The 576,716-nt window shown below is 44.2% G+C and overlaps 6 protein-coding genes, 2 long non-coding RNA genes and 1 other non-coding gene across 11 annotated transcripts; 5 read left to right on the forward strand and 4 right to left on the reverse strand.

Moving 5' to 3' along the window:
* Positions 1–31,118: 31,118 nt before the first annotated feature.
* On the reverse strand, positions 31,119–432,603 carry Snd1 (staphylococcal nuclease and tudor domain containing 1). Its single transcript, XM_040728507.1, has 24 exons — positions 432,384–432,603; positions 402,421–402,570; positions 395,247–395,367; positions 391,620–391,698; positions 389,298–389,458; positions 388,508–388,599; positions 387,576–387,734; positions 386,076–386,182; positions 383,264–383,354; positions 372,053–372,166; positions 293,287–293,376; positions 250,793–250,893; positions 211,024–211,134; positions 195,370–195,442; positions 173,078–173,219; positions 125,924–126,033; positions 45,097–45,285; positions 39,146–39,287; positions 36,049–36,172; positions 35,162–35,231; positions 34,316–34,429; positions 32,922–33,125; positions 31,833–31,877; positions 31,119–31,712 (listed from the first exon to the last, which is right to left on the reverse strand). The coding sequence occupies exons 1-24, from the start codon at positions 432,459–432,461 to the stop codon at positions 31,647–31,649; spliced, it is 2,733 nt and encodes a 910-aa protein (XP_040584441.1). The 5' UTR covers positions 432,462–432,603; the 3' UTR covers positions 31,119–31,646.
* Positions 88,516–93,135, forward strand: Lrrc4 (leucine rich repeat containing 4). The gene is made up of 2 exons (XM_005078069.4): positions 88,516–89,315; positions 89,491–93,135. Exon 2 carries the CDS (start codon positions 89,591–89,593, stop codon positions 91,544–91,546), a length of 1,956 nt encoding a protein of 651 aa, XP_005078126.1. The 5' UTR covers positions 88,516–89,315; positions 89,491–89,590; the 3' UTR covers positions 91,547–93,135.
* Positions 135,442–149,380, forward strand: LOC121132981. Of its 2 annotated transcripts, XR_005869693.1 has the most exons (5): positions 135,442–139,671; positions 142,988–143,151; positions 145,700–145,906; positions 147,758–147,837; positions 148,922–149,380. It is a non-coding gene; the product is annotated as an uncharacterized LOC121132981 (long non-coding RNA). The 2 variants fall into 2 exon arrangements; XR_005869692.1 differs by having other exon boundaries at positions 145,700–147,837.
* Positions 432,604–432,701: 98 nt separating the features above from the next.
* On the forward strand, positions 432,702–434,692 carry LOC121132980. The gene is made up of 2 exons (XR_005869691.1): positions 432,702–433,440; positions 434,493–434,692. It is a non-coding gene; the product is annotated as an uncharacterized LOC121132980 (long non-coding RNA).
* Positions 434,693–474,254: 39,562 nt separating this feature from the next.
* Pax4 (paired box 4) lies at positions 474,255–478,880 on the forward strand. Its single transcript, XM_040728676.1, has 10 exons — positions 474,255–474,360; positions 474,707–474,837; positions 475,108–475,323; positions 475,597–475,672; positions 476,205–476,330; positions 476,540–476,622; positions 476,980–477,049; positions 477,470–477,525; positions 477,795–477,936; positions 478,702–478,880. Exons 1-10 carry the CDS (start codon positions 474,348–474,350, stop codon positions 478,857–478,859), a joined length of 1,071 nt encoding a protein of 356 aa, XP_040584610.1. The 5' UTR covers positions 474,255–474,347; the 3' UTR covers positions 478,860–478,880.
* Positions 478,881–483,951: 5,071 nt separating this feature from the next.
* On the reverse strand, positions 483,952–493,921 carry Fscn3 (fascin actin-bundling protein 3). The gene is made up of 7 exons (XM_040728500.1): positions 493,633–493,921; positions 491,345–492,041; positions 490,491–490,609; positions 488,074–488,233; positions 486,962–487,132; positions 486,415–486,620; positions 483,952–484,166 (listed from the first exon to the last, which is right to left on the reverse strand). The coding sequence occupies exons 1-6, from the start codon at positions 493,774–493,776 to the stop codon at positions 486,415–486,417; spliced, it is 1,497 nt and encodes a 498-aa protein (XP_040584434.1). The 5' UTR covers positions 493,777–493,921; the 3' UTR covers positions 483,952–484,166.
* Positions 493,922–495,228: 1,307 nt separating this feature from the next.
* On the reverse strand, positions 495,229–498,467 carry Arf5 (ADP ribosylation factor 5). Its single transcript, XM_005078067.4, has 6 exons — positions 498,297–498,467; positions 497,693–497,773; positions 497,043–497,152; positions 496,419–496,490; positions 495,838–495,963; positions 495,229–495,714 (listed from the first exon to the last, which is right to left on the reverse strand). Exons 1-6 carry the CDS (start codon positions 498,361–498,363, stop codon positions 495,628–495,630), a joined length of 543 nt encoding a protein of 180 aa, XP_005078124.1. The 5' UTR covers positions 498,364–498,467; the 3' UTR covers positions 495,229–495,627.
* Gcc1 (GRIP and coiled-coil domain containing 1) lies at positions 497,780–505,099 on the forward strand. 2 transcript variants are annotated; one of them, XM_005078066.4, is made up of 3 exons: positions 497,780–498,211; positions 500,093–501,614; positions 502,528–505,099. In XM_005078066.4, exons 2-3 carry the CDS (start codon positions 500,583–500,585, stop codon positions 503,830–503,832), a joined length of 2,337 nt encoding a protein of 778 aa, XP_005078123.2. In that variant the 5' UTR covers positions 497,780–498,211; positions 500,093–500,582; the 3' UTR covers positions 503,833–505,099. The 2 variants fall into 2 exon arrangements, with proteins under 2 accessions (XP_005078123.2, XP_040584433.1); XM_040728499.1 differs by lacking the exon at positions 497,780–498,211 and having other exon boundaries at positions 499,157–501,614.
* Positions 505,100–569,526: 64,427 nt separating this feature from the next.
* On the reverse strand, positions 569,527–569,633 carry LOC121133073. The gene has a single exon (XR_005869818.1). It is a non-coding gene; the product is annotated as a U6 spliceosomal RNA (small nuclear RNA).
* Between the last annotated feature and the right edge of the window lie 7,083 nt (positions 569,634–576,716).

Raw genomic sequence — 576,716 nt, forward strand, 5'->3', positions numbered from 1 at the left:
ACACCAAATGAGAAAGTCCCCAATATTATTCTGGTGTGTTCTACACATTGCTCGTGGGGTTTACCATGCCTACCTATGTTTAATAGAAACCCATACACGATTCTTAAGTACCCCAGTTTTCAGCAAATCTTTTTGCCATCTTCTGATATGCATATGTAATCTATGTGTATGGATTCATGTGAGTGCATGTGTTCACATGTATGTGCTCATCAAGGGTCTCTTCCTCAATCATTCCCTTATCTTTTGAGATGGGGATGCCAGGACAAGCATTTTGCCAATGAATCCATCTCTCCTGGCTGCTTCTAGGGCTCCCTTTCCGGGGAGGGAGGACTGAAAAGAAGGAGGCACAGATACCTTCCTGGGCACACATGCTCCAAGGCTCGCATCCAGCTGCTGGGAACGCTGTGGGAGCTGGCTTCCCTATGTGCTAATGATTTCCATAGTGCAGCCTTTGCATTCTCACTGGGGTGGCAGCCGGAACTCCCAGGCCCTCTATAAATGTGAGCGCTGCCGGGCCTCACATTAGTGACCTCAGTTCTGTGAGTACCCAGTTCCCAATTATCTGCTGCTTCCCAAACACCCCCAGTCAGTGACAGCTCATCCCCGCCACTGCCTCCACAGACATGAATGGAGATGTAGCTCGGGTTAGGGTTATGCCATCTCTGCCTCAGGCTCTGGGAATGATCTGGGGCTGGCTTGAAGGCTTCATTCCCAAAGCTGCAGGTCTTGGAGCTCAGGGGCAGGTGGAGGAACTGTCATGTCGTGGCTGTGCCCACTGAACAGGGACACGCCCACCCCACCCCCAGCACTGAAGGACCTTTGTTTATTACAGCCAGGCCTCAGGCCAGGCTAGCTCCCAGGAGAATCCTATCCAGAATTCCCCATCCCAAGCCTGGTGGGTAGGGAAGAGGATAGGGAGGAAAGAAGGAAAGCTGGAACTTGGAGTAGTAGTTGCTGGGGGTGGGTGGAGGGGATGAGGGTAGGGGGTGGGGGGCTCAAGGTTCTGAGTTCCAGGAGATGTGGGCTATGCCCATAACTCTCACTGATCCTTAGTTTTAGGTTCAGGTTTATCACACACAGGATGCGCCAATATATATATATAGATATATAGATATGTATGTATGTATTTATATATATGTATATGTACAGCTTATTGCCACACAAGTAAAAGGAGACAAGAAGGGAAGGGACATGCCATGTGTGAGAGGGTACCCGCAAAAGTGACAGGACTCTCCCCCTACTCAGCAAGGTAATACGAGGGCAGGAAGCCCACCTCTGGCTGAGAGCCAGGAGCTGGAGTGGGATCCCTGTGCCCATCCCTTCCTGTCAGTTCCTGCTCCCTTTGGGGGCTCACTCAGGCAATGCAGGAGCTTAGCAAAGGCTGGCCCATTCCCTTAACCGCCCTCTCTCATCTCCCTCTAAAGTGGGGGGTGGGGGTTGAGGGGAATTAGGACTCCCAGGCTCTTCTACATCCCAGCCTGGGCCCACCCCCACCCCCACCCCAACCCCTCTTTGGAACCTATCCCTAGCAGGCTTAATTAGCTTCACAAAACACTCTACAGCCCTGGGTGATGGGAGCTATAAAATTGCAAAGTCTGATTAAAAATAATAATGAGAATGCCTAGTGCCCATTAGCCTGTTCCTGAGCCCTTAACAAGGATTAATTAATTAATCGGTCTCTTTGCAGCTAGGGGAGCAGGCCAGGGTTATGGGTGCCCCTTTAGAAGAGGGGTGCACTCGGTAAGAGATGGTGCTGGTCGAAGGCTTTGCCTGACCCCTCTGGATAGGTGCCAGGTTATCCAAACAGAAGCACTCTTTGGGCCAGCCTGGGCTGTGGGGCTTGGGGAGGTGGCTTTCCTGTAGCCCGTCCTTAGTTTCCTCAATTGTATTACTCAGAAGATGGGATGGTTGCTTTCCAGCCTCCATGTTGGATGTGACCCAGGGCTGCACCTGCAGATTCTAGAGCTGTCTCTGGGAAGAGAAGCCAGGGTTTTCCTCAGAAAAAGAACACCAGCTCCTGCCTTGCAACAAGATGTTGGCATTTAACCAACACAGGTGATCTCTGACGTTTAGTCACCTTATTTTTGCCTTTTAAATAATGCAATAGTTTTGTTCTTTGTTTTAAAAAATGATTTATTTTTAATTTTTTGTCTGTGTAGGCATGTGTGGGGAGGTCGGAGGACAAGTTGCAGTGGTCAGTTCTCTCCTGCTAAGTGAGTTCTGGGTGGGGTCCCCAGGTTTGGTGGTGAGTGAGCTATCGAACCACCACCCCTTAATGCGGTCATGTATGTGTATGTGTATCTGTGTGAGTGCATGCAGGTACCTGAGAGGCCGGGGAGGGAGTTGGGCCCCATAGAGCTGGAGTTACAGGTGGCTGTGAGCTGCTTGATGTGGATTCTGGGAACTGAACTCAGGACCTCTAGAAGAACAGCGAGTGCTCTTAACCAGAAAGCGGTCTCTCCAGCCCCTGTTCTTCGTCTTTTTACATAATATAAAAGCCACCACTGTAGCTAGTCTACTCCTTTATTTTGTTTTTGAGATTATAATATAATTATATAATTTCCCCTTCTCTTTCCTCCTACGGTTTGGTAGCCTGAAGAGTAGCATACTCTCATTGTGTGTGGTCCTCACTACCATTCATTCCTCTCTCACACTCTTTCATCTTACAACTTGAAATTCTGCGCCCAGGAAGCATAATGCCTCTTCATCCCTCTCTCCCCTGAGGCCATTGGCCACCATCTTCCCGTCTTTCTGGGTCTCGGAATTTGACTCATTTAAGGGCATCACACAAGCGGGACCGCACGGCGTTTGCTCTTGTGTGGTGGCTTTGCTTCGCTCAGCACAATGTCAAGGTCCATCCACCTCCTTGTGACTGCAGGCTTTCCCACCTTCCGGCTGGGGCGGGTGGGGGGAGAGGTGATGGACGGGAGGTGTTGCCGAGGGGCCAAAGGGGGAGGCTGTTTCTCAGCAGGTACTGCCAGGCCCTTGCCAAGGGCTCCTGGAAGATAAAGGATGAAGGGTACAGCCTCCAGGCCTGTCACTTCGGCTCACTGGTAAATATTGAAAAATGTTACACATTAAAGCAAACAGGGATGCGTTTTGTTGCAGAATGCAAAACGCGTATGAATTTTTCACCCAAAGATGGGACTTGGGAAAGCTTCTGTGCTTCGGACACATTCTCTTCCACCTGGGACCCAAAGGGAACCTGAGGGACGGCTGAAGGAGCCCTGGACCCCGGGCTCAGCGGCGGCGGGAGCTGGTTCGTTGTGGCCTGAGGGGAGCTAGGCAGCCGAGGGGGGCCGGCCTTCAGCTTTGCTGTTATTCCTCTTCCCACTCGAATTTCAACCTTGAAAACCAAAGCACTGAGAACCTCGTGCTCCTTCCGGGACCTCTGAGCAGTGACCAAGCTGAGAGGTAACTCTCCAACCCAAGGACCTGGAGCTGCAGCTGGGGTTTGTCTTGGTCTGGCTGTTGTCTTCACCTAACTTGGATCTTCACGGTGGAGCAGGAACATGAAGGAGACAGAGGTGGGCGTGGCCAGCCTTGAGCCTCTGGCTCCCTGTGTCCCCCAGGATCTCCCCAATCCAGGAGGAACTTCCCTAGGGCTGAGGGTTACCTCCACTGCTGGCCTCTGGGGGAGCTACAGCAAGCCCTTAGCGTCGGCCACCAGGGCATCCTCTGCAACTTCAAAGACTCCTCAATAATTTGGCCTGAGAGATGAGCACCGGAAAGTTTCCCGTTTAATTTAATTTATTTCAATTATATTTTAATTTAAGATATTCGGCATTTACTCTCCAGCTATCTTTTCTCGTTTCAAGGTTGTTAAATTATTGCAGCTCTTGAAAAAAGATAAGATAGAAAATGGTCAGACGGCCTGGAGGAGCAGCCCAATCCCAAGCGCCCCCCCAACCCCACCCTGTGTACCCCCAAGGCTCTTAAGGACAGATGGAGGAATGACAGGGGACTGTCACCCCTGATGGACCTGTTCACCACCCAGATGCAAAACCTAACAGCACCGACTGTCCACTGACACCTGATATGGGGCCAGCACTCCCAACCTCCTTGCTTCTTCCTGCCCCTGCAGGGAGGGAGCAGGAGACCCCATCCCTTCTTCCAGGAGAGCATCCCGAGGATCCAAGGCCAACTGGTAAAGCCAAAGATTCACAGGCTCTAACTACAAGGAGCTCAAGATCAAAGGGAAACAATGCGGGAAACTTGTCTGAAGTCTTGGCAGCCACAGGGAAGGAGGCACAGCAGGCACTGGGCTCAGTGGGAGGTCCTGGTCCTCAACATCCTTGCCAGCCAGAGAGGCTTCCCTGGCTGGAGTTCTCTGAATCTTCTGCCTGAATCCCCAGCTCTGAAATCTACTCTGGAAAAGGCATTTTAATCAGATGGGGACCACTAATGAAGCCAGTTGAGCTTGCAATTCAGGTCTATTAAGAGACAGCTGTGTGTTCTCAAGCTTGGGCGCTGCCTGCTCTGAACTTCAGTTTCCAAATGCAAATTCGGATAATACTCTCTTACCAAAACCAGTTTAGACAGCACACAAAGCGGTGAGTTTCCTCACAACGTTTTTATGCTGTATTGACCACTTGTCTTGTTGCTGCTGTGATAACAGAAAGGAGGGTGTGGCCGTTTTGATTGTCAACTCGACACAGTGCAGTCACCTGGGACGGGAGTGTCAACGGGGCCTGTCTAGATTAGGTTGGCCTGAGGGCATGCTTGTAAAATTATTGTGTTACATTAATCAAGGTGAGAAGAATCACCCAGAATTCCCTAAGCAGGGAATTCTGAACTTTATTCAGAGTGTCAAAACTGGCTCAGCAGTTAAGAGTACTGACTGTGCTTCTAGAGGTCCTAGGTCTAATTCTCAGCACCCAAGATGGTGGCTCCCAACTGTCTGTAAGGCCAGTCCCAGGGCGAGCAACACCCTCTTCTGATCTAAACAGGGACGGAACACACATAGGTTTACAGTACTAACAATGAATGTTTGATATAGGGTGGGCCTAACAGTCGATTAGAAAGTAGAAGGTTACTTTCATGGCAGTCATGCCACAATTGCGCCAGTGGACACTGGCAGGTTGCTGTTATAGCTTGCAGAATTCACAAATATTTATTCACCCATGTAGATCACCAGTGACAATCCAGAAAAATTCCATCCAGTACAGCTAGAACTAATGAATCTAGCTGAGTTTATTTATGGGAGTGTGGGTGAAGGGTCGCTTACTACTTATAGGTTGTGAAACTTACAGGCAGTTATACCACAGAAGAAAAATCTTATTCTCCCAGCAATTATTTTATTCAAAATTATATGTATATGTATATAGCTCTGTGTGGGTATGCGCACCTGAGTGCAGTGCCAGTGGAGGCCAGGAGAGGGCATCCGATCCTCTGGATCTGGAGTTACAGGAAGCTGTGAGCTGTCCAATGTGCGTGCTGGGAATTGAACTCAGGTCCTCTGCAAGAGCAGTATGTGCTCTAAACTGCTGAGTCACCTCTCCAGCCTTTCTTCTAGCAATTATTAACTGCTTGTAGATCCTTGTGGAAGGGCGGAGACTTATATGCTGTGTAAGACTTCCCCACTTCCATAGGGGATGTTAGTGGGCCCAGTCTTTTTGTGTGTGTGTTGGGGATCACAGTTGACTTGATTTCAAGACGACAGAATTCTTGTGCTCACTTGGACCTGAAAGCCCTCCTTATCTTGTGGACATCATCTGGTAATGCAGACTCCACTTTCCGGGGTTGGTTGTGGTACTGTCTCTTGTCCCATAGGCTGTTACCATACGACCTTGATTGGCACAAAGAAGTTAGTGTCTGTGCCTGGTGAGGCTGGGAGGTGGTGCTGGTGGGAACAGAGGTGATACTACATGACTGGCCCAGTGCTGCAGCTACCCCCATGCCGTCTAACACCAGCTCCTACTCTGGCAAGTTTCGAGTGCTGGTAAGCAATTGGGCACCAAGTCCCAAGGCTGCTACGACCACCGTGAGACAGTCCACAATGACCCACGTGGAAAGGTCACATAGAAAGGTTCACCACCTCAGCTGAGCTCACAGCCACAAAGGACAGGCATGAAAAGGAGCCTTGGGGCCAGGCGGTGATGGCGCACGCCTTTAATCCCTGTACTTGGGAGGCAGAGGCAGGTGGATCTCTGTGAATCTGAGGCCAGCCTGGCTGCAAAGTGAGTTCCAGGCCAGCCAAGGCCACACAGAGAAACCCTGTCTCAAAAAAAGGGGTGGGGCTTGAGTAGTCCTAGCCCTCAGACACTGCTTGTTCTAGAGGGGACAGGACACACTGGTACAAGTGTTGGGCTTGGGGGGCACTGCTGTGTCCCTGGGCTGTCCAGCTCAAGCTTCTGCCCCTCCAGCCTCTGAACTGCAGGCCAGACATGACTGCTTGTGTCCTTACCTCACCGTGCCTGCTCCTCAAGGTCAGGCCAGGCAGGAAGCCATGATGGGTGGAGATGGCTCCACTCCTCTCTCCCTCTGCTTGGCTTGAGCTCCCCTCAGCCAGCCCTTGGGGCTGGGTCTATAGGTCCTGACAACAGGGGCTTTGGGTGTCCACGGGAACCCTGTGCTGGATCAATGGCGGCCCAGAATCCTGTCCCTCCGGCTCTGAGCAGCAAACCTGCTATACCAAGTCCCTGTCACGTGAGAAAGCATCCCATCTTGAACCTGGTGGTCCTTGAGTGGGAGCTGAAGTCCGGCTGAGTGAGCTAATCAGAGCTGGGGCCTCTGGGAGCGGCAGGCTGCACGAGCTGAGCAGAAATGACGCCTCTTGGGGCAGCCAGGCAGCATGCAGTCCATTTGTTGCTTCCTATCTATCTGCCTCTCTAGGGTCCTTCTTGTCCCTTCCCTTCAAAATCATTTCGGAAGGAACATTTTCTCTCGCTCCAGCTCCCGGCCTCACCATCACTGGCTTCTCATTGCTCTCAGTTCCCCGTGCTGCTGTTGGTTTCAGACCATTTAGTCTGCCTCCAAGGGCCTCTCCCTCTCCCTTGCCGGTCTCGGAGTCTCGCCCCTACACTAACCCCAGGTCCTTCTGCCTGGATCTACTGAGCCCTGCACAGCGGAAATGGTTTTGTCGTGACTCCTGAGGTCTCAGCCCATCTCCAGCCTGCCAGTGACCAGGATGGGGGTGAAGAGCTGATTAGGCAGGAGAGATCCTGGAGGAGCAGAGGCATCTTACTGGGTCTGCGAACACGGCCTTGGAGCCAGACTATAGAGCCATTCATCATCTGTTCTCTGTGGTGTCGGTGAGGACAAGTCCCAAGAGTGAGGAGCCTCCTCACGCTAGGTCAGCCTAGGGGATGCAGATGGCTCTGGGAGTTCACTTCCCCCTCATTCCTGTCTCTGGGGTTGTTTTGGTTAGAGCTTCCATTGCTGTGATAAGACACCATGACCAAGGGAACTTATACAGGAAAGCACTTAATTTGCACTTACGGTTTCAAAATGTTGGCGTCCATGGCGGCATAGTAAAGGCACAGAGACAGGAACATGTGGGAGCTCACATCTGGAGCCTCAAGTAGGAAACAGAGAAAAAGAGCGCATTGGGGATGGTTCAAGCGCCTTCGAAACCCCAAAGACTGACCCTGCGATGGACTTCCTCCAAGGTCAAATCTCATAGTCCTTCCCAAACAATTCCATCACCTGGGGACCAAACGTTCAAGCATGAGCCACAGGGTCGCTGGGAGTCTTGGCTACCCGGGGAAGGTGTGTCTCTGTTTGGGGCCCTCTAGTGATACTGAGCCTGTCTCAGTGTTCCAGAGAAGGTGGGCTGTCTGGAGAGGTGCTGCAGGGAGTCCAGGAGCCTGGGGTGCAGCAGAGCCCTCTGCTCCATTCGCTCAAGCGCTGGCCATCCTTGCGGGTCTTCTCAGGGTTCTCTAGAAGGTTCTGGAATCCCTTTCTTGTGGAATATTCCGTTGAATATCACAATATTGTGATTTGTTCAGCTATTTCCCACATCCCTCTGACTGCCCAGCTGGAAGAGAGTGTGCAGGAGGCAGGCTTACATTGTCCCCTTGCTGGGTGCCCCCAGTCCTTGAGGATATAACTGAACTATCACCAAGAAGAATGTGGCATGGACACTTGAAGACTCTTGACTGTATCTACAGGCTGGTGGTCTTGGAAGGGGGTCTACAGGACTCACGAGAACGGGGAAAATGAAGGTGTAGCCATCACTTCCACCACCGTTGCTGGCTTTTGATAAACTCCTTCTGGGTTGAGACTTTCTTTTCACCCTTTCTGGAAAACAGCTGGAGCCATGTGTAATTCCTCTACTGAAAGCATGACTCAAGCCTCCAGTCCAGAATCTGGAAAGAGACAGGAGAGTGAGCGGGGGACGCGGCATCTTCCTCTGTAAACTCCCTTCCAAACAGACACAGAGCTCAGTGCAGTGGGCAGAGAGTGAGCAGCAGATGACAGATAATCCTTCCTAATTATTCATGATTCCCGACAGCAAACACTCTCAGAGCCGTCACTATGAGCCAGGCTTGGTTCTCACAACAGGACTGAGACATCTTTGTGCTACTACTCCCCGTTGCCCTTTATTCCAGATGTAGTATCACTCCACTGTCCATTCTAGTCTCGACCTCCTGGACCTAAGGGTCCTCCACCCCAGTCTCCTGAATAGCTAGGGTGCAGGCGCATGCCACCACACTCAGATTCACCAGTCCTTCGTTATACATGAGAGAAATGAGCCACTGGGAGGCCGAGTCACCTGGCCGGAGACACACTCACAGCTGCAAGTGGTGGTCTTGCGAGTCCTCCAAACGCAACCTTATTCTCCATATAACACCAGCATGCCCGTTGTTCATGAAAAGGCTTTGTGTTGATACCACAAGCCCAGCTGCATCATTCTCGGGGCTCCCTGGACCCAGGTGTCCCAGCCAGCCTTCAGCACAATTTATAGCACGATAAACCATCCCTGGGAAATTGCAATGGCTGGGAACAGCACATACTGGTGTCAGGGGTCTGGGGCCCAACCGCAGCTTGGTTACATTTGTCACACGGTCGTGCTATGTGCCAAGCGCTGACCTTGAGAAGACCTTCAGGATGGGCCACCAGCAGGAAAGATGTGCAAGACACTAAAATGAGGAATGTAAGAGTCGCCCAGAGCGCTGGGGTCACAGAGAATGAGTGACCGTTCCCATCAGGGTGGATCGAGAACAGGGTAACAAGTGAGCTGAGATTTGAAAGAATTGGATTTCATGAAACATCAAGGGGTGCACATCTGAAGGCGGGACCCACGTTTAACAAAGGTGCAGGGGTATAGAGAGACGAGAGACACTTAGGGGAGGCAGGAGGGAGGGACAGAGTGGACGGGCAGGCAAGCGGGGAACAATAAGATGCCCACAGAGGGAAACGAGAGAGTTGGGCCAGTCAGTCTGAGAAGCACTTGGACTCTTCAGTGGTGGGCGGAGCTGATCATCTCTTAAAGGGGGAGGACCAGAGCTGAAGGCAGAGAGAGTGCTGGGAAAGGCTCTAGCAGCTACACAGCTAAGGGATACTGCACATTTGAATACCAGCCGGCGAGGCTAGTAAGGACCAGGTAAGGCCAGCGAGGGATGGGTGTCCATGATTCCGGAAGGGAATCGTGTGGTCCCCACACTCCTGCTCTCAGAGAATTCACGTAGCCTATGGCCATAAAGCAATCTAAGGAATTTTTCCATGGGGCTTAAATGATCAGATTCAGTGTGAAAGGGGAATTATTGAAATGTTTTTTTTTATCAATAGCAGCATAACTGAGATAAACCTCCCGGCCCTTAACTCCCGGTGGGTGATTTGCAGAGCCCTCCTTGTTAGTCAGCTTTTCACAAGTGTAAGGGAACACCGAAGGCCAGCTATTCAGAAAGAGCAGAGGCTGAGGAGATGGCTGTCATAAAGTCCTTGCGGTGCAGATATGAGGGCCTGAGTGTTCGCCCACATAAAAGCTGGGCGTGGTGCCAGACACTTGTAGCCCCAGCACTGGAGAGCGAGAGGTTGGAGGATCCCTGCAGCTCCCTGGCCAGGCAAACTCGCCACCGTCAGGTTCAGTGACATTTTCAGGACCCCATGTTGCAGCTGGGCCAACAAATAAGGTGACGAGTGACTGAGAAGGACACCCAACATCAGGCTCTGGCTTCTGTGTGCACACACAGCAGCAGACATGAGCACACACATGCACACACACCAACAGACATGTGCACACATGTGCACATACACCAGCACACATGTGCACATACACCAGCACACATGTGCACACAGCAGCACATGTGCACACCAGCAGAAATGTGCACACACACCAGCACACACATGTACACACACCAGCACACACGTACACACACACCGGCATACATGTGCACACTCACCAGCACACATGTGCACACACATGAGTCAATCAGTCAAGAGCAGACCGGGCCCGTGGCTCTGCCTGTTCAAACAGCACTAGAGATCCCCATCGGGTTACATGAGACAGGGGCAGGCGTGTTTGTGTGGTTTAGTCTGGGGTCTCAAACTTGAAGACCTAACCTGTCCTAATCACTCCCCAAATGCCTCACATGGCCATACTGTGTTTGGATTAAGTGTCTACACCCCCTCTAAGGATTTCTTTATCTTAATGTGTATAAGCGTTTGCCTGCGTGTACACGTGTCCCATGTGTGCCTGGTGACCTTGAAGGCCAGAAGATGGTGTCAGATTCCTCTGGAACAGGAGTTACAAATGGTTGTGAGCTGCCATGCGGGTTCTGCAAACTGAACCTGGGTTCTCTGCAAGAGCAGCAAGTGCTTTTAACTGCTGGGACATCTTTCCAGCCCCTCTTCTACTCTCTCGCTTTGATTTTAAAGATTTATTTATTGATTTTATGCATATGACTGATCTGTCTTCGTGCACACACCAGAAGAGGGACTCAGATCCCATTACAGATGGCTGTGAGCCACCATGCGGTTGCTGGACCTCTGGAAGAGCAGCCAGTGCTCTTAGCCTCTAAACCATCCTCCCAGGTCCCCCCCCCCCGCCCCACGCCTTCTACCTTTTAATATCATTAACTTAAGACTCTGGGAATTCAACTCCTGTAGGAGTCTTGTGGGTGTGGACTATATTTAAACTTATCTAGCACCTTGATAATTTTTTTCTTTAACTAGTTCTTTTTGTTTTGGTGGATTTTTTTTTTACTTTTTAATAACAGGTTTCAGGCACTCCAGGCTGACCTTGAACTATCAGTGTAGCTAAAGATGACCTTTAATTCCTGACCCCCTTTAAGTCCATCTTCCAAGTGCTGGTATTACAGTCAAGCACCACCGCATCTAGCTTCAATTCCTTCTTTCCAGGCAACACGTATTGCCTGCTGGTTTCTGCCGCGGGCTCTTCCAAGAGCCAGAAGCCCGAAGCTAGGATCCGCCCTCTGTGGGCCACAGGCCACATTCAAAGAGAAACAATCAAGTGAAGACCACGTGTGCCCTCAAGTGAAGACAGACGGGCTCCAAGGACCCAGCTCCAACACAGTCATTCAGAACCCTTCACCAGTGACAGCCAGTACTCAGGGCTGACGGGAAGCAGCCTGAGGCTACATGGCCAAGTCAGACCCCACCGGGAGCCCCAGGGAGCCAGAGGGACCTCACAACCTTTTCCTTCTCTCATCTTGCAGCCTGTGCCTCCGACACCGGGCACTCTGGCCATGCCTGAGGCAAGGCCATAGAGCAGCCAGACACCTGCCTGGACATGAAGCTCCCTCAGCATGCCAAGCGATGTGGCCAGCTGTCAGGAAAGGAGGGCGCGGCTGCAGGCAGCCTGCTTATTTTTAGCTCTCTTTATTGGCTGGGGCTCTGCAGACCAGGGCTCGGCTTGCGCTCATCGCTGATGCTGTTATTTCTCCCCACCAGGGCTGGGAATTGGTTTATTTTCTAGGCAGCCACCTCAGCAGCTGCCCACTGTAGTGTTCGGCCCCAGGCAGGCTGCTGCTGCATGTATTATTTTTGATTGACTATCTGATGGGGCATGAAACCACCTGGAGGGGGTGGGTGGGCTTGTTGCTGCCCTCGACGCAGCTCAAGAGGTGACTGGAAGTGACTCTTTGGGATGCAGCTGAGAAGACAGCATCAGGGTGATTCCTGACAAGGGTCTTGGGCTCTCTCTCCAGCATTCCCACACTGCTCCCTGCTTCAGGCTCCTGTAGAGGAGCTGCGAAAGGCCGAGGCCAGGAGGCAAGAGGCACAAGCCTTCCAGCCAGATGTGGGCATGGCTGATGTGGCGGTGGGCCCAGCCCTTCATGCCCAAGGAGTCCCAAGGTGACCTGGTGCCTCAGTTTCTCTTTTCTGAAAAACAAGTAGGGGCATTGCTCCCTTAGGGAAAGATCTGGGGATGGAGGCCATTCCCTGCTTCTTGAAGCTTCTGGTCACCGCAGGCATTCCTGGGCTTTTGTCTGCCTAACTCTAGCTCCTGACTCGTTGCTTTTTTGTAGATGTCCCCTCCCTGTGGTTCTGTGACTCAAATCTCCAAGCCCATTTCCTGTGTCTTACAATCCAGCTACTAGAATCTCGTGGCTAGATGTAGGTCCCACCCAGAGTCCGTGATGACCTCATGTGAAGATTGTTTTCCTTAACTTTCCTGTCCCTGTTCGAAGGTTTGTGCCATCCCCGATACCCACCCATCCTGGCCCCCTTATTTGTATGCTGAAGGCTAACCCCACTATGGTACCATGGAAGGTGGTGGAAGACAGGGTCTATAAGAGGTGATTAAACACGAAGAGAGAGCTCTTATAAGACCCCAGAGAGTGCCCTTGTCCCTGCCATCACGTGAGGGCACAGAAAGGGGACACAACCCATGGAGCAGAGAGCGGCCTTCACCATGTACTGCATTTATTTTGGATTTCCAACCCGCAGAAGGGTGAGCACTGCGTCTCTATTATACAGCGTTGCTGTTCCTCCAGCAGCTCCAGCGGACTGTCAAGTGCTAACTGTGTTTGTGAGGGCCCTATTTCCAGAGCTGAAGATACAGCTCAATGGTAGAGAGTGCTTGCCCACGTGAGGCAAGGGCACATTTCCAGGCGCAAGTCAGACTTATACACGGCCAAGTCCTTATGGACACGCTTCCAGGTTCTATTCCCTAGTGTAGGTTGACAGAGGCATGATGTCAGAAGGCAGGAGGTGAGAGGGCACCAGGCTTCTAGAAAAAACAAATCCAAACAAACAAAACAAAAACAAAAACCCCTGCTTTCCAGAGAGCAACTTGTCTTCTGGGATGCTCACTTGCCATCCCAATGTAAATGTGAAATGCGCCCGACCCCGAGCCACAGCATGGAGTAAAGGTCACCATCAAGGCCGTCTCCTCCCTCGCTAAAGGGAAACAGAAAATAGGAAGAAGTTTGAAGAATACGGGGTTAAACAAAACAGAGTCCTACAGAATACATTCCGCCTGTACGGAGAAGGAAGGCAACAAGTTAAGACACAGGAGAAGGTCTGAAAGCCTCTGAGAGGCTGCAGCCCCGCCCTGTCTTACCTCAGCAAGGATGAGAGGTGAGCTGACACCTCAGGGGCCCAGCATCCCCTGGCAAACTCAGATGCTTGCCTTCAGCACCCCTTATATCCCAGAGTATTCTGGGGATTCCGGGGCCCCTACCCTACGCCTGTCTCCCTGGGAAGCCCCTCCTCCCTTCCAGATCCAGCAGCTCCAGTTCATCCCTTAGGCTTGATTTTTCTCAGCTTTCCAGGTGATAGGAGCTAATCTGCCAGGCAAACAAACACAAACCCGCCTGGGAGTTAATGACGGAAACTGTTGAGACAGCCAACCACACAGGAGCAGCCCGGCGCATATTTGCATTTTCAAGCAGAAGGGATTTGAATCTGAAGAGAGGCAGTGATTTTGGTGGGAAATCTCAGCACAGGGAGTTAAATATTTCACCTGAGGATCTTTATCAGGACCCTGGACTTCATCTCTGGTGTGCTGCCCCCATCCCCAAAGTGGGCAGGTGTGTGCACACGTCACACACCAACCGCATGTACACACACTTGCACCCACACAGGAGCCTGCTGGGGAGTCAGTGCCAGACGGTCACGATAGTCTCTTGCCCTGGACCAGAGGCCTTTGTGGAACCTCACTCAGGAACAATTCTCCAGGACCGGCATTTCAGACAGGTCTAGGGCATACACACATTGCGGGATCTATTTACTACTGTTTGTTATTATTTAAAGGCTGAAACAACAGTGACATCCTTTGTGAGTCCAGTTCCTTTCATTTGAGCCCTCCTCTCTCAATATGCTTTTGTATTAAGGAGAGACAGTTTATCTCAGTCCACTGCCATTCCCCTCTTGTCTTTCTCCTTGGTTGCCGCGCCCGCTGCGCAGCCTGTGACCGAGAATGTACGGAGGGTGTCGGGATTGATGACACAGAGACCAGTCGCTGGTGAAAGAAGGCTTCAAGAAGGCTTCAAGAAAAGCTTCCAGAAGGCCTCCAGAAGGCCCCAGAAGGCTTCGCTTTATTACCCGGGCTGGTTATATGCCCCGACACCAGAGGCGGCGGTGGGGGGTCAGGAAGAGGTGGTTAGTCATTGGAAAGGTCAAGGTCAGGGTGTTCCTGTGGGCGAGCCTTTCTGAAAACATCAGGAACTTATTGTTCCCGTAAACATGTTTTTACGGACACCAGATTGTTTTTGGTAAACTTGTTTTCTACCGGTTACAGCTGCCTGCTCCCAGGCTGATGGGGAAGTAGGCCTCTGGCCGAGGTCTCTTGTTCCCACACTTGGTTGTTAGACAAGGTCAATATTAGCCCAGGCTAGCTTCACACTTGCTATGCAGCCCCAGGCTGACCTTGGACTTTCGAGCCACCATTCCCAGCTCCCTCTTTTAAAGGCAACTGCTCTAAAGAGGGTCTGTGTGGGTGCTTGCAAAATGGTGTGTGTGTGGCTTTTAATCTACTTGACTTGTTCAGAATTACAGACTTCATTCTCTTGCTGCTCAGCACTGCTTTTAACTCTTCCACGTATTCTCAAGAGTAATTTCCTCCCACGGTGCAGAGACTGCCGTGGTTTGCATCTTATCCTGACTAGTCTCCTAGGCCTGGCCCCCTTCTCCCTCACCGCAAGAAACCATGGCACAGATGCTCTCAGACCCAACCCCTTCTGAGACTGTTCATGAAGCTTCCTTGGAAGCGCTTGCCAGGAGCAGGTAGCTGGATTACAGGGAGGGCCTGGTTTGTGTTGGCCTCCGATTGCTACCTCCCTTCTAGAATGGTCGCTTTGGTCGATGCTGCATCTACACCACCGTGTTGGTTACTCTTTTTGTCTCCACAGTAGAACACCGAGAGGAATAACCTAGGGGAGGAGTGGCTTATTTGGCTCAGGACTCGGGACACAGCCTATTGTGGTGAGAAAGGACGGTGGCAGGTAGTTCGTGGTTGTGCTAACCGGAGTGTGAACAGCAGGCCTGAAGCAGAGTCAGCAGCTCTCAAGCCTTGAGGACATAGTCCTATGTCTACTAGTTAGGCATCCTGTCTAGCAGGTTCTAGAGCTTGTGGGTTACAGCCCCTTTGGGGGTCGAATGACCCTTTCACCGGGTTCAAGTAAGACCATTTGCATATCAGATATTTATATGACTCATAACAGTAGCAAAATTACAGTTATAAAGTAGCAAAAAATAATTTTTTAGTTGGTGTTGTAATCCAGGCAAATCTAGCCCCACCCCTCTGTGCATGGCAGGCTACCCTGGCCCTTTAAGAGAAGAACTTCTCCCACTCTCCTTCTCCCCCTCTCTCCCTTTTCCCTTTTTCTCTGAGAGGCAGACAGAGCCCTGTCTGCTCTGTCTCTCTCCACCTCTCCTCTCTTCTTCTTTCTTCTCTCCCCCTCTCCCTTCCCCCACTCCCTTCCCCGTAAGTTCTGCTGATGTCCATCACCCACGGCGGACCCAGCCTTAGCTCTGAATTCTGGACACTGGGGTCACAGCATTAGGAAGGTTGAGAACCCCTGCTCTACAGATCACCAAGAGGTGTCACCCGCTGAGTACCGAGTGTTCAGACAGGAGTCCCGAGAGGACACCGTCACACACGAAATCAGTAACTACCTTCAGGATTCTTCCCACATTGTCATGCAGGCTCCCTAGTCATGAGACATAATGTCATGCCACACTAGTAAAGCTGACACTGAGGACAAGTTCTGGTGGGCCAAAAGTGTGAGAAGAGACAGTCTATGAAGTTGGCCTGGAGAAATAAACAAATATCGGTGTTTCCATACTGCGCCATTTTCAAAGACTGCCTCAGTCCACAGTTACATGGGTGCCGAGTGTCTCGTGTTTGCACACTCTACTCCCCCTGCTCCTCCTGCTCCTCCTCCTGCTCCTCCACCTGCTCCTCTACCTGCTCCTCCTCCTCCTGCTCCTGCTCCTCCTCCTCCTGCTCCTTCCCCTCCTGCTCCTCCTCCTCCACCTGCTCCTCCTCTTCTACCTGCTCCTCCTCCACCTGCTCCTCCTCCTCCTCCACCTGCTCCACCTGCTCCTCCTCCTCCTCCACCTGCTCCTCCTCTTCTACCTGCTCCTCCTCCACCTGCTCCTCCTCCTCCATCTGCTCCTCCTCCTCCACCTGCTCCTCCTCTTCTACCTGCTCCTCCTCCACCTGCTCCTCCTCTTCTACCTGCTCCTCCTCCACCTGCTCCTCCTCCACCGGCTCCTCCTCCTCCACCTGCTCCTCCTCCTCCACCTGCTACTCCTCCTGCTCCTCCTCTACCTCCTCCTCCTGCTCCTCCTGCTCCTCCTCCACCTCCTCCTCCTGCTCCTCCTCCTCCTACTCCTCCTGCTCCTCCTCCACCTCCTCCTCCTGCTCTTCCTCCTCCTCCTTCTGCTCCTCCTGCTCCTCCTCTACCTCCTCCTCCTGCTCCTCCTGCTCCTCCTCCACCTGCTCCTCCTGCTCCTCCTCCTCCACCTCCTCCTCTTGCTCCTGCTCCTCCTCCACCTCCTCCTCCTGCTCCTCCTCCTGCTCTTCCTCCTCCTCCTCCTGCTCCTCCTGCTCCTCCTCCTCCTCCTCCACCTGCTCCTCCTCTTCCTCCTGCTCCTCCTCCTCCCCCTCCTGCTCCTCCTCCATCTCCTGCTCCTCTTTCTCCTGGTGCTCCACCTGCTCCTCCTTCCCCAGCTTCTTCTCTTGCTCACCCAGCCCCTCTTACCGCCCCTGCTCAGCCTGTCTCCACCCAGTCAGTCCTGCTCCCATCACCCTCCAGGCGAACCTATGCAGGAGGTTCACTGGCCTTCTGGTTGGCTGTGGCCATTGAGGGCTATCACCGGGGACAGGAGGAGAATGGAGTGGGGACTTAGCTCTCTGATTGCTCTGTCATCCAAGTGTGTCTAGGTCTCTGAGGCCTTTTCTCAGTGGGCTTGTTGTTTTGACAGCAGTGCCTCTGTCGTGGCTGTGGGCCACTGCAATATCCCTTGTTGATCTCCCTAAATGGCCCATTCATCAGTGTGCACATTCCTTACTGAAAGGACGGTGTGACCTGCCTCCCATGAGGACCTGGCTGATGACACGGTGTCGGACAGTTAAAGCAATGTGCACCCCCTTCTTGGCGCTTTGGCTAAGATGATGATGGAGGAGTGCACAAAATGACGGGGAGTGTGCGTGGATGGTGTTTGAGCGTAGATCCAGCTCCGCTCTTGGGCCCCCAGTCAAACAACGCTGAGACAGCTTCTCCTCTGAGACACGCTACTCCCTCATGTATCTCCAGAGCCCAAAGTGACCTTTGATCCAGTCTACCTCAGGCTCCTCATTCGGGTTCCTTCAGATCTCTGATTCCCTCTGCCAAAAGTCTGGACTCGTCACCTGCATCACGGTGGCCACAGGACTGCCAGCTCCGCCAAGTCAGGTTTGAGCACCCAGGTTCCTGTCCCAATGTCTGACCCCAGCAGACTCTTGGTGCTTACAGCATGCCTGCTGGCCCTGCACCATTTTCCCTGAACCCACCAATAGTGAACACTTGCGTCTCCCTGACCTGGCTGGGCCCATACATAGTCTGTCCCAGTTTTGGAAGGAGCCAATGACAGATGCTGGGAGATGTAGTACAGGGAACCTGGGGGGCCAGAGGTCTGACACTTTAATTGCATAATTATTTCCACAGTAGTGTTGGTACTGGGGAAGATGAGGCCTGCTGCCTGCAAGATGGATGGCATGAGGAAGAATGAGTTATATTTTCCCAGATAAAAGCACCGATTGCCTATAAACTCTGATTTTGCCTGATGTAAAAGCCACTTTATTGCACATCCAGAAATTACTACCCGTATAAAAGCACATTATTGTGATGTAAAAATAGATTTTTATATAATTTTTTCATGCCACCACCTTGTAATTCCTCATTCCCAAGCACCCTGAGATTGCACTGGGGTTTATTTTTCTCTTTTAATTGTTTGCCATGGCATGCCAATTTATGGTGAGATATTCTGCCTAAGATCAGAGCACGGCTAAAGCATCAATTTCAACCATCACTTCATGACAGGCGGGGTTCTGGGGCACCCAAGATTCCATCAAACAAAACCAGGTTCCATGTGGCACCGCAGTCTGGGGTGTTGCGGGCTTCCATTTCACATTCATCTGAAGTCCTCAGGGGAGCAGGAATGGAAAGGGCCTCTGCCTCCATGGTGCAGCCAGGAGAGCTGGGCTCTGGTCTGTACTTCTGAAGCCACACTGGCCTGACCTATCTGGCTAACGAGGCTACCAGTTCCTCCTTGTATGGGGACTAGACGCCCCATAAAAGCTTCCCTGCCGAAACTTTGGTTCTTTCGTTGTCCAGGTCCCTTCCAAAGTAGAAGCCTACACAAGCTCTGCTAACAGACATGAGTGTGTGGCTTCCTTGTAAAAGCCCTGCCCTGAGGTTAAGCTGCTCAGTTTGGTTATTGCTCTGTTGCTAAAAGGAAGACTCCAAAAGACTCCTGATGCCCTGGTGCTGTGTCCTGAATGGGTCAGTCCTGAAAACATGGCTGGGGTGACTTGGGCGTGAAGACACACGTGTGGAAAAGCTGGGATCAGATGGGCAGTGATCACTCTGATGGAGGACACCTGCTATCAAACCCCAGGAACTCAGCGCAAGGAGGAGGGAGTAGCTAGTTTTGGTGGGAGGTCTCTGCAGAGGTTGTGAACATCTGAGAGAAGGAAGCTGGGGTCCATAGCTGATACACTGGTTTTAGCCGACCGTCACCTAGTCAACAAATGTACTTGGGCCAGAGGAGGCCTCGCTGTTTCTCTGTGCCTCACCTGTGGAAGCCTTTGCCATGTCCATGGGTCTGAGTCACTGGGGTCTTGGCATGGCTGTGCCTGTGTCAACAATACACTTCACTCAGGATTTCACCACTCCCCACACCCTGGCCTTCCAGACAGTGTCTTCATGTAAGGACCAAGAGGTTGCTTCCCTCTCCTGACAGTTTGGATGGTAGAAACTGAGTGCAAGCAGGAGGCAAAACAGGCAGCTTCTCATCTTGAGAGCCCTTCCCCCATCCACCTCTTAGTCTGCATCTGAGGCAGACTCCATGGTTACCGATGCCAACACTGCGCTGGACCAACTTGTGTGCTAGCGACAGTGACTAGACAGTCATCGGGCTCCTGAGGTGCCCTTCCCCACTGTGGGCCGTGACTGTGTGAAGGAATGGGGGCAGAGGCCACTAGCCCTCACCTCACACGTCAGTGTGCCTCGGAAGCATCTGCCCTGCTTCTTAAGGTTTTAGCAGCTCCTGAGTGGATCCCGAAAGTGACGCTTGCCGCCTGGGAGCCATGCTTTGAGACCGTTTGCGGCGTTCAGGCCTTCTGTAAAGGGGAGGTTACCGAGGGTTCTGTGTAGGGTAGATAACTAGAGGAAAACCTGGGCCGCATCCCGAGTCCCAGTTCTTGAGACCGGGTGAGGGAAATGAGAAAGGACAGTTGGGAGAAGTTCCCAGAGACCTAGCATGATTAGTACAGAGACCAGGAGCAGTAAGAAGCTGGATTCTGTGGCCCCTATAGCGTCCTGGCTCCCCCAGGGGCTGTGGGCTTCCGCCTGGCTGTTGCGTTTTTGGATCTCAGATTAATCTGGGTCAGAATCCTGGAGGCCTTGAGCCTCCCCAACCCTGCGATGTGCAGCGTGCCCTTGTGAAAGGGGAGCCAGAACCGAATTTTCATGGCTTAGAGCTGTCGGATCCTGCAGGAAGAGATCGGAAGAGGGGTAGTGGAGGGAGCCACCGCGGACTTCCGGGAGCTATGACCCGTGGGGCGTGGGTGGGGAGGGTGGGATGGGGGGGCGCGTAGCGCGTATCCACCAGGGCGCACGGCTAGCGTGGTGTGCCTGGTGGTTACCCAAGGCTGCTGAGAACAAGAGCCCTGCTTGGGACTGGACCTGGAAGCGGGATGCACTGCGGGAGGAAGAGGCCGGATGCCAGCCCCGCCCCATTGATAACGACATTGGCCAAGTCGTTTCTCCTGCTCTGTCCATCTGTAAAATGGGAACTTGCTTGGGGTTGGGGCTATGAGGACGTTAACTTCCAAGTCTGAAGCTCAGGGGATTTGTGGTGTGAAAGGCGCACAGATGCTCTTGCACAAGCGGTTCGGTTAGACTCTAAACCCAGCAGGGGGGGTGTCTTTGGAAGAGCCAGCCATTCACGACTCCCCTGCTTGGTGGAGGGCCCACGCTCTGCTTATCCCACTGCCTCGCCTGAACCTCTAGGGGTCGCTGTCCCCCGAGCATGGGCGTGGTTGCCAGGCTCAGAATCAGGTCTGCGACCTTGGGGACCAGAATACATCCCCTGCTCAACAGCAGGGCCGCGGTGAGATGGAAGGCGTGTGATGTGCTTGGCACAGAGCATCGTTCAGGGGAGAGCCCCGTGGATACAGCTATGTGGTAGGTGAAGGCCTAATCAGCCCTAAATTTTGCCAGGCCCTGCAGCAGACAATGGTTTGGGAAAGCATCAACCTAGAGTAATACAGGGCCAAAGGAGCACGCTTTTCAAACACGGGAAGGCTGGCCATGCTTCCAGACCACTTGGTGCAGATCAAGTTCCTGCCTGGGTCGGGGTGGGGAGGTGAGGAGGGCTTGTCATACCCAGGGGCAACTTTCTTCTTTTTGTGTCTACCTGGACCAATCACACTTACTCATTCATAATCACCTGCTGAGTATTTGCTGATGGGCACCCCGGGGGCAGGGATGTATAGATTAAAAAAATAAAAAGGACCAAAATGTGCCTGTAGAATATTTATAAACCAGGCAAAAAGACTTCCCTTCTAGGAGCTGCCCAGAAGTTTAACTCAGCGCCAGGCACAGAGACCGTTAGCTGTCACTGCTATCGTGGTCAGAAGGTTTGTAATTCACTGAGCTTACACTAAGGAGAGTATCTGTGCTGCCTCCTGGTTCCTACACAGCCCAGCCCTGCCTCTCCTAGGTGAGAATAGCTTGCCAGACCAGCATCTGGTCCTTACACCTAGATTTCTGGCTCTACGTGGGGAGTTTTGTTCAAGCTCAGGTCTTGTCCGGCTTCCCAGACTCCTCTACTTCCACACTTCCTGCTCTTAGTTTCTGATCTGTTGGGAGACCAGAGGAAAACAACTCCTAAGGTGGGCCTGAGGCTCCATGCATCCTCTGAGTTTGTTAGAATGTGGCATCCCAGCATTCAGGAGGCAGGTGGATCCCTGTGAGTTTGAGGTCAGCCTGGTCTTCAGAGTGAGCAACAAGCCAGCCAGGGTTAGAGCGAGACTGTCTCAGAACCAAACCAAATCATTCCCAAACAAACAAAAGGGGATCCTTGTACCATTCTTCTTGAATCAGAATCTGTATTTCAACAAGTCCCCTCCTTCCAGCGACTCACAAGCTGTTACAGTGTATGAAGCTGTTCTAGGACCTGCTGACTGGAAAGGCCTGCCCTACCAGACAAAATGGAAGAGTGGTCTTCAGAAAATGCCCTCTGAGCGGGCCACTGGTGGCGCACCCCTTTAATCCCAGCACTCAGGAGGCAGAGGCAGGCGGATCTCTGTGAGTTCGAGGCCAGCCTGGTCTACAAAGTGAGTTCCAGGACAGCCTCCAAAGCCACAGAGAAACCCTGTCTCGAAAAACAAAAAACAAAACAAAACAAAAAAACCCTCAGCCATCTCTATATTCAGAGCCTTCATTCTTTTCAGTTGCAGGAAACTTCCTGTTCCTGTGCTTAGAATCTTCCCCATGGAAATAGCTTGTGGATTACTGATAACCTACCAATGATATCTGCTGACGGGGCAGATTCCTTGATGGGCTCAGCTGTGACTCCTCTGTGCCCAGTACAGCATAGGAGCCTATCCCATGCTTGCTGGTCCTTTCCCGGCCAATGCAGCACGACAACACTAACAGGCAGGGCAGGAGCTCACTGGGTTGGGCAGTGCTGCTTTGGGCAGCCCTGTTTCATAAGTCCATGTCTGCATTCAGGATGATGTATGGTTTCTTAAACACACACACACACACACACACACACACACACACACACACACACACACAGCGTTTGTATGGAGTCAGGGGACAATATTGCAGGAGTCAGTCTTCCTTATACCACGTGGGTCTTAGGGATTGAACTTTGGGTTGCCCAGCTTGGGGGATAAGTGCCCTTACCCACTCAGTCTTCTTTCTATCCAGGATGCTGTATTTTGACAGAATGCTGAATCTTCGATGAATGCACCAAGACAAGGACAGCAAATATATGGGACCCACATGACTGTCCTCCTTTCCTACGCTCTGGGTAGACATCAATAATTGATGACAGCTGACTTTCTGGCATGACCTTCTAGTCCTTTCTCACAGTACCCCCAGGGAACCACTATCAATTGATCAGACATGGCACTGTTTGTGATCTTTGCCTCTGGACGCCCTCCCGGGTGCTGCCCTCCACAGATCAGTCCAGATGAGACAAGGCTGGAGCCCAAGGGTGCCCATGGCTCCCCATTCCCACCACACTGCCTATTGTGTATGTATTGTGCTCCTGCACCCGGGAAGACCCTCAGAGCGACCTCTCCAGATGTGCGAAGCTGGGTGGTGAGTGCAGCTCGACTCAACGTTGCCACACAGGTCTCTACAGGTCAGGATCACACATGTGGTTCAATGTGGGCCTCCACATAGCTTTCTATACCCCCCCCCCCCGTCTCCTCATGCCCTGTGCGCCCTCACCCAGGAACTGACCTCTGCATGTCTGCTGTCTTTCAAATGGAATACTTCCAACATCATGCACCACCGTGATATCTCTCAGCTTCCAGGGTTTTAGAGAATGAACATGGAAAGGCAAAAAGTGCCCTTACATGGGTGTCAACATTTTCTGCCTGGCATGGTGCCCCAATTTGGGTCTGGAAGGCTCCCTTTATACAACTGGAAGATTGTGCCACAAAGTCAGCTAGCTGCCATCAACTATTGATGTCTACCCAGAGTTTGGGAAAGGGCGACAGTCATGTGGGTCTTGTATTTGCCGTCACTGTCACTGGCCTCAAATCCGTGTTCCTTTCATAGTCCATGAAGCCTTTGCGTGCACATGTGCACTGAATTCCTGTGGCGGGTGAAGTAAGAGGCCTCCCAAATTAGGGCTTCCTTGGGAGTGACGCCGGTGAGGGTTCATCAGTTGCTGCTGGTCAGAATGGCAGTTGAAGGCACAGCCAGCCCTACAGAAACTTACCCTTTTGCCTGTGAGATCCAGATTTCAGGTCCCAAGAAAGCTGTCCACATCTCTCTCTCTGCCAAGGAGAGTATAGTCCTGCATACTCTCAAACACTCTACTGTGCCTGACATGTGACAAATGCTTAGTGTTCAAGGACTGGCTGCCTCAGTAGTTCCTATGGCTCAGCCAAGTGACCTCAGCCCCTTCTTTCCTGACACTGATGCTATCTGGCTTCGGCCACACAGTGGTCTCTGGAGCAGAAGTCTGCTCCCTTGAATTTGGATTTCCCAACATTAGTTCCTTTTACCGGATAGCTGAGGGCTGCTTCACCACCCCTCCCCTAATAAGAAGCCAGGGACCTGGGTATAAACATGGAGGACACACTGCTTTCTCTCAGCTCCAGATCTGTGCTGGTTCTTATGTAAGGGGCCTCATGAAGGACTCACTGGGTTCTTTGTGAATACTAAGAATTCTTTAAAAGTGTGTGTGTGTGTTTATCCAGCAGATAGCTTGCAGGAGTTTCTCTTTGGATATTGCAGGTTTCCAGGTGTGGTGACAAGCAAACACCCTTTCCCGCTGAGCCATCTGCCCTGTCCCTAAGAACTTTTTCGTCTTCAGCCAACAGATGAGTAAACAGACCCGGAGAGGTTGATTAACTGAGGGCAAGGGTCCTCAGCTGGGGTATGGCATGCAGAACCGTCCAGTCTGCCTGTTATTAAAGCAATGTCCTCCAGCACCATGTTGCAAAGCTCCTTGAGGCAAACCTCATTCGCAAGTTCTCAACTAGTGTGAACACGTGTCGTCTGGCTCACATCTATCTGCATCCGAGGCTCAGGAAGACGTTCTTTGAGACTCAGAATCTTTGACCAGTACAGGCTGGAGAGATGGCAGCCTAAGAGGAGGCTGACTCAGGGTCCTGCAGTGTAGTTTCCTCTACCGTGAGACACTCCTGAGTGCAGAGGAGCTGGGCGTATGAACACATGGCAAACACATGCATCATTTACAGTAACCATAACTTTGGGCTTGCCTCCTTCGGCACAATTGAGACTGGGAAATGTTGACATGAGAATTCCTCACCTGGCTCACAACTAGAGTGTGTGGCTGGCTGAGGAAGAAGGCCTGAGTTAGCTGGTCTGTTTGCTAGATCCCAGCAAATCAGATGGTGTCTACAGATTGAGATCGTCTGCTCACTGATTAGCATCAATAGCACCCACTCTCTGGCACCATCAACCGTGCCTAAGGGCCCAAATAATGACTTCATGGAGTCTGGATGATCAATCTGTACTGCCAGCTACCCGGCTGGCCTCAGAGCCGTGTCCTGATAAGTCCTGACATAGTGCAGTCACAGCTTGGTGAGGCTCTGAGGGTCCCACCTTACCCAGTGTCAATGCTAGCCTCAGGCTTAGGGGCTCTGGCAAAGGTCCCCAGAAGTGGGAGACCCCTCACTCCACTAGGGCTGTGTCGGGGGAAAATGTCTCTTAAGAGAGTGGTGGCCGAAACATCTGAGCGATGGTGACCAAGGTTGAAAATCTCGGCGGGTAACTACTGGTATGCAGTTTCTATAGATTGACCAACACAGTAGCTTCAGAAGTGTAGGGTCTGTCAGAAACCCACAGACTCAAGACCTGTGTACCTGGAATTACACCCCAACTTGAGAAGGGAGCGGGGACTTGCAGGCTTCCCAGCTCCCCCTAGTAAGGCTTTTTTTGCCCTACAGGTGAGGCTTTGCTGCATGATGAAGAAAAGGTCCCCCGTTTTGCAGGGCAACCTTCTCCAAGGAGAGAGCTCTGTCACATGTGTCCTTCAGCAGGTACTGCCTGCTCAAGTCCCTTCCCCTTGAAATCTTCCACAGCTCCTCCAAAGAAGCCTTCTGAGAACACACTCATGTCCCAGAAAGTCCCCTTCCCTGGAGCGCCCACAAAGCACTGACTTGTAATGATGTGTATGGCCTAGCCAGACCGACAGGTGGTCTCCAGCCTCCCCAACATCATTCTCTCCCTAGACTTCATAATTCATAAATAGGCCTCTAAATGCTCTAGCTTACTCAAAGTGGTGCCACAGCCCTGATCCAAACACATGGACTTATCTCCTGTAATTCCACTTTGGATATTGTATGCCTGACCAATGCGTTTTTTAAAAAATGATATTAAATATGCCTTACTCAACATTTTAAAGACTTCTCCATGTTTCTACATGGTCATGGCTGTGGTGCCCATCATTTTGTTGTTGGGAACAGGGCTGTAATGCTTATTCCCGCATGACTCTTGATGAGGGAACTTTTGGGGCACACAGTGTCATCTTGAGCTAAGGCTTGCTCACCCACCTACTTTATCAGCATCCCACATCTGCTTCTTCTGCTTGTCCCATGAAGCTGGGGGGGGCTGTATTGTCACCAGATCTCAAAACAGTACCTGGCTGCAATTAGCAGCACAGGAGATGTTAAATGCATGAACAGACCCATTCCCATTCTCAAGAAAAACCCCTCAGTCAGGCAGTGGTGGCGCACGCCTTTAATCCCAGCACTCTGGCGGCAGAGGCAGGCGGATCTCTGGGTTAGAGGCCAGCCTGGTCTACAGAGCGAGTTCCAGGACAGCCAGGGCTCTCCAAGACACTAAGACATAAGAACGCAGCTGCAGTTTTACACGTGCTGTGAACGTGCTGGGGGCTGTCTGAGGACTCGGTCTGCAGCAGACAGCTGCTTCCTTTGTATACGGACAAGGGCACCCTGGCTTTCCCAACTGAGCCAGGGCCCCGGCTCACCCTGCAGGTCCCCAGGGGTCAAGCTGGCTGAGATGGACATCCACCAAGGTGAGAGCCATGATGTGGAGAAAAATCACAGGCCTGGGGCCAGGAGAGCTACTTTCTATTCCTGGGCCTGCCATTAATAAACTGGGTGACCTTGGGCAAGTCACTTTGTCTCTATTCTCATCTTGTAAAATGAGTCTGGACAGTGATAGCTAATGTTTGAACTTGAGAACGCATCAGAGCCACAGAGGAAGCCTGTAAAACAGAGATTCCCAGGCCCCACCCCACACAGCTTGGGGCAGCAGTCCAGAGTGAAGTGGATATGTACGATATTTATATGATAATGAATAAAAAAACCGAGCATCAGAAGCCCTTGCCTATGGTTAAGAAATCCAATAGTGCGGTCCACCCCCTGTGGTGCTATCTACAGGCAACCACTTTTAATAATCTGCTTTTGATCTTCTGGGGGTTACCATCTTATTGCTAAATAACACGCCAGCTCTTGTTTTCATCAACTTCAAACACTGCCCATCGTCTTCCTACTCTGATAGATGCAGACTTCGCGCCCTTGCCCCGCCCCAACATAGTTCTGACACTATTTGTGGCAGCTGTATTTTAATGAGCACCCCAAGTGATTCTGATGGAGGGGGTCCGCCAGTGCCAGCCATTCTTCGGGAGCAAACTGCCTGGCAGACTCTTCGGCAGGGACACACATGTTAATGGCCAGCTTCTTCCATTGTTTTCAGTGTTGGGGTTTGAGTCTGGGGTCTCCCCATGCTAGATGAGCATTGTATGGCTGAGCTACACACCCAGCTGACCTGATTCTGCTTGGCTTCTACACTTCCCCACCTCTGGATGCTTCTAGAAGGCCGGTTGCGGGCATCATGCTGGCAACCACACTGCTCTGGTTTTGCGAGGGGTGTGGAACCACTCTGCTCATCACTCTGATATGGCTCTTTATGAAGCGTCACGGTCCTTCAGGTGACAAGAGTTCTCCTTTAGGGACTGAGGAGGCTATGGCTCCAGCAGACTGCTTATCATTGCCTTCTTTGTAACGACAAACGACAAGGGTTGTGTATTCAGAGAACACAGACAAAGGAGGAACGGACACTGTTGCTTTTGCCACCTCCTGAGTCTAAGATACCAAGTTGAAGAAGCCAGCACACAGGTATCTATACAGTGGCAGTCCACTAAACGAAAATACCACAACCAGGTGAAAATGAAAGGCAAAGACACAGAACAGACAAAGACCACCCATGGGGATGGAGGTCAGAGAGGGGTCACCCATGGGGGACGGTTGACGGGGGAAGGAGCTGGTGCTGTTCACCAGCTGTGCCCTTGTAACCATGAACTTTTCTGAATGTGTTTCTCATATTATGTTACCTGCAAAAAAGGGAAGGCAGGATACCAAGTAGCTCTCCTTCTGCCTCCTCAAGCTCACACAAGCCCTTCCCTGGGACTATCCAGGTAGGCAGGGGAGCCAGAAACAGGGCCTTTGCTGGTGTGGCTCAGGGATGTGGGGGAGGCAGAGCCTGGCTGGAGCTGAAGCCTGGAGATCCTGCAGGTCTGATGGGGTTTAGAATCCCAGCATGGCACCCTGCGGAGCAAGGCAGCCTGCTGGGTCAAGGATGCGGCTGGAAATGAGACCCGAGCATATTCTCGGGAAGGATGACAAGACACTAGGGGACCAAGACTCATGTGCCATCTTCTCCACCTGCTAGCAGCCAGGCTGCCGGGTAAAGGGTGGTGTATGGGCCCCCAGCCTGCCTCCCCAGGCTGCTGGCCAACCTAGTGTAAATATTATTACACTCCCACGCATCTGAAGGACGTTAATTATTAAAACACATGCCACCCAGGGTAGTGCACTGTAATTAGGTTCAAATTAAATTAGCATCCTCTTGTAATTAGGACATCAATAACCACTCTTGAGGCACCAGCTCTCTAGCCCCTCCCTATTGCTTTCCAACATGGGCTGACGCAAGAAAAGGGGTCCATTTGACTAACTCTCCCCAGGATGCAGACATAATCAAACCAATAAATAAAGTGAGACAGCTGTGTGTGCCCTCTCCTCCAGGCCTGCCTTCTTTGCTGGCCCTTGGTGCAGCAGCGAGGAAGATGATGGTCATTGAGAAGGTGTTCCAAGTTATCACTGTCTCCCTGACAGTCATTAGACCCCAGAGTTTTAGTAACTCGCAGTACAAAGCCAGAGATGAGTGACCCACTCCTACCACCTGTCAGACCAACTTTCCCCTCTTCCACTGGGAAGTTTCTCTAGCCACCTGGGCCTGGAGCGCAGACCCTTGAAACTGCAGGGGCACTGCCCACAGCTGGGTTCTGTTCTTGTATGGCACTGGCTGCCTCCTTGCCTACCTTATGGGGTGCTGGAAGGTCTCAAAATGGCCCTGTCATTTGCTGGACCCAAAGCTGTGCTTAGTGTTTTTTTTGGGGGGGGGTATTAATCTGTCTAGCAGAGGCAAGAAGGGAATGAACAACTGGAAAGGAACGAGGAGGGAGCAGAATCGATGACTCCAAGCTCAAGAAGCAAGTTCTATAGTCCAGGGGCTGGGGAGGCACTCTGGGGGCTCTTCTGGTGTCCCTTGCAAGTGATGCTGGCCCGGCATGGATGGAGACAGAGCGAGCCGGTGCACTCACATGTTGAGTGTCTCCTTTGGTTCTGTACCCTTAACACAGGACTTGCTTTACTTTGGTGTCAGGAGAGCCCTCGGCAGCTCAACAGATGTAGCAGAGAGAGGCACAGCAGGCTGGAGCCTTCAGCGGAGCCTGCCTACCTGGTGACTGCTCTGACCTTTGTCTAAACCAGCCTTGGAAGAGAAAGGAAATAAGAAGTGGGAAGGCTCAGGCATAATTTCAACTAGAAAACTAAGGAAGGCTTATCCTTGGGTGCAGATGTAACCAAGGCAACTGGTACGACAGGGAGATGATTTCAGACCCTTTTTACAAAGAGTGGGTTGGCATTTTGCCCCTCTGCCGATTGCGCTCATTGTGAACGCCCAGCACCCTGCCTTGTGGCCTCACCGGGAGCACTGCGGAGGTTCAGCACTGAGTGAGACGGGCATTCTCCTCTCTATGGACCAAAACGAAGCAAAGCCACGGCAAAAGTATGCTTGTCTACTGGGGGCCGGAAGGCTTCTTGAGGAGCGGGGTGACGAGTCACATACATCCCTATCACTCCTGATGACTTGGTGGACACCCCAAGGGCTGTGAAGAGTCACAGGAATGCAGCTCACTCAACAGTGAGGGGTCTGAGTTTAGGAGTACAAGACTTGTTCTGAGCAGCCTTGAGGGACTCGAGAGAAAAGCAAGCACAGGTTTCCTGGAGTTAAACTGATTCCAGGTTTCTCCCCGCCATCCTCCTTGCTTCCCTTTACAAAGACTATTATTATTGTTTCTAGGCACAGGGCTTCTCTATGTAGGCCTGGCTGTCCTGGAACTTGTAGACCATGCTGTCTTCAAACTCACATCTGCCTGCCTCTGCTTCTACAGTGCTCCGACCAAAGGAGCGTGCCACCATGCCAAGATCACCAATGTGTTTATTAAAAAATTATGTGTATGAATCTGTGTATGGGTATGTCCGTGAGAGTGCAATGCCCTTGGACACTAGAGGGGCCAGAACATTCTGGAGTCAGAGTCTACAGATGGTTATGAATTGTGTGACCTGAATGCTGGACCTGAACTTGGGTCCTCTGCAGGAGCAGCACGCGCTTTCAATCGCTGAGACATCTCTCCAGCTCTTCCTCCTTGGTTCTTTTATCATTTTTGCCTCTCATGCCACACAGGTCCCCCGAGACCAAGAGGAACACCTTTCTTTGTCTAAAGGTAAGTTCTGAACAGACAGAGCCCATGTGAAGCCTGCCCAGTACAGTTTGATGGTGTCTGGCTTAAGAGGGAGAGCCAGCCTACTTCCCCTGATGCCTCACACGAAATCCAAGGCAGTTTTGGAGTTATCACCCTGGGTCAGAAAGGCGGAAGGTCAAACCATCAGATTTCCTCAGTGTGTGTCTAGACAGGGCCATGGGGATGAGAAGGGTAGCCAGCGTCTAGGCTCTTTCTCTTTGGTCTTTGTCCACCTGGAAGAATTCCCTACAAGTGATGGACTTTCCACTGCCTATCACATGACTGCTCTAAGCCTTTCCCCGTCCATAATTATGGACTGTACAGCCTCACTCTAAAGAATAGAGACCACAAGAGCTAGCTCACAGCAGCAGGCCTTCCGCACTAGGGACTGGGATTCCTCTCAGAGGTGCATGTTATTTCCATCCTATTCTCTAAGGGCTGTTATGGCTACTTTTAATTTTTACTTTTAATTGTACTGGGGATTGAACGTAGGGCCTCAAGTATGCCAGGTGAGCAACTGAATCATTAAGCTATAGGCCAGCCCTTTTAAAACTTTTTAATTGGAGACAAGGTCTAAGTTTCTCAGAGTGAGCCTGAGTACTCTAGTGTAGGCTGGCCTTAAATTCACGACCTCCTTGTCTATTTCCTGAAGCTGGGGTTCCAGCTCACGGGAGGGACTTGGAAACCCCTCACTTGACTCCCTTTGGGGTGGCTGGACTCATGCTGAGGGTGAATCTAGCTCTGTAGGCCTTGCTACTTTGAAGCTGAAGTCCTGGAGGACAGTCACACGTGATGAGTCTTCGATGCCTGCTTTTCTGCAGGATGGCTGTGGTACTCACCAGGCCTCAGGACTGCCTAGAACTTGGTAAGCAGCCTTGCTTTTAGGGGCTGTCACCAGGCTTCCTCCTGATGGGCCAATAATCCAATCTTCCAGCTCTACCATGACAAAAGGGTTGCTTTGCAGACAGCAGGTTCTATTTTATTGGGTCTCAAAAGCTTTAAATACAGAACAGGCTGGTGAGGGGGCAGATGTGGACACACTGGAGTTTGCGAACCGACGTCTCAGACGTCACATAATCAACACTTGGACAGTTTGGGAAGAAGGGCGGTCTGGGGTAGAGGTGGGTGCCAGCTGATCGCTGCCTAGGGTGTCACGATTATCCCCTTCACTAAGACAAAGTCTTTCATGGTTCTTTCCTGATTTGAAGACAATTTAAAAAAAATCCCACAACCCCCCAAATAAAAATACAAAATCATCTCGGAGAGACTGTGGAGGGCAGCGCCACTATGCAGGTCTGCCCCAGCAAGCCTCGGGCTCCCCACCCCCAGCTCCAATGCTACCCACCACACAGGTTTCTGTACACTGAAGCAAAGCTGGACCCAATCTATGCTCTCCCAACCAGGTCTGACATTGAAAACTGCCTCCTGGCAGAGGGAAAGGGTCTGGCATCCGCAGTGCTGGGGGCCAGGCACAGTTCTCCTTAGCGGCTGTAGCCAAACTCATCAGCATCATCAGCTCGGAAGTCTCCATAGCGCCACAGGTTCAGCTGAGAGAGGGAGAGAGGGGAAAAGAACATGGCTCTTCAGGGGTCTGTGGCCCAATGGAAACCACAGGGCGCCACACCTCGAAAACTCGGCACCTCCAGGAGCCCCAGGCAAGAACTCACCCTGGCACTCTTGGCTGATTCCTGGGCATTCAGGTATTCTGTAATCTGAGGGACACAAGAAGATGGGAAGTGGTCAGGATGAAGATACTCGTGAATGAGCAACTAGGAGCAACCAAATATGCTGCTACAGATGTGTAGGTCAGTGGAGTCCAGAGCAAAATGCAGAATGCACGAGACATTGCTGTCTGGGACTACGCACCTCTGCATCGGCCAATCCATGTGCCCTGAGGTCTTGTCCCTTCATGTCCACCTGGCTACTTATCCCACCCTTCGAGTCTCTGATAAAACACCACCTTCTTCATGCTACATCCGGGACCCCCATTTAGAACTACCATTCCACCCCTGATCCTCTGCACCGGACTGCCATTTCCCCCTTTCTACCACAGTTTCCGCCTTGTGGCATTGGAATTGATTCAGTTGTGCTCATGTTCCCTGTCTCATGATGGAATGTAAGTTTCACAAAGTAGGGGTAGGGTCTGTCATTATAGATGTGGGAAAAAAGAGTGAAATCATACAAGGTGTTTATCGTCATAACGTGAGCAAAGGAATTTCTAGGTATCAGGGCCGTTACGAGCAGCCTCAGGTGAGTACATTAAGATAGCCAATGCCTCTGACCAACAAAATACCAACACACCATATGGGCCTGTGGGCTGGAGGAGCCTTGTGACGGAGTCTTCTGGAACCTTCATGGCTACTGCATGGCTATGGGTGGTCCTGGGTATAGGACCTGGAGTCTATGTTGGAGAAAAGGACTGGGAGGGAGACGGTCCTGACCCTCCGCATCAACACTGGCAAAGCTCCCTAGGCCTGTCGACTGGGGCACATGCAGAGGGAAACTTTCTGCTCTAGTTTGCAGCTGCATTCTCAGCCAAACCCGCAGCCAATTAATTTGTGCTTTAATTAGATTTTTTTAAACCCCAACAAACCCAAATCCATTATCTTTCCCCAGCAGGACCGGGAGGCTGGTGGAGTCCCTGCTTCTGCACTGGCTCTGGGTACAGCCCCCGGGCCCTCTTCTGTGACACTGCCAGTGGTGCAGGCTATGGCTAAGGGCCTAGTTCCCGGATGGGCCCTCTCCAAGTCACATACCACTTTCTGGAACTGCTTCTCCTTGCGCACCTCCACCATGACGAGTCCCTCCTTCACTAGGCCCAGCCCCACATCGCCTTTGGAATCCGCAAACTGCAGAGTGACATGGGGGCAGCTGGCACTCAGGTGCTCTACATTGAGCAAACACTGAGTGTTCTGAATGTCGCGCACCACACTGTCCACAGCATCTGTGCGAGCATCCTCCTGGACAGGGAGACAGCCATGTTAGTGAGGGTATGGGCACAGGCCAAACGAGCTTCTTCTGCCCAAAATTTATCCAGTATCTGTTGCCCTGGCCCCTCTAAACTTTACAGTCTTGCTCCAGGATGCTGACACCATCATATCTCTGTTATCTTTACGCTACTAGCATCCTGGGTTCTAACCACACGTCTGCCCATCCTCACCCTGTACCACGTGATGGTGAGGACTCCTACCTCTCCACTTGCACCTAGTACCCTGTCCCTGGAGGCAGCACCAGGCACGCTGCTCACACACCTTTGCTCTGAGCACCAGGTACCTCCTCAAAGCCTCAGCCCCAGCCTATCTGCTGGGGCTCCCTCGGGGAGCGGATGCTGCTGACTGGTCCTCTCTCCTAGAAATCGGGGCCACTGCAATTCTGAGCACCCCCTCCCCTGCCTGTGGGCTCCCTGCCCTCACCTTGCCTGGGCCTCCCAAGTCTCTCTCCTTCCTGCCATAGCTTTGACATTACTCTGCACCATCTCAAATACTCCCGTGGTTCTAACATTCAAGTCCATAACTCTAGGTCTACTCTTTCTTCCATACTGAGATCCTCCAAGCTCAAACTGTTCCTCCTTGACCTTGACCAACAGCAACACATCCACGTGCCAGGAATTCAGTGGCGTCTTAGCTTCCTCTGCCTTGTCCCACCTCTCTGATACTACCATGTGGTTCTGAGACTTGTCCTCAATCCTCCTCTTCCTAACTCCCCACGTGGCCCTGGGGTGGCTGTCTTGATCTCTAGCCTAGACTGCGAGCACCACCTCCAAGCATTCCTTCCAGTCTACCCCCACTCACAAAGCTGTCAGAAACATATCTGACCACGTCACATTTTGGTTCCAAATGCTGTCACTTCCCTCCCTGCCTAAGATACAGAGAATAAACTCTTGCCAGGACAGAAAGGACTACTGCCTGCTACTCCCTCCGAGTGAGTTGTGGGGATGGAGTCTTTACAGCAATGCACTAAACTCACCAGGCCCAGCCACTGCTGCATGCCAACTTGTCTGTGGCATCTTCTCTCAATTTCCAGGGTCAAAGCTAACCACTCCCGAGACCCATCAATAACAGACAACGCAACACGTTTCCATCTTCTCCTGTGGGGGCTACAGCAATGGCTATGCCAGCCCCTCTTAAAGGAGGATGCTGTCTGTACTCACATCTTGGGGCACCTGGATGAAGGCGAAGGCATACTCTGTGGCTTGAGCTGGCAACACACGAGTGCTGAAGGCAGGTGGGAGGGTACCCAGGCGGGTAGATGGCAGGATCTCTCTCTGTTGAGGGAGTACCAGGACAACGTCATCACACACCCAGTGGGCTTGCTTCGAGGCTAACCCCCTTACCAGGCTGCTAGGAACTTCACTTTGGGTCTCTCCCACTCGTTTGACTCAGTGTCATTTTGCTTGTCTCCCAGGTTTCTCTAGTTGATAAAACCAACTGCTGGTGGGAAGCTAGTATCTCATGCCCGCTCACTCTGGGCCTGGTATTGGCATACCTGGAGGCTCCCCTTAGTTAATCATGGAGATACTGGGCTTGCCTGATCAGCCCTCCCTCCTTCCAGTAAGTACCCTTCTCTCTGCCACATGGCTCCCAGTCTAGTATTCCATAAGGTAGCGTGCTCACATCCCGAAGGGTCCTGACAGAGTTAGGCACACCTCTGGTTCTGGTGCAGGTAGCTGAAGTCACTCTAGCCTGGCAATACCTCTTTACTGTATGCTCCCAGGTAACAAGACGAGAGCATGGCCGCAGGCCAGGACTTTCTGCCAGCAGATCCTCATATCTCATCGTTGAGGGATGAAAGGACAGTCGATGGCCACACCCTAACAGTATGTGGAGGCCTCCAGCCACATTTACCTGTACTTCCTAGTAGTTCAGGGGGCCTGGCCTGTATGTATCCCATCAGTACGCAGGACTTCTGAGAGATGAGATGGACTTGACCGAGGGGCCTACTAAATGCCTGGAGGTCCCTGCCTTGCCCGCCTTCCACCCTGGACCCCAGCACTCACATTGCCGTAGTCAATGTAGAAGACATGCACTTTGGCAGGGGACTCCACTTTCTCTACCCGAGCGCGGTACCTGCAATGGCATCATGGTCAGAGTTCACAGGATAGGGCTAGGAACCCCATCTCCCCGGGGACACAGCATTTCCTGCCCAGGGTCTCTGGGTGTCACAGAGGACAGTTTTCAGACTAAGGAGGCCCAGCCTCAGGGAGCTCAGGACAGCATCCACAGGAGTCAGAGCGAGGCTGGGAGCAAGGAGGGAGAAGGGGAGCATGTGGAGCAGATTAATGTGTCCTTGGGGCATAAAGCAACAAGAGTAATGACTAGATTGATGTCTGCTGTTTAAGCCCAGCACACTAAACAGCAGCTGTAATTAGCCGGCAGATCTGTCTGGGACGCTGCCGCAGGAACTCATCCAAGTCACTTCGTCACCCTGAGAAGGCCACGGGCTCTACCCTTGGTAGATCATACATGAGTGACCTTCTTCCGGCCTGGAAGTTCTGCCGCTTGTATCTGAGACAGCAGAGGTGCAAGGTTGGCTGGTTGGTCAGGTTCACTGCGAACGAACCTCCAGCTGACTCCCGTCACCATTCTTCCCTGAGGGCTGAGGGCTGGGTTGGAGGGTATCAGCCACCAACCAGCCTTACTATCCTGGTGTCCCCAGGAAAGGGAGAGTGGCATCCCTTTATCCTACAATCTCTGGAGGCTGGCTGGATGACAGCACCACCTCTCCCTGACAGAGGGGGCACACCCTGGAGATCTGGTAGAGGCTGTTACCAACAACCCAAGAGAAAGCAGATGCTGTGTGAATGCCTCCCATCTAACGGCCTGTGCCCCAGGACACTCTCCAGCCCGCGTAAGTCCCATTTCCCTGCTGGTCCATGCGGCTCACCATTCTCCATCTACAAATTTGGCAATGCAGAAGTCTCCCCGGCGGGGGGCGTAGGAACCCTCTACAGGCGGGTGGCTGGAGATGTCATTGCGCATGTTCTCCATCAGCTTTTCCAGCTGGGTGCCTGTAGGAAAAAGAGGGCAGTGAAGCTTGGGAGCCTCGTTCCTGGGTGAAGGGACCGAGTATGGTGGGAGCTTCCAGAGGGTAGCAAGCACTGCCAACCTCAGCCCATGCAGGGCAGTCCCTCGTGGCTCCCACTCAAGCAGCTTCACTCCAGGCACATTCAAGCGAACTCGTGACTTGCTTTGTATCTTGGGCCTTGCATGCACACACTTTTCTAATATATTGGCCAGGGCGTAGGAGCCTTGGGGAATGCGTCTGAGCCTTCTGAACTCTTTTTTACGTACTGGGGATGGAATTCAGGACCTGTGCATCCTAGGGAAGTGTCAAATCACAGAGGTACATTTCTTGTGGCTAGGTCTTGACTGAGGGAGTAGGAAGGAAAATGGACACTGAGCAAGGCTGAGCAGTTCCTAGAATAAGTGCTGGCAGCCGGGACCCCATCATTACAAGAGACAGCTCCTGAGGGGCTGGATCACATGATTAGCAGGAGCCATTCTGTCCAATGTCTCTTGGGGGCAAAAGGATGGATCCCTTATAACCACAGATGGGAAAGGACCTCAGAATCAGAGTCTTGAAAGATGGGGGAGGAATTGAGTGGAACACAGAGGCTCCACCTCTTCAAACAGTACTTCCAAGACTGCCGGGTTGGGCTCCCCTTTCTGCCCCTTCTCAGCAGGGGGTGGTGCCCCACTTTCCTGCCCAATCTCCCGCTTACCTATAGCTCCTTGAGCAGTTTTGGCAGTACCTGAGGTCTCATGTTCCTTCTCTGGCTCCTTCCTGCAGCGCCTTCCCTGCCCCGGCTTTGCCGGACACCAGGCCCCTGTGACCTACGCTTTCATGGCCCTTCTGGCCCATATTCTAGCTCAGCCTCACAGCCGCTTTGCTCTCTTCTGCCTCACAGGTGAGGGGAGCTAGAGATGTGGTGTCTAAGTGTGGCACTCACTCCTCTTTCCCTTCAGGGCTGAGGCCGCACTGTAACAGGTTTGTTGTGGCTAAGCTCGGCACCACCAGCCTTGGAAGTTCCCTGTCTGTGTTTGTGTTTCTGCCATTACTGTGAGCTCCTTCAGGGCACAGACTACAGATCACTTGTTTACTTGCAGGATTCCCAGTGCACGCACGGTGCTTACTGATCCAACCACACTGAAATGGTCTCTGCGTATGCACACATGTCCTCTTCTCGGGCTGCTGTGCACACGGCCCTGGTTGCTGCTGCCTCTGGGCTCCTCCAGAGTGCTTCTTGTTCACAGACACCCAAGCTCCAGGGACCGGAAAGCAGCCTTTACACTGACAAGTGCTCCCAAACTCCGTCTACTTGTAGTTTATTGGATTTCTGGGCTCCAAGGCAACAGAAAGAAACAGGCTCCTGCCTCCTGCCAGCAGCCACAGCCTCCTGGAGGTCCTGATATAGGGTCTGATTGGTCACCTGCAGATAATGTTTTTACCAGATCCTTTGTGAAGGCGAGCGTTAATAAAAAGGGGGCAGGGTGAGGGCGTGCCTCCAGGAATCCAAACGGTGCAGATAGGAGGCTACGGGTCCTGGGGTTATTCTCCTGGGTTTAACAGAGCCACAGCAGCATCCTCTCTGGGACTTACCACTAGAAGCCAGTGACAATATTCTAGGAATGTGAATTTTCGCTAGTGGTTTTCTTCCCTATTTCTGCCTTTGGCACCATTCTCTCCAAGTATCCTGGCTTTCTAGAGCAGCAGAGACAACCTGATAGAGTCCCCATGAGGGAGTCACACAGAAAACTTGTACCCTCAAACTGCCTCTGAACACAGTGGGCCAGTTAAGGGGGTCCTTCCTGGTGGAGCTCTCAGGTGACCCTGGTCCCTGGACAGGGGCTATCTAGAGTCCCTCCCCCCAGCTGTTCCTCTGCTCGCTCACAGATCAATTTCTACCCTATGAGGTAAGACTCCTTTTCTGTCATGCTACCCAGCCCTGAAGCCGGCTGCTTTCTGGGTTCATTGCCAAGGCCACCTTTATCAGGAGGGTGGCTGCCCTCAGGAGGAGTGAATCCCTAAGGCATATCACTCCTCTTCCTCGGTTTCTCTTTCCAAGCAGAGCCAGCCCAGGATGAGGACAGGGGCTTTCCTTAGTGAATGACACGGCCACAATGCAGCTGCCTGGGAGTATCGTTAGAGGGGAAGTGGCTGAGACGGGCTGTTGGTGACTTGGAGTGGGTCTGGGGTTAGTTAGGGTGGAGGAAGTCAGGCAAAAACCTTATCCTGCCATCCCTGGGGCTCTCCATATCTGTCAGGGTTTGACTTCTTGGACCCAAAGGTGGCTCTAAGAGCTTGTCCCTTTGCTCCCAATAACCCCCCCCCCAGAGCAGCATGAAGAGGAGGGAGGTCAAGGGAAGTAAGAGTGGTGGGTGTAGCTGCTACCCTCTGTCCTCTAGAAACCTAAGTCTCTGTGCAGGGGACCCTGGCCACTGTGGAGGGGGAGCAGGAGAGGGAGGGGGGAGAGGGAGGGGGCAGCCTGAGGATGTGAGAGAGGAGAAGGTCTTTCACAAAGACTACCAGGGGATAGCTTCCCTCAGAGCCTGCTTTGTTGCCATGGAGACTGGCCACCACACTTCTATACTATCCTCTATAGGAGACGCCCCCACAGAGACAGAGGGACGGACTCCCACCTTCTGGTCCTCTCTAAGAAGCAGAGATCTCTAACCACACCAGACAATCTACTCCATGATTCCTGACACACTCTGGCAACAAATCCTCATGCCCAGCCCTGGCAGGGGTGTCTGGGAATAAAAGCATTACCTAAGAGTCTCCGAGAACCACCCAGATGAATCTGTAATGTCACCTGTCCTCAGAGGACCTGCTTGGCCTGCCACATCCCCCCACTCCAGGGCTCACTTTGTCCCAGAGAGATGGACACAGGAGTTGTAAGCTCCTTGGGAGAGTCTGGAACTCTGGGGTGGGCTGGCCCATGCTGGGATCTGAGTGGCAGCAGTAACACACAGGCACTCACCAGTCTCCACGTCTTGCACATAGAAGTGCAGGTCGTCTGTGATCTCAGTCACAAACACAGGCTTGTAGCTGGCAGAGCGCTCCTTCTCCTCCAGCACGGGCAGCACCTCCTCCACAGGCTGCTCCTCATAGTGGGCCCAGACCTGCAGGTGTTGGAGTGAGGACAGGGTGGCTGAGGGGGACATCACAGAGAACACCACCGGGGGGTTTGGTAAAAGGGGTCACTGCGGGCCTGATTCTGAGCAGGAGGGGTGGAGTCTCTGAAGTTCTGGTATAGAGGGTCTGATTCTGATAGAAATCAGAAGCAGCTGGAAGCTTACTAAAAACAGGCTCCAGGATCTCACCCCAGGCTTGTTAAGTTAGACTGTAAAAAGTTAGGGGAATGTTAAACCAAAACCAAACCAATTTTCAGGTGACCCCATGCACGGTAGAGTGTGAGGCTCCCACCAATGAGCTGCCTTGGCTTTGGGCTACCTGCCTGGTCCCTCTAGTTTCAGATCTCCATCTCCTTCCCATCGTGCTCTGCAAGGCCACCCTGCAGGTCACTCCTGTGGCATTCTGTCCCTGTCCCTGCTCTGGGTCACTCACCTCCAGCAGATAGCTCTGACCTCAGCTCAGAGACTTGGTCACCCCTCTCCACCCTTCCTTCCTTCCTTCCTTCCTTCCTTCCTTCCTTCCTTCCTTCCTTCCTTCCTTCCTTCCTTCCTTCCTTCCTTCCTTCCTTCCTTCCCAAGCCCTGTGCCAGAGCTGCAGCAGCTCAGAAGCTGATTCGACGTGACAGCGCGTCAAGTCCAATCCTGCGGCCAGGAGATTAGCCAAGTAGTAGGCCTGTCAGAGCAGGGAGGGAGGTGGCTCTCCAGCTGAGCAGGAGGAAGCGGATGGGGAGTCAGGGGACAGGACCACACATGGCATCATGAAGAAATGTACAGAGGAAAAAGAATAGTTCAAGTATTAGCCAGAAACCTGCATGCTCACTAGGGTCATGCATCTTCTAAACGTTCTCCAAGTGTCGATTCATTTGAGCCTCACAACAACCTTTTGAATGAGTGCAACGCTTTCCTCTTTTGCCAATGGGAAAACTGAGGCACACAAGTCTGCAGTCAGAAGTGACCTGGCTGGCTGGGTGTTCTGGAGCCAACAGGCAGCACAGGGCTATGGGAAAGCTTAGAAGGCATGGGCCTTTATCTTGTGTTTGATTTTAACAAGTCATCTCCAGGTCTACTTCCTTTGGTTAGAACATTAACATACAGTCACTGATATTCTCAGCTAATGAGCAGAATCTTGGGTGGCCCTGGGAGGAGCGGAAGGGCAGGAATGCTGCAATTATGGAACCTCCTTGGGTCATCCCCAAGCCTACACTTCTGCCTTTCATGTGGCATCAGTGTGTGTCCCTCCATCAAAAGGAGAAGCAAGCAATGTGGGCTTTCTGAGTTTAGGGGAAGACGGTGGGAGTGGCTAAGATCCAGCTAGGCCTAAGTTTTCCAGCATACTACACAGAGAAGTCCTTTCTACGGTAGCACTCGCAGAGCTGTACTCTGTGGCTGGCCACCAGCTGTCTCCATCACTACTTCTACTATCATCCCATCACCCAGAGACTTAAGACATATCCCAGCCCTAACCCTGGCTGGCTAGAAGTAGGCAGTGGAATGTTAATGCCCAGGTCCATCTCCCCTAAGGATTCACAGGCCCTGTACCTCTAGCTAGTCAAGTTTTCTATGAGAGGACTTTGGGGGATTAGTCAAATGCTTTCAAATAAGGCTTTGGGCTCTTTTCTTAGGCTTCTCTGTCTGCAAGGTGTCTACTCAGCCAGTCATTCTTATCAACTGGGCTCCCAGGCCGTCTAGAGCCCTTGGAACTCCGCAGATCAATAGGACTCACACTGCCTCTCAGACAAGCCTGTCATCACTGCCTTAAACAGGCTGGAGGCACTGCCAGGCACCCCCCTGACCCAGCGTCCTCCTGCCTGCCAGCACCCATGCTCTCACTCCCAATCTCTTAGCACCCGGCTTCAGCTGTCTGCAGTTCCCCTGCGCGGTCTCCTCTTCTCCAGCTGCCTCCTTTCCTAGCTTTCGGCTTGGCTGACAGAGCGGACCCTGGGTCTGGGAGCCATTCAGAGGGCCCCTCCTACCCCACCCTGCTTCCTGGGCTGTGGCTGTTGGGGAGGGTGCTCCTCAGCTGTGTTGATGAATCTGGAGCAGACTGACAGGGTGAGAGCAGAAACTGCTAATGAGTCCTCAGGCGACAGCACTGGGCTCCCTCCCCTGGGGAGAGGGGGTGGAGCTTTGTTCCTCACAAGCTCAGGTGGGCAGCAAACTGAGGTGGCCAATGATGCAAGCCAAAGCCTGACAGATGCCCCCTGCCCCAGTCTGGACACCTGGCTGGAGGACAAGGGGAGGACATACTGGACTGAGAAGACAGTGAAAGCAAGGCGTCCACCTATGGAACGGCAGGCGTCAGAGGCTGTGAAGAAGCATCCCAGGGTGGAAGACGTAGCTGTTCCTCAGGGAAGGAACCTTGATTCAGAGAGAGGATTCAACTCTTTGGACAGTGAAACCATGAGGGTGCCTTGTTTCTCTTAGGGGAGAGGGGGCAGCACAGCTATTCCTTGGGACTCAGCAGCCAGTGATCCTTGGCGAGTTGGTAAAAGGCAAGTCTTTTTGGTGTGATGGAGCCTGTCTTTCCTCCGTTGTCTGATGACGCCCTTGGAAGGCACTATCTCAGGAGGAAAGACAGACACACTGGCAAGGCCTCTGGGGACAGATGCTGCTTGCCCACAGCCTTAGTAAGTCTCTGGGGCTCACATCTCTGCTATGCTCTTGTTTGGGGGAAATCTTTGTGGATGCTCCTTTTCCTGGACTCATGGGGAGTTGACCAGGAAAATTCAACGACCTTTTCTAGAAGACACTCAGAGCTAGGGCTTCTTTTACTTCCAGGCTCTTGACAGAGTGAGGAGCTGGGAAAAGACCCCTATGGCCAAGATATTATCCAGGGAAATGTGAGTCTGGACTCAGCAGGAGGGCCCAGGCACACCTGGCAGAGTTTCCCTGATCCTGGGACATTTCTGAGTGTATTGATGTGGAGACATCTTTCTGAGCTGATGATGGTAGGGTTTATGGCCGGGCTGAAGAAGAGTGTGCTGTCTTCTTCACAGGTAGGATCATGGTGGATCTCTCTTGGGGCAGGCATTGCTGTGACCCTTCACAGCTCTGGCTAGGCAGCCTTCCCTCCTCTGTTCTTGCTCCAGGCTGCTTTGCAAAGCAAGTTTCTGATCTTTTTTCAGGTTCCTTCTACATCTGCGGCTTTTTAGGCTCCCCCACTGCTGCAGCTACCGTTAGGAAAGGAGCCTATTATGCTAGGCACTGAAACAGGTCAGAATGGGTCAGGGGCAGGGGCTGTCTCTTCCAGGTCTGAGCCCCCGGTCCTTTCTCTTCTTCGTGTTTCTTCCCAGGGAACCCCAGACCCTCTTCCTGCCAGGGGAGAAGCATATGTTCAGGGAATCCACTGGCTGGAGTCTCTCCGATCTAAATCCTATTTAATATCCCCGCTCACTAGGCTCTAAGCGTGTGACTGGCATGGAGCCAGGGTGGCAGAGGCCTTCAAATGCACAGCAGGGAGGCCAAGCTCAATAAAAACTAATCAATGATCAATGCAGCCCTGTTCAAAGCCCTGCTGGGATGAGAGAGAGAGAGAGACAGACAGACAGACACACACACACACATACACAGAGAGAGAGAGACAGACAGAGAGAGAGAGAGAGAGAGAGAGAGAGAGAGAGAGAGAGAGAGAGAAGAGGAAGAGAGAGAATGTGTGTGGGGGTATCTGTCAACCGTGACTCCCTCCTTGTTCCTGTCCAGAACCCCTAAGTGAGGGAGGGGAGGGTCTTATGGGACACAGGGAGGAATTCAACCCAGCAGGGAGGCAGCTGAGTTCTCTAGTCAGACTGAGCTTCGTATCCTAGTCTGTATTGAACCCTCTTGAAGAGGCAGCTTCTAGGCTTCAGCACCGTCAGGTTGCTCTGGACAGACACACTCACTAATGCATGCATGCACAGTCACACTGTCCAAATGGTTCTGCACGCACCTGGTCTCACTAGTCTCTCAGCATCCCTTTCCTGGTCTAGCCTGTATGTATAAACATTTACACATTGTAAAGGAGCCATAATCCTTTATTCCTCAGTAACAGAAGCAGCCCGCAGGAGGTCACAAGTGGGAAATGTTGGGTACACCTGTGATATCCAGGTTACTGTTGCCCAGCTGGCTTCCAAACTCCATTAGCTGCCAACTCTGAGAGTCACTGAAAGGTTCTGTAGACAAGGCTCTTCCGCAGAACCAGCCCCACTGGGAGGTGGAAAGCCAGGCTGGTTCCTCTGGATCATAAGTGGACGGGGTTTTGCAGGACAGGGACCCACGGGGAAGGTGGCCCAGTACAGAGAATTGTGTGCTGCATTTTAATTGGAGTGGGATAAAAATGTGCAGCTCGTGTAAGTAATTAATCACTGGTAATTACTCCTTAGCATCATCAAGTGGCACCAACAGAATGACAACTTAGGTTCTTTCAGATGAGTCTACTGTGCCATAAATAAGGGTGCCTCATGCTATACCTGGCAAGGAATCTAGGCAGACCTCTCAGGCCAGGCACCACTTCCTGTTCTAACCCAAGTCCCTCTTGGGCCTCTACTGTGAGTGGACAGACCTGAAGAGGCAGCTTTAGGCTCCGGTGAGTTTTCATGTGTAGAGGATTGTGCCCTAGGCATAGATGCCACCTTTAGTTGACAGCCGTGGCCCTCACTGCTGTCAGTCTGGCCCTCTATGATTCTATTGGGACAGTTCGCCCTTGTAACAGAGATCCACTGTGCCTGCAGTCCCCTGCCTCAGACAGATGACACAGCGGTGGCAGTCTTACATTTAGCTGTCATAAAGAGTGTGAATCCCCTTTCCTATGGAAGCCAAGGCTGCCTGGTTCCCCCACTACCCTCAGGAGATGGGGCTTAAGGGGACTGCTACAAGGAAGAAGGGAACTTCCGCTGCTGCCCCAAAGCTCCTTTAGACCGCAGACAGTCTCTTATGCCAAGCCTGGGTATCTGGGCCACTTCCTCACAGAGTCTGTCTGTGTTCTCCTGCCACCAAAGTCCTAATTCCCAGAGGAGGACTAAAGTCAGAGGTCCCTAGGTCCGACACTGAAAGAGGAAGGAGGCCCTAAGCCAGGAGGTAATTGCTTTGGCCTGAGGAAGAATACAATGTGTTAGGGCCACAAAGCCCCCATTCCTATATCGACAGGTGTTTTGGCTTTGGGAAGTGGATTTCAAGCCAGATGGCTGCCCTATGGCGAAGGAAACATTTATTCTTGGAACAATTTATGGTTTAGCATGGCTGTCCCACGAAACCCTCTTCAAACACAGAGGAGCCCTGACAGATTGGTGGCTGGCTGATTTATCCCATTATTAGACAGGCTATAAGTCAGTGGAGATAGACAAGTGTGGGAGGGTCAGCCCAGCTCCAACCTCTAAGCCACAGAGTTCCTTAATAGTCAATTTCTTTCCAAAAGCTTCTTGGGACCCACCCCCCTTGTCTCTTCAGTGCAGAGAGACAGGCTGTAAATCTGCTGTTCTAAGGGCTTCCATGCATCTCACTGGGATGCTTCCCTGCAGGACGGAGGAAGGAAATTCAGAGATGGGCTGCCCAGTCCCTTGGTGAGCACTGACAGAGACGGGCAGGCTGACGTCAGGCTCTTCACCAGTGGTATCGTGGTCATTTCTTATTCTGCTCCAAGGCCATGTACAGTACCCTGCTGTAGGTCTGGGACACCACTGGGAACCTTCCAGGCTGGCAGCCCTGGCCCACTGCAGTCCTGTAGCAGGCTTATGACAAAAGGGGCCTAAGTTGGCACCTCATCATTGGCCCTTTGTCATGTGGGAAGGAATAGGTAAGAAAAAGCACATGCTCTACTTGGTACCTTCTCCTTCCTCTGCTTGGCGGCTTCCTCAGCAGATAGGAGGGGCTTGTAGTAGGCGCTGCGCTCGGCAGTGAAGTGGACCTTGGAAAGCGCTTGTTCCACCAGCAAGACGGACAGGTTAGCCCCATCCATGTGTAGCCAGCCGATGAAGTTGCCAGCCTTATCCATGCTCTCGACCTCTACCTCCACCTGGGGATAAAAGACAGGGGCGTGTCAGCTTGTGGGTACAGTTCTGCATGTGTGAGGGTTGGGAGTGGCACCCAGGCTCCCAAACCTCAGTCACTTCTACATTCATTCTGAGTGAATGTACTGTCAGCATGGGCACAGTGACGTCAAGGACCCCAATGCCTCAGCCCTGTAGAAGCGGCTCAGAGGGATGACAGAGTCTTCCTTGAGTGTGAATGTGAATGCTGACAGTGTGCACAAAATCTCCACTGTAGCTTTCTCCACCGCTGAAGACCGCTCCTATGGAGATTAGCTAATCCACCTCCTTGTTCAGCTGTGTGTAAAAATCCTGCCTTCTTGTTTATTTCTATGTAATAACCCTGCCTCCCTAGTCAACTGTATATAATCACACATATTATGCTTGGGGATCTCCATCAGAGAGCCCAGGTCGCCCGACCCCAGCTTTTCTGTGTCGTGTGTTTGTCTTTTCCTCATGTCCTCGCTGGCCCGCTTAGGTCAATCCCCGCTGCTGTGAAGAGTGCAGCATTCTGGACTCATCATTCCGCTTCCTTTCCTCCCTGGAAATTTTGGCAGGGAGCTACTGGGGTGCACTTGCCCCCCCCGCCCCCCGCTGCAGGAGGCCCTCTGCTCAGTTGTGCCTGAGTGTGCAGGGGTGAGGTGAGGAGCAGACTGAACACGGTGTGCCCTACCCTTCCTTATCCACACAGCTCTTGCAAGGAAAACAGGCAGGCTCAGAAGCAGGATAATCCTTGGGAAAAGGGAGACCAAATTCTTCCAGGAAGAACTGAAAGGATTAATGTTTAATGCACGTAATTAAAGAGGCTTCCAGAAGGCGAGGGGAGAGAAAGAGAACAGGTAAGTTTGGAGGGTGGAGATACATGAACACACTGGACAGTTTGCGAGAGGAGGGCAAGCCTAGAGGTCACCCTTCAAAAGGGAAAGCAGATAGGCTGGGTTATTACCACAGCCCAGATACTGTGCCAGAGTCTGAGGGATCTTAGACCCTTTTCATGGAGGGCTCTGTCCCCAGGAACCCACAGCTGGCACAGACTCTGTTCCTCCAAGTGGGTGGCTCAGAGTAGTGTTCTTTGGGGAGGCTGACCTAACCCTACCTTTCAAAAGTAGTGGCCCATGATAAATCCCTTCCTTCAGTCTTTCTCGACCCCCGTTCTTCCTCTGCTAGAGGGGCCCTTGAAAGCCTTTGCTGCTAAATGTAAAACTTGTATTAATTTAAATGGCTTCAAGCTCGATTAAGCAATAAAATGAATGTCTAAATACCTGGGAATTATCAAAGCCTGAGCTGGAGCCCCTGGCAGAGGGCTAGAAGGAAATGTCCGGTGACAAAAGCAGAAAGAAGAGGTGGCTGGGTTGGGAGGGGCAGAGACAAGACAAAGAGAGAAAGGCAAAAAGGGGAGGGCCAGGGCAGCAGGGCCCCGAGTCTTTCCTCGTTTTCCACTATGCTGCCCCTTGGGCCCATTCCTAACGAGCGGAAAGGCCAGTTTAACCTGGGGTCTGAGAAGACAGTACTATGCAGGTTGCAACTGGCCTCACCGTTGAGTGTGCAGGGAAACCAACGCAGGGGAAGGAGAGTCAGATGGACAGAGCCGGGAGAATTCGGGAGGTCCGATGTGTCTTTTTGTACTGCTCCATCGGGCCAGTGCACCTTCTCCCTGGGCTCCACAGCTTGTCTCAGGTGTCCCCCTCTCGCCCCCCCCCCTCAGGTAATGCCTGCCCCTCTACCATCCAGAGCCCTGGAGCTCTTCAGCAGAGCTACGTGTAGTGGGAAGAATCTGCGCTTAGTACCTGGCCACTAAAAAGGTTTCTCCTTGCCCCTGAGCCTAGCAATTAGCCTGTGAAGGAAGCAGTGGTGCTTAAGAGTTGATGCCCAGGGCACTACAGACTTGAGTGCCCTGCAGGGAGAGGACTGGGTGAGCCGAGGGGCCATCAGCCTTCAGGAACAAGATAAAAACTATGGTGGGCACGATTTCACTGCAGAAGACCACCTTAATTTGCCAAGTTTTTTACCAAACAGGCTAAGGCCAAGAAGCAGTAGGTCCCAGAGGAACTCGGGGGCAGCAGTGGGAAGAACAGATGGGCTGGCTGCCTTGTGTTTGGAAGCTCAGGGGACATGTGCCCAGCCAAAAGCAAACAGGGCTGGTTTAGTTCCCAGCCAACATGGAGTCCAAGCCCACCCCAGTTTCCTCCTTCCCTGACCTGTCATGTTTCAGAGTTTTATTAGTCAAGTGTTTTTTCCTTGCTAAAGCACAGACTGCCCCTCCCCCCACGACCACACAGCATCCCTCCAGGCTTGGCAGGCCCCCAGGCAGCTTGCAGTGGGCCAGTGTGGTTTTCCGAAGCGGGCTGGGTTGTTGGCACTGATGTAAGAAGCTCAGAGATGGGTTGCTGAGGCAACCAGGCAGGAACAATCTCTCTCTTCCTACACAGTGCCATGCTCAGACCTCACTACACATGGCAAACCCCAAACTGACACCAAAGTCTCTGAAGCCAGAATCCAGATGCTTTCCCCAGGGCTTGCCAGGGAGAGCCCACAGCTAGGGGACATACCTGGGGCCAATCCACCAAGGAGCAGTGGGTTCTCCCTGGCAAGCGAGTCCAGACCTCACATGTATCCAGCCGCTTTCTGCCTGCGATCGATGTGCTAACTTGGGCTTGACAAGTCCCTAGGCCCAGCCAGCAGTGGAGGAAAAAAATCTCTGGCCTTGGGCAGTGTGCTGCCACCAGTTCCATCTGGGGTTGTAGAAGGAGATAAAGCTGTCGCCGATAGCGCTCAGCTTCCTCTTTAATTACAACTGCCAACGACATAGTAATTTCTCAATCAAACAAAGGCTCTCAGGGGAAGGTGTCTGGGCTACTGTTTTTAGAGACTCCCAAGTTACTTGGCTTTGCAGGCAAGCTCCATGCTACAGCTCTACCTTCCTGGATATACATAGGCCTGGACAGGTGCTGGACGTCTGTGACTCTTTTCTGGCATGGAGAGTTGTGGGCCTCATGAGTAGTAGAGAGAGGTTAGGCAAGGAGCTCCCAGACTGGAATGCATGGCCAGCCTTCTCTGCTTTAGACTGACTGCCAGGAATGGCTGATATAAATGTAACAGTACGAGGGTCTAACACCTGCATAACTTCTAGTTCTCTGTTTAACTCTAGGACTCCAACTCTGACATTCTCCCTCACTCCTCCAAAAGAGAGTCAAGGATGGCTGGGTTTGTTTACAGTTCTAGCTACTTAGAATATTTAGAAGAGTAAGGCAAGAGGATCACTTGAGCCCAGGAGTTCAAGGTCTAGCATGGGCAACACAGGCAGCTGTGTAAAACAGATACGCTCACAGAGCAGAGGGAGAGAAGAAAAGAGACCACACAGAGACAGGCCTTTTTTGTTTTGAGTCAGGCTCTCATAAAGCCCAGGTTGGCTTCAAATTCACTTTGTTGCTGGGGATGACCTGGGATTCCTAATCCTCTTGCCTCTATCCTACAAGTGCTGGAATTACAGGATGTACCACTATGCCTGGTTTTCTTCTTCCTACTTGCAGTGGTGGGAATCAGTCCAGGGCTATGTGCATGCAGGCTACTTCTCGACCACTGAGCTACAGCTTCAGCCCACACACTCCATTCTTGTTATCCAGGATAATGTTATAAAGTGACCATGGCCGGGCATTGGTGGTGCACGCCTTTAATCCCAGCACTTGGGAGGCAGAGGCAGGCGGATCTCTGTGAGTTTGAGACCAGCCTGGTCTATAAGAACTAGTTCCAGGACAGCCTCCAAAGCCACAGAGAAACCCTGTCTCGAAAAACCAAAATAAATAAATAAATAAATAAAAATAAATAAATAAAGTGACCATGAACACTGAATTAGAAAGTACTGGACCATTACTCCTAGAGGGAATAAAAGGTTTAGGGGAACTGCAGAGATAGCTCAGCGGTTAAGAGTACTGGTTGCTCTTCCGGAAGACCTGGGTTCAATTTCCGGCACACACATGGCACCTCACAACTGTCTGTAACTCCAGTTCCAGGGGATCTGACACCTTCACACCAATTCACATAAAACAGTTAAATAAATGCTTTCTTTAAAATTAACAATTAAAGAAAAAAAGGTAGGAATCTGGAGTTTCATTACCTGTTTGTCAAATATCTAACCTTGGTCTAAATGTGTTTCTGTTTAAAAACACCTTATTTAATATGTAGCACTGATTCATTTATACTGAGCTCTCAGCACCATTAGAGGTCAGGCCTGGATGACAGTTGTGTAACATGTATTTTTTCTTTAAGATATATCCCAGCTTTCTTGACACACTCTTACTTGGGACTATTTTCTGTGACAAAAATCACTAAGAAAAAGGATTGCGGACTGGAGAGATGGCTCAGAGGTTAAGAGCACTGGCTGCTCTTCCTAAGGTCCTGAGTTCAATTCCCAGCAACCACATGGTGGCTCACAACCATCTGTAAAGAGATCTGGTGCCCTCTTCTGGCCTGCAGGGATACATGCAGGAAGAACACTGTATATATAATAATAAATAAATAAATCTTAAAAAAAAAGAAAAAGGATTGCTTCCCTCAAAACTCAAGACACTGAAGAAAAATCACAAAGAGAACAATTATTTATACTCTGAGAGCTAAAACAAGAAGGCAGAGTTATCTAGACGTACTGCATTGCCTACACCTTTAATCCTAGCACTTGGAGGCGCTGGAAAGATGGTTCAGAGGTTAAGAGCACTGGCTGCTCTTCCAGAGGTTATAGGTTCAATTCCTAGCAACCACATGGTGGTTCACAACCATATGTAATGAGATCTGGCGCCCTCTTCTGCTGTGCAAGCATACATGCAGGCAGAACACAGTATACATGATAAATAAAATAAATCTTTAAAAAAAAATCCTAACACTTGGGAGGTAGAGGCAGGCAGATCTCTGAGTTCTAAGACACCCTAGTGTGTCTGCACAGAGAGGTTCAGGCCAGCCAGCTAGGGCTACATAGCAAGACACCCAGCTAAAAATAAATAGTAAACCAAAGCCTCAAAGTGCTTGGCATTGTGGTTTATGCATGTAATACTAGCATTTAGGGGGGGGCGGTACAGGTAAGAGTACCAGGAGTTCAAGGTTACCCTCGGGCTGGAGAGATGGGTAAATGGTTAAGAGGGCTGACCGCAGTTCCAGAGAACTCCGGTTCAAGTCCCAGCACCCACATGGCAGTTAACAACTGTCTCTAATTCCAAAATCTGACACCCTCACACAGCATACATTCATGCAAAACACCAATGCAAATGAAATAAAAGTAAATAGATTATTTAAAAAAAAAAGGTTACCCTCATGTACATGGCAATTTTGAGGTCACCCCCAGCTTCATGAGATCCTACATCAAAAAGAAGGCAGCAGTATTGCCTTGTTCGACCTGAGCTAGGAGTGTGCCTGCCAAGTAATTCAAGCTTCTTGCCACATGTTTACAAATGACTGCAAAAGCACAAGAATTGATCTTGGGGTTAGTGAGCATGTATATTTGCAAACACAAAACCTGCAAATGATGAGGGCTGACTACATATAGATCTCTGGAGGGAGAGCTATTCCTTACAAGTTGCCTCAAATTACAGACAGTAGCTACTGGAGATTTATTCCTGTGAAATATACAAGAGACTTCCTCTTGCCCAACTGGCGATTGCAAGCATTAACCGAGATCTTATCCATGGAGTGCTGTGTAAACTGCAAAAAGCAATCTGATACAGTCTCTTTGCATCTTGGAGTGTTTCTAAATTGATCTGGACTCAATAGTTTCTGTGGGAGGACTACTACAATGCAGGTAACATCAAGGAACTCAGATCTTAAGTGATGACATGACCTGCCATGCTCTGGGAATGGGCATCTGTGTTTATACATGTGGGTAGTCATGGTCTTGGAGGTACTTCAGGATGCATGTATGCATATATATAGCAGCAGACAGATGGTGGCTGCTCAGTCTCCCATTGGGTGTATGATAGAGCTTAGACCTAGGGGCATATGGTTCTGTGGGGAGGTGAGGACTTCCTGTCAGACTCTAAGGGACTTGGGGTGGGTAGCTGAGCTGAAGATTAGAGTCAGGAGTCAATAGACACTTCTGGGTTGGCTTACTTGCTGTTCTGACAGCACCTCAAGGCCTCTGCCCTTGATGCTGGTGGAGTGACTGTGGGTTTTGTGACTGCTGAAGACCTGGGCTAGACCAGCCTCACTGAGCTGTGTGGCTTCAACATCACCTTTTCTGGCACCACCTGCAAAAGGCCACCCCATGAAAACGTGAGGAATCACTTTGCTTCTTCTGGCTTTTAGGGAGCTAAGTGTAGAGCAGAGGTTGAGGATGTGGACTGTGGAGACAGGTGACTTGAGTTCAAATCCACCCACTACCTGCTTGTACTCTGGCGAATCACTTCCTATACTTTAAAAAACAAACAAAACAACAAACCTTGCTAGAAACTTGGGATTTCAGTCGTATCTACCCCAGAGGGTTTGTTATTATGATTAAATGAGTCAACGTTAAACACACAAAGAGTACCAGTATATAAACGCTTCCTCATGACCACTGCCACCACCAGTTTCTCTGCTACTTGGCAGGAGCACCTATTTCATTCTCAAGTGTCTTCATCCCACAACTAGAACGTGAGTTAGACCAGGGAATGCAGCCTTTTAAAATATTCTCAAAATCTTCACAGAGCTTGGAAATGCTTGGGCTGTGAGGGATTAGAAAGTACATGGATTTGGGAATCTAAAGACCCTTTGCACTAGCTGTGAACTCTGGGGCAGACCAAACAACCTCTTCTATACTTGTTTCATTAACTATAAAACAAGGAGAAGGGGCTCTGTGCACTAAGTGGGGCAATATGAAAATGATTCTTCTCCCATCACTAATACCAAGAGCTCATGGGCAGGTTCTCCATCTCTAGGTTGGTTCCATGCAGCAGCTATCCTGCTTGGTTAAGCTGTGCACTGAGCTCTGCACATCTGGGGACCAACCCCTGCTTAGTCTCCATTGTTCTCCACCCTCCCTAAAAACATTTTGGGTTTTTTATCCTGGGGGTCCTTATGAAAGAGTGAAGGTAAGCTAAATGAGGCTGACAGAAAGTATTCAGGTACGGATGAATTCCCAAATCCACCTGGACAGACAGATGCCTAAATGCTTTGTGTGCGGGAGAGCTGAGAGTCAATCATGCCCAGGGGGACAAAATGCAGACACACTGGGCCTGGCTTGTTTATGGACTGGGGCAGCCAGAGGGACCTTCTGCCTCACAGTGGGACACACCCTCCTGCTCCCAAGCACATTAATGTGCCACTGATGAAATTGTTCTGGCTTATTTACCAAATTAATAAAACGGCACAGGCTGTTAATCTGCATGTCTCCTAATTACTGAGGAAGAGCTCCTGGTGCCCAGGCAACACACACACACCTCAGTGGCCACCCAGCTGGGTTGTGGGCTCTTCCTTTCTGGCTGAGGCAGACTGGGTAAGGAATCAAGAAGTAGGAGGAGGCAGAGGACTGGGAGTGACCACCAGTGCTATGGCTTGGAGCAGAAGCGGGGTGGTGGCGGCCAGCAATCTGTGTCATTTCTACAGCTTCTCTCTCAGTAGGCTCTGTGCCCTCCCTTCCAGAAATACATAGGCAGTTTCTGTCTCCGCCTCCAAATCGTCCCCCTTTTCCCTCTTGTCTGGATTCTGTCCATCTCCTTACACAGGAACTACTTCAATCAGACCGGCAGTGGGGCTGAGTCATTCTCCTGCTCTAAGCGGGAACATACTCCCTGCCTGAGGTGCAATGCAGGCTGGGGAGCCACTTGGGGTTTGCCAAGGGTGTGGAGGAAGGGGGAGGAGGAAGAGCCAGGCAAGGCTGATAGTTTCATAAATGCTAACGCCTGCTGGTCTTTCTAACCATTAGCTTCCAGGTTCTGAAGTCTCTCCTTGATATGAACTCGAGATCATGCAAGCATGCTTGGGTTCGGGTAGGAGAGATTTTGAAACTGCTCAGGTATTAGACCACAAAGGAAACTCTTGAGCTCAGCCTGCTCTGGGGATCTGGTGTGTGTCCTAGGTTCTGTGGCAGACGCTGACCTGGATGCCTAGGGGTCCTAAAAGGCATCCTCCTCCTGAAGCTCTTCCAGGGCCCCGGTGCATTAGAAATTGCCTCTGCCAAGTTAAGTAAGGTAGCCAGGGCACCAAGGCCAAAACAATTGGTAAATCAGGGAAATGCAGCAAGGGGAATCCATGTTCCAAGCAATGTATGCAGGCAGCCAAAGGAGACAGTTCACACGGGTCTTACTGGCTATGGGCAGGGACCACACACATATATAACCAGTCTTTCCTATGTCTGCCAGGAGGATGGAGAACAGTAGTCTCTCCCCCAGGGCACTGGCAGAGCCTATCAACAATGCCTAAGGCAGCACAGAAAATGACTGGAGCCTCCAGAATGCCTGGAACACAGCCTTGGGGTGTCCCAACTCCAGCCCCAGGGCACCTAGAAAGGAAGTCTGACTGTGTACATGGCTGCGCACAGCTGCAGGTTTCTCCTGAGGGTGGACCGAGAACCCTTAGGGGAGGAAATCTCCACCATTCCCATATGAGCCACACTCATGCTTTCAACTCCCTCAAGTCATCAGTGACAGGCAGACAATGAGAACTAGAGAAATCCTAGTGCATTGATTGGCTGGTGCATTAACCCTGCTGTGGGTCAGTGCTCCTTCAGTAGAGTACGAGTTGACCATTTCTGAGGTTCTCTTTGGTCTAGGTTTTCTGAGGCTGTGCTAGGGAGCACACACAGAAGGCAAGGAGTGTCACGTGAAGAAAGAAGGAGCAGGTGGGGAAGCCTCGCTTGCTAACCATGTCCAGAGGGGCTTGGGACATCCCAGTTTCATCACCTAGGGCTTGGCTGTGCCTTGTTTCCAATAGGTTCATGTGCTACAAGCTCAGTCCAAAAGCTTGGCAGTACCTCAAGTATGGTGGTTTGAGAAGCAGGGAATCTTTACAAGGAGACTACAATAGGCATGGTAGCACATACATATAATCTCAGAACTTTGGTGGTTGAGACAGGAGGATCTTATCTCAACACAATCACCACTATCACCAAAACAACCAACCCACCAACCCATCCACCCAATCAAATAGTGGGACCTGGTAGAAGGGAATTAGGTCACAGGGATATCACCTTTGGAAGGACCAGTCTGTGACAGAAGAGCAAGCCTGGTCCTTCCCACTTGTCTTCTTTTTATGTCATATACTGTATCTCTCTCACAGGTGCTCCAGATATGATGCCACCCTTCACTATGATGCCATGCTGGTGACAAAGCATCCTCTCGGGCTTTCTAAATCATCAGCCCAAACAAACTCATTAAAAAACCAACAAAACAAAACCCCGAACTACCCAGTATCTGTTATAGCAACACTAGAGAGCTGAAGACTAACCCACTCACTCTGCCCAGCCTTTTGAGAATGTGAGTAGAATTCCAGAGCAACCAGAGCATGACTGAGACCCTTTTATGACACACAGAGAGAGCCATGTTATGCAGCTGGGTTTTCCACTGTCGCTAATACTGCATGAAAGCTTAGTGTGTTGCCACAGCCAGAGTGTGAACTCGAAGAGACACTTCACCTTAATATAGTAGCAGTTTAACACGGCTAACTTAGGGCCTCCCCTTGCGGCCACACACATACCAACTTCTTTCAGCGATGATGAACATTAACACAATGCAATTAATAATGCAATGCTCTGGGAGCGGGGAGGCTCTGCCTATGAAAGGTCTCCGGGGTCTCATTACTGTGAGCGCAGCGCAGTGGGGAGTGGGCAGGCCAGAGGCAGGCAGCAGCAAGCTCTTCCGAGCACTGCTGGCACAGCGTAGCTCTGCCCCCACCTCCTTTCGCCCCACACCACATGATCTTTCATGTCCAACCCAAATTGATAACTGTTTTCCCAAACAATCTCTTTTCTGACATCTTGGGACTGAGTTACACCAACGCACTGGGGATGCCCAGTCAGGATGGCACAATAGTAAGAGGGGCCAAGGAGCTACCGGAAATGCAGGGAAAGCCGGGGTAGCAGGTGAGCTGACTGGGCTAGAAGGGCTTCTACCTCTAGGGTGGGGGTAGGGCGATGAGAGGGTGGGAACACACTTTTGGTCCTGCCTGGAGGCAGAGAGGCAGAAGCCAAGGCGATCAGCATCGTTGGAGTCCGCTGGGAAATGCAAACCTGCTGACTCCAGGCCTTTGCAAGCGGTAACACAGTTTACAAACTGACGCAATCTGTTCCTTTGGTGCAGACAATAAGGAAAGCAGACTGTTCATCTTCCCAGGAAAACCCCAGGCTGGAGGCCGCAGGGAGACTTAACTCTCTCTTCCCCAAGCTTCCTGCAGGGAACGTGACAGAACTGGGAACCGCTTGCACTGTTCTTTACTGAGCATGAAGCAGGCTTTGAGATCTTTTGAATGGTCCTGACCTTCTGGTGCTTGCTAGCTGATGCAGAGAGTGGTCCTAGCCAAAGGGAGGTGTGAAGACTGCTTTCCATCTGGTGCCTCCAGACAACACTTTCTACTAGAGACCTTGGCTTGGGCCAGGAGGTCTCTGAGTGGCCTTTCCCCAAGTCCAGCCTGTGTATTCTCTGGTTTCAAAGCTGTACCTGCCTTGGAGGGACAGAGCTAGGCTTCAGCCTATTTTTGTAGCAGAAAAATCAATGTGTGTATGATCTATGGAGCAACTGCCCGAGGTTAACAAATCCCTTGCATGGACTATAAGTAACGAGATGTTCTATCAGGTCACATTTAAATGGCAGTTTTCCATTGCAGACCCCAATCTCAAACTCCTTTATCTGAAACACTGTGGGCAATGTCACTGTGAGGACCTCTATTTTGTTATTAACAATCACTTGGATTGGCACCCATGGTTATTTCTTTCCCTTCCATTCATTTCAGAGGGACAAAGAAATTAACCAGGCACGAGATCATAACCCTCTTTCTGCTTCCTTAGGCACCGTCTCCCGCCAGGTATCCTCTATCCTGCCTTTCTCATTGCTTTCCCTACTAAGTCTAACCCATCTTAGGAAGCCTGGCCTGGACCCCTTCTCCCTACCAAAGGGCTTTCTGCACATGCCCACTCCCTCCCTTCCATTTCCCCATCCAATGCAGGCAGTTCCTATGGTCACTATTTCCGCTTGTCACCATTACTTCAAAAGGTCACCCAGGACCTCTTAATTGCCATTTTAATAATTTCTTTGTAGACTTCATTATTTCTGACCTTTCAAATAATCTGACCAAGCTACGCAACCCCTATCTTTTTGAACCTTTGTTTTTAGGTCTCTGACTCTCAATCTTGGCTTTTTCTCTATGATTTTTTCCCTTGATCTTGGCTGAGAATTCTTCTTCAACAGCATGGCTTTTGAATATGAATATTCCCAGCGTGTATCTTAAGCTGTCGACAGTTCTTGTATTCTTCTACTCTAAGTGGCCAGAAATACCTGCCCCCAGGCCTCACCACGGAATCCAACCCCACCAGGTAGAGACCGATGGCATGAGCCCTGCCCCCTCACTGTGAAGCCTACTCCCTTATCTTGGGCTCCATGGCTGCCACACATGACCTCTGCTTACGCTGACTCTACTCACTGGGACTCCTCCCTTTTGCCACTCTTCAGGCTGGGTCTGGGCTGCAGATAACCCCCCTCACTGCTATCCTCACCGGCCCTCTATGCTCTCATTACCTGGCTTAGTCTAGGCAATGTAGCATAATGGTTAGACACAGGCTCTATAGCCAGATTACCTGTTTCAAATCTTGTTTTATTGACTAGCAACATGACTACATATAATTTATTAATCATGATGGCCTTAGAACACCCTCTATGCCAAATTATTGTGATGAGGGAGTGCCACCTCACTTTGATGAAGACCATGTAAGACACCCAAAACAAGGCTGGCTATAGCAAGTACTCAATACATGTCTTTTTTTTTAAAATCTGTATCTATCACCATTCTGCTAAAGTTCTTTTTTTTTTTTTTTTTTTGTTCTCCTGAAGTTCAAATATCTCAGCACCGTGCAGCGTCAAGTACCTTCAGAACTAGGATTGGCTGGATCTTCCAACCCTCACTATTTTAATCTAGCCACATCAAATGCTCTGCTGCTCCAGACCTCAGCATGCTATTCCCTTTGGTTGGAATGTTCTTTACTACTACTTCAGCTGCAAGCTCCTGCCCATTAAGATGTGGCAATCCCGATCTCACCTGACCCATGCCAGTACACACCGAGGACTCTCTCATGGCTCAGCTCACCTCACCATCATATCAGAATGGACACTTCTTTTTTTTTTTCTTTTTTTTTGGTTTTATGAGACAGGGTTTCTCTGTACTGTTTTGGAGGCTGTCGGTCCAGCCTGGCCTTGAACTCCCAAGTGCTGGGATTAAAGGTGTGCGCCACCACCGCCCGCCTGAATGGACACTTCTTAATAGTTCCTGGTAAGCATTCGGTAAGTAGAGGAAAGGCTAAAGGTCTTGGTTTTCTCTGATCATCATCAGCACACTGGGAGAAAGTACTCAGCACTGTGCACACACAGTGGTGCAGAAATGAGAGAGAATCCTGTGTGAGACACTCTCTGCCATGGGCCGGCCAACAGCTGCTCTGTTGTATCAGACCTGCCCACGGGAGCCCAGAGGGCCGAAGCCTGGCCCTGGCCAGAGCCATCAGTGCGGATGACTCAGAGGCTGTCCAGACATAACGAGCAGAAGGGACTCTTTTGTACTTGGCTTTGTCTGGGCCACATATAACTGGAGTGAGGATGGATTCCTCTATTTATCCAGGCTTGCTTGCAGGCAGCAGCTGTGTATACCTCCCCCTGGTCTCCTATACATCCATTACCTCCTGGCTAGTGATCCCTCAGCAAGGAAGGGGCGAGGAGCAAAAGCAGACATGACACATGAGGACTGTACAGGAGCTAAAAGGATGGAGCAGATGCGAAGTGAAACCAGAGAGGCCAGTGCTAAATCTTCCAAGCAAGGAGTCGGATGCTAAGTCAGGCAGGCCTCTGTCACTTGGGGAACAAGGACTGAGAAAGCTTTATGCTATAGGTACATGTGAGTGACAGGAGGTCTTAGGTCCTCGGGGAGAATGCAGAAAACGTAGGCCATGGCCACAGAGTCTGCTCACAAACTATGGGGGCATTTTCTTTACTACAGATTCTTACCGCTCTTGTAGACCATAAAAAGAACCACAGCAAAAAGCTTGGACAGAAATCCTACACTCGCAGCAACTGCCTGCTTCCCTTATAGGCATCCTTGCAGATCATCTTGAAAAGTCCCTATCTTCCTTAATCCACTGCCTCCATGCCAATCCATGGACTATGTATGCTATGTAAAATAAGGCACCCTTTACTGTCTGTGCTTGGCACTACTGTAGGCTAGTGGCAACTTTGTTAACTTCCCATCCAGGTCAGTACACCAAAGAACAGAAAGTCCCAGGTTCTCCTTGGACCTCATGAGGAAGTTGCTTTTAGGCTTAGGAGAGAAGAGATCTGAGCATGGGGGGCCGGGGGGAGCGAGGGGTAGCGGGGAGACGGCTATGCCTTCCCTTGTCTGCTATGTTTCCAAACTGCTTCCCTACCATAGAAAAAGGAAACATCCTTTGAGATGATGCTGAGCCTGGAGACTGATCTTTGCGCCCAAGCAGTATCAGTGCTAGAGGGCTGTTCTGCGTTCACCCTTCTGCACAGAGAACAACCTGATTCTTGCTTTCTGTGACTCGAGGCGCACATGATCTCTCTGGCATCTCAGTAATGCACAGAAAAGCCCATGGGTAAAAGCCACCCATTAAAAGGTTTGAGAATGTACACATGAAATAAGGATAAATGCAGCCTGCCAAAGGCCAGATCAGCCTAGTTAATGACTGGGCCCGGCCCTCTTCTATGTGGAGAGCTCGAGCTTCCTTGCTGCTGACTTTTTATTGCTAATGACAATTAAAATATGGCATCACTTACCCTCTCAGATTGGAGCCCTAATTGGCTGTAAACCCTTCCAAACGGTGTAGGGCTGGAGTTTCCATTAAGACACTTGGGTTATAGTTAGCAGTCCTGCCCTGAGCCCTGCTTGCCTTAGTCTGTCCCAGTGCTCCCTGTCCACAGAAGGGAACGAACAATGGGCCTGGGATGCTTGTGCAGGTGGACCTGAGCCACGTTTCTCTCCACTCTACCCAGCCCACGACACAGGCTTTCACACTCACCTGGGCCTAATGATCAGCTTCTGGAAGCTTCCACGTCACTACCGTGAGATGAGATACAGACAGGGGAATTATTGGCAACAAGAAAGATCAAGTATAGCGAGGCACAGCTTGGCTGCTGATGGACTCTGTCTTCCTGACAGGAACCAGTGCTCCATTTATCCTGATTTTTCTTCCTTCTAATCTCAACTAACTGTCCCACATATGATTCAGGGTTACAAAGCTCCAGGAGCCAGCTGGTAGTCCCCTTGCCCTAGCATCTGCTCAGGCTGACTCTGCCCTCGGTCACTCTGCTCCGCCTCCCGGCTCTGCTCTACTAGGCAGAGTCCCATAACCACGTGCTCTCTGCTCCCTGTGGGGAGTGCCTCCAAGGGAAGGCACGCTCTAAAACTGGAGAGAGGAAATAAGGATGCTCAGTGTCTCCTAAGATCCCCAGAAGTCATAATTAGCATCTGGATCCTTGTGGCCAGAAGGAGGAATAGAGAACTGGCCTGGCATCAGTTGAGCTGCCTCTTCTGACAGAGGACACTTGGATGCAGCTACTGCTGTCCACAGCCCCCCCCCCCCCCGGGGGCCTTCTTGCCACAGTGCCCTTGGACAAAGCTTTGAGACTCCTGCCACCACCCTGCCACTCAGTGTAAATACCATTTAAGCAATTTGATTTCCTTCAATGCCTTCTGGGGGTGCTCTCTATGGCCCGCTGCTCCTGAGCTGCTGCCTAGAGCCAGTGGGCAAGGAAATGCAGAGTGGGAGGGTCAGAAGGAGCGAGAAGGAAAAGGCCAGTCCTAATCTCCTTCTAATCAGGGGCTTACTAAGATGTTGCAAGTATCACCGAGAAAAAAGACTGAGGAGATTCTCAGCATCTTCTGTTTTCCCAAGAGGAAGCAGGGAAGATGTAGGACCCTACCAGCCTCGCTTCTTCTGGCATCTCTTCAAGGACCCTCTGTTGTAGCTCAGCTGGTCTGCTTGCTTTGTAAGATACCCATTCCCACTCTTACATCCCTACTTGTCTCAGGACCATAGGCCTGTATCAGTGCTGTGATGGTTGGGTGACGAGTCTACCCTGCACAGCTAAGGCAAGACAGAACTCATTGTGAGGGAACTATCCATTTACTGGTAAAGAATAGCATGGTAAACCCCTTATGGAAGTCCCTTCCAGAGTAAAACTATGGGCAGTAGTTTGCAAGATGCAACCCAAACTCTTTTGTCTTCCAGGAAGCTATTTCAACCATTTTTCCTAACAACTAACTCCATCTTGGTGTTCAGATCTGCCCTGTATCAACTTGCTCATGCTTTCTATGACCTTTTATGTGTTCTGCCTTCCAAATTAGGTGGTTGTTTTCCTGTTTCTGTTCAACCCATTTGGGTCCCCTGAGCTTGCACAAGTGTAGCGGGATTCTAGGCAGTGTTAGAAGGGGCCTGAGGGAGGAGGATCCTGCACTCCTTGGGGAGATACTATGCTTGGCAGGGATCTTTTGCTTCTGGGCAGTGCTTTCTATGTGGCTATATTCCTGGTTGCTATCCAGAGCTTTCTTAACACAGACAGCTTCCAAGCCGAAGCAGGCAGCAGAAAATACAGATTTGCACAGCAACAGGGTCCTGTGTCTACTGCAAGGGAAGATCAGTGTGGCTCAGGAAGATCCAGAATTGCAGAAGTAACAGGAATGCCCGACTGAGCTGATAAGAGAGATAACAGTCAACAATGAGGATGGTACTTAAAAATGGAAACACAAGTGCCAGGGAACCAGGAACATATACAAATCATTAAGGATATATAAAGAGGCTGAGGGCTCACTGTAATCAACCAACCAAGGAATTTTTATTTGGCATTTGCTAAGCAGAAAAGCATGGCACAAGACACCGAAGCTGATCTAAAAGGGGAAAATGCAAAGAGCCCGAGAGTTAGTTGAGAAGACACAATGAAGCCACATCATGTCAATTAGTGACAAAATGCCACGTAAAACACACAGCAACTCACTGATGTGGACAGCAAATACTAGATGGGTTCAGAGGAGAGCCTGGGACAGCTCTGACGGACAGATGAGGAGTCAGGATGCTCTTTAGAAAGGGGCTGGGTTAAAGGATGGACAAAGACCATCCTGGTGTAGCATAAGGAACAGTTTTGAAAGCAGCGTGTAATGGGAAGGGAAAGAAGGCCATGACAGGGTCAGGAGATAACAACAACAGACGTTAGCATAAGGAAGAGAGGTGTTGTGGAGTGAGCAGGCACAAGTGTGAGCAACCGGAACCAAAGCTCGGAGGGCCGACCTCGAGGAGGGGTGGGGCTCTCTGGAGTCCAGCAGAGCTGATGCACAGGACTCAAGCTAGATTCTGGGCGCCCTTAAGAAGGCAGGCAGGAAGAAAGGAAGGATGGAGACTTGTTATAATCACGGTTTGGGAGACAAAGGACTGAGAAGAGATGAAAACACGCTGTGGTAGCTTGCTAACAGACCATGAAGTACTCTCACCCCAAGTCATACTGTACAGAGAGAGATCAAAGGAGAGAGAGGGAGGGAAGAGGGGGAGGGATAGGGGAGGGAGGGGGGAAGGGAGAGGAGGAGGGAGGGGGGAAGGGAGAGGAGGAGGGAGGGGAATGGAGAGGAGGAGGGAGGGGGAGGGAGAGGAGGAGGGAGGGGGGGAGAGGAGGAGGGAGGGGGAAGGGAGAGGAGGAGGGAGGGAGAGGAGGAGGGAGGGAGAGGAGGAGGGAGGAGGAGGGAGAGGAGAACAAGCAACAATGACGAGGAAAGAAGAACAAGGCTAAAGGCCCAGCCCGTACTAGGCTAGAGAGCCAGCACTAGCTTTCACTCTCTCCCTGAGGAAACTATACCTTTATACTGTGTCTTCCCCAGCCTTCTCCATTCCAAGTATTCCTGTCCTTGATTTTGGGGACCGTATCTATTGACTATACTGGTTATCGGTAAGATCTGCAGTCAGATGACTTGGGTTCAAAGTCTACCTGTGCCGTTTATAAACTCTAAGAAAGGTACTTTAAATCTTTGCTTACCCTTCTTCAAGCTGTGACACTGACGAAAGAAACCTTCATAAGGTTTAAGTGAGCTCTTTGAACCATGGCTGATACACAATAAATGCTTAACAATGCTGGCTCTTCTTACTGAACAGCACACATAGTAAACAGAAACCTAAAGGATGTACAAGGTGACCAAGCTCTCTAGTTTTCTATGGAAAAACCATTGGCTTTTGGCCAGTGTGGAGCCTCGCATGCTTGCTTTGGGCCTTGGCTTCTAGAATATGAAAGGAGGATGAGTGTGAGCAGGAGGTGCTGTTTCTTGGCCACTGGAACTCTCACTTGGCTGAATTGGCGGCAGACTTCAGGCTCAGCATGAAGGGATGGGCTATGAGTGCTCTCCTGGCTCATTTCTATCACCGCCAACCCCCTCATGCCATACAGACTCTGATCTGGCCCTAGACAGACCCTGCAGTCTCGCACCTTTATGTCTTGCTGTTTGTGGCAGAGATAGCCCAGTAGCCTCGTTTCATTTCTTTTTCTATTCTTGTTATCTCGGGCATTTACATGGTCAGCTCCAAGATTATAGTTCCTAGTCTCTTCTCTCACTGGTAACACTAGTGGAACAAGACTTGTAGGTAAGCCATTGCTATGTTCTCCTTCTTTTGACTCCCTGGCTAGTAGGAAAAGCTGCAGTTCTTTGGGAACTTTTACCTTGAGAATGGTGAGCAGGGCGAAGGGGGCCTTTATACACACACACAGGAACATGTACTCTGCTGACACTGGGGGAGACACTACTGGTGCTGGGCCACCTATCTCTGAGCTTCTTTTATGAGAATGAAGAAAAGTTACTCATACTTAAGCAAAGGCTGCTTTGGTCTGCACTGCGTGCAACTGGATCCAACTTTAACTGCTGTGCCGTGACTTCTTTCTGGAGTGCATGCCTTCTTTTATTCCTCTGAGTGAACGCCTACTTGTCCTCACTGACCAGGCCCACACAGCACTGCCTGCAAGAAGTCTTACCCAGTCCTTTGCTGTGCTCCTAGGGAATCCTGGGCAACACAGAGCACAGATCATTCTCTATGAATGCCGAGGTGCTTGGCAGCCTGCTGACTCTTTGATACTTGACTTCATGGACCCAACTCCTGCATGGTGTCTGATCCACGCAGTAGGTCAACACAGGTAAGATAAATAAAAGACACACAAAGGCCTGTCATCAGCATTTACCAATTTGTCTCTGCTTTTAAAGAATGTCTGATTTAAACATAAATCAGACGATCTCAGAGAAAGAAGAGACTTTTTGTTTTATTAACTGATAATAACACAGTGCTGGGCCCACATGTAGTGCCTGGGGTCGCCGTCTGGCTCATTAAGGCTGTACCCAGTGTGTTTGGCAAGGGTGGATCATAAATGTTCTAGGTAAGAGGGCTCTAGGTAAGAGCTGTCAATTCCACATCTGAAGGGAAGATCAGGGAAAAGTGAACAAAATCAGCATTCTTCAAGTTCTGGCTGTGAGTTTCATTCATGGAAGAATATATATTAGACATAGCACATGCTAACTCAGTCCTCACAACCATTTATAAAAAATGCTTTTTTATAATCCCATTCTGTTGATAAGGATGAAAGGCTCACATGAGTTAAACAACTTGCTGGGTACTGATGGGCTGGGGGACCTAGCTCCATGGTAAAGCACATGCCTAGTAGACACAAAGCTGTATGTCAGACCCCCAGCATCACAGACAAGTATGTAAAAAACAAAACAGAGGAAGAAAAGGGAAGGAAAAAGAAAAGGGCACTGTTATAGTTCGAAGCAAGAAGCTCGAACATGCTGTTGCATAATGGGATGGCTATCAGGACTCAGGCAGTTTTTACCATTAAATGTTTGAAGCTGGGTCTGGTGGTGTACAACTTTTATCCTAGCAATTGGGAGGCAGAGGCAGGTGGATCTCTGTGAGTTCAAAGTTAGCCTGGTCTATATAATGGGTTCTAGGACAATCAGGGCTATGAAGAAAGGCCCTGTCTCAAGAAACCAAGCCCTCCTCCAATAAATAAAAAAAGTTTGAGAAAGATGTTTATATTGATTTAAAGACAATATAGTGTATACTGTATTGAAACATCAAATGATGTCCTATTAATAGGTAGTGGTTAAACTTAATTAAATGCAGATTAAAAGAAAAACAAAGATGAATCTGCCCAAGATCATTTAGTAAGTTGTAGAGGTCAGAATTTGAACTCAATTCTGCTTATTTCCAGATCCTGGTTCTTGTCACTTGGGCAGAGTGATTCTGTGGGCTTCTGGAAGCACCATATTCCCAAACCCCTAAATTTCCTGAAGAAACTGAGGTGGAGGCTCTGGCCAGGATGTGAGGAATGAGGGTAAATTGAGAGAGGCCAGGAAGCGGCCCTGGAGAGAGACATCTGTCTTCCTGCTGGCCTGGCTGCTTTGCTCTTGGCCAGTGGGAAGGGAAAGTCATTAGGAAAGGCGGAACCCTCATCTGCTTGGATAACTGTCCCCCCAGGACCCCTGCTGAGATCTCCACTTGCTCTGGGCTCATTTCCCTCTGGGACTCTCCCTGTCTGTTTTCCGCTGGCTGCCTGGCAAGGGCCAGGCCCCAGAAGCCCAGTCACCTCTCTGACTGCCTGGGAGCCACTGCAGCAACCTTTTCTTGGGCTTCCATCAGGAGGTGGCCTGTCAGGGCTTCCCCTTCCTGGGGCTCCCGTTTCATTTCTCCAGTTTTCTCCCTCTGTGGAAGCAAGCCCCAGAGAGGGGCTTAACCTCGGTAAGCCCAAACCTCTGAAGCAATAGGGACTCCTTTAGATCCCTGTGGGGAACACGGGACATGCAAGAGCAAAGGAAACCGGCCCACACTGCTGCCTGGGGGAAGGGCACAGGCTTCTAGGAGGGAAGGGTAGGCACAGGCTCAGTTTGCTGCTTCCAAGCCTCCCCAGCCCTCACTGTGCCAGCTGCGTTTAACCTTGACCAAAACAAAATTCTTCCGGCTTCCCCAACTGAGAAAAAGTGAGTTTATAATTGAAAAGCCCGGAGAATTTATTGCTGTGGAGATGAGGAAATTTAAAACTCATAACTACCCTGCGGGCCAATAGATCAGGCAGATATCCATCCTATTAGAACAACTCGGGACTGTAGCTATCCATCTTATTACACTAAATGGTTAAGAAAGCCTGGCCTCACATCACAGAGATGCTCCGCATCGTTTTCTGCGCACTTTCCTGAGTACATTCATCAGCCTGTTTTGTCTCCTCTGCTGAGATCGGCCTCAGAATTACAAACTGCTGCGAGCCAGCAGAAGTTTTAAATTAAGCATTCATGGGCGTAGGTGAGCTTGGGAAATGATGGTGGGTCGCAAGGCAGGCAGGCAGGCAAGATTTAGTGTATGTGTGTGGGGAGTGGGGGTGGGGGTGGGGTGAGGGGGGGGGAGAGCCAAGGCTCATCAACAAGTCTGGATCAAGCCTGGGGATGAGGAGCCAGGGAGAGGGAGAGGAGAAAAGGGGCTAAGGAGAGGAATTTAAAAGCTCTCTGGTCAAAGGGCCAGAGATGCTGCATGACAAAATGAAAATCATTGGCGACTTTGAACCACTGCTAATGCCATCTTCCGTGCAAGGCATACATATCTGCTGTTCAGACCAGCGCATACGTGAGGCGGACCTGGGCAGAACAGTCAGCAAGGGCCCCTCCACTTCTCGCTGGCATTTCTAGTGACTTCTGTTACAACCAGCACTTATGGACAGTGACTTCTGCTACCCTTTGGGACTCCCTTGGGCAGGACTCTCTGGTTTTAGGGTGAAACCACCTTTCTGTTCCCTGCCTTCTTGTCATAGAACCCGAGTCCTGGAGGATGCACTGAGAGTGGGTCTGGATGGCTGCACCAGCCCCTGTGCACGCTGTAGCAGCTGGCCCTGCTGACCACTGGGAAAGAGGCCTGGGAAGGGGAGGCGGCTCACACATGCCTCCCTGACAACCATCCTAACAGTGATGGGTGGTGCTGGGAAGACAGGCTGCAGATCCCCGGTTCTCTGTGGGGCTGCCCCCTGCACCAGTCACTCCCATTACCTTTTTTATTTTCTTTTATTGCAGAGCAGCTCCAGTGTGTGGGCAATAAAGCTTGGACTGCTGCACTCCACAGGCCTGGGGTGAGGAGAGCTCAGCTTGACAAAGTAGGGCAGTGTGGAGAGGAGGCCCAAGCAGGGGGCCCGTTCCAGCAAGCAAGCGCATCCCGAGCATCCCCAGGGTAGCCATACCAGAGAATCCTTCCCTGGCTTGAAAGGCCCTTTGAGTGTTGGCAGAGAAAGGAGTCCTCTGCAACTGTGGCCTTTCCTCAGCCTGCCATTCATCCAGAGTCCCCATTTTTGTGGGGTTTCTCGAGGTACTTCTTCTCCACCAGAGAAGTTTCACCTTTCTCAGGTGCCTCGGTCCACCCCCTGCTCCTCGACTGACCTCTTTCCTCTCTGCCCAGCCAGCCAGCCACTGGTATCTTTCCAACAGTTTTGTGCTCTGGTCTTCTAGGGAGTGAGGAAAAATACCACCTTGCTAAGTGATGAGCCGCCTGCTGCATTTCCCCCTAGGGTTTTCAGAACTGTTCAGACCCTGACGGGAGGGAAGGCAAGTGGGAAGATTCACCTGCTTAGCTGCAGACTGAGGTGGGATGGGCCCTGCTCTTCTTCACTGAAGAGCCAGTGGAGCGGCCCTGGGAGGGAGTGCTGCAGGGGCTGAGGGCTGGTGAGGGGCTCCTTGAAGGTTCAGGTACAAGCTTGTAGGGGATAAAAGAGGCTTTCGGGAGAGGAGAGGCAGTAGCTGGCTGGCTGCCAAAACACAGGGTGGCAGAGCTTTCTGCAGTCCCAAATGGTTTACAAACATAGAACCTTTGCCAAAGTGTGTCCCTGTCAATTCTGAAAACCTTAAAGCCTCATAATCGCCTCTCTAATGAGACTCTCCAAAGAGCCCCTTTCCCACCAACTGTCTACAACCTTTACTTTAACTATGCCCTGCTCAATACACACTTGCAACTTTTTAAAAAATAATACTCGTTTATGGTTTACTTTGTACAGTTTAGATGATTATGTGTCAGTTTTTATGCTCTGGACCTATACTGTCTATACAATGACACTAGCAATGACAGCAAACATTAGCAATAAAGGGAAGTTGCTACAGTGAGGGGCTGGGACTACTGGTCTCTCTGCATAATTTTATTGACTATAATTCTCCTGCCCAGGGGACCCACCAATACAACACGGAAATTCTAAGAGCAGTGATTTTTTTGGGGCATAAATGTAGGCTGGCACACAGGACTGGCATTCCAGGCACAGCCCATTGGGCCCTTCTTTGGACAAGAAGATGGATTTTGTCTGATTTCCCTTGACGGACGAGTTGTGTTCAGCAAACAGCCCGGCATGCAGCTGTCACTCTGATGCTGAGCTCTGACAGGCATCGATCAGGCTGCAGTGTGAGCATGCAGATCCACACACAGCCTCATCAACACGCCTGCTTGGAAGACAGTCTGTCTGGGCCAGAGTGTCTGCACCAGCCTTCCTCAGTGGATGCTGGGGGGTGTGTGTGTGTGGGGTACTGTACCAAAGCAGTCAATGGAGGGAAGGAGGGGGATGGAACGTCTTCAGAATACCCGTTCCTACATGGGAAGACAAGCTATGGCAGTGACGTGGAATTACGAGTGGGAGGAGGGGCAGATGCATCCTTGACAGACAAGCTGCCAGATGGATGCCTGTTCAGACAGTTGAGATGAGCAAACGGGCAGTAGGCTAAAGCCGGGCATAAATGCTTGTAATCGTAAGCCTGAGCAGGGGAAATGAACAGCTGGCAGCTCTAGTCTTCTCTTCCTGCCTAGCAGCCATGCTTCATGCCACCTTCTTAAAGTCTTATGGAATTCCAGAACATTCTACTGGAACCAGAGGTCACCTGTATCCCACCCTGACAGATCAATTTCTCTTCAGTGTTTCAGTACCTGGAAGCTTGCTTCTAGAAGAGCCCGTCTTACTCTTAGGCCACATGCTCTCTCAATTCTCAATCTCTCTGGTCTGAACTAGCGGTGTGAGTCTTGTACTCCAGAACAACCTGGACAAGCATGAACTAGCGGTGGAAGTCTTGTACTCCAGCTCTATCTGGACAAGCATGAACTAGCGGTGGAAGTCTTGTACTCCAGCACAACCTGGACAAGCAGGGCTTAGCTCAGAGAGCTGCTTCTGGTGAACGAGCAGCACATGGAGCGGGCAGCACACAGGGTGTTCATCCCGTCTCCTTCCATTGCAGAGCCAGACACTGGGAAGGTTTGTTCTGCTTTCTTTCCCTCTCTCGTGAGTTCCAGTCTGTGACTGAATTCTGTGTCACATCACTCAGTCCCTTCTTAGGAATGACCCGGGAGTGTATCAGAACCCTCTAGGATGAAAGGGGGCTGAAAAAGATGCCTCTCAGAGGAACCACATTCAATGCCCAGCTCAAACCCACTTCTATCTAAAGGGGGATTTGATGTTTCTGGCCCCTGCTGATACTGGCACTCCCAAACATACACCCACACATAGGCCCAGACACAGAAATTCAATGAAAAATAAGAATAAAATAAATCTTAAAACAACAACACCACCACTTCAGAGCTGGTGTGATGGCCCTGGGGCTTGCTTGAGTCTGATCCACCACCCACATACAAGTAGGAGGGAGCTGGCTCCACAGAGTTGTCCTCTGGTCTCCACAGGCACACTGTGGCACCCAGAAATCCCTCCCCATGCCCCCCACGTGATCACACACACAATTATAGCAACAGAAGGAACTAAAGCTGTAGCACTAACAGGAAGAACACCAGCATCCGAGACACTGCTTAGCAGCGGGGACTAATCACCTCCTTCAATCCATACTATTCCTCTGTCAATACAATTTTTATCAGTCACTTCATACTGCTGTTAGTGTATAATTTGTAGTACACAAACCCCCTGGGGTGATTTTCAAATGAACTGCCATTTAGCTGGGTCACCTTCATCTTGTAATTGTATAACTGATTTCTGAACTTAAACACAGGACGCAGTGTTTGTTACAACTGGCAAATTATGTTTCACATTTATGTAAGTTGTAGTCCATCTCTCTTCACCCAAAGTTCATTTTCTTGTCTAAAAGAAATGGTTTCGTTAGTCTCAAGTAACCTTCTAGGCCTCTCCCCAAATCTTTGGAAGGATAGGCTCAGGGGCAGAAACTTGTGCAGTGGCACCAAGATGCTCCGTGCAGAAGGAAAATCCTTGTGCTGGAGGTCTGCATATGCAGGGCAGGGCCCACAGAGCAGGACCAGAAGAGCCAGGCTGCATTCCCTCAGCAAAGCTACTGCCATACACACACACTAGAGGTGGACTTGTTGGTCCATGGAGGTGAGGCGGACAGTCACAAGTATCTAGGAATGGGTGGCTTTCATCAGGCTGGGAAGAGTGATACACAGCCTGTGTGGCCTCACATACCAGAACCACACACACAATGGCTCTCTCAAATCAGAATAGAAATGTTTTGAAGAAGACTGGCAGGGTCACTGGTAGATGATGTGGAATGCAGAAAAGGATCCTGGCAGAAGTAAGTACAGTGTAAGTGACACGATAGATGGAGAAGGACTGTAGGGGACAGCAGGGATGTTAGGACACGGAGGATCGCAAACTTAGCCAGGGCCAGTGATTATTTCAGGGATCAAAATGGTTGGGAATCTGAGGGGAACATGGATTTTACATGGCAATCCTGCAGCCTATTTGGGTGGCTCAGCAACAGGACATTCCTTGCATTAGTGGTTGCTAGGTTGCAGACATCAGTGAAGATGGAACTTGCAATGGTCAGTGCTGTGAGGGTGGGTGATCTAGGAACACAGGGAAGGCGGAGGTACTTTCTCCTTTCAAGACCTATCCGATCACACTGATCCCATTTGTACAAAATTATGAAAAAAGTGGAGTTAAGATTGTCAGAAAACAGATACTTTAGAAACAATATCTTCAGAAGAGCGTTCAAATAAAGCTTTCCACATTGGGGAAAAAAGGAGGATGAGAGAGAAAAAGGAGAAGCAGGTAAGCAGTGTTTCAGGCCTCTTCCTTTGGTCCCTCTCCTGCACCCCACCTTGGGTCTTCTATAAAGTCCAATGGGAGTCATCCTGTAGTCCCTCCCTGAGGTTACGGGATAGAAAATGTCAACTCCACCCATACTACTGGTTCAGAAAGCCGTACCACCTGTGACACACGTCCTTGATATGCTCATCCCGCCTCTTCAGGGTTAGCTAGGCTTTCATTTGAAGATCCCAAGACAACCAAGGTTCCTTTCCCCCATCTCATGCTCTAGACCACACCACTGTCCCCTCCCTGAGTGGTGGGCTCTCTGGCACACGTCCTATTATACCGTGACCTGTCTCATGGATGAGCCTGGCTTGAAGGAGTGAGGTACCCGAGGTCTGAGGCTGTAAAGCTGGTAAGGAGGCAGCAGGGCTAGAATTCAAAGGTACAGATGTATCCCAAGTCCACAGCGTTGGGTAGGAATGTCGCCCTGATGAATGGTCTGGTCCCACTGCTGGACTCAAAGTCCCTCAGCCCTCCCCATACGAGGTGGCAGAGGACTGTAACAGTTACACATGGACAGTGAGGACAGCTGGGAGGCGGGTGAGAAGGGGGCAGAATGAGCGTTCAGGCAAGGAGATGCTGGGGAGGAAGACCAGCAGGGCCCCGCTTCTTTTTGCAAGCGTGGAAGATGTGCTGGGGGACTTGATGGTGACATGCAACTCTCTATAATAGTGAAATGCAGGCTGGTGAAGGGGAAGGAGAAGGTCTTCACATTGAAATGCTCTTGCTTTTGATCCTCGAGGGGCAGCAGAGACAAAGGGTAAAGAACGAGGAGGGAGCAGATTTTGAAGGCCTTGCCCACATGTCCACCCTGCCCCCAACCCTGGGAATCAGTGCAGGGCCAAAGTATCTGTGGTTGCCTGCAAGGAGCCTCAGGAAGCTCCACATTGGTTCGAACATTCCCCAAAGCTGCTCTTCGGTAGGCGGGAAGACCATGAACAAACAGCCATGAGCAGCCGTGAGAAGCTACAAATGAGGGGCACTGTGCTACATCAGCAGGGCAGGGAAGGCACACAGGAGGAAGGGCTGTTCTAGTGGTAGGGAGGATACATGTACACCTCACCCTACGGAGAACTTGATGCTATACCTTCCCCAGAGGGTTTCTGCTTGTCTATCTACCCCCGAACAAAAGACCGCTCTGGGCAATAGTCTCTCCTATCCTAGTCATATGACCAGCCAAGCCACCATGACCATTCTTTTTTTTTTTTTTTTTTTTTTTTTGGTTTTACGAGACAGGGTTTCTCTGTATTGTTTTGGAGGCTATCAGTCCAGCCTGGCCTTGAACTCATAGAGATCTGTCAGCCTCTGCCTCCCGAGTGCTGGGATTAAAGGCGTGTGCCACCACCGCCCTGCCACCATGACCATTCTTAAGGGACAACACACATTACTTTCCCCCTCCTCTGTTCCCAAATAAGCTGTGAGTTTTCCAGTTTACACCAACCTTTCCAACCACAGCTTACTGAACCACTTAGCGTAAAGACACTTGTTGTTGCGAACCATTAAGAAATGTTTCTCACATGAGACTGTCACACTGTGGTCGGCTTCAGACTCGAAGTATGCACATACGCACAGATGTGCCCATCAAGGCCTGTGGGCACACTCACCATGTAAACATACACACAACTAACAGCCCAAGGAGAGATTCTGTAAAAGTGCAGTCAGTCAGCGCCAGCTGGCCTTTCTCTATAGAGAATTAAGAACCACACAACAGTCAGCTCCTGGAATTACAACTGGGCTGTCACCCCTCCCCAAGGCTCATCTCTGAAGTCAGAAAAAAAGGGCAGAGAAGGCATGGAGAAGAGATACCAGATTTCACACGGCAACCAAACCTTTTTAGGACAGGAGAAGGTAGCAAAAAGGGGGAAGAGGAAGCCCCCTCTCCCCACAGTGGCTCCACTCCATCCTCTAGGCTCTAGTGACTTCCGAGTAAGCAAGAACACAGCAGGAGGGCAAGGCCCAAAGAGCAGCCTCTCCTGCAGGATCCAGGTACAGTCCTACCTACCGGGCTCGGGAGGAAGAGGTAAGGGCTGGGGGAAGCACAGCTAAGAGAAGGACTTGGGGCCCAAGGTGTTTGCTGCTTTCCTTCAGTTGCTCTGGTGACCCTGGGAAGACTTTAATGCCCTGGCAGAAAGACAAGCATGTGCTTTCTCCTGAGAGTGTCTTCATGCAGTGAGTGCTCTGCCATGGCTTTAGGCTAGCGTGACTTTAGGGAAAGCCCTTAAGCTTTTGCCATACCTCATCTCTTGCTGGGGGAATGGGACTCATTTCTAGCTTCCTTCCGGCTCTCGAGGGCCCTGCTCTAATCCTGGCCTCTGCACCTTCAAGTTGCATGCTCAGTGCCAAACCATCCAGTGCTGTTTTCTTAAGGGCTAAGGCTCACACACCTCTTGGAGCTCTGGGACTATACCACAAGGCTCCCCCTTCAAGTCCCACCCAGTAACATCAAGCCCCATCAATTAAGCAGTAGTTGCTGGGTCACAGTTGGCCTGTGTTGCAGGGATCACAGGGATCAGAAGAGTTGCTGTGAGAAAGGAGAGTCAAATGCTAGTTTGACTTTAGAAGGGAAAGAAGTCTGTGAAGAAAGCAGAGCAGGAAAAAGCATCCTGTGAGTCACAGGTGAGGAGGCTCCAAGTCTGCCCTGAACCAAATTCTGGAACCAGTAACTGAAACAGGTTTCATGAGCATCTAGAAGATAAAGGAATCATTAAGAAATGATTCATGTGCAGAAAAAATAAGTCATACTGATCTCCTAGTGGGTGGGTAGGTAGGGTCACTAATGGTTAAGACAGGGAGCTGATCATAAACCTGCCTTTGTCCACACACTGAATTATTTTAGGTAGGTCAATGACAGGGCACTAAATGGAGAACCACAAACTGAGTTATTCCATTTTCAATTATCTCTCAGCTCTGATGATATTACGAAGCAAGTCCCAGTGTGCTGCTAATCTGCCTTTAGCATCTCCTTAACAAAAGAGGGGCAGAGCCTTAAGGGCAAATGGGATCGCTGGAATCCATAATACGCTTCTTTGGTCTATGAACAGTATTTGCTTTTAAGAAAGGTTTTCTTTCATTTATGATAAGTGACACTTTCCTATCTAAGGACGAAATAATTATTTTAGAAAGAATGGAGTGATTTTAAATGAAAATATTAAGGAATTAACAGCTGGTGACAGGGAGGGGACCATGCAGGTGGCACTTAGGCTACCTGACTTCATCATCTTCCGTTGAGCGTGGATCACGGGCAACACTGACTGGTCTCAGGTAGGTGCCATGGCCCTTTCACAGACTAGTGTTCTAACACAGACAGGAAAGTAAAATACACAGTGTGCACAGTAAACCATCATACTGACATAAAGTTAGTTATTGAAGTTTTCTAGAAATCCACCCAAATCTAGGTATAGTAAGTACATTTACTTCTTTACAATACACTAAATAACAAGATTCTATAGTAGGCCTAAAACCCACTATACTTTCTTAACATTTTTTCTGTGTTTTTGCCTACATGTATGTCTATGTACCACATGCATGACTGGTGCCTGCAAAGGCTGGAAGAAGGTACTGAATTCTGGGGCTGGAATTAGTTGGTTGGGAGTAACTATGTAGGTGTTGGGAATGGAAGATCAGCTTTAACCCTTGAGCCATCTCTCTAGCCCCTCCCTAAACCGCCACAATTTCAAAGGAGTGACAAGTGTCATAGCTACATTGGTATTACTATGGTTTGCTGCTTATATTCACATTCAAATGAAATGCTAAGTCTTAGTTATGGCTAATAAAAATGAAGATACATTGCTCCTATGTGAATCCACTGAAGTTATAAACTACAGCGTCAGTCATTCATTGGGTGGGGTAGGAGAGCTCCCTTTCTGATCCCACATGCTGATTTCAGGTATGTCATCCAGATTTGGGTGATGGAGATGTAAAAGGGGTCGGCTGACAGGCTTTTAGGGAAGGGTTTTGTTTTGATTAAGAAAAAACAAAAACATAAGATAGGAACCTATGTTTTTCCTGCTTGGTGTATAAGCATGAAATGCCTGCAGCTATGGCGATCACCTTGGGGCCAGGAAAGACACCTGTGATCACAGCACACTAGAAAGATGGAAAGTACTATGGAGCCTGATCCCGGGTGTCTGTGCTTTCCAGACTGACTTTACATGTAATACGGTAATCCTCATTACTAAAGCGGCTTTATAGTTTTCTTACTTGCATAAAAGAGCTTCCCATGACCCATGGACTTTTAGTAGTTATGTATGACCTCTTCAATCCCTGAAACAAAGCACAGTCCCTGGATCCCCCAGCAGGGGTTGTCGAACCCCAATCTCATCACTGTCCCTCTTTCCAGTGTCTTGGGCTCTGCCGTGTGGAGTGGGAGGTCTGCCTAATGAGAACTGACAAGGTGGAGGCCATAGGACTACAGAGGACAGGGAGAGTTCTTAGCAAAGGGTGCCACCCAAAGGGCTGGCGCTCAGCTCAGACCTCCACCCGTCCATTCCAGGGGCATCTGCTGAGGGTGGGGGCGGAGGAGGGAGAGGGCAGCTAGGCACAGCTATGAAGTCACAGGGTAGTCAGCAAGCCAAGGTTTCATGTTCTAAACTGCTTCTGATCCAAGTAGCAAGGCTAGCCCCACTCCAGCTCTTCCCAAGAGCACCCTGTTCTTTGTTTTTCTCCAGCAACCTGTATCTGCCCCTAGTTTCCTTTCTATCAGTGTGCAAATTTCTCAGTTCGTAGCCATAAATCAGATGGAAAGCTTGGAGAAGACATCAGACAGACCCTATAATCTCTGCTAATCCTGTAATCGGGAGCTAAACCCAGGACACAAATGGATTTGCAAAATAAGGATTTCAGAAACTCAAATGGCATTAGCAGGCCTCCAAGACAAATGCACATAACAACTGAACGAGATCCATCAATACAGACACAGACACAGTCCCCACTAACCACCTGGAAAAATAAGGTGGCAGACGCACGCCAGACCTCCAGGAGCAGTAAAGCCACCTCCTCTTTCAAAAGGCTTTTTTTGTTTGTTTGTTTTGTTTTGTTTTGTTTTGTGTGTATTTTAAAAGTTTAGCTTTCCGGGAGGCAGAGGGAGGCAGATCTCTGTGAGTTCGAGGCCGGGCTGGACCGATAGCCTCCGAAACAATACAGAGAAACCCTGTCTCGTAAAAACCAAAAAAAAAAAAAAAAAAAAAAAAAAAAGTTTAGCTTTTGATGGACACATAATAATTGTACATGCTTATTTTGATATACACACAAACACACTGAGTGATGATCAAATCAGGATGACAAGCATATCTCTCACTTTCCACTCTGATCCCAATGTGGCTGGTGAGGTGGCTGAGTAGACTTTAAAGCATTGGCTGGCAAAGCCTGACCACCCAAACTCCATCTTGTCACCCACAGGAGGGTAGAAGGGGAGAGCTGACTCCTCACAGTTGCCCTCCGACCTCTCCATGGCATGCATACCTCCCATCACATATATGCACAGTAAACAAAGAAATACACACTGCATTACTGTGAGCTACAGTCACTCTACTGTGTAACAGAACCCCAGGACCTACTCACCCACTGTTACTCTGTACCTATTGACCAACGTCTGTCTATTGTCCCCTCCCCGAAAGTTGTTAGGAAGATTCTCTTCAGTCATCTGGGAATGGAAGAGCAGGGATAAAAGGGACAGGAGAGGAGAGGAAGACAGCTCTTTTTAATGATCATCTTTGGTACAAAAAAAATGAGTGATTCCAACAAGGTGAAATCAAGGAGGCAGTTTAAGGGCTATGTTGTAAACGCATGGGGCCCATGCAGCAAATTATATAGCAAGAAGCTTCCAAGGCACTGGTTTCAGATTTGGGGCTCACCTGACCTAGTCCAGGGCCTCTGGGACGCAGTAGACTGACTTAGTCGACAAAGCCTGCTTCTTTAGGAGCCTGTTTGCCCCTGTGTGGATGAACCTGAAAACATTTTTTTTTCTGTGCTTGTCCAGGCTGCAAAGCTGCCTGACCACATGGGGCAGAGACACTGGAACATACAAATCTTAAATACCAGTGGCCCCACTCAAGGTAGGAGCTGGGCCTGGGCAAGCTGTTTCCTTCAGGCAAATGGGAACACTGTCTTGGGTTTTCTGAGGACTCCAAGTATCTTGCTGTGAAAGCAATAGTACAAGGAGGGGCCTTGATGAGAGTGACATCTTAGCCCCTTTCTGGGAGCAGACACTGCTAAGGAGAGAAAAGCACAAGCCAATGTAAGGGGTCCTACTTGCTGGCTTTTGTCATGAGACAGATGCCTCAGGTATGTAGACTTCCCCTCTACTCTGCTCTTGGTGGCGTCAAGAATAAAATAAGGGCATTCGATCTGGTAGAAAAGGGAAAATCTTGTCTTACAACACTGTCCTATTCAATGCCATTCTACTGACAGTGTGGCATTGGTTATGCTGGACTATGAATCCTTTTTTTTTTTTTTTTTTGGCCTGTGGGTGGTGTGTATGTGTGTTCTTCTCTGTATGTGTATGTGAAAACCCAGGGTTGACATTAGTTGTCTTCTACTTTTTTGCTTTTCAAGACAGAGTTTCTCTGTATAGCTGTCCTGGAACTTGCTCTGTAGACCAGGCTGGCCTTGAACTCACAGAGTTCCGTCGGCCTCTTCCTCCCGAGTGCTGGGATTAAAGTCATGAGCCACCACCACTCAGCATTCTCTGCCTTCTACAATGAGACAAGGTCCTTCACTGAGCCTGAAGCTCATCAGTGTGGCCAGTCTGGCTATCCAGCATGTTCGGGGGATTCCTTTGCTTTCCACATTGAGATCAGAGTCAGGTCATCATTCCTACCCAGGTTTTATGTGAATTCTGGGGATCCTCACGCTGGAACAGCAGTCACTTTATCCATGGAGGAGCCACTCGCCTCTTTAGCTCACTCATTTTTGGCCTGTGTCCTTGATCAATACATTCAGAATAACTAAGGTAAAGTCAGCTTGGAGGTGGGCCACCTACGCAGACAAAGGGTGGCTGCCTCAGGAAGACATCGGATGGAGAGGGAGTTGAGTGACCTGCGGAGGCCAACCATTCAGAGTCATCCATCACCGGTCAGCCCTCTTGTCTTCCAGGCTCACATGTGAGTGTGAGACCGTAGAAAATTCGTCAACACCCAATTAATTCTTTTCCTTCCTAGAAAACAGAACTTAATGAGAATGGTCCCGTTCACAGACGCAAGTGAGTCAAGCTTGTATGTTTAGAAAACTCATTAATAACAAAGAACATCTGAGAAGAGACAGTGTCAGGTGGGGACGGTAGTGACAGGAGCCAGCTCCCTAAGAGGAATTAAGCATGGGGCCGGGTAGCCATTGGTGTCTGTGGCCTGGCTGTGCTTGGCTTCTATCTGCACCAGGGTACTTCTTGGGATTAGTCTGATGGAGTCTTACTCTGCAGCTATCAGATACGCAGGCACAAAGGGTCTTATTTCTTTCCTTTTTCAGGCATGGGGACAACAGGCAGCTTTAGTTGATAGGAAACCAAATGGCCTAAGTCCTGCTGGAGGAACGTGATGGACCAGCACAGAAGGAGGCTCATACAGTGTGGCTCCGTCCCCCTCAGGGCCTAGGGATCCCACCAGAGAGAGAAGTGAGGATGTCCCCTACTTTGCTGGTGGTTGGTCTGCTCACACTTACCTCCTTCCCTTACTTCCTGCCCTTCCTCTATGTAGACAGCCCTGAATAGATCCCACTGACTGGCACTTGGAGGCAGGCTGCCAGAACTCGGGCAGGAAGGACAGAGCTCAAGTTGCTCTATGTGTCTAGGATCCCAAGACGGTCTCTCTTTGGAGAGGGATCCCCAAGTGCTCTGCCAGTGCCAGAGCACCACCAAGTTGCCTGGCCAGAGAGGACACTGGCAGGGGAGGGAGAGAGCCCTGTCCAGCTCACACGCTGCTCATTTGCACAAAGAGCCCTTTCAGAGTTATTGGCTGGCAGAATTCCTCCTGGGCTTTTTTCAGTGCCTGTGCACAGAATACCAATCAAGCAGTCTCACTGGGCTGCCACACAAACTAGCCACAGTTACCAAGAAAGAGGGCTCCTCTAGCCAAGCTCCCTGGAGGTGAGCCCCAGTCCTAACTGGGAGCTGTAGAGCTGGGGCTTCAGTACGCTCACTAGAAACAGAAACATCTCAGTCTGATATCCTTTACAAAAAATTTTTAAATAGTCCAGGACAAAAGTTCTTATGTGCTGGGATCTGGCCTGTGTAAGTCCTGAGCTGCAGGGGCCATCTATTCTGGACTGATGTCTTTGGGGCTGTGTTCAGAACCAGCCAAACAGCCCCGGGTTCCACCCTGAGTGGGGGAGTGTGGATCAGGGAAGTCCTAGCTACCCAGTGGCGTTAAGGATGAGATAGAGACATCATGTCATCTCAGGAGGGTTCTCCATCCATACTGGAGACCACTGTTTATTCAAGCATCCTCTTAAATAGCTTTCCAAAAGCGGGGGTACTGGCAGAAGACATCTATTATCCTTTAACCCTAGAGATGGTCCTAGAACTCACGTACACAAGTCCTCAGACATTCCGTATTGGCAAGTCCCACTAGGCCTCATGATGGGTATGGGGCCTAGGTCTATTGTTACACAAACTAGAAGGCATTCTCCACTGTGGCCAGGCCATCTGGAGGTAAGGAGCCGACATCTAAAGACAATGGGAGATTTGAGCTCCTGGAAGTGAGCTGAGGCCTGTACTGAAATATCATATGGGCCCCAACCTCAATGTGCTTCACACTTATAGCACCTTTGGCTGGTAGTGACCCAAAAACAGAAAGGCGAGGAGTTAGGGTGGGAATAGTATTCTGGGGTGGGAGAAAATAAATTTCAGGAGTCCTGTTAGCCTTAATTAAAAAGAAATGAATCTACCTATTGGCTCTTGTCAAATTCAATAAGAGGCAGTAAGTAAATAGGAAAAAAACACATGTATGAACGAATCAGCTAACCAACCAAGTAGGGATATTCCAACCTGTCTAAGCATGAATGAGTAGTCGAGGACCCTAGCTCCTTTATTCCAACATCAACACCCACAGCACCCATCAACACCCACATCCTCTAAACATAAAGGCAAATCCCGCTGGCAGCATTTGCAGGTAAAAGCTGCATTGTGAAAATGTGGACTAATAGCCGGCCGAATGCTGAGTAAATCCAACTCCCCCAGAAGCTCTTATCATAATAAAAAAAGGACGCAGCATCCAGGAACCTGGGTGCCAGCCAACCTACCCATAGCTCATTTGATGACTCATGGGGAAGCCAATGGTGTGGCTGGTTCTGGCATCGCCAGTGCCACACTCCCTCATCTCTGGGCACCAGCACTCCTCCTCTGGTTAAGGACAGGATGCAGTGAGGGTAGACACCTCAGGGACTGAGAGATCACTTTAGCTCCAAAGTGCATGTCCTTTGATTCTCTCCCTAAAGTCTCTAGGGTGGGCCAATGAATGCATGGTAGACGAACCCAAGTTGCTAGGTCAATACAGAATAATGAACCGCAGTTATACCATTTGGAATTAGGGAAAATCCTAGCCATAGCTAAAGCTGGCAGTGTAGGACTAAAATCAATTGATGAATTATATAAAGCAGCTTGATGGCCAGAAATGATGCTCTACAGAGAAAGCAAACAAATCAGGGAGGTTGGCAGAGCGAAGGCAGCAACAACGTGGCACTGCTCTATAAACTGAAGGGGTAAGAATGGCTTGTAGGTCACAGAAGAGCAGCATGAAACTACGGAAGAGGATCAGCAGGCCAGGCTGAAGAGATTAAAAACAGGGAAGTTCCAAATTTGATCATACCTCTTAAAATTAGCCCAAAATTGCAGAAATGTAGAAAATATGCTCCCACTTACTCACACATTCTAAATACTGAATTTTCAGTAAGGGCTCCTAGAATATTCCTGGGAGAGTAGCCTTAAGTCTAGTGACTTTGTTTTCCTTAAAAACACCAATGGTGGAGGGAACAGGATGAAATATCTTCCCTTTAGGCAAAAGGAAAAGAGTCCAAGACAACACGGAAGGAGCAGGGGACCTGGGGGGGGAGGGGGCTGGGTTCCCAGTCAGGCTTGATACTCAGTTGTTTGGCACCTCCTCTAGAGTGTGTTGATAGAATTGTTTGTTCTGTTGTCGTGCAAAATTTAGGGACTGACAGCTATTAGAGAAGGGACAGAAGTTAGGACTCTTCACCCAGCCCCAACTGTGCTTAAGCTCAGGAGCTCAGTGGGGTATTTATAGCCGCCTTTAAATTTACCCAACTCTCCACCGAGGGAGGGAATGGGGCGCCCTTTACTGCAGCTAGTGGTGATTGTCCTAACATTCTTTAATTAGCAAAAAGCGTTGGCACAGCCACTTTCAATGCATTTGATATCACTGTCCTGGTGTTCTCTATTTCAGGCTCAACAGCCTTCACTCTTCACTCGCTTAGCAGAAAATGCACTGTAGCAGCACTGAAAATGACAGGCACATGCAGAGGGGACTGCAGGTATGTCTGCACACCTGTGTCCACCTTCAGCTCACTCCTCACACAGTCATAGCTGCCAGGAACCTGCACATCTTTGTGTTGCTTCCATACAACTCTCTTAGAAATCTATCAGCAGAAACTGGGAAACTGGAGAAATCTTGAGATGATCAGGATCTTCTTTAATTTTTCTTGCATTATAAAAACAAGGCCAACAAATTTACACCTACCTTTTCAGATAATGGAGCTTAGGACTAATGCTATCCACTGGGGTGTGGGTGTGTGGTGTGTGGGTGTGGGGTGTGTGGGTGTGGTGTGTCCTGAGCTCTTCCTCATGGACCCAAGAACAGTTCTTGTTCTGAGATTTCCTAGTGCAATGAAGGGATGAGACAACAAAGGCCCAGCATTGTCCTTCCATGAAGGTGTGCAATAAACACACTCACAAATACACAAACAAGATCATCTCTGAAATGTTAATGTGAATAAGCCTAGAATGTTACTTTAAGTCTCTGTTTGGGTTCCAGCTCAAGAAGCTAGCCTAAGGATGCTAGAAAGAACAACCTAGGCTGAGGACATAGCAAAATTCCAAAGGAGAGAACCAAGGTAAGAATATTCCAGCATATGACGACCAGTGTAACTGTTATGCTGGGAGTGTGGAGGAGCTTGACAAAATGTCAGGGCAGAGGTTGAAGGGAAAGGATAAAGGCTGAGGAGCCTCGTTAAGCAGCTTGCTTGCTATTCATTTATGAGGCAAATGGAACATTTTAAGTAAATCAATAACATAATCTGATGTAGTGTCACCAAGATCACTTTAGTTGCTATGGAGAATAGAAATAGCATGTGTAACCCATGGCTAGCAGAGATTACTTTAGCAATTCTGAATATAAGTTCAGCAGTCACATGGAATGCTGACACACTGGTAAGCTGGGCAGAGCTCACGGTAACTTGGTAATATTTAGATCCAACTCAAAGTCTAGGATTAACTAAATAATAATAATAATAATAATTGCTAGGCATGGTGGCACCTGCTGAGGCAGAGGCAGGCAGGTCTTTAGGAGTTTGAGGCCAGCCTTGTCTACATAGTGAGTTCTAGGCCTGCCAGTGCTACATAGTGAGATTGTGTCTCAAAAAAGTATTAACTGTTAGGAATAGTAAAAACCACTTTATACCTTGAATGAAGAATTAAAATTAGGAGCAAAGCCAAGAGCAAGTGGCCCTAAATAATAAAGATAAGAGAAAGGAATTCACTCGAAAACAATTCTTTTCTTTTCTTTTTTTTTTTTTTTTTTGGTTTTTCGAGACAGGGTTTCTCTGTATTGTTTTGGAGGCTATCCTGGAACTAGCTCTGTAGACCAGGCTGGTCTCGAACTCACAGAGATCCGCCTGCCTCTGCCTCCCGAGTGCCGGGATTAAAAGGCATGCGCCACCAACGCCCGGCTGAAAACAATTCGTTTCTATACTAACTCCCATATTAAAAACAATAGATGCTGTTATTACTATTTACCGAGACCAGCTATGGATTCCAAAATTCGCTTGCAGCCCAATATAACAGAGTAAGTTAACTACACATGAAAAATCTGAGGTCAAAGAATTACATGTATGTAGTACGTAAGAAACAGATCTAAGATTTAAGTCCAAGTTTGTCTGACTCCAGAGATACTTCACAGCCACCATTGTGCTCTAATGCTTGCTAGATGTGTGTACACACTCACACCCACCCACCCACCCCACAATGTATCTTGTAGAATGTAGTTTGGGCACACGTATGACTCTAACAGCTACATTCCATATGCATCTGTGAAGCAATTAATTGTAGGTGTGGACCCCTAATTCGTGATCTAGTTTATACCGGGGTTCTTTATTATCCTGGTAGGCCTTGAATCCAACCAGAAATGTCCAAATTACAGACAGGAAGGAGAAGGAAATGAGGCCATGTGCTCATGGAGGCAGAGCCTGGAGAGACGCACTGACAAGGCAAAGGACATCTCCAGAGGTCCAGACCAGTCAAGATTCTGGAAGGAGCAAAGCCCTGCTAGGTCATGAACTTTGAGCTTCTAGACCTCCAAAAGAATTTGTTGTTCGAAGCCACTGACTATGTGGAAACGAGTCATGGCAGCCACAGTGATAAAGTCACTAATTACTTCTGGAACCATAACAAAACTTAAATCTGCAAGATGAATTGGGAAATCTGATGGTTTTCACCCACAGAGCTGTATGTGTTAACAGCATAAGTACCCAGAAAATGTCACTAAATTATTATTGCTGCATATAGGTAATTAAAGAAAGTATGCCATTGGGGCCTGGATGGACCAGTGCACCTGCAAAGCAGGGAGGGGTGTTTTAGGTGCTTTGCAGGACCCTTTGGATTGCTGGCCCATATATGTGACTGGCAAGAATGGCACTCCAAGCTCATCTTCCTGAGGAAGGAAGAGGCAGCTAGCAGTCAGCTTGGGAGCCTAACCACAAAGAAGCCGTCATCCTGTGGACTCTAGTGTCAGCATTCTGTATAGCTCCTTGTAACCCCCTCCCCCACCTTCTTGAGACAGCATCTCATGTATCCCAGGCTGGCCTCAAACTTGCTGTGTAGCCTAGGATGACCTGAAGCTCCTGATCCTCCTGCCTTTATCTCCTGAATGCTGGGGTTATAGATGTGCTCCATCATACCCAGTTAATCAGTACCGAGGAGGGAGCCTACAGCTTTTGTTTATGCTAGATAGGTCTGAGCTATTTCACAAGGCCAGTTCTTCCTAACTGTTATTAGCCACCTTGTTTTAATTGAAGCTTTAGAAAATTGCTCTTGATAGGCCCTGTGGAGTGTCTCCAACCACAACCCCTGCCACCTTCCATACTGGGGACTTACTCTAAGGCACTGAGCAGGCCCAGCTAGAGATCTACCGCCAAGCTACATTCCTGGCCTGTTTCCTTACTTTCTTCTTCTTTAGTTCTAACATCTCTCCAACCCTGACTTTCTTTGAAAGAGCAGAGATTTTAGAGAAAACAACAGTGAAATCTGGGGCACTAGGAAAAATGGGTAACTTTCAGAGCATCTGTGCTGCCCTGAATCATCCACTCAAGGAAGAAAAGCCATTCTATTTATGATTGTGGGCAGTAACAGCAAAGCCTCACTATGAGATCACAAGCAAGAACAAATGAACCTCCTTTTAGGATGGATGGAAACCTCCATGACCAGGTGATCCAAGACAGGCGTTTGCACATGAGAGGAAGTGAATGAGAAACACAAGATTCCATGTGCTCATGTCACTGGACAAAGGCAGTGACACTCTATGGAGAACATTTCCTACTTAAAAACAAAAATCATTACAAATTCACCAAACAGTATCTTTCCTTGTCTCTTTGGACATATTATTTTTCCTTCCTTCTTCCTGTCCCTGAAATCCCTTCCTTTTTCTCTTTTCCCCCTTATTCTCATTCTGTTCTTGCTGGACTTCCCCCAGAAGGGACCCAAAAGGATAATGGAAGCAAGATGGTACCCTCCTATTTCTGGCGAACCCTATGAGGCATTATGGACATCTAGTGGCTGCTTAGGATAATGCCTCAGGGACAGTGGTATTATCAGAGTAGGGAGTGGGCTAGCCTGACAGTCCTGGGTTCCCCTACATGATTAGCCTTTTGACTTCTTATTAAAGATCCAAGTCATTTGGAAAGGCATATCAGCAATATCAATGCCCCACCCTTAACCCCAAACCAGCAAAGTATAACATGTCTGTTCACAAAAAAGCACAGTACAGGCATTTGGTAGTATCTTTAAGCCCAGTATTAAAGCCTAGGGTAATACGACAGAAGGACTGAGCTCAGAAGGAACAAACTTTGATATTAACTAGTCATGTGACTGTTAAGTCATTGTGCCTGTCTGAACTCCCTTAACATCAGGAAAGTGAGAGACCAAATCAATATGACCCCCCTTCCCCCAGAGGGTTTCTCTATTTAACAGTCCTGGCTGTCCTGGAACTTGCTATGTAGACCAGGGTGGCCTCGAACTCACAGAGATCTGCATGCTGCCTCCAGAGCACTGGGATTAAAGGTGAGCATCATCAACCAGGTAAGATGATCTATCTCATAAGGAGTCTTTAAAAGTTAACATTCTGTGATCCGTGAGCCCTTTCAGTGACCAGCTCTGCTCCAGTCCTGGGGATGTCTAGATTAAACTGAAGGACGAATTCTCTCCTCAACTTCAAGGCCCATCTCCAAGGCTGGGCTACAATCCCAAAGGATCAACCTTCTTCCCAAAGCTGCCTGTCTGAAAAGGAGTGAGAGTCATGAACTTTGAGAACAGAAAGGAACTTTCTAGTCCATTTCCTTGATTTTATAAACAAAGAAAGCAAGATTACTTTATGATTCATCATGTCTGACAGTGACAAAAAAAAACAGCAAAAAAACCCAAACAAACTAGAACTCAGTTACCCCAACCTCAGTACAAGGTCCATTCTTCAAAACGGAGCACAGATCCAGGCCTTTCCCAGCCTCCTGAACTCTCTCCAGGACTCTTGTTAACAGTGTCTATGTAAAACCGACCGTACACTTAGCCCAGTGTCCTTCCTATTTAAGTGCAAGCTGCCTTCTTCTCTCACTTCTTGGTGGCATCACCAGTCAGAACCGCCAGTGATGAGGGGCAGTAAGGAGAAGTCATTTATCTAGAGTGGAGGTGGCAGTTCTGCAAGCACCACAGCCTTTAGTCTACAGGTTCAGGGAACTTTCCTGACCTAGCTGGCCCGCGGAGGGCAAATCAGCACCATGGAGAGCTCCACGGAATTTGGAAACAGCAGCCACGTTGACTGTGAGGTAAGGTCGGTCCTACGTAATGGCTTTATCAACTCGGCCCACCCTCCCATCTACCTTCATAGCACCAGGATGTGGGGGTGATGGGGTGGCAGCTGTCATTGGCTGGGCCTGGAGCGGAACAGACAGGAAACCAGTGTGCCACCCAGACCCTGGTGATGCCCCTGCTCCCCCAATACCACAGCATTCCCTCTGCTCATTGGCAGCTGTGTGAAAGTAAGAAACTTCCCCACACATGCCTGGTGTTCCAGATTTACTTTTGCTGCACCCACAAGACAGTGGTATCATATGGGTTACACATGTCCAGTCTCTCCCAACCTTGTTCCTACCATTGGCCTGTGTAGCGGTACAGTGGATATTGTGTTACTAATGAAATTACAGGTCTCATGAATTGAAGACAGACTTGAAACGACTGTCACTATCTGGCAGCAGGACCATAACCAAGTTATTGTTTGCCTTAGCTACGAGCCTTCACCCGGAAAATGGAGACAACAGCGGGTAATCATTTCACTGGGATAAATAAAGATTTCACCAAATATATAAATTCTTAGAACGGTGGGCACACAAGCACTGTTGAGTGGGTGGATAAAATTTGACTTCATTCCTCTGAAAGAATACTTTGAGGAATCATTTCCATACCCAAATTCCCTGACATCAATCTGTGTGAGTCCTGCAGGGCTCAAGTCCTAGTGGTACACACACACACACTTTACTCACTCATAAAATGAATCATAAAGAAAAGGCTCAGAAATATTATGTTTTTCCTTGATGGCAAATGTAAGCTATAAGGTCTTGGGTGAAGGATAGGGACACTAAGTTGCCCACACTGGAACTTTCCAGGACTTGAAGGTTTAGAGTTTAGGGCAGCTGATAATAATGAGTTCATGATTGGGATGGAGTTCAGAAAGTTGGGAAATCCTGGGCTTCCTCATTCTTAAGCAACAGCACACCTAGGAACAATGGAGTTAAACAGGCATGCTTGTTAGATAACAGGAAGGTAAGGGGTTGTTATCAAGAGATGAGTCTGGAAGGAGGGGAGAGTAAACTAAACCCACGTCTTTTTCTACTGGACCTACACGACAGTGCTAACTATGGATTGTTTCACATGGCTGAGAAAGGAGGGTCTTTTAAGGGGGGAACGGGTTAGTAAATGCTGACCTACGTTTTTTGACATTAGCCTGCCAAAGTAGGTATAGGGGGCAGACCTCCCTTTTCCAGCAAACCGCTACAGCAGGCTACGCAGTGCTCGGGGAGCCCCAAAGCGAGAGGCTGGTGCAGCTCAAGGGGCAGAAGGCATAAAGCACCTTCCTGGTCCCTGCATATCCGGGAGGGAAAGGGGGCGACAGGGAGGCAAGGCTGCAGCTCCATGAATGAACCGTGGGTTGCGCCATGGGTTCTGGGAGCTCACCTCAATCCTTCCCAGGTTGTCATTCCCTCAGCTCCTTCAATTTGGTCTTTCCACTGTTTCCCGCCCCCACAGCCCTCATTAAGAAAACTATCATTTAAAGCCCCAGTTACAGCGGGAGGGGGTGAGAGGTGTGCGAGGGAGGGGATTGGAAGGACAGGCACAGAGCGAGGCGAAGCTTAGGCTCCAGGTCTTCCGACTCAAAGCAGCCCTCGCGTCCCAGCTGCCCACCATCCTGCTGATCCAAACTCCTGGCCGCGCAGTCAGGCACCCCGTCAGCACTCAGCAGGGGTGCGGATGACGCGGGCGCTCGCAGGAGATCGGCCAACTGCAGCAGCCCCATCGAGGGCCGCCGCACTCGGGCCCCTGAGCCCAGCAGTTCAGGGCTGGAGGGTGCTGGGTGGCCCGGGTGGGGGCCGCGCAGTCTCCCGCTGCATCCCCGCACTGCTCCAGCCTATCAGGGGCCATCCAGCCACTCGCTCCGACCTGACCAAAATAGCTGCGAACGCCTGCGACTAGCGCGCGGCCCCTCACTTGACGCTCAGTGCAACTCGCTCGCCCGCTAGTCCGCCCGGGCCGCAACGATCTCGTCTGGAGGGGGCGGGGAGGAAGCTGCCGGGGAGGGGGAGGGAGTGGGGAGCAAGGAGGAAGGAAGGAAGGAAGAAGGGAAGGAAGGAGGGAGGGAGGGAAGGAAGAAGCGAGGAAGGCAGGCAGCCCTCCGCGACTCGGGGCTGCGCGGCGCGGGCCAGCGCGCGCTGGAAGGCGCGGCGTTAACCCCTTGAGGGCAGGCGGCGGAGGGGGAGCGGTGTTAATACATAAGAGCACTGCATCACGCTAATCTTCTCCCAGAACAGTATGCGTCAGCAGTACATTCACGTTCTGACTGAAGGACAAAAGGATGAGAGAGCAGTCTGCGTGGCTGCCGCCTGCAACAACGCGAGCCCGGCGCGAGGAGGAGACGGTGGGCGCCGAGCGCAGGGGCCCCGTTGCTGCCGCCGCCGCCGCCGCCTCTAGCCAGCGGGGACCATGTTCACGGGCTCCGGAGCCTCTCCCGCAGCCGCGACCCCCACTGCTCACGCCGCCGTCGCCAGCGCTCCGGCCGCTGCAGCAGTCCGCTGGCAGCTCGGCCGCTGAAGGCTCCAGGAGCCCCAGCGGTGAACTCGCACTCCCTGCACAAAGCCGGGGCCGGCGGCGCGCCGGGAGCCTAGCAGTGGCGGGCGGCGGCGGGCGCTTGCGCGCTGCCGGGGGCTGCGGCCGCCGCCGCCGGACCCGCGCCCGCCCCCGGACTCCCTGAAGGGGCCTGCGGTGCGGGCGCGACCGCGGGCGCTGCGCGCTCCTTCGCTCGCGGACCGGGGCCCGACGCCACGTCCACGCCGCTGCCCCTCCGGGGTTGGACGGATTACCGCTCCTCGCGCCAGCAGACGGCGGGACTGGAGAACTGACTGAGCCCAGCTTTTTTTTTTTTTTTTTTTTTTTTGGTCTTTTTAACCCTTCCGAGAAGAGGCGAGGAGAAAGGGGGTGTGTGCCTAGGGAGGGCGAAGGCGCAGCGAACACCTCTTAACTCTCGCAGCCCCGCGAGCTCACGACTGCAATCAGCTGCCGCCAGCTCCGGGCGGCCGACGCCGGGAAAGCAGAGTGGAGAGCAGCGCAGCAGCCGGGGAGCGCGGCCTGGGCGGCTTCGGGGCGCCCCCCGCACCCCATCCCCCGCGACAGCCCAGGGAAGAGGGCTGGGGGCGCCGGAGACACACTTTGGCGATGAAGCGCCTTCCCCCGCGGCTCGAGCGAGCTGGTGCCAGGGTCCAAGGACAAAGCAGGGAAGCGCTGGTGGCGCCGCTCCTCGGGCTCTCGGGGGGGCATGCACCTGCATAGCCCGCCGGGCCTTGGCTCTCCCTGGCGCGCCTCAACTCCGCGGCTTCGCCGGCTCCGGATTTACTAGAAGCCATTTTGTCTCCCCTACCCCTCCCCCTCCCCTCCCCTCTGCCCTCCCTGCCCCCACTACTTCCCCCTTTGTTAATTAAAACTAAAGTCAGAATGGGAACGATGTACCCGGCTCCCGTGGAGAAAGCTTAAGGACAAGGCGCTAATTCTTTCCTGCTTTTCTTCCGAGGTAGGTGACAGCGAATTGGGTGGGGATGGTTGCAACGTGGGAGAGAAAGTCTTAGCTTTCTCTGGGCTGGCCTTGGGGGTGGGCTGGTGGCTGAGGGGCCGCTCTGTAGTTTGGCAGGCGTTTTCTAGGCCGATCTGCTCGTCTCTAATCGCCCCCTCCCCACCTCCTTCTCCAGATGGAAAGAGGAGCTCCTAGCTCACTTAAGCCGGGGTAAGGCTGGTTCTCTTTTCCAAGCCAAAATCCCAGGCGATGGTGAATTATGAACGTGCCACACCATGAAGCTCTTGTGGCAGGTAACTGTGCACCACACCTGGAATGCCGTCCTGCTTCCCGTCGTCTACCTCACGGCGCAAGTGTGGATTCTGTGTGCAGCCATCGCTGCCGCCGCTTCAACCGGGCCCCAGAACTGCCCCTCCGTCTGTTCCTGCAGTAACCAGTTCAGCAAGGTGGTGTGCACCCGCCGGGGCCTCTCTGAGGTCCCGCAGGGCATTCCTTCTAACACCCGGTATCTCAACCTCATGGAAAACAACATCCAGATGATTCAGGCCGACACCTTCAGGCACCTCCACCACCTGGAGGTCCTGCAGCTGGGCAGGAACTCCATCAGGCAGATAGAGGTGGGGGCCTTCAACGGCCTCGCCAGTCTCAACACCCTGGAACTGTTTGACAACTGGCTGACTGTCATCCCCAGTGGGGCCTTTGAGTACCTGTCCAAGCTGCGGGAGCTCTGGCTTCGCAACAACCCCATTGAAAGCATCCCCTCTTATGCCTTCAACCGGGTGCCCTCCCTCATGCGTCTGGACTTGGGGGAGCTCAAGAAGCTGGAGTATATCTCCGAGGGGGCTTTTGAGGGCCTGTTCAACCTCAAGTACCTGAACCTGGGCATGTGCAACATTAAGGATATGCCCAATCTTACGCCCCTAGTGGGGCTAGAGGAGCTTGAGATGTCAGGGAACCACTTTCCTGAGATCAGGCCTGGGTCCTTCCATGGCCTTAGCTCCCTCAAGAAACTGTGGGTGATGAACTCACAAGTCAGCTTGATTGAGCGGAATGCTTTTGATGGGCTGGCCTCGCTTGTGGAACTCAACTTGGCCCACAATAACCTTTCATCTTTGCCCCATGACCTCTTCACGCCCCTGAGATACCTAGTGGAGTTGCACCTACACCACAATCCTTGGAACTGCGATTGTGATATTCTGTGGCTGGCTTGGTGGCTTCGGGAGTATATTCCCACCAATTCCACCTGCTGTGGCCGCTGTCATGCTCCCATGCACATGCGAGGCCGGTACCTGGTGGAGGTGGACCAGGCTTCCTTCCAGTGCTCTGCCCCCTTCATCATGGATGCACCCCGGGACCTCAATATCTCTGAGGATCGGATGGCAGAACTTAAGTGTCGGACTCCCCCTATGTCCTCTGTGAAGTGGTTGCTGCCCAATGGGACAGTGCTCAGCCACGCCTCCCGGCACCCACGGATCTCTGTTCTTAATGATGGCACCTTGAACTTTTCCCGTGTGCTGCTCATAGACACTGGAGTGTACACATGCATGGTGACCAATGTGGCAGGCAACTCCAATGCCTCGGCCTACCTCAACGTGAGCTCGGCCGAGCTCAACACTCCCAACTTCAGCTTCTTCACCACAGTCACGGTGGAGACCACAGAGATCTCTCCTGAGGACATAACACGAAAGTACAAGCCTGTCCCCACCACGTCCACTGGTTACCAGCCGGCATATACCACCTCTACCACGGTGCTCATCCAGACCACCCGTGTGCCCAAGCAGGTGCCAGTGCCCTCGACAGACACCACTGACAAGATGCAGACCAGCCTGGACGAGGTCATGAAGACCACCAAGATCATCATTGGTTGCTTTGTGGCCGTGACGCTCCTAGCTGCTGCCATGTTGATTGTCTTCTACAAACTTCGCAAGCGGCACCAGCAGCGGAGTACAGTCACAGCTGCCCGGACAGTAGAGATTATCCAGGTGGATGAAGACATCCCAGCAGCAGCATCTGCAGCAACAGCAGCTCCATCCGGTGTATCAGGTGAGGGGGCAGTAGTGCTGCCCACAATACATGACCATATTAACTACAACACCTACAAACCAGCACACGGGGCCCACTGGACAGAAAACAGCCTGGGGAACTCTCTGCACCCCACAGTCACCACTATCTCTGAACCTTATATAATTCAGACCCATACCAAGGACAAGGTACAGGAAACTCAAATATGACTCCCCTCCCTCAAAAACTTATAAAATGCAATAGAATGCACAAAAAGAGCAACTTTTGTACAGAGTGGGGAGAGACCTTTTCTTGTATATGCTTATATATTAAATCTATGGGCTGGTTAAAAAGATTATATTAAAATTTAAAGACAAAAAATCAAAACACAACTATTTTCTAACTTGTAAGTTCTATTTAAAGGGGGAGGGAAGGGAATCTTGGCAATGTTGTGGGTAGGAGCCTCAAGTCAACTGGTATAAGGTGGAAACTGCTCAGACAAAACAAGCTACAACAACCAACACCCCTGGAGAGGCAGGGTGTGGGCTGCTGGGGGGAGGAAGGATAGAGTGCATCTGTCATTTTTTAGAAGATGCTTCACAGGATACAGGAATACCATTTCTACAGACATCTTTCTTAAGCTGAGAGCCGTCTTTACAGATCTATCTTATAAAAAACATTTAAAAAGCATCACAAATTTGTACTGTGCCAAAATGTTGAGAGGCAATAATTTTTTTTTCCTTCAGAGGCAAAGGGGAAGATAGATCTGTAAATATATTTTAGTAGGAAAACCACCAAAATTCAAATGAATCCTTAAACGGGCTGTTTCTTTGTCCATTTGCCCAAGTCCTCTGGGTCTGTGCCCCAAGACTTGCATGTATCTCCCCTGACAATGCTTCAGGACAGCTTAGAAGGAAGGGAGCTGCGTGGTTCTCAGTCAAATGCTTTCACATTGCACCAGATTCCTGCAGTTGGGCATAACCCACTCTGCAAGGCATGTGTCTATTCAGGGTTTCCCGGGAGGTGGTGGCCTGAAGGGGGTGCGGCACCGGGAAGGAGGGTGGCAGGAGAGCAGCAGGGGGAATGATTCACAGGAGGCCATAAATTAGCATTGTGCCGTGTCCACCTGTTGTTCCGGGTATCTGACAAATGATTATAGACAATGATGACATTTTATGATTTTTTTCAACAAAGATCTTGTTTGTTTTAAGCTGGAGAGGAGGAGAGGCTGGGAGTGGGGGGAACTTAGGGGAGTGGAAGCTTTTCTCATGCTTGGGATTTGGTGACTATTCTAAATGCTGATTCATTAGGGATTATTGCAGCTGATGCCAACTGGTTGTGGTGCTGGAGTGGGGGCAGAGCATGAGTAGAGAGGCAAAAAGGAAGCTAAAAAGGGCACAGGCTCAATTTAAAGAAGCCGTCGCCAACCAGGACGCTTCGGAAAAAAATAAAGCGATGTGAAACCCACAGTTACAACACAAGTGACAAGCGGGCACACAAACGAGTTCTGCATGGAGTCCTGTTGAATGGGGCACCATGGAGGGAAGCTTCCCTCCCCTAGGCCTACCTCCAGTAGAGCGATAAGCAGGGGGCAAGATCTGTTATTCTGGTCCATTTAATGATGTAACTTTCAGTTATTATTTTAGCTTTAAGAGGAAATAAAGGGTTCAGATTTGAAGGGGGTGGTGGGGGGGAATGCCAACAAAAGAACACTGATTGTAATGTGAGAAAAGTGTATTTTTGTATTTTAATAAATATTGTTCAATTTTTAATTCAATGTCCCCAAAGGGTTAAATTGAATAAGAAGACTCTGAACCTATACAGTCTTACAAGCATTGACCGAGTCATTTCTATTTAAATAAAGGGGGTGGGGGGGAGGGAAGAGGCACGATGTGGGGAGGGAGACAATGTTAATTTTTTAAAGTGGGAAAATGCTAAAAGCTGTCAACCACATTTCTTTAGTTTAAATAAATGCACCCCGACTCCAGTGCATCTTCCACGAGCTAAGCGTGTTAGTCCCTGGCTTTGTTGGGGATATAACCAAATTCCCTATGCCCTGGAAAAGCAGGGGAAATGGGTCAGCCTCAGCTCCTGGGACCTGGCCAGAAGTGAAGTGCCACCTCAGCAGAACCTGATGGGCAGGCGGTACCGGCTCACCCCAAGGACCCTGGGAGGCTTGCTTGGATTTAAGAGGGCTGCAGGAATGCAGTTCAGCTGCAAATTCCCACAGGCAGTGTTGCCTCCCCCAGTGCTGAATAGTCAGATGTGTTGTGGAGGAGGTGGGGTCTGGCTCTTGAGGTTCAGAGCAATGACGGTTTCCAGGGAGGTTCCATGAACAAGGGCCCTCTTCAGCACACACTTGTACTAATTCAGGGAGTGAGGACTGAGTGGGTGTGCTATCTGGGACTAGGAGGGAAAGAGGCAGGTAGCCCTTTGCAGCAGTTGGCTAAGAATGGCCAACCCTGACTCTTCCTAAGCATACAGGTCATTTCTGGTTGTGCCTAGGTACCCGCGCCGGGGTGCACTCACAATGCAGGCAACAGCGGCCGGTTCCCTCTGTCCTCTCGCCACGCCACTCTACCTCTAAGAAAGAAAGAAAACTGCAGCTGTGCAAAGGGTGGGACTTGGCTAGGATCAGATGACAATTCAAGACATGACTCCGTTCCCTAGGGCTACACGACACAACTCAGGCTGTTGAGAACAGCTTCTTGGGTACACACTCTGAGGCAAGTGGCAACAAAGTCGCTGCCTCAGCACAAGGTGGGGAGCTGGTTTCCTAACATCCCCTTCTTTTCTGGCAGCTGTCTGGGAAGTCGGAACTTATGCAGTAACTGCCATGACAAAGGGTCTTGGGATAAATAAAGGCCTGAGGACAGAGGTAGAGAAATGGGAAGAGTCCTAAGGAGGAATGTCTTTGTCCTGGGGATGAGCATATTCCAGTCTTAGAACCTGAGGGAGAACTGCTTCCTAGAAGGAACCTGAAGGGATGGGAGCGGCGTTTCAAGGGCAGCTCTTTCCCTGGGGGCCTGTCCTCTGGTTTGGTGATGTTTGGCAGTTGAAGAAGAAGCTGGGGTAGATCCTCCCCTAAGAAGGCGCTTGGGACAATTTTTCGGCAGTGCCTCAGGAGCACCGAAGTGAGGCTCTAAGGCTGTGTTAATGACTCATTCTCAAGCCTGGCTGGCCAAGCTGTGAGGCTGGTTACCTGGGGATGGGACGGGGGTTGGTAGCTCTTCAGGGGTAGTTATAGCAACACATTAGAGCAAAGACTGTGGCTGAGTATACGGAACTACCGAATTACTGACTTTTCATTATAGAATTTTTAAGGACATGAAATTACTTAGTCTAATTAAAATTTTTTTCTGGTCAAGGAAACTGAGCTCCACAGAAATGGAAAGATATATCCAAGGTCACACCAACAGCGGGAGAGGTGAGACTAAAGCCTAGGTCTCCTGACTCTCAAGCCAAATTTGTGTTTTCTCACTGAGGCTCTTATTGGCTATCAGGAATGTGTTCCTTTCCATGCTAGTATGCAGCTAAAATGGGACTTCCTACAGATAAGTCTGTGTTCCCTTCTTCCACAAGGAGTGTTCGTTCACTTTCCATCCCAACCAGCTCTGCTGTTCTGAAAGGCCTGACCACAACTCTGACAGCAGCAGCTCCATATGTGCACAAGGGCTGGATTCTCAGGAGTGCACACAGCTTCCAGATTCCTAGGTCCAGTTGCAGACAGAAACTGCAGAATCCCACAAAGGGTGGCGGCTACAGGAGAAAGATGAAAGTAGGTACGATGATGTGTTTCCAGTGAGAAAGTTGGCTTCCTACCACCCCTGCACTGGGAAGCTTTGCAATGTAGTTGACTGACAAGGCCTTGAAGTTCCTATTAGAGAATGACTCCTATTAGGGGCTCAACAATGATGAGACTGGGATGGACGCACAGGCCCTCAGTTCCTCTTGTTCTACTGTTCCTTCCCACCTAGTCTTTCTTAGCTCTTTTAAAATGTTCATATGTTTTTATTTAGTGGGGGTGGGGGCACATGTGTGGCTGTCAGAGGACCACGTGTGATCTGAAGCTAGAACTCAGCACATTAGGCTTAGTAATGCGTGCCTTTACCTGCAGAGCCATCTTGCTAGCTCACCAGCCTTAGTTATTTAAACGCCACACTGTGGGTACCATTTCTATAACCTACTCCAGGACTTCTCATCACCCTTTGGTGTAATAATGCTACACCCTATTAGCAATGAAGATAGACAGGCTAGTTTCGTTACTTTAGCGTGGCTATTGAACATGTCCTGATGCCAGCAACTTAACCTGCTGGGGAGAACTGCAGAGTGCCTTCTGTAAGACAATTCCTCTTGAGGCAGGCAAGAGATCCAGAGTCCACAGCCTCTGGCTTCCTTCACTGGCAGCAGACTTAGAACTGTAAGAAGGTTAGGTGGGTCTTTCTTACTCCAGGCTTCTATCTCAGGAGGTAGAGTCCACAATGTAGGGTCTACCAACACAGTGCATTAAAGTAACAAGGGCTTAAAATTAGAGAAAAGAAAGAAGAGAGAACAGTTGTATATCTAAATATATGTCTGATTTTATCTCCTCTGCTGGCACTCAGCACACCATGCCATCGCCTAATGCAGGCACTGTTCATGTCATTTCTAAACCCTGCCTCAGCCAAACTGCAAGGCAGCTTGGCTCCTTTGGTCTCCATCCACTTAGAAAGCACCCTTTCCTTAGTAGGGGTAAGAAAGACTGTTTCCATCTTTGTTTTAAATTAAAATAAATAATTATACCCTGAGCATGTTTAAGGAGTTTAAAAAAGTAGGTCATTTTGGTTGTCGCCACCTGCACCCCTCATACACAAGGCAGGGGGTTGGGGTGTGTGTGGGGAGCATGATGTTTGCAAACAGACTCTGGAGCCAGTATCCTGGGTTGAATTCTAGCTTTATCACTACCTATCTCTGACTCAGGCAAGTACTTAGTGTCTTCATCTGTAAAATGAAGACAATATTAGTAGGAACTTTACCACTTCATAGGCTGTTGTAAACACTGAAAATTGTACATCTCACACTTAGTGTGGTGGTTGACATTGTACAGTAGGTACTTTATAGTTGGCAGTTATTTGATGATATAAGTATATAAATGAAAAGACCAGTGCCCATCACCACCTCTATTCTAGAACCATATGTCTACTCTCACTATTCCGGAGAGAAAGAATGGTTATCTAGAAGTTGGAGACAATGCCACCTACAAGCCCAAATATGGTAGAAAAAATGGCTGTACTTTGTTTCCCAGGAAAACCCTGTATTGTGTTCTGTACCTAAAGTAACTGTGCAGCTGGCCCACACACTATCTTAGTCCAGAAATGGATATATTTTTGTAAAGGCACTTCTGCTGATAGTGATGTTAAAAACTGGGGTCTGAAACAGGACCTTCCTACCTAGGAAGTCTTGGTCTTTAACAAGATGGCGAGCTTCCTAGACTCTTCATCTATCTGTGGTCCTCCATTGGGGGACAACTGAACCAATATTATCCAGGTCAGTGATAAACATACTTCCTCACTATGAAGCCTCACCAGACTTAGATGTGGGAAGGAGGAAGCAGCAAGATGGAGACGTCTCTTAGCACAGAGAGAGCTACTAAACAAGCAGCAAGATAGAGACATCTCTTAGCACAGAGAGAGCTACTGCGGCTCTTGTAGAAAGGGGGCTGGCACCATGATTTTAGCAAGTGCAGAAGACACACTGTTAACGTGACACTGATGGCATGGAACAGAGGAGATGAGAAGCGGGGAGATCAGCTTTCCGAGGGAGGAAAACAACAATGCATTTTGCTTTCCTAATGAGAACCTAGAATTAGACTTAAGGATGACCACAGGTTTTATTCACTGGTACATGCCAATTTTGCTGACAGGACTTGAGCCAAACCACACCTACCTACAACAGTCCTGTTCCCTCTCTTGCAGGCTGTCCACTGTTGGGGAAAGCAAGCCAGTTTTCAGGTGGTGCCTTAACCTGGACCTGACAGCTTTCTTGGGTTTGCTAGGAACCCACCTCCTCATTCTAGTAAGGTATAGTTACCAAGGGAGAAGTAGAGGGCATAGTTCTCTATTTACCCACTGGGTAGATGCTATAGACATTATGATGACTGAGTTCAGTGCATATGAATACTTGTAGTGAGTCATGGAATAAGCCTAGGCCTGTGGGGAGATGCTAGAGAAACTAGCTTGTCAAAGCAGGTTAGCACTTGAGAGGGCAGCGACATTGCAGAGAATTTGGAACCTGTATCTAGGGAGCACTGCGTTGAGAGGCCACGTGCCAGGGCTGCTGGACCACAGTGAGACTCAGCATTTCAAGCTTACCCATTACAGTACTAACGCAGTTACTAATGGTCACAGAAGTTATAAAATAGTAACAGAAGAGTCCTTGATCCATTTATTTCTTTAGTATCCACCTACCGTCTTACATACCCACTAATAAAGACACCCTTCAATTACATCAAGTTTTCTTTCATAATCTTCATTTGAGTCCACTCATCTCCACGATAGGGCTTAAGAAACCCTGGATGATCCTCACACGCAAGAAGGATGATGGCTCTTTCTTACCTCTAGTGCTTTGCATGCTATTGCCTCTCCAATGCTCTCTTACAGTTCCTTTAAGGTCTCAACTTTGGCTTCCCTGTGTCTGAGCTGCTGGTATTTCAGTCACTAGATAAGTCATTCCACCTGCTCAGTGAGTCACCAAGCATAGGGAGAAAGGCTTTCACACACTGTTCCTTGGGCAAAGTTTGCTTTTCTGGCCTCAGGCTACTTCTTCCCAGTCTTCAAGGTATGGATTTCTTCCTTTATCTACCTCACTCATTTGGGCTCATTAATATCATTCAGACAGTTGCTCCACTCAGGGACACCCCCCTCCCCCGCCAAAGGTAAACAGAATGAGTTATAGACAGTTCTCTACATAGGCAGTCCCAGCCAGGAACCAAGTGCCAGCCTTTGGTTCTAACCAGAGGAATGCTCAGTGCATTCCTCATAGTAGCTCAGATAGCGAGCTGAGGCCTCAGACACTAGCAGCCTGTTCCTGCTGCCTGGCAGCCACAGTGGCTACAAGTGATAATCTATTACCATTCCAAGAAGACTTAATTTCTGGACTTAAAGGAAGTCGGATAATACTTTATCCTATTAGTGTCTGCCTGTGTGAACTGACAATGGCTTCCTTCTGACATGACAGCATATTCTTCCAATTCATCTCTTTAAGGTCAGGGAGAGGGAGTCTGGAGTAGGAAAGGAAGGAGGAAAAGAAAAGCACATGGAAGAGACTGCTAGAGGGACCAGGGAAAGGAAGGGTACCTTTTATTTCTATCTTTAGTAAACCAAGGACAAGGCACACAGGTGACGACTGATTACCTCAAAGCACATCTACATTTGGTATGTGCATGTCAGACTGGTTCTGAAGCTATAGAGAAATATAACAAGATCAAAGTGTTGTCCCATTACAAGTGTTTCTTATTTAAGTCCACTGTCTCAGCCATATAGCTTTCCCTTCCTTCAGTCCCCTTTGTCTTCCCTGTTCCAGTACATATCCTCTGGGGAGAATTAGAATCCTGTCATCTTTACATCATAGGGGGCTTTATCAAGGCTAGCTAACTTCAAGGTGACAATGGACATTGGGGCAGAGTGTGGGCTTATGTTTTCCTAGGTCAGGGATGTGAACATTGTCAAGAGCACCCTCCAAATTCATTCAAGAATTTTGTTGAGCTACTCTAATGTATTTATGAAGAACACGAAACCCAACGAGATGTGATTTGCTAGTATCATGTAGACTGTATCTCTCATCTCTCATCAATCAGGGTCACTGTAACGTTTGACTCCAGAGGGTGCCACGTATGGAATGGTACAGTAACTGGCGATGCCAATGGTATCCACTCAGGACTTGATCTAAACAGTTAAGAGTCGAGAAACAGACATTTCCTTTCTTTTCAGCTGTTAAGTATTGCAGGGCATGTGGGTTCAGTGGTAGTAAAACAGATAATCAAAAGAACCTTTACTATTATATAAGTGGCCTTCTTCTTCTAAGTTGGTGGAGGTCAGTAAGACAACACCTGCCTCTGTATAGGAAGGCTAAATCATGTTCTGGTTGTTAGCCTCGCCTTTAACGGCTGAGCCATCTTTCCATCCCCGGAAGGCTAAATCATATTAGAGGTCTGTCAAGATCATGAAGACTACTGGAGGAGCAGGACAGTTTGGAGTCCTGTTTCCACCTTCCCGGCTTTCCCCGGTGTTGTGTAGAAATGAGGCCCTAAGAGGGAATTCTCATGCTGACTTGGGGGACCAGTTCTGAACCAGGGGGCCAATAATCATCTCTTGGGAAGCAAAGTGGCCCTAGCTATAATTTTATCACATATATTTAATCACAGTGTATCACCTTCATGGTGGTTTCTCATGAAGTCTCTGTATTCTGAAAGAACAGACACTTTCAGCAAAGGCTGTCTCTTGACCAAGTTAATTTTCCAGACATTTGCTGTCTTGGATGAGGCGGAGTTGCTTCTCTTTTCAACTTCAAAGCTACGAAGAGAGGGGAGGTGAGGGATGCAGAGAAATAAAGCGGAGGGCGGGGGCTTCAAGCAAATGAGTTTCCATCTATTAAGGAGTAGTAATTTCTGCTTGTTCCCCTAGAGACTGGTCCCCTTCAATAATGGTTTGACTCTAATGATTCCCACTCTTAAGCAACAGCCTGTGTTATGCTGGTGTTGAGACGAACTGTGCCAGAGAATTCCCTTTCTCTCAGAGGAGTGGCTATCATTATGGAGGAGAGATTAGCCAGCAAGGAGGATGTGTTCTTGTTACTGAGCTAGGAGGACAAAGCAAAGAGAATGCTCTTCTCTAGAAGGCTTGATACAGACGATTAGGAGCCCCCCCAAAAAACGTGGAGACGCGAGGATGGTGATAAGCAAAAAGGATTCCTCGAAGCAGTCAGCTTAGTGCACCAGGGGAGATGGCCAGTGAAGTCACGGACTTCTTGACAAGCTGGTGAGTCTCATATGAGGGAAACACTGGCTGGTTGGCTAAGAGCTATAGGCAGCTTTTGCGAGTGTTGTAAACGCAGGCACAATGCGTAAAAACTGATGAGTGAGTACCTGAGTTATGAAATGGGAGTACGTTTATTGGGAAGGAAGGAGAATTGTTTTCAGTTTCCCAAATCAGTCATTTCCAGGCAGATGCATATGGATGTATGCAGCCTAACAACTCTGAGGTTAGGGTTACAGCTCTCACTGAGGCTGCAGAGACAGTGAAGGTGTGTGAGCTCATCTCTACTTTACCTGACTGCAATCTAGTGCGAGCTAATGATGTGGCTGTAGCTACTGTGGAAACCACCACCAGCCAGTCTTGACTAGGGGAGTAGGGAGTCCCCTTATTTTGTCCCTTTGGCTTTCCTGTGATGGAGGCGGACTGCTTCCAAAGGCTGCTTTGCCAGATGTGTCGGCAGGCAGCCTGGCCAGAGAGCCTGCAGTGCAGACAGATGCCCTGGGCTGTATTCAGGATGGCAAGACCCTTTATGGTACTGCGGCTCAGCTCTGGGGCAGTGCCAGAGCGGCAGGGTAATTTTCCTCAGCCAGATCCATTGCCCCCAAACCTCTTCAAATATGTAGGCCATGGAGGGAGGCAAATTTAATTAAATTACTGTGTCATGGACTGCCCTTCCTGGGCAAGGGCTAAAAATGGGCTCGTGCTGACATGCAAACCCATCTGTGTACTGAGAGCATGTGTGTCTTCGTGCTGGGCTGTCAGGCAGCTGGAAGGGGCTGGCAGTGCCTAGGGCTGGACAGTTAACTGGCCTTCTTTACTGGAGTAAGGCAGAGTCAACAATCCAACCTGGGCCCCATATAGCTCACTGACCTTTTCCTTTTCATTTAGATGACTGAGTGGCACCCTGCCCCTTTCTGCACCAATTATTTCTCCTCAGACGCCTCTCTTGTTGGCACTCAGGGCTTTCCCGTAAGGCGGTGCTGTGCTGGGAGATACCATTCATGAGTGCACAGGCAGGTTTGTTTGACTTGGCAGGAGATGGAGGGGTCTCCCCGGCCAATCTCAGAGTGCCACCTCAGCAGTTCCCTACTGGCAATGGCTTGCTGGATAGAGAACTCTTGTCACATGTCGGAGCATCACAGAGTTGCTCTTCCCTTCCCATGCACAAGTGCCGCTGTAGGTATAGCACCTGAGCAGCAACTAGTCAAAGGAGGCTGGGCATGTAACATGTGAGTATCACCAGCTAAAACAAGCGATGGCTTAGCTGGGCCTGCCAACCCTATATGGAGACTTCATTGTCCTCTTGGAAGTTCAGGCCTTACTGCTCTGGTCTGTATGTTCCAGGAGTATACAGATGCTGCTACTGGATCTGGATGAGGGCTTCCCTCTGCTGGTGGGAACTGGCCTGTGATGGAATCTGTGTGGAATGGCTAAAGCAGACACATGGCAGCATGGTGGCTTTTCCATTGTAGCTAAGACAAGAGTCAGCTGTGGAATCTTTTCTCAACTTTCCCCCAGAGAAAGCAGAGCAGTCTTAGGTTTCAAAGTCTGTGGGATACAACATTGGAGCCTGAGGGGGTGGTCCCGAACCAGGCCATCAGGACGTCTTCCTGGGATATGAGTTATACTCACATCGCCTCTCTCATATCCAGGTGGATGTGAGGTGTGAGTTGATCCCCTGTGGGTCCCTTTTAAGGCAGGGTTATAGAATACTTTGTGACAAGACAGGGAAGAGTCTCCCTACCCTGAACTGGAAGTCTCTAAAACGGAAGGACAAGGCAGTGACTGTCCTGGAGCCTCGCTGTCCTGATACAGCCCTGAGCACTGCAGGGCTGCTCTCTGAGACATGATGGTGGTGGGGTGGGGTCGATGGATGTGTGCAGATGGTGTTGTCTGTCACATGTTGCTGGCTACGTTTGGCCGGGAATCTGATGGTTCCTTTCAAGACCATGACAAATAATGTCTACTTAGATCTTGGGAAGCTACCTCAACAACCTGAACTATGGCTGTAGGTTGCTTGTAGTCCAGCATTTCCACACAATTGTTTCCTATGGTTAAAAGGTTACATAACCATTGTAACAGGAAGAGAGAGTGACATCTAATTCTAGATAATGAGGTCTGGGTAGTCACAAGGAACACAGAACTGACCACATTGGTGAGATCTACCGTGTGGCTTTACAGAAAGAAGACGTGTCTGCGTATTCTCTTCTGACAAAGAATACTTCCTTTGTACCAAATGAGACAGAGGATGCCAGACTGTAGCCCTTGGCTGCAGGTAGTAACGGTGGCATTTTAGCAGAACGAGGTCCGTTAACCCATGCCACAAGTACGACCTCATTCCACTTTGACTGAGAATACCTAAGTGAGCAAAACACAGGCACATGCCTCTTCAGGCCTCTGCCCTTTTTCAGTCAGGATTTTATTGGTCCTGAGATCCTAAATTATTTTACCATTACCAATGACTGAAACTATCCTTGCCCGATAGCAAACACACCAAGCTGTATAGAGTAGAAAATATCTCAGTCTTGATATTCCTTCACAGAAGGGGTTTGCCTGGTGGGTTATATTCTTCCTTGTATCGGCAGCCTGGGACTGGAAGAGTTCTCCCATGCAGAAAAGCTGCCACTGATTCTCACCATTGAGCATGTTCTTCCCAGAGATGCCTGGTGTGTGTGTGTGTGTGTGTGTGTGTGTGTGTGTGTGTGTGTGTGTGTGTGTGTGTGTGTGTGTGTGTGTGTGTGTGTGTGTGTGTGTGAGTGATGTCTCATTCAGGACCTCCTATATAGTTTATCGTCCTGCTGCCCAGCAGTGAGCCACCCTGGAGAAAGGTTGGGGACTCTCCTGCAGTTCTTCTTCTGAAAAAAAGTCAGCCAACCTCCATGCTTGTTACTAGTTACTTAATTTGTTAGAAGGGACAGGGTAAAGAGAAACTAGTTGATTCCAACAGTGTGCAACAGTGAACTACCTTGAACATATTAAAGTGGACTGAGAAAATGAACAATGCTGTGGAAAACTGCCCACGTTGGTAATGATTGGAAAAGGAAGAAGAAAAAGAATCCTCTCTGGATTCTCTTCCAGCTCACACTAATACTTAGGAAGCAGAGTGGGTGCTAGGCTATTTGCAAGACTAGATTACTGCTCATACAAGCCAGAGAGCATTTCTTACTCACAATGAACTTGAGCCTTTGCCTGCCCTTGGCCCTTGGGTTCAGTTCATTGTCTTTAAAACCACGCAGGAAGCTTGATGTACTAGAACATAAACTAACCAAAAGTCGTCTTCATCTTGGCCCAGGTTAACCTGTAGGCAAGTTTGGTTCAGCCAGCCCCCTCATCTCATTGAAACGGGGCAGGAGAGGGGACAGGAGTGGCAGACTTCTCTGGGTACGGCTAGGGCCATCTGCACTACTGTGAATCAAGGTTGGCTCAGACAGAAGGCGCGAGGGAGGAGGTGCAGCTGCTGATGGCTCAGACAGCTTGGACCTGTCCAGGCAAACAAGCCGCTCAAGTGCAAGAACAGCCAGCCAAGTAGGCAGAGCACAAATATGGACTTAAAGCTTGAAATGTGACAAGATACAGAGAGAGGGTAGGACGCTGTCTGATATTTCAGCAGTGCCTGGCCTTGCCTGTCTCTCACTGCTGTGGCAGGTTCCTCTGCTACTGAAGGGTGGGAGATGAGGCGTAGGAACCAGGGGTTGGAGGCAGACACACATTCCTTGATCGAGAATTTAAAACTGTCACTCTGGGGTTTGGAGAGTCAACTCTGGATTATTCTTTCTCATCTGTATCTGTGAAAATAAAAGTAAGCTCTTGTCCATAGATCCATTTATCTCCTTTCTACTTTAGTGTTCAATATCGAGAAGCAGTGGGCCTTGGGTATGTTGGTATCTATTTGCCATACTGCTAACTACACAGTATGAGGGATCTGTCTCAGCATCACCTAAGGAGGGAATAAAGGGGGCTCTGTTCTCTTGTGTGGAGGGAGCCAACAGGAGGCTGTTTAGGGAGTGAGACAGTAGTCTGGCTGCTTTTCCTGAGGACTCCCGAGGCAATGTTTCCCTCTCTTAGGTACACATTAGCTACACTGGGGGAGTTGTTAGATACCAGTGTTTAGGTATTTTCTCTTGGAACCGCTCCCATTCTCGTGAGTTTTCCTGACTGTCACTTAACCTGCCTTTGTTCTGGGGGAAAAAAAAAGATGCTAACATTTAAACTTGAGGTCACATTGCAATCTCCAGGGGGTGGCAACAGGGATTCCCTGACTTTTAAATCAATCATCCAGGAGATTAGAAAGCTCTACTCTACACTGAGAAGAAGGCAAGGAGAAGACTAATCACACTCATAGCCAAAAGAAGCATGAACTTCTGCCCAGAGCTTTCCTTCTGGTTCAGCAGGAGTCACTACTAAGAGAGCTGGCCCGGTGTCAACGGCTGTCCTAGAAAATAAGGGGGACCCTCCTACAAATGTAGCACCTTCAGAGGTCAGGCCAAGGGATGAAAGATGGTTAGGATGGAGAATAACAGTGGGAGAAAGCGAGTCAGAGACAACCCCTTATTCCAAAGCAAGGAGAATCCAGTAGTTTGTTTCTGTGAGACTGTTACGGACACGGACAGTCAGCCACAGGTTCCTTTCTTGGTGAATACAGGGCAACTCCAGATTGCCCTATGGTTTAGGTTCATGGGCTCAAGTCAAAGAGGGACCGGTTTTTAAATGAGGCTTCTAACTCAGTGCAACTGCACTCCTGGCCTTAGACCTTTCTTGGCATCCTAGTTCGCTTTCCTGTTGCTGTGATACAACACCATGACCCAAAACAACCTATGGGAAGAAACAGTGGATTTGCTTGCACCTCCAAGTCACAACGCATGGTTGAGGAAGCCAGGGCAGGAGCTAAAGAAGAGACCATGGGAGAGTGCTGTTTACTGACATGCTCGCTCTGCATGCCCATGGATGGCACTGCTCACAGTGGACTGGGCCTTTCCACATCAATCGTAATTAGGAAAATGGCCCACAGATGTGTCCACAAGACAATGTGATGTGGTAATTCCTCAGCTGAGATCCCTTCTTTCCAGATGCTCACATTTATGTCAAGTTGACAAGAACTAACCCTAACCCTGGCTTGTTTGTTTGTATGCCTTTGGAGGACCAGTTCTGTAGCCAGGGATAAGCCAAATGCAAGAGAGCAATAAAGATGTGATGGATGCCCTTGAGGTTATCCAGCACACCAAAGACGGCTAGGCTGGGAGGGAGGACAACAGGGGGTATATATGGCAGAAATGTATGCTTAGAGCAAGTCAGAAGCAAGAGAAATCTCAGCTTCCATTTGCTCACAGAGTCCTGTGGAGAGGCACAGTGCAGGGTATATCATGGGCTTGCAGAGTGCCCACTGCAGCGCAAGTTTAGGAGAAGACAGGAGAAAAAGCACACAGCTTAGATTGTGAACACAGGCAATGTGAGTGCATTAGTGTATTGTTAGGGCCAAGATTGACTTCCAACCCTGCAGGGAGCCAGAGATGTCCCAGTCCTTTGGCACAGGCACAGGGCGGGTAGATAACCTCAACACTTCTCAGGCAGAAATCTGCTAAAAGGACTGCCCGGGATTTGGAAGCTTGGCACCCATCTCTCAGTAAATAACCTGGTAAAACTATCTATTCTAGGCTGATAAATGACCTACATCATCTGAAGTCACACATCCCCTGTAGGACCCTGTAACAACACACGGATTAGCTAAATGTTCAAGTGTAAGTAACAAAGCCCCCTGAATAAAGATTAGGCAACAACAGCTGGCCTCTGAGTGAAGAGGTGCTTAGCCAGGGTCCTAATCAAGGCCATGGTGCAAATGTAGGATAGAAACTGCAGCCTGACTCCAGAACTCCATTTAATTTGGCTGTACAAGCTGCTATTGGTCTCACCTGCTAAGCAGCCAAATCAAAATAGCACTTGGGAGTTGGAACAATGTTAAGGACACAAAGGAGTATATGTACACACACACACACACACACACACACACACACACACACGGGGGGGGGGGGAGGGGAGAGAGAAAAGAGACAGGCAGGTGACACAGAGACCGCTGAAAGCATATGGACGTCTGGGAATGGAGAGTGGGTACAAATTTCAGCTCCCACCAGCAGCAGCCAACCACTGGGTGAAGTGCTTCAGGGGATGAGAACTTTCTTCTACCATGTGTCACAGCGTAGCTGCAACCATAGCTGACTTCCCTGGTGTGGCCAAATAAGTTATCAGGATAGCGCATGCAGCACTGGTGAGCGATAAGGCATGAGAACCCTAAGGTACAGCAGCTCTCCATGCTAACTGTAGGAAGTGTAGAAGGCATGAAGCTGTCCATTTGGCTACTCCTAAATTCTGATCTAGAAGTATAACTAAGTTGCTGTTTGTGTCCATCCCATCACCAGATGGCCAAGTTCACACTGATAGAAGTCCACAGTCACGAACAAAGTCTAAGTTGATAGGCTAGGGTGCGCTGGTCCGAATACAATCTGCTAATAAGCCAGTAGTTCTTAACCTTAGATACATATTGGAATTCCTTGAGGTGTTAAAAAAAATCTTAAAGATATTTTAGTTATACAAAAACTTCTGTGAAATTAAAAACTTCAAACACTGAAAGTAGAATAGCAGTGAGTACTCCATATACCCATCAGGTAGACTCAATAAAGTCTTCACTGTCCTGCTCTCTCTCCTCCTCTTCTTTGTTTCTAACGTTTTAAAGTATATCCTAGACATGAAGCCACTTCCACTTTACGTTTTACAGTATAGTATGCATCTCTAAAAATATGCGGTCATTTTCTTACATAACCGCAATGCTATTATCACACCTACCAAAATGAACAAAGCTTCCCCTTGCTTTCAGTTAATGCACCTGGGGAACTTGGAAAAAACAAAACAAAATTCAAAAACTGGTGGTTGATGAAGCTAGGCTCTCTGGTGGGAGGTCTAAGCATTAGTAGCTTTCCTATGCCTCCCTGGCCTACGTGTGTTTTCAGGGTGATGAATCACTGCCATGGGGTCTGAAGCAAGTGCTATGAATATCTCTATGCCTTTATCAATAAAACATGCTAACAATAAAACCCCCAAATAAAAAAATACATAAACACTAAAACCAAACCAAAGACAAGGAAAGCATGACAAGCCACAGAAAGGATAAAGACAAGGAAAGTAAAAAGCATAAAACAAACAAAGAAACAATTCTAACTCCTGCCCCTCACGCCCGTACCCCAGCAAATGACAGAATGGAATCCCGTGTAGCACAGGACGCTTCTGCTCAGGAGTGGAGGCCCACTCACACGATGCGTCAGATGTATTAAAGGCCCGAGCAGCCTGAAAGGAGGGTGGTTCCCAGCTGCCCACGCTGCTTGCAGAGCCCTCAGCACCGACGCTAGGCCAGACTGTATTGTTTCTCTTCTTTCTGCGAGCCTTTCCTGCCTCTCTTTATGCTCTCTAATATTCTGACTAATGCTGTGCCTCAGCACCTGGGTCTCAGGGAGGATTAATTACATAGGCTGTGGTGAGGGGGTGCACCAAAACTTCTTGGGTGTTGGCATTGGGGTATAAGTAGTATAGTCTTCAATTTTACTTATTTATTTCATTTAAGGAAATAACTAAACAAAACATCCTGCAAAGAGATGAGGCTGTATCACTGTGGCTAAAAATACCTCCACTGAAGGCGGCCGCTCACCAGCTCCTCAATTAGAGATGCCACAGGGCCCTTGGTGAGCTGTGCAATGTTGGCAGCTCCACGGGGGCTCTGGGCATCCAGGGACAATCTCTGGAGCAGTGACTTTCTACTGCTGGGTGGAGGGGGACTGGCTAACAGCCACTGAGTCAGCATCCCAGACCTGAATACTGCAGGTAACTTCTATACTTCTCTTGATGCAAGGACCTAAGCTACTAATGAGCCAAAATGATATACCCGAGGATGACCAAAAGTAGTCAGGGGATGGCTGTTCTTGGTTTCCTTGAGGGTTACACGTGTACCATAACCAAAGGAAGCAATAATGCCATCCAGCTTGGCTCAGGACATTTGGGTGCTGGACAGCAACTTGTACGTGTGTTTCAGGGATAAGAAACCCAGCTGAAGCCTGGTTTGGTGGGGAGGTGCAGCTGAGGCAGGGGGTGCTGACTGACACTTGACTAGGGACACTGTGCGGAGGCACAGAGCTCTACAGGCCTTTCTCTGGGTTTTTCTCTTCATTGTCTCAATGTGTAAGGGTCATTTAGTTCAACACAGTCATTTTTACTGGGGAAGATCAAACCTCATGGAGGTCAGAGTGGGTAAATAGACTTTAAAACACGGGATTTCTGGTTATGAGTCTAGTACCACTCCAATCAAAGGATTCGTTAACTTTCAACAAGTGCCCAAAGAGCTATGGGAAAAGTTATCTGCAGCTCAGGTGCCAAAGGGACCAATGGATGTGAGCATTGCCTGATGATCGGCACACCGAAGGCTCTGGGGAAACAAAGTCACACACAGCAACAGAGTCAGATGTTCTGTTGGCACACTGACAACTTTGCAGAACTGTGGTTTTCAGCCAGAGTTTTGTGGTCATTCCATATTTCTGTCTGTGAAAACAGGAAACACCCGGCATACAAATAATTAGTGCCTGTCAGGAGAGAGGGAGGGAAAGGGAAGGCCAAGGCTAATTTTCTTGATACTGGGAGATGCATGAGGGCATGGGGAGGGGGATGCAGAGACGGCTCAATGGTTAAAAGCACTTTCTGCTTTTGCAGAGGCCCCAAGTTCAATTCCCATCACCTACAGTTCCAGGGGATCTGATGCCCTCTTCTGTCCTCCACAGGCATCAGACATGGATGTAGTATACACAACATACATGTAAGATAAAATACACACATCAAAAAAAAAAAAAGGTATGAGGGGTAAGGGATTTTTAAAAAAAAATCCGAAAAAACATACCCAGTGGTCTGGGCAACGTGCATAACTCCAGTACTCAGTATGAATTCTTGCTGGTCTGGGGTCCTGTACTGTCTAACGTGGTGGCTAGTAGCCACGTTCTACTACTAAAACTTAGTTGCAGATTGGTTTCTCAGGTTTGTGTATGTTTGTGTGTGTATGCGTGTGTATACACGAGTATCACTTATGTTCAGTATCTGCATGTGCCTAGTGGCCAAATAATGGACAGCACAGATAAAGAACCTCTCCAAACGGAAAATTGTGCAGTGGTTTCTGAAGTTCCTTTGAGCTAGAACTGAACTTAGGAAGCCGATGGGCTCCACAATTGACTCTCCAACAAACCCAAGAATCCTGTGCCCTTGAGGAAGCCAATAATTGACCACATAAATCCACCAGGGCAGTAGGCTCCCTAGGCCCTAACCTCTCATATCCTAGTGGCTGTCTGAATGTTACAGCAACTCTGACCTTTGCGTATTTTGCTCAGTTGCTATTTTACACTATTTTAATTGATGTTTAATATAGCTTAACTCTGCATGGTGTTCCCAGGCCCTCACCAGGGGGCCGCTCACAGGCAGAGTCACAATTAATAGCAATCCCCAGAAAATTATGCCCTGTATCGAAGTTGTCATTGCACCGTATAAATGCTTATTATTACTATTGAATTCTCCAGCCCTGACACCTCCCTATGTTTACTAGGTAGCAGATAAACCTCTGTTTGTGCCTTCTCTACTCTACCACACCATCAGGACTAAAGATAGCCCTTGTGTGTATGTTTAGCTCCATTTAGCTTCGATTTGAAAAGGGGGGAAAATCAGCTAATAAAATTAAATTGCTGGAAAATGTGATTTGTTCCTCCCCCACTTGACAACCCCTTAAAAGACAAACAAGAAGATGGAGAAGATGGGGTCGGTGGGGGCAATCTCATTATGGAGTGAGAAAGTCTTCCAGACCCTGACAACGTGGCACAGAGACCTTCTGTGAGAACAGGAGGAGCAGGTCCCTGAACATGTGACACTGGGGACAAGGATGGGACTGTGTATCAAACAAACCTGAGCCAGAGACTTCAAGGACAATCTTAGCTAGGCAAGTTAAACTTCCCCCAATTTCTTAAATAAAAACCCAAATAAAACAAGATGCCCCTCACCCTAACAAGAAAGAAAATGCCCCCAATGGACAGCAGTTAGGCACTCCTTAGTGTTTCCTTTGGGTGCATCAGAAGTTTAGGTTTTGGCCTGGACAGACAGCAGCTTTTCCACAGCTGCACACCAAGAACGATGGAAAATCCCAGTTCAGTCAGATACCTGTCCTCCTCTGCCTCTGGCATGTTTTCTGATCGTGTGTGCTGTGAGTTCTGCATCCAGGTCTGGGCAGAGTCTCCTAGGACATGAAGGCCTAGGTGACTTCTCTGTGGACTGAGCCTCCTGCCCTTGTCTCACTGAAGTAAAGCAATCTGGAGAAAAGTCACTTGTTTACCTCTGTCTGGTTCAGTCACACCCGCCCACTCCTTTGTGGACAGCGCTGTCACATTCCTACATTATTACTTGTACTTCAACTGGATGACTAGGGGGCGGTGGCTGCTGCCGCAGAGGTACTGTGGAGGTGACGGCAGTGTGGAAACTTGGGGTTATTTAACGTAATCATTCCTCAGCTGTCTCACCTGCAACAAAATGCTTGGCTTGGGCTCCATAACCTCGGGAGCCATTCTAGCTACAAAGTGCTCTAACTCGGTATTATGAAGCCTATGCTCAAGTCCTTGGAACTGAATGGGTCATACTTACTTCTATTTATACATATATTTTTGCACTCAATGCTCTATGGAGAAATGTAGATTGCTATTCTAAATTTTTCTAGCCAACAAAGGAAAAGTTCTATTTTAGTGTGTTTGACATGGAAATGTTTATAATGAGATTGAGTTCCCTGTATTACATTTGCTTTGCCTTCTTCCATCTTTGTCTAAAAACGGAGTTTCTAAAAACCCAGAAATCGTTCTGTATTCAGGACTAGCAGGAATGAGGCTGCCTTGGCTGGAGGAAGAAGACGGGGTGAGTCTGCAGCCCCAGTGGAGCAGGACGCTGTGCCACCTGCTGCACTAGCTCTGCAGCTCCAAATCGTACCTGGTCTGTAGTTTGCTGCCCATGTGAGGGGCGGAGCCACCAGCACTTCCCACCCAGGGCAGACCTGGGACCTTTGCACGTGGCTGCCAAGATGATGGGAAAGCACGGGGCCACTTCCTAGCTTAGGAGAAAAACACATTACACGGAAACACAGTCTTCATCTCCTTTTTTTTTTTCTCCTTCCTCATCATCTCCAGCTATTTATGAAGCTTTGGCCTAAAAAGCAAAGCTGAGGAAGATGAGGGGATGTCAGGCTCCCCTCACCCCACCCATGCAGGGCACTGGTTTGTTAGTGATTCATGGGAAAAGAACAATCATTCTGCTGGCAGCCTCACATGTAATTAACCAATTTCACAGAGAGCTCGCTGCTTTCTCCAGATCTAGCACCCGCAGACCACAGACTCACACTGTGACATCTCCCTACTGGAAGAGGGACATCCAAAATATTGACCTCAGCCCACTAGCACTCAGGAAGCATGATGGAGGTCGTGGTGTTCTTCTGGACAAGCCTGGCTGGGTGCTGGGCTAACATGAAAGACTACAGCCCCTGACAGCAACAAGCAGCCAACCCTGGGACCACCATTCTACACAGATTGCCATTAACTACATTCTTAGGTAAGTGGCTATGCAAGGTTATCCTCCAGGAGGCGCTCCCCCAAATATAACTTCTCCACCAAACTCAACCCAGAAGATCTATCTTGGAATTGGCCTGCTTTGCATGAAACAGTGAACCTCAGCATGGATGGAGCAGTGGAAAGGAGCACTAGCTTGAGTGAGAATTCTTGGTAAGAGGCAACTATATTCTTATCTCTATATATCTAAAAGACAAAAGCTGCAGCTGGGTTAGCCAAGTTTTGGTGCCAACTTCCCTCTTTGGAGTCCTAGGATTAAAAACAATCTTTTTCCAGGTATGTTATCATGCTCAACATGAAACTTTAAAAATGAGTGCTTTGTGGTGAAATGGCTTAAGTTGCACATTAAAACATGTTCTTTGTCACTTTTCCCAAGCCACAATCAGAAAGTATGGCCAGTGAAGACGAACAGCACATACATGTACACATGTTTATTCCATGCTTATTTTTAGAAGCCAATAGAATCGCCTCTGTGTTTTATCCTACATGGACATAAAACCCTTTTACCATGAGAACCCTTCTTTCACGTCCCAAACCTTGTTAGATCCATCCCTGGCACCTCACATTCTCCAAAGGTGAGTCCACTTAGTTCTAAAAAGCCATGGAGGAATGATAAAGCTTTACACCGTCAGCAAAACTGGAGTCATTCACAGGGTCATGGCCCTTTCATTTACCACACCCAATTTACATTCCGTAGGAAAACAGACAATGAAAGAATGCTATGGACTTTTGGAACAATGACAGGGGTGCTGCTGAGTGACACAGCAATGTCCAACACCTGGCGCCAAGCTCCTCAGATAAACCATGAAGTCAAAGAGCAGGCCCCAAAGCAACTGCATTGTTTTTTGTATTCCCCTCCCCTTTTTGTGCCCAACTTTGATTAGAAGAGCCAAACATAGGGATTCTTTCATTTTCATTAAGGTGGCCTGGAAACAAAAGGATACCAATTGCAAGTCAGCAACCCAACAAGTGGACAGTCAGTAGTTGCATAACAGGAAATGGATAGCTTGTGATAAATGAATTGGCATTGCCTGCCATTTTTCCTTGCCATCACTTTAATCAATAAGGGAAAAGGTGAATTGCTATTGATCTCTTTAACACCCTTAAACGATACTGTACAAATTACAGAAACACTAGGGGGAGGGGGAGGTGAAGAAATGAAAGGAGGAAGAACAGAAGTAAGTCTGGGCCATGTGAAGCTGGTTTTTCCTGGAGTGGTCCTCTAATCACTGGAGCAGGCATGCTTGGTGACCTTGGGAACGTGTCATGAATAGCCCTTCTTCATACCTTCAAGGGGAGGCATACAGCACCTCAGTACCTCCAATGCTTTTCACATGCTATAGTGCTTCTGCAGGGCAATGGGACTCGGCAAACCATACAACTGCCCTTGGTGAAAGGCTAAAAGTCTATACATTGCAACATGATAGGGCTTCCAAGGTCTCATGTATTTCTGAAGTCACCATACTTAAGTGGTATTGAGCTGGGGTATCTCAGCCACTGACTATAATTTTGTACAGAAAAGCAAGAATCCACATCTTCAAAGACAATCTCTAGCAAGATGATATTAAGCCACATCTGAGTCACATGCCAAGAGAACAAATAGGTAGCAGAGCAGTGAAATTTATACTCAATAAGAATCAATATCATTGCTCCAGGTTGAAAGATATGACATAAAGATAAGGGGTTTTGGTTAAAACATTATAGGTCTTTTTTTGATTTTATAAGGAGCCTGAATACATGCCGACAGGCAGGAAGACAGAAATGCAAATATGGTCTTATCCAGACAACCAGGGAAAGGAGTATTAGATTCACAGGCATAGCACCCATAACAGGAAGATGAAATATTTAGCATCTGCTTTGCATCTTCAGCTCAGAGCTTCATTCAACAAGTTAATGCAAGGAAGACTATGAGAACTACCAAATCCTATGGGTTAGATTTTGCTAAAATACGTTGCCTATCAGGACCCAACCAGTGCCTTGCTCATGTAGAAAGCCAACACACCACACAGATGTGATATCGGAGAAAAGGAAAAATACTGACCAAAGTTTAACCCAATAAAGCATAGAATTATCCACAGTTCCAGATCACGGTTCTGTTATTCCATCAATTGGCCCTTAACTATTGAAATGCTGGTGAGACAAAAATGTGTATCTCCCAGGGCCCAGGTCTCCTCAGGAAATCCCCCACCTCACCCGAGCATTTCCCTTATTCAGCATTCTTCAGGAAGTAAGGAAGAAGAGAGGGTTAGTACCCCATTCTGCAGATGGTAAAACCAGGGCATGCGGTCAATGTACAATATGAAACAGAATCCAGACTTCCGACTGGCATGTGAAAACAGCCAGAACCCTCAGGATGCTTCTGGTACTCTTGCTTAAATGGCTCTCCAGAGACTGTGACTCAGGTGAAGCTGCCGAATTTTGAAAACACGTCAGTTCGCCACTACCCCACCTTCCTCCCACAGACACCTGAAAGGCCATAGCACATAGCAAACTGAGACGGGAGTCACAAAAGCTGCTGAAGTGCTGAGGGTGGAGGGAGGGAGAGGGAGGGAGCACTAAGTGCTCCCCAGGCATTTGGAGACGGCCACATCGCAGTCCTGTGGCTGAGGGGGGAGATGTGCCTCTCTCTGCCAGGCAGGCTGAGAGCTAGTCGTACCCTCAAGACATGGGGCACATGGCTGTGGGAGGGTACGGCAATAAGAAACTATGAGTCCCTTCCTACAAGGAATCTTCCTATTCTGAAGGTGACCCTATTCTAGAATTACCAAGTGGCAGGTGGCCAGGCCAAAAATCCATATCCAATCAGTGGCAATGGACTGTTCGTTGCTTTTCGTCATATAAGGTTATAGCGTTGCCATAAAGCCCCCAAGCCCCCAGGTCAGTGGTTTTAGACTGAGCTGGAGGGGTTACAGCACTCCTGTACCGTAAACACTACAGAGACCTGGAAATTACAGTGGCAGACGTAGCCCTCTGGGAAGAGATGGAAGGATCTGTAGTAGCCACACGACCACCAGGAAGAACTCTGCTGCATCATGAGGCAGGGAATGGAGAAAAGGAAAGCACTATGCTAAGCTGGGAAGAAAACGGGCAGAAAGGGGCTTCCAGTTCTCTCTTTCATCCCTGTTTCAGAGGACAGCTGTACTCCTATAGTGATGATTCCAGACAAAGCGACTTGAGGTTCTTTTCCTGTCCCTTCTGTCCTGGTTAACACCTACATCTTTCTTTAGGGCTCCTGCTGGCATTCTGCTAGTTTCCAAGTCTTCTAATTTAATACAAACCAAGGACAAACATATGGTGATCTTAGACTGCTGTGACTGTGGGATAAAGGGCCAACAGGAGCACGGCTACCCCATCTGAGGACAAGGAAGCCCGGGCTGCCCCGGGTCTTGAAGGCTGCCCCTCTCTTCCTCTCAAGGTGCTGCGACCCTAGGGACCACACAGGCCAGGACTCTATGTAAGTAGAGGAAAACAGGGGATCCCACGGCAGTGAAGAAAGACACTTGGCCATTATTTCTCAGACACTGACAGAGCATCTGACTCTCCCCTCTTGTAGTGATGGCTGGCCTTATCAGTTCAGTCAAATCTAGAAAAACCTTTTCACAAAGGTTAACACTCTTGGGAAACCCTTTGCTTTTTCAGTGAAAGTGGCACTGCTCAGAGGAAGTGGTTTTGATGCATGGGACATGAAGAACTAGAGGCAAAGTGGCCTGGTCTTATCATACTTAGAAAAAAGACTGGCTGATGCCCAAAGATATTTAAAGGCTCTTTAGAGAACTCAGACGAAGGATGGCAATTGGATTTCCATCCAAGTGCCAAATCTATCTAACTGGTATGAGCTTTAAAAACAGAAAACCAATCCACCAACCAAACGAAAAACCCCAAAACTTATTTTTTCCTTTTGCGAATGGGTCTCACTAATAGCCCTTACTGGTCTGAACAGACCATGCAGGCCAGTCAAACTCAAGAGAGCTGCCTACCTCTGCCTACCAAGTGCTAGGATTAGAGATATACCACCATGCTCAGTTCAACTGGTAGTAGTTTTGAAGAACCCTGAAAAGGATCAGAGCCCTAGGTCAAAGCATGCCATAACTGACAAGCAGTGTCAGCCATGGCACAAGCCTGGATGAGGGGTGGAGGAGCACATTTATATTGTTGACAACGGCTTAGACAGGTTTGGGGGTGAGGCAGTGGATGAAACATTACTTTTGTTGATTCTAATATGAATACTGTTCATAGCACACATACCTTTATCAAGCCTACCACCATACTGTGGGTATAATGTTTTATCCACATTGGATTTTGAATCCCACATTAGCAAAACCAATAGAGAATTAATGCACTAATAAAGTGATGCTGCAAACTGCTGTTCATGGAGTGTTTACTATCCACTAGGTCCTGTGTTAAGTATTTACATAGACATTTCATTTTCGCAGTAACCTTATTGAGAAGGCACATTCTTTATACAACCACAGCAACTAAATGTGGCAGGGCTGCTGCACTGGACATCACTAGAAACGCTCTTCCCAGTGAGTTGCAGTATACAGAGAGACCGGCCTTGTTTAAAGGCTGAGGATTGTGTCTAAATCAGTGTCAAAGGAGCAAAAGATGTCCTAAAACATAGGGAGTCTGAGAAAAAGCTGCCCCTGTGACTAGGAAACCCTGTTGTTTGGGCCAGGTTTAGGGTATCTCTGCTGTTAATCATCAACCTTTCTCATAATCTTATTTTATGTACCAAAGCATTTCATAACAGAATATTGGTCACTTTCATTTTAAAAATCCATTTAAGTCCAGCTGACGAGAAACTGTCACGGGTGGAGTAGCAAGCAGGAAGTTCATCAACGGGGCCATGTTTGGAGACAGAAACTTCCTAGTGCTTGGTAACAGACACAGGGAGTGGGTAAGAAGAAGGCAGAATTAAGGTCAGTTCATCCACCAGAACAGTAACGCCTGTGTCCTTGGGGGAGTCACATGTGGAGCAGCACAATGTTAGTGCTACCTGGAGAGCAAATGCAATCTACAATCTGCTTGTCCTTTGCCCGCGGTTCAGGCAGCCTTGCTATTATATATTATATGCTGTGCTCTAAAAAGGCATTAACTGAATTATGTAATACCAAGAGGTAGGGAGATTCAGGCAGTGGGTATGACTTAGAATGTTTGGGACAAAGAGAACAGGGAGACACTAGGACTACAAAGCCTCTAAACACACCAATATGGAACCTCACTGTGGTTGCTGTAGAAAGTATTGGGGTCCTGAAAGAAATTCTTTTGACAAGTGGGGGCCAGGTCAGTATGAGGTCATTTTTAGTTCTGAGGGGAGAATCTACCTATCGGAAGACAGGAGATGAAATAGAGAACTATTTTCCAGGGAAGGTGAAGAGTGCAGTGTAAGGTGCTTTGCCTGAGAAACAAAACCTGAGCTGCTTTCCTTCAGCTCCACATTATTTTATTAAGAATATTAGCTTCCTCACATTTGGAAGCTCCAGGAGTGGATGTTCAGGACAACTGCAGAGGACAGAGAAGACAGGGGCTCTGCCTCAGGAGCATCCACTGCATTCCAGCTCTCCAAGCCAAAACCTTTGAGGGAATTTAGCATTCTTTTCCTCTTGATAACACTTTTCCATTTGTCCTGGGTCATAAGACCTCCATGGCTCCTGGGAGCCCAGGAAGATAAACATGCTTGGTAACAGCTGTCTTCCACAGGTCCTTCTCGTAAAGAACATGTCCTGTCAGAATGGACAGCATCAAACCTGGTGAGGCGCTGGGGTTCTACTCAGTGTGTCTCTGTGTGAAGGGTTTTCAGGACACCGTGTCTACATTAGTGCACTAGCCTTGTCTTGAGGCCTCACTTTAAGTTCAAATGAGTACCATGGATTATTTTGGTGGAAAGATGCAAGAAGAAGTCATGTTTGAGCCTTTCCATCTTTACCCTGGGACTGATCTGGGTCAGGACTAAAGATGAAAACAGGAGAATAATGTGCCAGGATTGTCTTGGCATGGTCAAGGGTGCTGCTGCTTCTATCTGGGGGAAAGAACAGCTGCCAGGTCCAAGCACTATATTTCTCACTTACTTTTTGATGGAACAGCAGTCCACAAGCAAGCTGACCTGGCAGAGAAAAATACAAGTCTCTCAAAGGAGAGTTTACGACAGTGGAGACCAGTTCCTAAGGAAAGGGACGATGCTTCTGCTGAATAGGATTTTCTTCCCAGGGGCAGAATCACACCCCCCGAGGCCCTCCTCTCTGTCCCGAGGAGGCCACAGCTCTTGTGCTCTGTGCCATTCCTGTCCCACCCTGACTTCCAGCAGCAGTGACAGATGTGGACACTATTTTCTGGAGGGCACTGAGGTCTATCAAACCTAGACTAGACAGCCCCTGTGACACACAGGTAATAGGATCCTGGCCAAGCCAATGACAAATTAGCCCCAGCAACTATTTCAGAAGAATGCATGTAATGCTATGCTTGATTGGCTATGAAAGTTCTTCACACACGAACAGAGGAGCAGCAGAGCTGAGGCAGCAGCTCTGCAGAAAGGAGTCCCACTGGAGCCAGCATGCGGGCTAAGCTTGCTGAGGAAGGCCACTAGAAGCTGCCCTAGGAGTTAAAACTGGCCAAGGGTAGGGCGGGGGAGGGCATTGTGACAGCAGCACTCATTTAAACCTTTGTCTTAGCCCCAACCCTAACCTCCTTGAGACAAGGTCTCACTGTGTAATGTAGGCTAGCCCTGAAGTCAGAAGCATCCTGCCTCTGACTCGTCAGTGCTCCAACTGAAGGTGTGCACCACCACAGCTGGCTTCTGACTTCTTACAATACTATTTTCTTTTAGAGGCTGGGATGGGATTTCAGAACTACTCTCCTTAGGGGTTTAGAAGTACCTGAAAAGAGCTTGAAGCCCAAAAGTGAACGGTCAGGTAAGAGTTTGATATTCACATAGTATTTACAACTCATCTTGGAACAGGAAGTTGTGGGTGCCTACACTTTAAAATAACCCCCTGGAACTGGGTGTCGGAAGCACATGCATTTAACCCTAGTACTTGAGAGGCAGAGGCAAGTGGATCTCTGAGTTTGAGGCCAGCCTGGTCTTCAGAGTGAGCTCTAGGATGGCTAGGGCTACACAGAGAGGCCATGTTTTCAAAAACAAAGAAACAAAATCCCTCTGGGCTAACAGCCTAATTAGCAAAAGCTGAGGGCAGAAACATACAAGGGAGGGAGACAAGAGCTGTCTTAGGAAACTGAAAGAACACCAGTGGCTTCTTTCTGACTACCCCAAGTTTTTTAAATACTGAAGCTTTTCTACAACACCAAACACCATTGTTTACTTTTGTGTAAGCATCTTGGTTAGAAGGATGGGGAAAGCCAGAGGCCAGTCTGAAGTAAGTGCACAGAGTCCATAGGAATTTCCTCAGTTAGAAGTCATATATATATATATGTTCAGCCCCAGAATTCTAATGCCTTCCTTCCTCTCCCACTGAGTTTAGGGAACTTTCCCAGAGAGCTGCAAACAATAACATAACAGACCTCCCTAAGCCCTAAAACTGTGGGGGGATAAATCTCTTCATTTTACAAAAGCCTGAGTATCTCTTGCTGACTGATACAGATGTGGAACTCTAGCACATAGGCCTGCTCTGATAAGTGCAGATACGAAAAAGTGATGAGAAACAGATTGGAGAAGTGGCCACAGAGATGTATAAGTCAGAGACAGAACTTTATCCAGAACAAGGGAGGAGCTGTGTCTCTGTAAACAGATGCATGCCCAGAGTCAGACCGGCCTCCCAGTCTAGAATGGCTAGACGCAGGGCTATGGGGACACATTATCATAAGGAAGGAAGCAGCATATAAAAAGCAAGGTCTAGAAAGTTGAACAGCACATGAAGCAAACAGGAATCATATAGCCAAAAGCTGGAAGAACTATGAAAGAGCAGAGAAAATCCCCAGGGAGGTAGGACCACAGCAAATCCCTCACATCCCAGGACAGAATCAGAATGTTTCATGGAACAGCCTCAGTCCATGTTTGACCTTTGGGAGAAATTCTTTAGTTCTAGACGCCCTGGAGATGAAAAGATGATAAAATATGGCTTAAAAAGTGATCTCTTTCTAATAACAGAATTAACAATATTTGAGGAGCAAAGTACTTGATTAGGAGTGCAGATACTTCTATTTTAGTAGTTTCTCACCACCAGCTGTAAGAGGAACAGGTGTAACCCCCGAGTTTCCTGGACTGGGAGACTGGGAGAGCAACTTTGCATCCATTTGTTGTGAGACATATAAAGAGGCTTAAGAAAACAAAACCCCTAGAAAACACTATAACTTAAGGTCTCTTTACCTGAGTCTACTCTAAGAAACCAGCGAACTATAAACAGATGGAACTTTGAATCATCACTGGTGAGTGCTGAACTGTCAAGGATGGGTGAGAAAAACCTTACTCCCCTCCCCATAAAAAGCTCTTAAGTACTTGTGGGGGAAATGCAGAGGTTTAGAAAAGGCTGCACATGTATTCCCCCTTTCTAGGGAGGGTGGCTGTGGTAATCTAGAATAAAGTGATGTCTGCAGAAAAAGTGAAGCTGAGCAGCTTATTTTTCTAACAGGCAGTTATTAGGGTTCCTTGTGGACGTGGCAATCAGCAGGTGTGGGAGAGCGGGTTTCACTGGGTTCATCTTGGCCAGGTGAACTGCACTCTCCCGGATTTCCTGTAGGGAGTAGGCTACATGAACACACAGAACAGGAGGCTGAGAAGCCCCATTACACAGAGCTCGAGGGGCACTATGGGGCCAAGCTGAGGGTGCACACAAGGCATGGGGTTAGATCAACCTTCATCCCCTTTTTCACACAAAAGGTACTATAACATGAAACCTAGATGAAGGAGATTTTTTCTTTTTTTGCTAAGCTTTCTTTCCTGTGTGTATTACATTCCTCCTTAGATAAATCTAGTAATCAAGAAAGGGCCACATTCCTCCAAACAGACATTTTTTTTTCAACAGCAACAGTTGCTTATAATGCTTTAGTCTTTGCTTTTTAAAAAATGCAGGGGTTGGGGGTCAGAGGTAAACTAGGGCTGTTCCGGGTTACTGAAGCTGCAGAGTGAGATGCCTGGGGGGAAATCTTCCCTTCTGATGCCAGCAGGAAGAAGGGAACTAGGTCAGGGCAGTAGCCTGAGTTTTCAGCTGGAGCTGTCCAGCATTAGGGGGTCATTACCTAGGCATCATCAAGGAGCAATTCTGAGGTCTTAGAGAGGACAACGGAGTCATCAGAAAACATAGGGAATGATTACCAAGCCCCGGTAGACTGTCTTCCTCCAAAGCTATACCCACTAAGCCTGGAACTAGGAGGGCTAACATTGTATAACTGACATTCTAGGATACTGCTAGAGGCAGGAGGATCATGAGCTCCAAATCAGCCTATGCTACATTGTAAGGCCCTGATTCAAGTAAACATTGTGACACTGATCTTTTACTAATACCTTACACTCCTTCTTTAAAAGTTCAGGTTTCTCCAACACAGCAACGAGCAGAGTGCTGGCAAGTAGTGATGGGTTGGTAAGTATATGCTGCCTAGCTGGCCTTCTGGAAGATGATGCCAAAAGAGCACAAATGACTGTTGAATTCATGACAAAGACCTCAAAGGTGTCATGGATGGTTAGATTGCTAGATCAATCTTTTAGGCAGAAATACCAAGGCAGCAAAGAAAAAAAAATCATATTCTCAGGACCACATGATAACTGGAGTGTAAAGACCTAGAAGTTTGCACTTTTAAGCCAGTTATCTACCCATTAGCTAATGCTATCTCTCATCACTACTTCTGGGAAGATGCTACCAACAGGCACAATTCCCTGTCTGGGAAATTACACTAGATCTTTCTGTCCTTGGCAGTGTCGCAGGGAGTTGCCTTAAAAAGGCAGCTGTATGGTGGGGGTGGGAAGTAGAGGATAAAATATGCCACGAAGCACATGCTAGCCAAGGGGACACAGCACTTACAGATCATAGAAAAGAACAACTTCAAGTTCTATGGCTCAGAAGCAGCTCAGCTTCAAGGTCAGAGACTTCTCGAAGCTTCACATGGCTACCCCCAGCCATTTAACCCAATTCAGCATAGTCTAAACTACAGGAGTTATAAGCAAAGTTGTCTGCAGCCCATACAACTTCTGACATCATTACTCAACTCCATTACACTGAATTATGGTTTAAAAGCAGTTACAGACAATGCACAAAGAATTACCATGGATATATTTCAACAAAACTTTATTTGTAGAACACTGGTAGAGGGCCAGATTTGCACAACCCTAGCACATTTTGGTCAGGCTGGGAAGAGATGTTGAGTGCTTTGGATTTCCTTTGAGTAAAGGTAAGAATTTAAATCCTCGGAAAGGCCCTCGGCTGCTCAGAGCTTCAGATCAGAGAATCAGGTAATAACCTGGTATTTGACTTCTAGCTCTTCCTGTCCTGGGGCTGGCAACACTACCTGCATGCCAGACTACTGCCCAGGACCAGGATTCCTACTTCAAGAGAACAGAAGCCAAAAGGAATCAATGGCTAAGGGGAAACACCTGGTAGAAGACAGGAAAAAAAAAAAAAAAAAGTGGTGCAATGAAAAGGACAAGAGAGCCATTTAGAAAAAATGGGACTGAATGGTGGCTGCAAATGTCAGTAGTTCTGTGCTAATGTCAGTAGTTCCATGTATAAAGAAAGCACGGTAATCAGGTCTTAAGACATGGGAGACCATCTGAATGTAGAGAAGAAAAGCCTTGTCTACCCCTTGCAGGCTCTGCCATAAAGAATGGGGATGGAAAGGGAGGCAATTTCCTTCTCACTCAATACAGAGGGAGAGATAGGTGAGAATTTGGGCCCTGTTCATTCAAAGGTAGGGAAATGGCCTTAGCAAACAGGGCACTGTTTTTCAGTGTCAGCATGTACCCTGAAAGCTGGCTTCCCATTCCTTCCTTGACAGAGGTTGGGCTTAGTGACAGTGACCATGATACCCTTTCTCTCAGTCTAGATGCTTCTACTTACAGAGAATCCAGTAACAACACTCCCTCAGAAATTCAGATTTATGGTATCTGGGGGAAAGCAGGCCAAGGTAGAGAAGTCCTGAGCCCAAATGAGATAATGTGAACAAAGGTTTAAAAACTTAAAAGGGAAGATGGGCCAGAGCCAAGGACAGTCAGATTTTCAAAATACCCAGTTATGTTCAACTGCAGCTATTCAAGCAAAGGCATGGCTTCAGAGTTCCTGAAGAGCCACGCAGCACAGTAATGTGTGGCCTGGGTACCCTGCCCACTCGCTCCCATGCAGTCACGCAGTCCTTTCTTCAATACGCAGGGGTAGCAGTGCATGAGACCTCTCTCCTTTATTTCTGTGGAGGAGTGGGAGGGCAAGAACTTTGTTTTCTAAGATGTCTTGTGGAGTAGGTGAAGTTACTACACAGGGAATAGTAAATAAACAACATTCTTGCTAAATGAAAATCTCCCTTGACTCTCTTACCATTCAGAAAAGAGTTTTCATCTATTCTATGAAGGGAAATGCCCAGGAGAGTTGGCTACAGCTGGCTCCTTTAGTCAACATCTTAAATTATTTGCGGTTTAGGCCATACTCCCATTTCCTCTGGATAATGACCTTTCAAAATAGTCTGACCAAGTAATCATATCAGCTGCTAAGACAATGCAGAGAGTTCATTATAGACAGACCCTAAACAGAAGGCTATGAAAGATTGGGCCACTACAATCAAGAAAGATAAATATCAATTTAGGATCAGGCTAAGGTTCTGCAAACGCATATGGCAGAGACATGAAAGAAAACCGCCACCTTTTCTACCAGTAAGCATTAAAAATATACAGGCCACAATAACCAGGAGATAGTGAAAGAACATTTGGCCATTCCTTTTAGCTGTCCTCAGGGGCCAGAAACAAGGCATGGAAGAAAAGTCTTAGGGGAAACAAGAATTGAAAAAGAAAAGAGAGAAAGGGACCTTCAGAATAGCGGTTCTTAATCTGTGGGTCTCAGCCCCTTTTGGTGGTGGTGGTACTGAACAACCCTTTTTTCACAGGGGTCATCTAAGACCATTGGAAAACATGTACATTATAATTCATGAAAATAGCAAAATTAGTTATAAAGTAGCAACAAAAACAATCTTGTGGTTGGTGATCACCACAACATGAGGAACTGTATTAAGGAAGCATTAGGAAGGCTGAGAACCTCTGCTTTAGGAGATGGTAGTCAAAAGGAAGAGGAGTCGATCACTTGAGATGTAATATACCTCCCTATGTAAGCATGAAAAACCAGCAATAATCTGATGCTACACCCGTGCAGTAGCATATGTCTTTAATCTCAGCACTTGGAAGGCAGAGGCAGACAGATGTCTTTTATGGTCTACTTAGTGAGGTCCAGGAGAGTCATTGCTACATAGTAAGACCCTATCTTGAAACAAACCAAACCAAACCAACCAACCAACCAACCAACCAACCAACCAACCAACCAACCAACCACAAAAAACAGAAAAGGAAAGGATCTGCTGTTCCTTTCTGTGATGCCTGCAGGTCACAAACTACAGTGGACTCACCTGCTTTCCCAGTTCCTCTGTAACACAATACTGAAAGGTCCACACAGTCAGACGTTAAGTCTACAATATTTGTCCCTTGCATCTAATCTCCAGGTGTTGCTCGACAACGGTACAGATTCAAACATTAGTGGAGGGTCGGGGTGGACATTGCTATCTTTAAGTGATAAAACTTCAAGTTACACTGTATGGTTACAAGATGTACATGTATGTGTAGGGGCAAGTATGTGTGTCACTATCAAGGACATCAACTTTTCAAGTATAATTGCATCTTAACAAAGAGAACAGAGAGCAATGTAAATTTAATGAGATTAAGTGCTGCATATCCAAGCCACTGGATGGCAAGCAAAGTAGCATTACCCAGGTAGCTTTAGTTGATATTTGGGAAGTGGAACAAATACCTCTTGAATAGAGGACTCAGGATTTGTTGGCCAAAGTCATTTGTTTTTACTAAAACAAGAAGGCAAGTGTTAGAGAAATCCTGAAGTGGTGGCCACGGACAGCAGAGTACTGCGTACTGCTGAATTAAAAAAGTGGTGGACCTCTCAGAGCTGGGCGGACCAACGCCAGCTCTCAGGGCTGACCTGCTCTCCCACAGTCCTCAATATTAATGTAATGGCTGATGGTTCAAAGGAAATGAGATGCTGAAGTTTCTACCCAGGTTTGTCCAACACTGAACATCTTCAAGTCCATCTATCTGCTCTCAAGGACCCAGGGGCATCTGACTGCAGCTCTGTGCATACTCTGTCACTGGAGTGGCCTGACAGACCTCACTAAGGAGGAAGCAGGGGCTGAGGCAGGTTCTAATACTAAATCTGAGCAAGGCACACTTCCCACTGTTTGCTTTTTTTTTTCTTTGCTTGTGCTCACTTAGGCTGAATGGCTGGTATACTCCTAGAAAGAAGATATATCTGTTGACGAAGACTTGAGTAAAATTAGCAGGTAGAAGGGTACCACAGCAGCAGAGAGTCCAACTCCTGCCTGCAAGAGTCAGCCCAACAGGCAGATACAGAAATACAATTAAATTAAGTCAGAAAACCCGCTACAGAAAATGCAATTACTCAAAGATACAAATAAATGTTCAAAGAAAATTGGCCCCTGACAGGGTTAGTCAAGCTTCTAAATCCAGCTGGAGGCAGGCAGCTCAGGCTAATTCGCCAAGGAGGAGGACTGCAAAGCTTAAACTCTCTGCATCAGGATCCTGGTTGGGCTGGCCTCATGTGCCAGGTTACCAGTGAGGAGGAACGATGGGGGGGGGGGGCTGACCAATGATTCAGGGCTCGAAGAAATAGGGTGTGGGCAGACACAGGAACGGCTCACGGTGGCAAGGCGGGTGAGGGAAAAGGCTTATCCCTGACATGGCAGGAAAGGGCGAGGTCCCTACCTCTCGCTGCAGCACTAGTTCCTTGGTGAAAAGTGTGGCTTCCTCACTGAATGGCTCTCCTTCCTGCACCAAGCCTGGGAGGTTCCGCGCTCCTCGGGGACATTCAATGCCTGTATCAGGAGAGGAGGAAAACCTGTGAGAACATGTGCAGAAACACTCCCCCACCCCGCTACTCTCACCCGGGAGGAACCCTCACCACGCTCCTTTGGCCCTCCAGACCCGTAGCCTCACGGCGTTAGCTACTGCTCATGTAAACGGCCTTCCTCACTAAACTTCACTGCCAGCCAGCCGTGTGCCGCTGGGGAACAACGGCAGCCGGCCCCCGACACGCCTCTGACCATCTGACTTTATGCCAGAGTCCAAAGTGTCAATCAGGGCCACTTTCCTTTTCAGACAGACACCCTCTCCTCAGGCTGTGCTCTGTAGACAGTACCACCAGCTCTCACTCAGAATGAGAGGCAAAAGGAAACAGAGCACTGAGGAAGCAGTCGGTGGTGGAGTCAGAAAACACTGGCTTCACATCCCGTTTTGTCATTTATCTTCTCCATGGCCTTTGCTAAGTTACTGAACAAAGCTTCAACTCCCTGTTTGTAGAACAGAAATAACACATGTACTTCTTAAAGGTGCTGTCCTAGCCCAGGAGAGATTGTATATGCAAGATATTAGAACAAGGCTGGCCACTTCAGCTATTATTACTATCATTATCATTCTTAGCAATTCTCATACTTTCATAGCAAGCCTGTAACATTCATGAGCACAGAAACGTATCCTGTATCCTTGTTTGTACTTTGTACAAAATACACACTTACTGTCAAACCTAGACTGCCTTTTCTTTCTTTAGTTCAATCACTCATTTTGAAGATACATTTATTACTAACAGTGGTCATATATGATAAATTTTGATGTCTGGATAAGACATATTTCAAACTTATTCAGACCCCAACTGTAATTATGAAGCTTGATACAGGCTAGAGACAGACAGGAAAATTCCAGACAATTCCAGAAAAAGAAAAGTAGTGAAAATCTGTGTACCAATTTCTGACCCCTGTCGGTCCCTGATTCTGTGACACTCCGGGGAATAGAGGTCCCATCACCAGTAAGCAGAACACAGGGTTGCCATGCTGATGAGCAAAGCTGGGTGGCTATTCACATTTCTAGTACAGATTCAAGATACAAAGTCCAGCAGAAAAGGAATAGGTTCCATGTTTGGTTCTCAGCAGATGCAGAACACAGCTTTCTCTCTAAGCCTCCAGTGAACAGATTATGCGAAACGCAGCACTAGGTGGTGGTGGTGGGGTACAGCAGCAAAAGACGCCTGCAAAGCAGCAACCAACATGCTCTCACTTTGCAAAGACGGGATAGCTTGAAGGCTCTGTGCCAGTCAAGTGGCTGGAAGATCAACAGGGCTGCCTCTTTCCCTGCACTTCAGGGTCTACAAGAGGAGTAGAAAGTTGATTTTCTAAAAGGCAGCAAGAACTCCAGGGGCCAAGAACCTGAGATTAACCCTGAAGGGAGAGATGAGACGAGAGTAAAATAGAATGAAAGATAGCCCATGTTTTTCATGACATCAATAGCCAAAAACACTTTTCATTTTAGATCTGCAAACTAAGCAAGAGGAGAATTGCCAGGGAGAAAAATAAAGATTCTGTTGAACTATTTTTCCACATACCCACAGATAAAGCATTGCTGCAGAGACAAGAATAATACAAAAACAAGTGTTTGGTCTGTTCCTGATTCTCACAGCAGAACTGGGGTCCTGAGAGGTGGTGGGTTGCTGTGCACCAGTACCAGAACCAGCAAGGTCAGAAACTGAGGGGTGGGCAGGAATTACTTTTTTAATAGAAGGGTACGCCAGATCTCAATAGTGAAGTACTAGCTTTAGCCCATGTCACTTTTTTGGTATTCTGAAATAGCAAGAAACCAGGCAAGCTGCCAGGACCTCAGGAATACCCTATGGGATCCAGACCACCAGATGATGAAGTTGAGGAGACATGACAGCTCAGTGGGCCCAGCGAGCTAAGCAGATCAAGCAGAATTGCATTCAAACGAGGGTCCTTTGGGTCCATGAAACAAGTCCACTCATTCTCTGTGGACAAAAATGTAAGCTCCTTGCAGTTACTACTCCATTTCCTAGCAGTCAGTCTTCAGTTAATCAGGGTTATTTCTCTACCACTTTTAAAGTAAAAATAAGCAAAATTTCATACCAATGCCTAGTTAACATGGGCAAAGGCAGGAAGCAATCTCTCTTGGATTCATTTCCTTTGAAGAAACCCCTGGCCACAGGGCAAGTGAACCCTAGGCGAAGACCACAGGGAGCAGATGGGAGAAGCAGAACTTGCCACCAGACCAAGGTTTGCAGGCAGAGGTAGCAGAGCAGAAAGAATCTTGCAACACCTGCACATAGAGGCTAGAGCTGGCCTGAGAGATAGATGGTTGAGAGAAGACACACTTGCTAGCAAGCCTGACAGCCTGGGATAAACCCCTGGGAACTACGTAGTGATAGGAGAGACTTCTGCACACACTGTCCCTTGATTCTACACCCATGCTGTCATGTATGAGGATATGCATGCATACATGCATGCAAGCATACACAGATAAAGCAATAAATAAGGAGGTCAGAGGATGACTTGAAGGACTTGGCTCTCAGTTCACGTTGTCAGGCTTGGCGGCAGGTACCGTTGCCCACTGAACCATCTCAGCAGCCCCGCATGTGTATTTGCATATAACCATACATGCTTATACATAATTAAATCCCCACACTGGTTAACCTTGACTAAATGCATTAAGTGACAGTCTACTGTTCATTAAAGACAAAAACCAACATGGCTTTGGCACTGGACTGAAGCCTTGAGTTGGTGGGCAGAACCCCATGACCTTGGAGCATCCAAACCAAGGCTTTATCAGGCTCCAGACTTGCTTTTGTGCCCAAGGGGATAAAAGAACAAAGAATAGTATGTGGTGATGACTAGGACACTGTGCTGATTTTAACCTGCAAGACTCAGGAAGTGATCCAGGTAAACACAGTGAACAGGAAGTGGTCTATAACCCCTTCTGTTCAGGGTCCATGGAGAAAGGCAGCCCAGAGTGCACAGCTCCTTGTCTGAGCTACCATCCCAACTGTGCCACTTTCTCATCAATAAAAAGGAGAAAGAAAATAGACAGGAAGGAAGGTTGCTTTTCAGTGAGGCTGCAGCAGCTGGGCTGGGCCTGGTGACAGGCAGAAACACAGAGTTCCCAGGCTCTGGAATACCTTGGATCCTTGGATTAGAAGTAGGGAGTGAGTCATAGAGACCCTCTCGGGCCTATGTCTCTGGCTCTGGATCCTGCATATCACTGCTAATAGCTGCCTTTCCTGAGAACACGCTGGAGTGGTGCTGCATGCTGATGAGGATGTACGGACTAAGCCGTGCCTCCAATACCACAGGTACAGAATAAGCACCTGCCTTACCACTGACCCCGACAAACCACTCAAGAAGCAAAACTATTTTAACCTGAAAGAATACCATACCTAAGGAAAATTCTGAGCATTTTTGAGCATTTGTCCTTCCCTATGATGCACTTGTGGGATGATGTAAGATGCTGCTTACATCTGGAGGAGGCGGATGAGCCGTATATACTCTTGCAGCTCACACAAACCTTAAGGCCTGTTTGCCTAAAGGTAAAGTTCATTGTTTTCTTGCTTTTTGTGAACTTTCTAGCAAATGAATGGCCGAATACAATTACTTAAAATAAAACACAACATAAAAGACCATTGATTTTTGGAGGGCTCAGGATGAACATGATATCAGGGCATTATGACTCTGGCTTCTGCTTGGTCACTAAGAACAACAAGGGTCACCAGCTCAGTCTCTGTAGCTGACAGGAAGCGTCTACAAGGTCTAGTATGGCCATAAAAACCCCGCAATTTTGGGGTGTCCTTTTGAGCACCCAAGGCATGACTTTTGGAGTATAGAGTGCTTCTTTTCAAACTTAAAAGGCTGGGCTGTGGAGTAACAGTCTATTAAAAAAAATTATACACTTAAGAGACATTGACTAACTAGCGTAATTAACAAAAAACACTTTGGTCAGTCAGCTTTGGAACAAGAAGAACTAATTCTTGCTAATGACAAGATAATGGCCATATAAGAGATTCTATTGATGGTCAAGTAAAGGTTATGTATCACTCTGAATATTTTAAAATGTATGCTGAATTTTGTGATAATTAAGCTTCAGGACTCTAACTGTGCCTGTTCTTTCCTGTATTGCACAGTGGGAACTAAGGGGGAAAATGGCCAGTTTGCTCTGCCTAGAAGTGACAGCTTCCCAATGACTGTTAGTCCAGCAAACAAGTCGGCATTATCAGAAGGAGAGAGAGAGACAGTGGAGAGAAAAACCCATCTGAAGGATTAGTCAGCGGTGCTGATTACATGTCCACTGTGCTCTCTGCTGTCCCTGTCATCAGAACAAAGAGAGCAGGACATATGCAGCAGAACCCCCTTCTGTCTGCTTGGAACACTCAGAAATCCCATAGCTCTCCTAAGCCTTCCTCCTTGTTTCCCTAGTGTCACCTAGCCCAGGCTAGACGCCATGTGGGACAGCAGGGGCATGGGTATGAGAACTGCACTCATAGGCTAAGCTACCAGACAGAAAGCATCCCCCTTTTCCACTGTGTACAGCCCAGCAGTGGTGACTGAAGTAACTACTCTAGCGTTGTACACTGTTGACTGATAGACAGCTGGGTATATCAGGCAGACAGATGAGTGCTCATCATCTGTGAGACTGGAGGTTGAATGCTGGGGCTGATCCAATGGCGGGGCTCCCCAGGCCCAAGCAGTGATGTGTTCCCACACACGATGCTGGGATTTGTTCTCATCGCTCCACAGCTGGGAACGGGAATGGGAAGCGGAAGTGAGGTATGGATGGACAGATTTAGCCAAGCCAGTTTCAGGGGAGGTCAATCTGCAGTTAGGCCAGCAATAAAGTGGGTAGATGTCCTAACAAAGATGACAGATGGCAGGTGAGCCAGCAGGATCCTCTTCCTGGAACAACAGCTGCATGCACACATGTAAACCACAAGCCTACTGAGGGACCACAGGAAGGAAGCAACAGAGAGGTACCTGTATTAACAGATTTCCTCAGACTCACCTTCCAGGTTCTAAGATGCGATCCTACTTAGGATCCCTAAGAGGACTTTCACTGATGATCCTATAAATCTGTCTTCTCTCTTTAGTATCACCATGAGCTACGGGAGTCTAGTATTTCAACAGAAATAAAACTGAAACTAACACAGAAATTGCTTCTGAGGGTGGGAACTGTGTCATATTCAGATTTTATTTTTTTCTACGCCAGACACCCAACACCCTGTTAAGCAACAACGTAGATTTTCAAGAAGTGTTGAATGAATAGGAGTAAAAACTTCTGAGAAAAAGAAGTAAGCATCAAAAGACAGAAATGGCAAATTTAGTCACCACTAACATGCCTTACACAGTAGTAAAGGGGATACTTTCTAGTGGGTAACAGCTTTCTGAGTTCAAAGTCTTTCCCACATAGTGTCTGTAATGGATCAGAGAGCATTAGCGGAATGGAGGGAAGAAGACTTGGGTGAGCTGTGGGATTCCTAAAGGCCCCAGCAGGCAGAAAGCAGGTTCTGATGCATGCAGGTCTGGAGTGACCCATTTGGAAGACAGAGGTGTTTTTCGTGAATACCAGAAGAGGGGTTCACAGAATCCTTAACTACAGACACCACAATCTCCCATGGTTACCTAACACCTCAAGATGAGACACATAGCACAGCCACAGCCATGTACCGCATTGGTCTCTAACGTGCCACATTCGAGAACACAGTTTAAATCAGAGATAAAGTGATCATCAGTCAGCAGCAGTGATGCTGAGAGACGCTGGGGCACTGCAGAGACGTTTAGCTCCAACACAACAGCAATCCCCATGTATGATCAGTATGGAAGCTGATGTGGCCACATGGAAATGTGGAAAACTGGAGCACCCTCAAAGAGAGCAGGAGAAAATGAGTCAGGGTGGGGAGGGAAGATAAAAGGTGCTAAATCTGTACCACTCAGCTAGGCGGTGACTAAGAGGGTGACATGATAACAATCTGCAAATATTTGAAAGGTGTAAACACCAGAAGGGAGGGGATGCTTAGCCTGAGAGCAGGGGGTATAATTATTAGGAAAAGAAAATTGGACAAAATATCGGAAAAACAGTGTGGCGATAACTACTGGGTTACAAGTAGGTTTCCCAAAGGCAATGAGAACATTGTTACTGGATCCTAAAGCTGAAAGTCCTTTGCTTAAAAAGAAGCTCACTCCAATCAACTGTGACTACATTTGATACATTTAGGGGCAGATCTTAATAAGAATTCAATTCTAGGTATTTCTGATTTAAGTACTAGTGGCCCCTGAAATATCTACATCATTTTTGTTGATCTAATTACAGAGGAGAAAGAACAGCAGTTCTGGTGGGAATTTTAGAACAACAACAACAGTAACAAAAGGCTTTACCTGCTACCAACATGCCTGGGTTTGGGTATAGACACAAGGGACAGAGAGCTAGGACAAGGAAAACTGACCGTCTCGTTGAGTGTCTTCCTCTCTAGTCTGTAAAACCCCAGATAGGAATGCTGTTGAGTTTTCCAGATGGAAAAGAGTGGATCCCTCTCCCTTCCTTTTATATACACAGCCCCCTGGAGGAATTGTCAAGGACAAGGCAAGGCAAGAGAGAAGACCAAAATAAGCTTCCTGTCACACTGATTGCACTCCAATACCTTTGCCTGAATTCCTGCTGCTGCAGCTACTCAATTTATAATCCACAGGCTCTCCACAGAGTTTTTACCCCCAGATTCAATTAGTTCCATTTCTGTACCTTTCTCCCTGCCAACAAACAAAAGTGAAAAAGCCCTACTATACCTAGAGAGCACAATACTTCAACTGTCACATAGACCTGGGGTGGCTGTGATTCCCTTCCTTGGTGCGAAGAAAAAAACCCTCAGTCATTCTTGACAAGCAGAGGCAGGCAGGTCACCTGCTTAGTTGTAAAGAATGTGGTTACCACTTAAAAACCAAATCAGTTCAAGCTGTTGGTTCTCCGAACTGTCACACACCAAAAGCTCGCTCTCAGGTCCTGCTACGGGTTTAAGAGTGATTGGGAAGTCTTAAGCTGCAACACTGCTGATGGATCAGTTAAAACTTGAGAAACAAGAGACAGCACCCTTGGCTCTCGGTTCACATTCCTAAGATGGCCCAGAGAGAAAGGTAAGTGGGGGACCAGCTGGCCCAAAGAGTTAGTTCTGTGTGGTATCAGGTCATAATTTATATTCAAAAGTTCAGAAATAAAAATCAGAATTTTACATGGCCTCAAATTCTTTATTCTCCTCCTTTTCTCTAAAGCTCTACTTTCTTTCCTCAGGGGAAGCTAGAATCTTGTGGGCCAATTTTGGAACATGCCACTGCTAAAGCTTTTTCAATGATCAGAATAAGGGGATAAAAGAAGAATGAAGGGATCCTAATTAAAGGGATCAAACATCTCAGGTAATTGTAGTCAAGGGAGTCAGAACTGGGCAGGAGCTAAGAATGAATGCTTTTAGTTTAGAGTTTTTAAGGATAGATTCTTAATAGGTTATTCCGGGTTTGTGATGTTTGATGCATCTGTTGAAAGACTGGGGCCTGGAGTTAATTGGATATGGGAACAATATGGCTGAGCCTTCACAATGCAGCGGGAACTGCAGCTAGTTCTAAAAAAGGGAGGGAATAAGAAGGAAGTAGCTACAGTCAGTGGTGCAGAGCAGGGCTGTTAGACATACTTTGCTTTTCTCTGGTGGAAATCCTTATAGAAAGAAGCCTTAGTCTGTTAGTATCTCCCCATTCTGTTGTCAGTTGAGGAAGGGATCCTGATCCTTCCACCTCGAGTATGTGCACAGTAACTGTTTGTGAACAGGAATGCCTGAAGGACAAAAATCTAGTGGAAAGAATGTAACAACCTGCTACACCAGTCTCTGTATGCATCAGAGTTAACACTTGGAGAACTAAAGAGAAATTCTAGCGACACTTATTTCCATGACTTCAAGGTGAGCTTGTGCTAAATGCAAATCATTGGTCATGTAAGTGGAAGAGACAAGGAAGGGCTGGCTTAGAAGCTTGACACTAGATTCCTCATTCTCAGTCTAGCTGGGCAGCAAGCAGAAACTGCTCCCCCAAACCTGATTTACAGCCAGCTTTCGACACCGAAGAATCACGCCCCAAAGGGAGAACGGGAGGAAAGCTTTTCTGACGGAGCTGGCATAGCAGATAACAATCAAGCCCACACTGGAACAACCTTTTCTAATCTACCTATAGCAGAGCAAGATCAGGAAACAATTGAGTTTTAAAGAGAAAAAATTCTCCCTGACTGATGAGGCCTTTCCCTTCCCGTGGTACCCCAAGAGCATAAATTAAAAAAAAAAGTGGAGGCTAACTCTGGGGTGTTTTGGGGAAGGGGCTAGATGTGACAGGCTGTGGCCCTCCATTGTCACCGAGGGAACACAAGAACAGGAGTTACATGATGCTCCTGTCAACTAAGCAGTAGAATAGAACAGCTGGGCACGGGATGGTGTGGAACCTTCTGGTGTGTCCTCCCTGCAGTTTCTCTCCTTCATCTATATCTTTGTATTAGCAGGCAGAAAATGAAGAATCTGGAGGTCAAAAAGCAGAACCACGCTAGCCTTTCAAGTAACAAGAAGGTTCCTACGAGGTGCTGGCTTTTATGTAACAGGCTGTGAGACAGCATACCCCCAGACAAACATCCTGCTGCTCCTAGAAGGAGGGGGAGCTGCTTTCTATGAGAACCTCAACTTTGCTTTTACTGACTTATTTTAAACATGGAACTTCATCTTTGAACCAAACAGAACTTAGATTTATTTTTTTCCTCCTTTTCATTTCTGGTACCAAAGGGTTCCCTGTCTTGGTTTCTTTTATTCTATGCTAATGGATAAAGAGAAAAATTTGAATTTACTATCCAGACTCCAAAAGAGATTAGCTTCAGGGTAGGGAAAAAGCCACAGGAAATACCCACGTGACTCTTGCAAGTACAAGCTTCCAGAAGGTATTCTGGCACACACCTGGCAGCCAAATGTAAAAGCTACTTACTCGCATAAATTTAGAGTGACTTTTTCTAAACCAAGCTGTGTTGTGTTACTTGAACAAAATGGTTTTGAGATGTGTTCAGTGAACTTCCAAACTATTGTCTTTCTTGAACTTTCACTCAATGAAAATTGCTCTGGGCTCCTCCTCCTGAGGAAAGTGAGTTCCAAATGTTTAGAAATTAGTATACTCAGCTACCAGAAGAGAGGAAGAAGAAAAAACAGCTGGTGTCAGAAATACGAAGGCCTGTGAATAGAGAGAAGGAACTAAAAAGATCCCAGAGAGTCTTTTCTCTTACAAACTTTAAAGAAGGAACCAGAGCCAACAGCCAGGAAACAGACAGGCAAAGGTGTTCTGAAGAGACACTGCTCTCCAAAGGGACAGACTGATCTTGGACACATAGACATAGCAGTATGTCCTGATAAGGGAAGAAGTTTGATTCTTGAGACAGAATCCTCCTTATGTAACTCAGGCTGGCCTAGAACTCATGGCTTTCCTTGCCTCTACCTCCCAAGTGCCGAAGTGCTGGGATTACAGGCTTTATGTCTCTCGCCAACCCTGCTTCTTTTTGGGTTACCACACTCGGAAGCAGAGGTCAACAGACAATGTCCTGAGAACAGTCTGCTCACCATCTGTTTTTGCTTTTTCTAGATACAGTCTTACTACGTCATCCTGACTAGCTTAGAAGCTGTTGCATACACGGGGCTGGCCTCTAACTAACAGATTTGCCAGCTGATCCACCACTATTTTTGTATAGCTCACAAATTATGACAGACTTTTGTGTGGCTGAGGAAGAAAAAAATCAAAAGAATAATATTTGGGGGTATTTGAGAATAATGAGATTCAGATTTCGGAGTCTATGAGTGAAACTTTGTCAAAAGATGGCTGCATTCACTTGCTGTCTATGGCTGTTTTCATGGTAAAAAGACGGGTGAATAGTGTGACCACGAGGCCAAGAAGCATAAATTATTTATTGTCTAGCCCCTTCCAGAAAGTTTGCCAACATTTATTCTCAAGGATGTCATTTGCTATAACAAGAAAACAACCAGGCAGGCAGAGGGTTCACCTCCTAGAATTACAACAGTGACACAACAAACAGTAAGGACAGTGTGACTATTATCACTAGTAAAAAAATGTCCCACATCCACACGATCTAGAATGTAGAAGAGAAGGACCTTGGCTAGGCAATGTTTGTACTCCCTCACTGCTCTCCCCTAGACCCTGTCCTATGGTAGCCTCTGCCATCACCGTTCCCCTCATTCATGATTCAGATTTCCCCATTCCAAACACACACTCCCAGAAGTTCAAACTTACACATTCACAGCTATAGATTCCATGAGCAGCTGCCTTTCTTTGTTCCTCACCTTAGCTTCTTCCATCTCTGGCCACATCCACTGCACAGAAGTTCTTGTTCCTATAGCTTCACACTCGGCCTGCTTCTCAATTCACAGAAGCGAGAACGACGGATGTCTTGACAGCATTCTATACTGTGTCAGTCCCTCTCCTAGCTTCCCTTACTTGCTCCAGCATTCAGGGCTGCATGACCTGTCTTCTATCTTGACAGGGTTTCAAGTAGCCTAGCTTGGCCTGGAATAGTCAAGGATGACCTTGAAATTCTGATCCTCTTTCCTCCCAAGTACTGGAATCATAGGACACTGCCATACCTGGTTTTGTGCAGGGCTGGGGATCAAACAGAGGGCTTTGTATATGATAGGCAAGCACCATCCCTACCTGTTTTTTTGAGACAGGGTCTTATTTTGTTTATCAAGTAGCCTTGGCTATCCTGGAACTCTCTTTGTATACCAGGCTAGCTTTGAATCCATAAAGATCTGCCTGCCTAGTGCTGTGATTAAAGGTTCTGGTTCTGTCTGCCTTTGTATCCCCATTCCTATTCCCACCTACTCTTAACCTTTGTTGTGGTGACGATCATGGAGAGCAAGACTCACAGAATCCTGAACTGTCCTCCAACCACTGATGTCCAATTCTGAATGTCTGCCAGAGGCGCCCAACGGATACCCTGATTAAGTGCACCTCAGCTGAACCCTTCTTTGCTGCTTCTCACCCGTGCTCTCTGCTTCTGGTTTATCATCTCTCCCATGCTGGAAACGTCACTCACTACCCCTTGCTTCTCTCCTTCTCTACTCACACGAACCAGTGCTTGCTTTGCAAAGAATCTTCTGGTTTCCCTGTCTGCCCTCCATTTTCCTCTATAGAGATTTTTTTTCATACACACAGTTACCAGAATAATATTCTAAAGCACACGCTTTGCTCAAAACCCTTGAGTGGCATCCTGTACTTCACCAAATAATATCAGAATTCAACAATCTGGTATTCCAGGCCCTATAAGACTTTGTGTAATTCCTTGGGACCATATAAAACCTCTAGTACCCATCTGACAGCCTTCAAATATTTGAAGACACAACATCTATTTTTTCTCATTCTTACGTCTTATTTTCTCTAGGCTAAACATTCTCAAGACCCCCCATGAGACAAGAGTTTTGATTTCCTACTCTCTCATTCTTTTCCCTCTTTAAACCTACATAATATGAAGTCTTCCATCTGGAAATAGCTTTCTGGTTGATTTAATTAAAAAGGTCTAATGGGGTGTGGAGTGTACAGTGGGGAGCACTTTCCTTGCACTGTGAGTCAGGTTCAGGAGCATAGAGCTGAGCTGCTTTAGGGAAGATGTGGGGGTGGGGAAGGTGCGATGGTGTGCAATTCCTGCCCTACTCTAGGCAGGAAGCTACAGCGACAGAGGAAAAGCGCCCCCTAGAGGTGGGGGAGGCGGGCCTGTTCTCTCAGAGACTTCTGGCCTTCACTGGCCCCCTTTCCAGCCCATTTCCATTCTCATCTCTCAGCAGCAGCCCAAGGCACAGTGAAGACCCTACTGATGTTGTGACAAGCAGCCTATTCATTTCCTTCTCGCAGTCAAGCTCTCTGGGGGATAAAAGGAACAGCAAATCCAAACCACTGCCCAGAATCCACTTTGCAGAATTCAGAGAAAGACTGCTCGACTGAAGCAATTATATCCTGTTTGGAAGACCTGAGGGGGAACGAGAAGGATCTTTAGTTTTCACTGAGAAGGATCTTTAGTTTTCACTGATGCCGCAGCACTGCACCACTCAGGCACCACTGGACCAGCGCTCAGGGAAGGAAGGCATAATGTGCACTTAGTAAGGCTTTAGTTCCTGTCATATAGGAGCAACGGCACAAAGCTGTCAGCATTGAACTGTGACACTGGGCAGAAAGCTCCGATTGGGAAATGGGAGAAAGATGAGGCCAGCAAGAAGGGAGCATCAAGTCCTAGAAAGACCAGTTTCCTGAGATGAACAGGAGATGATGGGTTGTGCCTGTCCATCCAGGGCCAGAAGATGGCCCTACCATGCAAACGGCTGTACTACTGAGGAATGGGCAGAAAGCTGCCTAAACTCAGGATACACAAGCCAAGTGTGTGTGGGGTAGAGGGTGGGGGTAGTTGAGTGCTTAGGGCTGCAGGAGAGTGAAATTTCCTGAACACAGCTCTCAGTCCCACTCATTCCTTGATACTGATGCCTGGCGCATAACCACGGCCAAGATCGCAGGTGTAGGGCAGGGTGGGGGAAGACAGGATGTAAGAGCATGTGTGAGTGCACACATGTATGTGCTTACTTACCCAAGGAAAGAGGGCACAGAAGGGGAAGGAGAAGAGTGAGGGGAGAGGGGCTGAAGAAACAGTGTTGGCCTTTCCTAGGACTGAAATCATATACAGGAGCCTAACATGGAGAGATGGTGGCTGTTCCAAAGACCCTGGTCGCTCAGAAAGCTTGAGAGCAGGCTGTGTCTACCTATCACAGGTACAGTGGGAGCACCTGTAAGACAGCAGTGCAGGACAGCCGTAGCTGTCAACCTTGCTCATACCGTCATCATTCCTGGGAGAAGGGCTACTCTACCCTCTTCTAGGCATACTCTGCTGATCTCCTCCAAAGTCCCATGCTGTGTGGTTGCTCCTTTTCACCATCCTGCACACCTGGATAAATGCTGGCTTTCTTTCTACCTCTCTCACATATACTTGCATTCAATCAATCAGTCAGTCAGTCAGTCAATCAATCAATCAATCTCACTGCTTCTTCTAAGCTCTGCCACCATCCATATCATTTCTACTATGTACAATGCTGGAGTATATGCAAGAGGCTGGTGACAAGATCCCTAAATTATAAAGAGAATTATAGGGCCTTGCAGAACCTTCGAGAATCTGGGAAGCTGCAAGCTAGATGGTTATCTATTTGATGTAGTAACAAATATTATTGGTGCCCATAGGTTTGGTCACTAAGATAATCATATGTGCTGTTTGAATATAAAACAAAGCAAAATAAAAGTGCTTAGTCCTGGATAGGTATCTTCCTGGGCTTTGTTTTTCAATATTTATCAACTACCAGGGCATTCTATGGCCTCCTAATGCTTCCCTCTACATCAGAAGAAGGTGATTAACTCTCTGAAATGCTATTCTAAGGCTATATAACCACACGTGTCAGCACTTCCATCCCAGGCAGCTTTTCTAGGAGGTACCAGTTCCTGAATGGCAAAGAGGATGGCTGGCAAGAAAGGGTGGGCCTGATGAGGCAAATTCCACAGCGCAACAGCCACAAGAAAAACAAAACCAAGGTAAGTGTTTCAGATGGAGGCTGTTGTTCCTAAGGTCACTAAACTAGAGCATCCTTTGTTTTGTGATTCTCTCAGTCTCAGCAGACAGTTGTTCATGCTGGAGTCAAGAGGACAGGTGGGTGCTTGGAGTGAATCTCTTCTAGCCAGCCCAGAGCATCAAGTTCCGTCAATAATGACAGGAGTGCTCTGGACTGCCAGCATATGGACTATTACTTCTCTGCATATCCAGACACCTACCTGCCCCATGCCTAGGGAACAGGAAAGTATCAGATTTCTCTTCCAGAGGCAGTGGTGAACATCACAGACATTCACCAGGGATCTGCAGGAAAGGCAGGAGTGAGGAAATAGTGTGAAAAACTCCAAGGGATCACGATGGATCCAAACCACTGAAGTGACCTTGTGTGTGCACAGAGAGCTGGCATTCATAGTTTGTGGCCCCTACATTCTTATTTCCCTTTTAACAGAGATGTTGTGACATATTAATCTTTGTAGATGAGTGATATGGTTTAAAATACTGCAGGGCTTGGCTGCCATTCTCTCCCCTGGGGTCTCAAAATAACTCCACACAAATCATCTTTGCTAAACACGCACTCAGGCAGCTCTTCTCTGCTAGCACACACATCTTATGTAAGGGAAGAAGCCACCCAGCTTGCTGGAGGACAGTGGCATTCCCAGAGAGGCAGCGCTGTCTGGCAGAGCTGGGTTTTCAAGGCAGCTACAATATGGTAGTTGAGCCCAAGCTTCCTTAGTGAGAAGACGCCCAAGGAGGTTGAGGCGAGGAGGTTGCCCAGTTAGTAACTACCTGGTAAATAAATGCAACACCACCATTTAGCAACCTCTTACTATAGAAAAAGTCTACTCAACTAGATTTGAGCAAGTAGTGAGGAGAGACGCTAACATTACCTCTCATAAGAACCCATGCAGTTCATTATGGAGGACAGGCAAAGATCTTAGGAACTCAGAGAAGAAAGCTGGGGGACAGGGTAGTGAATGGGGCAGTTGCAGAGTCTCTAATACCTATCCACAGGGAGATGAACAGTATCAGTGCCTGGCCCATACCTGTACCATGTGGAGATCCCAGCAAATCAGATGGTGCCTATAGATTGAAAGAACCTGCTTACAGAATTGCATCAGTAACATTTACTCCCTGGCACAGTCACTGAGCCATGCCCCCAGTCCTTCCTTCTGAAGACTTCTCCCAGCATCCAGTCTCCCAGCTTCTTTTGCCGGCTGACTGTGTAGCTATTTCTTTGCTATTCACCTTGTTTTCTAATCTTTTACAAATCTTACAAAGTTGAAGGCTTTCTCCCTGGGTAGATTAAAAAAATGAAAAGGTGGTTACCAGAAATGGACGGAAAAGGCATTGTTATTCAAAGGGACAAATGGTTTGGTATGACAGGTAGCTGGCCGCTGCTAGAGGGACAGTATGAAAGTCAAGGTACCCTCGTCTCAGAAGGGCCTGTGTCCAGGCTAGGTGGTTTGGACTGTGCCTCACAGATCAGTTATTGATGACTGCGACGCATGTCCATTCTCAGGAACTAAGAAGGCACTCTATCTTTGCTTCAAGAAATTGATGCACACATAAAGATTTTCATGCAGTTTCATTGGGTCCCCTACTCTCTTCCAGCCCATCCTTAATTTCTAAGGTAGGGACGGATAAAATCGGTGTAAAGGGCCTAGAAAGCACATGGAACCATAGTTCCATGATACTCAGAGCCTACAGGGCAATTTGAAAAATCATAAATGCTCAGGTTTCTCTGCTGGACTATAAATAGATTAAAGGCACCATTACACATCAACTAAACATTCACAGAATCACAGAATTTTACACCTGGAAAGAACCTTAGAAATGGTTTAGTTCTTCATCAATGACAGTGGTGGGAACTAGAAATTAGAGCAGTTCAATGACCTACACAAGTTCACACAGCAATCAAGTACAGAGTATAAGCCCTATCTTTTAACAGGCAGGTGTTTCTGCTGGATCCTATCAGTTCAAGCTGAATGTACTTTATCTTATTCAAGTTGTCTGGAGTCCTGATTTATCTTGTAGAATTCTGACTTTGGATATCTTTTCCTGAATATTGAGATAATCTGATATTGTGGACGCTTCAAATAACATTTTAGGAACTAAGCTCACATGTAATTAAAAGGGTTCCAAAGTGCATGAAGATAGCAGACAGCATATTTAAGAAGAAATTAGCATAAAATGCTAAAGCACTGTGAATCTTAGCTTCTGTTGTGTTGGGTATTGGATCAAGTGTAAGTACTTTTGAAAAACATGTACCTTGCTATGTAATGCTTAGGGCTACTATAATTTGCACATGAGAAAAATAAAGCAAAGATAGGTTAAATAAAGGAGAGGTGCCTAAGTTGAACCTATTGGAGCACTGAGGAAGCAGAGTATAGGCCAGCTAGAGAAACATGCTCAAGCACAGCCATGCGAGGGTTTGTGGATGCTCGTGATGTTTCCAATGACAGACCGACAGTCGAGCATTTGAGATGCAGGACAAAAGTAAGGAAAGCGTCGTCTGCCTCTGAGAACCATCAGTGTGGCCTTTGGGGTGCAACAATTCCTCCATGTGGATGCTTAGCATCTTAGTTGCCCTTGAATCTCATAGAAACCCTGAAAGCACCAGAAAATCACTCTCAATTTCTACTCTGCTGCCTTTGGGAAACCACAAGAGTAATTCTGTTATTCTCTTGCTTCTCAGACTTGCAAGGATCTGGTCCTAGAAAACCATCAGTATCCCATGCATGTTCTTCCCAAATACATTTTGTTGTAATTTCACAGACATAAAAATGATCTTTTCAACTCTGTATAACCACTATTTAAACACAGCTTTTCAAAATGTTATCAGTCAGATTTAGTTTTAATTAAAATTGTGAGCTATCTCAGAACCATTCTCGCAGCAGTATTTTTCCCTCTGAAGATATCTAATCATCAAACCTTCTGAGCAGAAATTCAAAGGAAGCTAAGGGTTAAGAGTGGGCTATTTTATAATCAGCCACATCTTACAATAGTCTTTAAGTTCCATCTCTTAGGGAAATGGAATTTACTATATTACATATGTGTATCAAATAACATGAGCCACAGCTTCTGTTGTTGAGATCACTTCTAAAACAGAGTAGAATGGGTTAAAGAGAGATGGAGATATTTGATTGACAGGAGGTCGTAATTCATTGGCAGGAGAATAAAGAACTTGTCTCAATGTAAGATTGGAATTGAAAAGCTTAAAATATTCCTTTAAAAAAAGAAACATTGTTCTGACATCCAAAAAGGACAAATCAAATTGCTCTCCTCCCTCTGTCCCTAAAGAGACAAGGCAGGAAATGCCTAAGTAGGAAGTGTGGGTTCCAGTCTTAATGAAGCCGTGTGACCTTGGCCAAGCAACGTCATCACCGAGCCTCTGATATTGACTTGTTATGCAGTAACAACAGCTCTTCTTGAAAAGCACCAGAATAAGCACCCAAGGGAATGAGGTAAGGGACATGGGAAAATACCGTGGAAAAGAAAGTGTTATTCCATAAATGAATCCTCATGGAAAACTAGTTTTTCCTTAAGTTTTAGTTTACTTGCTTAATCATTGTCAAAGTCACTGTTTGAAAATGGCCACACCAGAGATGGGCAAGCGCATGACTTCACTAAACTCAAGGGCTAACTAACTCTTGGAAATACGCTAAGGTTAGTTTCTTGGGAGATGAAGAGTAGTCACATTCAAATATAAAAGCAGAACACACCAAGAAAAAGTAAGTATGGATGGGAACAACACAGTAAGAGAACACTTGATTATAAAGGGCATGGCAAGAGTAGGTATGGGCAAGCAGTGGCAGGGTGACGAACAGGAAGCAGGGCCAGCATCCAGATCCCAGGACGTGCTCCTGGCTGAGACCTGCGAAGCAGGAAGAGCAGACAACAGCTGGGAACTCAGGAAGGGAGAGAATCAAGCTGCAGTTTCTCATGCTCCTGGAAACATACAGCAGGGATGACAACAAATGCCAGTTACATGAAAGCAGAAATCACATTCCTTGCTGATTTTCTCCATCATCATTTTGGCAAACTGAGTAATGCTTTTTTTTTTTTAAACCACCCGCATCCCTGGCAGCATAACTTGTGCAGGCAGCATTAATGTGACACAGAGTTTTCTCTCTGGAAGCCAGTGAGGAAATCTGATTCTACTGAAAATGGGAGTGCTATCTCTCTAATCTGGAGACCAGCTTTTCAGCATGCTGTCGAGACCTCCTGACTTCTCCAGTCTTCCTAGTCAGGGAAAAGAAGGGAGGGTGACCAAGTGATGCTCTCAATGTTTCTGACGGCAGAAGGATTCTGCTACTCATGGGACATCCCTTATAAGTCACCATCTACATTGCTCCAAATGGACACCTTGCCCCTGGCTTCCACAGGCACCTTCACTCATGTGTACACCACACACACACACACACACACACACACACACACACGGGCACGCACGCGTGCGCACGCACACACACTTTAAAATAATTTTAAAAATCTTTAAAAAAGCTGCCTCAATCTCTTTGTTGGGGTTGGAACATAATCATTTTGTTCTAACACTATTTAACAGTTTAAGGAAAAATAGGCCCAGTAGAGTACTGAGAGAGAGAGAGAGAGAGAGAGAGAGAGAGAGAGAGAGAGAGAGAGAGAGAGAGAGAGAGAGAGAGAGAGAGTTTTAACTTGAGGTCAAATATATTTTACTCCAGTTTTCTAAACAATCTAGGAGATTATAGTGGTGGTTGAACTGATGCCCAATATAACTTTCATTTTGAGGTGAGAGACAGCAGTTCAACAAAGGCAGGCTAAGAACATTGTACGTTAGAGTCAAAATGTAGAGCAGAGACTCCAGTGCAGCGGTTTTTCAATCAATGGGCCACAACCCCTCTGGCAAACCACTATCTCTAAAAATACTTATATTATGATTCATAACTAACCAACAGTTATGAAGTAGCAACAAAAATAATTTTATGGTTGGAGGCCACCACAACATGAGGAGCTGTATTAAAGAGTCAAAGCATTAGAAAGCTTGAGAGCCACTGCTCCGGAGAATGAAGTCCCTGCTTATGCCACTAACAGCTTGTGACAGAGATAAGCCCCTCATCTACAAAATGGCTACATAGACTACATCACAGGGTTGTCAGGGCTGCCAATGGGGCCAGGTTATTATGTCCCATACCATGACCCGATCTTCCAGGAATAATATATAGAAAACTCTCTCTCACAGACCAATTACGTGTATGAACACACAAGACACAAGTATACATACACACATCAAACACAAAAGAATCTTTAAAAGTAAACAGAAAAACACATATTCTGCTGTGAATAGGTTTGTCTACATCTGATAAATGTTAGCCTTTGCCATTTGACAGAACATGCTCTTTAGTATTTTCTTCATGGAAGGATGCTGTTCTGTGTCAAAGAAGTCTGCAACCAAGGGAAATGCAACAACTCTTTGCACATGTCAAGAGAAATATACACATATGTACAAAGAGTCTCATTTCATTGAGCTTCAACTAAGCTTACATATTCTTTAGCAAACACTTCTCTGTTTGATTTGTAATCAGCTTGGTTATCCAGCACTATTTGGGTTTCAAGGCTTAATTTATTTGATTATATTCATTCCTGCTCCCCATCTTCCTTCCAGCACAGCAATTCTAAGTAGTGAGAGAATCTATCATGTTCCCTTATGCAATGAGTTTTTCAGCTTTATGCTAGCACTCTGGAATTACCTTTTCTTCTTAATAATAGTAAGAAAATGCACACCTTATGTGCACTAATGTAGCTATCCTGTTTCCATACACTACTGCTACTTTCTATGAGTTATGCAGTATGTCACTAAATATGCTACGGGATCAGTTTTTATCCCTCACAGAAGGTGCTGAGACAAGTCAGGCTGGTCAGTTCAAGAAGAGAACAGTAAGCTAGCTGTTCCCTGAGTGAGTGAATGTGTGTGTGTGTGTTGAGATGGACAACCTCTGTACCTCATTTGATAAACTACATATCTCTGCTTCCCAGTAGGTCTCCAAGGTCTGCTAAGAGTGGACACGACATTTGTGTTGAGTTTTTCTGGTTGAGAGAATGGGAGAGAAGCTTGACCCATCCAGGCACTCTTTCTGCTTTCATAAGATGCGAAGATACTAAAATTGAAGCATCAGAACAAACAGAAGCTGATGATGGCAAGAGAAGAAAATGAGGCTGATGAGATGATCTCACGCGGCAGAAGTAGTGTTCAAATTTCTGGTGGTTTTGGCTGAGATTTTGCTTTTCTCCCTCCTTTCTCAAAAATGAGTGTTTGTGCACTTTTTAACAGTAGCAAACAATCAAGAATTTAATTTATTTGTTTTGCTATCATCTTAAGGTTTCTTCTATTTCCACACTTGCTTTTCACGTAGTTCAGAATGAAGCAGTCTAAATCAAGATTTCAATATCATGCAGCTTCATTTGCAAAGACTATGCAAGTAAATGAAGTAAATGCCATTTGTATTTACAGTATGAAAAAAACTGCTACTAATTATCTTAAAAGTATATTTAGGCAGCAATAGTCTCCCTTTATCTATATGGCATAACAGCCTGAGTTGTGTGCTGAATCTCAGTAACTGCCCATAGTCACTAAGCAGTGTCCATGCGGATAAGGTTTGACTGCTGTGGTATCACATCATTGTGTTCAAGTAGCCCTCATTTACTTAATAGTGACCCTCAAGTGCAAGAATATTGAGGCTGACAACTCAAAATATTCCAGAGATGCTGTGAAGTGCTTCCTTCAGGTGAAAAAGTAAAAAACAATAGGACATTGAGAGAAAGGGGAGAGGGGGAGGATCAAAGAGACTCGAATCCACATTCATACCTGGTTTATAAATTAAACTTTATCATAAAGAGTTACATAAAAAAGTGAATATGCATAGAGCTTGGTATTCTTTTCAGTGTCATTTATCCATGAGGAGTCTTGAAACATACTTCTTGTGGACAGAGGGAGAGCACTCACTGCATTTTAGAATATTATCTCACTAAAGGAACCAAGCAGTTTTAGTTGTGTAAAGTAGGTAAACTTGTATTTTGTACTACCTACAGATTTAATAAAGTATCTGAAAAAAATGCTATAGAATGGCCATATACACAAATGGGTTTCCACGGTCCAATTAAGGCTCTTTGTCACCAAGAGGACAGAAGGTTGACATTTTAGGGTTTGGGCTCTACTCTGAAACCAAATACTTGCCAATGCCACACGTTCAGAGGTTAAGAAAGGGCACACTAGGCACTAGAGAACTCTCCCAAATATCTAACTTCTCCAGGGATTCCCCTTGGCTTCATGTCTGGATGTTCCAGGGCAGCTGGTAGGTTCCAATTTCACTGTAACACTGCAGCATTTGATATAATCCCTTAAAGACTCTCAGAGTCTAGTCCTAATCTCCCACTAAAGTATCACTCAGAGAAGATCTGAATATAGATGGAACCTGGTCCATTTATATTTCACAGATCAACACAGAAGGACCATGGTGAATACAGATTCAGTGTCTACTGTCTCAGCTCGAATGTCCCCAGCTGTATAACATAACTGAATTAGAAAAAGCCATATAGCCAGACTGACTGGACTTCATTATACACTTATTGTTAATTAACCTCAGCTAGGGCCTTTCTGCTCCTCAACAAAATGTATATGTCACTCATGATGACAGTGAGGAAATGCCACCTCCCCCCCAAGTCACAGGAGTGGCTCTTTGGTGGGAGACATGATGACACAGTGTCAACTTTCAAAGAGTGTTTCCAAAGAAAGTATGCGGGGGAGTTGGGGTCACTTCTAGCTGTTGCAACTAATGACTTGGTAAGTAGGGAGAGTAATGCCAAGGCTCACAACATGACTAGTAAATCAATGAGCTCTGCTCTAGAAGCTTGAGAAAACGGGGTGCCTATGTCAGCAATAGTAATACTAGCCTAGATATTGATTGTTCCATGGACCAGAGAAAGAAGTGGCGAAAGCAGAGGTATCATCGGACCCTTTCTATCATGCCATCTAGTCAACTCCGCAGGGCGGATGGGAACAGCCAAGACAGCAGCCTTCTCCATCTTCTCATCTAGGTGAGGATGGACAGACGAGTGGAAGCAAGGGACAAGTGACCAGGAGCAGAGAACACAATGGACTGGATGCTTGCCAACTAGTAAGAAAGAAATAAAAGTCTATACTTACGACATTCTTTTCCATATTTCGTACCATAGGGGACTACATTGAAATATTAGCATTAGCAAATTAGCACTGAATACTCATTCAGCAAAGACTTGAGAAGTCCTGCTTACTATGGGCCAGGCATTTTTCTTTATGTTTCTCAGAATTTAGTTTAGAGTATTTGCTTTTCATATACACTGTGTTAGATGGTGAAAAGTCCTGGAGATGGGGATGGGCTGCTTAAGCATGACAAGGTGCTGAGCTCTTTTGCAGTTCTAAAGCTGGAGAGAAAAGACTTTATGAAGAAGGTTGCATTTGACCAAAATGGGAAAACTGAGTTATCCAGGGGAAAGGCTGCAAAGCCCAAAGGTCTCCATTCAGGAATAAACAGTGGAGTGGGATACACAGAAGATGAGGCAAGAGAGGAAACTTAGGGAGGGGTAGGCAGGCCAGAGTAAGAACCAGCTTGTACTATGCCTAGAATGGAAAGCCACTGTTAACATGGCATTCCAGGATGAATAAATATATAGACAGCTTTGTGAGTGGGCAGAAAAATGACTTCGATAGAGTGTGTGGGGAAAACGCCTAAGTGGCATCCCCAGGACCTATGCAGATCTTTCGGAACACACTACCACCGGATATCTAGCAATGGATTACATTCCACTTATTCAGAGTGCACAGGGCACACAGAGTTGCCCCACCTTCTCCTGAACTCGTAGGATGCTGCTATTACCATCACTATCATCCTAGGTTGGTGTTAAATTAGCCAATTTAGCAGCAACAAAAGCCCCACACAAAAGTAACTACCGATGGCATATTCATTTTTATTAATTGGCTAATTGAACACTGCCTTAGAACTGCACTAAGGGTGGTAATGCATGAACATACTAGCATACTGCACGCTCTTTCTCATCATCTTTGCATTTTTAGCTCTCATTTTAAGTCACATTTCCTATGTACGTGGAGAATCCAGGGGCAGATAAGTTACTGGCTCTACTCTAGCCTCATACCTTATGCCTCCAACATGTTGTCTGGAGGCTTACTCTCCTGCAGCTCACCCTTCTTCTTGCATTCTACAGGGAAGGAAGGAGATGGTTGCTGTCAGGGAGAGCTCCACAGATAACCAGCAGATACTCTGAGCAGAAGCATAGCTGAAAACAAGCATCACCTGAAGATGAGACTCCATGTTATCCAGGGGCTTTCAGATAGATTCTCACACAAGCCTGGACCTCTTTTGGGAACCTGAATCCCAGTCCTGCAAGATTCTATTATTTATATCCCTGCTACCTCGTACAAATGCAGAGTGTCAGGGTTTTGTGTTTCAGGGCCATCATGCATGGCTATGTATGGCTGGGCTTTTTTCCTCAGTAAAATAAGGATAAAAGTTAAAATGAAAACAGATTTCTTACGTGGATAAAATTATTCATTGTAAAGCATGTAAAAGCATTTATGAACACTGTTTCCCACTAAATGCTAGGTTGAAAAGACCATGTGACTAGACAGAGATGAAGTTGTTAGTAGATGAACTGAAACTTGAATCTGGATGGGTCTTTTTTTGAAGTTTCAAAAGACTCCTGAGATTTCTGGTTCTCTCTCTCTCTCTCTCTCTCTCTCTCTCTCTCTCTCTCTCTCTCTCTCTCTCTCTCTCTCTCTCTCTCCATCTCTCTGCCTTGTGGATGTGGATCAAGATGTGACCTCTTAGAAGAGGAATCTCAAGCCCAATGCTTCCCAGAATGCCCACTAATAGGCATTAACTAGAGGCCATACCATCAGATACTGTTCTGGATCAACATAATGGCAGTTGTGGCTTCCTAGGAACAAGGAAAGGGAGTGAGATTTATTCATCAAAGGGATTCTCCCAATGGTCTGCCCATTCAATTGGTCTCACCCACTTATGGTGGGTGTTCCTCAGGAAGCTGAGAACCCATGTAGGACAAGACATTCTACCAGGCATCAATGGCTACTTTGCTGCCTCTACAGGACTTTAAGTGGGTTTCACACTGCCATTTTTCTGTTCTATAGCTTAGAAACCACGGGGACAACTTAGCAAGATACCTCTGCAGGAAAACTACAAGACCATTGTGACTTCATTCTTTGTTGCTCCACTGCTCAGTGAACTTTGAAGAACATGCTGAGAGATGCTAGGAGGCCTCCCCAGGTTTTCCTTCAGAGAAATGGTCACTGTAGATTGTCCTAAACCATGCCTGAGACACTCCCTGCCTTCATGGCTACGGGCCCAGAATGCTGAGGAGAAAATGCTAAGAAGCAAATGCCGTGTGATAGAATGTGACAGAAACAAGAAAAATTGCCCCCCTCTTCAAAAACCACAAACTCTGAAGATTATTACACCCGGGTCACCACAAAGCTTGAAAGACCCCGCTCATGCCTGGAGTGACCAGGAGTTGATCTATTCATTACTATGGTTTGTGCTTGCCCGTGGAGCTCGACAGCAGGCCAGCCGTAACTGTTGACAGACCTAGAAACTGGTCTCAGGACCCTCTTGACCGCTCTTTCCACGTGCTTCACACACGAAGTTCTGGAGAGAGCCCATACCTTACCCCAGCTGTATTCAGATGCTCCTGGGTCAACTATTTACCTAGTATTGCTGATGTTGTCTGATGCATTCTTCTGATGTAGCATGCTACATACAGTAAGGAAACTGGGGCAATAGGGTTTCTAAGCTCTTCACCTCAGGAAGCATGCAGAGCCACGAAGGGGGAAATGGGGTAGAGAGCTAGCAAGGGACTACCCCATGGGTTTCTGTCCAGTTGGCACTCACAAACACAGAATTTACAATGAGACATACACTATGCAAATGGCTGAAAAGATAGGCCAGTGAAGCTGACACTCATCACTGTGAAGCAGGGTTGGAACAAACAGATTCTACAAAATGCATGAATTCCTGAGAATATGCTGAAGGCAGGTCCAGACAGGGTACCTAAAGGAGAGCCTGTTAAGAGCTGCATCTTTTTGCACCCTCCTATGTTAAGTCTTAGATAATTTTACTATCAAAGGCTCCATTGGATGTATAGTCATGTGCACCTACCTCCCTATCCTTACCCAGAGCCTCTGGCTAGGAGGTGAACAGGAGGTGATGTGGTTTTCCACACTAGGAGTCTGGGTGCTAAGATGAGTTATGGGTGCACTCTCATCTCCCTCTCTCAAGATAAGGTGCAGCTCTCTGTGGGAGATGCAGGCAGATATATATCAGTGCCCTAAGCAACAGAGATAAATGTCATAACTCCAGCCCTGGTCCATAAATACCCAGTGGCGGGAACAACCTCAAACAGCCCACTGTGCCCAGAAGAGGCAGGATTTAGTGGGCTTTGTTACTTGCTCATGTGCTGAAAAAGCGCTTTTAGGAGAGTGTTAAATAGGCACATTACGCAAGCTCACAGACCCAAAATAAATAAGGCATCCTCCTTCTGTGGACACCACCCACACTGAGAGGCTACACGCAGCAGCAGCAGCAGCATCAAGAGGAGGAGGCATACAGAACTGTTAGAACCTGCTCTTGAGCCAGTGACCTTCAAACTGGTACCAGTGGGGGTAGCAAGAGGGCAGGGAGAGACATCAGCATGTCCCTGTGTAGTCTAGGGAGATCCGTTCTGAGTCAGTGGTATTGGAACATGAGGACATGTTACTGGTTGTCACCGGCTGCCCTGTACCTCCTAAAGACTGGCAACTTCCTGAGGTGTGTCTAGTGGAAGACTTCTTGGTATAGTATCCTATATGATCAAGGTGGCTGCGCTTTGCCTTTATAATCAGGACAGCTTGGCTTTCTGTACCAAATTCTTTTCCTAAACAACCAACTGACTCATCTCATCAGATCGATGAAGCCCTCCAGCTCCCTGGAGACGGATATATTAAGTATCAATCATGCATATTATTCTACAACATAATTATTCTGACAATTAATCCACAAGAAATACTGCTCTCCAGATTCTAACTTCTGCCAACACAAATACAAAACTCTTGGAAAGTAGTCACATGAAAGAAGATTGAGCTTCCACAGGGAGAGAGGTTGCAGCATTCAAAGCTACTAAGAGAGAAGAGGAGCAGATGGCTTCACCCAAGTCTTTGTCAATCCTGCTTCAGACCTACCAAGCCATGTTTAACCAGAGACATAATCAAGTACAAGTGGCAGGGGGCACCATCTTAAAAGATGGCAAAGGCTCCTTGCACCAGGAGGGTTACACTCAGCATCCTGGAGACGTTCACATATCCATAAAGTCATCAGCACACACCTCCATATAAGCCCCACTGTGAGCTCACTGAAGGTGCCGTCCTGTGTAGTCAGGCCTCCAGGACAGTGTGGTCTTATACTCACTAAAGAGTAGGCATAGGAAGAAGGGTAGCTCTGCTAGGTCACATCACTGAAGAATCCCGCCTAGCCATTTCAAGTACATTCCGGTCTGTATTACTTCTCCAGGCCATTTTGGCCTATAGGAAAAGTTGACTTAAAAACTTAATTTCTGAAATTTGTTAATTGTTGGTGCTGGGTTTTGAACCCAGGGTCTCATGCATGCTGAGCAGTCCCTCTGCTACTGAGCTATGCTCCCAGTCTAGGCAGCAGCATTATTTTTAAAGCCCATTCCAAACTGATAAATTGCCTCATAATCATTGACTGGTTAAGTTAAGTCTGTGTCTTCCCCTCCCCCCTCCTGGTGGCAGTGGGGGAACTGAGCTAAGAGTAACAGCAGGAGAGACAAGAGCTGTTTTCCAATAGCTTCCAACCTAAGTAAAAAGAATCTGCAGCTAGAACAGATAAGGACAAGATTTCACTGCATCAAAGGCGCTTTCCATTGGACTTTCCTTTCCACTGCCAATATATCAACTGAGGGTGACGGTGGGAGTTAGAGATGAAAGGAGTAATCCATGCAAAAACTCTGAGCCCGACGTTTGCTCAGCACAGAAACAAAAATGTCAAATTCGGGCTGGGGCACTTGTGGCGGAGTGAGTGAAAAGTGTGCACAGGGTCATGGTTTGATTCCCGGAACCTCCCCAAAGTTTACTTCCTGTTTTCAACTAGAGAATGGGGGAGGGGAAATAGAGGCAAAAGAAGTAAGTAAAGAGGAAATTCTCTTAAAACTAACAAACCTGGAAGAGAAGTGGGAGTGTGCGTCAAGGGAGGCCGGGCCGCTGGCACAGCGACCCAGAACCCGCCAGCACACCTTGGCTGTCAGGCAGCCAGCCAATGCTTTACTCTAGCGAGATCCTTCACTACCAGCAATTGGCTTTTCTTAAATGGTGCTAGTCACCCAGCCTGGGAATGATGGTCAAGTCTGTTAACACAGAAAAGATGTTTTACAGGCATATACATAAATAACAATGTTCCAGCTAATTACTGGACTCAAAATATCGGGTATCTGACACTTTCAATTTTGATAAGCAACTTCAGAAAACAAACCCACATTTTTTGTACACTGTCATGTCAGAAATGAGCTACCAGCACAGAAAGCTGCAGCAAACAGCCATAAAATGTAACAGAGCTGCTTTCCTCTTGGCTGACAGATCTGCTGGGGATCTCCAGAGGCTGCTAAGGCCACGGGGCAAGAAAAACAACGAGAGAGCTAAGAGTTCTTAATTGTCAGCCTAAAGCTAAGAGTTTCATACAACTTAGCTTGCTCCTGTTTCCAAGTTGGTCCCATCAATTTGCACCCTGTGTGGCAGCTGTGTGCCCTTTGGAAATAAGTGATGATCTCTATTTATGTTTAGTCTTCATTCCTGCAGGTAGAACAGTCTCTGGAGACTTAGAAATTCATGTCATGGCCACAAGTACAACTTCCAAGACAAAATACTCAGGAATGATTATCCAACAGAAAGCAAGACCAAAGACAGTAGTACAGGCCTTTACCTCTAGCACTTTTGAGGAAGAGGCAGGTAGATCTGAGTCTGAGGACTGCAGCCAGGGCTTCCTAGAGAGACCTTGTCTCAAAACAAAAGACACCAATATCAAAACTGTCAAGCAATGAACCTGTAGCTAAGAACATGCATAACATTTATGCTTCCTGCTTTCCTTTTGGTTGAGAGCTTAGCCTTTATTGGCTGAGCTATATTTTTCAGACCTTGTTGTCTATTTTTTGTTGAAAAAAGAATGGTGCCATCAAAAATTTGTAAAGTAGACACTGGGGTTCATGCCTGTAATGTGAAAGACCAGTCAGGTAAATCATAAGTTCCAGACCAGCCTGGGCTATGCAGTAAGACCCTTGCTTTAAGCAACAAAAAGTAGGCAAATTTACACTTCCTTGGAACATAGTTATGAAGTACAAGCCAGGGACTGTTAGGCTTGGAGCAAACACCAGCAACACATCAGGAATTTAAGGTCTGTTTGAAAAGGTCTCCATTAAATAAGCAATGTGTGAATGGCGGGAGAACTTCTGAGAACCCTGAGCACACACAGACAATGGGAAAGTGTTTGCACTTGCTAGGAGTCAGAGGGACCCACAGGAGAAGGGCACTTAAGGAGACTAAAGGTTCAACAGAAGTTACTTCCTTCAGTGTGGCAAAAGGAGATTCTTTAACCCACAAGCTCAAATGGAACCAGGAAAAGAAATAAAGGAAGTAGTCCTTTCCTTTCTTAAGCTTACCCGATGGCTCCCTTTAGACATGGTCTCTTTATATAGTAAAGGCCAGCCTTGGACTTCCTGCCTCAGCCTCTAGAGTGCTGAGACTACAGGTATCACCATGTCTGGCTCTCGACTCTTTTAATATGGTATGAACATTTACCATGAGATCTACCTTTATAACATATTTGGAAGTACACAGTACAGTACTGTTAACAATGGGCATTATGCTGTGCAGTACATACGTAGAACCTCTATTTACCCTGAATAACTGAAACTTGAGAGCTGCTGAATACAACACCTATTTCAGCCTCCTTTAAGCACTCAGAAACCACCACTTTGTTGTTATGTATTTGGCTATTTTACATAAATAGCTATATAACCATGCAGTCTTTGTCCTCTGGCAAGTGGATTTTTATGTAGTTGAAGGCTGGTTTATCTAGCTGTGGTTAATGACAGGATTCCCCCTAACTTTAAAACAGCCAAGTTAACATTCCTTTGCATGTCTCCACTAAGTTTTCTGTATCATGTCTTGACTATTGTGAACAACTTTGCAATGGATATGGGGTACAAATATTTCTTGAGACATTGATTTTATTTCTTGGGTATAGACCCTGAAGTCCAATTGATAGATTATATGACAATTCTATTTTTGTGGCATCTGATAGGTATGGTAGGTGCACACTTGTGACCCCAAGGTAGGATGCCACAGCTTGAATGTCAGCTTGGGCTACAAGGTAAGCCTGAGCTAGCAGTGTGAGACCCTACTTTTTGAAAAAAAAAAAAAGTATCCAAAATTTGAGGAATCTCCATATTTTTTCCCCATAGTAGCAGGAGTATTTTACAGTTATACCAACAATTCACAAGGGTTCCAATTTCTCCACATCCTTGTTAACATTTACTATCTTTGGTTTCTTTGCTAACACCCACCATAATCGGTCTATAATCCTATGTACATCTGAGATTGAATCAGCAGACCATTGATACTGCTAACATTGCCTGTATACTTTTCTGGGTGGCAGGCTAAGCAGCCCATTCTGTTGTTCCACACAGACAACCTGACTACAGGCATCAAGGAAGGAAACCATTTATCACAGCTCAGCAAAGTATGGTCAGATAACAGACCAACCCAGAATGCTTTGCAAAGAGCCTTCATTTTTTTTTAATATGGAAACTGAGGTTTTCCACATAAGCGGCAAAGTCCAAACTCAACTACTGTGAGTAGGCAGACTCATTACTGGAAATGTGTTATGAATGCGCTTGACACACAGCACAGACAAGCCTAAGAGGCTTCATTCTGGGGCCTTTCAGGATACCAGAACTCACTGGAGGTCTGGTGACCAGTCCCTCCAAGCTTTTCCCCACAGCATAAGCGAAGAAGTCCTCACTCAGCATTCCATTTGTCTTTCAAGCACAGCAGAGAAAAAGAATTAGAGAGAAGGGGGGAATAGTCTCTTTATCTTCTATTCAGCATAAAAGGCAGCCCATTAAATAACAAGGGACAGAAAACACAGAATGATGGAGCACTCAACACAGCTGGCATTAGCGCTGACAAAGGCTGAGAGAAGCACCTTGTCCTCCCGTGGAGGGTCTAACCTGTACTTAACCCTGTGTTGGGGCCAGATCCTGACACAGGAGGGAGGTCAGAAGAAGGGGAAGGAGCTGGGTACAGAACAAGACGATGCTTAAAAGTGCAGATCACTTCTGAGCTACGCAGTATGGAGCGCTTTTCTAATTCAAGATTTCACATACAGGCACATGCAGCGCACAAGATGCGTTTTTGCTCCCCAAAACAAAACAATAACAACAAAAGAAATCCTCGAAGTTTTCCCCCTTGGTTGCTATTGCTCTGCAATGCTGCTGGGAGGAGCGATTCTGTTTTAAATGTAACAGTTGAAGCTGTAAATGTACTTTCTAACTGTGTATGCACATCTCATCTCCATGCAAACATTAAGAGATTAAAACGCACCTACTTTAAACTTGGCTCATTAAAGGCAATCTCCAAGCTAAGTATTGAACCTGAACTGCTTTTAAGTTTGATGCAAATAAAGGTCAAACTATTTTCCTTCTTAAGAATTTACAGGAAACAAACTTGCAGGAGGTGGGAAAGCTGAATGAATAGAGTTTAAAACTCCAAGAGATTTAAGAGAGAACAGGGAATCATTTCATTGCCAGCTCTCTGTCTTCTCATTCCTCCACTTCAAATCTCTTCACAATTGCATTGTTCCTGTAAAATGAGTCAGGGAATGGGAAAGTAAAGGTTCTCATGGCAACTGTTAGTCCCACGATGCACATAGCAGTATTGGCAATTACTAATTGGGCTGTTGCTAAAGGTGAACCCTTAATTCTCAATATACTGTATGTGTGAAGTGGGTGAGACTGTATTCTAGCAGACTGTTTAACCTCTTTCTTTCTTAGGTTATGCATTTGTAAGTCAAGGCCTTAAAGATAAAGAAAACCAGAACTCAGCCAGGAGGTGGTGCACATCTTCTACCTCAGCACTCAGAAGCAGGCAGATCGAGGCCAGCCTTGTCCACAGAAAGTTTCAAAAACAGCCAGGGCTACACAGAGAAACTTTGTCTTGAAAACAAAACAAAACTAAACAAAAAACAAAACAAAACAAAACAAAAAAACAATACTCAGAAGTGAGAAATGGCTGCTTTATTGGTCCTATCAAAAGGAGTTGGCTCAGTAAGAGCCAGTGCCCCCACACATTTCCTCACCCGGTAAAACGTTTGTTTATCGCCCATCCACTACAACTTGATGGCCTGGAACAGCCAACCTCCCCTCACCCTTTGCTGTCTTTTTTTTTTTTTTTTTTTTTTTTATGTAGCCCTCTGCCCCCCCCCCCACCGCCTTGAACTCACAGAGATTCACTTGCCTCTGCCTCCTAAGAGCTGACACAAAAGGTGTGAACCACCACAGTCTGGACAGCCTGTGAGGATGGACACCGGCCAGTAGAAGAAACAGTCACCATGGGCACTGGCATAAAAACCAAGTGAAATTCTTGCTCAGTGTGCTTGCTAGCTGGGTTTGATTCATGGCATACTTTTTCCTCAAAAAATGAATTGCCTTGCTTAATTTCTTTTGCTTTGTTTCATCACTGAGATTATTCTTAGCTTGTTTCTAAAACAGATAAAGCAGACATGAAAACAAAGCTACAATCCCAGCAAGCAAAGAAGCAGGAATATAAGGAGGGTGGGCTATGGTGAAGAAGGAGCAGTTCTGGAACTAGGGTTGAAGGATGCACCCAAATAATCGACCTGAGTAAGAGACGCTGATAAGAAGATTCAACACAGCTTCTCAACTTCTCCTGGTGCCAGCACAGAAGCTCAGGGCCCTCATCTCATTAGGGCCCTAATTGCTCTTCTGAGGAACTGGATCGATGACATTAGCATTAGCCCTTGGCTAGCTCACCTTTGAGCTCAGGACACTTTACAACTGAGCTCTGTCATCCAATTAGAGTGTTTATCTGATGAACCAAGGGAAGACACAAGCTGTCTTCTAAACTGTCATCTCCTACTCATACGGATTACTTTTGTGCCGGGGTGAAAATTTAATCAACTCAATTTACTGATCAGCTGACTTGATTTCAAACTCAAAATGTAAGAGTAAGGAGAAGAGTTCATAAGATCACGGCCTTGAAAGAACATCAGCTACTTAATATAATCCAAAGCGACCCAGCTAGAGCTATAACCTGTACTTAGTGATTTGGTGGGTAGAGCCTACAAAAGTGCAGGCAATGAGGACTGGCCACAGGGCAAGATGTGTGTGTTGTATGAGGCTATCAGCAAGCATTGGAATCTGGACGAGAAACATAATCTTATCTACTGAACTTTCCTTTAAAAGATTTCTAATTTATCTCTCAACTGTTTTATCACTTGGAAGTAGCTTTCTATCAAGTCTGCTGTGGGGAATAGCCCGGGCTGCAATGTAAAGTAACACTCTCTCTCCACTCTCCAACAGGATCAAAGAGCAATGGGTGTTGAGAGATGTGACTAGGAGATAAAGATTTGGGGGCCATGAGGTAGCCCATGTGACATAGGCATTTTCACACAGGTCTGACAACCTGATGCCACAAGGTGGCAAGACAGAACTGACTTCTGAGAGTTGTCCCCTGACCTCTACATGTGTGAACCCCCACAATTAAATCAATGTCCCTGGAGGTAGATGTTCATGGTGGCTCCAATATTTCCTAGTATGAAACCAAGACTATTCTGAGGAATGAGAAAAAAAGCATAGTCGAAGGAACATAATAGATGAGGAAGATGAGTATACATTCCAATATGGTATTCATTTCAGTGAAAATTCTGGAAGATGTAGCATGAAGTTGGTTGGGAAAAAAAGATGACAAGAGTGTGCAAAGTTGAAAGAAAAAGTCTTCTCTTTAATATTTGTGCTATGAGTCCAGAGTCCTGGGATACTAGCTGCCCTCTGTGCCTTTAAAAAGTTATCACTGTGTGTGTAGGTGCACAAGTCAAAGTCCAAATGGAAGTCCGATGACAACTTCATGGAGTAGGTTCTCTCCAATAATCACTTGGGTTTTGAGGACTGAGGGCTTAGAAGGTCAGGCTTATGCCCCAAGCACTTTATCTGAACATTTTGCTGGCCTCTAATCATGTATTTTGGTGGGCATGCCAGAAAGCATTGAGCTTGAGATTCCTCTTTCTCTGGTCAAGCTCTAGCTGTCAGCAGTTTAGAACCCAGATGTTTAAGGCCATCAGGAAATCCCAGATGTTTTTGGAATATCATTGAATGTTAGGCTCCAAACACACTTGCAGATAAAGGAAAAATTTTGCACACTTCTAGCCCACTATCAATTGAAATATTAACTTTATAAATCTTCTTTCATATGTAGTGGTAGCACAAAATAACTCAGACAGCAAACACATTGGTATCTGGGACATTCACAGGCAATCCACAGGCTTCTAGACAAGCCGGTAACTATGTTCCTCATGTGTTATTATTTCTAGATCTTGCACCCATGCCAACACCTGGGGCCAACAGAAGCCTAAAACTGCTGCAAAAGGCACAGTAATAATAGTGAACTATATAGACAGAGAAACAAAACAAAAACCTTTCTTCCCATTTCTTATAGATGTGACTGACAATCACACCAAAATCTATTGACTGTCCAAACAGAGATGGCAAATGGACCAGTGTGTTAACAATACAATTGTGAATAAATTAAGAAACTGTTCTGCTTTGTAACTTTTTAAAAAATCATATCAAAATAAAAAGGTACAAGGTTTATAGGGGAAACACAGTTCTGGATGTCAGGCAATAACCATGCACTGTGGGCAAGCCGCTGGAATTGACAGCCTCCTGCCAGTCAACACTGCTAACACTCCCTCCCCATCTTATGTAGTCTTTCTCTACACTGCTACTCAAGGCCATCTGTTTAACCCTTTTATCAAACCACAAAGGAGGGCAGCCTGGTGGTCAGCAGTAGCTCCATCCTCTGTCTCTCTAACCTGTTCTCAGCTACCTCCTTAAGTACCACCAGGACCAGGTAAGTTGTTTGGCCTTTTATTAGTAAAGCAGCTGATTAATTTATAACGGTTGCACAGGGCCCATTAGAAGTGTCCTGGCAGTAATAACTGGCTTAGGACTTTGCTTACTCAGGGTTTAATTTGTCCATAAACACCCCAGCTCATAAATCCATCCCACAGGTTTGACCTGTTCTTTCTATAATCACATGTCCTAGCCATGCTCTTATCTTAGGTCCCTATGTTCTTATTGGTGTCACCTCTTGGGCCAAGAAAACAAATTCAACCCCCAAATGATGGCTAAAAACTTCTATCTCGCCGGGCGGTGGTGGCATACGCCTTTAATCCCAGCACTCGGGAGGCGGAGGCAGGCGGATCTCTGTGAGTTCGAGGCTGGGCTGGACAGACAGCCTCCAAAACAATACAGAGAAACCCTGTCTCATAAAAAACCAAAACCAAAACCAAAACCAAAACAAAAAACCTTCTATCTCCATTACTGTAATCCCCAAGAGGGGTGGGGGGCTATTATCACCTTCTTTCTAAACTCTGCTTTTGGCTATGCCACAAGAAAGATGCTACTGGGCTGGTTTCTAGCCAGGAAGGGCATGGGCAGACGAAATGAATGGGCAAAGACTGGGAAACCCCCGTGTTGCCTGCAGAATTGTAAGAGTGTTTAAGAGATAGGAGTAAGATCTGGGTAACTGTGTTCATTGACAGTGTAAGTGCTATATTCTAAAGAAGGCTTACACAGAAAGATTAAGAATTCTGCACTGTTTTTTTTTTAAAGCAGGTTAATATACTTTTCTATACCTCAGTTTTCTCATTTGTAAAATAGGGATTGTAATGTTAATTACCTCAGAAGGCTGTGGTTGGAGCTAAATCCACAACTAAAGCAAATAATCACTAAGCAAAAGCTATTATTAGAAGATCAGAATAGCAATGAACCAGAGAAATCCAAATTCAACCCACTTATCCTATGAAAAAACAAAGGCTAATGTTCAGGAGTCTAACTTTGGGGCAGACCACAGCATTATTCTCGTTTTCCTGAGAGATACCCAATTTGGTCTCTAAGCCATCAGAACTGCTATGGCTTTACCACTCTGTGGGAACACTGTGGATAATTTATTTCTTGTTTTTTTTTAAATCAAAATATACCCCCCCATCAGCCCATTCATTCATTTGTTCATTCATTCACGTTCAAGCACTATTCTATGTACTGCTATGGTAGATTAAGTAGTGACAAGACAGTCAAAATCTCTGTCTTCAAGCCTTATATACTGAAGACAGAGTGACGTGAGAGGTGATGGCAGGGATTGGAGCCAGGAGTTAGACATGCCTTAACTGAGGTCATTCATGCCTTGTCTGATCGCTAAAAGGATGGCATTATAACAGTAGCTTCAGCATATGCATACATGAATATCCATGAATATATCAAGGCTAGGCTCACAACCAAAAATATAAGAAGATAAGAGTGCCATTGCCCTCTAAGAATCTCACTCTTGCCCTTGTCATAAACAAACACACTACTCACTAATGACTTTTATAGGAACAGACCTCTGCAGGTCTTTGATCTTACCTCCCAGGCTATTCTAATGGAGATGGGTGAGTTAAAGTAAGAGCATCGGCGGAATCAAAGCTGAATTCACTTCATACTTTCAGGTGAAGTTTATTTCTCTTCCCCCTAGAGGTTGAATTCTTAGCCCTTGGCATTTGTGTTATGTCCCATGAAATTCCTGCCTCAAGAATCAGATCAGGGGATCAAAGAGCTATTCTTAATGTCTCAGTTCAGGCCAACTGAAGGAGGGAATGGAGGCAGAGGCAGGCTACTCACTCCAGCGTGTAGCAGCCCTGCTCCACAACGGGGCCATTGAGTGGGCGCCACAATGGAGGGCCGAGAATAAAAGACTGAAGGAAAGCATACAGAGTCCCCTTGCACAGACTCAGTCATTCATCACCAGGCAAGTGCCAATATCTGGGAACAGCAATCTCAATTTCTGCAAATCCTCCAACCTGCAACAGCTGCTAGTGACTCTGGTGGGCGGCTTTCCTGCTTACTAGAGTTTGCAATACCCAGTCCTGGCCACGAGCCAAGGAGACATTACTTAGGGTAGAGCCATGCTGGCTGCAGAGAGCAGCAACAATGGACTTCACAGCTTATAAAGCAGCTTACAAAGGGCTCCCGTGTATTTCAAAAAGCACTTCAGATAGCTGGTGAGAGAAGCTATCTGCACAAATGCAGTCAAGCAGTTGATTCCTAACCCACTTAATTCAAGGTGTCTGTCAGAAGCCAGGACATAGTGGAGGCAGCCACAGAGAACCTAGAGGGCTGGGTGTCTAGGAGACTGTGGGAACACAGTTAAGGCCCATTCTCCTTCCCCTGGAGAACCAGCTCAGCAGGATGGGGAGTGACTGGCAACAACCAGCACTTCAACTGCACAGCCAATATAAGAGAGACGTTAGGCTACAGGATTCCAGGGCTCATTAGTGAGCTCTCTGCCCATCTGCTTTCATCAGCACCTGTAGGTAGATTTGTGAAGGTTACTGATGTCCACTGCTACACCGCCCAAGAGGACTGCAAAGGTGACCCCAGCCAACACGTCTTCTGCCCTGCCTTTTCACTTGGGGACCAATCACCATTCTTTACTATGGAGGCTATCCTGTTAGGCACAGTTTCCTTTCCAGAGAATACGTTCAACGGGAAATAGGCCCAGAAACCAAAAGAAGCTGAAGCCCAAGCATAGAATGCCGGAATCAGGACTTGTCTCCATGAGTGGCAAACACTGAATGTACCCAAAAGGACTTTTTCACACAAGACATATAGAGATATGGAATAATTTCTTAATAATTTTATCTTGTCCAACAACTTTTTATGTTGCCCCCCCCCATGTTTTAAGACAGGGTCTCATGTGGTTCAGGCCAAGAATGATTTGAATTTCAGATCTGTCTTCACCTAGAAATGCTGGGATAACAGGCATGGGACTCCAAGCTTGCTAGCAAGCACTTATCACCCAATCTGCTGTCTATCAGGCCTTAAAACGAATTTCATGTGCACTTTCTTCACAGAAGATGACCTAACATGAAGGTGTACGGTGGAAATCAGACCCCTCGCTTGACTTTGGAGCTCATTTGGTGATCTGACTTCAGTATCTATCTGTCAGGGTGTGTGTGAATCTCTTAGGAAGAATTCTGAATTGGTACAGCACAGGTAAGATATTATTATGAGACTAAGACAATTAGAAGACATACAGAAGCCTGCATCAAATATGTGAAGTAGAATTTAGGAAAGCAATACAGCTTAAATGCTACTATGTTGAAGGGACAGAAGCTACCAACCCCAGACCTTTATTCTACTAAACCTATCCTCTCAAGGAATAAATAGGATGTGACAGTATTTATTGCAAGTCCCAATTTGTAGGGGGCAGATCATTTCTAAAGTAGGCTTAGGATGACATTTGACAAAAACATATAATTTCTTTTACTGCTTAGTATATGACATATTATGTGAAGCAGTAAGATATATTAAAGGATCAAGACTTTATTTTATTTTTTTGAAAATCAGTGCTAGGGACTGAGCTTGCACATACCAGGCATCATGCAAGCAGAGTATACCCCCAGCTCCGGGCCTCAGGTTCTGAGTTAGTGAATTACATATATGTGGATCACCAGCCTCAAAGGTAGCTCTTTGTTTTATTTACTTAAGATTTAATTACCAGAATGACTATCAGAGCAGAAAAATCCTTAGAAAGAAGGAATGGAAATAACTTATATCACCTGCATAATTTTGACTGCCCACCCAGAATGTACCTCTATTTTCAGTATGAATTTTATGAGCACCTTTCATGTTATTTTACACATGTATAGCATAAGTATGTGTGTGTGTGTGGGAGGGGGTAAGGAACTGATTAACAAAAAGGTAAAAGAGAAATCAAAGGAACAAAAATCAGACGCTGGATTATAGGAAAAGCACAACAACATGGGTGCAGACCTGTTAGCCAGAGCTTGCATTCTGCCCTCATTCAGCAAACACTAGGTTAGGAAGAGCAGGGGAAGCCTGGGAAGCCTCTGGTCACAGGTCTACAGTTCATAACTGTGCAGTTTTCATCTGGTTCTTGGAATCAATACGATGAGATTACCATCTGTCAGGAGCAGGAGCTGGGCAAGAGAATTTAACCCCGAAACCTCTCATCTTGAGGGGCCTCCTGCTGTGCTGGCACTGCATACTCTAATAGGAACTGCAGTGGAGTCCAAACGTTGGCCCCTTGAAGGCCTTCACCTTCTCCTGCAGGACTGAGCAATAGCAGGTGTTAGCAAGTAACCACTGACTAATCCTTTTTAAAAAGCAGGATGAGAGCGAATACAAGCCAGAACAAGTATCCGTTACCATGTCTTCCCACCCACCACTCTAGGCAGGAGAAAACTCTGCTGCTCTCAAATCAAAGTAGGCTGCTTACAAGGAAGACCACGTGAACGGAAAAGATGGCCACTCTACGCAATCTGCCTATTTTGATACAGAGGGTTGGATGTTGTGAGCATTTTCCAATCAGTAGCACTCATGAGTAAGTCTAAACTTGGCAAAGAATAAAAAAAAATTTTCTATTAAACAATGAAAATCAAGAGTAAAAAGAAATAGCAGTTTGCTGAAAAAGAGACTAAAATATATCAGGACTCTACAAGAGTTATTTCTGCATTCTCTGCACATACAACATCATTCATGAAGAAGGCAATGGTACAAATATAGCATAAATGTCGTCTGCTCTAGCTTGTAATTTAAAATGCAAATGCTAATGAGTGAACTGGTGTATCAGTGGAGTTAATAACCGCATGCCTAGCACAGGGGCTGCATCCAAAACACACACAGAGAAGAGACAGACACCATGTTCCAATTTAAAAATAAAAACACCCAAATTAACCCTAGAAAAATCACTAGCAGATGTACAAGCTCAGGAAAAGGAGGCACGCAAGGGCAGGAAATGGAGCCTTCTGTGATGGTCTGCTAGCTGGTAGACTTAAGTATCTTCCTCCCCAGGAAAGGTATGCAAGGGGCCCATAAGGTTTATTCAGGAATTCTAGTGTAAAGCACCATTAAAATACACAGAAGGGAAAACTACAGCGAAGCCAGAAAGATCCAATGTGAAGCTTTCCAAAGCCCATTCTAGAAGCCTGTAAGCCACACCTGCAGGGAGCCGCAGTAGATGCACATCTCATTTATTATATCACAGACTAAGAGGAAGAAACCCTGGTTAGAACTTTCCAAAATGTCTAAGTAATTTATATAATGAAAAATCTCTAGTGGTGAATATATTTGTGTCTCAGATGCCTTCCATGTATGACAGGGACTTCTGTGTCTCATTCTTGCACCTACAAGGCCTGTGTCTGGCACCTCTGTATCAGAATCTGGGAATGTTGCTACTGCACTGAGGTGAGGAACAGCTCCCAGGGCCTCCTCAGTGACCTCACACATGGTGAGGGCTTCCCACTTCCAGGAGTGTAAGTCTATGAGGCCTTCTAAAGGTCATCTGGAGGGATGTACATGGTGGCCCACACCACAGACAACTTAAGTGTGCAGCTCCTGCTCAAACTGTACAATCTTGTTCAAATCTAGCCAATCAGCTGGAGAAGCCCCAGTAACTTTATGAATGAACTGCAAGGGGACCAATGACCTGGGGCAGAAGAGAAGGGCAAAGACCATTTCATTGTTCAATGACAAGGAACAGGCTAAGGGACGTAAAACCTTCTTAAATTGGTTTGAAAAGATGTGAGAGGCAGTTCCCATAGCAACCAAGCTACATCTTACAGGTAGTATATACTGTTTACCCTGGGACTGCTCACTACAAGATGTCACAGAATTTCTCTTAAAAAAATATCTATTAACTTTATGTGTAGGGATGCTGTGCCTGCCACGTAGGTCTGCACACTACATGCTTGCCTGGTGACCGTGGAGGCTAGAAGAAGGTGCCAGATATCCTGGGATTGGAGTTAGAGATAGTTGTGAGCTGCCATGTGGATGCTGAGAATGAAATCTGGGTCTTCTGCAAACAAGTGCCCTTAACTGCTGAGCCATCTCTCCAGTTCTTCCTTTAATTTTAAATCATGAAACCACTTTTACCCTATGTGTCCTATATCCAGGGTCTGCTTTTACAATCCTATGGCCAAAAAGACTGCCCCATAAGGCTGGGCTAGTGAAGAGCAGCCCAGTACAGGATGCTGTTACATCAGCACTACTAAGCGGCTAATGGAAAATACCAGCAAGCTGACAAGATGGTGTTGAAAAGAAAACAACAACAAACAACCCTATATGGAAATGTATTCTGAAAGAGCTACAGAATGGAATGGGTACACCCAGAGACAAGCTTTGTTAGTACTGGATACATGCCAGGAGAGCTATTAGATTTCTGGAACTTTCTCTTCATCGTACTCTGTCCCAAGAAGATTCAGAATGAGACCCTTTTAAAAGTAGGAAGGAAGGAGGAACTGAAAAGGAGAACACTCAAGACTCTGCTTTTGGCTCATTCTCAAAGCTCGTATTCACTGTGGATGACAGGTTATGTTTCTAGCCAGGATCATCCTTATCTCACCTAAACCAAAACTCTGCAGCAGTAAACACAAAACACTAGCAGCCTTCTGCAGATTAGGAGAGTTCAGAGGGAACCTTCTCAGTGACTAGCCAAAGGCATTCCCACGGCTCCTCCCAGTGGAGGGTTATACAACACCTGCCTTTCTTTGGCACATAGAACCCAAATGAGATGGTATGGCTCAAACACCCTGGTTTGGAGGTCACAGATCAAAGCCTCTTCCCCTGAAACACTCCATTATGTCCCACAGGCCTGAGTTCTATGGCATACCCCCACACATGGGCATTTCTAGGCTCTTAATAGTCAGGTTTCTCTCTTCTGATCAGCTCCATTGAAATACCACACCACCAGGCTGCCCTGCCTTGGCACAAACCAGCAGTCAGCCCCAATGCTCTAGAGCGTTTGAGTTACAGGGCAGGTTGGTTTGAGTCCTCTGAGAGTGTCACAATACTTGCTTACTGTTTCAGAATCTCCAAGTGCTTTTCATGTGTTTGTAATTTAGGGTATGCTTCTCCTACCTAATGCTTTTGTTTCACTGTTATTATGCTACTCTTCCTGCCTTAAACTTCCATGTGCTGGGATTACTGATGTGAACCACCAAGCCTGGCTACCTTAATCTTAAAATATTTGTTCCCCTTGATGCCTGTACATTCTTTACTGCTAGAAGGCTACAACTTTATCATACATTTCTGTGTTCCTAAGATGGTGCCCAGATGATAGAAAACATAAATAACCGATCACTGAATGTTTCACTAGTTATGAGGTAGCCCACTCTGGGACAGAGTCACTATCTAAAGATGGTAGACAATCAGCCTGTAATAGGAGTTTTGCATCGTCACCGGCCGGGCCAATGGTGTACCTGCAGAGACTTATGCTAAAGCCAGAACACTGAAGCTCAATGGCAGGAAAGCCCTTAAGAAGGATGTTTATGCACTAAGACAAAAACAGAAAAGTGATGATGACTACTACATCCTTTAAAGAAACTCTTCTGAGAACTGATATAAAGTTGTTCTGCCAAAAGGGAAGTACTTGGATGCTCAAACGCCACATCCCCTAAAAGATTTTTCCATGCCTCAATTTCTTGTTCTTTCCTCTGAACTTCTGCTACGCTTCGAATCTAGTTTGTCATCCTGCATTTCTCTCCCCTGATGCCCTCCATCCCCAGAAATTCATGCTGAAATCTAACTGGTACAGTGGCAGTGCTGGGAGACACGGGCTTAAGGGATGGAGGGATAGATTACTTATTGTAGGAATAGGCTGATAGGAGTGACCCTGCCCCTCACAGATTTTTTTCTCTTTTATTCATACACTTGCCCTTCAGCCCTTTTGTGAGTTAAAGCAGCAGGAGGTCCTCAACCAGAAGCAAGCAGATGTTGGCACCACCAGGATCTTAAATGATCCAGCTTCCAGAATAGAGCCAAAATCCACTTTTTTTCTTTATACTTTATCCATTCTTAGTTTATTTCATGTTGGTGACACAAAAGGAACTAATACAATTCTTGTGGTGTGCTGCTTGTACTTCTGGTAATTCTAATTTCATTATTCCTTGGTTTTACATGGCTGTTTATACTATAAGATTAAAAGTTATTCAAGAGCATAAAACTGTTTTGTTAATTTATGTATCTTCCTTATAATAAAACATGTAAAAAAATCTTGGCCTTGTCACAACAGGCCTGTTGTACTAATTATTACCTAGAAGTGACTTTTAAGGATGATCTAAGATGAACTTAACTTTGAGATTAAACTTAAAGACCTAGAAGGTTCAGGAAAACCTATTGTCAAGCTGTCCATTTCGGGTGATGGGTTCCAACTGGAAATATACAGGCAGGGGAGACATCCAAACTGGGAAGTCCCAAGAGAAAGAATACCCCACTTCACAAATATCCATTAAGTTGCAATTCAATTAAACCATCTGAAAGGAATTCATAAGTATCAGCAGACCCTGTAATTGCTTAATTAAGGATAGAAGCCCAGCAAACACAACCACAGTAACAGCCTGATTCATTAGCACCTCTGTGATAGCAGAATGGGATTTCTCACTTAAACATACATTGGCTTTAATTGTGTAATTTGGTTAGGCACTGGTAATCAATGGGGATCCACCATTCCTGGGGCCCGGAGATGAGAAGGATACTCCTGTTTACCTTCCCTCCCTTCCTCTCATTACAAGTTTTTGGTCTATTGAAACAAGCAGTTGATATTCTAATTACAAGAGGCTAGAGAAGAGACTTTAAAGTGAAGGAAGGAAATGAAACACTATTCAAAGACATTCAAGGTGGAAGGACAGACACATAGCCACATCTTTTATTCACCATGAGCAAACCCACTACCACTCATTAAAATGCAGACATCTAGAACCTTATTGCCTCCCTAGTCAGAATGCATCACCGGGGAGCTATAATCAGAAAGAGAGACAGAAAAGTAAAATAGATGCCAAAGGGCAGGCAAAGGGAAGCATCATTTTCTAGTCCTGTTTCATGTGCCTAGGTAACCAGTTAATTATAAGTCACCTGCTGTGACACGCGTGGAACCCCTGCCAACTGGCTGCTGCCTTCTAGGCAGTTTGTCCCATGACTTCTATGTAAGGTGAGTGCTATCTACCCTGGCCCCTCATCCCACTCACCTTGGCTTGTAATTCACCAGACTGCATCTCCTGTGAATGTGGAAATGCAAAGAGACATGTCTGGGTCTCAATCTAGGTTGGCAAAAGATCCTAAATACCCAATAATCCTTACATTACTTTACCCTCTTTTAATTCTGGAGAAAGCATTCTGTGTACTGGACACTACCTTAATACCTGCTATCTTTTGCCAGTAGGACAATTTCTTGAACTGTGCCCTCAGCGTGGCCCAAAACGCATCAGGTGATTCAGACTGAGAAAACTTCATAGAAAGGTCATGGTAATAGTAGGACACGTACTCCATATTCAACAAAATATGATTCAAGAGGCACATGATTCACAAATATATGCTTCAGGCTACCTTACACACAATATCAAAATAAATAGAGCTTAACACACATAGAGAATGAACACAACCGGAACTCAAAGGGTAAGGAGGTTTCCTTCTAATAGAAGGGATGCATGAAGCTTACTCGAGGAAACCGGATGCCTTAAACAAATACAAACTGGGGAGGGGGCCCAGAGTTGGGGTGGGTGGGGTGGGGTGCTGGTGGTGTTCCTCTGCGTCCCTCAGTTCTCAGCATCCCCCTGACGCTAACTCAGAACAGGAAAGCCTGTGACTTGCTTCCAAGTGTACATAGGAGCCACAGCAGCAGGCTTAGGACCTTGAAGACTCAGCTCTGATGAGCAAAGGTCATCTGCTCGCTGACCAAACCTAAGCCAGGTGCTGAAAGGACTAAAGGGCAGAAGCTGTCAGGAGGCGCTGACCTGTTAGCTGCAGCTGACTCTCCCAGCCCCACCTGCTAGCCCATCTGACTAAACAATCACTTCACGTACAGGGGTGCAGGAACCGTGACAGAGAGACCAGCTGGCTCAGGCCAAATGCCACTCCCTATCAAGCTGTGGGGCCGTCTGCCCAAAAAAGGCCACATAAAAATGGAAAATGTCCACCCCACCTTCAAGCACAGAGGGCTTTCCAAAAGGCTGGGATTAATGAGAGCAGCAAGGAGGGGACTGATCTCAACAAATGTCTTGACTTTCCCTTTGAGGACTGCAATGCAAATTCTTTCCTAGTTGCAAACAGAGACCCCTTTTGCAGTGTCATTTTATATGGTGTGGAGTGTATGTGACACCTGTCTTTGAGTTATGCCATGAGAACAGGCTGTTGTAAGTGAACGGTCACAGTCCAGGCCTCCAGGTCTATGCTTACACTCACCTTTACTGTGTCACAAATGGTCTCTCTTTAAGCAGTCCACCCATGTTCTAGCTAACTCACACCTCCTCCAGGTCACTGTACTCTTATCCTTCCAGTTTCCTTCATTTCTCGGAATTCTCAACAGGGCTCCTCAACATTTTCAACTGCACATTCCCTAGAATTTTTCTCTTACCCTCCCCACCCCCACATACGCCTCATTGGAGACAGCACCTCACCCAGGTTGACCTCAATATATAGCCTCAAACTCTTGATCATACTGTCCCTATTTACCTAGTACTGTGATTATAAGCTTTTATCACCAGCCTTGGCAACACCATCTTTTTTATATAAAGATTTTATTGAGTTTTACCTAACATTCTATAACTGGTCTAAGAAAAATAATAGGTTTCCAGCTCTAATATACCACCTCCATGATTCAAAAGCATGCTTCAATTTTAGAAGTATCCAAGATGCTGATAGCCCCTTTCCACGTTACCCAGTCAGCTCTCATTTTCATGCACATTTTCCATTCATTCTCTGTTAGAGTTTTGAGTAAGTCTGCCACTAGGCAGCAGCCATCGGTATTTTCCAATCATCTGGAATCTGCCTTTGGTTGAAAGGCTGATGAAAATATATTGACAAATGTCACCTGTGACTTTCTGATTGATAAACAGTACACAATCATTTCAGTTTTGTACAAGTGCTCTTTTATGTGAATTATGACAGCGCTGGCTCCTCAGAGTTCTCTGTTCCCTTAGCTAGTGACAACTGTGCTCAATGGTCTTTTGTTATTCCCAGACTGTATCTTTTCTGCCTGCATAAGAATCCTTAGCCTATGCTGGAGGTCCTGGGTTGTCTACTTGGCATATAGAGAGGATAAACCACTCCTAAAGCTGCTCTGGAGGCACACAAAGAACCTAAAACACTGCACACATGCTGAGGATTCCCTGACCTAAGCATTTGCCCAGGTTCCTCTTACGAGCTTGAACCAATTACCCATGCCTCTAACCAGTTCCTATCACTGTGTTGGCTTTGGCTATGGCCTTCACAATCTACTCTGAGGCTCAAGCCTAGGACACTTGATTTTCTCTGCTACACTGATGGTAAACAAAAGTGAAATTTAGACATTCTCCATTTCTTATCAAATCTACTTCCTAAATGTTTGTGATTGTAATTTTTAGCATGTATTTGCTGCCATGTAATCTACCTTTCAGACTGAAAGCTAACTTAGGCAATGTTCTTCCAACTATGATGATTAGGATAATGCTAAGTCTACAGAGACATTGGTGGACACAGTCAGGCAGTAACACGGCTTCTTTCGAAGCAAGCTTTAACAAGCAGCATCCTGTAGGAACCCTCCTACCACGCACACATCTTGAGTTGACCCCATTGAAGGTAGAAGCCAGTGATTTTCTTTTATATATAAATCTGAGGTCAGGATTCCGGGAAACAGTCAGACCTTTTCTATTTTGCACCCTGAACTAAACTCCACACTGCCAAGAGGCTGCTTTTGTTTTTTGGGTAGAGTAGACAATGAGCTGAATATATCCCTTAGATCCCATAACAAGAATTCACAGCTACAGAAATTAAGATCAGGGCTCGAGTGGCTGCAGGAACAGACTTGGACCACCCTGCAGCTTCACTTCCTACAACTGCCACCAGCAGAAACATAGTTGGGCCCTCCAGTCAGGTGTGGCTTTGACTCAAGCCTTCTTCCCAAACTGCCCCTGAGCACCGGGGTCACACTTCACTTGGGTCTTTCGGGAAACCCACAGAGCTGGGTAGCTACTGTCAAACTGGTAAGAGCTTGTGAAGTGCCTTGTCAAGGACAGTCAAGGAGAAGCAGTGAGCTGCATAGCCAGGTGTTCGGGGAGCTGCTTATTGCATAACTCAACCCTTTAGTTGGGGCCTGAGGGAGCCCCTTGTACAGATGAGCGGTTCTTAGTGCCTTCCAGGAAAAACGGGCCAAGGGAGTCTGGCAGTGGACAGATAGAAAGCAAGGCTCTTGCTTCTCTTCAACCACAGCGAATTCTATTCAAGAGGTGCTGAGGCAACAGGTCAGTAACAGAAAAGGTGGCATGCATCCGGGGAGCACAGCGGGCACATGTCCTTTGTGAGTGGATGAATGTGTGAGGGACGGGAGGATGAAATGACAACCTTCCTTCAAAGACCACAGGTTCTGCAAGGGCTGCCTAGAAATACGTATCTTTATTATTTGCCAGCAGCAAAGAAATGAAGCCATTTATTCCCTGAATACATAAATGTAAGTTGTTCAAAGAGCACAGTTCACACAGTTTCACTGGCTAAGAAAACATTAAGCAACCCAGAAAGGCAGGCTATGAGAGGCGAATGATTAGACAGCAAGGAAAGGAGGAAGGCTTGCCCAGCATGTCACCCTCAGTCAACAAGAAATACTGCAGATGGAGAGGCCTGTGAAGGAAGTGTCATGGCTAGGTTTTCCTAAAGGACTGGGATCCTGATGACATTTGAATTAAAGAAAAAGAAGAAGCAAGTGGCATTGCCTGTTAAACTCCAAGGACAGGGCAGCTAGGCCCCTGAGGTTGCCTACTACTGATGTCAGGAGCAGATGACCTTAAATGGCTAATGCCAACTATGAGAATTCTATTACTCACTTTCTATTCCCTCCATCTAAGTAAGATGAGGTTCTGTGCTGTCCTTGAAACTAGTCTCCAAAGGCCTGTATTTGGTGGGATGAAGGAAGAACAAGAGATGCAACAGGGAAGGGTCAATTTCCAGGATGGACATTTGGAGTCACTTGCAGCATGGACTCACCTGCCAGCAGGAAGGTGATGAGGCAGGTCTCCTTAGGCAAATAGAGCTTGAGGCGAGAGCCACTGAAGACATATTCCACCACAGCCTCAGAACGGCCTGCCCGCTGAAGAAAGGGCAGGAACTGCTTTGCTTTCTGGGTGTCCTGGTGGAGAAAAGAAGGAAATAATCACCGGAAGAAGTGGATACAAATAGCTCTTCCTTTGTCTTTGGTTTGGGATAAAAAGACCAGAGGAAACTAAGCAAATAACCACATAAGAATCTGTAAATTTTGAATATATGACACAGATGTGCTACTCGTGTGACCTTTTTAGAAGAAATACTGTCAAACAACAGACCACATAACATTCTCGTTGACTTGGTGCTTCCTTCTACACAGTAAATGAGCACTCACTGTGTGTGTGTGTGTGGGGGGGAGGCTAACTGAACCTTTAATTTTCTTTAAAAATAAAAAGTGTTACCTAGGCCATGTCATAAAGCACCTACAATTCTTGCTCAGGAAACCATAAGAACTAGTCTGTTTTCAAGTGTAAATAGGTTGTATAAGATTCCAAGCTCTCTGGTTTCTTAATTTTGTCCAGAACCTGGACTTTTCTGGACATCAGTCCAACTATCCTTGCTTCATATGCATTTTGAAGAGGGGTGTGCACGAGTGAGTGAGTGAGTGTGTGTACGCGTGTGTGTGTGTGAGACTCTTCCACCCAGGGAAATATATAGCAGTAGGATGTGTTCCATGAAGACAAAGATCACATCACATGAGCACAAAAAATTGTAGAAATTAAAAAACCCCACAGAGAGCCATCTAGTATTTTTCAAATAGTCTTAACGCATCAACACAAGTCCATGCATTCTGCTCCCAAGAGTACCAAGCATGAACATTTTGAATCTCAGAGCTCTTGACCACACAGGCGCTAAGGGCTTTCAAATCCTTTCAGTCTCTCAAGCTAATTAAACAGATGATAGAGTAAGCAAGCATCAAAATATCACATCACATATGCTGGGGGAATTGTCGCTGGATTTGAGAATTTCCAAGGTTTTCAGCCCAGCCAGCAGAACTGCAAACTCCCTCAGAGGACAGCAAGTTCTGCAGACTTTCGTGACTTCTGCCACACAGGCACTCTGCGCTCAGCCAAAGCTCTTCCCTTTCTGAATCTTCTCCTAGCAACAGAGCTATTGTATCTAAATTAATGTACATACAACAATGAAAATATAACAAGCTATCAAGTATTAGAGTTTCCACAGCAGCCAAAGGTGCTCCTCTCATTCAGAATCAGCGAGGTAGGCTGTGATGAAAACAATATTTATAGTAATGAGATCCATCCTCCCTTCCAACCGATTCTTAGAGAAAAGGAGAGACAGTCATCCATTCTCAGTCTTCCCAACAGCGCACACTTAAGTGACACGTATTCTACTAAACACGTATAGAGGGAAAAATGCCTTTCTGGCAGTTGGCTGAAGTCCAGAACAGTCAAGCAAGACAAATGTTCCAAGGGACAAAAGCACTACCTGATTCAAATCCTTTTGCCATACTAGTCTAAATCTGGGGCATTATTCATGAGCTGAGCCAGTAAGTCAACAACAATTATCAAATGGATTATTGCAAATCATGAGGCAACCCAGTATCACTGAAAAAGAAGTCTTCCTCCAAACCTGGAGTTATATACATTTTCCAGAAATAGACTTTTGCTCATCAGTGTCTTTTGACTATACCTGGGGGGAGGAAGCTCACAGGACTAATAAACGTGTGGGCGTGTGCGCAAGCACGCGCACACCTACACACACCTACACACACACACACACACACACACACACACACGCCTTTAATGTTAATACTAACAAGGAAGCAAGCCGTGTTCTTATCATCCCCCTTTTGCTAAGTTGGCCAAGGTACAGGGTAAAACATTCCTGGCTTTATTCACTGGGAAGATGCTTATTCAGAACAATCAAGAGGATTTAAGAGACCTGACTGCTCACCATGTAATGGCCTTGACTCCACTTACGTCTACTAGACTGACTCCAGAAATGACATATGGAAAGATGACACAGAGAAGGGCATGCCATGGACTATGGCAAAGATTAGAAGTGAAAGTCAACAATGAAAATTGAAGGCACGAAACTTTGAAAGCTTACTGTGTTTGCTTCCAGATACAAAATTATAAAATAAGTGTCCATGTTCTCAAGGCAAGGATACAAAGGGTTAGAGAGGAGATGAATCGGCATGGGACACCCACTAGAGGAAGAATGGAGACTTCATCCAAGTTGACAACATTTTAAGAATGAAAGGATGTTATGAAGTCAATTAAACTGACTGCAATAGCCAAGAGATGTCAGCTCTTTCGAATCTCAAGTCACAGCCACAGGACGGTGTCTGTCTTTTCTTGTTATGGAAAGAACTACTCTGCTTACCATGCTCTTTTTTGTTATGAAAAATTGAGACCATTTATTTCATTGGCTCAGATGAAAAGACTAGTAAAGAATATTGGTAACTTTCCTCAAGTGATGTAGCCATAAATCACTCCCTGATAATTTAGATGTAGAAATTATTTGTTTTAGAAATTCAGAGTATATCACAACAAAATGGACTAAATGTGGTTAAGGTAAGTTGCCTTTCAAAGAACTTACCCGACCATGGAAAAGTGTTTTTAATCTCATAGTCATTTTTAGGGTTAGTAAGAGAAAGTTAACTAAAAGGTAAACAAGATAAAAAATTTGATTATAAGAAACAAAATATAACAGAGACCAATTTCTACTCTACTGTGAAGTTGAATATACCAACAGAGCTTAAGGCTAATACAGTTTTAAAGTTCAGAGATGTCACTAACATGATAGTTTTAGTCCTTTCCCTATAACACAGAAGCACAACTCACTCAAATTTGTTAATATCAAAGATTTCTGTACAAAAACGTGGCCTGGAGTTTGTTCTTAAAAACCAGACATTAAAGATCTCAGGATAAAACTGAGATGTGTAGCACAGAATGCTCTTTTCAAGGCAATATCGAACACTCCTGCTTACATGGCTCGGTTCCCATCCTTGGGTTTCTATGCGATAGCTTGCTTCCTCATAAAAGGGCTGGGAACCTACTGTTAATAGTTCCCTGCTACTATAGTGATTCGAGACTTTGAGAGTCCAAGCAGATAGATTAGGTATGGTTCTCTGTTATCTATACCAATATTCTCTTCCACTGGTGTAAAAAATAAAGCAGCAACTGTATTTCTGAGCAGAAGTCTTTCCTTTTTGTCGCACTGGTAGTTTTCACATTACCTGTGCTTCACAACAAGCCACGTACAAGCATTTTTCTGTACTCTTAGGAGAGCTAATTTAAGGTTGCATTAGCCATGTTTAACCTGCTATTGTGGATGGCATCTCTTTAAGGAATGTTTCTGCTTCCTCGATTCACCTTGAAATTGGGAAGGTAATGATGCAACAAACATGCCCCGATAACTTCATTTCAAAGCAGTTAATATCTATACCTCAAATCTAGAGCAACAGGGTTTAGAATGACTCCTAAGAAAGGCTGGACATTCCTTAGAGAGAACCAAAGGATATATTCTGCCTTCTTCTAGCTTAGAGCCAATCTTTCAAATGTGGAAGCATGTATTTACCGTGTGTCACAACACACATGTGGAAGTCAGGGAACATTTTTCAGGAGTTGGTTCTCTCCTTTCACCACGTGGGCTCTGGAGACTGAACTTAGGTCATCAGGCTGCTGGTCAAGCGGCCTTCACCTACTGAGTCTCTTCCCCCAGCCATCTACCAGATCTTTCTGTGGCTACACAAAAATCGCTGGCCTGCAACTCTCCTCTAAAAAGTACTTTCCTGTGGGCTGGGCATGGTGGTACATACATGTAATCTTAGCACCTGGGAGAAGGAGGCAGGAAGATTAGGATTCCAGGATTTTCCTTGGCCACAGAAGACCACTCCTCGCTTGCCCTGGGCTCACTCAATTCCCAGAACCATATAAACTGGGAGTGGCGATGCATGCCTGTAGTTCATCCCAGCACTCGGGAAGTTGAGGCGGGATGATCCAAAGTTTGAGGTTATTCTCAGCAACTTAATGAGTTGGAGGAAAGCCCAGGATAAATCAAGCTGCTTTAAAAATCCAGATAAAACCAAGCAGTCACCTTCGTGTGTGTGTGTGTGTGTGTGTGTGTGTGTGTGTGTGTGTGTGTGTGTGTGTGTGTGTGTGTTGGGAGGGGTTTGTGGGAGAGTTCAAGACAGGGTTTCTCTGTATAATAGCCCTGGCTGTACTGAACTCAATTTGTAGACCAGACTGGCCTAGAACTCATAGAGATCTGCCTGCGTCTGCCTCGAGTGCTGGGATTAGAGGCATATACCAGCATACCTGGTCTAAAACTACATTTTAAAAATAGAATGAGAGAGTTGGTTGGAAGCGGGAGAATTGGCCAAGCAGAATCCTAGAACAGCAGGCACAGGACAGGGGCTGCGGGTAGCCTAGAAGAATGCAACTTACAGAAATGAGAGTTCTATGAATCTGTTCATATGCACCTAATGTTAGTAAAAGAAATCCTATTCTCCCCCCGCCCCCGCCCCAAATCCCCTATGATAGACATGAAACATCACAGCACCCAAAAGAGCATGGGAAAATGGGAAGAGGGTAAGCCTATTAGTTACCAGTAACCACTCAGGATTATCATATGCAAGCCTCAAATTAGAACTGTTAATAAGGAAGTTCACCGATGAATTCTTATCGCTACAATCACTGTTCCATTAACAACAAAGAAGAACCTTGAAGCAAACCAAATCCTACACAAGGGTGAAGCACCCAAGAAGTTCAATAATGAAGAAATCATTGTCCCCATGCAGGCTTCTTGAAGGTACCACAAATATTTCCCCTACCTTAGAATGTCTCTTCCCGTCAAGAACTGGCTGTCTTACTGAGTCCCATCAGTGCCAACCAATCACAATGCATAGTCAGTGAAATAAGAGGGCAGCTACAGATAGGAATGTGAGGTCAGCGCTAATTGCTAAGGAACTGAAGCACAAGTTTTCTTCTATCCTAAAGACCACCGCAATCATTCACTGCCACAGTTATCTCTGTGCAGGCTAGGAGAATGCCTTCTGCAGAGGCACAGAAGACAAATTACAGCTGAGCCCCCTACCAGAAAGGCAAAAATACCACTCATCACTCCACACTCTTCCTCCCTTCCACATGTCTGGTTCCATGGCCACAAGTGACATTTTAATTCTCGGAATGGGTTTATGATTCTCTGTGAGGAGCCAACTGTACAGCATGATAATCTCTTGAAATAAATGGGGCTCTGGTGGGGAGGACACTTGGGAATGCACTCCAGCTCTCGTGTTACCACAAAGCACTTAAAACTCTGACGCCAACTTTTCCTGACTGGTTATTAATATTTCACAGTAAGAGCGTGCGAGGGAGGTCTTGTACGTGTGTGCAAACTTCAGTGAGCTGCACATTTAACAGGAATAAAGGAAACAGGAGGAGAGAGTTGCAGGGGAAAAAACCACTCATAGAACAAACCAGCATTGCAACACTTTTCTAAAGGCCATCAGTATCTCTCATTAAGACACGTCTGGTTTGCATCCTCTCTGTTGTTAGCTGGCACATCACATCACTAAGGCTTCCCATATGTCAGAGCACAGAGTGGTTGTCCGGGCCTGGGCTTCACCTCTGAACAGCCCTTCAGAGAACATCTGTAGACACACAAGTTTGTCTGTTATGAAGGTATGCAGTCCAATTGGCTACATTAAATTTCCAAAGGGAACTTGCAAGCTAAGGACAGACAAAAGGCAAGAGAAGTCGGAACCAAGTGCTTACCACTGAAACCAGAAGATAGGCATGTTAGTTCCAGCATGGCCTCTCTTCCAAATAAGGAGGAACTAAATCCTTCCTGACTTTGTAGACAAATCTATTTCAGGAGGGCTACAAAAAACAGGCATCTATGAAAGATTCATATGGTTGGCTCTGCTGACAACCCATGTCCTTCTTTCTCCCATGTACAATACCGAGGAAAGAAATGAGGACTTGGTGAATGCTAAAAAGGTAAGACTCATTTTTATGTTCAGAATAAAAACACACAAAGTGGCATGCTGACTGACAATCATGACAGTCCTAGGCAGGGCATGCAACAGGTCACAGAATATGTTCTGTACTTTTGATGAACAGTTAAAATGTGAAATGGCTTATTCATCTTGTGCTAAACAGCTTATGCACACAACAACATGTAATAGTACTCTGCAGTAGAAATAATATAAGCACAACGGGCATTTTCCTAGTTAGTGTTTCTATTGCTGCAATGAAACACCATGATCAAAAAGCAAGTTAGGGAGAAAGGGGTTGATTTGGCTTACACTTCCATATCATAGTTCATCACTGAAGGGAGTCAGGGCAGGGACCTGGAGCAGGAGCTGATGCCGAGGCCATGGAGGATCCTGCTTACTGGCTTGCTATACCTGCTTTCTTTTCTTTCCCCTTTTCCGTCCTTTCTTTGTCTTGTCTTCTCTTCTTTCTTTCTGAGACAGGGCTTCTCTATGTAGAACTGACTGATCAGGAACTAGCTCTGCAGACCAGGCAGGCCTCAGACTCAGATTTTCCTGCTTTTGTCTCCAGAGTGCTGGGATTAAAGGAGTGAACCACCAATGCCCGGCTTCAATCTGCTTTCGTGTAGAACTAAGGACCCACAATGGGATGGGTCCTCCCATCCGCCACTAATTTACAAAATGCTGTAAAAAGCTTGCCTACAGCCCAATGGAGGCATTTTCTCAATCGAGGTTTCTTCCTCTGATGATTCTAGCTTGTGCCAAAATGACAAAACTAGCCAGGACAAGTGTGACTCTTAAATATATAATTCCATAGCACAACATTTTGGCAAAGGCTACTGAGGAGGCTGTCGGGTAGAGCTAGGTTGTAGAGCGCTTATCTAATATGCATGAGAACTTGGGTTCCGTGCCCAGGACCACATAAAACTAGTCATGCTTGTGTAAGCCTATAATAAATGCTAGCACTTTTGACTATACCATAAACTCAAGGTCAGCCTGGGATAGAGAAGACCCTTTTCTAAAGGGAGAAAGTGTATGTGTGGGGCACTTTTGTCAACGTTCACAGAACTATATGGTGAAGGTAATATATTTTAGCTGCACAGATTTTTAAATTTTAAAAGATAAAAATAAGCTGAATGTACTTCCTTAGTTTTAAATTCAAGACAACTTTTACCCTAGCCAACTAACTCATCATTAAGTAGGAGAAAAATGACAAGTTTAAAACTCATAGCTCAGTAGTTATTTTTTATGAATTACTTTACTATAATAAAAAAATGAATGCATCAAGCACTTTAAAACTTTTAAGCAGAGAATAGTTTAGAGGAGACAGAGATTGGGGGACCAGGGGAAACAAATCTAACCAGTTTTTCCAAAGTTGCAGAACAAAGTTGCAACAGCTAAAAGAAAGCAGCAGGATCAGATGCCACCCTCAACAGACCAGAGTGGACATGTGTTCTTCAAACAAGGGACAAAGTCTGAGGCAATCATGGCCCATGCTGTAGTCCCAGTGCGTGGGAGGCGGAGGCAAGCAGTTCAAGGCCAGCCTGGGCTACATGGGACCTGTCTTAAACAAAACACAAGCAAAAAGGGCTGGCAAAATGGCTCAGAAGGTAAAACCGGGAAAAGGTGTTTGCTGGGCCCCACAAGGTCTAAAGGTGTCACCTGACCCTAAAATGTTTGCTGTGCTCCACATGAACCGCCTCACGCAACTAACTGACTAAATAAATAAATGTACAAGTTTTTTTTAAAGGCATAAAAAAAAAAGGTTTCACTAAGTCCTTATGCTTACCTGGAAAAAAAAAGCAGGTGATATGACTTAACATGAATAAAATAATGATTCTCAAGCAAAAGAAAAATTCCACGCAGGCTTAGAGATTATTCTTTTATTGAATGACTTTCAGCTTCCCAAATAAAAAACCAGCTGAAAATAAGCTGTGAGAATCATTCAATTTAACCTTTAGAAATGAAGTTATTGCCTTTTAGTGGTAAAATCTGCATTTTATTATCAATAGGAAATATAATGCCCTAAGCTTATTCTACATATAAGCTAAGTTAGGCATATAAATTGTAGATGATGGCAGCATATGTTCCTATAAAAAGGATAACAGCATACACCTCACAGAATAAGGAAATGCATACACTAATTTGATCTCTTCCTGTCTTCAACCCTTATTTTCTTTCTTCATCTTTTGTTGTTTGTTTTTTTGTGACAGGATTTCTCTGTGTAACCCTGGCTGTCCTCAAAGTCAGAGCCTGCCTCTGCCTCCCAAGTGCTGGGATTAAAGACACCCAGTTTATCCCTCATTTTCTAATGAGGATGTAGTGTAGCCAGGAGAGCTAAGGGTGTCAAGCCAGGTTCTTCCCAAGACCAGCAAGTAATCCTTATCGCCAGAGCAAAGCTACAACTCAAATTCATGGTATCGAGAAAAGTCTTCCATGAAGACTCATGCTATCTTGCTCTCTGCCCAAATCATCCCAAACCCTCTTCTTACACCTTTTCTTATTGGTCACTACTCTTAACTTCTCAGAAGAACAGTATAATAACTTTCGGTTCAATTGGTTGTCATGCTGTTGTCCTATGTTCCACACAAAATAGCTGTACTTTGGAGATCCTCGCTCAGGGGTTCTACAAACCTCTTGTTAGCATCTGCATGAAGGTCGGCCGGCTTCCCCAGACCCTTGAAATGCCCCCTGCCCTTTCCAGATCCACTTCTTTCACTTTCCTTGCTTTAAAAACAACGAAACAAAACAAAACCTCTTCACATTTCACAGAGAAAATGTGTTACCTCTCTGAAGTCAGGCAGATAAATACGGAATTGCTTTTGTCTTTCTATTCAGGAGAAAGACTGTCCTGTTCAGATAGTCTCCAATCAGTAATAAATCCCTTTCATTATGCAACAACATAGCAATACATTACACTTTTGACAGTGCCGAACGCTTTAGCTATGATGTAAAGCAAAGTTATTTATCTATAAAACAATTGTAATTACTCTAAAAATAGGCAAGAGACATAAAATTTGTTTTCTGGTTCAGAAATACCAATTTGTAAGGAACAAAATGTTTACAGGCAGAGCATAAGAAACTGGGAGAGACACCTTTCAATTATTTCCCAATTAAATATTCTGTCCAAACATGCAATTTCTGAGTGTAAATGCCTCATTTATCCAAATAAAACTCTAAAGTGATGAGGCAATAATGAAAGGAAGCCAACTGGGAAACCCCAAAAGGCTTATACTTTCAACAATTTCTTTGCTTTTTTTCTAAGGACCAAATAATGAATATTTAGAGACAGGGTATCATTGTGTTGCCTTTTCTGGTCTGGAACTCTTGACCAGGCTGACCTAAAAAAAAAAAAATCACAAAGATCTGTCTGCCTCTGCCTCCCAGTGCTGAGATTATGGGTGTGCTCCACCAGGCCTGGCACAAATAACAAAGGTTTATGGTAATACCATCGTAGTGTCTTCAGAAGTGAAGCACAAGAGGGACCTAAGAATAATTAGCTGGGGCATGTGGCACTTAGGATATGGAATACAGTGCACCAGCCAGAGGTGAGCTATTAAAAGACTGAATTAAAAAATAACTAAGAGGTATAAAATACTATTTTTCTTTTAAAGTTTCAGACAGATTTTTGTTACTTCAATGTCTCTATATGTTAGAGGTAAGAATGCATTATAGAATCAGAAAATGGCTCAAGAGATAATTAAAATGAAATGTGCAGAGAAAAGAAGGTAAAGATGACCTGATGAAGCACACATTTTCATTTCATGGGCAAATCAAGAACTCAGGGGCAAGGAAATTGATGTCATGCTAAATGGCCCTACTCCAGACAGGAACACAGATTTGAAAAGAAAAGAGAAAAAAATGTCAGCTAGTAACCTACAACATAAAATTCAGAAAACGTAAAGTAAGTGTCAAATTGCTATTAGATGGGGCAAAAGCATTTTCCCTAAATGTTTTCTTTATGTGGATAACTGACTGAATAGATGTAGAATCATAAATACTGAGGATTCAACCATACATGAAATATTCACTGGCCCAAAAATGTGAACCAAAAGCATTTTTATTATGTTTAATTAGGACTTTTAAAAGTCTGGTGTTTCTAGAGTTAATAAAAATTATATAATTATACAACCTGGAAGAGAAAGTTCTAGTTTCCTCAATATGGAGACAAATACAAAACATTATGGAAGAAACTTATTCACTAAAACAGAGGACAATATTTTGAATAAACCCACTTATTTTACTCAATAGATTTCCAGAATAGTAAAATATGCTATTTTTTTGGTCTAGCTTTTTACTTTGTGGTATGGTTTAAAAAATAATTACCAACCATGACTTACAGGTTGTTTATTACGTACATATAATATCCCAAATTGTCCTTAAATACAATTTCAAGGAGTTCACAACATTTAACAGTACTAAGTACAACCAACATCCTCTTCTAGGAACTGATTGTGCACTTGAGAAAAAAATATCATTTTACCAATTAATTCTGTCAGGTGTTTAGTCAAGACTCCCATTCTAACATCAGTCTTGCCACTCAATCATGTCCCATTGGTATGCGGACCATCCTATTTGTTAACTCTTAGTTTTATTTTCTGAACAATTGAAGTCCTTTTCAAACAACTGTCAAATTATGAAAAACAAAAAGCCATTAAACAATGGAAAAATGATAAATGTTCTGTTATAACCATCAGGTAAGTGCAAATTAAAATTGTATTGAGATTCCATCTCACTGCAGTCAAAAGAGTTACCATTAAGAAAACAACTCAGTGCGTACAGGCCCTTGTTGCTAGGCCTGGATCCCTAAAGATGGAAGAAAGAAGTGACTCCCTCAAGGAGTCATGCACATGTACACGCACACACACGCACATGCACACATGCGCACACACACACGCACGCACAGGGCACGAAAGAAGACGAGGCTGCGAAAGGGGCCTCGTGGATTGAGGAAAGGGAGTGTGGGTGAGGAGTGATGAGGACTGAATATGGCAAAGCACGTGACATACTTGAAAGAAGAACGTCCATTAAGCCTATCACTTTGTACAACTGACAGGAACTTCCAGTAAAGGATAAAATGCCCAATCTCTACTCTGAAAAGAGCTTATCACACTCACAAAGGTAAAAAAAAAAAAAAATGGGGGAGGAGAGCACAATCTGGCATAGAGGTACAGATGATTGTTAGTTCCTATTTTTTACCTACTTATAGTAGATTCAATTAAAAATAAAGTGTTTTTGTGTAAGGGAAAAATGTGTTCTTATTTACTACTAACATTCAAGACAAACTCAGCATTGTCCAGATAAACTTACAATTCAGTTAGGTCAGATAATGCCCCCCAGTTCTGAAGTCCTCTGAAATAAATCTGTCTTTATCTTTTGTGACAAATATTTTTGAGGCTGAATAGTCTGTAAAAGGATATGGAAAACATCATTGGAAGCTGATGTGGAATTTGTTCTATGACTCAAAGGGCTCTAAGTGAAGTGCTTCCCAGTACAGATGACAAACTACGCAGCCCTTCTTCAAAGAATGAAGGTTTAACATAGATAATTATGGCTCTAAGTCAGAAAGGTACAAAATAAACAAAGACTGGTGTGAGAATTTTAAAAAATGTGTTCTTAGTAAGTCAGCAGCATGCTGCAAAAACACCTCAAAGTCCTGCTCAGCAACAAATTAATAAAGTGTACCCAGGATTCCACGCAGAAGTAGGAACAGTTGGCAAGAAGCTTCAAAACAACAAAACATTCCCACAGAAAAACATCTTTATGATAGTTATAATGTACATGATGGTGTTCTGGAGGTTTCAGACACTTCCTAAAGCCATATGTAGTGCTTACTCCTAGCCTCACACCATAGCTTTACAATTCAAGTATTGGGGTAAATCACATGTGAACACTATAATGACCTTATGGGAAAATGAATACTTCCACCTAAGAGTTATTTGTGCAGTTACCTGCATTGTTCCTGCATGGCACCTCATGTAATTCTCCTGTCCTAATCACTAATCAAACACTCATTTCTACTAGTTCTTTCACTAATATAGATCCCATTTGCCTTCCTACGTTCACTGCCACATATCTAGTTCCAGCCATTACTCACTTGTCAGGCCATCCTAAATAAATTTTGGTCATTAGTATATAGTCTCATCGGACTCTGCTCAAATCCCCACTATAATTATATAACCAACCGTGTATGTCCATAAAGAAGACATCAGTCTGGTTTAATCTTCAATATCCAGCACTATGTTGAGCATTTAAAAAGCTCTTACTAAATATATACACTTTGATTATTCATTCATTCATTGATTCTACATGAGAAATGCATGAAAAACAAGAAGAGGCCCAAGATGGTATACATTCCATGTCAAGAGCTATAAAACAATGGCAAAAGAGTTGGAAGTAGAAGAAATATGATTTGGAACGTGAATTGGATAGGAATTTGAAACAGAAACAATACAGATGGTTACAGGTTTCACTCACAGAGGACTCTCTGTGTGCTAGCACAATGCTAAGAAATTTAGTAGCAATCAACACACTCCTTCTGCCAACGGTTCAGAACATTTTGTATGTTTTAATTCATTCGATTATGCCACAGTCTAAGAAGGTAGCTGTCACCATCACACCCATTTTACAGACAGGAAAGCCAACAGAAACATTAATTATTTCCTCAGGGTGAGAAAGTAGTAAATCCAGCCTATTTAGAGTTACTAATCAGTAGTTAATTCTGAACTTACAGAGCTAACACCAGTTTCTTCTGAATATGAGTTTACCTCTTGAAGTGCATTGCTTGACAAGTCAAATCTAAACAAGGCACTGTAAATAAATATAAAAGTGATTCATTCCTGTAGGGGTTTAGAAGCTACTAAGGTGGTATTCTCCTTATTTATCAACATAAACAAGATTACAGTAATATGGTTATATAAATGTTAAAGATGAGCATGACCAGAGAACAGGATGGATGCACAGGGACATAAACAAAAGGACATAGAAAGCATGGTCCTAAGGGGAAGAGACAACATCCAAAAAAAGAAAGGCCCTCTACATGTGGTAAAGAGTGAATGCCATTGTCCTAGTTAGGGTTTCTATTGCTGTGAAGAGACACCATGACCATGGCAGCTCTTACAAGGAAAACATTTAATTGGGGTGGCTTACCGTTTCAGAGGTTCAGTCCATTATTATCAGTGGTGTGACATGGTGGCATGCAGGCAGACATGGTGCTAGAAGTAGCTGAGAGTCCTCCATCTTGACTCAAAGCCAACAGAGTGCCTCTCACTGGGTGTTGTCTGAGCATATGAGACCTCAAAGGCCACCTCCACAGACACACACTTCCTCCAGTGAGATCACACCTACTCCAACAAGGCCACACCTCCTAATAGTGTCACTCCCTTTAGGAGCCATTTTCTTTCAAATCACCACAGCAATCAAAGTCCTTAATCTGAGAACACTGAACTGTGGGCTAGGTAAGTATGACACGAAGGGAATAAATAGGCCTGTGAATGAAACATCCACGTACTTTGCAGTAGTGTGCAAGAGAACACAGGTTTTTCTCCAGGTTAGACCTTGCAGACAGCTTATGCTCTCTCTTCCAAATCCAACATTGTGTCAGTAACTCTGTAATTTCCTCCCAAGAACACCACTTCTTGAAGAATAGAGCCATATAACAACTGGGTATTTCAAAGGTACCCTGATCTCTAACTCAAGAATATCTGTATATCAACACTGCAGTTTCTAAAATTCTGTGTGTCACAGTCTATAGGGAATACGTTGGAAACATGCTAAATAAAGGTTTAAAATACAAGCAAGCAGAATGTCTATGTTAGTAAAATGACTTACTTTGAAATGTTTACATAAGCAATAGCCACAGGACAAAATGAGTTCATTCTAGAGCTAAGCAGCTACGATGATGAAGCAGAGTGTGGAGCCAGTGTGGCAAAGAAATACTTCAAGTTTTATCACATCACTGTAGACATAGGATAAATTAGACAAACCCATCACACACCCCAACTCAGGTGCCAGGAATGTTAGTGGATGCCTTCAGAATACCCTTACCTTTATTTATTTATTTAAGCCATATTGGGCTCATTTAACCAATCTGTACTCATGAAATAGAACGACAGAGCAATATCAATGTGTTCACAGAATGGAAGAAACAGAAGACCATGAACCAGCGACAGCAGAATCTATGTGTGGAAGTACTTCTCTTTGGAAAGAAATTCCACTTGATTCAGGAAAAATGCCTCTGGATTCTCTCAATTTTCTTGCAACTTTCTTTGAAAAAAAAAACTGTAATGGGATCTAGGACCTAATCAGTTCTGGTAAGTTTCTTGTCAACTTGACAAAAGCTAGGTTTATCTAGGAAGAAGTTACTTGAATTAAGAAAATTCCTTTATTAGGGATAACAGGCAATTCTGTTGGTTTTCTTCTTGATTAATGATAGATTCTGGGTACCAGGGTTGGGGATAAGCCCACTGGGGATTGTGCTACTCCTGGACAGGTTGTCCTGGACAGACAGACAGACAGACAGACAGACGGACGGACGGACACACACACACACACACACACACACACACACACACACACACACACACAGTTGACTGAGCCATGAGAAACAATGCAGGAAGCAGAATTCCTCCATGGTCTCTGCTTTAGTTACTGGCTCTAGCTCCTATCCTAAGGTCAGTCTTTCATTATAGACTGCTAGCCATAGAACTCTCTTTCCTAAGAGCTTTTGGTCATGCTATCTATCACAGCAACAGAAAGCTAACTTGGAGAGACATTGATACTATAGACCTCATCCATGTGTACTCCTGGGTAAAGTCAAAGTTAAAGAAATCAGAAAGAGCACAGAAAAATTTACTATTATTTTACTTATTTACTTGTAGTAGTAAAAGACTTTTCTACAACACAATTCATGGCAGTAACATATCAGGGTTACTGAGTTACATAGGGATCAAAATGTCTTCCTCCTAAGAGGCAACAAACAAGAGCCTTGTCTCTAATAGCGATCCACGTCCAGGCAAGTCACTTGATCCAGCATTTCTTCAGAGGTGCTGAGCAGCAGAACTGGAACACACTCCCTAGTGGTCAAATTCCAGACTTCCTACCCTCAGTCCTAACTGCTGCAGTGATTGGCTTTTTCTCCCAACAAGAGTCTATCAGTGAGTAGTAGGTATTGTGGGGCATGCCTATATTCCATCACTGAGGCAGGAGGATTCCATGATTCAAGTCTCAAGGGCTACAAAATGAGATCCTGTCTAACATATCCAAAGGCCTGAGACCTAGCCCAGTAGTAGAATGCTTTGCCCTGTCTTTGCTATCTAGACCTGACCCTGCCAAATCTCTGAGTGAACAGATTGGCAGTGTAAGCAAGGTGTAAGGAATCAGATACTTTACAGACAAGAGACTCACTGTGGAGGTACATTTTAATCCATTTACTAATGAGGGAAAATAGATTCAGAGGAGACTGAGGAGCAGACATATATATAGGTCACTAGGAATGTTGAAGAAAATTTGCTAATTTTTACTTTATGAAAATATAGTTAAAAACATTGAATTTGAAATAATTTCTCTCACAGAACAGAGTTCAGCTATTTCTCTAAAGGATCACATGTCTTAAAAGAATTATACGTATCACTACCAGCCCTTCATAAGCCATATTCTCTCTCTCTACAAAGGTGAAAATCAGACCAGAAAAAAAATCAACAAAGCAAATCTCACAGAATCACATCACCTCATAAGAGCTTGTAAGGGCAGCATCCAGCATTCAATTGGAAGTACACCCAGTAATCTTCCTGTTCATTTCAAAGTCTTGAACAATTTCCCTGATACTCAAAACTAAATAAAAGCCAGAGCCCATGTCCTAAATTTGGTGCCCTACATTGTACAAAGAACACAAAAGAAATACAACTCAGGCAAAAAATGTATTAAAACTCTCTAAGAAGTACTTAAACATAGCCACCACTGACTGCAGTCAATGCTGAAATAAAATCCTGGGAAAGTTCTTATGGAAACCATAAATGCTTTCTGATGCCCTTGCCATTCCAGGGAACTTAATGAGGGCTAAAAAAGAAAAGAAAAAGAAAAGAAAGAAACAAAGGTTTCATGTGGCTCTACAGGTCAAACCTCACGTTTCCCACAAACCAATAGAACAATGCCCTCCACATGACTACGAGGACAACTGTCTTCTTAATAACATCCAACCTTTCCACAGAGATGGGGGGGGGGGAGTTTAAAGAAGGAAAATTAGAAGGGAATCAGAAGAAAAGGAACAAAAGGAAAAGAAAAATGATCAAGGAACAAGAAAAGCTAGAAAAGCTATGCATGGCGGTGCATGCATACAATCCCAGCTGTCTTGCTGAGGCAGGATGATGTCAAGGCCAGTCTGGACTACATAGTGAGCTCCTGTTTCAAAAGCAAAATAAAGCAACATGCCTCGGATCTATGCAGCCGGGGAGATACTGCTAATCTAGTCATCCCCCTGCCATTAGAGTTGAGTGCTGCAGAGCTGTGGGACACGCTTTTGTGTGGAGAGAATCCAAGCCAATTAGATGCAACCATAGTTGAACCATTTCAAGAAAGAAGAGAGTCGAGAAAGCAGTATCTTCTCTTAGGTTAAGAAGAACCTGAGCTGTCAAATGAAGCATAGGCACAATAAAGACAGGGGGCTAACACTGCTATTGCCATAGTTTCTGACCAAGGTATCAAGCTTGTTTATAGAGCACAACATGCTTGCCCTAGAGAATATAAACTAGACAGTGAGCTAGATCTTCTTATATTTGCCCAGGATAGCAAATACAGCACCCAGCAGTATGGCTAGTATGCAAATATAGCCTTCACTCCAGGCAACTCCTCCAAGTCAGGGGAACCCACTAAGAAGAACAGGTCTTGACCTTGGGCCATCTGTACAGTAATTTAGACCACAGCTGACTCCAAAGACACTTAGGACATGCTGAGAGACTAAGGCAGAGTAAGGAGGGAAGAGATGTGACAAATACAGTTCAAAGAACGGGCATTTGTATCATTGTCAGTGCTTATAAAGAACAGAATGGCAGCAGAATGAAATGCTAGAATCCTGGGAGAGGCAGAAGGAGGTAAAAGATACACTATGGGAACTGCAGTGAGCATAACCCAACAGAGCCCTGATAAGGTTTGCTCCTTGATTTGGGCTTACCCAGAAACTTCTCTCTCTCCATCTCTTTCAACATTAAAAAGTATTTTGTTTACATCTGACAGGAGTCAGCTCTCTCCTCCTACCATGTGGATTCCAGGGATCAAGGTCAGGTCATCAGCTTTGGCAGGAAGTGTCTTGCTGAGCTAACTGGTTGGCTCTCTTTTTAATGCTTTTCAGCCAAAAAGAATAGATATTTACTTCTTACTCTCCCATCAACACTCAGCTCCACGTGAGTGGGGGAAAGGTAATATTCAGAAAAGGTCCCAAGTCTTTTACAGAAAGGAAGATAACTTGGGATATCTCAGGGGAAGAAAAGCAGTGCTGTTCAAGAAAACCAGGAAAGCAAGGAAGAACCTTCGGATAAACCCCATTTCATCTACCTACTTGCCTACTTCAACGGAAGACTTTCAGCTTTTGAATATTTCCAAAAAAGACTTACAGGTTCACTCTGGGAGCCTTTCTATGGTTTACCTCACTTCAGGAGTAATGAGTCCACAGTCTGATTTCTCAAATCTCATCTCCCCAAAAGCTAGCCCTGCACCATTCCAGACTATACTCACACAATTCTATCACTAATAAATACTATGTGTCTCCAACAGATACTGCCACAGAGAAAAATACTCAAAGCCAGCATGAAAACTAGGCAAGAAACAGTCACAAGTTGACCAAATATCCAAGAGTGCATAGCAGTTCAATGAGTGAATAATCATGAAATTAACAGACGTGTTATCAGCTACATACAGCAATATAACACACACCTTGCAGTGATCAGACCAGGCATAGGCTCCAACCTCTTGTGATCACCAAACAACTGACTAATCAATAGATCAACCGATGATCAAACACACAATCATTAAAACTCCTCATGTGCCAGAGCAGAAAGTCCAGTGATGACTGGAGAGGGTATGGACATAGACTCTGATCTCTCTTTGGGTCACCAATCAACAACACACAATCATTGAAATTCCTCAAGCATCAGAAAAAAGAGACCAGAGACGACAGGGAGGAACTCTCAAATACACACCGACTCATTATAACTCCTCAAGCACAGATAGGACAGGAAGCCATGTGTACTCATAGCACTGGCTGCCCTCAAGGAGTGGGAAACTTGTGCTCCTAACTTTGGAATCATCATTGATTTGTCTCATCTATCAAAACAACAATTAACCATGCACCAGCCCCGTTTTATTACCTGTTTTACGCTCTGTATCTACAGGAGACTATATTTATTGCAGAACAGGCTGTAGCAAAACCAATAATACACCTAAGGTAACGAACAGACTTAAAGTCCAATTTTTCTACACTAGCAAGGGAAGGAGAGGCAGGATCAGTAAACAACTATACTTAACTGGTAATGGAAGTATGGATGTATGAATGGAGCAGTTACCGTAGAGCTGCCTTTCAAACCAAAAGAGATGCAGAAGCAGGCCAGTCAAATTTGTGCCCAGATTCACATTATGAGCATCCTGCCCTCAAAGAAAACCAGACTACAGAAATGTATACAGCTGCTGGTTATAATTGCCCACTCTCTATACCTGGAAAAAATGGGAAAATACAGAAGCTTGCAGCTTCTTATTTATGAGACAGTGTCTTACTATGTGGTCCTGCCTGGCCTGGACCTCACTATATAGAGCAGGCTGGCTGCACTCACTGGGTGATCCTCAAGCCTCTGCCAGCTCACCAAATCATTTCTTTAGGGCCTAAGTTACAGGCCTGGCAGTGAGTACTCTTCCTTAGAAGTCACTCTGAAAGTAAGTCCTAAAGATGCAGATGGACCAACTTTTCCCAAAGTGAGGACAGAGGCCTATCCAGTTGGTATTATATCTGCTTATCTTACAAAAACTCAATGTACTGTTAAACAGCACCTGCCATTGGACTATCCCAGACTTGTGCCTCATTTCCTAAGAGTCCACTAATTTCTCACTCTTGTGACTAGCTTCCTTTCTTCTCACCACAGTCAGTCAAGAAGATACTGCTTTAGCTAACTCTCCATATTAAAGTATTTTAACACATCCTAACCACTGGCCTTGAGAAATTAAAAATCCAAGAGGAGAGATACAAAGAATGGGCATAAACTTGACTTCTAAAGTGAGATGAAGTTAACCATTTGCCTCACAATCTTGACCGGACATCTTCTGCAGAAGACAAAGTGCACACTTAGTCCTATCTTTTTTTCTCCCGGGATGTGCATGGTGTTGGGAGGAGAATGAGGGAAAAGCATTATGCATAAATAACAGTTCGCAGTAAATTATTTTGGCAGCATAGTGCATATACTGTCAGCTCAACAAAATCTTCCATTTATCATGACCTGAAACTAAAAGGGAGAGTCAATCTCGGGCAGTGGGGGACACCGCTGAAAATATATAAACAATTAAGAAACTTTTGTGAAGCTATTAAATAAGTGTATATTACACAGTCATTACTACAGGGGTCATTTCCCATCAGCAGCACACTGCTTGCCCATGACCCTACATGACTACCTGTCCCTTGGACAGCAAAATTGCCTGCATGCTCTAGGGAGCAGAAAAGCCATACATCTCACTTAAATGGCACAAGGGCACCCAACCCATACTCATACTTAACACAGTGATGGAGGGATAGGGAGGTGAGAAAGGGGAAAAGACAAACCTCTATTACACAGGGCACAGAAAATTGCAGTCTTAGCTGAATAATCTGTGATTCAGGCAGACAAGGTCACATCTGACATCTATTTAAATTGAATAGCTTTTCACTTCCAGTCTTCCACCTGCTCAAGCTTTCTTCTTTTATTTATGTGGTCACTAAGGGACATTTAACTGGCATTTATTTTTAAATAACTTAAGAGCAAACCAATTTTTCAAAATATAGACAGAAAAGAATAAAAATAGGTATAAAAACGAGCCACAGTTTAAGGGCGAGTCTGAGGGTTGGGAATAATAATGTTAATAATGATAATAAAAATGAAGGCACACTTGCACAAGCACCACTGATAGCAACAATCACAACTAAAGGGCCAAGAAGCATCAGAAAGCACCAGGATCAGAGGCAGCATGTAAGAGAGGGGCAAAGTCAGCATTGAGGATTTTCTGATGCTGTCCTCAGAGCCTAGGAGGAACACCAAGGCAGCACACCTCCACCCCACTAACTTTCTTAGGACTTCACTGCCAGTGTAAGTCTGGAGCCAGAATGTAAACTCGGCCTCCCGAAAGCAACTATCCTCAAGCTGTTGTTTTGTTTATTTGGGGGGAGATGCAGCTCATACTAGTGTGGTTTACTAATTTGTTTAAAGTACGTTTTTAGCTTTAAGTGACATAGTTCCTCAAGGTTTAATTCAGCTCTGGAAAAGTCCTGGAGGGTGAGTTTTGCATAAACATTTCCATAGGCAGATGGCTCTCATGTAGAGGAACTTCTATTATGTTTTACAAAACTAGTATTTATAACATGGTTTTCCCTGCAGCTGAACATTCTCCAAATTGCCTTATGATACCTACCTCTTCATCTAAAGAACAGCATTAAGGAAAATAACACAGCACATACCTATAGAAATTAATAACATATATACAAGAATAACTTACAGGCTAAGCCCCAGAGAAAACAGGCTGACGAGCAGAGTACTAGATGCATCACCCCTGGCAACAAGAAGCCTTAGCAGATGCACCCAGACACTAGCTAATGGCTGGAAGGCCATTAGCAGGAAGTTTCTTGACCTCTCAGGATTTTAAGGCATACACATATACACATGCATGCATGCATGCATGAGCATGCACACACACACGCTACACACACAAAACCAAAAATGTGTTATCACCTACCTACAAGAAAGAGACTACTCCTAGCTCACATGACGTAGACAACCCGGTTTAATCTTCCACCTGAGCTAACTGGCCATGTTGGGGGAAGAAAGTTCACTTGAGTCCCATAGCTTCAAAATAGGTATGAAGACACTCCCACAAAGGAGATTTGGCCAGACACATTTACAATAAGCTATCAATATGAACAAGAGTAAGTCTGTGGTCAGGCAAGGCATGTGAACACAGCATAATGAGAAGATACTACACTCAAGTTCTTCCCTGTGGGACTAGGCTGAGCTCTAGAAGAGTTTGCTTATACTGGTCTGGTCTTCCTGAGGTCCAAGGCACATTCTTTGCTCTGATTCACTAATTCTTTCTCCTTCAGCTCCTGGTACAATGTGGTCCTCTTTACCTATGGCACACGCTGCTTAGCCATTAGTGAGCACAGGAGTTGAAAAGAACATTGTGCATCCTGGGTGCCTTCTCTGGTCACCAAAGAGAAATCGACACTCTCATTACCCCCCACCCCCCCGCAACGATTCCCCCAAGCACTTCTTCTCTGTTACCACATCTCTTCATAGAAGATGGCATTACAGTTTTTCTCTTTCCCACTTAAATGTAGTGTCTCTCTCCCCACCCCCCCCCATTGTTGAATTCACAGTGCCTACCTACAGCAGTTCCCACACATAGCAGGTACCCACTAAGTTTCTGTGGGAGAAATCCTCTCAACAAGCAGGCCACTGCTTAGTCAGAAAATATCTTAAATGGGCATGGGTAAGTCTTCACTGCAAAACATTGCTGGGGCATAGTCTATTGGGGGTTCAGAAGCATTCATCACTCATTCGTCTATATATTGTCTTTATTATCTCTGAGCACAGTCACAAAGTCCTCCATTCTGTTCAGCTGACATGAAGCTGTGAGGAAGAACTCATTTAAGTAAGTCACAAGTAATTCTTAGAATTTCTCTCATAACCTACACTTGACCTTTTACCATAAAGACTTTTCATTTACAGAATAAAATAGATTTAAAAAAAAAACTCCAAGAGCTAATTTTACTTCACTACATTAGGGAAGTATAAAGTATCTTTTAAACGCATAATAGTAAAAAACAGAGAAGGAACACAGAGACAGCTCAGATGAAGAAATGGAACAGAGGTTTTAAATGATCCTTTCCATCTTGTAAACCAGAGCACTACACATGCCTTAAAAATACCGAGGGAACTTCACATTTGGGGCCTAAAAAGCTCAGAGCTAGAGAGCGAAGCCCTTGTGAGAAAGAAGCACTCAGACTCTTGGAGGCTCTGAGCCCACAGCCGGATTCAAGGGCACAACTCACCCCAGAAATGTCAGCAACTCGGTGGATGGGCACTTCCTTTTTGCTGTGCAATCCTTTGCCATTCTTAATAGCTCTGTAAGGGCAGAAGAGAAAAAAAAAAAAAAAACCATTAAGATAGAAACCATGCCAGGAAGGAGTCTGGGGGGCGGAAGGGGGGGGGGACTGTTGACATGGGTGTGCTACTGCACTACACAAACCACAGTGTACGCTGCAGAGCAGCCAGCCTGTGAGGAGTCGCCACTGACTGGGCAGTGGAGGCCGCTCTTCTCACCAGCCCAGCTACCAGTACTTGGCTGCCAGTTTCGGCTAACTGTGCCTAGTAATCAGAGAGCTCCCTGTTTCCAAATTAAAGGCATTGTCTGGGCACAAAGCAAGAATCAGTTGGAAGTGCACACTCCTAAGAGGCACAAGTAATAATGTTTCAGTGCTTAATCACACGAAACAGTTTAAATGCAAAATATGTAGCTAGTGTTCCAATTCTAATGGAAATAAGTTCCTCCCAGGTAAAAAGATAAGTTGCCTTGACTGAAGCAATATTGTACAGAAAATCCATTTAAGACTGGGGAAAAGCCAGTGAGTACTATATAACTGATATTAAGCTTCATTCTGATTAGTTGTGGGGTGGAAATTCACAGGGAACACTGGAATTCAAGTATCTGGCCATGGGCTGGTTGCTACCAACCTCCCACATTTTTTTTTTTTTTTTTTTTTTTTTTGGTTTTTCGAGACAAGGTTTCTCTGTATTGTTTTGGAGGTTGTTGGTCCAGCCTGGCCTTGAACTCACAGAGATCCGCCTGCCTCTGCCTCCCGAGTGCTGGGTTTAAAGGCGTGCGCCAACTATGCCTGTCCCAACTTCCCATATCTTAACAATCCAGCATAATCGGGCCTGATTACTGATGGAACAGGAAAAACCACAGTGTAGAGCTGGTTGGTTTAGTCATTAAGCCTTCTACTACTAGAGAAGGCCCATGTGGGTAGTGTTATCTTCAGACCTCAGCACAGTAAAGGTTCAGGGGTCCCTACTCTAACCTTTGTAGGCAGCATGGAGAAAGTTGACAGAGCAGGACCTTCCTCCTAGGATATGCACTTAAGGGGTGGCACACCTCTCTAAAGAAGTTATTCTCAAGGTCACAAAACTCTTTAACCTAATCTCAACAAACCAAATCATGAAGGCACTGCTCAGCGCCACTAGAATGGCCACATATCTTACCTGCAGCCGGTGCTTTGACACTTCAGTAAGCTTCTCTGCCATTCCAAGTAATCTGTCACTCATGCTACTGAAAGACCGAAGCTTTCCTTTTTTTTGCACTGGTGGCTGTTTCCACCAGGGAAAAGTGTCTGAGGGAGACTCTTAAGTGGTATAGCTTCCTGTAGGTTGGGTGGTACAGTGTCTGTGGGTGGTACAGTGCCCGTGAGTGGTATAAGCTTAGTGCAAATGAGTGGTAAAGCACCTATAAGTTTGCATTGGGGGAATTAATGGTGCTACAGCTGTTTTTATATGGCTCCTGTAAATAACTTCAATAAGCTCTTGGGTTCACCAAGATGGACTTACACAGCATTCTTTCTATGATTTGTAGGTATCTTCCCTATTTGGAGTGAACAGATACCTATTTTAAAAAATTATGCTTATGTATGTAACATGTTTGTGTGAGCATGTACACCTTCAGAGGTTAAGGGGCAACTAGGGGAGTAGGTTTTTTTCCTCCCACCATGTAGGTCCAAGGGATAGAACCCAAGTAGGTCATCATGTTACAGCAAGGAATAGGATTTACCTCTAGGAGACATGCCCTGTTTCCTCCCACGAGACTTGGGGTAGTGGACCACCCCCAGAAAGGCAGGTTCACCATAAAGTACTTGTTTCTTTCTAGTATTCCCATCTCCTAGTGCGGTCCCTAGGAGCTGCCGAGGGACAGCTGACTCAGAAGAACTTAAGTATTTCTTTTCTTCTTTCTTTTGCATTTGGATGCTGACCAGAACCTATGTATGCCTTGAAACTCCCCGTGCTTTGGGCTTTCTTATTCTTTTTTGCAAAGCTCCAATCTCTGCCATTGGGCTGCCTCTTAATCTTTTCTATGAGCCTCTGCTGGGCAGCTGAAGAATTATAGTTTTCCTACTTTTAACCCCTACTAAATTCTTCTTGTACTTCTGTTTGTGTGTGTTCTTAACATTTTCATTTAAGAGACTAAGAACCTAAGAGTGAACATCCAAGTTCTTCCATATTATAATGGTGGGAAATTGGAACTCTGCAGGATTTCTCTTAATACTTCTTTCTTTCATTTATATCTTTTCATAAACAGAAAAACCAAACCTGTTGCTACAGACCTAGAAAAAAATCTATCAGGTTTGGTGGAAAGCAACTTTACCAGCAGAACCATCACAATACCTGCTTCTTCATACCCCCGTCCCCCGCCCGTGTGTTAGGGTTAGGGTACACTAAGTATAACTACATAACTAGCAGGAGAAAAGACCATGCACACATACACAAGTCTCATCTGACATGCAACTCAAAAGAAAGCATTTCAAAATTTCCTTGCATGCCCAGGTTACTCGAGCTGGAATCAACTGCAAATGGCAAGGGTACTTGCCATCACAACTGGTCTCCTACCCTTCAGGAGCCTGTTGAAGGCCATTGACTAGGGCTGACCATCAAGGACAGACTGCTCCTAGTTCTTAAGATTTGCAACTAACAGAATAAGAAACTCAAGCTTAATGTTTCCAGACCAACATGGTTGTCAATTTCTGTATGGTTCCAAGTAAAACAATACACTGGAATACTTTTTTCCAAAGTTGACAGCAGAGCTAGTTCCTAAAAGTTCAAATTATTACTCATATGGATACTTATTTATACTTACATAATATGCATCAATCAAAAAAAATTTGGTGTAGAATATCCAATATTCTCAGATTCCTGCTCAATCTGTGATGCTGGTACTCCTGGCTACCAGGGAGGCTTAGCTCAGGAGCTCAAGACCAACTGGGCCAGCATGACAAGACTCCACTCACAAACAAACGCAAACCATAACATGCACACTTAAAAAACCCTAACAGCCCTGAAACTGCTCCTAACAATGAGAAGGAAACAGGCAATTCACAGTGAGTAGCTGACTATTCAGGTATTACCACCCAGAAAGCACATGGGACTCAAGCCACAAAACTAGAAAGTGTTTAAGAAATGAATACACGGACTCATTCTGAGTTTCCTTTTCTGAGCAAAGTCACTTTGGTTCTTGTTCAGTAACTGCTGCAAAATGACACATGAGCCATCTCTAGAAAATTCCCTTTGCCTATCATAGGGCAGATGCTACAGAGGTGACAGTCTTAGAATAACAATCAGGGGTCATTAGTATGGGTTAGGGTCAAACCTATATTCTTTGCAAAGTAGTAAATACCCTTATATGAGGTCTATAAGGTCACACACCAGGACCAACTATAGCACACTGTATATGTGAAGTCAAGAAGGGCTGGGTTCTGCTGAAAGCCAGGTGTTACTTCTCAGTGTTGCTCTCCCTGGCTATGTCATACACACCTCCTTCTGGGGCAGAACTCTGGAATACCGGTAGGTGAGTAAAAGGCACAATGACACCATCCCCACATGACCTTGCCCGGCAGACCACAGAACAGCTCTCTATCCCCTTTCATTAGTCAATGAATGAAACTCTTGACTTTTCAACCTCTCTCTCTGCCTCTGCTTAATAGGTACAGCCTCACAAAGGAAGGCTGGGATTGAGAGCAGTCAGGAGAAAGGAAGCAGTGGGGCACACAGCCTGTTCCTCTCAGAGACTTCATTCTCTGAGATGCAGCACCTCAAAGCCAGAAAAGCCAGCAGTGTCAAGAATGGACAAAAGCAGCCACTGGCCAGGAAGAAAAGGAGTGATGGGACAGAAGAGGGAAGGAAACACTTTCTAGGTTTCTCCCTGGCCTAGGAAGATGGTGCTACAGCATAGAAGATAATCTCCATCCAGGTCACTGGAGTAGTCTTTGTTTAAGACTCCACCCACATTAGAGCTATGGTCCTCCAAAGTAAAGTCAAGCACTTTGCAAAAACAGATGGGAGCTGTGGCAGCAACATCATCCATAGTGCCTGGGCATCCCAGAAACAGAATCTCACTCAACTTCAATGCACAGGAACAAAGTTTGCTGTTATTTAAAATAAATTCATAGATCGTTCTTGATGCTGAACACTAACTTGAATTCCATACTGCTTACTACCATCATGACTTCTATTTCATCATTTCACTCCTTTGCTTAGATCCCAAAGGCAAAGAGGAAACTGTAGTTGTGATGATGCCAGTGACAACCAAATCCAGGACCTCATGCGTGCCAGTAAGTGTGTTACCCTAAGCTAATGTACCCTTACACCTAAAGAGGAATTTTTACTCTCATAGTTTACTTTCATAGGCACCTACCATGTGGTCCCAATTACATGTTCCTATGATTTCCAAACCATGGCCTTTAACCCAATCAAGTCCCTCTTCTCTTATTGCTTTTCTCTTCCCCTCGTCTGCTCTTTCAGGTTCTTCACTATAAAATGAACAGAGCACTCAAAAACTGTGGAGCTAAGGAGACAGCTCAGTGGTTAAAACCATTCATTGCTCTTGAAGAAGAAGATCAGACTTCAGATCCCAGCCCTCAAGTCAAAGCAATCTCTACAGTAGCTCCTGGGGATCCAACACCCTCTTCAGACCTCTGAGGGCAACCCATGCATGCATACAAACATATAAACAGGCATTTAAAAAGTCAATAAAAAAATAAGAGTTGTCCTTTATCTGCAGCCACAGTCTCACAAACAGATGTCACAGCTAAGCAAGATGTCTCATGCCTATAATCCTAGCATTTGGAGAAGGCAGCTGGAGATTTAGGAGTTCAAAGCCGTTCTTGGCTATGCAGTAAATTTGAGGCCAGCTTAGGCTACATGAAACATTGCTACAAATAACAAAAAAAAAAAAAATCTGTATTTAAAAAAAAGCTGTTACGTTAATAATTCTAAAGCTAAAGCTGGGTTTGGAGGTCAGGGAGTTTCTATGAACTTCTCTGAGACCGTAGTGAAATTATATACGCAAACACAGTGTGTGTATGTGGGGTGTGTATGTGTGTGTGAGTTTAGTATGGAGCTGTAACTGGCAACAAATAAATCTCTTCTGCTTCTTGTCTAGTCTTCCTTCCTACAGCTAAACTGCAGTCCTTTGAGGGCTAGTTAGGATAATGTCCTTAATATTTGTTATAACACTTAACACGGATCTGTGCTTTCATTATCACAGAAACAAAAGGCATCTAGTTCAGTTAAGTGCGCCTCGTAATGCTGAGTAAATAAATGCTTTTTTCCCCTTTGTTTGTTTCTCTGTATAACCCTTGCTGCACTGAACCTTGGCTCTATAGATCAGGCTGGCCTTGAACTTAAGAGATCCACTTGCTTCTGCCTCCCAAGTGCTGAGATAAAAGGCAGGCAGCACCACAGCACAGTAATAAATGCCTTTGTACAATGTTGAAAATATTTCATATTACAGATGTGGACAGTGCCAAAGTTACTGAAAGGCAACTATTTGAGGCTGCTGGCTCCCCTGGATGCAGTATCATGATCCAAGCTCTAGGGCAGACCACAAAGAACCCCATCTCCCCCTCATATCCCAGGGCGCAGGATGGGCAGAGTCTGCACAGCAGTGAGGGGGTGCAGAGCTCAGCCCACAGTCAACAATAGACAGAACAACCTGATTGTGATGATAAATGACTTGGAAGAAGCAAAAATAATCTCAACAGAAAGGTTACAAATCGGAACCAAGAGAACAAAAAGCCTAACCCTCCAAGCCCTCTCACCGTTAGGAGCCACACTGATGAATACAGTGCTTCCACAAGAACCAAACACAGAGACTCTGCAAACATGGTCGCAAGAAGCAATCCCTTTGGCCTTTATACTGGTTCCTGGGCAGCTGAGGAAGCAACAGAGTCTGTGATTCAGAAATGAGGTACAGAACAGACACAGGTGCAGAAGAGCAGGTGTGTATATGGCGGGGGTGGTGCACTAAGATTATGCAGCTGCATTTTCAACAAAAAACGAGCGCTACTGATAAGCAAGACAGAAAAGATGGAGAGCACACAGACTGGAAATGAGGAAATTGAGTCCTGTGGTCTAGGGAGGTGGGCGGACTAATGAGTCAGGAGATATTATGAGGCAGTGAAGCAAATAACAAAGAACGCCAGGTCATCCTCTCATCTGAAACTAATATAAGAGAGAAATGAAGGTGCATGCCATTGTGTGAGGCATGACAACAGGTCTGCAGAGAGAGGAAAGCGGGAGAGGAGGGATTATGAGCTCATGGCAGGGGGAGGGGTGTACAGCTGCTGAACATAAGCAAATGCTACTGGTCCCAGATGAGGATCAAAGGAGAATTAGTGCCAGGTAGAAATAAATGGTCATCAGAAATCAAAAAGGCTCAGAAAGCAGATTACTTAAAATTGCCTTAGTGACACTGCTTTACACTTTCTGCTGTTCTGATTACAAAGTCCATCAGAAAAAATTAGGAAACAATGAACCATAATTCTAGTGTTTTCTGAGTGCTAATATACACATAATTTTCAATTTATACTTAAAAAAATGATAACACAGTGGATAAAAGTTTTGTGGGCTCAAATATTTTTCCATAACAAATGGCTAAATGAACACTTCCCTATGTCATTGATTCTACAGTAAATTCATCTCATGGATCCATGGTTCATAATTTAATCAATGCTCTATTGCTAGATAGTTCCATGAATAGAATACTTGCATTATTATAAATAATACCACAAGGAACAACTTTTAAATAAACTTGCTGGCAGTTGGTGAATTATTTCCTAAGATAAATACAGCGGCAGGGAAGCACTGCACAGAGTGAGGAAGAAGGAATGAATCTTTTGTTCCTCCTTCCTCACACACAACACACTGGCTTCTATGGACACTATGGTGAATGCACTTAGATTCAAGTGATTCTTACACGCAGCTCATTCTTCAAACATATCTTTGCTTTTGCAGCTACTTACTTATTCATCTAAATCATCTATATATTGTGAATTCTTGCATTCATCACAATAAACTTGATAAAGTATGTTGCTTAACAAGGCACAGAAGTTTTTTAAAAAATTACATCTATACCTTTTAAAAAATTACATCTATTTATTTATTATGCAGAGGGATTAAAAGTTAGTTCTATTCCCTCTTCCACCATGTAGGTCCAGCAAGCATCTTACCCATTGAGCCATCACACTAGCCCGGGCATAGAAAAATGTAATGTGCCTTTTGACTTGAGTGAAAAGCAACACATCTTTAGCACAAGTTTTAGAAAATGCTTTTCCAATGTAAGTTATGCTGACTTGACTCTGTTGGCATCCTCTGGAGGTTCAGCTCTCCGAACCTGATGCAAAAGCAGGAGGAATGGGAAGTAATCCTTCTCAATTTCTGGGTCCAAAGCAGGAGTGGGAACAGAGGCAGCTTAAGATAAAATAGAAATGCATGAGGGAGGTTACTAGAAATTGAGTTGCAAAGAAGCAGGCGAATGAAATAGAGCTATGAAGTGGATTCACAAGCAGCTATAAAATACGATGCATTGATGGATCAGTGTTTAATTACCCAAATTATCAGCCTTCTAAGAGATTTTCAGGGATTATAACCAAGTAGGTTAGTGATAGACCTAATACACTCTCAGGTTCCAGAACCACTTGCCACCTAGCATTGCAGAGGAGCTGAATCAAGCAAGCATCATGGTACCCAGATTATTTTACATTAGTCAACAGCTGGTGGAGGCTACTCAGAAGCAACAGGGCTAAGGAGCCAGAAGCTGCACACTAAGGAGACCAGAGTCCAGAAGAAGAAAAGAACTAAGGTATGCAGAGAAATTTAAGCTCCATGTCTTGTTCTCTTTGCTTATAACCATGGTTACAATTGCTAAAGTAATGGAGATAAAATCTGCCATAAAAGGTCACATAATGGGATTTGCTTTACAGTGGTCAGGAATTGTTTACAGCTGTGTTCCTCAATCAGTTATCACTTCAACGTTACAGTTTATTTCAGATTAAAATTGTATTCACCATATGATGATCTTCAAATGTGTCAATGTTCTCTGGAAAGATCAAGAACTCAGCTAATGGGACAAGACGAAGGCAAACAATGGACAAGCTGCTCTGAAGAGACCAGCTGCATGTGCTGGAAGAATGGCGACTGCGATCAGATGGTCCAGAAAGGCGAGTCTGGAACAATGTCCTCCGAAGGAATACAATCAGCAGACTAATGACTGCAGGAAATATTATGTAAGACGTGCTCATTAGCAGCTTAGCATCTGACCATGACTGGCAGAACTCTCCACAAACCTGGCACCCAGGGGAGCAAACAAAGCTAAGGGGCTCCAACTTAGCCCCCTGTCCCTCAGTCACCAGGGAGCTCTCAGAGCTCACGTCAGAACCAGGGGAGGGGAAAGGAAGAGACGAGGATGAAGGGAGTGAACAGATCCTCTTAATATCCTGAAGGAGAAAACTCATTGGAAATGGAGGCATTATACAGCTCTCCAGAAGTGGCCATTTGTGCTGCCTTAAATGCAGATTGATTACTGCTATTTGGATGTTGAGTGCATCATCTTTTCTGAAGAAAGGGAAAAAGCTAAATTTCCCCACATTCAGCTGTGTCTCCAAATCACTTCCCCACACCAGCTTTTTAATGCATTTTCCTGTTAGCACATCCACTTGCAATAGCTGATCTACCCTTCTCCCCAAGAGTGAGCCCCCTCCCCGAATCCCCACCATGTGCTGAAGCCAATTAGCAACCTCATGACTGTAACACCAAACTGCAATCCAAAAATAGGGGGTGGGGGTGCACCTCAGAGTAAAAAAGGAAGGAAGCCAGGAAGTTGCTTCAGAGAAAGGCCACTCTCCTTTCTAGGTGCTGGTTTCCAACCTGCTCTGGTATGAAGTAATACAGCTGGCGGAAGAGACCAGACAAGTAATCCTCTGTTTCTGCTTTTCAGGATGCTCAAGCGAAAAGCCAGAAGTATGCTGGTGTTACAGGGACTTGTGAATGATCAGGGAAGAGAAAAGCTTCAGGTAAAAGATGCTTTCAACACTGTTCATTAGTTCCAATTTTATTTAAAGAGAATTTTCACTTGTTGAGGGCATTAGATTCAAAGTGAGAGATCTTGGTTTATTTAAAGCTGTACCATTAAACTATTGAGAAGGTAAGAACACACGCTGAACAGAGAAGATGAATTTCAAGGACACATTCTCATGTGAAAATTTAATAGAAGTGAGAGGTGGGACAGAGAAGGATGTAAGACAAGCAGTGTTAATGATAAACTGGATGAAAACGGAAGGGCTAAGAAAACAGGTAAGAATGGAAAGGAAATAGGAAAATAGCAATGTCTAGAGCTAGCACTCCAATTATGTAATGCCCATCCTTCAGAGATTACACGCTTTGTAAAGGGTTGTGTCTGTTCTCTGTTCTGTTCATCTCTATTATTCTCAATGCCTGTGAAGCAGGGTATACTCAAAGAAAAAAATGAGACCAAAAAGGAAAAATGAATGCAAAACAAGCAAGATAAAACAGAGCTGAACAACTCTTCCTGACAGCAAGATCTGCTTTCTTGGAGTTTGGATTAACTCATGCCATTTATACTTTGTGATAGGACACATTTCAAAATACACTAATATTTGTAGGGAACACACGATTTTCACACTAATTTTCCTATGGGTGTACAGTGATGAAATCTGCTGCTTTTTCAGCTCAAGATAGTCTTTAACAAATTGGAAATATGTCATATAAGCACACTGACTTCTTTCATTTACTAGGTCATGATGTTTACATTGCTATCTATCTGCCTGCCTAGCTATGCACCTATCTGTCTATCTATCAACGTGCATAGAGAGGGAGCAGAGGACAGTTCTTGGGAACTTCCCTTTCACTCCGTTCAGGCAGGGTATTTCCTGTTTCTGTTTCCATGTGGCATAGCTGCAGGAGTACTAGGGTTGCAGATGTCTCCATCACAGACTTTCAATATTTGGGTTGCAGGTATTCAATCCAGGTCTTCAGGCTTCCTCAGTCATAGTTTTTAGTCCTCTGAGCCATCTTGCTGGCTCTATTTTGTCTTGGTTTTGTGGTGCTGAGGATTTATCCTGGGATTCTGTGCACAGTAGAAATAGGTTCAACCATTGAGCTACACCCTCTTTCCCAAAACGTGTATCCTATTCTGTTTATAAAACCAGCAAGCGAATGATGGAACAACTGAAGATATAGCATGGGGGATTTCACCATTTTTCGCTTTTGTTTTTAGAGGCCTGATTGTTTCCTACTTCTTGAAAGTTTACAGAAAACTTCCTTCTGAGTGAGAACACCAGGGGAGCAGCTCTGACTGAGCAGGTATGAAACAAGGGCATTTCTCTCCCAGTGGTCCTCAATCTTGTGGAGACTTGCAATATGCATTCACTGAGTGATGGCTATCAATGCGAAGATGTCAGCAAGACCAACATGACCCCTAACTCATCAGGAGTCACCTGATGAGAACTGTGTCCCTCATAATAATGCCCACTGAAATTGGCTTAGCAAAGGAACAGTCATCAACAAGCATACAATCTTTGATCAGACTCTGATAGAAATGTTAGTATAGCTTCCTAGAGTTTCAGTTGGAGAAGCCTACAACAAGAAGTACTGCCAATCAAACTGAAAAAAGTGAGAGGCTGATGCCTGTGGGGTTTGGAGAGTGGAGATGCAGAACTCAGCAAGGAAGGAGCACTTGTTATCTGTTGTTCTAAAGAGTTTGTTCAATCAGAAAAACGAGTTCTTGAGGGAGCCACACAGAGCAGAGAGAAGGGCAGGTTTGTGCTTGCCTCTCAGAGACTAAGGACAGTACCAGTTTCCCAAGATTGCAGTGTGCCAGGAAGAAACAGAATATACATTAAAAGGTTATGAGGTTTGTTCTTTTCTCTCGAGATAACCCTAACTTCTCTTCATATGTCCAGAATGAGTCTAAACTCATTTAAATCTGCTCAGACACTAGATTGCTCAGTATAATTGTTTTCCCACAGTCAAGCGCTGTGTGTGTGTGTCCCTGGAATCACAAAATCTGAGATAAAATAGTACCTTAAGTGAATAAAGCCCCAGTTTCTATAATAATCTACAGATTCTAATAGATTCCAGAAACAACTAAAATATTAGGTTGTAAACTATGCATGATGTATACGCCTTTAATCCCAGCATTTGAGAGACAGAAACAGGCAGAACTGTGTGAATTTGGAACCAGCATGCTCTTCTCCAAGACTACATAGCAGGACTGTCTTTGCTTGTTTGTTTTGTGAGATAGGGTCTTACTATGTAGACCAGGCTGGCTTTGAACTTCCCTTCCTCCTGTTTTAGACACTCAACTGCTGGGTCTACATGCACATTACAGTTTAGAATATTCTAATTCTAAAGAAAAAACTGGCTAGCATCAGGAGAGAGAACACAAATCGATGTTACTCCCCATTTGTACAGACCCAAAGAAAGCATGGTACCAGCCAGGCTTTGATCTGACTCCAGGCATTACCAGCTGGTCTTCAATGTGAATAACATGTTCAATAAAAGCCCACATGGAAAGGTAGGTGTGGTGGCCCACGCCTGTAACCCTACCACTCTACAGATGGAAACAGGCAGACCTGCACTCCCGGCCTCCCTCAGGGAGTCTGAAGCCAGCTTATGCTACACTGTCAACAAGAAAAGCCCACAGTAACGGCATCTCCCATGGGGATGAAAATCTCATGTTGGTCTTTCCAAAATCAAACTGGATGTGTTACAACAAATACAGGGGATGGAATATGTGACATTTAAACAGCATTTTCAGGAGAAATGGTTTGAGGGAGGGGCTTGGGAATACTTAAAAAGGAAGAAAAGGGTATTTCCTCTACGAGTCAGAAGCTCTGGCTAAAGTTTAGAACCCTTGTCCAGACTAGCACAGCAAACCAACCTGGGGGCTAAACATTAGAACCATGCAGACAAAAACTGTTCATGGGTTGATTCTTAGGAGTCTATGGATTGCTTCAAAAAGGACAAGAAATTCAGATGTATCATGGTGAACCACGGGTCAGGTGCACCTAAATTATTTTTTGTAAAAAATTCCAAGGACAAGCAACTTGGAGCTGTCAAGCCCTGGGAAAAAAAAATCAAGGGCTTCTCAATAGAGCCCAGGAGAGAAACGCAGCCCAAGAGTACCCCAAGAAATGCCAAAACCTTATCTTGCTTGGACACAAGGTAATGAGGGAGGAGGTTGATGATGACAGACACCCAAGCTAGAAAGAAGGCTACCTTTGGGGAATTAACAGGCTTATTTATTCTTTAAACAAAGAGATGTGGCTTCCCCTAGACGGGCCAGGCATATGAGACATAATGAGGGTTGCCCATAAGCAGACAAGCAACTGAATAAAGGCTGGTCAAAGGGTCAGCAAGCTTAAGAGAGATCAAAGGAGAGCTTGTTTCAAGTAAGCAGGTCAATGCACTGGAACACAACTGGCTGGCTGGCTGGCTGGCTGCAGTGGTGGCCGTCCTCCCTTCTCACCTGGACTCCCAGTGCGTACCTAAGCATCACCCCTCGAGCTTCTATGGATAACCTGAGAAGGGCTGGCAGATCTGAAGCCCTTGCAAAGCAAGTAGGAGCTGTAGAGCCAGGAGAAAGCTCATCAACTAGAGGCAGGCAGCTGTGCTGACCCGAGAAGTCAGAGAAGTTAACAGGCTGCCCTTTCCCCAAAGCTTACAATGTTTCTCTAAAAGGATTAATGGCCAAGCAGTAACTGGAAAGAAAAGTCAATGGAAGAGCATGCTGTGTCACTGTTGATTCCACCAGTGGTAGCTTGAGAAAAGAAGGTAGCCAAGGGCAGGGGCTAGGAAATCTGTGGAGATCGACACCATTGTGGGAAGAGACTAATGTGATTCAGACTGGATGACTGACGGAATGCAGCAGATGTTACTAATATGGCCTTTGCTAAAGGGTTAAATACAGTAGCTCAAGAAATTGTCCTTGGGAAATTAATTCAAATTGGCTTGGTTCAGTACAGTCACTGAAGATTAAAAAGTGGCTAAAGGAATGATAAACAAAAGACAGTCCATGTTGGGAGAGACTTGGGGTCAACACCAAAGCCTTTCTTGTTGAGGGGTTCTATTCATGGAGCAGCAAAGAAGTAAACAACTCACTAATGAGATCTGCAGAGTACTCTAAGCTAGGAGGCAGAGAAACCCTAATGGACAGGGCACCAAATCACACAGCAGAGTTCAACTGGAAACATGAAGCTAATCCATCTAGGGGAAAAAGCCTTACTCTTGGATAACATTCAATAGACAGGCAGGATGCGGGACAGAAGCAGCATGTACAAAGAGCTCTGACAAGCTGTGAGTTACTAACAGAGGCTAGGCTGGGGACATGGAGAAGGGTCATGAGGGAGGAAGGGTGAGCTGAAGGCAAGCTAAAATAAAACAGTGTCAGCAGATAGGTGGTTTGGATGGAGACTGGCTTGATTGTTTAGAAAATAAGCCCACTCTACGTGCAAAGTCTTTCTGAATGGCTACAAAACCACCATGACTACCTAGCAGGAATCCTGGTCTTTGTTGACTGGCTGGAGGTGACAGCATCCAGGAGATGGCCTTGGGCCATCATCCTAGGGCTCACTGACAATGGTGCTCCAAAGGAAAACCCACTCCAGCTCTTCTAGGTTGTTACACCTAATCCTTTAGGGGGCCTGTATTGCCTTCAGGCAATGCCTCCTGGCCGTGGGGAAGTGGTTAATTTCTCTCAAATTTACTCAACTAGTAACAGTGCAAGGACCTAGAAGCCAATTTTTCCACCATCAGTCCGAAAGAAATGGCTCAACACAATTATCCCTGAGTAGCTCACTGCTTTAGCAAGCATCTTGTTACATTACTTCAGCACAAAATCTGCACTAAAGAGGCTTGTTTTCTTCTTAAACCCTAAATCTCCCCCAAATTTCCTTATGTATGTATACTCATTAAACAACACTCAAATAATCCTCACACTGTGACTATTTCTAACAGTGTAATAAGAGCTGACTCTGGCTTCCCTTTCCTGAGCTCCTCTGCAGATTATTTCCATGCCCACCTGCCTATTAGAATTAGGTGTTCACTTGCAGCACAGTGAACTCAGATTTAGAAATATGCTCATATACTCCACTGTTTGGCTTGGTGGTTGTTACACTGTGAATGCCTCACTTCTTCAAGTTGCTATCAGATCAGAATGACCATCGGCCCACCCCATGAATATTACCAGTTAGGTGAAGGTCTGTTTCCTGAAGGGGCTAGCCGGTATAATATTAAGAAAAGTGTATTTACACTTCCCATTATGGTGTTTTTGAGCTCACTGTATTCAAACAGTACCAGAAAGGAGAGAAGTCCAACTATCTTTGAGAAATACCCATTATGAATCTATACCATATTACAGCTATATAACAATTATTTGACACAGTGTCTACATATAGCCAAGGCTGGCCTGGAACTTGCTGTGAGGCCCAAGCTGGAACTCAAGATACTCTTGCCTCACCCTACAAAGTTATAGGCACAGGGAGCCTCATTTCTATTAGTTACTAATAGGTATCATACCAAAGACATGTAACAATTCATTTCTAGGCTGGACAATTGGGAAAAACCTACAAGAAAGAATCAGAAAAGTCTTAACTGGCTGACTTCTCCACTGACATTCTGTGTGATACTCTCTCAGGATGTGACATAACCTTAGAGGTAAACATAGGGTATGAGAACAAAGTTCTGGGCCAAAGAGCAAGAGAAATGATCTCAATGACAAGTCATGAAACCAAAACTAAGTAATATGTGCCCAACTCAAGCCTTCTCTAATGGAATATTCAATCTCATGATCACCAGACTTCTTACCTAACGGTTCCTGGAGGCTATGGAAGAAGTGCTGAGTGAGGTGAACCCATGCTATCACTCTACAAACTGCTGAGATACCCACATTAGCTAAGGAGAAGTAGTTCAGTTCTTGCTGCTTCCCAAGAAGTCTGAAAACCACGGAACTACCAGCACCCCGACGAAAGTCTCTCAGAGTGGGAGCCTTGAGGCATGTCAATGGCAAAAAAACCAACTGAGCACTATGCTTCTCCTCAGGGATGAAGGACAAAAGGAAAATGTCACAGGGCTTCTCAAATGCTCTCCTGTCAGCTGTCAGAAGTGTTTGAAACCAAAACTCATTTCCTAATAAATGTTTTCATTTCCTCTGTACATGACAAAAGGTCTAGAGGTGACAAATGGGATAGGAGAGAAAGGGAGAGGAAGGGAGGGGAGGCCTCTGAAGGAAAGCCCAGAGCCAAATGTATTGTACACATAAGCAGGGCCTCCTTGATAGTCCCAGGAATGGTGACGATCATCATACATGACATGTTCACTCTCATCCAGCCTTCATTTTATAAAGTCAACTCAGAGTGGCCACATTCTATATACTACCAATTGGGGGTGGGGGGAGATGGAGGCTTAAGTATAATCAAAGTCAATGGCTTTCCTGTTTTCCACTGGGGAGAACTCAAATATAGAAATGACTCAAGCTCTATCTGCATATTATTTCCAATTTATTCTGCTCAGGCAGAGGCACAAGAGTGACACAGAAAAAAAATGTTGCTATGAGTCTTAATATGTCTAGTAATTTCTCAACTTACCTGGCCTCTGCGGCCAGCAGCTCATCATAATGTGAGGATCTCTGGTCATCATCCTGCCGGTATCTGATCACTGTGGCCAGACCTTTGCTGACAAGAGCCTCAGCAATGTTTCTGCAACAGAAAAGAGAGGTCAGTGAACACCGGGGCTGTACATGGGGCTCAGTGAACAAAAACAGTGTCAACACCTGGAGGTTACAAGACATTCTGGCAGGGGAGGGAGAGGCTGGGCATATTAAGACCAGAGGGCTGCTCAGCTGGGATGGAAAGGGAATGGAATGAAGATCCCCAGCTCAGCAGTTTTCTCCTTAGTAGCATCAGATCTATATCAACCCATATACAAAACCAGCAGAAACTATTTGTAAGAAGCCCACATGAGGCTGGGCTATTTACAGAATGTTATAAGCAAGCCACTACCCTCAAGAAAATCTGCTCTAAAATATCAGGCACATAAGATAAAAAAAATGAGCATATACAAGCACGACCTACATTTCTCAGTCTCCCTTCCGGCCTATAGAAAAACCTAGAAGATGCCTAACTATATCCCACAGTGTTACAAACACTGGTAGAACATGACGCTTGTCTTCTCACAGCTCTCAACAGTAGATCTTCCACCTTAAGAAGTCTTGGAGAAGAGCCAGAAATGAACTTGGAGAGGGAAAGGCAGAAAATAGGCATTCTGGTAGAAGAAAACCAGGTTTTAGGTTTCTTGTGTGTGTGTGGGGGGGCACAAAGGAAGGAGGAGGAATAAAAGAGGGTTAAAATCCAAGACAACAAGTTTTGGAACAACATTCCACCTGACGACAGACCTCAGATGAGAATCCACTTTAAAGTAATTCTCACACACACTGTGCCCTTCTGCAGAATGAGACATGCCATGTGAATTGTGTCCAACCACTATCCTGAGAATAGTGCGAGGAAAACGGCACTCAAATGACTAATGAAGCTCTTTTGCATGGATTCTCCCACCCTGGAAAGAGAACTTTGATGTGAAGAGTCAAATGCAATAAAATAAAATAAACAAAAAAAATTTTAAGGCTAACAAAATCAAATGTTGGAAAGTAAGAGACATGATATTATTGAGGAAGAGGGGTGGTTATGTCTTTCTTTGTGTCTGTCATAATTACTCCAAAGGCCCCACTCACACCATCTGGTTCGCTGCCCTTTAGGGAGAGGGTACAGTAAGCAATAGGCTACTGTGCCATATGCTATGATTTAGTACAGCTTGAAAACGTAGTTAACTCTTAACACACCGGTGAGCTTCAAAAAGTGGTAGATAGTGTAGGGACGCCAGTAGCTCAACTAAGCAGCATCTGCGCATGTTTAAACCACGTGAGGATCTATTCCTATAACCTAGGAGAGCAGACATTTCAAAGAAGAAGCACAAATCTATGATGGTAGAGTAAGGAGGGAAAGATGCTGTAGCTGGTTCTGTTCTCATTGCAATCCTCTCTGCTGCCTGTTTACCTACTGTCAGCATGATATTAATATCTCCAAAGCACCATGGAATTAGCACTTCTTAAAATCCACTCCCACAAAGAGGCTGCTCTGCTGGCCACCCCGTCTCCTGAGTCACTGCAGAATCGTGCTGGCAAATGCTGCCATCATCACAGAGTTGTGTTTGGAAGCACAGAGAAAGCAACAGCCCCAGTTCAGCAGATGTAGATGTTGATTCATTGGTGAGGATTTTAACTAAGGTTGTCACCAAGGAGCCCTGATAGGGCAGGAAAGTAACTATACCCACCAAAGAGCCATCAAATTAGGAGGGTAGGGAGTGGCTTGCAAGACAACTCTATTTTTGATAGGTTATGATGTCTTGGTGGTTTTAAATGCCAGGAGAATTAAAAAAAAATGTTTGTTACTGCATTTTGAATTACTGAGCACTGACATTTTACAGTCGATGCATGAGGTCTAGAGGAGAAAGCTGGAATGGCAGAGCAAGCAAGAAAATTTTCATAAAAACAGGCTTCAATATGAAAATCTGGAGAAAAGGAAAAGCAAAACAGTGCAAGTGTGTAATGATCGAGTCCTATTAATGCACTCAAATTAATTCCCAGAATTACTGAGTACCTGCCAGGCCAACAGGGACTGTGGGTACAACCCTTCCCTATTTATCATCCTTGCCCTCCTCATCCATCAGCAAATGTTTACACACCAATTTAAGGCAGCCACAGGACTTCCTGAGGCCTGAGATTCCCAATTCACTCCACAACCTGCCCACCACGTTCCTTCCCCTTCCCCCTAAAGCTCAGCAGCTCTTAGCTTCTTCTCCTAATTACAGATTTTCCCTGAAGGAACAGTTACCAGTGCTTAGCAATAGGAGAGTAGAAACACAGGAAATAATAACCATCTCATTTCTGAGTATTTACTACATTCCAGACATGTGAGAATCACATGTATTTCTTCTTCGTGACAAAGCATCAGAAAGCATGCTATAACAGTGCATCTACTAACTCACTGTCTGTCTGCCATGTCAGACAATGTGCTGTGAGTGTGTAAGGCTCCTGACTATCTTTATACCCCAATTCCCAGCATGGCCCTGTGCACAAAGTGGAGATTGATGGATTGATGTGTAGTGTGTGTGTGTGTGTGTGTGTGTGTGTGTGTGTGTGTGTGTGTGTATGCATTTTGTGGAATTAGCTTACTTAGAATAAAAAAAAAGATATTTTTAAAGTGAGAAAATTACAGCAAGATAGTTTGTTTCAAAACATGCAGAAAATTGAGATACTCTTTAAAGCATAAGAAAATCTCCTAGTCATTTTGTAAATACAGTGCTGGAATTCTAAAAGGATTTCCCCAGCCAAGTTTGCCTAGTACAGGGTGAATAAAATAAAAAAAGGGACTAGAGGTTTTATAGGCTTTCTCTACTTTTTCTGTCTCTTTACCATTATCTGAGAAAATGAATGGAAAAACTTATCTAGAAAAAAGAATGGAAGATAGCACAGATATAATTAGTCTAGACTTAGCACTTGACTGTCTAGTTTATTTCTTCTGGCTGCTAACAAAAGGACAGAAGATTTTCTCCTGGCAAAAGATGGCTTAGACGTAACGTGAGTGCACTGACCAGGTGCCCAAGCAAAGAGAAAGAAAACATTAAACTGTATTCTGTTCCTGTGACATTCTCTCTCTCTCTCTCTCTCTCTCTCTCTCTCTCTCTCTCTCTCTCTCTCTCTCTCTCTCTCTCTCTCTCTCTCTCTCTCTCTCTGTGTATGTGTGTGTGTAATTCCACAATTACATGTCTGGCATGATGGCTGGTTCACAACCAACATATAAAAAGAGACCTAACGTAACCTTGGCTGTCTTACATTACATCATCTCTCTCTGTATCAGTCAGAAAGAGAATTAATGTTGGGATTACAATGCTTTTCTAAAGTAAAGGAAACATTAAGGCTCTTCCAAACATGAACTGCTGGCGAAATGCAGAATCAGGTGTTCACAGCAAACACATGGCCATGGGGTCACAAGCAGGCTTTCATCTTCTTTTTTTCATCTTCATCACCCATTCCTTTCCACACAGCAAGCAACTTATAGAAAGTCTAGCTTCCCTTTGGAAGATACTTTCAAACCATCAGTTGCCATACTCTAAAAACATGGACAAAGGTACATTAAGCCCATGAAAGAAAAGTGATTTAAAAAGTGAAATTTTAACACAGGAAGCTCTAAGCATTTAACATATTCTGATTACCTTTCCTATTGTCTTCCTAAATCTCAATATTGAAAGTAATAGAAAAAAATATACATTAACAAGTAAGATAATTATCTACAATTGTTTGGATTGCTTCACAATATATATGTATACTTCTGTAAGTTTGTGGAGTTCCAGAAAAGTTGCACATACTACACAAAAAATATATAGCTCTCCCTGAACAATTTGAAAGCAAGGCCTAATCTGTTTTGCTATCATCTCATAATACTTGATTGTGTAATTCCTATAAATCATGTCATTTCCCTGCATTTACAATACAGCAAAATTAAGATATTAACAGACATATCACTACCGTCTAATCCACAAATCAACTGTCCTAATGGAATACTTACAAAGAAAAGGACTTACAGTTTTAGTTCTTGGGTATACATGGGAGGTATGTTCAAAAATCATCAGTGGATGCCTGAAACTAAAGACAGCACTGAAACTAAGAAGCAGCTAGTTCTCTGTATTCATGGTTCCAAGTGTGTGGAACTCAACCAATCTCCTGATGAAAGTATTTACAAACACAAAAAGTTATGTTTGTTATTTAACATGTGGTGCCATTTTCCTCATCATTATTGCCTAAACAATACAACTTAACAATCACTTAGCAGTTGATTAATAATAGGCAGCTCACAACTCCAGTTCCAAGGGATCTGGCACCCTCATACCAATGCACATAAAATTAAATAAAAAAATTTTTAAAGTTATGCAAATGTGCTGTCTCAAAATACTCCTTTATGTTTTCACTTGTTTTACTTTAAAAGAAGAACTTGTAACCTCAAGACGTTGGGAGACTGAGACAGAAGACTGCCCAGTTTGAAGCCAGCATGGCCTACAGTGTATGACTGTCTCACAAGAGTACTTCTTCCATATATCTGAATTGCTGGCATCACTGCTTGATGGGGGAAGTCAGTCTGTGTATATGCTGTCCTATTGGTTGATAAATAAAGCACTGTTGGCCAACAGGAAAGCAAGATGGGGGGGAGGCTAGGAGTTGAGGAGGATTCTGGGAAATGTAGTAAAGAGTAGAGATTCACCATGTGATCCAGACGACACAAGTCTGGTGTTCTTGACAAGATAAGACCTTATAAAAATATATATTAGTAATTATTGGTTAATAATTAAGTCTGAGCTAGCCATTAAGAAACTTTAACAGCCGGGTGGTGGTGGCGCATGCCTTTAATCCCAGCACTTGGGAGGCAGAGGCAGGTGGATCTCTGTGAGTTCGAGGCTGGGCTGGACCGATAGCCTCCAAAACAATACAGAGAAACCCTGTCTCGAAAAACCAAAAAAAAAAAAAAAAAAAAAAAAAAAGAAACTTTAACAAATGGTCGACAGCTTCACAACTAATATAGTGTCACGTGTGTTATTTGGGCGCAGAGACAGTGGTGGGACCCAGACAGCTGGCAGGAAGAATGCTCGGTACAACTGCTACTGTGAGGTGCAGGACCTAGTAAGTCAAGATAATAATTACTTTAAGCCAAACACATGGCATTATCACAACATTCAACTCAAAAAACAGTGTGCATAGAATGATCAGAGACAAGTCCCACTGTGAGCAACACAGCACAGGACGGTAGGTTTCAGGACTCAGAGCAGTGCCTGGTCCAAATGATTATTTCTCAGCCTTATGTATAGCAACTCTGGACTGAAGTGGACCATGAGCAGAGGATACTGTAGGTAAAGAGTGTTGTGATTCAGAATCAGGTGCTCGGTTAAGGTTCTGTATCTTGTTAAAATGGAACCATCTGTCTTTTCTTTGGCAACATAGAGTTGAGTTTGTTTGTTTGTTTGTTTGGAGACAATTTCTGTCTTTTCTTTGGCTGGTCTGGAACTCACAGAGATCTGCCTGCATCTGCTCCCAGGAACTGAGATTAAAGGCATGTGCCACCATGCCACCTAGAATCAGCACTTTTAAAAGAGGATAGATAGGCCAGTTGTTATGTCTTGTCTGTCCCTTTGTAATGAGACAAGTTGTGAACATAACACACTGGTAATGGTATATTTGATAAGTTGGTTAGAATAGTACCTGCCAGGCGTCTCTACTGTAAAGTTACTCTTTCTCTCTGTAGTAGTAGGCAGTCTGTGAAGAAGCACTGTGCACTATACAATTTTATCCCTCATCAGACTCCCAAGTTACTCCTTGATTGAGTGTTCTTAGTGTGAACTCATGGGATCTCATCTTACAGAGTAAAATCTGGGGCTACTGTTCTTTGTTTTTGTATGAAATTATTCCCAACATGCAAATAAGGACATGATGGCTCTAATGCCCTTTGGACAGATCCCCTATCAGTGTTTGAACATTTCCTTTCTTCTAACACAACGTGTTTCAGGCTTATCTTATATATCTTCCCTAGCTCTGGAATTAGCATTTATCTAAGGAGCCTACACTTAAACAATCTGTATTTATTTCTATGTACATTTATGGAAAACCATGCAGGGAAGTCATGAAAATAACATGGTTCTTGGATCTCTTACCACAGGAAGCATAACTGACAAGCCAACTGCTGTGCCCTGAAATCTACCACTTTTTTTTTCCTTTTTAGCCAAAGCTATGTTTCCTATCAGCCAATAATACCTCAGCAGAGACATTAAGGCAGCCCCACTACTGAGAGACTTCTCTGACACTTAGTCAGCTAGAACAGAATGCCTAAGACTGGACAATTTACAAAGAAGAGACAGTTATTTGGCTCCTGGCCCGGGAAGCTAAGACGCCTTAGACCATGGTACTTGTGTCTGACTGAGGTCCTTCATTCTGAATCAGAATACAGTGCTAAGTGAACATTACAGAATCCACTCTGGTGATAACTAGCCTGTTCCATGCAAACTATGGTAGTCTATTCACAATGGCTCTGGTCTTAGGATTCAATCACCTCTTATTAGGTCCTATATAGCAACCCTGTTAGGTTGGGAAATAGATTCTCAACAAGTAAATTTAGAAGGATACATTCAAACTACAGCAAAGCTTCATTATCAGGTCTGAGAAAATTCCCCTTAGAACTGCCACACAGTTTAGACTCTCAGTATCCAACCTTCTTTCTTTCTCTCCTTTTTCCACAGAAGGGTTTGATCTGTAGTATGGTCCCACAGCCCCTCACAGCTTCCTTCCATTCTCCTTCTCCCCCGGACCATGCAAGCCTGGTCCTTCTTGGCAACCGCTTCTTGGAGTATTCTTACCAGCACAACATAACACAGGGACCTGCCCAGCGGTCCTCCCCTCCACACTCCCTTCTTTCCAGGAAGGGGCTTATCTTTAGTGTGCCTCTCTACAGGAGCCACACTTCTGAACAGAGCCAACCTCGGATCACTGCTGTCTCCTCCTCCTCAGTTGCTGGCTAGGCTTTGGCTAGTCAAAGAACACACATGGAAGTGTGCACCTGACACAGACTCTGCCCTTCTGCAAACGCTATAAACTCCTACTGGACCTCGATATTGTTGAGTAGATATGCTTCCTCTGAATTCCTAGTGACTTCAGACAAAATTGTTTCCATTTTCTCCTCAAACACCAACCACCACTAACCTTTCAGACCCAAATTATGAAAAGACAGAGTTTCTCAAGAATGCTCTTACTTTAAGTTACCTGATTAAACAAGATGCATTTACCTATCTGGTTATCATCACAGTTAAATTTAATACTTATTCAACAGGGAGAATAAAGGGAAAACTTTCCCTATATGCATACATATACTTCTCTCACTCACACATTGTATGACTGCCATGATTTGGAGCCTCAGAAGTAGAGCAAACTAAAATACTTAACATGATAAATAGAACCTGGGTTAAATGGATACAGATCTTAAGAGTGGGCAGGGGAATAATAGCTCACACCTCTTTGGGCCCTCTCATTCTGAAGAGGATAACAGATAACTCTGCTCCAGGCTCCCAGATTTTTATCTAGCTCCTTTGAGCTGAACATTTTCCACTTAAAAAACCATCTGCATTTTATCAGTTGCTGAGGTGTCCATGGAGATTACAAAAGGAGAATATTTTCCTTAAGGCAAACACAAGTGGGTGCATATCTAGAATAAAGCAAACCCACAAAGAAATGCTTTTGTAATATATTTTAGTAAACTTAAAGGAAAGGACTGGATGGTAATTAAAGTTCAATATATTCAGCATAGTTACCTGTCTATGTATACAATTAACACACTCATCATACAACTTTACAATAATTTCAAGGCATGATGGTCAAATTTCATGCAGAACATGGTTGCATATTGTGAGACATGGGGTGTACATCTTAGGCTTCTGTCACCTATAATCCTGAAAGCCTACAATGGCATAGTGCTGGGAAACTGCCCCTGCTACTTGTTTTGCACACTGGCTATACTTTTGCTCCAAGTGCGGGCATTCTCACAAAGGCTTGGCTTAGAGGCCCCCAGAGCTCCAATAATGACTTTTGACAAATGGCTGGTCTCACTTCTTTCTCATCAGCTGTTCAGACAAACCTGATGGTGGAGCTGATCTACACCAGAATCTAGAGTGCTTATGTCTGTCTTTGCAGCTGAGTTGAGGAGCAAGAAAGCAAAGGGTCATTGAAAAGATTCCATGAGGAGACAGATGAGAAGATCCTTCAGAACATTCTGTGCACACACATGAGAATGTGGGCTTTCTGTTTGTACTGGTTACTCCTCTTGAGGCTCTGACAAAATACCCGACTACAGGTACTTAAGGCTGACAGTGTGAGGGTCTTCAGGTCATTGTGGCTGGAAAGTCATGGCAGCAGGAGTACAGAGCAGCTGGTCACACTGCATCCCAGGGTTAAGATGTAGAGAGAAATGAGTGCTGATGCTCAACTCACTTTCCCCCATCTCAGGCTCATGTCATGGTGCTATCCACATGCAGTGTAGGACTTTCTTACTCTGTTTAACCCTTCTGGAAGCATTCTCATAGACACAGACAGAGATGTGTTTCTATAGCCTATATCCTATATCACAGACAGCTGGTAAAGAAGATTAACGTCAATACTATCCTAAGTGCCTAGTGGCTTCCAGTTCCTCAAACACGGCTCCATAAAGATCTGTTCACAGCCGGGCATTGGTGCCCCACGCCTTTCACCCCAGTACTCAGATCTCTGTGAGTTCGAGGCCAGCCTGATCTATAGGACAGCCTCCAAAACAATACACAGAAACCCTGTCTCGAAAAACAAAACAAAACAAAACAAACAAACAAAAAAATCTGTTCACACTACGACCTCTAGCATCCATCTTCTTAAGAGACAGGAACATGGCACTTTTAGGCTGGTGGCAGACTTGGCTTCTCTAAGCTGGGGAAAAATATGTCTACAAGGGGTATGAGTAAAACTCAGCACAAGTTAGACTGAGAGACAATGGGCAATGAAGAAAAATTCTATACAGGGTATTTTCCAACCAGATCTCAAAAAAAGTGAAAAGCCCACAAAATGAGAGAAAGTGAGGGATAGCTTTTAAAAGCTAGGTCACCTTTCTAACGACTGAGGTTGGATGCTTCCATTGCAATGCCTTTGGTCTCCTAGTTTCTGCTAGTTGAAGAGGTCCCAGACTTGCCTTTTCCACATCCAGACAGCCAAGAATAACTTCTCACATAACCGAGCAGCATGTGCAGGCAGGATGTTTTGTTTCCGAAGCATCAATAATTGGAATCATTTGAGGTGGTACATTATCTTTTATACATTTTCTCCCTCCATCTCACCTTTTTTTTCAACTTCCCCCTTCAACTTACATAGTTCTAAAGTTGATTCAAATTGATTTTTAAATCTTTTCCATTTACTGAGTGTCATCATCAGGACAGTCAGAGAGTTCTTGACAACAGTTAGACTCCCGGCATTCACAACACTAAGGGAAGGTTCAGAAACTTCTATGTCCCTAGTCAGCTTTAGTAATGGCAGCGAAGCAAAAGGGAACCACAACTATTAAGGCCTGAACAGGGCAGAGATTCTGAGTGCCTGGTAACTGTATGTGACAGCCTATCAGTCCAGCAGTGACAGCATGAGCCCAGTCAAACACTTGGTCACACAAACAGGCCAGTATAATTAGAACTCCTGGGCCAAGTAGTCCAGCCAATAAACACAGCATTTAGGAGTCTGGGGCATTTCTTAACTTTGAGACCAGCAGGGGCTACAGAATGAGATCTTACCCTCACTGCTGAGGGCTATCTATATACACTGTTACCTGGAAACTCAAATTCCATTATTATGGCCAGCTGTGGTGATGTATGACGCTAACACCAGCACTCAGGAGACAGGCAGGGGCAGACTAAGCAGTTCCAGGCCAGTCAGAACTACTCATTGAGAGCCCATCTTAAGAAGCGAAACAACCAACAAAGACAAAAAGAAAAACTCTTGGGAACAATGATTATGTGCATTAATAGATTTAAAAAAATCACTTTTCCTCATGGGGTAAGATATTGACATAACGTACTTCCAAACCAACAAAATATTTGAAACAAGTTAGAACATTGATAAATCTGAAAAGTAACCTCTAATAAAATAACACACATCTTCAAATAGCTAATGCTTTCTCTGACCTTTAATCATCATAGCAAAAAGAGGAAATCTCACAGGGAAGGGAGCAAAAACTATTAAGACTAATAAGAATGGACTTAGACTTCAAGAACTGAACAGATGCATAGTTAGACACCAAAGACTAACTAACCATAAGCAGGACTGGTGGAAATGCTTTGTGAATGAAGGCAGGAAGTGAAAGGAAAGATGGCAAAAGAGAAAAAAGAAGAAAAAAAATCTCCCTGCAAATACTGCTACCTTGCAGATAAGTAAACCACCCAATTGCTATAGCACATTCCTACTGAAATTTCACTATTAATCACTTAATAATGATTAAACTTTAAAACTAGGCTTAAATTTGAGCAGTAATCAACACCCCCACTTCTGAGGCCATGCTCCACTGAGTTTCAATAGCATTCTTCAGATGGGGAAGAAAAGAAATCAAAGCAAAGAGATCTAGGGTCTCAGCTTTTCAAAATTGAGTGATAAAGAGATGTTTCTTCACACTCACCCTGCATGCTAATTTTACATGCTAACATACCTACCTATTGCATTCATGTTCTACCAACCACAATGCACATACTCACCTTGATCTCCTGAAAGAACGACTGATGGGGAACCAAGGTAAAAAATACGGATGGGAGCAGCAGAATTAAACACCTCCACCAGCTTCGTCAGTCTGGCTAGTGGAGAGCACAGTTCCGAAAACATGGGCCAAAGTGGTTTAGCAAAAGAGGGGAAGAAGCATAACAGCAAATAGTTCTGCTCAGTAAACAGACAATTTTATTCTGCCCCAGGATGTCTGCAGTGCCATAATCTTATTGCTACCTCCTATCTGATAGTCTCATTTATCTGGTAATATCATGGTTAAGGCTTTATGAGACAAGTAAAATTAGTATTCTACTCATTATGCCAGTTCCTTTCCAAACACCAGGACACTTCCAAGTTGGCCAAACACCCAAGGAAGCGAGGACAATGACAACTGTGGCTCAAGTGTGAGGAGGACATTAATTAAGCAGTGATAGGACAACACCAACCTTCAAACAGCCAGCATTTTCACAATCTCTAACCAGCACAGTCAAGAGAAATTAAATGAATGAACAACAAAGCGTGGGCGTGTCCAAATCTTTCTCTATGACAGAGAAAACATGACAGTGACCACCAAGGTCATCCTAAGGGGGAAATGGGCTTCTTTCATTGGAGACAAGAGGTGCTTCATAAGAGCACAAAATGCTAGATGTAGCCTTTTAAAATTATTATATGTACAAATGTAAGCCTATGCATGGGTATGTGCATGTGACTGTGGGTGCCTGGAGCTAGAATTATAGGTGGTTGTGAGCCACCTGAAGTAGGTTCTGGAAACAGAATTGGGGTTCCTCTGGAAAGAGTTGCAGATGCTCTTAACTGCTGAGCCATCTCACCAGTCCCCAAATCTAGTTTAAAAAAAAAATGGCAAGCACGTGCTTCCAACCCAGCCAAATTGGTCTACTCATTGCTAAATATTCCATGCATTCACATTTCCAGCTATTTGCAGGACATGTGAATTTGTGTGATTCATTATCACGTAAAACTCAGCATTTCAAAAATAAAATGCACTTTCCTAGATTAAAAACTTTGCTGAATTGTACCAAATCACCTCCTCCTTCCAACTGCAGAAAGAGTATACAGGCAATCATGTAGGCTTGCCATTGCTCTGATTCCAGAAGAAAATCTCTGGACTCAAACTGTCATGCTTTCTCATCATCCTAGTTAAGATCTCTACTGTCTTTTTTATGGTCTAAACAGCTCCCCTACCTGTTTTTAGTGCAGTGATGAACAATCCTTATCACTGTCAGCTCAATCATTTCAAAGCATTTAGATGACAAGTAATCCTCATTCTCAAACTTACCACAACCACCACCGTCAAACATGTGCTTAGAAGGTTTGAATGTAGAGACCAGCAGGAATTTCCTACATCTGAAATTATGTTGGGGAGAGACAAGAAGGTATGAGGCAGAACTCAACCAGGGGGATGGGGAGAAGAAGGGAAAAGATGGAAGAGGAGAGGAGTCGAGGAGAGAATAGGGGATTGGGGGAGGCTAAAGAGACCGGTGGCCAGAGTCCTATTCTAAATACTTCACAGTTATCATCTCATTTGACTACCATACAATTCCGAGGGCACAGGTAGATGACACAAAGTGGCACCTCTATGAGCAACAGAGTCAAAGCATACCCAAAAGGCTGCAAGGAGGCAGCACTTCAGTATGACAAAGACCTGCCAAGCCCCTCATCCAAAGTCTATCAATGTCTGATGACACAGCTTACTTACATTCACTGAAAGAGTGTTGTAACAACAGGAGCTAATGTGGGGGATCTACTATAGGTCTGCCATTTTAACACACAACATCTTACCTAATCTTTCTATCAATACTGAGGCAGACATGCCTGTTGTTTCCCCAAAGAGTAAATCCTTTCAAACCCGCAGCATGATATCCTACTGTAAGTGGCAGAGCAGCAACAAGAAGCCACGCTTTTCAGTTCTAAATCTAGTGTCTTTCTTGCTAAACAGTGCCACAGATGACAGCAAGAGACTAATATTCTACAGTGAGGCCTTCACTGGCCTCTCTAGCCCTTTTCTAGGAAGCCCCTTCTGGGCTACTCCCAGGCCTGGCACCCAGCCCTTGTGGTCTGTCCCAGCATATACATTTAACACTTACTTGATGTTGCTATGTCTTATTGTCTTCCTTTCTGTACGAATCTTGTCATATAACCTAGATTGTATTCCCTACTGGTCTATGAAGAGTCACACACTTAGTAGGCACTCAATAAATATTTATTGGCTAGCAGATTGATTTCACTCACTGAGTTCCCAGGGGGTTCTGTAGGCTGTCAGATGAAAACAAAGTAATAACTGACTGAGTCATAGAATTTTTGAGCAAAAGGAGTCCACAGAGATAAACTAATCCAAATGCTTCCATATAGAGATGAAGACAGATCCAGAGATAAACTCAGAAAAATTGTAAACAAGCAGTTTAAGGGAAAAACAGAGACAGACACCATCACAATGGGTATCTACGAGCCCTCTGAGTCTCAAACCATTTCCCTTTATTATACTGCTGTCCTTTTAAAATTCTATGAAACAGGAATAAATATAATGTGCACATGAATTATCTAAGATACCTATAATGAATTAAAAATATATTGGCACATTAAAAATAATCTATGCACACCAGATTATAAATTTGACCACTCTAATACTAACAAACTCGCTAAAATACATGTTAGCCATTTAATTACAATAATTTGCCTGCCAACTGGAGATTCAGGGGACCTATATGAGGGATGCATGATTTGAAAATGATTGATGACTTCTCTTTCACCCTCAATATATATTCCAACACAAAGCAGAACATTCCTTGGAAGCATAGCAATGTTTCTTTCATCTCTTACTTTCTCTGCTCCTCTATCCATTGAGAAGCAATATTTCACAACAGATCAGCATGTTGACTCTGGGAATGCACTTTAGTGATATCACACATGCTCAGGAAGCATAGGGAGTTGGAATTGTTTTAAAGAAAAAAGCAGTGTGATGAGTGGGCTTACTATGAGGAGAAAGCATTCCTGCCTTCTCTCACTGAATGATCATGGAGATTCTCCCCTGAGCTTCTTCAGTCCCACAGCAAGCGCTTTCTTTTGCTGACCACGTCCCTCTCTTGCCTCAAGTCATTAAACTAAGGAGGACTGGAGTATGTGTTTGAAAGCTGCCGAATGTCATCTTCCTTTAACACAGCTCACTTCCAGAGCTTCAGGGGTCACATCCCATGGAAGATGATCATCAGTGAACACCCTTGCTCTTACCCCTGGCAGACTGTTTTGGCAGCAATAGATAGAAGGGACCATTAGAATTTTACAATGTCATCTTGTCCCTGCTCCCTGTAGAGGTGGTAAGGGTGTTTTGTTTTGTCCAAGCTACTTCAGGTTAAAGCCATTAGAAGCTACCTTCCCATAATTCTCCCACATAACTAACTCCTTAAGACAGTCATCGTTGTTACTGTTCTTTGCATCCAGACCATCTTAACAGACTTAACATACTCTGACATGATAAAAAAAACTCATTTCTAAGATTAAAAAAAAAAGGCCTTCTCAATGGCAAAGGCCATTATCTCAGACACTTATTACTTGACGTCTGATGCAGGAAGATGACAAGGTCAGCATGAGTAAATTAGTGAATCTCTGTTTTAACAGTTTGGGGGCGAGGGCTGGAGTGTTTGTCTAGCACTCATGAGGTTCCAAGCTCAATCCTTAGTTCAGTGGTTCTCAACCTGAGGGTGGCAAACCTTTTCACAGCAGTTGCCTGAGACCATTGGAAAGCATAGACATTTACATTATGATTCATATAGTTATGATATTACACTTATGAAGTAAAAACAAAAATAATTTCACCATTGGGAGTCAACACACATTAGGAAGTGTGTAAAAGAGTTGTAGCATCAGGAAGGAACCACTGCCTTAGTGAAATTAAGTAAATAGTATGAACTACATGGGCCACATTTTCCTCTAACATGACACAAGGGAGCTCAGGCCCAGGGTGAGAAACAGGTGACAAGGCCCAGCAGCACTTTCTCTGTTCCAAAGAATCACCCAACTTCTGCTGAGTGTTAGGGTCCAGGGCAGGAGTCTGGGCAGCATATCACCTTCAGCTCTTGGCTTAGAGGCACACTTAATCTTTAGACTAGCATTATCCTGTCACCTCAGTATTCCTCATGGTGTGCTCTCCATCTAAACTGGTGAAACTCTACGCAGGTCTTCAACTATCCTATGATTGCTTCAGCAACTCAGCTAAGTAAAAAGCAAATGGAAAAGAGCAATAAAGGGAAGATGGCTTTGAAGACACTACTCTGGGTAAAGAATGTACGTGTAGTGCAGCCTTATCCATAAACCACATATTAAAGTGTAGAATATATAAGAGAGAAATATTTCAAAGTAGAAAAGAAAGCCTACTATATATTGAGGGAAAGGTCAATTATAAGAGTTTATAAGAAGCATTGAATAGGGTAAATGTGAAGGAGGTCTGCTTCTGGTAAGTTTATAAGAAAAATTATGCCCCAACTACCCTCACACTCTTAATGGATAAACAAATCACAGGCTGCACACTCCTTACCAGTGAAAACAATTCCATAGCTGTGGGCACAGAAAAGTTATTAGATTGCAGATTTGCTTATTTCATTTGTTATCTAAAGCCTCGCAAGAAACCAACTTTCTCAAAGACACATTTTCCAATGTCGCAGACTGTTTTGCTTTTAAAGGGCAGTCTAATACAGATACACAGAGAGAGAACACAAGAACAGATGCACGTGGTGAACAGAGTGGTTCATTATCCTCATCAAAAGAGAAGCCACACAGTAGTGACGCTTGTCCTTCAATCAGGAAGCCTGTGTTGTGCTCTCAGCTTCCTCTCACAGAACATTCTGGGTTCATTTCATCAAGACAGTGAAGGAGAGGACCTGGGCTCTTACACCCATTTCTCTCTCTCAGTTTCCACACCCCTAAGATGAGAAGGTGTATCTAAACGCCTATAAAACACCTTCTGGATCACATACTATTATTGTTGATTTTTTTAAAAATATAAACTAGGATTTACTAATCAATAGTCATTAAGTACACATTTAATACACATTGTCAACCTTACAACAATGTCAATCTTATAATATCTGGTTATAACACCCAAGGCTAAGGAGATGGTGTGTCACTTCAATAGGTATTTAACATAACATAGAGTTTATATACATAGGTTGTGAACTATCATGCAACCACTAATTCTTTCTAGGCCTATCATTAGAGATTCTGTGGGTCCTATCTGCTTTGCACACACTGTGCTAGTAAAAGGTTGGGAGGTTAGACTGCTTCCCATAGTCATTAGAAAATGTTGAAGGCTTCCCCCTCCCCAGTTTTAATATCTACCTCTTGCTAAGCTATAATATATGACCCAAATACTCTGTAGCAAAATAAAGAGGAGAAAGAATGAGCAAATGGGAAAGGGGATGGTGTAGTATTTCTCAATAGGGAAACAGATAGACACCCAGACTTTAGGATTCCTTCCTAGCTAGCCCAGTTTTACTTTAGCTAAGTGCCTTTTTTCATCTGCAGCTGACCAAGCTCATTAGCAACAACGTGTTCAAGGAATAGATTCAGGAAGGGAGAATTTACTTGAATAGAAATGACATTTAACAACAATTTCTTGTATTCCATGTACCAGCTCTGTGTACTGTGTAAACTAGGATGCTAACTTATATCTCAACACTGAATATGCTGAAAATCAAACTTATCTTCACATTTGCACAGCTTGTCAAGTAGTATTTTGACCTATTAGCCTATATTGAAATATGAAATTAGCAACAGTATGTGAATAAAATCAATATATGCTTTTTCTTATTAAAAAATTATTCTACAAACCAGCCTTTCTCTCATCCTCCCCTACCTTCCACCCATCTTATCCCCCATCCACTCTTCAGAGGGAGTAAGGCCTTCATTGGGGAGTCAACAAAGTCTGGCATACCAACTTGAGGCAAGACCAAGCCCCTTCCCCCTGTATCAAGGCTGAGCAAGGTTTCCCACCATAGGGAGTGGGCTCCAAAAAGCCAGTTCATACTCCTGGGATAGGTCCTGGTGCCACTGCCTGCCCCCCACCCCCAGATCAAGTCACATAACCATCACCCACATTCAGAGGGTCTAGTTTGGACCCATGCAGGTTCCCCAGCTGTCAGTCCATAGTCCATGAGCTCCCTCTAGCTCAAGTCAGTTGTCTCTGTAGTTTTCCCCATCATGGTCTTGACTCACCTTGTTCATATAATTCCTCCCCCCTCTCTTCAACCAAACTCCAGGAGCTCAGCCTAGTGTTTGGCTATGGGTCACTGTATCTGCTTCCATCAGTTACTGCATGTAGGTTCGATGATGACAATTAGGGTAGTCACTCATCTGATTAAAGGAGAAGGCCTATTCTGACAACCTCTCCACTACTGCTAGGAGTCTTAGCAGGGGTCTGATGGGGAAGCCCTGTATATATGTCAATAAAGCACTGTTGGCCAATAGGGAACAAAACAGGTGGGACTAGGAGTCGAGGAGGACTCTGGGAAGGAGAAAAACAGGGAGTCAAGATGTAACCGCCATAGGAGTAAGATGTCCAGAACTTTTCTCCAGTAAGAGAAATACTTAGATTAACAATTATGGGATAAATACTTAAGTCAGAGCTAGACAGCAAGAAATAAGCAAGGCCAACAGCTTCATAATTAATACAGCATCTTGTGTATTATTTGGGGACTACAATGCGGCGGAGCCCAGGCGACTGGTGGGGAAAAACCAAAGTGGCTGGAAAGGAAAAGACTTCTCTCTACAGGGGTCATCCCTGTGGATTCCAGAGAATTTATCTAGCACCAGGTTTCTCACTAACCCCATGAGCCTGACAATATATTAAGAACCATAGAAGATACTAGAAGCAGGAAAACTTCATCAATATCCCAGGGACAGTCAGTTTCCTGCTACACAGTTCTAAGCAGTCCAACTTGAATCCTTCTATTTGGCTAAACTGAGATGAAGACATAAAAAAAAATTGAGTGACAAATTTGGACTACAGTTTGGATCCCAAATCATAAAATTACAGGTACAGATTAGAAAAAGTCAACAGGAATAAATACCAATGCCACATGAATTAGATGGATTTCAAGAGCATTGTCTTAAATGGAAAAAAAATAAAATCACATTAGAAGATGATAAATATGATTTCATTTACATACAGATCTTAAAATGACAAAAGTATGGGAATAAAAAACAAAATTAAAGTTAAGAATGAAGGGAGGAGAAAAGGTTCAAGGGCAACATATGAAGATCTTCATGATGACCGGGTAATTTTTTACCTTGACTTCATTGCCTGAGAACTCACACATGATAAATGGCACCAAAATATAAATATCATGGCCAATTCCTAGTTTTGATACTGTCCTAAAATCATGATAGAGAGCCCCTGTTGAAAATGGATGAAGGGCACATGGAAGCTACTGTTCCTGATACTTCTGTCCATCTATAATTATTCCCAACTCAGGTTTTTAAAGTCTATAGGATTTGAACTTACCAAAACAGGAGAATAAGCCCCCCCCCCCGGAAGTCAAAAGTCAAATTATTGTAATGGCTTATAAAACTTACATCTTCCTTCCCTACCTCAACAATACAATCTTTCACCACCCTAACTTTGTTCCCAACTCCAGCCACAAATCTGCCTGTACTGTCCAAGTCTCTTTGCACCCCAAGCCATTTGCCTGTGGTGTTCATTTGCTTTCCGATTACTTCCTGCTTCACCTCCCACTGGTCAAGTCCTCTTGTCACCGAGACTTCTGTGGACAACTTCACTTTCCCAACCTTAGCACACACAGCACCAATGTGTTTTCTTTATTCTTTTACTTTTCCAGTGCCAGGAGATGAACCTGGCAACAACAGGTTCTAAGCAATCCATTGAATAGAAAAAGAACAAAACAAAATGAAAACAAAACTAAAGAGCAAATGTAAAGTAATGGTTATGCACATATTTGTGATACATAAGAAGACGGTACACTTCGAGGATGACATGTAAATGGAGTTGTAATTCGCTCCCATTACGTATTGAAATTTTACATTGCAATTTCAGCCTTAATTAGAGAATCCAGGGAAAAGGTGCTTACCTTTTCAGCCATATTCTGCTATTCTATCATACCAAAGAGACCAATCCAAAGGACCTCTAGGGTCCCAGACATGACAAAAGTTATAAATGATGCCACAAAGGCAAAGCCTGTTCTCATCTAGGTAAAAGTTAGCTGAGTCCAGAATGATGAGATAAGCCACGGGGGACCATGGAAAGTATCTGAGCATATATTAACTCAAAAGATTCTGCAGAGTAAAATAAGCATTATAAATTAGAAAAAGGAGGTATTTATGATTGAGTGCTATGAGGCCTATGGGCCTTATCTTAAGTAGGACCAGGATGGTGGGAATGTGAAGAAAATGAGCAGTTCTGAATTTGGTTTGGCACAGTACCCAGGCAATTTTTTTTTTTGCAGTGTGCTGAGTGATGAGCAAGGACCAGGTAGGAGGAAGGCGCACTCCAGACAGAGCACACTGACTTAAGAAGAGTGGGTCTTTTTTTGTTTTGTTTTCTTGCCCAGAAATGATGGATGAGAACAGGGAAATGATAAATAAAAACATGAAGAGATAGACATGGGCCAGATCACAGATTTGTTTAATCCCAAGGGCTGAGGAATGATGAATGAAGACATTGAAGCAGGGAGATAACAATCAGATTTGCTTGAGAAAGAAAATTACAACAGTCAAGGAGAAATGGATCAAAGCAGAGTAAAACCAGAATCAAAAGGCCAGTCTACACTGCTACACTGCTTCATGCAGATGGGGCAAAGGAATGGATGGAGAGGCTAGAGCTCACCAGGCAGCAATCATGTACAGGAAATAAGCAAGGAGGAAACAGGTGGACTGTGTCTGTGCTGCACCATATGAAAATGACATCACAATAAGGAAGAAGATGAAGGGGACACCTCAGTCAATGATCAAATGGTGGTCCATCAGTAGAAGGAAATCATTTGAGGAAGGGAAGCTCTTCTGCAACCATGCTACTTCAGTACCTAAAGGATGATGTCAGTCAACAGCTGAGTATATGTCAGTGCACACTGGGATAGGAAGACTTGTGTTAGAGAAATGGACAGAGGATTTGCAGCATCTGCAGGAATCAGACAGGATGAAGATTAACCTAGATGGAGTTAAGGTATAAGGAGGAATGAGAACAAAAATAGAAAAAATACCTGTCTAAGGAAGGACTCACTGTAGCCTACACAGAGTTATCAGAGTTGCAGAAAGAACTCCAGAAAAGTGGCCTACTGGAAATCAGAATTTTTCTTTTTTTTTTTTTTCACGCTAGAGCTAAAGATAGCAAGAGGTCAAGTAAAAGTAAGGATTGAGATATATCCTTGAATTACACAGAATGGTCAAAGCCAAAGGAACAAATAGCCAAGGAAGAGAGTTAAAATTTCTTCTAATTAAAGTGGCCACTAAGAAAAAGCAATAAGCAGAGAGATTAAAAGTAGATATAATAGAATAGAGAACCAAAGAACAGTTTTAAACCTTACCTTCAAATAGAATACCTTCAGGAAACTGAGGCAGAATCACAGGTTCAAGGTCAGTCTGAGCTACCCACCAAGTCTGTTCTAGCGAAATCAACAAATAAATGAACCAACAGATAAAATGAGATTAATAACTGTGCCAAGTGCCCCAGAGGACTAGATTCTAGAACACACATGGCATAGAACAGTGTGGAAAGGAAGAGTATGAGATCTGAGTGGTAGGAAAGAGGAGATAAGAAAATTGGCTGGAGAAGCCAAGTTTGGGATTGAAAACCAGGATGCTGAAGACAAGTCTGCATTCCCCATAAAGTAAGAGGTGAGATGGCTGAGTGTGAAGGGAGGTGGGGCTAAGTACTCAGTGTGACTGAAACTATTATGAAAGTCTCACATAGTGGTTACAGTGAAATAAAAGCAAGAAAACAGCATTTATGGAAGTTAACTTAGCAGCATTATATTGTTAGGAAGGGACAAGGACTACGGTACCAAGGGCCTTACCTAGAAGAACTGTGTCCATTTATATCTGATTTTGTCAAATGTGCAGAGTGAAGTAGTGACAAAAACTGGTAATGGAATGTTTCATTACTATAAAGCCAACATCTGCATAATAAAAAAATGTTTCCCTTACGACCCTTCTGATCAAATGGTTCCTGGATGGATCCAAAGCTACAAATCGGCAAACTCATAGCTTTTAGACTTCCCTATCTAAAATGCTTTTAACTCAATTTACCAATCTAAATGTTCATAACTCAACTTACTAATCCACATTAATTGGAATGACCAAGCCTAGATAAAGCACACCTGGAACTATTTCTTGTACAAGCAGTTATTGGGTTATGCAACTGTCCACGCAACTACAGAATGTCTCAGTAATGGCCCTTTTCTAGATGCTTATCTTCTTTCCAAGCTCAACGCATCCCTGATGACAGGGAGAAGGAAAGAAGTGTTTGGGGGAAGACAACCACAGGGACTGTACAATCTGGGAGCAGGCCACCGTCTGGAATGTGTTTTAATAAGACACACAGGTGATTTTGGTGACATATTGGAGGTTGAGACCATTTTTTAACAAACGTTAGTATTAAGCATGTTGGCCTTGTGAAGTGACCAGTACACACAGATGGAAATGAAAAGCAGGCGTGTGGTAAGCTGAGCAAGGAGAAATAAAGAGCTATTATCAGCAGTACACATAGGAAAGAAGCACTCTGACATAATGAAATATAGCAGGAAAAGCACTTGCAGAGGGAAAACCTGTAGGTTCAGAACCGCACCTCCCAGAGAATAGCCAAAGGGTTTAACCATTATCATTACTTTAAACCTTGAATAAGAGGCAGAGAGAATGTGTCCTCTTCCTGTTTTTCATTTCATCTGTGAAGTTCCTTTCTCAAGACTGACAATAATATTTTTGGTATCTGCTTGGCATCTTCTTTTTAAGAGACCCAAATACTACCGGTTTGGGCCTTCTTAACAAGACAAAGAAAGCCCACTTCTAATTCCTACAGAGAGGAGGAAAAATGCCCCCAAAACTTAAATACAGTCAGGGCCAAGAACATGCAGACAAATGAGCAATCTAAGATCAAGCACAGTGCCTGTGTCCTCAGAAGGACAAAGCAGTGAGGTCCCACGGTGGCCTCTCTCACAGGATCTCCTGCCTGACTGTTGCTCTGGGCACAAGCTCATTTCCTGCACACTGAACACCATCATAAAGATGACCATTCTGTTTCATATTTCCCAGAATCATCACAACAGATTGCTCAATCTCTTATATTTAATAAATACACATGGTTGTCCACCCACACTTCATCAAAATTGGACTTCCCACATGGCTGGTGATGGAGCTGGACTAACCCTCAATACCTTGTAGAAGATCAAGCATTTGTAAATTAAAACTGCCTGTTTGACTCAAAATCGGAATGAAGCTGTTCTTCCAGATGCATTTGAAAAAGAACATGCTGAAAATAAGGAGTAATTTATCTCTACCAAACCAGCAAAATTTACTGTGCATAGAATTATGAGATCACACCAAAAATCCCAATAGTTATACAACAAAGGAAAAAGCAAGTCACTAACAACTCAATTGTCAAGAATAATCCTAGAAATGGACAAGAGAACCAAGTAAGCAATAGCAAACTGATAGGCCTCTAGCATGGAAGAATCCATGTTTACAGATTCAAGTGGTCTGTCCACAAAGTCTCTGGTGGCATTAACAAAGAAAAGGATACACAGACAAACAACATTCTTGTGAGACCACAGAACCAGGAGAACACAATGAATAGGAAGAAATGGTTCAAATAAGCCATTTCCTTATAAGCAGAGTTTCTGGTAGGATTAAGACAAGAAATCACAAGAAAATGCATTTGCATATAGAGCAATTCTAGATTTTAGAAAAAAAAAGAAGAAAAAAAGGTCAGGTATGGTGGTATATTTCCTTAATCTCAGCATTTGGGAGACAGAGGCATGTGGATCTCCCAGTTTGAGGTCAGCCTGGTCCACTGAGTTCCAGAAGAGCCTGGTCTACAGAGAAACCCCGTCTCTAAACAACAAGAACAAAATCTGGGTGAAGTTTCTGCTCATCTTGAAATATTTCTTTATAATACTTATTAATCTACAAGCAAGTTTTTATTTAAGCTACTGCATTCAGCTTTACTCATGTTGATGCCTAAGTCTGAGAGTATGTATCATCATCAGAGACAGCTAACTTTTAGTTTCTCTACTTACATAATCATCTGCAGGTCTATGGTCACATCTCCACAACTAAGTCCCCAAACAGTGGTTGGCAAATTCACTGCCAGCTTCTATAATCACAGTATTGGAGCCATGCTCATGTGTTTGTGCACAGACTGGCAGAGTTGAAGAGGTGCACAGGACACCAAATGGCCCCTAGAGCTGAAATGTTTACTATTTATGGAAAAAAGGGTGCAGCCCCAATCTTACAGCACTGCTCTTTAAAGTGACCTTTAAGACGGTAATTCCAGAACACTACTCGTACAGTTAGGAAGCCACACCATAAGAATGACTATTATACTAGGGTGCGTGCATGAGTGCGTGCGTGTGTGCCTGTGTGTGTGTGTGTCCGTTCATCAGGGGTGGGGTGAGGGGGACCCCAAGCTTTAAGCGACTTTCACATAGTACCTCTGAAGCTGTCTCAGGCTGATTCATGTATTCAAAGCAACTGAAGAAGTGCTCTGAAAAACAGCAGCCTCTACTGAAACTGTCAGGATAAAGGTGACTTTCTTTTGGAGTAATTTTCTGAGGGGGAAAAAGAGCCTGGCATTTATTCAAGGTACTAAAACTTTGGTCAAAGACAGCACGGTAAATAAGCCTGCACCTCTTTTCCAAAGAACACGCACAGTGCTTCCATTAGGAGGAAAGAGAGCAACCAACACTGTCATCTCTGCTCTTAGCAGCAGCAGGACATCCAGAGAGAAGCTGAGTGGAACACCGGACTTGCTGTGCAATGTTACCTCCTGAAGCTTCTAGGAGGGAAAAATGAATGACTATATTTAGATCCAGCCTGGCACATAGGAAGCCTGGTATGTGTTAGGGACTGCTGTTGGTGCTGCTAATTTTCACTATTATCAACACCGTCTTGGTTGTGCTGCTCCTGCTGAACTCAGTGTCTGCAGATACAGTGTGTGTGTGGGTGTGGGGGAGCGGTGATAGACGCAGAGTGGACAGTCTTGGAAGTGCCTTGCAAGTGTAAAATTCTATAAATTAGATGAAAGAAGTTCAAAGACAGACATCATGGTTCATGTTCTCACAGAAGGCACCTTTCAGGGAGTGGATGAAGAGGCAAGCCCTGACTTCACAGGGCCAGAGAACTGTCTAGGAGATGAAGCTGTCAGAACATATTCTTGTTTCCAATCTGACAGTCCTGGGAAGAGGTCACCCTGAGCTGATAGAGATATCATGGCCACCTCATAGCAGCAGAGCATGGCCTGGGAGCACACCCATCCATCCGCAGCATAGTCAATCACACACGCCACTGCAGAGGCGAGATCCATGGCTCCGGCAACAGGCCAGTGTTATCCAATATGCATGAAATCAAAGTTTTCATCATTTCCAGTGGTCAAAGGCCAGTGAGTGTTAAATCCCAGAATACCAGGATTAATGAAGGAGTCATTAAAGACCCAGCATTAAATCACTTCTGTAGCCAATGCTGAGAGTGATGTCTGTAATACATTATAAGGCTGATTAAAAAGAAACAAGTTCCAATCTAGAAATGAATTACCTGATCTTTTTAAAACAGGTTGGAAGCTATCACAGCAATTTTGTTATTATAGGAGGAAGAGACAGTGAGCAAAAGAAGTTATGTCAGTAATGGGAACTCATCATCCTAAAATCACTGGGCAAATAATTTCCAAAAGACACAGTAACAGTGTCAGAAGAGTTCTAAAAACTGTCCAAATTTGATGTCTGCGTTTGACTTTCGAGATTTGGGGCTGAGGATCACTAGCACTTTATGTCTAGGAAACACAGGTTTAGGTTCAGTTCATTTTAGATTAGAATTTAGATATAGATCTGCCATCACTGCATTCAGAATCATTGTGAATAAGCTGTAGATAAGGCTTGAAGGGAGAGAGGTTATATGTGCTGGCCCTCACAAACTATCTTCAAATCTACACCAAACATCGAATGATAGGCATAATGCCTACGCAATCCAGTTACCAAATTTCTTGATGGGGGAAAAAATACCATCAGAGCCCCATAGAATTCTACCTGCTGTTTTAGGTTCCATTTTAAAGGCCGTTATTCACTCTGGGTATGCTCTGGGTAAGGTTTTGGAAATATTGCTAATTCAAGGGATCCAAATAGAAATTGGGAATGCATCCAGCCTTCTGTATGTGTGTTCTCCTCACCTATGAAGTTAATCAACTACAGGTCAAAACTATTCAGAAAAAAATTAAAAGAATCATGCTTACAGTATATATACATTTCTTTCATTGCCAGTATGCCCTCAACAATACAATACTAGGTATCATACTCAATCCAGAGGTGATCAAGTATATGGAATTATACATGCAGGCTATATGTAAACACTGAACATGTATGGATCTGGGTATTTACGGGGTTCTGGAATCAATCCTCTGTGGATACTGAGGGACAACTATGCTAGGCTTGACAAGATACCATAAAGGGCTTTCTAAGGCCAAGTGATCTAATTCTAAAGTCTTGTGTTATATCACCATAAACACTGCTCAAAATATTTAACATCATGACCCTAGATAGTTTGTTCTATCTCTTCTGGGTATGCTAGCTGAAAGACTTTTTACAAATAGGAAGGAATAACAGAAAGCAGCCAGGGTTATATCTAGAAGGGCATCAACATAGAACAGCAAATCTACTCCAGGATATTAGTTGGATTGAAGGCTGCCAAATAATCATGCTTTAGTCATCAAAATACACATTACTAATTTCAGACACACAGTCTATACCCAAAATGGAACACAATAAACAATACTTCACTGATATTTTAGTATCTATCGGCTTAAAATGGAGTAAAATTCACAAATGGTATTTACTGAGCCTGGTACATGGATATATGACACTTCACTCGCAAAGGTGTTTATTATTTGGAGATGCAGTTTGGGCTAATTATCAACAGTGGCAACAAATGAGGTTAAGACCAATACAACTGTGTTTCTGTTGAGAAAATTTCACAATACTACATCAATCACTAGCCACCCAAAATGGTAAGCAAATAAATCTGAATTCAATTAATGACCAGTCAAAAATAAGATTAAAAGGAATCTTATAGGTCCAATAATACTCATTCCACTGAGGTACCATACCACTGTTCCCTCGGAAAAGCATATTAACTGCGGTCATGTTGACAGGATAATGGCAACAAGATTATAGAGGCAATTTGGTAGAAATCACTAGGAGGGTAGCATGTGGTGACACATGATTTTAATCCCAGTGCTGCAAAAGCAAAAGCAGGCAGATAGATTCCAGGCCAGCTAGAGCTATTTAGTGAGATCCCTTCTCAAATAAAACAGAACAAAAACAGACACCACCAGGAGATAACTGCTTGGGAAAGTCTGAGTGCATTAGTGATGGGCAGGCATCTTGGGCAGACTTGTAAATCCCTACTCTCAGGTAGGATAGTCACTTTATGGCTAAGGCACAGGGTACAGATGGGCTATCAAAGAAAAATTCATGGCTAGTTGCTAAAACCAACAAGAAAGCCACAGTGTGGCTTCTCTTGCCCTCCAGCAGAGCAGCAGTGACCACACCTGCTTTGTCAGTCTCAGGCAGCTGGAAGAAATGGACGCAGAGTATCAGCAGTGCCATGACACATCCCGTCTTGAGCTGGAGGCAGATCAGCCATCACCAGCTTAGCCCCTGCTCTGCTGTCTTGTACGTTCTAAACAGAGCTGGAATAGGAGAAATTATAATCGAATCATGGAAGGCTGTCCTTAGACACAGGGAGTAATAGAACGAAAATCTCTAAGAGTTTTCATTCATCTTGCTTCCTACACTCTGCTGGGGACTGATCTGTGAGGACAGAAGATACTGGTTTGGGAGCCTTCTGTTTCCTCTATAGGCTGCCTTCTCACTGAAATCACCATGTAAGACAAAATGTCATAGGAATGAAACCACTATTTTAAAAACCCTAGTCTTAGTACCTAATTTTAATTGGAGGCATGCTGCCTTGTTTTTTTTTCCTTCCGATTGTCTCATAGGACTCTAAACAAGCTTTGTGAAAAACAATAGTCAGAATCCCTTTAAAAATATAATCAATTTCTCAAGAAAATGAAAGGCCAAGAACGACTGAACACAATCTAAGCCCATCCCTGACCCCCTCATAAAGTTCCCAGTGCACCTAATCTTCAGAAAGTAGCAGAACCCAGTAAGCATAGGTAGGGAACACACCAAACACTAATTGTTACAGAAATAGTGACTCATTCTTAAAGCTTCTATTTAGGTTGTAAAAGAGTAGGGATTTCGTTGGGGCAGCAACCAGGGAGAAGGTCCCTTGTCTCTTGCCTCTTCACAACAGGCTAACTAGCTGCCATTCTGCAGTTCCTAGACAGCTGGCTGACAAGAACCCCCTCCAAGATGTACATATCACTTCGGGGAGTGGAGAGTAGCTCTCTGCCTCTCTGAAGAAGAGGGACAAATAACTCATGGCCATTATGACAAAACCAGGCCTACATATCTAGCTTATTATTAGCCTGACATTAAACACCACTTAAAAACAAAACAAAACCACCCGCCCACACAAACACACACCCCAAGATGGAAAATTACACAATGGCATCTGGAATGATCTGCTCTGACAGAGAAAGCAGAACCTGCCAGACCTAGGAATGTCCAAAACAGGGACAGACAATCTCTTCCACATTCCCGATAGATTGAGCAAACATTGATATCAACTGTGTTCCATTCACAGGAAAAGGACTCAAAATAATAGTTTAGATTCTAGAAGGCCGTCACTCTGTTCACAGAATACCAAGCCACGACTAGCTGAAAGTGTAACTCTCTTCTACTGAACTCAATCATTTTTGATAAGATAGAACAAAATTGTCTTGGCACAGGTTGATTTTCAGGGAGGAAGCTCAAATTAAGTTTTCATCTTGTTTGGATGAGAAAAAAAAAAAAAAAAGGCGGTCCTCCACCCTGGCCCATTACAGTTCACGGCCACAGTACAGTCAGCTGGCACAGAACAGGGGGAGTATGTTTTTGTTCCCCAGAACTTATTAGCACCTGGACTAAATCCAAGGTCTACCTTATTGAGGCCTAAAATGTGGTAGCTGCTGGAGACTCTCACTTCTATGCAAAGTCTAGAAGACCTGTAATTAAGAGTTCTAGAAATAAGAGCCAGTGAAACCCAACTATACATGGAAAAAAAATGTGGGGCAAAAAGTCAAGAGTTTTTCTAATAATTGAAAAGCAGAATTTTCTGTTTTATTAATGAGTCATCTTTCCAGTATAAATGACAACTGAGCCCAAACAAAAGCCTAAGTAAGGGCTTTCAAACATTCTAGTCATTCCATCCCTCTGGAGGTGAGGTGGGGTGACTTAGTTTCATGCTTTGAAATACAATAAGCCACTAAGGAGACACCAGTCAACCTTCCTTGGTCTGATGTGCCCATAGCTGCAGATTGTGATAAGTGACACATGAAGGAACACACACTTTCAGATGGAAAGGTTTTGAAAACATAGTACAATGCTATTACTTCTTGGTTTAAAAAGAAAAAGGATAGGATGTTGTCTGTGTCAAGAAGACACATTTTTAAGGAGGAAGAAGAGGATGGCATGAGAACTGTAAAAAGCTCCCCTTATTACTGACAGCTGATGAATCACAATTTCAACACAATTTATTTGTACACAGACACACCAGAAAGCCCAAAGACTCTATATAAAACAAACAGTAAACCCCATACAAAGCAGTCTCAAACTACTTCACCAAGCCACTGCTCCTAAATAGCTACAAATTCTATCATAAGATTATCTCTGGTTAAATTATGGTTAAATTGTTATCTTTCCACAATTTAAATGCATTTTCACTGAAGGCAGAGAAGTTCATAAAAGCTCCAAGGCAGAGAAGGCTGCTCGACAGACTGCCGGCCCCTACTACACTAGGTTGGTGGCTTCCACTTTCATCACTTCACATATGAATGTAGCCAGCAGATACCTGACGCCACGGATAGAACTAGCACAGGAGGAAGCCACCAACACACTTCTTGTGTTGATTAGATGGTGTCTGTACTGCTAACTGGCAATGGTATGTGAAGTTTCTTGAAACGTTGAGAATGACACAGTCCACTACTCTACATTTATGCAAGGGCTTGGTAATCATTATTGTCTTATGTGAACAAAGTATCCTACCATCAAAACAATGGTAAAATCTAGACGATAATCCAAAGGGGTCATGAATTTTGATTTGCTCCTTTTGGGGGGAGGGGAGTTGGAAGAGATGATGTAGTATTTGAATTCAGGATCTTAAATATACTAGGATCTCCACCACTGAGCACTCAGGTAAGAGAACAGGCCACATGAATGTTTCAATAAAATAGTTAGGGGATATTATCTATGCTTGAGCTCATGTGAAAAACAAGAAAAAGATGGCATAAAAAACATGAAAGAAAATCTGCTGTACATGCATACTATCTAAGCAAAGGGGATGGTTAGAAGTTTAAGAGGGAGTGAGGGGTGGGAGAGAGAAGGGAAAGAGGAGGCATTAGGTCCATAGTGACTGGCTGGGTGGAGGACGTAGGCTAAACATTTCTAACAGCGGTATGAGGCACACTATTAATATCTCTAACTACAGACACTAAGCTGAGACCCAAGACTACACAGTCATCTGATAGTAAAATGCAGGGCTTTACTTCATGTCTATTAACCTACAAACTACCCTGGAGGCAGGGGAGCGAGTACAGATTCTTAGGGACCCAAAAGAATTTGTCTTAGACTACATCTAAACATTATTCTTCAAGTGGTCAAAATTTTTTGTTCCTGAATTAAGTCCCAGAAAAGGAATGCCCCTTTTCTCCACTAAGTGCAATTTCAGGGCCTAGGAGAAATCTCCACTATATTTTTAGCCTTTTTGAAAACACCTATACAATTTCCATTACTTTCTAAAAGATCACTCAGTACGAACTTCAGCCAGTCTCTTAAGTGCCATCACAACTCGGAGACAGAAAAATCTGTAAAAAGTCCATTCCTATTTCCTTTAACACTTTTTCACTGTTCCATCCACAGGAATTATAAAGACAAAGGGGTTGAAAATGGCACTAAAGAACCCAGAAGCTTCAGTTATTAGTAACCATGTCAAATGTCCCTTCTTATCACATCAGCTGCACTAGTCAAAGATATAAAGGGAATGCCTGAGAAGGTCAGACTGGCCACAATGGGAACCATGTCTACAGTCTGTCCTTTACAAGGCCCCGGCAAAAAAAGGCAAAGGTCAACACAGGAAAAGAACAAAGTGCTAACGATGATGGCTGGGAAGAAAGCATGCTAGCGGCACGGCAGGAAATACACACAGATTCTGAAAGATGGGAAGCAGAAGGATCAGATGGGTGGGGAAATGGAAACACAGCCACCAAGAAGACAGACAACTGCACATATGAAGGACTATACAGAGCAGGCTCTGAGGACACCATCAAGTCATCGATTAAGAACCCCATTCAGAAGAGCTATAACAGGGAGCACTCCCAGGTCTCCCTGAAGCCCACAGAATCACTAATAACAGAAGGGTCTCGTGTGACACTTGGCAAAAACTCAGCAAATACTTTTATGAGCAGGTATGTTATTATAGGAATGTCTGCTATCTCATACTTGTGTGTGTAATCTCCCAAATATATATATAGGTTGTTTGCAGAAAACCCTAAAAACAGGTTCATGAAAAAGAGGCCTACAGATAGTCCACTTAAGAGCCAAGGTTCTTTGTAGACCATGGACTTACCCAGAAAGTGCGTACAACATTGAACACCTACAGGCAGAGTGGTCTTAGGACCACTTTTTCTCCAGATCCTTCGAGATTTGAAGGGAGTGGTGCTTTGGAAACAGACCATTTTAATCAAAACATAAAAACCAACACAAAGTTAGCCTTTGCCAATAGTCCGCTGTTTTCCCATGAAAGGATTCACCTTCACAGACTCTTTCCCCACATTTCCAGCTTGCTACAAAAGAAAGCATAAAGGTCCTTATACCAAAAGAAGCTGAAACTGTAGACAACTCAACTTTAGAGCTCCAGATTGGTAAGTCTCTCTTCATTACTCTACAACTCTATTTCAAGGCAAGACAGGCAGCCTTCATTTTTAAGTCTTTGAAAATATCCTTGAAATGGATGTGACTCCCTACTCAATACCAAAGCCAGTCTCCAAATTATCAACCAGCAGATAGTTTGCCTCAAAGAAACATGTGCTACAGTAGTGAAGACAGTAGAAAATGTAACTTTGGAACAACCAGATGACTTCTGTGGCATAGACGAAAAGCAAGGAACAGTCTGAGAGGCTTCTGCACAGCCTACTGCAGCCAGTTTCTGCCCTGTGAAGTACATAAAGCTCCCAACAGAGCCCTGTCAGCCATGACAACTTTACTGAGCTCTGTGATTTCTTGCTCCAAGTGGGTTTTCAAGAAGTACTGTGTAGGGAAGACTGCCTCTGATACAGCTGTCCACTTCTTCCTTTTCCATCTGAGATGGTCTGGGGAGCAGCACTGTGGCAATGGGGACACCAATAACTATTAAGCATCTGCCCTTCTCCATAAATAAGTCAAAGTAAGGAAACCACTCAGGGACTTAAGGAGCAGATAAACAAAGAACATTCAATCACGGAGGAAACAGATACCTCTGATAACAGAAACAGGTGTTCATTCTTATAAATAGTATCCAGAGATAATAAAGAAAACTGTGTTTATAAACTAGAAAGATGGCACTATAATGGTATATTTAAACAGAAATTAAAGTAAGTGTTGAAACAAAACAAAATAAAGAGAGCTGCTACATTAATAGAACAGTTTGCAAACTTTGTGATGGTGGAAAATCCTTTTGGTCTGTTTACCAATATAGTTATGATGCCCAACACAGTGCACAGACAAGCACTCTATATGAATACATGAAGAAGAAACTAATGGGCAACAAAAGGGATAAATCAGTACAATGGATGAATGAGGAAAACAGTGAAAGTAAGTCCACTATGTGTGACTGACTGAACAAACAAGTCACCTGGAAGATTCCTTCCTTTTTTGAAGGAAACTATAAAAGAAGGTCTTTAGAGAAAGCAATGGCCAAAGGCCAGAAGTAAAGGAGAGAGCCAAGCAGGGAGAAAATAATCCAAGATACAAGTAAATAATACAAGTTTAAAATACAAGTATGGTGCTGTACAAACATATATTTCTAGCACTTGGGAGGCCAGTGAAGGTGGACTGTTCAAGGGCAGCATAAGCTACATAGCAGGGCCCTATCTCAAAAACCTTTTAAAAATGAATGTTCACATTTAAAAGGCCCAAGTTAAATAAATGTTATAAAAACTTAAGCTCCATTTACAGAAATGGAAACTGATTTTCTAATAAGCATGGATAAAATAATAAATACAATGACTTCAAAGTTCACAAAAGGTGAAAAAAAGTTATTTTGAAGGTAGAATAATCAAGAGTACAGTGCAAATCAAGACAGTTCTACACACGTAGAGATTCAGAAGTTTGCTCCCAGACACGGAAAAATGAAGGGTTTTTTCAGTGAGAAGAAAGGTAGCAGTATAGAGAGTACAAGGCGGAGAATCTTAACAAGAAGCACAGAGAGGAAAGGAGGCAGCAGAAACCAATACACACTTCTTAGAAGCAGTGATACAGATTTCTCTTCCAAAGGCTTAATCACTATTACACCTTTACGTCTACTACCTGATGCAATTATATATAATACCTTGTATAGGGGAAGAATTCACCTTTTAGGATGAGTAGTTTACAGACAAAGCATAGAAGACAATTACAGTGACCAAAGATCCATGCAATCTATGCTATACATCTTGATCACATGAGGGGGTGTTATAAGGAGAAGTCTGAGTTTACCATTATCCTTAACATTCAGAATAGAGAAAACATCGAAGTCATGGTGACCAGACACAGATTAGCTGAACGTTTTAAGCCAGCTGTTTGAAAGTTAACATCAGGTGAAGCCACAACGGAGGCTCCTGAGAGCACCTGGAGCTAGCTGGTAGCACAATAGTAACTGAATGCAGTTCCCTGAGCTTTCCACCCTGAATGACCCAGGGCAAAGAAAGAGCAGATTCCAGTGAGTGGCAAGTGAATGCTTCATTTAGTGGCTGACCTATCTAATAGAGGAAGAATTAGTAGTTCTCATGTAGAATTCACCCTATTTCCAAGTGGTAAGGTTAAGGTTACTGCAAAAGCCTGGCAAAACTGGACTAGAAACCAACCTTTTTATACCCCCAAATAAATAACATTTCTTCTGCTTCCTAAAGTAAAAGACCTCATGAATATGGCAAAGCAAGTGAATACCCATGAGGAAAGCAGGTGGAGTATGCCTGGAGCAGTATACTTAGGCTGAGGCTGAAGAAGAGTCAAGAGTTCAAGATCATTCTCCATTACATAGTAAGTTTGAGGTCAGCCTGGGCTATGCAGGGAGAACATTCTTCAGAAGAAAGAAAATAGGGGGGGGGGGGAGAAGGGTTAGCAGAGAGATGGCTCAACACTTACAAGCTTAAAGGACCTCAGCTGGGTTCCTGACAACCACATCTGGCAACTCTGGTACCTGTACCTCCTGGGGACTCTGCAAGCACCTATTGAACTAGTGCATATGCTCCGCAAGCCTCATATGTGCACATAATTAAAAATAAACTCAATCTTAATATGCTAAAAGGATGCCTCAGTAGTTAAGGCTGCTCTGTCAAAGGAACTGGGCTGGATTCATGACACCTACATGGTGCTCATAACCATCAGTCCAATACTTCTAGAGGATCTGATGCCCTCTTCCAGCTTCCAGTTACCAGGCTCAAAAGTGGTGCCTAGACATACATGCAGGCAAAATACACATAGAATTAAGTAAATAACACACAAGTCTGATGATTCTCAAGAAACAGCAGTCTCAACCCATCCCTTACTGGGTCTGCATCTACCAATATTCTAAGACATTACTATGTAGTGGAGAAACAGGCTACCTGATCTGAGGCAAAGCTTCACTGTCTCTCAGGCTCCCCATTGTCTATTCTGGGAAAAGAAAGGCGAGCTCTAAATCAGCTCAGGAAATATTCAAGTTCGCCACAGCCAGGCAGTCTACTCGATTGGTACTGTGGAAAAGACAGACAGGGAAAGAGAAAGCTCTCACATAATTTGTACATCCACAGGTGCCATTATGAAAAGCCACACTAAGGCTCCAAAAAGCAATAATGGCTATCAAGTAATCAGAAACCCAGAGCTTTAAAGAAGCGAGACTCGGCAGTGTGAGCTTTTCATAGACAGTCACAAAATATTTGAACAAAAGAGACAGATTTGCCTGAAACTCAACACTATTTTCCAAACTCCAGTACTGAACATGTTCATATGTCATGGTCTTGCGATGCCTTATGGGACACATCTCTTCAAATGATTGCTATACTTGAGCTATCAGGGGATAAAGTCAACCACCTTCCCAAGTATTATTAACCACATACTGACAAAGACAAAAACAAAGGCAAGCAAGTTTTTCTATTACCAAAAGTGAAGACTGTATAAATCAATTAGCCCATGCCTCCCAGAAAACAACCTAAGCATCTCTTTTAAATGTAGGGTTTAAACTCAGGTAAGGCAGGGGCTTGGTCAGAAAAAAGAACCTTATGAGGCTCCTTTCTTTCCAGTTGTAGTTTGAAAGTGAAATACTACCGCTATGTTTTAAGAATTGAAAACCGAGGGGGAGATTGGCTGACAGAGAGAGCTTCAAAGCTATGGAACTTGAGCCAGAAAAGGTGGAGATTGTATGATACTTATTCTTATTGTGACTGGGGCCGGGAAGGGCGGTGGTAGTGAGGAAAACCAGCTAGGACTAAAAAAGGATTATTGTAGCACAGTGAGACAAGACTGAGCCCAATGCTTCAGTGGAACAGTTGGAACAAAAGTACCCCTGAAAATCAAAACCACACAAAAGCAAAAGTCATCCTTTTTGCTTGCAAGTTAAAAGGTCTGGCTCATATGACTATACGAGAGTGAGGCACTTACCTGTGAAGAATTCACAAGGACAGTTAAGAGTTTGCAAAGATGGGGGACACATGGTCACCTCAAAAGTCCTAAACCCACAGAGCTTGGACAGTTCCTAAAGCTGCAAGGCCCTATACTCGCACCAGGATCAAGATGAGTAGCAGAGGCAAATGGGCGATCAAGAAGGATGATGCAGGAATACAGATGGAAAACAGCGAAACTGTTATAAAAAACCAAATCATCCCTCTCAAAAAAGAAGCTTGTAAGATAGATGTAAACAGCATCTCCCCACTGTTTGCTGTCCATATTCCACGCATGAGCCATTCTATACCTGTCTAAAGCATGGGCCCCTCAGCCATTTCCTACCATTGTGAAATATGCCATATAATGAGAAATAATGGGGAAATGGCTTGATTGAAAACTGTATCTTGATATATGGCTGTTTTCCAGGGATGAAGTTGGGGAGATGGTGAAATGGAGTGTATAACTGTGTATGACGGTTTGACCCTACTTTTATTTTTAGGTGATGTTTAAAAAATATGAACAATTATTCTTTTAATACTTTTCTTTGACTATGTGATATGAAGAAAAAATGAGCTATGAGTTAATAGATTTTATGGATTTGCCAAATTGGAGCTCACAGTAATTGAGAAGTCCAGAACAGAGAAAGGTCACCCCAGAAAAATCTCACTTTTCAAGAAAGCACTGGCAAGAAGGAAAGAATGAGATTTTAATCACTGCAGCTAATTACATAGAAGACTAAATCACAAGAAGAGTTATTTAAGTGTCTTAAATACAATAAAAAGTAATTAACAGGAAGCGCCATCTTGACAGCTTCACGCCACAAACCAGGCCTGAAAAGATCAGCTAATTCCCAACCTGGGAGCCAGAGAGAGAGAAAGACTCCAGGTCTGATCCTTTTATTTTTTATTTAAACTGTTTTGATTAACAGATAACAGCTCTTGCCAACTCCACAGTGAAGTTAATCAAGAAAAAAAAATTTAATCTATTAGAGAATGATGAACCCTGTTTGCATCGATTCCCTAGAGGGTAAGACCCAGAGAGTTGAGGCCAGGGTGACAATAGCAAGGGAATTGCCTCCCTCCCATACACCAAGGGAAAATTATAAGGGCTCCACTGAGTCCTACTGGGAATACAGACAATTCTCACATTTCACCTCTGTGGTACATCTTAAAGTTTCCTTTGAAATAGCCATTGGCAAGACACCATCTCATCTGCCTCTCTTCTCGTTTTCATGGAGTCACCAACTTCAAAGGATCTCTTCAGTCTGAGGAGTTTGAACAGGAGAGCCATGGAGTGTGGGGCAGGCTGTGTAGGCATGGGAGCCTGGAGTCCAGTGTGAACATGGGAGCCATGAGGTGTGGGGCAGGCTGTGTAGACATGGGAGCCTGGAGTCCAGTGTGAACAAGGGAGCCATGAGGTATGGGGCAGGCTGTGTAGACATGGGAGCCTGGAGTCCAGTGTGAACAAGGGAGCCATGAGGTGTGAGGGAGGCTGGGTAGGCATGGGTCTCTTCTACACGGCACACCAGTTTGATGAGTCTGCCTGCCAGAGAAGACGTGCTCGCCATAGACTGCCCTTAACTCTTCCCTTAATATACCCACACAACCTGTGACCACAGCAAGTGCATGGAAGGTGCTTGTGAAAGGGACAGAGGGGCCACTAGCATAACCCTGGACACCTCACTGAATTTGCTAAGTCATTTGCTTTGATTCCAAGTCAAGTTTTCCCTGGTTGTGCTTGTTATTTTAATTATGTACTTCTTTAAATACCACATTAAGCAGTGAAATATAAGCCCACATGCTTAAAAGTTGAACAGACAGGAATGACTTTAAAATGGCTACAAAACAAGAGATCCAGATAACAGTAGCAGAAAAACACAAAGAAAAACTAAAAACTATAAGGTTCTGCAATTCGTACTTTTAAGTCTTCATTTCAGACAATGAGCTCTGCTGTTTAGTAGGATATCAAGTAAGTGACCTGTGTTCCTCATGTACTAGAGATCTGAAAACACGGGCTCAGTGGGCAAAGGTGCTGCCCGAGCCTGGCAACCTGTTTGATCCCTGAAGCTATAAGGTGAAAAGAAGAGAACTAATCTTTCAAGGTGGCCCCTGATCTGCACACAGGCACTGTGGCATATTCATACCCTACAACCCACATGTCTGTACAAACAAAAATAAGAAATTGTATGCTTAGGTAAAACCCTCTGTTCTTACACAGTGCTTTCAAATAATGAAGCTTTAAACCAGATAACAGGGTCTTAATACAAATTATTTCTAAACATGAGTCAAATGTTTGAATTTCCTAATTAATAACTAATTTTTGTGCCATATTATTTTAGTTGCGGGTTTTTTTTTTTTTTGCTTGTCTGTTTTTAACTAAAGAAAATTCAGGGGCGAAAGGAGATTAAAAAAAAAAAACACTCCAGAGGAAACACAGAAAGCAAATCTGGAGGTCCATCTCCAAGGGATAATACCTTCATCACCAAGGTTCCAAAACTAGTAAAGGAGACTCTCAGTTACTGTCCTGATTACATATAAACAAGCCCAAAGCAGGTAGAGAGGTGGTTACCTAAAAAAAAATCTACCTGAGCAAGCCTCATGACCTGAATTTAATTCTCAGAACACACAGGATGAAAGAGAACAGACTCCTGAAGTTGTCTTCTGACATCTACGTGCACCTGTACTCATACACACACACACACACACACACACACACACACGCACGCACGCACGCACGCACACGCACGCACGCACGCACGACATCCAGGGAACGAAACATTAAAGCACTACCAAGTACGCTTCCTAAATGAACCTGAATAGCATTACAGTTAACAAATCAGTAAACACATTTCTTGTACTATCTGTCTGCTGACTACTGGAGCACTGACAAGAATAGAGGAGACAAAATTCCCTGATAATGTAGGGAATGATAGTTTCAACAATAACAGTAACCTCTAATGACAAGACAATATCCAGTCTCTGCTTTCCAAATACATCAAAGAATAGATAAGAAACTCAAAGAACTCAATGACCAAAAAGCAGGTAAATCACTGGAGTAGATATTTCTCAAAAGAAGGCTTGCAAATGACCATCTTAGAACATAGTCACCATCAGTAGTGATCAGGCAAACAAAAAAGTATAGCCCAAGAACAATGAGGTTATTATCTCTGCCCAATCAGAATGGTCATGATCAACAGCAACAAAGGCTGCAACTGTTGGGAGGAAGGGACCTCGAGAACCATTTGTGGGCATGTAAACAGCATAGCCACTGTAGACCTACTAGGGAAGCATTTCTCTTCATCCCCCCTAATGAACCCACATCTGGTGAACTACTAAATAGAAACCTGAACAGGATGAAGGAGTGATAAAATAAACTTGAACCTGAAGGTCTGAATCAGCGGGCATAGCCACAACTCTTTCCATAATATGCAAACACATTAAATTTGGCTGTCCCAGATTATCCCAAAAATTTAAGAAACCCAAGAAAGCCAGTCCATGAATATGTGATTTTAGGCAGTGTAAATTTATTTTTAAATATACTTTGGTGGTATGTAAGTGAGATAATCCCCTCTGATGAAGTGTTAAACGTTGGTGGAGGCCATCTGCCAAAAATAAAGATGTGCGTGTATACAGACATGAAGCTGTCTCCCTGGTAATTAGAGAGCAGGAGCAGCAATCTAGGGAGGAGACTCCTGTTTTTTTCTGTCACAATTTTAAAACAGGGGAATACTAACCTCTAGCATTTTCCAATATAAAACCATACAACCAGCTTGAAATAATTGGTGATAAATTGATAATATTATAAAATAGCTAGATAGAATAATGACCAAATGACCTCATTTTCCACATTCCACAATCTGATCTGCCAGAAGCTGGTTTCTTCTAAAGCCTGTGAAGGTAGTGACATCAAGTGCCTATATTGAGATTGTCCCACAGACATGAAATCTACAATTGCTGTGTGAACATTAGCAACAGGAGTGGGAACTGCCTAAAAATAGTCCTTTCCATATGCAAAGGCACGAATGAGGAGAAAGAGGCTTCTACCCAATAGGAGAGTTCTAGAAGCTACATAGTGAAACATCTTTATCCTTGTTGGGCTGTTGCTGTCACTTAGATGCAGTTCTCACACTGGGCTTCAATGTACATCCTATAAGACAATCCCAGTTTGGATGAAAGCCCCACTCTTTGCTTTCCCTTAAAAGAAAAGAAAAATAGCATTTGGTAACAAGCAGCACTGAAGACTGTTAAGGAGAGGAAGAAACAATGACCATGTTGGTAGAGATTATGTAAAGTAAGAATTCTACTGGGAACTGACTGTCTCAGTATTTATTTTGAGAGCATGGTCCAGCATGCTTCCTTCCTTCCCTGTCAGATACATCCCCTTTAAGGCTCTGCTCATCAGCCAGACTACCTAAGGATTCTGGAAAACAAAGAAAATGTCCAGTTAGTCTCTCCCTTCTAAAACTTACCTTTCTAAACCAGCACACAGAAGCTCTTAACTAATTTTGGATAGTACCTAGGGACAGCTTAATACTCAATAAATAGCATTATTAATAGTAATGTACTTCATAGGGCCAAGCACACAGAGCCCAATAAATCTTAAACAATAACAGAAGTATATGATTTAGCTAATGAGTGATTATAAATTACTTTGCAAATATAAAGTACAACACTGGCACATAATAATTACAGTCCACAGGGTCAAGTTCAAGCGAAAGCAAAGCATGGAGAAAGGGGGGCAAGACTTGACTGAGCAGAGTATTAAGCTACTTAAAACCAAAGCCACGTATCTGTCAGTTAGAACACTCACATTCCTCCAATGGTGACAGTGGCACAGGTACGCTCTGAAAAGGCAGGCACCGTTTCAGTGGCTGGGCTGGCTGGTCTAATGTAGTCCACAGTCACATTGACCTGGAAATAAATAATCAAGGGAGTTAGGTTTGGAAGTCTACAACAGCTCAATGGGAGCCATGGGCACTTGCACAATCAACTCAGGTGGACTTAATGATCTAAGATTAAAAACAACAAAAAGCCAACTAACACATAGCAGGGGGATAAAAAAGATCTATAAAAGACATATTGTATAAAGCGCAGTACCCAGGATCCACAGAAAGCTCTTGATGCTCAATAGGACAATTTAAGGAATGCCATAAGATTCAAACAACGCAAAGACAATACATAGACGATGAGAAAACAATGGGAAGGATGCCCCACTCCAAATGTCACCAGGTAATTGCATTTTAAGCAATGAAATGTGACCTGAGGACGGTGCTTAGTAATAAAGCACTTGAATACCATGTTTAAGACTCTATGTTCAATGTGCAGCATTGCAAAATTACCCTCCACCATATACACGAATTGATAAATTCCATATTAGGGATAACACAAAAGAATTATCTTTCTCCCCTGCTGGGAACACAAATTGACATTGGTATCAAATGTAAGATCAGTAGTTTCTTAAACAACTAAGCATAAATTCTTTCCAGAAATATCTCCTTGAAATTTACTTGAGAAAGTTGAAGAAATCTGTACATGGAAGTTAACAGCAGTTTTCTTCACCACTGACAATAATTAGAGGCAACCATGATGACTTTCTATAGATTAACAGACTGGTATATTCTGATGGTAGAATATTATTCATTACAGAAATGAGCTGCCACGGAATAAACAGACACGAAGAACCTTGAATGCTTATTATTAAATGCAAGAGGCCTATCTGCAAAGGCCTCATACTGCAGGGTCCCAACTGCCTAACATTCTAGTAAAGGCAAAACTAGGAAGATAGCAAAAAAGATTAGTGACAGCCAGGAAATGGGTTGGCAGAATTCAAGAGGGTAGGGGGATTTGAGGGCGCTGGAAGGAACTATTCTGCCTGGTAGCACAAATATGGCACATACCCTTATGTTTGCCAAAGCCCACAGAAAGCACAATACTAGAAATGAACCCTATGTGTGCGGAGTGATGATGGCATGTCAGTGTTGGTTTGTCAGTGTCAGCAAACATCTCTCTCTAGTATGGGACTCAGTGTGTGGGGAGGGGTGGGAACACAGAATGCATAATAATTCTATATATTGTGCTCAATTTTAATGTAAACAAAACAACTCTAAAAGAATAGTTCATTTTTTAAAAGAAATTAAGAAAAACACTGAAAACTCAAAGAAGTCAAATGCCTGAAGAAAAGATCCAAAGAAATTTCACTTGACCAACAAGGGTAGCAGAATTCTTGAGCGACCACCTGATGTTATGGCAAAATACTTCTTAGATCATTTCTGCATCAAATACCTGTGTCTGATCATATGGCTTGCCACCTCAGAAAGGCTGCCTGTAATTTCTTTCTCTTGGACCAAATAAAGAACTATCAAGAAGAACAAGATGGCAATCACAAGGATGCTTGGATCTGATTTCACAGTGTATAAATCACAGTGACACAGCTAACTAAGTCTAATAGCAGCCCAGTTGAAGTTAGGAAGGTTTGAAGGGCAATACAGGGATAGAGGAGTCCAGAAGAATCTTTAAGTTTTCAATGAACAAAGGACATGCATACAAATAGGAAGCTGCAGGCATGAAATGAGAACAGTGTACAATAAATAAATGTAGGCGAACTGAACAAAACTATTTCTTCACAAAATGGTTTCATATAAACATGTTTATGTGTCACAACCAATTATGTGGGAACCATTAGGAAACATTACAGGTCATATTCGTGTGCTTGGTTAGGGCCATAGCCAAGCTTTATGTATCTACACTGAAGACAAACTCTGACTCAAGCCATTTATTTCTGAGTCCAGAATGCGTTTTCTAAACACATCAATTCTCACCATCAGCCTAAAGAGAGCAGACTGAACAGACATCAAGTTCAGCTATATTGCTACTCAGCACCATTCTAATGCTTTCATTTTGTCTGTTCTTCACAAATGTTTTAAAAACAAAACAAGGCGGGAATTGGGAGACGTTACAGTTTGTAAAGTGCTTCCCACAAAAAGATAAGGGTTTGAGTTCTATTCCTGTCATTCACCTAAGAAAGAAAAAGGCCAAAAGCACATGCATGTAAACTCAGCACTGGGGATGGGGTGTGGGGGGATGTTGGGGGTGTTGTGTGTGTGTTTAGAGACAAATGGATCCCTGGGGCTTCCGTTAGCCAGTCTAGTCAAATCGGTGAGCCCCAGGTTCAATGCAAGAACTCTTTCAGAAATGAGAACGGAGGAAAACATCTAACAGTGACCTCAATCTAATCTCTATAAACATATTACATTCACATACAAACATGAACACACATACACACATTTGTCCAAAAAAAAAAGGCAGTTGTCTTAATTTTTTAACTGTCAAATTATAAACGTGGAGACCACCAAATCATACTTTTAAATGTGGGGGAAAACTGCCAAACCAAAAACCAAGAGCTGAGACTGGGCACAAGAGAGCTGACACTAGGTAATCCTTCTTTCAAACGACTTCAGTAAGGATGGCCCCGAAAAGCAGGCATCTGCATTCAAATTTTGTAAACATGAGAAATGTGCATAGACTAGGGATTAGCTCACAAATGCTTACAGAGTTTTCATAGTTTCCCTTTGTGCAGTCAGGACAAGGCATGGGAGGGATGCACACAGAGAGGGCATCGTGACTCAGAGTCTAGAGAGAAGTCTCTAGCTAAGTTAGTTCACCTGGAGGTATCCAGAAAAGGCCTCCAGCACACTTGCAAAAGCGAGAGGCCAGCAAAGTAACAAGAGTATCTGAGGGCCATACAGTATGCAGCTCTCAAACCTGTGAGGAGCCGCCCTCGCTATCGCTATTGCCGTTAGAAGATGGCGCTGACATCTGCTGTCAGTTGGAGTTAACCGTTTAAGCTGTGCCTCTCCCGTGGCGTCATCTGGGGTGATGTGCAAACCACCAATCCCGGCTCTACACGTCTCACTCGGAGCTCCTAGGCTTATATAAGGGGCTGGGTTTCTTAGCTTGGGGTCTCCCTCTAAGAAGCTGATCATCTATCTCTCAAGATGCATTAAAGCTTTACTGCAGAAGGATCCGAGTGTTCTGCGTCGTTCTTGCTGGCGAGACGGTAGCGCGGGACATCTGGTGCCGAAACCCGGGAACTCTTCAACATCGCCGGCGCCGCGGGAGACCCTCGGAAGACGGGGCGGATTCAGAACTGCAGGGACGTAAGTTCAGAGAGGTATGCTTTATCCTGAACACCCCCTTTCTCGACTTTGGCCTTAGTTTGTCATCACCGTGGGACGGGTCAGTGGAGGCTTTGGTGCTAGTCCTGTTTGTCCTACTCCTTCATCGTGGCTGGTGCTGACAGAACGGTGCTGTCAGTCTGGTGCTGTCAGTCTGGTGCTGTCAGTCTGGTGCTGTCAGTCTGGTGCTGTCAGTCTGGTAACGGAGTTGAGCGCCGTTTTTTAGATAAGCCGCTAGCGCGATGGGGTTGTCACAGTCAGTGGTTACTGCCCTACAGACTGTGCTAAAACAAAGAGATCTTAAAATTGCACCACGAACACTTCAAAATTTTGTGAAGGAGGTAGATAGAGTGGCACCATGGTATGCTTGTTCCAGGTCCCTCACTGTGGCCTCATGGAACAAGCTAGGTAAAGAACTAGACAGGAAGCATGCAGAAGGAGATCTCCACTTAGGTACCAAAGCCATTTGGAAGCTAGTTAAAAACTGCTTGGAGGATGAGGCCTGTCACCCTGCTATAATAGAAAGTCAGGGAACCTTAGAGGAAGTTCAGGATAGCATGTCAGAAACTGAATGGAGTGAGAGAATGGGAGCTCGCAAAAGGAAAGACATGTCTAAGAAAAAAGGCCCTCCCCAAGAAGTTAAGAAAGGGGGAGAGAAAGAAGGGAGTGATCATTCACCCCCTAACAAATCTAAGAAAAAGAAAAAGCCAGAATCTAGGCTATACCCTACAGTAGAGCTAGAAGCCTTGGAGCTAGATAATTCTGATTCTGACACTCTGTATTCTAGCGAAGAAGGTGGTCTAGAGGAGGAGGTGGCACGGTATGAGGAAGAAAGATATCACCCTGATAGACACCGGCCACTGAAAACAAAAATGAATGTGAGGCCACCGCCTATAAATCCGGCGGGCTCACGCCACTCAGCGCCTCCGCAGTATGAGCTTCGGCTGAATACTGGTACTGACTCCTTTTTACCTTTAGAGGAACGGAGAAAAATACAAGTAGCTTTTCCAGTATTCGAGAATGCGGAAGGCGGAAGAGTACATACTCCTGTAGATTACAATCAAATCAAAGAATTGGCCGAATCCGTTCGTAATTATGGGGTCAATGCTAACTTTACCACATTACAGGTGGAAAGGCTTGCTAATTTTGCCATGACTCCCACTGACTGGCAGACGACAGTGAAAGCAGTGCTTCCCAACATGGGACAATACATGGAATGGAAGGCTCTCTGGTATGATGCAGCCCAGGCACAAGCTAGAGTTAATGCCACGGCTGAAGATGAGAATCAGAGGCAGTGGACATTTGAAATGCTGACAGGTCAGGGTCAACATGCCCTTAATCAAACCAACTACATCTGGGGTGTCTATGGTCAGGTGTCGGCCGCCGCTATTAAAGCATGGAAGGCCCTCACAAAAAGGGGAGAGTCCAGTGGACACCTTACAAAGATTGTCCAAGGACCCCAAGAGCCATTTTCAGACTTTGTGGCCAGAATGACAGAGGCCGCCAGTCGCATCTTTGGTGATTCAGAACAAGCTATGCCCCTGATTGAGCAACTTGTCTATGAACAAGCAACCCAGGAATGTCGAGCGGCTATCGCCCTCGCAAAAGCAAAGGTTTACAAGATTGGCTCAGAGTGTGCAGGGAGCTGGGGGACCCCTAACCAATGCAGGACTAGCTGCCGCCATTTTACAAACGCACAGGCATAGAGATTTATCTAGTCGAAAAGCTTGTTTTAATTGTGGGAGAATGGGGCACCTTAAGAAAGATTGTCAAGCCCCTGAAAGAACAAGAGAATCGAAGCTTTGCCATCGTTGTGGTAAAGGTTATCATAGGGCTAGCGAATGCAGGTCAGTCCGGGATGTAAAAGGGAGGCTTCTGCCCCCTATTGAAGAACCCAAGGTACCCCAATCAAAAAACGGGTCACGGGGCCCATGGTCCCAGGGCCCTCAGAAATATGGGAACCAATTTCAGAAAAGCAATCAAGAGGAAGTAGAGGTTTCCGAGGAACCCCCGGAATGGACTTGCGTGCCGCCTCCGACTTCTTACTCATGCCCCAAATGAATGTTCAACCGGTCCCAGTCCATTCCCCTGGACCTTTGCCCCCTGCCACCATTGGGCTTATTCTGGGCCGTGGCTCCTTAACTTTACAGGGACTCATTATATATCCTGGAATTGTTGACCCGTATCATAAAGAGGAGATTCAAGTTCTCTGTTCTAGCCCTCGGGGTGTATTTTCTATAAAGCAGGGAGATAGAATTGCACAACTGGTGTTGCTGCCCTCCCTCGGGGATGGAGAAACCTACACTTTACAAAAAAGGGCTATGGGATCTTCTGGAAGTGATTCAGCCTATCTGGCTATACCCCTAAATGAGAGACCTACAATAAAATTGTTAATTAATGGAAAAGAATTTGAAGGGATAATGGATACGGGAGCAGACAAAAGCATTATTTCACTCCATTGGTGGCCGAAGTCTTGGCCCACTGTTGTTTCATCTCATTCTCTACAAGGTCTTGGATACCAGTCCTCTCCTGCCATCAGTGCCTCAGCCTTAACCTGGCGGAATGCTGAGGGCAAACAGGGATGTTTTACCCCCTATGTGTTGCCACTCCCTGTAAATTTATGGGGACGGGATGTGTTACAAGCCATGGGCATGACCCTAACTAATGAATACTCCCCCAGGCATCAGCCATTATGGCAAAGATGGGGTATACAAACGGTAGAGGCTTGGGTAGGCAAGAACAAGGCAGAATAATACCCATTACGCAACACGGAAATCGGGGTAGAAAAGGACTGGGTTTTATTTAGGGGCCGTTGAGGCTTCACGACCCATACCATGGAAAACAGAGGAGCCGTTATGGGTCTCTCAATGGCCTCTATCCTCTGAAAAATTAGAGGCTGTCACAAGATTAGTGCAAGAACAGGAACGGCTGGGGCATCTAGAGCCTTCTACCTCCCCATGGAATACACCAATTTTTGTTATTAAGAAGAAATCTGGGAAGTGGAGATTACTCCATGACCTGCGGGCCATTAACAATCAGATGCATCTTTTTGGCCCTGTTCAAAGAGGCCTTCCTTTGCTTTCTGCACTTCCTCAAGATTGGAAGCTTATTATTATAGATATTAAGGATTGTTTCTTCTCTATTCCACTTTACCCACGGGATAGACCAAGGTTTGCCTTCACTATCCCTTCTCTTAATCATATGGAACCAGACAAGAGATTTCAGTGGAAGGTACTGCCGCAAGGCATGGCCAATAGCCCAACAATATGTCAGCTGTATGTGCAGGAGGCTTTGGAGCCAATTAGGAAGCAATTTACATCTTTAATCGTTATCCATTATATGGACGATATTCTTATTTGTCACAAAGAGTTAGATGTTTTACAAAAGGCTTTCCCATGCTGGTGGCTGAATTAAAACAGTGGGGATTAGAGATTGCCTCAGAAAAGGTTCAAATTGCAGATACAGGCCTCTTTTTGGGCTCAATGATTACTCCCAAAAATATAGTTCCTCAGAAAATAGAAATTCGCAAAGACCACTTACAAACATTAAATGATTTTCAGAAACTTCTGGGAGATATAAATTGGTTGAGGCCCTTTTTAAAAATTCCATCTGCTGATCTAAAACCCCTCTTCGATCTCCTGGAGGGTGAGCCTCATATCTCCTCACCCAGAAAATTTACCCCTGCCGCCCACCGAGCCTTACAGATGGTGGAAGAGGCCTTACAGGAAGCACAATTACAACGTATTGAGGAGTCACTACCTTTTAATCTGTGTGTTTTTAAGACAGCTCAATTGCCAACTGCAGTCCTGTGGCAACATGGACCATTACTTTGGATTCATCCAAATGCTTCCCCTGCTAAGATTATTGACTGGTACCCTGATGCTGTTGCACAGCTCGCGCTTCGCGGAATAAAAGCAGCTGTTACACATTTTGGCAGGGATCCTGATTCCTTGATTGTGCCTTATACTGCTGCACAAGTTCAGACCTTGGCAGCCACATCTAGTGATTGGGCAGTTTTAGTTACTTCCTTTTCAGGACAAATTGATAATCATTTTCCAAAGCATCCAATTTTACAGTTTGCCCTAAACCAGGCTATAGTGTTTCCACAAGTGACAGCTAAAGACCCACTCCCAGATGGGACTGTGGTGTACACTGATGGATCAAAAACTGGTATGGGAGCTTATGTGGTCAAGGATAGGGTTATATCTAAACAATATAATGAAACTTCACCTCAAGTTGTAGAATGTCTGATAGTACTGGAGGTTCTTGAGGCTTTTCCAGGACCCCTCAATATTGTATCAGATTCCTCTTATGTGGTTAATGCAGTTAATCTCCTTGAGATAGCTGGAATAATAAGATCCTCCAGCAGAGTTGCTAACATCTTTCAAAAGATACAAGCTGCCTTGTTAAATAGGAGATTTCCTGTTTTCATTACCCATGTCCGAGCACATTCTGGACTCCCAGGTCCCATGTCCTTAGGGAATGACTTAGCGGACAAGGCTACAAAGCTGGTGGCCGCTGCCTTGTCTACCCATGCACAAGCAGCAAAAGAATTCCATAAGCGCTTTCATGTGACGGCTGAGACCTTGCGCCGTCGTTTTGCTCTATCCAGGAAAGAGGCTAGGGAAATTGTTACTCAATGCCAGAATTGCTGCGAATTCTTACCTACTCCCCACATGGGAATAAACCCACGTGGCATTAGACCATTGCAGATGTGGCAGATGGATGTTACTCATATTCCCTCTTTTGGAAGGCTTCAATATGTTCATGTTTCTGTTGACACCTGTTCTGGCGTAATGTTCGCCACACCCCTAACAGGGGAAAAGGCCTCATATGTGATTCAACATTGCCTTGAGGCCTGGAGTGCTTGGGGAAAACCCAGAATTTTAAAAACAGACAATGGACCAGCATATACCTCTCAAAAATTCCGACAGTTTTGTCGGCAAATGGATGTTACCCATCTAACTGGCCTACCTTATAACCCTCAAGGACAGGGCATTGTGGAACGTGCCCATCGTACACTCAAATCATATCTGATTAAACAAAAGGGGAGTATTGAGGATGTTCTACCCTCGGTACCAAGAGTTGCTGTATCCATGGCACTTTTTACCCTTAATTTCTTGAACTCTGATGCCCAAGGCCACACTGCGGCCGATCGCCACAGTTTAGAGCCTGATAGGCCAAAAGAAATGGTAAAATGGAAAGATGTCTTGACTGATCTCTGGAAAGGCCCGGATCCTATTCTTATAAGATCCAGGGGAGCTGTGTGTGTTTTTCCACAGGAGGAAGAAAACCCCCTGTGGATCCCACCAAAAAGTTTTCTTTGTACAGTGGATAGCAATTAATGCAGCAACTTAGAACTGATCCAATTACATATAATCATATGAAAAAATAACTATGGGGCACTTAGCCACAAATGGGAAATTTGTCTCACACCCTTTCCCCAAATCTCAGGGATCATCATGGAAGAATGGGCAGGGAGATTTTAAAAGTCAGAGGCCATGGAGGACTGAAGCAAACAGTGTCTTCTGGACATGACTGGAGGCAGCAGATGGCTTCTGGGAAGTCAGAGTCCATTTTCTGAAAGGGTGTGGCTTCTGCTACGCTGGTCATAGTCCAGCGGATGGTCCATACACAGAAGCACATGGACTGCAAAATGAGTTCATGAGTTACTGAATTTAAGAGGGGTGCAGTTGTGGAGGTAGGCTGATAGGAATCGATCTAGGAGGGACTGGGAGATGAGGACATAATTTAAATACACTATGAAATTTTCTAGAATTAATAAAATAATTTTTAAATACATGAACATACCCCTGAATTATCAATAACCCATTAAACAAACCCATGATCCTAATTGCTACTAGCAGGAAGAAAGGAAATAAAAAATTATCACTGCTCAAAAATAAATTAAGTGAATCTCAAAGTTACATTGTAGCTGCCAATGCCAAGCTTCTTCCTCACCCACATATGCAAGGAGGCAGCTATTAGCATAGAACTATTACTGCGAACATTCCTTGTAGTTCATCGGGTCACGGGGAAGGGGGGATGGGATAGTTGTGGTTCTGGTGGAGTAACAACAGAGTGAACACCTATGCTGCCGGGCCAGAAAGTCAGCCTGAGGTGCTGCCCCTAGACTGCTCTCCAAGGGAACCCATGGGAACACACACCCTTTAATCTTCAATAACCAAAAGAAATAACAACTACATTCATCTTTCAATTAATTATTACGATATCAAGAGAAAGAGAATTGCAAATGAGAAAGAGATTAAAGAGCTCTTCATGGAGGCAATATTATTAAAGAACATCTCAGATACAAATGAGGCTATGAGACTAGCCCTCAGCCAAGATACACACCTGCAGGCAACTATGACAAACCAGGAATTAAAGTCAATGTGTAATTAGCATTTATGTCCCTCTCCTGTGGATTCTCAGATCTGTTCCTCTACTTGGAGTTTTTCATCTCCAGATATTCATCACTGACCTGTCAATCATTCTGAAAAGCCCAAGTTTAAACAGGTTCAATTAAAGTGACTGGAAATCTTAGAAATGTCTGTCTGAATAAATGATGACCTCAATTTTGGGTTTGTGATAAGTTCATATGAAATGGCCTCAGCTAAAGAGAGAAACTGACTAATACAAAGGTGGTCCTTCCCGTGTCAGGAAAGATGTTGATGATAATGAAATGATGAAATGTGAATTGCTCATTCATTGAGGATCAGGTAGAAATAAACAATAAAATATAAAATAAAAAAATAGACAATGGCAGATGTTCCAGAAATGTATGGTTGATATGTGTATGTTATCTTTACAAGGTTCCAAGAGCATCAGATTGGAGTTTTATAGTACCATTTAACTCTAAAACTATAAAAGACAGCTTAACCAAAAATAGGATACCACATCCTAATTTCTTTAATCTTTGTAATTTACACCTTCCTTTTACACAATTAAGTGGAACATACATAAGGTAAGCACTAGAAGTGGAATGACCATGTTTTCATTCAGTGAAGATGCGGTGAATAGCTGTTGCATGAATGAATGAATGTATGTAATCAGAAAAATCTGGGGGCATACCTTCTGAAAGGCACCTTTGAAAAGAGAAGCTTGGCCATTTTAAGGATACTTTGAGCTTGCTGGCAACTGTGCTGCTTTATACAACAAGAACAATGATTTTAACTGTGGGTATGGTAAGAGAAGCCTAAGGAAGGAAGAACATTTTAAAATTGTGATGAAACTCCAATGTTTAACAAAAAAAGTAACTACCATGAGAAAAAAACCAAGTAAAAAATACATTAGAGTATTTCTCATAAAATTTGTTTCTTGAATCTCTGAAAGAACAGCATGCAGTCTAAGCAGTACATGGTCACTACACTGCAGAATCTTCTTTGAAAGCAATTTCTGGGAACCCTTGTAAGAACTCAGATGATTTCCTACTTCCACATTTCTCTCTCTTGTAAAACTTGGAAGCAGTTAATATAATAAAATCACTTTGGACCACACGCACACTCTAGCGTCTATGGACATTCTTCACAAAAGAAGTGACTACAACACATCAAATACCCAAAGAACTTGATAGACGCTAATTTAATGAAGAAAAGTGACCAACCTAAACATTAAAGATATGGCAAGGAGAAGAGCAACTACATATCCATAACATTTCCAGGTCATAGCTTAAGTTTGCTTTTAATATAAATAGAGCTGTTATGTGAAATTACCACATAATCCAAACTATTAGTACACACAGTGAATCATAAATTTAGAGGAAGCTGCAAAATAAATCCCCTGCCTTTAGAAATGAGGTCTATTATGTGACTGTTTGCATGGCAGACTTTGTGGGTAGTTTGGAAAGCGTCTATGAAGCCCAGGGAACACAGAAGACAGCACCTCCTGGTCCTAAATTCAAGTATGATGCCCAGAAACAAAAGTGAATAAAACAAGAGCTTCAGAAGCCAGGTCAGAGCACAGGCGTGGAGCAGCCAAGCTTCATACTGCGGTGGCTCCCAACAACCTTACAGAGCAGCTGTGTGAACTTACAAGTGTCATTGTGTCTGCCGTGCTCTGCTTGGAGGAAAAGCATTGGTATGCATGAGACATTAGAACAGGGCGTGACTCAGAGGAAGTTCCATGCAAGCATCACTCATTTTTAGATAAACAGGTACTGATTTTCTCAGAAGAGTGCCTGGCACAGAGTAAGTGCTCAATAAGCATGTATGAGATAAACAAACACACCTACACATACATATATGCATAAATAAGACACATGTTGACTCAAGTCATTAGACTTCTGAAATCATTAGACAGACAGACTCAATTAAATACACTTTTCTCCTTAAGGAGTCACAGCAAACAAGAATGTGTACCTCATACATATTCATCCCAACTTGGAGATAAGTAGGGCTTATTTTAAAGAATGACACACTATTTAGTATTTATTTAAACGTTTTAAGGATTAATTTTGCAGGAACTAGTTATTGGATATTTTATTTACTAAAGATAATTGAAGCAGAATGCTGTGAACCATCTCAATTAGTAGGTTAACTGAAGAAATTCTGTGCAGGGTGCTCCTTGACTTATTGAATGAGGAAAACAATGAACACCAAAGAAAGACCAGGAATACATTTGCTTTGGACTTAATAGGAACTTCCATACATAATACCCCTCACTATTTAAATTATGCATCCTTAATCCTTTCCCTTGCTAAAATGTACCTTATGTAATCATTCTGAAAATGGTGCTAGATATTTTTTAACAGTTTGAAACAGGTCAGTTACCCATTCATCTAGGAATGGAATAACCTCAAAGCATCTAATTACAAATGGAGCTCCAGTACTCTAACAAGACAGTGTCACACTTGTCCGCTTCTGTCCAATAAGTGAAAGAAACATGAATTAAAAAAAAAGAAATCCACGCATGCATGTTTACATTTTGTTAGTAGTAACATTGAGTAATTAAAAAGAAACAGATAAAAGTAATCTTATTTATTTATACAAAAATTAGGAACTACCAGCATATTAATACTATACTAATATTGTGACTATTTGGACATAAAGGTTAATATGTACAGCACATCTCCATTTAAACAACCTCAGTCCAAATACTCAAAATCACATATGGCAATGGCATGAGTCACTTGGTACTGTATTCCTAGCCTATTTAAGACTTTCGTAATGCACAAAGATTTATTATTTATTTGATCTGAGATTGTTGTGTGCATGCAGGTAACTTCCTGAGGCCAGAGGAGGGTATCAGATCACTTGAATCAGGAGTTACAGAAGTTGTGAGCTGTCACGTGGGTCCCAGATTCAAAACTGGGTCTTCTGCAAGAGCAGTGAGTGTTCTCAACCTCTGAGCCCTCTCTCCAGCCCCTCAGTACAAGAGTCTTAACCTTACTCCTCTGTTTTATGATCCTACTTCTTGGTTCTAATTTTCTCCCTTTATTTCTCCTTGTGAACTTTAATATCTCCTGTTTTTACATGTCCTTGTGAAAACAAGACCCAAAAAATGTTATCCCTTGTTTCCATTTAAAAATGTTATCTGATTAGAAAAGAGAAACACACAGCATACTTCTGTAATTCTAAAAGCCAATTTTGGTGTCTGAATACATTAGCAGGGGTCCTTCTACTCTAGGTATAAAATATGTGTTGCTTGTGTGTTTTCCCTATTTCTGGCTCTGCTTTCAGTAAAACTAAGAACCAAACATGGGCTTCCCCATGCTAAGCACGCACCGCTAAGCCACACCCCAGCTCTGTTCAGTAGTCTCATGGAGGTAAATTTCAATGGTGTTTGCACATTACACAGCTGAATTTTTTAAATTAACACACAATTTCGCAACACAATTTTTGTCTTCTTTACCTTAAGGTCTAAAGTTTGTTCTAAGATAGGTGGTGACTAGATGGTAACCGATGCATAGGTTAAAAAATTGCTTTTAAGTTAGCAATGACACTTGTTGATACTAGTCCTCCTAGGTTACCTCTGCAATTCAGCCTAGATGCACTCTGGAACGCCCCCTTCCAAATCACTGTAATTAGGGGCTAAGGCGGGTTGTTTATTCACGTTTATTTATATTGCTCTCTCATCTCCAATCACCCTTCCCACCTCCCTCACACAGATGTATTTTAAGCATATTTCATTTTCATCAATGGACTGATAACCTATAGTGCTTACAAACCTTTAAAAGCTCAGAGTCACTTTCTTACTTGCTGCTTTTCTGATCCTATCCAACCACAAGAATACACACATCCCAGCCTACATATAAAAACAAAATATGGTTCTGATAATTGAAATTGTTTTAATTAAATTTGATGGGGATTTAAAAAAATTGATCACCATTTGAAAATATCTCCTCAGATGCGAGAAGTTTTCATTAAACTTGAATTTTATTTTAAAGGATTTTATCTATTTTTTATTTTATGTACATTGGTGTTTTGTCTGCATGTACCTCTGTGTGAGGGTGTCAGATCCCCTACAACTGGAGTTATAAAACAGTTGTGAGCTGCTATGTGGATGCTGGGAATTGAACCCAGGTCCTGTGGAAGAACAGCCAGTGCTCTCAACTGCTGAGCCATGTCCCCAGCCTCAATCTGTTTCTTAAGTCTTTATAATCGCACATATAATTAAGGAGTATAATTGGTGTTTGTCCTAACATTCCAGTATCTCATTATTATGTCACCATCATAACTCAAACACATAACTTTTAATGCCAAACACTTGTCTCTAAAGAAAAACCAAAAGCACTGACCAAAACCATCACCTGTGCTCCTTGGCACATTCTGGCGTACTCCTTATCATAACTGGAGCTTCTCATCGCTTTCCCTGGACGATAGGAACATGAGGGTGGGTTTTTCCCCCTCTTCTATACACTGTCAATCAAAATCATGTGTCCAAAATTTCCAAGGTCATCAGCAGTCAGGGGAAATTAAATCACAATGTCTAGAAGTCTCCCCTGGAGGAGTTCCAGCCATAAAAACATCACAAAACATGGAGATACTTATGCCTTTGCGGAGAATACACACAGTGTCACCCAGACTTTAAAACAATAGCAGTAATAAAGTGAAGAGAAGATGCTTACTGATGGGTATGCAGAAATGGGAGGTGCATAATGGCTTGCAAGAATTACTGGGAGGAAGAAAAGGAGGAGGACTAGGAGGGTGTATTACTAAGGAATGTGCCAAAGTAAAAGGTTATGTCACATCTATTAATAAAGCCAGTGTATGAAGATTTGCAACATCCTCTACTCACTATGAATAAAACTTGGGAAACTTAGGCAATACATGAATAATGAAAGTATTCACCGAGCCAACAATGCCACTAGCATCCCATTGCTGTAGGAGCAAGTATGGGAAAGCCCAGTAAGTATAGAACTCTCACTCCCTTTTCTCCAGCATGCTCATGAGCAGGCACCGAGAAGTCATTCTGACTAGGGATAATGCATTCAAGGATGCTAACTAAAGGCCAATGTTTAAATGGTGAATTGGTTTTCCAGAGCTGTGTCATGACCTTAGAGGAAACTGTGGAAAAAGATGCAATCATTCTTTAGGATTTGTTTGGAACAAAATACAGCCCAACAAAGATTACTTTGTATTAATAGATCACTTTGTATCTTAATTATTCTCACTTTTATGGCTAAGTATGCATTTCAAAATAATTAACCTTTCGGGGTACCAAACCCAGGGATGTAAGAATGTTAGGCAGTATTCTACCACTGAACTACATGAACTCACTCAAGGAATTTCCTTATATAGACAAATGAGCCATTCCTGGGTATACATTTTGCAAAATGTAAAACAGGGCCTTAACAAAAAATCCAAATGCCCATGTTTGCAGCAAAAATTAGTCACAGTAGCCAAAACATGGAAACGAGAAATGCCCATCAATGGATGAATTCATGGACTAAATGTGTCACGAGAATTCATGCTCAAAGGAAGGACACTCTTGACGTGTCACAACACAGAGGTACTACGAAAGCAAGTAAAAATGTCACATAGAAGACACACAATAAAAGGACAATGAATGTCACCTTTTAAGTAAGGTGCCAAGAAGGCAGAAAGGACAATGAAGTCTGGCAGGGGCCAGAGGGAGGGCTATTTAATGAGTACAGTTTCAGTTTCACCACATGAGGAAGTTCTAGAAATGATGGTCAGCAGGGCACAGCATTGTATGGTACACTAAAATTTATTCTGAAGATGAAGATTACGATGTAACTTATAACACCGCTAGACTCAACCAGCCTAACCAAGAGTACGATGGGCCAACAACACTGTTTCGGCAGCTAAGCTAGGAGAGGCCAGGCAAATCTAAGCTTAAGCCTGAACAAACTCCTGAATTTTTTGGTTGCATCAAAGGAGGGCAGTTCTATCATATTCCCAAGGAAAGAGGTTTTTCTTAAAGGCAACTGACACTCTCCCCGACCCCCAGAGATCTGTCACTTGTAGATCTTTATTTTGAGAACTTTCTGGCATTATATTAATTTCGTTACTTCTATCTTCTTCTTCAGCTGCTGGATTTAATAATTTCTATTTGTGCTTCATGTGCTTCTCCAAGTGGTATTTTCCACTGTTATCAGCAAAATTATTACATCTTTGGAGGTCCCATTAACAAGTCTGGTAACATTCAACATGGGATTTCCTTTGGCTAAGCAACTACTTCTGAAAACTCATTCTACCTAAGATGCTGTTGAAAAAGGCATGTCCCTTTTGGTGATGTGGCTTAACATAAACATGAAACTACATGCTGAGCCCAAGAACTGCAACTTGGCAGAGTCACGGGCTGTCTTTTTACCAATGCATTACTAGCACTTCAATGAAATCATGAAGCTGCTGAAAGCAAGGGAGGCCTATACAATCTGGGATGAGAAAATGTTCAGTTAAGAATGATACAGAAATGATTCCATCTAGTGGAACACACATGAGAGATACACAGGCTCTCCGGGAGCAATAGCGAAATGAATAGGATGTGTAGGAGCAAGTGAGATATGCAAAAGTGAGATGCACAGGATCTGTAAGAAAAAAAGGTAAGAGAAGCATACGATCTGCAGGAGCATACTTGGTCCAGAAAAGTTTATGTCTTTAGTTGCAATTAGTAGATTTTTTTCTGTTGGAAGTAAAAAGAAAACCTTTAAGGAGAAAACAAGATTGATGTTTGCAATAGCTAACAAACGATAACCTGAAATACGTATATAACAAAAGCATCTACCTTCAAAAGCAAAACCAATAGCAACCCGCTCACAACCAGGATCTTCAGTGTTGAGTCTCTATTCCATCACCACATTTCCCACATCAGAGCCACGGTCACCGCTCAGTAGTCGTTGCCAGCTAGCAAGAATTATACAGGACAGGCTAAGCAGTTAGAAAGGCATGATCAGGAGGGCTTCCGGGTGCCCAGTGGTGTACTGTTGCCATGGCAGGTGGGCATCACTGTCTGCAAATGAACTGCCAATCTCACTGTGAGCTGATAATGATCCTGTCACCACCACCTGGCTGCCATATGTTTTCCCTACTTGTCACATAACAAGGAACTGCATTTTGGCATGCTGATCACTGACAGTTTGATACTACTGATGATATCTGTTGTACCTCACTGCAGCCCTTCACAGAGTTAGAGAGGAGTGGAAGAGGGACACAGGACATGGTTGCCCTATTGACCATTCATGATGACACACATTTTGTGACAGAGTGGCCAGTTGCTCATCCTGTAGTGCAAGATCGAGAGTTCTAGGGTTGAAGGGCTCTACCCAGTGATTCCACTCCCCACTAGAAGAGAAAAAAGAAGTTCACTTTCCCACCATAAACCACGTATCTTCTGTCTCCTTAAATTATCATAATACAGACAACGAGGACAGGAACCACGCCAAAGGGGCTTCTTTGTTTACTGTGATATAATACAGAAGAAAGTGGAGGGTAAGTTATAAAAAGAAAGCTGATAGAATACTGCTCCAGAGAAGGACAGAATTTGGCAAGATATTACAATAGAGGAAAATGCGGTTGAAAACCAGGAAGCTGGCCCAAAATGTGATCCTTTAATAAGAACCCCAACTTCACTGTATACAACAGAGAAACACAAAGTTTATTACTATCATGAACCAACAAACTAGTAAGTATGTCCTGAAAAGAGGTTTTTAGTATAGTTTAGGTAACAGATGGTGACATATAGGAGGTAACTGGAACTGTCTATGCATGTTACCAAAGCACTTTTATGTCTACTGATAAGAATGAAAGAACACATTCCATGGATTGGATGCCACTGATTCTAAATGAGGAGACTGCCCACATTCAACTGCTTGCTTACACCTTTTCTTAGCACTGGTAAACACACTGAATAAAATGCCAGCCAGCATTAACACCAAATGCTTCTTTAGTAATTACTCCAACTAACAGGCAGGTTTACCTTTTAATTTAAATAAAATCTATAACATTTTAGTAGCATAAAATTCCTAAATATGGGGCTGGAGAGACAGCTCAGCAGTTAAGAGCACTGGCTGCTCTTCCAGAAGACCTGGGTTCAATTCTCAGCACCTACATGTCAGCTCAAAACTGTCTCTAACTCCCGGGTCCAATACTCTCATACAGACATATATGTAAGCAAATACGCTGCACATAAAAATAAAAAATAGATTCCTGAGTATATTCATGATACTTTACAGCCATGGCTATTACCTAATTCTAATATACATTCAACAAACCAGAATGCAGCCCTGTATACATTAAGTAACCACTCTCCAACTGCAGCTTCCCCTAGCCCTCGGCAATCACCAATCTAGTTACTGTCCCTATGGATTTCACTGTTCTGAACATCTCACAATAAAACCAATACTTTGAAGTTTCCGGTCTCTTTTTTAAAATCAGGGCAGTGTTTACAAGGTTTAATTATCGTGTAGTATGTAGTAAGACCTCAGTGCTTCCTATGGCAGACAGCATGCTGCACATACTTCAGCAATTGCACAATTACGAAAAAGTAAGCTCGGTCCAGTGGATCTCTGCATCTCTTTCCATCAGTTACTGGATGTAGGTTCTATGATGACAATTTAAGGAAGTCGCCAATCTGATTACAGGGGAAGGCTAGTTCAGGCAACCTCTCCAAAAGTCTTAAAGTCTTAAAAGTCTCTTAAAGTTGTGCTGAGATCATTCTTGGGAATTCCTGGGAATTCCTAGTGCCAAGTTTCTCGATAACGCCAGAATGGCTCCCTCTATCAAGATATCTCTTTCCTTTTAAGGGAAGAATGATAATATAAGCAAAGGGATCAAAACCATGATAGGGAAACCCACAGAAACAGCTGACCTGAGCTAGTGTGAGCTCGTTAACTCCAGACTGACAGCAGGGGAACCTGCATAGGATTGAACTAGGCACTCTGAATGTGGATGACACCTGTGTATGTGGCTTTGGCAGTGGGACCAGGATTTATCCCTAGTGCATGAACTGGCTTTTTGGAGCACATTCCCTATTAAGGGATACCGTGTTAGCTTAGACACAGGGAACTGGACCTTGGTCCTGCCTCAGTGTGATATGACAGACTTTGTTGACGCCCAAGGGAGGCCCTACTCGGCTGAGGAGAGGATGGGGCTGGGTGAGAGGAAGCTGAGTAGAGTGGGAGGAGGGGAGAGACTGGGAACTGGAACTGATTTGTAAAATGAAAACAGATTTTGTAAATAAGAAGTGGCTAAGAGTCACTTCACTAGTAAGAACGAAGTACAGCAATGTTTTGAACATGTAAAAAGGTGCGCTGGAGTAGGTAGAGAGCAACTGATGGCATATATAAAGGAGCTGCCTGTAACGAACAAGAAAGAACTAAGCCATCCGAATCAAGCCATGTAAATAATGTAAGCTCCTAATTTGCCAACTTTATAACCTTGACAACTAAATTCACTGAAGTGGGGGGGGGGGCAGGCAGGCAGACAGGTAGGTAGGTAGGATTGAATGGCACTCTCTAAATCAGTGATTCTCAATCTGTGTGGGTCTTGGGATCACGTATCAGAATCCTTCATATCAGATATTTATATTACAAATCATAACGGTGGCAAAAATACAGTTATGGAGTAGCAACAAAAACAATTTTATGGTTGGGGGGATAACCACAATCTGAGGGCCTGTGTTTAGAGGTCTCAGCACCAGGAAGGTGGAGACCAACTGCACTAAATAATATCAGTCACTTCAGAGGAAAGGAAACCTCCCACACAATGGTTACTTGTGTAACATAACCCAGACAGATATTGTACATAGTATGTAACTTCCTACCGGTATAAAATACAGAAAGTCTCTCAAAGACAGCACCCACAGACTTCTGCATTATTCTGCACACACTTAGACTGAATCAACGGGTTTGGAGTTCAGGGACTCATTTTCAAACCTGGTCTTTTAGCTAAGATGTTTCTATACCACAGTAGTCACGGAAAAGAGAAATGGCCCACAACTCAACTTAATAGGTTAATATGGGAAAGAATTTTAATTCTCCTAAAAGCTGCTACAGATAGAAAAATGGCTTATTGGGTAAAAGCACTGATCGTTCTACCAGAGGATCCAGGTTTGATATCCAGTACCACATGGTAGCTCACAAGCATCTAAAATTCCAGCCCCAGGGAACCTGGTACTCTTTTTCTGGCATTTATGGACACTAGGCACACACACAGTACAGATATATACATAGAAAAAACCCATATACATACAATAAACAATTTTTAGTTTAGTGTGTATATGTGCAAGACAGTATAGCTTTTGGAAGGAAGTTATTTTTCTACCATGTAGGTCCTGGCTTACCAGCAAATACCTTTTCCTTTGGAGTCATCTTGCCAGCTCTGTTCTTATGATAGTACACAAGTCAGAAAAGTCTTTAGATTTTAGCCTAGGAGCTAAGTAGCAAAGTTAATGTCTTACAAACAAAGAAGTTTTGAGTTATAAACTTATTATCCTGGTGTCAAAACATCACACAGAAAGCTAAGGATGGGCCGGGCGTTGGTGGCCCACACCTTTAATCCCAGCACTCGGGAGGCAGAGGCAGGCAGATCTCTGTGAGTTCGAGGCCAGGCTGGACCGACAGCCTCCAAAACACAGAAACCCTGTCTCGTAAAAAACCAAAAAAAAAAAAAAAAAAAAAAAGCTAAGGATGGTATTATTTTTTAGACTTATTTATTTCATTTTATACATTTGAGTGTTTTCCCTGTATGTATGTGTTTGTACGACAAGCCAGAAGAGGGTATTGGATCCCCAGGAACTGGAGTTACAGGTGGTTGTGATCCATCCATCAGGTGCATGCAGGGAACCGAACCCAAGTCCTCTTATCCATCTTTCCAGGCACCTAATAATGGCATTTAATAACATTCCTCCACTATAGCACTAGCACATAATCTCATACCACTCTATGGAAAAGAAGACCAAAGCCAAATCTCGAGACAGCTACAGAAAGCAGTGATGAAATGCCCAATCAACAGGAGAAAGCATCCCAATACAACAACCAAGACCACACAAAATACTAATGTCCCAAGAAATCAGTAAGTGTGGTTTCCAACCGCACACAGCTTACTGTAATCACTGCCCAAGACCTTCATGTAAACCAATGAGAGACATATCTAAAGACCAGACAATAAAACACACACTAGCAGGTTCAGGAAACAGGAGAAAAATGTGCTGTTAGAAAAAGAACAAGCAAAATGCTAACGTAATATATTTATTAAGGAAATGAAACAGAACAGTAAAGTAAATAAAATTTTAATGACTAGATTTTAGATTAATTGTCTGCTAAAAGAGATAAAAGAGGACTATTATATACTGCCTGCTAATTTTCTTCCTAAAAGACAAACCAATATGCATAGGCACAGTTAGACTGAATAAAAATTATGTAGTTATAAATAGGATCTGCATAATGAGTGATTACAGATGACAGGATGTAAATTGAAATGTTGCATCAAATCTAATAAAATGAATATTATTTGGTGACATCAGCTACAATTCCCTTGAATATAAAATTTAATATTCAATGATAACTTTGAAGCTAGGAGGTCTAGAAAATCATCTTATGGCCAAAAGAATTGTAGGCTTGTTCGGTCAGTGTCACCTGGAGCAAATGATGGCTAGAGTATCAACTGGTATTTGTTTAATAACTTCCAAAACAGAAAATGCAGAGCCGTACAGAATAATTCTACAATGTAAGATACGATGCATCTGTTAAGTGGGGACCTTGTGTTACTTTTTGTTTTATCGTTATGCTTCTTTCGAGCATTGGGGGAAATTTCTTTAGCTACTTAAGGATAATTGGACTGGAAAATAGTAGGAAGCCACATTAATAATAGCAATAAAACAGCCATAGCCATTAATGATTTGGAAAGACTTGGATGTGATGGAAAGGGAGTCTTCTGCAATACAAGGGATATAAAATGTTTAAATGCCCAAGTGTATGATTGTAAATGAACAAAACAAAATACCTGCATGAACATTAGATGATTAATATTCAATTATATGAAAAGTTCACTAGTGTTTATTTCAACTCTTAATTTGTTAACTACAGGTTTAAGGGATAATCATAAATGAATGTTCTACTTTAAATGGGAAGGAAGGCAATCATGATTATTACCTAAAGCAAGTTCACACTCTTACAAAGGGGGGAAGTGGATCCAGGAAAGCTCATGACATCTCCAAATGGAAACATCTACTAAATAAAAAGTTATGATTAGATTCCTATATGTCAGGATAAATCAAATCTGAGTTATGAAAGAATCTATAGTAAAGAAAAAGGTATTAATACCACTTCAGTAAGTCAAGCCTGTTTTTTGTCTGGATGGAATTACAGTCTAGGAAGGTGGTCCAAAGTTCTTCAAGTATGAATCACTGTCCACGTTATGCTGATGATGAACAGAAACAAGGTCTGAAGTCGTAGGACACTGGGGGAGTACTTGCCTCTTAGATGGCAAACCCCAGGTTCAACCCAGAAGAGGTTAAGAGGCATTACAATCCTCAATTCCTAGATCTCTCTCACTAAACACTGTAGAGCTATGTCTCTTGTCCACAGAAAAGCAAGTCACACAGGAAAATTATTTAATTAAAATAAAAGGGAATATTCTATTGCTATGGTGTTTTTAAATAACAATGGCTAAGAAATTAAGCATAAAATAGGTCAAATAAATTTAAGATAAAAATGAATAAAACTGAAGTTTAGAATGAGAGAACAAAAAATCCTAGAATCATAAAAGCTTGAACTTCATGTGAGATAAAACACATGGGATTAAATGGAGAGAAATGTGAAATGCCTGTGCCCTTCTGCTTTCCCTTTAAATGCCCCAGCCCTACAAATCTGTGTGACTTTGTATTATTGGATGAACATAGATGACTCTGAGATGTAATTTGGCCTGTATGTTAGAATTTAAAATAAAATGATACAAAATCAACAAAGAAGAACATATACTGGTTAAACAAATTATATAATCAGAATAAAATGTCAAAGCCACTGAAATATTTAACATGCCATTCAAATCGATTCATATACAAACAAGTCAAAGTAAATACCCCAAAATATTGTTATTTGAAGTACAGAGACTTTTTTCTGTCTTACCCAGGTCAACCATAGCCTATGTATTACTGACAGCTGGGAGACTAAACGGTATGGTTATAATTCCACAAAATGCTTATACTCAACATGCCAATTTTATTTAGTGCCTTAAGTTCCTATTTTCTGATTTTGCACTTGAAAAACTACTGTGGTTATACATATAATATTTGAAAAAAAAAACTGACCCAAATTTGGCTAAAACAACTATCTGCAACATAAGTCAATGTTATTTACCATGTAAGATAAAAATGTTTGCAAAACCTCCCAGAGTCAAGAACTAAGACAGAACTACCAAAAATGAAAACCTCGCTGCTTATCAGTTATCTTCTAAAACAGCTTTAAAAGATGTATGGGGGATGGGTGATGGGTGGTGAGGTACATGGAACTGGTTCGCTCAGTAAAACATATGCTAGCAAACACAAGGAGCATGTCAAAACCCCAGAATCCACACAACAGCAACGAAAGTCAGGCATGTTGGAATATACTTGTAAGTCCCAGCATTGAGGAGGCAAAGACAGGCAGATCACTGGATTTTGTTGGCCAGCCAATTTAGCCTAATCTGTGAGCCCAAGATCCTGGTGAGTGCCCATCACAAAAGACAAGGTAGACTGCTACTGAGGAATGACATCCAATTGCCCTCTGTCTTACACACAACAATACAGACACACACACAGATACCGTGTGTGTGTGTAAAAGAGGGAGGGAGAGGATGAATATGCACGAGGAAACCTGTATGTGTGAAATCTGCAAAGAAATTAACTATATTTTAGCATCTAGAATATTACAAAGGAAACACAAAATACTTAGTGCTGTGAAACTGTATACATCAGAATTTAACTCTGGATATAATGTCAAAGTGAATCATAAACCTAAATTGTTTTGGTCCTCAAAGAAAAAGCTATGGATTCAGCTAGCTACAAGGAACCCCTCAGAGCTGGTGTTAAACCTTTTCTCCAGTGAGCCAGGAGGAGAGAAAGACTTGAGCTACATCATGGAATTTAGCTTAGATTCATACAAAACAAGACTTCAATACTTTCTTGAAAATGAGACATTAACTGGCTGTCTATAAAGAACTGTGGAGAAAAACTAACTTTTCTGAACTGGCAGATAATTTTTCTGAGATAAATAAAATGTCACTGGAAATGTGTTAGAACTGGGCATTTTATTTCAATTAAGTATCCTGGCAAACACACATTTAATTTTAAAAGTGATTCTATTTAAAGGTAACACCATGGGGAAAAGAGAGTATAATAATACAGCACATTTGTTTCTAACCAGTCTTCCTTACGCTGACAAAATACATTTTTAAATAAAGCAGCATTTCTACTCCATTTTAATTTTCAACAAGCTCCATATTTTAATACCAGAGTACATTCTTCACTGCTTAGCTGTTGACTGGAGTCATCACACAGTAGTATGAACCATAACAAATTTCTCATTCAATGTATCAAGATAGTTTAAGGAAAATATGCAGCCTATGTGATCAGAAGTAATTGACTTCATAATATTACTTCAAATTTAGTCAATACCTGAATTCATCAATGACAGCTCAATTAACAGTGCTGCTTTTAAAAGAAAACACGTTAAAGTGGGAGAGAGAGGGAGTCAGTGTTTGTGTGTGAGGGGGTGCTCTTTAGAAATGCTGGATCCACTCAGGGAGCTAACATGAAGGGCACATCACATTTATGGTTAAGTTCAGTATATAAGGGAAATCCTTAATTTTGAACTTACGACTTTCAGAGACATTTGGTGTATAAAAACAACTGGCAGGAGTATATTTTGCCCTTACTTCAGCTGTAGTCCTCAGATGTCCTATCAGTTCCCATGGGAACCCTGGAACTCTCTCAAGCTGTAAACCCGGGAAAGAAGGCGGTGGGATGTTAAAAGTTATCTCCCACTACTCACTCTACCGTACCTGCTGCTCTACTCACTCTAGGATTCACGAGCACCCAGTCAGGGCTCCTGGGTAGCAAAAACCTTTCTGAAGGACAAGCAGCCAACTTCAGTCTTACACAGTAGGCCATCTTCCTCATAAGTACTCAATGTATCCTTCTCTCCCTGATGCTCATTTCTGCATGCACAAACCCTGCTCACTCTGCCTTATCAGGACATAAAATAGAACAAGCTCATTTTACTTGTCATATTATATACTGCTCTCTTTTCTTAATTTTCCTAAGCCCTGACTCAGAAGTTTGCTGATATTGATCGAGCAGCTGAGATATGCCAAGGAGCGTACTAAGTGCTTAACACATATTATGTCATTTAATGCTCATGACAACCCAGGTTAGGTAATGCTGCCCCAGGGATTCAAACTCATGTCCATGTGGTTCAAAGCCCACCCACTAAACCACTAGAAACAGGCAGCAACATGATATTGATTAAACATTCACTTGGTATTAAATGATAAAAGTACCTCATGTAGAAGACTACTTAACGACAGAGGGAAATCATCATGTTGAAGGCTACAAAGCAGTAAGTACCATGTAATTACCAGCTAAAATGAAAATTATGCTAATAGCCACATGCATAAAAAAGACTGGACTGATATACACTCAAGTGTTAGCAGATGTTACCCCTGGGAGGCCAGCTTCTCCTTTATCCTTTTCTCTTGTTTCAATAAAATGCAATAAACAAGTGTTGTTTTGTGATCGATGAAGAGGGAAGTAAGTGACAAAGCAGAATAAAACATCATAAGCAAGGAAGGAGTGGACAACATTACCAATGTTTCTAGAATTTATAATTGCATTTTCAAGTGGAAAAATTATACCCATAGAGAAAATTAGGCTGGATTTTTACAGGATGGCAGGAAGCCTTTCTCAAATTATGAAGATCAAATAGTCTAATATTTTAGTGTTTGTATGTACACAGAAATGAAACACAAATGCAAAGATACTATTCTTGGAAACGGGATCCCCACATTTAACTCTATTTATGGTGCTATCAAATGCGTAAAATGTAGTAACTTGGCTCACCCTCCCACAATCATGCCTATCTATGGAGGACTATAGGATGCCAAGGGAGATGCTCAAAGGAAGTAGCTGCTTCTGGGGACGTGTGCTGGACTAGAGAGGCCCAAGACACAAACCAGAGTGTGGAAGGCCTTTCTTTGAACTCTTTATTACTATTTGAATTGTGAAGTGCTACTCAAAATAATTTTAAAAAGACAACACATGAGAAATACAAAATTTTCTAAAGATTTATTTATTTTATGCATATAGGTATTCTATCTGCATGTACACATGGTTCTGAGCCACCATGTGGTTGCTGGGAATTAAACTCAGGACCTATGGAAGAGCAGCTAGAGCTCTTAACCACTGAGGCATCTCTCCAGCCCCAAGTACAATATTAAGGCTTTTCTGGTTAAAAAAATTTTAAAGGGCATGTTAAATAATTTAAAACTCTAGTGCTGTATTTAACAACCAGCACCTCCCCCCCCCTCTGTGTGCGCGTGCACGCATAATTCCATCTCCGTATTGGCCTTCTTGCGAATGACTTCAGGTTGACTGTTTCAAGTAAATAAAACAACAAAATCCACTGATTTGTCTTAATTTGAGTTTGAAAATCTTTAGGAACAAAAAGAAGCACTGCTTTATCGTTTACTTCATGTGCTTTCTATCTAATTCCCCCCATGCATGTCTTTTTAAAATGTAATAAACAATTTATATTATGTAAACATCATTTTAAACATCTCTTTCTGCCTGTTTAAAAATTAATTTTTTTGTAAAAAAAAGTCCTATAAAGAAAAGTATATTTGATTGGCTACAAAAATCCTATCAATGTTAAAAAAAAACAAAACAAAAATCTTAGCAAGGGAAAGAAAGAAGAGCACAGGGAACTAGAGAAATGAAAGCTGCCCTTTTATCCAAGAAAGTACTGGTGCTGTACAAGGGTGATAATACACAGTCAAGAAAGGAACCATGAGAGCCAGATGCAAGAGAACCACTTCACATAGAATCCGAAGCAATTTATGTCTATGGTATTTGTGCTTGAGGCAGTAACAAAGTGATACATTATCAGAGTACACAAGGTCACAAGGGACCCTAGACCAAGTGGCCGACCGGAAGGCAAACTAAAAGGATGGCTGACATAACTATTCCCCTGTTCTTAATTCCTCTCTTCCATAAGAGTAGTAAATGCCAACTAAGACAGAGTTTTAAAGATACACAATATTATCTATCCAGCCTAGAAAATTCTATATGTTTATCCAACAGAAACTAGAGCCAGTAGGCAAACAAGAGGAATTTGGAGAGAGCCTACAGTTTAGTCAACTTTCGTAGATAACCAATCTTCAAAATTCTGGGAGGAAGAACAGAAATAAGAAAAAAAAATGACATTTAGCAAATCACTGTTTTCTTCTTAAGGCCAAGATGGTCCCAGGGCTCCATTACAGCAGCCCAGCCAGGCATTAAGGCAGTCAGAGTAGACACACTGGAAATGAGAGCTCAGCTTGGATTCTGACATCAAAGGTCTAAGAACTGCTGAAGAAAAGGATGAAAAGTAAAAAACAAAGGGAAGGAGGGAGGGAAAAGAAAAGAATAGAGTAAGAAAATAAGGTCAGAAGAGAGATAGAAAGGAAGGAGCTTATTATGTTTATGAAGTAGGGGATAATTGCTGCTATCAATATCTCAGTCTCAAAATGATGAGAAACATTACATCTATCTAGACTCAGCGATTTTGCTGCCATTTTCTCCTTGGAAATCTATGGCTAACAACTACCAAATCAGAACAACTGAAGAGCAGCAACATGACTCATCCTGTCTTTCATCTTCAAAACCCTTCCCATGCTGTGGAATTCACACTGCTCTTCTTCATACTCCTGCCAGCAAGCAAACTCAACCGCTGGAAAAACTAGGAAAAACATGAGACAGCACCTGGCCAAAGTCAAGGAGTCAATCATCTGGATGGGCTACGATCCCTAGAGCCACATTTCAAAATTTAGTGAACTGATGAATTGAAGGACAAAAATAACAAACCTCAGATGTAAGAAAAAGATTTGGACACACAGATCTAGAAAGGGAGAGAAGAGGACATTCCTCCAATAACAAATGGACTGAAATTCTAACTATAACCATTTAAGACTTCAGACATGGGTTTGATCATAACTCAGTACCATGGGCAGAAGTAGAGAGAGAGGGAATTCAATGTCAGCCTTCAGTGGGAGGGTGGGGAATGGGAAATAACAGATATTTATAGCTAGACAGGGGGTATGGCCGAATGATAATAGTACTTGCTTAACATGCAAGGTTCAGGTTTACTCCTCAGGATGAGGGTGGGGTAGGCAAAATCATCTCACAGACTCATAAGTTTGAAAGAAGGCATCATCAACAAACAGATGTGTAACATTCAGGACTTGTGGACAGAAGAATCACCCAAGGGTCATAGGGCTCAAAGAGATAATGGCACGAATCCTTTCACATTAGGTATGTATACGCACTGATCTTTTAAATAAAACAAAGTCTCTGATGACAAAAAGATCAAACTTTCTGAACTGAAAATTAATCAAGCAGATCAATTAACACAAAACAGGACAACAATTCATCAAGACAGTTTATGCATAGCTCCTGGTGCAAGCTAATCCCTCCTTTTGGAGATGGGATAAGGGGGGGAGAGAGAGAGAGAGAGAGAGAGAGAGAGAGAGAGAGAGAGAGAGAGAGAGAGAGAGAGAGAGACAGAGAGACAGACAGACAGACAGACAGACAGACAGAGACAGAGACAGACGGACGGACGGACACAGGCAGTGAGATAACTCTGGTCCAGGGCTCTAGCAATGGAGGGGTAGAAACAGTTTCCAGCAATGAACATTTACCCGAGCCTCATGATGGCCCTCTCCAGAGTCATTTGTAGTGCTGTTAGATTCTGATTAGAAATACCTGGACAATTAACTGAGCACTTTAGTAATATCATATTTTTAAAAGGCAAAAGAAAGATTCCTTTGGATTTTAGAAATTAAAAATTCATCCTCAATCTACACAGCAAAATCAAGGTCAACCAGATTCAAATGGGAAAGGAAAAAAAGATGAAGAAAGTAATTCTTCCCAAGTGGAAAATCACTTATTTTCCACCCCAAGGTCACAGAATGCCCTCTCTACCATTTTAATGTACTGAGAAGAGTGTGGAAGGCACGGCAGGTCTGCAGCAGATGCGCTAGGTTCCATTCCAGCCTAAGCAGCTGGCGGCTTAGATTCCCTCCCTGCACCACTACATCTCAGGAGCTACAGCCATCAACACACCACAGACATTTTACAAAGGAAGAAAGGAGCATTGTGAACGCATAAAGCACGCACACAAAATGTCTCCTCTGTGTTGTATAAATACAATCTAGGAAGCCAAAGAATAGCCCAGTTCTCTAGATGCACATGGTCATCCCCACCCCACGCCCCCAAACATGCTCGCCTCCACGTTAATCCAAGTTCAGGTTACATTTAGTTCCTAAGCAAAGGCTGCTGTGATGATCTCACTTCTCTCTCTCTCTCATTCGGCTCTCCCTTTCTGTTGTGTTTTTACTAAAGATAAGTTAGAGGAGCGGAAGGATAACACTCCATCTCAGTACTCCAGTGAGCAAGGATCAGACAGGGTAGGAGGAGCTCAGGTCAGGAACAACCAGACAAAAGGGCATGAGGCATATTATAGAAGTGGCCAACTGGAGCAAGTCACTTAGTTTGTTTATTTCCAATTTGTGTGGACTATGATGAGGTAATAGGCGCATTTATGAACCCCTGCGTGGGCCAGCAGGGTCTACTGAACTTTTCTTACAATAATAAAATATTAAAGTGGAATTCAAGCATCACCACCACCCCCCGGGAAAAAAAATAACTTATCACCTACTAGTTTAGCAGATCTTCCTTTCATTTGTAGATATAACAAATAAAAAGTGTAGTGTTGTGGGAACTCATTCTGCCAACAGCCCTGGGGAAGTAAGCTAGAGGGTGTGGCCTTGTCTGCTTTTTGACAACTGGAGTCTGAATGGAAGCTTCTAGCTCTCTTGCTCTGATTCACGCCTGGCCTGGTGGGACACCAAGCAGCAGAGAGGTGGCTTCTTCTTAGTTCCATATTCGTGAGTTTGTCTTTTCATTGCACCCCTTAATAAATTGGTTACTGTACTTTCTTGTATCAGTGCAGTCCAGTCTCAGTTTAAGAAAAGACCAGAATAACCCCCTATCACAGAGCAGTGACTCCTCTGATTGCCTCATGTCAGGTGGACAGGGAATAGACTACATTAGGTCTCAAACATCTTGCAAGCAATTAGCTGGAGGTCTAAGCTAACAATTTTAGTGCATAAATAGAAAGACACAAGAAAGCATATTTATTCTGCCCTGAGTGTGGTGCAGCTAGTCATCACCACACCTATGGTATCTGTGAATCAGAGCAAAAAGTTCAAAGGCAGCTGGCAAGAAAGCCACTGCCCAAATTAAACCATGTGTCCCCTACTCCGCCTCCTTGCTGAGATGCTCTTGATCTTTCGAAGACAGTCTCAGACCAGGGCCTCCCCCTTGGGATTCAAGGAGAACCTTAGCTGAGTCTTAGCATGGTGCTGATGGTGGGAGGATTGGGAGGGGAGGGGATGGGAGGTGGTCAGGCCTGAAAACCACAACTGTAAATTAACACAGACTACCACAGGGGACAGGGGCACCAGAATGGGGAAAGGTTCTTTACAGAACTCTAAATGGGGAGGCTGCGAAAGGACTGTGCATGCCACAGGACAGAGGCCTTTGACACATGTTACAAAGAGAGCAGGGAAGGAAGGCAGAGTAGAAATGGAAACAAAATCATCTAAAATTATGATAATTTATATACAGCCCCTCTCCAGGGCTTTTCCGTTCACTTAGAGAGTTAGATTCTTTTCCGCAGGCAATCAGGTTTCACCAGAGTGGGTGGCACATCCGGGTTTTGCACAGAGAATGCAACTTTGACAGGCGGGAGAAAGATGGCACGTACTAGCAGTTGCAGGAAAACGAGTAAAGGTAAGGCTGCAATAATTAAAATGAGAGATTAGGGACACGGACCGAGAGCTGCTCACTGGAAAATCTAAGAGGAGGAGGCTAAGGGAAGCAGAATCAGGTGAATCCACTGACTGAGAAGCTGGGTCAGCAGCCAGGAAACCGCTGAGATTTGTGGACACTGGATGATAGCAACATTAAGAAAGAGCAATAACCAGTCAGGGCCATTTACAGGCGGGAAAAAGAAAAAACAAAACAAAACCCAGCACATCATATGGAATCCATGAGCTGTAACTGGCATAATAGGTACCAGTTGGCTATTGGATTTACTCAGGTGTCCACCAGTCAGAAACTGGAAACAGAGTTTACAGGAAAACCAAGAAGGAAAGAAGCAGTCATAAAGTCAGCAGTATAAATGGCCACCCAGGGCTAAAGTACATAAGGTCACCCAGCAGGTGAGACCTCTACGATCTGCAACAGATAACTGATCTGCACAATTCGCATTAATATTTATCAAATACTGCCAGGGGACACTTTTCTGTTATCTTACCAGTTATTCAAATTGGTCTTCATTCAATTTCACACATGTTGATGTCATCTTATCCAGTTAGATTAAAAGCAACTTTTAAAAATACTGCATTTATTTTTATTTCACCCCCAAGAAGGAAAGCAGCAACCATGTTGGCCTCTTTTAAAATATAAACTCATGAGGAGATAGGTACTTATAAAGCTCTGTTACCAATGACTGGAATAAGATTTGCATTAAAAAGTACCAGCTACACAATAAATTGACTTAATGATGCTGCGTTTTAACTGGTTATGTTAGTATACATGACCAAGGATGCAAAGGCCTACAAAGTAAAGAAAGACCCCACCAGGTATTATTTTCATAGCACTACCTTCTCATTAGGTCACCCTGGATCATTCTAGCCCATCTGTTACCCCAAAGAGGTAAGAAGGCAAGGTTCCAGACAGAGAGAGAGAGAGAGAGAGAGAGAGAGAGAGAGAGAGAGAGAGAGAGAGAGAGAGACAGACAGACAGAGAGACAGACAGACAGACAGACAGACAGACAGACAGACACACACACACCTTAAAGAGGCAGATCAAAGACAAAACTCTGAGAGTCTAAGGGCCACAAAAGAAAAAAGCTAGAGTCCATATAAGGCTCACAATAACTACATAAACTATTGATAGTTACAAACAAGAATAATTTCTCCCAGTGTGTGTCACATTTCAAAATTCTGCTAATGATCAAGGAGGAAGATTCTTTGATTGAGATGGTCACAAGACAATGTGGCCTTCTGTAGTGGACCAAAGCACTCATCCTTCAAGTAAGACAATCACAGCGTGGGGGTGAGCCTATTGACAAAACTTAAAATCCCTATCAATTGCTCTACAACTGTCCCCTGGCCTGGAGGAAGGCCAGCCTTACTATCTGGGAGGTGTAATGACAAAGTAAGAGAGTAAACCATGCCAGTAGAGGGCCAGACTCTACTCCATGAGTTATGCTGGCAAAAATCTCATTCCTGAAATAAAAGTCAAGAAACCAGACACCAGCCAACAGGGAGATGACCAGATACAAGAAATAAACGTACTACTTCCCCGTCTTAGCTCCCAGAGCAACGGTAATGGGCACCATAAAGAAGCAGGCTGAGGACAAAAGAAATGTACTCCCTAAGTATTCTGGAAGCTACAAGTTGAAATCAGGGCATAGTAGTCCCACAGATGTTCCCTTCCCTGGGTTCCCCAAGCTTCTAGAACCTCTGAGTAATCAGTGCCCTCCTGTCTCATAGCTGAATCACTGCTGTCTCTACCTCTATTGCCATACAGCCACCTCCTTCCTAAGACCTTACCTTCCTATGTAGAAACCCATTTAATCAGCATGATTTCCTTGAAATTTATCTGCAGAGATGCTGTTTGTCATCAGATCTCATTCTAAGACAGCAGATAGATGGGAGTTCTGCTGGGAGGGGATACTGATCAACTCACTATGCATATGTTAAGAAAATATCATAAAGTAGGTTTGCTCAGTAAAGTATGTATATTTATGTATCTCTAAAGTATCACGTTTAAGCCACAGTTAAAGAATCAGCAGTATTTCATTCTCAAAACTAAGACACACTTTGACATCCCATCTTCCAATACATGTACAGATTACTGATACTGTACAGCCACCTCAATGGCTGGGGCACAAACAGCAGAGGCAGTAGAAAACTCAGTATTCTAAGAGATAAAGTTCACTACCTCTGAATGTGTTCTGTTAACAAGACATGCTTTTTTTTTTTAAAGTTAGTGAACATGTCTATGTTATCCCCGCACAGACCTTATAGGCAAATGAAACTGTGGGAAGAAAACAATAGAGAAAGTTGGGCTTCTTCCCCCAAATGCACAGCTGGTGAGTTCTGCCTTATAGCCTTCAACAGAACAAGATACCTATACACCATCATTGGACTTGAGCACCAAAGAATCTATTCTCTGTTAATCGGACGTATAGGAAGTTGGAAGCTCTGGAGTTAAGCACTTTTTATAGGACTTTCTGGCACATAACAGTTATTTTTAAGGTAGGGAGGGGAGCCTGTCCTTCCCCTACCCCCAAGCACAGCTGAACTGATTCAGCACAAATCTCCCCCTAAAATAAAATTTCAGTTTGCAGAAAATAAGTATGGAAAGTTCCTACTCCAAAAACAACATTAAAGACTGGAAAAGGACAGTTTAATACAAGGCCACTACAATCCATGTTACAAACATAAGAATATCTACCAGAAAACTGTGAGCAGCTTGGGAATCTATGAAAGACTGTCTTTAATAATAAGCAAAATGGTACAAAAATATTAGAGGGTGGAAGCATATTGCTGATTCTCATAGATAATAACTCATTTCCCACTGGGGAGTGAACACACAGAAAATTTCAGGAATGCAGTTGAAAATTCTCATTTCTTACTTTAACTTAGTGGCTTTTGAAGAGGATATTACAACATATATCACACCGATAACAAACTACACCAAAGAGTCTATACCCAGCTCAACACACTGATGATCCGCAAAGCTCAGAGGTACTTAGCACAATCTGCAGACCAAAGAAGAAGACAAAGAAGAAGTATCTATCACAAAGAACATTTAGGTGGCAGCAGGAAGCTGCCAAGCTTCCAGAAATACATTTTTGTTAGCTGTCTGTCACCAAAAAGGGAGTTAAAGCTTTCAGGGACGAAGAGGATCACAGCTAAAGAGCATACCCAATAGACCTTGGTGTCCAGTGCATGTTGGCCTAACCTCATCATGCCCAATACAAGTCTCCTGCTAGACATCTAGAGATATAAGTCATCCAGAGACCTCTTCATCTGCTGAATATCTTGTCACTTGTTCAGAAATTTACAGCCACACTGATGGCAACAGCTGGCATTGGAAGGCAAGGACAAGCCTCATCATATAAACCTGTCAATTTAAATCACAATGCATTCACAACCTTAGGGACTGTTTTGGTCATTAACGTAAAGGACTTTTCCATAGTGTGGATGAATCAAATTAATATGAAGTGAAATATGTGGAGATGACAAAAGAAATGTTTTAAAACCCAAACTAAAACACATCATAGGTAGTTAGGAACAAGAATTGCCACCCTGCTGGCTGCCTGCTTCCTATTCAGCACAGTTGATTAGTTAGTACTCTCAACAGCCAGCAGGCCTTAAATAATGGTTACCTAAGAGGCCCAACCTTGTGGCAGGAGTGGAGGCTGAGGTACTCTCCTAAGGAAGGCTTTCTGACCTTGAAAAGCCATCCAGGCTGAATGAAAAGCAGCCCCTGCTAAGCTTGTGGCTTCTGGCACCTTTAGAGATCTTCTCCTGTTGAGGGGACAAGCATCTAAAAGTTACCTCTGAAGCTCACCTTTCTGCTTCAGGGTGGGGAAGAGGTAGGGAGGTGAGCAGCACCTACCCCTCCTTACTCTCAGATATTCAGCAGCTGCAGCTATACCAAAGGATGAGGGAGAGAGAGAAATAAAACTTTACCACCGTCTGGGCCACACTGCTCGAGCCCCATGCCTGTGTAAGGTAGCGAAAAGCATGTAATACAGTTGTGTTCTATGAAGGACACAACACCCTGTGACAGGGACATCTCCAAGACTAATGAGATAATGTCTGGAGGTCTGTAAGCACTCAGACGGCAGATGCCTCCTCAAAGCTGTAGACTAGGATGAGGCAGGAACTTCTTGTAACATGTAAAAGGCATATTATACACTACCCCTAAAGGACTATGGCCTTACTGACATTTCAGTCAGTATACATATGGAAAAGCAGATCCTTACAGATTGGTCTTTAACTCAACATAACAATTCAAATGAAAAAGCATATGGGCAAAGTATTCAGTTTCTATTATTTTCAGGTTTTTTACCTGTAAAAATGGGGCTATTCTATACTCTCCAAGGTATAGGTAAAAATCAAACATGAAAACATACTCTTAAGTATTCAGTGAATACTAGGACAAAAAAATCCAATTAAGCACTGTCTGTAACTTCTTAAATAAAATGAAAATGGTGATTTAAGCCTTCTAGTCCAGCACTTTAGAGGTGGACAAACATGAACTTCTATGAGTTCAACAACAGTCTGTCTATATACAGCTACATCCAGACTAGCCAGGGCTACATTGTAAGACTCTTTCTTAAAACAAACAAACAAACAAAGCCTTTAATCCCAGCACTCAGGAGGCAGAGACAGGTGGATCTCTGTGAGTACAAGGCCAGCCTGGTCTAGAAAGCAATTTCCAGGACAGCCAGGACTACACAGAGAAATCCTGTCTCCAAAAATCAAAATACAAAAAAAAAAAAAAAAAAAAAACCAAACAAACCAAAAAATCCATAAACACAAACAAAAAACAATACCATAATAACATCAAGCAAAACACATAGGCCATACATTATATGCTTTTAAAAGGCAGAATGAAAGTCATACAAAAGTATTCACCAACACTGACAACAGTGAAACAGTTTATCAAACCTGCTTAGATATTTTACACTCATCCAATAGGAAGAAAGCCTTCCTCACAGAAGCACAGTGTCTCAGAGTAGAGATATGCACTGCATATAGTATTAGCCATCTCTAGATTTATCAGGGATTATTGAATAAAGGAAGACATTTGAGCCAAGCACATTTGGCTAATTCGGGTTATTCAAGTGATTTTGACTTCACCCCACCTGTTCTCATCTTCTTGTTTTGGGTGCAAAGCAATCTCTAAAACTTGAATCCAGTGACTTTGAAGTTAACTGACTCAATAAAAATTAACTGAGCACCTGAAATTTACTGGGCACAGAGACTGATCAAGCCCTAGTGAACATAATAAAATAGACCTTATACTTGAGACAGTTATTTACACACGGTATCCCAAATACAGTATTGGAAACAATGAAACGTGTACATGGTAAATTATGAGACTTTAAGTCAAATTTAACTTGTATCTTCTGCTTTTTTTTTTTTTTTTTTTTTGGTTTAACAGACAGGGTTTCTCTGTATTGTTTTGGAGGCTGTCGGTCCAGCCTGGCCTCGACTCACAGAGATCCGCCTGCCTCTGCCTCCCGAGTGCTGGGATTAAAGGCGTGTGCTGCCGCCACCACTGCCTGGCTTTTTGTATCTTAAAGAACAAAAGGAAAGTAAACAGAAAGGGGGAAATAAAGGAGCACATCGTGCTGGATCAATGGCAGCACGCCACCAAGAGCAATGTAAGCCAATATTACACGGTGAAGGGCACTGATGAGACTCCCACGTAATAGCTTCACTTGGAAAAAGAGACAGGAAAGCTCAGTAAGCATGCTGCGGGGTGGGGGGCGGCGCGGCTCAGTAGTTAAGAACACTTGCAGCTCTGGGCAAGGACCCAGATTTGGTTCCCAACATGCATGTGGAGGCTCAGTCCTCTCTGAGTTCAGGAATCCACATGGTTCACATACATAAAAGCAGGTAAGCACATACGGAATGACAAAAAGAAGCCCACGCCAGAAGATGTATAAGAGGAGCAGTAGAAGTTCAATGAAAAGTAGAGATACATTTTAGGTACACAGGCGGCAGCACTCCATGACTCTACAGGCTCCAAGTTTACAGATTCAATCAATCATGGACTACAGATACATATAAAAAAAAAAAAAAGAATTGAGACAAGTGCACTGCTGTTCCCTTCCATTATTTCCACAGTAATATAGCATAATATCTATCCATACAATGTTTGCGGTATACTAGTATAGGTAATCTAGAGATGATTCAAACTGTTTTGGTAGGGTATGCACAGGTTATATGCAAATATCGCATCATTTTATAATGGGGAACTGAGTGAGCATTTTGGCATTCAATGCGGCACAAGAGTAAATACCCTATGGTTACCAAAGGGTGACTGTACTGGGAATAGCTGAAAAAGACCCAAGTATGGTTGGTTTCCCCCTAACAGACTGAGTCACAGAGGAATTGGATTGTGACGGTGTTCCTAGGAGGTAGACCCTTGCTAGAGGAAGTAGTTATTCTTATCTTGAAAAGACACAACTGTCCCATGACCCCTTTCTTGGCTTCCTGGAGCTGACAGGATCCTTTCTAACAAGCACCTTGCCACCATGATGTTTGGCTTCCCACAAGCCTACAGCTATGCAACAGTTGATCATGAGCAGGCCCTCTGAAGTAATGAGTCAATATATGTCACTTACATTAGAAATTCTGTGTCCACGACAAAGGACTAACTGGCTGAAAAAAGATAATTCCCAACTAACCAGGAAAGAACCAGCAGCATGTCTCATATAAGACAATAGATCAGGTCTGGATATGACTGATTTGGCATACATGGAGATTTTTCAAGTACATATTTAGAAAAGTGGATTCCTAAAAGAAAGCAACAATTTAAAACAATCAGGGGATGAAATAACCCTCAATGAAGGGTTTATGACCCCATAATTCTAAAATGTCTGCATCAATCAAGAAAAAAGGTTAATTTTATGAGCCAAGTTAGTTCACAGAACAAATTTCAATGGCATAAAAATGAAACAAAGGCACCAATTAGTTTACAAATGAGTCTCATCCATAGATTTATTAAAAGAAATGAAGTCTCTGGTGCTTGAAAGCCTACGGTGGCCATCTACCACCAGTCTGATACAGTGAACTCAGGCTTCTTACAGGCAGAGCTCCGACACAATTTTTGACCCTCAATTATTTAAACAAGTTCCAACTTTGAACACAATGGTTCCCATGGTGATAGAAATTCAGCAATTAAGGGACAAGAGTTATAGAAATGATTCATATGTCACTTGTAAATGCTGTGTGACAAGGGAGGAAATACTGGAAGTCGGCGTACTTACTCTGTGAGAAAGCTGAAGGAAACCCCCAATGAAGACCCAACTATTCTACTGAAAACAAAATGATTAAGATATGCACTCTTACTTTTTTAATTTTTACACAAGCTGTTCTTTATGGATGGGGGTGAGGGAGAGATACACAGACAAACAGAAAGGCAGACACATAGAGAGGGTGGGGAAGTGTGCCCTTGCGTACACACACACACACACACACACACACACACACAGGGGGGGAGGGAGAGTGCACACAGTTTCTGCAATTAGTATTGGGCAGTTATAATGGCTCCTTTGAGAGGTCGCCATCTGTGTAGGGAAAGCCAGAGGCCTTGAACCAGACCAATGAGCTCATTGCAATGAACACTTGCAAGTAAAGATGTATGGACTAACGGGTGTACTGTGTGATACTACAGCATCCACACTAGACTTTTGTTTATCTGTGGTTCTGTGTTTCTTTTACATTTTCTTTCATTTTAATTTGAGGGAGGTTGCAAGGGCAGAGGGTGGATATGAGGGGATGGGAGATGATTGGGATTGAGAAGCAAAATGTGAAATTCCCAAAGACTCAATAAAAAAGTTATAAACAAGCAAATAAAAAAGAAGTCACTATCTTAGACAATGAGGAGCTTTAAACAAACCAAACAAAAAGGGTAAAATTATCACAGCGTCTATGACATGATGAGCCTCTGAAGAAATCGGCAGGAAAATCATTTACCATGAATATTTGTCAGTTGAGATCTTAGAGAGTGGACAACAGGTGACAAATAGGGAAAAGAGGAAGAGGAGGTGACGTACTCTCAAACATGCACCCCCTTTAGTACAGAACACATGTTTGTTTGGAGGAAACTAACATCCTGATCCTACAGCTCATCAGTTACCCTATTAATCTGCACAATGAGATGAAAACGGTAAAGTCAATAGAAACAACAAGAAAAACAATGTAATCATGATGTCAGTTGTACGGCGATTCATTTCTCTTAACATGAAAGCCAGAAATCAGTCTGAAAGGGCAGGGCTACTCTACATTCCAAAGAAAAAGAACTCTTTTTCAGCAAAATCAAGCCCCACACCTTCCTGGCAGCTGGACCAACATGAAAGACTTTATCATCTTGTATTCTCATAGCACAGCTCTGGCAAAGGAGAGGCAAATACTACTCCAGTTCACAAATGATGAAAGCAAGATTCAAGAGCAGTCATCCTTACTAAGGCTGTTTGGCTTACATCCCGAATGAAACCTATTTAAATGGATTAAAATCAGTGAGTGTCCACACCTGGAAGAGGGGCCAAAACCAATGAAACATCTTAGTATTTTACCTTCCATTTTAATTCTCCATATTCTAGACATCTCTCAAAAATGCCATTATCACTGACTCTCAGGATGGAGTCAGAGAAGATGATTTTACCTTCCCGTCTTCCTTAACCTGTGACAGGCTGCCCTAATCAGCTTTCATGCACACAGGCACACATGCTCCTCGCATGGCTCCTAATCACCATGTACCATGCTGAACAGCTGCAGAGGTCTGAAGGGAATTGGCAGAAATGTGCAATGATGTGCTAGCCACCCCCCTGAGGCAGCGACTGCCCTGCCTGCTCCCAGACGCCAGAGCTCATGGGTGTTGACTGTCATAACTGACAGGCGCAGAAGACAGCCAAGTAAGTGGTTTCAGGTGGTGAATCAGGAAGAGTGGTTTTGCATCAGGAATGCTCCAGCCCAGCAGAGCTGAGATTCATCCTGCTCCCTGCGTGAGGATACAGTATCCATCATTTACAAAATGTCACTGTGGGGGACAAAGCTTCGTCTCAGCACAAACAGAATTTAATCAAGTCCCTTGCAAAGGAACCAGTAAATGAGGCCGCTCCCACTAAGAGGAACCTAATTGCTTAAGAACATCACACCTGACACTTGAGATCAGTCCTCCAGGACCACTCAGCAGCTGCTACAATAGACTGTGATCTGTGTGCCCAGGGATGATACAGAACCACAGCAGGACAATACTTACAGGAAACTAGTAGGTGCCACAATATATGGCAGACCCTACCACACAAATAAGTATGTGCTGTCACTTCTGGGTGACTGTGCAGGCTTCCTTCAAAATCCATGGAATTCCTTGGCTGTCTATACGCAACTGTTTATGAGACAGTGAATGAGTGATATGGTATCAAGCGGAGAGATAGAGATGTTAGACGATGCATCAGATGATAGGAGATATGGAAATTGAAACAAACTTACAGCCATCATTCGCACTACACTTCATGAATGAATATAGCACTCTGTCAAGTTTTATACAATGACAAATGAGCCTATTCTCTGAAGGAACCTGAGGAGATTTAATACTCATTTTAGGGAATCCAGAATTAGTGATTTCAACAGATCAAACTTCAAAATATCTTGCTATGATTTACCATGCTACTAACCATGATACACACACACACACACACACACACCCTACTTAAATCGTTTGTTTATTTAAGATGAGATAGCATGTAGTCTAGGCTGACCTTCAACTCTTGACTTCCCTGTTTCAACATATCAAAATGCTAGGATTACAGGCATGTCCCACCATTCCCAGACAAGTGACTGAATCTTGTCTGTGGGTAGGAATGAGTGCATCTTATACCAGCTGAGAACCAGAGCTGTATTAAATAACCAAAACATTATCAGTCTAGGGGAGTAAGTAACATGGGTTTAATGGTTAAGACCAGACCAATTTGATGTCTGTGGCCTGTGTCACCTCAGGGGTTCATGTAAGATAAAATAAAAGCACCATGCTGAACTAGCCTACCCTTCACTGGCCCTGGAAAGTTAGCCCTGCACTCAGGAGAAACGACCACACCCCCTCACGGCAGGCAAGGGAGAATTGACCCCTCATGGCTTGGGCTTAAGGATGCTGGTTCCTCCCCCTGGTCTGAGGTTGGCAGCCCCAGAGGCTAGAATTGACCAGCTCATCTACCACCCAGCCCACAGTTGGGCCTTGGGTTGGCCCACTGTAGCATCTACGCCATCTTGAACCTTTTGGAGCTCTTGAAAGGACAAATCCTGTGGAACGATACCCACAGGATCTCCATGACTGGGGACAGCCTCAGATATCCCCGAGGAGTTCAGGTGAGGATCAAGTGATGATGGTGTACCAGAAACCAGAGGCCTTGAACCAGACCAGTGACTCAATGAATGAACATTTGCTAGGAAAACTGACTGGACAACAGGGTATACTATGTGACCCACCATTCCCAATACCACCATGACAAATAAAAGTTGTTGAAGAGACAGGAAAGATGAAAATGCAAAGAAGTTTCCTTTCTTTTTTTGCTCTTATTTTTGTTTGATTACTTTGTTTTAAATTTTTGTAAGGGGTGCTGCAGGGGTGAGAGGATTATAGGAGGACTTGCATGATGTGAAATTCCCAAAGTATCAATAAAGAAATCATGGTTAAAAATTTTTTAAATAAATAAATAGAGAGACCAGATCAAAAAAGATTATGGTATTCCAAAGTATTCAGAAGACATAATATTTTTAAAAAACCAACCCATAAAATGAAATCTCTCCTAAAGTATTTAACTAAAATATTATTCACATTCCCTTACTGAATGGCCATCCCATTATTTTCCTTGCAAATCCATCCAGGACACAACTGGTTCTGGGCTTTGGAGTCAGATGTCAAGAAGAATAAAGATATATTCATAATACTTGGAGAACATTATCATAAAAATAATATTAGGACATGCCCTGTAGGTTTCCAAGCCCTTAGACCATAAAGTCAACAACATACTACCCAGCAAGCAGTCTTCACAGTAGCTCCTGAGGATCCACACCGTTTCCCTTTAAAGCCCCTACTGTCTCAGTAGCTAGAGTAGCGGCTGTTGGAGATTTCAAAGGCCAGGTAGCATTCACGTACAACACATTTCCCTATGCATGCTCTTAACAGAGGAGAACATGACTTCCCTCTGCCATAGTCATCTTGCTCCTCAGAAGTAGAAGAAACGTTAAAAAAAGGCAGCAACTTTTCTTCTACTAACTCCCATGGCCACAGGTTATAATGGAGGTAGCTGCAGAGAACAGGAGAGCCAACTGAATGCAGTGTGAGGCAATATGCAATTATTGAAACTGGAATTGAGCCTGGAACCTGCCGTGAGAGCACTGACAATCAAACTATGGTCAGGGCCCCAATTTCAAACCTCTCCCAAAGGGTGCCACTTCCTGACACATAGACACGCCTCTCTTCATATCAAAGTAATTCCACTTGACTTGGTCAGGAGTGTCATATGCTGCTAAAGGGACTAGAAAGGACCTAGGTTAAATTATCACTCCTAAGCATGAGACCAAGTTCAAAGACTTGCAAATGTACACTCATCTTTTACCTTCTTCCCAATGAGCTTTTTTCGAAGAAACTCCCGGGCCTCAAACATGTAGGGAATGTCATATAGGGGACGCAGCTTCTTGTTCTTATCCTGCAAGCAAAACAGAATATGCTATTAGGAATGGGAAAATACAACAAAGGCAATATATAGGAATATATGTGAAACTGGCTGTCTCCTAGGATCACAAATATTAACTAAGTACTAGTCACCTTATAACTGGCTACTAAATAGTTAGTTGAAATGCTTTATTGGGAGGAAATTTTCTTTTTCGAGTGGCAGGCTCAAAAGGAGCAATTGTAGTGAGCCAAGTTGGAAATAAGCTACACAGAAGAAATTCAGTACAGACTGGGACCCACTGGACACATGCACACACGCACTAAATCTAATTTCAAAACTGCTATTAAATACTGACCAACTACCAACTATCTATAAACTAGCTGATATCTTTACATTCTGAGCACAAAATAAAATTTAATATAGTAATAAAAGAGACCCTAGATACAGAGTAGCAATACCAAGCAGTTTTGAGTAAGTATAAAATTATGTGATAAAAATTCAGAGAAATGGAAACAAAGATGTGATCCAGGAAAGTTTCATTGACATACAGAATGTAATAAGCAGGACAAGAAAAAAGAAAAAAACCCACTATTGTGAAGATTAGAATTAGGAAAAAATCGAACAAGGAAAGAGACAGAAAGGATGTATTTCAACATACACAACTTGGATCATCTTACAGTCCTACACATCCCTTCCAAGGTTGTTCCACACAACTGTCACCTACAGATGATGTGAAAGTCTTGATGAAAGAGACAAGAGCAGGAATGACTAGAACTTAAGAAGCTTTTAAAGATGAATTAACAGAATCTGACAACACAGTGAACAGAGGGGAGAAATCCAACCCTGAGTCATAATGACAGGGCGAAGAAGGCCAGAGCTGCTTGCCTATGACGGGCTGTGGAAACTTGAGGGATGTGCTTGAGACAGTCTGATATGATTACTATAGTGTCTCTTTCACATGAGACTGTTAGTTCCAAGACAGCAATGACCCTACACATTTCTTTCTTTCTTTAACTCCTCAGAGTCATATACAGTGCAACCCTTTTGGTATATATTCAGGTTAAGTATGGTAGGAGAACATGAAAGCATGTACAGAATTATATGTGGGGAAGGAAAGTATATGGGGGAGAAAAACCAGAAACAACTTCCTATCATACAGTGATTTCCATTCTCCATGACCGGCTGACCTGGTCCAGTCTTTGCCATCTATTTTGTATCTGAAAAAGTGAGATGCCTCTGTCTCATCTGAGTAATACTTAAATAGGTATTTGTAACTTCTTTTTTTTTCCTTAAATAGCTTTCAAGTAAAGAACTTACATCATTCTAATGCTACTTTGAAAACTCATCCTAAAGTCAATATTAAGGAAAAAGGAAATGAAGTAGGTGTTTTCTCTTAGAAGGTAACTGAGCTTTGATGTATTGAACACATAATAAGACATTTCAATTCACTGTCGTGGCCAAGAAAACTTCTTATAAGAATGTAAATAATTCTTTCAGTTACATGGAATTTTGAGCTTCACATTCATCATCTCACTGTCATCTACTTCCTCTGTTGAATTTAAAAAAAAAAAAAAAAGAGGATGCTCATTGTTCAGCAATCCCAGAAAGAGAAGGCACATCTTTTCAAGAGCATGAGCATCCAAGCTCAGAACAAGGTCCTGAGAAGTATGACCCTAAACATGAGAATTTTACAGAACAAGAGAAGAGTCAACATAGAGGCACTGGATAGGAGCTGCCCAGTCTAAGGGGATGCTGGGTAACAAAAAAATAAAAAAAGATGTATTATAGATATTTTATAAATGTCCTGAAAGCCAGGCATAATCAAGGGGCCACAAATTTCAAGAAGCTGTTGTGCAGCATGAAGTAAACCAATCCTGGTAGTTACAGAACGCTGAATCTAAAAGTTCACATCCTTCCCCAAGGTTGAAGAAGCCATAACCAATTCCTGGGGAAAAGAGACCCCCTAGCCTGTCAAACAACCTGAAATTTATGAAGGGAGGTGGGGGTACCAAACTTCTCCCATCATCACTCATGCTAGGGTGGTTTTCTCCTTTGAGTCATTCATGCTCCTGTAAAGGACCACATCTTCTCCAGTAAAACCAGTAAATTCTTTGGTTTGCCAAGAAGGACTTTGCTGGAATGTTCTCCTTGATTTGTCATAAACAGATGTTTGCTGCCAAGTATAACATTTAGCACAGAAGTCCTAAAGAGAGTTATTGATGACACTTAATGGCACAGAAGACTTGCTGACAGATTTTACTTACTAGCAATGGACAGGACTTTAATTTGTTTCGTTTTGTGGTAAAAAGACTCAAACAAAAACTAGGAAAGTCCCATACACTGAACTCTATCCCAGTTCCAACAGGATTTTTAATAAAGACAAAAATCAATGCTTATCAGAATCAGCCCTCAGGAATAAAATAGAACCAATGGATTCACACTCACAAAGCAAGAGAGGAAAATCTATTTACAAAGAGTAACAGTGTGATAAAAAACTCAGTGAACAAAAATGTTCTAAATTAATTGAACAAAGCAATGATGTTTACCATTCACAGCCTGAATTTCTGTGCCTTACCTAAATACCTTGAATGAGAACATGACAGCTAATTGGAACGCTAAAACTAAAATTGGAAGACAAGGAGTACATTTCCAGAAAGTACCCCAGCGAAGGCCACATGGTGATATATACATATACATGACAAGTGGTAATGTAAACAAGACTACTATTTACAAGCTGCTCTTCAGGACTGGACTGATACGAAACCCCCTCAAAAGAAGGAAAGCGAGGAAATAGTATTGTCAGCAAGCACCCTAATAAAAAACAGGGCAAACTCATTCTGATTATATGTCTCTCATGAAGCTAGGAAAGAAGAAATAGCACAAGCAGAAAACAAGGGATTGCAAGTGAAAGCAGAACGATCTTGTTACTCTAACCCGTCAGAACTAGGAGCTATTGACATCTACAAACATCTTACAAGAGAGATAGTAGAAGTCCCTAAGAAGCCACAAAATAAAAGCAATTCCTCCAAATTACCAGGTACATAAAAGCCTTTGAAATCTCTAAGCGGCAACTGAGGTATGGAATGTATTCTGGGGAAATAGGACTGCAGCTGAATCTTCCTGCTAAAAGGAACTGTCTAGTTTAGAGTCTAATTTACATGGAAATATTTTTTTCAAAATAAAAATAGAAGAGAATGCTTGCTTTATCTGGTGGGTGGATAATACACAAACCAATATGTGCTGTGATCACCATTCCTCCTGAGAACTGACATTGCGTGTAGGCCCTGCAATGACTCATATTAAAGACGGATAACTGCAATCATTGTCCCTCTCCTCCAGCAAGAGGCCCAATACCCACAGCTCAGCACATGAAGACACATCTGGCCTTTTGACGGGAGGCATTTTAGGTCACTAGCCAAAACAGGGAAGTGTGGGGTCAAAGATATTTTGAAGGGCAAAGCAGAGACCTCCTGTCAAATCCTTGCTTTCAGCCTTTTCCTAGCCTATCCCTAAAATCTGTAGCCATAGAATATAATGACCTAGAAACAGTTCAGTACTTCTTGAGGTTCAACAGGATGGGGCTGAGAGTACGCAAAAGGTGGGTAAGACTTTCTAGTAAGATTTCTAAGTTCTCTATCAAAAAGACGGAGCAAAGTAAAAAGGGGGAGACACAGACTACTTAAAATAAGTGAAGGAGCAGAGTGGAACAGAACTTGAGTGGGGCCATGACATAGTGTGCGTGTGGCAGGCTTCTCTGAGGTTACCTTTTCTCAGAGATTCAAGGGAGATATGGCCATTGGAATTCAGGCAAAGAAAACTAAGTGCAACCCAGGGGTGCCTGGTGGGTTCAAGACAAGACAAAGATGCTAGGCCTCTGGAACCAAAGGTAGGAAACAGGAAAAGCAACTTTATTTCCCAATTACCTCAATTTACATTCTCCTCTCAAAATACTTCTTAAAGGGATGTCATTAACATCTGGATCACCCTGATCTTCAGGTGGAGGATTTACATTTCAACGAGGGAAAGGGACAAACTAGGACATTAATGCAGCAATCTAGGTAGAACACAATAGTGGATGACAAACGCGTGGTAGCAGTATAGAGGTAAGCTGTGGTCAGAAATGCAAGAATTTAAAGGTGGACATGGAACCGTCAAAGAAAGGCAAGAATCAAGGATGACTTTTGGATCTGATGAGTAGGGAACCAGATGGTGTAGACTAGAGAAGGGAGTGAGAGCAGGCGTGGAGTTGTGGGTCCACAAGCTTCAGATGCTAAGAGGCCCCTGGAGTTGAATGGGCAGCTGTATGCACAAAGGAGGTCTGGAGTGTGAAAACTGGTTTAGTAACCCGAAAGCTGGAGCATGTAGAGTGACAACTGGATCCTCAGGAAGCCGTCTAACACGGGAGAGAGAAGCAACTAAGAAAAGTGATGGAGCAGGACTGATTCACTGTATCAATTACTGCAAAGCTGGCCAAGCAAGATAGCGGTGAAGGTTCAAATTCTGTATCCAGTTTGGTCTTGGAAAGTTCATGAGGGTAGTTGTTGGGGACAGCAGGAGTAAAAGCCACATTAAATCTAAGAATGAGTATGCAAGAGAATGGGAAGAATAAAAAACTGAGAGAAAGCAAGCAAACAACTTCAAAAGTTGTGCTGAAAACCAGACAGAAATGAGTCAGGGGTCAGGAGAAGAACGGGGTGAAGAGTTTGGGCTTCATTTGCAGATGAGAGAAATGATATGCCACAGTCCACCAGTGAAAGGATGAGTGACATCACAATAGAGGCAAGAACTACTAAAGCAGTGTCCTTAAATACCAGCAGGCAATGCTTTGCACAGACAGAGCAACCTACTGCTGGTCTACATTTGTGGAGATGCAAGTTTCTGTTAGGTGCAGGGTCAGGAGATGTGCTGGAACTTTCTTCTCATCATATCAATTCACTCATGGTAACTCCAACAAACTGAAAAAAAGAACTGAGGAGAGAAGAGGTAAAGACTATACATAGATACTTCACTAAAGAACTCGGAATGTTAAGTTTATGAAAAAAGAATAATTTCAGCTGGGCCATGATGGCTCAAGCCTTTAATCCCAGCACTCATCAGGAGGCAGAGGCAGGCGGATCTCTGTGAGATAGAGGCCAGCCTGATCTATATATAGAGTTCTAGGACAGCCATGGCTATTATACAGAGTAACCCTGTCTCAAAACGGGGGGGGGGGGCAGGAAAGGAGGGAGGGACGGAGAAAGAGAGAGATGGAGGGAATGAGATTTCAATAACCAGAGAAACTACATTACAAACATCACATTGACAAAAATTCTTAGGGAAAAAATGTGGGTGAAATTGGAAATGTCCTTTACCTACTGATAGAAACAAAAAAATGTCATTCTGATATGGTAATGTACAATGATGCTTGGTTGGGACACCCCTCTAACTATTGAATGCTACTTACAACATAGATCCCAGGCCCTAGGAGAAGACAAGTATAGCAATGTCCATAGTGTACTTATATAATGCAATACAGCAATCAAGCTGAATTAGAGTAACAAAACCATGGAATATATTTGAAAATAATATTCAACAAGAAAATGAAGTTTCAGAAAGATGCAGTAAAGCCCTATATAAATACAGAATAAATGGACAAAAAGAGAATTATGCTATTCATAGATCTACGTCAGAAGTAAAGGTGTAAACACATATACACACATGAAACACAGTTAATGCCTACTGACGCAGGATAGAGGAAGAGAAAGCGCTGATGATGATACCCAGGGATTTTCATACATAAATGTAATGTGCTATTAAGAAGCAGATATGGAATAATGTCAAGGTTGAAAACAGAGGCTGAGAGTTTATTACCACTAAACCTAGTTGATTGCCTTCACCATTGCTCGCCATGTCTTGTTCTACTTTTATTCCTGTGTGCAGCAGACTAACAAGCTGTAACTCCCCTCGCAAAACACACACTATATTCCTGTCCTTTATCAAAACAGGAGAAAAAAGCCAGTCCAGGGCAGATGTGGCTTTACATGATGCAGAGGGAATAACTACAAAATAGGCTATGAAATAAACAGGGTCAATACGTAGTTTGACTTTTGTCTTAAAAATGAAACAAACTATAATATATTAATTAATGTAGCCAAGCAGAATCACACTCTGTGAAGATCTTAAAACTGCTGAATTAAAATAAGAACAGACATGATCAGACTTAAATGAATAACATTTCAAACAGTAAATAATGGACCAGTCCCAGTAGCTCTGCCTCACATGGCTTCTTAATAAACAAAGGCTGCAATTTCCATTTGAATTATAGACTTAAAATAGGAACAGTATCACATGCCCTGGGCATATTTACAATCAAGGACCTTTCAATTCCCTTGGCAGCCAGGAGACAGATCCACAAGAATATCCACTGGTTTGTAGTCCTAAATATACAGAGCAGCACATTTCTATTTATATTATTAAAAAAAAAGAAGAAGAAGAAGTCTGCTAACCATGAAGCTACAAGGCAACAGAGGTGAAGTATAAACTAGTAGCCACCTTGGCCAAATGGGAGATACCTAATTATGTCTACAGGAGTGTGCAAATTATACATGCTCAAACACCTACCAGCAATTGTCATGACGGGGTGGGGGCAGCTTTATTTCTTAACTAGCTCTCTATATATTCTCCACTCAAATACATCTTAAGAATAAGCAAGGCTATTACAGACGGACATTTACAATGCAATGCATTTCATACACATCCCAGGGACCAAAAGGAAAAAAATGAAGGTCTATAAGCCACACTTGAAAATGCTGGGGAGTAGAAAAGAAAGAATAATGAACGTGCTTAGTCTAGAAGTCATAGAAGATAAAAGAGATCAGGTTTAAAAAAGCTAGAAAGTCACAGTGAAGAGCTTAACTGAAAATAAAATGCCTCAGTAAAGATAAACAAGTAGGTTAATGACAATTGGGGACTCCTTGACCGTCTATGCAGATAACAAATGGTAACACTCAAGTACTCATTGATGGTTTCCAAATATTCCTTAGTACCAACTTGTCCAAGACTAAGAGTGGAATCTGAGATTCTATTAGAGAGCACGTCCACTTGACTACACCCAAGGAGACAGGAACAGCCAGACCCTCACTCTTTCCCGAGGGCCAGTCTTACACTAACCAGGGTGACAGGGAAAGGGCGGGGGAAGTGGTAATTCATGAAACAGTCCCAGTTACAAATGTCTCCTGGCAAACCGCCAGCCCAACAGTTTCACAGATCCAGAAGAATGAGTGAAGTAAAGCAAATGAAGGCAGCCTCGTGTCCTTGAAGGAAAGGGCTGACCCGTTATCTCCAGTGCACAGCACATGATTATATTCAACAGGAACTTGCACATCCCAAAATTAAAGAACCATTTTCAAGACTATCATGTAAGAAAAAAAAATCTCCTCAAGAGACTGCTCTTCTACTCAATTACATAAGCCAACTAAGAGCCTTTGCAGAAGTGCTTGCTATTTATTGCTCAGATGCAGTGAGAAGGGGGAGGAAAGAGAACAGACAGTGGAAAAAAAGTGGGGGGGGGATAAAGATGAGTCGAATGTCAACCCCACCTCCAAAGACCCTGTCAAGACTTCACGAATAACTAACTTGAAGCCTCTAAGGGTCCTAGGCACTATTCAAGTAGCAAACCATATGTGGTCCCCTCACCTCTCTGCAAAGGCTTCTGCAGGAAGGAGGAAGAGCAGAATAAAAGAACAGCGCAGCACCTCACGGCCCAAAATGCCAAAGGAAGCCAAGAATTGCAAGTAAGAAACTGTGCAGCCAACAGAAAGGTAGGTCCCAGATTCACTGAAGGAAAATTAAAGAGAAGGCGGCCCTGGGACCTGCCCCATCTGTCCTTCCTGCACAGGTGTGGCTACCCACACAGCAACTGGGCAAAAACCTTTCTGCCACCCACAGATGCTCTGAGAAGAAAAATCTGTTCTGATGAGAAACAATGGCAGCGCCACCTTCTGTAGAGGAGTAGAGAGGACCCAGGAGACGGATCCAGGACAACAGCAAAGGCATGGGACACTTCTAAAGGCTCAAGGTCAGGACCCCAAAAGCCAAAGACAAAATGAGGTATCTTGATCTGAAGGTGACATTCCTCAAACATGTCCTGGCACCAGATGATCAGGAATAAGCAGACCACTTGCTGCCAACCAAATTAATGGAAGTCTGGCTCCTGACTGAGTCTGGTAGGAGGTACTGGTCTACCTGGTGATTGGCTTCAGTTTGCTTCTGTAATTGTCTAATGATTGATCATCTAGCCTTTTCAATAGTCATGCAGTGAGAATCAGGCAAAAGCATGTTTTCAATGAAACTAGAAACTAAGTGAACTCTAAGTTCATGCTGAGAGATCAGGCTGGAAAATACAAATTCCATGGGTAAATGAAATCTACTTAGCTTAGTTAAGTTTTACAACATCTGACATGGGTGTTAACAAGAGAGCTAATGTCAAGAGACAAAAGAGATAAGGCACTGTTATAGCACTAATCATTTCCTACATTAGTATTAAAATTTAATTATTTCATTCATGTCTTATCTTACCAGCCTCCACACCTCACAAGGGAAGATCAGTGTGAGGAGAAGGGAAAAGAAGAAAAGAGAGAAAAAAAAAAAAAAAAAGATCCCTACGGCTTCTAAAAAGTGCCCAGGATGGAGCCACACTGTTAGAAAGTGCCAACGGTGAATAAGAAGATAATATAGGAATATTTCTGACAACTTATATGTACTTGTTGTGATTATGATAATAAGTAAAACAAATACCTCTATCTCCAAGTGGGTTAAAAAGGAGAGAACTATCACTGTAGCTCCATGACATGGTTAGCAAATCGACTGAATAAGGCCTTTATCACATTACATTAGCTGACTAAGAACTACTGGCAATTAATGATCCTATTAGAGCAACCAGACTTGAAATTTCACTGCACAACTGTGAAGAACAACGTCAAATAACCAATATGCTCTTCTCTAATTTAGCCTGTTTTTTAAGACAGAATGTTGTTATGGCATCTAAACTCACCTTGCACTTGTTACCCTCCTGCCTCTGCCTTCTGAGATCTGGGAACAAACAAGTATGTGTCTCCATGCCCTGCTTGGTTGTATCTTTAAGGCTATCACATGTGTCTTTACAAATTCAATGCAATGAACTCTATTACTTACCAGCTTTGAAAAACGCAAAAATCACAATCTGTCAATAGCCAGTGGTTATCAGGAAATCAGAAATCCTTACAGAACACAAATGACCATTCAAGGAAAGATGAACTGATAAACTAAAAATACTGCCGCTGAAAAAGTTCACATTAAGTTATGGTTAAAAACAAACAAGTAACTACCTGACATGACGTAAAGGCAGAAAAGACAAAGAAACAAAATAACAAGATTACCCAAAGCCTCACAAATTAGAGGTAAATTCTAAATGAAAGCATTTTGGGGATGTTTTGTAGTAAGATGTAGGAGAGCTGGGACTGTAACTCAGTGGTGGAGTGTCTGCCTAGCAAGCATGAGGCCCTGGGTTCATCTCCAACACCACAAGGAAAGAAAAGAGCTGAGAATGCAGCCTGGACCAGGCTCTGGACTGGACCTCCACGGCAACACCACTAAACAAATAAGAAGAGAAGGGCAGTACACGACTGTGGAGTCTTTCCTTTGTTCCAGAGGAGTAATAGGCATGAAGTTTTGCTAAATGAAACGAACTCATCTGCTGTTTAAATGAACAGATGGAACAGAGGAGAAATACAAAATAATTAGCATCTCTGAGAAGAGTCTCTTTTCTACCTAGCTAAGAATTCTTTAGACAAACTAGAAACGTGAGTCAGTGTTAAAAGGGGGAAATTCCTTCACTGGCAATGACATTAAAAAGCCCACCACCACCAACAAACCAGAATTTTCAGGCAGAAGGGGAAAGGAGGGAAAGTGTTCCTCAAAGACAAAAAGCTCTGCTAGGACGTATCCAAGTGGAAGAGCTCATGCCCAACATGCACAGAGCACCGAGTTCAATCGCCAGAGAGGAAGAGACAAAACACTAACAGTAAGTAAATACGGTCTTCGAGGTAGAGCACTAGGACGTATCCAAGTGGAAGAGCTCATGCCCAACATGCACAGAGCACCGAGTTCAATCGCCAGAGAGGAAGAGACAAAACACTAACAGTAAGTAAATACGGTCTTCGAGGTAGAGCACTAGGACGTATCCAAGTGGAAGAGCTCATGCCCAACATGCACAGAGCACCGAGTTCAATCGCCAGAGAGGAAGAGACAAAACACTAACAGTAAGTAAATACGGTCTTCGAGGTAGAGCACAGGTAACTCCACAGAATAGCAGCAGGCACCAGCTACTCACAGCTGGCTCTGCCCTGCTGGCACCCCTTTCCTTTTCGTTGAAGGCTCATACTTAACCAGTTGGCCTCAAATCGTGTTTTCTAGTAACGGAGAAGTCTTCTCCACTTTTTACCCTTCATACCTATGCTAAAAATGGAGAGCCAATGCCCTCGGAAGAGACAACCCTGTTACTTAAAGCACAGGCTACAAGCCAGATGAAACCCATCCAGTAGAGCAATGTGCCACAAGCCCTCCCACAGTTCTCAAAGAGAAGAAAGGAACTAGAGGGGAAAAATACATCTCTTATAATAGGAAACCAATTTTCTCTATAACCCACAGCAAGATGGGATGGGCCTATTTGGAGGATTGTATCATTCTGTAGAGAAATGCCTCTTTGTGAATATCTTCCTTTCTTCACCATATTAAAAAATAATAATTATTATTAAGGTTTCTTCCTGGAACAACACAGAAGGGAAAATGATGCTAGATATAAAACTATTATTTAGCTGGTGCCAAAGGAACCTTCAATAGAGCTAGAGTTCCAGTCAAATTTATATAATAAATTCTTGTGCTTTTCAAAACAGGAGACTGAATAGCGTAAGTGCATGGCAGAAAGGCCTCCCTTTAGACACCGACTTTTTGCTTGGCCAGTTGCATCCCTCCAAAGTCTGAATTAAGCTGCCATGTCTAGGACTACAAAGCCAGCCTACTCTCAGCCATTCTGTGACAGGCACCCATCTCATGTCAAACAATGAAGAGACCACTTTCCTTTACTGGATGGTGCCCATGGCATTAATCTAAAGGCTCCATCATTTACCACTCACTACTACAATGGAGAAAAATGGGCGAGTGAACAGGTACTATGAAACACACACCACTCACATGGATTAAGCACCCAGCTGTCACAACAGTTTCATCTGTAGATAACACAGTACGTCTTCACCTAAAGCATAAAGAAGAGACCTTAACAAGATCTCACTAGAGGTTGCTGTTAGATGTCCTTCGCCACATCTGAAAGTGACCACAAGCACCTGTTTGGATCCTTTTGTTTGCAAGGGGTGGGCCTAGTAAACAAATGCACGAGCAACAAAAGTCCACAGGATAAACTCTTGTGAATGAAGGGGGACAAGCACAAGCAGGGGACTCTCACTCCACAACTGTTTGCCCAGGGAGGAACCTGAGACTGGCACCCAGATCTGGGAGAATGATATTGCAATTCTCCAAATCAAGTCATAAAAGAAGATGAAATTATATCTACTTAAGAATATTTTTATGCCCACCATATCACCATTGCACCATAACAACCATACCATAACTTTTCCTGTTGTGGTCTCCTAACTTTTGCAACCCACAGAACCAACATTACTCTAAATTCTCTTTTAAATCACTGTAAACCAAAATGAACTATTTGATGCCTGCTATGTGACTGGCAAATTAACATACTAATTCTGTAATAATCTACATAACAACAAACAGAGCTGGACTTACTAGCTTACTTCAGAGAAATTTGATGTTCAGAGAAACAGCATGCTCAACAAAGTATCACAAATGTTAAGTATAAAAGATTCTATGCCACTGGGCTCATCTTTACCATTTCAGTATTCTATATCTTGGCATTGTCTAGAAGTGACACAGTGACCAAAAGTATTCTCTGTATAACTGGGCAAAGAAAACTGACTAGATGGCAGAAGTAATTCAATTCTCTTTTGAACCTGGAGCCTCATGCTGGGCAAACACTTTACTAGCTCCAGTCCCCAAGTCTCTTAATAAATGCATTCCTGAGAGTTCCCACTCTGTAACACCCATTCCCACCTCCATTGTACACACATGTGCACTCTACCCAATCCAAAGGGACCATTACACATGAAAAGCTTCCACAGGCAAGATACGTAATGGCAGAGAAATAAATGCTGGAAAGATTCAACAACTTGCAAGGAGTAAAGCAAACTAGTATATACCCAAGACTAGTCTAAACTAGTATATATCTAATCTACAGAGTCTGCAAGATAGAAAAATTATAAAATAAAGGAACAATATAACCAATAATTTTTCTCTTCTTGGTATGTTGTTGAACACTCTCATGGGCACTGAATCATTCTGTGGCTTTAAAGCCCAACCACATTTACAATTATGTTAAAGAAGGAAAACTAAAGATAGCTTCAACATGCCAATGTGATTACTGTATGTGAGCAGGAGACAAATAAAGTAAGGATTGGTACAGACAGAAAACTCAGTGGAAGCCTGATAACACCAACAAAATACCATTTCTCAACTATATCAGTGTTGCTATTGTGTATTTTGTCCTTTGTCCTGCAATGGAATCTAGAAATATCGCTTAAGGCAACTAAAGAAAAAAAAAAAAACGGAGGGGTCACTGGTACTCCAGTGGGAGAAAGGAAATGGAAGTTGCTACTTCACAGTTAGTTACAAGATGAAAAAGGTCAACAAGTGTGTTTCACAAAAATGTATGTATGCATAACACATTTTTATGTTTTGTGTGTTTTAACCATAATAAAAAATTAAGCGCATTCAAGATAATATTCTGCTGACTCTTAATCTGATAGAAGCATCAGGCTGTGATCAAATTCAATTTCCACACTAATATGAGAATGTTCAGATATGAATACTGATATTTGGTGGAGTGCTAAAAAGACATTACTCAGTTACAATTTATGAACATAATTGAGCAAGCTGGCCCACTTCTGGTCCCACAAACTATCTTCAAATTGTCTGCTTCTTGAATACGCCCCACAAAGCCATCATCTAGTCCCATTTTATGTAATTTAGTTAGCTTAGTGTGACTGTCATCTCAGTTAAAATCAATTAAATCAACTTATCAATTAAAACATCAAATGTTCTGAAAAAACACATAGTCAAGCCAGGTATAGTGGCACATGCCTTTAATCCCAAAACTTGGGAAACAAAGAAATAGGGATCTCTCAGAGTTCCATGCCAGCCAGGGCTACAGTAAAATCTTGTCTTAAACAAACGAACAAACAAAGATCATGTTTAAGTAGCACTATTGCTTCCCAAGGAAAACATCTAGCCCAAGCTGGTACATGCACCACTCACATCCTAGAGCTAGACAAGGTATTTAAGGGCAAAAGCAGCATATTGACTTCTTGATGGCACTATTCCCATTTAATTCCAAAATTATCTGCAGAAAGGAGAGGCTCATCAGAGAAATGGAAACCCTTGGGTATATCACTTGAAGGCAGATGGGAATTTAAACTAACTCCAAGATCAATAGGCACTGGAGACTGTAACAAGGAACGAAAAACCCCATGCTACCTCTCCAATAGCTTGGAGTAAGAGAAAAGTAGCCATGTTCCTTTTGTCCAAGAACTAGGCCCCTGCTCCCAGAAGAGCAGAGCTCAAATATGAAGAGAAAGGGAAACTAACTTTGGACTGTACCTGAACCAACTCCCTCTCTCTGGGAGAGCTGGACAAGGTGACCTCCTCACCTAGAAGCTGGGCTCTGCCTCACCATTAGATGACAAGAATGCTGGGCAGTTCCAACAAATGTTGCTGAATGTGAGAAAACTACCCAGGGTCACTGCTAATGAGAAAGCCAGAACATCTTGCCACCGCTACACAATGTTTACCTAATAAATCTTACAGATTTGAACACAACCCAAGATCAGGAGGTTACTATAAAAAAAAAATTGACAACCATGCCAGCCTAAAAAGCTACATCATTACTTCTAGGTCCCTAATAGAGACACATCAGCTGTCAAATGTAAATGAAAAGGCTATCCTAAAACCATGAACAAATGTTTCTTTCTGAATAGTTGGATGGCAACACATGACTGCTACTCTCTTTGAAGATACTTCTTGTTAAAACAAGCATGTTGGAACTTTATTGTCATAACTTTCAGCGAGGAAAAGGACACAGCAGAGAGGTCTCCAACCTGAGTGAAAAGGACTGCCAAACTCAGTAGGCTGATCATCCCGAACAAAGCAACAAGCAGATGAAGAGAGAAACCAGCCTACACACCTGCATACTGGATTCCCTAGAAGGCAGATGTATGACTTGTGCTGGGGCACTGCCTGCATGCTAATGGCCCCAAATGTCTAGGTTAAAATTAAGTATGCAAAGCATTATTATATAGGATATTTTCTCTGCCAGAGTGAAAAGTGTAAAATTCCCTTACTTTAGCTATTAAAAAATTCAATAATTTATCTAACACTAATTCTAAACTCAGATTTAATCAGACAGGGCTAAGCTCAAGTTTATGCATGTGTAATTTAGAATTTAAAAAAAGGGTTTGGCAATCAATTGGAGTATAACTAAGGGTTATGTTTAAACTTCTTAACTGAATTAATATACTGACAGACAATTGATAGAGCTATAAATTTATAATTAACAGCAAACCACTCTGGGCAGCATTGAAAGATCCTGGCTTATAGATCCAACACAACGTGGAGGGGGTGACAACAGAATGGACTGGGAGGACAGGGGAAGCAAAGCCATCAAACAGATTTCCCTGAACCACTGTGAGCAAACCTGGGTAAATCAATTACACTGTCTAAAAAGTGTATGCATGCCAGTTACTGAAGAAACTGCCCTTGTTCTCAATGGGAGAAGGGGGAAAGCTTCACGTGCTGGCCTAGAACTACAGGGCTGGAAAACATACACTATGAACAGTGGAAGGGTAGCAGCACCCAGATTCTTGAACAGGTGTTAAGCTTCATAACATGACATTTGAACACGGTTTGAAGAATGAATGACCAATTGCTACAGAGATGTACAGGTCTATAAGTGCGAAGTTGAAACTTCATAGAAATGAAAGTTCAAAAGGGAAAAGGGAGAAGACTCACCCCACCTGTGATCCAACGGCTAAGAGATTGTAGGAAGATATGACAACACATCATAATAGTAACAATCGCATCATAAGTCTACCATACCCATACAGGAGGGAAGAGCTGCTTTGGTCCAATTCTAGGCAGCTGAGTAGTTTCTATAACGCGCATTAGCTAAAACGAGGGCATTAGAGTTCAGGTGAACGCTGGATTTAGTTTTTAAAGAAGTTGAAATCATCTATTGAATGATTAAAAGGTAGCAAAAGAGACAGACAGTTAAGCTAAATTCCATCTTATCAATCCAGAAAAATGGGATCATGAATGATTCACAAATCCTCTATGCCCTGATCTGCTAATTGCAAACTGTATGATCTGGGAACTATGTACTTGTCTCCAGCAGGGACTTAAAACTTATTCATCTCTGTAGCCCCTGGCATCTGGCACTGTGTCTAACACATGGTGCACTGCTCAATTAATGTTTGTTGAATAAAATTACTTAATCTCCCTGGACTTCAATTTCCACCTCTGTTAAAAAGAAGAACTGGCTAGATCTAAATGATGTTCCTTCCAGCTCTAAATGCCCATCAGCCTAGGAGTGTTACATTAAATGGGTCAATCCCCTATGATTCTTTGCAAATGTGCCATGTTGTACAATTCACATTCAACCAAGGGCATGAGAACATCAAAGTTGTGCCACCAGCCTAGGAGTGAGATTACCTGCATTCTTGAGCGAGTCCTTTGAGGTGGAAATGTTTCCATTAAATCAGGTCAAAGAAAGGAAATGGCAGGAAGGCACATCAGGAAATGTGCTGAGCATGGCATTTTCCACCCTCCCCACCCGTAGCATTAATTGTCAGTCTGTCCAGACATCGGTATTACATGGACATCTTCAAAATAGAATAGAAACTTTTAAAAGTTAATTTTCAAAAATTCAAAAGCAACAAATCTATAAAAGTCTTAGATCTTCTAGGCCCAAGCTGTTTTAAAAGTTGAATCCCAGTTGGGAACTATGGAGGAATGAAAAGGAATGAGAAGGAAGGAAGAGAAAGAAAACAACAAAAGTAGCTGGGGGGGGGGGGGATACATCAGAGCATCATTAGCTCCCTCGTGAGTAGTCAGCTTGTCATTGTGAGCAAGAAGGAAACAGCCTCAGATCAGACAGCAACTGTGTACTCACTATGAAAAAGAACAAATGCCAAATTCTAACCTCAAACTGTGCCCTCCCTGCTCCACCACCAAAGTTAACCACGTTAGGTGAAGAGATCAATAGCCAAAAAAGCAGCAGTTACGTTACGACAAAGTTACTCATTGGCTAACTGTTTCTTTACTTCTAATACCAGTAGTTCTTCAAAGCTTTCCAGTTCAACCTACAAATTTAAATTATGAAATCATGTAAAAATTGCAAATCATAATCCATCATGATTGTGAACAGAAGGGAACAGTGCTAGCAATTTAATCTAGACTAATCCGCCAAAAATATCACTAACGTATATGTTTTAGTGACAATACTTTTGCCTGATATCAATTCTAAATATTAACCACTTAAATGGTCACGTGCTCATATATTTGGTGGATTATATTACTTGGTCTTCTCTAGCTCCTACACTGACAAGCAAACATTTAGTTGGCCATTATGCCAATTAGTTCAAATAAAAATCAAGTAGCATTATTTAAAAATTATTGTAAAAGAAATCTCAACAAATGAAACAACACAATCAAATCCTTCTCATTATACATACATTTTTTAAATTGTCGACTGGGGTCAATGAGAAAGCTCAGTGAGACAAGGGGCTTGCCAGTGAGAAATCTGATCCCCTGAAGCCACACACACACACACACACACAAAAGTGGAAGGACCTACATTACAAAATTGTATTTTGACCTCAACAGTTCATAACATGACACACACACACACAGTATTGTCTATTTGCATAGCTACTAACTTAGAGCTTCTAAAGCATACACTGATTTTGTAAATTGACTATTGGTATAGTCAGTTGCAATGGCAAAATTTCAGGAACAATATAATAAATAGAGAGCTGCACCTTTATCACTTCAGTTGCCATTGCCTTGAAAATACCTCTTTGTAAATTATCATTATTTACCTCATCTCATTTAGCTCTAGTAAAGCTAAACTGTTCAAGAGGAGAGAAGAATGAAGCAAACGTTAAAGGCTCTGCTTTTTTTCATCCCGTTTTATTAAGAGCTTTACGTGGTGTTCAATAATTACAGATATTATCCCTTCCCACCACACACCAACGCTGTAACCTAATAGTTCAGACTGGCAAGGCCTTGGAAGAGTAAACAAATGTTTCAAAGGGTAGATGAGAGAATAAAAATGACGAAAAAAAGGTGTGTCCCAGACATTCCCTCCCTGAGAGATGTGAGAAATTACAAGCAAATTTACATATTTGACCAACCATAGAGGCATCTCATTCGGTCAACCCCACTGGTTGTGTGTAGAGTATCATATCAACTTAATTATTCCACATTTCTTTGCAATTTAATTCAAATACTCCATTTTTAGACATCGCACGTGTGCATGCACACACAGAGGCAACTAAGAGAAATATAGCAAAGGATCAAAGGAAAACCAACAACAGATCAAAGGAAAGATGTAAGGATACAGTCCTCAGGGTGAGCTGTTACCCCAAATTCTGGTCTGTATGGTTTATCTGACTCTTCTGAAAAGCTAAAGGCATTACAAATCAGAACACATGGTTAACAAAGGGTGGGTAACGAAATTGTCTCAAATGAAATTTTAAATGAGTCATGCTCAGCAACCCAGACGATTTCATTTACTTATCTAACTGAACAATGTATTTTATCCAAGAGGCCATTAAGAAGACATTGCATATGCCTAAAATACACAGTGATCAATCTAAAATAAAATTCAAGAGAAAATGATATGCACATGAAGCAGAACATGAGCTCCACGTTTATCAAACTTAGCGCTCAATTTTTGTGTGTGGTAAAACCCTGAATCATTGGGTATAATCAAGAAGCCTAAGAAAAAGGGAAGCCAGAAACAAAAACCTGCTATCAACAAAACATATAAAACTGGTATGGCCACATGCTGATGGCAGGGAAAGTATCCTGAAAAAATGTCCCTCATATTTTTTAGACATCTTTCCTAATGCAAGTAGATATGACGGTAGAAGCTAAAATTGTTTTATTTTCCTCTGTACATGCTTCGAAAGCAGAAAGGAATAAGAAAGTCCGAGACTAAATAAACAGGCAGCATAGCAGGGGTTATTAAGGAAGTTACATCTGCAATCTCAATACAACTTATAGTCAATGATCTGTGCCAAGAGTAAGATAATAGAAAAATTTAAGTATCCAATATATATTGTCCTTAAACACTATCTTGTCAGCCACCATTAAATACCATTTTGTTAGCTTGTAAAATTGATATTTCATATCTAGGGAGTGTACAATGGATAACTCTCGGAAAGAATTCAAGGTTTTAGACATACATTTGAGGTTTTCCAAATAAACATTAAGAATGAATTCGATAGCAAGAACGCTAACTAAATTTCACGACTATCGAACCTCTAGCACTTATAGTCACCCAGAAAGATACTGAACTGTTAAATTACTTTTAGGGCAAAAGGCTTAAATAGCTCAACTCCCTAGTGGTTATCACAGGTAATATTTCTTAAAGAGTGTCATCTCACAATTAATAAACATGCACAAGCATTTCTCTTCTTGAGTACAATGCATCAGATGTCACAAATGAATCAATATCACTTCTGGCTTTGTACAGTCGGGCTCAGCTATATGACAGAAGCAGTCATTGAGCAACCCTGGGGGGGGGGCAGCATCTCTTGCCCTTGCTCACTGCACTGTTCATCATCAATTTCTCTTGGCCACTCTCTTCTCCTCCCACTGGCAATCAGGAGCCCTGCCCTGCTCTCACCTCCATCCCTGATTGTCAAGGTTCTTGAGACCTCACTGCTGTCAAGATACTCCCGGCTTTCTCTCACAATTATTCTCATACCGTGCATTCTCCCTTTCAATAAACCAGACCTTAGGTATTGCTTTCCCTCTTCATTAACATACTCAAAATCCCAATTTCTGTTAACATGGCAATGAACTTGGGGCTAACAAGGTGATGTCCTCCCCAGCAGTCACCAAATGAAAAGATGGGGAACAATGTACTGAGTCTGAACTAGTAAATTACTCCAGATTGAGGACAGTCCATCACTCTGATATCATACCTTTTGAGAAGCATTCTTCATTCTCTTATGAAATCATGTCAGATGTAAGGGATATAGACACGCTTCTCTTTAGCTTTCAGACCTGAAGATGACCTTGTTTTCCAAGGGAGAAGAATAGGGGGCAACAGGAAAGAACAGAGGTTTCAGGGGAAATGGACAAGGGGTATTTCTGGGAGGGAGCCTGGGGCCCAATCATGAAGATCCCAGCTTTGCCCAGAAATACTAGCCAGTGTGGCATGGGTGGGGGTGGGGGATCTTTGGGGAAGAAGGGTGACACAATCTGAATTTTACAAAGACCAAATGAGCAGCTATTTAGGATGAGCAATTGAAGAGGATAATATTCCAAGCAGGGAATCAAGAAGCTATGTAGTGAAACAGAAAATGAAAGTACCCCAGTTTGTGGGGGTGGGGTACGGTTCTTGGGACACTATTCTGCAGCTATGTCTATAAGAACTTATTATTACATAATGTGATCTAGGTGCACAAGTCCACAAAAGTGCATAGTGTTCTGTTAATTATGCCTGCTTTAAAATATGCAGATATTTTCTTCCTGCCACCCATAGGCCACCTATAGAGGCATTGGACACTGAAATGAAGGTAGCCCAACATAAAACTGTCAATATGTTTCAAATATTATGTCTTTTATTGAAAAACTTGTGTTTCTTTTTTGTGACTTGAATGCATGAGTCTCAAACATGAACTTAGTACATAATAATGGCATGTTCCAATGACAAAGAATTGAACATGTCTGCTAAAGTATCAATGTAGGTGCAGTGGTGGTTTCCTATAAAAATCCAAGAACCCTCCATATTCCTATCAATACAATTAAAATGTCAACATTAAACGAGGATACAGCTTGGAGAGACGGCTCAACAGATAAGTGCACTGGCTCGTCTTGTAGAGTATTCAGGTTCAATTTCCAGCACCCACATCATGACTCACAACTCTAAGTCACAGGGGATTTGACATTCTTCAGGCATCCACGGTCACAGCATACATGGAGTACACAGACAAGTAGGCAAAATACTCATAACACATAATAATAAATGATAAACATTTAAGCCAGACATGGTGACACAAGCCTTTAATCCCAGCACTTGGGAGGCAGATGTGTCACTATGAGTTAAAGACCAGGTCCCTATGAGTTAAAGACCAGCCTGATCTACACAGTGAGTTCCAGTACTACACCAAAGAGAGCCTGTCTCCAAAAACAAACAAACAAAAAAGATAGTTCTTCATCTTTATGCACATTAAGTCCAATTTTTAATGATACATTTTTGGATTAGATTCTTCAAAGCACAGTATATAAAGAGCTGGGTATAGAAGACATTCAATAAATACTTGATAACTAAGCATGAAATGTTACAAGAGGCAAACGAACCAGGATAAATACAGCGAGTATAGCCACTTCAGGAACCATGGGAATGGGTGAGGATGCTTGGACTACATTCAGCAACCTCAATCATCAGTGTGGTAAATGCACTCAGCCTCTCTCATAAGCACTGGTCTGTAAAATCTAAAAGTGGAAGGAAATCCATTTCCTCATGACATCAAATGACTGTGGCAGCAAGAAGCTGCTGCTAGTCTGTTAATACAATATTCATCAAGAGGGAATGAGAATCACAGTGTTCTGCTAATCACTGTCACCAGACCAATACCTTGTCAATCACCAAGGAGAGGTAGCCTGTTCCTCATGAGTAAAACATATCCACATCTAATACAGCTTCAGAAAATTAAAAGGGATAAAGAAGAAAGAATTAGGATAATGCAAGAGTTTAGGTAACAGCTGTCAGACATAACTTCTGTAATAGCGGGTACATCTGGTTCAGTGTCTGCTGGGACCAGCACCATAGCTCTGCATATCCAAGTCAAAAAAGGTGCCATACTGGAAGGTGACTCACTCATGCCAATGCAGGTGGAGATATAACCATCCTTTAACAAAAATAAAGCCAGAATTACTTTCCTTACTTCCTGTAAGTGTCATTTTACCAGTAGTCCCCACATTACTGCAGTATCTTTGTTAAATTACAGAAGAAATCACTGGTCGGCTACATTACTGCTCTTTCCTACCAAGAAAACTGGGGAGCAAGACAATGCTTTACCTGCTGGGACCTTCCACTCCATGGCATTCCCACATGAAGCAAATGTACAGTAGACCACAAAATGCCCATCATCCCTGATATGCAAGATGGCCTGGGCTCCAGTGTGCAGAGGTTCCAAGTGGGCTTTAGCTGCTTCTTCTCCCTTCCACACAACTTTTAAGACCTAATAGGCTGATTGAATCATGACTCTCTTGCCCAATTAAAAATCATTACTCTGCACAGTAGCCAATTAAATTCTATTTTCAGCAAACTAACAACCCAAATCTGCCCCCAAAGGACTGTAACCTATGACAGAATGAGGTTTAAGTAGAAAAATAAACTCCCAGGCCTGCTTGAGATATCATAACCTCAAAGGAATTACACCCCATCCAAAGAGCAAAATCATATTGGCATTCCTAGTGAGAATGCAGTAACCGAGCATGGTTTTTGCACACTGCCTTGCACAATGAATCATAAAGACTACTGCTCTGATCAAGATTCTACTAAAATAGCTTCACCTTTCTCCCTGAAAATAAGCAGACTTCAGCTTTGACTGTACTCAACAGCAAGGGAGGCCAGCATTTAAATCCAGTTTTGCTTAGGAGAGGTGGTCAAGAAACAACAGGAGGTGAGGATACACAGCCGCCTAGCAGTAAAGTTACTACCTGATATATGACAGGCCCTAGGCTTGATCACCAGCAACCCCTGCCATGCAGACCCCCCCTCCCAAATTTAAAAGGTAAATAAGATGCTGGACTAAGAGCTTTCTGGACAGAGGTTGTGGATAAAAAAGACAATCCAGAGGAGGGTCAAAATACTGCAGCTTGACTGTTAGGACTAAAAATTAAGAACTGCCACCGTTGAGTAAATGTCACACAACTCAGGCTAAACTGCTGAGGGAACTGCCCCGACAGGAAAAGGAGGAATCAGACCAGTTTCTGAAAAGAGCTGCTAGATTGAGTTTCCCTCTGTGAAATGATTATTGTGAATAACTCAGGTATTAAGTCTTATGTATTCCGAAGACTGAATGCTTTGAGGCAATCTGGTTGCTAAAGCGACACTTCATTACTACTTTTGCTTTGGTTTTATTAATAAGAGAAGGGAAGCTACACCAGATGCATCAGACCGCCTTGCTCTGTGTAAGGCTAACCAGAAGATATTCCTCGGAAGAAAGGCAAGACTGAAAAAAACAAAAGTTAAGACTCGCCAATCAAATCACAAAGGCAAATAGCCACAATTCTATTCCAAATGAAAATCCAGAAACAAGTCCCTTCCTCCTACCCTAAACTCCTATGAAACAATAATCCTGCTATTATCTCTGGCCCAGCAAGGTAGAAGAACTGGGATAAGTTAAAATTACAAAGGACACCAGCCACAGTGGCTCACCCCAGAACTTTGACAGCTAAGGGAAGAGGATTGCTATATTTGAGACCACCATGGGCTACATATTGAATTTTAAACAAACCTGATCTACAGTATAGGATTCTGTATCAACCAATCAGTCAGTCAGTCAATCAATCAATCAATCAACCAACCAACCAACCAAACAAACAAACAAACAAACAAACAATCTGCTTTAAATTTATAAAGGAAAGTCAGTGATCATTGCAATAAACCAGTTCCATTTTTCTTGAATTCAGTTCAATTTTATCAGCTGGTATAGTGAATATATTTCAAAAGCAAACAGAAGAAAAAACTAAAGCAGGCAAGATGGCTGCATTAAGGTATAGACAGCTTTAGCAAGGAGTACTTAATACACTTAATCAGTGTATAGAAACACTGAGAGAGATGCATTATTTTTATGGTGAACTTAACTGGCCTCAACATTTTATGAATTAAAAGACCCACAGAATCACAACACCCATGGGTATATGGGAACTTGAAAGTATTTTTCAAATCTCCTCCAGGATCCTACTATATCATTAATCAATCCGCATTTGCTAACCCTGTGGATATCCAAGTCCCATGGGACACCTGTCCTTAGGAGAGTCCCCAACATTTGCACATTGAACATAAATAGGATTCCATGTTTCTCATTCAAGTTTTGCTATCTAGTGCCAAAATTTCTCACACTGTCTCTTCAGTACAGCCTAACAAGGAAGTCATAACGCATGAATTTTCCATAGCTCAATAGGACTCAAAATGTTGCCAGAATCATAAAGAACTCACTTTTCAGCCACAGGACACCTCAGGCAATGAAATCCCTAGTGCGCTGTGAAACCATTCTTCAGGAACTTGACTGCCTGTTGCTCTGGTCTTCTAAATGACCCAAATGGATAAAAAGGAATCGAAAATTAAGGATTTTGTCTTCTCGTTGTCTAATTTGCCGGTTACAGCACTGAAACAATTCTTGCAAAAGAGATAAGACAGACTAATGGTGTCATTATGATTAGTGAGCTAAACTGCAGACAGAGGACACTGGGACAGGCTTTTATTATGTCAGGAAGAAAAATTACAATGGAAGATATCTTTGAAGAAGTAAGGTTTTAGGTCCAAATTTGAGACGTCAAAGAAAACAGCAATACAACAATGCTGAAATCATTCCTATGGTGATTCTTACTGGACAAGTTAGCCTCACAGAGTTTTACATGGCCACTACAACATCAGGAGTCAGGACACAAGGACGCTGACCAGCCAAAGAAATCTGATGCAGGTACCCAGTCCACTGTTTCTTTTAAGGACTACCACTGTATTTACCATGAAATCCTTTACATGTTGGTTCAATTTTCCAACCAAAACTATCATGTCTATTTGGTGTAATATGAAAGTAATTACAAAAAAATGAAAACTTAAAACTGCTACAAAATATTTCAGCCCATTTAGAGGGAATTTTCAAGTAACAAACAGTTCCTAAACTTGCTATTGCTTCAAGGCAGGAAAGACCTCTCCCTCCGCTCTATAAAGCACACATTTATGGCCTGCAAAGAATCACTCTACACCAGGGATACAAAAATGAATCAAACATGAATCCTATCTTCCAAGAAGCTAAAGAAAAAACCAATCTGGCAATGGAGAAGAGCCATATACTACAATATGAGCCCTCACCCACCCACCCCAAAAAAGTGCAACATAATACAAGATGTGGATCAAGTCTGGGCGCAGCTCAGCAGGAGAGGCTGCTTCTAACATGCAGAATCTTTGGAAGCTTCATGTAGAAGGCCCAACCTGCTGAATGTTCAAGAGCAGGGAACATTGAATATAGACAGAAGAAGGGAGTAATCCGGGCCGGGACAGAGCAGGAAAAGAAAAGGAACAAAAGAATGAAGTATACATAGAAAACAATCTGACTTGGTATAATGTGCTATTCTATTTGATGAGTAAATGGCTGCCAGTCTGGGTGGGTCAGATTTTCAGTAGTCATAACTGTGCCATTTATCATGTTGGAACCTACCCAACTAAGTGTTTCCAGTGGCATATATCTAAAGTGTCATTAAGCTTCTCTTATGAACCACTCTAAAAGCCAAGCATACGCAAAGGGCATGTAAGAAATGGGTATGGAAGCAGAGGCCAGAACATGAGACTACACACATGAGGCTGTCCCTTTTGCTGTGAAATGAGAAGATTTTTTAAAATAACTTAGCATATGATGCATAGCAGAATCAGGTGTGTTTCTGGAAGATTGATTTGCAGTTATAAATATAGCTATATCAGGAAAAGAAACAACTGAAAGTAAAGAAGAGCCAATTCCGAAGTATTTATGATGCTAGAAGGAAGGTGTATTAGGACTACACATGATCAAAAAGTGTTCTGTTCAACAGTACACACCCCAACAAACTTTAAATAACTCCAACAACCAAGAACCCCTAGCTCTCATGATGAATTCTAGTATAACATATCACTACCACTCATATCACAGAGAAGAAATTTCTTCATGTGCTGCAACAATCCCTGCCACCACTGAAAAGCTCAACTATGGATGGGTTTAGGAAATTTGGTATGCAAGTATGCAGGTAGGTACATTGCCTTATTACACACAGACTAGATAGGGAGCAAATTATTTGTTAAGATATTAGCATAACAAATCAAATTTAAATGACACTTGAGAATAGACCATTCAAAAGAAACTCAAGAGCTAGGATAAATCTTTCAATGGGAAGAGAACAAAAATATCAGACCTAAGTGAAGAAACCAGAAGCTCTCAGGTAGGTGAGCTGCACATATAGTAAATGAAAAGCTAAAGGCTGCTCAGTTAAGCACCTTAGGGATCCAAACTGAACTACTCAAGAGTCATTAAGCAAGCTTGAAAGACAGTAAGTATTAAAGAGCTATATAATGTTTGAATGCCTAGCACATGCAGCCATTATGTGAAATCCATTCAATATTTAGACTAAGAAGGACAGCATCATCATTTTACAGACAAAAGAAAGTAAAGTACAAAGAAGTTACTAAGCCACACAAAGACTTAAAACCAGGGTCGGTCTAATTTAAAAAACTGTCCAGTTTCTACAACAGTTGACTCTGACATTACCATATGAGGACAGCAAAGTAAGCCACCATGTAGAAGGCATAGGAAGAAAGGATTAGCAGTGAAAAGGAGGAATGTGAGCCAGCAGGCACAAGAAACCCTAAAAAGAGGATGAGGAAACCAATACTAAGTTCTGACAGTGGACAGAGCAGGCAAATGTGGCCATGAAGGAGAAAAAGCCTTTGGGCTATCTTTCAGATAGAGCAAAGCAGGGACACACACCAAGGAAAAAAGATAAAAAGAAATATAACATTCATGAACTTTTAAAGGTTTATTATGTCTTCTATACTAAAAACAAAACAAAACACTATGCGGCATTAAAGAAAATCTCAAATAGACTGGTTTTCTCATAAAGAGACAAATCTGCTGTATTTCCTTTTAGTCTCTGAAATAATTTTCTAGTCTACAGACTCTTGTGGATCTACAGTTTCAAATCAGCACTGTCCCGTCCTATTTAAATTCAGTAATAACAGCTAGTGCCTCCCTTCGCTCCACCTATGGGAGCCAGGCCTCCTTTAATATGGATACTAAAGTCGGGGGAAGAAAGTCTACCCAAGATTAGGGCACAAAACTGCAAGATGTTTCCTCTACTAGAGCCTGCTAATGATGACAACTACAGCTGCTCTCCAAGAACTCCCAGAGTTTATTTGTGCCATCTTATCTACATATGACATTAGACCAGCCTAACGCCACTTTCTCTCTAAATCCAATCCCTGTGCAAATGAGAGTCAGTTTACCTGGTGGGTCACCTGCTTGTTTCCATGCTATGGGGAAGCGGGCAAGAGTGGGAATGTGGAGTAACAGTGTGAAGCTTCCGCAACAACTGTGGCTTTCCTCCTAGCAGGCTGGTCACAGGATAACTCCTTAACCCCACAGTCACGAAACCCACTCACTGTGAATCAGGATGAAAAGGGCCCTAATGACTGGAAACGAGGTGTGCGCACAGCAGACAGGAGAATGATGTCTCGTCACGCTGTGGGTGACAGCAGGAGAAAAGAAGAATGTGCTTTCTCTGAGCCCACAGATCCCAAAAGGTAAAAGGCCATGATGCTCTTACAACTAATTGGTCCCTGAGCAGAAATTTCTGCTCCGAGTTGGAGTTAAACGGCACTGAGCTGGAGTAGTCACAAGCCCTAGGCAAGAAGAATGAGTATGACCCCAACGTCTTCTTTCCTATGGCTAGCCATCACCACTATCTCAAACCTTTGGTTACAAGGAATGCCCGGCTTCAAACCCTGGAGCACTCAGATATCTGAACGGCACAGCAACTGGAAATCGCACCCTCCCCCGCAAATTTTCCCTTTGCTCACAATGAGTGGATTTAGTAATTGTGGGGTTAGGAGTTACCAGTGACCCAGGTTGCTTGGATGAAGAGTAACAGTTGCTGTGCCTGCCTCACACCGCTAAAGGCTCACACCACTCTTGGTCATATCCCCACAGAGTGGAAATACACCTAAAGCCACGCATGAAAGGAGACACAAATATGCAGATAAATCTTGTCCTCATCAAAGAAACTTCTCTCTGCAACAGAAAACCAAACCAATCAAAATGCGGGGTTGTGGAACCCAATCCCAACTGATACATTTACAATACAAGTCACACACACTAACTGCTCAGGGATCCATTGCAGAAGAGGAAGCAAAAAGATCATAAGAGCCAGAATAACGGGAGTTTTCAGTGAGATTGTGTCTCCTAAGAATGTCAGTAGTCACACCCACAAAATCTCACCATCATGACTGCCTAAACATGAGCTGAACAAAGACATGCTGAAGCGCATGGCCTCAATCCTACACAGCAGGCAATTCGGGAATGCTGAGGGTGGAAGAAATAATCTTGCCTAGGAAAGAGCACACCAACTAGTTATCCAATACCAAATGATCAATCCTGAAAGCATACATACAAGTAACGTTATTCAGACTGAACATGTGTTTTCATGTATGAAGATACATATATGCACACATTCATATATGTATGTAACAACAATCAATGAAAAGAGGCCATGAATTTGAAATAGAGCAAGGAATTTTACATTGGAGAGTTTGAAGGGAGGAAAGAGAAGAAGGAAATGATTCAGATATAATCTCAACAAATAAACAAAGGTGATTATTCATAAGAAGAGAAATATAAACGATTATATGTTTGACCTTTTTACCAACTTGAGATATTTCTATAATAAATAATTCTTTCTAAATCAAAACCTTAAAAAATAAATAATTCTAAATGTGATGGGAGGAGTATTAAGAAAACTTAAAAGTCTGGAGTGGAACACTAATTAGGACATTAACATAATGGAAATATGGGTCTAAGTAAAAAACTGAAAGTGCAGTAATTTAAGTCAAGTATGGAATCTATGTTTCTAGCCAACAAGAGCTTTCTTCTTGCCTAAAAAGAAGGCAGGAGGTACTCAAACCTGCTGTTCAAACACCAGATAACACACAGCAAAGAAGGGATCCTAACAGGCAGCAAACAAGTGGGGCCTGATCTGTGTCTTACAGGAGGCAGTCAAAAATGGCCTCTGCTCCTGTCTTACGACTTACCCTATCTGGAGAGGTGGAGACAGTCAGAGTTCAAGGCACAGACTACCAGGGAGATGAGATCAGCAAAAAAAGAGAACCAAGACTTGATGTAAAGAACATCAGTTGAGCATCACTGATCAGCCAAGGCCAGGGTAAGGACCATCAGAAACAATTGAAAGGAAAGGTGCCAATCCATTCATATGATCCAGTCACTCTGCCACAAAGTCAAGGAATCTGTCTCCATACAAATGTTAATACATAATGTTCATAGTATTTAAACATAAATACAAAAACTGGAAGCAAGCCACCTAAACCATCATCAAATAAAGGGATGAACAGACCATGACCTTGGCATTGCCATATAACAGAGTACTATTTAACAGTAAAAAGAAGTAATTATGGATACTCGTCACAATATGGAAGCTAAAAGCCAGATTTAAAACAAAAGTACATCTAATTCCATTCATACAAAATTACGGCAAATGCAAACTGATGCACGGGAACAGAAAGCAGATAAGTGGCTGGCAGATGTGGAAAGGGGACATGGGGATGAATACAAAAGGACACATGTTCACTATCCTGCCTGCAGTTATGGTTTCGGTTATATATAGTTCCTGAAGTTCTTACAAATTATACATTTAAATATGTATAGTTTTCTTGCAACATCAATTAAATCTCAATACAACTCTTTTTAAAAGCACATGATGGGGGACTGGGAAAACAGCTTAGTGGGTAAGAATGCTTGCTCCATAAGCAAGAAACCCTGAGTCCAAATCCCCAGCATTCACATAAAGCCTGTGCAGTCTTTGAATGTACTGGTAACCCGATGGTGGAAAGAGGAGGATTGCTGGGGCTGGCAAGCTCCCACACTAACTCTAGGTTTATCCATAGACCTTGTCTACAGTATAAGGAACAAAGGGCAACACTCGACTTCCTGCTCTGGCCTCCAAGTGCAAACGTACACACAGAGAGACAGAGACAGAGAGACAAAGGGACGGACAGAGAGACAGAGAGACAGAGAGACAGACACACACACACACACACACACACACACACACAGGGAGACAAAGGTACAGACAGACAGACACACACACATACACACACAGAGACAGACAGGGAGACAAAGGTACAGACAGACAGACAGACAGACAGACAGACAGACAGACAGACAGACACCTCTCCCTGTTCCATGATGCATTAACAACTTGAAAATGAGAAATAAAGCAGCATGTATATATTGACCAAAATCAGGTTTAGAGAAATCTATATAAATAGTAGACATCTTTGGAGTCAAAGCTGAGAAATCCAACCCAGATGGTGCAATGTGAAAAAGTATTTTAAAGAAAGACTGTACATTTCCTCGACGCTGACCTGTGCCCTCTGCTCACCACTTCCAACCGAAGTCCTGGCACAGGTGAGGGAGGTGATTACACTAGGAACAGCAAGATGCTTGAAACACAGTCAACATCTAAGAATAGGTGGTGAGGCAGCAACACAACAAGAAGCCCTATGCAGAGAAGGGCAGCAATGGCTGGAGGGTGCCTCTCAAACAGAGTCTAGAAATAGAATGTCTTAGGATCACTTGAAACCCCAAAGCAAATTTTTGAAGAAAACTAAAATGAAATTTGAACACCCCTACCATATGTGGTGTTCACTTAAAACTCTGTGATGTTTTTGTTTGTTGTAATTGTAGTTTAAACAGGAAAGTCATTCTTAATCTCAAAATGTAAACTGTAAAATGGGAGAACTGCCAAAACAAACTGGGCTTCACAAACAACGGGAGTGTATTCCTTAGAGTTCAGAGCACAGCCCAGAGAGCGGGGCCCTGCCGAGACCCTCTTCCTCTGCAGTCCTTTCGGGCCAGGTCTGGAGGACGATGGCAATCCCTGATGCCCCATCTTAACATGGTGTCACCCCAACTTCGGCCTCTGGCTCTCTTCCCTCTATCCTCGTCTCTTTTTCAGAGGGCACCAGCCAGGCAAAGCCTCTATTGACAGGTGATGCTACATTATCAGATAGGACACATTAACACAAATGAACTCACACCAGAGTTTCTTTACAGAGGCAGGAGGAAGAATGAGAGTTTAATTCATGTGCCAGCCAACAAGAATGTTACTTCTAAACGCACAGTGAGGGCCATGGCATGGAGAATAAAAACACTTCAAAATGGCTGACAAAATGCAAGTCCTCATGCTCACATGCCTGACACCTACACAACAAATAAATAAAAATAAGATAATTTTCCTCTACAAGTATTGGTTCCCTTTCTCTTCCTTTTTTCTAATTATGAAATTATAATTACAACAAACATCCCTGATCCCTATGTCACCCTAACCCCCTCTTGTTAATAAGGACTTTGATTTTCAAAGACATTGCTTGAATTTTCAAGGATAAGACACTATTTTTGTAACCTGGAGGGGGGAAAAAACGTTTTGTTTTAAATGAGAAGTGATTTGCTTTTAAGGGAAATATGAGTCTTATCCTTTAAATCACCTGTACCATCATGTGTTTATGAATACTATTTTGTAGAGAACACTGTGGTAACTCTGTCCTGGATCCAGGGCAAACATTAAAGGACAACTGGAGGCTTCTCTACCCAATGTTTGTACCATTGCATACATCCAACATAACCTGACAATTAAACTTCTCCGGACTATCAAATGGGACAAGTTTCATAATTAAACAGTGAAATCAAGACAACCACAGCAAAAAAGATGTCTGGTCTATATGAATTTTGCTGGGTTTTTGCAGGGGGAGTTCATGACTGATTTTCGTGACTAAGGTTGAAAATTTTTATTTATATTTCTTGGAAATAAAAAGAAAAACCGCAGAGCTGTGGGTGGAGTACATGCCAGCAATGCCAGCACTGAAAAGGCTGAGGCAGGGGGAATCCTTCGTTAGCAGCCAGGAGTCAAGAGCTGGAGTCAAAAGCTGGAGATGGTTACTGTTCACCCAACCTGCACAAGGTCTCTTCTGGAGGAAGAGCTTCATGTTTCATAATCTTTATTACATTTGTTTGCTTTTTCAGTTGAGATGAGATCTCATGTAGCCCAGGCTGGCCTTGAACTCCTGATCCTCCTGCATCCAACATCAAAAGGCTAAGATTATAGGCATGCATCACCATGTGGACCCAGGGATACACAACTAGAAAGTGGATCCAGGGTTTTGTACAAGCTAGAAAAGCACTCTTGAGCACCAAGCATCAGCCTCAAGCCCATTTTTATTTTAAACAGTATATAGGTCACGTGTTAAAAGGACCTGTAATGATCCTGCTTTGCATTCAGCACTAAAGTGACACCATGAGAAACTGGGGAAATATTTTCATTTGTTTGGTATATGATGAAAATATGCTTTCTTAGAGATTTGGCAAAAACAAACCCAAAATATATTAGATCAAATACATTCATTTCTTCCAACCTTAAAAAGTACCATGTTGAAGATCATAGACAACAAACCTGTTTTAAAATGTACATAGCTAAAAAGAGTCACTTTAGGACTGCGGGTACAATGTCCTCTATCTACTATATAGGGTTTTCCAGCACAGGACACCAGTGAATGATAAAGAAATATGAAACCTCTGTTCATACAGAAAAGATCCGTTCATCTGAAGCCCTTAAATCTAATTTTGACTAGTGAGAAAAGACACATACACGCAAGAGTCTCCTCCAGGCCCGAGTCTCTAAGATTCAAGGGCATAGCCACTGCTCTTTCTTTATCTTGGTGAAGGTAAACAGCATTAAATCTAAATGAGTTTTCACTGAAATAGATGCCCTATTCCCATCTTCCAATGCCCCTCTGTGCTGATTACATTTATGAAGACTGCACCCAATGAGGTGTCACATAAATTATCTGCTGAGAGAGAAAAACACCAATAGTGAACAGTAAGCACTGTGTGATTTTAAAATAAAAGGCCAGGCTGGATCCAAAGAACTCAGGTGTCCCAAATCAGCCCAACAATCTAAAGTCTGTTGAAACAGAGAGGAGAATGGGGATTAAACCAAGTAATGATGCATGATAGCACTATCACATTTAATCAAACAAGAGAGTCTGCTTACTTTAAACCCATCATTATTTCATATGCCACTATCTATTATGATGTTTAACTGGGGGAAGTGATATATATCACCAATAAAGGCAAGACGGCAGGATGTGTTTCATAAACACAAAGTTCTACTTTTCATCCATCATAGCTCAAAAATCTTACTGGCAAAAGCTATTAGAGTTGTTCCTATCCTTTACACCCCTGTAAGATTTCCATTAAGTTAGATCAATCTATCGGAAAGTAGAACTCAAAGAGTTAAGGGTTAATGTAGCAATAACGAGAAAGAACATGAGAATAGATGACACATAACCAGGCCTCTGCTTGGCTAAACATCCACCATTCACATCCCTTTCACCAATACAGAGATTTAAAAACTTAAGTTTGATCCCTTAAGACACCAATAGTATGTGTACACTAAGAACTAGCCTGTGGCCCCCAAGCTGATCATGTGCTTTGCATCAGCTCAGGGTAAATAATGATCAGAAGGCAACTGGCAGAAACATACAGCCCCCAGCTCTGTTTGATGTATGATCCTATGGCAACGTGATTAGCAAGAACCATTTCTCTTATACCAAAATACTAGCTCCAGATGTCACCCTGGTGCCTGGAAAGGATACTGCATGGTGTTAGATATTAGATGCTCCCATTTGAATAGTTGCATTCTGACCAGGAGCATGCTTTTGGACATGCTTTTGACCATCAGGTTATCAGTGCACTCATAAAACATTACCCCCAAAGAACTCTGCCCACCAAAATTAAAAATTAACATGCTCTCTTGCTTTGCTTAAGTCACAGTAAATAAGGGGCAGTTTTGCATTAAGATGATAAAGGAACTACTGCATTTTGTGTAATTAAGCAATAAGCATACAAAAGCAATTAAGTGTATAGCATGAAATAGCAATAAGCATTCAGCACAACACAAATTACTCAACCCATTCATTTCGCTACACTTTTTTAATTGAAAGAACTGGTGACCCAGATAAAGCACTGAGCTGAAAGTCAAGCAAATTCCAACAGTCAGACGTAATGGTTGCAAGCACATTCCTTTGGCCAAGACTAGGGTCTATTCCCAAGTGTTCTATGCATATCTTCAAGTAGTCCGTCTTCAGTTTCCTACCATCTTAAAATAAAGGTAGGAAAAGTTCAACCTAAGTAGGCTTTGACTTGTGAGTAGTCAGACACACAGCACGGTAAAGCTCTTGGCACAAAGCCTGACACAGGGTAAACTGGGAAGATGTTATGTGCTACTATCAGTACCAGAACAACACTACCAAGACAGGCAATCTCTCATCCTTCAAATTGCTCTATTGCTCCGAGTTCTTTCTTCTCTTTCAAAGCACTTTCATTCTACCATGCAATGTTAATCTGTACTATTTTATCCTAATGTACCTACCCATCATCCCCATCTACTCTCAGAATCATCTTCGTGGCCTCTGGGTAAATAGCACGATACTGAAAATTATTTGTGTTCTATAGAGGTGCTAAAGATACACCCGAGCACCGAATGAAGGAAGAATGAATGAACCTAATTACCAGCTTAAGACTTTTTGGATGCTGGTATTCACTGCCTGCCACACTGCACACGGAAGGGGAGCGGCACAAAGCACGAGGCTGGGTGGCAGCAAGAGGTCTCCAGGCAGTTCTACTTCCTTCCACTCAGAAGGATGCAGCTATACAAACGCTTCAACCAAAAGAAGACAGTCACGTGCTCGGGTGGAATGCTGCCAGCCTGACCTATAAAACCCTTATCAGGAGGAGTCAAAAACTATTTAATTCATTACGGGCTGGGAGTTTAAAAAGCAAGACAGGATTTAGCAGTGCACACTCCAGTAGTGGGCTACAAAAGGGCACAGTTCCAGTTAACACAGCTGCCTCTGTAGTGGGAAAAGAATAGAGGAGAGGGCTGGACTCTCATCCTCCCTTCTGTTCTGTCTCTCCCCTATCTCCACCTCCCCAAGCGAAAGTCTGTATTTAATCGACATACAGAGGAATATCCAGAACCTTAAAGTTAGATTCTATCAATACACTTTAAGAAAAACAAAAGACAGCAATCAGGTTTGTTCAGACAGTGCTTTTACCCACTGAGCCATCTCCCTGGCCCATTCTGATATTTAAATAAAAAGCCACAACTGAGGCATACTGCTTTTGTAAAGGATAGGAATTCAGTTCCCAGAATCTACTTCTGACAATTCAAGACCTCCCATAACTCCAGTCCCAGGGGGATATCATGCCTCTAATTTCCATGGCACTTGCACTCATGTAAATGTACACACACACACAAATTAATCTTTTTTAAAAACTGCAACTGATAAAGTACAAATAATCTGAATACCAACATACATTTGAAACAAGAAAAAAAAGGCTCACACAAAGTTAAGACAAGCACAGAAAACAGTCCTCAATAATCCCACTTAGGTGCCTATAGTTGTAAGGCCATATGAGCTTACAAAACAAAGCAGGCTTAGTGACCATTCTGAGTCACCAAGCATAATCACAACTGTTCTTGCTGCCTCTGTAATCACTTAGAAATCCTTTCCTAGTAGACAGACAGGGCTGGCTCATAAGTTTGTTATAAGGGAAAGGGAAAGCAGAAGGTCCTTTGAGAATAAACAGTGAACAAGATAGAAAAATAGGAAAAAGACAGACTTGATTAAAGTCAGAGAACACTAATAAGGAAAGATGGACGGTGACAGGCTGTTAATGAGGTGCTGTGTGCTAGCTATGGAAGCCCCAGATTATGTGGGCTGAGGAGACAGAGCATATTCAATGCTCCAGCTTACTTTACCAGAAAGGCTTCTACTAACATGCAGCTTTTCCCTGGGGCTGCCAGGTCTCTGTGGGAAAGGGCTGAACATACTAAACACTCTTCAAATTGAATCTCAGATGGTGCCTCGGTTGCATTAATTCTCTGTGTTATTCTGCACCTTCTACTTACATGCCCAAATCAGTGCTCCTAGGCCTATTATAAGAAGCAGGTTTTAAAGGTAATTCCAAATACAGACATTAAATCATTGTATGTTTAGCTTTACTCAGACCAAAGATACACCTAGATCTAAAAATTAAAGGAAATAAGCATTCATTCCTGTTGATTTTGTAGAGTGAGACAAAAAGGGAAAGCAATGGCATTAAAGACTTTATATGACACTGTCATCCAGAAATTATGCTCTTCAAGTCCCCAGCATTGATCACTGAAGATAACAAAGAGATGCTAGAATCATTATTAGAACCAAAGAGTTATTAGAACCTCATTAACAGAGTCCAATTACAGACCGAAAGTCAAGCTATTTTAGTTGAGCATTCATACCAATGGAAAAAATAGAGCCTTCTTAATCACTTTCATTATCAAAACAGACTCCCTGCTGGAGTCTTTTAATTGGAAGTCTACCATTTTAAAGACATTTGCATTTTATCAAACCCTATTGACAGGACTAATAGAAATAGCTTCTAACTCCTAGCTTCACATGTTCCAAATATGTGAAGGCAGCTGTGGTGATCCACTGAAATAAAAAAAGACGAGCAGGACAGGAAGCTGGGTGCCCAGCACGCAAGCATCTGGCTGGAATCTCACCATACTGTGAAGCAGCCTTTCTGCCTACCATTTCTACTATGCTAAAGGCAAAAGGGGGTGTGGGCAGAGAGCAGCAGCACCAAGCAGCAGCACCACGGTATGCATAATATGTCCTGGAGATAAAGGAAAGCCATCCACTAATAAATGAGCAAAATCAGCAGCGATGTAGATGAGTGCGTGACCATGAATAGTTTTGCATGCTAGATATTTTGTACCCTAGGCAGACATCCCTCACCCCTCATCTTTCCCACACTCTCTATCCAAACATGCCAGTGCAACAGTGTTGTTGCCATGAGCTCTATTTTGTTATTTATAGAGGCTATAAAAGTACACCGCACTTTACAAACCACAGAACACAGGCACTAGAGCCTAGAGGAACTCAGCCTAAATTAGACAGGGACAGAATGGTAGGGGAAACAGGAAAATATTTAGTTGCACCCAATTCGTGGCAAAAACAATTCTGGGAGACAGCAAAAACAGGACTATTGTACAGTGTGTAAGAGAGAATTCATACAAACCATACTCAACCTATCTGTCATCTAAGCCCTCACTTGCTGGTCTCACTGGAGTCCAATGAGGATGCTTTGTAATAGAATATGTAGAACTGAATGGTTTATTAAGAACAGACTTGGAAGCTGTGAGTCTACCTTTAATCAGAGGTCCAGTGGACCTGATATCTGGTGAAGGCCTGCCCTTTGCTCCGAGGTGGTGCCTCTGAAAGGAGGAACTCTGTTGCCCTCACGTGGTGGGAGAGCCAAGAACTGGCTAAAGGGGAAACAAACTCCTTTCATTATGGGCCACCCTGGTGACCTAGTCCTCTTAAGTACATGGGGATTAAGTTCTCAGCACAGAGTTTAGGGGAAATATTCAAACAACACCAGGCATTAAACACAAATTATAGTTTCCTGTCCATATGATACAAGTTCATCTGAGGGAAATTAAAATATGAATACTAAATAAAAATTCCAATGCTGATAGATGAAGAAAGGAGGAAAAAAATTGGTCGAGATATGATCTTATAATAGGTCTGGAGGAATTACAAACCTATTAATTATATTATTCTGCCCACATAAGGAATAGGCCCACAATACTCATCAGTTCGGGAGGCACCACATCCTTTATCCTTCTTGATAAATGAAAGACTTCATCTTCTAAAACTTCTACAAAGGAAGGACTTCTAAGAGTCACAAAGAGCTAACAGAAACATTCCCCAGGCCTCAGCGACGAAACCTTTAATTGAAGGATTTAAAGCTTGTTCCTTAATTCAGTACTGTCTGCACTTGCCAGAGACTGAGAAAAATGAATAGACAGATGTTGTTAGTATTGAGTTTCACCAATTACAAAGGACCTAATGTTGCCACACAATTCCATGATGTATTATTACTGCCATGTGGCACAGAGCTTAAAGACCTTTCTCAAAGACACAGGACATGCCTAGGGTCAACAGAATAACAAATGCAAATACAAATACTTGCTTGATAACCTCTGTTCTAACCAGCCCTTCTCCAATAATGAGATTGGTGACTACCTTATATGCCATCCTAGAGCCTCCATCCAGTAGCTGATGGAAGCAAAGGCAGACACCCACAGCTAAACTCCTGGAATCCAGTTGCAGAGAGGGAGGAGTGATGAGCATAGGGGTCAAGATCAGGCTGGAGAAACTCATAGAAACAGCTGACCTGAACAAGGGGGAGTTCATGGACCCCAAACTAATAGCTGGGAAACCAACACAGGACCAACTCAGACCCCCTGAACGTGGGTGTCACTTTGGGCCAGGGAAAGACATAACCCACCCCAAGGATATGCCCTGGGACCTACTTCCTCCAAACATGACCCACCTTCCTATAATGTCATAGTATGAATCAATCAAGCAATTAGTCCATTCAGTAACCCCACGTCTCTATGACCCAGATGTCTCTACAAACACCATAGCAGACATGCCCTGACATGCAATTCATGAATCTCCTAAACATTCCTGTATCCTAAAAGTTGGTTGTTAGGACTGACCATCGTAATTCCTAAACATCCTTTGTTTTTCTGAACTCTGCACTGTCTGTCAAATGTTCAATATTTAAATTACCCAAAAGATATGGGTTCCAGACTGATAGCTGGGAAACCAGCATAGGACTGACCCAGACCACCTGAACCTGGATGTCAGTTTGAAGGTCTGGTTAATCTATGGGGCCTCTGGTAGTGACTGGATCCGTATTTATCCCTAGTACATGAATGGACTTTGCGAGTCCATTCCACATAGAAAGATACTCTCTCAGCCTAGACACATGGGGGAGGGCCTAGGCCCTGCTCCAAATGATGTGGCAGACTTTGAAGATCCCCCCCATGGAAGGCCTCACCCTCCCTGGGGCGCAGTAAAGGTGGGGAAGGAGGAGAAGGAGAGGGAACTGGGATTGACATGTAAAAACAAGTTTGTTTCTAATTTAAATTTTTAAAAGGGGGAAAAATCAGTAGTTAAATGTCAAGAAGAAATTCAAAATATTCTGGGTAACTCCTTAGTCACTGAGCTTCACTGGCAATGAGTATAAGGCAGAATCCTCCAAATGCTACTCTCCAGGGACAAACCACTAGAGTCCAATGGCATCACTGGTAGCTGATATTGAAAATAATCACCCAACTGATCCTGATAGTCCTCTCATAAATGTCTCTTTAGTTTCTCCAAGAGCATGCTGCCAATTCATTAAAAAAAAAAAAAGTACTTTAATCTCCTCTCATTCATCAGCAGTGACACCAACCCCCTTCTCCATCCAAAGGGGAACCATGTGTAATATAGTTCAGCCCGATTTCCCCACAATTTTAGCTTCAACTGCCTGGTTTCTGAGCCCTCAGCAATGGGAGCAATTTACCTCGATCGACTTCACCAATCACTGTTGCAATTTAGCTAAGCCATTTCCCAAGGGCCTATTAGGAAAGGTTCCAATCTGAAAATCTCACATTTGATCCTACAAACCAGTCCTGGAAACATCACTTGAAACCAACTTACAAATTATTTTTTTTCCTCTGATCACAAATCCTTTAGTTTAATACATAAATGAAAACAAGGAATAAGAAAATAGGATTTCTGAAAATCAACTCAACAAAACCTCAAATGTACTAGTATCAAAAGGAACTTTGATACTAACCACAACCTGCTATATTTGCCAAGGCTCTTTGGTTTCTTTTTTTCTCTCTCTCTCTCTCTACTCTGCACTCATCAAACTGAGTAGTCACTGGGGCCAAAGGGAATCACTGATGGCAATGCAATGCAGCACATCTGAGATCTAGCAAGTACATGGAGTTTCTCCAGAGTTAGGGCAAAGAGAACTCAATAGCACTATGAAGATCCTTCCGCCAGGCGGTGGTGGCGCACGCCTTTAATACCAGCCCTTGGGAGACAGAGGCAGGTGGATCTCTGTGAGTTCGAGACCAGTCTGGTCTACAAGAGCTAGTTCCAGGACAGGTTCCAAAGCTACAGAGAAACCCTGTCTCAAAAAAACAAAGAAAAGCTACTTCCACACTACCAAGAGAAAAAAAGAAGCACACACTATGTAGAAATAGTCAGAAGAAAGCAGACAGCTCCTGTGGCAAGGGAAACAAAGAACTCCTAAAAAATCATGAATAGGTAAAAAGTCAGTAACTTAAGACCACCTCTGTGACAGCGATAATGTTGGGGTTAGAAGTGCATGTCATGCTAGCCCATAGTAACGACAACATTATCTGAAACCAGATATAATAGACCATGACAATGGATCAGTAGGTCTTGGTTTATGCTTTTCTAGAATACTGCTGGTTTTGAAACAGAATGTAGTAAAAGTGTATTTGCCACTGCTGAAAATAACAGTGTCACCAGGAAAAAATAAATAAATAAATAAGGTGATTAATAAAACAGTGCCCATTTTGGGTTCTGACCTAAAAGTTTAATAAAAAAAAACAGTATTTGTTAGTAAGTGTCAATAAATAAATATTCAGTTGTCATTATTAGTAGAAATAATTGGAAAATGAGTCACGCATAATTTGACTGAATTACTTGATATACATATTTTTGGACTCATAGCATGCATACATTTATTTTATAACAGGAGTATTATCCTAGATTAAAAATGACAGCATTACATCTCTTTGTACCATGATTTTTAACAGGTCTGCCTCCTGAAATTATTTTGAAATCAGCCTAAAACTAACGGGTAGCAGAATTAATTCCAAATATTCAGGAAAATGGCTCCAGTTGGATTCTGAACAAGGGACCCACGGGCAGCATACCATGGGCCTGAACAATGGTCCTGTTCTCTACCATAGGGGAAGGCTATGATTTCAGAGATTCGTTACATTCCCTACAGCTCTGTGGAATTAAGGCACACTCTTGGTTTCGGGTGGTATTTTTATGTGAGCTTCAACTTCAGGTACCAAAATGGCAGGACAGTGACAGATACCTGGTCCTTTTGCAGCAATAGCACTGACTATAATCCACACCACTTTTCCATCACAAGCTTTCCATGGAGCAGACAGCATGATCAAGGTGCTCATCACTTTGAAAATGCCACTGAAAAGGTGTCAGCTCTCAAACTGCAACCAGACTCCTGGTACTGTCTTTTTCCTCCTCTCCAAACAGACATACTCCCAAAGCCAGAGTTCCTTCAAATCCATCAACTAAAATAGTGCACAACAGAAGAGACCACAGAGGCAGATCAAAGAACACAGTGCTATAATAGGTCATATTAAAAACAGATCTGCACCTCTCAAAAAATGTGTTACTATAATCGTTTTTTCCAATACACACACAAAAAGTTACTTATGCTAGGATGCCATGGGTTCCTTAGTTTTAACAAATATTTTTAAATTACTCAAATGTCTAACATAGTATCAACTATTATAATCAATCCACAGAAACAAAAACTCTTGAGTTGCTCTCTAACCTACAATGAAGTTCTCAACTAAAAAGTTTCGGAAACACTTGTTTCCAGAAACTCAAAGAGAAGCATAAAGCATAGTTCCTGTCAAGAGCAGCCTAATCAGTCATTTATACAGACAACCCTCATAAAAAGGCCCCAGAAGCATGTGTTTTCATTTCACTCAACTCTCGCCCAAGTAGTTGTTTCACTCTGCCCTAGATCAGGATTTGTTCAGTCTTGCCATATAGTTCAACACAATCACAACTGTTCTACAAATAAACTAACTGATCATTCCTTTTTGATCACTTAACGCTGCAGGCTAAATAAATTTACAATAGATAGTTATAATAACTCTAAAATCTTTTACAACTAACTAAACTGTATAGAATTTATGTGAGTATTTCCCTGTGTCTGGATATTTAGCCTAATTCTCCTCTTTCTGAGAGACCATGATATAGGGAATAAGGTCAGGGACAAAATGTTGCTCTTCTTTTAAATCCTGTCATTAGCTAGAGCTACAAGAAGATTACCTGACAATTGATGAAGTCACTCACATATTTAGCTACTTTGACCACTTGGGTCTCCACAGTAAAGGACATGAACCAATTACATATACAATTGGTATGCATGTGTGTGCATGTGTGCCCATCCATGTGTAGGTGTAGAGGATAAAAGTCTACACTTATTTGTTGAAGCAGGGTTATCTCACTGAACCTGAAGTTTGTCATTAGGACTATACTGGCTGGCCAGCAAGATCCCATGATCAACCTGTCTCCAATCACCCAGCACTGAGATGCATGCCACCCAACCTGGCTTTCATGTGGGTGCTAGGGATCTGAACTTACTTGGGTCTCAGTCACTTCAGATACAAAGTAAGACCAAAGTCACTTTGATAAGCCAAGATGTCCAACATGCTTGCTTATCTTACAGACTGAACTATGTTCTTCCAGAATGTATGGTGAAGTCCTAACCCCAAGGAATATCTCAGACTGTACTACATCTACAGACAAGGCTTTCAGATGTGAGTGAATGAAGTCTTTACGATAGGCCTTAATGACTGGTGTCCTCATACATTTGAGGGACAAAGAGAATGTTCTGAAAAACATTTACAGATATGAAATCAAGTTCCCTGTGGATTTTATAAGTAACAACAAAACAAAACAAAAAGTGGAAGGGAAGGGATCTAGATCAGCCTCTACCCATTAGACTACAAGAATAATTATAATGATGTTTCTAACCATCTCTACCACAGAGTAACAATTTAATCAATGCTGCCCAGCCGATGTACATTTCTTGAGAGTCCCTACCTAAAATAGCCAGTAATTTGAAAAACAAACCATCAAGGTATAAATCTTTGGAGAATGCTATTAACAATCACACTTGCTACACAGAAAACATACCTTCAAAGAAAAACTGAAGACAAAGTAATGTGAAAAGATAAGGACTTTGAACAATTAAGAATAAAGACCTGCAGGGCATGAAACTCATTCTAACATCTTTCAAAGAAAGACGGTAGTTAAAAATAAAACCAAATGACTAATAAGACTAGGTAAAAAGACATCTAGAAAATCATGAGAAAGGATGATGAGTGAGACAAAAAACGCTAAGAACATAACTGCATGTTTAATTTTAAAGTCTCAAAATCTATCTTTGGCATGCTTTTCTATTTGGTTGTTTCACTGTCCTCCCATTATAAACTAACAGAGGTGGTAAAATACACCTCAGTATACTAGAATTCTGATCAGTGCTTTCTCATCTTTAAATTCCAAGAAGAATTCACCAGAGTATAGCAGACAAAATGATGACCATGAACTGCTTTAGATTTAAAAGGGGCTAGGGATTGACTTTACAAAAGATTTCACATACAGTTTTCTTAAAACTGTTGTCTGCTTCAGTCCTCCCACAACAGAGACACTTGTTTAGATTCTGGCATGATTAACTTAGTTCAAGTCCATGAAGTTGAACTGTAATTAGATGTAGGCAAAATATTTCAAGTCTCCCAGCATGCTAATCTTGTATCTGGTGGCCAAAATGCTAAAGCTAGGTGGCCTAGAAAACTGTATGTAGATGTGACAAGAACCGTGCTTCCCAGGAGCCCTAGTTAAGGTATATATGGAGTGCAACACACCACTTAAGATCTATTTTTAAACCTTGCTATTCTGTTTAAATGTTCCCTAAAATTATATTGTGCTATAAACTGAGACTCTGAGAATCTACAAATTGGATAAGCACACAGTTTGCAATTATAATACAAATTCCAGTTCAAGTCCACTTCCTCACAATAACAGCAGTCAATACATACATGGACACACAGTCAGGTGTCAATAACTCAAGAATAAACAGCTAACACACACTTAAAGAACTGCTACTACACAGTCCAGCACTCCAGCAGTGAGGAGCACACCCAAAGCCCAGTTCTTAATTTTAAATGTGATTTTCTACTCAAACGAGTAACACAACTTGAAGAAATGTTAACTGAGCTGATGTGATTAAGTCTCATTCCAGGTTGATATCGGGACATACACAGGAGTAAGCTTAAAGGGTATGTCACTGGCTAAAACAAGATTTTAATACCTCTATTATATATTAATGGTAATTTATCAACAAGATTTAAGCGAAAGTAATCCTACTTTGTATATACAATCTGCTAAATTCATAAATTAAACCAAACTGTCTTGATGTGCATATTAATCTCCAAAGTATGACAGGCAATGAACAATAGACAGAATAAGAATGTAAATTCTATTAGGATGGGACTATTTCTTTTATAGCATACTTTCTAAGGAAGCACTTTATACATAGTAAAAAATTTACTATCAGTATTTCTCAGGACAGGTCCTACTTGTGAATGAAATAAGGACATGAAGTACCAACAAGCCATCAAATCTGTCTCTCCATAGGACATCTTTGTGAGCTTTAATTTCCTTATCTGTCAAATAGGGACAGCAGCAATACGTATCAACAATGCTGTTTTATGACTTAGATGTGTATTTTTAAATGTTTTGGGCTTGCATAACAAGATCTAAGAAGCTGATAAGTTAGTCTCACTTCTATGTCACAAGAAAGGTGAATAGGACTCAAGGAAACTCAGAATTCACCTGGGAGTCAGAAAGAATACCCTGATGGTTATTCCATATTCACCTCATAACCACCTTCCAGCATGGCAGGAGCAGTAATGGGTGAAGCTTTTCAAAAATTAAAAGAAATGAAATTATTGTTCTCCCTTAAACAAAATGAAGCAACAAAGACATGGGGAATATTTCCAGAACCATTTAAGAAAACCAATAGCAAATGGACATGGTTGAGTGTGTTCTAACCTCAGGCGGAGGCAAGATAATTACTTCAAGTTTGAGGCCAGCCTGTCTGTATAGCAAGTTCCAGCCCAGTCAGGGCTATCTATTGAGGCCCTGTCTCAAAAGCCAACAATCACTTAAGAGAGTAAAAAAGCAAACCATAGAATAGGAAATGATGTTCTTGACACATAAACCCAACTAAAGAGCCCCTTCCCAAAAACATACTGTGGTGATATATTGTTTATGATCTAATAAACACTGAAGATCAGAATGCAAAGCTAGCCACAGTCACAGAAGCTGGGCAGTGGTGGCACATACCTTTAATCCCAGGACTCAGGAGACAGAAGCAGAAGGATCTCTGGGAATTCAAGGTCACCCAGGCCTACGTGAGAGTGAATCAGTCTAAAGAGAAGCAGAGTTCATTCCTTTAATACTACTACTAGAGAGGTATATAAGATAGGAGCAGGTCATTCAGTATTCAGTCTTGGGCAATTAGTCCCCAGCCACGGTGAAGTCAGGATCTCCCCAGCCTTAGCAGAGGGAAGAGCTCTCTGGTGGATTGGCTACTTTGCTTCTCTCATCTTCAGTTTGAATACCAATATTTGTGTCTGGGTTTTATTATTTGTTCTACAATACACAGAGCTCCAAATAATACAAAAAAAAAAGATGAGCAGTTCAATTTTAAAATCAAATCGGCTTGATAACACTTAAGAAACAAACACCCAAATATCCAACAACCTTGTAAACAGTTGCTCAACACCCCAGCCCTCCTCTGGAAATAATCTAAATGGCCATGAACAAGAGCATGGATAAGCAAGCCACAGTGCATACAATGGAACACTGTACAGGAAAACCACTGATACAAATAAGAGCATGTATAAATCTCAGATGCTATACTGGGTGAAAAAGTCAGAAACAATGTGCCTATTGTATGATTCTACGTAATGAAGGTCAAGAAATAGGCACAACTAAGTGATGATGATGTAAGTCAAGACATACACTACTCAAACATGAAAAATATTGCCTGGGAATGGGTATACAGGAATATTCTGGGGCCTTCCAAGTATTGTACATCTTGATCTGAACGGTAAGTATTCCAGTGTATATACAACCATAAATTCATTGAACTTAATGTTGTTGTTCCTTATCCAATGACTAGATGTTGATCTCAATACAAAAGTTATTTAAAAAAAAAAAAGCTTTTTGAAAGCAGCAAAGATAGGCAGAGCAATACCATTTACATTTAAATGAGGAATAACTTTTATTAGTACTGGGAATAGAATTGGAAATTACTTGAAATTTGTACCGCTCTGCAAATATATTATTATCCCTGGCAGAAGCTAGCAATCCTGCCTCTTAAGACATAAAGAAACTGTACATCTAATTTGTTTGGAGGCAGGTATACAATTGGATGGAGCCCTCCTTCTACAGTGTCACGGATTCCAGCAGAGGACAAGCACTGGAGGATGCCCAGGGGGCTGGCTGGTGCGAAGCTGGTGGAATGAAGGCCCGCCAGGTATGCAGACAGAAAGGCATGCAGACAGAAAGGCATGCAGACAGAAAGGACAACAAGAAGCAAAGGCAAAGGGAAGTGGGAGGCTGAGATACACCGTGTTCAGCTTCTGCATCAGAAGAATGAAGAAGAAGCACACATTCAATTATCTTCTACTTTCTGGGTGTCTTAAATGAGCCAGAGTGCACTTACAGAACTCACCTGCCACACTCCCTTCCTTCTCTGTCCCATACACTTTGAAAAGCACACAGATCAGATCAGAGGAGCCTAAACCAATCCTAATACAGATATTTTAAGGGTGATACAGGGAGAGAGAAAGGGATGGTTAAGAGACAGCGATGCCATCAATGACTGGGTGAAAATAGTACACAGTATGACTGATCCCCAGATAAACAACACATAATGGTAACACTACTGCATTATTCACTGGCTGTCAAAGACTTACTTTAATAAAAGAACAATTAGGGTTTTTTTTTAATGCAACAGCCTTAAATTCTTGATTTCTTGACACTTTAATTTGGCAGTTTAAGTCCCACACCCCAAAGGAATGCATGTTTGTAAATTTCAAAGTAGCAAGAGTCAGCTACATTGCTGCACTCCCCAGCCAATATCCCCAAAGGACAACTCATGGAAATGGAGCCTCTCTTACTAAAATTATCCCAACATCTGTCTAGCCTTACAATACGTGCTAACTCCTTGGGGCTTCTGTAGGGTTCTTTCTCCCAGCGAGCACATCTCTCAGGCCCCGGCATGACATTACACAGAATTCACAGGACACCTCTTTCTTCTTCACCTGAACTAGCCTCATTTCTCTCGGATGATGAATTCGTTTCCTAAGCACAGTTAATCAATTCCAGTCAACAGTCCAAGATTCAACTACCTCAAATTGTCAAGTGCACATTTAAGAAAGAGAGAATTTGAAATTAAAATACTGCAGATCAAAGGCCACATACTGGAAATAAAATCCTTCTCCCCAGAGGCCTCAGCACTCTCCCAAATAAAGACCAAACTCTAGACACACTGAAGACAAAAGAACAATTGTAATTGGTTTGTAAAAAACCATAAGTTTATCTACTGCCCACTGGCATTTATCAACTCTAACACCTCAAAAGCTCATTTTATTTGAGCTCCATAAATCCCCAGACATTCGTAAGTATTTTTCAATTCAAATCCAACTGAATTTCATTTCATTGAAGACAAATGGAAACACTAAACATTGTTTAAAAAAAAATTAATAGGCTGTTTCCATTACCAGGCCCAGACTACAAGTATTTGTGGAATAGCACACTCTTGTATTTGTGGATAATACTCCTACATTCACATAGCACTGCAATCCCATTAGCAGCAGGCTTAAATTAATAAAATTGTTTGTCTTGTCAGCTTGTGTTACACGTTGTACAAACTTGTTAGATAATCAGCAGAGGCATGACAATTCATTATCCTACAGGGAACCGCTCTGAAACCAGCAGCTTCCGCTTTCAAATGGAGCTACCACGTCAAATTAGACTATCATTTGCAGCCGGCTGCTGCACCTTCTGATGGGTGCAAATGCAACCATGCCCTATGCTTCCTGCTGCTCTTCAGCAGCAGAGACTTTAAGTTTCACTCCCAAATGCTCGGCATCAGCAGAACCATACTTTTGAAAAGTTTCCCAAGCAAAACAGACTATACTTTTTCAAGTCTACACCTTGGTTGGCCAAAGGGAAAAGACATGATCACATTTTACACTGGATTTTGGCATAGGCATTCACATCAAACTACCAAATGCCATTCTTCTAACACAGAGAAATGGAAAACGGAGAAATAAACTTTCCCTGGACTGCACTGCCTTTTGACCCATCTTCAGACAGATGCCTTCCTGCCCTAAGTGCACAGGGGTAGAAATATTTAGTTGCCACAACGCTGACTATGAAGGAACAAGACACTGCTCTCTTCTTGGGTTCTGTGCCACCCAACATGTAAGCAGTGATGCAGAGAATTAAGTTAACATGAATCTACTCAGCTATTTCAAGCCAGAGGAAATAGATGTCAGTTACCATAGATAATTCTTGGCATCGTTTACCCAAAATACAAATTGGTGACAGGTGGACACCTTAAGCCAAACGTTCTCTGAGTTCCAGAGATCACCCCCTACAACGTGGCTCCAAAGTGAAGCACACCTTTACAAATTTCAACAAGTTGATAGACACAAAGACATTCCTCTAAGTATTGAAAAACATACATACATAAATAAATAAGTAAGTAAGTAAATGAAGTTTTGGAACTATAAGAATGCTAATGAATTAATGAATGTAATAGAAACAGGTTGAATTATACACACACACACACACACACACACACACACACACACACACACACACACATCCATCCCTTTAGTTTCTGTATGCTATGAATACTGGCCCACCAAATCAGTGAACCTTTGGCAAGGCAAAAACAATTTTAACTTTTCTATCCTCATAAAGGAATGTGGATTCCATGTTCAGAGCAAAATAAACTTGGCAACCATCCAGTCTGTGGCATTGTTTCAAAATAGTGTCTGCACTTCTCTGGGACGAAATAACAACTTTCCACTACACTGTCAAGCTTGGCCATGTAGCTCCAGGAAAAATTGCACATTCCTGCTCTGGTATATGAGAACATGCAGCAAAATCAGGATGAACAGGCTCCAAACTGCCACACCTCCCTCTTCTTACTCCTATGATACTGATAAAACAATCTGGCACCCTGGATCTCAACGTGAACATGAGCTGGGGACAGCCACAGATTACCTACCTGTGATGAATAATATAAGTGAGAAGCCACTGGTTTTTATTACTACAGCACAATTTCCCATAAGGAGACTGAATAAAAGCTATAAGAAATCTGGTCCCAGTAAGGGCACTGATGTAACAGTAAAAAGAAAAGTAGCAAAACATTCCACAAGAGAGCAGAGAAGTACTTCTGAAGCATGGTGGTCCACTTGAAGAAAGAAAACATATTCTACTCTTGATGATCCCTTGAGCCCGAGCCCTATTCTCATTCAGGAAGATAATATAAGGACTAGAGAGATGGCTCAGCAGGTAAAGCTCTTACTGCCAAACCTTTCTGGTCTAAGTTCAACACGCACACCCACATGGTAAAGGGGGAACTAACCTCCACACATGTACCTTCACGTGTACACACACCCAGTCTTTAAATGTAATTTTTAAGTTAAATTAATAAATTGTTAAAAGATAATATGTACAATTCCAACAAAAAATCATTTTCTACTCTCCCAACACAGAAAATACTGTGGCAAAAACGATGTATCACATTCAGTCTGGTTCCATCTTTCTGTGCCCCCTAGCTTGCCAGCAGACTCCCAGTTCCAATTCACATCTACTTAATAACCCACCCTGGCAAGACAAAAGCAAAGTACCAAGTGGGTTCTGAGAATCTGGGGCCCTGTGGAATAAACTAACCTTGGGAAGAGACATTATTATTATCTCACTATGATTTGGACAGATGAAGTAACAATTTTATAGTAATCGATTATTACAAAACTTTATTAGATGAGCAGGACTCAAAACACAGGACATCAATAAGAGTTGAAATGTTTATTGATACAAAGAAAGTATTTGAATATTTAGAAGGCAAGATGAAAGTTTTTTTTCAAGACTCCAACAAAGAGCAAAAGCAAATCCACAAAACTAACCTGCTTTGCTTACTTAAGTGGGAGAGGGCACACCCTGTGGTTTCTGCAAAAACATCTAAAGATTTTTCAGAAATGAGAATGCACAGATATTTGGGCACTCTAGGCGGGGCCTCTCTGTTGTCTCATCTTTACCCTGGCCCTGTTACTAAACCAGTAAGCACAAAATAAACGAGATCTGATGGAGGGACTAGGGACTGGAGTTTGTGTTAGATGGCAGAGAATAAAAGGAGAGATTTTTTTTCCTAACTGTAAAACACAATTATTTCAATTTCACTCCAAACACTCCCACAAACAACATGTGGCTGGGAGCACCCGAGGCTACAGGAGCTGACTCTCCATCGCCTTTGAGAGTCCAGGGCACTGTTTCCTACTATCATTACACGTCCAAGTTTCCCAGTCAGATCACCCTGTCCAAAGAGCAGACTACTTCAGACGGACTGAAACCCAGCCTCTTCCACATGAAACTCAGCCGACCCCTTGACAGGAAGTCGTTATTCAGACGCAGCCACTGGACTTTGAGCACTCTGCAGCTCTGAAGGGGGATGCTATTTGTCCCTAAAAAACCAGGAGTAAGTCAAGATCACTGGGTCAATACCCTGTTTATCTCCATTCTGCCAAAGCACACAAACAGGAAGGAGTTCAGGGAACAGCAGCTGATCGATGCTGTTGGGGGGCCGGGGGGGGACACTCTTCAGACATTAGGGAGAGACAGGCAGCATTAGGTCCAGAAGCCTCGTGCCCTCACCTGGTCTGAAGGGTGGGTAACCATTACAGTTCTAAGCAATCTTTGTTTTGATAGCTTGAAAGAATTAAAAGAACAGTATTTAGAGAAATTACTTTTTTCGATTCAAAATTCTGGGGTTAAACTGTTCTTTGCATTTGGATGCAGTCTTTACTTGGGTCATTAGTGACTTCAGTGACAAAGCAGTAGTTATAGGGATGTAATAGCCCTCAGAACTTAATATTGGACTTAGTTGTGAGTGGGGAGTGTGCGTGCTCCTCTTATCCCTCACTCTGAGTGTCTCTTCTGTCACCACACAAAGCCTAGCGCTGACCCTGGTATAAGGAAGAGGACAGCAGAGCAGAGTGGTGGGCAGGGAAGCTGTGTGGGTCTCTGTACAAAGGAAAGTGCTCATCTTTATGAGCTGTCTCCCATGTTTGCACACGTATGTACGTGTGTTGCTGAATGGCAGGTGAAAACAAGCACCGTAAGCATTCCAGGGGCTCACCGTTCACACCTCTTCTTCCCATATTCCCACATGCTCACTTTCCACAGGGAAGAGAGTGAAAGCCACTCATGTACAGAGACCAGAGTGAGCAGTACAATCCCTAGTGGAAGAAGCTCTCCAGTTCTGTTGGGGAAAATCACATCCTAATGTTGACAAAAAAGAAAAGCTGAGGATAGAGAGGCCGGAATGCTACATCTGACAACATGGCTGGCTTTTCTGGATCTCTGCCAACACCCAGCCCCATCGATCAGATATTCACAGAACAGCAAGTAGAAAGGAAGGGGAGCGGGCAGCCGCCAGCCTTACACCGGATGCTACTTAGGATGCAGGCAACAGCTGCACACCGGGTAATGCTCCCCGGAGCAGTCAGCTGGGGAGGCACTGCGCCTCGTCCTCACTAAGAGCTCCGGCTGCAAAACTGCACACGCTATTTGGACAGCCAATTGCCCATGACTAGGCCAGTGTCCACAGGGTGCTGAGTAACCAGGGAACGCAATAGGGTCATTTGTTCAGAACAACAATCCTGGAAAACTGCAAGGACTCTGTATTTTTTTTTTAATCCTCCTCTAGCCACAGATTTGCCGCAACAGGGTATTGCTCTGAGTCATACCAAACCTCACATTTTTATCTTGCAAACAAAGGAGGACACTGATGCCAGTCCAGAATGTCACCAGGCCAATGAAGACAGATTCCCTTCAGTCAATTTTCTTTTTAATCAGTAGACAAGTTGCCTTGGAAAACTTTCTGAATTCTAACCCCTGGCTCAACTCCTATATAGAAGCAGGGGAAATGCAGAAGGTAACATAGGAAGTTTATCATGGACAGTGCTGACATGGCAGCTTTACTATCTGACATTTGAAGTAAAACACATCACTCTAGATCTACCCTTCAGATGAGGCCCAGATCTGCACAAAGCCCTCCAGGGAAGCTACAAATGTTCCTTTAGACCCAAGTGCAGCCATTTACAACCAGAAGTCCAGCTCTACACTTAAGTCTTTCAACAAGAGTAAGATTTTCTAGCATGATTTCTAGAACATCCCCAGAACCCCTTTTATGCGCTACCTCTTCAGAGCTATTGGTAAACCAAACCACTCTACTGTCTACCGTTATGAACACAATCCTAAGAAAACTAGCTCAAATGGAAAGAAAGGAACCGGGAAAGAATTATTTTCCTGAGAGCAGAAGAGAAGGGTCACTTTTTAAAGGAACACTGGCAGATGTGGCTTTCTCTCTGTCCTCTCATTGCTGTGTTCTCCAGCACAACAGTAAACTGCGGATCCACAATTCTGAATTTCAAAAAGCTCTAAAAAAGTGTCTTATACCACACTTAGCAATAAAACAGAACCTCAACTGAAATCGATTGTTAAAAACCTGAAGAGATTTGGGTGACTCTAAGTCTCTGTCCCATTAAATGTGGATATGCACCCTGCAATTAAAAAAAAAAACACTCAAGAGGTGAATTACAGGGGTGCAATTCACAACCCACTGAGGGTAATATGTGATTAATACTCCACATCTGTACTATCTCACCTTTCTCTCTGGGGCACACGAGTATGTGTAGGTATGTCTCTTATGGCTTTCCACCTTCTATGTTGAGGCAGGGTCTATCACTAGTCTAGCTAGGCAGCTTGACCTGAGGTTCCCCTTTCTGATCTCCCCAAGTGACAGGATTATTTGCATGCCACCAGATCCTCCCAGGATTTATGTGGAGTCTAAGGATCTGACTCAGGTCCTCACACTTGCATAACAAGTTCCTTATCTATTAAGCTATTTCTCAACTTCCCACATGCTCTTTCTAAGATTCAGTAACTTGCTAACACAATCTGAGGATCTGTGTCAAGAATACTGACCTCCATTACCATAACTTTCCTCTTACTGCAGCCCAGCTGTGAGACTTAGTACTCACGGGAACCAGCACACTGAAAGCATTCGAATCTACTACTGCAACATTCAGATCTCTCAGTACTTGTTTTATGAACCATCTGCAGCTTGCACAACCTCTACTGGATTGACAAGAAGTTTTTCTTCACCTCAATCAAACACTTTGTTGCCACACAAAACATTACTTTAAAAAACTGCCCTTGCTTTTCATCTTCTAATATTTCTATTCAAAATCTGTGCCTCCAAATCAACATTCTTGAACCTGAATTTGTGGCTATTCAGTCTACAAAACCAACACTAGCTATTTTTATTCACTGAACTCCTATCCTCCTGAATCAAAATATTAAATCTGTATTGACAATTTTGTTCCTAGTGACTCAGCCTGACCCTGTCTCAAATTTAGAAAATCAACAAAGCTTACAGGTTCCCTTTTCATGGTTCCAAACACCATTAGTACCACCCATACCCTCGGCTGCAGAGTGAATGTTCCTGACATAAAACTGATCACATTGAACTCCAACTTAAAGACCTTCAATGATTTTCAGCCAACAAAACAAAACTAGAATGTCTATCTTTCACATCCTTTCAACTTTAGATTGACACTATTATATATGGGGGTGCACAAAATGCCAGCCAGAATAGGGTTTACAATTCCCTGGAGCTGGAATTACAGGCAGTTGTGTGTCACTCAACATGAGTGCTGGGAATTGAACTTGGGTCCTGTGTAAGAACAGAGCCATCTCTCCAGCCCCAATCTCCTTGAAAGTCAGATGTGTCTGAATCACCATGGAAGGAACACTTAGACAGGCATCCATGACTGCATGTCCCCTTCTCAAGTGGAGATTGGGGTTAAATGGAAGAAGTGCTTTAGAGCGAGCCTTCGCCTTGCTGTTTCTTTGTTTTTAAACCTCTTCCCTAACTTGAATGGCCACTCATAGATATAATATAGGCCAGTGATCCTGTAACTTTTTAGTATCAGTATCCTATGCATCTCATACCTTTCACTCATTCACCCCAAGGCTGCTCAAATGCCGTTTCTTAAACTAAACTGCCATATTCCAGCCTGCCTTTAAACATCTTCTTCTGTCTCCTAACATCTACAGCAATTTCATCCACATCAGACCAATTCATGTCATTTTGCTTATTCTGAAGTTAAGATTGTGATTTCTAAAACAGTTCCTTCTAATCTTAAATTTTTTTCTCTTTAAGCTTATTGCTCAATAAATATTGCTCAAATTCCTTTAGAGAACAAGCAATTTTTCATCTATTCCCACTCTTGACAGTTAGCTCAGTTCTTAACACACAGTTATTCTTTGCCCTGTGTCAGAGGGTTAACCAGCTCTTAGCTACCAACTCAGACAAATGACTCCAGCATATACACCTTACTGATGCAGCTCTGATCAAAAACACAAGAGTGGGCTCCCTGGGATTAACAGCTCCAAGCAAACAGGTTTGGCTCCACTAAAGAAAAGGTACAGAGACCTAGTATGAGCACAGGCATTTTGATCAATACTACAGAGTCAAAAGACAGGAAAGAGTTGAGAGGAAGGCATGAGGGCAGGGGCCCAGGTAGCATCACAGGCACACCCAGGAGTGCCACATCGTTCTCACAGCACTGTCCTATCTCCCCGCACATGCCATTTCTATCAGGCCGTTGGGTCACTGCTGACATGGACACTTCTGACCAAATGTGTAAGACAGACAAAGACTATTACTGATCCAGAGGAGTAACAGACCCAGAGAAACAGATAAGAAAGGGTGACTATAACCACACATAAACCAATCACAATTATTTAAAAAAAAATATTAATCCAACAATGACCAAAACTTCTCCCATGTCACCTACAATGTTACACAAATAAAGCCAAGAAAAGATAGAAAATCCAGGAAAGCAACAACATAGCATGGTAAAATTGATAATGGATGGGCATACAACATAGCCTTTAGTTAGAGCACTGCTAAAAATTACTGGATAATGTATTCTGAAAAATTAGCACTTCTTTGAAAATACTGTGCTACGGGTCTGTGCGAGACTTGTATGTTCAGAAGTCATCCACAATACAACTAGACCGTGGTAACATTCTTAAGCAATCTTCCAAGCTAGATGTAAAAGTTTGGGATTATCTGACTGTAGTTTCCTTTTAAAACTATAGCTAAGAAACCATTTTTACCGAGAGAACCTGTTCAGAAAAAAGCACTCTAATATATAATGCTATCTAAGCCTTGAGCAGAAACAATAAAATATGGTAATTTTTTATAGTAGTGCAACCGTGACTGAAAAGCATAATCAAAGAGTTTTATTTCTAGGCCATGATTCCTCTGATACAAGGGCAAGAACTGCCATAAGCAATCTTATAGTTGGAGTCCTGTCTTCAGCTACAAATGCTGTAAGATTCAAAGCCCAAGACAATTCATTTAAGGACAGGGCTCATCAACGTAGCTTTCAAGCAAAGGAACATAAATATTTAAACAATTGATAGGTAACATACAAGCACTCTGAAGAAGGTGGCCAACCTGGAATACCACCCTGTAAATCACACTTTTCTTCAATTCTATGTATTTAACATGGCACCCAAGCAACGGCCTCCATATATGTAACCAAATAATCTGTATGGACACTAAATGCCAAGAGAGTCACCTGACATTTATATAATTGTTCCAACTAAGTTGAAAATCGATAACAAAATTTAAAACATAATATAGGCTAATAAAGAAATGCACAGAAATTTGCCTCAAGCCATGCTGAACATAACTACACTGTATTAACTGACTATTCAAAACTGTTAAAACTGAATGCTAACAGCCTTGCCTAGTGGGCCAGTCGCCACCGTGGACTAGAGAGGACCAGAGACTAGGTATCAACTAAGCCACACATCCAAGGTACAAATAGGCATTTTTGTTCTAAGAAGGCATCAGTGTTTGACCTGAGACACCACCATACTAAAATGATGAATGCTCACAGGGAGAACAGAATTAGAAAGAAAAGGCCAGCCACATGAACCAATCTGAAATAGCTCCCAATGAAATAAGGTCCAGAAAATTGAGGAGGAAGGAGAAACTGTACTCTACCAGCAGGATTCCTATGTTTCCATTCTTGCTTTCCATCTCTCAAGCCCTCCTCTGATGAGTCTGTGACATTACAAACAGATTTCTCATTTAAGCATTCATTGGCTCCTGCTATTCACTCCCATCTCAAAGCATAATTCCTGGAGTTTGAGGAACAACACCGTTGTTATGGAAATGAATGTGAGACCACAAGGACTAGGGCTCAAAAGGCTGGTATAGCAGTCAAGAAAGCTGAAGGAAATCTTTAACCTTGTTTCTGTAAGAGAATTAAATTATGAACTCGGCCTACTTCTGTAAAACATGGTAAAGTTATACTTCTTTTTAAAGGTACTTTTAAAAAGTATAACACAAGATAATGGCAGACAGAGTCTTTGTTATAAAACCGAAGGAAAGATAGGGAAAGATGGGGGACTCTGGAGATGTTCAGTTCTCCACTGTGACCATCCCCCTCAGGTGCTTCCCACTGTTTCCTCACAGGTGCTGCTAGGTAGCATGCAATACTCACACACAGGTGTACCCAGCTCATCATCCTCAGCAAATAAAAGCACTGACTATCCTAAATGCCTTAGATCTGAATAAGCCCCACAAAGGACCAAAGAGCAGCCAAAGACCCCTACGCATGACACCACTCAACCATTGCCATCTTTAAGTGGCCAGGCCACAGAAAACTATTACTGTCGGCTCCTAATCAGATTATACAAGGTGTCAGGAGCTGAGACACTCTAAGACCTTGAATGGTCAGTGGTAAAGAGAAGATAAAGTCACTTATGGGTAAACTCTGTGGCAGCCCTGCAGAGGAAAACTGGAAACACGTATTAATCATAACCTTATAGTCTTTTCCCCTTTCTCCTAACAAGATGTCTGCCTGCACAAGCCAGCAACAGTAGACCAGAACGCACTACTCTGGGAAGATTTTGGTAACCCAAGTATCAGAATTCTGAAAATAAAATGTAGCAGCATCCTTAAAACTGTCTACATTAAAAGACAAAATGAAACCAACAACTCAGCAAGGGTCTTTGCTTCTACCCTTCCACAAATCATCACTCAGTGGAGTATACCCTTTCCAAATTCCTTCCTCCTTGCTCACGGTGCTCAAAAGACTAATAGTGTCATTGATTGACAGTTTGCAGCGCTTGAATTCAACATTCCTATCCGAAGATTAGGAAAGAAAACTGTTGCAGTGCTCTGTAAATTGCAAGGCAAGCCAATGCACGTGAGACAATCGAGCAGAGCAGTCAGCTGCAGGTGCACTCAGCCTAAGAACCGGCCCCAGAAACACTGGGGAGCTACACATGCGTCTTTATAGACCGACAGTTTCTGTACCACCAAACTTACTCTTTCTGTTATTTGCTTTGCACTTCTCCAAAAATCATTTCATTTTCTGCACCTATACTTCTGAGTTTAGGTCAAGCGGACCAAGATGGAAGATAACCATCTGAATGGGGACATTAGCAAGAACATTACTTTCTTGAAAAAAGAAAGGGAAAAAAGATGACTACATAAAAGGTGAGAGAAAGCAAAGGACCAAGAGAAAATGAGCACATCATCACAAAATAATGGCCCAGTTCTAACTGATCCTTGTAGACACCAGACCAGAAGATACAGAAATAAGTGCCCAATCATGCAAGAGCGTTTACTCCATGCTCACTGTATGCAGAAGGTTAAGATCAGCTTATTAGATATGTATACACATGAATGAAGACTAACTTAGCAAGTATTTTATCATAAAACATAATAAAATTCTAAAAGTCACAATGTATTCACAAAGGGAAGTAAAAAAAAGGACAAAATGAATGAAAATGTGGAATAAATACGAAAGAACAGGAACCAAAATACACTTAGCACACCTTCATTATCTATTAATTATAAATATAGATCTTTTCTAAATCAATGCTAATTGCAAAGGGAATATTCATGATCACTGCTAAATAAACAGATGTTTGACTAAACTTACAACTTAATCACCATCATGAAAGATAGATTATAAGCTATCATTAAAAATCACAACATGCAAACTTGATTTTAAAAAGGTTTTTGAAGCAACTCTAGGTTCTTCATTAAAGCCAGCATCATTACACATTTTTAAAAATATTTGTGTCTATATGCAATTTTTATGCCAACCGCTTAAAGACAGGTGTACAAGGCATGTGAAATTAAATGAGACTTCAACAACAGGGAAGATTCCTCCACTAAAATCACTAAGATTGCCTTGGTTGTTTTCATTTAAAATATGACTCAAAACTGAAATATACTTCAATTGTGATATAATCCAAGAATGACAGACATATATGGCCCATGTCAAAATGATTCCCTTAAAAACAAACTAGCAAACAATACCTGTCTAGGGTCAAACCCATGAATCATGGACTTACTCACAAGGAAATGAGGTGACCTGTAAATTCAAGCATTCCTTTAAGGCTTGCCAAACAAATAAAACAGTCTCAGGAAATTCCTGAAATTTACAAGGCTCAGAAGCTACCTTTCTCAAGGTAGGCATTAACAACTCCTGGAAAGAGAAGACTCTATAAGCAGGTGAGTCACCTCTAAGTCATGAAATTACTTCTAGTTTTGCATCTCAAGCTTACCATCACCTAGACATTCATTGCTAAGGAAATTAATCTCTTTAAAGCAAAGCTCCAGTACAGTTACAGAGGCAGCATCCAGAAAAGACAGGTTGTACAGATGACAGTGAGGACAGAGGAGGCAAGAGAAGGACAGAGGGTGCTGATCTGTAAATGTGCTACCAAAAGGCCAGGGGCTACTTTGCTAGAAAGTAAAGGCATCACCTTTTCCTTGACATCGGAGAAGTGACAGTAAATGCTTGCTGACATTCAGCAAAATGACAAAAGGTGCCTGAGGAGTGGCCCCCACAAAATGTCTAGGTAAAAGTGAACGTTTCAAGGAAGAACACCTTGCACATGCAGAAGTTTAAAGCACAAAAAAAAAACCACACCCAATGACTACCATGGGCAGGTTCATGGAGTCTAGCTGGCAGAAAATTCAATTTCATCCATGTCATCAATCTCTCCACCGAACTCACTTTGCTAGTTTTGGAAATGCTCCTACTACACTCATTATGACAAAAAGATTTTGAAATAAGGAAACAAATCAATGGAGCAAGGGGGAACTGGGTGAACAAGAGAAACACCTCTGATTATTACCACAGTACAAGAGATCAAACAAAGCAAGTTATTTCTTCTTTGAATCAAACACTGCTGGCTCCCATCTCTCTCACAGGTCATCACACTCAAACTGCTCCTGTTACCTGACTGGAAATTTCTGACAGGGGCTTTACTCTGAACACCTGTGACTCATCTGCACCATAGCACAATACACCGTTTAAGAGCAGTGGTTCTCAGCCTTTCTAATGCTGTGACCCTTTAATACAGTTCTTCATGTTGTGCTGACTTCCAACCATAAAATTATTTTTGTTGCTGCACAACTGTAATTTTGCTACTCTTATGAACCACAATGTAAATATCTGACATGCAGTGACTCCTGAAGGACACGCCCTCAAGGGGGTCACGACCCACAACTTGAGAACCACTTGTTTGGAGAAGGACAAAGTAGCCACCTGATGGACTAGACACTTCCAGCATCCCTAGGGCTCGCTGTTGGTGTAGCTACCGTGTGAGTGAGGAAAGTCCATCTGTTCCCTTTACACACCCTAATAATGGTGACAGAACTCTATAGGAACCTTTAAAATCTAGATTAAGGAAAAAGAAAAAGAAAGGCAAGTATAGTAACACACATCTCCAATCCCAACACTTGGGAGGCAATACAAGGATGATCCCCGAGTTCTAGACCAGGGTAGTCTACATAGCAAGTTCCAGGACAGCCGGGATTACAAGGAGAGACTCTACTCAAAAACAAAAGAAACAAACAACGCCCACACACACACAAAAAGGGGAAAAACAAAAAGGAAAACCAAACCAAAAAAACATTCATTGGCCCTGGAATAATTCCTAATGTAAGAAGTCCTCTATCTGATAGGTTTTACAACAAGACTCACTGAGCTACTATCCCCTAGAGTTCCTCAGGGAAAGTGGCAGTTTCAGAAGCTCAAAGCTGTTAAAAATGACACTAATTCTGCCCTTTGGTGACATGTCAATGGAGAATGAGAAATACCCTTTAATTTGATGCAATTTAACCATCAGCCAAGAGACATCTTGGTGGCACATGCTGTCCTCTGGTCTTACTGGTTCCGCCCGAGATGGATCCAGCTTTTATGTCCACTAGCCCTAAGATTATGTCTTCACCCAAGAGTAGGAAGAAGACCTTTAGAAGTCCTCACAGGGCCTGCCTGATGGCTAAGAAAGGTGGTGGATCTGACTGCTCAGGTTATCAAAAGGGTCCCTTATCCAAACCAACACAGGTAGTACACACATTGAGAACAAGATAACAGCCCAATAATTTCAGGGCATTAGACTTAATATGGAGGAAACCCTGACTTTAGGGACACATTAAGGTAATTAGTAATAGGGCTTTCAAATAAGGTCCGTGTTACTCTAAAATACATATGCACACAATATTGTGTTCGGTACTAAATGCAAAGTTTAGGAAGTGAAGAAATCTACTATGTTCTAACAAGGTCTATAGAAGGGGACTGGCTCAGTCCATCCCATAAGTACTATAAGAGACACAGCTGAAGGTGATGTTAACAGAGAGGAAGGGAAAGGAAAGGCATGCCAACAAGCCCCCTCCATCCCCCACTGACAGCAATCCTTAGTAACAGTCACTGTGGTACAGCAAGCCTAAAGATCTCCTTTAAGCAGCTCTGGTTAGGTTTGTGAGGTGACAGCAATAAGTGTATAACACTTATTGAATGCTTTAAGTTAACATTTTAAAAAAGCAAGCAAACAAAAATAAGCAGGTCAAAGTGGAAAAGGGCAAATCATGGGGAGGTATTTTGTAAAAGATGCACCAAAACAAACAAACCATACTTAAATCCTTTTCCTTCTGTTTTGTTCTTGTTCCGGGGCACTGTGAAGGTGGGGAGCAAACTCCAGGCCTTATGTAAGATAAGTGTTTTAACACAGAACTATACATCCTCTACCTAGTTTTTACTACCTGAGAAAGGACAATAGTGTAGGATGAAACACCCACTTACATATCCCAGCTAGCTACATACACGTGTTCTCAGGAGAGAAGCAAAGCTCCCAGACAAGTCCCGTAACCAGCCGCATTCTGGTTTTTAAAGCCACCACTGATCCTTCTCTCTTCCTTCTAGGGGAGACAGATAATAACTGCTTCATAAGGGAAGAGCTTTCCAGAAGGGAAATACTTAAGTTCATTGTTGAAGAAATGAGTGGTTATGACATCTTTATTAAAAAGTAAGTGAAAATTCCCCCTCAGTGTAAAAGAATATGATTTCTTCACAAGTTTTTAAGGTGGACTAATAAAGAATATTTGTAGCAGTAAGATTTTATTTGGTTAAGAAACCAAGATTCTCAATCATGGGCTCCCACCCAGAATTATTCTCACCAGGTCTCCAACGCTATTCAAGTCACTACCAAATATGCAAAAGTATGGGTTTCAGCCATTGTTGTACTTTAGAAGTTTCCATCCCTAGCTCAGAGGGGGGTGATAGCTCAGACCCACGCTGGGAATTGTGACTCAGAGACCTGGGACAGCATGCTGACAAGAGCTCCTCAGGTGGTTCTGGTATGTAGCCAGGGCTTCGAGCCTGCACACTGAAGTGTCCACACCTAACATGTCTGCTCCTGGAGGCTTGGCTGACTGAATGAGCCCTAGTGCTACCCTGCAGACCCAGAGCAGGCAATAAAATAACCAGTTCTGTTCCTGATTTGCAGATGAGTTTCTGCGTATCACAGCCTCTAATTTAGTGGTGTTGAGCTGGTGATGAGTTCATGGCTTTGTTTCTCATTAGTGTTTTACTGCAAATTGTGTGTGCTTTTCATTGCATGATCATGTAAAAAGTAAATGCTTAAAAAAATACCCAAGCTACCTGCTAAAGAAAGTGGCTTTCATCCAGTCAACAAATGCTTGATGAGGAAGAGAAAGAGCCCTGAGACACACAGACAGACAGACAGACAGACAGACAGACAGACAGACAGACAGACACACACACACACACACACACACACACACACACACACACACAGGGGTAGACATGTTTCTATCAGAAACAAGAGGCCAGTTATCCTCAGCTCAGGAGAGATTACAGGAACCATTTTTTCTCCAAACCTCAGCCAGGCCTGAGGTGTGCCCTTGCAGGCAGAGAGAATTTAACTACGATCAAGCCCAGCACAGGCTCACAGGCACAGCCTGCCAGGAAGAGGTGCGGCTACCTTGTGCTGGCGAATAAGGGAGAACGACACTGTGTCTATCTTCTAGCTCTCCAGCCCTTTAGTCACCAGTCTTCAGCCACCAGATCGTCAAGAGTTAGGCCACAAGATCTGCGCTCTGCTTTCAGAACAATTTTTCAAGAGGCCATCTCATCAGCAACTGCCTGATTTCCTGCCCAAGTTAGCCCAGGTGAACCACTCTAACACAGACAAGACAAGCAAGAGGACTGAGTCCAATTCGGGTGATGCTTTTATTTCTACATCTCTTTGGTGGCAGTTTCTGCTGGGTCTTACCCACTAATCTGCCCTACATCCTCCAGGAGTCACCCTGTTCTGGGTGGGACATTTAGGTTGGATTTATTTCCATTTGCCCAGAGTCTTCCTTGAAGCTGCAAAGTGCCAAGCAGGCCCTTGAGGATACAGGTAGGAAGACCAGATGATTATCACGGAAGAAACCATGGCGTCTGTCTGGGCCTCAGAAAGCACCCAGCACCAGGGAGAAGCATGTTATTAAAAAAGTCAATAAAATAAATAAATCAGCCTTCTGGGTTCACATAAATATTTCCCTAATCAGTAAAGGGGCAGTAAAGGGAATATAGAAAGTATGCCTAACATTTAATTGGTTTTAGGTAAAATATTATACTTTCCAAAAGTTACTCAAGTGTGGCACAGAATCTATGAAGTAAAATTACTTTTCCAAGTGACCAAGATACTAACTTCTTCAGAGGTACACAGAAAAAGGCCCATACAAATGTCAAAATACCACTAAATGATCTCTAGCCCTGAGAGATCTTCTCTCTTCCTGAATTGCAATAACAGCACAAGTCCTGTTCCTCTCATCAGAACAGAAGCAGAGGAAGTCAGTGCCGCTCGCAGCTACACACGTATGCACAAATTAAAATACCTTCCCCTGTGCTTCCTGTGCCTGCCCTTCCAAAGTCCTGTCCCAGCTCCTACAGCTTTCTCTCCAGAGCCAGTAAGACAGACAGGATGCAAAGAGTCTATCAGAGGTGCAGCGTATGTGTGGAAGCCGGGGTGACACCCTCACTGGTGACTTAAGACAGTAAAACAATGTCTGGTAACAGTTTTATCCCGCTATCCTCATCTTTCTCTATGTTTATGTGCAGTGATATGATGATCATCTCTGAGAGAAGGGAGATAAGAAAACAGTCCTGAAATGTAAAAGCAAACTAGTAAACAGATTCAACAGGGTCTCCCCTGCTGCTGCTGGACTTCCCCAGAAAAGGAGATGAGCCTAGGGGAAGAGGCTAAGTAGGTACTGAAGTGACCACAGGACTAGTCCTTAGCCAGGAGGGGAAGAGACCACCCACTGTAAGCACATAAAAATAATCCGAGACAAGAAAGCAAACTTGAATGTGTGAATGTAGCAGAGGGCCTGGGAATGCCTTCTAATTACAAACACAGGTAGTTAAGCACACAGTGTTACAGCAATGACTTCTCAGTGAATTATTCTCAGATGCTCACTATGCTCCCAAGCATCCAACCAGCAGAATCTGTCACGAGGGAACAGCATGGAGTATAGAGAACACCATTTACCTGGGGCTGTGGAAACACAGTTGACTCTGCTTTTTGTTATGACAGGAATTTAGGGTCATGGAGCCTTCAACAATGTGAAGCAGCACGGCTTGAAAGTCCCACATCACTCCTTGAGCTCAAGCAAGACTCTGGGCAATACTCACGTTCCTCAGAGACACAGAAGGGCTGTGAAGAGCCCTCATTGTTTCATTCCCGCCCCCGGGAGACGGCAACCTCAAGACAGAGGTGAGCTATATTCTTTAAACTAGCAACTGTGGTTGTAATTACTTTGCTGGTCACAAGTGCTATTATATGTTAATTAAATATAATTGCTTCACATACCTCTATGTGGGGGCGACTGTTTTATCACAATAGGATGCAATTTAATAATCTGCAGCATAATTGTGCAAATTCAAGTGGGCTGAGACACAGCAATGCTGCAGGTGCACACATAAGCATTCCCATTCCGGTGTCACTGTTCCCGGCCAGAGCAGCAGAAGAGAGCAAAGGAACCCAGGAGCAGATTTTCCAGTCTCCTGTATCCTTTATTTCAAAAGCAGCAAGTCTAGCTGTCGGGGGTAGAGGGGTGCTGCTGGCAACAAAACCCTACGGGCCTGGACCCCAGTCTGCTTCTAAATGACACAAACAGATAAGGAGTTAGGTGATTAGTGAGTGTACTGCCAGCGGGACTAAACATCAGCTCCTCTGGGAGCATGCGTCGGCTGAGCAATGCTGCACAGTGTGCTTCAGCAAAGTGCCAGGGGCCACCTCTGATCTGAATGGACCTGATTCTCAGGCTTTCCACTTCAAGGCACATTTTCATTTTAAGTGTAAAGATATAATCATAAAAATTGGAGATAATTTATATCTCCAAAAATAGGTGGCAACTGGTTGAATAAATTATGGTACATCCATATTATTAAAAACTACATAACCATTAAAAATTCTGTTTTAGAAGATTATTTAAAGGCCAGGGGAAATGTTCTGTTACAAAACATGAACAGAGAAGCCAGTGAAAGGCCATGAGATATTAACAGTGGTGATATTTCCTCTGGGTTGTAAGACTTAAGTAATTTATGTTTGCTTCTTTAAATTTTTTCCCAAAATTATAAATGAATATTATACATTTATAATCAGGGACAAATCTGTAAAGCAGAGAATGGTGTGAAGAAGAAAGCACAGGTGTAAACTTCCCTCCCATCTAAACCTGGTTAACGCAATATGATTTCATATTGAGCAGTGAACTGTCCAGGCACTATCAGAGCACAGAAACCTCTCTAAAAATGACTAGTAACTGAGACTATGAGAAAGAGAGAAGCCGATCTCACAGGGTTAACCTCAATATTCTGAATGGTGCGACACTTACTACCAAATAAACCTCACATGGGGACAAGATGATTAACAGATAGAGGAGTGGGGCTTGCTCAGTGTCACAGCCCTTGTCTAGAATGCTCAAGGCCCTAGGTGCAACCCCAGTGCCATTAAAGAAGGGAGGGAGGATTGGGTTTAGAAATACAAATTAAGTTTCTTTTGTGTATCAACTATAGTGCCTTCAAAAACTGGTAGTAGGAGCTATTCTAATTTTGTAAAACTATTTTGAAAAAAGAAACTATATACTATATTAACAAAGATAATCAGTTTCCACTTCCAGAAAACTGAAAAACAGGACTATAGAAAGACCCATTCAGCACTGTTCATGTGACACATGGTGAGGCAGGTAACACTTGGCTAACCCACTTACCAAAGGAGAGACCTCCAGCAAAGTACAGAATCCACCCAACCCTGTGTCCTCTTTAGTCTCGCCAAATGGCTACAGATTCAACAAGAAGTCTAGGGCCTCTACCCCTGACTGGGACATCAGATACTTAGAGCCAGCAGACTTCCTCAATATCCTACAGCCTCCTTTTTCTCAGATTCATGAGTAAATACAAGCTTCCTCCTTAAGAAGTGATTTGTCCTTGGCCCATCCAAATCTGATAGTTTTTCTGACAGTTGGAATTCACCTCATAAATAAACATACTCAAAAGACCTTAGATCACATCTCTGAAAGTTTATCTCACAGAGGTCAGGGAATGGCTATCAGCATTTCCCCACCTCTAGCTAGAGCCCAGAATTGAGCCTAAACAGACCTGAGCACACTTCCAGGAAGCTAACAAGGGATAAGCTTTCCTTCACCTAGCACTTAAAACAATGCCCAGAACACTAAGCCCATACCACACACTTTTGTGCATAGACTCAAAGGGTACTTGAGGGTTTGCTGGGCTGTGGCCTGAACCCTGACTCCTCTACACGTGCCATGAAGCACCTGCATTTCCTTCCAACAAGGGCTATTAGCGCATGTGAAAGTCAAACCCATTCTTTACCTGTTTCTTCTTTTCAAGTTTTACTGAGTTCGCTGACAGAATCCATGAGGTACAAATCCTGATCATCAGGGAAGCCTTTCATAAACCTTTTCTTTTGTTACCATGAAGTGAAATTGACCTGAAAAAACACTAGTCCCCACCTAACCATCAGCTCCAATAGTGTGTTATAAACTCTTCCCTAGAAAGCCTTGTTCTCAGGACACACCCTCCTGTCGCCTTTCACTGGCACCTAGGGCACATTCTAAGTTAAGAGCACCAGTCAGGTGGTTGTGGCGCACGCCTTTAATCCCAGCACTCGGGAGGCAGAGGCAGGCGGATCTCTGTGAGTTCGAGGCTGGGCTGGACCGATAGCCTCCAAAACAATACAGAGAAACCCTGTCTCGAAAAACCAAAAAAAAAAAAAAAAAAAAAAAAGAGCACCATGTCTGGTTGGCAGTTGGCTCTGTGACCTTGGAGATATGGTAGTGCTTACAAAGGAAACTACTTGTAAATCTGGCTCAAAAAAGAAAGTGGCATTGTCAGTAACCAAACTCCTGGGAGACAGCTTTGGTAAACACCCACTCTTCAACTGCTACGAGTAACAGTCTAGAACAGTGATTCTCAAGCTGGTGTCTAACAGTTGTGAAAAATGAGCATTCTGGGCCCAGTCACGGAGATTTTAATACGAGGAGTTCAGTGCTGACACCTTAGGAAAAAACTGATCTGGTCTCCTTTCAAAGGGAGAAAGGCTCAGCCAGAGGTCACTGTGAGAACTAACAGGGCACAGAGCTGTGGCAGGGAGACAAGGGCAGTGGCAGTCAGTGGCAGACCCTGAATACACTCTGCAGTTCTACTGTTCAATCAAAATATATGGCAGCAGCAGAGATCCACTTAATCTTTGTCCTCAGAGCAGTCCTGTGGAAGCCCAGAAGGCTTGCAGCTCATTTTCAGTAAATGAGAAGCAATAATGTTGGGTACCCATATTTGCAGTGAATCTAACGTTAACAATCAAATGATTTGCCCTTGTAGAACTCTGCATCAGGGGATACATTAGAAGCATACATGTGGGCATCAATTTCCTAGCAGGGAAGGGGACAGAGGTAAAAGAGATATGGCAAGGTCAAAGAACAACCAGAAACACCAGAGTCCCCAGTCCCCAGCTTCAGAACATGAGGTCAATTCAGGGCCACCAAAACACTGAAAGAACCCTCAGTACTCATAGACGGGCTCTCCAGGACATACCATATCACAACTCCCCCTTACACAGCAGGAGGAAGTGGGGGGCTTAAGATGCTCAAGGCCCTCTACCGTGGCAGACTAGACTATTTATGCGCTCCTTTCTTTAAGGAATAATGGTAAGCATATGTGAAGTCCTGGATTTGACTCAGGACAGGAAAATCAGTGCATGTTGAATACAGATGCAATTTTCCCCATAAACTTTTCCAATGCACAACTGCTTGAGTCCGTGGATAGGCAACCCTCAGTTACAGAAATCCAACTGTATGCACACATATGGATGGGCGAGGCAACACTGTGACCTTAGAATGTTATGGCCTCTGTGTGTCATGCTGCATGTAAAATTGGGTTAGCTACAATACCACAAGTGGCTTTACATCCTTGAACTGGCCAGACCAGGCCACAACAATCAAACACAACAGACCCAAGATGGACTTGAGGTAGAGGAAGAAAAGGAGAAACAGAAGCATTAGCAATGAGGCCCAAGCAGCAGGGAAGAAGGACAGAGGGTGGTGGTAATCACAGGGGAAGGAGTCACACAAGGTGGAGCAGACTATCCAGGAGTCCGAGAGGCCTGGGCAGGGATCATGAGTTCAAGAACAGGCTACACAGCAAGACTTTTCATCAAAAAGAAAAAATAGAGAGACCACGGAAACTGGCAAACACATCTACATAAAGGAATAGAACCTGCTGAAGGCCTGCTCCCTCCCGGAGGCATCAACAAGACAAACCTCACCTTTCTAACAACTGGGGCTTTGAAGCTCCCTACCTCTATTAGAAGGTTGCCATTAAAACACATGACATGAACCGGGTGTGGTAGCACAATGCCTTTTATCTTGGCACTCTAGAGGCAAGTGAATCTCTATGAGTTTGAGGCCAGCATGGTCTACATAGCAAGTTCCAAGATAACCAGGGCTACACAGTGAGACCCTGTCTAAAAAAAAAAAAAAAGAGCAGCTAAATTGAGGACCACTCTGCCTTGCCACACACACTCACTCTTTAAAAGCAAGACTCCTGCCTTGACAAGTTGCCTGTATCTAGAAATAACAGTCAGAGACTACACCAATGAAGACATCAACTGATTTAATTTCCAGAAGCAGGACGCTAGTCCCACTTAAATGGCACACAAATGTAGTTTTTAGAATACAAGATTGCATTAAATAGCACTTTAAGTGTTGTTGCTCAAGAAAACTAGAGGCAGTTTCATTGTAGTCCCTTTCTGAGGTAGTGAATTCATGTTCAAGAAGCTACTCTTTCTGGCTGAACCCCAGCAAGGCAGCTAAATGAGAGGCAACTTAGCAACACTAAGAATTCCCAACAGGTTCATGTGGCATTGAAACAGCACCAAGGATGTAAGAGCCACACAAAGTATAGAGATACAGATTGCAAGGAGTCCTTCTGCAAGATCCACTCAATTGTATAAGAGCAACAACCTGCCTAGACTGTGCTCTCCAGGATTGACTTCCTCATGCAAATACAAGATAGTATTTCTTGTTTGGCATAGGGAAGAAGGCATCCCAGGATAGAGAATAGCAAGTGGCTATGGAAAGAACCAGACCTGGGATGGGGAAGGGGATCAATAAAATGCAAAAGAAAGCAAGGAGACAGGCTCCCACTTACAGGAACATCTACAAAACAAATTTTCTGAGAGCAAGTAGATGAGGAAAAGCAGACAATCGTGACACACATCTCCAAGTCTCCCAGCTCTGGGATGGGGACAAAGAAACAGGGAAGCATCTTCCTACCTGAACACATGTGAGCATATTCCCAAGAGAGAGAGACAGGGCAGAGCTAAACACTATGGTTCGAGCCCTCAGAACACATTTCCTGCTGGGTGTTATAGCTAAAAATTAAAAAGGCTGCAGGGTTTTAATTGCACTGAGTTTCACATTTGCCAGGTTCCTTCAACAGTACCAGAGACTAATTTCTAGTCTCTAGGATTAGGAAATCTGTTTACAACGGGAACTATCCTTCTCTACTGGCTGTTCTTCATGGTATCTTACCCTGAGGAGCAGACATCTCCCAAAGTCCTGCTATTTCTGGATCCAGGCACCCCAGAACTAAGTGCAGCTTCACCTGCAAACAAGAATGCCTCAGCTAAAGGAATAAGTTACTCTTCTGAGAGAACTCAAGTACGGAAGGAAGGAGGAGTGAGGCTAAAAGCTTTCAGAGAGAGGAGGCGGGGCCCAGAGCAATCCACCAGGCAAGCCACAGTCAAACTCTGACAGAAAGGCTCCACGGTGGCTCAAGCAGCAGGCTGGACTCAGTCAGCAGAGTTGGTGGTGTAGCACATGCTGGAAGGAATGAGCAAAGGACTACAACCCCTTCTGTCCTCCTTATAAGAAATAAGAGGTGAATAAAATAAGCTACTTTGAGTGATGTCAAGCCTCCCTCCTCTTAGGGTAATGTCCTAATAATCTGGACATTCCAACAGCCAAACCAGCACATGGCTCTGTCTGCCAATCTGCCATGCAGAACACAGTGCGCTCTCTCCCATCGGCTGCAGTAAAAGGTAAAGAGGGTCCAATAAGAACAGGGTAGCCAATACAGTCTGCACGCCAACTCAGGGGGCCTGAGCCTCAAGCCAAAGCCTGGAGGAGCAGGAGGCTGACACAGGAGCCCTGGGCAGCCACACATCAGAAATCCCTTACAAAGCTCCACCTACATACAGCTCCTGCACACCAGTCTTTCTAAAACAAGCCATCCAGCTGGAGAGGCAGATGCTAAGCAAGCTCCCTATGAATAAGAACGAGGCTTTCTCCTAAGTGCAGCCCACCTTACAAGAGGCAGTTGCACAAGGACAGAGTGCAGCCCTCCTGGTCATCAGGAAAACACCCTTCTGGTGGTCAAGTGGCAGAGTCACAGTCAAGGGTCAGTGCCCTAGGCCAATATGCAGCAGCAGATCATGAACACAGAACTGAGAATACAAGCAGACATTATATAAGTGAGTACCAACTATACTAGGCAGTTAGCCTGCAACAGACTTGAAGAAATGAGAAATCTAATTGACCCAGAAAATCAAACTGCATAGAGATAGAAGAAAAGAAGAAAGAAAGGGAGCGAGCAAACAGAAACTAGAAATTATAAGCATCTAATATGTAGATTTTCCAGAATCGGCACTGACAGAAGCATCAAACTCTGAGTACCAGTGTATAACCAGAAAGATCATGTGATGCTTCTGCTTAGCCTTACCAAGTGTGCCATAGTTAAACAAAGACGCACTGGCTCCAAGCAGAGAAATGAGAAAGTTTCTAGAACCTCTTCACAGTTAAACTGAACACGGGTCCTGTTGTGAAGCAGCCCTGTACCATGGTAGACGAATAAGACTCTGAGCTGGTAGAATGCATTTGTACCCCAAACCACGTGTGTGGTAGTAGGTAAATTAAGGACTTTAAAATGTGAACTCCCTATAAAATGCCTGCAGGCTTTCAAAGAAAGGCTAAAATGAAAAGTGACACCAAAAATATGCCTAACCAATGGGCCTGTCATTTGCTAGGGAAAAAAGAAGCCTCTGTGTCCTTCAGCTTTCCTTTCTAGTCTCAGCTCTGAAGAGCCTCTGCTGCAAACACTGGAGTAAAGCACTGCCGCCTCACCCATAATCCATCATTCCGTCGGAAGTCCACCTGCGCGGGACGGACGGACGGACGGACGGACAAGGACACGGACACGGACACACACACACACACACACACCTGAAATTATAAACATTTTGTTAATGAAAATAATTCCCCAGAACCAGAGGAACTTAAATGTTTGGTTTCTAAACAGAACAAATTTCTCCCAGCCCAAAGCTAATTAGCCCACTAAGGATTGAAGCCTACAGCTCTGGCCTGCAAAAATGCAAAGCACTGGATGGCTGCATTAAACTTGTCTTGAATATAAATGTTACATTTAAAAAAAAAAAGGTAATTTATCTAAACACAGTGTAGGTAGTTCTGCAATCAGCACCTCATAAATAAAGAGAGGAAGATGACGGGAAAGCTCTCTAATTGATTTTAAAATTAGTTCCAGCAAAGAAATAATCTGACAACCAACAAGGTCAACAATAGAAAAGGGGGGAGCTCTGAGTAAAAAGTATACCCAAAGACGTCGTCAATGAATCAGCATACCTGAAAAGAAGATATCTGGAAAACTCTGAGTAAGAGCAGAAGTGACAGAAGAGTCGAATAGGAACTGATCTTCAAGAGACTAAAATTCTGAAATTAGTCCCTTTGGTGGACTGAACTCTTGCTGCACTCACTATGTAAATCCATACAGGGGGAGGCAGGGCTGGCCAAGCAATGGTAGAAACTAGGCTGACACAGAGTGGGGAGACAGAAGCAGCAGCAAACATCTAAGCCAGGTGTAAACTACCCAGAGAAACAAGCAATGGGATTAGGAGGGAGGGCGGAAACAGGGAAACAGAGTCACTCCTGGTACTTAAGCCCCAGCACATGGGGTCCAGCTGAGAAGACCTATCAGAGGCAGACCAGGGATTAGCAAGGGATTTAGAGTGGGCAAAATGATGCCCCCTCAAAAGCAATATATAGAATTAAGTCTTATGCTTCAGCATATGGGATTTAAACATTTGATAATTGGCTACTGTATTCATAGTACTCTACAAGATGCTGAAAGAGGAGATAAGGATGGGAAATGCCATCCCTGGTCTCAGCAGCATGCACACTTCACAGCAGAAAGCAGACATGCATATAAACAAATACTGTGGGGTGTTGGAGAGAAGGAAAGGGCTGTGTATACACGGCCTCTGACCTAACAGGATTCTTAAGAATGACAGCAAGAGAGAGGGCGAATTAAGAGGTCAGAGAACAAGAAATGACGGTGCCTCTAAGTGCAGAAACAACAGAGCATTACTGCAGCTCAGTGGGACCAAGAGCAGGAAGAAACATGAACACACAGCATGAGCAAGATTTAGAAAAGTTGAAAACGAAAGTCTGTGATGGTGATGATTAAAGAACTGAAAAGAGATATGGGCTGGAAGAGGTAAACGTACAAGGTTCAGAGGATTAACCACCAAGACTCACTAGGAGACTGTTAAAATCCTGCAAAATATAATTTGAAAGAAAGAGGAAGGGGATCTCCAGCTCAAGGAATGTAAAGAAACTATAATTCATAAGAGGGAGAAAAAAAGCAAATCAAACGCAACAAGACGGGTACCTACTCTTTCAGGTTTAAAACACACTGAGAAAGATCAGTGGAGCGTACATTTTAGGAAACTGCTATCTGCCCAACACCCAACGTCTTGACCTCATCACCTTGCCCACCAGTAGCCTCTCTATCTGAGAAGCAAATCACTGCAATGTTTTAAGTGATGGCACCTAGATAATAATCTCAGAAAACAGGACATATACATTCTGGAATCTTAAATAGCTGAGCTAAGACACACCCATCATCTCCTAATAGTAATTTTTTTCAGCCTTCAATAAAGGAGGTTTCAAGTGTTCATCTCAAAAATGCCCAGATCAAACAATTTGGAAACGGGTACAGAATGCATCTGCCAGTGTTCTGGCACATCCTATGTCTTTTGATCATACTTCCACGGTCCCCAAATCTCTCCATTGGAAACCGGTGAAATGCTATATCCATTTCAAAGAGCTTCTGCTTGTCTCCAAGGTCATTAATGCCAAGCTGGAGTCCCTCTCTAATTTGCTGTTTGCCTTGTGTCCCCAGTTACAAGACTGAGATCACAGTCAGTGGGTTTATTGGTTTGCCCCTACTTTGCTTGGGGACTCCAGCTCCACAGTTTTCTCTTGGTATGATCTTAGTGGCCACATGGTCTGTCTGAGGGTCACCTATCTTTGAGAAGTCAAACCCAGAAGGAATAGACTAGACCACTGGCAACCATGTCTAAATGGCAAAGCACCACGGGGTGCTGCACAACAATGGAGTTATCAGAACCAGAATCAGCCTGACCGCTGACAAAAAGCCTTCAAGAATCGCAGGGCATCCCTGATAATGCAAATACCTGCCATTCCTCTCCACCAACTGCCTGTCCAAGGGTCCCAGCAGCACAGGCCTGAGAGAGTCACCCAAAGTAAAGACAGCAAGCATGTAAGGAGAGAAGAAAGCGCCCTTCATCGGCCACTTCTGAATGTTTACAGGCCCTGGTGTGAAAGAACCTTGTGGTAAGTTCACAGGGAGGAGGCTCAAAGGCAGGGAAAGGAAATGCACAGATACCAACAGCATGGGCTACCAGCTGGGGAAGTGTCTACCCTTGGATTTCCACGCTGTCCTGGGTACCGAGCTCAGAGACGGAGTCCAAGGGAAAAGAGGGGGGGCCAGATGTGCTGCACAAAGGAAGCTAAGAAAAGGCTCTGCAACCAAAAGCAAATTTGATCCGCTAAACACCTGGGGGCTGGGCAAATTATGTACCTGGGTTTTTTGAGGTAAATTTCAGCTCCATCTCTCTGTGCCAACTACAACAGCCCTGCAAGAGCAGACTTCATGAGGGAATAAGTCAGACCCTTCATTGGATGCCTGGGGGCTGTTTCCTTTGTCATTAACACTCCAAGTGTAACATAAAGCCCAAGGCAGCTCTGGGCGATAGAGCACTAGGCTTTCCAGTTTCAGATCAAAGCCAAGAGCTCCCTAGGAAGCCCTGAGATTGTACAATGTACCATCTCCTTCAAGGCAGCAGCTCAGAAAAGCCAGAGCCTTTCCCTAAGACTTCGCACTTTTTTCTGTATGTCAAACAACTGGATAAAGCAAGCTCTGCCTTTAGAGAAACCCAATGCCTGTGCAGGTTCACAAGCACATCATGAAACTGTGAATAGACTTGCAGCCTGAAGGAGTGTCCATCTCCTAACAGCTGACAATGGGTTCACCTGGAATAATACAGAAGCAAGACCAAAACCTGCAGGCACAGGCAACCAAATGCTTCTGAGGAAACACTATACACTCTTGCTTGTATTTAACCCTTCCATCACACTGCCCATAAACAAAGGAAGCTCCAACTAAAACACAGGATCTGCCTGGGCGATACAGGAAAGGCTTGGAAGAAAAAAAGTTGCTCTGATCTGTGTTTTAAGTGCTTCCTCTAGCTCCAATAACCAGAGAGCAGCAGGGGAAAGTATACAGCTAGCCTTAGGTAAAACCTTGTCTTCCTGTAAAATTTAAGAGATGGTGCAAGAAAGAGGAAAAATCCAATCTTCCCTATTACCACCCCCTGCCCAGCAATTTTGAGACGTCTCAGAAGGTCTCTTTTAGCTGATGATAGGCTGCTAAAAATTTCTAGGGAAGGAGGAAGAGAAACAGTAAAGAGACTGCGCTCCGTAGTTTCCTAAAAGACAACTCCACTGAGTTCTCGGGAGCTCAGAAGGCCACCCCATGGCAGTAATTGCTTCAAGGCCATCTGCCTGCCCAACACAATGCTCACACCCAAGACTTCTCTCCCGTGATGCTCCAGCTCTGCATTGGCATCCTCTTCTACAAGGTTCCTTTGCTTAGACAGGGCTCATACTAGAAGCTACTGGGTTATACCTCTCCCCATTTCAAAGCCACTGGCTCCCAAGAAAGTACCTGGTAATTAGACAGAAGGTAATTTCCCAAGTGCATTCCTGGAGGCCCTGTGCAATTCAATTCATCCACCACAGACCTTCCCAAACAGTTCTTGAGCATTCTGGGTTTCTGCAGTCACACGACCACTCCCCATCTCCCAAAAGTACACCATCTTTTCCTTTAAGATTCTACCAGATCTGTTCTAACTAGAGCAAGAGCATATTCTTGTGTGAGCTGTATCTAACAGAAGGGCATCTAGCCAAGTGACAATGACAGAACAGGAGCTGAAATTCAGCCTCTATTCTATATGCCAAGCACACACACTGACTGACCTAAGGCTTCCTAGGGGAGGGACATCCTTTTCTAATTGGCACTAAGGTACTGAATGAGCTAACACAGGTACTAGCTCTACCTTAAATATGTTTTATTTTATAAACAAGGTCTCTCTATGTAGCCCTTGCTGTCCTGGAACTCTCTATGCAGACCAGACTAAACTCACAGAAATTCACCTGCCTGTACCTCTCAAGTGCTGGAATTAAAAGTGTATGCCAATATGCCTGTTTCTACCCCGAATACTTGCCTGGGCTTTCCTGCCTGGTCATAGGTATAAACATTGGAAAGGAGTAAAGGAAACTAGAAATCTAAAACTCAGAGTATGAATGCCCAAGCTTCACACATCTATATCAATTACAGCACCACTGGGAACGGGAGACAAATTTACTTCCTACACCAATACAGTAAATTTTCGTTAACTTTAGAATAAATGTAGAAGAGAGTCTTCATAAGAGCTCAGGGGAATTCTTTAAGGAGAAAGGGAAATACTCTGGATCCTGCAGGACCAAGAGGGACTTCTGAAGTAACAGCTACAGATCTCATTTGTTATACCATTCTCCCCTGGGCACTTGGTCAATTAAGGCTTATCAAAAGAAAATCCAGAACTACTCCTTATAGATCAGTTTTGTACAAATGTAAATTACTTTCATATCTTGTAAATCAAATCACTGACATAAGAGTTCTCAAGTCTACATCTTTCTCCTGGGCTTAAAATCTTCAAGACAGAACCTAAAAAACACAACATGCAAGTCTTCTGACATATATGACCCTTACTTATAACCAAACCCATTTGTTTTTAAACCCTAGAATCCAGTTATCTGCTAATCTATTCATGGTTAAACAAAATGATTTCAAGTTCCTCATATGGCCTCTGTATACACTAACATGTTCACAGGCCACAGCATACATGCCCTGGCCCTGCCTAGCTTCTTATCCTTCAAGTGGCATGCCACTCACACACTGTTTCAGTAGCTGTGCATTCTGTTACCCCAAGTTCACCTGATTCTTGTCAATGTTTTCCAGATCAGAACATCCCCCAATTTTTAGCTAATTCCTAACTACCCGGCAAGTTTGAAATGTCATTTCCTCAAAGAAACTCAGATTATATACTTCCCCTAAGTGTTAGACTTTTTGTGCAGGACTTAATAGCAATGAAATTATTAATGAACTTCTACTAAATTTCAAAGTTCATGAGGGGAGAGACTGCATATCCCAGAACAATTCCAGGTGGCCAGTAAATACTGATGGTGACTAGCTTGGTCATCTCAGCTTCTCCAGCTATGCTAGCCATACAAGTAGCCACTAACCCTGAATGATGACAGAATTGATGACAGATGAGGTATAAATGTAAAACATAAACCAGGTTTCAAAGGCTTAATTGGGGGGATGGGCAAGAATCTACTTGATTAATTATTAATTACTATTTGATATAATGATTAGGATATATTTTAACAAGTGTATATACATGAAAGCTAATATAGTTTAGTTTTTAATGTAGCTTGCTAAACTTAACACAACAAACATGACTGGTGTGTGTGGCTTGCGTGACAGGTCCTCAGTGCCCTTCCTCTCATGTGCTTGCATTTCGCCTTTGAACACGGTTTCCAGGGGAAACAGCCACAACAACTGGATCCTGAAGGGGGGCTCCACTAGCATGATCAGGTGCTAGACCACTGGTCTCCAATGGGCCAGCTTTGTACAATCAGGGGTGCTAGACCACCGGTCTCTAATGGGACCGCTTTGTACAATCTTCCAGAGGAATTTAATCAACAAATAATGACAATCAGTCCTCATTTCTCTCAAAGCCGTATGTTGCAGACAATTATAGCTAAGCCTTACTTAGAACTTTCTTAAAACGAAGTAAGAACTCAGGAGTGAGCAGAAAGAGAAAAAGGGTGGGGAGCAGAAGAAAAAAAAGGCATAACAAATTTTGATAGGAAACAAGAAATGGTGTAATCAGAATCCAGTCTGAACCAAGGAAACAAAAAACAAACAAGCAAACAATTGTCCATCAGCCACTAGGCTAAGAGAAAAGTATCTTTCATCAGCTGAGGAGCTCCAAATGAACCTGGAAAAACCTGAGTTCTCAGTAGGTTAGTTCTTTCTTCAAAAAACCTACTATTCCACCTCAGCTCAACACTACCCATCCCTTAAAAACTGCTTAAAATCCAGCCACATAGTCTACATTAACATAATGCTTTGGCTAATGATGCAGACATAAAAATTAACATTCAAGAATTTCAAAGTTGTGGTTGCTGTGGGAACCTTAATTCCAACTGCGGGGCACAGATGCAGACTTGTGGACTACTCCCAGTCCTGATCAAACTGGAGATGTATATTTACTCTGTGCAATGAGGCACAGCTACAGTTACTGAGACAGCCTCATTTTGGCATGTCTAAGCTTTCATGCATTTAAATTCTCAACCTTACCACAGTACTGTTTGCTGCATTAAATTGCCTCCTCTACAAAGAAAAAAGGAGCAAATGAACTGATTGGCCAGACACTGAAATCACCCATCCTGTATGTGTTTTTTATGCATGATCTGATTCAAAAGACAATCATGATATTTGGATTTTACTCTTAAGGACTGTCTATAAACTCCCACACAAATGGAAACAGGGTTTAGAACTCAGCTTGTAAATGCACCACAACATGTGTGCGCACAAAACAACGGCAGAACAAATGTCACGTCTTTAGAACCACAAATGAGGTAAATGCAAAAGTGGATAATCCACAAGACTAACTTCAACCATGATGTTTAATTTCTAAAACCTGCCTCTGACACTAGCCTAATTCTATAACCAGTCAACATAAACACTTAAGCTATCAGAGGGAAATAACAGGGACAAGACAGATGGCCTTAAAAGCAAGACATAACCAAACCCAAGAAAACAGTCAATCTCAAATCCTTATCCCCACTACCTCAAATCTCAGAATGATAGAAGACAATAACCACAAAATCTAACCACAAACTGCCTACCTGCCACACTGAAGACAACTCTTGTTGAAATTTCATCCAAAGCATAATTTCTTAGAAATCACATACACACTCAGGTCATATGGTCAGCCAAGCACTCACTCAGCCCAAAGACTTGGCAAATAGCACAAAACAATGCAGATAATATAGTTAACAATTGTAAAAGGAACATATTCACACAGATTCATTATTTTTTCCTAAAACAAAAATATACTACCAAACTACCAAACCAGATGACCATCAAAAACAGGCCTTGTTACTATGTAAGTAAGGGACAGAATTCCTCCATCTCATTCTCTCAGAAATGTTAAGATCTTCATCAAATAAAATTCACCCACTATCTCAAATATTCCAATCCTAACTGCCCTGGAGTTAGCTCCCTGGAGGAATACCAACAGTAAGTATTTGAAATGGAGTAGAGCAGAGGCTATGGTTTGGGCTGCAAATATAAGGCATAAAATACTTGCAGAATTTCAAAGACTTATACTTTCACATTTTCACATACGAGTATTTAACTTATTTTCTGGCTTTTCTACTTGAGTAGAAGTGCAGAACCTTCCTGAGTGGTTTTGATGAGAATGTCCCCCGTAGGTTCATATATTTGAACACCTGGTCCTCAGTTGGTGGCACTATTTTGGGGGAGTCTATAAGGTGCCTTGCTAGAAGAAGTATGTCACTGGATGTGGGCTCTGACATTCCAAAGCGTTGTGGCATATGTGCATGTTATTACACCCCAACCCCAACCCTAGTGTGCTTAGTAATAGATGTGAGCTCTCGGCAACCAGTTCCTACTGCCAATGCCACTCAATGCTATGTTTCCCAACATGACAGATTTGTATTACTCTAAAACCTTTTAGAAGGTGTCTCAATCACGGTGTTTTTATCACAGTAACAGAACAATCACTAGTACACTTCCCTGGTCTCACCTGTATATTGTCTCCCTCCAACCTTGGTGGTCGAATGCTCGACAGGTGGATGGTCTTGTAGACCCCAGAATTCATCTTCACAACAATGGCATCAGCGTTCAAAACCTGCATTACCTGGAAGTAAGAAGGCAACAATGCTTAAATGGTTTCAACAGTCCTCATCACACAGCAGAGAGCCAGGCCCAAAGTAGATACAAAAGATGAGATAAACAGTCATCTATAGAAGATCCAGTACTGACCTCCAGCAACAATGTCAGAGGAAAAACATACACTATTAATTAATTCCCAAAGACCCTATAATGATTTCTCAATAAGACAGATGCTGTTCCATTCATAAAGATGATCAGTCTTTATATTTTTTTTCTGTACTAAACTAAATCCTTAAGAGGTAGATGCAAGAGGACTACTATGAGCTTGAGACCAGTGAGGACTATACTATAAATTCCAAAATGAGACATCCAAGGCTAGACAGTAAAAACTGTTTAAATAAGAACAAAAACTAAACACACACACACACTCAATATGTCTGTACTGAAAATTTTCTTGATAGAAGTTTAAAACTTAAATCAAAATCCTAACTCAAGAGGCAAGGGTTGGACTAGGAAAGGGGGCCCTCTCACTATATGAAAAAGAATCCAGATAAGATGCCCCAAGAGGGAGCAGAAAAATCAAAGGCAGGTGAAGGACAAAAAGAACTGTCATCTCAGCCCAGGGAAGGAGCTGCTTAGTTGTTAATCTCACAGGCAGAAACATTAAATTGCTAAAATAGTACCTCAGCTACTCCACAAGCCATCTTTTTAGAATGCTACTATGGACATGTCTGGTTTTGGAAACCAAAAACCATTAACATTGCACCCCACTCTCAGCTGAAAATGATTAACTTTCAGTCTGAGATACAAGGATAGCTATCTATCTGAAGGACAAAAGCACAAATATTCCTCGGTGAAGGTTAGAACATCTCACCAGAGTATACAGAATAAAATGCCACATCACAGTTACAACCAGAACCTGTAATGCCCCCAGCAGTAAACAATTCACCCAGTTATATCCAGATCCTGTTGTTTCAAGGCTGTTTGGGAATTTTTTCCCTTCTTCTTTGTTTGCAGGCATTACATGGTAGCTGCTGACTACAAAATATTGTCAGCATTCATTCCATCAGCTCAGACTCTTCTATGCTTCAAACAGGCCCCCATGAGGAACCACCAGGTGGCTGAACTACAGGGTCAGTTGCCACAAGAGGAGGGAAGACTGGAAAAATTTCCTTCCTCTTTTACACATGAAACAAAAGCAGGTAGACAGTCCATTGCCATGATGGGAAGTGTCTTAAAGGAAGCCTATTTCTTGGAAGGTTTAAGATTTTTCAGCACAGAATATAGTCGTTTAATTGCAGACTCATCCAAAAACAGCTATTCTCCACCTTTATAAACAGCCAGCCAATCACATACCAGGGAGGGAGGGAGATAGGGTTCTAAGGGACAATCTTAAGAACAAGCAAAAAACAAAAAACAAGTTAGACAATTTGCTTGACAGGAAATGGCAGTAGCTAAGTACCACCAAATAGGAAGAAGGAAAAAAGAAGCTAGTCAGAACCAATCTGTATGTCCATCCACAGAAGGCAGACTCTAGCTGTCAGATGGAAAGATCTGGATTTGATCATTCTGACTAATGAAAATCACAGGAAGAAGCCAGTGGTCAGAAAGATAATGAAGAGTCTAACCCAGACAAAGGATATTAAGAATTATTATTTATCTACCATATACTAAGATCAACTGTGAAAGCAGCAAAAAAAAAGTATCAAGTGACCATAGTCATTTTCCTATATCCTATGACAGATCTGAGTCAAGAAAGCTAAACCCTAAAACCTAGAAAGTCAGAAAGTTAAAGACCAGAGGTAATTAAAAAAAAAATACATAACATGAAGTCAAAGTTAGGGCTAGGTATCAGAACTGGGTAGTATTAAAGTGTAAGACCCTCCAAGTCCAAGAGCTTCCTACGTCAATTAAAAAAAAAAAAAAAAGCCCATGAGGTACTTAGAATCTGCCTGGAAGATATAACTAAAAATACAGATTCATTTACAGGAACCAAAAGAGAAAACCTTATGTCTGTTACCATCTAGACATATTAATGTCAAGAAAAACTCATGGCAATAGAGTAGATTCCCAAAGCTATCAAGAGTGGACAACAGGTCCAAACAGAAAATGTCCAGTGACCTGTCTCTATCCTTCAAAATCCCTCATCTATGTGAAAGGAAAACAGGCGACAGAACATGTATGGAATATGGGCTCCATGATACATGTGCTATACTGCTATTCTAACTGAAAACCAGAGAAGAAAATAAGTCCTCTAAGCTATACCAAACAAAACAGTTACTATACCAGTTAATAACTTCTTCAAAAGGATACCCAAAGGAAAATAAGGTAATCTTCAGTTATTTCAAATGCACACATCTCACAGTATTTCCAAAACTTTACTCGTGGACAGATCTGTACTTATTCTCAAACTCAATTTAACTCTTATTAAACTGTCATTTAACAAAAACATATAGAACTTCCTTATATTAAGACATGAGAAATATCTTGACAATCCTGGCTTCCAAGCATGCTCAGAGAGCAATGACACCAGGGAAAGTATCACAGTGTCACACCTTTACCCTGATTCGAGAATGTGAAGATCTAAGCATCCCCTGTGACGAGGTTGGTGTTCATCACCCCTTATAACGTGTTAGCAACAGTAGAAAATGGATTTTTGAAGCTTAAATTTTAGGCCACAGCAGCAGACTCTCTGCTTGGCATATCCCTGATTAGCAACCTCCTCTTCAGAATTGCACACTCCTGCACTGGCAAGGATGCAAGGCTTAAGCATTCGAAGGGAGAACAGAAGGGAAGGGGGTGGGGGAGCAGGGTTTTCTATCTCTCTGTAAACTGTGTCATTACTGCCCAGAAACAAGCAATTCCTTACAGATGCATGGAAGAAGCAATAAAATACTGGGTACAGACACACACTGTGCAATAAGTAAAATGCACAGTGGATTCCCATCCAGGGCCTGCTCTTCAGCTCAGTGAGACCACACTGAGACAGCTCTAATACTCAGGAAGTTGTTCTTCAGGATAACTGAAGTGTGCTCTCACGGCTCGCTTTCACTACAAGCTACAGATCTCCAGCTAAGCCATCCTCACGCAGAGGCACCAAGAGCTCACCTCAGGCTCAGGAGCAGAAATCTATAAGGAACACGTTACCATCTGGACTCAAGATTACATGCACTAAATCCAATTCCTTCCACATCACTTGAAGTCCAGTTGTAACACACACACACAAATGTCTTCATGATGGTAAGACAGAGGCTGAAAGCTGCCACAAGTCAGAACTACAGAACTGCAGAGAAAGAAACACCGGCCCCTTTCTATGGCCCCCTGCCACACTGCCTATCTGCACATGCCCCCACAATGCTCACTGTGAAGCCAGGGGCCACTACTGTTTGGTTTCTTAGAAGCCTGCATCATGCATCTGATGACAAAGCCTTGCAATAGCTTTCTGAGCTACAGACACTCTCCCAATAGCAAGCACCCCAGACACATCCAACCACAGCTCAACTACTACTACCAATCTCAGTATCATAAAGAAGCAAAGCAAGCATCAATCAAAGCAAACAGGGCTTCTACAGGTACAGCCAGAAAGTACCCTTTAAGGAGGCCACTAGAAACGAGGCACGCACCCTTTACCTCACTGATACCTTAACATCTAGCTGTTTCTCCTACACCCCAGTATTGTGTGCTATGTCTATTCTCCCTATTTCATCACAGAAATACAAATGCAATCTTGCCTTTTAAAAAAAGTTAATAATCACAACAATATCTTAGTACAAGCAAACTAAGCACAATCATACCAAATATTACCATACATAACTAAAAAAGAAAGCACACATCAGACAAAATTTCTATGGGCAACATTCTTCAAAGTACCTCACTGTTAATCAAAACTATCGAGGTCACAAAGAAAGTTTCAGATGCTGAAAGCAAGTAAAATAAAAATATTTAGTGTTACTGAAAGAGAAGGCAGTAACATAGGCAAACAGATATTGGTTCATTAATTGTAACAAATGTACCAAACTCATGTAAAAATACCAAATGACATCAGGTGGCAATGAACAATATAATATGTGGGCTCTGGCACTGTCCTGAAACCACTCTAAAAATCCTCCTAAGCCTCTTTTCATTCACATCTACAAACTGTACTGCTAATGGAATCTTCCCCAAGCCTCGCCTATGTGCACTGCGGTAGAGGCGGCCTACAACTTCCTTTGCTCAAGGTCTTTGATAAAGTCAGGCAATTTTTTTCATTTCTCTGTTTTCTGCTATTTTCATATAACTGCATGGGAATATACTAGCCAGTTTAGATCATATCAAACATATTAAATATCTTTGCTTAAAACTTTATCTAAGATCCGGGCGTTAGTGGCACACGCCTTTAATCCCAGCACTCGGGAGGCAGAGGCAGATCTCTGAGTTCGAGGCCAGCCTGGTGTACAGAGAAAGTTCCAGGACAGGCTCCAAAATAATACAGAGAAACCTTGTCTCAGAATAAAAAAAAAAAAAAAATTTGTCAAAGAGTTCCTTGCATTCAGCATAAAAATTATGCTAGAAATTAAGAAGAAAAGCAAATAAATGGCATAAAAACTAAAAGAGAATAATAAAATTATTGCTCACAAAACAAAGAAAACCCAAAGAATCCACAAATACTAAACTAACAATGGAATTAATGAAGAGTGGAAGACAAAATCAGTTGTTTCTATACATTAGCAATAGCATCTAGATTTCATCCCCAACTTGCTGTTGTGATTGTACACTTTACTCATATGACTCCTCTAAACTCTCAGAGTATAAATTGTCTGATGCTCAGAATAAAGTTGGCTATTGCATGAGGAAAAAAAAAACACTATTAAAGGAGCTGGAGAAATGGCTTAGAAGGCTAAGTGCTACATGTGTAAGCATGAAGACCTCAGTTGAGATCACCCGTCCCACAATACCCAAGTAAAAAGAAAGTGTGGCAGTCCATGACTATAAATCCCAGTATTGGGAGACAGAAACAAGAAAATTACAGGTATTTGATGGCTAGCCATTTTACCTAACTGATGTAATTTAACTTCTGGCCTGTGCATGCATACATTCACCATATACACAGATAAAAACTCTTAGACAACAAAGATAAATGGAAACACACTCCATGATTATGGATTAGATGATCTAATATTGCTGATTTGTAAATAATATTTTTAGTGAGCTGTTTGTTGCTTTGATTTTGTGAATTTAATGCAATCCTATCACAATTCCAAATGTAATTATTTACTTTTCTTTCTTTTTCTTCAAATGCAATGTTTCACTCATTTATTTACATACTCCTTATGTGTAACATTGTTATCAACCTCACGTGAGGCATTTTCTCAAGTGGGTTAACTGAGGTGGACTGCTACTGTGATAAACCTAACTGTGTGGTTCTTAGGCCACTGGAAATACTTTGTGACTAGAATGTGAAAGATTTGGCACTCTAAGCCAGAAGAGCCAATGAAGGTTAGAATTATTCCACTGTTTTTGTGAGTGTAAATGCAACGTGACAAATTATGTCAAACTCCTGCCACCTTATCTTCCCCGGCGAGGAACTGACTGTATGTTGAATTGTAAGCTATCTCTCCAACAAATTGTTTGTCAGGGTATTTTACAGTGACAAAAAAACAAAGTAGATAACAAGCCAATTTGTGTGTATCCTTCAAGTTTTACTATATGTACCACTTAAATGAGCAGCAAAAGAGGTTTGATGGGTCAATTATTGGTTTGATTTTGGCTTGTGGAATTAGAATAAAATTCATACTGGATTGCAAAGGACCCCCAAATAGACAAAACAACAAAAATGGATGATGCATGCTTCTTTATCTCAAAACTTATTACAAAGCTACAATGTAGAAGCCACGCAAAGCTGGGCAGTGGTGGCCCACACCTTTAATCCCAGCACTTGGGAGGCAGAGGCAGGTGGATCTCTGTGAGTTCGAGGCCAGCCTGGTCTACAAAGCGAGTTCCAGGACAGGCTCCAAAGCTACATAAAGAAACCCTGTCTCGAAAAATGAAAGAAAGAAAGAAGGAAGGAAGGAAGGAAGGAAGGAAGGAAGGAAGGAAGGAAGGAAGGAAGGAAGGAAGGAAGGAAGCATACAGCGGTCAAAAGGCTACAGGCAAGGATGGAAATTCAATGAGGAAACACAGTCTACAGCAAATAACACCAGGAGGCTAGATAGAGATAGGAAAGGATGAGCTAAATCCTCACCTACTGCCATGCTAAAAACTGATTCAACCTGGATCTATGACTTAATATGAAACAAGAAATTCACAGAGCAAAGCTTCACTGTTCTGCATCTGGCAATGATCTATTCGAAATAAATCCAAATTAGATTACCTAAAAATTAAAAACAATTAAACAAAAACAACTGCTGAGCTCCAAAAGTATAACAGTAAAAAGTAATAAAACATCTACAAAATGTGAGATGTTATCTGACAGAGTTAATACCCAGAATATTTGCAAAATTCCTAAAATTCAACAACAACAAAACCAAGCAGGCCAATTAAAAATGGATCAATACCCAGCACTATAAACAATTTTTAAAAACTGAAAAACAGGTAAAGGACTTTGACATTTCCCTAAAGCAGGCTACACAAATAGGCTCAATATCACCAATCACTAGGGTTAATGTAAAACAAAACTATAATGAGATGCTATAGTAACCTACTTGGATAGGGGATCTCAGAAACATAATAAACATATATAGCTGTGATGCTGAAAAACTCTTGAACTAGAAGCACAGCAATATAGTGATTGGGGCAAAATGTATTCCTTGCTAACTAAATAACTCCATTTCAGCAGACCCATGCTACATCCATAGCTACCTTACAGCCAGATCCCTAATGTTGGCCTTAGCTACCACTGCCAGCCAATACTTGGGCTCTCAGGCAAAAGTCTCAAAGAATAAGCTTGAAGGATGGAGTTTGGGTAGTTTTATATCATTTCAAAGCAGACTTGGGTGCTGTTCATGTTATCAAACAGAGAAATAACATGAGGTTTCAGACAACCAGGTCAGTGAGAAGACATCTCTTGGGGACAAGTTCTTTCCCCCTCCCCCCAACAATGCTATTCAGGTCTGTGAAATCTGCAATGCCCACAGATCCAGCAGTAGGGACAGGGAAGCCAAGCCACGTGCTCAGGGGACCATATGGCTACAAACTGCACAGATCAGCTAAAACGCCACAGGGAAGGCAGGCAGGGAACTGGCAGGCCACGACAGGCACAGAAGTCTCAGGCAGGCTCAGCTAATCGCTGTGAAGGGAACATGCTTCTCTGCTAACCTAGAGAGACAAGGAGAGCCCTCCTTTGCAGTTCTTTCTTTGAGGGATAGAACGGCTTAAGCAGATGATGGAAACGAATCTTTCTACAGGTCACATGTAAAAAGAAAATCCTCAGCTGAATTTCAGATTTCTTACAGTGAACCTCTTAACAAAAACTCATCTACAGCTCTCCAGAAATCAACTATCAGGCCGCAAGGCATCTTAATGAAGAGATCAAGCTACCCTTACATGGATTTCTGTTATTTTAGTTGTGTCCTCTACAATTAGCGCCTTTAAGCCTGGTAACTGCAGGCTGGAGAGATGGCTCAGTGAGTAAGAGCACTGGCTGCTCTTCCAGAGGACCCCGGTTCAATTCCCAGCACCCATATGGAAGCTAACAACTGTCTGAAACTCCAAGATCTGACATTCTCACACAGACATACATGCAGGCAAAACACCAATTAAAATAAAAACAAACTATTTTTTAAAAAAAGGACTGGTAACTGCAGAAGAAAGAGCACTGTTTGGAAGTGATTGCTGGCCTGTGGACTTCAGACTATGGGTGTGAGGGCCTTTGTTGGGCTTCCTTGAAAACTTATTGGACATTAACATACCTTTCTTTTGTTTGGGGAGGGGGAGAGTACAGAGGGTGGCACTGACTGCTCTTGCAGAGGTCCTACGTTCAATTCCCAGCACCACATAATGGCTCAGAACTACCTGTAATGATATCTGGTTCCCTCTTCAGGACTGCAGGCATACATGCAGGCAGAACACTGTATACATAATACTAAATCTTTTTAAAAATGAAAATAAAGGTATTCAAAGAGGTTAATACTGCCATAAGATCCTGAAAGCTGGTGGGCAAATGAGTATGTGACTCCACAGGTTCATTAAGTCAAATCCTGAGCTACAAGTGAGGAAACTGAGCAGCCAATGCGATATACACAGCAGAACCCCACTCCCTAACCACAGCTGCCCACAAAGACTCACAAACTTCCAGAACAAGCATCATAAGTAACAACCCAATGAACAAAAACTTGACTTCAAATCTCTGAAACAGCTGCCCTATATCCAAAGTCCACAGTTTCAATGCTTACAACCTAGTATTTCAAAACCTTAATCTTAAATGAGAGACAATCAAGATCTATCAAATACCTGAGGAGCCTCTAACATGAAAAATAAGAAGCCAAAATTACCAACAGAAAGACACAAATAACATGGAGGAAAACTGCAAAATAATTAAAGGTGTTTCTCCAGATAGACAGGCAATGACAAGAAACAAGTTTTAACTTTAAATAGCAATAATAGAAGTGATGCATTCAAAGAACAAAAGAAATGAAAAGGAGAGAGACTGACAGACAGACACACACGAGAGAGAGAGAGAGAGAGAGAGAGAGAGAGAGAGAGAGAGAGAGAGAGAGAGAGAGAGAGAGAGAGAGAGAGAGAGAGAGAGAGTCCCAGAACTTTGGAGATTGGGTCAGGATTTCAACCAAGGCAAGCCCAGGTGATCTGATACAACCTTCATCTCAAAAAAAAAAAAAAAAAGCACTTTTTAAAAAACAAAGAAAATTCGAATGAAAGAACGGAACACTAGCCACAAAGTACAGCATCTAGATAAGAAGGGTTCTAGAAAAAAAGGAATAGAGAAAATAAATAAAAGGAACAATACAGTTTAAAAAGAAACAAAAGCAAAAGTCTAAACACTGAAGCATAATGTCACATCATTATGACATGTAGAAATACCAAGCTTAAAAAGATTTCAGTAGCCGGGCGTTGGTGGCGCACGCCTTTAATCCCAGCACTCGGGAGACAGAGGCAGGCAGATCTCTGTGAGCTCGAGGCCAGCCTGGTCTACAAGAGTGAGTTCCAGGACAGCCTCCAAAATAAAACAGAGAAACCCTGTCTCAAAAAAAAAAATGTTTTTGATAATTCCTTCTAGAGAGGAAAAAAATCATAATTGGATGAAAAATATCAGAGTCACTTCAGAACACACAAAAAACAGGGAAATGAAAAAAAAACCCTAGAAAATAATGAAAACTGAGCACTACTGTATCGGTTATCATGGGAAATGGTCTCTGACACACACCCACTGGATTATCAACTAGGTGTATATAGAAAATATGTATAAACAGCTTCACACTTTACCTCAAGTAGTCTGTTATCCTGAAGTTAGGCAACAAATGTGCCACAAAACTGAGACAGTAAACCATAAAGAAATAGCCACAGAATTCAGAAGGCCTATTTCCTAATCTGAGAGCAAGGCAAAGAAATCTCCTAAGATGATGGCAAAGAAATCCAAAGGTGAAACTCGTCGTGGAGGAAAGAACAATCAAGTCCTGATCAGCACTGCCTAGAACTACTGAGTAAGATTAGCAGACTGAATTAATGTTTTGAGAAAAATGTAGACAGGCAGAGAATCAGAGTTGAATTAATAATATGTATAATATATGTGCACAGGATCTGCTAGGGGCATATTTCTATCACTGGTATCACAGCCTCTCAGTGATGTTAGCAACTGAAGACCCATTTCCCTGCTGAGCAGATGGTCATCCTCTGTGTAGATACATGTAAGCAAAACTAAATGAGCCTCAAGATGGCAAAGCAGTCCATGTCCAAGTGCACAACAGCACATTCCTCAGAGCAAGGAAGCAAATGTCCATTGGGGTCTACCTCAAGATATGACAGATACATTGGGGAACTATGTCCCCTTGGACAAGCCCTGTTCATGTCCACTAAAGAGAGTGATTACCATCACCTAACAGCTACTTAGACACTAAGGAAGGGAAGAGGCTGGTTGACCTTTGTTACCTATTGCTTTGAGCATGGGGGAAGGGAGAGAGTGAAGGAGGGACGGACAGAAGAAAGGAAGGACGCAGGGAGGGAGAGAGGAGAGGAGGAGGAGGGGGAGGAGGAGGAGAGACAGAGAGAGAGAGAGAGAGAGAGAGAGAGAGAGAGAGAGAGAGAGAGAGAGAGAGAGAGAGAGAGAGAGAGAGAGAGAGAGAATGAGAATCGGCCAGTTCCTTAGAATCTAAATCTTAATTTTACCATTATAAGATAGATGGTTTGGGGATTTCTCAGGCTGACAGTGCCACCTAGTGACTTTCCAACCTAAATTCATGGTTAAGTGATGGCAACAGCCACTGTCCACAAGTAAGGAAACTTAACCACACTTTACCTATGAATAGACAAAAATCTTCAGTGCCTCTTAGCAAAAGCAAAAACAGACTGAAAACGTCATAGGAGTTGGGAAAGCAAAAGCATGGAACTCTACCACTCAAATTACTGAAACATTAAAAAGAAAATCTTTTGCACAGTACTGGTGATATAAGCACTTAATTTATTCAACAGCTCTAGTTCCCCGGGAAGCAAGCAATCTACCCCAACACACATCAGCCAATAAGAATTCAGGGCAGAAAATTTTGAAATCACCAGAGTTCCAAAGAGAATGAAGAGAAAGCTGAGGACACAAGAAATCCCCAAATGCCAGCTGCATAGCAAAACAAATTTAAAAAAAAAAAGTATCTCAAATATGAGAGTTATTTGAGCAATCAATGTCCACAACTTTAATCCAATTCTAACAATGATAAATGCAGTGTGCATCTCTCTCTCTCTCTCTCTCTCTCTCTCTCTCTCTCTCTCTCTCTCTCTCTCTCTCTCTCTCTCTCTCTCTCTCTCTGTCTCACACACACACACACACACACACACACACACACACACACACACACACACGGAGTGGAGGAGGCGTCTCTTGAAGTAGTCAAGAGCTACAGCGTTTCTACTTATTCAGATCCTTGTATCATCACTGGCCTGGCAATATCCACTCTGCATATCAATGCTGAGAATGACTCACCTTGGCAATGAACTGCTTATCCTTTTGGTCCAAATTAGCAGTAGGAGGCACATAGTCTCTCCATATTCTCAGCCTGCGCTCCTTGGCAAACCTGGCAACAAAGCAAGGATGCGAGATCATTCACAGACCGGTCCATTTCACCTGAAACCAGCAGTATCACAGAAACAGGGAACGAAGGAAATGCTACTACCCTACCCTGTGGACAAATCCAGAAGAAATACCACAGTCAAATCAGAACAGAGCCTGACTACAAATGTAAAGTGTGCAGCACACAGAAAAACACAAGATGCATGAACATAATGAACTTAAGAATGGCCCACTAAGATCCCAGTATGCAACTGTCAGAGCTTGGAGAGCACAGGTCCACCTAAGTAACTAACCCTTTGCTTTATCCAGTATCTTCTAAATGAGTACTATAATACAGAGCAATTATTTTCTTAAACAAGAAGATACAAATAAAAACATTTCTGAACAATCACAGGTCTGCTTGATCGGCATCTGAATTGTAAAAGGGTTATCATCTACCATATTTAACTCAGAAAACATCAACACAGTGTATCTCCAGTGTACTTGGAAAATAGACAAAGTATACAGATTTTCATTAATAAAAGTTCAAGACATGATGTCACGAATTCATTTCAAAATATAAGCCCTGTAGATTATTTTCTGAGTCAGACCAAGAGTGTGAAATCGAATATTTGCAAAGATTAAAAAGAAAAAAAAATCAATGAACAGCTGCCTTAAACTATTTATGAATGCATGTGCAGTGGGAAAGAGCTACTATTTCTGAGAAAAGCATTGAAACCATTCTTTTAAGCGGCACTAAAGTAGAAAGAAGGATGTAGCAGCTGTAAAATACATAGAGCCTCTCCAAAGAGAATATAATAGTACCCACAGTACAAGCAAGTACAAGCAGCTCAAATACGGAACACAAAACAGCAGACAAGCAACCATACACTGAGATATGATTTGCACTCTCTGGCCTAAACCTGTTTTGCAATGACTCTCTTTAAAATATCTCTAGTCTCCTATAGCGGTTAGAAAACACAGGCATTATTTTAATTGTACTCACTTTCTTCAAAGACAGGCAGGAACTAAAAAAAATGTCAAGAAAATTATCAACCAAAATAATAACTTAGAACAGTAATGAGTAGAAAATAGACGTTTCTGAGCCAAGCAAGCAAGAAAGACATTAAGCATAACATAATAAGCACAAGTATTTGAAGCACTTATCTATAAGGCTATTATGTCTTCCCAATAAAATATGGCATAATATACAACTTTTGTATTTTGTTTTTTCCAGACAGGGTTTCGTCCTAGAACTTGCTCTGTAGACCAGTCTGGCCTCGAACTCACAGAGATCCACCTGCCTCTGCCTCCCAAGTACTGGGATTGTAGGTGTGCACCACCACTGCCGGACAATATACAACTTATAAAAAGTTAAGTAATCACCGTGGCTTTTCATCAAATAATATACATTTGTCAAATATAACCTACCAAATGACCTAGATTAAAATATGCTCCCAGAAGCACTTGTAAATGTCTCTGCTTACAAGCACAGGAGGATGTAAAAGTCCTCAGAAAAGGTCCAACAAGCACTGCAGTTATTCTTTTTTATTTTTTTTTCTTTTTTTCCTTAGCTGTATATCTGAATGGCACATAGCAAAGTAACAAAAGCATTATATTTTTAAGATTGGGAGCTAAGGTTCCATGCCACAAAACTTAAAGGATGGTCCACTGTCACAAGTACTTGTTTCTACTTCCTATGAGTATCACTTCTGCTCACCACTGTCCTGGAGGTCCAGGTATGCATGGCCTTGTTCCCCTTCAGTTAATCTTGGTACCTGCCTTATTTTCCTCCATCTATCTCCCTAAATGTGAGTTCAGCTAAACATCTAGCTATGCATGACTCTGACACCTTAACAAGCTATCAGCCTTTAGAATGGCCATGTTTTGTGAAAGGTTATCATCGCCTCAAAAATGCATCAGCACTTATAATTAAAACAGACTTTCAAGCACACTGGAGCATTCAGCTTGTATGGCTGGTTCTTTAGGACCTACAGGCCCTACTTCTCCATCACAGCTTTAATCTTGCTTGTTTGGGAACAGCTGATAACTCATCACATGGTGCTGAAATGAGTCTCAACTTTGTTTCATTTCAAACACCTAAAACAAAGAACACTAAAGAGGGAAACTTGAAGAAAAGTGACCTAAAACATTTAATAATTAAAAAAAAAAAAACGTTAATCCCAGCACTTGGGATGCAGAGGCAGGTGGATCTCTGTGAGTTCAAGGCCAGTCTGGTCTACAGAGCGAGTTCCAGGACAGCCTCCAAAACAATACAGAGAAACCCTGTCTCAAAAAAAAAAAAAAAAAGAAAAGAAAAGAAAACCATTTAATAAGAGTTGGTAGCCCACGCCTGTAATCCCAACATTCGGGAGGCAGAGGCAGCATCTCTGAAGTTCAAGGCCAAACTGGTCTATAAGAGTTCCAGGACAGCCAGGGCATTTATTTACACAGAGAAACCTTGTCTCGATAACCTAAGATCAATCCCTCAGTACCCATGTGGTGGAAGAAAGAATCAAGTCACCACACGCTGTCCTGAGTTCTACACACTGTGGCTTGTGCACACCCACAAATGTACCCTAAGCCCTTACTCCCCGGTATTAAACCATCCTGGACTAGGTAGCCCACCTTCTCCTGGGATTTCCCAATTTCTTTACTGAAATAAACAGGCATTAGCACAGACAGGTAGAGAAGACAGCCAGACTCTTTCCCTGAATACTCAGCAAGGCACCCTGGCAGGCCTTACCTCTCAGCTGCCCTCAGTTTTTCTGCACCCCGGGTGTAAACTGCAATTGACCAGTCCACACAGCGTGCAAAGCCTTCCTTCAGGAGGAGCTCAGTGATGTTACCATTCTAAGAAACAAGGCACAAGAGAAGACAGACACGAATCACACATCATTCCTCCCAAAAACCACTTTTCTGTTTCTGACGTAGCAAACACAGCCACTGTCTAGCTGGCACTTCAAGCTTTCTAAAATAGGAAAAAGTAGTCTCTCTAACTCAGGAACCACACCCAAGAAATGGGGTGCCACTAGAAGACTCCTTTCAGCAGCCTTGCCCTCATATCCCAATAACACCCAGCAAGCAACTCCTCTTAACAGGAGCAGAACAAACGTTAGTGGCACTGAATGGAACTGACATTTCAATAGCTCTTCTTCGGGACAGAGGAAGGATGTTAATCTTTAGAAGAGATTATACCTTATCCTTATCTGCCCTAAGAATCAGCAGCACTTCCTCCCCTTTTCAGAAGTAGTAAGCTGAAGACCAGACTGAGTGGGAAAAGCACAAGCCACATTTTTCCTGGTGAATAACAATTCGTATTCTACTGTGACACAGAACCATCTGGCAGGGCATGGCCAGAGAGTCAGCACTCCAGAAGAAACAGACATGACCTTGGCACCCTGCAAACAAAGCCTCCCAGCCTTCTACAGCTGCCATCGAGGAGTCATCTAGCTGGAAAAGTGACAGTAGATTAACTGTGTATTATATATATCTCCATTACAATAGTGAAAATCCACTTAGTTTTCACAAAATAAGGTCACTTCTTGTGCAAGAGTAACAAATTTATCAAAGTGTACAAGAGGGTACTTGTCCCAAAAGTCACAACTATAATCACATTTAAAAAACAAACGCAAAAACCTAGTTCCCACTCAAAACAGAGTTAGGAGGTATGTAGTTAAAGATTAGAAACCAAGAGCCGGGCGTTGGTGGCGCACGCCTTTAATCCCAGCACTCGGGAGGCAGAGGCAGGCGGATCTCTGTGAGTTCCAGGACAGCCTCCAAAGCCACAGAGAAAACCCATCTCGAAAAACCAAAAAAAAAAAAAAAAGATTAGAAACCAGGAAATAATTTTCCTATATCAGTCTATTCCTGACTAATGTGCCAATACTCCAGAATAGCTAACTTCTAGACCTACATATGAACCTCCCCTCCGTACTCCTCCCCACTTTCGCAGGATGGATAACCCCAGGCTTCCACTGGCAACTTTCAGACTCCAAGACTTCCCTTTATGAAGCCAGGAACATTTGAGATTAATTTAACATTTGAGATTAACTTCCTAAGAGCTCAATGCACTGATTTGTACAACTACATGACAAATGGTATCGGCACAGAAAAGACTCAAGTCATAATAATACCAAAAGTCAAATAAAAAATTCTGCCACAATTGAGATAATGCACAGAGAGAATGAGCAGCAATCTGAATACATGGCAGGCCCATCAAACTCAAGTTGCAGGGCACACTCACTGGATGAAGGATGGTACCCAGAATGTTCTGATTGTGACAGCTCTCCAGAATGATCTGAACATCTCTCTGAAGCAGTCTCGACTCCGTGAAAAACTTGGCTTCTGCAGCAAAAGGCTCTGGTGTTTCACTACCATCTGCTTCTCGGCGAAAAGTCGGGCACTAGAGGAAAGTAAGGATGATGAGGAATGCAGCTGAGCCAAAGTCCCTCTAGCCGCATCAGGACTCCAAGGGGCATGAGGACCACAGCCAAAGCTCAGGGACTTCTCAAAACTGCTCTTCTGGCCATCTTTAAAACACAGACCAGTCAAGCTTCTTTTTAAAGGCATAGGAAACACAGCATGTAGAGAAGCATTTGAATTTCCTTTCAAAATGTCCCTTACCAAGAAAGGATCGGGCAGTACCCTGCTTTCAGTTCCTGACTTCTTAAAAACACATATGGGTGGGCTGGAGAGAGGGCTCACATGTTAAAAGCACTGACTGCTCTTCCAGAGGTTCTGAGTTCAATTCCCAGCAACCACATGGTGGCTCACAACCATCTGTTATGAGATCCTGGTGCCCTCTTCTGATGTGCAGACATAAATGGGAGGCAGAATGTTATATTCACAATAAATAAATATTTTTAAAAACCACATATGGGTATTATACATGAATTCAATTCATATCTAGCAAGTTTCAAAGCCATACACACCTCCTTCCTTTTCTCTTAGCTTCACCTCCCCAACAGTGTCCCATACCAAACAAGCCTTAGTTACTTGAAACCTAATAGAACTGTCTCACCATGAAGGTTAAACTAAAATAACTATGAAGTACTCTGGCCAGTGGCTCATAGTGGGAAGGAAAATAGATCCAAAGTCCTCAAGCAGAGAAACCTGCCTATCCCTGGACACTCCCACAAATCCCGAACCCACAGTGCAGCCCAGTTTGTGCCCTACCTTAATCCCTGACAGCATAACGGTAACAAGGTAGTGATCTGGGAGGAGCAGGGCCCGGACCACACTGCCATCGCGAACATGCTCGATGATAGCTGAATGACAGAGGAAACATCTTTATCGTTAAGAAAGTTGTCCCGGGGTTATACAATGTTCAGTCTTCTTGCATCTAGCCCATCTCCTATCCCTGCCAAAATCCTGAGAAGCCTCCCTCACAGAAGTAGAAAAACCACTGGTAGATCAAGAAGGTTCACATGGAAAAGTCCAGGAGAAAACAGAAGAGACTTGTTTTTGTCTTCTGAATCTAGAAAAAAACTCATGAAACTCTACTCTCCAAAATCTAGGAGGTTCACAAAGTAATTAGTAACCCACATTGGTCTTGCTTATATTTTACTAAATCTGTAGTCAGTAAAGGCCCAAACTTGCAAAAACTATATAGCATATAAATGTTTATATGTTTAGATGTATATGGATTTGGTTTCTACGTCCAAGTTTCAGGGTTAGATTAAGTAGTCTTGGAAGAACAGAAAATATACAATGTGCAAAATACTAACAGCTTACATACAATCAGCAACAGTACAGGGCTAGCCTCTTTTATACATACCTGTAGCAAGCTTTGTGAACCAACTCAAAGCCCCTTCCAAAGTGCCACAGTGTTCTCTAACCCTTAAGGAATCCCTTTGGATACTAAGCAAGCAAAAGAAAGACTCACTGGATCTTATAAACCCCAAGAATCACAGCAAGCAAACAGAAAGAGATCACCCTGAGTCTGTGCTTTCCCTGCCATCCTCACCATTTACAGGCTTCTGGTGGTGGGAGTCCACAAAATGCCTTGGGTTCTCAATGGTGTACTTGAGGTCCCGGATGGTGTGGGAGCCATTGCCCTCACTCCACATGCCCTTCTTTGACGCTTTTGCTTGCTCCTCACATTCTGACAGCCGGTTCTGCTCTGGGCTGGACATGAAAGACAAACAAGCTGTGGTTACTGAGTTCACAAACAGCCATGTAGCTCTGGGCCAGTTGGTATCTTCAGTGTCTTCTCCCTTAAAAGACACCAAGGCATTTATTTAACCAGAAAAATCACCAGAAGCACAATTTCCAAATTCCAATTTTGTCCCTTCAAAGAGAGATGAGCGTCTAAGAGCTTTTAATGAGAGGATCTAAAGAACATGCAGTCCTTCCGCCAGTGAGTAGAACAGAACAAGCTAATGGCTCCAAGGGGAGCCACTCCAGGGGGTACAAATTCATTTAAGCAGCCCAGATACCAGAAACTAGGCCCAGCTCAGCAGGGTCTGGTGCAGGAGGGTGACTAAGAACCACCCTTAACACTTTCTTCTCTATCCACAAATTAAGGCCGGGGCTATCTGCAAGGTGTATTGCTGTCACAGATAATGTTGGCTCAAAATGACTTAGATATCCAACAAGGCCAGCTAGACACTGTCAGTTTGAAAATAAGCCTCCTCTTTCATCAGGCAGGAAACCAATAGAAGTACAGCCCAATAGGAAAATATAAAACAAACAAGTACATTTTAATAGGGTTAGTGCATAAATGACTGTTTTTGTGTCACATCTGAGCTAAAGTAGGAAGCAAGGAACTACAAGGCCTTTGCAGGATTTCGAACACCAGAGACCATCCACAGCCATACACTCATTGAATTTCCTCTCCTGGTCTCTAGAATTTCTGTCTAAGCAAGCATGATCTACTATTTCCAAAGCTAGAGAAGTTTCTGGTATCTCTTCCTTCTCTTCAACCTAAATATATCCAGAGAATTCAGAGATTAAAATTCGTAGCAGTCAGAATTAATTAGATTATAGGGGTAGCAAAAGTAGAAGCGAGTATAAACAATGAGAAAAGGCAACATTAGGTCTAATGGAATTTGTACTCAAGTGGCAGTAAGTAGCACAAAACTGTTAAGGGTTTTTCCTTTATTCATTCCAGTTGCAAACTGAATCCCCCCAAAAAAAAAAAACATTGCAACAGTAATCATGGCAGTAATTGTCCTTAAGTTAGAACTGTGGCATGCTTCCAAAAACACCACCTAAAAACAAATGTCTCAATTCAACCAATTCCCAAAGGCACACACAACAATTAGAGTCCAGCAAAAAGTCTCCTTACAATCAGAAAAGACTGCAGGCACACAGTGATTGACCTGGTCCCAAGTCTCAGAGGAAAGAAAAAAGGCAAAAGGAATAACTGTGCCTTTGGTTCCTGCTTGCTCAGCACGGGTACACCTGATGCAAATATTTATCCAAAGTCTTTTCTTTGGCTACTGCAGTCACATAACATCGCAAGCACTTAATGGTTTAAATAGCATGTTTATAGCCTCCAAATTACTGATGCAGCATATCACTTTTCAGAGACTAAAGAGTTAATTAAAGCCAGCTGCAATCCACCCTACTGAGAATACTAGTGAACTTGAACATGATTTACGTACCATAGGATAGATGATATATATACATGTCTCTGTGTGTGTGTATGTGTGTGTGTGTGTCTTCTAACAAATTCATACTACCATTGGCTACACAAATATGTTTTTATCTATTAATGAAGTATCTACATTAGAGTTCTTACTAACCTTCAAAACTGAAAAATGACGGCCCTGTCAACTAAACAGAGTCAAAGCAGAATCGTTCTCCTTCCCTGCATTTTTTCACTGCAGTGTTCCTTACACCAGATGAGATATCACATCTTTTCAGGGTCTATCTTCCCACTAGAAGGCTAGCACAGCCTAAGTCTGTCACTGCTATATTCTTAGTGCACAGAACCCTGATACACAGTTGAGGCTCGATATTTGGGCTGGCTGGCTGGCTGGGTAAATACACTGGAATTGCACATCTATTGTCTAAGACCCAAAAGTCATGAATTGAAAAAAACAAACAAATAAACTTTGCCTAGTCTCCAGGAGGTATACATAAATCAAATACCATTAAATAGATGCTTAGTGACTTCCTGGCTCAAAACAATCCAGGAGCAAGAAGATCTCAGAAGAGACTAAAATGCCTGAGTTACCCATTTTGTAGGGGAGAACAGGAATGAAACAAAGTAAAACAGATTACAGTGGCTACCAGCCTCTTGGTGTCTCAAAAAAGAATGTCCTTAGTGCTGCATACTTACTTATTGGCTCTCATGCCTTCTCTCCGGGTGGCCAAGCCTTCTGCAACCAGTGACTCTGCAATGTTTTCCCCATTAGTATCTGAGGAAGAAAATTATCCACATTAGTATCTGATGAAGGAAACCACAAGAGCAAAACCTGCCTCTACTAAAACAGCACACAGGATGGACCATTTTCATCCTCGCTCTTCAGGGAGGGAGATACTGTAAAGAAGGTTACTGGCAGAAATGCAGCACTGGGCTTCTCAGAAAACTTCCAAAACATCTAGTCTCTAGGACAATCTTTCATCCCAGGACTTTACTTCTAAGTTTCTAGAGTATTTCTAGGCCAAAAGCAATCCTGGGTCCCAGGCATCAGCCTGGGAATCCAGCATGGGACTGATCAAGACCCCCTGAATCTGGGTGTCAGTGAGGAGGCCTAGGTAATCTATTGAGCCTTGGGCAGCAGATCAGTACCCATCCCAAGTATACACACGGACTTTGGACTCCCATAGAACAATGTGAGGTGCACTCTCACCCTGAACTCTTGGGGAAGGGTCTAGGCCCTGCCCTATATAAAATGACAGACTATAGACACCCCCATGGAGGGCCTCACCCTCCCTGGGGGAATGAGGTGATAACGGGGGAGGGGGAGGGGTTGGGGGAGGGTACGGGAGGAGGGGAGGGAAAGGGAAAGGGACCTGGAACTGACTTGTGAAGCAACCTTGTTTCTTATCTAAATTTAAACTGGAAAATAAAAAAAAAGCAATCCTGGGAGCCACAGGAGACTCACAGATGGCAGGTAGCTCAGAACAGGGAGCACCACAAAGAAGATGGCTTGGAAAGGACCTCAGCATCCGATATATGCCCTCTCTAAACTGGAGACTGCACTTGCCCCACTGGGCTCATTGAAAATTAAATAGCATGTGCAAATCACCAACACAGTTCAAGGAATTAGAAAGAGGCATATAAAATCATTTAGTGCCATCTATACCACTTTTATGCCAGAAAGTCTAATTCCTCTCCATGCCATATTCTCCACTCCAAAGGCCACCAAGACAAGTCACAGCTTAAGACTGACTGACTCTTGTTCTCAGAGAAATACTAAGAAGACAGTGTCTAGATTTTTCTCTTTCACAGAGCAGCCATCAGGCAAGGAAAAGATGGCAACCATAAAACTTAACCTGATTAAGGTCCCACCTAAGCATAAGGCTTCACCTGAAATATCAATTGCATTTCCATACTATTGAAAAAGCCTTTAGTCTTGGTATGTCTCTTAAATCTTTGTGAGCAAAAACAATAAAGGAAAACGTCTTTGCAGAAAATCACTGCATAAAAATCTTCAATATGGCAGAGTGCAAGCTCCCAGATAAACTGTAAACCGGCAGTCTAGCTGATAAGTAATAGAAGCACAGAATGAAATTCTGTAAGAGTTATATCTGTCTGGTATACTACATAATGACTTCCTCAAGCACTAACAAGTATATGTGCACACATACACTAAAATGCACACATCTCTAATGCCTCGTCACCAGAAAGAAAGACACACATCTCGACAAAGGCAAATTGGGCTTTGTTTTTCCTACCAAGAAATATTGAGAACAATGTTTATACAAAGGACTCTGGAGATTCTGCAGCTGAGAACCCTTTGTCCTCAGGTTACTGTTCAATCGAAACATGGATTTCACTAATACTAATAAATATTATGGTTTCCCTAAAACACAAGAATTCCAAGGTGGAGAGTCAAGAGCAACAACCAGAGAAAAGTTGTGCACTGAGAGGTCAAGAAGCCAGAAGATATAAAAGAACGGAGCCCAGGCACAAAACAAGCAATAGACCATAAACCCACTATCAACCACATATCCCAAAGCTCTCATAAACGTCCTGTTACAGAGCACTATGAAATGCCGACACTTTGAGAAAGTGAACCCTCAGTGAATGATGGTTAATCTTCACTGACGACTTCAGCAGACCTAAAGTCACCAGGAGACACAACTCCAGGTGTTTCCAGAGAGATTTGAGTGAGGAGGCAACAACAGGTAGGGTCACTGTTCCAATAAAAAGGCAAAGAAGAAAGTGAGCGGAGCACCAACTTTCACTGTCTGCTTCCTGACCACAGACGGCATGTGACCAGCCACCTCATGGTCCCGCTGCCATGTGCTCCCGGGCATGATGGACTGTGCATCTTTACACGGCCAAATCAAAGCAAACTTTCCCTTCCTTGAGCTGCTTTCTTTTCTCCAAGAAAACTAACAGAGTATTTCTCCTAACAGGAGAAAAAAGGTTAGAGAGAGCCTTTAAAGGAGTCAACAGACTATGACAGACAGAAAGGAAACAAAGGTAAGCATATCTATAATCCAAAGATCTCCTTCTTGGATGTTAGATATCAAATTATGAAAAGGAGGGAGTCACCAATGATAGTATTTTGGAGCTGGTAGACAACTATCTTATCTGCAAATGTCAGAGAACTAAAGTCTTGGTGGCATATGCCTTAAATACCAGCACACAGAAGGAAGAGGCACTTGAGTTCTAGGGCAGCCTGGTCTATATATATCATAGGTTCCAGCCCTAAAAAGTCAAGACTAATGATATTTCTATAGTAAGTTCTAGGCTAATCACGAGTTCTACCCCAACCCTCTATTAAACAAATTAAAAAAAAAAATCAAGGGAACTGGATAAGATGGGCCCATTGTTACTTTCAATTCACTTTCCTAAAAATTCTACAATTGAGTTCAGTCTTAGTAGGATGTCATTAGCCTTATAACACTAGCATCGAGTCAGGGACTGACTACTCAAGTAAAACAGATTATCTAAGTTGCTATGATAGTAGGAAGACTTTTAATTAATTAACCACAGTTAGCTTAATTAAAAAAAATCTACTCCATAACTATTCATATTTACCTAGTTATTGTCTAGAAAACATTTAACTAAGGCTTTCACTGTCCCATTGACTACTCAAAAACACTATTTCCCACTTTACATTCCCTCTATCCAATGTAGATAGAAGACCACAACATCTAATATCCCATGAATCATTGGCCTAGCTAAAAATGTGTTTACATGTACGCACACACACAAAGGTAATGATGTAGACCGCATCAAAACAAGTTGGTTTATATATCTTTAAACTGTCAAGAACAAATGAAGAAACTCAGGCTGATAGAAAATGGGAAAGTCAGAATTCTAACCCCAGCTATCCAATTCCAAAGCCTATTTTCATTCTATTTTATTTCACACCATAAGACAGATTTTTAAAATAACAACTGGCCCCAAACAGATCCTGTTTTGCTAAAGAGTCCCCAGAAAGAAGAAAAGCCACAAGATAAAAGAATACACAATACAATATAGGAAATCTATAAGAATTCAATTAGTACTCTGACCCCAAAGCACAGAGCTGCTGAGTAGCCTCTATGGAATGAAGAATGCTACAGCAAACCACAGGTCCTACACCAACCAAGAAAGCACAGGGGTGAACAAGGATGGGGCAGCCAGAGGTGTGCCTCTATTCTTATGCATACATGCCCAGCTGCAATCCCCATCCCCCACAGCAACTGTCCTGGAGTTAATGCCCAGCAGGGGCCTAGTCAGGTCTTCTGCCAATCAAGACTGATCCTTGGAGGAACCTAAGGCTCCACTCTTTTGGAGGCTCACCTTTTCCAAGGTAGATCATCCCGTACTCTCTTCCCTGGGGAGTCTTGTTTTCTATCGTGAAACAGACTTCTTTCCCAATCAGCTTCTTGCGAAGGAATTCTCGAGCAGGAAATGCCCAAGGCTGAAATACAAAACAGAAGTGTCAACGGAAAACTGCCACATTCAGACCCCAGCCAGCATCAAAGCAACCTCATTCTGGCCCTATGCTAGGCCAAGGACATGAAGAGGAAATACACAAAACCGACTGCACACAGGGTCTAGCCGTTAGATTAACTAGCACCAGCCCTGAGACAGGCCTCAGATTTTTCCAGACACCCGCAGCAGCACGTCCTCCAACACTGTCTGCTCATCACAGCTTACTTTTGCATAATACCTGCCAACATTTGTATAGCGCTTACTGCGTGCCACCAGAGCTGACTGCTTTCTGTAGATACCCACTTCCTGAAACGGAAGCCCCTCCAGAACCACCCATAAACAACATAAACATCATAAACAACAACTACTACCAGCGCCTGCTTGTCTCCTTCCAGTTTACAAAGCACTTGCCTTACTGCCAGTTCAAGGCGGACCTGAACCAGGACAAGTTTTTAGTGCTGTTAATATTTGGTTGTGAATCTCTGCTCGGGTAGAAGCCTTATTTATGCCATTTCTACCGCCATTTCAAGGACAGCAATAAAGTTGAGAAAGTAGTCCCCAAAAATGTTTCCTCTTCTGCTTCTACTCTGGTCTAAAACCTGAAATTTGGACAGTGAAATGGCTCAGCAGGTAAAAGCTCTTGCTGCACAAACATGATAGCCAGAGTCCAAACCCCAGATCCCATGCTGAACAGGTACCTAAAAGCTGTCCTCTGGCCTCCACATGCATATTGTAACATGTGCATGCGTGTACACATGCATGCACGCATACATGCACAAACATACAACACACTGTAATAATAAACATCGAAAGGATTTTAAGGTTTAAAGATTCTAGAATCTTGGGAAAAATACTAGTGAGACAGCTCTTGATAAGGAGCACCTTATAAATAGCGTGGTGATTATTCCCTCTCACTCATTCAGGACAGACACAAGTGAGGGAGGGGGCACACACACCCATAGTGGAAAACAAAGTCTCTGTGTGAACAAGATAACCCACAAAGGGGTGGTCTTGTTATAGCCTCTCCACTCCTAGGATGGTCCAGGTCGTCCAACCCACAGAGCAGAGCCCAGAGCCCACAGGTGATGATGATGGCTATGACTGCTACCCAACATAACATAGCACACTCATTTAAGAGATTATGAGTATTTTGTATGTGTATGTTTCGCAAGGGTTTACTTTACATATGGCATTGTGTCACAATGTCAAAAGGTTAGACATGCCTGGTAGAGATACATAAGTTCTCCTCTTAAGCAAGCCTGTCAGAGGAATCCTGACCCTTCAACTGACGGCCAGGGCCTAGCTCAGAGTCCCAGTTTCTTGAGGACAGAAATGGGGAAGGAAGGGCTCAGGGGGCACAACAGAAGTCCACATACTAAGAGCGCAAGCATAAAAGGAAGCTTCCGTCTTCACGATCCATCTTCATACACTGCCCATTGTCATCTCTTCATGCCACAGTTCAGCACACACATAGTACAAAGCAGTTCAATTAGTGACCTGAAAAGGAAGGCCTGAAGAACCTTTTCTATCCAGTAAGCTTATTTCATGAAGTCAATCAATAAACTTCATCAAAGCTTGAAAACTCCATATAACTCTTATCCTGGAAACTAGAAGCCAACAGAAGAGGCAAGTCATGAAAACAGTGTTATTAGAGCGCTGTTATTTAGCCCCAATGGTTAATGGTTCCAGGAAGAACTCAGCTCAAGTAAGAAGACCAAACCAACCATATACTCATCTATCCTGCTAGTCTCTCCTCAAAGCACCAACAAGCAAAGACACAAAGCACTCAACAGCAATACAGAGTTCACCAACCACTATGTCTCATTTCTACAATCATCTCACTCTCTAAAGATGAAGACACCAGGAGCCAAAGTAAGATCTGAAATACAATTCTGATTATAAACTGCCTCACAGTTCTGAATCAACAGTACTGATCTTCCGGTATTTTACTACTTCCTCTAAAAATGTTCAAGCTATGGCTGTCTTCACCACACATTAATATTCAAACCTCAGTAACATAGTCCTTTCTTAATACCCAAGAGACTCAGCAAGTGCTCCAAAGGGACACATATTTGTTACAGGTAACAACACTCACCATGGGTCAGTTCACAAGGAAATAGTTCTCTAGCCCCTGTGAGAAATCCCAGTTTCTAACCACCACAAAGAAGCTCTCTAAAAGCTTTTAAGGATTGCTCAAAGAGCAATCTTAGGCCCTTGTGTTTTACAGCTAATCTGTCACTAGCTGGTCAGGCAATAAAAGAAACCTACACTGGAGGCCTTGAAATGAAATATATCTGACTCTATATAGGGGGGAAAGGGTCTACAATCTTTTCCAAAGGCAGGCCCTCTTAAAGTTTTGTTCTATCCCAAACTGGGCAATTTGCTACTAGCAACAACAATCAGGAAGACTCCGAGCTACACAGAACAGAGTCTGACTTTGTCCCTTACAAGGGTAAGGAATACTCTGGGAGAGAATCTTTATGAAAGTGAGGCCAGTGTCCACCCACACTGGATAGCCGGGATGATCTATCCCAACACAACCTGCCAAACTATAAAGGCTAAAACAAGGAAATTCGCTCCAAGCATTGCTCAACTGTCACAAAAGCCTAGTAGGAAGAACAGCCATGGTTTGTCCTTAGGATATTACAGAGTTCCATGTAAGAAACAAGTGCCTTTAAGTAGTTGAGATTTGAACCACCACTTCTCTTTAGGATCCCCAGTAACAGGGAGGCAGACAGTCTACACTCCATGCTAAGACCCAAACGAAGTCATGATGCCTGAAGCCATGAAATAGAATGTTTTCATTCCAGTCTTCTCTTTGGTCAGACTGCTAAAACTGAGACAAGATGAAACCCAGAACAATGTTAACTGTGAAGCTAGAGCATTTGGTACACAGCCCAATGCTCGGGACTCCTTGTCTCTCCCTCTTCTAACCATCTCATGCACCACCTGACTATCCTGCTCCACCACCTCGACCCTCAAATGCTAGAATGGAAGTAGGACTGTGACATTCATTTCTGAATTTCTCCTGAAACCAGCATAGAGCGTCACACACAGCAGGTCCTCAATTAATCTGTGAGAAATAAATATATAACCAGCACAGTGCTCATCAATGCAGTGTCTAGGCTGCCTGGAGTATCTAGGCAACACTAGGGATTAGCCTGGCACAGGGCAGTGACGGCTGGGGACATACAGGGAACCCACTTTCATGTCCACAGAACTTATGAGAAAGCTGAGTGGCGCTGACAGAAGATACTGGGAGGGAAGGAGAAGGTAATCATATGAATGACATTCGGGGCAGTCACACAAAGAAAAGCAAATGAATAACGATGTCCTTGATTCTTCTTGAGTCTTCCTGGTTCTTTTTTTCTTGTGGAAAAAAATCTAGACAACGTTCTCCACATCAACGCACAGCCGGTGCTTCACTGTGCCATGCACCAATTCCAAAAGAGTCACGTGGTTTCTTCTCACCTATTCAAGTGTGTACTCGCTGCATACCTGCTTTGAGTCAGGTGCAGAGCAGATGCAGGGACATAGAGATGAGAGAAAAGGCTCTTCCTTTTGACGAGTTCACAATACAGAAGAGAAAAACACAACTCAGAAATGAAATGCTGTGAATGGCAGCACAAAGACGGGGCTAGGGAAGGCGGTGTCAAGACAGTGGGTGGCCAGCAGGCCGCACTAGGGGGAAACATTCTTGAAGGAGAAAGCAGTATGAGCTGAGGAAAAGGGACCTTCAGGAGCCTGTGAGATAAACTGTATCACCACTGGGCCATGACCACAGAGGCACTTCAAGTCCGGTGATGAACAGTCCAACACCAAGCGTTGGCCCTAAACACATACACATACAAGCAACACAAAAATCAACTCAGCAGATCATGTTTTAAGTGTGTGCATGTGTGACATTAGCAATTAAAGAATAAGAGACCATGAATTTGAAGAGTTGTTGGGGGAGTGGGAAACAACACACAAGAGAAGTTGGAAGGAGGGAAATGAGATAAATACAGTATTCATATTTGAAATTCTTCGGAGATGAATAGAATAGTAAAATAAGTATTTTAATTAAGAGGAAAATGAAGCACAAATGGACTTGTGGTCTGGGCTCAGGCATGTAGTCTTGTCAGAGTGTCTAAGGATAACAATGAGCAAGAGTATGTAAATGATATTCTAAAAGGATCTGGGAGTATGATGCCCCCCCTGCCTTTATTCCCAGTACTCAAGCAGGGGCTGCTGGTCTACATGGGGAGTTCAAAGAAGGCTAGGGTTACAGAGTTAGACCCTGTCCAGAAGGGAGAACAGGGATCTGAGCTATCTGGAGGAAGTAAGAGAAGAACAGAGAAGTCAGAGAGCATATTGTTTAAATGTTCCCAGCACAACAAAGGAGTTGAGCAAAGAACAATTTCCATAGAGATGAAACAGGTCAGAGAGAGACAGAATCTCTAGATCTTGATAAAGGCCTGGATACTGGACAAGGCCAGGGCAAGGAAAAGCAGGCTTCTGCTTTGGGCTGTCAGCGGCTGTTACTGGACCTTGTGTCCCTGTTGTACCAAGGTGTGAGAGGAAGACCAGCTCATGACAAGGCAAGGACAGACAGGTCTTAGGAGTAAGGAATAAAGAGTGACTACAGCTTCCAAGTACTCCATCTCACAAAGAACTCTAAAGGGCCCCTCGAAAAGGCTTGGTGACACCATACTGCTCTCAAAAAGACAGAACACTGGACTGTAAAACTCAAGTGCAACTAAGATGGAGTGCCAGGTACCTGCCATGCCATCATTTGTGCAAAGTATCTGCTCAGACTCTACTGCCCTGTTACACAGAGACAGTTACGGTAGCTTAGAGCTACCTCATGCTTCTCTGCCCCAGATTCTCAACCACAAAACAGGAAATTAAACAAACCTTTCTCAGAGGCTGTAATGCTTCTTCTATTTGGGGAAAAGAGATTGATGACCTCTAAGAAAAGGCAACTTTTTACCTCTTAGGAGCAATCAAGTTGTTCTACCTCACAGACCAGGAAGGAAAAGCTTGAACCCGTCATTTACCCATTTGATGCTCACTCAATGGCTGACGAATACCAAAAGAGGTTTCATCTTCAGTACTTGATCTAACCGACAAGTGATTACCAAATATGTATTAAGTACATTGTAATGCGCTAAGCACTTCGTGTTTCCTTATTTAACCTTCATTGAGCAATCCAGAGGTAGAAATAGATACTACATTAGTCTCAACGCTTGTGGTTACTGATGGAGGACCAATGAGAAAGAACTGATTTTAATGTATTCAGTCATTATCTCTAGAACCTAACCAACTACTGCTGATAGAACAATTATGGGTGATTTTTCTCCATCTCCATTATCTATAAAGCTGTTTCACTATTGCCTTATTTAAAAAAAATACTATTAAAGATGGAAATAACTAAATGCTTTCCTTAAAAAAAAAAAAGCTTATGAGCTCTTGCTTTTTCTTCACTTCCTTGAAAGGCAAAAACAGAGGGTAGCCAATTACTAATCTACCAATTTGGAGCCAAGAACAAATAATTAAGAGCTCAGAAATCCTGTTTCTGACCAGAGAAGCACCGCTAAAGGAGAGCCAAGCAACATCATTTCTAAATGTAGACGCCGGGAAGCCTAAAGCACACCAATGGCGATAGACAGCAGCTGCCTGGAGAGGGGGGGTGGTAAGCAGTCAAGAATCAGACGGTATGAGTAGCCACATAGCCAAGTGGTGGAGTTGGGGGTGAGGGAGGTAAAGAAGAAACGATTTCAAAAAGCTCAGAAGTAGTTTCTGGGAGTGTAACACAACGACAGGCTACAAGCTGCCCAGAAACTGATAAAAACTTGTCCTTTCATGTTTAGGCCAAGGAGATAAAGGTGCTTGCCCTCAGGCCTGACTCTTGAGTCCACATGGTACAAAGAGAGACCTGACTCCCATAGGTTGTCATGAACATATGCATAACTAACACACACACACACACACACACACACACAAGTTCAAAAAATAGTAATAACAACTCATGCTTAAGACTGGGTTGTGCAGTGTTTGTCTATAACACATGAATGAAACCCTGGGTCCAATCACAGTACCATATGAATCAGGCTTACTGGCACATTCCTACAATTCCAAAATTCAGGAGATCGAGACAGGAGGATCAGAAATGCAAAGCTGTTCCCTCCTATATAAGTATGCAGTCAGCTTGGGCTACATGAGACCTTATCGCCGAAAAAGACAGGAGATCGGGGGTGAGAAAGAGAAAATTGGATATTGCTAGGTAGTAGAGTACTTGCGTGGCATGTGTGAAACCCTGCTTTCAATTCCCAGTATTGCAAAAAACAAACAAGCAAACAAAAAACCCACTTGATTGGGGATATAGGCAACTGTACCAAAAGGCTAGCATTAGCATTGACAGAAGGCTACGATTTGTAAAACTATTATACAGATGTGACTTCCAATCATCTGGGAAATACGCCTCTAGGCATGACTCTTGATTTGTTTAGCTGAGATGGGAAGACTCTCCCACGGTGGGAGTGGATCCTGTGCTGTATAAAGGAAGGAAGAAGGCAGCTGGACACAAGCACTCAGCACGTGTGCTTCCTGGTTCTGATGGGATCGGATGCTTTCTGCTCCTGCTGTCCTGACTTCCCTGCTATGATGGACCCTTGAATAAACTCTTTCTCCTTTGTGTTACTCAAAGAAAATTGAAAAGAAGCCAGGCAGTGGCGGCACACACCTGTAATCCAAGCACTCAGAACGCAGAGGCAGGATGATCTCTGTGAGTTCGAGGTCAGCCTGCTCTATCTACAGGACGAGTTCCAAGGAGAAACCCCATCTTAAAAAAAAAAAAAAAAAGCAAAACAAAACAAAACAAAGAAAAGAAAAGAAAAAGAACCTAACTCAGGCAGTGTATGCATAATGTCAGATGTAAGCTACTGGGGATATATCTAGAGTTGTCCTGCCAGAAAAATACTCACCATGAACAGAAAAGAAAGCACATCAGACTGTAAACTAGACCCACAGCCTCAGAGAGGCCAGGGTGAGCACCCACCTCATCCGGGGTATCTTTCCCATCTGGCTGCGTGGCTGCTGCCCGCCGAGCAAGATTTCCAGCGCGAATGTTGCTGAGGTTGATCTGCCTCTCAGGAGGAGGGCCACCACGAGGCTGCCCACGGACAATGATGGCACACCCAGAGAGGACCTACACAGATTAAAAAAAAAAAAATAACATCATCATAATCTAAGTTGTATACTAATGAGCACCCAACACCTAAAGCAACACTTTGCACCCCAGAGGCCCTCAGATATATCTACACAACGATGAAATGGGCATAATTAGCTTGAAATGTATAAGAGAAATTACTACAAAGATCCTTTAGCCAGATTCAGAAATGACAAAATATATAAGAATAAAACAAACAACAGAAAAGCCATAAAATAAACAGACTTGGATAAAAAGACATATGAGACATAGAGGTTAATGACCTTTGTAACTTTTTCCCAGCATGCATCAGCACTGCTCTTTTCAATTACTAACAAGTTAGCATCTCCATACTCTCCATTCTAGAATGAGGTGAAATATGAACACTTAAGGAAAGGAACCCACACATAATCAGGGGCAGGGGCAGGGGACACCAAAGTATGTGCGACATCAAATGAGACATACACAAGTAGCGTCCTCCAAAAGCACACACCCTGCACACTTACATTCCCAAGCGCGTCAGCTCCTTTCCACCCCTGGCTAAGAAGCCAGAACAAGACCTACTTGCAACTATGGAAAGGGCTCTGAAGTTCACTGGCATTAACTTTTAAATACCTGAAGAGCCATAAAAGAAAAGACTTTGAGTGAAGAGAAAAAGAAGCACACAGGGAAAAAAAAGTGACACAAGCTACTCAAACTGCCTGTTTGGGGAGGCTACTCTGACAGACGGGTGGGCTCACTCAGTCTGAAGAGTTCTCAACTCCATGCTTCAAAAAACAAACAACAGCTACTGAAAGGTTAGTAACAAGTCCGCAGGGTTCTGTCAATGGAGAGTACTGCTCAAGACAAGATCCTTGTGATGGAAGCTCACCCTGAAGGAGTATAAGGGGAAGACTCTTCCATACACCCTCTAGCAGACATTCTTCCTCTCCTCAACTAGAGGCTTAAATTTAAAAAAAAAGAGTTATCATAAATGTATGAGTCAGACAATCAGAGAGTAAAAAACTGAGTAGCCACTATCCAAGAGCTCGAGCACTGCCAGAAGTGGTGGTGGTTTGAATGAAAATTCTCCACAGGCCCAGAGACAGTGGCAACTAGGAGATATGGCTTTATTTCATCTAGGCGCGGCCTTGTTGGAGGATGTTGACAGAGCAGAGCACCAAGTTAAGTTTAGGAAAAAAGGCTGGTGGGCACTGAAGAAACTTCACCCACAAAAGTGGCAATGCTAGCCACTGAACAACCCTGCCTATCACCTCAACGGCTGCAAAGGACTCTTCAGACCATGGACAAGAGGACAGTGAAATCAACTTTGTCCACAATGCTTAGGCCAACGGTAGGCAAGTCTTCCTACTACTCCTAATCCACAGGTCCCACGCTATCAGCAGAAGGCAGGTCTCCTTAAAGCCGCTGCCCTCAACAACTATGGAGGACCTTGGGGGTGGCGGTACATACAGCCAGCTAGCAAGCCTCGGTTATTCTTTAATCATTAACTCAGGTAAAATTTTATCCTTCTCAATGCTTTTGATGACTGGTAGTGTTGCCAGCTTAAAGCAACAGCAAAAGCTCCAACTGTCACAAAACATTTCAGGGACAGGTATTTTAGGGTTTATCTACGTGAAGATAAGAAAATGTAAGGTGTATGAAGGTCTACATATGAAATTTATGAAGGTCTGAGAATGGAAGGTCTAGGATGACAATTAAAGTTCTGAAGGTCTGAGAATACAAATAAAGTGAGGTGAGGCAGTCAAAAGAATGAAACATGCTCCAGATTTCTCTTTCTCATTACGTTACTGTTCATAGTCCTGACATTACTCAATAGAGTTCTGATAAGCTACTAATCCAACCCCGACAGAGTACTACATAATGTATTATACCACTATATGATAGATGCAAAGTCAAAATTAAGGTACTTTTCATTGTCCTAAAGACATGTCAGTTTTAAAAATGTTAATGCTTTCAGTCAAAACTCTGATAGGGTACTAAACAACATGCCATACCACTATATGATAACTGCAAGATCAAAATTAAGGTGCTTTTCATTGTCCTAAAGATATCTGTCAGTTTTAAAACCGTTAATGCTTTCAGTCAAATCGCTTCTAACATAAATATGCTGCTAATATGTCCAATACTTATGTTTTCACAAACTCTAAGGATTTTTGTAAGTTCCAGGGAGCCAAATTGGACCCACCCAAACAGGTCAGATTCACTCCAGATGAATATTATTCAACCTTTCCCTGGTCCCGGGACTCCCTTTCCTCATCTTGGAACCCCCTCAGGAACTCCTCCCTCATCTTACAATCCTCCCCTCAAGTACCAGGACCTAAGGAAAAAAATTTTTTCCTAAACTTAATTTTGTACTCTGCTCTGCCAACATCTTGCCAGGTGTAAGAGGCGCCAGAGAGTGTCATACAGCCTGGACTGTGATGGAGCAACCTGCTACCCCAGAACGTGGCAGCACCCCAGCTTTCTCAGGTCCTCCAAAGATGGTCAACACCCAAGTCAGCAGGAAGTAGTCTTGAGAACTCGACATCCTTATTCCCTAGCCAGCCATGCCTAACTCTACACCTTTTTAATAAGTAAAGGTGAGCATGTAAGGATTATGTAAGCATTATGCTGTCCTGCCCGTTACCTGGCAGAATGCACTCAAGCAGTGCTCTGGTCAGCTCAGGATTCCCTGAGTGCTAGTCTGCACTCAGGTGTAAGGACCCCTTTAAAAGACGGACCCCCGCCCACTCATGCACTCTTGCCCTCTCGCTCTTGCTTCCTCTCTTTGCTTGCTCTCTTGTTCTTCCTCTCTCCTCCCTCCCCCTCCCTCTTTCTCTCTCTTCACGATCGTCTGACAAAAAGAACCACCACCACCACATGTCTGCACGCCACCATGCTTCCTGCCATGATGATAATGGACTAAACCTCTGAACCTGTAAGCCAACCCCCAATTAAATGGTTTCCTTATGAGGTGCCGTGGTCATGTTGTCTCTTCACAGTCCTAAAACAACTCCCATGCCCTCCCTACGCAGTCTTCTGACGCCCACCACCACTCTGACCACCACGAGAGAATGAATGGCTTCCTTGCTCTTTGTACACTTGTGTCCACTCAAGTATCTTTACGCAATAGAACCTCATCCTGTCCATTTCTGAGCTCTGCTGGCTGAGTCTTCTATACAGTGACGTGTTTCTTTTACTAATTCTTTTTAGTAAAGTAAATCCATGCTGGTATGAAATACAACCAACTTTCATGACAATGGTATTTCATTATGTGTATCTATCACAACTGATCTATCAACTTTTCATAAGAATTCCATCAGTCAATATGAAGATTTTGATTTTTTTTTTGAAATAACACTCCAGATGATTTCTCCAATGCCTTACGCACACAGACCTTGGCCTAAATCACCCCACTACAGATATACCATAATGCACAAGCAAAAACTTGTCTTCCCAATCCAGTTACAAGAAAATGCTCTTCATTTTTATGCTTTGTTCCTCTTCAGACTTTACTTTTTATTCATCTGTGTCTTTTTGTCTGGTATGTGAATATGTGCATGTATGTGCTTTGGTACCCACTGAGGCCAGAGGGCATCAATGGATCCCCAGCAGCTGCTATAGAGGCAGTTATAAGCCACCGGGAATGAACTTGAGTCTTATGAAAGAGCAGTAAGCACTCTTAACCACTGAGCACCTCTCCAGTCCTCACTCTATATAAGTCAGGGGTCAACATAAGTATCTTCCTCCATCAAGCTCCACTTTATTTTTTGAGGCAGTGTCTCTCACAGAACCTGGAGTGGAATGATTCAGCTTGATTCCCTAGACAAGTTGTAGGAATCCATCTGCCTGTCTTTACCTCCCCAGCTCTGAAAGTAGGAACATGGAATCATGTCTGGCTTTCTTAGATGGGTACTAGGGATCAAACTCAGGTTCTGTAGTCACGCTTGTACAGCAAGCACTATACTGACTAAGGCCACCTCCCCAGCCCTCTCAATTCACTTCAGATGCTCTGTGTATTCTTTAAGTATATTAATTCAAGATGCATTCACCAATTCAACCTCCTAAAGGCTGACTCATCATGACAGGCACTATCTTCCTATTCCTCCAGCCAGAAAGGATTGACATGGGTACAACTTTCTTCTGAAATGGTCTCCCCAGCATTTTTCAATGGCATTGAAGGAGAGGCAGGAAAACACTGTGTCTGCAAGGCACTATGTAAGAATGAAACCTATCTCTATTGAAAAAGACAAGTTTCCCTCCTACTTATAGGATCTGAAATCATTTAAAATATACTACCGTTATCTACAACTCATTTTCCAAGCACTGGTAAGCTACCTTGTCAACAGTTCTTATTCAAGCTCTTCCTCAATAAAAATATTCCACAGAGCATCCATTATTGAAGGTCATCTACCCAATAAAAACAAAGGAAAAATGCTTAAAATGTGTATATAAAACATGGAAAAGACCAGTAACCTAGCAGACTACTATTTCATATGGCATCAAGCCAGTTTTCATAATAAATACTGATGCTGGGTTTTTCAAAGTTAATTTATTGACTGATTGATTGACTTTTCATCAATATTTATTAAATACCAACAATGTATGGGACATTGTTCTAGGCACGTTGCATATTTCAGGGGAATAACAGATGAAAATTTCTGCTCTTGGGGAGCTAATGCCCAAGTCGAAAGACAAGTAGTAAACAACATATGCAAGGAAAACATATCATTTATCATATTTTTAATTTCAGAAATAAAGATTGTGAAGAAGTCATGGGTAATTGATCTGCCAAAGCTCCACTGACTGATTCATGTTACAAACTTTCATGAATACAGTAATTATCCTTAATTGCTAATTTATAGGGCATAGAAAACAAGTCATATGGTTACCACTTTATCCAATTAGAATAATAAAATGACATATTCTAGAAAAACGATCTCAGGACTACCTGCTACAGCAGGAGAAGTGTAAAACCAGCTGTCATAATGAGTCAGTTTGAATGAGGTTATGGATTTGACACTTCTCAGCTCTGCCTACAAAGGTTGCAGAGGGATATGGTGGGATTCAAAGAATCTGGCTTCAAGGCACAAGTCAGACAGCCACAGAGGGTGAACCAAAGCACCAAAAAAAATTTAAAAATGGGGATTCAAACTGTCCAAACCCACTTACAGGTTTACTGGGAGATTTACCTACAGTGAAACACTATATGGAGAGCCACTAAAATGTTGCCCAGCAACAGGACATGACATTATATCTTCACCAGGCTCAGATAAGTGATTTGGTACACTTAACTCTTGAACATCCAGACCACTGCCATCACAAGACAGAAAACTAGATACAAAAATATACTCTTACCAGCTATATAAGCATAATCAATCATACAGAAAACAGATATCAATACTGGCTAGTATTTTTCCTAATTCAAGAGCAAAATCATCTCAATCCAAGAAAGGTATCGTACTAGCTCTACAAAGGAGACTGGTTTACTGGGCATTTTTGCCTCTTGAGGTATAAAAGGCATGTGACAAGGGCAACATTGTTAACAGAAGGGCCATTATAAAGGACTAAGGGTGGCAAATGAAGACAGATATGAAAACAGAGCCATATCACATCTACACATTTACAATCAGTAAAAACAAAAGCTGCAGCCATGCACAGAAGTATGAAGTTTGATCTTTGTCACACTAGAAACAAAAAACTCAAAAACATCACAGATATGAAAGCAACAGTCAAACTTATATATAGGTAAACCTGCATAACCTTCCATTAGATGATCGCTTTCTAGATACAACACCAAAAGTACAAGCAACCAAAGAAGAAAGGAAGGAAGGAAAGAAGGAAGGAAGGAAGGAAGGAAGGAAGGAAGGAAGGAAGGAAGGAAGGAAGGAAGGAAGAGAACTTAATCACAACTGAAAGCACTGTTTCAATAAACACTTAGCAAGATCATGAAAACAAGGCTGGTGATACAGTTCAGCTGCTAGGCCCTAAATCCCAACCTCATCATCACAAGAAATGTAAGGCAGGTAGGGAATGGGAGAGGAATGGGGAGTTGTGAAGCGTATAGCTCAGAACTGTTTAATACCCATTAACATTCTAAGAAACTGAATAAACACAGAAGCAACTAGAGAAAATAAGTTGGGTAATCTCCAGTCTATCTGGAAATAGCTTCCTGCCAACCAGAGCTGTTACCACCACAAGAAGAATCATTTCTTGAGAATTAGAAAGTCATTCATGGGGGCTGGAGAGATGGCTCGACAGTTAAAAGCACTGGCTGCTCTTCTAGAGAACCCAGGTTCAATTCCCAGCACCACGACTGTACCTCCTTTTCCAGAGGATTCAACACCCTCACACAGACAAACATGCAGGCAAAACACCAGTGTATACGAAATAAATTTTTTTAAAAAGTCTTCAGCACCGGGCGGTGGTGGCGCACGCCTTTAATCCCAGCACTCGGGAGGCAGAGGCAGGCGATCTCTGTGAGTTCGAGGCTAGGCTGGACCGACAGCCTCCAAAACAATATAGAGAAACCCTGTCTCGTAAAACCAAAAAAAAAGTCATTCAGACAAAGCAAGCAATCCCAAAAGAACACAAGCTGTGTGATCCATGAGATATCCCAGAACACTTGTCAACTCAACCTGCTTCTCTCTCTCTCTCTCTCTCTCTTTGCCTCTCTCGTGTGTGTGTGTGTGTGTGTGTGTGTGTGTGTGTGTGTGTGTGTGTGTGTGTGTCTCTGTCTGTCTGTCTTCCTGATTTTTCTCCCCTCATTTTTTCTGCGCTAAAACCAAGAGACAAGCCTCAATTAGAGGTCCTAGGATTCAAGAACAATGAAGCAGAAACCCAGGGCTTCATGGCACTGCCGATTCTCTGGCTCAGGATACGCTCGCTCCCCAGCCAGCTCCACAAACAGGCTCTCAGGTTGTTAATCTCAGGACCAGAAGTCAGAAGAGAGCATTCAGTCCTTTTCTTTTACAGCTGAAGACTGAAAGCAACAGCTATAGTGACTTCAGCCTAAAACCACATGGTATCACCACACAGAAGCAGGTGTTTGGGAACTTCTCTGTATACAAGCAGAGCTGCTGTTAGAGACCAAAGCATTCAAAAAGTCAAGCCCCTATGAGCTGGTGGCTTCAAATCAAAGCAACATTTGTGAAACACACCACCACCACCACATTCATAAAATAAAATTTGTAAAGGCCAATATCAGATCCAGCCATTCGACCTTGATCTATAATCAAGAGTGAAAATAACTATTCTTTTTAACCTTGCCCAATCTGCAATATTAATTATATTTGCTACTATGATAATAATACACAGGCTGCCTAAATCTATTAGATTGAGAAATGGCAAGGGATCATAAAATGTTTTTCCCTATCATATTCTCTGTTTTCTAGATGAGGGGGAAAAAATGGCATAGTAACATGATGGGAACCCTAAATATATGAGAACAATGAGCCAATACTGTTGAATAACAAAAATAAATACTGGCAAGCCCCTGTACAACGGAAGCTTCCTTTGGTTTGATGCTATTATTGAGAACAGGGGAGGGTATACAGGAGGACTTGAAAGAAAGAAATGTTGTAATTAACATACAATCTCAAAACTAAACAAGCAAAATAAGTAAAGGAGCTCCAGATCCTAAGGACATCACTAGAGAGCGGCCTCTGAACTTTCTACCAAACGATCAGGCTCAAGTAGTCTGCATAAAGTTACAGAAAAGTACGACAGTGATTGGGACTCTTCAACCCTCTGAGCACGAAGAAAAACGAAGTTCCTTAAGTGTTATAGTCTAGAGAAAAAATGTGAAGAAAGACAATAGCATCAAATCAAAGTATGCAGTAAAGATTAAGAAAAGATATTACTTTCCTGAACAAGTTGGCAGTATATTCCTACAGGACCCACACACACTGAGATTTAATTCTGAAGAGCTGGAGAGAACATAAGTCTAGTGGTGCTCATAACTCTTACATTTAATATCCTGATAGGAAAAAGAGAAATCCAACACAGACTACCAGGAAGAATTAAAAGTCCTCTGGTGAAGAAACATGTTCATTTGAGGAGTAAAAATGAAGGTTTGTTGGGGTTTTTTTTTCTAAACAGTAAATAAAGCACAGAAGAGATGGTTTTTTAAGTACTTTGTTTCAATTACACACAAACAGCAAAGGCACAATTTGTAGGGGGAGAAATAAAACCAGTTGAAACCTTCCAAGAAATTTAAAAGGAATGTTGGAAAAATTTCAAAAACAGAAAAGCCTAGAAGCAAAGTTTTCTTTCTACCAAAAGAAATGGAGATCCAGTTTTCTGCCAGGATTCTGCAGTTCTAAGGGTAACCATTTCCATTGGCAAACCACCAGTGCTACAAATGGGTCAGGAGGAAAAAAGCAAGAAAACCTCACTGATGGCATAGCTCACACTTTGCATGGACCAGACTCTAGTTTCAATCCTCAGCACCAAGAAAGAAAGCAAACGAAGTGTGTGCGTGTGTAAAAACCCTAAACCTCCCTTACCTTCACTAGCTGGCCAGACACTGGTGACTGATTACTCACCAGTACTGGCTGACAGGTCACTGGAAGCTGAGGAACCAATTCTTGAGAGCAAGAAAGTGGTCATGTACAGGGAACAGAGCAAACATGAAACTGATAAAGAAAGCTAGGGTTTTCACTGGTGAAGAAGGAAGTTACGCATACAGAAAGGCTGGGGAAAAAGTTGGGATTAGAAAAAAAAAGTAAGGTAAACCACTGCTTCCAAATACATACCAATAAATATAAAGTAAAGCCATCCATGTCACACATGTATTTCCTACTTCCACCTACTAAGAGTGCATGACAACCTGATGTCCAGATCCTACTTTCTAGAAGATTCTACTAAAAAAAAGCAAAAACTCCTTGAGAACCTGCTGACTCTATGTTTGATTCAAGACAAGCAAGGTCAGTCTCAGCCAGGAATGTGTGGCTGTGTCAGAAAGCTTACATACAAGGACAATGGTGACATACTTTGTCAAAAACGATAAGGGTACTGTCAAAACTCCCATCACCTCCTTCCCCACTGCTCTCGCTCGCACTCTTTGGGCACAAATCTTCTAGACATGGAGTACAAACTACAGCGCTTCTCCACATCCCATCTCTTTAACTCATCGCTTCATGTTCTCCCAGATGAAATAAAGATGTTTTCAAGTCAGGGAATTAAATCCTTCCTTCACGGTACTGTTCAATATGGCCCCATGGAGACCTGGTTCTAGGAAGATCCCATTTCTTTCCAAACCAGTCATTTACTGGGGGTTCTTTTAAATACATACTTTAAAACCTTTAATATCACAAGAGTTTTAAGAAAAACTCGTCAAATTTAGAACTACAATAATTAAGAATTTTATTGTTAAAAAAATCAAAAATATTCTTTAGATTGTGGTGAAAGTGAAAACTTGAAATCTTGGCACAATCCTTAATCCCTGGAAGTTGGCATTCTGTATCATCAGGAAGAAATCAGATTATCAAGAACAAGGCCTGTGGTGGTTTAGATGATGTCAGTCTCGGGCATTTGAATGCTTGATCCCCAGCTGGCACTGTTTGAGTATGTTTAAGAGGTGTGTTCTTATTGGATTAAGGATGTACTGGGAGAGTTTAAAGACAAGACACTTCCAGTTCTCCATTTGTTTCCTGCTTGTGTTTGCCAGTCAAGATGTGAGCTCCCAGCTTGCTACTCCTGCTGACCTATCTGCTGCTTCCTAGCCACAATGGACTCTTGTCCCTAGATCCGTAAGTCTCAATAAACTTGTATTAATTTCACTGACCATGATACTATATCACAGCAATAAAAAAATAACTGATACATGGCCTGAGCCAGATGCAGTAGTGTCACCTGGAAACCTTGCTTAGGGCACTAGAGCAGATGCGCTCTAATCTACACATCTGGAGAACTGCTGAGGGGAATTCACTATTAATTTACTACCACACAACCGGATTTTCTCTTTTCCTAAGGTTTCCTATTCCTGTCCCTGTGCTTTACGTGTCATCTGCAGTGTGTGCTGTCTAAAGCGCAGAGCTAAGGCAGCAGAGTATTTTCAAGTGGAAGAACTAGCAGAGACTCCATTACAAAACCAGCCAGACTGCAAGCACTACAACTTGGTTGTATGACTTCGACCGCCATGGAAAGAAGGGAAGAAAAAAAAATAATTGCTGGACCCCATCACCTTTCAAGAGATGCTAGAGAACAAATGAGCAAGGTGGTGATGCACAGAAAGCCTCTGCAGATTACAGACCAGTGGCATCCAAAGCTCTTCAGAAATGCAGACCCTCATGCTGCAGCAGACCTAATGAATCTGAATCTGACTTTTAGCAGCATCCCCTGGCATAAATAATGAAGTTTGAGGCATGCTGTCCATTAATTGCCATCCTAATTGTCTGACTTGGTAATTCTCCAGCAAACAGAGCTTAAACTTTGTTTTCTCAGAGATGCTTTCCCAATGCACAGCAGTCTGAGGCTCTGCACTCTTCACCCAAGAACGTAATATGGAATCAGTCTGTAACTGGTTAGCAATAGTCTTCCTCTGCGCCGCGAGTTCTGTGGGTGCAAGGACCACTATGTCTACCTTGTTCACCATGGTAGATCCAGGGTACAGAACTCGACCAAAGACTAAGCTTTCTTGTTGTTAATATTACAATCAGTACCGGATTCTAGAAAGTGAGAACAAAAACCATTAACACACACTTATCCTAAAGCAATTCATAGGTTTACAGGGTTTTTGCAGAAACTAGCAAGAACCAAATCCTAAGAGGATGGTAACTCTAACAAATGATAACATGCAGCACAATTGTCTCCTAGGCCCCCACTCCCACAGCATGACTGGCAGTCAACCTATGCCATCTAGTTGTCCTCTTCTGGATCCTCCACCCAGGGGTCCCCTCGCCCAGCCCTCTCTGACTCCAACTTCTCTCAACATCACTTAATTCTCCCCTAGGAAGTTCACATTATTTTTGGCACTATTCTCTCCAGGTGCTTTCTTCAGTGCTCTTCTCAGATGTCAAATTCCCCTTGTTACCTCCTTCAAGAATGTCTTGCCTAACTCATTTCTCACCACTCAATTGATTTATTTCCTGTGAGCTGTCAAGTCTACTCTATTTTCAACAGAAACCACTCAAATCTATATCCCTGACCACTTTGGAGGATTTCCTAATTAACTGTTCAATATTCAATTGTCTTCCCAGTCTCTTCAGTCACTTCCCATATCCCCAGAAGGGATAGTTGGTGTCTGAGCAAATGCTATCATCTCTTCTCTAATTATATTCCCCATGATTTTTGTATTTGTTCTTGATTAGTAGACAAGAGTCTCTCAGATTTACAACCCAAAGCCCGTATCCAAACACCATTATAATAAACCTGTATCGAAATGCCTAAGCTGACAGCAAAAAAGAGTAATGGTGTTTACTTTTCTTTTCTTAACTGAGAAACATAAGTGAATGAGCACTGAACACGATGGATAGGGGATACACGGAGGAAACAGAATAAGCAAGCGCAGGTCACCATCAATTAAGCTGGATTAGTCTTCCAAAATCTCAAATCCCAATCCCACCTTTCCACACTTAGATTGAAGTTAGAAAAAGCCTATTTTATATAATGGAATACAATGCAGACTCTTAGCTTTTTGTTATTGTTGTTTTGTTTTTTGATTTATTCTCTAATGTACACGAGTGTTTTGCCTGCATGTATGTCTGTGTACCATATACATGCTTGGTACCTTTGGAGACCAGAAGAGGGTGACAGGTCCACTGGAACAAGAGTTACAGGCACTTTTTAAACATCATGCATGTGCTTGTAATCGAATGCACTGGAAGAACAACCAGTGTTCTTATATAGAGCAATCTCTCTAGCCCCAAAGTTTACTTAGTATAGGACCTTATCATTTGCCTCAGGATGCGGCCAGACACTATGAAAGACAAAATGAATAAAGATTACAACTTTCAACCCCAACCACCAACCTAAGGGAATGATGCTGATTAAAGTCTATGAATAAATGAATACACACACACACACACACACACACACACTGGCTAGAAACAGCTTAGTTGGTAAGCCCTGGGTTTGATCAGCTGTACACACCTGTAATCCCAGCACTCAGGCTCAAGGTTATCCTTGGCTAGCCTGGTCACATGAGCCTCTACCTTAAAAATGTAGGTTGTATTTACGGTGCAAGCATGAGGACCAAAGTTCAGATTCTAACACCAATGTAAGAAAGCCAAATATTGGGGGCTGGAGAGATGGCTCAATGGTTAAGAGCACTGGCTGTTCTTCCAAAGGTCCTGAGTTCAATTCCCAGCAACCACATGGTGGTTCACAACCATCTATAATGAAATCTGGTGCCCTTTTCTGGCCTGCAGGCATGTATACATAATAAATCTTAAAATAAAGAATAAAATTTAAAAAGTCAGAGATAGAGGACTGGAGTGGTTAGGAGCACTGGCTACTCTTCAATTAGACCTGTATTAAATTCCCAGCATCCACATGGCAGCTCACATACATCTGTAACTCCAGTCCCAAGTAATCGAACACTCTTTTTACCTGAGGACACCAGGCAAGTATATGCTGAACAAACAAGCATGCAAGCAAAACATCTATATACATAAATAGTTAAAAGTAAGCAGATAAAAAAACAAAAAGCCAGAAATAGCACCTTCACAAACCCAGATTCCAGGGCTCTCTAGTTAGCCATTCTAGCTGAAAAACTATCTTCAAGTTCAGTGAGAGATTCTGTCTCAAAATGTAAGATGGCAAATGATAGAGGAAGATTCTAGATAGGGACATCAGGCACCCACATATGCACATACAGGGGGGCAAAATTTGAGACAAGGTCTTGTTATGCTCCCCAAGCTGGTCACCAAGTCCTGGGCTTAAGTAATCTTCCAACCTCAGTCTTCTTAGCAGCTGAGGCTTCTACAAGCTTGTGGCAGCATATCCATCTGCTTCAGAACCCTTGGCTAAGAGCTTCCAGACTGCTGACCACAGAGAAGTGCTGAGAGGGGGCGTGTCCTGAGATAGCGTGAAGCTCTATGCATCCCCATCTGCTTACAGAGCCTACCCTCTCCTCACCTGGATATGCATCTGTGTCCACTGTAGAAGCATCTTTAATAAGCCAGAAAATGTTTCTCTCAACTCTGTGAGATGTCTTAGCAAATTACTGAAAGGGAGGAGGACACTGGTTTGTAGCTGGTTGGGAGATACGAGTTACAACCTAGAAGCTGTGATTGCCATCTGAAGAGTCTCTCTTGTGAAAATGGGTATTGTGGGACCTGACATTACCTCCAGGTAAATAATGTCTAAAATGAATGAGATATCTACTTGGTGTGAGGAGGGGGTTCTGTGTGGGAAATAACCCACACATCTGTCACAACAAGATTCTGTGTTGAGTCAACACCAAATAGGGAAGAGTGCTTGGGGGCTATTTTCTCTTTCCAGAGTACTTTTCTAAAACACAGCTTCAGCCTACATTACTCATCCTGAATAATGGGTCAAGGTTTTTCCCCACATACATTCTGTATATATGTCCAAAGTGTTTTGAAACTGGGCACACATATGCATCAAAAGTTGAAGATTTACTTTTTGTCAAATTATGTACTATCACTGCACAAGCAGGAAGCAGTTCACCAAAGACCATGGTTACCTTTGCAAATCCACAAAAAGTACTCCTGTTGGGCAGAGAAACTTGAGGCAATGGTGCTGAGAAGGGTAGAAAAACCTGGAATGCCACTCCAGGCTCCTCAGCTGAGTCCCTGTGTCCAGACACTGACCCACCTTCCCCCAATCTCAGGGCCCAGATCCAGAGACTACAGTAGCAAATTCCAATCCAGGGCAGGAGAGGGGAAAACTACTGTGTTACTAGTCATGCCAGGCATCCCTTAATTTCTCTGTCACAGCGCTGATCTAGTCCTGTCCCTAAGCAAAATGTACTGCACACACCACCCAACCATCATCAAATGACAGAAAGAACAGACGTTTGTACCATACACAACAGTCAAATAAAGCAGATGAGAGACACAGGGATATGGTAAAGAAATGGAAGTCCACGCAGTTACTATTTGTTTCTGCAAAGTTATATGAAATAAAGGACACTAGATTACCAAACATACTAGTCAGGGAATCATCTCTGAAGGACAGTGAATGCTTACTTCTGCTTTATGTGCTGGGTTAATATACAATGAGGAAAGAAACACATCAACTTGTATGTTGCCTACGAAAACTTAAGTTTTCCCAACTTAATCTCAAGGTTATTTGGAAATATCCCCTATTTGAAATACTGGTTGTCATTATTAGATCTCAAAATAAAATACAAATCACAAACCGACCACAGACTTCTCAGTCTTTAATTGCACGTCATCCAGGACTCTTCTTACTCTCAAAGTCCTAGGCAGAGTGTCAGAGAGGAATAAAGTGCAAGTCCCTCACTACTTAACTGTTCCTGGCTTCCCCCACAGACATGCTGCTACTCTTCTCAAAAGAACACCTAAGAATTCAATTAAAATTCCTATTCCTCTACCCAGAGCTGGAAGGCCTATGGCTAACAATACAAGGGCAGGGCAGCCTTAAGGGAGGGCTGACCTGTGCCCTAGAGAGAGCCCAAAGGAGGTCTAGAGAGACTCTCCAGCTCTCACTAACAAGTTAACTTAGCTTTTAAGCCCCAGACTGTAAAAAGGTTCACCTGCCAAGAGTAATAACACAAGTAATTACTGCATACAGAATAACAGATCCCAGAGGGACCCCAGCACCCAGGTAGGTTCGGGTCTCTATCTTGCAATATACATGCAGGAATAACATACACTATTTTTCTCATTAAGGCCTAGGACAGTCCCCTAATGGATAAAAAGATAAATTTTCTTTGGCACAATGATTATGTTTTGGGTTGTCATCCAAATAAAAATGTTTCAGGTAGGAAGTCTACAAGACAATAACTTTCTGGGATAGAATTCATGAGGTTGAACACGTCACTGACACCACATAAGTGTATTTCAGGGACTGGAAGCAACAGCTTTGAAGTCCCCTTCACTTTCTTTTCCCTAGTACAAAGCCTTCAGATCAATTCCCATGAGTCCAGATTGCTCACCTCTGAGTATTCCCACCTAGACCTCACCAGTTCACCCGCCTCTGCCTCTGTCCCTTACACCATCTTCTCTTGAAAGACATTTTAAAACCAAACAAACTAAGATGTGACTTTTCCAACCCATTTTCCTTCTAAGAAAGCCAAGGACATTTAAGTTCACAAGTTCCCGTTTCCACTACATGCAAAGCTATACCTCTCTCCAGCTGGCAGCAACCAAATGAGGTGAAACCTCTCAGCCCAAAGCTTTGGCCCAATCTCATAGAGCCATAGGTGTCAAGTCTAGACAACCTGTCTCCCAAAAAGAATTGACAGCCACACAACCCTCCTTCTATCGAGCCATCCCAGAGGGACTCTGAGCCCATCTACACTGTTCACGCTGCTCTCTGGGAGCTACACCGAGACACACTCTCCTATACCTGTTCTCCTGAGTTGACTGTTACTGGCATTTGCCCTCATCACTCAGATCAGGCCAAGACATCAAGGACAAAGCCTGGCAGTCTTGGGCAGACTGATAGAAACTACTGTCTTTAAGCAGTTCTAAAGTCAGGTACAATCAATGCACAGAACAGATTTCTGCTGATTGAACACATTTCTCGTCCCTGGAAGTTGGAACAAAAATCAGGAACCCTCAAATAAATCTGAATTACTTAGCTCCCCCTTAAGGCAAAGGAATTATTAAATGTTTTAGACTATAGTCGAAACTGTGCTCTGCACTGTCCCAATTTCACTTCTGGCAAGTGTTTTTCTTGGGAACAAGGGGCACATGGGACAAAAGACCCCAGAAGACAAAGTCTTCATCGTAGCCTGTCCACCACACTGTGTCACCAGTTCCTAGCATCTGTACACACTGCATATTTCTACACCTCAGTGGGCTTCGTCTTTCCAGTGGATAGCATGTCTGAACTCAAGTCAAACATACACCAATTACCACTATGCCAGGGACCCCCAGAATTTTAAGATTCACACACCACCAATGTCTCCCTGAGCTCCAAAACTGAAGAACAAGCCAGGCATGGTGGCATACTCCTATAACCTCTGCACTCTGAAGACTAGGGCAGGAAGATCACCAGTTTGGGGCCATCCTGAGCTAAAGGGCAAGATACTATCTCAATATTATAATACACACAAAAATATCAGATAACATGATCCTACACTTAAAAGACCCTAATAGCTCCACTATAAATTCTTAAATTTCAGAAAGTAGTTGAATATAAAATCAACATACAGCCGGGCGGTGGTGGCGCACGCCTTTAATCCCAGCACTCGGGAGGCAGAGGCAGGCGGATCTCTGTGAGTTCGAGGCCAGACTGGACCGACAGCCTCCAAAATAATACAGAGAAACCCTGTCTCATAAAAACCAAAAAAAAAAAAAAAAAAAAATCTGTTGGGGGAAGTCCTGTGCATTTGTCAATAAAGTACTGTTGAGCCAATAGGAAACCTAGATAGGAGGGACTAGGAGTCCAGGAGGACTCTGGGAAGGAGAAACACAAGAGTTCGAGATGTAACGCCATGGGGTAGGAGCCCGGAACTATTCTCTGGTAAGAGACATACTTAGATTAACAATTATGGGGTAATTACTTAAGTCAGAGCTAGCCAGTAAGAAACAAGCAAGGCCAACAGCTTCATAATTAATACAGCGTCTTGTGTGTTATTTGGGGACTACAACTCGGCAGAGCCCAGGTGACTGGTGGGTGATAAACCAAAGCGGCTAGCAAGAAAAAGCTTCCCTTAACAAAAATCAACATACAAAATTCAGTAATTTCCAATTTGGAGCTGGTGTCATTTGGGTTTTTCTTGGTTGTGTATCTGTTTTGAGACAGAATCTCACACACCCTAGGCCTACCTGAAATTCGAATGTATCCAAGGATGACCTTGTATTTCTGGTTCTCCTATCTGCACTTCCCAAGTGTTGCCATTAGGGGGGCACAGCATCAGACCCAATTTATGTGGTACTGGGGCTCAACCCACAACTCCCCACGTTACAGAACGCTCTATAATCAACTGATCTGCAGACTCGGCTTTCCTCCCAATAACAAACTTAATGAGAAAGAGATCAGAAAAAATAAACCTCATTCACAATAACTTCCAAAAAGGGGGAAGGAAAGGCAAGCACAACCCCACACAGCATCATCACACTGGCAGAGGCTAAGATGGAGGTGTTCCTCATGGCTTGGCACCAGACCACCGCCGTCACCAAGCCTGAAGCGGAGTACCATGTCTACAGAACACGTGGACGAGGGTATCTTCAAGGGCCACCTGATGAGCAGCTGCTTTACAAGGACTACTGGCTCTAGGTGACGGAAAAGGGTGGGTGACAGTGGCTTCGGAGACAGCATGGCCACGGGTTTCAGGCACAATGGACCTGATCTCAGAAAATAACACCTTTAAGGGCTCCAGCACTGAGCCTTCTCCAGCCTCCCAAACTTCCAAATGTGATGAAGCTTCAGAATAGGCTTATGCAGTGTGGACCTCAGAACTACCTCTAGAGACCTGTTCTTCCCAATAAAGGATAGCTGAGAGGCTTCCTGGTTGCTTCCTCTTTCTGTGCCCTCCTGCTCAATGCAGGCATTGACCCCCTCCCCCAGGAAAGGTCCTGCTTCCCACACTTCTCTTCAGACTCTTGCTCACTAGGCTGTATGTTTGGCTGTCCAGCTGAGAACTAACTTGGCCCAGCCTGCCCTTCAAAGATAGTGCGAGACCTTCGCTGCCCTCACGGCCAAGCCATTCCTACTAGCCAGCCAGGGGAGAGTAAAGGACTAAAAATCCTACATCAGACAGTCAAGCAAGTCACAAAATACCACCCCAACTCCCTGCCCAAGACCAACCCAAGCACACGCTCTCACAAGCCCTCACTCACAGATAGGGGCCATTTGTCTGACTCCAGATCTTCCAAGCTGAAGCCAAAGGCGAAAAAGAAGTGTGGAGCCAGTATCTTTGCTGGATTTGTGAGGTCTCCACGAGCACCCCTCCCAAATTTCATACAGCCTTTTGGGGACTTGTGGTCACTGGCAAAGAGCTCCTCTGCCCTTTGCAAGCCTCACCATACCTAAAATAACGTCTACAGATGCAAAGGACACAAAAAGTACTCAGTGACAAATTTCATCAGGGAAGTGAGAGAATTTCACGGTAAAAAAGTTAGAAGATAAAAAATGAAATTGAAGAAACACCTATTATATTCCTCAACTGGGAGATAATTACAAAAACAGCTGTATTAATGGGCAGAAATCTATAGATTTAACTCAATGCCTACCCAAATTTAATTACGTTCTTCAAAGAATTAGAAACGGCAATCCTAAAAGTCACCTGGACGCAGGATTGCCAAAGCAAGCAATCCTGACACCAGTGTCGTAAGTGCCACCTGATCTCATTATACTACAGTGTCAGTAAAGCTGGGAGGTATAGACACAAAAACAGTCGTGTAGACCAACGGAATGCAGGCCACAGAAATAAACCCACACAGTTACAGTCATCTAATTTTCTACAACAGTGTCAAAGGCATATTAAACAAAACAAAACCTCTTCAACTAATGTTACTAGGAAACTAGATGCCAGTGTGCAGAAGAACTAGATCTGTACTTGTCATGTAGCACAAAATCACTCAGACTAAGCCCTGAGACTTTGAAACTACTAGATAACTAATAATATATTCAGTCAAGTTCTTTCTGAAAAAGACTCCAAGATCACAAGAAATAATCCCAAAAATTGATAAGTAAGATTACATGAAATTAAAAAGCTTCTCCACAACAGAACAAATAATCACCAGAGTGAAAAGAGCCAACAAGATGGGGAGGGAAAGTTCCTTGCCAGCTAATGTCTAAGATGTACAAACCACAAAAGCAAACACCAAACCAGACATGGAGGCTACAAAGTGAGTTCAAATCCATCCTGGGTCTGGGATTAGGCCACATCAGACCCTGCCTCCAAAACACACAATCAACCAATCAATGAATAAGCTAATAAACAAAAAGATACTTTTTAAAAGAAGGAATACAAATAGCAATTATTTGAAAGTGTTCCATATTCTTAGCCATTCAGGAAATAAAATTTTAAAACTACTTTGAGATTCCATCTCACTGACAGCCATGTTTGGAGGCGGTAGCCTGCAATTCCTTCACTGAGTGGAAACAGAAGGATCCTGAGTTCAAAGTCAACCTCAGCTACATGAGACCCCAGCACAAAAAGGAGTAGGAAATTCTGGAGATGGTTCAATAGTTATGAGTGCTTGCTTACTCCTGCAAAGGAGCTTAGTTCCAGCAATCAGCATCAGAGGTTCCAGGGATATCTGACACCCTCTTCTGGCCTCCAGGGCACCAGCACACACATGCATGCGTGCACACACACACACATACACACACACACACACACACACACACCACAATAATGACAATAAAATCCCCCCCCCCTTTTTTTAAGAAAACTTAAGAAAAGAAAATGAAAAACAAAAAATGGCTGGAGAGATGGCCCAGTGGTTAAGAACACTAGCTGGTCTTCCAGGAAGTCCTGAATTCAATTCCCACAACAAGATGACTCACAGCCATTTGTAATGAGATATGGTGCCCTCTTCTGGCCTGCTGGGACACATGCAGACAGAACACTGCATACATAACAATCAAATAAGTCCTTAAAAAATAACAAAGAAAGAAAACCAAAAAAATGATAAGGAGTATATTACCCTTATCCATGCTTGGGGGGAGGGACACTTTTGCAGCCATCATGGAAGCCAGTAGAGGTTCCTCAAAGCATCATATGACCCAGATATACTACTCTTGATTACATGCCCAAATGACTATAGGTCAACACACCACACAAACATTGGCACATTCACATTTATTGCTGCACTATTCTAAGAAATGGAACCAGCTTACATACACATCCACAGATGAAAGGCTAAGGAAAATGTGGATTACATACACAGTGGAATTTTATTCAGCCATAAAAAGATAAAATAGAATCATGACATCTGGAGGAGGTGGATGGAACTAGAAATTATGTTAAGCAAAACAAGCCAGACTCAGAAAGACAAATACTGAATGTTTTCTCTCATATTCTGTGTTGAAGAAGCAGGCTGCCGATGTATTAACCTTCAGCCTTCAACACTGACTGATGTGGGGTACAGAGAATCTCAGAAACTGGCCGTTGCTGTTTTCTCCCTTGCTATAAAGCTACAGCCTTCCATCATATTTACAGATGAAATAAGTATGCTATTTTTTATGTGAGTATCCTAAGTCACTTTAAAGGTGCTATGCACAGAACCAAGATTTTTTTTTAGTATGTATCTACATCTGTGGTAAACCAGAAGATTTGTTCTTTTTTTTTAAGATTTATTTATTCATGTATTTTATATATATCAGTGTTTTGTCTTTATATACACCAAAAGAGAGAATCCGATTCCATTACAGATGGTTGTGAGCCTTCATGTGGTTGCTAGGAATTGAACTCAGGACCTCCAGAAGAGTAGTCTAGTGCTCTTAACTGCTGAGTCATGAGAGTAGAGTGAGACCCTAGGGGAGGAAGAGGGTGAGGAGTTCCTGTAATAAAGCACAAGTGAAGACTACTTGGAGAAGAAAAGGTAGGGGCAGTAGACAGAAGAGGAGTAGGGAAGAAGATGAATATGATAAAATAGAGCAAAGTATACAACCACATCTATGTTAAAATGCCATAAGGAAACATTACTTTGCATGCTAAATTTAAAAATTAATTTTAGGAAGGCAGCTCAGTGGTTAAGAGTGCTTCATGGGGCTGGAGAGATGGCTCAGCAGCTAAGAGCACTGGCTGCTCTTCCAGAGGACCCAGGTTTGATTCCTATCACCCACATAGTAGCTCACAACCATCTGTAATTCCAATTCCAGGGAATCGGTCACCCTCTTCTGGACACAGCATATACATGGTACATAGACATATAAGCAAATAAAACATTCACACACATAAAGTAATAAAATTTGTTTTAAAAATTTTTATAAGATTTATTTATTATGTATACAATGGTCTGTCTGCATGTCTGCTGCAGGCCAGAGGAGGGCACCAGATCTCATTACGGATGGTTGTGAGCCACCATGTGGTTGCTGGAATTGAACTCAGGGTCCTCTGGAAGAACAGTCAGTGCTCTTAACCGCTGAGCCATCCCTCCAGCCCCTTGTTAAAAATTTTCAAGTGCTTCCTGCTCCTCCAGGGGACCCAAGTTTGGTTCCTGCACCCACCCCAAGAAGCCCTAGCTCAAGGAGACCTGACACTCTTCTATACTCCACAGGTTCTGCCTGTTGCTGATGGTGCCACACTTACCACAATTACCACACTAAGAAAAAAAATTGTTTTTCTTGTGTATTCACACCAACACTTCTAATACCAAATTGTAGGAAGGGTTCTCCACAACAAGCAACTCTCCAATTCTCTACAGACACTTTATGGGTTGCCCTGAAATTCAGTCCTTGGCATACCTACTTGGACCTACTATCAAAACCCAAAAAGTTAAGGGAGTGGTCCTACAAGTCTACCTGACTTCAGACGGCTTCTTCTGCCTCAGTTTCTCTTCTAACTGACCTGTCAGACACTGGCGTTCTCCGAACCCTCTTACCAGGGTTATTAACTTGTAGAAAAACTTGAAAACCTCTTCTGATTACTGGACTTTAACAAAGGAAATCAACTCAGGAATAGTCAAATGGAAGGAAAGCATAGAGTAAGGTACGAGGGAAGGATGTGGTTTCCATGCCACCCAACCTGCACTTCCCGTGTGTCCGAAAACTCTCAAGTTGTTCACTTTAAGGGAGGAAAGGAGGCTGCATTATGCAGACATAGCTGATTAAGAACAAGAAAAACAAAAAGAAAGAAATTAAAGCTGGGATATGGCTCCGTGGCAGAGTGCTCCGCCAGCATGCATGAAGCCCAGGGTTTAATCCCCAGAACTACATAAACCAGGAGTGGTAGAGCAAGAAGATCCAAAATTCAAGATTATCCTCAGTACAGCCTAGGATATAACATAGCCTCTCAAAGAGAGGAGAGGGAGGGAGAAGGAGGAGAGGGGAGAGAAGGGAACTTCCAGATCCCGAGAATAGAAAGTGGGAACTCAAAGTTGTCATATTTGTAAATGATACTGAAGACTTCCGTAGCAACAGTGTGCCAGAATACTGGTGCCAAGTGATAGGAAGATCTTGGGAATCTATGCTAATACAAGGAAAAGTGGCAGATAAGTGTTCAAAGGAGCATATGGCCTAAATCAGGCATATAAAATAACTTCTCAGTTGTCGGTGATGACCCAGGAATAGGATCTGACAGTCACTGTAAATGGACCCTGATCACAGCCCAATTGATTAAAAGCAATACAGTTTCCTGGGAGCCATCAAAAACAAATGCCAAAAGAGAACTCACTATTTTCCCTCATAAAATTCTGGCACATTCAACCCCACAAGTGTATTTATCCATCATGTGCCCTGACCCTTCCACTACAGAAAATACTTTCAGAGTTGAGCAAATCAGTGGGTCCCAAATGCTAGTCACAGCCCTATCCTGAACTAAACCTCTCAGAACCATACAGAAGAGGCACTTACCTATAACCCAAACTAGGCAAGATTGTGAGTTTCAGACCAGAGTGAACAACACAGTGAGAATAAATAAATAAACAGCAAGAATAAACAAACTGAAAAGAAACAATGAAAGGAACAACCGAGAATAGACAAATGAAGGAGGGTTGGGAATAGAGCTCAAGGTAGGATCCCTGGTCAGCATACATGACTGGGTTCAGTCCCAAGCATAAGAAAAATAAAGACATCTCCTCTATATTAAATGAATGTGGAATCTCTGTGAGTTCGAGGCCGGGCTGGACCAACAGCCTCCAAAACAATACAGAGAAACCCTGTCTCGTAAAACCAAAAAAAAAAAAAAAGAATGTAGAGAAAATGTCTAGAAAAAATAAGAGCTGACCTCCAGGCAAGGAGTCCCTCAATTAAAGACCTAGTCAAAAACAGATTCTTTCCATGAATTATTTGCTCAGACTCCCCATTTATCCTTACCTTTACAAATCAAGGCCTGCTGCTCCAGGAAAGCATGAGGGCATTCAGAAGTGGATGAGACTGAAAAGACAAAGCCCACTCAGCAGCAGCCATGCACACCTGATCCTGATTACTGAAAAGCCAGCCCCTCTCTCGCTCTCCCCAATTTCCATTCACACTACCATCTAATGAGACAGCCCGGTCTAATTCATAGCCTTTAATCTGCCACACTAGAAAACCGTATTTCAACTAATCCACCTTCTCTAAAAAAGAAGTTGGGACAGCCAGCGCTTGGGAGGCACGATCTCTGTATGTTCAAGGAAGAGAAAGAATGGTTTCTTGTGGGCAAGTACCAATTCAGATCGAGACTGCCATAAGGTACGTGATTTCTCAGCTTTGTTTTAGTGTGCCTAAAAGAAATGTAACGGCTTCTGGTATAATCACAGCTTTATGGGATTAGAGTATGTGTAGAGACAATGAGTCATTGTAGAGGTAGGTTGAGTCTAAAGTATAATATCTCACCCAACACCTCATCCAGATGAAGAACCAAACAAATGCATGAAGGCCAGAACTCTCATCTCCCGACTCCTAGGCCAATGAGCTCTGCCACTCTGCTTCCCAGGAACAAGATTAATAAATTGGGTTTTACTAACTGACCAGATTCCCCAAATACCCTCACCTCTACTGTACAAGGCTGACACGACATGGCCATCAGAAGCAGATCACTTCCTAAACTATCAGAGCTTAGTAAGAGAAAAGAAATGTTGCTGTAAGTCACTCGTCACACTTACATAACAAACTTCAGCACTTCTCAAAAATGACACCTGGGGGCTAGTGAGACGGTTCGGCTGAGAAGGCGTCTGCCACCAAGTCTAATGACCCAAGTTCAATCCCTGAGACCCACACAGCAGGAGAGAACGACACCCCTGTTGTTCTTTCTCTCTCCTACCCTCTCCACACAACATTTTTAAAGATGGCACCTGAAAATGAAACCAAAATTTCAGTAAGTTTCCTACAAGTTGCTTGACTTCCTAATTTAAAAAAAAAATAAAGCCAAGTGAAACTACTGTTCATTTTTGAATCATTAAAGCTAAGTGAGAAAAACACACTAACTCATCATATTAGGTCTCCCTGAAAGTAAGTGAAGTCCCACAACACTCCATCTGCATTAAATAAATGCTCACAACCTGTGATTCAGCATCAGTGTCTGCTATAAAAACAAAAAGCATATGTCAATCTCCCAAGCGAGGAAGTAGCAACAGAAAGTGGGTATGTGTCCATTCTCAGCAACACCTGAAAGACTACATCCACCCCATAAGACTTGAGTCCCTAGCAGGCCACAGTGTCCCAGCACTCACTCAGGAGGCTGAAGAAGAAGGATCACAAGTTTGAGGACAACCTGTGTTATGTCATATGACTTGTTTCAAAAGACATCAACTTCACCGAATCATTGGTCCAGTTATCACAAGCACTGGCCACCAGAGTCCCCACCAGCTATATGAGCCCTGCTATGCTCCAGACAGCTCCCATCCCACTCACCGCCCACCACTACCTCCTGACCATTAGTTTGCACTCTTCACTGACACAACTAACGCTTACCAGGCTAAAAAATACTGCAAGGAACTTGTAGCAGCGTTCAAATCTGAAAACCCAATGCTAACAGAAGCACAAACGCGGAAAGTGACAAACACTACTTAACTCTTGCTGAACCTGCTTGCAGTACCAACACTGACAAACACTGTAACTCAATGGTGTCTGCTTTGGCATTTATTTTCATCCATATATCCATCATAGGAAGACTTGGAAATACTGAACTAATTCACAGGACATCGGAAAAGCCTGACTCTTGTCCTATAAGAAACAAACACATAACTAAGAACAAGGTATTTTTCCCTCAGCCTCTCATTCCACAAATTTACTCACTAGACTGCCAGCTACTGATCTCACCAGGACACCAGAGCAATGACCACCCCTACTGCCTGTTCCTTTGATCATCCTTAAACACACGTTATGTAATAACTCATGTGAAATCCATACCTTTTGTGTGCAAGACTGAACTTAGAGACACTGAAGAACTACTATAAAAACACTGGAGAACACTGATAATGGAAACCCCATCGGCTTTGCGCCTGTCCTTCCCTTGCTGGAAACACTTCCCTTGTGGCTGGCTCTTTGATGTCCACCAGATCTCAGTGCAAATGCCAACTCAGAGAACTCTTTCCTAAAGCACTACTTACAGGCATCGACTCTCCTGCTCCCAACCATCCTGCTGTAGTCCACTATGTGAACTCATTATCCTCTACTGCCATGCTTACTTATTCCCTTCGTTACTGCCTCACTCCTCCACGAGCCATAGGAAAGGAACCCAATGCCCAGACGGAGCTTGACAAACAGTAGATATGCAATAAATAATTGTTCAATAAGAAACGAAGTATCGCAAATTGGGGCATAGGGGCACATGTCCACATTTCTAGCTCTCATGTTTGAGCCCGGCGTAACCAATCAGCATAATTCTTCACAATAAAACCTGTCTCAAGAACAGAAAAGGAAAACATTATTTCTTACTCTCTTCAGTTACATGGCAGCACTACTGTCAGCATAACTAGAGCCAGATGGATGCTTCATTTTCACGGAAAATTTTCAGAAAGTGTTCAAGATACAAGAATAACTTCGTGTTCCTTGACTGATCTTGATTGAGAGCTACCATGTGTAACTGCTGGGAAATGGACAACATTAAACCTACAGGGAAAAGCACTATCTTATTCTACTTCCGCGCACATGGCCCCACTAAAACATTCTTTTCCGGCTACCTTATACTTTTGAGTGGTAAACAAGGGTATTTTGAGTAGCTTAGGCACAGGGTTGCTTTTGCTTGTCCCTCCATAAAATAAGCACATACAGAAGGAAGCAAGTCAAAAGTCAGCTGTGCGGTGCTTGCTGTAATCCCAGCACTCTCAGGCGGAGGCAGGAGGATTGGGAGTCCTAGGTCACAGGAGTTTGAGGACAGCCTAGGCCACACAAAAGAGTGACTTAAAAAAAAAGTAGAAAAATCAATCACGTCAAAAACATCAACAGGCTACTCTGTCCCCACTCAAATCTCAAAAGAAACACACTTCTTACTCAGAAGCCTAAAATATATTTAAGAATAATGAACTCAATTATAGGAAGAATCTCCCACATGCTATACTTCCAAGAAATTTCCACAAAGCCACTTGGAAGGAAATTTACACTTTACAACAAACTGGCAGCGTGAATCCTATGGAAACAGAAAACTAGGGTCACTCCCTCTGCCTTATAGGCATCCCTTTGTCTTTGCGGTGAGAAACGGAGCTGATGAATAAACCATCAAGACTGACAAAGGGTCCTTTCCCCTTATGAGGGAGTGTGGTACTATACAATCCTCAGCCTTCCATACCGTAAGTACAGTAAGATAAGCTACTTCTATGTCTGCTTGCAACAGGTACAGAAGACTGAAGAACGTGCCTCATTCTACAGCTGCGAAAGCCAAGTCATCATGTACGCCTGCCTGAGGAGGTATACAAACATACTAAACTTCAAAGTTGAAATAAAAGTCATAAAGGCCCAAAACATAAGGAAATTAGGTCAGTAAAGCCAGAAAAAAGTCTTTTCTAAGCAGCCACTAAATGGGATGACTGAACCTCACCTATGGAACATGTGCAGACAACATTCTGACACAGCAGAGTGTTCAAACAGACCCAGAGTAAGGAGCTTTCGGGGTCCAAAAATAAGATCGGATTTGACAGAGACATTTAATTACCCAAGCTGTGTCTTGCCCACCTGCATCTTTGCTAGTCTTACCCCAACTCAAAACACAGAAATCCGTGTTCATTTTTCCCTCAACCTAAGTAACAAATGTTTGTGTCAACTTATTGCCCACCCTCCTTAAGGATACCCCAAAACCAACTCTGTCTCACCCCAATCTACACAGCACACACTCACAGCCATTAGCATCACAGCCATTTTTAAATGCTAATGAGTCTTTTAAACTTGGTTCTCAGAGACCAGAAGAAACAGATTCTCTAACACTTTCTCTTACCAGAGAAAAAAAAGAGAGAACTATTCCTTCTCACTGAAAAAAAACAAACAAAAACAAAAAAAACCCTCCACCTTCAGCCATTTTTGACCCTCAGATGAGTCCAGTCCACAAGAACCTGAACGCTCCCACTCAAAAGCACTGCTTTGCTTACCCCGTGTTCCGGTTTCGGCACCTTTCAAAAGGCAGAAGAAAGCAGCACCTGCTTTCTAATTTATCAACCTGTTTCTTCCTTTCCTGCAGAAGCTCTCCACCCTTCTTACACAGCAGTTCCTAGGACTACTGGAAACTATTGCTCCCCCAAGGAGATACAATTCTGTTTAAAGAGCTCCAGAGAGCAATTTGCCACTGGCCGATCTGTCATCCCAGACAAGGCTTCTAAACCTGTCCCAAACCTGCTGGCTGGTAACTCACCCACCCACCCTCTGCAGTGTGATCAGGGCCTGCAGCAGCCCATCCCCGGGACAGACTGCTCAAATCACTGAATTTTAGATGCCACACAACTATGCACACAGCAACCATACGCACCAAACGAAGTCACACAACCACAACCACAGCAACAAGTCATGCAACAGCATCTAATCTTTTCTCAACTCAATTACAGTCAGCTTCACTTTCCTATAATTTGTGGCCATGCATCACTGGCCCCACCCTTCATGTCAGAAAGTAATACCCTGGAGGCAGGCCTCACAGCATAGTTTACACTAGCTTGTGTTGTGGCAGGCAGGCTTGGGTTCAAGTTTCGGCTCTGACTTTTCTTACTAATAAAAAAGGTACCTGGGTTAGTTAGCCTCTGTGAGCCCTAGATTAGAAATCTACTTTCTAGATGATACGAATGAAATATGGAGAGAACCCAGCTGAAGATGTGAGTGACCACCTATAATACAGTAGGCACAGGGGATGTAATCCGTGAGCAGGCACAAACACCTCAGAGAACCCAGATACCCTGGAGGCTTCCAACAAAGCAAAAATAGGTCCAGCTTCCTACAACTCCCCTCCTACAAAAGGGAGGCCTTTAAGAAAAAGTCAAGCCTTTGTAAGAAAACTAAGAGCCCCACTGCAGACCACCAAAACCACAGACAGCTAAGGGATGCTCTGTGCCTACACTGAAGAGAAGACCAGCACAAATGAAAAGGGTAATGAAAGAGGAAGTGCTTCAGGATAACCCTTTCAGAGTCAAAACTTTCAGAGAGAAATCATGGACCTTCTAAATCCCCTGTTCATTAAGTCTAATGAATTCTGACTGTCTGTACACACAGAAAAGGCAAAGGGGTAATAATAGTGCACGTCCCAAGAAATCTCAGCTGGCAGCTGATTATGATCTAGGACATGAATATATTAGAATTACAAGAATCTTGGAGGCTGAATCTACACACACAAGCTGCAAAGTATCTGTCTGAGAGTGGCACATGTGTGTATACATACTGGGGTGTATGTTAGGGAACATGTGCCTGAGCGCCCATGCAGAGGCCACATAAGAATACTGGAGCACAGAGAACATCAATGTCTTCCTCTACTGCTCTCCACTTATTCCCTGGATGACACCAAGGTCACAGGCAATGGGACAGCCATGTCCAGCTCTAATGTGGGTGCTGGAGATTTGAACCCAGGTCCTCATGATTGCACAGCAAGCACTTTTATCCACTGAGCCATCTTTTCAGGTGCCCCTGCAGAATATAGTAACCCTGTGAAAGACAATGGGACAGCAAAACAGACTGTTTAAAAACTGGCTCTTTGGAAAAAAAAGTCTTCCATTCTGGAGGGAAAAGTCGGCGTTATAAGAAAAGCAATCTAAAAGACTACAGTCATCTCAAACAGAAACCCTGTTAACAAGCAAGAAATGTCAGATCTCAAGATGTGGGAGGGTAAAAAGGAGAGATAATATAAGAAATAAAACAGATTTGTACTACGAAATTAGCATGGAAGTGGAGGTGATCGGATTCAAAATTCAGAATGAAGAAAGTGAAGGTGTGTGTGCAGGCAGGATCTGTACTGTTAAGAGTCTTACACAGGGAATCCGAACACCTGGGCTCTTGATTGGCTCCGATCCAAACTGCCATGTGCCCTAAAGGCAAGTCACTTGGCTCTCTTTAAAACAGTCTCCTCACCCTTAGGAAGTGAGGAAATGCAAATTAGCATAAGATCTCTGCCAGCCTAAATTTTTAAGTGAAAAGTATGCAAAGATCAGGAGCTTTCGGGTCTTACAAACTAGACACACAGATAAAGGAGGGAAGAGTTGAGAAAACTTCGAGAAAGTAACTGAGAGTCAGTGGAAAGAGAAAAAGCTGCGTGACAGCCAAGCACTCTTCGGGTTCCAGGAAAGAGAAGTTGTCGGGGTCTCAAACAACTGCGAACTGATCGGCGGCATATGTCAAAATGGACAGGAAGAGGGGGATGGGGAGAACTATCCATGAACTATCTCCGTTAATGAATCAGTAATAGATATGCTTCAGGTAAACAGCCAGGGGCTCCGAAAGTCGCGACCACGAAGATCGCTGTGACCGAACCGTGACAGGGTGCCCAGGAGGCAAGAGTCAAGGGGAGTTCGTGCGGGGTTCTGCCAGGTGAAGATTCGGAGTGGGCGGAGAGTGAGGCAGGGGCAGAGGAAAGGCGAACTGAGACCATGCAGGCTGAAGGAAGGGAGAGGAGTCAATGCCTGACTCCCACTCCGAGGTGACAGAGGGGTCCGGGTCCGGGGCCCCGCTCTCACCATCTTGACGATGCCCCGCTGCACGGTGGGGACCGCGGGTCCCCCGGAGGAGCCGCCGCTCTGCGCGGAGGAGGCCATGTGTGGAGCTGGAAGGGCAGCGAGTGGGGCGTCCGGCCGGACTGGAGGTGTCAGAATGGGTGTCGACGCTGGGGAGAGGGTGCCGCGACGAGGAGCGGGCAGGCGACGGGCGTCCGACGGTGGACTGGATGGAAGCGCCAGGCGAACACTGAAGCAGCAGCGGGACTGAGAGCAAAAGAGGAGACGCGATCGCCGCCGCCGCCACACGTTCTACTCGCCGCGCAAGCGTGCCAGAGCGCCACCTCCCTCTGGCCAATTAGCGTCCGGAACCCGCCGGACCTCAAGCCAATAGGCACTCTGCTCATGAAGCCCCGCCCCCTGGTCCCAAAACGGGTGGGGAGCTCCAGGAAGCGCTGAAAGAGCTGATTTGCGGTGACGGGCAAACTCTGGGGCGGGACTTCCGGGGAAGTCTGAGACAGCGGTGTCGGGAGGTGTAGTGGGAAGGAAAGGACACGTCAGCATCTGGCCGAGGGGCGCGGGGAGCCATGGGAGCACCGAAGGCGGGGCCGGCCTCGCCCTCCTGCCTGGCCCCGCCCCTGCCCCGCCCCCTCGGGCGGCCGAGTGCCCACGTGGAAGAGTTGCACGCCGGAACTGAAGAACCCGGCCTTCGGTCCTAGAGCCCGGGAGGCCGAGTCCCGAAGGAATCTCAGAGCCGACTACTCTCGGAGTTCCGACGTTTCACCTCTGCAGAGTAGAGGGAACTTTGGAAAGTCGCAGTCCCTGGGCAACCTGCTGATGTCAAATCTTGACCCGGAAAACGGCCGCGGATCTTTACCGCTGGGGTCTAATGCTTGTGAGTTCCACTAATGTTCGTTGGTGAGAAGGGATGGCGCGTCCTGTTCACTGTGAAAGACCTCGATTTCCGACTCCTTCCCTACTGCTCCAGCTGAGCTTAGGAAAAGAAAAGCCTTGGGATGTGCCACCCCAGAGCTGGGCAGGCAACCCCTGACCTCACTCCTACCTAACTTGAGCTGTTTAGGTAAGGATATTGAAGTGGGACAAGAAAAGTCATATTCAAATGGATGTTTCGGGAGAATCTGTATTCTTGGAGTGCCCCTTTTGTGGAGCACAGGTCCTTGTATGTATTGTTTAATAATGACATTTGGCCCTACACTGAAAACTCGTCTTCACTGAAGCTTTTTTTTTTTTGGTTTTTCGAGACAGGGTTTCTCTGTATTGCCTTGGAGCCTGTCCTGGAACTCGCTCGGTAGACCAGGCTGGCCTCGAACTCACAGAGATCCGTTTGCCTCTGCCTCCCAAGTGCTGGGATTAAAGGCGTGCGCCACCAACGCCCGGCTTCACTGAAGCTTTTTAAAGAAGTTGTGCATTAACCCATACCCATGCCTCACATCAAGATCAAGTTTTGGAGTCAGCATCTTTCTATATCTCCAAAGCTAAGTCCTCCATACCATGAATTTACCCTATTCAAAAAAAAGGGGGGGAGGTCTTTATATACTATCAGTATTGATGAGGACTTACACAGAATCCTGTTCTCTCGTCTTTAGTGAATTCGACCTTTGCAGCAGTTAAGCCACTCTCTCCAGGATATTTGAAGCAATATAAACTTGTAGTTGAATTTGTAATTCCAAACATCTCATTTTCTTTTTTTTTTTTCCGAGACAGGGTTTCTCTGTGGCTTTGGAGGCTGTCCTGGAACTCGCTCTGTAGACCAGGATGGTCTCGAACTCACAGAGATCCGCCTGCCTCTGCCTCCCAGTGCTGGGATTAAAAGCGTGCGCCACCAACGCCTAGCACATCTCATTTTCTGATCCTAGTTACTGTCCTTTCCTCCTCGTCATCCATTTAATTCTCTTTCCTTATATTAATTTTCTATTTCTACACAACCATAGATCCTACTAGGCAATACTAACAACCAAATTACATGGAGTATAGGCATGCAAAAAATACACAGCCTGCTGAATACTTTTCCCCTACAGTGTATAATTTAGACCTTGGGACAAGCCTACAAAGTGCATACAATCTGTTTCTTCAAAGGAGGGCATTGATGTTTTGCTTTTGCCTGTTTTAAAGTGAACAGCACCTCAAAATGGTTCAGCAGCTGAAGGTGTCTGCATGCAAGCGTGACAGCCTGAGTTCAGTCACTAGGATCTACATGGTGGAATGAGAAAAGAACTCTTACAAGTTGTGCTCTGACTCCTCATGCAAACTGTGACATGCGTGTGTGTGCACACACAAACACATACATAAATAAATTTAAATTTTTTTAGTGAGCAATGCTAGGCCAGTATCTTTTTTTTTTCTACGATCCCACGTGGAGTTTATTGGTGGACTGGGAGGTAACCAACCCGTGCAGAGCAGAGAGAGAGATAAGATATGAGAGAGAGAGAGAGAGAGAGAGAGAGAGAGAGAGAGAGAGAGAGAGAGAGAGAGAGAGAGAGACAGAGTAAGATGAGAGTAAGAATGTAAGAGGGAAAGAGAGTAAGAGCAAGAGAGGGTAAACGGGCAGGGGTCAGTTCTTTAAAGGGGTCCTTTGCACCTGCGTGGTTCTCACGGAACTCTGGGCTGGCCAGAGTGTTGCCTGAGTGCATCTTGCCAGGTAACAGGGCAGGCCAGAGTAATGCCTGAACCTTTCATTCCCACCTTTATTTATGATTAAAAAGAGATGGGGGTGTTAGATGCGGCAGGTTCGGGATCAAGGACGTTGAATTTTTAAGACTGCTTCCTGCTGACCTGGGGGCGTCGATCACCTTTGGGGGAACCTGAGAAAGTTGGGGTGTTGCCACGCTGGTTGTTCTATTGTAGTCCAGGCTGTATGGGACTGTCTGGCGCTCTGTAGATCTGGCAAGATTTTAGCTAGGCCAGTATCTTAAGGGATGGAGTCAAGATATGAACTCGGAACTATCTACTGTACATAGTCCGATCTTAGGTATCTGCTGCTTCTCCGGTAGACAAATACCTCCTCATCCTCTGCCTGCATTTGTAGAATCCAGAATCTAGACAAAGATGTTTAATTCTCCAATAAACCTCGTGTGAGAAAACCCCCACTGTGTATGAACCTTCTGTCTCCATTCTTCAGAACACCTTCATTCAGTTCTCCGTGCTGTTACCCTTGGGTTCTTACCGTAATGTACTTTTCAGTCATGCCAGTCCCCTCAGCTTCAGGACAAAATTCAACTCCTGGGCATAGCACACCTGGCCCTGAACTACTTTTCAGCCCCTTATTCCTCTCTTTCTTTTGTAACTTTAGTGTATATTTGTTTATAGAGAAACCCCAACAAAGTCTAGATTGGTACTGTCTAGAACTTTTTTTTTTTCCGAGACAGGGTTTCTCTGTGGCTTTGGAGGCTATCTTGGAACTAGCTCTTGTAGACCAGGCTGGCCTCGAACTCACAGAGATCCGCCTGCCTCTGCCTCCCAAGTGCTGGGATTAAAGGCATGTGCCACCACTACCCGGCCTGTCTAGAACTTTTTGCAGCAATGAAAATGTTCTCTTCAAGCTCTATCCAACATGGCAGCCACCAGCCAGCTGTAGCTAATGAGCATTTGCAGCGTTGCAAGTACAACTGAGGAAGTGAATTTTTTTTTTTTTTTTTTGGTTTTTCGAGACAGGGTTTCTCTGTATTGTTTTGGAGGCTGTCCTGGAACTCGCTCTGTAGACCAGGGTGGCCTTGAACTCACAGAGATCCCCCTGCCTCTGCCTCCCAGTGCTGGGATTAAAGGCGTGCGCCACCAACGCCCGGCTGAGGAAGTGAATTTTTAATATTATTTAATTTTAATTAGTTTCATACACATGGCTGGTAAATATTTAGTCGCATTTTAATCTTGCTGTCATGACTGTTACCAGAATCTTTTATGTAAGTTTTTAAAGTGTTTATTTATGCCTCATGTAGCCCATACTTGATTAAAGTGCGTAATGGCAAACAGAAATACATGCAGGCAGAACACCACCGAAGCACATTAAAAAACAAAGTTTGGGCTGAAGAGGTGGCTCGGATGTTAAGAGCGCTGGCTCAAAGAACCAGAGTTCAGTTCTGAGCACCCACATGGCGGCTCACAGCTGTCTATAACTCCAATTAATTCTAGGGAATCTGATGTCTCCTTCTGGCCTCATTGACACTTAACTTGGTGCACATACACGAAAGGAAACACCCAAACAAGTACACGATAAAATAAAAACAAAACAAAAAATCTTAAATGCATAATGGCATACATTTTCTTTCTTAAAATGGTTTGTGAGATGGCATCTCCCGAGGTGTTTCAAACTCTCCATTCTCCTGCCTCAGACTCCTGAGGCATACAGGCGTGTAGCAGCACTCTCGGCTTTCCAAAAAAATTATTTTTTACTTTATGACGTTAGAAGCAGAACTCAAATCTGATTTAAGGGAAAAGGGAAAGAGCTAGACCCCAGGCGTGATGGCTCACCACCGCTAGTCCCAGCACTGGGAGGCTGAGGCAGGAAGGCTGCATGAGATGCCAGCCTGGGTTTCACAGTGAGTTTCCAGTCAGGCTGGGCTACACAGTGAGATGCTGGGGGAAATTGTTTTAATAAAAGTGAAGGGGATAGAAAGAGGAGGATAAAAAGAGAGAGGGGGAAGTTAAAGAGAAGCCTTCCCACCAGCCTGGTTCCAGAGCCACATCAGTCCCAAATAAACACACAGGAGGCTATATTAATTATGAAGCTGTTGGCCTTGCTTGTTTCTTACTGGCTAGCTCTGACTTAAGCATTTACACCATAATTGTTAATCTAAGTATTTCTCTTACCGGAGAGGTTTCCGGGCTTCCTACCCCATGGTGTTACATCTCGACTCCCTGTGTTTCTCCTACCCAGAGTCCTCCTGGACTCCTAGTCCCACCTATCTTGCTTTCCTATTGGCCAACAGTGCTTTATTGACATATACACAGGACTTCCACAACAGGGGAGGAAAGGGGAGAAAAGAGTGTAGGAGCACAAACCTATAAAACCCAGTACTTGGGAGACTAAAACAGGAGGACTTATACAAGTTCGAGGGCAATATGATCTACATGGCAAATGCCAGGTCAGCCAGGGCTACATAGCAAGACCCAAAACAAACAAACAAACAAAAAAAGACAATGTGTACTATACTTTAAGATATAGATATTTTGCAAACCTTATAGTGCAATTTTATAGAAAGATAAGTTGCCTTATCTTTATTATCATTTAAAGGATTCACGAAGGTATAATACTCATCTATACAGCTATATGATTGGGTAATGGTTACAAAACTTGTAATTGGTGTATTTTGAACCTAGTCTTACTGCTTATTTGGTGGCAAATACCAAAGTTCATTTTATTCTCCTGAATGGCATTCAACCCATGTAGGTTGTCAGTAGACTTGTACAATTACATTTTTTTTTTTTTTACTCCTGCTACAGCTATTGACTTTGAGCGCTGTTGAGTTTTATCACTGTAGCCAAAGACCAAAACATAAGCAAATCTCTGGACAATGGTGCCACCTTTGTTACAGGGAAGCATAATTTTTTTCTGAATCTCTAACTAAAGATGGCCAAGCAAGGATGGAATCTGAGTGTTTCTTTCTGTCCCTAGAACACTGAAGCCAGTGATTACAAAGTCAGTTACAGAGGTTTCACCAAGTAATAGGAAGCTCTATTAACTTCCAGATAAACATACCTTTTTCCCTCACAGGTCCAGCAGTTAGAAATATATGTTTAGAGGCTCAGTTGTGTCAGTAAAGCATTTGCAGTTCTCTTGGCTTGTCTCTTACAGTTGCAGAAGAGCTGCTTCAGAAAGAGAGGAGGCAAGACAGAGGAAATGGTGGTACCAGAAATAGCTGCTCATTAAAAAAAAAAAATCAGGAAAGCGCTAGTTTTCTTGGAAGTACCTGTTGCAAGGCCTCTTCTCACTACAGAGGCAACAAAGATGTCATTTAGATTGGCAAGGGAGAAAAAAGATCAGGAATGAGTACTAAGGTGGCCTCAACACTGGACCTATTCCTTATTTCTAGATCTATTCTGGTCTCTTAGGACTCTGACTTATTCCCTATCTCTTCAAGGTAGAATCCTGGTCCCTCATTCTCTCCAGACTTAAAAAGCCAAAAGCAGTAAGCTTATGTTTTAGCCTTGCTGTCTCTGAGACAAGACTCTCGCTTCTAAGGCAGTCTCCCTCAACTGCCTTCAAGAAAGACGCAGAGCCGGGACTCATTGCCTTGGTTGCTCCCTATGTATGGCTCCAGCAGTTCTAGATACACTATGTAACTAACTCCAAACGCACTCTCAGCTTTTCTACCTCTGTGTTTGTTTTCCTGGTTCCTTCTGCTTGGAAACACCTATTGCTCAGTTCAGACACAGCTTCTGCTCCAACCAGAAATGAATTCTCCCTTCCCTGTCTCCCCAGACCCTTGGAAAAATACTCTTCCAAAATGATATACTCCATATCCTCCAAATGCTATAGTTATTTATGCAGTAGTTGAACTGACCTATAAACTTTACTATAATAAGCTACAGTAATTATTAACATTTATGACTCTTGTTGACTTAGCAATTCTTTCTGTTTCTGTAATCCTAACACTCAGCTAAGGCAAGAGGGTTACTATGAATTTGAGGACAGTCTGAACCATATAGTGAGTTCCCAGCTAGTATAGGCAACAGAGATCTTGTCTCAAGAAAAACAACCAAAACAGAGTCTGGGAATATAGCTCAGTTGATACAGTGCCTAATTAATATGCAGGAAGCCCTGGGTTTGATCCCTATCACTGCATACAACTAGGTGTGGTCACACACATCTGTAATCATAACAGTCAGGATGTGGGGGCAGGAGGCTCAGAAATTTAGGATATCGAGTTTGGGGCCAGCCTGGCTGGCCTGTAATGAAAACTAAGTTTTTAATTGATTCACATGTCTGCACAGAAGATGGAGATAGTCTTACTTCTCCTTCTCATTCCATCAATTTTGGGGATATTTAGAGGAGAAGTTGGGTTTACAGTGAAGGCTGTTACCATTAACTATTTATATTCTATGTGTATGAGTGTTTTGTCTGCATACATGTAGATGTGCTACATGTGTGCCTATTGCCTACAGAGGTCAGAAGAGAATTCGGGATTCCCTGGAACTGGAGTTATGAGTGGTTGTAAGCTATCATGTGGGTGCTGGGAATTGAACCCAGGTTCTCTGTAAGACTAGCAAGTGCATTTAACCAATGAGTAGCCTCCACAACCTCTCATTGACTAAGTTTTCACATAATATAATTTATTGGGACATGAATTCTATTTAACTTGTGCTTACAGTAATCTGTCACCATTTTTTCCTCTCCTCAAGAAACCATGTGTATCTTAACTTCATGTAGGACAGGCTAGCCATTAGAACCTATATAGGTCACTATATTACTTAGTGGCCTAAATAATATAAAAACATATTTCTTTCTCATGTAACAGCCCAATATTTTGGCTTTGCTTATAATCCAACATCCACCTATTAGTAGGCATTCTACCAGGAAAGCTGTTCTGAGCATATTCTGGAGGTTTACTTGTTGGGGCCCATAAAGATGACTTCACTACATTTTGGCTCAAGGTCAGAGAGTTCAAAACTGTCATTAGTAAATCATAAGACCTAAAGGTCTAAGACATGGCTACTGTGGGATGTTATGATCTTGGTCCTGGATGTCTTATTTAAATAACAACAGGCTTGGTCTGAGATGTGGTTACTCTTGACCCTCAAGACCTGATAATAAGAAATTGAGTGTAAGGTTTGGTTACCAAATGTTTGGAGGATTAATGGAAGACAGTCTGTTTGTTCCTTATACATGATAAAGAAGTCTTTTGCCATGTCCCCCTTTGGGTTGGGGTACTTAAGAATGTTAAAGAATAAATGTGGAGTGTCCAGTATTCACTGGACTGTCCTCCAGACTCTATCCTGTGTCTTTGTCTCTTAGCGTCTGCAATTTCTCAATCCACACTCCTTTTCTCAGGCAAGCTGGCTGAATCCAACTGAAGCCCCACAAAGACAGGTTACAACAGTTACTCAAGTTCATCTTAATACAGGATCACATTGGAAAGAGTCCATGGAAGTGAAATCTGAAGTTAGCTCTGAAGATTTCACACACAGCCAGGTTAAGAAGGCATTTTCAGATCTCTTCATCCCAACCATAGAAGAAGCAGCATCCAACATGATGGAACAGTGATCCAGAGCATGCATTCTATCCTGAAGAATCCAGCTGCTACCCTTCTAATATTTGGGCTTCAGAATATTGGTCACAATCCATAAATTGGTAAATGGTTGAATTCCTGACCATTTCTCTTTCCATACAAAATAATCAACTAGATGTGCTGCCCCAACTCTGAAAACTGAGTGGATTTATGTTCATCACTGTCCTACAAGAATTCCCAGAGAAGGGAGTGGACAGCCACAGCCAATGAACTTGTGGGTTCCTGCATATGGATATTAGCCACTGGTAAGCCAGGCCCGAATCCTCTCTGACTCTTTAACCTATTGCAGGAGAGTGTTGCCTGTAAGGCCATAGGTGCCAGATAGGAAGAAGAAGACAGTGCAAAAAGGGTAGGAACGTGGAACATTGGAGCCCTTCCATGCAAATTAAGTGTGTCTTCAAGGACTATTATGTACACATACATATACATATAAAACATACATAAATGGAAAAAGAATATTTATATCTTCCATTTGAGGAAGCAATGTTGCCACAGATAACTAACTAATCTGGCCTGGTTGGTGAGATGCTTCCCAGGAAGATAAACACTTAGTCCATATTATGGCCCAGTTACAGGCCAAATCATAGCTTATTGTCCTCAGAGGCTTTGTTGCAATACGATAATGATTTGGTCTAGGATTCACCTATATGACCCTGGAAGATCCATATGACAGCATGGCTATCTGCTACTGTTAGGTCAAGCACTAGGAGATCTGCTGAACGATGTGGCCAAGGGACAGGAAATTTACAGGGCAGCTTGGATCAGTTGCACAGCCTTCTCTTGCTCTGGGTTCCACTCAGAACTAGTCACTTTGTAGGACACATATGCAGCACGTGGTTTGGAAGTTTGAATCCTGGTCTTCGGTGTTTTGTTTTACTACTTCATGAAATTCAGAACAGTCATCTGTGGTGTATTTGTTATCTGGACCAAGTTTGATGTTATCCTATACTTGCTCATGTACAACTGGGACTCTTTAGGAATATCTAGATTATCCAATTCTGGCACTGCTTATCTGTATTATCACATCGCAACATAGACTTCATATTTTTGTCTTAACAAACATAGTTGCTAGCATGTTTATAGTTAATTAGATTAGAAATCCAATTTTGTAAACCACAGAACCAGTTTTTGAGTTTTCTTTGTAGATTTGGAGGCTGTCCTAGAACTCACTCAGTAGACCAGGCAGGCCTCAAACTCACCGAGATCCACCTGTCTCTGCCTCCCAAATGCTGGGATCAAACGTGTGCACCACCACTGCCCAGCTCAGAAACAATTTTTAAAAATTGATTTGTTCTTCCTGGACTGGGGAAAGACTCAGTTGGTAAACCACTAGTCCTGCAAGCTGTTCAGATTCCCCAGACACCACATAAAAGCCAGGCATGGTGACACACCCTTGGAATTGCATCAGTGGTGAAATCCCTGGAGCTTGGTGGCCATGTAGTCTAGCCCACTTGGTAAAGTTTCCAGGACTGTCTGAAATGAAAGGTAACAGGCACCTGAGGAACAACACACCTCCTCAGGCACACATTCATGCACTTACCCACACATACACACGAATGCACACATGTATGCATATACAGTACAAAAGTAAAACATGAATGTTTGTTTCTCTAAAACCTATCTTGTACCAGACTTTTATTAGGTTTCTCCGGAGAAAAAAACTAAGAATGTATTTCAAAATCTGTCTCTGTTGATTTAAGAACAAACTTTAAAAAGATTGTGTGTGTGTGTGTGTCTGTGTGTGTGTGTCTGTGTGTGTCTGTGTGTAAAATGTATGTGAATGCCTGCGGAGGTCAGAAGAGGGCATCAGACCTCTGGAGTTGAAGATACAGTTGGTTGTGGGCAGCCCAATGTGGGTAATGGGAACCAATATCAGGTCCTCTGGAAGAGCAGGAAGTGCTCTTAACCACTGAGTCATCTCTCCAGCCCCAGGAATAACTCATAATTAACAGGTTGGCAAACCTAAAAGCCACAAAGCAGGCTGAAGAGCCAGTGATGACACTGTTGCATGGAACCTAGTGTCATATGCACACTAGGAAAATGCTCTATCATTTAGCTGTGTCCCCAGCCTGATTATTGAAATGTTCACGTAGTTTAATCTAGTGAGGTTTATTTTATTGCTTGCATAGAAAAATAAGAACAAGCAAATGGGAAGCAAATATCTTGAGACGAGAAACATTGATGTGGTCACATTGTATATTCTCAATCTTCTGAATAAAGTAGAACATAGAATCAGAAGACAGCAGCAGTCCCTAAGAAAGAGATCTCTGGAGCCCTTTCCATGGAAGGCAGTAACCTGAATTCATCAAAGACGGAACCTCTTGGGTGGCATCATCCCCAGCAAGAAGGCAATGTCTGAACTAAGAGTAGCCAAAGCAAGAGGTCAGGAGGGCAGGGCAGAGAAGCAGCAGAATGAGCCTGGGCCTTGAACAGATAGAATGTGAGGGTGGGGCAGATCCCGGAAAAAGACCAGAGTTCAGAAAGGCACGCCACTGCTCCAGGTAGAGAGCAAGGGTGGAGCTGAGACACAGCCAGGGTTCAGGGGAGGCCTAAGGGTGATGGTCCTCCCACGGTGGATAGCAGGTGCCCCTTGCCAGATGTTCTCCAAGTTAATTCTGCCAAAAGATAAGTATTGAGCCGGGCGGTGGTGGCGCACACCTTTAATCCCAGCACTCGGGAGGCAGAGGCAGGCGGATCTCTGGGAGTTCGAGGCCAGCCTGGTCTACCGAGCGAGTTCCAGGACAGGCTCCAAAACAATACAGAGAAACCCTGTCTCAAAAAACAAAAACAAAAAACAAAAAAGAAGGTAAGTATTGAGGCACATTCCCCTGTATTACCAAAGAGACAGCCAAACCCAGAAAACCATCGCTAAGACTGTTCTTTGTGCTTCAGAGTGGCATAAATTCCAGTAAGAAATGGTTTTGTAAAAGAGCAGGACAGTTCTCAATTACACAACCCCATTGTTCAGCAGGGCGTGGTTAGGAACCTTTGCTCTCCTAAGGGTGCTTCAGGGGATAGGATGTTACTTCACAGAGAAATTGAAACAAGCTGAACAACCAGAGAGTTGTGTGATGTTTATGCATTGAAAAAAATGAGACTCTCATCACAGGACCTTTATTCTGTTCCTCTACTTGGAGTTTTGCCCGTGAAACAAAAAACAAAGATAGGCAAAGTCTCTACCATCTGAGAACCTACATTCAATATCAGAAATCCAGGGTAGCATCATTGTGCTAAGTAGTTCTTAACCTGTGGGTTGTGACCCTCACAGGGGTGGCGTATCAGAAATGTGCTTGCAATTCATAACAGAAAATGTACCGTTATGAAGTAGCAATAAAATAATTTTATGTTTGGGGGTGACCACAATAATGAGGAATTGTAGCAAAGGGTCACAGCAGGAAGGTTAAGAACCACTGCGCTGGTAGAATTTAAATTTGAAGTCTGCAGGAAATACTTGCAACCAAGGCAAAAATGATAATGTAAGATTATATTATTTTCATTGATCAAAAGAAACATTTCATTTGCTGGGAAGAGCCAGTCATTTCCCTTGATACTGATTTTTAAAGACATTTATTACATAACTAGCTAAAAACCCAATTTGATAGACAATATTTTAAAGTTTTTTAAGTGGTGGAGAAATATGGCTTTTCTTGTATAAAGTCCACACAAAAATCTAGTGAAGTATTTTTGGATTGCAAGGTAGTAAAAACTATGTGGTAGAAAAACAGCAATCATTATGAAAGAAAACATTCACTTTAAAAAGTAGGACCAGAGGCTAAGGAGATGGTTCAGTATTCACTGTGAAAGTATGGGAGGCCTGAACTGGAATCCCCAAGATCCCATATAAATAGCCAGGCATAACTATGCATGTGTCTAACTCCAGATTAGGAGGTAGAGACAGCCAGATCCTGAGTGCTCTTTGCCTGTTGAGGACCAGGTCACTGTAAATCTGTTTCTTGCCCCAAGGCACTTCCCAAAATTCAGACACCTTCCCACAGATGGCTCAGTGCCATAGAGTTAACCCATCACTTAACAATGCTTCCTTAACACCTGCACTCCCTGGTGAGGTCTCCTGCCCATTGCACATCAAATGCTCAGCTCCTAACAGCCCTCTGCCTCACTTCCCAGCATCTCCTGTCTAACAGCCTCTGCCCCATGGCCAATGCCACATTCCTCTAGATAAGCCTGTACAGAACTCTCATTGAACACAGCTCAATCAGTCATGTTGTCCTGCTGTCCATCTCTCTCGTGTTTCTTGTCTCATTCATTCCAGGTTCCCGTGGGCTTGAACACCATCGTGCCCTGCTAGTCAGGGCATCTGCCTGGCCAGCACAGCCAAAAATCAATCAATCAAAAATTTCTGGCTCAAAAAGAAACACTATCCTTAAAGCAATGGCTCTTAGTGTATGGGTCATGGCCCCTTTGAGGGCTGAACAACCCTTTCACAGGGGTTGTATATCAGATATTTACATTGTGATTCATAACAGCAGCAAAATTACAGTTATGAAGTAGCAATGAAAATAACTGTGGTTGGGGTCACTACAACATGAGGAGCTGGATTAAAAGGTTGCAACATTAGGAAGGTTGAGAACCACTGCTTTGAAGAATTGGACTGGGAGCAATAAATGAAAACCACAGACATCTTCCTCCAGCCTCTGGAGAGCCTGAATCCCTTGTACATGCAAAACACACACCCACAATGCACACACACACACACACACAATGCACATGCACACACAAATATACCAAAATACTTCATTATCTCTTCCCAGACACCGACAACCAAAACACATTAAAAAGCAAAACAAGACCTTCAAGAATAGTGTTTAAGTGGATCGAGCAAAGAGGCTAATGTGTAAGCATTGAATAACACAGACCATCTTTATGAACTCAATTGTAAAATCGAGTTCCCCAAACTCACCATGATTCTGGTCCCACACTTATTGCTTCTAGCTTGGGACGTAGCTTTTTGTCTGTTATGCTCAAGAGTCTGAGTTCTACCTGTTGCAACCCGGCATTATGCTGAGCCCGTACCCTGGCAATGGGTGGGACACGCATATCAGCATTCAGGCACATACTTAGGCAGCTCAAGGGGGCCCCGTGTTGCATGGCCACATCATGGCTGTGTCATGCATTAAGGGGCTGCGTAAGGACTCAGTACGCATGTGCACGGTTCCCCTTTAAGCGAGCACCTCCACATGTTTTCTCGCTCTCTCCCTTCACCTCCTCTCTCCTCTCTTTCTCTTCTCCCTTTGCCACCTCTCCTCCCTCCCTCCCTCCCTCTCTCTCCCTTCTCCTCCCCCTTCTCCTCTTCTTTCTCTCTCTCTCTCCCTCTCCCCCTTTTCTTCTTCCCTTTCCCTTCAATGGACTCCACATGGGTTTGTTGAGTCTCTTGGTTCATGCTTTCATCTATTCATAACTGAAGCATGGCTTCCTGTTCCGTCTACTCTACTCACAACTTAAGCAAAAGAACAACACTACCCCCAGCACGAGTGAATGGGAGAATGGGAATATTTTTGAGCCAAGCACAGTGATACACACCTGCGATTTTAACACTCGGGAAGCTAAAGTGGGGGGGCCGGAAATTGGAGGTCAGCCTGAGCTACAGGGTAAGAACCTGTCTCAAAAAGTATCATAAAATCCTCTCCTGACAGGACTGGTTCAGAGCAGTGAAAGGGGTAAACTAAACTCAAAGGCTTCACTTTTTAAAATGAAGGGACCAGACCCTCACTCAGCCCCTGCTTTAGCAGCCATGACAGGCTACAGAAAAGACACGTAGGCCTCTGACACAAGGAAACTCCAGATCCTCTGGCTTCCTGGAGTCTAGGGCCAAAACCAAACACAAAGAAACTCCACCCCCGCACCTCCTAGATGCTTGGTTCCTGGGAACTGTTTGGCCATAGTTCTGAAAACTATTGGTGTCCATGTACAACAGACCACCTGCAAGTAACAAGACAATGCCATAGAAACCACAGAATGTTCCCTCTCAGCACTGACCAATGAGAATAATTGCTACACAGGTATTTCATGCCAAAATATGATCTTTGAGAAATTCTCCTAATTGTTCCCAAATGTTAACCAATCAGAAACCAACCTGTACCTACTGATGTAATCCTGTTACTTTTGTCTTTAAAACCTAGCAGTAGACAGGGAACTCCCTCTGGAGACTGCTGCAACAGCTAGCCAGATGGGGTCCCTGTCATGGTGGGTGAACAATTAAAACCTTGCTTTTGCAGTTTAGTGGATCTGTCTTCCTGGTGGTCTCTGGGGACTTGGCAACTTGGGCACAGCAAGCAGATGGAGTATAGCCTGGAATGAAAGCCTTCAAACATTGTTCAAGCCTTCTGACCTGATGACTCTATTTTGGGAAAGTTCAAGAAAAAGGTGTTTTAGGGCAGAATGCAAAGAGTTCAAAACAAATGTGGTCTAATGGTTGACAAGAGTACTTCAGTGTGACTGTCACAACATGATTCATTGTGAAACTCAGTCCTTATGAAACTTGCAGTTACTTATCATCTCTAAGTCTCAGTTTCCTCATCTAAAAAATGGGCTGCTGTGCAATTCAATGAGATAATGAATGGACAGTACCTAGATAATGAATTTAGGGTACCTAGTGAAGGACCCAGATGCTTACCTAGGCCCCTAGTTTGGCAGCCATGGCAGGCTGCAGAAAAGACCCAACAAGACATAGGCCCCTGACTCAGCAACGTGTGCTGAGCTCCCAACCTTGTCTGACCTTGCCCTAGTCACTAGGAGGCCAGATACCCTCCATGTGTCAAGGAACCAATCAGAAATTAGCTAGGAGGCTCTAGGAGTGCTTTAGTGATAACAGTGGAATGAAGAGCGTAGCAACCACCCTGGGATGGACTCTAGGCATAGCAACCTATCTTCAGTGGCAGCTGACCAATCAACTCAGGACAGGTTGCCCAAGCCCAGAGGTGCACCAATCCTGAGACCATTACTATGCAACACCCCCCTTGCTCTACCCCAATATATTCCCTGCCCCACTGCTGCTCGGGGTCCCTCTTACTCCACCTGCTGAGTCAGACGGATGGAAGGAGGACTCCAGTTAATCTCAGTTAACTCATTAATATATAAAAAAAAGACTCTTAGCTTTTGCATCTAATCTTTTGGTGGTTTGGGAGGTTCAGAGTCTGGGCACAATAGGCACAACACTATGATCTAGCTCCTAATCAGCTTAGAGATGATGACAATCTGGAGAATTTAAAATCATTGAAAATCTAAAAGATAGGAAAAGACAAAGACAGCCAGGAGGGTACCCTGGAAGCAGGGGCAGGGGAATGTCTGAATTTGAGGCCAGCCTGGTCTACAGAGCAAGCTCCAGGACAGTCTCCAAAGCTACACAGAGAAACCCTGTCTTCCGAAATACAAAAACATGGTATTTAAATACAATGAAATGCCAATTAGCCATTAAAATTACGCATATACAAACTATGTAAATTGCTATATAAGCATCCATAATATAGGTCAATATGCAATGTGACTTTTTACATTTATGCAAGTTTTTCACATTGAGTACAAAGACTTAGTAAGATTGATAGACATCCAAAATAACTAAAAAAAAATAATCACAGAATTTTTAGAGATGCAAATGGAATTTAACATTCTGGTTTCTTGTTGAGTAATTTTCCAGGGTTTATAGTTGAGATACCCCAACTCAACACTTTTAGACCCCTAGATCACAGAGCAACTTGTCTTTCTGCCCTCTCCTGAGAAACTGGTGACCTCAAGATAAACTTAAAAGATAACACTCCCTGATCCAGGAACTAGCTCACCACATTCTTACTCAATGTTTAACTGTACAATGCCCAAAGAATGCTTGCTTGAGATAGCCTATAACCTTCCCATTAAGACAGAATCTATCATTTAACTTCCTCATCCTTTATGTTTATGATGTTTACCTAACTCTCCCATTTGTTATGGTGTTTCCCTTTTAAAAACCCCGACTGCAGCTATTGGGAATCAAACTCCTCTGCCCCGGCAAGGGTCATGAGCTCGGCTCCAGTGCACTGGTTCCCCAAATAGACCTCGTGTGCTTGCATCAAAAAGGTCTCTCTTGAATTATTGGGGCATCAGCTTATCCCAAGACTTGAGTGAGGGTCTCCGCACTGGGGGGGGGTGTCTTTCAGTTGGGGGCTCGTCCGGGATTTGTGACCACCCAAATTCTTGGAGAACCCTCTTGGAGGTAAGATTCTGTCTTTGTCTGTGTCTTTGTCTGCCGGCTGTGTCTGAATATAGTACTTCGGTTTTCAGTCATCTGAGCTCGTGAGAGCAACGATCACCCTGTCTGGGACAGAGGGGAGAGTTATCGACAGATGTGTCAGGAGATAACCGACTGTCATTCCTGGGAGACGTCCCAGGAGGTCTGAGGGAAGTCCTGGGATGCCTGGAGATTTCCTGTCTGGTTGCCAATTCGGAACCTGAGTCCCTCCTGGAAAGGAGAGACTTGGCATCCCCTCAGCCATCTGATTCTGATTCCTGGTGCTGAAAGTCCCCAAAGAGGCAGGCTCTCATTTTGGCTTTCTTGGTCTTTCTGAGTGTTCTGTTTGTCTGCTTTTGTGTGACTTGGATGATGGGACAGACTGTCAGTACTCCTCTTGGTCAGACTCTAAACCACTGGACAGAAATTAGAACTAGGGCATGCAACCTGTCTGTAGAAGTTAAGAATGGACCTTGGAGAACTTTCTGTTCTTCAGAATGGCCAACGTACAATGTTGGCTGGCCTCCGGAGGGTACACTTAAGCTGACTGTGATTTCTGCCATTAAGAATATAGTTTTTCAGAAGGGACCAGGGCCTCACCCTGACCAAGGACCTTATATTTGTGTCTGGGAATATCTGGCCCAAGATCCTCCATCCTGGTTAAAACCTTGGACCCAGAAAAGTAAGCCAGGCTCCCGAGTCATGGAGCTCCACGACCCAGAGAAAAAAAATGAAAGCAAAAATGGCGGAGTCTGAACCGCCAAATAAGACTCAACCCTCAGCTCCTCCTAATATATATCCCGAAATTGAGGAGCCTCCAGAATGGCCTAGTATCCCACCCCCTTATCCCCTCCCAATACCCCCTCAGAATCCTCAACAGGGTGCTATTGGAGGAGCAGCAGAAGGACCAGCCACCGGGACCAGGAACAGATGCACCCAGAGTCCCGAGGGGCCAGATTTAACTACAGCATTGCCTCTGCATGTATACCAGCAAACCCTGACCAACTACAATTACTCCAGCCCATCTCTAAATTGGAAATCTAACCATACCCCTTTTCCAGAAAATCCCTCAAGCCTTACAGGTCTGATGGAGTCCCTCATGTTCTCTCACCAGCCTACTTGGGATGAATGTCACCAGCTTTTGCAGGTTCTTTTCACCACCGAGGAAAGAGAGAGAATACTTTTGGAGGCGTGGAAGAATGTGCCTGGAATCAATGGTCAACCAACTCAACTTCAGAATGAAATAGACGCAGGCTTCCCCTTAAATCGTCCTAACTGGGACTACAACACAGCTGAAGGTAGGGAGCGGCTGACAGTCTATCACCGGGCTCTGGTGGCAGGTCTCAAGGGAGCTGGCAGGCGTCCCACTAATTTGGTCAAGGTAAGGGAAGTTCTGCAAGGGGAGAAGGAACCCCCATCTGTATTTTTAGAACGTCTCTTAGAGGCTTACAGGCGTTATACTCCCTTTGATCCTACTTCCGAGAGTCAGCAAGCAGCAGTTGCTATGGCTTTTATTGGACAGTCTGATATTAGGAGAACATTACAGCGCCTGGAAGGTCTGCAAACATTATCTTTGCAAGACCTAGTTAAGAAAGCAGAGAAAGTGTACCATAAGAGAGAGACTGAGGAAGAAAGAAGAGAAAAAGAAGGAAGCTGAGGAGAGACAGGAGAGACAAGATAGAAGGCAAGAAAGAAACGTAACTAGGATTTTGGCCGCAGTAGTAGGCGACAGGGAAGCTCATAGGAAGGAAGAAGGAACTAGGCAGACAGTGTACCTGGGCAATGAAGGGCCAAGGAGACCTCGGAACCCTGAAGGACCCCCTTGGCAGCCTTTAGATAGGGATCAATGTGCTTATTGTAAGGAAAGGGGGCATTGGGCAAGGGACTGCCCCAAGAAGAAACACAAGACACCCAAGGTCCTCACCTTAGAGGAAGATGATTAGGGGAGACGGGGCTCGGGCCCCCTCTGTGAGCCTAGGGTAACCCTAACTGTGGAGGGGACCCCTACGGACTTCCTTGTTGACACCAGAGCAGAATTGTCACTTTTAAAGAAACCATTGGGAAAATTAAAAATTAAAAAAAAACATAGTAATTGGGGCCACTGGCCAGAAACCATATTCTTGGACCACCGACAGGAAGGTTGATCTGGGAAAAGGTCAAGTAACTCACTCCTTTCTCGGCAACCCTGAGTGCCCCATGCCACTACTGGGGAGAGATTTACTGTCTAAGCTAAAAGCCCAAATAAGCTTTTCCTCGGAAGGAACCATAGACAATAGGCAGACTCCCACTTCTATGATCTTGGCCTTAAAACTGGAGGAAGAATATAGATTACATGAGCCCCCAGCCCCACCAGACAAGACACTGGGAGGAACATGGCTAGAGGGATTCCCCAGAGCATGGGCAGAGATGGGGGGCATGGGAGAGGCCAAACAGGGGCCCCCCAACGTTGTAAGCCTAAAGACTGATGCAACCCCCATTGGGGTATGACAATACCCTATGAGCAAGGAAGCCCGAGAGGGTATCAGACCTCACATCCAAAGACTCCGCAACTAGGTTTTATTCTGGTTCCTTGCCAGTCTCCCTGGAACATTCCGTTGCTGCCAGTTAGGAAGCCAGGCACCAATGATTACCAGCCAGAAAAGATCTAAGAGAAGTTAACAAAAGGGTGTAAGATATCCATCCTACTGTCCCTAACCCTTACAGCCTGCTCAGTTCTCCCTCCTGACAGACGATGGTACATGGTTCTGGACTTGAAAGACATGTTCTTTTGCCTGAGACTACATCCTACAAGCCAGGCAATCTTTGCTTTCGAATGGAGAGACCCAGATTGGGACAGGCTGGACAGCTGACTTGGACATGTCTGCCTCAGGGATTCAAAAACTCCCCTACTCTCTTCGACGAAGCCCTCTATCAAGATTTGGCTTCGTTCAGGTCAGAAAATCCTCAAGTTACCCTGATTCAATGTGTTGATGATTTGCTCCTAGCTGCTGTCACCGAGCAAGAGTGCAGCCTGGGGACATGAGTTGGGGTACAAGGCTTCAGTAAAGAAAGCCCAGATTTGTCAGACAGAAGTAACCTATTTGGGCTACATTCTTAAGAAGGGGAAGTGATTGCTGACCGCACCTAGGAAAAAGACCGTGACAATTATCCCTACTTGTAACCCCAAAGCAAGTGAGAGAATTTCTAGGTATTACAGGGTTTTGTAGACTCTGGATTCCAGGTTTTGCCACCCTGGCAGCCCCACTCTATCCCCTCACTAAGGAGACTGGGACTTTCTCATGGACTCTCTACTATCAGAAAGCCTGTGAAGAGATCAAGAGGGCTTTACTCAGTGCACCAGCCCTAGCCCTGCTAGACCTGACAAAGCCATTCACTCTATGTAGATGAAAGGGCAGGAATAGCGCCAGGGGTCCTAACTCAGACCTTGGGATTATGGAAGCAACCTGATCCTGTAGCCAGTGGATGGCCATCTTGCCTAAAAGCCATCGCCACAGTGGCATTGCTTCTCAAAGATGCCGACAAACTAACTTTAGGTCAACAGACTGTAGTGGTAGCTCCACATGCCCTGGAAAGCATCATCAGACAACCGCCTGACCGCTGGATGACCAATGCCCGCATGGCTCACTATCAGAGCCTCTTTTTAACTGAGAGAGTGCTGTTTACACCACCCCCCACCACCCCCACCCACCCCCCACCCCCGGCTATCCTAAACCCCGCCTCCTTGCTGCCAGAGACAGACTACTCATTACCGGTACACCAATGTATGGACATCCTGGCAGAAGAAACTGGAACCAGGAAAGACCTCACTGATCAGCCATGGCCAGGGTGCCCTAAATGGTACACGGACGGTAGCAGCTTCATGGCTGAAGGTAAGCGGAGAGCTGGGGCGGCGGTAGTAGACGGGAATCGGACCATCTGGGCCAGCAGCTTACCCGAGGGAACGTCAGCCCAAAAAGCTGAGCTGAGGGCACTCATACATGCCTTGCGGCTGGCAGAAGGAAAGGCTATCAACATCTACACGGACAGCAGGTACGCTTTTGCCACTGCTCACATACATGGGGCAATTTATAAACAGAGGGGGTTACTCACGTCGGCTGGAAAGGACATTAAAAATAAAGAAGAAATCTTGAGCCTGTTAGAGGCCATACATTTGCCAAAGAAACTGGCCATTATACATTGTCCTGGCCACCAAAAGGGCCAAGACGTCATAGCCAAGGGAAATCAAATGGCTGACACGGCTGCCAAGCAGGCGGCTCAAGGAGGCTATGATCCTCGCAGCTGAACAAAAAACTAAGGAACCTAAAGACTATTATGACATTAGAGAAACTAGCTTAGGTATACCCCTGAAGATCATAAGCAGATGGAGAAACTAAAAATTGTGCATGGCTACTCCCCCCATGGAGTAGCTGAGACAGAAGATGGCAAATCCAAACTACCCCAAGAGGAGGGACGACATCATGTCACCAATTTACATCAACTAACTCATCTAGGGACAAAGAAGCTAAAGGACATCATACGTCACTCCAATTATTATGTCATGGGCCTCTCGGACATTGCTCAAAAAGTAGTTCAGAATTGCAAGGCCTGTGCCTTAACCAATGCTGGACATCATCTAGGTGCCCCCGGCAAATGCCTCCGGGGAGACAGACCAGGAGCATACTGGGAGGTCGATTTCACAGAAGTTAAACCAGCAAAATATGGTAACAAATATTTATTAGTTTTCATAGATACCGTCTCAGGTTGGGTAGAGGCTTTCCCTACAAAGAGGGAAACAGCAAAGAAGATACTGGAGGAGATTTTCCCACAATTTGGCATCCCTAAGGTAATTGGATCAGACAATGGCCCTGCCTTCGTTGCCCAGGTAAGTCAGGGACTGGCCACCCAACTGGGGATTAATTGGAAATTACATTGTGCTTATAGACCCCAGCACTCAGGACAGGTAGAAAGAATAAATAGGATGTTAAAAGAGACCTTGACTAAATTAACCTTAGAGACTGGTGGAAAGCACTGGACAGCCCTCCTGCCCTTCACCTTGTTCCGAGTATGGAACACCCCAGGGAAATTTAAGCTCACACCATTCGAGCTCCTCCATGGGAGACTGCCCCCTTGCCAGAAGCAGGAGGGTTACTTGATCCTGATGCCTCTTTCTCCCAACCCCTGTTAGCTCGTTTAAAGGCTCTTGAACTGGTCAGAAAGGAAGCCTGGGAACAGCTAAAAGGAGCATACGAACTGGGAACCACAGCTGTACCACATAAGTTCCAAGTGGGAGACTCCGTCCTAGTCCGGCGTCATCGATCCCGCAACCTCGAACCCAGATGGAAGGGACCCTACCAGGTGCTCCTGACAAGTCCCACCGCCATCAAGGTTGACGGCATCCCAGCTTGGATCCACGCATCCCACGTCAAAGCAGCCCCTCCTGCAACCCAAGATGACTCCTGGAAGCTGGAACCAACTGGTGATCCTCTTAAGCTGCATTTATGTCGCCTGCTCACCACAGAAGAATAGAAACCCCCATGCTCCTCAAGCATTAACCTGGCAGGTACTATCACAAACTGGGGCTGTAGTCTGATACACTTCTAAAATCGCCCCCCACCCCCACCCCCCGTACTTGGTGGCCTTCTTTGTTTCCTGAAATCTGTGCCCTGATGGCAGGGTTAGACTTATGGGACATTCCTGGGATGACTCATGAAGAAATACCCTTAGAAGAGGTGCATTTACAAAAACGGTCCCTTCATCAAGGAACAGTTTCACAGGGCCAGCACCTTGCTGATTCCCATGGATGTAAAGATAGACCTATGCAGAGAATACTGCAGCAGACCTTTTATGTTTGCCCTAGAGACGGCAGACCTAGGTCGGAGACGCATAGATGTGGAGGACTGCGACATTTCTATTGCAAACAATGGAGATGTGAAACTACCGGAGATGCCCACTGGCGTCCCACATCCCTATGGGACTTTATTACTGTCGCTAGAAAGAATAAGGGCCTAGACTCCCTCAGTGTCACCTTCACAAATCCAGGGAAGCAGTTTACTGCCTGGCCCAAGGGGCAAACCTGGTGTCTGAGGTTCTATATGTCAGGATGGGATAACGGGTTTTTGTTCCAGATTAGGTTCAAGATTGAGAGCCCAGCGGTTCTCACAGGACCTGATAAGGTACTCTCAGAGCAAGGACCTCCCCAATGAGTGTTACCACTGCCTCCTCCCCCCATAAGTCCTGATTTCCCCTGTTTCTGAGCCCCAACCCCATGGGACGATAATTCCCACTGCAGAAACCTTCACTCTGCCCCCTACCACTGGTGATAGACTCTTTAATCTGATTCAAGGGGCTTTTCTAGCTTTAAATACTACCAATCCTGATGCTACCTCATCTTGCTGGCTTTGTCTTGCTTCTGGTCCTCCTTATTACGAGGGAACTGCCATCTCTGGTACCGTCACCTCAGTGACAGATCCAAATCAATGTTCCTGGGGCTCCCGAACTAAGCTCACCCTTACTGAAGTCTCAGGCTCAGGATTATGCCGAGGGACAGTACCTCGCTCCCACCAGCACCTCTGCAACAGCTCCTCAACAGTTATGGTAACAGAGACCAACCCTTATCTGTTACCAAGTAACAATAGCTGGTGGGCGTATAGTACTGGGCTTACCCCCTGTGTCTCTACTGTTGTGTTTAACCAATCAAGAGACTTTTGTGTTATGGTTCAGTTGATTCCTGGTGTCTACTACCACCCCGAGGAGACAGTCATAGATGCCTATGATTATAACCAAAGAAGGGACAAGAGGGAACCGGTATCCCTCACCTTAGCAATGTTGGGTTTGAGCATAGCAGCAGGAATTGGTACCAGGACTACAGCACTCATTAAGGGACCTCAAGACCTCCAACATGGCCTGAATACTCTGCAGGCCGCTATGACACAGGATATCAAAGCGCTAGAAAGCTCTGTCACTAAGTTAGAAGAATCTCTCACCTCCCTATCTGAGGTAGTCTACAGAATAGAAGAGGCTTAAACCTGCTGTTCCTTAAGGAAGGGGGACTATGTGCTGCCCTTAAAGAAGAATGTTGTTTTTACATTGATCACTCTGGAGCTAATAGAGATTCCATGAGCAGGCTCAGAGAAAGATTAGAAAAACTCAAACGAGACTGGTACGAGGGCTGGTTCAGCAGATCGCCATGGATGACGAATTTGCTTTCTGCCCTGATAGGTCCTTTACTGATCTTGCTTCATCTGCTGACTATAGGACCTTGTGTAATTAATGTATTAATAGCTTTTATTAGACAAAGAGTTAGTGCTGTACAGATTCTTATGCTACGTCAACAGTATCAGAGATTAGAACAGGGCAATGCAGACTATATAGAGTCAGAAATTTAGTTTTGCAGTTCTATGATTAGAACTGCTTACTAAAAGAAGTGGGGTATGAGAGACCCCAACTCAACACTTTTAGACCCCTAGCAACTAGCCCATCAGAGTAACTTGTCCTTCTGCCCTCTCCTGAGAAACCGATGACCTCAAGATAAACTTAAAAGATAACACTCCCTGATCCAGGAACTAGCTCACCACATTCCTGCTCAATGTTTAACTGTAAAATGTCCAAAGAATGCTTGCTTGAGATAACTTTCCTGTTAAGACATAAGCTATCATTTAACTTCTCATCCTTTATGATGTTTGCCTAACTCCCCCATCCTTTATGTTTGCCTAACTCCCCCATTCTTTATGGTTTTTCCCTTTTAAAAACCCCTGACTGCAGCTACTGGGGGTTGAATGCCTCTGCCCCTGCGAGGGTCATGAACTCGGCCCCAGTGCACTGGTTCCCCGAATAAACCTCGTGTGCTTGCATCAAGATTGATCTCTCTTGAATTATTGGGGCATCAGCTTATCCCAAGACTTGAGTGAGGGTCTCCCCACTCTGGGGGGGTCTTTCAGTACAAAGACTTAGTAAGATTGGTACACATCCAAAATAACTAAAATAATAATAATAATAACAGAATTTTTAGAGATGGAAATGGAATTTAACATTCTGGTTTCTTGTTGAGTAATGTTCCAGGGTTTATAGTGAGTTCTTTTTCTAATAAGCCTGGTATCTAGGTTGGTGGCATAGGTCTATAAATGCCAGCTGAGGAGGCTGAGGGAAGAAGATGGAAACTGCAAGGCCTCCCTTCACAAGGCCTCCCTGAGTTAGACCCCGCCACAACATAAACAGTGAAAAAGGATGAAGATTCTGTTTCGGTGGTAGAGATCCTGTGTTCAGTCCCCAGTACAACAAACCAAAGCTAGTTCTCTTTACTGAGGGATGAATTTCTTAACCTTTTTTATTATAATAGACAAGACAGAAAAGCATACAAAGCAAAAATTTACCATTCATCTATAACAGAAAAAAAGGTTGAAATTTACCATGCAGGTCAGGAAATGAATACTTAGCTTGTTATCCTTCCTAAATGTGAAACTTTAAAAAAAAGGGGGGGGGGTAATCTACCTAGACTTTGTCAATGTGTATTCCTCCTGTGGCTTCTTTTGTTTAGCACATGAATAGATTCAACCACACTTTTGGTCCTCATTGCTCTTCATTCATCGTCTCTGAAATAGTACACCAGCATACATCGATCCATTCACTATCCAGGGCCATTTGACTTTTGAAAGCTTGTGTTGTTCAAACATGACCACAACACAAAACACTTTAAAAAACAAAACAAAAGTGACCTTTATATTTCTTCTCTTAAGAAGTGGGTCTTTGCTCTCTCAACCAGCAGAGTAGCACAAGAGTGATTTCTTTATAACTGGTTTCAGGTTGGTTTCTTTTTTGTTTTGTTTTGAGAAAGTCTGTAGCTTAAGCTAGCCTCAGACCATCACCCTCCTGTTTCAACCTCCTCAAAAGTTCTAGATTTACAGACTCCTGCCATCACATCCAGCTAGCAGATGTCACTCCTGAAGCTGGGTAATTTCAATGCTGCATTCAGAACCCACCCCCATTCTTCCTCTAAGCTAAAAATAAACAAATTATAATTAACCAGATCCCAATGAAAATTTTCATCTCCATGTAGTGTTTTTCTTTAAAGATTTCACACCAGATTAAAACTTCTTAGGGTCAGGAAACTTGAGAGAGGGAAAAATAGTTGGAACACAGAGGAAGCACAATAAAAAGTTATGATTGATTAAGGTCAAAGTGATGAACTTTACCCCAACGAAGCATCCCCCCTCCAAGTGTTTGGGTATTCACAGAGTTCTCCACCATCCTGCTGGCCAAGGCTCATAAGCAGAACAATACTCAGTTCCCTTCAGGGTCATGCAGTGGAGAGGGGAACCGAGTCTATAAGCCCTGCCTTTGTCACTCCATCAGGCCAATACAATCAAACAAGCACCCTGATAAGAGAGCAAATTGCTTCTTTCTGGTGACAGCATGATTGATAGTTATAGAGCTACACTATTCTAGCCTCCAGATCAGAATTCACCTAGGTGAGAAGTAATAAACAGGAGTGAGTCCCTTGTGGCCATAAAGCAACAGCTTGGAAAAGTAACAAAAGGCCCTTTCCTATTTGAGTATTTTGTTTCGCTTTGCTTTCTTTAGATCTTCAAGCTACTGCATAATCCATACACTCATAACTTTTAGTAGCGGAAAAAGCCTCCCAGTGCTAAGGAGATGGCTGTGTGAGCAAAGGACTCGCTGCACAACCATGAGGACCCAGGTTTGGGGCTCCAGCATCCCCTCAAAAGCTGGGATAGCAGGTCACACTTGTAACCCCAACTGAGATCAGAGAAACCTATCCATGGCCTCCCTGGTCAGCTAGTCTAACCTTAACAGTGAGCTCCAGGCTCAAGGAGGGAGTCTATCTAAAACACTGTAGTAGAGGAACAATTCAGAAAGAGATCCCAGCATCTACCTCTGGTCTCCACATGCGTCTCCCCCAGCCCCCTCCCCCACCTCCTGTTGCCTTCTATTGGTGCCTAAGCCAACTACACAAACTACCTCCAGTTTTTCAGTATAGAAGTGGGCTGAGACAACATTATTTGTTTTATATATATTATGAGAGACCCCAACTCAACATTTTTAGACCCCTAGCAACTAGCCCATCACAGAGTAACTTGTCCTTCCGTCCTCTCCTGAGAAACTGGTGATAAACTTAAAAGATAACACTCCCTGATCCAGGAACTAGCTCACCACATTCCTGCTCAATGTTTAACTGTACAAAGCCCAAAGAATGCTTGCTTGAGATAACTTATAACCTTCCTGTTATCATTTAACTTCCTCATCCTTTGTGATGCTTACCTAACTCTCCCATTCTTTATGGTTTTTCCCTTTTAAAAATCCCACGACTGCAGCTACTGGGGGGTCGAACTCCTCTGCTCCTGCGAGGGTTCCGAGCTCCTGTCTCCTCCCACCTTATATTGCTCTCTCCACCCAGCCATACCATTCCTGTCTCCACCTCCCTAGTGCTGGGATTAAAGGCATGTGATTCCCAAGTGCTGGGATCACCTTTGTGTGAGCTGTTTCTCTTTTAGAAAGATTCAATCTCGTGTAGACCAGTGTGGCCTTGAACTCACAGAGTTCAGTCTACCTCTGTTTCCCAAGTGCTGGGATTGGAGGTGTGTACAGCTACTACCTGGTCTCTACGACTAACTAGTGGCTTAGCAGTGTGCTCTGACCTTTCAGGCAAGCTTTATTTGTTATAGAATAAACAACACATCACCACACCTGAGTGCTGGGACTAAAGGTATGTGCCACCACCTCCTGGAGGATCTCTTCTGTTTTATTTGATTTCCTACATAATGCACTGTTTTTCTTACCTCACAGGCCTCTTCTCATCTTTGCTTCCTCCTTCAGGCTTTCTCTCTTTTCCCATCACTGGAAGAAAATTCGAGGCTGGGTAACACAGAAGAGCGACAGCTAGCTCTGGGCTGCTCTGCTTCTTCTACAGAAACTTGGTGTTGAGCACTGGGAGCACTTTTTCCTGTTTATTCAACTTTGTTGTCATTTTCTGTTAAGAAAGTTCACCCCTATAAATTAGCAGTTAGACAAACACTCTCATAATGTCCTTCTTGGGTTACGACAGAGCTGACAGTGTCTTCAAAAGCTTCAAAGGCTCCGGCAATAATTAAGAAAGCTACTTGGCTGAAGAAGTGGCCCAGTCATTAAGAGCATTGGCTGTACTTCCAGAAGATGTGGATTCCATGTCCAGCACCCACATGGCCACTCACAGCCATCCAGAATTTCAGTTCCAGGAGATCTGACACCCTCTTCTGGCCTTCACAGGCTCCAGGCACACACACGGTGCATAGACACACATACAGTCAAAACATCCATTCACTTCAAATAACTTTAAAAATTTTAAAGAAAGAAACTTGTTTCAATAGTCATTGTTTGTCTCAACTCCATCTTCATTTTCAAGGCCCTGTCCCCCCTTTTTTTGGTTGGGGGGTCCTCTTTTTTAGGTCCTTGGCAACCTAAGGACCTAAACACTGTCCTCTGACTTCCCAGCAGGGGCCTTATTGTCTGGGTACCCAGGCAGAACCCCATCACTCTGGCTCATGGCTCTTGTTCCAGCCCGACTTGTGAATTCTGGAAGTCGGCAAGTACCTTGAGGACTGTGACGTCAGGTAGACTCAAGACAGTTCTGGTCTCCTCCTTCCCCTGGGCCTTAGAACTGTCAGGAAGAGACACGCTGCACCTAAGATGAGACCTAAAATAGCCATCAAGGACATAGTGATCAGTTAAGAGTAGGATGGACCCTACTGAATGGACAAAGAAGGACTTTCTAGTGAAGATGAAAACAGAGATGGTGCATTAGTGGAAGCCAGGGGGAGTACTTCCTTACTGGGTGCTCACTTACAGACCCTGCCCAGGAAGCAATGCAGAGCTTCTCTTTGGGAACCAGGCAGGGCACTATAGAACAGAAGGTGCTCTACTCTCTCTCTCTCTCTCTCTCTCTCTCTCTCTCTCTCTCTCTCTCTCTCTTTTATGAGACAGGGTTTCTCTGTATTGTTTTGGAGGCTGTTGGTCCAGCCCGGCCTCGAACTCACAGAGATCTGCCTGCCTCTGCCTCCTGAGTGCTGGGATTAAAGGTGTGCGTAACCACCGCCTGGCTTGTTTTATCTTTTCCATACAGGGTTTCCTTGTAGCCTTGCTTGTCCTGGAACTCTCTGTGAAGATCAGGCTGGACTTAAACTCAAGAAGATTCGCCTGCCTCTGCCTCCTAAGTGCTAGGTTTGAAGGCATGTGCCACCACAGTCTGGCTCTCTTTTACCTTGTTAACCAGACCCAAGCATTTCCCTCTAGTTTGGAAAACCTTTCTGTGGGAGAAAGCTGCCCACCATCATTGCCTAGTTAGTGGAAGTGCTTGGCTTTTCTGTGAACTGAGTGATAAATTACTCCTGCCCGTCTTCTCCCTGGTGCTAGAGAAGTATGAACCATGGTTTCTACAGATGTTCCCTTCCTTCAAAGACCAACATCTACAGACTTGAATTCATTCTTAATCCTCCTAGGGGGCGTCTTCATTATTGCCAGAGCCTCATACCCCGACATCTCCCTTCTCCAAAGCTTTCAAAAGGCTTTCGTTGTTTGTTGAGATTAGGGTGAGGAGAGAGGAGGGAAGTAGAAACGCGTAAGAACTTCCCTCTAGAAACTATCTTGGTGGACTGGGGATGTGCCTCAGTAAGGACTTGCTCTTGCCTGGTATGAGTTAAGGACCTGGATTTGATCACCAACAAATAGCGTATAATTCCACTTTTGTGTAATGGACCTAAAATTGGCAAGTTCACAGAGACAGAAACTAGAATGGACACCACTAACCTCGAAAAGTGGAGATAGTTTTTGCTTAAAGGGCACAAATTTCTGTTTGAGGTAATGAGAAAGTTGTATTGATAAAGAGTGGTGGCGTTCATATATCACTGTGACTGCACCTAATGCCACTCAATTGTACCCTTAAAGTAGCTAAAATTGTCAATTTTTGCTATATGGTGATTACCATAATTCGAAAGGAAATAAAATTCCAGAGGTAAAAATCTGTGTTCTTTACTACTCACCAAACGTAATCACTCCTCTCCCTGGGTTCCTAAGATTAGCTTCTTGGGGCAATTATACTAGATAATTTAATTGTGCTTGCTTTGAAATACATTCCTGCTTTCTCAGAGATAAATCTATCCTCAGACTCGGCTTCCTCTAACTAAGCTTATAACCCGGAGTCCAGAACATCTTTTCAATACCTTCCCTAGAGAAAGTCAGACATGTGGCAAGGGATGGGGGCTTTGGGAAAAAGCAGATGTCCCAGTGCTCAGTTTGTGTCTCATCTCTCATGCGACTCCTTTGTCACCTCTTTTGGGTGCCAGCTGCCTTTCCCGACATGCCTCTTGCTGTCAGGGAAGGCTTACAGAGGAAGAGTGTGAAAGTCCGGACGTTGCCATCCTCCTGGCAGTACGAGCTGTAGGAAGGCTGCAGGGGGCGCCCGGGAGCTGACCCAACACAGCAACCTCTACTTGCCATGCTCCCAGGCGACTGAACCAGGAGGCTGAGGTCAAGCAGCTCTGTCTCCAAATACTGTTCAGTCGCAGCATTTCTAACTAGGCATTCAACTGTGAGGAAAAGAAAAAAAAATAAACGAAACTAAGAGAAAGAATGCAAAGGGCTGGGGACTGGAAAGAATTCAGCATATTAAGTGGAGAAAGGGAGGTCATGAAAGGTCAAACCGCTAGAGGGATTGGGGACAAAAGTCAGAGATAAAAAGCAGCTTGCTTTTAACCTTGGTCATCTCTGCCTCGCGGGGTGGGGGGTGGGGTGGGACAGCGTGACGCAAAATTTAGCCAGAGCTTAAAATGTTGGCTTCCCGTGAGGAGAGGTGGAAGCGCAGAGCTGACCTGACGGAGAATCAAGACCGTGTGAGGATTGCTAAAGTGGGGGTGAGCTGAGGGTCAGGGCTAAGGGATGCCATCTGGGCTGGCAACGAAATCCATGGCAATGGGTCATTCAAATCTGATGGTTGTGTTTAATTGTGCCAAGCCAAGGGTAATAATAAGACTTTATTTATAATTGCCTATCTTTACATAGCTCGCTCTCTAGGTAGTGCAGAGCCTCTGTTAGCCTGAGCAGGTGTTGTTTTGGGGACCTTTGTGGACACAGTGAAGATGAGGAATCCTGAATTTCTGGGAGAGAGGTGGGATCCTTATCAGGAGGGAGGGAGTTCTCCTCCTTATTTCCGCAGGGTCTGGCTAAGCCGTGGAAGGTTAGCCAAGCTAGAGTACTCCAGACGGCAGATTATAAACTTGTTTCCAGTGAAGACTAAAGAAAACTAACAGAATCCACTATCACTGTAACCTAGACCAAAAGTCCACAATCTTTGGAGAGCTCATAGACAAAAAATCTTTGAATCATCAATAGACTGTGTTCCTCCTCTCCTTCCTTCTTATACATGCAGATGTGGGGCTGAGGAGATGGTTCACTGGGAGCCCTTGCCATGAAGACATAAGTTGAGATCCTCTGAGCCCACATAACCCTGGGCACTGTAGGATGCACCTGCAGTCACAACACCACCACGGTGAAGTGGGAGCAGAGGCAGGAGGATGGCTGGAAAGTCCACACAGCAATAAACAAAGAGACCCTGTCTCAAACAAGGTGGAAGGCTGGGACTGACCCCAACCTTCTCTTCGGACCTCCATACTCATGTTGTAGCACATGTGTGTCTGTACTCACATATAACACACACACACACACACACACACACACACACACACACACACACACACAGAGGAGAGAGAAAGAGAGACAGAGAGTCACAGCTGCCTTAAAATGCAACTTTTTGTAATTTCAAAGCCACCCAGACCCAGTTGGGTGGTGGTGGTGCATGCCTTTAATCCCAGTACTTGGGAGGCAGAGGCAGGTGGATCTCTGTGAGTTTGAGGTCAGCCTAGTCTACAGAGCAAGTTCCAGGACAGCCAGAACTGTTACACAGAGAAACCCTGTCATGAAAAAACAAAACAAAACAAAAACCCACCCAACTATTTGCTAAGCAAGGTAACTCTGGGTCAACAAAGGGATTTCATAAGATAGGCTTGTGAACACAGAGATCCCAAGGGTCAACTGAAGAAGGCGAGAGTCAGAAATGACAGGAGTACAGAGTACAGGGCAAGGAGGTTGGCCTGAGAATCTCCTAGGCTAGCCTGTAACTACTGAACTCAGTCAGCACACAGCAATATGAAACTACTGATGCATAATAGTAATGACAATAATAATAGCAAACACACAGACTGCTCTTAAATGTGTTAACTTACATAGTACAACAGTCCCAATGAGGCAGCCATTTTCTTTTCTTTTCTTCCTAAGTTGTTTTAGAGAGAGGGTCTCACTGTGGGACCTGCTGGGCTTGAATTCCCATAGATCTGCCGGTCTCTGCCTCCTCAGTGCTGGGATTAAAGGTGTGCGCCACCATGCTCGGCTCATTTTATAGATATTGGAAAAATAAACTATAGAGAGTCGTTCAGTGAAACATGAGAAAAGAGATGGCAAGTGTTTGGTTCTTTTTATTCCCTGCTCTTTCCAACTTGGCAAGGGCTCAGCAGTTATTTGCTGAAGTAACCCTTAGTAGATCCATGATCACATGGGTGGCTCACAAGGTCTGAGCTAAAAACTGAGATGTGCTGGGTCAAGAAGTAACCACAGGGTCCTGAGTACGGTTACCTGGGAAACGGCCTTGATGTGTGCCCACGGAGCTACATCTGACTATCTGACTATCTGAGGGAACACTTTCTAACTAGTATAAATGAGGTCGGTACTACCCTATGCTGAGAGAGAAATGTTGTAGGAAAGTAACGGTGCAGACATGTGTATGACAAATATATGAGAATCCTCAACAAAGTGTGAACAAACTGAATCCAGCAGTGCAAAGAGCTATGCACAATGACTAAGTGGGATCTACTTTAACCAGGCAGTGCTGGTTAAGGATTTAATCAACCACATCAGCGAGCTGACAAAGAAGAGGTCATTGTTGTATCAACTGATGTAGGGAAAACATTTAACAAAATTCAATACTCATTCAGAACAAAGAACAACAGTAAAACAACCACCACCAACCTCAGAAAACTAAGTAAAAGGTGAATTTCCTCAATTATTTAAAAAAAAAATCCGAGACCAGTCTGGTTTACAAGAGATAGTTCCAGGACAGCCTCCAAAGCCACAGAGAAGCCCTGTCTCAAAGCCCCCCCAAATCTGAGCAGGCTCATCAGTTGCAGTAAGTGAACTGTTCTGGTGGGAGACTCCGATAATGGAGGAAGGTGTATATGGAGATGCAAATGGAAACGGAATTTGTGTGCACTCGTTTCTGTTGTGAACCTGAAGCTGCTTTAAAATGCAAAATATCACACACTTATTTTTAATTTATCTAATCAACACATTAAATTTTTATTTTATTTGCTTTGGTTTTTCAAGACAGGGTTTCTCTGTGTAACCCTGGCTGTCCTAGAACTCATGCGGTAGACCAGGCTGGCTCCCAACTCAGGGATCTGCCTGCCTCTGCCTCCCGATGTGTGCCACTATGCCGGGCCACATATTTTTTAAAAGTTTTTTAAAAAGCCGTAAATTGTTCAACACAATATCAATGGAAAAGAATAAAGTTGGATAATTCACATTTTTCAACTTAAGGCTTACTTTAAAGCTACAAGGTAGCATAGTGTTAGTGAAAGAACAGAGGCATCGATCAATTTCAACAACACCAAGATAAATAAATCCATACCAGTACTACCAAATGTTCCTTTTCATTTTTTAGACTTACTGATTTCATTTTATTCATATGAGTGTCTTACTGTCATGTATGTCTGTGTGTCATGTGTGTGACTGGTGCCCACAGAGCTAAGAAGAGCGTATTGGGTCCCCTAGAACTGGAGTTACGGATGGTTATGAGTCACCATAGGGATGCTGGGAACGAAACCCAGGTTCTCTGCAAGAACAAGTGTTCTTAACTGCTGAGCCATCTCTCCAGCCCCCAGTCAAGTACACTTGATCAAGGAACAAAGGCAATACAATGCAGGAAGGACAGTCTTTTCAACAAATTTGAACAATTGGGATATTTTTAAAAATGAACATTGATATAGACTATACATTTCACAAATGTCAGCTCAAAATTGGTCATGAACCTAAATGTTAAGTGCAAGACTATAAACTGTCTAACTGGCAGTGGTGGTGGATGCCTGTAATTCAGCACTTGGGAAGGAGAGGCAAGAGAATCAGGAGCTCTAGGCCACTGTTGGCTACTTAGTGAGTTCCAAGCAAACCTGAACTTCATCAGATCCTGTTTCAAAAAACCAAAATGCCAGACGTGGTATCATATGACCTCAGGAGATGGAGGTCAGGCAGATTCTGAGTTCCAGGCCATCCAGGGATACACAACGAGATCCTATAAATAAATGGCCAAAACAGTACAGCAAAAGAAAGAAAAAACCTGCCACATAATCTGGACTTGGTAGTGAATGTCTTTAATGCTAGCAGTAGGGTGGAAGAACCAGGATGATCTTTGTGAGTTCAAGTCCAGCCTGGTCTATGAAGTGAGTTCCAGGACAGCCAGAGCTACAAGACACAGAGCCCCTGTCTCAGAAAACAAATGTCAAAATAGACCATAGCAATTGCTGGCAATGATACAAAGCAATAGGCACTGTCCTCTGATTGCTAGGGATGTCAAATGGTGTGGAAACATTAGAATATACTTAGGCAGGATTTCTCAAAACTAAAAGCAGTCTCACACATGACTAAGCAATTGTGCTCCTAGTGTGTTGAAAATTTGTGTGTACACTAAAATCTGCATGTAAGTGTTTACACTAGCCTGATTTACAATTGCTCAAACTATGCAATATCTCTCATCAGTCAACAGGTGAGCTGTGCAATCTATACAACAGCATAGTATTAAGCAGTAGGAACAAAAGAACAATCAGGACATGAATAAATGCGGATGAATTTTTTTTTTTTTGGTTTTTACGAGACAGGGTTTCTCTGTATTGTTTTGGAGCCTATAGGACCAGCCCGGCCTCGAACTCACAGAGATCCGCCTGCCTCTGCCTCCCGAGTGCTGGGATTAAAGGCGTGTGCCACCAACGCCCGGCACGACAATAATTCTTGAGAAGCAAACATACTATTCTGTGTGACACAGGATACTGCTCATCTGGCATCTACAGAATGTTACACCATAAAAAACAAGCCCTAATTGTGCAATATCAAACAATGCAGAGTATGTCAAGGCAAACCAGCTGCATTGGACATCTATGAACAGCCCCACAGAAGGGGACAGCCATAAAGTTGCCACTTTAGGTAACTTTGGGTGGGAGAGGGGTCTGGAAAAAATTAAAGGTAAGAGATTTTGTACAGAGGCTGGAGATGTAGTCCAGTGATGGAGAAACTAGCTAACATCAGTAGGTCCTTAGGGGAAAAAAAAAACTCCAGGACTGAAATAAATAGATGTAAATCAGGGGCTGGAGCAATGGCTCAGTGGTTAAGAGCACTGACTGCTCTTCCAGAGGACCAGGGTTCAATTCAGGCAGCTCACAACTGTCTGAAAATTACGTTCAGGGGACCCAATGCCTATGGCAAAACACCAATGCACATAAAATAAAAATAAATAAAAAATAGATGTAAATAAGCACTACAGTCTGGTTGATAAGAGTTACCCAGTGATGGCTTGTGTTAACTATTCCGCCACACAATGATGTGTACTGGAACTGGAAAATTGGTAAATAGAGGGCAGGTTACATTTTACACCCAAACAGGAGAGAAACAGAAACGGTTCCTGTAATCTATATTACAGTTAGCAATATCATGTTTATTTTACTACAGATTCAAGTGCTCACATATGGAAACATACATATATTTCTTTGTTCTGTCAGTCAACTGACAGAAGCTACAACCACTGACACCCCATTAGGAGCTAGCACCCCAGTGCCCAGACTTTGTTTCTCATACCATCATTAAGGACGTGAGTTCCTTCCTAGGAGAGGGAAACAGACAAGATAAGCCTGGAGTATCTGTCTTTCAAGTGTCCGAAAGTAAGGAAGCACTGTCACAACCATCCCCAAACAGAAATCAGACAAACTTATGCGGCTTTGGCCAGCAAGGTCATGCTGAAGGGACTCGGGACTAACAGCCAGCCCTGACTCAATAAAGTAACACAATTAAATGGTACATTTAGTCATACCCCGAAGAGTAAAAGAAGTTTTCTTAGAAATACATCTATATTGATAACTACAGAACCTTACATGATGAATAATATCCAACAGATAAATTATTGGGCACATAAGGAAGGAGACAAAATTCCACAGGAGAAGTCCAACTTGACTGTGTGGACACTGTTCTCAAATAAGTGAATGCAACTCCCCATCCTTTAAATGTGACTCTCACAAACAACTTCCTTTAGAAAATTACTGTTGGAATGCAGGAGAGGTCACCTCAGTGGACAAAACTGACACTGCTTCAGTGAGAGAGGGTCAAGGTGAGCATCAACAGCTGCAAGCCGTGTTAGCCCAGGTACAGTTCAATAGAGACAGAACTGTACCTCTTCGGTCTTCATCTCCTAAACCCATCAGTGACGTGCGACATGCAGTGAGAGCCAGGTGTGGTGACGTATACCTGTAAATCTCACCACTGGAGAGGTGGAGGCAGGAGTTCCAAAGGGTCAAGGTCATTTTCAGCTGTATTTGAATTTGTGGCCAGCCTGGGCTATGTAAGAGACTGTCCCCCAAATCAACAAATAAACATCACATTAGAAGGGTCCCAGGTAAGGAGTGAAAGAGGAGAGGTTAATCAAGAGGACCCAAGTAACAATTAGTTAGGAACCAGAGGTCTGGAGGGTCACCATTGCATGATGATATATATATAATGTAATGCATATTTTAAAAAAGTGAGGATTTTGAATTTTTCACAATGAAGAAATACTAAATTTTAAAGAGATAGATATGTTTAAGCTCGTTTAAAAATTACACAATGGATGCATGTATCGGACATCACATGATCCGCCATAAGTATACATGATTTTATGCTTTCACACAGTGGAAAAGTAAGTTAGAAGCGCTTTCAATCAAGGGGTGGTTCTTAAAATACTTGATTCTTTAAAACCACTCCAGTTATTAAGATCCGAAGGGATCTGAGAAATAGTCAGAGGGAGCTGAAGGAGGCAGGACGACAAATGTAAAGTAGTCTCCTGGATGGGATCCTGGAACCGAAAAGGGACCGCCAGGGAAGAAGCGCGGGGACACTAGAATTGAGTATAGACTTCAGCAAGTGCTAACATCAACATTGTCTATTAATTACTGTAAAATGCTGACGGGGGAACCTGGATGCCGAGTATATGCTAATTCACTGTACTATCTTCAACACTTCTCTGTCAGACATACTGTAAAACAGATAACTGGCCTTTTGTGGCTGAGGGGCCTCAGTTCTGGGAGGAGTAAGGCAGAGCGAGGCGAGGGCAGCCTTAGCAATTCCCCAGGGAACCCCAGTTTGTAGGGCTGGTGGCTGGCACAGTATCACCCTTAGGCTGGCACAGTGGTGAGGGTAGCCCTAGATCCGTCCTTTTCCACCCAGTGGGCTTCCTAGTCTTGTCTCCATAGCTCTAGTCTCTCTGAACTTCCCGATCCTACTGGGAGTCTCTCTTAGGGAAGTACAGACTCACCACCCAGACGACCTACCCTAGTCTTGTAACAAACTTGGGTCAGGCTTCAGCTCAGAGATAATGGACTCAATGTGAAAAAGAGAAGAGGAAAGGATTTTTCCTGCGCTCCTACTCCAAAGAGGGATGGAGGGTGCGCTTTTCGCTACCTTTCTGCGGGGAGCAGAGGAGGGACCTGGGCCTCGTAGAATAGAAGTTGAACTGAAGAGCAAAGGGGGTTGCAAACAGTGGACGAAAATCAGGTCTGAGGGAGTAGAATGACTGTATGAAATTTTGTGGGGTGGAGGATGCAAATTTAGCGTGATTTCTACGCTCAGGAATATCCAGGGAATTTGAAGAACTCCCATATTTTTGCAGCAAAGCAAGTGGGAGGTGCCGGCTGCGGGAGAATGATTTTGGATAGGTGGCGCGTGCGCTCTGGAAAGCTGAGGGCTAGCAGGAGATGAGTCTGTCTTTAGAGAGGGAAGATGAGGACCAGGACCCCACAGCCTACACAAAGACACCATAAGGAGGAGTGAAACAGCCTGGGACTGGCATCACCCCCTCCAACAGGTCCCAAGAGCTCCCGGGGAGATGCCAGACAAAGTCAGCCTGTCTGTGCGCCAGCCGCGCCCTGACCTCTCCAGCTTTACGCACGAGTTGGCTTGTCGTTTAGCCTCGTGAGGAAAGCAGGGAGGAACTCCAGCCCTTTCTACTAAGGATAGACCTTTTACCACAGTCACAGGCCACTAGACCAGGAGCTCCCCAAAGGCAGAAGCCAACGGTCCAGGCTCTCTCTACATCCAGGCGAAGAAGGAGCTGGAATGGCCTTGGCTGGCCTAGGAGAGGGGCGCACAGCCTGGCTGGCGTGTGACAAGACCTCTGAGTTAATGTATAATTGGGAGCAGATGGCGGGGGCTGGCAGCAGCCTGGGGGCTGGGCTCAGCTAATGAGGGACAATTAGCCCCAAACACGGTGGGGGTAGCTGAGAGAGTCAGACAGTGAAGGCAGATATTTGCTCCTCAAACAGTCTGGCGCGTTAGGCAGAGGGCTGAGCAACGGAGCCTTTGGGCTTGCTAGGCCCCCCGCCAGGGCCCTTTCCCCCTTTTTCCCTCTCCCTATCACCTCTGGGTCGAAAGCTTCTGTTTGTTCAGACCCGAGAGCCTGTTGTAAAGACTGGGCGAGAGGGTAGTTTATGGGGGAAGTCTCTGCCACCACCATCTGCCAGGGCTTGTCCTTTCTCCCCCCTGGCACCCCTGCCTACACCCTCATGCAGCTGTCTATAGGAAAAGCCGGCCAGGGCATGAGCCTTGAGCTCCAAGACGCAAGGGCAGATCCAGAGAAAGGAGTAAGGCAGGTGAGGGACACTGAGAGCAAGACTAACCTGTGCCTTCTTGGGGGACCTTTTACCAGGCGTAGCTAAGTGGAGTGACCAGGCGCCCCCGGCTGCCCCTGGTGGAAGCACTCTCCTTGCCCAGGGGCATGTGCTGCCCTGCCCGTGGTGCTGAAACCACCTGTTCCAATCTCCCTTCTGCTCCAGCTCTCCAGCCCAGCCTGAAGATGCCGGGGCGGACTGGAAGAGGAGTGGAGTTGTGTCAGGGTAACACTGAGGGCCATTTCTGTGATACGTTTGGCTTTGGAAGACAAGAGTTTGCAGCTCCAAGCTCCAGGTTCATGTACGATAGCCACTTCTGATACACCACCAAACCCAAAGCATTTACCAGTGAGATCTCTTATCCATTCCTCTGACTTCTAGGTCTAGTCTTAATGCCTTAATAAATTGGGGTTGCTTACTTCAACATTACTTCTGTGACTGAGTTTCAGAATCTGAGGTATAAAATGGACCCAAAAGACTTTCCACATCTGCTCCTTCACACCCTTGCAAGGACCTTTCCACAACTGCAATAGCAGCAAGGCTCCCAACCACTGAAGTCTGTGTTCACATCCCAAGGAACAACCAACCCAGCCACTGGTTCCTTACCCCAGCAATGGCCCAGACAATCTACGGTGTCTTTTGTGGGAACAGCAGAATCATTTTTTTTGAAAATTTAATCTAAAAATACTGAATGCCAAGTAAAATAGAGTCTGAAGACATCCAGAGGTGAGAGAGGGGAGAATAGAGAGTGTGCGCCCTTAGAAACACCACACACATTTCCAATCATCCCCAGGCACCCATTCCCACCACCCCAGCAATGTCAGTGCTCTCAAGCCCAAGGTCACCCCACTTCCAGGCATGGACTCAGCCTTTGTGTCATTTCAACCAAGGAACAACTGAAGAATCAGTGGGAATCCTCCCTCGTGACATGGGACCCACCCTTCTCCATCCACTCTCCTCTCAAGACGCCAACTCAGTCTGCACTCCATCAGGCTATGCACTTTCTTTTATAATAACACGCATGGTCTGGGTGCTGACTCCAAAGCTCTGACATGGGCATTATGTCTGGGAAACCGTCTCAGTGCTTCTGGAATGTTCTTTGGTGTTTCTATGAATGGGAAACCTCGGGAACATAGCCTGAAGTCCTTCGTCTTCCACACTCCTCGTTCTTTCCAGGAATACTGGCCCATGCTTGGGTACACTCTGTGCTGAGAGACCCCGTCTGAGGACGGCTCCATACTTCCTTCGGGCTAAGCAGACACCAGGTGGACTCTGAAGCCCCACAGAAGGACACAGTGGGTCCCTGCTTGTGGGTTGCCCTGCCTCAGGGCCAATGTCAGCCAGCCCCGTGCACACGTCCCTCCTCCTCCTCTGCTCATGGCCTGTGACATCACTGGCTACTCCCAGAAGGCTGCCCTCTGCTCCTGAGCACAGGCTCTGTGTAGCTCTGGCCCCCTGGATGGACTGAAGCAGCAGCAGAGTGGAGGCTGTTAGAAGACCACCAGCAACCCCTGGAGCTCACACAGGAGCCTGAGGCTGGAACTCTCACCTCGATCCCAGGTAGCTCACCATCGGGTCCATTGTCTGCTCTGTCTCCCATACTGCCTCCATGTCTTTGTGTGGCCAAACTCAACTTTCTCCCTCCCCTGATTTTACAGGTGTTCACCTTCCTGCCCCTTCAACCCCTCAACCTGCTTTCTCCTCTAATGAGTATTAGGTGTATTTTTTTCTGACAAGTTACAACAAATACTGGGAATGTGTGGGAGGCTACCGGAGATAGGGTTTCCTTTTGTGAGTTAGGGCATGATTCATTTTGGTTTGGAGGTCTTTCAGATGTGGACATTGAACCTGCCTTCCACAGTAACTCTGACCCAGGGCACTTGGGAAGATAAACTCTTATTCAGGTTTGGCTGATAATCTAAGCCCTCATCCTCTGCCCTTTGCGTCCCCAGCTCAACCTTCCCTCTCCATTTCTTAAATGGCAATTGCCCAAGTGTGGAGCAGGGGCAGGGACAGAGGAGAAGAATTCCATGCTTCGGAGCCAGAACTTCTTACCTCTGTCAGTAGCCACTTCTGAAGCTTGAGTTTTATTTTCTGAGGGGGTCTTGATCTGTGTTTGTCTTACTCTGCACCTCCATCTTCTTTGGGGGCTGTGGGAGTCCGACTTTTTTTTTTACTGAGTTTCTAGAACGCTGAGAGATTGAAGAGGCATGTCTCCAGATGCCTAAACATAAATGAATGAAAGCCACCCTCACTACCAAATTCAGTGGGCTCTGGATTCATTGGTGTTTTGCTCCTGTTCATTTCCTCTTCCTGTTGCACTGTAAACTCCATTTAAAGGGAAAAAAAATTCCATCAAGGATCCAGGTGTGGCTGGTATTCTAAACCTGTTCCCTCTCCTGGCAACTCTTCACATGATCATCTTGTTTCTGTCCCCCCACACACACAATATTTCATCCCAAACAAACAACCATGTGCTCATGCCTAATACCCCCTTCACTAAGTAATTGCTGTTGAGTTAAATGAACCAAGGCAGCATGGTTGTTTCAGGAAAGTTCCGTGGATAAGCTGTTCATTGAGTTACCTACAGCTCTGCCAAGATCCCGGGCACAAAAGGAGACAGCTTCAACTCCTTTTCAACTGCTGTTGAAGCAGCAAAGACGTGACGGTAGCTGTTACTGCACAGACTCTCTTGTGCTCAAGATGGCTTCTGCTCCCATAAGCAGACAGCATCAGCATCCCTTCCTTTCAAAACGGTGTGAGGAAATGTAGTAAAATATGCAATGTCTGGAAGGCAGCCATCGAAAATGAAGCTTCACTGTGGTATCTAGACTTCTTCAATGTTCAAAAGGATCAACAGCTCCAGCAACCTTAGAAGTTGCTATGAGGTGTGTCTTCTAGTAGAAGCCATCAACCCAGGTTTATGTCTCTCTTTTCAACATGTAGGACCAGATCCCAGGGTCTGAGGGTAGAGCTGAGCCCCAAATTTACCCCCAGAGCTTCCTGGAAAGCATAAAAAACAAGGGTAAGGCTTTCCCTGAAGTTCTTTGAAAGAATCGTTTGATGGGAGCTTGGAGAACTGAACCCAGGACTTCCTGATAGTGAAACCTGAATTTGAGACCCAGAGTCTCTGCCTCAAGTGTGTCGATCAGGCACTGGGAAGGCTTAGGATGGGCCAGGTACCACACTGTTCACTTGAGGAAGAGAAAGTCTGAGCACTGTGAAGAATGGTCCCTTCCACCTCTCAGACCTTCTTTAATAGATATGTGGAAGTTAGTTCCTACTCCCCCTCCAACCTCCTCACCGGGAAAGATCCAGCCCTCAGCTGACCCAGTGATGTCCATCGCATAAAAACTTAACAGAATTGTAATGTTTTAGTGCTAGTCAGCCTGATGAGCCTGTCACAAACATTCCATCCCTTGACCATTTCAAGAGACCACACTTAAATAACCCTATATTGTTGCAGAACCAGATCAGAAGGGAAACTTCTAGAAGCTCCCCCTCCCAGCCTGCCGGTTGGTTTCCTGTCTTTCTGTGAGGAGAACCAGTGGGGAGCATGCAGCAGGACGGTGAGAGGTCTGGGAAAAGATGGGGGAATATAGAAGGGTTCAGAGATGGAATGCAGCCCAGGGCTTGGCTCCCAACAACATAACTTCATTTGTCCTTAGCCAGTGCTCTGGGCATAGTTCTCTCCAGCTGCTCTGTCTCTGCTTTCCTCAGTTTCCTTCGGGTTAGGACATAACCAGCTCCTAAGGAAAGTGGCTTGTTTTGAGGACCCTGGGAAAAGGTGGGCGCAGTCTCAGAGAAGGGCATCCTGTATGGAAGCAGACCAGGATGAAAGCACGGGTAGCCTTCCGCACGGGCGGGTGAGGACCTGGACACACGCAGTGTGCTGAGTTTACCTCTAATACTCAGGAATCAGCAGTGTGAATCAGCTGGGGGGACTCTTTGTGAATGGCCGGCCTCTTCCTCTGGACACCCGGCAGCAGATTGTGCAGCTGGCAATGCATGGGATGCGACCTTGTGACATCTCTCGGAGCCTTAAGGTAGTGCTAAACCCTTTATCCCGTGATGGAGTCAAGAACCAGACACCAAGGACCTCCCTTAAGGCAGCAGTTTGGGGCTGAGCCCCAAGGGTCTCCTCCTAGAAGACCCTCTTGGAGGTCGGGAAGCAGAGTTTTAGGTGCCTCTCAATTCCATAGCTTGGTTCAGTTACTCTCTCTTTGCCTTGTAGCTTCCTCCTGTCCAAGCAACGCTCAGCTTCCTTCTACCTATCATGTCTTCTATGTCCTGTTCTTGCTTCTCACCTGACTCAGGTATCTAATGGCTGTGTGAGCAAGATCTTAGGACGCTACTACCGCACAGGTATCTTAGAACCCAAGGGTATCGGGGGAAGCAAGCCACGTCTGGCCACACCGGCTGTGGTGGCTCGAATCGCTCAGCTAAAGGACGAGTATCCAGCGATCTTTGCCTGGGAGATCCAACGCCAGCTTTGTGCCGAAGGGCTTTGCTCCCAGGACAAGGCTCCCAGTGTAAGTGCCTTCTCCCTACCCTGGGACTTGCTAGTAGACGGTCTGTGGGGAGAAGGAAATCCCTCTTTTCTTTGTAATTTTGTCATCCCAGCCGGTGTTAGGGGAAGCTGGAATCGGCCTGTTGACTCACAAATTGCTCTTCTGAACAGTGATGGTGGTTAGGGAACTGAGGAGGAAGCATGAGGAGAGGAGGGGGGAAAGCTTGCCTTGGGAATGGGGAGTAGGGGGCAAAGGCAGACACCATTTTCCCAATGTGTACCCCAACACCCCCAGGTGTCCTCTATCAACAGAGTCCTCCGGGCACTACAGGAGGACCAGAAGTTGCACTGGACACAACTCAGATTACCAGGTGCGTCTTAGAGTTGCCAGCAGAGATAACAGAGCCAAGTCCTTAGCATTTTATTGCTCTTCTTTCTGCCCACCGTGAGGAATTCTTTCTTTTCAATTACCCTGCCAACCCGCCCTTAAAGAGGGTCTAGCAGGTGGCTTTAGTCTCTCCAGGTAGAATATGGAAGTTCGGGAAAATGAAATTCCTTGCTCAGTCATCAGCCAGTGGTTGGCATGTCTCAGAACAGAGCCTAGATCCCTTAACTCCTAGATTCACACTAATCGTGAGGGCAAGGCTAGACCCGGCCTGCCACACCCTTCCTCTGCTTCCTGTTTAGCTTCTCAGAACTTCACCCGTATTCTATGGGGTCGTTCAAGCACGGGGCAATTCTGTTCTCCCCAAGTAGCCCCACGATACTGAGCACATTGTATAGCAACTGCCAAGGAACTGCATAGTCCTCTATGCTTCTGTGCCTGTGTTGTCTAGCGAGAGACCACATGTAGCCAGGGAAGCCGACATCACAAACGCCACAAGACATTGTCCTCTTTTGTAGCTGTTTTGGCTCCAGCTCCCTCCAGTCCCCACAGTAGCTGTGAGGCTCCCCGAGGTCCCCATCCAGGGACCAGCCACAGGAATCGGACTATCTTCTCCCCAGGCCAAGCTGAGGCCCTGGAGAAAGGTGCTGGGCTGGGGTGAGCGGTGGAGCTGGAGGTCCTCGGTATGGCAGCAAGGCCACAGTCCTGAGACTTGTGGGAAAAGGCTGAAGGGTACAGGTTGTGGGCGGCTTGGCCTTGGGAAGAAGGGTTACTTGGGGTTTTAAGAGGTAGGGAGTGGGGATGGACAAGAGACCGTGCCTTACTCCCGCCGTGGGAACCTCTGTCTCTACAGAGTTCCAGCGTGGGCAGTATCCAGACTCAGTGGCCCGTGGAAAGCTGGCTGCTGCCACCTCTCTGTCTGAGGACACAGTGAGGGTGAGTGATCTCTGAAACACTGTGTGAGGAAACTGTAAAGCAGAAGAATGTACTGACCAGGGCTTTGGGTCTGCGAAGACAGAAATGGCAGCAAGAGGGCGGGGGAAAAACTTATTTAGAAAAAAATGAGAGATGAAATCCTCCTTGCTTTTCTGTTGATTACTCTCCTCCTTCCCCCACCCAAGTCTTTTAGGTGAGGAAGGAGACAGAGAAAGAGCAAAGGCCAGAGCGGGAGAGAGAGTGTCAGAGAGGAGGAAGTCTCTGCTTCCTGAGTCCAGGCACCAGGGACACATGATGAGAGCAGCTGGTGCCAGGGGCTGAAAACATCGCCATGATACAGTCCCTGTTCTCTCTCAGGTCTGGTTTTCCAACAGAAGAGCCAAGTGGCGCAGGCAAGAGAAGCTGAAGTGGGAAACACAGTTGGCAGGTGATTTCTGTGCATATCTGTCCATCAGTCCGTCTGTCTGTCTGTCTGTCCATCCACACATCCACACACCCATCTATCCATCCATCCACCCACGCACGCATCCATCCACCCCCACACACATCCATCCACCCATCCACATTTACATAGCAATCCTCATGTGCCTGGCTCTGTACTAGATCCTGGGCATGCACAGACGCTGTTCTTAAGGACTGCTCAGTCCCTAGGATCATCGCTTGAACTTAATTATTATGCCTAGTTTCCTAAGACCTGTTCTGGGAAGAAGGCAGTCTAGTCGGTGACATCTGTCTCTCCCAAACTCTGCAGGAAGCTGCTACTTTTCCTGGCACCTTTGTCTTTTGCCATACCCCAGGTCCCCATGCCTATTTTTTCTCTCTGAGTGGATCAACCCTCACTTTGTAGGTGTGTCTCAGGATCTGATGGTACCAAGAGTTCCCCCAGGGACCACTTCTGCACAGGTACTTGGGAAGAGAGGGGGAGTTCATGAAGATATCACATGACCTCTCCTGTTTCTGGTGAAGGCCTGGGTAAAATTCATGGACAGATAGCCAAGGCCTTCCCAGTGCTATCCCCTGGTCTCCCATGTGAATGGCATCCTCTGGACTGTAAGACACAGTCTGGGGGGCAGGTGGTCTCGGGGGTCATAGAGTCCAGTCCTGGTTCCCAGGCTTTCTGAATAGGAAGACTCACTGGCGGTTGAGAAGACACCCAACTTTGCTTTCTCTAGCAGTCCCCTGGCAGTGTGCCCTCAGCAGCCCTGCCTGTGCTGGAACCACCGAGTCCTTCCTTCTGTCAGCTGTGCTTGTGGATGGCACCAGACAGGTCTTCCAGTGACACCCCATCCCAAGCCTGTCTCCAGTCCTGCTGGGGTAAGAATAGAGAACGGGGTGTGTGTGCCCAGAGTCTAGTACAGATCCTGCAGGGTGTGGGAAGGGGTAGTCGTGGGTATTCTTCACCTTTTCTGTGGGAGGGTGTGGTTCTCCAGTTGGGGATACCAAAGGAATCTCTCAAAACAGCTTCCCTCATTCCTTGTGCGGCTCTTAAAGCTGGGAAGTCCATAGTAGCTCTGGCACCTACAGAAGGCAAAGGAAGTGGTATTGAGCTCTGAATATATATGCCCTTAGGTAAGTATGTCTCAGCCTGACTCCTCAGTGACTTTGAGAGGCCTGCAGGACCAGTAAGTCTGACGTGGGTGCCAGCCAGGTGCTCAGCAAGAAAAGCACTTGCTACTGAGCCTGATCCCAGAAACTCACACGGGAGAAGGAGAGAATCGACTCCCACAAGTTGTCCTCTGGCTTCCATGTGTGCTTAGCACACGCTGTGCACATACAGACATTTGAACACACACATTAATGGATGTGTGTGTGTGTGTGTGTGTGTAAGAGTCTAAGTCCCCCTGCTTGTGCACATGCAGGCATGCTTTAAATACATGCATGCACACCCATAGTGAATAAATTAACGTGGGGGAACGCCCATGCTCCCCAGAGTCTTGCATGGTGTTACCCCCATTGTCACCTTTGCTCTTCCTGCCAAGGGCCACTAATCTGTCTGGTACCCCACTGTTGCCAGACTTGGAGTAAGGCGAGAGGCCCAGAGATAGGTAGGATCTAATGCCGTTACTTTCTCCCACACAGATAGCCACCCCCTTCTTCCTGTGACTTCTTCTTCACGTGTGGAGTTTGCTTGGCCCTGCCTCGCCAGCCCTCCTGCGTATCATCTGATTGGAGGGCCAGGAGAAGCGGCATCAACCCATTACTCACACTGGCCACAACAGGCCTCCCCTTGGAAGTAGTAAAAGCTTTTTTAAAGTTAACAACGGTTCTCGCTGTTATTATTCTTTTCTCATGAACACCAATGTCTATCTGTCTGTCTGTCTGTCTATCATCTATCTTTCTATTTTCTAATTATTCATTGTATGTATGCATTGTATCCAGTCATATTTATCTGTATAGAAATGAATCTATCTGTCCCATGTATGTAGGTGTATATTGATCTATTTAGATGTTGGGGTTTCACATGCACACATATCATATTACGTCATAGCACTTCATCCTTAAGTCCTCCAGCACAGGTCTACAGAGAAAAACTAGATCAGAACCTTACTTATATAACTAACCATAATAGCCATACCTAAGAAAATTTACTATAATTCTTTTATTTGTTTTCACTGTATTTTTATTATTATTATTTTTCAGGGTCTCACTGTGTAGCTCTGGCTGTCCTGGAACTCACTATGTAGACCAGGCTGGCCTCAAACTCAGATATCCTTCTGCCTCTGCCTCCCAAGTACTGGGAGGCCACCACACTGACAAGACAATTTACTATAGTTCTTTTATTGTTTTTGTTTATTTGTTCGTTTTGATTCACAAACTCACTATGCAGCTCTGTCTGTCCTGGAACTCACTATGTAGACCAACCAGGCTGGCCTCAAACTCATGGAGGTCTGCCTACCTCTGTCTCCCAAATACTGAGATTAAAGGTGTGAGCCACTACATCTGCCAAGACAATTCACTATAGCTTTTTGGTCTAAACAAATGAACATCGATTTCCTAATTGCATATGTCTTTTTGCCATAGCATCAGAGTGGAAATGACGTTTTGAGATTCTGCTCTCAATTGTTCTCACTCCAGGGACACACTTGAGTCCCAAATCTTCTCAAGTGTGTCGGCAAAGGAAGCTCCAGACTTATAGGTGGTCTTGGGATGAGGGGAGGGGAAGAAGCTAGAGAAAAGAAGTTGAGTAAAGGGATATTTATGAAGGAAGACCGGCTTGTGTTTCTATATTCTTTGTCTCTTCCCTTCCTCCCTGCCCCTCTCTCCCCCAAGTAATCCCAGCCTGGCCTTGAATTCATGATCCTCCTGTTTCAAATGTCCAAGTACTAGAATGATAGGCATGTTCTGCAAATTCCCATCAAATCCTCCCTCTTCTGAAACACAGAGGTTGGGTAATGGTGGTGACGACAGGAGTGGGGGTGGGGAGCATGCTTGTGTTTCCACTTGGAGTCATTCAACAAGACTTATTAGCAAATCCCCCAAAGCTGGCTGTTCAGGAGCTAGTGAGCAGCCACACATGTTTGTATGTAATTCACATTCAAACGAACAGTTAGCTACCACAGAGCCAGCCACGTTGCAAACACCACGTGTGGGTTGTGGCTTTTGCTCTGGACAGAACAGATCATGGAGCATTTCCACCAACAGAGAAAGTTTTATGATGGTGTAGCCCTGAATGCCATTTGATGACTAACACTACCCAGCCTGGCCCTCCCTTGACTTCTGTGCTTTTGAGATGGAGATCTGCTTGATAGAGCAGCCTAGGAAAGGAGGCAAGTTATGGGAAGAAAATGTGCATAGCACAGTTAGAGAACAGCCACTTGCTTCAGCAACAGGCCTGATGTCAGCAATGGCCGGGCCTGATGTCAGCAATGGCCAGGCCTGATGTCAGCAATGGCCAGGCCTGATGTCAGCAATGGCCGGGCCTGATGTCAGCAATGGCCGGGCCTGATGTCAGCAATGGCCGGGCCTGATGTCAGCAATGGTTGGGCCTGTCTTATTTCAGCTGAGGCCCATGAATGAGCACCAATAAGCAAATAGGAAGGGTCACTTGTGGGAAATTGGACATGATTGTGTGTGTGTGTGTGTGTGTGTGCACGCGCGCGCGTGCTCATGTTTGCACACAGATGTTTACCGGTACATGCACCTTCCCATGGTGCCTGTGTGCATATATGTTTACAGAATGCTGAGGAAGGGCTTTCATATTAAATAACCTGCAAAATGTCTTTCTTATCTCTTTAGATATAAAACTTGTTTTGCAGGAGAGTCTCATACTGACCAGGAGAGATTTGAACTCTTGAGCTCAAGTCATTCTCCGGCTTCAGCCTCTCAGGTTGCTGGGGCTGCAGGCACAGTCTTTCTGGCATAGGTCTGTGTTTAATGCCATCTTGGAAAAGAGGCTTCCTACTCCTTAGCACTTTATACTTAACATTAAATTAAAAATGAAACATTTCATGTATACTTGTTTCTTGTTTTTCAAGACATTGTGTAGCATTGGAGCCTGTCCTGGAACTCGCTCTGTAGACCAGACTGGCCTTGAACTCAGAGATCCACCTGCTTATGCCTCCTGAGTGCTGGGGTTAAAGGTGTGCGTCACCACCACTGGGCTTCTTTCATGTATCTCGAGAAGAAATACTGAAACCTAACACCATTTTCCTCTGTCTAAAGTGAGTATCTTTCATATTTTTATTTCAGCTTTTCTTATCAGAGAGCTTTAAAAGTAAGCATTTACTGTCATGGAGCAATTTGCCCAAAGTTGTGGACGTGGATGCTGGTTTTAGGTTTTAAAGCACTTCCAATCCTGATTGCAGCAGAAGGAAGTTTCACATGGGTCCTTTCAGCACCTCTGTACACAGTTGCTTAACCTTAACAAAAGCAAAGACCCGAGCTCAGTTTGGGCTGGGAGGTGAAGTCTAAACTAGGATTTCATGGTATTGCTTTGCTTTCTCATTGGGCTTATTTTTGTAGTCACTTTGTATTTATGGCAAGTGATTTGGGTTTTGTTTTATGACAGTGAGAAAAAAATACCCCTTTCTAACGGAATGTGTTTAAGAATCTACGTGAATTAAACCAACAGGACAAGTGGTAGGTAGATAAGGGCTTGAGTAATGAAGGCAGTGCAAGCAGGCACACATTTCAGGAGTCCTGCTATAATGGTAAGAACAGTAGACATCAGTCCCATTTGAGTCAGAGGCTGAGCTCTGCAGCAATGAGTCATGGGCCCTTGGCCAAGCACTCCAGCTCCCTGCAGAGGTCAGAAATGGCGAGGGAATTACTCTACTCCTTATGTCACTGCATCAAAGCCAATGATACTTCGAAGAGGCTTGGTGAACAGCCAGGAGGTGAAAAGGAGGGCTGTAGGGACACATGTTAACACCTGTACCCATGTTCATAAGAGTAACATTCCTTCATTGTTCTAAACATTGTTATAATAGTCTTTGTTTTCTGAAATTGTAACATGATCACATTATTTTCACCCTTTCCTCCCTCCAACCCCTCCCATGTACCTCCTTCCACTCTCTCAAATTCATAGCACCTTTAATTTAAACATGAGAATGGGTACAAGATTTTTTTATTTTAATTTTTTGAAATTAATATAATCACATCATTCCCCTTTCCCTTTTCTACTTCTAAACTCTCCCAAGTACCTCCTCCTTTACTCTTTCAAATTCCTGACCTCTTTATTCTTTAATTGCAATTTTTTGTTGTTTTGTTTAGGTGTGTGTGTGTGTGTGTGTGTTCCTAGGTATATAATTACAACCTGCTCTAAGTCTGTATACTGTTACTTGTCTGTACACATTTTCATAGCAGACCATTGGTATTAGATAACCAATGGGTGTGCTCTTCTCCCAGAGAAGACTATTTCTCTAGCTCTCATCATTCCTTAATTACCTATAGTTCTTTGCCTAGGGGTTGAGGCCTCCTGAGATTTCTCCATCCATGTTAATATGTCTATTGGTATCATCCCTTTTCAGGTAAGAGGCTCCAGGAGTATATAGCTTCTGACGTTTCTAAGAGACACAATCTCACAGCAAACTCCGCATTCCTCTGGTTCTTATAATCTTTCCTCCCTCTCTTCCACAATGATCCTTGAGTCTTTTTTTTTTTTGTTTGTTTCTCTGTATTGTTTTGGAGGCTGTCCTGGAACTTGCTCTGTAGACCAGGTTGGTCTCGAACTCACAGAGATCCACCTGCCTCTGCCTCCCAAGTGCTGGGATAAAAGGCGTGCTCCACCAATGCCCGGCTGATCCTTGAATCTTACCGGTGAGAACTATAATTATTTTCGGCTATAAGGATATTTAGAATGTAGCTAGAGATAATGCTGATTTAGTAAAGTAGTGGGGATACATTCTCCTTCAAGATCCATGATTTCAACGGCCCGGGGTGGCTAGCTAGGCTATGATGTCCAGGCATGATAGCCTCTTTTTAACTACAGTTACATGTACACATCCACACACACATAGCTAGGCTATGATGTCCAGGCATGATAGCCTCTTTTTAACTACAGTTACATGTACACATCCACCCACACATACATCCCACTCGGTTCAAATAATATTACTTGTACTCTGAATCCTTCAGGGCAAGGCTAGTTCTTCAAGGAGCCATTGGGAAAAGTTTATTCATTCGGGCTAGAGGTGGGGAGCACATGGTAACTATCAGTCTCCTTCCTCTTGGGTAGAACTTACAGTATCCTGGGAAGATAGTCTTTACTCCTCAAACAGGCACTTTATTCTTCTTTTGAGCTAGTATTTAAAATAATGCTTGTGTGGCTTATGTTGTTGTTGTTGTTGTTGTGGTGGTGGTGGTGGTGGTGGTGGTGGTGGTGGTGGTGGTGTGTGTGTGTGTGTGTGTGTGTGTGTGTGTGTGGTTTTTACAGGGTCCCATTGTGTAGCCTAAATTGAAAATTGGCTTGGCACTTTATTAGCCTCCTGAGTACTGACTACAGGTATATATCACCAGCTAAATAATGTGTTTTATTTTGATACATATGTATGTATGTATGAATGCATATGTGTGTATATACACAGACATATTATTATTCCACTCTTCTTTGCATTTTCAATGCCCCCTTCCTTTCCCTTCCGCTTTCATGTGTATGTGTATCTGTGTGTATATTTACATCCAAATTCCACATATGAGAGAAAACCTGCAACATTTGTCATTTGTTCCTGTCATGTACCCTCCCTTGCTCCTTTCCCGCCTCCATTTAGGCCTCCTCTTCCTCCCTCATAGCCCCCTTCCATTTTCATGGCATTCATATGTATGTACATGCACATTCTACAGTGAAGATGTGACAGTCCAGACCCTATGTGTCCCAATGAGACACATATTACATCTCCTGAGTCAGACACACGTATGGATCTTGGGGGTGGCCTGTTGTGATGTATTGTCGATTGAAACAGGTGTTTCAGTAAACTCAGTAGGAAAAATTGTACAACATGTATTCTTCTCTTGGATCTTGACTCTGGGTCTCCTGTATTGTTTAGTTAGAAGTTGTTCCTGGAGGCCTGGGGGATTTAGAGTTTGGCAGGTGGCATCCCATCGACCTGGAGAAGGAAGAGGAAATGGACCTTCAGCAATTCTATGAGAAGAGAGAGAATAAAGTGACGGATCCCCTTCCATATGAGGGTAAACATTAAATTAGTGTGCGATTAATTCATAGGAAAAAGTCAGGTGATGGTGGTGCATGCCTTTAATCCCAGCACTCAGAAGGCAGAGGTACATGGATCTCTGTGAGTTCGAGGCCAGCCTGCTCTACAGAGCAAGTTCCAGGACAGACCTCAAAAGCTACAGAGAAACCCTGTCTTGGAAAACAAAAACAAAAACAAAATATAGGAAAAACACTGTCCCCCTTTCAAAGTTCAGAGAAAGGCTGTATAGTTAATAGGAAAATGTTTACTAAGAACTTGTCTTTCTGTGTATTTGTCCTGTCTTGTTTTAATGCTGGCATTGAACCCAGGGCCTCCCAGCATGTTAAGCACAAGGCCCTGTTTCCTAAGAAGTTGAACTGAGTTACTGACTTCTGGTAGAATGAGAACGTAGTAGATGCCAGCTCTCACAGTTACTAGATGCCAGTTATCACAGAGCAATTACCATCTTATGTAATGCGCACAATTCCCTCCAAGGTCAAAATCATACTCTTGTTTCCCCTTTAAGGGAAGAGTTTTGAGTCTAAGTCTGAGCTCTGATGCACTACAGCACATTGTCCACTAGGATGTGGGGCTTGAAAGAGCCTGAGAAATTTTTGTTAAACCAAACTGTTCATGAGATAGATACAAAAGTTGAAGCCTAGTGGGGTTTCATTTTATTTTCCTCAGTTTGTGCACAGTCAGGTGGCTGTATAGAGAATATGCAGAGAAGACTGACCATATACTGAGGGTCTATATAGTTACTTTCTGATTGGCTTTTAGCCTTGATAATACCTATGGCATAGATTACTTCAAGGAAACAGAGGTCTTGAAATGTGAAAGCAATTTCCCTAACATCACAGTACCACTAGAAGAATACTTGCCTAGCATTCATGAAACCCTGGGCTCCATCTCTGACACCACATAAAACCAGGCATGGTAGAGCTTGCCTGTAATCAGCACTCCAGAGGTAGAAGCAGGAGGATCCTGAATTCAAAGTCATCCCTAACTACAGAGTAAATCAAAGGCCAACCTGGGCTATATGACTATGACAACAGCAGGGACAACAGCAAACCTCAAGTACTTTTTAGAAGGCTCATTTGGCCTGTGAAAAGGCGGGATTAAGAACAACAAGTTCCCTGGGACTCAGAACAGAAAATGGTGAAACGGAGGCAGCAGGTTAAAATAAACTTGGTGTGCAGGATGGGCAGTGGTGGTGCCCAGGCCTTTAGTTCCAGCACTCAGGAGGCCTCAGGCAGATCTCTGTGAGTTCAAGGCCAGCCTGGAACAAAGTGAGTTCCAGGGCAGCCAGAGTGGTTAGACAACGAAACACTGTCTCAAAACAAACAAAACAAATCACTTGGTGTTCAGAAGAGACTGGATGGGGGTGAATATGGGGACCAGGACTGTTCTTGAGGGGCAATGACAACAGTACCTAACCTTGACGGAGGTAGTCATGAAAAGGAGTACACTCAAGGAGTTTGCACAGTTTGATGAAGGCAGCCAAAGGGGTTTAAGAGAGCCTGTACGGGGCCTTGACCCGGACCATCTGGAAGGACAGTAGGATCAGGCAGGAGGGATGGGATGGCAGAAGAGAGTCACCTCAGAAGGGGAGGACTACGGAGTGGAATCAATCATGCTGACTCAGAGAGCTAGAAAGCTGAAATCAAGCCAGGTTGGAGAGAAATGGGGTTGGCATTTCAGAGAAGAATCGGGGTAAGAGATAAACCAAGGGTTAAGGACAGAAATGCCCCTCCCTCTTTACATAGATCCTCAAAGTCACCTGTTTCCCCCCAAAATGAGGTAAAATTCTGCATCTTTACAAAGACATGGGGCACCCAGGCCTGCTTGTAGACCCACAAGTCAGTGTGGCATAACATTAAGAAGCTCAGGCATGATGCTTGATGCTTTTCTTCCCCTAGCTAATAAGACCAGGTTTAGAAGCCTGCAAGACATGCGGAAGATTTGGAATCAACGCCCGGAGTTGGTCGGCTCCTGGACAGAGAGCGCCCATTCCCGCAGTTTGGTCTTTGCACCACAAGCTCCTCCTATCCCCACCCCCAACCCACCCCCGCCCCGACCACCTCACCCTCCACTTCCCGACCCACCTCCATTCTCCTCTGGTGCCTCGGCTCCTGCTTTCTAGACTCACACTACTCTCCCTTACCTAAAATTCCCAAATACATTCTTTGGTAATTTCTCCGCTGTCTGCCAATAGTGTGCCACTTCGGTCCGCTCGGATATAGAAGCCATTGGGCGCCAGTACCGTGAGCAAGTTGCTGCCCTGAAGCTCTATACAGAAGTTGAGGGCGAATTTTCCCCACGGGCGGAAGGTGCCAAAGGATGTAATTGACCAGAAGGATCCACCCTGTGCTGGGGAGGGAAGAGCTAGGGTTGGTTGTCCATTCGGAAAGCAGTTTTCTAAGCAGTGAAACCTCCAAGGGGGTTTACCTGAGGCATGCAACGGGCTCCTCCCCCGTCCCTGGGGATCATACCCTGCCTGCATTAAGTAGTTCCCTCCAGAGAAATGCAGAACCACTGGGAACTTCACCAATTCCTACTCTGCTAACCCTCCCTGGAGCCTTGAAGTCTGAAAACAAAGTGGAGCTCTGTTTTTGTGTTGAGCAGTGTCTGGCGTGGCAGATCCCTAAGTCTGGCCTGGGCTGCGGCTGGGCGGGATAAGGATCTCTGGGTGGGGAAGAGGAACCACTCACCCTGAAAGTGATAGATGCCTTGGCGGCAGGGCAGTAGATGAATGCAGTCAGGCTGATCCATGTTGCACTGCATCAGGTCATGGTCTGAGGAGGAGCCCACATACCCATACCGACCTCGCAAGATGAGGAAGGGGCGGTTGGCAAATCGAATCCCCAGCTCCTCGTTTGGGCCTGAAAGAGACAGGAAGGAGTTATCTGGATAGGCTGGCTCTCTCTAGGGTTTTCCCAGAGGGAAGCCAAGGAGCACTGAGGATGCCCAACAATGATGTCAGCATTTTTCTGTGTGCATGTGTGCGTGTGTGTATGTGTGTATGTGCGCACCCTCGCTCACCCGAGCATGGAGACCAGGGTGTCAAGTGTCCCCCTCCTTCACTCTCTCTCTGCCTTATCTCCTGAGGACTGAATCTAGGACTCTGCGTTTTTGGTGAAGGTTGGCAGCCAGCAAGCCTCAGCAATTCTTCGGCCTCTGTCCTGTTCCTCCCCAGCGCTGAGGTGACAGGCACCCCTACCACACCCAGCTTTTTATGTGGGTGCTGGGGGTTAGAACTCAGGTCTTCACGCTTGGGTAGCAAGCGCTTTGCTCACTGAGCTGTCAGTCATCCCAGTACATTGTGTTTTAACCTTTACTGAACAGCTTCCGCATGCCAGGTCTTACACTAGGGCACTCAGCAGAGCACGGAATGCAAGAAACCTAAATATCCTTTCTTTGGGACATGTTAGTCTATTTCCCCACCTGGACCCTGTGAAGCAACAGAATAGAACCCTGGTTACAGACGTTAAAACTGAAGCTCAAAGTGGGTCTGTTCCAGCAACAACATTCAGCACCTGAACGGATACACACAGCCAAGCCTTCTGATGTCAATTCAGTGCTTCCAAAACCTTTTCAAAATGGCTCAGCGGGTGAGAGCGCTTGCCACAGAGGCCTAACGACCTGATTCAGTCTCGGGAACCCTCAATGAGAGGGGAAACGAAGAGACCCGATTCCTGAGGTCTTCTGACCTCCACATTCACCCTTTCTCTCCCTATACTTATGCAACAACGTGTGAGGGAGTTTGCGCTCACAGCATCCCTGGCTTGGGGGAGCCTGGGACGAGAGTAGTGGCTTTGCTCACCTGGGATGGTGGCGTTTGCCATCAGCAGGCCATTGGAGGCAATGCTCAGGAAACGCCCATTGGAGGACTGCAGGATGATTTTGCCACAATTCCAGTGCACACGGAAGAAGGTGTCAGGGTCCATGCAGTGCCCATCAGCTATGATGGCCTTGTGGCGCCTCTAGAGAAAATGTGGGGTCCAGGGACCAGGAGTAAGATTAACAGCCGCAGCTTTACCCATCAATTTTAGTCCTGGGCCCTGTTCCCATATCCTCCCACATCCCCAACCCAGCCTCAGCAATTCTCTAAAGTACGTGTCTTATGCTTTCAAAAATCCTCTTTTTAAAATATATATTTTAAAGATGCATTCAATTGTATGAATGTTTTACTTGTAAGTCTATGTACCACATGCCTGGCGCCCATGGTGCCCAGATCCCCTGGAACTGGAGTTACAGATGGTTGTGAGACACCACGTGGATGCTGGGAACTGAACCCAGGTCCTTTGAAAGAGCAGTCAGTGCTCTTAACCACCGAGCCATCTCTCTCTAGCCCCTCAAAACTTCTTTGTAAGGCAAAAATGAAAAAAAATTACCTCCACAAAACTAATTTTGTGACCTCAGATCTCCCATCTCCGTCTGCCTGCACTGTAACCCAGTGAAAAGCATAAGACAATGGGGCTAGGATATCATAAGAGGAGAAAGAAACTTTGACCCTGAAATGTTTAAAGTGAAATTTATATTATAGCACATCCAGAAGACATGAGAGAAAAACTTCACAGCTTGGGGTTGAACAGTGATTTATTGGGATGGAAAAGGATGAAATATCTAAACATCTGGCAAATAGGACTTTGTAAATGAAAAAAAAACAATGCTTCTCAAAAATGTCATTAAAAATGCAAAGGAGTCTGAGTGTGGTGGCACATCGCTTTAATCCCAGCAGAGGTGGGAGGATCTCTGTGAGTTTGAGGCCAGGCTGGTCTGCATAGTGAGTTCTAGGACAGCCAGAGCTACATAGTGAGGCCCTATCTCAAACAAAAACAAAAACAAAAACAAAAAACAAAAACAACAACAACAACAAAAACTAAAAATAACTAAGTAACTAAAGGAGAAGATGAAAAGGCAAGGCGTAGGTTGGAGAAAGCATGAGTTGACTTTAGAGGATATGAAGATCTCATACAATTCAGGTATAAGACTATCAGCTAGGTAACAAATGGGCAACAATTTGAAGACACCTAGCCAAGAAGACATCTAAATAGATGTGCAAAGAGATACTTAAATAGCCACTTATAAATAATCTAAACACAAACTGAAGCACAGCAAGAGGTTACACAGCTCCTGGAGTAATTACAATGCGAAGTGCCGGCTGATGAGGTTAGGCAACCCTCCCACGCTGCTGGAAAAATGTAGAAGGTAGAGTCACTTTTGAAAACTGATATTTTCTGTCCTTATCTTTCATTAATATAGGATCTTATATAGTTTAGGTTGGCCTCAAACTTAATACATAAACCAAGTCTGGATTTGAACTCTTGATCTACCTATCCCGATCGACTGGCTTCTTCCTCTCCAAGTGCTGGGATTATATGCATGCAACATCACACCCCGCTGAAAACTACTTAATACTTTATAGGGGTGTTCAACACACATCTGTTGTATGACCCAGTAGTTCTTCTACTCCTAGGTATTTATCTAAGATATATGTAATTAAGAGCCTGCAAAAGACTCCTTACACAAATGTTCGTAGCAATTTTATTCATAATAGGCCAAACTGCAAACAACCTGAGTGTTGTTAACAACCACAACTGAATGGATAAACAAATCATGTTTATGTCTATGAATAGTATGAGACTCTTATACATTTGAGGAACTACTGATACATGTAACAACATGGACAGATCTTAGTAAAATTCTGCTTTTCAAAATAAGTTTAGCATATATAGCATATGAGTTCAAATAGATGAAATTCTAGAGAAGGCAAATCTAATCTATAATGGCAGAACAAACACAGCTGAGTTGTGTGAGAAGACCAAGTATAAAGGAAAATTGACCATGGGGAGTAGCTGGGAATTCGTATGGTGACCGAACTATTCTCTGACCTGTGGTATGGCTATGGGATGGTTGCATGGTTATATACATTTGTTGAAGCACATTGAATTTTACACTTAAAGTAGGTCAATTTATTTATATAACATCATTTATATATTTATATACAACACACATTACATATATATCATATAATTTACATTTGTTTAAGTTATGCCACAATAAAATGAATTTCTTTTAAGGGAAAGAGGGCCCATTGGAGGAGAATGAATATTCATTGGGTAGGGCCTCCAACTCACCTAATCTTATCCGACCATACACACTAGGGAAGGTGTAAGTATGTCTAGACAGGGAGAGCTCAGTGTTTACAGTTTCTTGCATTGAAAATCAAAGTCTCACCTGGGCGAGGTAGTAGCCATTGGCTGAACGAAGTTGTAAGGTAGGACTCTCACTGTTACATTCATACTGGAACAAGGACATTGGGGTCAAGCGCTCAGAGGCAGCAGACACCTCAGCATCTAAAGAAGTTCACAAAGCATCATTTTAGCTCAACTCCAGCCCCTTCTCCATGCTTATTGTTGGGTTTCCCGGTATTTTTCCTTCCTCAAACTTATGCTAGACCATAATAATCTGGAGAAGCCCAGACGACTTTCCCTTAAAGTCATGTCTTCATCTGTTAATCTGCCCCTCGAAATGTCTCCTTGGGGGCCCAGGATCTATCTTATGACCAGTTTGAAAATTTCTTGCTTGTCCTGTGCTAGTTAGTGTTTTGTTGACTTGATACAAACTGGAGTTATCCAGAAAAAGGGAATCTTAGTTGAGAGACTGCCTGTAGGCATGTCTGTTGGGAGCATCTTCTTGATTAATAATAATGGATGTAGAGGGGTCCAGGGCCCAGCTCACTGTGGGCAGCACCACCCCCTGGGCAAATAAATGGTCCTGGGTGGCATAAGAAGGCAAGCTGGGCAAGTCATGGACGCAAGCTAGTAAGCACTGCTTCTCCACGGTTCCTTCTGCTTGAGTTCCTGCCCTTGCTTCCCTCAGGGCTGCACTGTGACATGGCAGCTAAATAAACAAGCAAAACCCGAAACAGAGCAAAACAACACAACCCCGTCCCTCCCCAAGTTGCATTTGAACATGGTGTTTATCACAGCGTCAGAAAACACCAGGACGCATCCCGAACAGTTTCTCCATTTTTTTAGCACCTTGCGCCTCCCCCCACCCGCAGTGGTGGAATTTGACCCAGTACTTGCCATAGATGACTGAGATGAACCTCCGTGTCTTTGACCTCAGGCTGACCCAGGCTGGGAAGTGCTGTAGAATGAACCACTCCTCACCCCTCATAGGTTTGGAGCCCAGGCCCAGGAGTAGATGTGCGCCCTGTGGGTATAATGTGCCCCCTTCTCCATCACACAGCGCCACAAGCCCTCTAGGCCGCACTTGCATGTGAAAAGCTGTCTGTGATGAGCGTTGAGGGACCAGCCGGTCCACATGAGACAAGTAATGGTGTGTAGAAGTCTCCAGGTGGTAGCATCCGTCTTGGAAATGTAACAGGAAACCACATTCCTCTAGGCAGGGGACTGCCGCGTCTACCCAGATTCTGCCCATGGTGTGATCGGCTCGGGCGAAGCTGCGGTAGGTGGGGCTGTAGAGAATCACATGGACATGCAGGGCTGGTCTGGGGGTCCACATATGGTAAGCTGAGAGAACCCTGGAGCTGCAGAACACATCCTCACCATCGGACTCCAGATAGCGGCCAGAGATAATGCACTGGAGGGTCCATTTGCCATTGCGGTGGAAACGGAGCAGGAAGCATCCGTGGTGGCTCGTCCTCGGCCTGCCGTAGCACACGGTACCGTCTGGCTCACACAGCAGGTAGAGGCCCTGCAAGCTCTTTAGTCGTACCACGGCCTGTGCGTCATGTTCATTGCTCACCAGGAGCTCCCAGGTCTGGAGGTGTCAGGAGGAGGCAGGAAATGAGTGCTGCCAACTTAACAAGCAGGACCCTTGGCACCATCAGTACCTCCAACAAGACTAGACACCTCCCTTCCATACCTGCCTTGGCATCTCCTGGCTATGAACATTTCTACTTGCTCGTTTAACATAACTGAAAAGATTTCTGGGTTGTGGGGTAGTGGTGCGTGCCTTTAATTCCAGAACTCAGGAGGCAGAGGCAGGTGGACGTTGGTGAGTTCAAGGCCAGTCTGGTCTGCCTAGCCAGTTTTATACCAACCAGAGATACATATGGGAGCCTGTCTCAAAACAAAGCCAACAAAATATACAACAACTACAAAAATTTTATGGGCTGCCCACTTCTAGGTCATAGGACTTCTTAAAATCCAGTGGGGGCCAGAGAGAGAGAGAGATCAGTGTAAAAGCTCTTGCCTCGAAAACCTGACAGCCTGAGGTCTATCTTGAGAACCCACATTTAAAAAGCTAAATGACATCTGTGAGATGACTCAGTGGGTAAAGGTACTTGTTGCCAAGTCTGATGACCCGAGTTTGATCCCTGGGTCCCACTTGTGTAAGGAGAGAACTGACCCCTGCAAGTTGTCCTACCTCTGCATGCATGTCACGGTACATCCATATGCATGAACACACACAAACGAATCAATAAATAAAATGCAACAATTGAAAAGAAAAGCTAGGCACAGCGACAAGCATCTGCAATCCCAGCTCTCCCATGGCAAGATGGGAGACAGAGACAGGAGAATCTCCATGGAGGCTTCTGAGCCACAGTGTAGGAAAAAATAAGAGAGGTCACCTCAAGGTGGAAGGAGAAAACTGACTCTAGAGTTGCTTCTGACCTCACATATCACACACACACACACACACACACACTGAGAAATTCTAGATTCCCACCTCAGAGAAGCTAAACCTTCCCCTCTTTCCCTTGCTCTCATCCTTCAATATCTAAAGAGAACAAGCATTGCTTTATTTCTTTCACCTCTTCTACGGACCCTAGAGACGGCACAGTACTCAGAACCTGCACCTTCAGGCTCCACCTCTCCAACAGAAGTGCAAGAAAGAGCATCCTGGCTCTAGGTGTAGATGTTGAGATGCAATTGTTAGGTTCATCGTGATCAATCTGATTGTAAGGGAGAAGGCTTTGCTGCTATTTTCTCTCTAAAACAGAGACCAAGTCGACAAGTACTTTAAAATATTACATTACGTTCTCCAGATCAGAAACATGGGCCCAGCTCCCTCTGGATGCCTGATTCTGCCTTCCAGCCTGGACTTCCCACCTCTCCTCTTTGTGACGACACAACACACAACCACGCTGTGCTAGGATGGGGTGTAGGAAACCCTGAAGACGAAACAGCCAGGTCAGCACTGACAACTCATCTTACGGAAACTATTTTGAAAGGTGGAGCAATGAAGACCTATGGGCAAAAGCCCGGAGTAGAAGCATCTTGGCAGAGAGAATGCCAACAATTAGGACCACACACGCGTGCACGCACACACACCTCACACACCCCACACACATACACACACACCTGCCACTCAGAAAATTGGTTCTAGTCCAGGTTCGCCTTGTTACCTGTCTCCTGCCCAAACTCTTTGCAGTAGCTGTGATTGTACTCTTATATGCTTCAAAGGTGAGGTAGGTTCCTGCCCAGCTGATGAGCCCAACCCTTAGGTCCTCGGCTTTTGGATGTCTGTGTATCCAGTCCACCTCGGCCATGGGGCCAGTGCCACAGGTGATGACTCTGTCCGGCCCAGGCTTCCCCCCAGCGGTGAGGTCCCACAGGCCATATGGCCCGGAATAAGGCCCGTAGTACCCACCAGAAGCCGTTCCCAGAGGAAACTTCCCAGGCAGGTCTGGCCTAGGGCCCAGCACCTCTGTGACCCGGGAGCATTGTGACTGTAAAGGTTGCCTCTTATCCCACCACAGTGGGGAAAGGGCATTGACCTGGTAGCATCAGTCCATGGGCCAAGGGAGGTAGGTCCAGAGCTTTTGGCATGTCTTCCTGACCAACTCCAAGAATGAGGTAGGACTAACCTGGGAATCAGTACTGTAACCTGTGACTTTTGGCCTGTCCCTCCCTTTCTTATTAACAAGATAGGAATCAACCTAGTTGCTTCCTAATAGGGGGGTTCTGCTAGGTTCTCTGTGGCCAAGTGTCATTCCTTTTCTTTCTCCCTTTCTTCCTTCCTTTTCTTTCTCTTTCTTGCTTCCTTTCATTCCCTTTTTTTTTTTTTAAGTTCAAGTCAGCCAAGAAAAATCTATTGGTCTTTGGTCTTTAGGGACCTTGGGAAGACAAGGCCCAGGTGTTTTGGAAATTACTCTGCAATGAAGGTGAGGGAAATGGATACATAGCCATTGAGGATGGCATTACTCTCATAACGTCAGAAAGAATGACTTAGGGAAGGGAACTCTAGTGCTGTGCCTCACCAGCCCTGGCTGTGGTACAGGTGAACCGGCTGGGCAGAAAGCCAGATCTGCCAGAAAGGATACCAGCCCCACCCCCAAAAGGCTCTGCTGGGTCACTTCCGGCAAAGCTCAAGGAGAAAACCTCAGCTTAGAGCCTAGACAAACTGCAGATATGGAAAGAAACGGTGACAACAGGTCTTGTTTAAGCTTCGTCGGGATTCACAGGGAAAAAGGCAATCACCTTTGCTTGGAGACTGGTATTTATATGTCCTTCCTGATTCTGCATAATTGGGGTCTTCCCAGGTACAGTGTCCCAGTGGTCCCCAGCAAAGGCTCCACTGGTGTCCTGTAAGGTAAGGCTAATAGATGCTACCCAGTGCTGGAATCATTTGGGTAATTTTAAACATGCATGTGTTGGGGAAGGCTTCAGACAAGATCGATCTTTTTTCTTAAGAGTGTCTTGGGACCTATCTTTTAAATGTCCATTTCTCCTCTGCGTACAAAGTTCTCACGAAAAACTGCTACGTAGCTGGGTAAGAGATAGGAAATAGGTTCTGTGGTTTGTGGAATGAGGTGGATTCTCACCCCTAAATAAATGTCCTCAGGATGGAGGAAGTGGATTTCCTCCCCTGGAAACACGACAGGGAGCAGCGGGTTTCCATTTGACCTTACAACTTCAGCTGGGTTAAGCCTCTCCCACGCTGTCTTTTTGTACCCACAGTAACTCAGCTTTCCAACTTCCAGGCTACAAACAACACCGGGTACAAACCACAGCAAATTTATTACTCAATGTCCAGTTCCACGCCATAGCACCACCCGGAGCCCTCACTTTCCTCCCCCCAAACGTGGCCCCAAGGGTACACCAAAACAGAAAGAAAATGAAATGAGATCCAGATCCCTGCTCCTCCCCTGGAAGAGGGGGCCTTGGCCAGGAAGCCCATCCACAGGTCCCAGCAGGCAGGAGAGCAGAGCCCTCTGTGCCCAGAGAGCAAGGCTCCAGGCTCCAACAACAAGAGAGAACATGCAGGCAGGAGCAGGAGCAGAGGCCTGTCTGTGGGGAGGAAGAGTGGGAGGAAGGGCACTGCCTGAGGAGTCCGGGAGTCTGGTCATCCCGGGATGCACGCGGGAGCTTCCGGGCAGCAGGGGCCTGCCCCTGGCTGGCTAACGCTTTGACAGCTCATGGGACAGCCAGTCCAGCCCATCATACAGGCCTGTGCCTTGGGTGGCACAGGTGGCCTGGACGTACCACTGTAGGAAGAAAGAGAGAGGTAAATCAGCATCGCGGAAGACAAGGGGTACCTTTCTACTTTGGTCTAGCCTGGGGCTCCTGAGGAAAGACCAGACCCAGCGCAAAGGGGACGGGATCCTTACCGTGCGGCTACGCAAGTGCTGAAGCCCCAGCTTGTCAGTCAGCTCACTCACAGGCATGGCATTGGGCATGTCCTGCTTGTTGGCAAACACCAGCAGCACCGCATCCCGAAGCTCATCCTCTTGCAGCTGAGAGGGGAAGAGAGAGGGTGGGACCCACGGCTGCAAGGATCCTAGGTCCCTGCTGACTACACTGTAGAGGGTTCCCTACACCGTGCATATGCAGCTTATTGCTCAATAGAAGGCAGTTATAAACGAGCACAAAGCCCCTAAATTTGACCTCCAGAAAGCCTTCGAATTTAAGAGCTTGCCCTAAGCAAACATGCAGAACATTAAAAAACAAAGAAAAACAAGAAATGTGAGAGGCTGTTTCTCTTTACCATAGATAAATAATCACTCCCTTTCCCCAACTCCTTAGATTCAGATAGAAAGGGATTCAAACGAAAAAGTCCTGCCAAACTGGGTGAGGTGCAACTTCTCCAGTGCCACAAAAAACCTTCAGATTCCCTGCCCACAGAGTACTGGACTTCCATACCACCTCAGAGAACTGTCCCCAAGCCCAGTGCTCCGATCTGGACACTCACCATCTTCTGCAGTTCATCAGCGGACTCCTGGACCCGCTCTCGGTCATTACTGTCTACCACGAAGATGAGGCCCTGGAAGGAAGAGGAAGCAGGAGAGATCACTCCCACCTACGCCCAGCCCCAACCCCGCCTCTTCTCACGTTGCCCATCTTTAGCTGTGTGAGCCTTTCTCATCTGCCACATTTCTATTAAGGGTCTGCAGCGAGCACCCCAAAGTAGAGGGGGCAAACAAAAAGACGTTCTGAGCCGGGCGGTGGTGGCGCACGCCTTTAATCCCAGCACTCGGGAGGCAGAGGCAGGCGGATCTCTGTGAGCTCGAGGCCAGCCTGGTCTACAGAGTGAGTTCCAGGACAGCATCTAAAGCCACAGAGAAACCCTGTCTCAAACCCCCCCCCAAAAAAAAGAAAAGAAAAAAAAAAGATGTTCTGTTTGAGAGCTACAGGAGGCAGCGTGGCCCCAGAACCCTGCTTCCCAGAATAAGATGAGGGTGAACTCTTAAGGAGGGGTGAAGCTAGCTAAGCGAAGGGGAGAGGGATGAGGGCCCAGGACTCAGCCAACACCTGATTCCTGGCCCATACCACCCTCTCCCTGGGGCTGTCCCTCCACCCTTCGTCCCCACGCCACCTGAGTGTTCTGGAAGTAGTGCCGCCACAGAGGTCGAATCTTGTCCTGGCCTCCGACATCCCAGACTGTGAAACAGATGTTCTTATACTCCACTGTTTCCACGTTGAAGCCTGCGGATAATTTTTTTTAAGAGAGAGAGAGAAAAAAAACAAGTCCTGAAAGGAACTCTCCAAAACCACTTGGATCAGTTCAGCAATGGTGTCGCACATCTTTAATGCCAGCACTCAGAAGGCAGAGGCAGGCGGATCTCTGTGATTTCGAAGGCAGCCTGGTCTACAGAGTGAGTTCCAGGACAGCAAAGGTTACAGAGAGAGATCCTGTCTTGAAAACATACAAGCACAACACAACAAAACAAACAACAACAACAAAAAACCCCACTCGGATCTTCTACAGGCACACAAACCCAGAAGGCGGTGACCAAGGCCAATGGGAACAGAATCCAGAAGGACCGGAGGTCAACAGATAGGCTAGGCTCATGGTCCACGCCTCAGGCACCAGCAGGCACGCAGAGATACCGTGACCCACTTCTCAAGTAGCTGTATCTGGTGTCAGGGTCAGGAACAGATAAGGGCCTCAGCAGAACTAGGAGCAGACCCCGAGAAGGCCCGACACGACATTCCCGCAAACCCTTGCCTAGTTCCCGGACTCACCTATGGTGGGGATGGTGGTGACAATCTCCCCCAACTTCAGTTTGTACAGGATGGTAGTCTTGCCAGCCGCATCCAAGCCAACTGCAACGGAGAGGGGCACAGAATGGAGACGGGAGCGAGGGAGCCCCCTAGAGACCAGGGAAAGGGAGAGGGCTGGCCAGCTGATGGTGATGGGGGCGGAGAGCGGGAGAGCCTCCAGGTGCGAGCCGTTCTCCACCTTCCGGGCCTTTTGAGGGCAGTCTGCGTGGCGAGTGCCAACTCCCGTCGCCCAAGTGGCCGAGGGGCGAGGGGGGCTTGGGAGGTGGGGGGCCCGGGAGGAAGGCCGCGTTCCTTTGAAAAGTCGTTTCCAAGGGCGGAATCCTCCCTTCTTAGCAGCCGGGCTGGGGCGGAGGAAGCGTCACCCCACCCAGGCCCCAGCTCCGGGTTTCAGGCCCGGGGCCGACACCGCAGATCCGGGCCTGCATAAGAGCGCAGCCCCGGAGGCTTTGGCGGAGGGGTGTCTCGGGGTCAGGGTACCAGGTGAGCGGGGCTGGAGGGACGCGGGGGCGGGAGGGTTGCGGCGGGGCCGGCGCCCCATCCGGGCCGCGCGCTCGATCTGCCTCACCCATGAGGATACGCATCTGCTTCTTCCCGAAGATCCGCGAAAAGAGCGCGGACACCGTGAGGCCCATGGTGGGGCCCGGGGCGGGGGCGCGGGCAGGGACGCGGGGTGAGGGCTGGAACCGGCCGGTCGCGGGGGGGATGGGGCGCAACAGCAGAAGGAGGAGGCGCCGCCGCCGCCACCGCCTCCGCGCGTCCGGGTCCGCCCGACGTCACGTGGCCACGCCCCTCCGGGTCCGCCCGGCCCCGCCCCCAGGCGCGTTTGCGGAAGCACCGAAGTCTGGCGAGGCCTGGCAACCTTTCCCTGGCCGAGATTGGAAACGGAGTGGTTCTGGGTCTCCGACCTCTGCAGGGTTTTGCTTTATTCTCCAGTCATAGACTTCCATTCCTAAGAAGGCTTTGACGGGGTCGGAAAAATACATTTAAAAGATCCCCGAAGTAGCTTATTCTCTTTTGTTCTGAGACACAATTGTCCACTATGTCACTAGCCTTGGGCGGCCTGGGAACTTGCTATGTAGACCAGACTAATCTCGAACTCACGGAGGTGCGGCTGCCTTGGCCCGAGTAGATTCTTAGGATCTACTGTTGTCACTACTATTTCAGTCTCCTCACAGGCTTCCTGCCCCCTTGGTGCCTTCACAATGTCACAGGAGGCTTGTTTTTTATTCCCTCCACACTTTTATTTCGAGTTTATTTGTGTGTGTGTGTGTGTGTGTGTGTGTGTGTGTGTGTGTGTGTATTTGACGGGGCGTGGTGTAGAAGTCAGAAGACAACCTGTGTGGATTTGTTCTCTTTCTTCAGCCATGTGGGTTCTCCTGATAGAACTCAGGCCAGGTGGTTCGGGCTTGGCGGACAGTACCTTTACTGCTGGGCCATCTTACAGGCCCCGCAAGAGTCTTGATGGTGTCCTCTTGAGAGTAAAGTCTTTTAATGTGCTGTCACCCAAGACGGAATGCCTTTAAGTTGGGTCCTACCCGTTGTTCGGTAGCTGCGCCTCTCCCACACCTTAACCCTACTGTTTACGAATGATTCTTGTAAACTTTCCCACCTCTTTTTTGATACTGGTTTCCCACATTTGAAGTTACTTTGCAGTCTTTGCTCATTCTTCAAAGCTCAAAATGCTTTCCCCAAGCATCTGCATCCTTCGAGACAGGCAGCCCGTCTCTTTTATACCACTTTGACTATAATCATGCACACTAGTGTGAGGGCGGGGTCTACTTGTTTGCATGTCTGCTTCCTTGCTTTTGCAAGTTGCTTGGCAGCAAAGCCACGTTTCTTCAGGGTGCTACCCGGCAGGCACAGCACTTACTACGTTGACGGAGTGGACGGAGATAGGATTCCTAAACGTAGTAGCTGAGTGACATTGGATGAGTCACCTCTCTGTCCTGTGTGTTCCCACAACTGCAAATTGGTGTTTATGATATCCTCTGAACAGAATAGCAAAAACTCTTGTGAGACCCCCTAGCATGTGCTGCTACTCAAGATGAACCTTATAGCCATATTAGTGCCCATTTAAAAGCAGAACTAAGGAAGGGAACTATTATGCTTTATGTTAATTAGGTGCTGGGCTTGTTTTCCTAGTATGAGTCCTGTTGCTTTTTAGGGACATATTGGACATTGCCCCAAATAGTTGTACACCTGGTTCAACCCGGGATTTTGGGTTAAACGCAGTGCGACGTCGCCCCCTGTTGCTCGCTGGTGGAAGTTTGAGGGCAAAGTTAGGCATCTTCTCCAAACCACCGCTCAGGTGTTCTGGACTTTGCAGTTCCCAACTATCGCCTCTGGTTCCTCCCTCTCCAGGCTGTCAGCGCACCCTGGCTGCGGAAGCCCCGCCTACCTCGCGCATACTGGAGGCGGGGTCTGTGGCGTTTTGCTGCCGTCACTTCCAGTGGACCCGGAAGCGGTGCTGTCAGCAGGCCAGAGTTAGGAAATCCTGATGGATCCGAGCTTAGTGTGAACCCTGGGCCGTTGCAGGGCCGTGGTGGGCGGGCCTGGGTTTGGTAACCAGCGGAGCGGCTAGGGCGGAGCGGCCTCTGGGCCAGTATTGGAGAGCCGTGGCTGAGCGTTCTGCCGGGCCAGCGTTGCCCCGCCTCCAGGTTGGAACCGGCTTCCACCTTCCGTCTGGCTCGACAGCACTTTTGCCTGGCCACCGCGGCCCCTCAGTCCGTCCGGACAGCTGGATGTGCGGCCTCTGGCCAGACAGTCCTCTCTGATTCACTTCTAGATGTCCCTGAGGCTCTGTCCGAGGCTGCCAGAACACTAACGTGGAGCAACCCACTCCAGAACCCCCATGGAGAAGTTTGGAATGAATTTCGGGGGCGGCCCAAGCAAAAAGGATCTGCTGGAGACTATAGAGACACAGAAAAAGCAGCTTCTCCAGTACCAGGCAAGGCTCAAAGATGTGGTCCGGGCCTATAAAAGCCTGCTGAAGGAGAAAGAGGCCCTGGAGGCCAGCATCAAAGTACTGTCGGTATCCCACGAGGCGGATGTAGGCCTTGCAAGCGTACAGCCTTCAGGTCTCACGTTTCCTGACTCTGTGGATGATCGTTGCTCCACTCACAGCGAGGATAGCACCGGAACCGCCACTAGCTTGGATACTGCAGCCAGTCTTACGAGCATCAAGGGTGAGTTTGGGGTCGAAGATGACAGAATGGCCCGTGGACCACTTCCTCCAAAGTCCGAAGAGGCCAGTGGGTCAGAGAGTGGCGTTAGTAGCAGCAGCGGGGATGGACCGGCTGCGGGTAATGAGATGGACAGAAGACTCCATCAGCTGAAGACTCAGTTGGCTACATTGACCAGCTCCTTGGCTACAGTCACCCAGGAGAAGTCCCGTATGGAGGCATCTTACCTGGCGGACAAAAAGAAGATGAAACAGGATCTAGAGGATGCCAACAAAAAGGCAGAGGAGGAGAGGGACCGTCTGGAAGGAGAATTGAAGGGGCTGCAGGAGCAGATAGCAGAAACCAAAGCCCGACTTATCACACAGCAGCATGATCGCGCCCAGGAGCAGAGCGACCATGCTGTCATGCTGCGGGAGCTACAGAAGCTGTTGCAGGAGGAAAGGACCCAGCGCCAGGATCTGGAACTTCGCTTAGAAGAGACCAGAGAAGCCCTGGCAGGCCGGGCGTATGCCGCTGACCAGATAGAAGGGTTTGAACTGCAGACCAAGCAGCTGACCCGTGAGCTAGAGGAGCTAAAAGGTGAGCTGCAAGCCATTCGGGATGAGAGGAACCGACCAGACCCACGGCTGCAGGAGCTTCAGCAAGAGGCTGCCCGTCTTAAAAGCCATTTCCAGGCCCAGCTGCAGCAAGAGATGAGGAAGGTAATTATCCTCATACCCTTCAAACAACTATTTTAACTTAACTAGGAAATATTAGGGTTTTATTATTTTTCTCGTTTGGCCTTTAGAATAGATTCTCTCTGTCTCTCTCCTCTCTCTGTCTCTCTGTGTGTCTGTGTGTGTTTCATGAGGCAGGGTCTCACCATGTAATCTGGTCTGGTCTTGAACTCACAGAGACCTGACTGCTTTTCCCTACAAAGTGCTCGGATCAAAGACTTGGCCAGGATTGCCCGGTGCTTTTTGGCCTCTTGAGTGCTGGGATTGCAGTCCGGTCCCACATTCCCAGCAGGCCCTCGCACTCTGATGTTTGATGCCAACTGAAAAATTCCATCAGTGCGTCTTGTTCTGTGTACTGTCCTTGCAATGGGATGAGGAGTTTCTGCGTTTTTCTGGGCCCACGCCAGATAGGCTTATCTAGGCCTCTAGGTGCTGTGCTGTTTGAGGCACTATCGTGACAGCTGTGTAGTGGAAGGTTGCGTGTGTCTTGAGAAGTGTGTGCTTATAGTAGAGGAACTGCAGGAAGCAAAGGGGGTTTTCCCAGAAAAAAAAAAAGCATGCCTTCGTCTGAGGTGTACCTGTTTTAGAAAATGCTGTTTCACAGTGTTTCAGTGTAGAGAGGAAAAGGAAAAAGGAGTTACGTAACCTCCTTAAATAATCTGGGAAGCCCATGGTTAATAGGAATGTACTTTGTACTCAAGCTCAATAAGAAGTGGAAAGCTGTCATGGAAATTGCACGCACACAAGGGAACTTCAATTAGGAACCCCCAGTTCCCACTGGTTCCAGGCCACCCTAACCCCGTGACCCTTGGCTTCTGTGTCTTGCTCCTCCACACCCGGGTGACTGTAGGGCTTTGTGCCTTTCTGGATGCGTGATCGCCTGTCCTTTGCTTTTTAGACAGCCCTTGCGGAGGACCAGCTTCGCCAGCAGTGTCAGGCAGAAGAGCAGAGGGTCGCAGCCCTGGAGAATCAAATCTCTGAGGTGTCTGAAGTGCTGGGCACCTACGAGAAGGCCAAGCAGAAAGACCAGCTGGCCATCCAGAAGCTGAAGGAGCGGATTCTGCAGCTGGACCTGGAGAACAAAACGCTGGCCCTGGCAGCCTCTAGCCGCCCCTCCCTCGACAGCCATGGGGACGAATCCAGCCTGGATGTCAACGTCTTGAAGGATAAGATGGAGAAGCTCAAAAGGCTCCTGCAGGTTGCAGCTCGGAAAAGCCAGGTGGCCCTGGATGTGGAGAAGCTCTGTGACCCTGAGATCATGCCCAGCTCTGAGGCCGCTGATGGGGAGAAGGCCACTGCGCTCTACTACCAACAGGAGCTGAAGCAGCTGAAGGAAGAGTTCGAGCGCTACAAGATGCGAGCCCAGGTCGTGCTCAAGAGCAAGAATACCAAGGATGGGAGCCTGGCGAAGGAGCTGGAGGCGGCCCAGGAGCAGCTTGCAGAGCTGAAGGAGAAGTACATCTCCCTGCGGCTGTCCTGCGAGGAGCTTGAGAGCCAGCACCAGCAGGAGGCCGAGGACTGGAAGCAGGAGCTGGCCCGGCTGCAGCAGCTCCATCGGCAGGAGCTGGAACACAGCCAGCTAGACTTCCGGGACCGCACGCTCAAGCTGGAGGAGGAGCTGCATAAGCAGCGGGACCGGGCCCTGGCCGTGCTGGCTGAGAAGGACTTGGAGCTGGAGCAGTTGCGTTCCGTGGCCTTGTCCTCTGGCCTGCCGGGACGCAGGAGCCCCGTGGGTGGAGTGGGCGGTGGAGGTCTTGGGGACCCCGGCGACACAGCTTCCTCAGATAGCCTGACCCAAGCCCTGCAGCTCGCTGCAGCCAATGAGCCCACTTTCTTCCTGTATGCCGAGCAGTTGGCCCGAAAGGAGGTGGAGATCACGTCTCTGAGGAAGCAGAAACACAGGCTGGAGGCCGAGGCCCACCAGTTGCAGGAAAGGCTGCTGGAGGAGGGGGAGCGGCACCGAGAGGAGGTTGGAGCCCTCCAGAGCCACATCGAAAAGAACATCAGGGACCAGAGCAGGGAAGGGGCCAACCTGGAGTATCTCAAAAACATCATCTACCGCTTCCTGACCTTGCCGGACAGCCTGGGCCGCCAGCAGACGCTCACGGCCATCCTGACCATCTTACACTTCAGCCCCGAGGAGAAGCAAGTGATACTGCGGCTCCCAAGTGGGGGGAGCTGGTGGCCTTCTGGCAAGAGATGATGCCTTTTCCCAACTCCCGAAATCTCTGTGCCTCTTTCATGTGGGAAGGGCAGGCGCAGATGTCTGCGCCTCTTCTCACGTTCTCACGTATTTCTTCACTGTGTGGAACTCACAGCAGTTCAAAGTTGGATGGGGTTTTCTGCCAAGTGCCATTAATGCAACTTTATCCTTGGGCTCTAGGGATGCTGCAGGTGTTGAGACCGCATCTTCTGGTGGTGTGTATCTGGAACAGGCTAGGGAGAGAGGCTGGGGCTAAGAGGTGCAAGTTAGGGAAGTGGCGAGAGTCTTTAGGAATAAGATGTTTTTTATTATGCTGCTAGCTCGGAGCTAGGAGTAATGTGACTCCCAGAAGAGCTCATCTGACTTTGGACATACACAGTAACTATGTGTGTATTCCTTGTCAGTCAGGCCTGGTCCACTTTTGTCCTAATTTTTCTGGGGACATAAATTCAAGCTAGAAAGAGACCAGGAAGTTAGAAATAGTAACCGTTTGTCCAAAGGGTTGTGGCATGATGAGTTCATCCCGGAACTTGGAACCTTGGTTCCAGGGACCAGCCCACCACTTGTAACCATTCCAGAGAGGGTCCTGAGTACCATGTGACCTCAGAGATTTCCCAAGTTATCTGATATGGGCCAGGACGGGATTAAAAAGAACGCTCTCTTGCTCAAGCTGTCTGCCCAAGGTCAGCCTGAGAGTGTGAGTCAACACTGAGCTTGTATTAAGAAATGAATCCCTAGCTTCTTACAGAGCATTCAGATAGTAAGCTGGGGACCTCCTTGGACACAAGGAATTACTGCCATAATTTGTTCCCAGCTGTTTTCTTTTGCAGGGACAGGAAAGAGTAGGTAATTTGCTGCAGATTCCAAAAGACTGTTATGACCCTCACACGAAAAGTGACGTTCAGCTGAAATACTTTGTGCCCTGTGGGTGTTGACAAAGGTGAATTCTATTCTTTAAGGAAAAATAGCTCTCAGAAAACTGGGGTCAAAGCAGTATCAGTTGCCCAATTCTTTCCTTTGCTTAGTCTACTCTTCATGGTTTTAAAGACCTTGGGACCTACAAGACCAATGTTGGACCATTAATATGTATCTTTTTGCTATTTTTATTACGAGATCTGTTTTTGCAAAAGTTTGGGGTACAGAAGACTTTGGCTAATAATGTTTTGGATGGGCGGAGGTGACATGATTGTCTGCATGAGCAGACTTCAGTGGGTCAGAAGTCTGTCTTTATGGTAATACCAATGGTCATTAAACCTGAGTGACTTGAGCTGTGTCTCCTTAATGGTGGTGTCTCTGCATCAGAACACAAGTAGAGTATGGATGTAAATGGTGACTGGGAAGGCTAGATACATAGCTCCTTATATTGCTCTCTGAGCTTGAATCCACGCTGCATTATGCCAATCCATGAGCTTGACTCCAGGGAGGGATACCTCAGGGCTTTAACTGCTTCACATGTAGCAAATTTCACAGCCTGGCATTGTGTATGTGTGTCGGGGGGAGGGGGTGCTGCAATGGAAAATCTTTTCCAGCGGGTTTAGTGTATGGGCTTGATGCGTCCATAATTGCTGCTTCATAGTCTAGAAGTAATCTGTTTACGCACGCTTCTTTATCCTTAAAATAACTCTATGCTGCAGAGTTATCTCAGGACGTTAGCACTCTTCATTTCTTTGATAATACACTTCTTTCATTTCTTTTTTTTTTTTTTTTTTTTTTTTTTTTTTGGTTTTTCGAGACAGGGTTTCTCTGTATTGTTTTGGAGGCTGTCCTGGAACTCGCTCTGTAGACCAGGCTGACCTCCAACTCACAGAGATCCGCCTGCCTCTGCCTCCCAAGTGCTGGGATGAAAGGTGTGCACCACCAATGCCTGGCTCACTTCTTTCATTTCTTTACCTTGCTTTCTTAAATGTAGGACGTCCTGTGATTGCTATATTTCTAGGTGGTTCTGGGAGGAATAGTAAGATCCATAGCTACAGTTGCTTTTCTAGAACTAATATTTGCCGTGCTTAGATTTTTTGTTTGTCCATTTCATACATTTATATAATGAAAATTATTCATTTTCACCACAGCTCCAACTCCTCTTTTTTTTTTTTTGAGACCGGTTTTTCTCTGTGTAGCCCTGGTTGTCCTGGAACTTGGGTCAAAGCAGTATAAGTTGCCTAATTCTTTCCTTTGCTTAGTCTGCTATTCTTGATTATAAAGACCCTGGGACCTGAAAGACCCTCCATAGACCAGACTGGCCTAGAACTCACAGAGATCTGGTTGCCTCTGCCTCCTGTGTGCTGGGGTTAAAGGCCTGCGCTTCTGCCGCCGCCACCACAACCTGAGGAGTTTCTCTTTTCCTAAAATTAAAAACAAAAACAAAAACAAATCAACTTTGTTTTTATGTGTATGGATGTTTTTCTGGCAAGTCTGTTTCACATGCACGCCGGGTGCCCCCAGGGGTCAGAAGAGGTTGTCACATCCCCTGGGACTGAGGTTACGAACAATAATAGTAAGTTCCCAAGTGGGCGCTGGAAATTGAACCCAGATACTCTAGAAGAGCAGTGATTGCTCTTTACCAGTGAGCCATCCCTCCAACTCATCTCCCTCCCTCCCTCCCTCCCTCCCTCCCTCCCTCCCTCCCTCCCTCCCTCCCTCCCTCCCTCCCTCCCTCCAACTCATCTCCCTCTCCCTCCCTCCCTCCCTCCCTCCCTCCAACTCATCTCCCTCTCCTCCCTCCCTCTCTTCCCTCCCTCCCTCCCTCCCTCCCTCCAACTCATCTCCCTCTCCTCTCTCCCTCTCTTCCCTCCCTCCCTCCCTCCCTCCCTCCAACTCATCTCCCTCTCTTCCCTCCCTCCCTCCCTCCCTCCCTCCCTCCCTCCCTCCCTCCCTCCCTCCCTCCCTCCCTTCCTCCTTCCCTCTCCCTCCCTCCCTCCCTCCCTCTCTTCTTTCCTTTTTTCTTCTGGGACAGGGACTGTCTAGTCCTAGCTGTCTTGGAGTTCACTGTGTAGACTAGACTGACCTTGAACTCATAGCCATCCTCCTGTCTCTGCCTCTCAAGTGCTAGAATTGAAGGCATGTGCCACCATGCCAGGCTGAAGATTATATATCTTTAATAAAATAGTAGATTTCCATCTGGCTTTTTCATAGATCTTTAGTTTTGTTTATCCTTCCAACCCCAGGCCCCCTCTTTGTCTTCAACCCTTTCACTATTTAGACCTTTCTACCCCTAACCCTTCCTTCTGTTCGGCTTTCATGTGTGATGAGGTCTGTCTCCCCTGCCTGTCATGGCCTGCTTCTGTCTTTCTGGCCTTTATTTTGTTGTGTTTGAACTTCTAAGAAAGCAATAATCGGGCCAATTTGGGAGTAGAAACTTAGGTTATTTTTGAGACAGGTTCTTATTATGTAGTCCAGACTGGCCTGAAACTTACCATATAGACCAGGCTGGCCTCAAACACCCAGAAATCTGCCTGCCTCTGCCTTTGAGTGCTGGAATTAAAGAAATGTAGCACCATGCCCAGCAATAGTTTTATTTTAAATAAGTACCACTAGTATCATAATTAGTAATATTAATATAGTCATATATATTATATATAGTTGTTATCTCCTATATTGTGTGGCTTTTTTTTTTCAAGACAGGTTTCTCTGTATAACAGCTCTGGATATCTTGGAACTTGCCTCAAACTCACAGAAATCCACCTGCCTCTGCTTCATGAGTGCTGGGATTAAAGGTGTGCATCACTGTCATCTGGCTATTTATCATGTATTTATTTGTCTAATTTTTGTGTATGGGTGCTTTGTCCACGTGTGTGTTTGTGTACCATGTGTGTGCAGTTCCCAGAGAAGCCAGAAAGGGCGCTAGAGCCTCTGAGTTGTTGTTGAAGAGGCTTGTTACCTGCCATTTGAATTCTCTTTAACTGCTGAACCATTTCTCCAGTCCTGCTTTTGTCTTACTGAGAAACGGTCTTGTGTAATTGAACTTGAACTTGCTATGTAGCCAAGGATAGCCTTTAATGCCTGATCCTCCTGCCTCTACTTCCAAAGTACTGGGATTATAGTCTATAGATTTTTGTCTATTATTTATATTCCTTCTTTTTTCTTGTGGGTTTTTTGTTTGTTTGTTTGTTGTTGTTTTTTGAGACAGGGTTTCTATGTGTAGCCTTGGCTGTCCTGGAACTCACTTTGGGATTAGAGGCATGTGTCTCCACCCGACTACAGTAGAGATGTAAGGAGAGTGGGTTGCCAGGCTACGGCTGTACTAGCCGCTTTGGTTTATCCCCCGCCAGTCGCCTGGGCTCTGCCGCGCCAGCCTGGTTCTAGATCCACATGAGTCCCAAATAAACACACAGGAGGCTATATTAATTATGAAGCTGTTGGCCTTGTTTGTCTCTTACTGGCTAGCTCTGCCTTAAGTAATTACCCCATAATTGTTAATCTAAGTATGTTTCTTACCGGAGAATAGTTCCTGGCGTCCTACCCCCATGGCGTCACATGTTGACTCTCTTATGTTTCCCCTTCCCAGAATCCTCCTCGACTCCTAGTCCCTCCTATCTAGGTTTTCTATTGGCCAGACAGTACTTTATTGACAAATGCACAGGCAAATAACAGGACTTCCCCAACATCTCCTCTTCTCTGTTTAAACAAAAGAAAGGTCTTAATTTTAACATAGTTCAGTTCAGTTCAGAGGGGTTAGCCTGGGCTTGTGGGGCTTCTCCCAGGGCTGGGTTTCACCGTGATGGTCTTGGTGCTGGGTTCTAAGACTAATGTCTGGACTTCATTCCTTTTAATCTTTTCAATTAATTTTGGCAGAATCACATGTTTATAATTCATTCTGGTCATGCTCCCCTAGCCCCGTCTTCGATCCCTCCCACCCACTAGTCTCCCATCTCTTTCCCACATTCCTGACTTCGTGTTTTGTTTTGTGACCCACTGAGTTTAGCAAGAGCCATCTGTGTGACCCTGGATTTGAAACTATCCACTAGATCTGGGCCCGGCTGTAGGTGAAACTGGATGTGATTATAACAGAAGACAACGATTCCATGCCTCCTAGAGTTGGCCATAGCTCAGCAGTAAGTGGTGCCGCACAAGTCCCTCCCTCACCGATGGCTAGCTGTTGGCAGGGCCAATCTTGTGCAAGCCTGGTGAGGTCATGATTGCAGTGGCTGTGCTGTACCTAGAAGGTGGCATTTCACAGACTCCTCCCTGTCTTGCAGCTCTTGAATTGTTTCTGCCCTCTCTCAAGCCTTGTTCCTTGAGCCTTAGTAGGGAGTAGTATAAATGTCTCCATGAAGGCTAAGTCCAGGAGCAGTGTGGCTGGGTCATATGGTAGTTCTATGTCTAATGTTTTGAGCAACCCCAGACTGATTTCCAAAGAAAATGTTCTACTTTACACTTTTACCAGCAGTGAATAAGGGTCTCCCCTTTCTCACAGCAACACTGGGATTTGCTGCTGCTAGTATTCTCGATGATGGGCATTCTCACTGGGTGAGATGGAATCTTAAAATAGCTTTTAATCTGCATTACTCTGTTGGCTAAGATGTTGAATTATATTTTTTGGGGGGACAGGGTTTCTCTATGTGCCCTGGCTGTCCTGGAACTCATTATGTAGACCACACTGTCCTTGAAATCACAGAGATTCTCCTATCTCTGCCTCCTGAGTGCTGAAGTGAAAAGCATATGCTTTCATGCCCAGCTCCATATTTAACAATTAAGATAAAGTGACCACTTTACTGACCATTTCTATTCCTTCTTCATAGCCCACTTCAAAAATTAAGTTGTTTTGTTTTCTTGGTGTTCAATTTTTGAGTTCCTTGAATATTGTAGACACTAACTGCTGTCAGAGGTAGAGTTGATAAAGATTTTCTCCCATTCTGTGGCCTGACTGGTAGTTTCTTCGCTGTACAGAGGTTTTTAATTCCATGAGATCCCAGCTGATTGTTTATCTTGTTCTTTTGTTCCCAGCCCCTATTCAGAAAGTCTTTACCTGTGTCTATCTCTAAGTTGAAGCATACTCCCTACATTTTTCTCTAGCAGTTTTGGGGTATCAGGTCTCATTCATGTTAAGGTCTTTGATCCATTTAGAGTTGAGTTTTGCGTGGGACCACACTGAAAATTATGACATAGATTCAAATGTTAACTTAAATAACGCTATTCTGTTTTTCTGAGGTGTAGGCTTTAGCGGACGCTGTAACAATACGCGACACACAATTACTGACAGTAAAGCTAAGTATTTAATGTAGAAAATTACTCACAAGATACCAAACCCAGAGGAGCAGTTTTTCAGCTAGCTGCCGGACTGGAAGCCGATCTCCAGGAAAAGAGAGCGAGACTTCCTGTGCGCTGTCTTTTATGCCTTCCCCCCGTAACGCCCCTAGCCATGCCCAAAAGTGGGCCTGGCTAGTGACGTAGTTCCGCCTACGTACGTATACGTCTTTACGTCAAGCCGTATACGTCTTTAGTCCTGCCTAAAGTGGGTGTGGTTAGCGGTGTGGTAAACCGCCCTTTTATTACCTCATCTGTATGCGCCTCTAATAAGTCACATGTTTAATGGCGGCATCAGACTTCCTCCTACACTGAGGAATCCATATCTTTCTTTTTTCTTCCTGGCATTGAACAGTAAACTTTTATTTTAGGTGTATATACCTTCTGGTTTGCACTAGTTTTTGTTGTTTCTTTTTTCTCCTTTTAAAAATTTAAATTAGAAGCAAGCTTGTTTTACATGCCATTACCAATTCCTTCTCCCTCCCCCTCCTCCCCTGCCTGCTACTGACCCCCTAACCCATACCCTTTCTGCTCCCCAGGAAGGGTGAGGCCTTCCATGGGGAATCTTCAAAGTCTGTCACATCATTTGGGGCAGGGCCTAGGCCCTCCCCTGTGTGTCTAGGCTGAGAGAGTATCCCTCTATGTGAAGTGGGCTCCCAAAATCCATTCGTGTACTATGGATAAATACTGATCCACTACCAGAGGCCCCATAGATTAACCAAACCTCCAAACTGACATCCTCGTTCAGGTGGTCTGGAACAGTCCTATGCTGGTTTCCCAGCTATCAGTCTGGAACCCATATCTCTTGGGTAATTTAAATATTGAACATTTGACAGACAGTGCAGAGAGTTCAGGAACACAAAGGACATTTAGGAATTACAATGGCCAGTCTTAACCAATTTTTAGGATATAGGAATGTTTAGGAGATTCATGAATCGAATGTCAGGGCATGTATACAACGGTGTTTGTAGAGACATCTGGGTCATAGAGATGTGGGCTTACTGAACGGATTAATTGCTTGATTGATTCATAGTATGACATTATAGGGAGGTGGGCCATATTTGGAGGAAGTAGGTCCCAGGCCATATCCTGGGGTTATATGTTTCCCTGGCCTTTTCTCTGCTTCCTGTGAACAGCTCTGCTCTGCTATATGTTGCTGTTGCCAGGATGTTCTGACCAGGTACTCATTGCCAAGCGACCATGGACTAAAGCCCTTGAAACCATGAACCAAAAGACCTTAACTATGTCAAGTATTTTGATTATGGTGGTGGCAAGGCTGACATAGGAGACACAGAAGGGGACCCTCATATAGGGAAACCTTATCCTTTGACTTGAGAAAGGAGACTGGCTCCAGTCCAAGGCTCGCTGTCTGTTCCTGTGGTCCTCTGCCAAGCAACCAAGGTATCCTTCTTGTATTCAAGAGAACAAATCTGAACACACGGCTTTATAGGATCATGAATACTTCACATAGATACAGTTTGTATAAACTGAGGCTGGGGGCTTTGAGTGGACCCCTTGTTTTGCCTGTAGTTTAACAGCTATCAGGCCCCAATGATGAGCGCTGAGAATAGGTTTCTCAGGTCCTTGTGGTCACGCCATCCTGGTCTCTGTTTGTCCTTTTGGAATGTCTTCCCCACATAGAGCCTCAGTCAGATGGCATGTGAAATAAGTCTGGGGGCAAACTGATTTGGTGGTGGTTTTAAGTTTCTAATCACCTACAGGTGAATTTTTAGACTTTTCAAATGTATGATCCTAGATATACCCACTGTCTCTTTCACTGTCCTTTCCCACACCCTGCCTCCAAGTATGACTCTGTCCTTTAAAACTCAGTGAGATGTGGCTTCCCCTGTACAGACTTTTCTGGTACCCAGAGATGCTCAAGTGCTTTCACCCTTCATGGTGACCTTTGACCCAAAAGAGAATGTCTTTCCTTTTCTTTTTCCTTTTCCCTTCCCTTCTCTTCTTCCCCTCCCCTCTCCTCTCTTCCCCTTCCCTTTCTCTTCTCTCTTTCTTGTTAGTTTTGTTTCCTAAGACAAGGTCTCAGATAACTCAGGCTCGTCTAGAACTTTCTATGTAGGCAAAGATGACCTTGAATTCCTGATCTTGCCTCCTTCTCCTGAAAGATGGAATTATAAGCATGCACCACCAAGCCTGATGTGTTTTCCCCCCAAAATGTTTATTCATTTACGGAGACAGAGTTTTGCTACATACCCTGGCTAGCCTCAAACTCATATCAATCCTACTTTCGCCTCCCAAGTCTTGGGGCTGGAGGTGTGTGCCACTGCACATGGCTCCTGTCTATTTTTAGTACACTGCTGTCTTGGCTACTGTATTTGTTACTTCTTTGTTGCTGTGACAAAGTATCCCAACAAAAGCAACTTAAGGAAGAAAGTCTTTCTTTTAGCTCACAGTTCCAGGGTATGGTCCATCGTGACAGAGATGCAGGGGAGAGAGGCAGTGGGTCACGTGGCACCCCAGGCAGGAAGCAGGGGAAGAGGGATGCTGGTGCTCAGCTGGCTTTCTCATTTATTTATTTATTTATTTATTGGTTTTACGAGACAGGGTTTCTCTGTATTGTTTTGGAGGCTGTCGGTCCAGCCCAGCCTCGAACTCACAGAGATCCGCCTGCCTCTGCCTCCCGAGTGCTGGGATTAAAGGCGTGCGCCACTACCACCCGGCTTAACTTTCTTATTTTTATGCACTCTTATACATCAGTCCAGGGAATGGTGCCATCCATGTTGAGTGTGACTCTTCCTACCTCAGTAACCTAGTCAATGAAGTCTCTCATGGGCATGCCCAGAGCCTAATTTATTATGATAACTCCCTCATGCATGCCTGGATGCCTGGTTCTTTGGTGATTCTATCAGCAAATCCCTCCAGGTCACATTCCATACCCCAGTGTTTGTTTTCTATGCTCTCAGACTTTTTTCCAGATTAGTATAGTAGCCTCCTTTGGTTGTTAGAGGAGTTAGGGATCTAGACCTGATACCATCAGTGAGTTCCCTTCTCTTGTAGGAAGACCCCAGAGAAGAGAAGATGTGTAGGCTGTGGGAATTGCTAAGGTTCAAGTGCAAACCCAAACTTAGGGCCTCAGCCTTGTTCTGAAAAACAACATCCTTTTCTTCATGACAATGTCCTTGCACTTGGAGGCTGAGTAGGAGGAAAGGAACCTCCACTTTTTGAACTTAAGGAACTTTTTAAAAATAACCTTCTATGATTATAGTAAAGTTCTTAGCAGAGTTTTGTCCACTCTCTGCTGCTTAGGCTTTAGTCATCAGAAATGTGGATTTTATTTTATTTTTTAGTTTTAAAAATTTAAATTAGAAACAAGTTTGCTTCACATGTCAATCCCAGCTCCCTCTGCCTTCCCTCCTCCCCCACACTCCACCCAATCCCCCACTCTGCTCCCCAGGGAGGGTGAGGCCCTCCTTGGGGGGATCTCCAGAGTCTGTCATTTTATCCAGGACAGAGCCTAGGCCCTTCCTTATGTGTCCAGGCTGAGAGAGCATCCCTCCATGTGGAATGGGCTCCCAAAGTCGATTCAGATGCCAGGGATAAATACTGATCTACTACCCAAGGCCCCATAGATTGCCTAGGTCTCCTCACTGGCACCCACATTCAGTCTGAGATACAAGAGCTCCCCCCTTGTTCAGGTCAGCTGTCTCTGTGGGTTTCACCAGCCCAGTCTTCACCCCTTTGCTCATAACTCCTCCCTCTCTGCCACTGGGTTCCAGGAGTTCAGTTCAGTGTTTAGCTGTGGGAATCTGCCTCTGCTTCCATCAGCCACTGGATGAAGGCTCTAGGATGGCAAATAAGGTAGTCACCAAGCTCATTATCAGGGAAGGGCACTTAATGTAGCCTCTCCGCTATTGCTTAGATTGCCAGTTGGTATCATCCTTGTAGATCTCTGGAAATCTCACTAGTGCCAGATCTCTTCTCAAACCTATAATGATTCCCTGTATTATGGTATCTCTCATCCTGCTCTCCTCTGTTCTTACCCTGACTCAACCTTCCTACTCCCCCATGTCCTCCTCTCCCCTCCTCTTCTTCCCCTCTCTTTTACCCAACTCCTTCTTCCCTTCCCCCATGCTCCCAATCTGCTCAGGAGATTTTGCCCTACTACCCTTCTCTGGGGTACCATGCATGTCTCTCTAAGGGTCCTCCCTGTTTCCCAGACTCTCTGGCAGTGGGATTGTAGGCTGACACTCCCCTGATCCATGTCTGAAATCCATATATGAGTGAGTACATACCATGTTTGTCTTTTTGTGACTGGGTAACCTCACTCAGGATGGTTTCTTCTAGTGCCATCCATTTGCCTGCAAATTTCAAGATTCCATTGTTTTTTTTCCGCTGAATTGTGTAAATGTATCACATTTTCTGTATCCACTCTTCAGTTCAGGGGCATCTAGGTTGCTTCCAGGTTCTGGCTATTACAAATAATGCTGCTAAGAACATAGTGGAACAGATGTCCTTGTTGTATGAATGTGCATCTTTTGGGTATATGCCTAAAAGTGTAATTGCTGGATCTTGTGGTAGACTGATTTCCATTTTCCTGAGGAATCTTTATGCTGATTTCCAAAGTGACTGTACGAGTTGGCACTCCCACCAGCAGGGGAGGAGTGTTCCCCCCTCTCTACATCCTCTCCAGTGTAAACTGTCATTGGTGCTTTTGATTTTAGCCATTCTGACAGGAGTAAGATGGTATCTCAGAGTTGTTTTGATTTGAGTTTCCCAGATGGCTAAGGATGTTGAACACTTTCTTAAGTATCTCTAAGTCATTTTAGACTCCTCTATTGAGAATTCTCTATTTAGTCCTGTACCCCACTTTTTTAAAAATGTAGATTTTAAAATGAATTGATTCTTCAAGCTAGCATTCAGTGTCTAAGGAGAACAAAACCCAAGATCTGCTTGTCTGGTGTGTAGTAGTGTAGCCTTTTGGTGAGCTATTCTGGTGAACTGTCTGCCATTTGGTCAATACTTGTAGATGCTGGTGGCTGTGAATTTCCTGGACATGGAAGGGAACAGGGTTTTCAGTAATTAGTGGGCCATCTTTTGGAGATACATTGTTGCCTTCCCACGCATCACTTATGTTAGAAGCCCTATCCCATTCATGACTCAGGTCCTATCTGGATGTGTGCAAGCAGAGAGATAACCCTGTGATCCTCACAAGATGTTTCGACCAACTTGGCCAAGGGGTAGAGGGAACCAGCCTGGTGACCAACCAGAGTGGATTTTCTACCCTGCTATGAGTCATACTGCCTGTGTGCTCTGTCTTCTCTCTCATTCCAGCTCCAAATTCTGTATACAAAGAGGCCGATGGCCAATGGATCATACAAGCATGAGAAGGCAGGGAAGAACAGGAATGTTAGGATGAGCATGACTGTGGGCAATGAGCAGGTTTAGGTGGGGGAGAAGTAGAGATCACAGAGAAAAAGGCATGACCCAGAAACCTGGACAATACAAACCCATTTATCTTCTTGAGAGATGGTCATATTTAAGAAGGTGCTGGAAGTTAGATCAGAAAGGAATAGCAGGGCTTGTCTAAGCACATTTCTCTTTGCTCACCAGAAGAGGATACCAAGAGACCTACAGGACAGATTGGCATGTCTACAAATGGGACTCGACTAAGTGAATTGGAGGTTCTTGGAAGGGTGATGAGCAGGGGCTGCATGGCAGGTGAGTGGGTCACCAGGTACATGATAGATCGGTACACCGTGGTCTTGGGCTGACAGGGCAGAGTAGACACAGAGTTAGGGAACAGTTGCAGGTATAAGTCTCTGTGGGTGAGAGATTCTCCTCTTTCCTCTTCTACTAGTGCTTCAAACTCTCTTACAGAGATACAAGAAGGAAAGGGGGGGAGAGACCAGAAGGATAATGCTACTGGCTCAGCCAACTAAGGGTGGCTTACTCAGAAATGCCCACCTGTGCGTGCTGTGTTTATATACCACAGTTCAGCTAGCTTGCAAGAGAAACCTGCAGCATTAGGTTAGATCACTGTTCATCTGTCCATTAAAAAAAACAGAACTCCTATCCTAGGACCTGCACTAGGCATAGAAATGCATCTTGCCAATGTTAAGCACAGGACACAGGTTCAAAAGCAATGGCTAAGTCACAAAAAGACAAACGTGGTATGTACTCTCTCATATATGGATTTTAGACATAGATTTGGGGAGTGCCAGCCTACAATCGCATGGCCATAGAGTCTGGGGAACAGAACCTTCATCTAGTGGCTGATGGAACCAGAGACAGACTCCCACAGCTAAACACTGAACTGAACTCAAGGAACCCAGTGACAGAGAGGGAGGACTGATGAGCAAAGGGGTTAAGACTGGGCTTGTTTAACCCCCAGAAACAGCTGATCTGAACTTAGCTCTTGAATCCCAGACTGATGGCTGGGAATCCAGCAAGGGACTGATCAAGACCCCCTGAACATGGGTGTCAGTGAGGAGGCCTAGACAATCTATGGAGCCTTGGGATCAGTATTTATCCCAGGTATACAAATGGACTTTGGGTGCCCATCCAACAATGAGAGGTGCACTCTCACCCTGGACTCTTGGGGGAGGGTCTAGGCCCTGCCCCGGATGAAATGACAGATTATGGACACCCCCATGGAGGACCTCACTCTCCCTGAGGAAATGAGGGGTTGGTGGGGGGGTTGGTGGGCGGGCAGGGGAGGAGGGGAGGGAGAGGGAGAGGGACCTGGGGTTGACATGTGAAGCAACCTTGTTTCTAATTTAAATTTAAAAATAAAAAGCAATGGCTATAGTTCATTGTGGAGGGGAACAGCGGGAAGTCGAGACACTGACTCAGTCTGCGAGGAACCAGGAACTATGTGAAGACTTGGGTGGAGTTGAAGGGCGAGCATCTGCTGGTCTTGTCTGCATGGATGAGCTGCAGTGGTGAGAATGAGTGGGATGAGTAGCAGATCCTGCACATTAGCTCATCTGACATTTGCTCTCCATTTGATCAACTTCCCGAACTGCAGAAATCAGTGTGCTAAACACAATGGCAATTTCTCTTGTAACTTGGGTGCTGGAGGAAGCCAAAGTTCCATCAGAGGTTGGAGCTGAAAACAGAGTTAAATGGGAGAGTGGGTGGATGTGACACTTCCATTGTTCCAGCATGGCTCTGACAGGAACCAGGAGATGCTGTGTCTTCCTCGTCCCCCAGGCCATGGCAAAGGTATTTCACTTCTGGGATCTAACGTAAGCAACAAGAAGGGCAGTGTCTGTATCACAGGAGACCAGATGCCTTCAAGATGGGGAATGCTAAGTTGGGAGTACACCAGAGTTGTTACGTGTAGACATGAATTAAATAGTGTGTGGAACTCTGCAGTTAGGAGGAGAGATAAAGATTTGGGGTCCAGTATTGTTCTACAGGTTAAGTGGCTTGCATTACTCTTGTGTGGGTATCATACAGAATTTTCAAAGAAATGGGCCAAAGGAGACACCTTTCTCACTAAAGAAGATCTTGGAAAATTACTTTCACACTAGAGGCTTCTGAGATGTCTCAGCTAAAGACACTTGCCACCAAACCTGATGACCTAAGTTTGATCCTTAGAAGCCACATAAAGGTGGAAGGAGAGAACGTACTTCTGATTTCTGTACACATACTGTAGCATGCACATGCTTGTACATACATAAACATATACAAAAATAAATAAATATACAAAAGTAATTTCACACTAACTACAAAGATTCCCAATAGTTAAGCAGTGCACTCATGTATCCTTATCTGAACTCACACATTATTAAGATTTTATTTCATGGGACTGAAGAGATGGCTCAGTCATTAAAAGCATGTATGGCTCTTACCGAGGACCTATGTTCAGTTCCCAGTACCCATATTGGGTGGCTCACAACTGCCTGTAACTCTAACTCCAGGGGATCTGACACCACCTCTGAACACCACAGACACCTGCGCACTGCCCCCCAAACACACACACACACACACACACACTCTCTCTCTCTAAGTAAATAAATACATTTTAAAGGTTTATAATTATTTTTAGTTGTGTGTGTGTATGTGTGTTTATACATGTGTGCAGACACCAAAAGAGGGCATCAGGTGCTGGCATTGCAGGTGGTTGTGAGCTGCCCGATGAGGGTTCTCTTTGTTACTTAGCTCTCTAGTCACCAATGAATGTAAATCTTTAAAGAATTTTATTGTATGTTCTTAGTCTTTTCATGTACTCTGTACAGTTATACCTTTCTGAACCATTGAGAGTAAACTGCAGTATGTATTACAATCTTTACCCTTGATGGCGTCAATATTTCACAAGAACGAGGCTATTCCCTTGTAATAGTACAGTCATCAAGTACAGTAAATTTAACATCTGTGTATACCACAATCTACCATCTGCATTCCAGTTTATTAATCAGCCTGAAGCATCTTTTGTATGTTCCCCCTCTCTCTGCTACAGAATTACGTCTAGAATCACATTGTATTAATTGTAATGTTGCTTTCATTTAACCAGGAGTATACCCCCCTTGCTTTGATAATAGAGTTTTCCCTGTATTTTTCGAACAATGACAGACAGAAGAAACAATGACAGAAAGTGAGACTGATTAAAGATAAAGATAAAAAATGCAGGTGTCCTGGCAGTCAGAGAAAAGGCAACCACAAGGAAGGGAATAAAAAACAATTTTCAAGCTGAGTGGTGGTGATGCACGACTTTAATCCCAGCACTCAGGAGGCAGAGGCAGGAGGATTTCTGTGAGTTTGAGGCCAGGCTGGCCTACAGAGTTAACTACAGAACAGCCAAAGCTACAAAGAGAAACCTTGTCTTGAAAAAACCAAAACCAAAATCCAAACCGAAACAAAATAAAAAGCCATTTTTTTCAAAATTGCACCATTGCTATGGAGATCTTCCTGTATGTGTGCAATATGCTATTACTGTTCATTATCATATTCCTGTGACTGACATGCAAGTTAGGACTTCATCACAAGTCACGAGACACAACTGCTGACAGTTATCCTCGAACCCCAGTGAGGGCATCAGTGAACAGACACAAAGCCAAAATGTACACAGCACTGAAATAGTTTGGGGTACGTTTATTTTACTGTTTCATACTTTAGTGTGATGTGTTTTGAACATACAATGTATATTTATCCTTTATTGTATTATCCTTTCTTTTTTCTTTTTTCCTCTGAGTTTATCATACTTACTTAGAAATTCTTTGACAGTTTCATGCGTGTGTGATGAATTTTAGTCCTCACCCCATATTATCCTATCTCACTCCACCGCTTCTCCCATGGAAATCATTCTTCCGTTTGTTCCCTTTCAGTGTGTGTGTGTGTGTGTGTGTGTGTGTGTGTGTGTGCGCGCGCACATGTGCACATGTCCCACTAAGTTTAAACAGGACTGTCTGCATAAGCAGTGGATGGGAGGTTATTCACTGGAGCATTGGTGACTTCCCAGTGGCTACACCACTGAATCCTTTCCTACCTCTGCCAACCATTAATCGCCAATAGCTCCTCAGGGAGGCATGGGACCTACCTCATGAGCCCTTCTCCCACCCACAGTGGAGTATCAGTGAGCCCCATCTTGTGCAGGTTTTGTGCAGATGACCACAGTGGCTGTGAGTTCATGCTAACTACCACCCTGTCGTGCCCAGAGAACTTTCGCAGCACTCATTCCCATTCTCTACCTCTTACATTCTTCCTGCCCCCTCTTCCATGATGCCCTTTGAGTACCGGGGCGTGTGAGTACTTAACCTCTTACATTCTTCCTGCCCCCTCTTCCGTGATGTCCTTTGAGTACCGGGGCGTGTGAGGCCTATAGATGGCTGGGTTAGGGCTGGACACTCGGCCATCACTCACTGTCAGGACACCAGCCGGTTAAGAGACTGTGCTAACTCCTGCCTACTGCAAAAAGGAACGTCCCTGACCAAGGCAGAGAGCAGGGCTAGTCTGTGAGCACAAGGGTAACTAGAATACAGTTTGTTATGTCATTTTAACAAAATGATAGTAATAGGTCCCTCCCTGGGGCCTGAGGCCTTCCAGACCAGGAGCTTTTGAACAGATTTACACTCTCAGGCATGCTCACAAGGAAAGCACCTCACTGAACACCACCACAGCCTCCTCCTTTCTTCTCCCATTCACTCCTAAGGACCCTTGTAATTGCATTAGCCATGCCCAGATACCCCAGGCAAACTTCTTATTCTGTTTAATTGAATTTACTTTTTTTGAAGTGAGATCTTACCATGCTGTCTAAGCTGGCCCCAAACTCCCAGGCTTGATGATCCTCTTGCTTCGGTCTTCCACACAGCTGGAACTGCAGATGTGAGCCACCTCCCCCTCCTAAAGGTCAGCCAGTTACTAGTGCTGTCTTCCTCACCTGGTCACCCAAGTCACTCCTCTGGGAGTTAGGGCGCTGACATCTCTGATGGGGGAAGCTGGAGTTCTGACTGCCACAGGATGTGTTTTTATCAGTTTTCTGTAAGAACTTGAGTAAGAACAAAAAATGGATAATCAAAACTCTTGCACTTGTGTAGGAACTACGGAAATGTAAGATTATTATTATTTTCCATAGGAAAAGAGCAACACCTGGTGACTGCAAAGAAGTTTTGACAGAAAAAAAAGTTCCCTGTAATAAAGCTCTGACTGAGGGTGGACAATGGGAATTCTCATTGTTCCAAAGTGAGAAGGGTGGTGGCTTCCCCATACCTTCTGAGGCCTGTCCTGAGTGCACACTTCTGTAGGTGTATCAGCAAATAGGCTGGCAACACAGATGCACCGGCCGCCCTTCCGGAGGACCCAGGTTCATGTTCCAGCACCTGTACGGGGCTCACAGTCATCTGAAACTGCAGTCCCAGAGTATCTGATGCCCTCTTATGTCCTCTGCAGATACTGTATGCATATAGAACACAGACATAAATGTAGGTGAACTACCCACAGGTATAAAATAAAAACATGAGACGGGTCTGGGGAGATGACTCAGTGGTCAAGAGCACTGGCTGCTCTTCCAGAGGACTCAGGTTCAATTCCCAGCACACGGCAGCTCACAACTGTCTGTAACTCCAGTACCAGGGTATCCAACACCATCATATGGACATACATGCAGACAAAAGCATGGATGCGCATGAAATAAAAACAAATAATTAAAAAAACAAGAGAAAAAAACAGTTTGAAGTCCTTAGACAGTCCTTGAAAATACTATAGGAAGTAAAAGAAGCCACTCACAAATGGCGGCACAGCGTATGGTTCCTCCTATAGGAAATGCTTGGAGTAGGCAAGTCTATAGATGAAGTCAGATTGCTAGTTGCTAGGGGCTGGGAAGGAGAAAAGAATAGGGAATGACTGTGGGTGGGTATCAGGCTTACTTTTGTAGTAGTGTAAACCTTCTGGATATTAGTCATAATTACTGTTCTATTGCTATAAGGAGGCACTATGGTCAAAGCTTCTTCTAAAAGAAAGCATTTATTTATGTATTTATTTATTTATAGTCCATACATCTTTAGTTGCAAGTGTTCATTGCAATGAGAGAGTCTTGGTCTGGTTCGAGGCCTCTGGTTTCTGCTACACTATCGATGCTGGGCCCTCACTGGGACTCCGTTAGTATTTCCTGTTGTTGCCCTGTGTCATGGAGATCCTGTAGCTTTGGGTCTGTAGGACTGGCCCTTTCATGTGCTCCAGCAGATCATAGATGGGGTAGATGTTGGGATGGGCAGCCCTGGATCTGGTCTGGGTAGTTGCTGGGTTGGTCAGCCCGCCTGATGTCCCTCATCCTGAACACCAGGGTGAGCTCTCTAGAAGCACCCAAGCTAGCTCACCCTGCGTAACAAGCAGCAAGGGGCAGAGACACTTCTCCTGCCCTCATGCCCTGTGGGGGGTGGCTAGCCCACACCTACATCTCCAGGGACCGCTCTGCTGTGTTGCCCAGGCAAGGTGCAGGGGCCACTCTGCCAAGTACTAGTGAGAGGCAGGGCCAGCTCAAAGGAAGCATTTAATTGGGGGATGGCTTACAGTTTCAGAGGGTGAGTCAATGATCATCATGGGGGAGGCATGGCAGCAGGCAGACATGGTGCTGGAGCAGCAGCTGAGAGCTTACGTCTAATCCACAGGCAGCAGGCAGAGAGAGAGAGGGATACTGGGCCTGACTTGGGCTTTTGAAACTTCAAAGGCTGCCCTATCATTGACACACCTCCTTCAACAAGACTGTACCTCCTACTCCTTCCCAAAGGGTCCCACCACCTGGGAACCAAACATTCAAATGTATGAGCCTATGGGGAACATTCTATTCAAATCACTGTAGGTGATGCTTGTCTAACAACTTTGAAAACACAACAAAACCCCTAAAACCCACCAACCTGTATATTTTTTTCTTTTTTAAAATTTAAATTAGAAACAAGGTTGCTTCACATGTCAATCCCAGCTCCCTCTCCCACTCCTCCTCCCCTGTCCCTCTACCAGACCTCCCCCAGCCCCCTACCCAATCCCCACATCATTCCCCAAGGAGGGTGAGGCTCTCCTTGGGTGGATCTCCAGAGCCTGCCATTTCATCCAGGACAGGGCCTAGGCCCTTCCCCATGTGTCCAGGCTGAGAGAGCATCCCTCTACTTGGAATGGGCTCCCTAAGTTCATTCATTCGCCATGGTAAACACTGATCTACTACCCAAGGTCTCGGAGATTTCTGAGGCCTCCTCACTGACACTACATTCATGGAGTCTGGATCAGTCCCCTGTTGGCCTCTCAGCCATCAGTCTGGGGTTCAAGAGCTCCCCCCTTATCTGATCAGCTGTCTTTATGGGTTTCACCAGCATGGTCTTAACGCCTTTGCTCATCACTCCTCCATCTCTGTCACTGGGTTACAGGGGGTCAGTTCAGTGTTTAGCTGTGTCTATCTGTCTCTGCTTCCATCAGATCTCCTGAGTAGGTTGGGAACATAGTGGGAGGGAGCCAGGAAAAAGACAGGGGGAGAAGAGGAGGGGAGAAGAAGGCATGGGGGGGGGCAGGAAGGTTGAGTTGAGGTAAGAATGAGAGATACCATAAAAAATGGAGGTTTGAGGAGAGAGCTGAAACTAGTGAGTTTTCCAGAGATCTACAAGGATAACACCAACTAAAAAATTAAGCAATAGCGGAGAGACTACATTAATAGCCCCTTCCTGATGATAAGGTTGATGACTGCCTTACATGCCGTCCTAGAACCTTCATCCTGTACCCCACTTTTTAATTGGATCCTTTGGTGACTTGGAGACTTGATTTTCGAGTTCTTTGTAGATTTTGGAGATAAGCCCTCTGTCAGATGTGGGGTTAGTAAATATCTTTTCCCATTCTGTGGGCTGTCTTTTTGTCTTGTTGACTGTGTCCTTTGCATTACAGAATCATCTCAGTTTCAGGAGGTCCCATTTATTAATTGTCAATCTCAGTGTCTTATGGTCAGGAAGTGGTCTCCTGCATGAATTTCTTTAAGGTACCTCCTGCTTTCTCTTCTAGGAGGTTCAGTGTGGCTGGATTTATGTTGAGGTCTTTGATCCATTTAGACTTAAGTTTTTTGCATGGCGATAGACATGGATCTATCTGCAGTCTTCTACATGCCACCATCCAGTTAACCAGCACCATATGTTGAAGATGCTTTCTTTTTTCCATGGTATAATTTTAGCTCTTTGTCAAAAATCCAGAGTTTGTAGGTATGTGGGTTAATATCAGGGTTTTCAATTCTATTTCATTAATCTACCTGTCTATTTTTGTGCCAATACCAAGTTGTTTTTAGGACTATAGCTCTATAGTAGAGCTTGAAGTCAGGGATGGTGATGCCTCCAGAAGTTCCTTTATTGTTTAGGGTTGTTTTGGCTATCCTGGGTCTTTTGTTTTTCTATATAAAGTTGATTATTGTTCTTTCAAGGTCTGTGAAGAATTGTGTTGGGATTTTGATGGGGATTGCATTGAATCTGTAGATCCTATCCAAGAGCATGGGAGATCTTTCCATTTTCTGGTATCTTCTTTAATTTCTTTCCTTAATAACTCAAAGTTATTGCTATCCAGGTCTTTAACTTGTTTGGTTAGCATTATCCCAAGATATTTTATGTTGTTTTTGGCTATTGTAAAAGGTTATGTTTGTCTGGTTTATTGTCTGTATATAATAGGGTTACTGATTTTTTTTAGTTAATCTTGTATCCTGTCACTTTGCTGAAGGTATTTATCAGCTGTAGGAGTTCCCTGGTAGAGTTTTTCAGGTCACTTATATAAACTATCATATCATCTGCAAATAGTGAAAGTTTGACTTCTTTCTTTCCAATTAGTATCCCCTTGATCTCCTTTTGTTGTTGTCTTATTGCTCTAGCTAGAACTTCAAGTACAATATTGAAAAAATATAAAGAGAGTGGACAGCTTTGTCTTGTTCCTGATTTTAGAGGAATTGCATTGAGTTTCTCTCCATTTAGTTTGATGTTGGTTGTTGGCTTACTGTATATTGCTTTTATTATGTTCAGATATGTTCCTGTTATCCTGGATCTCTCCATGACCTTTATCATGAAGGGGGTGTTGGATTTTGCCAAAGGCTTTTTCAACATCAGGTGAGATGATCATGTGGTTTTTCTTTTGCAGTTTGTTTATATGGTGGATGACATTGATAGATTTTCATATGTTGAACCATCCCTGCCTCCCTGGAATGAAGCCTACTTGATCATGTTGTATGATTTTTGTGATGTGTTCTTGGATTTGATTTGCTAGTATTTTATTGAGTATTTTTGCATCAATGTTCATGAGCAATATTGGTCTGTAGTTTTCTTTTTTAGTTGTGTCATTGTGTGGTTTGGGTACCAAGATAATTGTAGTCTTGCAAAAAAAGAGTTTGGCAACGAACCTTCTGTTTCGACTGTATGGAACACTTTGAGGATTGTTAGAATTATCTCTTCATTGAATTTCTGGTACAATTCTGCACTGAAGCCATCTGGGCCTGGGCTTTTATTGGTTGGGAGACTTTTGCTGATTGCTTCTATTTCATTAGGGGTTATAGGCCTGTTTAAATTGCTTTCTGTTCTTGATTTAATTTTGGTAAGTGATATCTAACCAGAAACTTGTCCATTTCCTTTAAATTTTCGAATTTTGTGGAGTACAGGTTTTCAAATTATGACCTGATGATTCTCTGAATTTCCTCAGAGTCCGTTGTTATGTCCCCCCTTTCATTTCTGATTTTGTTAATTTGCATGTTCTTTCTCTGCTTTTTGGTTAGTTTGGATAAAGATTTGTCTATCTTGTTGATTTTCTTGAAGAACAACTCTTTATTACATTGATTCTTTGTATTGTTTTCTTTGCTTCAACTTTATTGATTTCAGCCCTCAATTTGATTATTTCCTGGCATCTACTCCTCCAGGGTAAGTTCGCTTCTTTTTGTTCTAAAGATTTCAGTTGTGTTGTTAATTTTCTAGTGTGACTATTCTCCAGTTTCTTCATATGGGCACTTAGTGCTATGAACTTTTCTCTTAGTACTGCTTTCAGAGTGTCCCATGAGTTTGGGTATGTTGTGCCTTCATTTTCATTGAATTCTAGGAAGTCTTTAATTTCTTTCTTTCTTTCTTCCTTAACCCAGGAATGGTGCAATTGTGCATTGTTCAATTTCCATGAGTTTGTGTGGTTTCTGCAATTTTTGTTGTTGTTGAATTCTAACTTTAAAGCATGGTGTCTGGTAAGATACAGGGGGTTATTCCAATTTTTTTTTTGTACCTGTTGAGGTTTGCTATGTTGCTAAGTAGGTGGTCCATTTTTGAGAAGTTCCCATGTGACACTGAGTAGAAGGCATATTCTTCTGTGTTTGGATGGAATGTTCTATAGATGCCTGTTAAACCCAATTGGGTCATAACTTCTGTTCTTTTTTTCTTTGTTAAGTTTCTGCCTAGTGGTGAGAGTAGGGTGTTGAATTCTCCCACCATAACTGTGCGAGGTCTTATGTGTTATTTGAGTTTTAGTAATGTTTCTTTTATGAAAGTGGGTGTCATGTATTTGGGGCATAGATGTTCAGAATTGAGATCGCTTCCTGATGGATTTCTCCTGTGATAAATATGAAATGCCTGTCTTCATCTCTTTTGATTGATTTTAGTTTGAAGTCTAATTTATTCAATACTAGGATAGCAACACCAGCTTGTTTCTTGGGTCCATTTGATTGGAAAATCTTCCAACCCTTTCCTCTGAGGTAATGTCTGTCTTTGAAGCTGAAGTATGTTTCTTGAATGCAGCAGAAGGGTGGATTTTGTCTTCGTATCCATTCTGTTAGCCTGTTTCTTTTTATAGGTAAATTAAGACCATTAATATTGAGGGGGATTAAGGCGCATTGAGTGTTGATTCTTGTTTTTGATTTGCTGTTAGTGGTATTATTGTTCGTAGATTTACTCTGCTTTTTCTTTTGGCTTTTGGTAAAGTTGGATTATCTATTGCCTATGTTTTTGTGAGGGTAGTTAACTTCCTCAGTTGAAGTTTTCCTTCCAGTACTTTCTGTAGGGCTGGATTAGTGGCTGTGTATTGTTTAAATCTGTTTTTTGTCATGGAACATCTTGTTTTTTCCCTCTATAGTGATTGAACGCTTTTCTGGGTATAGTAGTCTGGGCTGGCATCTGTTGCCTCTTAGGGTTTGTAGAATCCAGGACCTTCTGGCTTTCAGTGTTTTCATGGAGAAGTCAGGTGTGATTCTGACAGGTTTGCCTTTATATGCTACTTGTCATTTTTCCTTTGCTGCTCTTAATATTCTTTCTTTATTCTGTATGTTTGGGGCTTTGATTATTATGTGGTGAGGGGACTTTTTTTGTGGTCCAGTCTATTTGGTGTTCTGTAGGCTTCTTGTATTTTCATTGACATGCCTTTCTTTAGGTTGGGAACATTTTCGTCTATGATTTTGTTGAATATGTTTTCTGCACCTTTGAGTTGAGTTTCTTCCCCTTGTTATTCTTAGATGTGGTTTTTTCATGGTGCCCCATATTTCCTGGATATTTTGTGTTAGGGATATGTTGGACTTAAGATTTTTTTTTGGTCAATGAATCTGTTTCCCCTAGTGGATCTTCAATGCCTGAGATTCTCTCTTCCAACTCTTGTATTCTGTTGGTTATGCTTGTATCTGTAGTTCCTGATCATTTACTCATGTTTTTTAATTCTAGCATTCCTTCAGACTGTGTTTATTTTAGTGTCTCTATTTCAGCTTTCAAACCTTGCACTGTTTGAATTGTTTTTTGCAATTTTTGGTTTGTCTTTTATTCCATTTCTTTAAAAGATTTTCTCATGTCCTCTTTTAGGTTTTCTATCATCTTCATCAAGTTGTTTTTAAGGTAATTCTCTTCTTCTTCATCTGTGTTGGGATGTTCAGGTCTTGCTGGTGTACAGTTCCTAGACTCTGGTAGCATCATATTGGTTTTTCTGTTGTTGAATGTGTTCTTATATTGTTATTTTCCCATCTCTTCTTCCAGTGGGTACAGGTGGGGTCACTTCCTTTCCTGGTGGGTACAGGTCCAAGGTTCTCTTCTGGTGGGTGCAAGCAGGTCCAATACTCTGATGGGTCTCACGGTGGGTGCAGGCGGGTCTGAGGCACTCCGCCTACCAGTGGGTGGGAGCTGGATTAGCACAGTGCTATCAGCAGACTGGAGGTTGCTTGGTGAACCTGGGACCAGTCTACCTGTCTGCAGTCCCCAGGCCAGGAGATCCCAGAGAGGGCAAGCAGAAGGAGGTTGGGACCTTGGGAGGCTGGAGCTCAAACTCACCTCTGACCTGAGTGGGGGCGGGAGTAGACCGGCACTCTCACCAGGCTGCTGGTTGCTTGGTCCTCCTGGGGGGAGGGCAAGTCCACATGGGTGCAGCTCCCAGGCCAGGAGACAAACCTGTACATTTTAAATGGGTGAATTGTGTGTGAATCTCATTTTAACAGAGTCACTGAAAATACTAAGAGGATGAAGGAGGCGAAAAGGTTGATGACTATTATGGAGCATGAAGAAAGATTCCCCCCCCCCCCCCAACGTGCTCAACTCTGTCTCTCTCCAGAGGTCTTTACTTTCTTCCAGGATACCAAGTCTTTCTTCCTCCCTTCTATGAGAGTCAACAGGCCACTATCTGAGGCTGACCCAAGGTATCATGGAGATAAAAATGGTTAACATGCTAATAAGGAGAACCTGCAGGGCTCACACTCCTACATGTGAGCCATCCCTACACGAGAGGCATCTCACTGTAAACCACAGCATAATTCATTTGTTTGAGGAGACTTTAGAAGTCAGGGGGTGGCAGGAGCCATCCAATCCAGGAGGCAGCCAGAGGGTTCCTCTCTGGAACCTTCAGGTGGGGCACGTCGATTCAATTTGCACCTATGGCCTCCAGAACTATGGAAGACGAAGTCTTTGTTGCCTCAAGCATCTCATTCCATAGTCCTCTTTTATGGCAGCCCTCCAAATGCATACTTTTGGTGAGGATGCTGGATTGAGAGGGTGCACCATGAGTTCTCAGCTAACCGTGACCTTAGGAGGACCTGCGGTTATTGGGATTCCCATTTCCTAGATGTGTGCCAGGCGGGAAGGTGGTGTTTCCAATCATAGGTATTGACATGGTCAGAAATTAATTAGGAATTAATTTAGATGATAAGTAAGGACTGCCACCCTCCACTCCCCGAAGTGAGGGCTTCCCCAGAGGGGGTTTCTTTGTGAAATCTTGTGTCTGACGGAGCACAGAGCCCTCCTGAATGACTTCTCCAGGGCTGGTGTTTCCCTTCTCTTCTCTTACGGTTCTGCACCTCAGACAGAAGCATCCTCTTCAGAATCATTGATTCTTTGATCGCTGTGGTCCAGGACTGTGTTAACTCTTCCTGGGCCTTTCCTCCTATGCATCAACATCTTTTTCTCCTCCTGGGATTTGTTCTCCTATATTTATGACTTAAGTGTCTCTTTTCTATTACCCCAACTAAACCCTGATGGTTATTTAGGTCCCACATTTTGTCTTGTCTTTACACTCTACAACTCTCTTGGGTAACTGTCCAGTTTCCTCGACTTTAGCTGCCACCTATGGTACTTACCACTTCTGTTCCAGTTCAGAGTTCTCCAGGGCTATAGCTTCTGGCGTTTAGTGTGGAGCTCCTGCCTATGGTGTCAGGGACTTCCGACTCTCTTCACTCCAAACCCTTTGCTCTTCATTGTCTCCTTTGGCTGGAGTCACAGAATTTCCTGTTTCAAAGCGAAAGTCATGCAGAGGTGGTGGGGGATGTCCTTCTGTATATATGTTTGTCTTATTGGTTTATGGATGAAACACTGACTGGCCAATAGCCAGGCAGAGAATAGGCAGAGCTACTGGCTGGGGAGAGGGAGGCAGAGAGGCCATGGAGAGACACCATGCTGCCAAAGGAGGAACATGCCAGATTATGGGTAAATCACAACCTCGTGGCAATACATAGATTAATAGAATTGGGTTAATAATTAAGAGAGAGCTAGCCAATAAGAAGTTAGCCATCAGCCAAACAGTTTTATGTGGCTGTGGGACCAGGCGGGACAGAAACCTCCATCTTCACAGAGGGGTCCTTTTTTGTGTCTGTGTCTGTTTCTGGAGGTAGTGCCCCATATCCCTTTGTTATTTTTGTGTATTGTTTGCTTGTTTTTTTTTTAATGGCAGGATATGTTACTCAAGCTGACCTCGAACTTGCAGCAACCTTTGGCTTCCAAGTGCTAAGATTACATGCATGAGCTATCAAGCCTGGCTAAAGGTTTTATTGACTCAAAAGCTAGATATTGAGCAGTTTTGGGATAGAAATAAAAGTGAATGGAAGTTATCCAGAGAATTATGGCCTGTGGCAATGCAGGCATTAACCAATCGACATTCTATGAAGGGTTTTCTCTACCAACTTTAACATGGTACAGGAGGATTTTAGGTTACAAAATATATGCTATAGAAGAGATCATAAACAAAAATGTGATCTATCCAACATCACCTTCCAGATCCTCTTGTGTCTCTCCATTCTGTTTGCAGGCAGGACTTAGGGGTCATCTTTTTGGCTACTCATCCTCATGTCAAGCTGAGCCCTTGGAAGTGTCTCAATGGGAAGAAAGTTAGTTTGTTCTGACCCCAATCCTTGACCTTGCATCAGGACCCTGCACCTTGACCATGTCCTTCCTCTCTGTAGCAATACCCTCTAGGTTCTATTTTCAATGTATCCCGGGGGCAAATGAATCCAGAACGTTTTGTTAGGTCCCGTGTTTGAAGCTACCACTCCTCTTACTCCATCTACTCCCTTAGTTCAGAATCAGCAAACATGTCCATGAAATCATAGACAAGATACAAACAAAAACAAAGCAAAAAACGTGCAGTGGTTTAAGTTTTCTATTTTATGTGTCAGGGTTTTGGGTATAATAGTCACTTTCTACGGTGGAGCTCTAGTCTAGCTCCAAGGCCACCTCCCATTAGAACCAACAGTATTTATGGAACCAGAGGTGAGCTTAGGAGTAAAGAGGTAGAATACAAACCTACATAATGTATGAAAACATCTAATTTCAGCATCCTGTTGCTAAAGATAGTGAAGTTTTGACAGACATGAGACCCCAGAATGTACTGATGAAGATGCCTGCATAGCCAATACCAGCTATTTCTCCTGGTGCATTAGTGTACAGCGTGCTCTTGAGACATCCAGTAATGATTATTACGGTGCCCCCAAGCAGCCCTGGCCTCATTTCTGGCAGTCATGGCTTAATTAGGTGGGTTTTGGCTCTTCATTATTTAGTTACCATGCTTTCCTTAACAGAATACTTTAGTTATTTTATGCAATTAGAAAGAAGAGGCCCACAGAAGTCATCACATTACAAAATAGATATGACAGAAAAGAGCATTAGCGCTTACTGTCCAAATCTCACCAGTAATTAGGGACTTACATAAACAGCCCTGCTTACATTATTTGGTTGACAGTCTCTAAGGACAATGCCAGCAGCGCGGTGCCCTTCGCTCTTCATAAAAGCAAAAGTGATTAGTCTGCTATATAACCTAATCATCTGAAAAAATGTAATTCCCACAGCAGTGTTTGTTATTGCTGCTTTTGGAAAAGGGCAGCTGGCAGATAGAATTTTGACACACTAAATTGTACTACCACACACTAGTCAGACGAATGTTTCTCCATGAGGGGGCTGGTATCTACACTGTCCCTGAAGGGGCTTCCCCTGAGAGCAAGGTGAGGGGAATTGAATCTTAGCGAGTTCTCTTTTGCTTTTCACACGTTGGATGGATGGTAGGAATGAATGCCAAATAAACCGGGGGAGGGAGTGGTCCTGCGAAGATGCTTGAGGTGCACATGAGACACCAAGGAGCTTCTGGAGTTTCCATCCAGCCAATGGTGTGTCTTCCCTGGAGCCTTGGACATGTGTGGGCTAAATGTTGATTCCAAGGCGGGAGAGCAGCTTCTGGCCTCGGAGAGTCTTTCATTTACTCTGGACCATTAGCCACCGATGTCTCCAGTTTTCTTCCTCAGAACTGGTCATCTGATTGAGGTTATATTCAGCCAGGTCCTTTGCTTTAACCTGTTGGACTATTTCGGACTAAGTCTCATGACTTGCCAAAATCATGGAAAAGCTAATTTTCAGAGTGATAAGTGGTAGGGTCTTTGGGAGGTTATTAGGTCATGAGAATGTGGCCCCTCAGGTAGTATTGGTGTCCTTTTAAGAAGAGAGCCAGGTGTACGAATGGCCCATTCCACGTGGAGGGATGTGCTCTTGGCCTAGACACATGGGGGAGGGCCTGGGCCCTGCCTCGGGATGATATGACAGACTTTGGGGATTCCCCCATGGAGGGCCTCACCCTCCCTGTGAAGCAGAGGGAATGGGGGGCTGGTGGGGGGCGGGGGAGGCGGGGAGGGAGCTGAGATTGACATATGAAGCAGGCTTGTTTCTAATTTAAATTTAAAAAAAGGGAGGGAGAAGAGAGCCAGGGAGCGTGCTCCTTCCCTGTGGGTTTCTGTCATGGGAGGGAAGTGAGGAGTCATCTGCAAACCAGAAGGAGACAACTCACCAGATAGGTCTTGATGCTAGACTTCAAACTTCCAGAGTTATGAACAATAAGCTGTTGTTTAAGCAATATATACTAGGTGCTCAGTTTTAGCAGACTTGGTGGGTTTCCCATTTACCCCCCCCTTATCCTCCTTATAACGTGGTCAGTGAGTTTTCCAACTACTATTTCACTTATGGCAAATTAGACTTTCCATTGTACTTGGCGGTCGATAACCAATGGCATGACATATTAAAAATATTGTATTTGATACATAGTAGATCTTGGAAAAGGGCATTTTCTTTCCCATTTCCCTTTGCCAAAACATTATCCATCTGACAGAAGGTTAGTACATTTCCCGACCTTCGCCAGAGAAGCTTCTCCTTGCAGTAGATGGTGTGTGATACAGAGGCTCTCAACTGGTCAGCTTGCAAGTATAGAGACTGAAGAGTGCTTAGCCCTAAATGGAATACATTCTGAACCCCATGAGGCTCAGAATTCACCATGGAAGAGGGAACAGAAGGATTATAAGAGCCAGAGGTAATGGATATTTTCCTAGACATGACAGGGCCATTGCACATATGAACTCACAGAGGCTATGACTACATGTATGAGTCCTGCAGACAAATCCTAGCTTGCACATACCAATGGCTCATGAAGTCCTGCCCCATCTAAAAACCAATTGATGGCTTCTGAGTGGGGCGAGAGTGAATTTTCCTCAGGGATGCATCCCCTGAATGGCTACCCATGCGTCAGGAAATGGTTCTATACCCATGCACATATAGGCAGCACTAAATGGACTCAATAGCTTGAAAGAGAGAGAGAAAAAACACGAAGTTGGGAGGGAAAAGTGGTAAGGGGGTTAGGGAAGGAATTGGAGGGGAGGAAATGGGGGATATATTTGATCAAAACACATTAGAAGCATGTATGAAATTATCTTTTAAGATTTATTTCATGTGCATGAGTGTTTGCTTACCTGTGCATCTATGTACCATATTCATGCAGTTCCTGCAGAGGCCACATGAGGGCAGAAGATCTCCTGGAACTGGAGTTAGAGATTGTTGTGAGCCATCATACTGGCGCTGGGACCTAAAAACCAGGGTTCTCTGGAAGAGCAGCCAGTGCTCTTAACCTCTGAATGATCTCTCCAGACCTTGTCAAACAAGTTTTTAAAAAGATATCATATCTTACCACTTGTCTAAAGAGAGCAGAGATACGGTTTCTAGGGCAACAATAGTTTGGGCACATGGCTCAGAAAGGGAATGTATCCTTACAGAGGGTTTGGATTTTGGTTCAGTTAACCTTGGCTGATGTGGCAGTAAGTTTTACATCAGCCACACTGAAACTGAGCCATCTATGCAGCATAGCAATTACTAGTGCCTCTAGGAGGCAAAGCCCAGACCTTCAAAGTCCCATGCTCTTTTTTATCCCCATGTTTGCTAAACACAGACCCACACACCAAGAAATAAACCTATTTGGGTTTGCCCTGAACAATGTCCTAGAGTCCTGATGGCACCCTGAGAAGCGGCAAGGAGAAGCTGGCAGACATTTTGATCCCGCTGCCTAATTTAGACTAACTCCTTATCACACAAATGTGTAGCAAGAAATGGAGTCATGGTATCGTCAGCTAGGGGCCCAGTGAGATCTGCATAAAAGTCACAGAGAATATTTTCGTTTCAGATATTGAACAATCTAGTGGAATTCATTAGAAACAACTCCAGGGGACTGGAGGGATGGCTCAGTGGTTAAGAGCACTGACTGTTCTTCCAGCGGTCCAGAGTTCAAGTCCTAGTCACCACATGGTGACTCACAACCATCTATAATGAGGTCTGGTGCCCTCTTCTGGCCTGCAGGTATACATGCAGGCAGAACACTATATACATAATAAGTAAGTAAATCTTTTTTTTAAAGAAATAAACAACTTCAGATGCATTTTCTCTGACTGACATAATTTGTCTCATAATGAATAAATAAATACGGTTTTCCATCCCCATTTCTTTGGCAGGGTAGGTTTATAGAGCTTCTAACAATTTTACATAGGCTTCAAAAACTCAGAGCCAGTTTTCTTTGTACTGTGTTGCTATAGTCAGGAACAGTCCAGATAAACTGTGAGAGGGATATGGAAGGAAATAAGATGTTTTCTTTCCTGAAAACTACTTGACTCTTTTTGCTTTGTTTTGAGATGGGGGAAGGTCTCACCATATAGCCCAGGCTGGCCTTGAACTCACAGAGATCTGCCTGCTTCTGCCTCCTGACCATCAGGATCAAAGGTGTGCACCGCCAGGCTGGACAGCAACTTGATTCTTTATCTCCTTTCTTATGTATATGCTCCCCATCTCTCTCTCCCCCCAAGGATCTTGTGTAGCCCAGGCTAGCTTCCAATTCTCTGTGCAGAAGAAGATGCCTTTGAACTCCCGATCCTCATGCTCCCATTTCTCTTAAATCATGTTTTATTATTTCGTGTGCATGGATGTTTGCCTGCATGTGTCTGTGTATTGCCTGCAGTGCCCTCAGGAACACAGAGGAGGGCGTTGACTCTCTTGGGCCAGTGGAGCTATGGATGGCTGTGAGCTGTCAGGTGGGTGCTGGGAATTGAACCCAGAACAGTCAATGCTCTTAACCACTGAGCCGTTCCTCTGGCCCTCTGCCTCAACGCCTCCAAATCCAATTCCTCTTCTTCCTCCCCCTCTCCTCCCCCTCCCCACCTGTCCCACTTATGTTTTTTGAGACAGCATTTCACTATATAGCCCAGGTGGTACTGGAACTTGCTGTGTAGCTAAAGCTAGCCTCAAACTTGCAGTCATCCTCCTGCCTCTGCCTCCCCACTGGTGAGATTGTACAGGCCTGTATCATCATGTTGGACCCATCATCTACTTCTTTCCCTGTTTTCTGCAGAGGGAGGAAGGGTAACTCTGCCAAGCTTTGCTATAGGTGTTTGATTTCTCTAGGGCAATGGTTCTCAACCTTCCTAACGCCATGACCCTTTAATACAGTTCCTGATGTTGTGGTGATCTCCAATTTATTTTCGGTGCTACTTCGAACTGTGATTTTGCCTCTGTTACGAATCATAGTGTAAATAAATGATACGGAGGATATCTAATATGTAACCCCTGTGAGAGGGTCGTTCAATGTCCAAAGGGGTCGCGAACCACATGTTAAGAATCTCTGCTTTAGGGGATTCTCGGGACCATTATGAGGATTTGGTCGTGGGAGGTAGTGGACACCTATAAAAGGTCTGAGTAACTTACTAAGTCTGCAGATTTTTAGACAAGCAATGTGATGAAGAATCTAGAGGACCACTAGGTTACGGTTGGAACCCTTTGGGGAGCGTGACTTTTCTAAAACCTAAGCTTTATGCCACTATCGCTGCCTGATGGTCTTTTGTTTCCAGGGTGGCTTTGAACAGCAGACAGCCCAGGTCTCCTACAGCAAAAGACACAGCCCAGACAATCGACTGAAACCGTCGCAGGCTGTGCGCTGCTGCTGGTCACTGCCATTTGCTGCAGCTGCCGGTGTTTTCCGCGCTCCAGCCCTGCTGGGTCTCTGAAGAGGCAAACTGCACATCTTGCAAGCGCACGGCCTACCTTTGTGCAGCCATTCGCTTCTCTATGAAATGTTCTGCGGGCACAAAAGCCGCGGATGAGAGGCACAGCTCCGGGCGTTGAGTCCGGGGAGCCTGCGCCTTCTCCAGCGGGACCACGCGGCTGACCCTGCTTGGGAAACTAATGGAGCGTCCCTAAGAGCCCCAAACTCCAGCGTGACTCGTCGCAGCGTGCTCCCCACCCTCCAGACCCCCAGGTGAGACTAAAACCAACAAACCCAGAGGCTAGCAGACAGCCCCCGTCGCCTGCGGGTAATCCCGGAATTCCACCTGCATTTGGAGTGTTTTGCTTTGTGCAAAGAAATGTTGTCAGATCGTTTTGCCTTTTTCTTTTTCTTTGTTTTCTTGCACTTTCTTTTCTGGGGGTGACGTCGAATATGTCTTCTGGGATCGAGTGCAAAAAAGTCAGATAGGTGTTTCTTCTTCTTTTTTAATCTGTGCAAACGACTTTGTTTTAATGCAGAATATGAGAGTTTAGAACTGCCTTTTTACCATCCGGATTACTCCTGCAAGGCTTCAAACTGCCGCGGAAGAATCGTGGCTGGAAGCCCGTGGCGCGCATGCGAAGCTGCAATTTGTGGGTGTCTGTTTCCGCATTTATCTTCAAACATATTTCCCTGGAAGCATTTTTAATTGGAGATTTCGCCTTGAGATGTTAGATAAATCAGTTAGGGAGCCAAACCGAGTTATTTCACTTCGTAACCAACCTTTTATTTCAGTTCTTCCCGCCCCCCGCCCCCGCCCCCCGCGGTCCTTGCCCCGAAGCGATCTGTAAAGCGAACATACTCTGATACAGTTTGAAAAGTGCATTTTGTACTTGGCTCTTTCTTTGATCGAATTAATCTGGGCCTTTTTGTAGTTCTAAATGAGGCCTATGGGCTGACAATGTAGCTGTTTAAAGGGGGATTTTTAGGGGATAATAGCCAATGCAAATAGTGCCATGAGAATGGCAAGCTGCTTTCGTACTTTCAATCACATAATAACAGCAAAGAAAGCTTTTAAAATGAATTGAAATTTTGTGGCATGCCATCTGGGATTATTTGGGGAAACAGTTCTGAATACTGCAGTTGGGCAAAAGAATGGAGGTGGGGACTTGCCCCTAAGCTGACATGTTTTGAGATGGCAACCTTATGCTAACCGGTACAAAGTTGGCCAGCTTCTCCTCCCCCACCCCCCAGCCCCCTTAGTTTCTTTCTCTCGGATTATCTGCAAAAATTCTCTTTGATTGCTGGTATTTGGGTCTGAAAAACTTTTCTATTGTTGAAGAATTCAATTCAACCCCTGCAGCTGCTGATCCCCTTATTGCCCCCTCGTTATGTGTACGAGTCTCAGATGAATGTAGCCAAGCCTTTTAGTGCCTTAATAGTTGTCTACATAAAGGTCATTTCTTCTGCCGGTGCTTGTTTTAACAAAAGTTTATACACAAACAAGAACCACAGCTAAAACATTCACATTAATCAATCCCCTCCTGATGCAGATTGCAGAAACTGCCTGGAGCTATAGCCAAGGCATGAAAATAAAATACGCTTGTGCGGGCGATGCTATAAAGCAGGAGATAGTTCAAGTAGGTTCACCAAGGGCAAAGTGCTGTCTGTGCAGGTTTCAGCTGAGCTCCTCTGCTCTGATGCTGGGATGTGTTTTCAATTGTACTAAGATGAACGCGGAGGGCAGAGCAGGGCTGGGGCAGAATTCGTGGGGTTTTCACTTTTGCCTGATGGCGAGCTTGTTTTGGGAGTTGTGTGTGGATGGCTTCTACCGGTTGCTGGTCGCGTCTGCGGGAGAGGACCCATCAGCAATTCCAGAAATGAGACAAATGCAAAGAATTGTGTCCTTAGAGGCGTAGCTTCTCCTGATAAATAAAAGAGGACCACAGTCCTTCTTTTTCATCTCAGAAACTCAGAGAGAGTTTCCTTTGGAAATAAATTTGCGAGAGGGTGCCAATGCGTGAACTGAAACTCCAGGCTGGAGCAAGCCCAGGCTTCTAAGGGAGCTCAGTGCTGGAAGGAGATGACCCAGCATAGACCACGTCACGTGGGAATCCCAGAACTCTGGCCACGTGAGGGTGGGAGTGAGGAGACCCACCCACAAGGCCTCCTGGGAGCAGCTCTGGAGAGCTCGCCTCAGATGGCCCCTAACTCGGATTGCACCTTTCAGTCTGTCTCAGGACAGTATCTAGTACTTGTTCTTGTACTTCAGTGATAAAAATAGATACAGTCTGTGGTACTAGGGTTTATCCTCCTGTGCTGTGCTCATTATCAGGTTAGACTCTGGAGAGGTAAGGGGTCAAGTCCTAAGAGCCTTGAAAGCCTAGAGAGGGCCAGAGTCCTGATGTGGCCTCTGTGTGGCTTCTCCGTTTCCCCCTCCCTCATCGAAAACATCTCTCTGCTTCCACGCTTAGTCAGAGTGGCTCTCTTTTTCTTTCCTTTTTTGAGACAGGGTTTCTCTGTGTAGCTTTGTAGACCAGGCTGGCCTGGAACTCACAGAGATCCGCCTGCTTCTGCCTCTCCAGTGCTGGGATTAAAGGCATGCGCCACCAACGCCCAGTTCAGAGTGGCTCTCTTACGATGACTTCTTGACTGTTGGGCTGGGCACTGCTTCTCAAACTCTAATGACCAAACGGTGACCTGGAGATATTGTTGCCATGTACATTTTGAGTCATCCTCTCTGGAAACCCCACATGTCTAACAAGCTCCCTCTTCAGGCCACTGCTGTTAGGAGCTCTAGGTTCTAACTTACCTGGAGGTACAGCTCTATAAAAAGGTGGGTTAAGACTGCCCATTGATGAAATAGAGGGAGTGCGTGGCCTCTGGATTCCAAAAGCTTTTTGGCAGTTCAGAAAGGGCTTGGGGCCAGGCCTAGTTTATCTTATTATTTGTCTTGCGCTGGCTTTCTTTAAGCAAGAGACGCAAAGTAAATGATATTTGGTTCTAGTCGTTGATCTTTTTTGTTCTCTCATTTTGTACATATATGCATTATTTCATATATGTGCATGTACATCTGTGTGTGTGTCTGTGTACACTTGTGTGTGGTGAGTGGGGACCACAGGTTGACATCAGATATCTTCCTCAATGGCCTTTCATCTTATTGGTTTGAGATAGATTCTATTACTGAGCTATTTCATCTAGATTGGCTGGCTAGTGAACTCTGGGTTTCCCTTATCTTTAACTCCCTAGTACTACTGGGATTACAGACATGTATGTATTCATGTATGTATGCATGCATGCATATGTACACACACTCATGTGTATGTGTGTGTATTACATGAGTGTATGTATGTATGCATATGTACACACACTCATGCGTATGTGTGTGTATTACATGAGTGTATGTATGTATGTATGCATGCATATGTACACACACTCATGCGTATGTGTGTGTATTACATGAGTGTATGTATGTATGCATGCATATGTACACACACTCATGTGTGTATGTATTACATGAGTGTATGTATGTATGCATGCATATGTACACACACGTGTATATGTGTGTATGTGTGTGTGTGTGTATTACATGAGTGTTGGGGATCAAACTCAGGATCTGATGCTTGCACACCCAGTATTTCACTGCGAGAGCATCTTCCCAGGCCCTGTTCACTCATTAAAAAATCACTTTACATATGTGCACACAAACACACACACACATACATACATACAATGGCAAATGCTGGTTATGATGCAGAGAAAAATGCACCTCTCCTGGGCGGGATCATAGTGCAACAGATAATATGCCTGTGAAAAATGAGTCACTCATATGTTGCTAGTGAAACTGTAACAGGTAGCGTCCCTACGGAAAAGACTTCGTCAGCTTCTTGCAAAAGTAAACATGTAGCTATTAGATGTTCTCGAAATCACACTCTTAGACATGTATTACAGAGAAACTAAATGGCATAAACCCCATGCACGTATGTCTGTAGCAGCTTTATTTACAATAGCTAAAAACTGGAAGCAACCAGTTTGCCCGTTGGCAAGCAAGGGGTTAACTGTGTTTCAGAAGATAAACTTTTCAAAACCACGCAGGTTGTAGAAAAAGAAAACTCAAGGGATCTTGGTGGGTGACAATATTGGACTCTAGCATACCAGGACTTTGTAGGTGTGCATTGAATTGGGGTTGGTACATTCAGTGAGTGACCCAGCCTGTGTGACAGAGTGGAGAGCTGGGTCAAAGCCATATGCTCAGGACACGGAAAAAAGAGGCTCAGCAAATGGAAACATTTGGAAAGCAGAAAACAGAAGCCACAGGAAAACATATGCCAGCGACTCGGTGTTAGAGAGTCTGCTTCTAGGATCCAGTGGCATTCGCTCACTTTGCCATGCTCCTATGCCTGCATCTCTTAGAAGAGTGGAAACTGATTTGCAAGAGTGGTCCTGAAATCTAATTGGATGCTGCAGTGCTTTCTTGTCATCGGTGTCCGTGGAAACTGTGGGTCTTTACGGCATCATGCTTTCCCACAAAGGAGTGTTCCATGCGGTGCTTCCTAATGCTGTCCCTTAACTAGTGTTGGCTGAACAGAGCGTGCTCTTCCCTGGCCCCCAATGTTCAGGAGTTGGAAGTGTCCGGAGGAATGGGAACAAATCAGCTATGTACCACATTGCTAACAGAACAACTTACTTGCTGTTTTATATTATGATTTATGCTGTATCTCTGGGTCAAGCATCCTGAGGCGCTAACCTAAGGGACTCATGTGTTGGTCTTGTGAAAATGACACTGTGATGGAGCCCCCACATCTTGTGCTGTCAGAGTAGTAGCAGCTGACCTCTACACAGTGTTCATGGTACACAGACACACTTCACCCCTACACAGTGTTCATGGTACACAGACACACTCTTCACCCCTACACAGTGTTCATGGTACACAGACACTCTTCACCCCTACACAGTATTCACTGTATGCAGACACTCTTCACCCCTACACAGTATTCACTGTATGCAGACACACTTCACCCCTACACAGTGTTTACTGTATGCAGACACTCTTCACCCCTACACAGTATTCACGGTATGCAGACACTCTTCACCCCTACACAGTATTCACGGTATGCAGACACTCTTCACCCCTACACAGTATTCACGGTACACAGACACACTTCACCCCTACACAGTGTTTACTGTATGCAGACACTCTTCACCCCTACACAGTATTCACGGTATGCAGACACTCTTCACCCCTACACAGTGTTCATGGTATGCAGACACTCCTCACCCCTACACAGTTTTCACGGTACACAGACACTCTTCTAAGTGTTCTTTCGCATATCAACTCATAAAAATTCCCTTACAACAAACAGATAGTGATCCTCTCTTCATTTCAGTGACCAGGAAAAGGAAGAAGGCACAGAGATTGCCTAAAGTCCTAAAACTTAGCAAAATCTACTGCAGCTGACTTTGGAATCTGCTCCCATTTGAAAAAGCATGGCCATGTTTAAAGTTTTGTAGTAGGTCACCCATTTGAATCCGAAACATTTTTAATTCTGAGAGGACCCCCACATTTCTGGAATTTGGTTTGATTCTGTTCTCTGAATCAGTGTGTCCACGAAGAGCAATGCCACAAAGCCTGTGGGCCTCTGTTCAATATTCTAGTGTGAGAAATGGCAACGTCACAGTAGGATGCTTTGACTGTAGGCTCTCACAGATGGCAAAACAAGACTAAGATGGAGCAGCTATTCCGAATATCATTTGCATCTTAACTGTTTTGACGAGGTTTGTAAAATTTACTGGTAATATGGGGTAATGTTTGAATTGAATCATTGTCACTTCTTTGGGACTTTGACTCATTTGGGATAATGGGCCATTTGTTTCTATTAACTGGTTGTCACTTCCCTGTGGGCTCCTTTGGAGATGAAGGGCTGACTGGCTGCAGGAACTCCAGTACATTTCAGAGGAATCATCTGGGTGCATCTGCTCTTCCATTGCTCCAGGTTGCAAACTTGCTGCAGATCGTCTGACCTATGACCACTAGAATGTTTAAAATTTATTTTATGACATGTTCATGGGCTCAGAGGGGTTTGAGTGGTCTTCAGTTTAATTTTAGGCTGTTATTTCTTGGTATGACATGTATTCATTTGAAAATAACAGGCAGCCTCATTATTTCCTAATAGACTCGAAGGGAGTTTATTGTTACTGCTGGGATTATTGTTATCATTATTATTATCATCATAATCATTATTGTCGAGACTCTCCTTTCGCTTTATCTCACTTCTCTATTTTCTGCAATAACTGGTCTTTGCTCTGAAGGTAAGAGAGAGCATTTTCCTTTTTTAACTCAGATTGCTGGCTAGCTCTGTGGGGGGACTAATGGTTGGTAATTAACTTTTAGAAAAATTGCTGTCTGAAAAAAAAGGGAAGGCACCCTGAGAACTAGAAATCAGTCAGTCAAAACATAGTGAAGACACCCATGCAATTTTGTCATTTTGTAAATGATGGCAATCATGCTTTCTTGGTGATCTAAGCTATAGGATGTCCAGCATGCAGAGGCCAGAATTAGCTGGGAAAACCCCCATGACCATCATCAATATGTGTTCTTTTTGCCTTGGAACACAAGGGCAGAGAGAGCAGCATTTGTGGCTGTGGTTTGCCCTGGCCTAATATGAGCACATCCATTAAATTTGTGACCCACCAGGGGAACCATGAGCATGATCAGAGAAAGAATCATGGCCAGAACCTAGTCACACTATTGAGAGAAACTATCTGTGTGTTTGGGAATAACTGAAACACCATATCAAACTTTATTGGACACTTGTTTTGTCTGAGACACCAGGTAATTGGCAGAAGAAATATCCCATTCCGTACTGGAAGTACGTGCTGAACACAGAACTTTTTTAAAATTAGTTAATTAAATTTTTATTAATTAAATGTATTCGTTTTTTTATTTTAAATAGCTTGTTTTACATGTCAATCCCAATTCCCTCTCCCTCCCCTCCTCCTGCACTCCCCCATCCCCCCCCATCCTCCCACCCTATTGCCAATTCCTTCCGCATAGGGGATATCTAGAGTCTATCATTTCATTCAGGGTAGGGTTCAGGCACTTCCCTAAGAGTCCAGGCAGAGAGAGCAACCCTCTTTGTTTTATGGACACACAATGTTTGTTTGTATGCCAGGGATAAACACTGATCCACTGCTCAGGACCCCATAGGTAGCCCAGGCCTCCCCACTGACTCTCACATTCAGTGGGTCTGGATCGGTCCCATGCTGGCCTCCAGCTGTTGGTCTGGCGTCCAAGAGCTCTCCCCTGTTCGGATCAGCTGTCTCTGCTGGTTTTGCCAGCCCATTCTTTGCCAATTTGCTCACTGCTCCTCTCTCTCTGTCGCTGGGTTCCTTGGGTTCTGTTCAGTATTTAACTGAACTTTTTCAATATTTATTATTTGAAACTCTGTATCATGTCAACTTATCCTATGTTCATTATCATCTTTTTGTATTTTGTTTTGTTTTGTTTTTATTTCTTTGTATTGTTTTGGAGGCTTTCCTGGAACTCGCTCAGTAGATCAGACTGGCCTTGAACTCACAGAGATCCACCTGCCTCTGCCTCCCGAGTGCTGGGATTAAAGGCGTGCGCCACCAACGCCCGGCCAGCACTACATATTTAAAAGGTAATAATGGCCGGGCGTTGGTGGCGCACGCCTTTAATCCCAGCACTCGGGAGGCAGAGGCAGGCGGATCTCTGTGAGTTTGAGGCCAGCCTGGTCTACAGAGGGAGTTCCAGGACAGCCTCCAAAGCCACAGAGAAACCCTGTCTGGAAAAGCCAAAAAAAAAAAAAATATGTAGTGCTGAAACTAATTATCTTGGAAGAAGCCTTTGGTAGAATGATAGCTGCAGTTACGCTGTGCTTAGTCCCTGTCAGGGACCCCAGTAATGGCTGTGTAGATGGTTTCATTACAATCTGTGACGTGAGTACAGTTGCCCCTAACCTCTTCACAGAGGTGACAAATGAGACCTTACAAGGTTGGATAACATAACCATTACCACCGTCACACACACACACACACACACACACACACACACACACACTCTAAACACACACACACATATAAATTTGAAAATAATAGTCTTTTTTTTCCAAGACAGAGTTTCTCTGTATAGCATTGGAGCCTGTCCTGGAACTCCCTCTGTAGACCAGGCTGGCCTTGAATTCACAGAGATCCACCTGCCTCTGCTTCACAGGTGCTGGGATTAAAGGCATACATCACCACTGCCCAGCCGAAAACAGTAGCATTAGCAATGCTAGTATGTGTACTTGCTGTCTAGGTTATGATTCCTCGGAGGGTATACTTTGGAGATACAATAAGGTCAGGAGAAGCTAGTTCATGTGAAGTAACATTGACACACTGCCAATTTTCTGAATTAAAGTGGAGGAAAGACAGAATGAGGATTTGGGTGAAGAAACCTGCATACTAGTGTGGCAACCTATCATGTCCCTGCCTTAGGAACTCCTCCGCCACTATCTCTGCTCTGGAACCATCAGCCTTACAACACAAAGCTCTCCCTATCACCAAGTACTTGAAAGTCCACACTGAGGTAGACTTTTTAGAAGCATAGTGTTTACCTTTTAAAAGTGCGTTCAAAGGGCCGGGGTGTTACTCAGTGGTAAGGAACACGCCTACATGTACAAGACCCTAGGCTCAGTCTCCAACACTGCAAGAGAATAGAAGTACACAATGCAGTGGATTTTAGTACGTTTACAGAGTTGTACAGCCACCCCAACTCTAAATCTGTAACAAAACGCAGACTTATTAGTAACTTTTATTTTCTTCTTCTCCATCCTCCAGAAGCCACTACACCATTTCTACTGGGTTTGCTTGTTCTGATCATTTTAGATAAATGGAATAACACAGTATGTGGGAGTTTGCATGTAGCTTCTTGCACTTAGCATATATGTTTTCAAGTTTTACCATGCGATAGTAATGGCTCGGTTGTCTTTTTAAAAAAAAGTTGACTCATATTCTGTTGTATGATTCTACTACACTTTCTTTACCTATTCATCAACCAGAAAATAGGTTATTTCCATTGTGAGGGTGTTGTAAATGATGCTGTTTCTTTGTGAATGCTTGGTGATAGGAAGCGTTTTGCTTATGATTGCCCAAGTGTTTGGTTATGCCCATTCTTGTGGATGTAAAGTGGCTTTGATTTGCATTTCTAATGACAAGTGATATTGAACACCTTTTCAGGTGCTAGCTGGTCATTTGCATGTCATCTTTATTTAATTTTTCTCCCATTTTAAACTTGGATGAGTTGCAGGATTTTATTTTAACCTATGCTGGATGTATGGTATACAAACATTCCTCTCATTCTATGCATTGCCCTTCCATCGTCTTTATGGCATCCTTTAAAACACAGATTTTAATGTTGAAGACATGTAGTTTGTCCTCTTTTTCTTTTGTAAACTGTGTTTTGTATGGCCTCTCTAAGAAAAAACTACCTAGCGTAAGATTACAAAGATTTGTTCCTTTGTTTCTGAGCGTGTGTGTGTGTGTGTGTGTGTGTGTGTGTGTGTGTGTGTGTGTGTGTGTGTGTGTGTGTCTAGGCCAGAGACTAGCCCTGAGTGTCTTTTCTCAGGTGCAGTCCGTTCTGTTTTATCAGACAGGGTCTCTGATTGGCAGGAAGGGGCGGGGCTTACCGTTGGCTAGGCTGACTGGCCAGCCCCAGGGATCCTCCTGTCTTAGTGTCTCCAGCACTGGGATCACAATTTCCTCAGCACTCTTAGCTTTTCTATGTGGGTACTGGAGATTAAATTTAGGACCTTGAGACTGTTCAGCAAGCACTTTGCTGACCTATCTCCCCAGCCCTGTTTTTATGTGTTTTTGAAAATAGTTTTATAGTTTTAGTTTTTAAATTTAGGTCTATAACCCATTTTGAGTTAATGTTTGTATATATTATGCAGTAAATGTTTTTTTTTGTTTGTTTTCTGTGAAAATCTGTGAGAGTTAATTAGGTTGGAAGAAACTATTTTGGCTGATATGCATTAGACAATTTGTGGTGGATTACTTGTAATTATATTTATGTCTTAAACTGGTTGTGAAAAATATTAGAGTTTTGACTCTAAATATAAGATAGTTTCTGTGTTTTTTTCCCCTGAATTTAGTGTTCCTAAAGTCAGTAATGATAACTGTCTGTGATTGCTTGATTCATACCTATTAAGCAATCCTAATAAGAGCAGGGAATAATTCTTTAATTAAGTAACTTTTGCTAACCTGTGGGAAAATTTTCCTACCTCATAGGAATAAAACTTAAATTTTTTTTTGGTTTTATGAGATAGGGTTTCTCCATCCTGGAACTAGCTTTGTAGACCAGGCTACCTCTGCCTCCTGAGTGCTAGGATTAAAGGTGTGTGCCACCACCGCTTGGCTTAAATTTAACATTTTAAAGGAAGCAAATGTAAAATAAAAGGAAGTGGAGATTTTAGGAGCTCTGTATCCGTAGTTCTATATGTGCTATAGTTCTATGCATTGGCAAACTCCTGAGGGAAGGAAAAGAAAAGAGATTGGAAAGCAAGGCTGAAGTCAAATGAAGAAAAGAGGGAGACGGTGAGGAGGGTCTTACGTGTGACTTACGGGGTCTTCTGACTCACACTGCCTCGACGACCCGGAGTGTGAGCAGTAGGGAATGGGAAAGACATCCAGATAAATGACCCTGGATTATGAACCTTTAAAGGGACAAGATGAACATAACGTGAGAATAAATTTTGGCATATTCATCAAACCCACAATAAGAATTTCACATGGCAATGAAGAGCAAATAAAATTGAAGATGTGACAAACACATGGAGACCTTATTTATCAAGGCATGGCAAAGATATCCTGCCCTGGTCCCGTCACCCTGGCAGGATGACCTTAGTTTATGAGCCACATTGAGCTCTACACCGTACAATCCTTGGAGGGTCTCTGTTCTGTATCACAGCTATGCTGCAGGACAGAGAAGAAGCAATTTCATTTGTGTGTTTTTGGGTACCATTGCCACTGTACAGTGTTCTGTGTATTTACCATATTTCATGCAGCTACGGCACTTCAGGCACTTATTAGTGTCATATGTAAAGATCTGTTTACTTTCACGAAACTTACAGCAATAATACAGGTTAGTAAGGGAAAGAGTCGAGGTGTCAACCCAGATTTAACATGTAACGATACCATTGAAAATACTAATGCAGGCTATACTCACTAGAATTCAGTCATGTTGATTTTTCGTGGTCTGCAGGCTCTGCAGCTTGATAAAGGAATTTGAAATGACTAAACAAAATGTTGATAAATACCCAACAAAATGAGACTTTACTAGTGTTTGACAAGCTTTTAATGTAAGAACATTACATTCCTCTGTATAAAGTCCTTCAATAATATTAATTTTCAAGAACATTAAATTCTGTCTGGTGTGCTGAAGCTGGTAATTATAATGCATAAAAATAGCTGAATAACCAGGGTAGTGCCAATTACTCTGTCACTCATGACTAATCAATTATTTTTGTGCAGCACAATATCGATGATGTCTGCACACAAAGTAATAACATGCAGCACATAAATGAAAAATAATTTTCCAAAAGCAGGGTAAGACATGCTTGAAAGCCTTGACAAATTAACTAGAGAGCCTGGTCAAGTCTCTTGGAGGACAGCTAACTTTAATGGTTTAATGAGATCTTGGTTCTAGGCTGCTCTTGGGCTCAGCATCCCAGGGATGTTGGATACACAACCTTGTGGTTAAGGCAACACATGGCAAATGGGCAGGCCCAGTATCAGACACTGATGAACAGGCTAAGTGGTGAGCAGAGCATATGGAGTAGCTTGCTGGTAATGACTGTATCAGGAATAGAATTACCCTGGGGGTTCGCAGTAGACACCTATGAAGACAGGAACATCTTTCCTGAGGCTGGTCCTGCAGAGCCTCCCCTTTGGCTGTATTCTGATATGCTCACCCAACACACTGTGTTTGCAAGACCTTGGCAGTATTCCCATCCCAAGTGATGGTCTTTGTAAGAAAAGGAGCTCAGAGAAGTTGATAAAATTCAGAACAGCAAGATGAACAACTTATAAGATTGTTGTTACAATTAAATAAGAGTTTTACAGAACATTTCCTATGTGCCAGACACTGATTTAACACATTAAATTGTTATTAAGTAATTATACATTATACCTAATTTCAGGCCATGGGACTCTGCTTCTTTTCTATGGGAAACTATTGTAGCATATATAGTACATATAAAATATGTAATATAAGGGGCTAGTGAGATGGTTCAGTGTGTTAAGTTTCTTGCTGCCAATCCCACAACCCGAGTTTAATCCCTGGGATCCACATGGTAGAAGGAGAGAAAGGATTTCTGTAAGTAAGTTGTCCTCTAACTTCCAATAATGCTCATAAGTAAATGAATACAACAAAAAATTAAATGTAATATTTAAATAAAAATGTAATACAAAGATAGTTTTCATTGTAAATGCTATACTCTCCATTTTTGACTTATGCATTAATGCCACTAAAGTCTCTCAAACTGACACATACTGAAAAAGCAAACACAGGGTCTGGAGGCAGTCCAGATGTTAGGTAGAGTATTATCACGATGCATTATTGATTCAGTGAATAGCATTCAAGGAAGAGCTGCGCATGATCGATGGGAGCTGGGGAGACAGTTTAGTCTGTAAAGTGATTGTTGACTAAGCTTGAGGACCTGAATTCAATCTGTAGCACCCATGCAAAAAGCTTGGCTTGGTGGAACACTCTTGGTGGAACACTCTTGGTGGCACACTCTTGGTGGAATATTTGGTGGAACACTCTTGGTGGCACACTCACACTCTTGGTGGAACACTCCTAGTTCAGGGAAAGAGGAGATGAGAATACCTGGCACTCACTGGCCAGCCAGCCTAGCCTAAACGGTAAGCTTCAGGTCCCAGTGAGAGATCCTGTCTCAAAGAAGAAGAGGGAGAAGGAGGGGGAAGAGGAAGAGGATGATGATATGATGATGATAAGGAAAAGAGCAACAAGAGCCAACTGAAAAACAAAACAAAACAAAACAAAACTGTTGCTGGAGAGATGGCTCAATTGTTATGAGAACTTGGGTTTGCTTTCCAGTGCCCAAATGGTATCTCACAACTATCCATAACTCTAGTTCTAGGGGATAGATAGGATGCCTGACCTCTGTAGCCACCAGGCACACATGGTGTATATCCACTCATGCAGGCAACTACTCATACCAATAAATTAAAATAAAATTAACCTACCAACAACAAAAACAAAGTGCATGATTGTTCAAAGGAACAACATCCAAGGTTGACCTGTGGCCTCTCTGCACACATACATGAGTATATATGGTCCTGCGTATCTGCACATATATGTGTGCACATACCCCCAAAAACATACTGCCTGGAGAGGGTAGGGAGAATGTATGATCTTCGAATCTTCCCTCAAGATGTCTGCCATGGAGAAGGAGAGCAAGAAAGAGATACCTTTTTTTTTTTTAAATGAGACAGGGTTTCTCTGTATTGTTTTGGAGGCTGTCGGTCCAGCCTGCCCTCGAACTCACAGAGATCCGCCTGCCTCTGCCTCCTGAGTGCTGGGATTAAAGGGGTGCACCACCTCCGCCCGGCGAAAGAGTTACCTTGATAGAGGGAGTCATTATGGGGTTAGTGGGGAACCTGACACTAGGGAAATTCCGAGGAATCCACAAGGATGACCCCAACTAAGAATCTAAGCAATAGTGGAGAGGGTACCTTAAATGCCCTTCCCCTATACTGAGATTATTGACTACCTTAAATGCCATCATAGAGCCTTCATCCAGTAGCCGATGGAAACAGAAGCAAAGATTCACAGCTAAGCACTGAGCTGAACTTCCAGAATCCAATTGTAAAGAGGGAGGAGTGATGAGCAAAGGGGTCTAGACCATGCTGGGGAAACTCACAGAAATAGCCGACCTGATCAAGTGGGAGCCCATTGACTCCAGACTGACAGCTGGGGAACCTGCCTAAGACCAAACTAAGCTCCCTGAATGTTGATGTCATTGCGGCATGGGCAGTCTGTGGAGCCTCTCACAGTGGAACCAGTATTTATCCCTAGTGCATGAACTGGCTTTCTGGAGCCCATTCCTTATGGAGGGATGCCTTGCTTAGCCTAGGTACAGGGAGGAGGGCCTAGGTCCTGCCCCAAATGATGTGGCAGACTTTGATGATTCCCCATGGGAGGCCTCATCCTCTCCAGTGAATGAGGGAGTGGGATGGGGAGATGGTGGGAGGAGTGGGAGGACAGGAGGGAGAGGGAACTGGGATTGGAATGTAAAATAAGATTGTTTTAAAATAAAAAATAAATATTAAAAAAGAAGTCTGTCTTAAGTGAAGAAACTGGGAAGGAAACTATACTAGATACGATACAAGCAGAGAAGGCTCCAACAAGGTAAGTGGGTAAGGAATAGGATCACTGAGTGTTAGGAAAATCAGATGCGTTCACAGAGCATGCGTGGGAGATACTCCATAAGCAGTGTGAAAGACTTGGTAGGAAAGAAAGGGAGAGTGGGATTTAGCAGAATGCCATTAGTGAGGATGGAAAGGAAGGAGGGCTCAAGCTCCCCCATGGTGCGCGTGCGTGCGCGTGTGTGTATGTATGTGTGTGTGTGTGTGTGTGTGTGTGTGTGTGTGTGTGTGTTGCCGGTGTTAGGTAACAAAAGAATGGAGTGTCAGAGTAAGGCAGTGATTGGGGAAGGGATGTAGTTAATTTTATTGCAGAGCAGGCACTATCCTGTGAGATGGGGTACACTGTGAACAACACTGAGCATCCTCTATCTCATAAAACTAAAATGGGGGTAGGACGCAGACGAGACCCATAAGTGCGAACATAAGCTAGGAGCTACCCACAATAATGTGAAGGAGAGACAGTGGCCTGAACCAGGCGTGCCAGAGTCTGTAACAGAGAAGCCCAGTCTTCTCAGCGGGTTGACACAGCGGAAACTCATCTGATGTGGTGCCACGGTTCAATGTGAGGGTTCCAGTGAGTTTTCCAAGTTCTCATTCATAAATCCGGGCTCCTTCTTCCTCATGGCCCCACGATGCTCTAAGACTAAAGAGTCGTCTCATTTAGCTTGTGATGAAGAATGAGGCTGAGGAAGCTCGCCAGCTTTGTAATGCTAAGCAGCACAGTATCTGTTGACATTGCACAGACATTGTCTGTCTCCATCCCAGGTACTAGGAACCTGGAAATACAGTTCTTGGCTGGACAGCTGTGACAGTGCCTGAACATCAATTCCGTATTAGAGAAGAGGAACACAAATTTTAGGTGGCCAGAGACCAGGCTGCGCTGTGACTGGGTAGGCGAGAGTGGAATGGAATAGTCACCCAGGATCCATTATATGATCGATTAGATACGATGACTGAGGGACCAACAGCAGTTGTGACTGACTCCTGGGTCCTCTGTCTTTTAATTTACATAGATAAGGAAGAGAGTTGCAGTCTGGTGTGTAGGAGACAGTGGGAGAATAGAAGTTTTTGTTTTTGTTTTGGGTTCAGAATTTCATATGGCTCAGGCTGGTTTCAAGTTTTTCTGTACGCAAGGTTGGATTTGATTTCCTGATCCTTTGGTCTCTATACCTTCAAGGACAGAAATATGGCCTGGACTACATGGATTTTCAGGTACTTGGGGCATAGCCAAGCGAGAATGACTAACAATTGTCTGGGTTGTGAAGATCGAAAGTTGGGGAGAAGGCTGAATTGCAGACAGGGAGTGGAGATCATCAACAATAGGTGATGAGGGTGTCATGAGAGTGGGTGACCGCCTTCGTCTTTGTCCATCCTGGGGAACAGAGACCAGCCTCTTGCTACACCCATTGGTTGTGGGGTTTGTGGAGTAGAAGAGCTGGGTGGGCCACACTCCCTTACGTAGCTATGAAGGGGAATTAGAAAAGGGAGATGATGATTCTCTTGTTTCCAGAATGTTTAATCTATGGGTGCCGAGAGGATTATGCAATCACCATCTTGGCAGAAGGGACTGAGACAGCCATTCTTACGCCAAAGCATCAGAGATACTAGCTGGGAGAAATGACAGAGGGTCAAGGGCTGATGGTTTCAGTGTGTGAGACTCAGTGTGTAGAAGATTAAGACTACTTAGGTACTGAGCGCTGGACCTGTGAAACACTGTGGAGCACTGCATAGGGAGCTACTTAGGTACTGAACGCTTGATCTGCAGAGCACTGTACAGGGAGCCTGTAGCTCTCCGACTAAGTGACAGGAGGAAAGGAGAAGTCTAGGATTACAAAGAAGAGAAAAGCATTTCATGAACTGAACCAAGAATGGGGTTTCGATGTGAGACAGGAGGAGGGATGCAGGAAGCCCTGGTGACATGTCTGAACACCAGTGCAATCTTCCTTCTTATTATGTGCATTTCAGATTTTTGTCCGTAAAACGATAGTTCTTATTTGTGTTTTGTTTTTAGAGACAGGGTTTCTCTGTAGCTTTGGAGGCTGTTCCGGAACTTTCTCAGTAGACCAGGCTGACCTCAAAGTCACAGAGATTCACCTGCCTCTGTCTCCTCAGTGCTGGGACTAAAGGAGTGTGCCACCACTGCCTGGCTGATAGTTCTTATTTGTGTACCTTGAGACTAGATTAATGGCTGTTGTCCACAGAGGGATTTGTGTGGTTTAGGAAGCAAAATGAGCTGGGTAGTGGTTTAATATTATGCTTGGCAGACAGCGGCCAGCCTGGTTTACAGAGTAACTTCTAGGGCAGCTAGGGCTATACAGAGAAACGCTTGTCTTGAAAACAAACAAACAAACAAAAAAGAAACAAGAAACAACATTAAAAACTTAATTTCATAACAGTTAAAGGCTATTTTGAGAAATAACGACTGTGAGTTTGTGGTGGGTTAAGTACAAAGAGCATGCCATGTCTTGGATGATCAGGTGTCTGCTTCCCTCACAAGGAGGGCTTCTCTGACCTCAGAGAAAGAAGGAGCAGACTGGACCACGAGGACCCAGCACATTTTCAGCCAACAGATGTCAGTGTTGGGATACATACAGCACATAGCAGGATTTGCGAGTCCCCTCTCATGTTGTATTTTAAACTTTGATTTATTGTATGGATTTTGTCAGATGTCTCTCCCTGCTAAAAAGTGTCAATAAAAATACATTATAATGCAAGTCTTTTTCACATCCAGAGAATAACTTCTTACGTTCTGGAGATTTTGTCTCATTGCAACCAGCTGCAGAAGAATAACAGGTAGGTAAGACTGTCTAATAATAAATATCTGGTCAGTGCCTCCATCACTGACGAGTGCAGCTGGTGTGTGGTGGGCTCCAGTCTCTCTGTGGCCAGGAGTCACAGAGCCCCTCATCCAAGTATTTTGTTTTGTTTTTTCCTGGAGTGGGGGCAGTTCTGGTAGTCCCGGGAAGATAAAGGAGGGGGTAAAGTAGTTAATTCCTTATTGCTCTTCACAGAGCCTGGCTCTGTGACCAAAAGTACCAGTTGTTAGAGGCAGTGACACGTCTCACCCGGTGGCTGATTTTTAGACCGTTACCCAGTGTGGCAGCTTGGATTTTTAACTTTTAATTGAAAGAGAATAGACCTGCGGATGGAATTCTCCGCAGCTCAGTCTAACCTCGTTCAGGCCTCTCACCACGGGTCTGAAAGAATCGCTGAGAGACTAAGAAGCTGGTGACAGGACAGGTGATGAGGGGGTGTGGCAGGGGTGAAGGTTAAGGGCGGAAAGCCATGCTTCTGAGGCCCGCATCTGCCCACCCATCCTGTGCCTTTTGAAAATTTAATCATTTTAGTTGTTTGAGAACTTCATACACGAGCCCTGCGTCATTCCTGCCCTTCCCTTCCCCCAACTCCTCCTGCATCCGCCTCCCAAATTAATGATCTGCTATTAAATATTTTTGTTGCATATGTGCATATGATTTATTATTTATTTTGTTATACATGCATATGTTATGTATATAACCTACTGAGTCCATTTGGATTTGATTGTATGTGCACGAATCCTGGGCTGACCACTTGGGACTGGGCAATCTATGTGGGAGCTACTTCCTGGAGGATACGGATTCCTGCTTTCTCATAAGGCCTTGCCCACCTCCAGCTCTTCATCCAGGGGTGGAATCATACGTATATTTCCCCTGTCCACATTGGCATATCAACAGGGGCATTGCCACTACGCTGGTCCTGCTCAGGTAATCTTATTGTTCAGAGCTCATGGGTGCAGTTGTCATTTATATTATATTTATATTAAACACCATCTCATCTCAGCTATACTGAACTTTTGGTTCTGACAGTCGCTCTTCCTCAGTTTCTATTATTTCCCTTGAGGCTCAGGTTTTGGGGTTCATTGCAGGTGGATCAGTAAGGCTATAGTCACTTATTCTCTGCATCTTTATTAGTGGTGATTTAGACTTGCTTGTTATCTGGTTTCTTAAACATGACCAACTATTATTCTGCATAAAATTTTTCACAGAGTACTACTGGAACTGGAGAAAAATAATCCTGATTTTCAGGACTCAGTTTAGGCACTTATAATCTATGACTCTGAAATTGCTTCATGTAGTAGTTGGGTTCAAGCTTGCAGTAGAAAGAGGTCACCAACATACAAGGTGAATGCTAACAACTAGATGATTCTGAGCTGTTTTGTTGGGTGGATCATTATTACTGGTAACGGATGAGCCAAGATGGAAATTGAAATCCTAGAAGGTAGACACTTAAGACACATGTTAACCTTATTAGGGAACATATTTGGTACCAGTAATTTCGCTATGAGATCCTAGAAAATCCAGTAATTAGCAGTTGTGGGAGATGAATCTAGATCTGATTTATGATGCAGAAAGCCAAAACCAGGAGACACAAAGTAAAGAAAGTTCAAGGTTGGATCCCAGCAGTCAAAGGCCAGCATGAGTGGCCAAGTAACCAATATTGCCCCAGTCACCTTTGAGAACTGGCCATCAGTAGGTTGTTGCTCTTGGAAGTGGGAGTGGAGTATTCTGCAGTGAGGAGGTGCATTGGGAGAACTGACAGTCTCTTTGCTCTTAGGTTTGTTAGATCTGTGGCTAGGTGGGGGCCACAGATGATGGCTGTCATGTCTGCTGGAGGATCACAGTCAATGAATTAAACCCACAGACTTTCTTTCTTTTAAAAAAATGGAGACAGGGTATTATTATGTGCTTAAGCTGGTTTGCAATTTCTGTATAGACCAAGCTGACCTCAAAATTGCAGTGATGTTCCCTCCCCTGTCTCTCTAGTATTGGAATTATAGGTGTGTCTGTTGAGCCAAAATAAGACCGCTGTTTGTGTAGAAACTGTGTGTGTGTGTGTGTGTGTGTGTGTGTGTGTGTAATTCCAGCCAGATGACAGAAGAGCAAATATGAACTTTCGTAGTACGTGACCTGTGTAGGGGAAGATAGGCTCTTTAGTCTGGCAAAGTGTACAGAGAATATAGAAGGTTTGGGTTTAGAGCTTAGAGAATCTTCATATAAATGCTAAGGTATCCAGTATTGTCTGTGCAGGAATTGGGGGGATCATAAGAGTAGTAGTGACATGATATAAACCGATCAGTATTCTGGGAAGGTGATGGGCTCTGCAGAGTCTGATTTTTAAGTAGCAGCTAGAGGTAGAGGCTCCAGTTTAACAGAAGGTCATATGAATGGTAGTGTACTTTAATCATAGTATTTGGATAAATAGTGAGACATGGAAGATATTTTTGGATAAATTAGTGTTGGATTAAGATGTTTAAAGACTCTAAAAACTGACTAGCTAATGTTACCTTCTCTACCTCTCAGATGTTGTCTAAAATAAAAACAACATTGAATTATAAAACAGATATAACAAACCAAGTAAATTTGTTGTGGGATGAAATGCCTAAACAATTTTTAAACTAATACATTTTAAAAAAACTTTTTGTATTTTTTACACTTAAAACTTAAAGTAACCTTCAAACTTTGTTTTTTCCATTATTCTACACCCAACTATGTCTTCTAAGTTTTTTTTTAAAGTGTACACCACCACTGCCTGGCTTGTAATTTATTTATTTATTTATTAATTAATTATGCATACAGTGTTCTGGCATGCATGCCAGAAGAGGGTATGAGATCTCATTATAGATGGTTGTAAGCCACCATGTGGTTGCTGGGAATTGAACTCAGGACCTCTGGAAGCCTAGCTAGTGCTCTTAACCTCTGAGCCATCTCTCCAGCCCCGTCTTCTAAGTTTTAAGGCAGTGAATTATTTATTCGGAGGAACTCTGAATCCAGTTTAACTGAAGAGATTGTCTTGTGCCATAGGAATATAGGGGAAAAGTGCATAAAGCCAGGAAGGGAGATGACAAAGTGATTTCTCAGGGACATGGAGATTCCCAGGGGTTAGTCATTGGTTGCCATCACTAGGATGGATGTACCCTCATCAACTATTAGCCTGTGTATCGAACATTCCACCCAAACACAAAGGGATATACCTTCTTCTCAGCGCCACATGGAACCTTCTCTAACATTGACCACATAATAGGAAACATAGCAAATCTCCAGATACAAAAAAATTGGAATAATTTTTCAAATGTTAACTTGAACAGATTATTTTAAAAGCACTTATCACTAACTGTGTACTCTACCACTGAACTCCATCCCTAGTCACAGCATAGGAATCGCTTACTTTTTCAGATGCTTATGTTCCTCATACAATCAAATACTTTAAGCATTTTGGTAGAATGACTTTTGTACCTACTATAAGTATTTATATATTGATACTGATTTCTGTTGGCTGTTTTTTTAGATAGGCTTTCTCTCTGTCTCCCTGGCTGTCCTGGAACGTACTCTGTAGACCAGGCTAGCCTCTAGCTCAGAGATCTGCTTGTCTCTGCCTCACAAGTGCTAGGATTATATGTATATAGTAAATGTAACTTTTACCAGTATAAGAAAACAACTCCTAAATCAGATACAGTTTCATACGTTAACATTGTGCTGTTGTCTTTGCTCTGGTGCAGTTCTGATGCCCCCCCTTACTTCTCTTTCTCTAGAATGATGGTTAAGGGCTTTGGCTCTCAGATCAGATTATTTGGGTCATATCCCAACTCTGGTCTTCATGATTTATGTGTGCCTGAGTCCTCCATGACCCAGGTTCCTCAACTGAGAACTGAGTGAAAAATATTTACTTAAAAGGGTCATATGGTAATTAAACGAGTTCACACACACATAGAAAGTCCTGACTCTTGTGTAAACACTCAGTGAATGTACTTAACCATTACTTGTGCTTTTCTTTCTCCCTAGAGAATACGCTATGACTGCACACAGACAGGATCCAATAGTCTACATGGAGAAACCCTACTCAATTTGTTTTGTTGTGGGCTTCAGTAATAGCAGCTGAAGCTTTATTGGAAAAGGGTTCTGTGAGCTGGTCTTATTTTCTTCATATTTTCATCACTTTCCGGTTTGAGAAGTAGGAAGTTGGAAGTGCCCTTTTCAGGGGCCATATTGTTGCACTGTGATTGAGGCCAGTGGTAGAGTGAGTTTTGGAATGGGATTAGAGAGAAAGAAAAGCTTAAAATTACTTTCTTGAAGGTTGAGACTAAATCATAAAAGTTATGTACATTAATTCACATCAGTATTAATACTAAATGATAGCAACAGATCAGAGGAGATAAGAGTCAGATACCTTTGGCTCCATCTGAGTTATATAGTAAAGGAACACAATGTTTATCTTATCTACCCCTAAAATATTTAGAAGTGTTCGCTGTTATCAAGTCAAATACATCTTTGTTCTGCTTACCTTATTTACCAAGTGTGGTGGCTTGAATAAGAATGGCTCCTACAGACTCATATTTGGATGCTTAGTCCTAGGGAGTGGCACTGTTTGAAAGGATTAGAAGGATTAAGAGGTGTGGCCTTGTTAGGAAGAGTGTCACTGGTGGCAGGCTTTGAGGTTTCAAAATCCCACACCAAGCCCAGAGTCTGTCTGTCTGTCTGTCTGTCTGTCTGTCTGTCTGTCTGTCTGTCTGTCTTTGCCTGTGGACCAGGATGTGGTTCTCAGCTACTGCTCCAGTACCATGCATGTATGCTGCCATGCTCTCTGCCATAATGATAATGCATTAAGCCCCTGAAATGATAAACAAGCCCCCAGTTAAATGCTTTCTTTCATAAGAGATGCCTTGGTCTTGGTATGTCTTCACAGCAATAGAATAGTGACTAAGACAAGCTTCATGATGGACTTCATTTCTGCATCTAGGGTGAACTAAACCAATGGAATACAATGTATATACTCTGAGTTTCAAAAAAGTCAGTACAGAAAGTAAATGACTTTTGTAATAAATATAGTACTCTATTGGTAAAGATTATGGAGAGATTCTACTATTGCCCTTGAAGACAGATTCTGCTAAAATCAATGGAATTGCATGCATAGATAAAAGAATATTCATTAATTTTCACATGTCAAATTAAATCAGCTCACAAACTACACAGCTACATGTGCTGGAATAGCTATTTAAGAATACATAGTGAGGCTGGGCGGTGGTGTCGCACGCCTTTAATCCCAGCACTCGGGAGGCAGAGGCAGGTGGATCTCTGTGAGTTCGAGGCTGGGCTGGACCGACAGCCTCCAAAACAATACAGAGAAACCCTGTCTCGAAAAACCAAAAAAAAAAAAAAAAGAATACATAGTGAGATCTTTATACGTTTGGAAAAATTATTACTTTTAAAGAGAATATTTTATATGCTCTACTTAGTTGTCAGAAATGTATTATAATCTGAATGTTATGACTAAGTACTTCATCTTGGAAGTGATGAATGAATATTTTCAAGGACTGTGGTGGAATAGGCAGTGTCCACAACTATAGCTTGATTACAGGTAATCTACTGAAGGCGATAAGCCTCCAAAGATAAAGATTGTGATATAATTATTAATCATGGTGCTTTCAAAACAAAGAGGGAAGGAAGCGAAGGCAAAAATGGGGCACAAGGCTCAGGGTAAGCTGGCAATGCTTTCCCTTTTTATTTGGTCTTGCTAGATTTTTTTTCTGTCTGTCTGAGAGAATTCACAGAAAGGTCTTGGGTGGGGGGGGAGGGCATGGGAGGAGGGGAGGGAAAGGGAGAGGGACCTGGAACTGACTTGTGAAGCAACCTTGTTTCTAATCTAAATTTAAACTTAAAAATAAATAATACTATAAAAAAAGAAAGGTCTTGGGTTTGCAGACTCCTTACCCTCATCACCTCACGCTCAGATTTGGTAGGACTTGCTCACCCTTCTTAATATCTGATCTAAGATGTCCACAGCACTAAGAAGAAACTACTACTTACCAGGATATCTGCCATTGGCCATTGACCATTGTTCTTTTTTTTCAAGACAGGGTTTCTCTGTGTAGCTTTGGAGGCTGTCCTGGAACTCTCTCTGTAGACCAGGCTGGCCTCGAACTCACAGAGATCCGTCTGCCTTTGCCTCCTGAGTGGTGGGGTTAACAGTGTGCACCACCACCTCCTGGCTGCCATTGTTTTTTAAAATTGTCTGAGCACATGTTTTGATCTGGCCTCACTATCTCCTGTTGTTACACACTTCTGAGACAAACACATCCTTATTATTTTATTACTTATAGTTTATGTAAACAGGTTCTGCAAATGAAGTGAACCTATGTCTGCACGATGAACAAGTGTAACATATGTTCACTGTGGCCTCTAAGGCCCTTCTTGAGGCCTGCTCTCTTTCTTGGCTTTATTTGGATGTTTGAAGGTGGCATTTGGCTTTCCTGGCCCCTCCCTGCAGAAGGGACGTCTCCCTTCTGTGAATAACTCCAGTGCTTTGATTCCTCCTGTAAGCCCGTTTGTTTTTTTTTTCCTCCCTTCCTTGACATAATAATTACCTAGGCACCAACCACGCAGCGCAATAGACAGGTCCTCTGTGCCTTGCTATAGGTGTCTGCACGTGGCATCTTGCTGGGGCCCAGAGCGGGTTGGACATGAGAGAGGCTGTGTTCATGATTTTCACACGTTCTGAAGTTCGAGTCAAGCCTATGGTGAGACACAGCTGAGCTGTGTGTGTTCATTATGGTAATGGAGGCTCCCACAGCTTTCAGATCAAAGGGTCTGCTGTTGCTAAGACCAAATTTCCTGCATTTATCCGTTCAAAAGGAGAAATGGCCCCTTCCTCCCTGTGTGTCCCCTGGGACACAAAGCACGCTTAGACACCACTCCTTGCTCATCAGTACTTTGGGATCAAACACCGAAGACCTTACATTTAGAAGAAAATGTATGAAATTCATGGCCTGGATTTGTTGTGAGGAGTCACATGGGTGGCATAGCCTTTATCCTTTTATTACTAATATTAAATGATCCTTACAGTCAACATGTTAGCGGGCACACAGAAGCAGTGTGGCGGTCCTATAGCAGAGTTCTATGCAGAAGATTCCCCTTTTTCATGGTCAAGCATTATATAAATAAAGATGTGATGATTATTACTCATGCTTTAATTAGTATAAAAGCCAGGTATGCAAGTCTGGGAAGGTACATTTTCTAAAAAGAGAGGGAGCGCATCTGTTTTCTGGCCATACCCAGTAGAAAGCTATTGATTTTCCCCCAGAGGTAAAACGGGACTGCAAGCATTGCTTTAAAATGCATTAAAGCAGCGCATAATTTAAATGAGCCCAGCACTGCTAATTATTCTGGCCTGTGTTCAGTTCCTTCTGTGCTTTCTGCGATGTAAACAGGCGAATTCCTCCTAATTGCTTAAAATAGCTTTGAGGAGCTGCAGATTTTTTTTCCTTTCTATTTTCGCATGAAAATTTTACAGTTTATATATTTAAGGAAGGGACAGAGAATATGATTACTCAGGACACTTTTTCTAAGGAAAGGCGCACTACTATTTATATTTTTCAGCCTTTAAAAAATCAAATTAAGGTTCTAATTAAGCTATTCATTTACTAGAGCGGAAAATAATTACACAATGTGTATCTGGAGGGAAAAACAGCCTCATGGGCATCCAAATGAGGTGAAAGTGGGCGTGGGCATACCCATGTAATATGTAATGAGGAGCGAGGCACGGTGAAGGAGTCAGACCTTCGCTATAAGACAACGTGGCAATTACTTTCCACAAAGGACATTGACTTGTGGGTGTTCCCACATCATTCTTTACAGCTCAGGCCTTCCGACATGGGACTTGAAAACCGCAGCCTGTTCTAAAGCATTTTCTCCGAAACTGACGGAATCTGAACGAGTGAATGTCCCGTACGTAAGCTTGCTGGAACTAGATACACAGCAAGATGTGCTCATCACGAGAAACAGCCCTGTGGCTGGAAGTCTTCCCCTTGAGTCTGAGGGAAATACCAACTGGGGTGGTTACCAGAGAGGGTGAAGACAGGGAGAGCAGCCACGATGATCTGGTAGGTCAGGGAAAAGAAGGAAAGTATTTAGTGGGGAGGGAACTTTCTCGCTGGCCCTCTGTGCACACAGGGAGGTGCTTCATCATTTAAGGGCTGTTGAAGAGGGCTCCACACACCCGGAGGGATGTGTGCAGGAGGTGGTGTGACTCTGGTGTTGGAAGCCTAGAGGATAAGGAGAGCCATCTAACCACTCTTTTGGATTGGGGACAGGGAGGGGGAGGGGTGGGGGAGGGGAAGAAGGGAGAGGGAGAGAGATCTGCCTCAGTAGTTTTGAAGGGACAACACAGGGGACTTGCCGTCTGGAAAGAGTGAGAAGGTGCCAGAAAACAGGTTGCTATGCGTCACTGATATAAAAGACCAAGGGAGAAATCAGGAATGATCACAGAGGCTATAATTGTATCCACCTGGTCTAAATGTTACAGGATAACAAGGCCTAGAGGAGAGTGAGCTTTGAAGAACTCGTTGCTGTCTGGTCAAGAGGGTCCATGTGGGCATGCTTTCTCCATCTTCCTGACTTGACACCCCCACCCCCATCAAAGCATCAGCCAGAGAGGGGAGAGGAAGAGGGGGAGGGATGCGCGTGTCAATCAATTACTAAGGAAGTCTGTGAGACCCCCTTTTCTCACTGCAAGTGTGCAGCCCGAAGAAGAGGGTTAAGAGTACAGAGTTACAATTACTCTCCAGAATTGGATGTTCCCGTTTCTGAATCAAGGCTGTTTCTCATCCAGGCTCCAGGAAACATTATTACCGCTGCTAAATAAAGTAGTATGGAACAGCGGGAGGCACGCATAGGGCTGTAATTTAATTATATGATGATATTTGCTTGGGTGACACTGAAATATTGAATGTGGTACTAGGATTGTGGGAAAGGAGGAAGATGTCTAAAAGTGGGGAGACAGAGGGAAGGAAGGAGCAGAAGGTAGGAAAGTGGGGAGATGGAGGGAAGGAAGGAGCAGGAGGGAGAGAGAAGGACAGAGAGATTGAAATTGGAAAAGGAAATACAGAAAGCAATCTTTTAAGGTGCCACCCTGCCCTCCCCCCCAGGAAGCAAGGGCAGACTTGCTATGGAGGAAGGATTATCAGTCCCTCAAGATTACTGTAGGGTAAGATCTAATGAACAGAAACTCAGGATCAGAGATTGCCGGGATGACAGGAGTGACGGGCTTTGTCTCACTGTGACAAAGGCCAGCAGAACCACACATAACGGAGTTAGAGCCCTAATGTAGTTAGACTTCTAGACTTATTGAATACAGGTCACTACATGATGATACAAGAAAGGTTTAAAGAACCATCCAGGTATCCCCAGGAATGATGGAGTAATAAGGAATTATCTAAAATAAGCATGGAGAAATAAAACAAAGAGCGCTCCAAACAGAAACAAGTAGCCAGTGATGAATTCCCTTTCCTATTTTTTCATCTTGTTCTATTTTTGTACAGCATCATAGGTAATTTCTTTAAATTTATCTATTTTTACTTTTCTCTTGAATTGCCTAATCTATTGTTTCAACAATCTACCCACTTGTAAAATTGCAGCAATTATGTATTTTGTTGTTTAGAGTGGTATCCCAGTGTAGCCCAGGCTGGTCTTGAACTTAAGATCTTCCTGTCTCTGGTTCCCAAGCACTGCTGGAGTGCTGGGATTACAGGTCTGTAGCATCACTTCCAGCTACTCTGTGTTTTGAAAGCATTGGTTCTCCAAGTCATGCGCATCTTTTCAGGCAGTAGCACTGGAGGCGTAGTTATTAATGCTGCCAGGGATTTATTACTAAAGTCCACATAGTGGGGAGCCAGAGAGCATCACAACACACCAGCTCCCTAAAACTCCGAGTCTCGCTTGAAAACTTTGAATCTTGTCATTGGCAACACATTCTGCCAGTTGTTTCACTTAAAGGAGCAGGCTTCATTTGACTTTGAGAAAATGTCTGCCAATTATCCCTGCCTGAATAGCCACAGTTCACCTGTCAGTCAATCTTTTAAGTAAAGATGGGGTTCTTGGAAAAGCAGGTGACGTCAGCTCGCTACTCAATCCCGGCAGGGCTTTGCCTTGAGACAACCATCGTGTGCTGGTATTCAGCAGAGGCTTTTTTTTTTTTTTTGTGCCTCCCGTTTGGTCACAGGGAATATTAAAAAGACATTGCTCAAAGGTCAAGATTTAATAAAATTATTTTTTATCTGCTTCAGCAAGCACATTGTTAAGCGGAACTGACGTCTTAGAGACTTACTGGGAGTGTGCAGCAGTGAGGAGCACAATGATTGCTAGCATGGGTTGGTACCACTGCCTCCGTCTGCGTTACGACCTTAGGCCGTTAAGTACGAGTGAAAAAGAAGAAGACAAATAGCATCTTGGTGTCAGGATGAAAGTGACTCTGATTTGGGGGCCCCTGAGAGGGTCTTAGGGGACCCTACCAGTCCATAAACCACATTTTGAGACAACTGGTCTCAAAATATATTAATGTAAGGATAGCTATAATAATTTATGAAGAGATATGCAATATAAAAAGATATAAATTGCCACAACAACAATCCACAGTGAGAGAGGAGTGGAGTAAACTTGTGCGTGTACATATATATTTATCTTATTGTGTTACTTTGGTGATGGCATTGAGGATTGAACTGGGACCTTGTATATGTTGAGCAAGTGCTTACATCCCAGGCTTATCTATGTATGTATTCATGAGTATATATGTACATGGTAAAAAAAACCCAAAAAACTTGTATGTGCATACTACATCTCAGGCAGTGAAAGCGATATTGATCAAAAAATAAAAAAGCTGGAAGCATTACACTCCTTGACTTCAAAATATACTGTAAAACCATGATAGCCAAAGTGACACAGTTATGGCATAAATGCCAACATGCTATCAATGGATCCAAACAGAGAGCCTAGAAAGCAAATCCCAGCTTTTACAACCAACTGGGTTTTGACAGATGCAGCATTCTCTTTCAGACTCAGAAGAGGTGCAGAAATCTACTATTATCAGCTCTCATGAATCTACTATTATCAGCTCTCATGAATATTCTGATTTTCATTAATATAAGAAATAATCAACCCTCCGGTGGTGGGATACTTTGCTTAACCTTGATACAGGGGGGAGGGCCTGGTCCTGCTTCAACTTGGTTTGCCAGACTTTGTGGACAGGGTAGGGGTGAGGGTGTGGGTATGGGAAGGGTGCAGGTGGAGGGCCGGAGAAAGGAAGGGTGGGGGAACGGTTAGTATGTAAAATAGAAAGAACATTTTTTCATAAAAAAGTTAAAAAAAGAAATATAAAGAATAAAAGTTATTATTTGCGGGTCATGTGATCTCTCACCTAGAAAGTTGAGAGAATCTAGGTTTCTCATAGAATTAATAAGAAAGTGTCATATAAGCTATTTGCCTCAACAAATAGAAAATGAGGGGCTGGAGAGTTAGGGGCACTGCCTGCTCTTCCAGAGGTCCCGAGTTCAATTCCCAGAAACCACATGGTGGCTCACAACCATCTGTGATGAGATCTGGTGCCCTCTTCTGGACTGCAGGGATACATGCAGGTAGAACACTGTATACATAATAAATAAACAAATCTTAAAAAAATACCAATAGAAAAGGGGAGAAAGAATATCCCATTTACAACCATGACAAAGGGTACTTAAGAATAATTCCATCAAACAATAAATGTAATCATTTCTAAGTAAACTATAAATTTTTACATAAAGATATTGACCTAAATGAGTAGAGACAAAGACTCTGTTATGAGAAATTGCTTTTTCCCCAAGATTTGAAAATTCAATGTAATTAAATGCTCAGTAGAGAATGTCTTGTGGAACCTGAAAAGATGCTTATAAAATTTCTAAGAAAGATCTGGCAAGGCAAGCGACCACAGCACCCTTGAAGACCAGGATGGGAGATCTGTCTTGCCAGATATCAAGAGTATTTAAAGAAAGTAAAATTAAATTTACTTAGAACAAGAGCTGGTCCAGATTAAGTTCAATCATCATTAACCATAATTGTTATGTTGTTCACACATTTTCAGTATTTATTCTTTTGAAATAATCTTGGCATTTTATCTTCTCTCAGTATTAGAATTAAAAAACATGCATCTGGAGAATTTTAAAATGAAGAGATGTAGCTGCCATCCAAATCATATGGCCCTTAATAGACGGAGCTCTGTATTTCTATTTCCTTTTTCTTTTGTGTCTGCTAACCCTGCCTTCTTTAATGATGAGGGAATGTATTTATGCAATGCCTAGGCGCAAAGGAATAGGGAAATAAGACGTCCCCATGGAAAGTGAATGAAGAAGCATTATACAATGCAGTAAAATACTATTTACTCATGAAGAAAAGTGGAAGCCTGTCATCCACCGCAAATTCGGAGGGAGCTGCAAGACATGTTAAGCAAAACAGTTCAGAAAGATAATGCTGCCTGATCTTTTTCATAAGGGGAAGCCAGAAAGCCATCAGCCTGACGGAATACAGAACAGTGATTACTACAGGAAGAGTGGGGGAGATAGGAATGGGCAGGGGATGGAAGGATTGGATCCAGTGCACACCACATGCATGTGTTGAAGCAGCGCAATGAATCCCATAATATGTATAATCTATATCTGTATATGCATATATATAATTAAAAAGGAAATAAAAATGTCAGGGGAAGGAATGCAATTGAATTCCTTGGTCAGTGGGAGAGACATTCAAAGTAGAAAAAGAACAACTGATCCAAAGTGATAAATGGCTGTTCAAAAACAAATCACTCAACAAAACGACATTTATTATCCATGTGTCAAGCACTATGGCTAGCTTAAGAAATATGAAGGTGCACCAGTCTGACCATGTTTCTGAAATATTCACAGGAAGACACTATATTAATGGAAGTCATTAATATAGGAGGCACCAAACAGTGCTTTGGGAGCGAGAAGGGGTAAAGGATAAAGTCTGAAGGCAGAAGAGGAGACAATTTTATCCAAGGAAGTCTTATTTGTGGTTGGTCTTGGTTGCTCATGCTATTCGTGGAGAAGACGGAAGAGATACATGGCATAGAGGAACAGACGTGGAGACAGGAATTTTCCACTCTGTTTTAGTAAAAAGAGTCAACCTTCATCCACTAAGCATCATCGTATCTTATAGCAGTTTCACAGGCCTCAGAATACACGATTATTTTGAGGCAGGGTCTCACTCTATGTCTCAGGCTGGCCTCGAACTTGTGATTTCCCTCCCGAGCCTTGGCTTTCTGAGTTCTGCCTTCCATGTGCTTACTTTTTGAATAACTAATAGCCAAATGACCCTAAATCAGGCCATCTTGGATGAGGAGCTAGGTAACCAAAGTCTCAGTAATAGTGTGACTTCCGGATGGAGAATGAAGGTGACTCCAGTGTTACTGCTCCATTCATTTCTAACGTGCTCGGAAACGAATTGACTTTGTAGCTGCATGACTCTACCTGTGATTTAATGTGAGGTTTCCCTTGTGCTCCTAGCAAATGTCAAGGCATAGCAGGATGAGAATTAGTGCAAATTGTATAAGTGACCTTTTGTGAATTCCACTCTGGCGGGCATGGATTTTCTCATCTGATCACACACTCGACAGAGTGGGCCTTTGAGGTGAAGTAAGTGAATTAATTAGATGCAAATGCCATCGCTACCAAAGAAGCCTCATGATGAAAGGCAGAACTTTGATAAGTGAATGTACTCCACTTCTGGAAGGAGCTGGATTTTACACACAGTGCCATAAGATAGCAGGTATGCGGGAAATGGGTGCTGGGACAAGGGATGTTGGAAGTAGTGTGGGTTTAACAGTAAGCAAAACACTGAAAGCTAGAATTTAAGACTATGGTGGAGGACATTTCTCTCTTAGAGATTTAGTTTCATAAAGTTGAGTCTCCCCCTAAGACAAACCCTTTCTACCTGGAATGTTGGATTCTCAGAGCCCATAAAAATTGATACTATAAGCCAGGTGTGGGGATGCATGCCTTTAATACTTGGGAGGCAGAGGCAGGAGGATCTCTGTAGTCTGGTCTACAGAGTGAGTTCCAGGACAGCCAAGGCTATGCAGAGAAGCATTGTCTTGAAAAACCAAAAAACAAATAAATAAAATGGATAATATCAGCATAATAATGGAGGTTTAGGTACTTAAGATTCCATGATTTTCCCTGCAGCCCAGGCCTGGATCCCCAAAGGATATTTAATGTGAGCATGTATGTATGCATGTGTGCATATATGCATGCATGTAGACCAGAAATTAACACTGGGCTCCTTCTTCAATTGCTCTTGACCTTACTGTTTTTAAAGAACTAATTTTATTAGTGTGTGTGTGCATGCGTGTGAGCACGCACTCGCATATGTAAGCATGTGGATGCAGGTGCCTGTAGAGGTAAGAAAATGGTATGACTCTCTTGGAGTTATAGGTGGTTATAAGCCGGCCAGTGTGGGTTCTAGGAACCAAACTCAGGTTGTCTGCAAGGGCAGTATGTGCTCTTATCTGCTGAGCCATCTCTTCAGACCCTCTCCATCTTATTATTTTGGTACAGTCTTTCACTGAACCTGGAGCTCACCAATTTGACTAGGCTGGCTGGCCAGTTAACTCTAAGAATCCTCCTGTCTTTACACCCCAGCTCCTACCCACATAGCATTGCAGACATGTGTCATTATGTGCAAATTTTTACACAAGTGCTGGGAATCTGAACTCAGGTCCTCATGCTGTGCAGCAAGCATTCACTGATGGAACCATCTCTTTGTACCCTCCAAAAGATGTTTTCCATGGTTAATCCACCGATAGATCAAAATCTGAGTATACTATTGTGTGGTAGTGGAACTGTGGAAGGTAGGGCCTGGGTGTGAAGGAGCTTCCTGGACACGTGTCTTTGTCTTGTCTTCATGCTGCTTCTTATCTTCCATGAATTTCAAAGCTCTGTTTTACCATATTTCATGTGTCATGATAAACTGAGACCCCTGGAACCCACACCTAAATGCATCTTTTCGGGCATTCTGTCATAATGACTAGAAAACTAACACAGTCGAGGATGACATTAGCTGTGGTTTTGCGTCTGTGACATCTGCATATGGTGTTACATGTATTTTATGTTATTTGGGGTTTTCAAGACAGGGTTTCCCTTTGTGGCTTTGAAGCCCATCTTGGCACTTGCTCTGTAGACCAGGCTGGTCTCTAACTCACATAGATCTGCCTGCCTCTTCCTCCTGAGTGCTGGGATTAAATGTGTGCCCCATCATTGCCTGGCTTTGGTACATTTCTTCTATACCTAGTCCATTGAGAGTCCTCTTTCCCTTAATTACAGATTTTAAAAGATTGTTAAATAAAATAGAATGACAAACATTCATCCCCCAAATCAGTATAATTATGATCTGATGAATCTTTTGTATTAGGTTTGTGTGTATGTTATGGGTCATAACACAAAATGCATTTCTTAGTGTAAAATAACAATGTTTGTGTGGTGTTTGAATAAGAATGTCTCCTGTGTTCATATGTTTGACTACTTTGTCCACAGCAGATGGAACTGTTTAGGAAGGATTAAGAAGTGCGGCCTTGCTGGGGTAGGTGTGTCAGTGGGGGTGGGCTTTGAGATTTCAAAAAGCCCACAACATCCCCAGTGTGCTCTCTGCCTCCTGCTTGTGGATAAGTATATACACTCTCAGCTGCTGCTCCAGTGACAAGTCTTCCTGTCTTTTGCCATGCACTGTCTACGGCCATACTACCCTGGGCTCGTCTGTTGCCATGTTCTCTGTCAGGATGACCATGGACTCATCCTCTATAGCTGGGTCTCCTTTTCTGAACCCCCGAAGTGAGCCCCTTCCCAGAAAGAGTCACCAGCAGCAAACTGGTGTGTCTTTCCTAGATATTTGCAGTGCCTGTTGGTGCATAAACAAAAACCTAGGACTAGTTTTCACATTGGTGGGGTCATATTGCTCACTGAAGTTCTTTCTCTTGATGTATCTCCCATACTTTCCAGAGCAGAATATTCACAGGCACACAATTCTTTCAAACTGTTGCAAATTTTTAGATAGATTGGATTTTATTTTATTTTCTTCTACCTTTTGGCCATTAAGTCACTGGTATGAAAAATTTTGTACAGAGATATTTTACTATAATTGAGAACATATTTCTCTTGGACCAACATTAAAATGTGGAATTTTGAGTTAAAGAGCACATACATCTAGAATTTCAAAAGCTATTACCAAGTTGTTTTCCAAAAAGCTGTAGCCAATTCACATTTTCACGGACTGTTTCCTGACATTCTTATATTAATCACGAACACTTAACATTTGTAAATCTAGTTGTAGAAGCATGCAAAATTTGCGTCTTTGTTGCATTTGATTAATACCAACAGCATCTTCTCATGTTTAAGTGTGGAAGGTTTTGGTAAAACATTTGTTTTACCCTCTGCTCACTTTTAAATTGTTATATCTTTTTCTTAGTGACTTTTATGAGCTATTACAGATGGCTTCTATCCTTTTTTTTTAAACTCTCCCTAAAAGAACTTTCTAGTACATGAAAGTTTGATGTTTTTATAGTCAAGTGGTTGATACGCAGCCACTGGGTCTGATGAAAACACTTCACTCTCAGATTATACTTAAATTATCTTGTATTTTCTTAGGATGCTTTTGCAAGTTTTATTTCTACATTCAAATCTTTAATAAACTATTTTTTGAAACAAAGGCATAGATATCTAATTTTGTTTCTTTCACGAATTTGCGTGTCATCCTTGCGCAGGGGCCATGCTAATCTTCTCTGTATCGTTCCAATTTTAGTATATGTGCTGCCGAAGCGAGCACTTGTTTCCAAATGGTCAACCAAATGTCCCTACCATCTGACCCTATCAGAAGGTGGGGATGTTTTTCTGCTCTTAGCTGAATCTATTGTGTTTTTTTTATTTTCCTTACCTTCTCCTTTCTCTCCCTTCCTTAATCTCTCCCTCTCTCCCTCTCTCCCTCTCTCCCCCCTCCTTTCTTCTCTCCCTTCCTTCCTCCCCAGACTCTCACTGTGTAACCCAGGCTGGTTTTGGTCAGAGAGGCTTTGCAGCCTTGTATGACAAATGCTGCTCAACTCTTTCTCAAATGTATTTTTCTACTTTTTCTCTTCTGGGTGACCTTACTAAAAGATCGTAAGTTCTGTGAAGACTGTGTGCTTGTGTTTTGATGAAGGTTGTATAGAACCTAGTAACCAAGTGGCTTTCCAATGTACAATTTTCTTGCTCAGAAGTTCGGTATATTTCTTTGCTTACTTAGTAATTCTTCCAGGAGTCTTTAGGAAAACAACAGCATATTTTCATTTCCAGGAGTTTTATGTATTTATATTTCTTTACAACAGAAAAGAGTACACACAAAATTTATTACATGCCCGGAGCATGGGACTATTAGACCCAAGAAGAGACAAGATAAATGACCCCTTTTCAGAGATTAAAGACACATAATAACTTGGGATCCTGGGGTGAAGAGAAATGATTTGTCTGTTGGGAGGTTGGCACAGTTACACAGTGAGACAGGGTTATCACACACCCAGAAAGTCTCCCGGATAACAGCCACCTGTAAAGATCCTTGCCTGGGCTCTCAGTCTCTTTTCCTGGAACGGTCTCTCGGTGCCATGACATTCTGTAACACTCACCCTAGGAATCATCCAAATCTGAACCAATGATCCAGAGCACAGCTGGCAGGCTGCTGCTTTGTGAAGATCTCTCAGGGCAAGGCCCTGGCTAATGAATTACAGCCTTGATTCTGAAGAAAGACCCGAGACTCTGCTGGGACTAGCAAAACCCTGGGCAGCCAAAGTGAAGGAATTCCTTTTATTTTTCTCTCCCTCTAGGGGAGTCTGAAGTCTACAGCCTGTGCCTTTCTTGTTAGTGTTATTTCTGAATATTGCCTAGGCTTTGCTATTTCTGTAAATGGGCAGTTATCTTAAAGTTTTCTTTTTAAAGCATTTAAAAATTGTTTTAAAGATTTGTGTGCCTGTGTGTGCACACAAAATTCAGAAGAAGGTATCCAGTGTACTTTTCCATTTCTTTCTTTGTATTCTTTGAGGCAGGGTCTACCGTTAAGTCTGGTTCTTACTATTTTTTTTCCAGTTAAGTTGGATGCCAGTAAATCCTGAAATCTTTCTGTTTCTGCCATCTTAGAGCTGGATTATCATCCTGTGCAGGATACCTGGTTTCTCACATGGATGTCAGGATCTGAACTCAGGTCCTCGGAATGGCAAAGCAAGTGCTTTTAACTGCTGAGCCATCTTTCCAGTTCCCACATCTTAAAGTACATTTTTCTTTAATAATATTTTCATTAGTTAGTTGAGAATTTCACAGAATGTATTTCGAACACATTCACCCCTCAGCTTCTCCCCCCTGCACCTGCCCACTCAGCCAATTCTTCTTTTCCCTATTGGTCATTGCTGGCATGTGCGAAATCTATTGATTTTTTTTATCCAGTCACTTTTGCAAGCTGGTATCAGTGTGTATTAATCACTTTCTGTCGATCTACTGACTTTTTGAGCTTTATAATTACACTCTTAAAATGTGTATACAATTTATTCCCTTGAGATATTATTACTCATTTCTTTTTGGTTAATATTTTTTTCCTTATTGAGTGAGCACGCTAAGATGTTGCAGTAGTCCGGATCTCAGCATCTTTTCTGTCTCCTGTAGCACTTTGGTTGATGGCTTTGTGTGGATTCATGGAAGAATGGCAAATGTCAGGCACTCTGCTTTCCCCACGTGCAAGTAGAGGAAACGTTGGGCATTTCTTTCATCCATTCTTTCCCATCAGAGAGTGTTCCCGCTCAGTAAGAGAAGGCCCACAACGTATGCTTGACCAACTGGACTCATGTCTTTGGATTTTGGCTCCTGGAAAAGGTAACTTGTGGAGAAACAAGTAGGAAACACGAGTTTATTGATTTTGGAGACCAGGCAACTCCTTGCCTATGTTTGATCTGAGTTTTCCACCTTTCTGGATGATTCTACGAATGGTGAGAATAAGACCACTATCACATTTTTGAGCCAAATTTGAAGCAAGATTTATTAAATACTGGCCAGGGCCACAGACACTGGCCAGGTCCAAACCTAGGATTCCCAGATACAGCAGTGAATTACATTAGTCAGGGGCTTATAGTGGCAGCCCCACAAGTCTATGTATTTCACACCTTTGTTCGATCAGTAGCAAGCATACATCCCGACGTACTTCCTGCCTGTGTACCTCTTGCCTACATGTGATCAAGCATGTCCTGTGCAGTTAGGGCAACCAAGCTTATTTACAGAGGTAAAAACACTCAGCTTGTTATCTGACAGGAATAACCCCCATCATTCCAGGAAGTTATTTGTCCTTGGGCAAATGAGGTTACAGGCTAGAGGTGTTTTTTCTTTTATAGATACCCTAAGCACAGTGATTAAACTTAAAACATTAGTCCTCACATTTTCTCATTTCAAGATACAGTATCCTAGTTCTTTTCTCTGCCTTCATTTCCCTTTTTCTACTTTTCAATACAGTAATCCTGTGAAAAGTCACGTGCCTTCCAAAGTGTTAGGTCAGTCCCAGAGGTCTTTGCTGGTTTCAGAATCATGCCCTCTGATGATCAAGGGTAGGGTGCAGAGCTCATTTCCTTCGCAATCGGTAGTATCATTGAGTCTCTGATAAGTCTGTGACTGAGAGTTGCCACAGGTGATTTTCTTTTTAATTTGCAAAACACACTCAGTATCCAGGTACTGAAAACTTGAATCTGGCCTATAAAGATGGGAGAAAGTTACATGACTCCAAACATGAAGTGGATTTCCTTTCATAGCTGGAGTTCAGTGGTCCTCCTCTTCCTCCTCCTCTTCCTTCTTCTCTTCGTCATGCTCCTTCTTCTATAATTTGTTTTTATTTCATGTTCACTGGAGTTTTGCCTGCATGTATGTCTGTGTGAGGGTGTTAGATTACCTGGAACTGGAGTTACAGACACTTGTGAGCTGCCATGTGGGTGCTGGGAAGTGAACTTGGGTCCTCTCGAAGAGAAGTCAGTGCTTTTAACCACTGAGCTATCTCTCCAGGCCCCTGTGAGTCTTTCCTTAATTATAAAGGTGTATATTATATAGGTTATTATGAACAGGGCTCTTTTATCCTAGAGCATGGGCGCTTCTTCCTGAACCTAAGACTTTGTTGAATGCAGCAGCTCAACAGTCCTAAATAAAAACAAAAGCTATGGTCAGTCTGCATGTTGCTAGTTGGAATTTTTCTTATCCTAAATATGTTCTATGTTAATTATAGTTCTTCTTTTAAAAATGTAGTTGTTTGTATATTTTAGATACTAGTCCTTTGCTGCTTACACACGTTACAGATTTTGTCTACCCTATCAAATATTTTTATGCTGACTTTTGACAATTATATTTTTTGTTAAAATTAATATTTTTATTAATTTTTTGAAAATTCCATACATGCATACAACATGTTTTGATCATGTTCATTCCTCGTTCCTCCAACTCCTCCCAGATCTACTCTTCATACTCCAACCGTCCCTCCACACTTCATATCTTCTTTTTTAAAAAATATCTCACTGACTCATATTTGTGCTGGTGTATAGGCTCTGGTGGGAAATCCCCTGGAGTATGGTTGACCTGCCAGAGACCATACTCCTAAAGAGAACTGATTTTTCTTACCTTGGTAGCCATCAATTATTAATACTTCCTCTGCCAGCAGTGGGGGCTGCTGAGCCTCTTCTCCATTCCATGCTGGAATGTTGACTGGCTTGAACTTGTTCAGGCCTTGTATAGACAACCATAGCTATTGTAGGTTCATGAATGCAGTGGCCCTGACATATTTAAGATACACTGTTGTTTGTTAGTCCTTCCAAACTTCTGGATCTTGTAATCTATTCACCCCCTCTTCCATGGTGTTCTCTGAGTCTTGGTGGAGAGTGTGTGTGATACAACGCTATTTATGTTTTGAGTATTCTACAGACAAGTGTTTTTGTACTTCGGTCAATTATGTGTATTTGTGTTAACCACTACCTATTGCACAAAGACGCTTCTCTAATGAGAACAGAGAGCTTCACTAATCTATGGGTAAAGATATATATCTTTAAAGACCATTTTTATTCTATGTCCATTTAGCAAAACAATAGTAGTAGTTTTACCCATAGGACATATGAGCTCTTCAGACATGGGTTCCTGGTCAGGTTTACAGTACTGTACATGCATTTCCTCCTGTGGAATGGGCCTTGAGTCCAACCACAAAGCAATTGGCTACCCCATAGCATTCATGCCCCACTGTTGCTGGGCCAGTTGTTATTATAAATTGCATGGTTCACAGCTGGGTAAGACTTTATGATATTATTCTCCCCACAGCTTATATAACTCCTTTTGGTACTATTAAAGCCAGCTAACAGGAAGGAAGCTTCCTGGTCAGTAACAACTTAATTTCTCCATGTCCTGTCACCAAAGTGTGTATGTCTTCTGCAATAGGACATTATTGAGTTCTATTGGGCAACAAGAACAATAGCATCCATTGTTTTTGGAGTATCTGAGGTCCTTCTGACCAACAATCTTCTGGACATCTGGCATAGGGCTTTTTATTTGGCAGCCTGTGGCCGTGTGTGTGTGTGTGTGTGTGTGTGTGTGTGTGTGTGTGTGAAGCTTATAAAACAGTAGGTTTGCATATGGATATTTTCATATATCCTGTGTTAATCATCTTTTCCCCATCTTTCTACCCCGTTCTCTGCTTCAACTTCTCCCCTACTTTTTCCTTTCCCCCTCTCATACCACCTCTGTTCTACTCTCCCCTCACTCCTTAGCCGTCCTCTGTCCAGTGGTCCTTTTCCTAGCTTTCTGACTTCTGCAGGTACTCTAAGTTAGGCAAAAATCTAAAGATTTGCTACTAGGATCCTTATATGAGTGAGGACATGAGGCATTTTCATTCCAGGTCTGGGTGATCAGAAGTTCCTGTTCAAATCTCTGCTGTAACAGATGACACTTTTAAGGTCTTATAAGAGAGATCCTTCTCTACTCTGAGGCCACAGCACAATCTTTTTATGATTTTAAGCACTTGTTTTTCCTGTTTACTTAGAACTTTTATATACTAGGTATTGAATCGTATGTATGATGAGATAGGGATACAATTTAGTTTTTTTTTTTAAATTTGGATGCCTGCATCACCACTATTTACTAATAACCTATGTGTCTTTTCTTAATGGATCTTCCATGGCCTCTTTCTCAAGTATGAACTGTTCATGTGTGAATGTGTACCATCTGGACCCTCACATTTGTTCTTTTTTTTCTAGTCCTGTGCAAATACCACTACATCTTCTGTGCTCCAGCTTCATAATTGATAGGTCCACATCTTCCAGAGCATCTTCTGGTCCCATTCATTTAAAAAATTTGTAATTAGTTAATTTTTATTGAGTAATTTATTTTCTATTTTATGTATGTTTTTTTATTTAAATTAGAAACATGCATGCTTGTCCCGGGTCCCCCTTCTCCCTCCACAAGCCCTACCCCCACTCCCCACACCAAGCCCAATCCCCACATCATTCCCCAGACAGGGTAAGGTCCTCCTTGGAGGGATCTCCAAAGTCTGTCATATCATCTGGGGCAGGGCCTAGGTCCTTCCCCATGTGTCCAGGCTGAGAGAGCATCCCTCCATATGGAATGGGCTCCCAAAGTTCATTTGTATGCCATGGTGAACACTAGTCTACTACCCAAAGCCCTAGAGAGATTTCTGAGGCCTCCTCACTGACACTACATTCATGGAGTCTGGGTCAGTCCCTTGTTGGCCTCTCAGCCATCAGTCTGGGATTCAAGAGCTCTCCCTTGTCCAGTCAGCTGTTTTTGTGGGTTTCACCAGCACGGTCTTGACTGCCTGGCTCATCACTCCTCCAACTCTGTTATTGGGTTCCAGGGGGTCAGTTCAGTGTTTAGTTGTGAGTATCTGTCTCTGCTTCCATCAGTCACAGGATAAAGGTTCTAGGATGTCACATAAGGTAGGGGCTATTAATGTAGTCTCTCCTCTCTTACTTAGTTTTCCAGTTGGTGTTATCCTTGTACATCTCTGGGAATCTCACTAGTGTCAGCTCTCTCCTCAAAGCTATAATGACTCCAACTATTATGGTATCTCTCATCCTGGTCTCCTCTATTCTTACCCCGACTCAGCCTTCCTGCTCCCCCATGTCTTTTTCTACCCTCCCCTTTTCCCTTTCTTTTTCCTGGTTCCCTCTCTTCTCCCCCCATGTTCTCAATCTGCTCAGGAGATCTTGCCTCTTTCCACTTCTCTGGGGTATAATGCATATCTCTTGGGAACCTCCCTGTTTCCCAGACTCACTGGCCCTGGGATTGTAGGATGACACTCCCCTGATCCATGTCTAAAGTCCATATATGAGTAAGTATATACTATGTTCATCTTTTTGTAACTGGGTTACCTCACTCAGGATGGTTTCTTCCTGCCATCCATTTGCCTGCAAATGTCAAGATTCCGTTGTGTTTTTCCGCTGAGTAAATGTGTAAATGCACCCCATTTTCTCTATCCACTCTTCAGTTGAGGGGCATCTAGGTTGCTTCCAGGATCTAGCTATTACAAATAATGCTGCTATGAACATAGTGGAACAGACATCCTTGTTGTATGAATGGGCATCTTTTGGGTATATGCCTAAGGGTGCAATTGCTGGGTCGTGTGGTAGATTAATTCCCATTTTCCTGTGGAATCTCCATACTGATTTCCTAAGTGGCTGTACAAGTTTGCACTCCCACCAGCAATGGACGACTGTTCCCCTTTCTCCACATCCTCTCCAGCATAAGCTGTCATTGGTGGTTTTGATTTTAGACATTCTGACAGGAGTAAGATGATATCTCAGGGTTGTTTTGATTTGCATTTCCCTAATGGCTAAGGATGTTGAGCATTTTCTCAAGTGTC

This window comes from Mesocricetus auratus, unplaced genomic scaffold, assembly GCF_017639785.1.
Source record: "Mesocricetus auratus isolate SY011 unplaced genomic scaffold, BCM_Maur_2.0 Super-Scaffold_100019, whole genome shotgun sequence".
Lineage (NCBI taxonomy): Eukaryota > Metazoa > Chordata > Mammalia > Rodentia > Cricetidae > Mesocricetus > Mesocricetus auratus.

What these genes read in the sequence shown, in the direction of transcription:
- Lrrc4 (XM_005078069.4), top strand. Translation starts at nt 89,591, where the DNA reads ATGAAGCTCTTGTGGCAGGTAACTGTGCACCACACCTGGAATGCCGTC.
- Snd1 (XM_040728507.1), bottom strand. Translation starts at nt 432,461, where the DNA reads ATGGCCTCCTCCGCGCAGAGCGGCGGCTCCTCCGGGGGACCCGCGGTC. An exon ending in AAAAGCTCATTGGGAAGAAG is followed by an intron (nt 250,894 to 293,286) that starts GTAAAAGATGAG and finishes ATTTATTTCCAG; the next exon opens with GTCAATGTGACTGTGGACTA. An exon ending in AACTAGTGCTGCAGCGAGAG is followed by an intron (nt 45,286 to 125,923) that starts GTAGGGACCTCG and finishes TTTTATCCCCAG; the next exon opens with GTGGAGGTAGAGGTCGAGAG.
- Pax4 (XM_040728676.1), top strand. An exon ending in GACACAACTCAGATTACCAG is followed by an intron (nt 475,673 to 476,204) that starts GTGCGTCTTAGA and finishes CCTCTTTTGTAG; the next exon opens with CTGTTTTGGCTCCAGCTCCC. An exon ending in CAGGGACCACTTCTGCACAG is followed by an intron (nt 477,526 to 477,794) that starts GTACTTGGGAAG and finishes TGCTTTCTCTAG; the next exon opens with CAGTCCCCTGGCAGTGTGCC.
- Fscn3 (XM_040728500.1), bottom strand. Translation starts at nt 493,776, where the DNA reads ATGGCCGAGGTGGACTGGATACACAGACATCCAAAAGCCGAGGACCTA. An exon ending in AGAGTTTGGGCAGGAGACAG is followed by an intron (nt 492,042 to 493,632) that starts GTAACAAGGCGA and finishes TGACACCTCCAG; the next exon opens with ACCTGGGAGCTCCTGGTGAG. An exon ending in AGGCATCTATCACTTTCAGG is followed by an intron (nt 486,621 to 486,961) that starts GTGAGTGGTTCC and finishes TTCCCTCCCCAG; the next exon opens with CACAGGGTGGATCCTTCTGG.
- Arf5 (XM_005078067.4), bottom strand. Translation starts at nt 498,363, where the DNA reads ATGGGCCTCACGGTGTCCGCGCTCTTTTCGCGGATCTTCGGGAAGAAG. An exon ending in GCAGATGCGTATCCTCATGG is followed by an intron (nt 497,774 to 498,296) that starts GTGAGGCAGATC and finishes TCTCCGTTGCAG; the next exon opens with TTGGCTTGGATGCGGCTGGC. An exon ending in CTGATGAACTGCAGAAGATG is followed by an intron (nt 495,964 to 496,418) that starts GTGAGTGTCCAG and finishes TTCCCCTCTCAG; the next exon opens with CTGCAAGAGGATGAGCTTCG.
- Gcc1 (XM_005078066.4), top strand. Translation starts at nt 500,583, where the DNA reads ATGGAGAAGTTTGGAATGAATTTCGGGGGCGGCCCAAGCAAAAAGGAT. An exon ending in TGCAGCAAGAGATGAGGAAG is followed by an intron (nt 501,615 to 502,527) that starts GTAATTATCCTC and finishes TTTGCTTTTTAG; the next exon opens with ACAGCCCTTGCGGAGGACCA.